At 47.5% G+C, this 539,910-nt stretch overlaps 4 protein-coding genes across 7 annotated transcripts; 1 reads left to right on the forward strand and 3 right to left on the reverse strand.

Moving 5' to 3' along the window:
• Positions 1 to 9,611: 9,611 nt before the first annotated feature.
• KIF26B (kinesin family member 26B) lies at positions 9,612 to 379,665 on the reverse strand. Its single transcript, XM_054576682.1, has 15 exons — positions 379,603 to 379,665; positions 378,486 to 378,887; positions 236,308 to 236,844; positions 201,389 to 201,555; positions 113,545 to 113,725; positions 70,962 to 71,168; positions 66,497 to 66,590; positions 65,081 to 65,343; positions 62,269 to 62,452; positions 54,164 to 54,323; positions 22,855 to 23,017; positions 18,495 to 21,924; positions 13,502 to 13,704; positions 12,893 to 13,043; positions 9,612 to 9,796 (listed from the first exon to the last, which is right to left on the reverse strand). Exons 1-15 carry the CDS (start codon positions 379,663 to 379,665, stop codon positions 9,648 to 9,650), a joined length of 6,354 nt encoding a protein of 2,117 aa, XP_054432657.1. The 3' UTR covers positions 9,612 to 9,647.
• On the reverse strand, positions 236,759 to 453,372 carry EFCAB2 (EF-hand calcium binding domain 2). 3 transcript variants are annotated; one of them, XR_008529404.1, is made up of 8 exons: positions 453,149 to 453,372; positions 425,842 to 425,926; positions 413,439 to 413,511; positions 407,468 to 407,547; positions 406,866 to 406,908; positions 406,704 to 406,770; positions 400,182 to 400,266; positions 236,759 to 236,844 (listed from the first exon to the last, which is right to left on the reverse strand). XR_008529404.1 is itself a non-coding variant. In XM_054576689.1 (7 exons), exons 1-7 carry the CDS (start codon positions 453,177 to 453,179, stop codon positions 400,345 to 400,347), a joined length of 387 nt encoding a protein of 128 aa, XP_054432664.1. In that variant the 5' UTR covers positions 453,180 to 453,372; the 3' UTR covers positions 400,241 to 400,344. The 3 variants fall into 3 exon arrangements, 2 of the variants coding, with proteins under 2 accessions (XP_054432664.1, XP_054432663.1); XM_054576689.1 differs by lacking the exon at positions 236,759 to 236,844 and having other exon boundaries at positions 400,241 to 400,352; XM_054576688.1 differs by lacking the exons at positions 236,759 to 236,844; positions 400,182 to 400,266 and adding an exon at positions 402,450 to 403,192.
• A 45,161-nt stretch (positions 453,373 to 498,533) lies between these two features.
• HNRNPU (heterogeneous nuclear ribonucleoprotein U) lies at positions 498,534 to 507,423 on the forward strand. Of its 2 annotated transcripts, none has more exons than XM_054576683.1 (14): positions 498,534 to 499,450; positions 500,303 to 500,414; positions 500,507 to 500,580; positions 502,573 to 502,712; positions 503,279 to 503,378; positions 503,781 to 503,893; positions 504,211 to 504,474; positions 504,761 to 504,880; positions 505,211 to 505,339; positions 505,467 to 505,635; positions 505,886 to 506,140; positions 506,339 to 506,523; positions 506,772 to 506,843; positions 507,319 to 507,423. In XM_054576683.1, the coding sequence occupies exons 1-14, from the start codon at positions 498,766 to 498,768 to the stop codon at positions 507,370 to 507,372; spliced, it is 2,472 nt and encodes an 823-aa protein (XP_054432658.1). In that variant the 5' UTR covers positions 498,534 to 498,765; the 3' UTR covers positions 507,373 to 507,423. The 2 variants fall into 2 exon arrangements, with proteins under 2 accessions (XP_054432658.1, XP_054432659.1); XM_054576684.1 differs by having other exon boundaries at positions 498,534 to 499,393.
• Positions 507,424 to 516,816: 9,393 nt separating this feature from the next.
• LOC129073026 (cytochrome c oxidase assembly protein COX20, mitochondrial) lies at positions 516,817 to 523,655 on the reverse strand. The gene is made up of 4 exons (XM_054576690.1): positions 523,584 to 523,655; positions 517,985 to 518,099; positions 517,814 to 517,877; positions 516,817 to 517,083 (listed from the first exon to the last, which is right to left on the reverse strand). The coding sequence occupies exons 1-4, from the start codon at positions 523,623 to 523,625 to the stop codon at positions 516,951 to 516,953; spliced, it is 354 nt and encodes a 117-aa protein (XP_054432665.1). The 5' UTR covers positions 523,626 to 523,655; the 3' UTR covers positions 516,817 to 516,950.
• Positions 523,656 to 539,910: the final 16,255 nt, after the last annotated feature.

Raw genomic sequence — 539,910 nt, forward strand, 5'->3', positions numbered from 1 at the left:
TTTAAGGTCCAATAGCAGGGAATAAATAGCGCCTCGATGACGGCCCATGTACCCAGCAGAACTCTCCGCAGCCGCCGTCGGGGGCGGGCGGTGGAGGGCGGGCGGGCTGGGGAGACAATGTGCAGGGCAGGTCGCCGGTGGGGAAGAAGGCAGATTCCAGAAGGCTTTGTCCAGGATGACCCGCAATCTGTAAAAGAATGTGCGTTTGTGTCTGTCAGTAAAATAATGGGTGGCTCTCTCGAGTGAGAGTAAAGGTCATTTCTGTTGTCTATTTCCAGCTTTTCCAAAGTCCAGTTAGAAAAAAAGGCTGTTTTCTTGCCGGGTCTTCAGGGACCCTGGGTGTTCGTGGTCTCTGGGGCCTGATGGAAGGCCTTGCTTTGGAAGTTTTTCTGAGCACGTGGCAGGTGATATAATGTTCGTGTCTGGACTGGGGGCAAGGGGGCAGTGCAAAGCGCAGGCAGTTGAACACTTTTAAAGTGAAAAGCTAACAACACTTTACCTGGTGCACAGGTAGACCCCGAACCCTTCCAGGAGCTTCCTCCGCTGGCCCCCGGGCCTCCTCCCCCCACCGGAGAGGCCGGGCGCCTGGGGGGGACCCTCACCTCTCACCCCCTAAGCCTCTTAGCTGCCCGGATTCTTCTTGAATTCTCTGCAAATGCAGGGAGGAAGCTTCCGAGCAGGGGCCAAAGGCCTCCAGCCAGGTGGCATCGGGCACGGCGGTGGGATGGCGGGGGGGGCGGGCGGTGGCGTGACTCGGGCCCCCCCTCTCCCCCAGAGGATGGTCCTGCCGGGGGGCTCCTTGGGGTGGGGACTGGCTTGCAGGGTGACCGATCACTTGTTCTCTCTCCCTCCTCCCCTCACCCTCCCAGCCTCGAGGACTCCTCTGGAGGTGAGTCCTGGCCCCGTGAGAGGTAAAGGGGCACGAGTTGGGGGTGGGAGGGAGAAGCCTTCACCCACCTTCACAGATGGAGGGAGAGAGTGTTTGGCAGTCAGGGGCGGGGCCTCTGTCTGCCAGGTGAGCTGCGTTCTTGAAGCTGGAGCCTGTCTGATTCAGCGGCAGCGGCCGGGACAGAGCAAATGCTCACTGAGGCTCTTTCGATGGTTGCTTTACAGATGTTGCCTACGAGTCCAAGGGGCTGAACAAAATGTTTTCATCTCTGGCACAGAAAACTGCTGTGGAGGCCTGAAGGCCGAGGCCGGCCAGTGGCTGGGAGGTCACGGCCGTGATGTAAGGGGACTTGACCCGGCGTGACCTGGTGCCCGCTCCACTGCGAGGTAAGGCCTCGATCCCCACTGGGCGTTTGCAAATGCAGACCTTGGGTCCTTTGGTTAGGGGATTCTGCAGCACCCTGCCCAGGTTTCTCTGTTCCCTCCTCTTTCCCAAATGTATCTATTCATTCGTTCGTTCATTCAGCTGATACTGTTCGAGCATCCGCCATGTTCCAGGCTCTGTTCTTGGTGCTAGTGATACAGAGGCACAAGAGACACCCACGGGAGCTAGGATAGGAGCTCACCAGACAGTGACAGACTGGCGCATGTACACGCCAAGCTCTCTGTGCATTTTTAAGCGTTTTCTAGAAATAGAGCCTTCAGTCGGCAGAGTGAGGGCAAACGTCAGGCCTGTGGTCTCTACAGGGGGCTCAGGCACATTCCTTCCTGCAGAACAGGGGTCAGTCTGCCATAGCTGGAAAATGGCGTCACCTGGCTTTGTTCGTGTCCTTCCAGTCCCTGGGGGCACCTCAAAGAGTGTGCAAAGTGGGCAGTGTCAGCGTCCTGCTGGATGCAAGAAGGCAGGATTGAAAGGATGAAAAGAATAAAAATAATATGAATAGCAATTTTGAGAGTTTCATGGTTTAAGAGACAAACCCAACTCAGGTCATATGCTTCGACAGCTTTTCCCTCAGGGAAGAGCGCGGGGGTTAGAACCAATTCTAGAGGCTGCCCGTGTGTTCCCCCTCCCTCTGGGGGAGCTGCCAGGGTTAGACGGTACCTCCACTTGCTTTTCTCTGAAGGAATCATTTCTAGAAAACCCTTATGGCTTCTGGCTTCTCGAGACTCTATGATCTCTGGCCCTCGTTGATGTCGCTTAGCTGGTTGGAGCGTCGTCCCGTAACCAAGGTGTTGCGGGCTTGATCCTTGGTCAAGCCGCGGGTGTGTGTGACCCCCGGTCTGGGCGCATATGGGAGGCAACCAGTTGGTGCTCCCCTCTCATGTCACACTGGTGTCTCTCTCTCCCTTCCTCTCTCGCTAATAAAACAATGAAAAGAAGGTCCTTGGATGAGGACCAGTAAAGAACCCATGGCTTCTGCTGGAGCGGCTCTACGGGAGCCCAGGAGGGTCTGGCCTAGGATTTAGGGAGAAGGAAAGTGGGGCGCGGGGAGGCCTGGCCAGGCCAGCCGAGCAGAGTCGGGGGCAAGGGTCGGGAGCGGGCCGGCCAGGAACGGCGTCTGTCTGCTTTGAGGGGCCCCCTGGCCGCTCCCTCGCGACTGCGGAGCGCTCGGCTGATTGGATGGATGTGGCGCCCGCGTCCTGGAAAGTTGTCTCTGGCAGATGCGAAGAGATTGTCCTTGAGGGCGAGGGCACCCGAGGAGGCCCTTTTCCAGTCTGCGATGGGCTTTTGCTTTCTTACCTGAGAGCACCCAGTTACAGTTGCGACGAGCACCGGGGTGACAGGGGCTGTGTGTCCAGGCCCCCGAGATCTGCCTCTGTTCTGTGAGGGCCCCAAGGACAGGGCTGAGGGGGCGTCGCTAGGCCAGCAGAACTGCCACGTCACCACCAAGCTGCTTGACACTTTTCATGGGTGACCACTGGTCTAGCACCTGACTCGGGGCAGGGCCGTGCCGGGCGCTCTGACTCCGCCCTGCTGCCACCCGCCCCCCAGTGAGCTTCTGTCCCTGGTGGAGGCCAGGCCCACAGCGGGGCCAGGCAGTCCTCTTCTAGAAAGTCCCTCGGGCCCTGGGAGGAAGACCTTGACTGAGCCCCTGCTGGGGAGAGGGGCTCCTGTCCCCGGGACTTGCATCGTGCCCCCACCCCGACCCCACACCGAAGGGTAATTGGGTAAAGAGGAACTCATGACTCTTAGTAGAATAAAAGTGAACATTTAATGCCACCATAGTTTGATTCTTTTTAAACACCGGATTCTTTTTTGACAACATTGTACACACCTCATATGCCAGCAAACAACATCTTCACACCGGAAATGGCACACAGCTTAATGGAGTCATGTCACCAGTTTGGGCAACTATCACGTTTGTTTCCAGACTGTCCCCCCACAAGCCTGCCCCCACACGTCCGGACCGAGCCGACAGCAAGCTTTTACAGAGCGGTGCGAAGGCCCAGACACAGAAGCCAGCCTCTGCACACAGGCCGTTCAGACCTGCCCGCGTCGAGGGCAGCTGAGTTTCGGACTTCAACAAATGAACTTGACCGAAAAATTTTAACAGCAAACACTTGAAAGCTAAGAACTTAATCTTTCATCCAGGTAAACAGTGACTCTCAAACAATGACACTGAGCACTACCATTGAATTTTAGAGAGGACTTCATGAACTTGTTTGTGCATTTTCTGTTCCCGACACAATAAATGCACTTGGGCAGGCCTGGCCTCCAATTCCCAAACGGGCCCATTGCTACAGATGAGCATAGTTCTATATACATACATACATACATCACTAGAGCTGAAGGAACCACAAAGACCATCGAGCACAATGTCCTCACCTTCCAGATGAGGAAGTTCCGGGAAGCCGGGTAATCACCCAAAGCCATAGGACTATGGTCTACACTGGAGTTAGAACTCAGGTTTCCTGGCCTGCGCTCCTCACCATGCCACATACCTTCTGTACACATGCATCCCTGTCCGCCCCATGCACACACACGTCAGTACGCAGGTGTGATGTGTGTTCGCCTGTACACACACCTGGTGCCACGGCACCTCGTGGGAAGAGTCCAAGTTGCTGGACTCGGGTCCCAGTTCTGCTAGGAAACGTCTCTGTGAACTTGGGCCCATCTGTCGACGTCAGTTTCTTCATCTATAAACGATTACCCCCAGCTCCTGTCAGAGCTCTCATTTCCTCAAAGCACGCACCTGCCACGCCATTTTCTCTCCACGCTCTCCTGGGGGCAGCTCTTGTGGCCCCCAGCCTTCCACTGGGGGGCCCGAGGCTCCGCAGAGTGGAGCGAGGCGGCCAAGGTTGCAGAGCAGGTGAGGAGCGCAAGGCCTGTCGCCCCCGTCCCCACCCCCAGCTCCGGGCTCTTTCTCCCGCGTTTTGCGCCGCCTGTCCGAGGAGGCTCTGACCCCAGCCCCTCCCTGCCGCCAGACACCCAGCGCGGGGACAAGATGCCTTAAGTGTTACGGGTTGTAAGACTCACGAAAGTGCTTTGGTTTCTCCAGAAAAAAACAAAAAACAAAAACAGGTACTATAGGTATCCCAGGAAGACGCTCTAGCTTTTGCAAACCCCCTTCAGGGACACCAGGGCTGTGAGTGGGGGACTTGTAGGAAAATGTAGGAACCTAATACTGTCTTCATTTCTCTCAGACTTTAACATTGAACCGGCAGGCAGGCGGGGGCGGGGCGGGGGGGTCCTCCTCCTCTCCCCGGGCTCCTGGAGGCTCCTTTCCAAGCCCATAATCATCAAATTCAAAAGGGAGGGGCCTTGGCCCCTTCAGCTACTTCCTGTGGAAACAGCTTAGACTTTGAACTCAGCCCTGGACTTGGAGGACTGGACCCTAAGCCCTGTCCCCCTGAGGCATTTACCTGCCTTCCCCGGCCCGTGTCTCGCGCGAGTGAGGGGAAGAGCAGCCACGGACAGGCCACCAAACGCACACGTGGGGGCAGTTCCAGCCGTGGAGTAGCCAGATAAATTGTGAAACACAGCCATGCCGTGACGCCGCAGCCCCGGGTCACAAAGCAATGAGAGCGCCTCCGTGGGGAGGGTGACAATGTGGGACGTTGGTTTGAGGATGGAGGGCGCACAGAATGAGTCTGTCCGGCTCTGAAGGTAATTTCCGCGTCTGCACGAGAGAGGAGTGTGAGCGGCAGTGTCTGAGCACCCCCGAGCACGCGGACGCGGCACGGCTCTGTGTGGGGAAGGCTGCTTACGCGCGCCGAAGGCGCCGCACGCCCCGGCACCGCCGGCGCACTGTCCAGCCACCGTCCTGGGTCCGGGAGGGCCATCCAAGGCAGAAAGTGTGTGTTTCGGGGCAGATAAACTAGCTCCTAAGAATTCTCAGCTTTTTGAGAAGACGAGTTTGAGTTATAAGAGCCTCTCCTGGATTGGAATTATGCTTTTATCTGGAAATGATAAGCAGTTTATAAGAGGGGGAAAAAAGTGTGTCTTGTCAGGAAGATGGCTAAGGGACACCATGTGTGAGTTTTTATGGATGGTGACGGCTTTGCTGGAGGACAGATGGCATGACCCAAAGAAACTCTATGTTTCTCCGCCTGTGCCCTGACCTGCCTGGCTTCATTTGGCTCAGAGAAGTTGGGCTTCTCTCAGGGAGCACGAGGCTCATGTGGGACAGTGTGAAGAGTGTCCCTCTGTCATGGGCAGGCTCCAGGGACAGTGCGGATAGTTTATGCAGCGTCGACTAGTCGTGAACAGGACTTCTCACTGGTGTGGGTTTAAGATTGAAAATACTTTGCCTTTAAAAGTTAAGGAAACCCTTCCATTGATGCTCTAAGCGTGGGCCAGTCTCCCAGCAGGGAAGGGCAGCGAGTAAACGCGTGGCTGCTTCTGGTTTTGAGAAGAACTCAGCTTTCCTCACTTCTCTTACAGTCTGAGGTCCTTTTGAGAACAAGGAACTTCACAACATTCACTGCATCATTACTTCGGAAGCGACGGGTCAGTGGTGGCCAATGACACACCTGCCTGTGTGTTAAACCAGGTTAATTAAGGAGCCCAGGCCGGACAGCGGCTTTCACACACTAACACCTGGGAGAATTCACGGTCCGCATGAGCCTCGAAGCCCAGATAAGGGCTTCTTGCCCAGCACGAGGGGAAATCAGAGAACCAGCGCAAGGCGTGCACGTCTGGGGCGGATGCGCAGACCCCGAGTCCTGGATGGTGTCGGCGGCTGTGGGGGGAGGAGGGAGCGGGGGGGGCGGTGCCACCTCCCAGGAACGCATTCTTGCAGCTTGAGGCTGATGTAGGACAACCTGGGCCAGATCCCTGCCTGCCGTGGTCCCCGCGCTGGGCTGCCTGGCGCTGAATCCCAGCCTGGGTCCCTTGTTTGGTCCCCGCCTGCGTCAACAAAGGGCTGACCTCTGCATTTACATCTCAAGTTCCCTGCGTTCAGTGTAGCACTTAGAGAGAAAGCAGCAGACAGGGTTCTGATTTCAAATCTGGAGGAGATGAAAGTTAGCAGCAGCTTCCCCAGGACCTGAAGGGGAATTCAAGGACAAGAAGATCGAAGGACGCAGTGCTTAGGTGGGGACGAAAGCCCGGGATAGAGCAGATTATGCCCATGGCAGCGGGAGACACCGGGGTGAAATGCAATACGGATTCACTCCCGGGAAACAGCGTCACTGTCTCCCGGTTTTGAACCCGAGTCTTGTTCTGCTGCTAACATTTTCGCTTCGCACGAAGCTACTTGGAGAGGGGGCAGGTTTCGGAAAGGGATTAAGGCTTCGGCGTCTAAACTTCAGTTCAGATCAACGTTTTTCTGGTCCTCTCATTCGCAGATAACGAAATGAGAGCGGGTTCTTTGACACCCCCTTTGCCTCCTTGGATGCTGTCACTAAAACCAAAACGTGTGAGACCTGGGCCTATTTCACAGCGGTCACTGAAGGGGACTGGATTCTTCAGGCACCCAGACCGCTTCGGACTAGCTGGGAGCCCACTTTTCCCTCTGCGCCCGAGGGCCGTCTTCTGTGCAGTCAGCTCAGGTAAACAGGCGCAAACATCGCGGCACAAAATGATGACCCCCTCACAGGGTGAATCCGTTCTTAGAACATTGAGGTGCATGTAGTTTACTTGGGTTTTGAAAAGAAGACGGAAACACCAGAGGGGACAACCTCCGGAGAGGGGTTTCCCTGCATCACGTCCTGACAGAGGCTCTTCCGTGGGGTGGCGTTTGGGGGTGGCGTGGGGTGGGCCGGCTTAAGAAGGAGCTCCTGGTTTTAGTCACCCCTTTCGCTGCCTCTTTAAGGTGCTCCTGATGGGCAGGGTCCAGTTTGGGGAGGAGGCAAGCGAGGCCACTCCCTGGGGAAGAGCCTGTGACGGGATTTTAAGTCTCTGGAGCTGTTCCTGCTGAGTGTCGACCCAGGAAGGCCCCAAGGCCCCATGGCCGGCCTGCTGAGGACGTCTGCCCAGCGTGGTGACCTCAGGGCCGGGGAGGCGCGCCAGGGACAAAAGCCAAGGACGCTGATGGCTAATCAAAAGAGTTTGTTTCCATCCAAGACTAGGCTACTCACCTTTGACAACCCCCCAAGCAAGGGCTTGTCATGAAGCAATACATAGGGTTCGGCCCAAGTAAGGCCCGCTCGCGTGTGGTTGATAGGGTAACATAATATGGCTGTTGTAATTTATAATTTTGATTTGAACACTTCACCTCAAATGTCCTATGAGGTGCTTGAGTGTGACACTGTTATGTTACAGAATTACATGCTTAGGATTTTGTAGTAAAAGATTTCGCAATAAAATCAGGGGCGTTATTTGTGCCGGACCCTATATCTCAAACCAGCCACCAAAGGGGGTGCCAAATGGAAAACTCAAACTCAGGAGAGTGGGGTCCCTTGGGGTCCAGAAGCTTCCACAACGTTGCTCTTAACAAGCCTGTTCAGAAAATGCTGAGAGACCAGAGGTGTGTCTGAGCCTGGGTCAGGCGCCGGGGAAGAGGGTAATGGCTAAGGGGCCGGGAGACCCTGCTCCTGCAGGAGGCAGATGTGCCTGTGAAACCAGGGGGACATGGGCCATCCCAGAGTAACCTCTGCGTCCTGTTCTGACCGGGAAGAGATCAGGTACCATGAAACTCACAAGACCGCGGCTCCTTCGGACCGAGTGCGGCCGAGCCGCGCTGGGCCCCCCGGATCCAAGGTGAGCTGAGAAAGAAGCGCAAAGGTGGTTCGTCCTTGGGGAGCCCGGGGACTGTGGAGCGTGGAAACAGGCTGCATCTGTAACAGCCGGCGCAGCTCCCTCCGTGGGCGGGTGTCGGGCCCGGAGAGGGCCCCGGCCTGGGGGGCAGCCCTGCCGCGCCACAGCTGCGTCAGATCAGCGCCGCTCTGTGCCTCGGGCGCCCATCTCCCGGACAAGCAGGGTGATAGCCTAAGGGCAGGGTGGCGGGGATGGGCACCTTCACTGGGGGCTGAGGTGTGAAGTTTCTGGGAGCCGAGACCTGTCACCCACCTGCAAGAAGTGCTGGGCTCTGCAGGTGTGTAGCCGGAAGCCTCTCCGCCCAGGTGCCAAGGCTGAGGACAAGCCCGTTGCTTCCTTGGGATGGAGGCTTTGGGAGCCAGGAGGGCAGGGCTCATTTATATCTCAGGGGTGCTCTGGACAGTGGAAAATGTGGCTCTCAAGCAACGCTGCTGGCGTCGCGGAGCGCCCCTGAGCCCAACCGGCCTCTGACCCGGACAGCCCTGCTCTAGTAAGCTCACAAAACCACAGCCCCGAGGCTGCGGCTCTCAGTCCAGCGTCTTCAGAATGAGAATGAATATGAAAATGTATGCAGGGCCGCAACATCCCTGGATCAATGGATTAAAGGGACCGGAATGTGCATGAGGTCTTGGAGGGAACCTGTAGATGGAACAGACCTCCCACCCAAAGGACACGCTGGGCCTAGCTCACAAAGGCTCCTTCCTCTTCCCTTAGAGACGCAGCCTTTTCCGCTCAGATCCTCTCACGCTCACATGCACCTGCCCCAGGAGTGACCCTTCTGATGCTGCCCACCAATGGTGCCACCTGTGAGAGGTGACATCGCGCGCCACCGGCTGCTCCAACCGTCTTTGGAAAAACACTGGCTTGTGCCCATGACATCTCCACGCTCTGCTTGAGTGGCCTTACCAGAAGAACCGTAAGAGACAGGTAACATTTATTCGTATGCGATACTCGTTAGGAAAGAGCACTACAAACACAACTTACTTAGAAACAGCAAGTCAGAAATAGGATAAAACACCAAGAGAAAATGGGCTGTAAATACATTTCAAAAATGCGTTCGCTTTTCGTTGTTGTTTTTTTGCATCTTGACTAGCACCATCTGTACACAAGAAAGTATGAACATAAATGTTTGGATAATAATAAAGATTTGCAAGGCACTTAATCAGTCATTCTGGGTAATATCCGTCGGTGTTTTGTTTTAGCTTTCAACAGCAACCCCACGTCCACCCTCGCCCTTTCTCACAAAACCAGGGAAAGAGAGAGGTCTCCTTTGCCAGCAGTTCTTATGTACAAACAAGTTCTAGAAAGTTCCTCAAAGTGCTTTTTCAGTCTCACGGGGCTTCCACATCCCTTGGGCTTCCCATCATTTTCTCCTCCCATGTGTGTTCGGTGTTTGCACCTTTCCTACAGAAAACAAAACTGCTCAACGTCGCCGCAGACTTGCCACCAACCTTCATCCTCATTCTGTGGTCTCAGCGCCGCCAGCCCCGGGGGCCGGGCGCGCGTGCCTGGCCGTGGGGTCCCGGGAGCCAGGGGCCTGCGGGGTGGCCGGCGCTCCTCACCGGCGCCTGGAGGTGATGTCAAAGCAGGTGATCATCATCAGGTGGGCCTTGCAGAAGTTGACGCGGCTTTCCAGGCGCTCTGTCACGCACTCGAGCGCTTCCAGGTACTCCAGGGAATCCAGCTCCCAGACCTGCTCCAGGTCAACTGCAAAGACAGAGATGCCGATGGGACGGGTGACCGGTACCTGCCCTTCGGCTGGAAGGTCTGGACCAGCCCTGTGTGCCCTCCTGCCCGGCACCTGCCCCTCTGTTGAGCTGAGAATGGAACTCTGCTTACCATGTGCACATATACCCGGGGCCCTTCCTTTCCGTTGGAGTTTTCGATCCCCAGCATCTGAGACCACACCAAGGGACAAGGTGACAGTCGAGCTCTACCCACCTCCCCTGACCTCTGCCACGGGACTCAAGACTCTACCAGCACAGTTAACGAACTATGAAATAAGTACATCTTCCAGCGGAGGTGGGAGGGTCTCGTCCTTCCTGGGTCGCACCTGCGCGCCATCACACCTCCGCTTGCTCAGGTGACGCGTGCTCGCCTCCGCGGGCCCCGCCCTGACTACGCAGCTGCCTCTCCGGGCAGGTGGGGAAGCTGACCCTGTCTCTTGGCACTTTTTAGTTTAGTTTCCATGCTCACTGGTCACTAGGAAACTATAGTGGTGGTGATATTAATAACTAATAATAACTTTAATTATTATAGTTAATAGTTGAGCACTGTATTGATAATTAAGATGCGTTGCCCTCGGCAGACAGGCTGAGATTCAGGACCCAGCTGCCGGCCCGAACGCTCAGAGCTGCTTCCTTCAGCTGTTCACACGCAGGTATCGGGGACACCCCCTGGCTCCGGGGCCCCTCCTTCGCCCAGCGGTCACTGGGCAGAGGGCAGGGCTGCCCGGGGCTGGGGCCGGGGCCCGGCACCGTGGGGACGGTGTGGAAGTCTGACGCAGGAGACTTGCCCTTGACCCCCAGCGGGCACCCCCACCCTGCTTCCACAGCTTCCTTAGGAGGAAAGCGAGAGCCACGGCTGCTGCTCTGCCCAGCCCACCTCCGTGCGGTGACCGCGGTCAGGGCACTGAAACGTGCTGCAGAGACGTCAAGGATGGTCCTCAAGGCTGGCCTCGCACAGGTGAGCAAAGAGATCGCCCGCCTGTCAGGGGAGGGAGCGGGGGACCTGCCGAGGGTTACGCAGCTGGCGCGGACCAGCACTGGGCACGAGGCCACGGTCCCGGACGCCAGCCTAATGCTCAAGTGCCGGGCCGGACCCCCTCGAAAGTGGCGTCAGAATTAAAAAATAAAAATTAAATGGGTGCCAAAACATTGGTTTCTACACCGAACCCTGCCTATGACCCCCACCAGGGAACAGTGGGCACGCAGCCTCATGGTGGTTTTTTTGGTCATCCTTGTTTTCAGCTCGTTAACGACCCAGGCTGTCGCTCCGCTCGCCCGAGGCCTCCTGCTCACTCCCTCCCTCAGCATCGCCGGCTCCCGGCTCGGCAGCAGCGAAGGCGAGGAGGAAGCCATGTCCCCGGAGCAGCTACACTCCGTCCTGACGGGTAAGTTCACACTCATCCTGGGCGAAGACGTCACTTTGTGACGTGGAGACGCTCCAAGCCTGCCTTAGGCATGAACAGCTCTCAAAACCAGTTTTAACGGAGACAATAAAAACGAAGGGGCGCTGCCCCGGTGGTCGCCCCTGGGAGCCACAGGAGCCCGAGGGTTCACGATGGAAGGGAAGGGCGCGAGCTCCCTGTGGGCGAGCTCCCAGGGACGGCCAGGCACTGGCTCGTGTCCCTGTCTGTGCCTTGTCGGCCCCGCCCCGGGGTAGGGGGGACACCGTGGACAGCCGTCCCTGTCTTTGTCCAGATTTCCCACAGGACCTAACTCCGTGCGTCGTGCACGCAGGCACCTGAGGCAGATCTCCTGCTGAGAATATCCATTTAGTTGAACTCTGAGATGGTAATAGTAATAAGAGTAAGAGTAATGAGTCCTGAGCTCTCATCCCGGGCCAAGCAGTGTCATAAGTGCTTGACCGACAGTGGCTGACAGGCCCCTCACCGCCCTGTGACGTGGGCCCCATTCACGTCTCCCGTCTTGCAGTCCAGGAAACCACGGCTCAGAGAGCTTCCGCGCCGGACCCACGGGCCCACAGCGCGGCTGTGGCAAAGCTGCACCCAGGGCGGGGCTGCGGGACGGTGGCTCACCACGGCAGACCGCCTCACAGACTGGTCACCGTGCTGTCTTCGCGTGGTTTCACCAGACCCTCCCCAGAACTGGGGAGGGGGTGTTAATACTTCGTTCTTATAGAAAAAAAACCCCCACTGGGAGAATGGCAGGGCCCAGCGGGGAGGCCGAAAAGTCTGTCCCTTCCTCCTCCACCCACTGTCACTTCACCCAGCCTTTCCTGAGCCTCAGGCTCCACGCGCTGCCTGCAGTGCCCGCCCGCCCGCCCCAGCCTTGGCGAGAGGGCAGCATGACCCGCAGGGAGGCGCGGGGCGGGGGCAGCTGAGGGGCTGGAGAGCGGGCGGGAGGCAAAGGGACTTCAGTGCCAGTGGCGCTGTATCCCACAGTGTCTTCCCGCCCTGGGTCCCCTATCAGCGTAATAGCCTGGGACCGGAATGGAGCTTTATTCTGTGGTAAATGGAATGGTTAGGAACGAATACATAAGAGACAATTGAATCTGTCTTTCAAAGACAGATTTGTTATTAGATGGTTACTGTCATCCTAGGCTTTCTATTAAATGGAAATAACACTGTGAATGTTATTCTTTTTTTCCCCCAGAAATGTTTTTCTTGCTTTCTGGATTCTCCAGGAGGCTTTTCTAGGATTGCGCCTTCTACCTTATTAAGAGCTCTATAAATTCTTGTCTATTTCAGGCCTAGATATGAGGTGTGATGCTGCGGCCCGGGAGCAGATTTGTAATTCAGCCTTCATGTCTGGGTGATCTTCCACCACATGCGGGGTGGGGGGGGTAGAAATCTCATTTGCAGGTGCTTTGGACTGAGACACACAAGCGATAACCTTGCCAGAGCACGGCTCACCCCCCGCTTGCCACCCCCGCCGACCCCATTCACCCCCCAGAGAGTGGGACCGTGCACTCGGCGTGACCGTCTCCACTCGCCGGGCATCAGAGGCCCTGGACCCAGACACAGAGACGGCCTGCGCCCGCCCCGCCCTGCCTGCGTGCCGGGCTGCGTAGCTGGCGACCCCGGCAGTCACAGCGACAGCAACGAACCACGGGCCTTACACTCGCTGAGCCATTTGTCGGGATCCAGCATCAGGTACTGCTTGGTGGTCTCCAGCTCCTTCATCAGCCACTCGTACTTGGCGCGGACCTCGGCGATCCTCTGCTGCCGGTGCTCCAGGATTTTCAGTTTCGCGTTGAAGCACGTGACCTCCTGGCAGGGGGACGGGGTGGGGAGGAGGGGTGGAGAGGAGGAGGAGGAGGAGAAGAGAGCCTTCAGCTCAGATCCAGCGCATGCATCCGCTTCTAGAAAGCGCTGCTTAAGCGCAGAGTCCTTGGCAAAGGCGCTGATCACTGGGGAACCTGGGAGGGACTGGTTCGACCAGAGCCGGCTCTCAGCCTTGACGTAGCCAGTCCTGTGCTTGGTGGGGCTGTGTGAGCTGTCGCAGGCATTTCTGGAATACAGTAGGAGCCAGAAAAGCCCCAACCGCCACCAGCTTCCCTAGCCTTGGAGCCTTGAAGATGTTTAGGCGGGGAAACATGGAATTCTCCGATCTCTGGGCAAAAGGCCTGTGACCTCCCCCCACCCCAGAAGCCCGCTGGCTCCTCGGAGCCCAGTCCCCACCCAGGGACGTGCTGGGGGGCTGCTGCCGTGCGGGGTGGGGGGCTCACCTTGCTGCTGGCCCCTCGCCGCCGCTGCAGGCGCTCCACGTCGTCGATTTCATAGACTTTAATCTCAAAGGGTTCACCGAGGCCCCTCTGGGTGCTCCGCAGGGGGCCGTCCACCCAGCGGACCCCCGCGCTGTTGGCAGGCTTCCTCACGGGGGAGGGGGTGTCGAGGGACAGCGCCGGGATGAGCCTCCGTCTCTGAGAACCTAGACGGGGTGGAGCCCAAAGTTCATCTCTTTGAGTCTCCATCTTTTAAATACATTTTCTTAACGCAGGTGGCGGGACCACAACCCCAGCCCCGGCCTCTGCCGCAGAGCGGAACCCGAACCCTCCAGCCGCCCCCGCGCACCCCCGCCCTCCCTCCCGGAGGACGGCGCGGGGGCTCCCCCTCCAGACGCTCGGCCAGGCCCCACCCCACCTTCGAACGGCCTCCAGCCCCCACCTGTGAGTCCAGGTCTGTGTGGCCACACGCTCACATGCATTCATACACACGCACGCGTGTACACACACCGAAACACACAGACCAGAGTTGTGAGCCTTGCTGGACACGCCCTCAGCGTGGATGTGTGTTACGAGATCAAAGAGTTGTTTGTTTTAGCGGGGAAAGGTCCTAGCCTGTGGTAGTGTAGCAGCAGGAGCCCCAGGAAACACGTCGTTTGCTTACAACAGGAACGACGCTGAGGCACTGTGCGAAAGAGGTGAAGGAATTAGGAAGTACAGATTGGCGGTTAGAGAACAGTCACGGGGACGGAGAGCACAGCGCAGGGAACGTAGTCAGTGATACCGCAGTAACTACGTAGGGTGCCAGGTGGGTGCTTGAAATATCGCAGGCTCACTTCATAAACTTTACGATTGTCTAACCACTGCGTTGTACACCTGAAACTAATACAAAATAGCATGGACTGTAAACTGCGTCAGTGAACGGGTATCTCGGGTTTTCTGAGTTTCGGATTTGGTGACTGGTACATCAGTTCCATGAATGAACTGACTGATACCATCCCGTTCTGGTGCCAACTGCTGAGGTCCCCCCTCCCCTCCTGTCCCCTGCAGAGGTGGCCGCGAGCCGTGCTGAGGACCGGGGCAGGGACGGCGCTCAGACAACCGGAAACGGAGCTGGATGCTGCAAGTGGTTCCAGAGGGCGAGGCGGCGCCCCTGCGCTGCCTGAGCGGCCACAGGGAGCGATGGCAGCGCGCACCACGCCGTCCCCGGGAGGGGACTGCCCACGGGGCCTTGGTCTGGGCCCCACGCAGGTGTGACTTCTGGGGCTCACTGCGCGCTGCCACCTCCACCCTGACGCAGAGGCCCCCAGCTCTCTGCAGACCCAGTCTCTGCCAGCGACCGCTGGCTTCCCGTGGCCGCTCAGCCGGGCAGGAGTGGCATGGCCGCCGCCGCCGCCGCCTCCATCTCTCCCTGCTCGTCGGCCCAGCACTCTGTCCAGTCGGACAGGGGTCAAGGGTGTGAAAAAGACACTGGTGCCGATCGCTGCCAGCCAGCATGGCTCTGCTGTATGGAGCGGCCGCCTGCCCTGAGAAAGTCCACGCTGGCACTTCAGTGAAGCTTCCAGCCCCCCACCGCCACCCCAGCCCTGGCTGCCAGCGGTGTCGCTGGCCAGTCACGGCCGTCCCTCTGTCCTCTCCAGCACTGGCGGCCCCGGTGAGAAGCCTGACGTCGGGCCTGCCATTTCTAACATTGCCGGGCCCAGACAGGAGCGCCACCCCGAGTCTGAAGATGCGGCCTCTTCTTCAGGTGTCAGGAAACGCCTGAGCGCTGAACCCTCACAGCCCTCCTCGTGGGGGATGCGCTCGCCCCGCCCAGCCCGCCCCTGAGAGCCCGCCAGCCAGCAGCCGCTTCCCCTCCCCACCCACTGCACCAGGAGGACAGGGATCAGAAAGCACACAGCACCAGCACCGAAAGGAGCTGCAGGCATCAGAGACGGGAGGGAGGGAGGGAGACTCAATCCGAGCCCTTTTCCTGACCAAGAAGAGCCAGCCCCACGGCCTCCCAGATGAAGGGCGATGCTGGCTGAACTGGCTGCTGCAGAGTTTTAATTGGAAGGCGAACTATTTCCAAGCCGGAGATGCAACAGGGCAGGCACCCCGGGGCCACAGGTCTCCTCCAGGCAGAACCACAGGACTGTTGCCTGGCGACGTTGCACACTGTGGCGTGACGAACCGCTCGTGTGTGCGGTGGTGGAGGTGGCAGCAAGCCTGCTGCGCTACCTGTTGTAAAGCACAGCGCGTGCGGGTTACGTGCCGTACACCGTTCCTGGTGACAGGCGGCTCTGTTCCTGGGTCATGTATTTACTATGCTTTTTATCATTACTTTATACTTTTTTTTACTTACATTACAAAAAAGTTCGCAGCAGCCTCATGCCTCTCGTGTCTACCACGTCTTTTGATTGCGCCATTTCCTGTCGTGCTTGATTTAACCTCACGTGGTTCTGTGCGTGCTGTGTGGCTGTGCGGGCGCGCAGCCCGGGAACGCCCAGCTGACTCCCTGCCCGGGGCATGCAGAGGGCTCTGCCACCTCGGCGTGTGCGCGCGCGTGCTGTGCTGTTCGCACAGCGACGAACTCGCCTGACGTTTCTCAGAATGCATCCCTGTCGTTAAGCAGCACAGGACTAAACAGTGATCCTTACAGCTGCTCTGTGCGCAAGGCACAGCCTGACATGGGTTTCCATTTTATTTCTGTCACTGCGTCCAATGAGAACATCCCCCTGTTGCTCTGGTCTCGCTCTGTGGCCCACAGGCCACGGCCCTGCTGCCCAGGCCTGCGCGCCGCCTGTCCCTGCTGGGCCGGCAGCGCCCCCATGCCCGGGGCCCAGCTCCCCGCTTCCCCGCTGCGCAGCCGCCCTTCCCCAGACCCCCCGCCCCCTCCTCTTGCATCTCCACGACCACTCGCACCTCAGGGCTCAGTCCTGGTCCGCGCTGCCTGCCCCTCCTCCCTGACTGCCTCACAGACTCCCCCCGCGGCCTGTCTTCTCAGCCACCTGCCCCTGCCCCGCCACACCTGGAACTTCTACGTCATGGCCCTGAAAAAGCAACGCAGCCCGATCGCTATTTAACAGCTGAACGTAAATCCCACTGACTATGGATCGTCCTGTGGAAAGGGAGGAAGATGATCTGAATCATCACGTGCAATGGGGGCATCAGAGAGACCGGTTCTGTGCCAACGCCTCACTTTACTTTTTACGTGAGTCAGTTGAAGCCCAGAGAGGAAAGTTACGCCCTCAAGGTCACACAGTGCAAGACTCACGCCTCCTGCCCCTTAGCTCCGCCTGCTCCTCGCTGGGGCCAGCAGAGCAAGCCCGGTGCCCCACGCCCCGCGCCCCGCGCCACCAGAACCGCCCGGAACCGTGCCGTCGTTTTTCCTGTCACATGCGCGGCAAAGCCCTCCGAGGGCTCCTTCCTGGAGCGACAGCTCTAGTTCACTTTTACTAAGGAACCAAAGCATGAAAATTCTCCAAATTCAAAGCCGCCCCTGATGAAGGGCCTGTCCCTCCTCGCGCTCCAGACGTGCCCAGCAACTGCAAGTCCCGCCGCCTGGCCAGGAATTTCAGGAGTTTTATGGCTTCTCTTAAAGAAGCTGCTTTTGATTTATGCTGATCATGTCTGACAGCCAGCATTTCTCTTAATAATAATGATAAATAAGCGAGACAAGGTCACCTAACCTGAAAGGAGCATATCTCCACGGCCACATCCACTTCGGAGCCTGGATCTACGGCAGTGGCTCAGGAGGCCCTCAGCCCTCAGCCTTAAATCCTGTCTCTGGCGCCCAGCCTGGCGATTTATTTTACACCATTTTCCTTTAACAGCCTATAAAGGGCCTATGAAAGGAGGGGAGGGGTCTTTGCAAGGACATGAGCAGAGACCGCTTTCCACTCTCCGGGCAGTTACTTTACAGTTTTTCTTCCTCTTGACTCCTATGTAACAGCCAAACCAAAAAATGCAAGTCTTGAAAAACGAGAAGAAATTGAAAGAACGAAATGGATTGGTAGATTCGAGCCGCAAAAGAGGACGTGCAAGCCCGCTGCAACACTCAACACACCTGGCCACACAGGAAGCGTCACACAGGAACCCAGACGTCGACGACCAGGCTGGTGTTGGCGCCCTGTGTGGGCGGGCGAGGTGGAGATCATATTGGGTTGGCCAAAAAGCCCGGTTAGTTTTTTTCCCATAAAATAAAAGGCACGTATTTTATTTTCACCAATAACTTTACTGATTTGGATATTTTGAGTATGTCGGCTCTCTCCCGCTATTGGCGTCTAATGGGCAGAGGCCAGGGGTGCTGCTCAACATCTTCCAATGCATAAGACAGCCCACAGCAGAGGATTATAGGGTCAAAACGTCAATAGTACGAAGAAACTTCGCAAACCACTTTGGACACATTCAGTCGGATACACTGCACAAATCTTTTTTTGCATTTCAGTTGTTTTTACCTTTCTTGAAATAATAAAGAATAACACTCTGAAAATATTACTTCTTTCATCTTCAATATTGAAAATGGCTACACAAAAGCTCACCAATTTTGTTAACTTTTTTTTTAAAATGCAGGCTGGTATGGCAGCTGTTGTGATACAATCTAACAAAATTGTTTCGAGTGAAGTTAAACTAAGCACTCCCAGAACCATGGTACAGAAACGACGAAGGAACTTCCTGGCCAACCCAAGGCTTCAAGCCCCGCTGGGTCCTGCCGCCACTGGGCCGTGAGGGCAGCTCCTCTGACCACGGACGGAGAAGCCCGGGCTGGGGGCGAGGCGGCCATGGAGGGGCCGAGGTTTTATCCCCTCGGCCGCAGAGTGTGGGCTGGGCCCTGCCGTTTGCCCTATCCTGCCTTTCACCTTGAGCCCCATTTGCTGCCCAAACAGTAGGTCTGTTTTAAGAGTGAAACCCTCTGTGCCATGTCCCCAGCAGAGGCCTGCCGGTGGCAGGCTGGGGGAAAGGACAGACTGGGTGTCCGTCCCGCGGCCTGGCCGCTCCTGCGCCCAGCGCCTACCTGAACTGGAGCGCTTCTTCGGGGTCTTGAGGCTGCGGCACCTGCCGCCCACCGAGCTGCTGTTCTCGCTCAGGGAGTCCTGGGCAGAGGAGGCGCTGCCCGTGGCCTCACTGTCGCGCATCATGCTCTCGTAGCCGCTGCTGCCTCCGCTGTGGTAGAACAGCGCCGTCCTGCCCATGGCCGGGGGCAGCTCCCCGCTCAGCACGCTGCTGTTGTCGCTGCCGTGGCCGCTGCTGCAGCGGTGTGGCTTCCGCGGCGGCGTGACCTTGCTGTAGGGTGACGGCAGCAGGGGCGCGGCCGCCGGCTTGTCGTCGGGGCCCCCGGCGCGCTCCTCCTCAGGCCCGGCCCGCGGCTGCAAGGCCCGGGGCCCCGCGGTGCCCTGGAGCAGCTCGGAGATGCGCCCGTTCACGGCGCGCAATGGCAGCTTGGCGGCCAGGCCCGAGCCCCGGCTCCGGCTCAGCGACTGCGTGGACCAGGACATGTGCTTCCCGCTCGGCACCGGGTTGGCGCTCTGGCCCACCGACTGGGGCAGGGACTTGGTGGAGAAGCTGAGCGTCTTGGTGGTGGAGGTGGACAGGCTGCGCGCTTTGGGACTGGCCAGGAGCAGCTTGCTCACAGCCGAGATCTTGGACTGGCTGGCCTTGGGCGAGGCCCCGGCTGACAGCGGGGGGCCCGGGTTGGTGGGCGAGGCCCCGGAGCTGCGGCCCAGGCTCCTCCCAGCGCGGGGCATGGTGCTGTCCTTGCCCGCGTGCAGCCGGGAGCTCATGGAGGACAGGCTCTCCGCCCGCTCCAGCGACAGGCATTCGTAGTGGCTGACAGTGGCCCTGCCCAGGGAGCTGGTCCTGCTGGCCAGCTGCTCCAGCTTGGCACTGAAGAGCTTGCTGCTGCTGCTGCTGCTGGTGTCCTTCGCCTTGCCGCTGGGCTCCTCCGGGAAGCCGGCCAGGAAGGGCGCGGGCTGGTTCAGGGGGCTGCTGGTGCTGCTGCCGCCGGCACTGTGCTGGGGGCTGGCCCGGTTCTTCTGGTCCAAGCTCGACTTCCGGACTGGCGGCAGAGGCGGGGTGCCTTTGGGCCGAGCCAGGACGCAGTGCTTGGGTGATGCCACCTTCCTCTCCAGGGTGGCCTTGGAGGACTGGCTGCCCGGAGCGGGGCCACCGCCGCCAGTCTCGGGGATGCAGTGGTAGAAAAGGCCGTCCGGCTCCTCCTGCCGGCCGGCTTTCTGGAAGGCCCTGGGAAGGCTGCTGGACTTCAGGCTTTTGCTGGGAGGCAGGGGGCTCTGGGCAGCCCCGCCGGGCAGCACCGTCTCACAGCCGTCCACCACCCTCCGGCAGCTGTCGGTCCCTGGGGAGGCAGACACCTCGCCGCTGCTGCTGCTCAGCCTGTCGCCGGCGTTGGCCTTGCTGTCCAGCTCCCGCTCTGCTGCGGCCTCGGGCTTTGCGGGGCCCACGGCCGTCTCAGACCTTGTTCCTTCGCCGCCAGGATACGCGTCCTCTTTCTTTGCCTCCTCCTCTCGCTTCAGCCACGGGTCCTCAAATGTCATCTCTCTCTTGGCTCTGGTTTCCTTTCTCTCCTGGGAGGGGGCTGCTTTGGGGTCGGTGGCGGCGGACACCTCGGGCTCCTGGGCGTGCCGGGGGCTCATGGCGATGCAGGGATAAACCGTGATGTTGGTCTTCATGGGGATGTACCCTTCGCAGCTGCTCAGGTTGGCCGTGTTGGAGATGGTGACCATGGCCTTGCCCAGGGTGGATATCTTGCAGCCTTTGATGGGCGTGGCTTTGTTGAAGGCGTCCTCCCCCATTTCCGACAAGATGAGCACATTGTCGGGGCCGGCCTGCGGCTTCTCGCGGCACCCCGCGGCGGTGCTCGGGATGCCGCTGATGAACTCCGGCGCCGGAGGCTCCGCCATGGCCTCCCCGTGCCCGAAGCAGGTCTGGGCTAGGAAGCTGTGGCACGACTGCTCGCCGTCACTGCCGGTGCTCATCTCGCTCAGCCAGGAGCTGATGGAGGACCGCCGGCTGCCCGCCTCCCGGCCCTTCTCGTCCAGGCTCAGCTTCGGGAGGGGCAGGAACTGCGTGATGCTGACCTCGGAGACCGGCGCCACGCCGGAGCAGCACTCCAGGTCCTCGCTGATGCTGCCGATGATGCTGACGGGCCGCGAGCCCGAGGCCAGGGCCTGCACCGAGCAGTCGCTGTTGAAGCTGATGATGCTGGTGGGGCGACCGCTGTCCAGGACCCCGCTGATGGTCAGCTCCTCCACCAGCGTGAACACCAGCTCGTCCTCGCCGTTCAGCTCCAGCGGCTGCTGCACCGTCACGGTCGTGGTGCTCACCAGCTCCTTCTTGGAATCCGCGGGCGTCGCTGCCTGACACGCGTCCTCCTCCGCAGGGGTACTGGGGAACCCTTCGCTCCCAACAGACATGGATTTCTTCAAAACCTGGGGGCTCATTCCAACCGGGGGCGTGCGCACCTCAGGCTGCAGCAGGGACTCGCTGGACACCATGCCGGGGTCCTTGGTCAAGGGCGGCAGTGGGGCGGGAGAAGGCAGGACGCCCTTCTGGGTGTAGACCTTGCACCTCTGGGAAGGAGAGCTGGCCGGCCTGTACTCGGGGGTCTTGGACAGGCTGGCGACGCCCAGCCGGGGGGAGCCCATGGGCCTGGGCTTGCCGTCCCCAAACGCGCACGAGCTCAGGCTCTCCCGGCTGCTCTGCAGGCTGGGGCTCTGCACGAGCTGGGCCGCGCCGTGCTGGCCGCTGCCGCCGCCGCTGCCGCTGCTGCCCGGGATGCTCCTGGGCGAGGCGGGGGTGGGGCTGCTGCTGAGGGCGGCCGCAGGGACCGGGGAGGGGTTCCTGGGCGCCCTGGAGGCCGGGGCGTCCGTGCCTTCTCTGTCAGTCAGCTGGCCGTCTGACCCGTTGTCTTCCTTCTCAGACTCGCAGAGCAGGGCGGCCCCCGCCGCCTGGCCCAGCGGGGGACACTTGCTCGCCTGCTCTGCCCCGAACTGAGCAGGCAGCTCTTCGAAAGGAAACTGACTGGGCTCTTCGCTGCCATCGATGCAGTCCAGCCTCTCCTGCAGCTCGGCGAACGTGTTGCACTTCAAGCAGTCCCTTTCCGGTTTGCCGGCCGCAGCCTCTCCGGCCTCTGCGGGCCGGCTGTCGCCCCGGCTCTTCTGCAGGGCTGGCACGATGGGGACAAAGTCGGGGGGGCCCTCGTTGTCGGTGAGCTCCTTGTCCGAGAGCGCCGTGCCGTTGGGCCCGATGTAGATGACCGTGTCGCAGGACTGCTCGCTGCTGGAGGAGTAGTCGGGGTCGCTGGACAGGTGGGGGATGGCGAAGTCGGCGTCCACCGCAGCCCTGGCGTGGAAGGGTCTCAGCTGGGTGGGCCTGCGCATCCTGCCTTCTTCACAGGAGCTCTCTCCCCCGGAGGAGCTCGACGTGTACTGGGGGCGAGAGGAATGCGGTTGGCGTGGGCCGCCGCCAGGCACGCCCCCCGGGAGCCCGCCCTGCTGGCCGGACACAGGCTCTCCAGGCCCCCAGTTGGCCTCCCTGCGTGTGGGCGGTCGTCTGGGCTGCACTGGGCAGTGCGTCCTGCTCCCCATGTCATGGCCACACAGGCAGAGGGGACCCCCAAGTGGCACATGGGGGAACAGAGGCTGCTCCCGAGAGGAGGTGACCAGCCCAGGCCCTGTCTGAGCTCCTAAGTCATGGGGGCAGCGGGTACCACGGGACGTTGGGTGGAAAACATGTTTGATTTTTTTTAAAGCTACAAAAAGGGCGGGGGGGAGCTCCACCCATGGCCTGCTGGCCCTAGGTCAGCGCGACCACCCTCTCAAGCCCTTTCTCACGCAGCCCTGTCCTGGCATGGGCTCCGCCTCAGAAAATGAGCCCAGTGGCTTCTAGCAGACTTTCAGTACCTGCCAGAAACCAGTGAGTTAATGGGGCGGAGCCCAGCAACCTGAAAACACCTCCGGGAAACACAGGGGAAGTGGGGCCACATGAGCAAGGAATTAACGATCCCCTTGGGGGCCAACCAGTAGAAGGACACGGGGCATGTCGGACCAAGGCAGGTAAGGGATTGTACTCCCTGTCCTTCCCAAACGTCCCGTCTCGAACTAGCAGTGCATTTGAACCACGTAAAGTGGACCAGAGCTCTCAGCTGGGGGTCCTGGCTGGGTGACCTGGGAAGGCACCACCTGTGGGGACCGGAGGTGACGTCCCTCTGCAGGAGCACGCAGCTTTTCCTGCCGCCCGGGGGACACCGAACACCTGTGCCCCTGCCGCTGGGGACTGGACATATGGATCGGGCTTTTTCGGACTCGGCTCCCCCAAAGCTCCTCCCTCAGCCCCCCAGCCCTTGGCAGGCTCCTTACCTTGGTTTTCTTCTTCTTCATCCGCAAGACCCTCGAGGCGATCTGGACGGTGGACAGGGTTTCCGCGTAGCTCCCGGCCGCGGCCGAGATGTGCGCGATCATGGTGGTGCGGCAGTTCACGTTCCCCAGGGACTCGCGCAGAAGCATGGTGAGCTTGCTCTCCCTGCCAGACAGAGCAGCGAGGCCGCGTCAGCGCGCCGGGCTCGCTTCTGACTTGCGGCCCCTGCGCGGCTTTCCCCTTCCCTTTGGAAGAGCAAACCAGTGAACATCATCGGCCAGCACGGGGCGATTTGCGGCTGGCGGCCAAGCTAGGGATCTGAACTCCGAGGACAGAATTCATCATGCAAAAGACCCCCTTGGCACATCCGTCCTGGCCGTGACGTGTGTGCCTGCGAGTCTGCCTGTGCGTGTGACATTGCGCATGACGAGGCCTGGGAACCGAAATGAGAGGAGGGTGGCATGTGCCCGATGACTCAGCGCGCCGCGGGCACACACGGCCCTTCTCTGTGCATTTCGGCCCACGGGCCACCCCTGCTACAGCAAGCAGTTCTCTGGCCGGGAATGTGCACTGAAGAGCCGTATGTTTATAATACATGCCAAGTTCCTTTTGCCAAGGAGTTGCAACCACCTTATTGCTATTGTCTCTTAACCCTCCTACTTGCACAGAGTAGCAATAAAAGTATTCCTATTCCTGATACGTGGTGAAACACAGGTGTAGGTCTTAGCCCTTAATCAGGGACAGAACGCAGAACATTCTAGAAAAACCCCCCTCTAAGGACTTCACAGGTGCTGTGGGGAAGAGCCCAGGCCCAGGAGTTTACAGGCTGTTTCCAGGCTCTTTAAAAACCGGCCTGGAGGAGTGGCACCTGCGTCTCCACTCCTGAGCTTGTCCCCGCGTCCCTCCTGCCTTGCTTTTAGGAGGCTCCCCTGCCTCGCCCTCCGCCCACAGCCTCCCCGCTGCTGGCCAGGGCCATCTCCCCTCTGCAGCCTCTCTGCTCCCCTCGCCCCACGCTCACATCCCTGTGCTGTGTTCGTGTCAGGTGACAGGAGGCCGTCCTTCCCTCTGTGTCCCCGTCGGCCACCCCCGCACAGACCCCTGGAGAGGGGCTGTCCCGCTCCGCAGAGTCCGCGAGGGCCGCGGGCCGCTGTCCGCAGAGATCAGACCTCGGGAACGGACGTTTCACATGCAACCTGCGTCGGCCTTCGGGGAGGAAAGGCCGACGTGAGAGCGGCAGCTGTTCCCTCCCTCCTGGGACCAGTGCAGGTGTCAGGCTGGGGCTGCTGGGCTCACTCTGGCCCAGTTCCAGGGCGGTTTAAAAATCTCGCAGGGCCTCCCTTCTGCAAAGTAATCAGTGATGACGGTGGTGGAGAGTGTTGGGGCGGAATGTTTACTTCCCCGGACTCGCGTGTTGAATGCCTACCCCCACTCTGATGGTGCTCGGAGGTGGGGCCTTTGGGAGGTGACGAGGCTACGGGGGGGGGGGGGCATGACCTGGATTACTGCCCTTGTGAACGAGGCCCCAGAGAGCCCCCTCGCCCCTTCCACCGTGTGAGGCGATGGCGACAAGGTGGCCGCCATCCATGACCCACGAGGTGGGTCCTCACCAGACACCGAATCTGCCAGTGCCTTCCTTGCTCTGAGACTTCCCAGGCTCCAGCACTGTGAGAAATAAATTTTGGTTGTTTAGGCCACCCAGCCTGTGGTATTTTGTTATACCAGCCCAAACTAGGACAGAAAGGCAAGGCCGGGGCGGGAGGGGCGGGAGGGGTGTGTGGCGGAGGAGTGCGGCCTGGCTGTAAACATGTAACCGCTTTCCAGATGAATCCAGAGGGGGGGGCACAGGCACAGCCAGAGCCGGCGCCCAGGTGAGGAGGTCAAGTCCCGGAAGACATTTTCAGCAAAGACACTGAACCTGTGCGAGCCTTGGGCTCTGTCTCCCCCACGAGACGTGGAAGAGAGATCCCACTGGGGGGAGGCTGTGACCCCACGCAGGCAGTTCTCACTGCTCGTGGCGGCCAGGCTCTCTGGAGTCCTTGCGATCACGGAGCTCATGGCCGCAGAGCCATGGTTCCCGGGACACACGCGGCTGAGGCTCCTGGGGGCCTCGGGCCACAACGGTCTGTCAGTTCATCGATACACCACCTTGTTTCATACATGTTTCTCTTTCAAGATACCTTATTTAAAATATATTTCTTACAAAGATGAATTACAGACACTCATTTCTTCATAATAAAACACTAGCTGAGCAGGGTTATACCCTTTCCTGGCTGGGCACCGGGGCCGTAACTCTCTGCGGCTTTCGGCCTCCCCACAGCGCAGCCCACTGCCCTCTGTTACTGAGCCGGTCGTCACCCTGTGGATCCCCAGATACAGGCACCCGAGTTCCCACCGCTTCCTCGGGCACCGCAGAGGTGACCAGGGCGCCTTCCGGGCCAGCCTGATGGACAGACCAGGGGCTTGCCTCTTCCTCTTCCTGCGAGCTCCACGCTGTTGATTCACTGGCATTAGACTCACGCCAGCAGCTGAATGGAGCCCAGAGAAGGCACGGGTTTCCTCTGAGAGGCACGCTCTAGCCAGCAGTGCGCCACTACAGAGTCTAGTTTCACTAAACAGTGAAATCACCAACGAACATTCACAGATGCAAAAAAATGGGGCACTACATAGGCTGTGAGAAGGACACTTGTTTACGGGAAGAAAGGGGGAGTCAGGGCTCCGCTGGGAGCACGTCTACTGAGCCAGTCAAAGGGTTCACCACCGTGCACGTCTGCAAGGGACGATGAAACGACGCGGCCATCGATGTGGGGTCACAAACAAATTTCAGCAAGTAGGCAAGTGTGTGATACAAAATCTGCAAATGACGAGGCTTGACGTTAATGCTAAGTCTTGTTAAGTGCACTTCGCTGAAAGCACACCCCACTTACGTGTCCCTGTGACCCCGTGTGAGTTCTCAGGAAAAGACACCAGAGACAGCAAAGAGCGGATGCAATATTGGCATAGCAAACCGTTTGCCCTGTGTGCGCCCCCATGATTCCGCATTCGTGAGCAATCACAGGACGTTTTTCACGTCCACATGGTGGGAAGAAGTCAGGGCATGTGTGTTGCTTGGCAACCAGCATTTCAGCTCTCCTTGCGGAGAGCCAGGGAAACTGCCAGCGAGACTCGTTCACCTGAGCCCGGTAGACTCTGAAGCACACCCTTATGGGAGTGAGAAATGGTGGCCATAAAGCTCTGGTTTTCCCACCTCCTCCTAATTGATCCTTTAAAACAAAGGCAGTGACGTTGGGGACCGAGGTGAAAGGTGGGCAGGGTACTAACGGCTGCAAAGAGCAGGTTTAACTCAGGGTCTCTGGTGGGAAAATAACAAGGTTAGAAGGGCCTCCAGGATGACGGTCGGCGCAAACTCAGCCTGCACCTTGGCGTCGAGACGGAGGCCAGAGGAAGAGGAGAACCCGCGCGCAGAGCCGCCGACCCCCAGGCCCCAGGGCCAGGCTGGGGGAGGGCTTTAGGGCCTCGGGGGACATGGGGCGGGCTGGGGCTGTGCAGGGCCGGCTGGGCAGGAGCAGAAGGGGACAGAGCTGAGCCGCGGGGGTCTGCAGCCATGTTTCGTCCTCACATAGCCCGCCTCCCTCCCACCCCAACCACACACACCCCTTTAAAAAGTGATTTGTGACCCTGGTCGGCTAGCGAAGTTGGTTACAGTCCTGTCCTGATACCCCAAGGTTGTGGGTTCAATCCCCAGTCAGGGCATGTGTGAGAATCAACCAGTGAATGCATAAAATAAGAGGAACAGCAAATCAACGTTTCTCTCTCACTCTCCCTTCCTCTCTCTCAAATCACTCAATGAGGAAAATGATTTTTGGAAAAATAGCTTGCTTTTCAAACTACGTCAACCTTCTATTAGACATAGCAAGAGAACACATGAATACACTTTAATTAATACTTTTAAAGGAACATGAAAGAACAATTAGTAGCCTAGGACAGGAGCTGACAAACTAGGGCCTGCAGGCCAAACTGAGCCCACTGCCTGTTTTTGTAAATAAAGTTTTATTGGAGCGCAGCCTCGCCCTCACGTTGCCTCTGGCTGCGTTCACGCCGCCACAGCAGAGCTAAGCAGTTGTGACAGGGCTCGCAGGGCCCGTAAAGCCACAACTGTGTACTCTCTGCTGCTTTGCCAAAAAGTTTGTTGGCTCGTGCCCCGCAGGAAGGGTGCACCATGGAACCACCCCGGACGCAGGGCCGGAGAGTCCCCCCAGGGCGCGGAGGTAAGTCTTAGCTGCTTTATTATTCAATAATCTCTTTCTGCCCTGAGCGTTGTTGCCTGTGCTGTCTCTCTTCCCTGTAATCCTCACCTGAGGATATGTTTATTGGTTTTTGGAGAGAGAGACAGAGAGAGAAACATCAATCGGTTGCCTCCCGTAGGCACCGCGACTGGGGAGCTCCAACGCACTGAGCCACCCAGCCAGGGCTGTGTCGTCCCTCTTTTAGTTCGAATGGTTCACTGAGGGAGAGGTGAAGTCAGCGCCAAGGAAAAAGGCAGAGGGACTGAGAAGTGCCGAGCGTTAGAGCTCACTGGGCGCCAGGCCGCAGCTGGGGCCTATCTCTCCAATGGGGCTGCGAGGCCGCTCACACTCAACTCAGGAACGCATGGTGTCTGCAGCAGCTCCTCCAGGAAGCACCTAGTGGGTGCCGGCCCCGCGTAGGGCGCTGTGCAGGTGCGAGATGTGCAGGGAGCGGGACTGGACGGCACACACGGAGCCCGCCGTCCAGAGAGGGAAGCGGACACGCAAACACGCTGGGATGTCATTGGTTAAAGCTAATGACAGAAGAGCACATCTCAAGAAGCACATGATAAGGAAGGACCCCTTAAGTCTAGAGCATGTCCCCACCACCCCTGTAACTCAAGACTACCCAGCCCTCGATAGTTAGAGCCCAGTTCTGTCTCTTTGGCTGGGATCCCCCACATATCAGGAGGTAAGGATGGAGAAAGACCCTTCATTTGCTTGCAGTCCCCCGAACACCCCACACAACCCGAAGTTCCTTTCTGAAAGGGCGGCATGCAATAGGTAGCTCATTATTCACTGACTCCCAGGAGAGGAGGCCCTCCCCGCTGGGGTGATAGTACAGGCTGCCCGTGAAATAAGATGTGCAAAGTCTTGCTACAATGCAGCCCGGGGATCGTCGCCAGCAAAAGGCCATTCCCTTCACGAGCAGCATTAAACATACCTTCTCCCGGAAGGAGGTGAAGACCTTGGGAGCAGCTGGCAACGACGCCCGTTTGAAGAGGAAAAGAGCCGTGAGCTGGGAATCACCAAGTCAGGCCACCTAACTCCAGGACCATGGACAGCCCTTCTTTCATGTCCTTGTCCGGGAGGACCAGGACTGTGTGTCTCTATGAAGGCCACCCCTCAGGACAGACCAGTCTCCTCCAGCGCACACACAGAACAGACACCGAAGAAAGCAAGATGAGGCTGGGCCCCTCCACCTATGGCAGAGTCTTTTTAATCCTCACCTGAGGACATGTTTATTGATTTTTAGAGAGAAAAGGACAAAGAAACTTCAATGTGAGAGAGAAACATCGACCGGTTCCCTCCAGTACGCGTCCCGACGGGGGACCAAACCCACAACCTAGGCGCGAGCCCTGACCGGGGATCAAGCCTGCAACGTTTTGGTGTACGGACGACACTGCGACCAGCCAAGCCACCCGGCTAGAGGATGTCAATTCTAGTAGCACATTGACAGAAAGGAGTTTAGTTAATCCAGAAAACTAATCAAGCCCCAGAAGAATTTGCAGGAGACAGATTCCTACGGGCCACAATGGAAACCGCAGCAGACACAGAACCATAATGAGGCACATGCCTGTGCCCACCCCCTGTACGCGCAGGCATGCTCTTTCTTAGAAAAGAAAGATTATGCACGTGCATGTGCGTGTATGTGTGTAAGTAATGCACCATTAGTGTTCAAGAATGCAAATCACATACACAGGATGGTGATAAGTGTCAGATATTCAGATCAAGATAACAGCTACCATTGAAATGTCAAGAAAACGTCTGAATTCCTCATGTTCTTAAGGCTATGACCCTGGAACTACATTACATTCCAATAAGAATCCCAGCTTCCAGCCACTTCACCTGTGAACTGTGTATGGCCTCAACCAGTGAGCTTGAGAAGCTGAGCAAGAGTTGCCAGGTAGTGAGCTGGCTCCAGGAGTTCTGGTCAACCAGGCTTACTTACTTCAGCATTACCTGATTCATCCTCCTTCATGAGAAACACAAGCTATAAACAGCAAATAGTGTCAATGGAGTATTTTAAGAGACGTGTATGATGTAACTTCAATTTATAGCTAACAGAAGATTTCAAGTTAAAAGCATAACTAATCAGGTTCAATCTCATTTACCAAGACACACTGGTTATAAGACATGGGCTCACTTACATAAATTAAATGTGTTCCATGAAAACTTTTCTGCACTATTCACTTGCTTAACAACTCATTCCTTTTCATTCAGAGCAAGGAAAAGCTTCACCCCAGTCTAACTTGTTGATCACTCAGAATTAGTAGAACCTGAGTTACTCTTGAGATTCTAAAATCTAAGTTCTGCTCAGCAGAATGAAATTCATTCCAAGGCTATAGCACCAGGTACGACCTACGACTTTTTAAGGGAAATTCACATAATAAGAATCACAACAGAGAAAGCCCACTGATTCCGGGATACAGTCCTGAGTCAAGGTTGACAGTGTTTTTAGAAACAGAATTAGAGGTGAGGGAGTCTTCGGGCTCACTGCACTTCCTGAGAAAAGGGGTGTCGCTGCAACAGGTGATCTGCCTTCCGTCAGAATATTTCTACGGACTGAGTCTTTTCCATCTCCCGGGGAAGCCCATGTAGCATTTTTGAATATTATTAGAGAGCTCTTTCTTACACTGAGCTTAAATCTTCCTTATGCTTCTAACCCATGGGTACTCACTCTGTTTTCTAGGGAAAAGACCAAACCTTCTGCATGCACTGGCCTTTCACACTTCAGAAGACACTTATTATGTCTTCCTTAAAGGCCCTTTTACTTGGGAATGTCCCATGTTCCTTCCATGGCTCTTCAAATATTTGCTTGGCCATCCAAGCTCACACTAAGCCTCCATCTTCCTGCTACACAACTATAACATTCCCTCTCTGCTCAGACTAGTCTCAGCTCTTGGGTAGTGAAGAATATGGCCTTGCCCAAAGAGCATCTAGCCCCTGACCTCAGCCTTTGGGAGGTACCGTATAATTCACCAACGAGGAGTATCTTTGTTCAGGGTAGAGACTGGGCACACGTAACAGTCTTAGGGTTGGGGCTGGTCATGCCAGAAAGATCAGCCATGTGATTTAGGTCAGAGGCTTTGGGTCATGAGTATCCATCAACCTGGAGACCGATTTCCATGTGGGACATCAGTAAGTCAATACATAATGAAGCTCTAGTAAAAACTCTGCCCAAAGAAGCACAGGTGAGCTTCCCACAGTGATATTTGGTGCATATCGTCACAAATCAACGCCGGGAGGGTAACATGTTCTGACTCCGCAGGGGTGGACCATGAAGCTTTGCATTTGAAATCCTCCTGAACTCTGCCCTATGCTTCTCTTCCATTGGCTTTAGTTTCTGTCCTTGATCATAGGGGTGAGCACATGCAGTGAGTCCATGATCCCTACTAGTGAATTAACAAACCTGAGGTTGGCTTTAGGACCCCTCCCGACTTGCAGTTGGTATCAGAAGTGAGAGTGGGTGTGTGTGCGCCCCTCCCCCTACCTTGGTAATTGAACCCTAACTCCTTGTAGTTGCTGTCAGAAATCTTGGGGAGACTTGGCAATCTGGGCACTGGGCCCACAAATCTTACAGTTTGGCTGATTCAAAGTAGCTCTTTCCACAAGATCCTAAGAACCTTCAGGGCAAGAACTGAGCTTTTTGATTTTTTATTTTGACCTTTCTTTATAGTAACTTTGAAAGTGTTTAGAACTTATTAGTTCTAAGAAAGAAGGGAAAAGACCTTATATTTATTTTTACTTAGTTTAGCATAATCACAAGCTAGAATGTCATCACTTTAATGAAAACAAAACAAAAAACCCAATAATTTAGGAGGCAAATTAGTAGATCTTTCAAGTGAATAGAAAGTGACAGGTCTATATATAGGTTTCTCCTGAATTAACAGTGCCAAAAATTGTGCACGCTAATGAAGTTAGAGATGCTATAAAGGGGTGCTTAGTGATTTAATAAACAAACCCTCTGCTCTCACTGAACACACAGACTGGTCTGAAATAGATGTGTGCTCATTATTTAATCCACCTGCGGGAGCAGGTTAGGAGTACTCCTAACGTTTATAACGTTATAAATAATGTTATAACTACTACTCTGTCACTTTCCACATTATCTGAAATTTCACTTACTTTTCAAATTTTATTTGGCCCTACCTATTATCATTAATCATCAGTGCTTCACAATGGACACCTCTCTACCTGTCACTTTTTACAGACTTTGCAGTGGCTGACGGCAGTCTTGCTGGGGGAGGGATAGGGAAACATCTCGATTATGTTGCATTATCACCATCGCGCATCTTTTGAGTAAAGACGAGCTCATTGTACTGCTTAGAAACTTAGTTGTTCTTCAACTTCAAATCATCCTCAGGTTTAAACCCAATGTTTTAATCCCAATTTCAGAGGTCTCTGTAGTAACCCAAAAGGCAGTTAGGCACCAGTTGGGGATCCAGGTGGAGTCAAGAGTCATGTTGTCATGGCAACCAGAGTCTCTCCCCTGATTTCTACTCACCCCTGTCCTTTTCCATGAATTTTTAAAGAACATTCCAGGTGAAAGAAAATGAAGATTATAAATGGAATTCGTGACAGAGTGAAACCCCATTCTTGCCCAGTGGCTTCTCTCAGACCCCCCCGCTCCCTCTCTACTACGCCGTCTCCGACCTGCCTGTGCCATCTTGGTAATAAACTTGCATCTTTGGAACATTCCTGTGCTTTTCCAAGAGTTAATGTTTGTTTCAAGTCACAGAAAAACATACTTCTGAAGCCTACGTTTGATGTGGCGTTTTGATGGCACCTCTTTCTGTAGCTCAGTCTGTGGTCACCCTTCAGGGTCAGCATTAGAACCATGTAGCATCTGGGCTTTGAAAGTCTGCAAGCCTACATCGAGTTCTTTCAAAAGAAATGTGTTTACAAACACACACACACACACACACACACACACACGCAGGAAAACACCTGAAAGGGTCTCATTTACTTTTTCACCTACTCTCTAAGCAAAATCCTAGATGACAGAGCATCATGGGTACCGGGTGAATTACTGGGCTTTTATTTCCCAGCTCTGGACACCCAGCTGAGTTGCCTGGCACCACATTCCTAGGAAAGGCTAAAAAGAGGTTAAATAGCATTAGACAAAGGGTCTAGGCTTGATGATTACACTGGAATACAATCATGACTACTTCCAGTCTCCAGAGTTCAATTTAGCCAATTCCATGCTTTCTCTCTATTGAAATAAACTAAACAGAAAAAATGCAAATATGAGCCCCAAGCAGTCCGTTCATTTGCATTCACTTGACTGTGTTCTGATCCTGTGCACACAAAGGCAGGGAGGTCTAATCGCTGTCTGTTCAATCCGACAGCATATCCGTGGGCGCCCCTTGTGTTTCAGGATAACCCTCCAAGAGACAAGACACAGACGGCTGCGTGGGCGAGGCTGGAGGCACAGAACATCACCTGCCGGGAAGGACTCAGCCCAGTCCTGGGGAGGGTGGGTTAAATGAAGAAGTGTGTCCCGTCCTGTGATCTTGTGCTCATCTCTCCCCCTGTGCAATGGCTTTTCTTTGAAGTCTGCAGCATGGAGTTTAAAACAGGATTCTGATTGTCAAGGTGAGAACGATCCGTTCCTGCTGTCCCCTTCCCCCTGTGCCTTCTGCTTCTAACCAGTGGCCCTCCCGAGCCTCGGCTGGGGATCCTGGGAGTGGTTCTAGGAGGGCCTGCGGAGCGCCGTGGACACCAAGTCCATTACTCCCTGAGACGGGCATCCTTGGGTGCCCGCCAGGTGGGGGGCCAACCAGCACGACTATGGCCCCGATCCATTTGTTCCTTTATTGACTGACAGCCTGGGAGGCCTCCTCCTTATATAAAGGGTGACAGTAAACATAATTTAGTGGCCTTGGACCTGGAGCTGGCAACCCGGGGAGGAGGAAGCCACCAGAACACCCTAAGGTCGCTCCCTGCCCCGTGGACTCTGATAACTCCTCCCCACTCGCAGCTCCTTGAACAAGGGCGGCCTCAGCGCCACTCCCATGTCTGTGTTCATCCCAGGTTTTCAGCGTGGGATGCCCTTCGCTTTCATGTCTGTTTGTGGAAGCTCTTCCATGTCCAGCTCAACCCACTAACCCACTGACTATTCAGGAAAAATAGGAAAAACCTAACAGCGCTAGCACCTCCCCGGGGCTCACATCCTTGGAAATCACTGGCCTTTCTGAGTTTTCTTATATTGTAGCAAAATGTATATAACATAGATTTACTATTTTAATCACTTTTAAGTCTATGGTTCCACCTTCTGTTTTCCAGTCATCTGTGGGGAGACACTCGCATTGTCTCCCTCTGTTCACTATGATGGAAACAGCCGCTGTGAATGTGTATGTACAAGTGTCTGTTCCAGCGGCCGCGTTCAATTCTTTTGAGTATATGAGATCTGTCCAGAAGGTATCCAGCCATGTAATACGAAAAATATATTCATTGAAGAAGATACAGGAAACATTGTACATAGGACAATGACGCCTCAGTCCCCTTCAAAGGAGGCACCTTGGGACCTCACGCAGTTCTCCCAATTGCCATCAGCTGCCCGTTGTATTTCCCTGAATCTCATCAATGATCTGATATCTCTTCCCTTTCAAAGGTGATTTTAGTTTGTGGAAAAGCCAGAAGTCACAGGGCACCAAATCTGGGCTGTAGGGGGGTTGAGTCACCTGGGTGGTTTAATGTTTCACCAAAAGCCTCTGCATGAGACGTGATACATGAGCAGGTGCCATGTCAAGATGGAGATGCCAATCACCAGTTGCCTTCCTGGCCTTCTGAATCCTCTGAATAGTTTCGATGGAGGAATGTTCAAGCTTAACTCAAAATCTGATGCAGATTCATGACTCTACTCACTCAGTCATTTTGAAGGCAACGGCCACAGAGTCCACATGCTCACTCGGTGGAGTCTGCCGCCCCCACTGACCAATACAGTGAAGTCATCATTGTTCACGCATGCACATTCCAGGCCACTCTCTTCGGTTGCCAGGTTATATCAATGTTGCTCAAACATTGTTAGTAGTTATGTTATACTAACAATGGCTGGATTTTTTCCAGACCTACCAGCAGTGGAACAGCTGGATAACATAACAATTCTACAGTTAACTTTTTGAGGAACTACCACACAACTTGACATAGCAGCCGTAGAATTTCACATTCTCACCAGCAGTGAGTACAAAAGGGTCCTGATTTCTCCACCTCCTTGCCAACATTTATTTGCTGTTTTTTTATAACAGCCTTCCTAACGAATGCGTGATGGTGTTTCATCGTGCTTTTATTTGTACTTCTCTAATGACTAAAGATGGGGCACAGCTTTTCTTGTGCTTAGTGGCCATTTTGTATATTTTCTTCGGAGAAATGTCTATTCAAGTCCTTTGTCCCTTTTGTAATTGAATTGAATTTTGTGGTTATTGTTGTTGAATTGTAGGAATTCTTTATATATTCTAGATATTAATCTTATATTAAATACAGGATTTGCAAACGTTACGTCACATTCTGTGGGTTGTTTTTCCACTCTCTTGATGGTGTTCATCAAAGAACAAATGTGCCCTTCCATTTTTGGTTACACGTTGTCCGTTTTAGGTTTTAACCAACATCGTTAGTGTCTGTGGTTCAAAGGCTCTCCAATGTTTGCTTTTCCTGTGACAAGGCTGTCAATAAGAGTGACCAAAGATTGCCCATGCTATTTGTGCTGAACAATACTAGAGCAATATGGTTCTTGTTACTGGCAGAGCACTCACCAGGCCCCAGCTGGGGGAAACTTAAAAGGCTGCTGTTAGGCGCATGTGCCGCAGGCTGCCCAGGGGTAAACTCCCTTTGAAATCGAGTACAACCGACTTTAAGGAGGGTGAGGAGGGGAAGGAGGGTGACTCCGGGAGAGCACCTCTGGGCATCACATGTGGTTTACAGAACCTTGATTTCACAGTCTTCAAAAAACGTGCCAATTGCATTGGCTTTTGGCACAAAGACCAGTGTTTACTAATTAGAAGGAATTAAAAAGAAATTAAGTTTAAGAATGGTTTCCATTACTGGTGTAAGTCTGAGGGAAGAAGTTCCTCAGACTTACGCCTGACATAGAGGCCACAATTCATTCCTTTAATAACTTGAGAGTCCGTGAAATTGAAACGAAATTTGACATGAAAGAATCACTTCATTTTTTTTTTTAAGAACTAAGAAAAAACTTAAGTTTTCCAGGGATGTTTATTTTGTTGGATCAAAAGGACTGTGGCACAATTGTTGCATCTTTTAAGTTGTTAAGTTCAATTTCAAAGTTCTCTTACATGGGATAAACGTGGTTTGAGTTCCGAGTCTCATCGCTGTTAACCCTGCAAGATTCTTCACTGGGCAATTTCTCAAACTCCTGCCAGCGGAAAGAGCTTATAAATTAGGAATTGATTACCTCCTCCTTCTGCCACTTCTTTTGTTCTCCTCTCTCTGCTTTTTTAAACTTCAAAACATCTCAGTGCTTTCCCGAAGGGCTATGAAGGGCTCTTTATGGGTTTCATCAGCTATTTTCAACCCGTGTGCCACGATAATTTTTAAAACACGCCATACCTGACTAGTTAGTCGGGGGCACTGACCTCTTTTCCCTGTAGACTGTCAGATGAAAAAAACGACAACGGCCAACACAACAACAGCCGTCCAGTGTGAATGAGTCAAAATTATACCTATTTTTGGGGTCAGGTCAGCAACAAATGTATTTTTTGGATGTGCTGCAGAATTTTAGTAATCAGTTTATACATGCCATGAGATAAAAAAAGGTTGAAAATCACTGGGTCAGAAAGATGGTCCAAATACCACTAACGACGCCTACTTCTCTGAGAACTGAATAACGTGAGCAGAGATCAGTTCTTTTCTTTCTATACATCAGGCACCTAACAGTGTCCAGCCTTTCCGTAAACCTTTAAGTAAGTGTCTACTGGGTACCACTCCTTTAAAAGAGGTCTTCCCAGGTTCCTCAGCCCGTAACGTCTCAAACACGACCTTCTTCCTCCTCATAGGGGCCCTTGTTAGAATACAGCCACAGCGGGGGCCACTGCCTTGGGCCGGAAGGCGTGCCCGCTCCCAGGCTCAGCCTCGCCTACACGGTGGCAGGCAGGCTCTCCCGGCCCCCTCAGCGGTCTCGAGGGCAAGCCACGGCCTACTCGGGTGTGCACGGCTTGCAGTTTTCAAGGCTAGATCGTAGGAGAGACATTTACACCAAGGCTACTTACTATTAGGTCCCTCTGCAGGAAGGGGTACAACCAACGTCCACCAACGTGCCCTCAGTTTGAGTCAACACTCTGGCCAAGTCAAGTGTCTGTAACCCGTGTCTCCAAGACAACCCGGGGCTTTCCTTTGATCGACACCACATGGATCCCAAGGTCGTAAGTGCAAAACCGTCTGCTTCCAGCAGGGTGTTTGGGTCAGCAGGGCTGACAAAGCCAGTTGGTAGAGTCAAGTTCTATGCCTTTGGCACGTAGAAAAGATGGTCCCAAGGGCAGCAAGTTGAGTCTACACAGAGGAAGCAGCTCCCTCCGCAGTGGGAGTTGGGGGGACGGGTCTTGTGATAAAGCCTGAACATGCCCCTTCTCCTTCCTTTGCACTAACAGGTTCTCGACTTGGGGGCGGATCCCCCAACAAGCAGGTGTTAAGACCTGGGACGTTGGCAGGCCCCCTGCAGGGCCTGGAATCCCAAACAGAAATGGGGAACGACCCTGTTCTGCAGGGCCTTTAACTGGGCGACCCCTAGGGTCTTGTTTGGCCCCAGAAGCCTGTTTGCGCCTATTGCAGTGCATCCGGCCGGATTCATTTTGTCCTGAAGTTTTCACTTTTTTAAATGATGTATTATTATTAAGACTTAAGAAAAGTAAAATGGGGAGACACAGGCAGCCCTTCACTTTCTATTTCCATGGTCTCATCCAGTAACATGTGCAACACATGCGATGCACAGAGTTCACGCCGGAGACAGAATGTTCCCACGAAATGGAGACGCTCGCACTGAAATGCACTTGGAACTGGTCACTGCGCACACACAGCTCGTAATGGCTGAAACGCAGTTCTAGTTCTACCCTGAGGAATGCAAGCTGTAGTCAAAACCTGCAGAATTTACCTACATAGAGTTGTAACTGAACTACAAAAATGTTGTGATGAAATTTATGTTAAATGAAAACGATTTCTTGGGGGCGCGAGCAGTTCTCTCTGCTGCTTGTCATCAGCTGGAGCTGAGAAACGTTTGAGACTTTCAAGAACCAGTTTAAATGATACAAAATTAAGAAACCGACATTAGACAGTTTTTAACCTTTTTTTTTCCCACAGTAAAGAAAACCATCAACAAAACAAAAAGATAGTTTTAACTTGAAAACATATTTTATGAACCTAAGTGTCCTTCAAAAAAGTATTGAAGTTTTGGAAACAAAACTAAATTTTGATTGCCCTTTGTTCAAACTAAGTTGTAAACCCACAATAAAATGCTCAACAAATGAAACACAAAAGCCTCAGCCCCTGCAGTTTGTAATAAGTTGCAATTATTAAGCAAGGAGGTCATGAGCATTAGACAGCAAAAAGCAAACAGTATAAAAAATTAAGTTTTGAAATTCTACAATGATGCTCTTGAAATTGACTTGGGGGAAGATCTTTCGAAATATTAACACATAACATTCTTACTGAATTGGGAAATTTATTCCACTGAAATGAACTTTAGTTGTTTGTGGTGCACATAAATTCTTAATTCTTTTCAACCAGACTAAGCATTCTATCAAGAGAGATAGATAATTTTATATGTTAACACACATGTACATACATATACATAAACATATAGACAGGCAGTTAGATAAATAAAGGAGAAGATTGCTGTGGCTCTAAGTACTAGAAGAAAATTGTCTTAAGGAAAAAAACATTGATATGATACTAGGTACAGATATGGTGAAACAATTAAAATACACAAAGATGTCTCAAGAATAATTATTCTACTTATTTTGTTTTAATGCTCTGATCAACAATAAAAAGAAATTTTTAATTGTTTTCACTTGTGTGCACATGGATTTTTTGTAAGAAATTGTTTTATTTTTGAAGGTAGTCTTTGAATAGAACTATTTTATAGGCCTACTGGTATTAATAGATTTGTCAGAAAATAAATCATATTAATTAAATACCCCTTTTCACTCCCAAAAATATTCAGTAAATGACATGGTTCCCTTAGTTATAATTTAGAGTAGGGAGAGATGTGTCACAGAAAAATACAGAAAAGCAACAAAAAGCAATATAGTAGTCTAGCTACCTAAAAGTCCTTAAAGTATCAAGGACAATTGAACATTGTGGATGAGATATTCTCACACATCTTATTAAATGCATTGCTGAGCTTGTAAAAGAGTAAGGCATTTTCTGAACAAACAACAAATGAATTTGGAACTCAAGAGAAGTAAGCAGAACACTGAAGCTGGCTTTTACCCTGAAGACAATTGCCAAACCAGGTGATATTCAGCTGAACCTAATTTTTATACAGCCTTAAAGGGTGTGGAAAACAGTAGACAAAGCCCAAAGCCTGACCAACATGAGAATTTTAATGGAAAAAACCCCCTCTACAACAATTGCCCCCTCATGTCTACAAGATATGACTGTCTGGGAATTCGGCCCTGAGCAAAACAGAAAGAAATCATCGCAAGAATTTAGAACCACAGGCAGGATTAATGCAGTTTTGTAGCTTTAATTCTCAATATCTGGGTGGTCCAAAATATTTCAAGCTGAGAATGTAATGCTGAGTATTGTCAACTGGTAGTGATCCCAGGCAGCAAGCAGAAGTAAATACAGAGGCTAAAACAAACGCTGTTTACCCCAGGTCTCAAAGAATTCCCACAAATAAAATTCCAAGGAAAATGAATATCCCCAAGGAAAAATAAACACACAAGGAAGCAAGGCACCAGAGGAGAGACCCAGCAGAAATAACAGGTAGCAGAATGAGATGTCCGAACACAGATTATAAACAAACAACAAAAAGTTGATTAATGTGATTAAGTAAATTAAGAATTCTATCAGATTTCTTTTTTTTTTTTTTGAAGAATTTGAAGATAAGAAAAAAAAAGATCAGAAATGACCATGCTGGAAACACAGAAACTAGATTTACTTTCCAGACGGAAATAACTAGAAAACCAAACAGAAATGAGTTTTGGATACTGGGCAACAGCAGCAGAGAAAAGTGATGTTTGAGAGAAAGGAAGCGAACCAAGTGAGCCCTGTCAGCGCCCAGCTCGCCGCCTGAGAGGGTTCTCAGGCCGCAGAACAGAGCGTGTGAGGCCAGACAGAGCCAGGCAGCCCCCTTGGCTAAGACGGGCGAAGTTCACAGGGCAGAAAGCAGGAAGGAAGGAAGGAAGGAAGGAAGGAAGGAAGGAGAGAGCGGGAGGGAGGGAGGTGAGGACGGAGGGAGAGGGATGGGGGGGATAAGGAGAGAGAGAAAGAGAGCGAGAAGACGCATCCATGGGACTGGGGATAACTTGCAAAAGTGAAAAGAGCTGATAAGACACGTGAGATTGGGCAGAGTCCTCAGAAAGGGGCTAATAATAATACTAATAATGTTAGACACCCTCCCCCCAATGGTAGGATCAAATTAGCCCCAGATGTTCTGTACCTGCCCTAGCAAAGCTTAAAAATCAAGCCTCAAAAGGAAGCAAATAACTGTGGAAATTAGTAAATACTTCTACATTACTGATGGATCAAAAAAGTAATTATAATGAAAAACAGGAAATCTTTTTAAACTAATGATAGTGAAAATAATCATCATTATCAAAACCTTAGCAGCGGATAATATACAGGGGTGGGCAAAGTAGATTTACAGCTGTACTACAAATAAATAACACAATAATCAATAATGATACAAGAATAAACTCTGTGTTTCACGTACTCGGAACTCCAAACCTGCTTTTGCCGACCCATGTATTAAGTGCTTATGTTACAGAACAAGAAAGAGGGAAAACTATTAAGCTAAGCCATCTTAAGTTGGGAGATAAAGCATAGCAAAGTAAACCAAAGAAAGTAGAAGGCAGGATAAAGAGCAGAAATTAATACAATGGAAAACAAACATACTGTAGAGAAAATTAACGAAGTCCACAGTATGAAGACAGTCTGGTACTGGCACAAGGATAGAGAGGCCAGAGACAGACCTGTATGTATTTGGACACATGTTTTTATGACCGAAGGAGCACTGGGGATGCCTGGGGAATCCAATAAATGGTGGAGGGGAAAATATTTATAGAATAGTAGCATCAGGGTTTATGTAAAGAATTTCTATGACTTAATTAACAAAAAGGTAAGCAATGTTATAGAAAATAGGCAAAAGATATGAACAAGAGAGAATAACTAGCAAACAGTTATTACTCAACCTTCCTGGTAATCAGGGAGATGCAAATTAAAGCTAGAATGCTATATTGTACCATTAAATAGCCACCCGATGGCCAAACGTTTTAAAAATCAGATGATAGCTCCATTCTAACTTGACCTAAGAGAGCGCGTTACCTTACTACACAGCAGGATGTGAAAAGATAACCCACAGGAAAGGTCAGTTTTGACACAGGTATAGCGTTAAATGAGATCGACGGTACTGGGGGCTCTGAACAGTTGCACAGCCAGGAGGAGGGGTGAGCGGAGGCCGCGCTGGGCATCCCTTGGCACAAAAACACAGGGAGCCCACGGAGCGGCTGAGGGGTCACTCGGAAGACGCACCAGCATTGAGTGGAAAGGTGGTCAGGCTTGGCTTGCATATAATTTTGTCCCTTACCAGCTCCTCTAGCAGTGGTTAGTTAAGTCAAGGGCGACCACGGAGATTTCTGTCACCTGCTTCTGCACGCTTCGCGCTGCTGTGACTATGGAAATTTGAGTAAACCACCTCTGGCTGATTTCTAGTGCTGGTACTGCCGCCCAGTAATAGGAGAGTATTGTACCACATATTGCTAGCCCAGGAAGAGATCAAAATACAAAATTTAAAGTAAGGTTTCTAATGAATGCACATTGCTTTCACATCACTGTTAAGTTGAAAAACTGCAAGTCAAACCATGGTAAACCGGGGACCATCTGTACTCAAAAAATCGTTGCTTTGCTACTCTTTCCAGTTCCAAGACCTCGTGAAATAGGCTCCGAAGCGGGTCCTTGAATGGACGACTTAATGCCAAAGGGAGACTCTGACTCCATCCAAAAAGCTTTTACAGGAATAATCACCTGGTTCTTTTCGTTTACAAATTAAAGGCTCAGATGAATGACTTTGGTGAGGAAAAGACTTTTTTTGGCTCTTTGAAAGGTCAGACCGTATGGTTTTTAAAGGTGGCTATTCTCCTTTTCCAAAGGAAATTGTCCACGACCCAGATGGTTTTCATTATTCCCAGCACGAAATCCTGCCGGGAGATTTCCTTTTTCAGAATTTAGCCGTCCAGGGAGGCCGCGGGGGCGGGGCGGGGGGCTCCGGGCTGTGGGTTTGCGCGGTTCCGTACAGTGGATGGAGGCTAAGTTAACCGGAAGTGAGAAGAGCCCGCAAGCTCTTCCCTGAGCTTTAGACGAGAGAGACAACCGTCTTGCTCACTGCAAAAAGCTAACCGTGAGGGCTGAAGCAGCCCTGCCTGGGCCTCTTGGAACCATGGGGCGCGGTCTCCCGGCTGCAGCTCAAAATTTATAGCGCTGTCAAAAGATCGGCTGCCCTTCCCAAACCTGGGGACGTCAATCACAACGACAGCCTTTCCTCAGGGGCCTAGTGCACCTTGGAACTCGCTCACACTAGCTCCTTTCTCACCCACGCAATAAGCGACCATCACAGAGAGGTGGTTTGAGTAACTACACGTTTTGAATGAACTTGAAGACATATTTGTTTCTGTCCAATTCTAGATATTTCACGAGTGGTAACAGTAAATAAGAATCTATACTGTACTTTGTTTTTATGGTTATTTCTTATTGCCTTAGAAAACATATTCGCAGATGATTGACTGTTTTATGCCTTGCACTCTAATTTGCGTCATTTATACATTACAGATGCTTGATAAATTGTCAAAATAGCCTGGCAGACCGAATGCAGTTTTGCTCCATGTTGGGTTCAGGAAGCAGGGCTCTCGCTTCAGTGCCTGGCCACACCCTGAACAGCTCACACGAAACGGGTATGTGGCAAAAGTGCTGCAATAAAAGCTACAGGACTGACTGTTAAGAAAGAAGTAAGGACCGCCCCCCCTCCGCCGACCCACCCCAACAGATTTATGGCTTGAAACCAGCAGAGACCAGCTTGGTCCAACATGGCAACCAATTTCACCTTCTGATAACCCCAAGCCTCATTAAGCGCTCATTGTAATACATTAGCATGCTAAACGGCTGGAAATGGAAAAGCCCATGTAAGGACACACGACTGCTGCTGGAGCTCTTCCGAGAAACCTCCACCCATTTCCCAGAAAGACTCTGAATATTCCTCCCCCTACTGAAGGTCCTGCCCTCCCCATTAAACGAACCTCAATAAAGGAAGCCAATGCTGCGAAAGGTGGGCTGGGCTCCCTGTGGAGAAGCCTTCTCTCCTTCTCTCAGCTTCATTAATAAAGTCGCCTTCACTTTAAACTCTCTGCTGGCTCTCGTTTGAATTCTTTCCTCTACGAAGCTGGGACCCCACAGTGGGTCATGTGCTCTCAGGTGCCCGGACCCCCAGAATGCCTGCATCATCTCTACCACAAAAGGATACGCTTTGTACTAGTTGAGGATGGGGCTCTGATGGTTACGGAGAAAGTCTTGTGGCCCAGAGGTGGCCTCCAGGCATGAGACAGGCCACCAAAATGTTAAAGGCCGATGCCTGATTCCAATTTGCTCCTGAGAGAGTAGGGTTTGGAGCAGGTTGACTTGATTCAAATTAGTGCCAAAACAGTAAGGAACCTGAAGAAAAAGGCTCTACCATTATCCTGATGAGCTCTTGTTATAGGAGAGAAGGTATGTAAACAAATAATTAAAATGTAACATCAGTGCCTACAATAAAAAACCAACAGCATGGCATAGGAGGTTAGAACAGGAAAATAACTTTCCTTGAGCAAAAAATTAGGAGGGAAGAAAGGATATCAAAGAAGGCTTCAAAGAGGAGATAATATTTGAAATAAGTCACGAAGAAGCAGCAGGAAGGACTTTTAATATTAGAAAATTGATTACTGTGATTTGCCATATTACAGGATTAAAGGAGGAAGACCACGTGACCATCTCGTTAGATGCAGAAATGAGTTGGACAAAATTCAACAATCGGCTGTTTTAAATCTCTTAAAAATCAATCAACAGAAGAACAAATAGCCTGTGATATCTTCCTACAATGGAAAATCACACATCAATGAAAATTAATAAACTATAGCTACTCACATCAATATGGATGTCAAAAAATGAAATACTGATCTAAAAAAGCAAGTTACAGAAGGGCCTGGGAGAGAGTAGGGTTCTATTTATGTAAAGGCCTAAAACACACAAGGCTAGACAATATACTAAAGTACTGTGCCCCTAAAGTGGCACAAATTTAGGTGGTAAACCCATAAGGCAAGGGGACTGTAAACACCAAACCAGCACGGGGTCACCTCTGGGACAGGCGGAGGGGCGCTGTAGCCCCCGGAGACCACAAGGGCCATCAAAGGCCTTGAAATGTCCCTGTTCCTTTCCTGGGGGGTGGGCACACCGGTGTGCGATTTGTGACTGATGGACCAGGCAGATGTGTTTCTACATCTGCGTGTATGACACATTCCACAATTAAAACATGTAAGAGAAACGGGTAGAAACCCACCACACGGAGGAACTCCAGCACAGGACTGGAAGGGAGCGTGTTCTTGGTACCCATTCACGGGAGGACTGACTGAATGAACAAGGTCATGGTGAGCAGCATAGGTCGCATCTTGTTCAAAGCAGGAGGGTGTGAGAGGGTGAGGGGCGTCAGGAGACTGGACAGAGTTGGCTGCGCCCTGCGTCCTGAAGGGCTTCATGGGCCATAAGAGGGCTTGAACTCTACCCTATAGCCAACAAGAAGCCACGGAAGGAGTCAAAGAAAGGGGTGGCAGCAGATGTGCATTTTAAAAGGGCACTCGGGTGGCTCTGGGGAGGGTGTGAAACTAAAGTCTTCTCTGCGTCACCCAAAAGGAACCTCAAAAAAAAAAGTAGTGGCTATGGCACTTTCCCTTAGGGAAGGGAACAGTGGACTGAACTGGGATCTGAAAACCACAGAAAAATACCCTCCATACGCACGACAGCTGCGGTGAGGCCTCCGCGGGGGTTCCGTGCTCGGGGAGGGCAAAGTCCACGAGAGACGTGAGCCTGGATGGGAACTTCGCAGGGAAGAACTGTCCTGGCACCGTAAGGACGAGAACATCTAATGCTCGGAAAAACTGACATGTCAGGGCACGAAACCAGGACAGGGACGCTTCTAACTAGAGCCCCCAACTCCTCCTTCTGCTCCAACCTAAAAATTGCCCAAAGTTTTGAGTGATTTCACTGGTAGGATAAGAGTGATAAGGACAAACAAAAACAAGTAGCAATTGTTGGGGCGGTGGCCCCGAAGGAGTGACTATCATAAAATCTCTTCAAGTCCACTGCTCTCCACACTGGTAACACATTTCCTATAACCGCCCCTATATTTCTTCACTTCTTTATTATATCAAAATAAAATTCAGCTCTGCTTTAAAGAATTACTAGGTGCATTAGACAATTTGGTACAACTTAACTGCTGCATGAATACAACAATTTGAAAATTGTTCAATTACACATGAAATGAATCATCACCTTATTTGCATGGGCAAAAGAAATCTATTACTGCTCAATTGAGCCTGAACCAGTTGTGGAACAGGTGAGAATTTATGGCTGGATACTCTGATTGACGCTCTATTAATGTTCAAGACAGTTTTTAAATGAATTAAGCCCCTGCTCATTTGTATGCTCCATCCCTTCAAATGCATAATTGTGCCTAAATTAAGCTATTCGTGAGCAATCCCGGAACCCTGTGAGCGCCCAAGGCCATCCTGGGCTCTCCATGCACTGACCCAGAACTCACCCAAAGCCCTCCCACTTGGCTGTTTTCTTCTGGTTGTAACATGACGTGTGATATGATGATTAGTTATCATTAAAGATGACAATTAGCCATGGGCTCACAGTCTTGCATTTTGCTCGGTCGTTTATCATTTGCGTCAGGCAATATATCTACATGATTCTGGCAAAGAGCAGAACCGCAGTGAGTGGCTCAGGTCGTTCAAGGATGGACTATGGGCAACTTTGGAAAACACGGATGAGTGAGGATGGAAAGAGAGTGGGCGCAGATGAGGAGGGGGCTTCAGGATCCCCATCTCTGCCCCACGGGCCTTTACTACAGTCTTTCCGGCTCCATTGACCTTCCCGCAGCCCTTCTTTCCTTGAGGGGGAGAAGCGCTGGCGTTGGCCTATTCTCAGGCATCAGACTCGCGTCTCCTCTAGACTGTACCCCTCCAAGGGTGGAGATAATCTGTTATTCTCTGCTATATCCCCAGTGTCTGAGCATATTGTAGGCACCCAATCAATATTTTCGAATGAATGCATGTATGCATAACAAAATCGATGACAGAACTCATAGACGCCCTGCTGTGCATTTCTCCAATTATTCCCTGTGTATGTTTGGTACCCTCTGTCAGACACGTAACAAAATCAGTCGCTTAAACTCCTCAGCCAGGTCCGCTGGCTGATCAGAGAACCGCACTGAGCCCCATGAATATCGGGGTTGAAATTTGTGCATCGCTGGGGACCTGGAGCATAAGGTGAAATTTATAGCATCAAGGTTAGCCTTGAAAATCTCTGGAAGAAACCCCTTCTCTCAACCAAATCTAACACAGGCAAGTTTTATTTCAAGTTGGAACACATCACTGTCTCTGGCTGAGCACCAGGAGTAGTTGGTTTGTATTTGAAGGCCAAATTGTATGAACCATTCATATTTTTAAATATTTGAATCGAGCACTAGTCAACGGGGCACACATACAGCTGAGGGTGCAAGGCGTCTGACCCCCCGCGTCGGCTCGCGCTCGGGCCCGTGGACAGCGCCACTGAGGGAGGTCCTGCTGGGGTCACTCGCCTCCCCAGGGACCTGCTGCTCTTCTGCTTGGACACAGAACATGGGGATGGACTCTCTTACACTGAACGTCTGTGCGTTAGGCCCACACATTCTTGCTGCAAACCGCCTGAGGCTTCCCTTTTCACCAAAGGTAACTATATAATCCCCTTGGCCTACAGAGATGCACGCCTTGAAAACCAAGGAACAGATCAAAATATACGATAGTGCCAGACCAATCTGGGTTATAACAACTTGAAATACAGTAAAACAGTTGTATTTTTGTCTCTGAGGCACGTTGCTTTGAAGGGGCGACCACACACATTGTCCCCACGGCCCTTCCCATGTTCTGACTTAGCTGGGGGTACAGGGGTCGCAGGGGGACTGCAGGTGGACCCCCGCCTCCCTGGCCTCAGCTCAGCTTAGCTCCTACGTCCTGTCTTGCAAGTGTCTCTGTTAGAAGCCACAGATTCTTGACCGCACACACTTCTCTGGGAGCCCAGCCTGGGGAGGCTTGACAAATTCCAGCTGATAGACGGGCTATCTCCTCTGCAACCTGAGGGTTCCCAGGCTTCCACTGTTAGCCAGCTGCTGGAGGAAGCTCCCCATCCTACCCTCTCACAGCCCCGCCGTCTTTCCCGCCTCCCGCCAAGCCCTTCCTTAGCCTTCCTATACTCGGCGCGAGTTCCAGACCCACACAGGGTGACGACCGCCCCCTCTTCTGACAGAGCTCTGTTCGCTCAGGAACGTCCCTGTGCACCTCCTAGGAACCGCGGCTCGGGGCGGGGGGTGGGGAGGGCGATAAGCCCATCTTATCAGGGGCTGCGCCCAGAGAGCGTGGGAAACGGTCCCCCTTCTCATGCTGGAGGCCAGCCAGCAAGGCGGTGGCGGGGGGGGGGGCGGCGCAGCCCAGGGGCCCCGCAGCCCAGGACGGCCCGTAGCACCCTGCCCTTTCTCCCACTAATGGGGCTCGTGAAATGACTGTGGACTTTCAGGCTCTATCATGAGAAAGATCATAGTAATGAGGAGAGGAAAAAAAGACCCGGGAAATGGGCTGAGCTTCGCTGAGAGCGTCCGCAGGTGATGCCCGGAATGCGAGCCTCAGCCTGTGGGGCTCCCCCGGTGGAGCAGGGGGAGCCAAGCCCCGCCCTCCCCGCTGCTGCCACGGCCCTGCGCACAGGATCCAAGCGAGGGAGGTCTCCCTTTAACACTCTTCTTTGCTGTTCCTGCTGCAGCCCTGCTAAGTGGCTTAGGTCCTGCAAGCGAGATTGCTTTTCCTTCTTTCTCTTCTCTGTTTCCCTTTCCTTCCTGCCACAGCATCCAGCATCTGGTCATCCCAGAAAAGGTGAGACACGGAGACAGACCCTGAATGGCCCCATGTGGCCACAGCGGGACCTGCGCCTTCACGTGCAGCCAACCAGGCACACGCAAGTTGCACAGATACGCTGGAGCCGTTGTCTTACCTCACTTGCTATGTCAACAAGCGCTGTGTGCGCACGGGCAAGTTCCTTACCCCTCTCGCCTCGGTTTCCCCGCCTGTGCCATTTGTGAAGTCAAATGCCCACAAGGAACCGAGAGCAGCCCCGGCTTCCAACAATAGAGCAGGGACGCGGGCTGTCACTGCGCGCCCACTATGACGGAGCCCCCGCTGGGAGCTCGCTCACGCCCCATGCGGACCCCCGGGAATCGAGCTGAAAACCCAGAGAGCAAGTGTTGGGGACGACTCTTCTCCTTCTCCCTCTGACCCCGCAGGCCTGCACGTCAGGAGTCTCTCTCCCCACGGAAAGAACGAGAAAAAAGTTCCTGCTCCTCCTCCTGCCCCGGCAGGGCTGGTAATGGGGCCCTGGGCACGGAGAGCCCACTGCTATCTGTCTGCCTGTCTGTCTGTCTGTCTCCCTGCAGACCGCACACATCCCTCCGCTTGGGGCACGCAGCTCTCTGGGTAAGTAACAGCCCTGCTGACCCACACTGCCCACTCCTGCGTCCTGGGGTCCACGCGTGTGGAGGTGCAGGAGGGCACCCCCCTCACCCTAAGCAGATGGGGGGGTCCTAAGTCCCAATCAGACTCTCACGTTTATTGGCCACCCGGTTCGGAATCTGGAGAGAGGACAGTTTGATCAGTCATCTCAGAAACTGAGCATAAAGGAAGAAAACCTCCCGATTTCTGCCCCGTCCTCAAACTGACGGCCCGTCATCCCAGAAGGACGAGCCACTGGAGACAAAGCAAAAATACACGCCGCGGCTTTGCTGCCAAGAGGTGGTGATGGAGCTGGGAGCCCAGGAATCCGCTCCACCTCGTGAGGCCCTGGGAGGGGCAGAGAGAGGTTCCCAAGAACAGGAAAGATGATGCGCGGAGTTTACGGTTCCCGCCAGCGGCAGAGGGACCAGTGCTTGTGACCCCAGCGCGTCCCCAGGCGGCCTCCCTTCCCCCAGGGGACTCGCACGGTGCGGTGGCACACCCAGCAGACTGCATTTACTAGTCGTTCAGTCAGGGCCCCAGCTCTTCAGAAAACAGTACCCCTCTCTGGACATTTCTGTAATTCAATATGGAGACACCACCGCACAGCGAAGCACCGGGAGGCAGGAGGGAGGAATAAGAGCAAGGAAGGGGGCTCCACGGGGGTGTCTACGGCCCGGGGGTGTTCCGGACTCACTCTCTCTGCATCCTTACGGTCATTACAATGTATAAAGAGGAGTATTTTTGAAGCAGCAATACTAAGAATGATCATTGCTGCGGTTGCTTGGCAACCCGAGACTTTGGTTATTTTATTTCTAAACAGGGAAGGCTATAAACTGGAATCTGGAGTTTGTGCAAATAGTCCTAAATTGATGTTCTCCCCGTAAATCCGGAGGAGATAATACAGCATTAATGCGCATTTAAAGGTTGCTAAATACACCTGTGTGTGTGTGTGTGTGTATGCATGTGCGTGTCTCACACCAGACACACACGCGCACACTCTTACAACAGAGTTTCTCTCTGTTACATGCTGTCTTAAGTAAATCCGGAGCATTGATATTCATTTGCGTTTTCCCTGAAAAATATCTGTTTAACTCCATGGTAAGCAAAAGTAGTACACAGTCCAGTCCGGAGGAACAAACCTTTCAGCTCCCGTGTGAGCCGGGGGGCTGATGTTGTAGCTTGTCTCGACCATTAACCCCTCTCTAGTTTCCCAGACTTTGAGTATGTTTCCAGTCCTGAGAAAGCAGAGACCACCACAGTGTCTAAACGGCTACTAGGAGAAAACATGTCTTAGAGCAAGGACAAGGGATGTCTGCATCCTTTAGAGATGCAAGTTCTGCACTGGCCTTCCGCACTTTAGACCTGTTGCCATGGGTACCACCTGCAGGTTCAAGCACTGTACATGCTCAGAGTTGAGAAGGGGTGTTAACATTCTTAAAAAAACACCTCTGTTTAAAAAATGTCACTCCTCTAGCCCTGGTCGGGTGGCTCAGTTGGTTGGAGCACTGTCCTCTACACCAAAACAACACGGGTTCAATCCTTAGCCAGAGCACACACCTGGGTTTCAGGTTCAATCCCCGGATGGGGCACGTACAGGAGGCAACCAATTGATGTCTCTGTCTCTGTCTCTCTCTCCCCCCTCCCCCTCTTCCTCTCTCTCTAAAAATAAAATATATTCTCGGGTGAGGATTAAAAAAAAAGTCACCCCTCCACGCGTCGTGGACTAGAGTTTGCGTGTCTAGTGCTGCCTGCCGGTCGGGGTGAACTGCTGAGCCCTGGCGCTGCGCTGTTCTCCAAGATGACCTTGGCTCCTGACTCCCCACCAGGGCCCAAGGAGGAAGAGCGCTCCCTTCCCGGACCCCGAGGACCCGAGTCCCCATCAGGTTTGTGGAACAGCGGCTTCTGGAAGGGGCCCCTGCAGCCCGAGGCCCTTGGCGACAGACTGCCTCGCTCCTCCTGCTTCTCCCGGGAGACTTGCCACAGAGACGGGGGCCACCGTGAAGCTGGTGACTGATCCCAGCAAACGAGGATCAGGTCTTGGTTTCAACCCCAGACCCCACCATAAAAGAGAGGCTCCGAGCCTCATTCCCGCACAGCACTGTGACACAGTGGGCTTGGGCAGACCGACAGACACAACACAAGAGGGTCACAGAGGGGTTGTCTGTGATCTCTCGTTAAATGGAAGTCAAGGCATTTTAGAACACCCGTTGTTTAGAAACACAGTACAATCATTTGACCTATTAAGGTAATTATTTCTCCGAAGGGAGTAACCATCATAAATACGGCAAGTGTCCCAGGGCTTGAGGTCTCGCTGTGGGGAGTGGGTGCTTCCCCCGGGCTTATCCCCTTACAAGAAAACGTCTCGAAAGGACCGAATTCTCTTTTGAGGGAGCTGGGTGCCGGTGAAAATGTCCAAGTTTCTGAGACTGCGGTCCCACAAGCGGCTGGGACAGGAAAGCCCTTCAGCCACAGCAAGGTCCACACTGACGATCCTGCGGTGGCCTCTGGGGACCAACTCCGGGGGGTGTGCCCGCAAGACTGGCTTTGGGGATGGGAATTCATCTTAATGCCTCTGCTTATTTTTCCTTATCTATCAGGTGGGGGGACTCCTATTCCCTTGCTGCCGAGGAAGTGGTGAGGAACAGCCAACGGCTGTCAAGAGCGAAGGAGGAAATTCTGCAGATGTGCTGCTGAACTGCTCAGGACTGCAGCCGATGTCTCTGGGCGAGAGGCTCCCCGCAAACCGGGAGTCACCTCTGCAGCCTGTCAGTGCAGGACTGAGCGGAAGGCTGGAGCCCTTGGTGGCCTCCCTGCCTCCCCGCATGCTTTTCCGAAAGGCCTCGCCGTCTGGGATTGATTCAGGGAGCCTGGATTGGCCAGCAAGCCTGTGCAATGCAGTGACCGAGGCTGGGGACCCTAAGCGCCGGCGTCTGTCATCTACAAAGGCAATATCATTTGCAAAGTCAAAACCACTCGGGGCACACCTAGGCGGCTGTGGGAGCGCCCGGGATGGCTAATGAACCCAAGCTTGCTTTCCGCCTTGCCCACATGACAAATGGCCTGGTCCAACGATGAAGAGGAAGGAAGACAAGCTGTATTCCCCCTGTGCACATTCCGGTTAATTTCCCACAAGCAAACATCAGCAATGCAGGTTCCACACACAGAGCTGTGCAGGGTGACAAATGGGGAACCACAAATGTGGTTTTACGTGCATGTTGTGGAGGTGGGGACGGGTAACAGATGTGGGGTTTGGTTTCCAGTTCTTCTGCGAGTGAGCAGGAGCGACAGAAAACCTGAAGGGCAGGAAACTCCTCCTTTTTGAGGAACTTCTTGCAAAGACAAGGTTTGCCGCCCCTGAAAGGTGTTTAGTATGCTAACAAAACGCTGCATAATGTGGCTTCAGAGCCCGACTGAATTGATAAAAGAAATCTGGGCCACCCTGCTGTGCCGAAGGCCCCCCGCTGTGCCGAGCGGAGGCAGCTAATATATTACGGAGCTTGATGAGGTCGGGAGCAGGTTGGCAGGCTGGGCTCAGAACTGTAAGGTCTCTGAGGCTGCGAGAATGATGCGGTTTGATCGTGCCACCAGCCGGCTGGGTGATTTGAGTAAATCTTTGTCTTGTCTTCCTGCACCTCGAAAGGGATTGTTTCGAGCTGATGGATCGCTTTGCAGGCACCAAGTATTGAATACGTGCTGCAGCTGAGGATCTGAGCTGCTATTACAGCTTAGGTCTTTCAAAGCTCATACACAATGAGGGAGGTTCAGGCCTGGAGGTGGCCAGACTCGCCGCACAAGGGCACTGGCCAGAGAGTGTTTTAGGGAGGACAGAGCTGGCTGGATGGCCAGGCCGCCGTGTTTCCCGGCACTGAGCAACGGGAGGCCCTGCGGGGTCTCCAAGAGGGCCCCGATGGCTGTGCCTTGCTCAGGCACCGCATTCATGCCAAGTCTGTGCCTACTTCAGACATGGAAACACTTTAATCGTCCCTCCCTCAGAGCCCGAATGCAAGGAAGGGAACTAACTCCCGGAACTGAGGCAGACAGACGTCCGCGGAGAACGGCCCGCCCTCCCAAGGGCCAGGAGGCCGCTGGTCGTTCTGGCTAGCTGATGTTAAACGCGTTTAATTTAGCAAAAGACCTTGAACTAGTAATAAAAACAAGTCTTAATGTTTCTCTACATGCTTTTAATAAACTCCAACTTTCACAAAAAGGCAGTTACTTTATCTAAAGCAAAAGTAATCTCCTAGGCTTACACATGAAATGCATCAGTTCAACAACTATTTTTTGAAATCACAAAAGCATGCCACTGTACAGAAACAATATGAGAGGGAAATAAGTAAAATACTTAATCTGTGACCTCATAGAGCAGTATTTTGAATTTTATCCAAATCATTATCTTTTAAGTTACCACACAGTAAGAAACATGTTTCTGTTCTTAAGGAAGGGAAACCAACTAGGGTCAATAATTCTTTACTTTTTTTGTAAAGTCTCCAGCCCTAAAAGTACCAATCTAGACCTTTCTTTTTCCTCCCAGTCCCTTCCTTCCTTCTTTCCTCCCTTCCTTCCGTCCTTCCTCTCGTCCCTCCTTCTCTCCTTATAATTACAAATTGAGCTTATTCAACTGCAGAAATAATATTGAATGAACCTCTATAAACCTTCAACTTGATTTTTTTTTTTCCTCATAGAAAAGGTCTGGGAAAACCTTTCCTGGGTTTATCCAACTGGGATTCCAAATTGCAAGCATTGAGACAGCCAGGATTATAATCGCGGCCTTTGCTCCTCACGTTAGTGCTGCCTGGACCCTCCTGGGCGGGGAATAAAGCCACTTAGGGCGGAGGAAAAGGAGAGCTCAAGGACTCGTCCCAAACCTCAGCCCCAGCAGAATAAACAGCCTGACTTATCTGTCTGGTCCCTACAACAGCAACTCCTATTTTTAGGATTTTACAGATTGCAAAAATGATTCCATGTATATTTGCTGAATCCTCACGGCGACTCTGTAAGGCAGCTGTTATTTCCATTTAAATAGATGAGGCTACGCGCAACCAGATTATTCTTGTTACAGTGTCTTACATTTTACAAAACAAACTTTCCCACACATTATGTCATTCCAAGCCTTACATCCCTGTGATGCTGATAGGACATATAGCTACAGCCCTCAGTGTATGATGAGTAAAGGTTCAGAAAGAGGGAAAAAATCTTGAAAGTGGAAAAAACACTTGCCCGGGATGGTGGATGGTAATCCCCTAAGCTTTATATGCTCTCCTAAGTAGGATTTTAATTTTTTAAAAAACTCTCACTCAAGGACATATTCATTGATTTTTAGAGAGAAGGAGAGAGAGAGAAACATTGACGTGAAAGACAAACATCAATTGGTTGCCTCCAGGACATCCCCGACCAGAGACCAAACCTGCAAACGAGGCATGTGCCCTGACAGGGAACTGAACCAGTGACCTTTCGTTATACAGAACGACACTTCAGCCAACGGAGCCGCACTGGCCAGGGCTCCTAAGTACTATTTTTAGATAAAGTACAGAATTCCCATATAGCTCACGCAATATTGGGGGTCATACTTATACTACAAATTATTTATTATCTGAAATTTAAATTGACCTTGGTATCCTGTCGTTTTATTGGCTGACCTGGCAGCCCTAGGCCTAGGGGATGGGTGAGCCAATCTTCTGTCCCGTCCCCTTGCCCTCATCACTAAGAAGCAGGTACGTCTGTGCAGCAGGTACGATCCTCCACCAGCAGCGACTGTGGCTGGAGACCCGCCCCCCCCCACCCCCGAGGTGATCTCCTGTCTCCTCTGACTTGAGCAGCCTCAAGTGAGGCCCGGGGTAGGTTCAAGTATTTCCATAGCTTTTTGGAACGTGGAAGATGATGCCTCACGCAACACTTCGCGAAAGCTGGTTTCTGGAGCTGAACGAACCATGCGGTCCAGACTGTTCCCAGACGTTGCAGGTCCTGGCGTCACACGCCCAGCCCTGGCACCTTCCCCACCCCACCCCGTTCTCGGCGTGGAAGAGTGAGTCACTTACTTGTAGGGCACGTGTTTGCTGCCGTTGACGAGGGCCAGGATGACGTTGCCCAGGGCCGACAGCGAGAGGCACAGCCCGGAGCCTCCGTCCCGGTTTTTGCTGAGGGCCTTCACGCAGCTGCCAAGGTCGATGAGGTGGAGGCGGCTGCGGCCTCCGGACACTGCCAGGGGAGGAGACAAGAGGAGAGAGGAAGGGTTAGGTTCTGGCAAACCCGCATGGTTCCTCGCGCAGCTCCTGGGAAATCTGAGGGGGAGAAAGAAAAGGGACAGTAAAAGGTTGACGTTCATGATCTAGCAGGAAACCCCAATGCCATCAGGCTGGAGTTACAAATATCTCGGTTCTCCTAAATTCTGTCTAGCACACGTCACTGCCCCTCTCATATCTACTGATTCATCCTGTAAATAAATGAATAATTCCTGCAGGGTGAATTGATGAGATTCCAGAGGCGATACATGCCTAATAAAAGGAGAACAAGATGTGTACCTACATGTCCTTTGGGGAACAGAATTCTGAAACTGATCAAGTTAAAACCTGAAGGACTAATGCGTGATCATCATAGAGACCCTGACCTAAAGCTCAGGGGTCAGGTGAGTAACCCCCAGGAAAGCAGGATGACGTAACAGCCAGGTGCAGAGACAGAAAAGCCCTAAGTATTTGCTGAGCATTGGTCATGCGCCAGGTACTGCCCAAACATCTGTCTCACTTCCCATGCTCAAACCATAAGCTAAGTACTCTCGTCCTTGCTTTATAGATGAGAAAATAGAAATTTAGAAAAGTTAGGGAACTTGCCCATGAGCCCCTCAGCTTCAGGCCTAGATGGAGTGACAGGGACCAGACATACCTCCTTATGTGAACCCACCAAACCAGAAACAACACAAATGCCCATCAGCCCACGGATGGATAGGCAAACGGTGGAACATCCTCCTAGACAATGGGCTATTACTCAGAAATATAAATAAATGAACTATTGATACAGGCTGCAAAATGGCCGAATCTTGAAATAATTATGCTAAGTGCAAGAAACCATACAAAAGAGCACAGACTATGGGATTCGATCCCATTTGTACAAGACGGTGGGAAAGGCGCGCTGGCAAACAGGGACGGAAGCCGTTCGGGACTGGCCCAGGGGTGGGGAGGGAAAACGGAGGACCCCAGGGAGCTTCTGGGGCAACGGGCCTGCTCCTGATCTTGCTTGGGGTGACGGTTTCTGGGTGCACACGTACAACAGAACTCATCCGGCTACACACATGAAACAGGCAAAGAGTATTCCATCTCACGGGTAGCTCATTCAATCTGTTCACAAGTAAAAAAGGCCCCCTGCCCATGCACACACTGCCCGTGGCGGAGCCAGGATTCAAACATTCAAGGCCTGCGCGCTTCATCCCACACCACGGGGCCTCAGTCGGCCCCTGCAAGAGCAGGAGCATCGAGGTAGTCTTTTTGTCCCAGGGCCTCTCTCCCGGGGTGGCGTGGCCCCCAGCGCTGCACCCCAGCTCCTAGGCCGCCTCCCTGTCCTCCTGCGGCTCCTCCAGCAGCGGCACGCGCCTGCCCCTAGGCCTCTGGGTCCCGACCTTCCCAGGTGGCGCACCTTCCCCTGTTCTGCATGGCAGGAACCCAGCAAAGCCGGGCACTGAAGCTTCCTTAAGCTGCTGTGGACACCGGGTCATGTGGGACAAGGTGGGAAGGGGGCTGGTGCATGTGCAGGGCCACGTGGCAGGGTCTGGGAATTCTCAACTCGGCAGGCACGGCCATGGGACAGGCTGATTGGGGAGCACAAGGGTTCATGCTGTAGGACGGGAGCGTCCGGGAACCGCTGTCCTAACCCTGCCCTTGTCTCTACCCCACCCCCCCACCCCGCCCTCAATGTCCACCTCTAATACTGAGGGGATGAGAAGGCGGTGAATGTTCACAGCCCTCCCATTCAGGCTCTCCAGTGACTCTGGTACCTCTGTGGCAAAGAACTGTTCACATTCAGGACATGATATTTTGTTTACCTTCCACCATCCATGGTAAAAGAAGTCCTCAAAAGGGAAGCTATAATATGCTACTTCTCTTTTATCCCATTTTTCTATCGTGTAAGCTCAGGTCATGGTAGCCTGCTAGAGAAATAGTTATTTTTAAAGCAAAATGTCATCTGTTTTGCAACCTAATTATACAGACAGGAGAAGCTCAGATATTCCACGTGCACGGCAGATTAAAGGGCAAAGACGCGCCCATTTGGACTTCCCGGCCATTTGATGTAATGGAATAAAATGCATAATGTAATGCGCACGTAGTAAAATAGAATACAGAGAACAAAGGCACAGTTTAGACTGTGCTGAAGAATAATATTATAAAATACCTATAATTACACCTGCATGACTCAAAATGAGAGTCACATTTAGACAATGGAAACGCGACTCCGCTCTGTACCCACTGGAGTTTCAGCTGTCACTGGATCCTGACTTGCGCATGTGGCGTTGAACCAGGAAGGGTACAAGGCGAGTGAGCGAGGCCACTTGCTATTATCGAGCGTCTTTGTTGCTGGAGGTGGATGGAGAGGAAGTAGCTCTGTGATCGATGAACGAGTAAGGCGCTAATTAGCAGCAGTTAAGAAGCAGGCTCCTTATCGACTTTTCCGCTTTCTGAGGTCACAGCTGCAGGGCTGCAGGAACATAACTCCACCTGCCTTGAGTCGTCCCGTATTTATCTTCCAATATGTATATTCGAAGTCTAGACTTTGCCCACACTGAATTACTCACATTGCTCTACTCTCCCCACAGGAAGCAACATACTAATTCTACCGCACTCCTGCGCTACCGTCCCCGGTGTTCGCTGAGTACCCGGTGGGGCCAGGAAATGCTAAATTCTCCTAACATCCCTCAATTCCTACGATAATCCTGTAATGTGAGAATCAGTTCCATTTTAGAGAGAGGAAGAGGAGGTTCACAGATGTGAAATAAATTGCCTAAGGTCTCGTAGAAGGGGAATAACGCTGAGTGTACCATGAAAGCCCAGAGCGATCTATAAAGCAGGAGGCTCTTGGAACTCATCTTCCCACAATTTAGTGGTTCCCCAACTTCGCCGCACTTTGGAGTCACCTTGGAATCTTCAAAATTAACGTGGACGCCCAGCTCCCATGCCCACGCTGTCTGATTGGACTGATGTGCAGTGTGACAGGGGCATTGGAGTCACTGAAACGCTCTCCAGGTGACTCTCATGTGCTTTGTCACCTGCCCACGTTAGCCAGCGCTTTACGTGGTGAGCGCAGCGCGCTGGTGGCCAGTGCTGACGTCCTCTAGTGAGTCCATGCACTTTTGCTCCCCGCAAATGAGTGAGAGCGAGCAGCTGGATTTCTTCCTAAATCTAATCGCGCCTCTCTTACTTAGTATTGTAGATCAAAATATACTCGAACATTATGGAAACCACTAACATATGCTAGTGGAAAGATGGTTCACGTTTCTAAACTAAATCCCATGCTTTGCAAAGATGTGCTAAAAACGAGTTATTTTTCTTTTAAAAATGATATTAAAAGAGGTGTGAATGAGAAATTATAGAGTGGAAAGAATTTTAAGAATCCAGAAAAAGCCTACACCCAATGGGCTACAAAAAGGTCTTTTAAGTTCCTGAATCGGTTAGAAGAAATTTAAAGCAAAAACCAGAGAGATGGGAGGAAGCAGACCCGCGGGGAAGGAGGAGGGGGACCGAGGCTCAGGGACAGGATCCTGAGCCCCTGAGGTGACACTGCAGGTGAATGTTTCTCCTTCGGAAGCAGCAGGAAGTTGGTTATCTGCTGAGCGTGGTCAGCGGGGACGTGAGGCTTGAGAAGGTTTGGAACCGCCCCTCTGAGGAAGGGGATGGGCAGGCCAAGCGCCATGACTGCGGGGGTTCTGGGCTACGTTGTTTGAAATATTGTCTCCTGGCCAAAGAATTTAAAAATTACGTGACACAAATCTGAAACTATAGCACGGTCATTCCATTACTGGCCAAGGGGGAGATGAGGGCCCCGTAGCAGAGCTCCCACGTGCGGGGCCCTGCCCGCACAGCGCTTTGCTGCGGCGGACAGAGGAGGCCCGCCGGGCCTCCCTTAGGAGCCACGTTCTCTGCTGGACCTCGTCCCTCATCCACCACCCAAATCATGGCTTTCTAGAGCCCTGGACAGAGCATGAGCTGATTCAAGCCTTCCCAAGACACATACAGAGCAGATGGTTGTCAAAAGAAGACTGGGATTAAGGAAATCGTCCGATCAGACTTGTGCACAGGCACTAGTCCGCGGTCACAGTCAGCCCAGCCCACACGTGGCCTCGAGGCTTCCCCCAGAGGCAATGAAGTAAATGAATGAATCGGAGATACAGTGTCGTTCTTGGCCCTGGACAACAGTCTCTTGCAAGCTTTGGTAACTCATCCAAGCGATGCTTTTAAAAACCACCTTTATCAACAGGGCTTGAAACTTCTGCGTCAGGAGCGTATTACCCTGAAGCTACACTAGTCCCATCTTGCTTTAGACCCCTAGAGCTCCTGATCATAAGGACTTTGAGGTCCCTTCGCTGAGGCTGGAATTCCCAAGGGGCTCCTCACCCTTGAAAGATGCCTCTGAGCAAAGAAGGGAGCCTCCATGTCGGGTGAAGAATCTGTCCCACGAATGCCCCCAAAACTTTGTAAACCACGGAAATATTTTAAGCTTAACCTAGTGCTATCTGCAAAACCATGACATATCAGCACAGGATTTTCTTTTCTGTCTTGACTGGCCATGTTTAATAGTTTTGTCTGTGTGGCCCTGTGTGTACGTGTGTGTGTATAAAACACGTTACGTGTGTGTAAGTTTCAGGTGCGTGTGTATACATGGGGTGTTTACTTCTTGCCCCAGAGACTCTTTGCCTCCATCACCTGTGCATCTAATGGCCGGTTAACAGAACACACTGCTCCCCGCCTCCCTGCAGGGTGGCTAATGAATAAATTTCCCCTTAATTGAGTTCTGGCTGCCAAGTCCATAGAGGTTATTCCTTACATATAAGTAAACAAAATTTCCATTTTAAACAACAGTCCAATCTCCTCATTACATTTAAATGGATATGAATGCACAGAAGCCAAGCCAGCCATGGGCTGGGAGGCCACGTGCCCACTGGCCTGACTCTCTTCCCCACAAGGGGCCAGGTGCGGGGGCAGGCAGGTGACCTCCAGAGCCAGTGGTGCTGCCCCCGACACCTGCCTGGCCTCCCGCCCTCCTTCGCTCTCATCTGTAGCTACATTAGAAAGCACCCAAAGAAGTTTTGGAAAAGCCATTAATAGTACTTGCCTTTTTCTTTAACCTGAATTTATTATTTAAAAGCTATTCGCTTCCACAATTTATAAATAGGAAGAAGATGAGTTTGAAGTTAAATATTTAATAAGCGCCCAGGACTGGGTATAAGTGCAGACTTCGGGTAGAATAGCCCATGCTTTTGCGGAAGCCGAATTTTAAGTTCTCACGGTTGAAATAATTTCATTAACTGCTTCTTTGTTTTCAAGAGCCCTCCCTATTTTCGGATTCCAAATGGAGAGCAGAACTCTGAAGTGAAAAGTGAAAAATCAAAAACAGAGTTGTTTTCAGCTTGGTCTGCAATCTCCCGGGGGGAGGCGGTCACCCTACCTCCCCAGTTTTCCACTCAACACCATTTGGAAGCCATTTGGCTCAAGAGTCAGATCTTCTGTGAGTCACCCTCTGCCAAAAGTACAGGAATTCAGTGCAGGCTCTGATTATTTTTATTATTATTATTATTGACAGCTTAAAAGAATAAAATAAACATTTTTCAGACTCCCGCATTCACGCGGCTAAAACTCAGCCTGGGGGAAGAAAAACAAAACCTTTTGGGGACGGGATTTAAAGCTGGCTCCCAGATGGTTAGGAGAAGTGTGGGTAGAATCCTGTTCCTCGTTTCAAAGGTCTGGATCCTCTCATCCCCATCCTAACCCCTCGCTTCCTTCTTTAAGAAAGTTTTTCTAAGTGGAAATGCCATCCACATTGTGAGCTTTTCCTTGAGGATCCATCTCCCCTGAAAGATTCCCATTCCAAATATTTTGCTCACCCCCAGTTGGCCCTTTCTTGCCATTGTGGGCTGCCCCAAGAGACTGGTCTGCTGGTCTGTGGCCCTGGGCGCCCAGGGCACGCAAGTGAGGGCCAGGGCAGGTGGCCAAGGCTGCCGGTCAGAGCCGCGAAGCCTCGGCCCGGGCAGTGGGACTCCAGCCCAGGTGAGATTTCCGTCCTGAGGGGAGGGGTACGGGGCACATCTTTAGGCCAAGTTGAAACTAAATGAGTAAGCAGCATGCGAATAAGCGAACGAGTACACACAACCACACAGATCACTCCCAGATGTGTTGTGCTAAATGAAAGATCCAGACACAAGGTCACGCATGGACCCTGTGATTCCATTTACATGATATTCTGGATTAAGGCAACACTATAAGGACAAAGTCAGGTCAGTGGCTGTCAGGGGCTGAAGAAGGGGCTGGCTTCACGAGACTAGAGGGAACTTGACGTGGTGTGGCTTCGTTCTGTATCTTGATAGCGGTGGTAGTTGCACAACTATAAAGATTTCCTAATTTATCTAATTATTTTTTTCATAAAAAGTGTAAGTATTACTGAGTGTAAATTATGCCTCATTAAAGCTGAATTGAAATACCTATGGAGTAAAGGAACGAGGGCAGAAGCCTGGGTCAACAGAGGCGTTGAGATGGGGGAGGGGAAGAACATCCACTTGGGGGCAACAGACACCCCCAAGAACTATCGCCAGGACACTGGCGTCCAGGACTTTGGGCAACAAGGGACATGAGAGAAGTTGGGGAGCCCATCCCCAGCCTCCAGCTGGGTGTCTCAATTCCAGGCTCCATCGCCGATCAGGTGGGTCGACTGCCTCTGTGTTAGGTCAAGTCGTGTCACAATTTCCAGCCACAAAAGTTAGTGTCCTCACTCAAGGGTTTTTTGTTTGTTTGTTTGGTTTTTGTTTGTTTTTTGTTTTTGGTATTGAGCTTTCTTGAGACAATTGTTCAGAAAGCACTGGGGGCCGGCTGCCTGTGTTCTAAAAGCCCTTATAGAAGTGGACGCTGAGAGACGGTGGGAGCTGCCGCCCGGCCGGCCCCGCCTGAGGGGTCTGAGAAAGCCCAGTGAGGTCAACGGGCCACCTTGCCCACGGTCCCCAATCCCACCTGAGGAACTCGGCTGAGGGCTGGCACCCAGGTGCTGAGGGGCCATAGGCACTGCTCGCCAGTCAAAGCCTGGAGCCCGCGCCCAGGTCGGTGAGGTCTGATGCAGCCCAAGGAGTCTGCGTAGCCACAGAGCGGGCTCCCAGCAGTGCGGCCGCCACAGGGACCGGGTCTGGCTATTTACCGGGAAGTATCACTGATGGGCGGCTCCTGAGGGAGGGAGGCAGCCAGAGTCTGGTCACTCACTCAACTGTTTGACCTGCAGGCTCCTTAAAAAGTACAAGCTGGGTTTTTTGGGGTCCACGCAGTAGACTCAAGCTAATGATTAATAACATTGCCAGGATGCTCTGGTGGAAAAAAGCTGTTTTTTAAAGATAAGCACTTTTAAGGTGCGTGAACCGAAAGATACCATTAAGCAGCTGTTTTGTTGCTTCTTTTTTTTTTAATCCTCACTCAAAGATATGCTTATTGATTTTTTAGAGAGGGGGAAGGGAAGGAGAAAGAGAGGGGAGAAACCTCAATGTGAGAGGGAAACATCAATTGGTTGCCTCTTGTATATATCCACCTGGACCAGGGATTGAACCTGGAACCTAGATATATGCCCTGACTGGGAATCAAACCCATGACCTTTCGGTTTATAAGATAACGCTCTAACCGACTCAACCACACTGGCCGGGGCGATTTTGCTTTTTCAAAACCCTGTTCTCTCACATCCCCATGGCAATTACATTCACAAATTATCTTTACCAAAGCAAACCCTCTTCCCTGAGACAATTCAAAAGTAAACTTCAGCCCAGACTCAACAACAACCTTGAGTCACAGGTCAGTGGGACTCGAGACGCGTGAGATGGTGCCACGTGAACAAAAGCTCACGGTGGCCCCGCCAAGGGGCCTCTCGCCAGGGCGAGGGCTGGGGAGGAGGCGCAAGGGGAGGGACGGGGACTTACTTCCCCCTTTCCCGCTCTTCTCCATCCGGTACTGGTAGATGTGCAGGGTGAAGAGCATGTGGGAGTTGCGGTGGTCGTCCTCGTCGCAGTCCTGCTGGTTGCCCCGGCGTGAGGCGATGGCGGCGTCCAGGAAGAAGGCGGCCTTCTCTGCGGTGGGCGCCCGCAGCTCGCTCTGGTTCTGCAGCTGGAAGACACAAGCCCGAGCTGACGCTGCGGCGCGAGGAGGGCCCGCCGGCCCCCCGCGCCTGGCTGTCTGTCCAGCATGGCGATGCTCCCCGCCTCACTAAGGCCCGAGGTCCTTCCAGGACAGGGTCCTACAGGCATGCGCAACGCGCAGCTTAAGTCATTCATTTCGGAAGACTCACATTGTGCACACGGATTGGATGACACACATTTTTACTCATTTACAGCTTAGGTAGAATCTGTCAATAGCAGGTGTGGAAAGCAAATGGATGTGTCTGAATGGGAGCAGAGGACAGCTCACCAACATGCGGGCAGCCCGTTGACCTAAGAACTGCACCCCGATTTCCGAGATCAGATGGCTGGACACAGGCGTGACTTTCATCAATGGCATGGGTGTCCCAAAGCAGTGACAGGACTTGGTTAGCTTTAGCCCAACGCTCATTTTTCCCCAGCTGTTTAATTAAAGCCAATTATAGACCACAGTGACTGGCATACTGATAAGCAAGAAGTGTCAAAGATGTATGAAAACACCCAAGACACTTGAATGTCTCATCTATATCATTTAAAAAATATCTTAGTAAATCCACGTGTTTGGCAAACTCCTTAATTGACTGGGGAGAGCACTGTGGGCAACACAAAGACCCCTTGGCCATCACCGTAAACCTTAATCAGAACAGGTTTTACTGGCCCTCCCTTTTGGGGCGGGGGCGGGGAGAAAAGAGAATTCATTTTGTCTGATTTATTCAAAGAGATGATTTGCGGTGTATGTTTTAGGGTCGGTACAAATTGTGAAAATTTTCTACTCTGAAATTTTTTTTTTGCCTTCAGTTATGCTGACCTTTCACCTACATGGAACTTGGTTAATGGAGAAGCGAATGGACGTTATCGCACACTTGAGTGTCTTGGTGACTCTTGGAGCAGGAGCTGTGGGTGGGGGGCACTGTTTTCCACCACACATGCTGTGACGAGACCATCTGAGCATGTTTCCTGCTTCAGAACAGTGGTTCTCAAAGGGTGGTCCCTGGACCACCGGCAGCATCACCACCTGGGATCTTGTTAGAGATGCCTGTTCTGCAGCTCTACCCAAGGACTAGTGAACCAGAAAATCTAGGGGTGGAGCCCAGTGATCTGTGCTTTAACAAGTCCTCCTGGTGACTCTGATAAAGACTAAAGTTTGAGAACCACAGATTAAGGTTTTCATGACCAGCTAGTGTGCATTCATATTAGGTTCCACATCCAAATGGTATCTGAAGCATTTGTTAAAACTGAGCAGCCAGTTGTAGTCTGACATAGTACCTGCCCTTTGGGAGTTGCCAAGAACTAACAAGGCAATCACAATATCACTGCCACGGGTGTCCTAGTGACCTCAGGAGAAACATCTAAGAGGGCTTCCTGGAAGAAGTGACATCTCACTGAGACCTAAAGGATAAGGAGTTAGCCAGGTGAAGAACCAGAGGGGAGGAGGAAAATTCCATGCACAAGGAACAGCATGTGCAAAGGCAGAGAGGTAAGAGGGGGTGCGGTTGGTGCCTTAGAGCTTTGCTACTGAGAGTGTCGTCAGTCCCTGGGACATTTGTTCGAAATAAATGCAAGATCAAGGCCCCCAGCCCAGACCTGCTGAGCCAGAATCTGCATCTTAACAAGTTCCCCAGGGAGTCATACGCACACTGAAGTCTGAGGGGCCCTACTTTCTTAGCAGAGTGAAGTGTAATTTAAAAGGAGTGTGGCAAGGAGGGGAGTGGTCAGAGATGACGCTGGAAAGGCAGAAAGGTACACACAGGGCCTTGTAAGTCATGGGACGGAGGGTTCACAACGGAAATAGAAGGAGCCGAGCTGGCGGGGAACACGGTCAGGTGCGAGAAGGCAGGGGACTGTCACTTGTGGAAACAATCCTGCTTAGGAGTGAGGCAGGTACAAACCGAACCTTCCATCTAAAAAAGGGGGCATCGAATGAAACTGAAAAAGACAGCGTGCTGCCAGCAATGGGAAGAATTGATTGCTGTGGACGTGAAGCAGGCTGCTCAGAGTCATGCCGACATCAATAGTCCAACGCCAAGAGCGAAACGCAGGAAACAGGTGTGACACCCTGGAAAGGCGACTCGGAGCTTCTCTTGGCTTCCACCATTCTAGCAATTACATCATGGTACTAATTAGAAAGTGGTTATTAGTTTTTCCTACAGCACTCCTAAGCCGGCTGCAAACCCGTGCCAGAAAAACAGTTTATAGAGCCATACACAGCCCCAGTAATGGCTGTAGCTATTTGTGCAGAGCAGTAAATATTTCGGTTTGCTGTTAAACAAAAAAAGGAGTGTACTTTTCCCCCTCCCTGAAAGGGGCGTAAAGAAAGTAGATTCAATTTCCTCAAAATGCTACAACAATTGGGATTCCTGCTCATTGTCAATTAGGTTCAAGGTACAAATATTTAGGTTGGGCGAGCAGATGGCCCCACAGCTGGCGGCCATAAAGTTCCAGTCCCCTTTAACGTAAACGCCCGCGAGGCTCCTGGTGGATATGTCAGTTCACCCGTCAGCGGCTGAGTGCCCCAGCCACAGAGGCGGGGGGCGGGGAGCGGGGGGGGCGCGGGGTGGGGGAGCCTCCTCGGCGCCAGCCAAGCCCCGGGAGCAGTCACCTGCGTGCCACAGATGGGGTCCTCGCAGAGGTACACGCCCGGGGACTGGCCGTCCTGCAGGCTGCCCGTGGCCACCTCGGACAGCAGGTCCCGCAGGTTCTCTTCTTTGCCCCACACCTCCACGGCCGAGATCCGGACGGAGAAGCGGGCCCCGGTCTTTTCTTTCCGCTCGTTGATCAGCTTGAAGAGCCAGGAGATGGCGCAGGGGATGATGCCGAGGTTCTGCATGGAGTCGTCTTTTCCGATCATGGTGTAGGATTTTCCTGGGGGCGGGGGCGGGGAGGACAAGGGAAGAAAGAACGGCAGTTTGAGCGTCCAGGGGTCGTTTTGCAGTCTCAGGAGCAGGTGCCAAGGATGCGGGAGGAAGGCACGGAGGTGTGGGGGAAGGGGAGAGAAGAAATGAAAAGGTGGGCGGAACAGCCAGCCCTTGACGGTAACACAAAGAGCTTTCCGAGTCCTTCTGGTTAAATGGCTACAACAAAGTTCCCCACCCCACCCCAAATACCACAAACTACCCCTTTCTGCATAGTTTTACACAGAGTGGGGAGGCGGAGGCCGTTCATCGCTATCGCCACCCCGCAGATTAAATCCACCTACTTACACTTTATACCCTTTCTCAAGTGAAATGCTGTGTATGTTTTTATAGCATGAGCAAGGTCCATGCAAACCTGGATCACTGCTCTGATCAGAGATGAGGAAGAGAAGGAAGGGGTGGGAAGGCCAAGTGGCCGTGGGGCGGAAAGGGCTTTCTGCCCGGGCCTGGGCCTGGCCTGCACCATCTCTGTTGACCTGTCAACCAAGGGACAGTGTTTGGAGCGCCCCCAAATTACAAAGCTGTCGCGCACGTACAGGAGGCCTGGCGAGCAGATGGCCACGGGCCAGGGTGAAGGCTCCGGGGCGCTGAGCTGCCCCCTCCCAGGCGCCCCGCACAGCAGTGTCCTGACAGCTGGGGGCTGGGAGCAGGGGTGGCCGGCAGGCTCTCCCCTGACGGGCCCCGCCAGGGTCTGGACTTTGCTTAGAGCCGCTCCTCTACCTTTAGGTCGGCTCCATCGCCAACCCAAATCCTCCTGTTTGGGGGGTGGGGGGCTCTCTGCTTCCCAACAGCCCCCGCTCAGGAAATGGACATTTTCCTGCCAGGCTTTCTGGGCATGACCCTGACCTGGGGTCAAATGGGAAGAGCCCTGCTGGACACCTCTGTTCATCTTTGAACTTGAAGCCTTTCCCAGGTGACTGGGTATCCACTTCGAATGGAAATCTCCATTTCAAAAGCAGAAATGATCATTCATGGTCATTTAATTCAGCACCTAAGGGAGATGACCTTTCCTTTCGCCTAAGGACTCTGGGACCACAGAGAAGAATGAGCGGGGTGATCGGGGACCCAACGTGCAAGGACGGAAAAGCCCGGCTCTCACTGACCCAGCTTGGCGTGGCCGAAGCAGAACACGCAGCCGTCGGCCCCATTGACCACGGACTGGATCACTTCCGCCACGGTCCCAGCACACACTTCTGCCTGCAGACACAGGAGAGACATGTGGTGAGCAGACCATCAGTCACGGAAATGCGAGCCCGCCTTCCTGGGGCGCGGGTTCCTGGCATTCCCAGACGGGTGCTCAGTCCCCCCGGTACCTCCCGCCCCGAGCTGGCCTGAGCGTTTCACGTGTTAACTGCAAACCTCCCTTCTGCTAGTTTCTGGGACATTTCGGCTGCTGTCTGTGGACCAGGCAGGACCTGGCCGGCATGGGAACAGAGGGTGTTTTCATGGACCCATGCCCCTCCCCCCTCTGCTGCCGCTCTGGCCTTTGGATGAGGCATTTAGAATTTCCATGTGCTCTCTGCTACCTAGGTCCTTCCTTTACACACACATCTCTTCCTCATAATACGGGCCGGTGCTGTTAGAGGGAAGAAGGTGACCTGCCATTTCAGCAAAGTGACCTTGAGAAACACTGTACTTCTAATATAAGCAGGTGTGTGGCGTCTGTCCGCTTTCTCCCCGGTCTCCTTCCTTTCTCAATCTGCATCCTCCTCTTTCCAAAACCAGCCTTTCCTTCCTTTCTCCACAGATATTCCATTCCACACAGACAAACCCTTTACAAATAAAACACGTGCGTTCACTCCTGAGGTAGGAGTCAGGCTCCTGGGGACTTTCTGTGCTTCCCCACTAACAGCCAGTCACACAGTGCTCTGTCAGCAATAAGGACACAGTCAGTTTTGTGGAGCAAGTTGGGGCTCTGGGGACTCTCTCTGGTCAGCCCCCGAGGCTCACACACAGCAGAAGGACAGGATTGTTTGCTATGCGCTGCGGCCTTCGATTCCGCCTGCGCCGCCACCAGGTCTCTCGGAGACATCCAGAGGCTGTGTGGACAGGGCCCCGCAGCCGGCTGGGCAGGAGGCCTCCCGGTAGCGGCCTGCACACCGCAGCCCCGGCAACACAATGAACCTCAGCGCTCAGAAATCAACTCTCTCCCCAGCCGACATGGAAGAACCACTCCCCACCACCGTGGGCACCTCCTCCGCGAAGGGGACAGCAGGACAGGGGCAGGCACCGCAGGATCTCTCATACGCCCAGGCCCCAGGCCCCGTGAGCCTGGCACGGACGCCCCAAAACTGAGGCTGTAGAATCTTAAGGGGATTTGCCAGGGGCTGAATGAACTCTGCCTTCTTTGGACAGAAAGGGAGACAGGGGTGAGGGGCTGGGAGTCGACCCCGATCCACCCGTGTACTGCATCAGAGTCAAGGTCAGCAGGGAGTGTGGGGTGCGTATGGGCCAAAGCGCCATCCCCGAGCCACCCATGCCCTGGCCTGACAGAGGAGACAGGGCAGGCGGCCTCCCCTGGCCCGGCACCCACCGAGAAGTGTGGGGAGTGAGCCGTGCGCCAGAAGGCGACAACGGCCCCGGGAGGCTGTGGGCTGCTTCCCCGGGGCCCAGAGGCGCAGGCGGCCTTCCTGGGCGCAGACCCCACGGCCAAGGCCAAGTCCGCGGGAAGCCTCTGCTCCCCCGCAGGTCGGATTCTCCGCGCCCCCCACCCACAGACTGAAACCCAGTGGGACGGCATCAGGAGGTGGGCGCCGTGGGCGGGGACTGGGTCAAGGGGAGGGAGCCCTCGGGAACGGGAGAGCGCCCTGGCCCCTTCCGCCACGTGAGGACACAGCGAGAAGACGCAGCTTATGAACCCGGAGGGGGCTCTCCCCAGGCACTAAACTTGCCAGCACCTTGATCTCAGACTTCCGGCCTCTGGAACCATGAGAAAGAAATTTCTGCTGTTTATAAGCCACCCAGTCTGCGCTGTTTTGTTACAGCAGCTCAAGTGGACGGAGGTGCCTCCCCAAAGCCAGGCCCAGCAGCGGCCTGCCCCGTATACTGAAGGGTATATGGATGGTGCTGAGGGCAGAGAAAGCAACATCCCTCACTGTCCGGGGCCACGAACGCGGCCAGCAGCAAGGCCCTCAGAGCACAGGCCGCCCTGCACGCTGCCTGGCTTCCCTGCTTCGGAGGCTAGAAGGTGCTCACCCTGTGAGGTGGGCTGAGGCTGGGCACGGCCAGCGGCCTGATATTTGTATCAGAAATGCTGGTTCAACAGTAAAAAAAGAATTCGCCCTTGTTGAGCACTGCCTGTGTTCTCAGCACCTCGAGTGTATCAATTCAGGGACTCACGACGGCCCGAAGAGATACATCGAGTTCCGTCTTCATTCTGCAGATGAGGGCACTGAGGGCCTGGAGCCATTCAGTGACCTGTCCGAGGACACACTGCGAGGAAAAGGTGGGTAAAATGACAGGTGGCCAAAGGTACGGCACCTTCTGGAGCAGGACACAGAGAGGTCAAGGGGGAGACTCTAGAACAGAGGTCTGCTCAGGAAAGGGACTAGGAACAAGAGACTTCCGCTTTGAGACTCAGTGTCCTTGTCTGTCATGTGAAAGTAACAATGCCTCCCTCTCCCACTCCATAGAATTCTAGAAAGAATAAATGGGTCAATGCACAGGGAAGTTCTTGAAAACGGTACATGTTCTTGAAATGTAGCTTATTATACATAGTATTGGACACTTTAGCAAAGGTAAGGCATTCTAAAGTGAGTGCCTCTGTAATATTGAGCAGGCAAGCTCTGTAACCAAGTACGAAATGTAAATAAAGACTAGCAATTAAAAACGGCTCCTTTTTCTGGAATAAATTTAAAATGCATTAATAGTCCGTGCTGAATTTAGGGTTTGCTTTGGAATGCTTGCAACTTAGGGAGATGTGCTTTTGAAAAGTTTTAACTGCATTATTTAAATTATTTGTAGGCCATTTATTAGACCCAATGTCGAGTTTAGATTAGTGAGCCCATGGGGTTGTACAAAACACAGAAAATGTAATGAAGAGGGAAACCATTGAATGTATTCATGAAGTGCTTTGTCTTTGCATGGTAAACTCTTTGGGGGAAACCACGTGCTCAGCTTGTTAATGAATGGAGCCTATAACGTGCACGATCTGCCGATGGTGCAGTGCAGGCGTCTGTGTGAACATCATGTCTTTCTACACTGAGGTGCACTGTGGAAGAAATTAACAGGAGCTACAAATGGCAGCTATTATGTTCCCAGGTTCTGCTAGAGGCTATTAGTCACCCTACTACACACTGTTTTGTATAAATCTTGGAAAATGCTGGAAATTTATCAGGAAGGTGAAGGTGTCTGATGCCAAAATGCTGGCAGAGGAGGCTGCTGTGTGCCTATTGTCTGGGTTATAGATGTCTACAAGAAGATTCAGTTGCACCAATTCGTTGCACATGAATTGCCCTGGATGGTGCAACTGAATCTTCTCTCAGACATCTTTTCTTACTGGGATTGGCTCCAGGAGCTTTGGTCTAAGTACCTTGGCACCCTAAGCTCCCGAGGCTATATCCATAGCAGGTTAACAAAAATGGCCACAGTTATCCACCCTACCTGTGTGCATGAACCTTGCAATGTGACTTCACAGCCTCTTTAAGCAAGAGCTGGAGTCTCTTCCCAACCCTCAACCCTGGGCCAACAGAACACAGCAGAAGAGATGGTGTTTCCATTCTGACCCTAGGCCTCAAGAGGCCTACATGCTTGGATCACGCCATTGTTGTGAGAGTAAGTCCAAGACGGCCTCCCAGTTGATGAGAGACAACGTGGAGAGAGACCAGGTGACCTGGCCAAGGCCATTCTAAGGCACCCTAAGGCCGGCCAACCCCCAAACGTGTGATAGCATCAGCCAAGGTCCATAGAGCTGACCGCAGACTTCGACATGAGCTGAGCTGGGAGCAGAAGAATGCTCAGCTGACCCCAGGCTCATGAGCAGTAATAAACACTTGTTGTTTTAAGCCACTGAATTTTAGGTGCTTTGTAATGCAGCAGACGCTGACCGATACAACAGCCATCCCCAGCCTCTCTTCTCGCCCGCCCCCCATGGGCCCAGGCCACAGGACTGCATGGCAGCCTCCGCTTCCCTGCCCAGTGCTCCAGCTCCTCGCTAGAACTTCAGACTTGCCCTCTCTAGGCTCTAGGACCCTGACTCATTCTAATTCAGCTCCCAGAAATAGACCCACATCCAGAAGTGTGGCGGGGGATGGGGTGGGTCCTCAAGACCAGTTGTCTGCACCTCAGCACAGTTGTCCCTGAAACTTCCTGCCATCTTCTTGCTTCTGATGCCACCCACTGCCTGGCTTGCTCTCACGTCTCCCCAGGGATATAGTTTGTTGATACCTGGCACAATGGTAGACAGAATTATTTTTAAAAAAGGCCACTGTTCAGTGGGGCTCAAATTGGCTTCTAGACGTTGTGTAGATGGAGGAACAGGCCCTGCAGAGAGCTCACAGGTCCCAGTGAATGAGTACAAGCCCTTTGAGACGAGTTAACACTGCCTGGCCCCGAGGGTCTCATGCCCACCTGAGAAGCATCTTGTGGGAAAACCGCATCGAAGGCAAACATCTTAGGGGGAACCTGGTTGCCTCTCTTCTGGAAGGCATTTTGACCTCCACACGCGAGGGGGTCATACAAGGTGATCTGCTTCTTCCGTGGGTCCACCTTCAGGAAAGAGCTGGACTCTGAGGTGTCACGGGCCAATGTGGAGCAAATGCGAAGCATGACTTTCACCTGTTAGGAAACATGAAGCAGGACAGACGGGGATTAAGTTGGATGCTGATGACGGGACACCTTAGTGTAGTCTGGACACGTAAGTATTCGTGGCAGCATGGAACCTTCATGTGATAAATTATAATGACATGCCCAGTGAATTAGCAACACAAGCCTCAGTGGATTATGGAGAAACTGATTTATTTATAATTACCAGGTAGAATATTTTGATGTGTCTGTTACTTTATTATCGAAATGGCACATCTTTGTCTTCCTGTTAATATAAATGGGAAATTAATGGTACCCTGGTGGCCCAATTACATAGATGAAAAGTAACCTGGACTGCCACGCGTTGGGGGCTGGTACAGTCCCCTGGAAGCTCACAGATCAATAAACCACAAACATAAAACTTAGCTCCGTAATTTACTCCTTGCCTCTGCTCATCAGGACTCTTGGAGGAAAAAAATCCACGTTTATTAGTATCATCATTAAAGACCCACGCAGTGGCCTGTTTTTAATGGCCAGCATTGGAAATGTGTTCCAAGGGGCAGAAGCGATCGAAGATTTGTTTGAACCATGTTCCTGGGGATCCCACTAAGTGAGTGTCTGGGAGTTGACTTTTCAGGCAATGAAAGCACATCTCAGGGGCAAACAGGAGGCAGTGCCCTATGACCCATGTCCTGAGTAATTGAACGTGGACATTTCAGGTCCCTGTGACCAACCCAGTTCTACCCTTGAGACCCAACGTGGAACTTGCAAAAGTCAAGCTGAAGCCACACACACACAGTTCTGGAGACTCCAGTCCTATGAAAAGGGACAGTGTTTACTCCCCTACCAGCTCTTTGTTACTACATTGCTGGTTCGGTCCAACCGTGTTGAGTACCTACTATGTGCCAGGCACCAGGCTAGGCACTGGGGATGCAAAGGCATGTGATTAGTAAAGTAGCAAGGCAGACAGACACACATAATTTTTGTAATATGATGTAGCAAATTCTGAAGCTCTGTACAGGGTTATTTTTAAATTCCTCTCTCTGCCTTGCCCTCTTCATCTATTCAACGGTCAGGTCTGATAAAATCTCAGTGATGCAACTTTGGGGAGCAGGGTGTAAGTTTTTAAATAAAGTATTTCAGACACACAGACGTGCTCAGAGAAGAACCTGTTGAACACATGGGGCGTGACGGGGTGAGGGCACCCTCGTGCCCACTGCAGCCCTGTCTGCCGAGGCGTGGGAACTAGCAGGCAGTGCACGAAACTGAAAGGTAAAGAACTCCCAGGGCCCTGGGCTCCTTGGACGTCCTGCGTTGTGCCCTGCTGTTCTCATCCCTGAAGGACAGGACTCACGTGTGGGTCCGCAGGCCGGGGCCACGGCGGACGGAGCACAATGAGGCCCCCCTTCCAGGGTGCAAGTCTTGGGTCTCCCACTCGGAGGTCATATAACAGTACCCGCTGTTTCCCGAGGGTCTGTTGTGAGCTAGGGCTGTGCCGTTATCCACACTGACTCATCCTCCCTGCCCAAGCCAGGGGGTAGGCACACTTGTCCAGACTTCATAGATGAGAAACATGTCATAGAGCTTGTCCCAAATCACTGAACCTGGGGGTGGCAGGGCTGCGCTCTTCCCCTACCGTTGTCGGACTCCGAAGCCCACCCTTCCCCATTATGCCAACTGCCGCCTCCCATACACAGGTGAGCATCTCAGAGCCTCGGTGTTCTCGCCTGTATAATGGGAATAACAATGTCTATGTCATGCGACTGTTGTAAGAATGGAAGAGTCGGCGTGTGGAGTACTGAGCGCAGGCGGGGCTCCATCCCAGAGCGCGTGTCTCCCTTCCTCCTCCTCCTCCCCTTCCTTCTCCCGCTATGCATTCCCTTCGAATCATAATATTCTGGCACTTTCCAACCAAAGCGTTAAAATGGTAGGGTTTGGGAACTCCTCGTCCTGGACTCTGGGCGCCATGAGTCACAACAGGATGGGCTCGCGGCAGACGGAGCGAGGTCCTGAGGCTGGGCCTCACGGTGGAACATCGTCAAGTCCCCCCCTCGGCCTGCGTGGGACAGCCAGCACCCCCACCCCCATCTGTCTACATCCCGTTCTGGCCATTTTCTTGCTCACTGTGAATGTCTCCAACCTTATTCCACTTCCATTCATTTCTATCGATTTGTCCCATTTACACAGCAGGCGAGCTAAGAGCCCCATCTTCAAATTGCAACTTTTGGTAGGTGTCGGGGGCCTTCGGGAAGCACATCCCCGCCACCCCCCAGCCCAGCCTCTGCACAGTACAAGTCGAGGCTGATGCAATGCCAGGCAGAACTGATGGAGTCACATGGCCCACCGCGTTTCCATTTCACAATTTCACATGCAATTTCTGGGCAACTAGAGGTGCTGAATGTAAAATATGAGCTAAGCCACGCATGGGCCTACGAGGAAAAGCAGGGGAGAAGGGGCTGAATTAGTGAATCATTTGTCAGCGAGGAATTCTCCTGCCTCTTAATGAACTTCCAAGCCCGCACTTCAGTGTCTGCAGGCAGGCTGGAGACTCCGGCGCCGGCCGGCCAAGGACACACACGCTCCTTTAAAAACCGGCTGAACTTTGTTGCCGGGGGGGGGGGGGGGCGATGCTGCACGCCATTCTTTTCTTTGCAAGTCATTTAAATAGATGGACGTTTCTTCCCCTGAAAGGAAGGAAGCTGGGTTTTTCTGCTTCACCTCCTTCATGTCATTATTCCTTTCCTCCAGCACTCCCCTTCCTGCCTAATCCTCGGTAATTTGAGCGCTTAGGAGAGACCTCTCGGGTTCAAGAAAAGCCCCCAGACTCCTTGCCAGAAGGTCTTGCTTTTGTTGCCCACCCTGCTGGGTTCCGGGCAATGCCCACTTCCACCCCCCGGCCCTGCTGCCCTGGGGACCGTCCTGCAGTTGCTCACAGGCACAGCCTCTCCCCGGCCCTCGGGGTAAAGGAGGCAGCCATTGCGTTGCTCCCAAGGGCAGAGTGGGATCTTGAGAGCTAAAGGCACAGTGAGGCGGGGAGGGCCTGGCACCTCGATTCGACAGAGAGCAGACTGGCACTGCCTCCCGCAGAGGCCTCGCTGGATGGGGCCTCACTTTGCCTCGTTTACCTAATTAGTCAGTGGGTGGCTCTGGGCAGCCGCTGCCTCGGTGTCCTGCTCACTCTTCCTCTGAGCACCTCCTCCTCGGTGGCCGGGTGGGGCCGAGGGGGAAAGATTTGTGAGATGCTCACCGAGAGGGGGAGGCAGAGCATACGCCATCCAGGCAAAGGCAACGCCCCACGGCCCCGCGGCCTCGGGGTGAGGGAGGGGGCCAGTGAGCACCACGCCCTGCAGGCGCTCCCCGCTGCCACGGCTCTTGATCACACACACAGATGCTCCTGCCTGTCCCTGGTCACAGAGCGCCAACACGCGGTGCAGACTTGGGGGGCTCTTTGCTGCTGGTTTCTCTCGCCAGACGCTGTCCAGCGGGAGGTGGACGACAAGGCTCAGGGGCGCGTGGGGTAAATCGGACCATCCAAAGCCTCGCCCGCCAGCGGGAGAGCGAGCACGGACGGCGGTGAGGTGGTGGCAGAAGGAGGACACCTCGCAATCCCTGCCGTGCGCGAGCTTTGTTTAAACTCCTCTGTGGACCCCACGAGGAAGGACCTTCACAGACGCATGCGAAACAATGACGGTTCCGTGGCTGGGGTCTCGACCACAGTAAATGCTCAGAGACAGCGTGTCTGCAAAGAAGGCTGCCTAGTAAATTAACCACTAACATCTTTCAATGCCTTTGCATTTCTGCGTTTTGACTCTCTGCAGTGATGTTGAAGTTCCCAGATCTTTTTAACAATAAGCTTAGTAGACACTGGTCAGGGTGACGTCAGATCGCCTAACCAGAAAGACCAATGCGCATCTTTCTTTGCCGCAGTCCTGGGAGTACCAGAATTACGTTTAAACCTTCACATTTATTCTTAAATTTCTAAAACATGGCTGGAAATTGTTCTGCAAGGCCAGTCGGGAGCACGTAAGAGGGCTTATCCAAACCCACCAACAGGAAGAAGGGCCGGAAAAGTAGAGAGAGAGAAGACTATTGGAGCACTTCTAAGACAAAGGCGTCACCTGCAGAGACAGAACAGCCAAAAGGCAGAACTCGTTAGCAACTGACACCTCTCGTCCAGGGACCCGTGTCCCTTCTACCGAGGCCGGGGGCAGCGATGGCGATGCCGGGGGTCCTCATGGTTCAGTGGGAGCTATGGAAATTCTGACCGCCCCGTCACTCCCAGGGGCTTAGAAGGGAGGGCCAAGGCGTGGGCGAAAGACCGAGCCGACGTCCCGGGCCCTGCGCGGTGACAGCCGAGGGTGAACGTCGAAGCAGTGCCCTGCTGCCCGCGGGGCAGACCAGGGAGGCTTTCCTGGCGGAGGGGTAAGCAAAGGGTCTGTTGTTTCTAATGAATCTACCTCCTTTCTTACAGGCTCTGGGTACAGGGGGCACCGCAGTGGACGAGGAGCCAGGAGACTGGGTTCTAATCCACACGTAACCACCATTGAGTGGCTGTGCGACCTAAGGTGTGGGCCTTGGTTTCCTTATCCCTGAAGAGGGACAGTTGTGCCACCTCACTTGAAGGACAGTGGTGAAGAAACAAGTAGATATAAAGCTGCATTTACAAATGTAAAACATTGTACGGGAGAGAGAGAGAGAGAGAGAGAGAGAGAGAAGGAGGGAGGGAGGGAGGGAGGGAGGGAAGAGGGAAATTCATATTCCTTTCTATACCAAATTAATGACATCAGAAGCCTTCTTCCTAAGCTTAATTTTAAAAATCAAAGCAAAAAATTCTTTAATAAACACACACATCCACGGCAACCAGACAGACAGAGAACAAGTTATTCCTCCCGTCCCCTTCCCCACCAAATTAAATTACAGACTATATGGTTTGCTTACATATTTGTAAAGGTGAGTAATCCATGTAAAATTCGATCGGAGCCTCTAAAAGCTAAGTGTGGCGTTTCTCTTACTTTGTTCCTTTCTTCCCTGTCTTGATCAGATGTGGTGAGTGGGCTCCGATTGTCTGCTTATGGTCCATGAGTCACTTCAGGGGAATTCTCCAGCCATTCAAAATACAATGAGTGGAGACACGGCGACGTTGAACAGCGTGTCCTCCTCCACGCACGCTCTTCTCCACAGGCGCGCTTCTCTGACCAACCCTCCCTGTCCTCCTGTGCTGGGGACGTTCTGACAGAGCTCTTGTAAAAGATTCTGATGACGTGCCAATTTCTAAAACACCCTGCAAGGGATGCAGGGTGCAAATTCTGGGCCATGATTTACATAGTACTTTTCTCTTTATAATATAATGTAAGGTTCCGTGGCGAACGACCACAGGCTCACTGAGCCCCATAAATAAGACCTCCCCTTCTGCCTTTAATTTACCCAGTGTGCCTGCTTAACATGATAAAGGCAAAGATGTTCCATGAAGAAACAAATTAAAACTGGGTTTCATAAAAGGAGAAAGTTTAAACACTTTCCTAATAAAGTTTCTAGAAATGATCTGAAATTGCTTTTCCTGAAGGAAGATCTTGTTGGTTTCATGGGACAAAAAGGTTCCAGAAGGTTTTTAGGAGGCCACAGAATCATCTGCCAAATAGTAATAACCTTGGAGGTCTCAAATAACTCCAGTACCGGGAAGTATGGGGAGGGGGGCGCCCAAGCAGGTCGAGCTCCCAAATCCACAGAGGGAGCTTTTAAACCTATCGTGCAATGTCAGTGTTCCATGAAAACACAGTCACTATTAAAAATCTCAGATCCGCACCTGACGGGACCCCAGAGATTCTAGGCACAGTTTAGTTGTTAGTTACAGAACAAAACAAAATCAGATTGAATGTCTTTGCATAAAATGCAGTAATAGCCCTACATGACCCATTCAAAGATGGTGGGGCCGGGTCCACCTGGAGGAAGTCCAGAGCAGTCGGATCCAGGGCCGGGTTTGCGGGGTGGGGTGGGGTGCGTGTGCAGAGCACTCTGGGCCTGTTCTGGGGCGGTGCGTCTGCTCTGGACAAAACGACTAAGTCAGTCAGTCAGCCAGCCCTCCCCCCCTCCGCCATGCCTTCTCTGAAAGTTTCACAGATTCTGCGCTTACTAAGGGCTGTCTTATTTCCATTCGGCTTCCCACAAGAGCTGTGCTAGGAAAATACTGTTACAATGATTATCGCCTCCACCCCTAACGTGAAGGCCCAGGAGATTGAGGTTTGGGGTGCGTCAGTGACTTGTCCCAAGCCTTGCAAAGGTGAAGGGGCGGTGGCCTGTGACCTGCTCTCCCCGCAGTGAGTGGCCTGGGTCGGAGCCCGAGGAGCGCTGTCCCCACGGCCCAACCGGACAAGGCCAGAACCTGTCTCCCTGGGGCCGGGCCACAGCTGAACCATCCTTGAGGAGCCGGGTGGGGGCTGCCCCTCCGCTGGGGAGGCTGGCTTCTCAGAGGTGCCGCTGGGTGAGCGCATGTGGTGGCAGGCAGCAAATAATGAGCAGCGGGGGCCGTCAGAGAGGGGAGATGTACATTATTAAACGCCAGGCTGGGCACGCTGACAAGTGGTGGCTCAACGGAGCTAAGGGCGAGAGGACGTGTGCGAGACCACTAAATGGAGCCCAGTAATGAGACGCACTCCATCAAGAAGCGCTCCAGGGACCGGAGGGGAAGGGAAATTCCCCAAAGCCCTCCATCACCGGGCATCTGTCAGCGGGAGCTGGCAGGGGACTCAGCTCGGCAGGGAGTACAAAGCCCGGAGAACAGCCCTTCCCGAGGGGCACTGCTCGGGGCCCTCACACCAATTAGCAGGCGGCGGAGAGCGCGCCAGGCGGTGAGGACGGAGACAGGCGCATTTCAGGGCCTGGGCTGTCAGCAGAGAGCAGAACTCTGACAGCGGCCTATTAGAATGGGCCTCCTGTCCTAGGGCATTGCAATAAGGGAGCTTATTTTACATGGAGGAGCCGAGTTAAGCAGACATACTAGGACTCGGGCACCCTCGGGTCAGAAGTGAAGCCGGACCTGGGATTCTGAGGCATCCCTGGGTGACCCCCTTCAGTGTTTAGGACACCGGCTACCAGTGTGTCCTCCCCGGGACCCTGGGGAGCAGGGCCTGGAGCTGCGGAGCACACGCTCTGGAGACAGGCTGCCTGGGTTTGAGTTCTTGCCCCCGCCCCGTCGATGTGTGTCTGTGGGCAGTGATTTCACTCACGCACGCCGCATCTACAAACTGGTTACAGTAACGGTGCTGCCTAGCAAAGCAGGTGTCTATGAGTCCCTGGCCACAGCGCCTGTTCACAGGAGTGCTCAATGAACACCACCTACGATCGCTGTATAATAGCAGCTCTGTGACTATAAATGCATTATTTAAAAAAAGTCTTAATCCTCACCAAGGGATATATTTATTGATATTAGAGAGCGAGGAAAGGAGAGAGAGAACAAGAGAGAAAATGAGAGAGAGAGAGCTATCAATGTAAAAGAGAAACATCGATCAACTGCCTCCTGTCTGTCCCCTGACCGGGAATCAAACCTGCAACCTTTTGGCGGGACGAAGCTCCAACCAACTGAACACCACCCTCCGCAGCCAGGGCTGACTGTATTATTTTAACATAGTTTCCTCTCCAGTTAAATGGGAATAGCAACCATAATCTGGAAGGATTTACATGATTATTGAGCAAATAATCTAAGTACCTGGCACACAGTAGGTCCTTGATAAATATTAGTTACAAGAATCTAGCAGATGATCCCAACTCTCCCTGTACCCACCTTGACCTAGGAGGTCAGGAGACTTAGGCACTAGGTGGTTAATCATTCATGCCCACATGAGACACGCAGAGAGAAAAGCGGCATCTCACCAAACCACACAGAGCTCCGGCAGGTCCCACGCTTGCCCAAGGCCGCCCGGCTTTTAAAGATTCCAGGTTAAACTTAGGTCTTCCAACTTCCACCCACACATTCCCTTGCTTCATTTTTGGTAAGCCTTGGGTACGTGACAATTGGAGATTTTCCTGAATACTGATAGAAAAACTACTGTGGTTAGTGCGGGGTTCCTGTGGTTATTTTCTCTTTCGCAATCCCCATGGGGAAGGTAGGACCGTGTGGAAGGAATTTTGGAGGAGGCAGCAGCAGGCACTCCTTAAACGAGGGTTCTTCCAGAGGTGCTCTGCCTGGATGTTGGTGCCTCCTGTTAGTAACGGGCCCGTGGAACACGAAAGCCCACGCGTGCGTTGTGACTGAAGCGCTAATAGATCTGTGATTAAACAGCAAACACTCAGGAAGTGCCATCTCTGCCGATGCGTCTGTCACCCAGGAGATGCTGTTGGCTTGGAAGACAGCGAGACTAAGGGAAAAGCTGTTTTTCTTTTCTGCAGCCCACTCTATTATCAATATGAAAACTGCAGCCTGCTAATAGCCTGACGCTTGATTTCGTGTCTTCTCGCCTGGCTGCCGGCTTCTCCTCGGTCCCAGGAATTTCCATATCCCACTGCTTCTGGCCTTTGACCTACATACATAACACCCAGCCTCTGACAATATGTCAAGTGCCCCAGTCAGGTGACTGTCTAGAAAGACCACCTACCAGACCCACCATGGGATTTTGTAAGGCACCGTAATAACGTCGAAACCGAAACGGGCGGTCATCGCTTTACGTGTATGTTCTTTGTGAAACCGTCCGTGCTGGCTCGGAAGTTCTATTAAACATGTGCTCCCGCCGCGGGAGGATGACTGTGTTCCTGCGTGTGGCTGAGGCCTGCACACGTGTCAGCCTTAGCCTGGGTTCGCAGTGCTTCCTGGGGGCAGATGTCAGGGAACCCAGGACAGAATCCCTGGGCTCAGCACTGGGGCCTTTCCAGCCAAGGGGGCCGCGTGCTGGGTGCTGGGGGAGAAGGCGCCCCTCCCCGGGCCCCCTGGGGAGGCCGGGTGGGTGCAGGCATGGGGAGTCCCCGCCGAGAGAAGCCAGGGGCGCGTCCACTCCGAGCCCGGGCTGCTTCTCCAGCCCGAACGCCGCAGCCTTCATCGCAGGAAAGAGGCGGTGGCCGAGGGGCTTGTCCTCCTGAGGGGTCTGGGCCAAGAGGCTGAAGTACCTGGAGCAGTCTCAGCTAAAATTTCACTTGAAGGGTTTTTAAAATGTGAAGTTTTAAAGTTTAATTTTGCTGAAATTTAAGTTTCATCGAAGCCGGCCACGTGCCCGATGGATCGCCGTGCTGAACTCCGCATTGGCCTGAGCGCCTCACACTGAACGCGGGGAACGAGAGAGGGAACGGGAGGAGGAGGGAGACCCGCGCCGGTATCTCCTCCCACAGCCCCGGACCCGTGGTCCGTCTTAGAGATTTTCACGCTCATGCAGCGAGATTAAGAAAGCTCAGCGACAGCAGCACCAGCTAACGTCCCCCCAATTCTTCCCGTCAGTTCTGCCGAAAGGCCTCTGTCCTCCGGACTAGGGTGCTCACACGAGGCGCCCAGCCCAGGCTGGGGCTGTGACGGGGAGAGAGAGACAAGGAAGAGGGTGCAGGGAAGGAGGAACAGGAGGGACTGCGGGTGACACCAAGGGGGAAATGGTGGCATTTCCACTTCAGATTCCTGTGCTTTCAAGGTTCAGTTCAAGGTTTCGGTTTAGAAGCAAAGCGGCGTGAGTCTCCACGTAGCTCCGATGAACCCCACCGTGCTGCGCCATCCCGTTGGAGGACTGGGTGGGATCCGATAGATGTCCACGTGGGAGGGGGTGAGGGGGTGAAGGGCGTGTGAGAAAAGCAGGGGGCGAGAGGGCCCGCTGGGGGAGAAGCGGCAGGCGAGGACGGCCCCGCCCCGCGCCACCTCTGGCCGGGGGCAGACCACGGCGGCCGCTCGCTTCCACAACGGCCCCTCTCCCTTGGCCGAGACGCCCTTGCAGGCATCAGGGCCCCAGTGCAAGGCAGAAGGGTAAGTTCTAATACAGAGGGTTACTTAGAGGACATGCTTTCTCTTTACTTCTTTCTTGGGATGCCTGTGGAGAACCAGAGGGAGGTCAGAGAAGGAAGAACCAAATAAATGGAATATTTTCCTAATTGCAGTCTTCTGCAGTGTGCCTATGGTAAGGATTGGGGGGAAAACCTAACAAAGTAAGATATGTACCTGCATGCCAACAATAACGGTCCTCTGGCCCTGAAAGCTGGGCGGGGGTTGGGGGGAGGTCTGTTAGGGTGGAATTACTTCCGCCACTGAGGAAGGGCCTCGGCAGCCTTTGATGAAAGGCACCCGATCAATCAGGTGGGCTTCTGCATTTGAGAATTGAAAAGCCTTCCCATCACGCGCAGGGGCGGATGGTGTGCAGCTGCAGCTTACTGAGCTACGAAAGCGAACCTTGCTCGGGTCCCACAAATACCCTGCACAGGCCCTTCTGCTTTGTGCGGAATCAGCTTTCCTCAAGGATGCACATGCAGAAGGAGCCCTTGTCGTGGCTCCACGGATACACTCGGCTCTGTCACTGCGAGGTGTGCCTATCACGGAGCCTGGCTCCTAGGCTCCAGCTCACACGGGACTGTTTTATTTTGCCTCCTAGCTGAACCCACCACAAACTGCGCTGTTTCGACTTCCAAGAAGCCTGAGCTCTGTCCCTTGTCAGAGCCTGGTGCTCAGTTCATCTTATTTGGACTCGGAAATCTCAGGCTAGAAGACACTTGCCCAAGGGGCACAGACTGGACAGAGCGATGGCCGGTGACTCTCCCAGACTCCTAAACCTCCTCCCCAAAACTGTTCTAGTGGCTAAACACTTGGGCTGGAAGTCAGGAAGCCTCCATCCATCCATCCCTTCATTCATTCGGCATCTATGGAGTAGGTCTTAATCCAGGCCAGGTACCACCCAAGGCTGTGGGCTTACAAAGAGCTTAAAACCCAGCTGGTGTGTTCAAGGGGCTTATAGTAGTAGATCAGCTAAGAAAAGAAGTGTAACAGAGTGGTACAGAAAAATTCTGTACTGGGCTATAAGGGCCCATGTTGTGTGGGGGGGGCGTGTCCACTAAGAGAGCAGGGGCCAGCAAAGGTTTCATGAAGGTTTGCAATGAGATTTGAAGAAGAGTCGATGTCCGCTAGACCCCGGGGGGAGGGGTGGGCGGGCACGGGCACAGCCAGCAGAGTGTGTGGGCAAAGCCACGGAACCTGCAAGGAGCCAAGAGGCTTTGGGTCAAATTTCTTAGCTTCTCCGTGCCTCAGCTTCCTCACCTGTAAAGTGGAGCCCGTAATAGTGCCCGCACCTCAGGGAAGCTGTTCTGAGGATTTTGTGAGGTGCTGCGCGTGAAGCTCTTGGCAAAGAGCCTGGCGCACGAGTGCGGTTTTATGGTTTTGCTCTGGTGTCGTGTCGAGTGGGCAGGGTGGAGGAGGGGTAAGCCATTCACCTGGAAAAACAGGTGGATGTCAGATGGTAGAGAGCCTCCTTTTCCAGACTAAAACGATGGCACTGAACTCGGACAATGGGGAGCCACTGCGGGACACAGAGGCAGGTAGCGGGGAGGTTCCCTTTGCTGCGCCCAAGAACTCAGCTCCGGTCGCGATCTCTCCATCTGTAAACCGGTGCCAACACCACCTCAACATCCTTCCAGTGGGGCTGTTACAAACTCAGGGGAAAAAATGCCCACGCAACTTGCACTTCTAGAGCACAACATTTAAAAATGCCCCAACCACTTGTTCTGTGTGTCTGCTGAGGGAGTTGTGTAGATCACGCAGCAGCAGAAAGTCAGGAGTCACCTGTGTGTGTGTGTGTGTGTGTGTGCACTCAGTGTGCCTGCCACGTGACAGGACAAGGAGAATAATGAATCAGTCAGCGAACAAATACACATCAAAAGGCCAACGAGCAAGACACTCTCCTTGCCTAGCAGAGCAGGCATGCCTAAATATTTGCATTTGAGACGAGAACCAAAGACAGATGTGCTTCAGACCTCGCCAGAAGAGAATACGTGTGGGAGAGCACACAGATCCACAGGGTGTCGCCCGCTCTGCGCTAAGCGCGGAACGGACCGTGTCAGCGGTAGTTAGGGGCTGCCTGGTAGAGAAACATCGCTTTCCTACCTAGATGAGGGGAAACAGAAATGTCTCCCACTGGACATTTCTCTGTCCTGAATCTGATCCCTATTCCCAGTTGGTGACTTGGTTTCTTTCTTCCCTTTTTTTAAGTCTTCACCTGAGAGGATATGATTACTGACCTGAGAGAGAGAGAGAGAGAGAAACATCGATGTAAGAGAGATGTGCCCCGACCAGGGATCGAACCCGCAACCTCGGTATACGCCCTGACTGGGGATGAAACCTGCAATCTTTTGGTGCACAGAACGAATCTCCAGCCAACGGAGCCACACCAGCCAAGGCGTGACTGGGTTTCTATCACCCAAGGTGAACACCACAGAATCTTCCCTTAGTAAACTTTCCATCAGGCAGTTGGCCAGCGGATATGGTCTCCGGAGGCACATTTTTATTTAGGTAACTACAGGCTCCCAGGAACTGATTTCACAGAAGCACACAAGAAAAGCTCCTACTACTCAAGAACAGCAAACTACTCAAACTTAAATTATGTGTTGAACCCCAGACTGCAGGAGCCCCCCTCCCTGAGATTCTGACTCAGCAGGTCTGGGTGGGGCCTGGGAATTCACGTTTCTAGCAAGTTCCAGCTGACACTGATGGTCCGGGCCTCACACTTCTCAGGAAATACGCTGGCTTCCTCCTCATGGAGTCTTTCCCTCAAACTCCATTGTGAGTCAAAAACACAATCCACATGACTGTTATATCCTGGGAAAATGACAGTCTGATTAATATTAAAGATTCGGGGAGCTAAAGAAAGAATGTTTTTGTCCTGTCAAAATAGAAGTGGCTTCTGACTCTATTCCATAGTTCTACTTGAGGGAAAACTCTTGGGTTCTCACGTGAAATAAGATGTGTTTAAGGATCCTTTCTTCTAGGAGTAACCCAAATTCTGCAGCCATGCTTGCCTGGTTTGCAGCCTTTGCTTCAACTGCTTTTATTGCCATCATGGAAGCATCAACTTCTCACAATAAAATTCAAACCAGCTCTTCCTACAGATCCTTTTCTTCTTTCTCCAAACAGTTACTTGGAATCTGATTAAAATTGTAGTCATCAGGAAATCAGTATTAGAGAAAACCAACAGTTGTTTCGAGGCCATTTTTCGCCCCCAGAGAACACTATCCTGGCTCTGCAACATGTGCGTGTTGTGTGCACGAGTGTGTGTGTGAGTGGATTTGAGGATAATGTTTAACACTTTGACTTAACATTTTCTAGAATCAATAAGCACGTATGGTTGGGTAGAGTGGTCGATATTTATTTCAGATGGAAAAAAAGTTATTCTAATCAGAAGACTTAGGATCACTTCACCAGGGAAGGATCCTCTGCTTCTCGGGCACAGGCCATCCAGAACGAAGTTCGAATCTGATGGAAGTAGTTCGGACTCGACCAGTCAGCAAAGACACGCACTGCTCCCTGAGTGGGCAGAAGGCTATGCTTTGCGGGGTCTGTGAAAGCCGGCACCTTCTGGCCGTTTGTTTCCAGCTTTGACACACCGAGAGTGAGGATGATGACGTAACCCAGATCCACCTTGAAGGCCACTTAGGAACCAGGAGACCTTGTTATGATGCCATCCACCTATAATGCAGTCCAGATGGCGAAGGGCCCTCGGGCGGCATTGGGCGGGGAGGCTCTCATGACCTCCAGTCCGAATGGACTGATTTAATAAACTCTCAGGCATGATAAGAAACATTCATCTATAAAACTAGGGTAAATGAGGCTGTAACAAATTTTCCCCAGAAGCTCGAGTTTAGGGAGGGGGTGTCTGGGTGGGGACAGGAGGGTGGTAGCTGAGAGAGGGACTCTTAGCCGGTGCTGGTGCACAGATGTGGCAGTTACGCTCCAGGCAAAAAAACAAAACCAGAACTCATATTCAAATTGGTAAAACTGTGAGTGCTTTGAAGGACAGGCTGTATCTTATTCATTTTTATTATCCCCTGTGGCCTGATAGTGCCTTCTACCCAGGTGGAACTCAGCTCTCAAATCTGAGCATTACGAAGGAGAGAGGGAAGTATTCTGAAATGGGATCTCTCCTGGATGATCCCGTTCTAGTACTAAGGGGAATAAAAGGAGATACGAAGGAAGAAGAAGTAGACTCTATAAATAATAACGACAAAGTAAGTAGATCAGGGGTTGGAAATGTTTTGATAGCAGCCTGCCCAGATTCCTACATTTTTAGGGGGGTGGGCAGGAGGTGGCCGGTGTGCTGGCAGGTTAGGGGGCGCATCTGGATTTACAGAAGATATGGAAGTAAGGGCGTTCTGGTTGCTGGCTTCTCTAAGGGATGAGTGTGCGTAGGTTTTGTGGGGAGAGGTTGAGGGGGGAGGTTAGAGAATGCTGTCGGCCCTTGTGCTCAATGTCACTTCTTGTATGTGGTCCCTGTTCAACAAGCATCTTCTGAGGTCTTACCTCTGCTCTGTGCCAATCCTCCCAGCTCCCCTCAAGGTGGGCTCTTTACTACGATGTAAGAAATAGGTTCAAAGGAGCAAAATGGCTTCCCTAAGTTCCCATAGGACTCCGGCCTGGCTCGGGGTGAAGGCCATGCTAGCACTGCCTACCTAGGGGGACGAGGCAAGAGGACACGGAGGAATCCTTAGGTCAAGCCCAGCCTATTGCCTGTAAATTGGGCACAAAACAGACCTCCCACTGCAAACGTTTACGGTTGCTTTGGCAAGTTTTATAGAACTCCCTCAAGTCACTGTTTCCTTGGGCTGCTGTGCTTCAGCCTGCAGAAATTTACTTCATCACTTTACAAAAGCACAGGCTATGATGCAGTATATTAAGGGACTATTAAAACTTAAATTAATGGCCTGATAAGTTGTAAAACAACTCAAAATTGTGTAAATTTGTATTTGGGGATTTTCAAAAATCCTAACTTATTGACTCGATGGACCGTAACAAGTCTTTTGAAACTGTTCTGCTCTAACATTCAAATCTTCACCGTGACATTTATTGATGGGTTGCCGAATACAGTGAACCCCTGGGCAAATCCCCGGGGTGTGTGAGCCCTCCGTTCAGAGGGCCTGCTAATCGCTCAGCAGACACACCCTGCAGGACTCGGGGTGATATTATGGCCACAGGAAGTTTAACACCCTTTTTTCTTTGTGTGCGTCCCGTTGACCTGCCTTCCAATGGCCATCGCGGTGTTTGCTCCCGTCTCAGTACTTGCCCGGATGTAACGGTTACACCTCTCTCACGCGCCGCTGAGTCAGCTCCGACTCCCGGCGACACTGTGGGTGAGTGACGTCCACAGAGGCCTGTCCTCAACCGCCCTGCTCTGCTCCTGGAGACTCAGGCCGACGGCTTTTTTCGTGGAGTCAGTCTGTCTCCTCTGGTCTTCCTCTTTTCCTGCTGCCTTCCATGCTGTCCCAGGAGTATTGTCTTTTCCAAAACAAAACAAAACAAACCCTGCCTCCTCATGTTGTGCCTGAAGTAGGACGTCTTCTAGTAACACGGTTAAGTCACTCCCGTCGCTCGGCTGGAGAGTGACAGCCGCTTGGTGCTTCCTGTGATGGTTACAGGTGTGGCTCCTGAGACCGGAGGGCAACACTTGGATGTGGGGCGCAGCGCCTGCCCCTTTTGCCTCCCCCATTTAATGACTTTCCACCCAAAAGCAAGGTATAGATGAGTCAGCGGTCACGGACTCTTCCGGGGACTGAGGACCCCAGGACGGAAACCCGCCTCAGCCATCTTGCCCACAGAAGTAGGTCAAGGCAAAAGAATGGATGGTTCTAAGCAATCCGACCTCACTCTGCAAAACACACACACACACACACACACACACACACACACACGTCTGTCTGTCTGTCTATCTTTATCATTATGATGCTCAAAAATGCATTTGCAGTGAAACCCAATGCTATTCTGATCTAGGGCAAAGTCTCCCCACTAGCTCTTGGTTTCAACATGGGAAAAAACTGGGGGCAGAGCGCCTGGGGAATCCCCTTCCGGGATGCATCAGCTCATGCCGGTCTCCTGGGTATCAACATCGTATCTAAAGGAGTAATTTTCTAAATGTTACTCCAGAGAGCCAAAAGGGTGGACCTCCAAAGGAAGTGCCGTTTGATAGCTCCCCACGGGGGGAGTCTGCCTGTTGGCACGCTGGCTGAGGAGTGGGCCGGGGCCATCGCTGGGTCACCGTGTCCCACCTGGTTACAGCTTGGTCAGACAGGGCTGCTGGCAAGGATACTCTCTGTGCACCGAGGAAAACGGACGCAATGAGCTCATAGCAAAACGCTCGTCGTGTCTCCGTGCCACTCTAATGGCAGAACAGGCCTCACGCTGTTAGCAGCGACGGAGATGATCCGAAATAGCCCCTGGTTTCTCCATGCATTATAGTTCGGCAGACGGAATGAGGGCAGCACACAGGCTGGGAAATGGCAGGTGAGGCAGGGGGTTGAGGCAGGGGGTGGGAGCTATAAGCCATACCCATCAAGGACAAAGAGGGATGGCAGGAGAGAAAGCAGGGGTGCCTTTTAGTCTCAGCGTGCGAGAGGGCAATCGTGAAAGAATTGGTCTGGTCCATGCTGGGCCAATTTCCCCCCGTGCCCTCCATATGCACCATCTGCCCTTGTCCATCCTGCCCGGGGCCAGGAGGCGGGCCTGCTGGCCCTCTGGACGGACGAAGGGAGGTCAGGGGGCTGCACACTCTTCCGTCCCTTGGGCTCAGAAGCTGCCCCTCAGACGGAGGGGTCTGGGCCCTCTGGGTCACCAGCCGGGGGCTGCTGTTCTAGTTTCCTATACCCCATCCATCCTTTGGTAAGCAGTCCTTTCATTAAACTCTTCTGCAAATCCCTAATTTGTGGATCACCCCCTTTTGCCTGTCAGGGCCCTGACCGACACACCTGGACGCACGGGGAGCATCTTTCACTCTCGTGTTCCCCTCAGTTTGCAGACGACGGCTGCTGGGGGCGGGGTGAGACTCTGGTTTTGATGTTCCACTGGCAAAGGGAAGAATGTAAGCGGAGGAGCGGGAAGAGGTCTCTTCATATTAAATACTGGGCGCCCATGTCGGGGGTTTAGCCTGTGACCCCATGACGGTCTTTGGCAAAAGTCAGAGTTCCCTTCCAGCTGTTAAAGCAGCTGCATCAGGAGTGTCCAGGTCCAGACGGCTGGCAGGCCCTTGGCCCCACTGCACGGCTGGCCACCGTGGCTCAGCGGCCGAGAGCCCCTGCTCAGCCACACCACCGGGTCCCCGAGCAAACAAGACACCGTGGTTCTCTCTCGGATGGAAACCGAGGGAAAACTGGAAAAAACACAAATTTTTCTGGGTTCAAAGTTTCCAAAATGCTCTTCCTTTATGTGGTGAAAAATGGAGCAATGTGGTCCACATGGGAATGGCAGCGAAGCAGCTCACAGAGCAATGGATTTGTTTTTCCCTTTCGAGGATGACCAGGTGGCTGGGAGGAAATAACTCGGAGACACAGAGAATACTGTTCACTCAAAAAAAAAAAAAAAGAAAAGAAAAAAAAAGAAAATGAAATAGCACAGGAAGAGTTGAGAAAGGACTTTTCTCTATAGCAATGATTTATTAGAATGAAACCACAAATTCTAGTAGCATAGCCAGAACCTATTATTCTTCAGATCATTAACTCTGTTCTCGGAGCCTATTTAACTCCCTGAAAGTAATTTCATGAAAAAGTTCTGTTTCTATTTCGGCATTCCTAGCGTCATCTCAATAACAGACGCACAGAGCCGAGGGAAATTTTTGCTTTGCACGGAGACACAGCCGCCTCGTGAAATCCTGTTTTCAGGGGAAGGGCAGCGTGGATCAGCTCCATGGAGCCTTTGAACCAGAGACAGCTCAGTGAGCAAATGGAGGAACAGCCTCCATTCCAACCTTTCTTCGAGGGGAACCTGGACTCCTCGCAGGCCCCAGAATCAGCCCAGCACGAGAACTTCTGACCTCTCTCACCTGTGGCATCTCCGGTCCCACAATTACACCTGCCCTTCTCCATCGGGAAGTGGCAAAACCCTGGAGCACTCGCTCAGCGTATGCTGGAGCCGTGGTCGGCATGTGTAGTGCTCCAGGGGTCCTCCAAGCCTGTGGCCACGAGAGCAAAGTGACCCAGATTTAAAAGAAAAGGGAGCCCTGTGCAAACCGGATGTGTGTCGCAGCTTAGGAAGAAGTGCCAACGAAGCCCTGTGAATCGGGGCCTCCACGAGGATGGAGGGCAGAGCCGGTGGGGGGCCACCTGGCTGACAATGAGCCACGCTCACGCCCTGAGGCTCGCGGAGCCCCTGCCGTGGGGCTGGCTGGTCCCTGGTTCCAGTGCGTGGATGACCAGCACGCGTGGAGGAATTCCCCTCTGCCTCTTGTCTCCATACCCTTAAATCTGTGCATTCTGGCCATGCTGTCCAGCAGGAGTTCACTCACAGGAGCGGAGCCAGGGAATCCCTCGGTTCTATGAGCAAGTGAGAGGCAGGTAGCGCAAACGCATCTGTCCAGGAACCCACAAAGCTCCTCCCTGCTCCTGCTTCCGTAGCCTCCCGTGCCCTCTCATCTCCCTCGAGAGCCGTGGAAGAGCCCTCAGAAACCACCACGGGCAGTCTGAGAGCGGAACTCTGCTGCCCGAACTAGACAGGACGAATCCGGAGTCAGGCCGCCGGGGTCCCGCTCCCGACTCTGTCACAGCCTCGCTGCAGGCCGCCTACCTCTAGACCAGAGGTTCTCAGCTGGGGACATTTGGCAAACTCTGGAGATGCCGTTTGTCACAGTTTGGGGGATGCTATCGGCATCTAAAGGGCAGAAGCCAGGGTGCTAAGCACCATACTGCGTCCGGGACATCCCCCCACCACACCATCAGTGGGCCCAAATGCCAGTAGAGACGCTGCTGAGAAACTCTGCTCTAGGTTTCTGTTTTCTAATATGTAAATTAAGAGGTTAGGATTAGATCATTTTAAAAAACCATTTATCGGAGACAAAATTCTGAGATGCAGATGAAGTATTCAGGTGAGTATATAATTTCCTACCAAATTTAGATGCGAAGCACATCCTAAACGATGCTGAACAGCACAAATCAGCCCTGAAAAGTATACAAGTATAACTAAGATCGCTCCTGTCAGTAATAATGAGGACATGTGTCCTTGCAGCCAAAGCAGCCCCTTGTGCTATAAAGATGTGAGAAACTGCACTGTGTCAACAACCTAGCCAACAAGGCGCTTATTTAGACAGCAGGAAAAATTCCAAGTTCCAAATCCCAGGCTTCCACTTAGGAGAGTCTGCTGGGAAGGGATACATACAAACTCCTCTTTGTCTAAATCATGTTCCAAACAGAAAAAGGCCAGAGGTGGTTCATGTGGAAATGGGTTTGTAGAGGAGCTGCAATAAAGTACCTCCCTTCCCAAGCCCTAAAGCAATGCTCGCAATATAATCAATGTAACAAGACAGGAAAGGCCTAGGGAGGCCCCGGGGAACCCACCCCATGGCCCGACACTCAAAGTGCAGGTTGAGAGGTGGCCAGAAGGCTTTCTGACTGCACGCGTGACAATCAGCTCACGCCACCAGCTCAGGGCAACTTCTCCCATCGGGCTGTGGCACAGGCAGAGGTCAATATCCTAGGTCTCTTTGGAGGGCCGCAGAGCTGGCACTTGTCCCTTAAAAAGTCACTAAATCCTCACAAAGACAACTGACAGAAAACATGATCACTGGGAGTATGGAGGAACTAAGGACAAAGAGAGAGAGAGAGAGAGAGAGAGAGAACCCCCAGCAACACTGACGCTCCCCGTGCAGATGGGCGCCGGCTGGCCCAGAAAAATGGCGCCCTGGTAACTCCAGGCCTGTTCTCCAGGCAGGCGCAGAGCCGCTGGCAACACCCAGTGAGCCTCTGCAGTGACGGCCTGTGCTTGTGAGTCTCGGAGGCTTAACTTTCACAATTCATTCTTTAATGTTTATATTTGCGGGGGAAAAGGGGCACATGACAGCCAGCTGGACTCTTCAAGGATCAGGGCCTGAGGGGACTGGCTGTAGAAGGTGACTGTCCCGGACGTGCGCTGGCAGTAGCCAGTGCTTGGATTGGAGGCCTGGGACTCTTGACATCTGTCAAAGTTATGCAAGTGTGGGGGCAGGCGGGAGGGAGTGCAATCCTAAAGAGGCACAGGCATGAAAGCCCCCTTCCTCCCTGCCTACCCCACAAGCATAAGGAAGTAACACAGTAAGTAGTATGAGAGGGTTCATGTCATAGGCTCTCTGCTGACAACGGACTCATTCAACAAGAATCATTCAGGGAAAATGTCACACAAACACAAAATTGATTGGAAAGGTAGCCTCTGTCAATGGCTGGTTTCCTCTTAGGGACATTTATTAAATTATTGTATTGACAGCGCTAATATTTTATTATAGATTTTTAAATCTTCATTTCCCCAACAGCCTCACCACCATGATGAAGTCTCTGTGACTTGAACAAAGTCACTCTGTGGGGGGACAGTCAGAGAATGCAGGTGCTACTGTAGTCACCAGCTGCTGGAACCTGACTCATCAGGGCATCGGAAAGACTCTTCCCCAAAGCTCACTGTCCTGTTTGCACCACTTTTTGAAAAGGAGGGAGACAATGAGCAAGAATGAGGGGAAGGCAGGTCTAGGACAACAGAAAAGGCCCCTGCTTCCCTCAGACCCATGACGCTGGTGTAAATAGTACCTCACCTGGTCTTTGCAACCCCCGAAACCGACGCGAGAGAAGTCAAAGGCCCTGCCACCAAACAGGAGGGCCAGAGGTGGGCCGCCAGGCAGCCTGACCCCCAGTGAGCAGGAAGATCCCTGCCCTGACACAGGATGGCTAGAGAGCGCCTGTCTGGGCCTTGCGGTACACCCTGCTCTTCCTGGGCTGCAGGCTCCCTGTCTTGAGGGTTTGGGCCGGTGGGCTGGTCCTCCGTGTGGTGAGTGACAGCTGCAGTGCCAGTATGTCAAAGTTCATGCCTGAAAACACCTGGGGGCAGGGGCAAAGAACTGTGTCCAGCCGGAGCCACACCCTCAAACCAGCCACACCTCATCAGCAGCACCTCTGTTCCCATGAAAGGCCAGCAGGTAATGGATGAACCCCCAGACCCTCAACACCCTCAGTGACTGAACCACAGAAACATCACCTGCCTCTGTCTATCTCCAAAAGTGATTACTGCCATGGGAGCCATCACCAAGTGTGAAAGGGAAATATGGAACATTCTGGAACAAATAACAGCAGGTAAATGAGGCCCGCCCACCCACGGGCAAAGCCGTCCTGCGGGAGCCGAGTGAGAGTCAGCCCTGTCTGTTGGAGCAGGCACGCAGGCTCCTGGCCTTGTAGCCTTTCAAATCGAGGTCACGAGATCTGGATCTTGAGTGCATTTGCCACACTCATCATACTTAGCGGCAGATACAGGCTATTCCCTGAGGATGCTGACCTAACAGAACCTCTGTTGCTGAAGCCCGCGGCAGGCTCATCTTGTCTCAATCAAGGCAGCCACATGAGAGCGAGCCGGCCGTGCGGACCTGTCATTTGGACGATTAGCCCTTCGGTGGCAGGCACCTCTCTGAAAGGCTGCCTTTTCCCAGCAACTGATTTCTCACCAGGAAATAATTTCCTTACGTCTATCAAGGGCAGAGAGGGATAAATGTCCTTATAGGGCATCCTTCTGAGGCTCACAAAGGAATCTGTGAAAACACTCTAAAGATATACAGGGACCCACGGCCAAAGACAGATCCCCAGTCGCTGAGAGTCAGAAGGGGCCGCAGCACAGAATCCACTGTACAGGCAGAGAGCATGTCAGGCCTCCTCTCCTGAGCTTCTGCTTCTTTTCTAAAATCCAGGGAAAGGCTTAATTAATTCTGTTAAAGTATTTAGAGAGCCTAACAAAAGAAAAGCAAAAGCTACTAGACAAGCACCCCCCACCCCCCCACCAAGGAAAGCCAGTCCGTATGGGATTCGGGAACAGTCCACACTGCATGATCTCTGACCACTTTGTCACCTGTGAAGGAGCCATGAGTGGGGTAGGGAAGGGGCCAAAGAAGCTCTGTCTCTCTGGAAGTCCGACCTATCTGCTCGTGGATCTAGGGATCAAAGGGGGCTTCGTAACTGGGGAGCACTCTCGTAGCCAACAGTGTCTGGGAGCCATGTGGTGTCATGATACAAACACAGGTGGGCCTTGGGGACGGGAGCCCATTCAGTCCCAACACCCCTGCCTCCCACCCCTGGGCACACCATTCATAGCAAGTGACACGCGCCAGTAGGGCGAGGGAGTAAGGCCAGGGCTTTCCACAGACAGGGGTCTTACTTGGGACCTTAGTGAATAACTGAATACGTTAACAAAGACGGTCCTTTGTCATCGATGGACTTGCAACCTAAATGGAGAAGGCGGTACTGACAAAATAGGATAGAGTGCAACATTGTTATTTCATACAATGAAAACGTGGATTATAAAGTAGGCAGTATTATCATTCTAATGACCTATTTTAAATTATTAGGATGGATTGAAAAATATTAGGCATAACTAAGAGAGGCTAACAATTACTTATAATGAGGTCTGTCCACATCTGCAAAGTAATGAGAACATGATATATTATGAATAATTGGCCCTAACGTCCAGTTTGCAACTAGACCAGTGAATCCTCATTCTGAGAAAGCTAAACAATGTCGGTTTGAGCTTTCACTGACCTTGGTGGCCATCGGCACTGAAGGAGAAGTACAGACGCACGCAACCATACTCCCACTGCACACAGAGACCACGCTCCAAAAGAGCTGAGGTGCAGAGGAGCGCAAGTGTGTTAAGAAACCTCGGACAAGCCTTTCCTGTCACAAGCACCCCAATGCCACCCCCTCCACTCTGTGTCCACAACCCACTGGAGTTGCCAAATGCGGGGAGCAAACAAGGCTTTGGGGTCGCAAGGTCCGGAAACTCAGGGAAGGTGTCGAGGAAGAGGCAAGACTGGCATCTGGAAGGTTGTATAGGAAAACCGGTACGGATGCGGAGAGATGAAACACGTCACATTCCAAGGGGAAAAATAACAGAATTCGGTGATGGATTGGATGTGGGGTGAGGAGAAGAAACACAGGGATTAGGCTACCGCTTCAGACCTGGTGGCAGAGTCACCTGACACCCTTGAATTCCAGTTTTCTCATCTATAAAGTGGCACTTGAAAGCATCTGCCCCTATCAAACTCATAGGTTTGCCTCAAGGGGAAGATTATATGAAAAGAAAAAAAGTGCTCAGAAAAAGACAAAAGGAACTCTTGATTATTCATAAAGTCCCCAGCTGGATTCTTTTGTTCTTTAGCATTAAGGGGACAGTTTTCCTTGAGGCCCAGCAGGATACTCTGGAAGAGAGTCAATCACAGTGGCGCGAATTATACAAGAGAACGAGAGAGCGCTCAGGTGGCCACATGCCCCAACCTCTAGCACCCAAACCAAAGTCCGAACAACTTCCAGGGTGAGGCTCTGCACTTTCACTGACTACAAGGAATATCCCTCTTCAAACCCAACCGAACTCCCTTGATGTAAATTAACCCAACTTCTCATCTTAGTCCAGGGAACACGGAGGAGAAGAATCATCATCCTCACCTTACATCTGCTTCCTCTGGGCGGAGCAGGCAAATCATGGAACTCGGTCTCCAGCTTTAAAAGCATATGCACTGTGTTCCTCTTGTATCCACGCTGGCTCAGCTCGATGTGAAAGCACAGCTTGGACCGAAGAGTGTTAAAGTCCTCGGAGTTCATGGAACTCTTGGGATTGTTTATTAGTTCCCATGACCTTGACCCTTGCGCTGTGACACTGAGCGATGAGTCAGAACATGCAAGAGAACTTGCAAATTAAACCAATCCTCCGTGACCTCGGTTGCTTTTAAGAACTCCCTTGGGGAGCCCTGTGACCCCAAAGGCCAGAGTGTGGTGTCGCTGGTCCAGACCAGCCATTACCCAAATACTCCCCTCGTTCCTTCTGATGCCTCTGCACACAGCAAGGGAAAAGCTTCAAACTCTGGGATGTTTCACGTGCCTTTCACGCCTCTCACACGAGGCTTTGAGCACCTCTTTCCCCTTTTAATTTTAACCCAAGACGGAAGCTGGATGAAAACCTTGGAACAGGGAATAATGACAAAGAACAGAGACAATGATACGTTTCTCTGCAACCCTGTCCTACCTGCACTGTTAGTATTTAAAGGAAGAGAAGCTTTGTCCTGAGATCCAGCTACAAACACCCTCAGATTTGCAGAGGTTGCTAAGGGGAACTGTTCAGAAAATAAGATGGTTTGTCGAGGTTTTTCCGGGGGACCCACTGAAATCAGTATGGTTTGAAGCATGCGAGAAAGCCCTCCCAGCCAAACCCCTGTGTCAGGACAGCTTGGATTCCTGCCACTGGTCCTCCCTGCACGCCACTGAAGGCCACAGGAAACTGTCAGCTTTGGCTGGGGATGGGATGGGTTGCTTCAAGCCACTGTCTTCCTCCCGTGGACCTCGTCAGCAGCGCCCGGAGTGGTAGAAGGGAAGAGGCTCGGAGTGGGAGCAGTGGCTGGAGAAGGCACGTCGGCCACGTCAGCACCCAAAAAACCGCACGGAGTGACTCCTGTGGACAGTCCTTGTGAGGAAAGCCCTTCCACGGGGGAATAAATCTCGGCAGCAGGAAGAGAGCTGCCACGCTGCTGGCCCGGCAGCATCTGGAATATCTCCGGGGAAATGCTAATTGCTGGCCTTTACGGGTCTGGTCTGCAGAGACAATAAACGGTGCCTGTGCCCTGAGACAGGAGCCACCTGATTAATCACCAGTTGCTACTTCTGACCCTTTGCCCTGGCTGGGGGCGGGGCGGGGGGGCGGGCCGGGCTGTCCACTCAGGAGCGCGGAGGACACATGGCAATGTGCACGCTGCCGACCTAAGTTTGACAAGCTCCCTGTGCTCTTGGCCACAGACGGGAGCCTTAGAAAATCGGTGCTGCAGCTGGAAGCTTTGGTTTTGGAGGGAGGGGAGGGAGCGAAGTAAACACTTTTGTCCTTAATTTCCTTTTCCCCCCTTTTTAAAAATATCAGCATAAGCAATGGTATCTGGTATTTATTCAGTCATTCACTCATTCACTCTTTCATTCGTATTCTACCTTTTCCCCAGAAAGGTTTTGCACAGTGAGCACAATGATCATGTAACTTGCCATGAACTTGCAGGACCCTGAACGAATGGAAAATGAACGGCGGGACCTGTTTTGGGGTAGGACGTGGTGCCCGGATGTGACAGAAAGCAGATAAAAGCTGAGCCAAACAGTACCATGGCCAAACTTAACTGTTTCACACCGGGCCTGGAGCAGCCAAGGTTCTGAAGGGGCTCACTGAGCTCTCGTGGGAGACGTAACGGTCCCCTCTGTGAACTAACTGTGAGCGACCTCCAAGGGGGGCCCCGCTGGCAAATGAAGTCCTCTTGGTTCCATGCAGGTACATTCCAGAGGTTGAACAGCGTCCGGCAGGACTGACGTCCTGCCCTTCATTGCTCACTGAACAGGAACACACGTACAAGGAGCGCTGAGAAATGACTGGCACGGCCCCGTCAGAACCCTGGGATTCACAGGACGCGAGGGGCCCTCTCGTAGCCCCAGCCCTCCCGGCAGGGACCCCTAAGTCAGTACAACCTTCCACCACAGTGAACTCCAAAACAACTGTGCGAATCCAAGTTTTGTGCTTCATAGCGTCCTCCTGGAGAGGAGACCAGTCTCTGGAATGGCTGGCATAGGCTCTGACGGCAGGGGACGTGTGTGTCCTGCCGTATGGGTTTCAGGGAGGAAAAAAGCCTTTGCTGGTACCCAAGGGGAAGATGCCCAGCGGAGGCCCTTTTCCTGCAGGCGATCCTCAGCCCAGAGCTTTCGCAAAGGTGCTACAGGCCCCTCCGCACAGCAGGTGGCACTTAAAAGGGGAGGGGAAGCCACTCCAGCATCACCATGGGAGCAGGAACGGCGGTGACCGTGGCGCGGCTTCTGCCCCGGGAGGTGTCAGCAGTACAAGAGACAGGCCGGAAAGCAGAAGGCCCGGGGGCCGAGACCGGGAGAGCGAGCAGGCACGCACTGCCTGGCAGAACGGGCCCGCAGCGTGCGGATGGCGGGCGGCTCCTGCTCACCCAGGAACAGAGGCAGAGACTCAGAGACGCAACAGGGTCTGGCCCGTTTGGGGGACACTCAGGCTCCCATGTGGCTGCAAGGCAGGGGAGGTGGCGTTTAGGGGTGGAGGTGAGTTTGGGTGATGCAGAGCCCAGCATGACCTGCTTAGCTATTCAACGCAATCCAGCTGCTCAGAGTGATGAAAATAGCATCTGGATTTTAGGGACATGATTCTGGCTGCTGGGAGGACGCTCTGGAGAGGGAGCAGGGACAGAGGGAGGCACTGGCAGGAAGGTGAGACAGGAACCCGTGATCACGTCCCCGTGAAGGACACTGTGAGACTCAGGGGGTCTTCAGAGAGACACGCCACGTGGCATTTCGTGGAAGGCATTTGAATTGTGCCGACTTCCACTTTTAATGGACTCCTTCCAACGTCAGTCACTGCTGGCCTCCCAGTCACCCCTGAACACGCGGGTTCGAAGCGCCCGATCCTGCCTGGGTCGCCGGGAGGCGGCAGGATGTGAAGATGACAAGGCGCTGAGGTTTTCAGATGCTCCTCAGGACATCGCCATCTGATGGGGACGTGGGTAAACAACGACAGCACCGTGGGAGAAGTGCCTTCCAGGGGCCATCAGGGGCACAGCATGGGGATGGGGGGGAAACTCCACAGGCCTCTGAAAGTCTTCCCCAAGGAAGGGGCTGGCTAGGCAGGGAGCAGGGCGTGGCTGACAGCGCGGGGGTCCCAGCCAGGCAGGCAGCAGGCTCAGTAACCCTGTTTACAGGTGGGAAATTAACGGCTTGTGAAAGGCACCGTTGGGCTCGGCGTTCGCAGGAACGGGGAGCAGAGCCTCAGGTCGCACGGCCTGCCGAGCTCTCATGGTGAGCCTGTGCCAAATGGCAGAGTCAACTATGAGACTTCTGGGTAAATTTCTCCCTGAAGATCCCCTTCGAAGCAAGGTGTGGGTCTTCCTATTTTACGGGTACAACCTAAGAAGTGCCACTTTTTGCCACCCGGTTATGTGTGTTGAAGAGTCTGTCCTATTAAATGAAAAAGGCAACGCAGCCACAAACCAAGTTAGCGCTCCTGACCTTTCCCCCACTCGCCACACCTGGCCCTCTCCAGTCTCTGGGCTTTGCTCCTGGATGTATGTGGTCACTAGCACAGCTGGGAAGTGGCCTCAGAGCCAAGTCCAGCAGGGGAGACAGACAGAGCCTGGGGACCGAGGGGCAAGTCCGGCCTGGCTCCTGCTGAGGTTGTGCCGCCAACCATCCGGGTGCGGAATGTGGTCGCAGCCGCTCTGGGGAGACAGCTCCGGGGTGGCACCACACGCGCAGCAGGACCAGGAGGCTGCGGGAAGCCGGACGCACCCTCACGTCCCCACTGAATCCCTCCATGTCGAGGGGACTTGGGTTTCCGTCTCCCTGTGAGATGCTGGGAGTCTGCAGTGAGGACCAGGCGGGCTGACGGAGCTCCTCCTATAAAGCACCTTAGAGGTGGGAGTGTCGGCGAGGCTGCACGGATGGGCCACAGGTCCCAGTCCGACAGTCGGGGGCGGCAGGGGCCGCGCGCAGAGCTCGAGTTGACCTGTTAACCGCAGGCCGGTGACTCTCTGGGTCTCAGTCTCCTCATCGGTAACATAGGTGACTTACATGAGTTAATGCATGTACGTGGACTATGTATGTAAATGAGTTAATGTATGTGTTATGGGTTGAATGTCTGTGTCCTTCCCAAAATTCATATATTGAAACCTACTCCCCAGTGTGATGGTATGTGGAGGTGCAGCCTTTGGGAGGTCATCAGGTTGTGAGGGTGGGCTCCCATGAATGGCCCACCGTCTCTTGTACAGAAGACACCCCACAGAGCTCCCTCAGCCTTCCTGCCACCTGAGGACACAGGACAAAAACGAGCAGGCTGTGCAGCAGGAAGTGGGACCCCATCAGACACCAGATCTGCTGGCACCTTGACCTTGGACTTCCAGCCTCCAGAACTGCTTGTTGTTTAAGCCCCCAGTCTATGGTGTTCTGTTGTAGCTGCCTGAATGGACTACGACAGTATGCAAATGCATTGCATATATAAAGAAGTTAATGTATGTAAAGCACTTAGAAGAGCATTCGACACAACGATCTGTACTAACTACTCTTCTTAGCGACTTTTATTATTACATCGGAAGTAGGAATGCTCTTCCCCTGTTAGCTGGGATTCAAAGACAGTGCTAAATCTGAATTTCAGGGCATGGGTCAAGTGGTTCTCTCCACAGAATGATGCTCCGTGGCCCTTAATTATAAAGCCCGTTCACGAACCAGGCGTGCGTGTACGGACGATGCCGCCTTCCTCGTTCCAGGTTTGCTCCTCTCCCAGGAGGAGAAGCTGCCCCCACCCAACGGCTGCCCCCAGCCTGTGCAGCTGCCCGGCTGTTCCCCGAACGTCCAGCTCTGGTCTCCCACCGCCTGCTGGCGTCCGCTGGGCGTGCACCGTTGCCGTCTCGCTGTTCATAAGCCAGGCTCAGGCTGGGAAGAGCTTGCGCTGCTGGGTTCAGCTCTGCCTCCTGTCTGCCCCTCATGATAAGCAGCCACCCAGCGGCCGAGAAGGTTCCAGCTTCCCAGGACACAGGGCGACCAGCCTGGGGGCAGCGCCCGCCCCCTCTCCAAGGTGCTTTGGTTTCTCCTAAAGGGGCTGGGGCTACCCTGTGTTTGTCATCTGCACAAGCTGCTATCAACCAGGCCTCCCGTGGGACTAGACAGATGTGACCTGCATCGTACCTGAGCACCCTTACGAACTGTGATGTTGAAGGTGAGACCCCAGAGCCCAGAATCTATTGTCTCCAGAGAACCGGGGAGCCTAGGGGTGGGGTGGTGGGAGGGAGCCAGCAGCTGGAGGGAAGGATGTCTTCAGGGCAGACAGCCCGCCTGACAGCCCGGGCGACAACCTGAGATTCCCGTGTCAGATTCCCCAGGGCAGGGAGAGACCGGCAGGCTGACAGGCCTGCATTTCCCAGAAACTTGGCGGTCGAGCCTTGACAAAGCCACTGGCATGTTTTAAACCTCTGCACCCTGTGAACGTGGCACGAAACCCACATTCCCTCTTCGTGGTTCTTCTAATACAATTAAGAGCAAACTATATATCCCTGGCTACGTAGCTCGGTGGGTTAGAGCATTATCTTGATGTGCCAAGGCTGCAGGTTCAATCCCCAGTCAGGGCACATAGAAGAATCAACCAATGAATGCACCAATGAGTGGACGACAAATACAACAAATCGATGTCTTTCTCTCTCAAATCAATCAATAAATTTTTTTTAAATGATAATAAAATGAATTAGCAGCCAGTGATCTCTGAATTTTAAAACAAATATCATGACATTTAAAAGGAAGGAATATCATAAGCTACACTTCTCTTTCACAGGGAAGAAATAAAACAGCAAGTTGTTAGGTGCAGCCCTGCATGCCCAGCCCAACCAGCCTCTCTCCCCTCTTAGAAGGAAAGCTCTGGAAAGGTAGGGTCTGCGCCTTGGGGAGCCTGGGTCTCCTTCCAGGACAGGAAATGGCAAACAGCAGATCTCAGGGAAGTGCAGTGAATGAGCGTCTGTGTACTGGGTAAATGGGCAACAACAGGGTGAGAAAGACACGGTTCCTCTCTCCTCGGTCCGTGGCCTGTGCGGGGCCTGTGCACAAGGCGCGGAGGTGGCGCAGGGGTGCGGGTGCCGGGTGTGATGGGAGCTGCGCCTGGGCGGACGGGCAGCACTTCCCAGGCCGACAAACGATGAAGAGGCGAGTGTCCGTGGCCGGGACGCGGGCAGGCAGACGGACAGCGAGGCGGGAAAGGGCCTGGGACATCAGGAACGCATGACACAGCATGAGGGCCTCCTGTCTAGGGCCAAAATGTTGACAATATTGATTGGAAAAAAAATAGATGAACCCAAGAAAAATTTTAAAAAAACCAACAAACCCTTGTTACTTACTGACCATTGGGTAGTAAAACCAGAATTCCTTAAATTTTAATTTAAATGCTATGAGCCGGAAATCCACAAAGACTCTGAGAAAAACACGTAATAGCTTCTAGTGTGTGTAAGTATAATGATGAGTTGTTTTTCTCATATAATCTGACAAGGGTTCTGCCTCAGCTCCCGTCAAGGATTCGAGAGTATCCTTGGCAACACCAAATCGCTTAGACAGAAAACGCACGCGAGAACCCTCTCCCGTGGCCCCACTTCCCGGCCTGGGGGGGTGAGTCAGGCACTGAGACTGAGGTCTCCCCAGTGACGCTGCCATGCGTTTTGCCTTACAAATCAACGTGCCTTTCCCGCACATTACATTGTTGTTCAAGTAAAGGGTGACTGAAATTATTCAAGTAGGATGACCTGAGAGGGCAGGCTCCCTGTCCTCTCGCTTTTCCGACCTCCGGTCCTGAGAGAACAGACATTGATCCAGCACCTGCCACCTGCAGGGAGGGATGGGGGCGGGGCCAGGCCAGATGCAGCCCCCGCCCTCAGAGAGCTCTGGGAGGAGGGGAGAAGGCCCAACTCAACTCAGCAAAACACAGGCAGCGCAGTGTCTCAGTGTCGGGGCCTGGCACGGGGCACAGCGGGGACAGCAGGGGGCCTTAGGGAAATGTCCTGGGGGCATAACACCCAAGTCAAGGCTGAAAAAGATAAATTAAGAGTGAAGGAGGGAGACTGGGGGCAGAGGGACAAGACCGAAGGCCTGCAAGTGGGAGGAAGCAGGACTGAAAACCGTTCACTGGAGCCCAAGGGGGCCAGTCGGGGAGGGCAGAGCAGGGGCGCAGGGAGCGGCCTCGGGCAGCCCTGGGCGGGGCGACGCGGAGTTTCCGCCGAGGGCACCGGCCAGTAGGAGGAGCTGGAAGCGGGGCCCTGTGGCTAGCTGGACGGAGGAGCGAGGACTCCGGGGTGCAGTGGAGGCGGGGTGGCCCCTGGCACAGTGCGGGCTCAGCGCCCTGAAGGGCCTGGGGGCCACTCCGGTCCTTCCCGGCCGCAGCTCCCAGGGCCGCAGGCAGCCACCGGTCCCATGCTGCTCTGGCCCTGGGCGCAGGACCCTGGCTGCCTACGAATCAGCAGCCATGTTAGTGGCCAGGATGAAGTTCTTATCCCTGAAACCCAAGGCTGTCAGCGACTGGTGTCCTATTAATAGCTGCCGACACGTCCCTCAGTGTGACGACCCGCCCCCTTGGCCTTGGAGAGCCGTAGACGAAATGCCTGTCTTTGGTTGGATGTGCATTCCCTGAGATTGGCCTCAATTTGGACCCTTAGGCAAAAATACCTGTATTTCACTTGCATTGCGTCTCCTCATGGGTTTAAGTCCTACTTTGTCTCCTAAACATGGACTCCCATCCCTCCCAGCCCATCTCTTGAAGACCCACTTACTGTTTCCGCACCCACAGACCACGGGCACCCCCAGCCCCAGCCTTTCCTGGTGCGGAACATCCCGCCATGGCCTGAGCCCTGCAGGACTGGGGGGAGGTGGCTCCCTGGGTTGGGGGGAGGGGCGGGAGCACAAATCCCAGACAGAGAGCACCCTGGGGCGCCCACTCAGTAGCTCCTCAGTCCGGGGCTCCCTGACTTTTCCTGGTCAGGTTCCAGGAATACCGGACCCCTCTAGTCATTTCCAATTCCTGACCGTTTGAGTTTCTGTTGCTTGAAACTGAAAAGACTTCTAATTAATACAAAATCCCCTCTCCTTTAGCCCCCATCTCCCATCCCCCTTCCAGCCTGTACACCCTTCAAGTGCACATATTTTTCAGATTTCTTCAGAGTCTCACCTATCCCTGAGGCTAACCTTGTATCTCAACAGAAGCACCCCGAAGGGAAACCAGGCCACCCTGGGATTGCGAAGGGCCGGAAGTTCCGCGCTCAGCTGGACAAGCGGAAAGGAGACTACACAGAGGATGAGCGAGTAACCCAGGCGGCAGACGGCGTTCTCCATGACCTTGCGTGAGCCCCTCGCTCCCCCCGCCTGCCTGTGTGAAGCGGGAGAACAACTTCCGTATCACACGCATGCAGGGGAACTCTATCCATCAGCAAAGGACATGTGAGTTCTCTTACGAAAGAGTCTGTATAAAGGCAAGTGTTTTGCACGCCGCCAGGATTCGTTCATACGAACTAATTGCAGGGAACTTGCAGGTAGCACATCGAAGTGTTAAACATTAACCGAAAGTACATCCTCCTTGCCTGCTACACTGTCGGCTGTCATCACGAAGCCACAGGAACACTGTAGGGATGTTACAGTGTGATACTCAGTAAAAAGGAGAAAACTCCCCAGGATGCCAATTATCCTGCGCAGATTTCAGCCGTATCTGCCATAAGAATCCAAAGTGATGATCATAATAATAGGTGTTTTTAGTTTGAGTTGCCTACTTAAAGAGTGACTGAATAGCATATCTGGGATTCTTAAGGGCAAAGACCATCTTTAACTCACCTGTGTATCCCAGAGTCACCAGCACACAGCGGGTACCTGCCTTAGGAATTATGAACAGATGGCCAGACATCTGGGGGGATGGATGATGGATAAAGGAATGAGGCCCGGAGTCAGCAAAGACAGGGGAATGATCCTAAAAGGACTCGGCTACACTCTGCAGTTTAATGCCTTTCAATTCAGGGAGTTCTCTCTGCCTGGCGTATAGCTAAACATTTGGGGGACATGAAAGCAGTAGAAGCCAAGGTCCCCACTCTCAAGACTCAGGGGAAAATATAAACTATACCCATAACACACAACAGCAACACTGCATGAAGTAGTAAATGGTTAATGAGAAGAATCTGCTCTCCAGGGTACTAGCCCCAGAGAAGCTTGCGAGCACTAAAACCTCCTACAATGGTTCTATTTCTGGTTCTTTCATCTGGAAAGTCAAATACTCTCATTTGATGCTGGAATTTAGAGGTCAGGGTTGTGGACTGCGTATCTGCCTCTCTCCTAAATTTATATGGTGAAATGCTAACCCCCAGGGTGATGCCATTAACAGGTGGGGCCTTTGGGAGGTAATTAGGTCAGGAGGGTGGAGCCCTCACGAAGGGATTAGTGCCCTGAGAAGAGCCGGCTTTCTCTCTGTGTCTCTCGCCCTTGTCTCTCCTTTCCACCATGAGGTACAGCAGGAAGGTGACCATCTGTCTTCCAACCAGGAGGAGACCTCTCTCCGGACACCCGGTCTGCCCTCACCTTGATCTTAAATGCCTCAGGCTCTAGAACTGTGAGAAATAAGTTCCTGTCATTTCAGCCACCCAATCTATGGTATTTTCGTTACAGCAGGTGGAGTAGACGGAGACAGTATGACAGAACAGAACTAAGAGGGACTTATAAATCAGTATGAGACACCAGAAAGGGTCTTATGTCATGGCTTTAAGTCGCTTAAATAGTTTGTTTTTAAAATCCTCTAGCTGTGCAGAAACTACTTAACGATCTAAAGAAAATTATATTTTGCATTTAAGAATATATCAGAATGGTTCCCCCCTCCATAATGATACATTTTAGTTCCATGAAGCATAGAAAGGAATTCAAATGTTTTATGATACAAGCCATTCAATAGACAGGAAGAGCACTTTTCTATTCTGAGGCACAAAGGAAAACTTTCTAATTAACTCAGAAGTTTGGACTCAGAGTTCTTTAGAAAATATTCCTACCAATCCCATTTTAACAGGATAATTACAGCAAATCGTGATTAACTTCCCTTTCAGCCATTAACAAGAAAAACACATAGGAAGATAAGATGCTAGAAATGTTAGCTTAAAAATATACCTACTGTTCCCCTTCTCTTGATATCAGTAATTGTCTAATTGTGGTGAGCCTAACTAAAATGTATTTTATTTTATGGACAAAGAATGATCAAAAGCTCTATTCTGGCATTATAATCCATCTTACTGCCCTTTGGCTAATTGAGAAAGTGGCATTTATTCCAGGGAGGATTCCCTCATTTTATCTCATGTTTTCATTCCATAAGTCAGGATGCTAATTAGGGATCACAGGTGCCCTGGGAGGCCCCAGACCTACCCTCCAATTATAGTAAAGGTTTCCAGCCTTTAAAAAGCCCCCATAGAAAAATCACCTTCCTGCTCCTCTTCCTGCATGCATGTGCGGGCGGGCGTGCGCGCGTCCACATGCACGCACACACATGCACACATACCTACACCATGGCAACTTAATACCTCAAAAACAGAGCCAGTAGGATGGAGGCTGAAAGCCACAGGATGGGCGGGGGGAGGGGCGGACGGGATGATTAAGAATCTCTCATTCAAACCCCGCCCTAAAGTCTTCCTGAATGATCACCTTGCACATCCAAAAGTTAAAACTCTCCCACGTAAATAGGTGAACAAGTTGTTTCATCTTGTTGGGCCTCAGTTTCCTCATATTCAAAACGAGATGCTTGGACAAGATGACCTTCGGGCAGATTCCTCGCTGACAAATGTCAGCTGCGCTTGCTGCTCGGCCCACATGCCAACCAAGGCAGCGCCTGCTCCCTGCTTCCACTCTCCTCAGGGAACCTCGTGCTGCGGGAGACGTGGGGCCAAGCGCCGGTAGGGTCTTGTCATTTAGATGTCCTTCCGTGTTCCTGCCTCATGATCACAGCTTCGTCATGCAGGACAGATCCCACACAGGGCTGAATGCCTAATCAGGACTCCACAAGTGCTAAATGGAATTACATAAACATATTCAACATTTTTTGAGCGACCTTTACGGAAGCTGGCACTGACGGGGTACAAAGATGAAAACCTAACTCCTGCTTTCAGTAAAGTTTACACCCAGTGAGAATCTGAAAAGGCTATCTCACTGAAAAAGTGAGGAACTGCATGCTGGCTTGCCCACAGCTATTTCCTGGGTGATGGCTGTGGGTATCAGTGCCTGGAAACCAGGAGGTTTCCGAAAGACCCCAGATCCTGCCATGTAGAGCAGTTCAGAGAACTGGGAAAGGCTCAATTGCCAGAAAGAAAATGGAATAAAACTCTCTTCCTCTTCCTGTTCTCCCCAAACTGCAGTAATGGACCTGAGGTACTATAAGGCAGGTAACTGTCTGGGATATAAGACCAAACCCTTCCTCCCTGCGTATCCAGGAGCCTTTTCATTCAGTTTGCTGACCGTAGGTGTCTTGGGCAAAGGAAATCGGAAACCGAGTATTTTACATACAGCAAAGTGGAATCCTATGAGAAGCGTGATCTAATTAATCGGAAGCAGGCTGCTTGCCCGCCGAGTTCTCCATCTAACAATGATGGTCCCCGAAAAGGTCGCCCATACAACTTGATCAGCAGTCCAACAGGCAGTCAGACGAACACGGAAAAGCAAAACGGAACGGCCCTTTCTTTAGACACGTGTTACCGTGACTCTTCTGTCCTGTGGCCTCTAAATGGTGAACACCCTCCCACTATGTCCCTGTCGTTTGCAAGAATGAAGGCTGCTACATCCACGGGTGGCACGGCAGAGGGTGTAGGGAAAAGTCCCCATGACTTAGGTCACGCAGGCCGGCCCTCGGGGCAGCAGCCCGTTTGCATTTCCGGTCCCTGAGTCTCTGGGACGGCGCAGCTGCGTACTGCGCATGTACGGCCCAGAGGCGGCGCCGCGACTGTGCGGACCCCTCGGCCTCCGTGAGAAAAAAAGACCCAGCGAAGATTAATGAGTCAGAACATTTCCCCCAAGTCTCCTTCTCCTGAGATACGGGTTGGAGGAGGGGTCAAAATAGAAAGAGGAGGAGGGAAAAAAACCCCGAACAACCGAACTTGAGCCACATAACCTTAGCAGACTCATCCAAAACCAACCGAGCGCGGAAAAGAACTGTAATTAGGAAGTGGAAGGTCACAAGAGTTTATTTCCCAGAAGAGTCGACAATTTAATTTAGGAAGCCATCAGGCTAGCTACCCTGATGAATGCGTATATATGCATCATTTACACAGTCTTCCCCCCAACACACACAGCCAAAACAGCAAACTCACAATCCACTCTTCCCATCTGCTCATTTAAGAATGGAGTGGTCACCGGTGAGAGAGAAGTGGAATCCAGAATTTTCCGTCACAATGGAACTCATTATTTCAGAGCTACTTGAAATGAATGTAAAGGCTGGCACAAAGCTACCTACCCCGCTCTCTCTAATAAAGCTTCAGGGGCAGGAATGGTAAAAATCGTAATGAGGAATTCGACAAGCTGCATACTGTTCCAATAACCTGGGCCTTGGTGGACTGGGAGCGTGAACGCTCCCCCTCAATACAACCTGGCATCTCTCCTTGAACGCGGGATGCCTGTACCAGCCATTTCTACTTGTTGAATAAATGAATAGGAGCTACGTTAATACTTTTTAAAAATCTTATTTTAATTGAATTTTTCTCTCTTTTTGGTGACAGAATGCCAGCTGAAGAAGAACATTGGCTTCCTCTTCCACACAGTGATTAGTAATGGCTCAGTAACTGAATGACTTTCTACCATAAAAAACTGTTAGTAAATTTGTAAAGGAAAAGAGTCTCTACCAAAGAGCACACGTGGTACTTTTAGGGTTTTTTTTTCTATACTATTAGTTTACACACCAAACAAGAGGAAGTTAAGCAATAAATATAGACAATACAGGGCCTGGCAACATGAGCCAAGTAGTGTGTTAAGTGTTTGAGAGAGAATGAGTGAGTGAGAGAGAGAGAAAGAGAGAGTTTGTGTGTACGTGAGAGAGAGAGGGGGGGGAGAGAGATTTCTTAGAGGAAATATGTTTATATGTGTTAATAGAGGCAAAAATATGATGCTACTGGATTTGAAGAACAGTGCTGAATAGGAGACGGAGGACTTCAGATCAAGAACTGAGAAGCACAGAGACAAATAGCTTCAGCCTTTACTGCATAAGAAGATAACCTGGCCAGGCAAGCAAGTCTACTACTTCCAAATCGCAAGTCGGAAGATTCCACCAAACCCCCTGCCTTGGGGCCAGACTGGCCCCAGGGGAGAAATCTCAACGAAGCAGTTCGGAAACGCACAGACGGACGGCAGGGCTGGTGATGGGGATCCACCACAACGGACAGCACACCCCCGTCTTCTGCCCGGACCCGATTAAGTAGGGGTGCCCAGCAGGATGAAAGGTCATTTGTAGCCCAGGAGGCCGAACACCAGGCAAATATTTCACGGGGACCCAGAGTTCATGGAGATCAGGCTGTAACACGCTCCGCCCCCTTTGTGGGGACATGGCCCAGAGCAGCCAATCAGCTCCGCACTGCCCCCTGCAGCCACGCCTACTGGAACACAGCACTTCTACAGATGTTCACCGAATGATTCAAGTACGGCAAGCCCTCCTCAACCTGTCCACAGCTAAATTCCCATCATTTCACTTCATGTTTGCTCCATCCAATTTTTTAATGAGCTTTCCAAATCCCATAGAGTCTGCTCTCTTGCGGCTGACATCCACCTAAAAGAGTTTTCTTATATCCCCAAAACATGTCGTAGGGATAAAACGCTGGGTGCTTACCATTCCATCCTTCGGAGGGATTCCTAGAGATTATGAAGCAGTTATTATGAGGAGCTTATTTATTTCCCTTCAGATATTTTTCTGGGAAGAGGAGAAGTTCCCAATACACAGGGGGGTTGTCATTATCCGTGTGATTTCAACATCACCATTCGTACTGTGAAAAGTGTGTATGAGTTTGTTTCGTTTGCTCATTTATATTGTTTTTTAGATCCCACATATAAGTGAAATCACATGGTATTTGTCTTTCTCTGTCTGACTTGTTTCACTGAGCAGGCTATTCCTCTAGGCCCATCCTAGTTGTCACAAATGGTAAGAGGTCATTCTTTTTTATGGCTGAATAACAGTCACTTTGTAAGGTATATAAATGCCTGACCAGTATGCTGTACACCTGGAAATAATAAATAATATAATACTGCATGTCAACTGCTCTCAAAAAATAAATAAAAGCACTTACGCACCCACGGCATGGCTACGCTCGTATACTCAGTCAGTTAAACAGATAATGTGAATCGCTCCAGCAGCTTATAATCCAAGACAAAGAACTCTGACATTGAGCAGTGACACACTAAAAAATGAACCTTAAACTTGGATATTAATGAATTGTGCAAACAAATTTCACTAAGAGCGGTTGTTGACTTAGGAGAAGAAACCATTTTCACACAGATTAGAAATATCATTTACATATAAGCCAAATCAGTGAAATATAAACAGGGACTAAGCTGCTTTGATCCACTAATCACCTTTATCTATTCATTAAGAATGTGTTTACAAGGCCACTTAGTAGTATAGTTTTATTATATAACTTCAAAGTTAGGCTGAATTATTTTAAGTCTGTAATTCCAACTTTCCCTTAAATCCAATTGTCCTTACTATTGGTACAGGTTGGTGAGGTGTCTAAGACTAACTGGAATAACGCACTAAATTACAAGTGCCAATAAGAGTGGGCTTCTGCCTCATCTGTCCACGACTGCAAGCTTAGTGACCAGTATGGGTGCCTGACACATAGTAGGTCCTCAATAAATATTCGCTGTGTGCTGAGATCTGCTCTAGGTGCTGAGGATCCCATGTTGTGTGCACGCTGTGTTTCAGCTCCAAGTGCAGCGAAGTTACCTCCAATTCTCCCACCACCAGAAAGTGCTCAGTGTCCAGCAGCGACTCTATATGGATGGTGGGTGGAATTGCCCCTGGAAACAGCAGGGGATGGGGCCCAGGGGAGGGGTGGAAGGGGCTGCCCTGATCTCGCTCGTCTGCCCCTGCTGGTTTCTGCCCTTTCTCTTCCAACCATGACTCTGAAGAGAGCAGCATGTCCTTGTCCACTGTGAAGGCAACTGGCTCCCAATGTTATTTTGCAACCTTCACGGCCCCATGATGTGCTTCTCTCCACCCCAAATACTTAAAGGTCATGTGTATCTAGCAGCAGCCCAGTAAAACGGGGGGAATAAAATGGCTTAAAGGTCTGGACTTCTTGGTTTGATTCAGGAGGCGCTGGAAAAATCTCTTACCTGGGCCTCAGTTTTCCTGGTGACTAAATGAGAGGGCAGCCCTAAATAAACCCATAAAAGCCCTTCTGTACCTGCGAAAACCTGTCAGGTTTCCTGAGGAGGTTCTTGGGTGGTTGGGGCATGAGGTGGGGGCGGGGCTGGCCTTGCTCCCCTCCCCAACCTCAGCAGGCCCCAGCTCCGGTTTAAATAATTAGGTTGCTTTTGGCAATTCAATCAAGCTTATCAACATCAAACATACCGATTTATACACACAGAGCACCAATTATTTATGTTCTATATTAAACTCCATTGTATTTCTCTGAGATATTACTATGTAAATTAGGCGACAGAGCTAAATTGATGGTAATTTTTCCATTCGGGTAAAGAGAACGGTAAATCTCACTTCCCAGTTACAGTGAGATTTGGGGAGGGGGAGCACGAGTCTGGGAAAGGGGCGCCCCATGGCAGAGCCGGGCCTTGTAGCGTTACAGGAGGCGGGCACTCACTCCACATGCAGGAAGCAGGGCGCCAGAGCGCTTTCTGGCCTCCTGTTTCAGTCACGCACACAGTAACCAGCACACGATGCCCACAGCCTTCGGAGGGCACTGACGCTCCCACTGCCACTCCTTCCTGCAGTGCTGCCACCCCGTGCTCAGCACCCCCGCTCAGACAGAAGCCACCCTGCCCGTCACCTCTGTAACCCCCCCACCAGATGACCCCATCCATGACACACTTCCATGGACAAACTCAGGGCTTCCTGCCTTTCCTGCCTGGTTAACGTCACCCCTTTCTCTCCCACTCAAAACAATACCGGATCACAAATGAGTGAGAGGGGCACTATCTTCCTCTAAAAACAAAACAAAACAAAACAAAACTGTACGACTTGCAAGCTGTTGCTTCCTAAGGGCTGTAATATTCATTGTAGCTGTACCTGGACGCATACCTGCTTATCTTATTTATAATTATATTCATATCTGGTCACTATGTATGAGACACCATGAAATCCAGATTCAGTCGGTGTCTTCCAAACTCTTTTGGTGCAACTGCTGGGTTCTCCTCCTGGCTGGTCACCCTCATTCTGCTGGGTCAGTCCCTGGCTGGGAACCCTGATCCCCATGTCTCAGAGTTAGGAGGGGGGAGTGGTAGTTAGGGACGGGGGAAGGTGGGGACAAAAGGCCCTAGGCTTGGGGCCCAGGCCCACCCGGAGACGTATCCACATTGACCTTTTAGGAACCACAGATAAGGCCACTGTTAGAGATGCAGGAAGACAATGTCTTATGCGGTTCGTTGTGAGGGGTCCTGACCAGGGCCGTATTGGGGTGCATGGGCATCCCAGTTAGCTAATAATCTGGTGCTGCTCCAAAGTGATGGGGTTTAAACACTTATTCCCATTTTTTTGGAGGAGAATGTGGGTGTTGCTCAGAGCACGCGAGGGGGAGACTGCCAGGGTAGCTCGATCTCACCCCGTCCAGGGCAGTCCAGCTCCAATACTAAAGTTCCAGACTCCTCTTAGCAAAACAAAAGCCTCCATGCACTTAAACAGGGTGCAGGCGGTAAATTTTATGTCATGCGTATCTTACCATAATTTAAGGTTTTAACAAATTTTAACTATACCCACCCTCTTTAGAAGGCAGTGTGCCCACCGCCCATCCTACTGCCGTGTGTCCCTGCGGGGCACGGCTGCCCGCCTGCCAGTTCCCGCCCACGAGGGTCCTCTCGCGAGGGGAGCCCGGTCCGCACCGTCTCCTCCACCTCCTGCCCTGGCTGCCGAGGCGGCTGCAGCTCTGCCCCATGGAGCCCGGGCTGCCCCCGACTGGCCGCCATGCGTCCTGCTCTCGCTCCAGCCCTAGGAAGCCACCAGCCGAAGCCACCCGCCCACCTGATGGCACAGAAGCTCAGGATTGCGTGCTTTCCATTAGCGCAATCTATTCAACTTAATCTTCATTTTTTTCCCCTCTTGCCTCGATGAAAATTACCAAAGGTCTGCACTTGTTATCAGAGCTCAAAGACACTTATGCCATGATACATGGATTGGTAGATTTACAATGTGTTTATCAATCAGCACCTACTAAGTTACATAAACGATTCCAGTTCACGTTGACAAGCAAAACATAAACTAGATTCCAAGTGCTATATTAAAAAACAACAAAAAGTTTGCATTTTAGGGTAATTAAAACATGAAAAACACACATAGGATTATCACTCTGTAACTGTTCTATTTTGCTCTTTTCATTTTAAGAATGTAATTTTATTAGAGGATGACAGTTAGCTGGTCAAATGTATGCTTAAGACGTTTACCCATCCTTAAGCAGGGAGGTCGCAGAGGCTCCTACACCAGTCGGCTATTCTAAACCCTTTGATGTATGTTAAATACGAACGCTTCCCGAATACTGGAAAGGGTGGCATAACAAGTTAATCCCCCCCATGGGCTGGAGAAGCTGGGGGCGGGAGTGCACGGGAGGAGACAGGAGACACTGCGAAGGGAGTACAGCGCAAAGGGATGGAGGCAGAGGGCGCCAGGGTGAACCCCAGAAGGCCCACCGGGTAGGCCGAGGCTGCCTAAGACCATGAACCTGGGAACAGCCACGGTTGGGGGGCCAGCGGGAAGCGCACTGGTGACTGAAATAAATGCGGGTTCAGCCTGCCCCGGTCCGCGGCAATGCCCTTCAGCAAGACCTGCCGCTTTCCAAAAACGAAGCCCACGCAGCTCACGTTAGGTTGGCACTGACATGGGCTGGAAATAAAAGAAGTAAAATAGCCCGCCTTTCTTTAGCTAAACGTTTGTATCCGACTCGGCTTATTTACCAGTTGGAGTCTAAACCATGGTTGCTTCACCCAGATGTGTATAAGGAGAGAGGGTTAAAGGCAGCACGGAGAACCCGAGCCATCCCAAACTAGCTGAGCGGCCTCTTGAGAGAGTGTTCCTGCGCCTCTTTCTAAGTATTTGCCACAATTCAAACAGCGCAACTGAAAACGCTCCCCAGAAATCCCATCAGCGGTTGGGTCCCAAAGCAGAAGCTGTGCTTTGTCTGATGAGGAGAAAAAGATGAACGTGTTGCTGTGAGTTTGCAAAGCGTCCTCGTGTCTTACTCCTGTCCTGTGCCTTCTCTCGGTCCCCTGACTCTGCCTGCCACCTTTTGAGTCCTTTCTTGAAAGGGTTACAGTTCTGTCCACCCAGGCAAAACTTTTCTGTGGCAAAATCCAATCAGCTCTCCAATAATTGGAATGTCTTAATTTCCTATTTCATACATGTCACCCAAGAAAATTTTACAGGCCTTCCAGGTGAATTTCATTTTGTTTCCTTTTCTCCCTGTCGCCCCCTTTAAAAAAGAAAATAAACCAGAGCCCTGATTTCCTTCCTTCCCCCAACCCAGAACCCCCCACCCGAGCCAGTGGCGGAGACGGTGGATGCGCCTACCTTGCCCAGGCCTGGGGCGTCCTTCACTTTGTTGACGGCCCTCAGCAGACACGGTGGGGCCGGGGGAGGGGAGATCTGCAGAATGCCACTGAAGCTGGTGGCAAAGAGAGGCGGCTCGGCGACAGAAGTAGAAGGCCGATGTTTCTTCTTTTTAGAAGACAGATTTAACTTCTGGGCAGCTCTGGAGGGGAAAAATGCAGAAAACGAACAGTAAGGGGAAAGTACAGTACCATCAAATATGCCACGTTACTTTATTTTCGCTCCCTTAAAGAACCTCCTGGTTCTTGTTGAAGCTTACCAGTCCTCTCTCCACCCTCCGGGTGCTCGGCAGCGCCCTGGACTACAACGGAGTTCACTTAATGAGCTACCCAATCATTTATACGGCAGAAAACAAGCCATAAAAGTGCCTGGTTCTGCAATCGAGATTTACAAAGGGTTGTCTGTTACCCACAAACACTCAGCGTCAGCATGAATAAAGCTGGACATCTTTAGAAATAAACAGTACCTATTAGGTTAATCACTCCATGGTTTCTCTAGTATAAACTCAAGTGGGAGAGGCCTTATGAGTTATGTAGAAATTCTAACACCTTGTAAAAGCCAAACCGGTCTGATGAAGAGCCACACGGTGACCAATCAAGGCACGCTATGTACGTGCTTGTGGAAGAAAAACACGTACCCCATGTGGTGGGGAAAAATAAATCAAACTTCTTGTAGAAACATAACACCAAATCAGAATAAACTCCTGCCAGGGTGCGGAGGGCTGAGAATGTGGGCTGTTTGCTTACAAAACAGGCTTATTGTGCTGGGTGGTCTTTCGCTACAAAATGCAATTCATGGGCGAGCTGTAGTAGTGACAGGGAGCAGGTAATGTCCCCGCACCCCCGCCACATCCCTCAGAACAGTGGTGGTTTATCTCGCATCTTCCCCCATTCAAATGCTCCGTAATACTTAAAACTTAATCATCTCATCATTGTGAAGAAAGGCAACATGGTCAGGCGAAGCCATCGCACAGACTATTATATACTCATTTCTGGATTAATTCTTGGTGTTTTCACACTCCTGTGCGAAGCATTCCAATTCCCTTATCAAATGTCATTCAACATTTGAGCTACTGCTTAAAACAAATGGACTACCAGGACTTGATTCTGCAGATCAAAACCTTATAATCCATCCAGGATTCTCACCAATTACCTAACAGGTCACAAGAGAGGCAGGTCAAAAAGACAAAAACCAGCCTTCTCGGCCCCTCCCCCCCGTCACGCCTGGCATTGGAATGATCTGGGAAAGTTAGTTTTAATTTTGTAATTATCACGCTCTTGATAAATTCCCTGAGCCATAAAATTGCCACTGCACAAATATAGCAAAGAATTACTATTTCGAAGCTTGATTTTTCTGAGCCATAAAACTGAAAATGGGTCTCACAAGAGTGAAATATAGAGGAATGGGATACATGAGAAATAACAGGTTTGACGGCATGCTAAGCACAACAGCCCGATCCCACGTGCCAAATGTGGGGAACTCTCTAGTTACTCGGTTGAAGGATGACGAGAAACGAAGATTTCCACAATGCTTCTCGTGCCAATCGGCAAAAAGAAAAAGCTTGGAATAATTTTTTTTTCATGATCTCATTGCCACTCTCCCTTCTGCAATTAAAGGCAAAGCAGATTGCTCAGTGATGAGTCTGGTGCTTCTCCTGACAGTTGTCATTACTCCAAGATTTGCTCCCTGAACGCACAGTGGCTCATCCAGACACGCGTGTCAGCCTCACCGCTCCTGACACCCATTGCTGTGCTGTGTGACCCCTCCCGGCTTCCCAGCCGCGCTGCTGGGTCTGGGAGAGTTAGAGAAAAGGGGGAAGATGCTGATCTGGCAACCGAAAGAGGCTGTCTTTCCATCTACAGTAGGATGCTTCCGTCCAGTGGCCAAAGGACCCGGCGGTCGCTGCAGTCCCCACCCCTTTACAGTTGGGGTTCCCAGTCCAAATGGGGGGACAGAGAAGAGAAGAAAATGCCATTGAAAGGCAGCTCAGAAGAGGCAGTGGCCTGCTGGCTTTTCCCTCTTTCTTATCTGTACCACCCACGCCCACATACGCCCCCAGACGCCCTGCCGGAGAGGAAAGCGACGGTCCTTAAAACTAAGGCACGTGGAGGACCTACCCAAGGACCTCACTCCAGGCTTCGTCCTCTCTCTCTCTCTCTCGTCCCTCCACGACAATATCAGCTTTCACTCTCTACTAGATCATCTCCAATGACACACAAACATACTGTTATGTTTCCCATCTTAACAACGAAAACCCTTCTCTTCATCCGTCTTCCCCAGTCAGCTACTGTTCCGTTTCCCTGCTCATCTCTGCAGCGAAATGCAAGGGAAAGAGTGTATACTTGCTTTTGCCTAGTTCTCTCCTCCCATTCCCTATAAGCTCATTCCAATGAGGCGACTGTCTCACTACTCCTCTGATCTTGTCAAGGCCACCAAAGACCCTCCTCGTTGCTAATTGTGAGGTTTCTCATCCCAGCTTCCTTGACCCATCGGAGCACTGACTACATCCTCCCTCCTTGACACGCTTTCTTCTTTATTAAGGTGTTCAAGACATGCCTGGCCGGTCCTTTCCGGTTTCTTTTCTTCTCCCCAGCCTCTCAGTGGCAGGGTGCCTCGGGGCTTCGTCCTTGTCCCCTTCACTTCTAGTGATCACAGATCACTTGATCTCTTCCCTGTGACTCCTGACTTTTTATTTCCAGCGTGGACCTCTCTCTCTGGAACTCCTGATTCATTTGTTCAGCAATTCCACTTAGATAACGAATAGGTATCTTAAAGTTTGACTTCAAAAATCAAATTTCTGATCATTTCCTGAAAAAACTGTATGCCCTCACCTCCCCTATTTCAGAAAAATGGCGATTCCATTCTTGCAATGGCCTAGAAATCTATGAGTCCTTTTTTCTCACAGCACACGTCCAGTTCACAGGAAATCTTGTCTCTGATTCAAAATAACTCCGTGATCCAACCACCTTCCCCCTCCTTGACTGCCCCCACCTTGGTCTAAGACTCTCCTGTCTTCATTACTGAAATAGTCTCCCTTGTTCTGTTACCTCCCGCCCCCAACCAGTCTATTCTGTACACAGTAACGAGAGTCATTCTTTTAAAACATAACTGTTCGAGCCCTGACTGGTGGGGCTCAGTGGGTTGGGCATCATTCCTCAAAGTGAAAGGTTTCTGGTTCAATTCCCGGTCAGGACACACGCCTGGGTTGTGAGCTGTACCCCTAATCAGAGTGTGTACAAGAGGCAACCGATCAATGTGTCTCTCCCTCTCCTTCTCCTTGCCATCCCCTCGCTCTAAAAATAAACAAGTATTTTAAAAAGTAATAATAATAAAACATAACTGCTCAAGACCCTCCATTTTGCTTCTCATCTCCTAGGGAAAGGCAAAGTTCTGACAGAGGCCTCTGCAGCCTCACCTGTATCCTCCCTGAAATCTCTCTTCCTCCTCTCCTCTCCTTTGATCGCTCTCATCCAGCCACGCTAGCGTCAAATACTCCTGGATAGACTCGTGCCTCAGGGCCTTTGCACAGGCTCCTGCCGCAGCCTGGATGCTCTGCCCCAGACAGAGATAGGCAGGCACATGGCTCCCTCTCTTGCCTCCCTAGACCATTGCTCAGCTGCTGACTCATCAGTGAGCCTGCCCCGTCCGCCACGGCCGACTGCCTCTCCCAACATGCACTCCACCCCACGCACTCTTCTTAGGACACAACATTGACGCTTCTCCATGGAGAGGTATGGGCCGTTGTCCTTCTCCTGGAACCCAAGTGGAACTTTGAAATTGCCTTCACCAACAGAATATGCTGGGAACGATGCTCCATGGCTTCCACGGTGAGGTCATGTAAGGTAGCATGGCTCTCACCGCGGGGGCCTGGTGTCCATGCTGTGAGAAGCCCAGGCCACAGGGAAAAGGCCACGTGGAGGAGAAACGAGGACTCCAGCTGACCACCAGGGTCAACTCCCAGACACGTGCGTGAGTGAACTCTTAGGTCATTGTGGATGCCACCGTTCAAATCTTCTGGTGAAGGCCCAAGGCACTGCGGAGCCGGGACAAGCCATCCCCACTCTGCCTAGTCTGAAAATCTGAACTCTGCAAACCATGAGAAAGAATAAATAAGCATCATTGCTTTAAGGCATTGGGTTTGGGGGGTAACTGCTTACACAACCACAGCACACGCTGCGCCACCCCCTCCCGATCTCCCAATTTCACTTACCCTGCTTGCCCTACCCAGCCCTCCGCACTACCAAGGCACTTACTAACTTCTCGTATAACAGATGATTTGCTTAGCTGTCCCTGTCTGCTTCCTGTCTAGAAGGGAAGTTCCAGCAGGGTGGAGGTCATGCATGTTTGCTACATGAATGACTAAAGACCGAAAGAACTAGGGCTATTTAGCCTGGAGAACATAAACCTGGAGAAAGAGGAAGGAAGAATCTTTTATAGAAACCTGTCTTTAAAGAAATGAATACACGGTATATATTTTTCTAGTAATAATGTCTGATAATTTCAAAGGCCATCTTTTTGCATTTCAGAAAACCTTGTGAGGAAGAGAATAGTACAATTTACCAAGAAATGAGGCTTAAAGAGTTAAACCCAGAGTTCTTTTAATATCTGACCTGAATGTGAACATCTAGCTTTCTCAGATACTAGGTAGATAACAGGCAAGTTACTTAAATTCTGATAATGTTATATAGAAAGGGCCTAGTACACCCCCTGGTGTAGTTGGCATTCAATAATACAATCATCATTATCATTATCACAAATATTACGAGCAAGTCTTAATTTCTGCACAGTAAGATACAGCAAAAATAGAACCTTTATAGACTTTGTATGGAAATTAAATAAGCGCACACAAAGTGGTTAGTACACATGAAGCACTTAATAGATGGCACTTCAAAGGTATATAACAACAAGTAGCGGAGCCCAGAATAAATCTAGGTCTATGTGCCTCATGTTGCACCATAAAGTCTCTGCATAGGTAGCAAAATAGGTAGGTGATATGTAAGGGTATGTGAGCATAAGGGACATCTTTGTAAAACTGGATAAACCGTTAGTGATGGGTCTGCTCCATGAAACAGTGAGCCTTTTATCACTAGAAATTTCCAAGTAGTGGCTAAAAAACCATTTACAGGAAATATCAAGAATAACTAAGCATGCATTTAGAAAATCAGATAATTCCAAAATCTCCTCCAATGCAGAGATTCTGCAACGATCCAGGAATCTCTATTCCATGTAGGAAAACATCTGTTAGCCTCAATGCAGATAAACAGTCGTGGAGGGGGTTATTTTGCAAATACATTTAGAATTATTTTCTGGTGCAACCACCACGGTGTACACTGAAACTAATATGTTGTATGTCGACTGTGATTGACACATTAAAAATTTCATTTTAATAATCATGTTCTCAAAACACGTATATAAAAATAAGTATAGCAGAAGTCCACAATTTAGAACTTAATAGAAGTCATATTTTATAGCCATATAATCTATAGGGACATTTTATTTTAATTCCGACATCACCGTCATCGGCTGTTGGATCTCTGTTTCGTATGTTCCAATTTCGTGGAAGTCAGCAGCTCCTGCTCTTTCCATATGGCCCTTCAATGACAGGCCAACAGAAGGGTAAGGGGCAGAAATCATTCACGAACAGTTGTGTTATTCAGCGGCATAATGGAGCAGCCGCCGTGAAAGAACCGGAAAGGTAAAGACATTCTGGCCAGAGGTGGCTTTTGTGTAATTAATGTCTTACAAGTTCTTTTTTCATAGGGGGAAACACAAATGAGCGGGTTGTTTTACGCGATTCCAAACAACAAAAAATTAATCTAAAAAGCTATTATAAGCCATGTTTACTTGTCTCATTCTTACCACGAATAGTATCACATATTTCCTAAAGCTATTCATCGCAACATACATCTTTAAACATCCATGAATTCATTTCCTCCTCTGTGCCTTATTTCAAGAAAAAAGATAGTGTCTCCAGCAGAACGAAATTAATATTTACCAAACCTGCGAGGAAAGTGGCGCCACGCTAAACATATCAGGCTGCGCGCGAGGGTAAGGACCATGGTGTGCGTTTGGCAAGAACTGAAACCCACCGGGGTCAGTTCTTCCCTCTGGGTTCCACCTTCTCTTCCAAGCCTGACTCTTCTCATCCTTCTTAACACGTCAACGCGATGCTGTGTGAATTCAGGAAATCAGTTCAGAATCAAGATGACCTTCACATGGGATGGTGACTTTTTCCTCCTTGTCCAGATCTACCCAGATCTTTTTTAAAAATGAGGTATATGATTTTTCTGGTGAATTTCACTGGTTTAGGTGGGTGGAAAAGTCTTAGGTCTCAGTTGTATAGATTGGAGGGGAACTTATGGAGATTCTCTGAATTTTTTATTTTATTTTACTTTTTTGCATTTGCGGGATAGAGTATTGGACCCTGAATTTTCAGAACTGTGAAAAGTTTATATGGAAAGCCCTTCAGTAAAAGTGCATCTCATGAGAATTAAATTGGGATCTACCAACCTTACTGCTAACATACTGACCTACCAATCTTCTAAGAATTATTAGTTTCATGAAGAATAGAACTTTCTTTAGGGAACAGGCAGGACTATCAGGCAATTTTTTAAAGCTATTTTTTAAAGGATTCTCTTTCCTTTTTACAATTCTAATGCACCATGTGCTGCTAACCACATCTTGAGAGCATTTCATCTTGTCTGATGGGGCTGCCTGCGTGTGGGATGCTCAGGTGGGTAAGTAAAAGGTTTATAACAATTAAGAGGGCACGCAAGAGCGACTCAACTGGGCCCAGGCAACTGATGGCTGAGATGGCGGCTGACACGCGGCTGAGGGGGAGGGCAGGCTGCGGCCCTCAGACCCGCCACATCTGCTGCACAGAGAGGGTGCTGACCCGGGGCAGGGGGTGGGGGCGACCGGTAGAATCTCCACAGTCAGCACGTAAAAGACGATCCAAGCTGCGATTTCACGTGACAATGGCAGGGGCTGCTGTGGGCTCGCCAGCCTCTGTGCCAGTAGGAAACATTTCAATGCTCTGAGGATTAAGACTACCTGATAATGAGCAACGACATGACGGATCACAGCCGCTCCTAGGAAATCTATGGGGTCAGTGACACGGGGCGGAGGAAAATACAACAGATTATAAATAAGGAGGCCGTGTGACAAGAACCCGTGGTCTGAGGCGCAGCTTCTGGAAACAGTTAAGATATCCATCTACATGTTAAAAAAAAAAAAAAAAAGAAAGAAAGAAAAGAAAGGAAAAAAAGCAGACAGGCTCCATCTTGAAATAGCACCTATTTAAAAGTACTCTGGCACCACCAGGAAAACGTTAGTCATTTTGGAAACGCCCCAAAAAGGCGCCCTCCTACACCTTTCCCTTTCCTAATTGGCTGTCACCAAGGTCATTTCCATGTCCCCAGGGACTGAAAGCATATGGGTCTTGGGCTGGGGTTGTTGTTTTTCTTTTTATGATTTTTATGTAAATGATCCATTTCATTAGCACAGGAAAATAATTCATGACATGACTTCAAATAAAATGTTTACTGCTCAGAGGCAAAACATGGCTGACCACCCGCCTCAAACAATACCGTGTGAAAACACCACAGCCAGACAGTGCTATCATTTGAAAAATGGACTGAGTTTTGCAACTCAATGCACAACGTTAACCCATAGCAGTTAGTGCTATAAATTTCCTTTTATTTTTTACCCATTCTTCAAGGGTGCGCACAAGTTGCCCGCACCGACCACTTCAGGGACCACGGTCCTTTGCCCTGAAGGCTCGCAGCCGTTGGTCTTAAGAGTCTATGTCTTGCATTTTAACACTTAATGAGAGGCTGCTTTGCTGTGTGGTCTTTCGCTCCTGTGGGTTATTAGTGTTGCCTCCATCGCTGCACTGTTAATTCACTGAAAGCAAATGCCATGTGTCCACTTTCTTCTGCAGCTTCCAGACCTGCCCCTTGGCTGTGTGCCTGGTTAATAGCATAGTATAGGCTCACTCAGTGCTTCTTAATTGATTCAGACTTTGGAGCTACACCAAGCCCCAAGATTAAGTAGCCCGGAGTTGTAAGTAATGCTTAGACCTTGGGATGCTTTACTCTTCCTAAAGCATTCGCCACGCATGGCCCCATCCATCCTCCCACAGTCCTGCGAGACAAGCAGAGAAGGTGTTTGTACTGCAAATTACGATTTCTGACATGAAGGCTCAGTGGTCACCTGATTTTATCCATGGTCACAGGACTAGTGATTCTCATACCTGAGATTAGGATTCAAGGTTTCTGTCCCCTAGACCCAGGGACTTACCAGTATATCATGCTGTTGTGCAATTTATTACTAAATGAAAGCAATTATTTTATTTGGGCAAAATAAAACCAAATGATAATCATTTGCCTGATGATAAAGACCAAAAAAATAAATAAAAAAGCAGTTACATAGTTTTGTATGTAAGTCAAATCAAATCATATATAAGCATTTACCAATTACTAATCTAGTTGCTTAGCAACATACCTTCGTATCACAGGGGAAAAAATGTCTCAGCTGAGTGAGTTAGGTCATGCCCAGAATTAGGATGCGAACGGTAAATTATATGAAAATGGCTTCTCTGTTCCTATAATCCCAACCGAGAGTGAGTCCTCACATGACAGCAACACTCCAACCACCACCACACAACCACGTTGTGTCCCATTTCATGCCTCCTCGCATAAAGGATGCAGGGAGCTGCTTAGAATGCACCTCTGTGCTCCGAAAGCTCAATCAATCAACCGATATTTATTGAATGCGCAAAAGAACTAGGTAACCCGTGGGCTCTGCACATCACTCAAGTCACCTTTGAGTCACCCAGAAACTGCTCTGTGTTCAAGAGCCTACCCCTAACTGCACAGGCGAGAAAGACCCGCACTACCCAACATTGCCGATAACTTTATTTTGGTTCAACAGCAGCAGCGGTGGCGAGAGGCTGGGAGAAGCCTGCGGACGCACAGCATGTAAACCCAGCACTGGCTGCAGAGCTTCCTCGCCAGGCTGGAGCTGAAAGCTTTTCCTGGACCCCGTTGACTGGGGAGCACACTGCCCACTCAGGCCTGAAGGCACAAAAGCGGAGGATGGGTAAGAAGGGGCAGGGGCATATAGTCAATAATACTGTGACACGTTTGCACAGCGACCAGTGATTACTAGAATTAGCAAGGTGATCGCCTTGTAAGGTGTAAAAATGCCAAACCACTATATTGTGCACCTGAAACTCATATAATCAATACAATGTTGTATACCAACTATGCTTACATTATAAAACATTTTAAAGCAGTGTTTGAAAACCATACTATTGGTAGATGTTGCTAATTTAATTGTGTCTGGATTTTTTCATGGTCAGAGTGAGACCATCATAAGTAAATGAAAATATGACTCAAGGGGAAAATCATAGGAGAAAAAGAAGCCCATTAACTAATTTTTTTTTTTTTACAAAAGCTATTCAAAGGAAACACCCTTCCTTTGCTGAAAGCCTGGTGCCTGTGCAAGTGCTTGCTGAGCCCAGCTCCTCATGTGAAAATAGAAATGCTTCCAAATGCCCAAATAAAGCAGGTATTTAATAGAAGAATTAGCTGTTGGCATGGGAGGCTAAACAGAAAAACAAAGTATGAAGCTGTTATTTCCTGGAAGTGAAAATTTGGATTTCAGAAACACCCAATAACAACAGAAACATGTTGATGGCAGAATCTATGTCTTGCCCAGGCTCTGTCCTCTAAGCTCAGAGAGACATGTCCTCGCCTCAGCTTCCGATCGCTGTGCATGCTGTTGTCTCCTCGACACTCTGTTTCTTTGAGCTCAGGAACGCTGCTCCAAGGTCACTGGGATTTGGAACATTTTAGGCAGGCCTCTTCCATTCGCCTTCCAGGGGGCTCAGCCCCCTCAACTCATTAGCCAGCAGCTGCTCAGAGCTCTTCTGTCCCCAACTCTGCTCACCTCAGGCCATTGGCAGCAAGGATATCAGACAATATATCTTCGAGGATTCCTTTGATATTCTTGGTACAGGGACTCCGATGGAGCTCCTTCACTAACGGCCGAGTTGCCATCTGCAGGGAGCAGGGCCCAGGGCCCAAGAGAAGGTTGGGAAGCTCTGCTCTGATGAACTTCACCTTGTCCAGAACTGGACAAGCTGGTGCCACACCCTATCGGCAGTGTGAGGACAGGTGGGATTTTTTATTACACTTCTCAATTTCTGTATGTTCGGCAAACCCAGAAAGTCAGACCCCAATAGTGCCGAGACAGTACGCTCCAGGTCACACCCGAGAGGAAAGCCCTTCTAGAAACAGGGAACTTCCCTTTCTGAGACTTGGTGATCTCGGCAATGACCTCAGCTTGCCTGAGCCTTGGCAATCATTCTTATTTTAGGAGCGAGCACCCCACTCTTCCAAGGACGCTGGAAGGCAGCCTACACCCAAACCTGTTCTCAAGTCATATGTCATAGAAAAGTCTAAAGGAACACACCACCAATGTGTAAACTGCTTGTGACTCCATAGTTACTGGCTTCTCGACTACAACCCCATCATCGCTATTTGCTTTCATCCTCACCAGAGGACATGCTTACTGATTTTGGAGAGAAAGGAAGGGCGGGAGAAGAGAGGTAGAGAAACATCGATGTGTGAGAGAAATATAGGTTGGTTGCCTTTCGTACGTACCCCAACCAGGGACCGAACCCACAACCCAGGCGTGCGCGCTGACCAGGAATTTAACCTGTGACCTTTCGGTTTGTGGGACGACACCCAACCAACCGAGCCACACGGCCAGGGTGCACATCATTATTTTACAAGGCTGCACTTCCTCACTCCCGCTGACCTGGAGGGATGGGCTCCAACCTGCCCAGAAACATGAATAAGAACTGAATTATCAGGGAGGAAAAAAGCGTCACACACACACAAGTCTGGAGGTGCATCTCTAGGGCTTTCTGCAAGTGTGTTGACTACAGATGCCCTAGGCGATGCCAGGTGAGGACAAAGCACAGGGCGGCCACTCTGCCCCACACCCGTGGGACACTGCCTTGCCTGCTGTCTGACCTGGTGCCAGCGGTCACGCACCTGGCTTTGACGACCTAGCCACAGCTGCGCCCCAGCTCCCCCTGCTCTTGTTCCTGTTATGCAGTCGAGGCCAAGCCCTGGGTCCGGTGCTTCCCAGGCTCCTAACCTGGCTTCCTGATCTCCTGCAACTCGGCTTCTGCTCACAAGCCTTCTGTTCCAGCCTGGCCTGATCTCGCTGGCTTTCTTCCTTGTTTGCACTAAGGTCCCCACGCACTTTTTCCTGTGCTAACTGACCAGACGCTCCCTGTCGCTGGCCAAATCTGCCCAGCCCACGCCTGCTTGGTCCCAGGGAAACGAGGCAGCTTAACCTCCTCGGGAGCCGTGCCTTTGCCACCTGGGCTCAGTACACAGGTTAAAAGAACTGTGAACACCCAGCGACCAGACCTAAGTGAAGGTGACCATAAGTTTAACAATCCATCTCAAACTAGATATATATGATTTCAGTTAATTGCCATTACTGGTATCTTTTATAAACATGAATAAGTGAGAACTGTCTCTTCTTATTTAACAGAATTGATAAAGCCATGTAACTAACTACAATCCAGCTATTTCAGTTGCATGAAAATATAGACAGGAAAAAAAAACAATCCTACACTAATTAAAGCCCATTTCTTGCAGCCCGCCAGCGCCTGATTTTTCTGCTAAGAAACAACTGTCCATAATATATGTATATATAAACCTCTATAGTTCAAGGGCAATCCAACTAAAATTAAGGTTCCTTCAAGGAATAAGCATATTCCAGATAATTTGATTTCAAGAATCTAATGAATCTAATGTTCTTTTCATTACATCATGCTGCCTTTTAGATGCTAACTCCAGTAGTTCCTAGTTAAATCATTTATATGTATGCTAATGTAATGTTAAAAGGAAGAAACTGCACGATCTACCATAAACAGAGAGTCCATTTAAAAGCCAAGGGTGACCGCTAATTCACTAGGAATTTTCCTTAATATTTATCTTCCTCAGCTGTTTGGCAGAAAGTTATCTTGAAAAGCATAAGGAACTGAAAAGCAATTGTGTCATTCACTTTTAATGCCTTTCTTTCTCAAGAATTGGTGTTTTATTCTCACTTTTCTGTATTTTGATCATGCAAAATTAAAAACGGACATCAAGTTACACACTTCAGATACAAGTTGTTGCCTGAAGCAGCAAATTGCCATCGAGACGTGATAACTAGAAATGGATGGTAGCTGCAAAGGAAATACAGCCTTTAATCCCTAACTCTTTACTCAGTACCTGCAGCTCTTTCAGAGCAGAGCTAATTAACTGTCAATGCTGGGCGATGCACTCTCTGGTCTGGGGGCTCCTTGGTTAATTAAATTTGAATATAACAGTTGGTCTTGTTTGCGAAAGTAAGTAATTTCTCCTTTGCCCTTTCATATCAATATGGCTTTATGTTTAACAAATTATTTACCACAGCTGAAATCTGAAGAAATAATTAAGTTATTTCAAAGAACAGCGATTCGCATGGGGCCTCTCATCACAAGAATCTGCACCGGCTGCCGGCACTCTGTGGCGAGGCTGCACTGCGCCAGGTACAGAGAGTCGTTTAGAGTGCCGGAACCTCAGCAGCCTCGCTAGAGGGACAGAGGCAGAGACGCCCCTCTTTTCCCCTCTACTCCACTGCCAGGTCACTTGGGATGATGTCTATGCAGACCGCTGAAAACCACAGCAAATGTAGGCCGCAATAAAGTGCACGTGTCACGGCCACGTTCAACAGCTCCGAAGCAGAGAAAAGGAGGCAGCGATTGTTTTCAGAGAAGTGATCGCCACAAAGGAGATGGTGTAGATGGATGAGCGATTACTCCAGCAGAAGAACTTGTGAAAGGAAATAGAATCTATAGTAATCACGGCCCATTGAGACTATATGGCCGATGCCTTTTGTGACTTTGCATCAAAGCTCCAACAAAGACCTATAACTTATTTTGTGTTGTGCAGACTTGCTTGGTTGATTACTTACTCTATGAGATAGCATGGGACAAGAACAGGAGGTCGGTCTGTGGAGCGGTCCACCACGGACAGGACATGGACTCGAGCATGAAGAACAGGCTCCTTCCACCCTCCTATTCCCCCATCTCAACGGTTCTTGCTAATGATGTGTCTGAAGTTGCTGGGGGCTGTGCACAAGCGTGTCTGTGCGTGTCTGTGCGTGTCTGTGCGTGTCTGTGCGTGTCTGAGGAGGGAGGAGGAAGGAAGAATAAACAAATTGAAAATAAGAAGATAGTGGATTCCTCTCAAAATTCGTCTCTCTCAACTAATGTCTTTATTACATTCTTCGTAGTTACTTTTTTGTCTTGTCATAAGTATGTTTGAAACAATTAAACACATAAAGAAAGAAAATTATTTTGAAAGAAACTGTAGACACTAGAAACGTTTATCAAAATAAAATGAAGATTTAGTTCAAATTTCCTGGTTAAATCTGGCAAGAAACTTGAGCCACATTAAACTGAACATTTAACTAATGTTTATCTTAGAGGGTTTATTATTTTTAGGTAGGTGAAATCTACAATAAGTAAAATTATATTTTTTATGTTGTGGTTATTAGAATCCTAAGTTAAATGATTCCCATATTTGCAGAATTTGGAGCATGATTACATTATTTTATGTAGCCATGTACGGTTAGAATACCATCTCAACTTTACCAACACACATTGGTAGTTAAACCAATTCTCTGACTATGAACCCCTAGCTAAGAATAACATTCCCAGGTCTGACATTATTGTAAGGAAAATAATACAGCGTCTGGCAGAAGTAACGCCTGCTTGAATGTGGTTGGTAGGGCAACAATATGAGTGTGATAATTTATAGTTCTAATTTGAACATTTCACCTAATATGTTATATGGTGGGCTTGAGTGTGATAATGTTATGTTACAAAATGACATGCTTATGATTTTGCAATAAAAAAGGGGTGTTATTTGTGCTGGACCCTATATTTATATGTACAGATAGAGCTCCTAGGAACAGATCGTATGAAAAGAAGAAAATACCTGTTCTCTAGATGAGGGTGCCACCAGCTGTGTCTGGACAGGATGCAATTCATGTCATACACTCAATCAGACACAATCAATCACCTTCTCCTCATGGGGATTCTCACATTTACACAACAGATATGCGTCTGTAAATGGCTTGTAATTTGAGTTTTTATAAATTGAGTCTTATTTCACATTGATTTCTATGAAAATTTCAGAGACACTTTATCTTATGAATGATATTCCACGGAGAGTGGCTATACCCTATCTTCAAACTTCTGTGCTTTCCTTCTATTCTGTCAAACAAATTACCAGTAACGGCCGATGCAAAGGCTCGTTCAATGATGCTTTTGCAGATTTACGGAAGTGGCTCCCGATGCATCCCTGATCACCAAGAAATCAGTCAGAAATACACAAGACTTTTCACTTTTTGTAAAAAGCCTTTGACTCCATAGAAAGGAAACCCTTATTTTAAAAGCACACAATCTTGGTTTAGGTCTTCATTTATAGTATTAGATATAAAAAAATATTTGGTTTAGGTTTTCAGAGTGGAGAGCCTTCAGTGTGAAGGCAGAAGATGGCAACGAGGTTACGAGAATGGATGGGAGGCCCCAGGGATACGGAGTCGAGTCATAACAGAAAGTGACCCATGACAGAACCGTGAGAAACCGCGACATTTCCTGACTGAGGAGAGAAAGAGAAGAAAGCAAAGGAGGCTGAAAAGGAGCAGCTGGAGCGTGAGGGGCAAGAAGGAGTGAGTGGGAGACAATGTTAAATGCCCCTAAGACACCAGAGAAAAACAGAAGGAAGAGTGTCCGCTGGCTTAGAATGAATAAGCTCATCTATGACCTTGAATAGAATCGGAGGAGCGGTGGAGTCCATTTCGATGGTCTGAGAAGTAAATGGGGGCTAGAGAAGTAAAGATAAGGAGGTCTCTGCTATACTTTCAAAAAATTAAACTTAAAAGAAAAAAAATGTGAAATACTGTATTTGCAGGCCTTTACCTAAATGCTTGGTACTGAAGTGTTATGATAAGGCATGGCTTTGTTTTTACCGAAGATTACATAAAAGCATAAAAAACATTGCTCTAGCTTATAAAATTAAAGACAACATATCCATCATATTATCCATGCATTTATTCATTCCGCTTATTGTACGGACACCGACTGAGCACCTACTATTTATAGGTTACTGTGCCATTACCCAGTGTTCCTTACATAAGGATCCATTTAGAAAATTCTCCGAGAAAGACACAGAGTCTCCAGACAAATCCTATGTGTCACTGTATTGGATTAGAATAACATAACCTAATATAAAAAAACACAGGCAGGCTCTGGAATGAGAGACTTGGTTCAATTCCTGGCTTTGCCATTTCCTTGGATGTGTATGAGGATAATGATACCACTGCAAGCGTCTGCTGTGAAGACAAAGGGCGTGGTGTGTGCAAAAGCGGCCGTCGGAACGGCCTGCACGCAGCAGGAGCTCAGCAAAGGTCTCTTCCCTTCCTCTTTCTTCCACTCCTTTCTGACCCATTGGCCTTAGTTTCCATAGACTTCACAGCCTAATTAAAGTCCAATCACAATAGCCTACGTGGTCCAGGAATTGGCATCTCTCTTTCTCCTTTTGCCTGGTTTTTAATACCTATTGTAAGATCTAATTTATTTTATAAATATTTAATTCCCTAGGTCACCTAAAATCACTCCGGGGATACTGATAAGGTATAAATCCTTAAAAAATGTTATATGTAACTCTTCTGCTATTTATTGGTCTGTTAGGTGATTTTTTTTCTCATAATTTTATGAAGGTCACTAAGAGGAGCTCATATCCAATCATGGTTGTACCTCCATGTAATAATAATGTATTAGTCCATTATTGTCATTCTTCCAAAGCTAGTTCAGTTAGGTGGGTCAGAACTAGTTAGGTGTTGCTTCATCCCAGATTATTAGATGACGAATACTGTAACTCGATCTAGACTAGACAATTCCTCAAGGGCACTTGCAGGCCTATGATTTCAGCAGGCCTCAAGGATTCTACAAAACACGCGGGTGGAGAAAAGAGTTACGTAAAGTAAGGCTTATGATTCAATCTACGCTTCTTCGAACATTTACTTAGTGTTACAGCACTTTTGTGTTTCAGAGCTCCTGCCAGAGGCAGAAGAGAAAAACAGCCGGGAGTATAGTCCGTGCACCAAATGGTCTGGGCTCAAATCTTTCTGCCACACGCAGCTCCATGACCTCAGTTGGGCTCCATAACCTTTCCGGGCCACAGCTTCCTCAGCTGGGAAATGGGATGTAAGCATGGCTACCTCATGCAGCTGTTAAGTTTAAATGAAAAATTATATATATAAAATTTTAGAACAGTTCTTGGCTCACAGTAAACACCCTGTAACTTCTTGTAACAATTATTTGTTATAATTAAGTATCCATATGAAAGCTATGTCCTAAATGTTTCTTTTTAGAGATTCTTTCCCATGAGTTTCTACAAACAGGAATCCTAAAAAGCAAAATGAGAGAGACACTCCAATGTGTTTCCGGTCCTGGGCATCATGAATAGGAGCTTTGCTTGTGCTGCTGGCCGGGAGGGCCTTATTTACAGCTAAGAAAGTTTGAGGGGAACAAAGGGCATTCTCAGTCTGGAGAGATAAATTGGGGTCTTCTTCAGCTTTAAATCAGATGTCAGAACGATCTCCATCGGGGCCGTCGCTTTGGTCCGAAAAGCACCAGCCGAAGCCAGATTCTACGCCAACCACGTGTCCGCCGTTTTGTGTGCTGGACGCAACCACTTAGCTGGTGGCTGTTCCTCGGGCAGTGTGTCCTCCTGCCAGACCCACACGGCGGAACCACTGATTATCCCCTCGCCAAGGCACTTCATGCAGTGTCTTGGGGCAAAATTCATCCGCAAAACCAAAATGCTGTGTCAGGCAAACTAGCCAAGTTTAATTTAAATTGGCCCACAATTTAAACTGGGTGGAGACAGTATCGCTTTCCTTAACGCACCAGAAATGAGTTTTCCGCGCTGCACAAAGGCCGACAGAAGCCAACTGCTGTGTCCCTCACACCAGCCAGGCACCTGCCAGTGTGGTCCTGGTCAGGAGGAGTGAGCCAGGAGTGTGCCTTGCCGTTCTGTGTCCTACCGTCAGCTGCGATGACATGTGTCTTCCTCACAGCACTGAGAGCTGCCGAAAGCCAGGAGCCTTGCCTACGTCCCCTACGACTGTGAGCCTGACACGACTTGTCCATAGTGAGTCCTGCATCAACACGGATGGTTCGGTGGGCGCTCGGCTCCAAGTCCCTGACACGGAAGAAGAAACTCTGGCTCCACGTCTTCCTGACAGGCCCAGCCTTGGGGTCCCTGCAGGCTTCCCATCAATAGAAGAGTTTGGAAACGACGGTCTAGCTCAGCCATTTTCAGCCAGTGTGCCACAAGAATTTTTGAAACATTGCCATTTCCCCCCGAAACCCTCTTCTACCTCCTCCTCTACCCCATCTTCCCTCTGGTGATCACCATACTGCTCTCTGTGTCTATGAGTTTTTGGTTTTGGGTTTTTTCCCCCTATTTAATCGCTTTACCTTTTTCACCGAGCTCCCTCAGCCCCCCGCCCCCATGACAGCTGTTGGTGTGTTCTCTGTCTCTATGAGTCTGTTTCTGTTTTGTTTGTTAGTTTGTGTTCATTAGAGTCCACATACGAGTGAAATCAGATGGTATTAGCCTTTCTCTGACTGGCTCATTTCAGTTCGCATAGGCCTATCCATTCTGTCACGCAGGGTAAGATCTCCTTTTTTCTAGAGAGACTTGACTTGGAGTGGTGAACACAATACAATATACAGATCATATATTATAGAATTGTACACCTGAAACCTATATAATTTTATTAACCAATGCCACCCCAATAAATTCTATAAAAAGGAGTTATTGTATAATAAAAACACCTTTCACAGAATTTTTAAAACATGATATACCTATTTAGTCAGGCACACTAATATCTTTTCCCTTAGTTGTCAAATAAAACAATGACAATAGCCAACACAACAACTGACATCTAGTGTGAATACATCAAAATTATACCTATCTTATGGCAGAGCGGCAAAAAACATATCTATTTTGGTGTGCGGCAGAATTTTAGTCATTCATTCATGTGTGCCATGCAATGAAAAAGGTTGAAAATTGCCGGTGTAGTTGTGACTTTTACGATTCCTCCAGCCCAGAGTTTCTGCAAGGCTATGCTTCAGGACAGACTGGATATATTTAAGTTTCTAAATATCTTCCAAAACAAGCCTGTCAAGTGATATTAGCAAGTTCTTCGCCACCTTTGGAGAAGGTGGTTATTTTTCCTTCCATCGGAGGGCTTGCCTCGGGTTCCATGTATCGCCTTTTAAAGGGTGGGGCACCGCCCCCCTCCTGAGGGCTCCCCAGACCCACACGCTTGCCTGCCTCCCCCCCCCCACTACCATGCTCCTCAAGGGGGGGCGGGGGCTCGGAGCGGATGCGCAGCAGCGCCCGCCCCCACGGAAGCCTTGCCGATGAGAACAAGGTTTGTGTTTTTATTGCCAAGAGTGATGCCTGGTACACAGCAGGCACCCAGTCAACCCTTGCAGAATGAGTGAACGAGCAAACAGATTTTTCTGTTTGTTGTCAAGGTTCGTTGGCCTGTTAAATGATGAGGATCCCTAAAATATTTTGTGGTAGGGGGTTCTGCAGGCTCTGTTTATAAAACAAATAGAATTCTTGTTTTCGTTATAATTATTTTTCCGCATCATTATTGGTCTGTGTCCACGTTTGTTTTACCAGGCCTTCCGGGGAGCGATGTTTGGAAGTTGCTGCTGCAGCAAACAGGCTCCCTGGGTTCTCCGCGAGGTAAAGGCTGTGGACTCCTGCTTTATAAGGTTAATTTCAAAAGCCAATTTGATTAGATGATTCTTTTTTCCATTTCTGACCTTTAGGAAAGAAACCATTTGCTGCCAGACTAGTGGGGGGAGGGCTCTTTCTCCTTCCTCCAGAGGGGGCTGCAAGTCCACGTTTCCTGGGCTCTTCCCTGCCGTGGTTGTAATGAGAGACATGCCTTCAGACACTACTCACATGGATTGTTAACGAAATGAATCTTCAAATTTTTTTAAACAATATATTTTTCAAAGTTATAGTTTCAAGGTAGTTAAATCAATAACGTTCTTGTACTTGAACAATATGCTCTTATTAGTATGGTAATTCAACAACTCAATTTTATCCTCCTCTGCTTTTCCCCAGAATAAAAACATGGGTTAAGCCAAAACACTTAATTTTACCTAATTTTTTTTCTCTCGTTAGAGGCTCAAAATTTCTTGAATAAAACAAATGTGGCTGCAAAAGTCCAAGATTAACATAGAAATTCTCTATATCAGGGCACAGGCTATCCACTTCCCTTGGAAATAACTTTCCATTGTTGAACTTTAATAAATTTCATTGTATTTCAAAAATAGCTTTCCATTTATATTTTTAGTCCATGTCTTACCTCCTTACAAAACTGTAAGCTCCTGGAGGGTACAGCCAGTATCCCATTGAAATAGTTATCCTGCATATTACAACATCTTCGTGGACATTTCTTGAATGAGAAAAAAAATGGATGCATAAATGGATCCAAAAATGAGTGTGTGCAAGTGCAGCTCTTCCCGCCAGCTCTGCTCCTGGACTTGTGCGCAGTTTCCATACCCAGAATGCCATGCTTCAAAGATTTGAAAGTCAACAAAATACATGATTTCTAACAACTCACCCAGCTCTAAAATGCTACCGCCTTGTAAGCACTGTGACACTTTGACTTAATATTCAAAGCATCCCAAACATTATTTCCCTCTTCTCTGGTGTTTTAGAAAGCTCATGAGTACCTTTTCCCCCTGTCACGAATTTTCGCTGCGCACCCTAATGGAGTAACCGGTTAAGGGAATGCTGGCAAGTACATGTTCGCTACACCTGTAAAAAAGACTGATCACCTGAGAGACGCTACAAAATCTTGTCCTTTCACTATAGACGGTTTCGGATTCACTCTGAATTTTCAAGTGAAATTAAGTTCTTTGGACTCGAAATGCTGTTCTTTGTCTTCAGGCAATGATTTTAGAAATGAGTATATAGATGAAATGAGGTAACAAGGAGTCCAAGATGCCCACCCACTCAGTCACGGAATCACGGTTCTAAACTCAGGTGTGGGTCCATCCCTATAGCCTTTCCCTTGAACTTGACCCGTTTCTAATCAGCCGTGAAAATGGGACAGAATGTTGAATCTTAATCTGATACAACTGATTATTTATCATCATCATATCATCCAATTTTATGGGTCCTGATCACTCCTCTCCTTAACTCACTTTGAATCCCCAAACCCTTACAAAGTGCCGGAAACATATCAGGTGTTCAATAAATGTTTGCGTACCAAATACCAGCTCCCTGCCCTCATTTTGACCTGCAGGCATTTATTTCAAAATTAGAAATATAATAAACTGTTGATTTTGTTTTTAATGAAGCTCCTGATAGAATTTTAAACATAACACAACAGAACCTGAGATTTGTAGATTTAGTCACTGCGGCCAAAAGCTAAATTCTGGCAACTATTTTTCCTGTCTCCAATTATATATTCACATTCAACACTTTTCCTATTCCAAGTGCCACACTGCAAAAATTGTGCCTACACTTAGGAGTCAATACCAAGAGAGAAAGCCCGCGCCCCCACCCCCCACCCCCCGCCATGGTTGGGGGAGGGCGAAGGCGGCCCCTGAGGAGAACGAGAATGGCCAACAATCTTTAAAGGGCAATCAGCCCCGCTCCCCCTCCCCCCTCCTCCCCGACAGCTTTTAGTCCCCAGTGTCCAGGGACAATCTGGCGACTGGAACTTCGCCTTCAGCTGACGAGAATGTGCAAATGACAGTTTTGGCTGTCAAGGAGCTTATTACCCTAAGCGAGGAGCTCACACATTTATGAGCTGACAAGTCAGATTTGCGGCTCTGCAGTATTCCTCAATTTCCCTCCAGAGCCGCCAACAGGCAGAGGAAGGCCTCCTGGGCTCATTACTTCACCCGCATCTCCACCCCCACCCCACGAGCCAGCAGGTGGCTCATTTGTGGAGACATCCGAGGGTCAGAGGAAAGTGAAAAACGAGTCTGCACAACTCTGGGGCTGGACCTGAGAGCGTGAATAATAGACCCACGGTGCATTCACTCCGACGGCCAAGCAGCTGCGGTGGGCCTTCCACGTGTGCCTGTAGTATTAATACACACTCCCCAAGGAGCGCTCTAGTCGCAAAGCGCGCTCATGAGCCTGACCACACGTCACCCTCTGGGCCGTCTTGCGACTCTGCATCAGGATCGGCCACTGGGAATGACTCTTTCGGTTCCACATGCTTTTTAAAAAAATTTTTGTCTTGCAAAGGACATTTTCTGAAGGAAAAAGACCTCATGCCAAGGAGGAACCTGGTTCATCCAAAACCAGAACTCCAGTCTTGCCGCGGAGGCCCCCTCATCCCATGAGGGGGCTCGTGAAGTGCAGCGACGGCCCAGGTCTGCGGCCGGAACCCGTGCCCCGGCCTGCTGGACTCAGAAGTCCTCTCTCTGTCCTCGGTGGGGCTGCCTCCGCCGTGAGGCCAAGAAGGGCGGCGGTGCACTGTTTCTGGGCCTGGGGCCTCTTCTCTTTCTCCCCCCTTACCTTGGCTTTTTTAAGCTTTTTAAATCCTTACCCAAGGGTACATTTATTGATTTTTAGAAAGAGTGGAAGGAGGGGCGGAGAGAGAGAAACATTGGTTCGCTTCCCTTATGTGCCTCAATGGGGGATCCAACCCCCAGCCTGGGTATGTGCCCTGACCAGGAATTGAACCTCCAATCCTTTGGTGTAAGGATGATGCTCTGACAAATGGAGTCACCTGGCCAAGGCTTCCCACCACCCATTGCCCCTCCCCCGCATTTATACACCCAGTTCCCCTCCCCATCCTCTCAGGCAGGGGGAGACAGGCACCGCCCACCCACACCCCAGGGGCACAGGGAAGTTAGGATCTTCCCAGGGGTACTGGCTCCAAAGCTTATCTCTCCCTTTGGAATGAAAAGCTTTGTTGCTCCCAGGGCTTCAAACATCAGAGCCTCTGGTCCACACAAAGCCTGCCCTGCTTCTGTGACAAAGAAGGGACTGCAAGGACAGCACAGGACAAGAATATGGTTTTGTTTCACTAAAATTTATAAATCTTAGCATCTAAGAAACCAACTGAAATATTGGTACTGAAAGCACACAGGGCCTCATACAAACTTAAAACGAAAGGCCGCGACACATTACTCTCTACTCGTCAAAGTCTTCCATACACGTTCTTTTGTATTGTCTTCTCTCATGACCTGTGAGGGAGGCAGGACAGAGAGTCTTCATTCTTTCATTCATTCAAGCGTCTATTCCACACGTTTGCTGAGCCAGGTCCTGGTCTTTATACCAAACGTAGAGCTTCAAGACAGAGGGGTCACTGATAAGGTGACTCCAGTCTAGTGAGAGAGGCCGACAGGCACACACTGAAGTTTACAGGAGGGAGCCTCGAAGAAAGGAGGCAGGTGCCGTAAAAATTGCAGACGAGGGGCTCTGACCCCGGAGCAGGGGAGCAGGGAGAGTTTCATTGAAGAACAAGAAAAAGGAATTGGCCAAGAGCAGGCAGAGAGGAAAACATGCCCGGGGGAGGGACCAGCATGAATCTCGGGAGGAGTAAGCCACTCAGGGAAATGGGAGTATTTCTATTTCTGGAGCACGGAGGAGGGACGGTCATTTTCTTAAGGTCACACATGGGGTTACTAACAGACCTGGGACTGCGACTCCTGGGTCTTGAGGCCTACTCTTCTCATTCTATCACACACACGTGTTCCCTAGGACCCCCACCATGTAGGATCTGGGTGCTCTGAGAGTGTTGGACAGACAGGCTCACTGCTGATAGGAGACCATGAAAACAGCATCGATAGCAAGGACATGACCAGCCAGTGTGCTAAGCACCATGGACGATCATTTAATTCTCGCCAAGTCCCATGAGGCAGGCTTTGCGTGCATTTTACGGATGCAAAGAACAGGAGCTTAGAGAAGCTATGTAATTTACTGGTCAGCAGCCCAAATGTGCATAAGACGCATTGGTTCTGATGAACTGAGATGCCATCTAAGAGCAGTTCTTCCCTGGACTCCGAGAGGACGGCAAGTCTTCCCTCCTACCAGGAAGGCTAGTAGAGGCGTTTTTCAAGGTCTGCTTTGTTTTCCAAATTCACTGAAGACCTGTTTCTCCCCTGGAGCCTGGAGTCTTGAGGGAGGGAAGGTGTGGTTAAGAATGGGTGCATTGCCCTGGCCTGTGTGGCTCAGATGCTGGTTTGATTCCCAATCAGGACACATGCCTGGGTTGCGGGTTCGATCCCCAGTTGGGGCACTTACGGGAGGCAACCAATTGATATTTCTGTCTCTCCTTAAAAAGCAATTAAAAAAGAATATCCTTGGGGGAGGGTTGAAAACAAAGAAGAATGGTGCGTTGTGCCCGCGTGACCCTGGCTCTGCCACAGAACACACCAGAAACCAGAGCAATCCCTGCGGTACAGGTGGCCCAGGAAGAAGTGAAGTTCACAGCCAGGGCAATCGCCGCAGATGTAACACGGAGACCTATTTATTCAGACAAAGGGCAACAAGAAGGAAAGAGAGGATGCCCTGAATGCAAGCACCTTCCTCAGAGGGAAAGAGCTGAAGACCGCAGCCGGTTGGGGAACGTTCTTCGGCCCCCAGCTTCTGGATCACAACTAAGGAAGATGGCTACTCAGAGAGACAGCACACTATCCAAGGAGGGGTTGGTGAGCATCGGGAGGACGCTGGCAGTTTATCTGGAGCAAAGCTTTTCAGCAGGACATCAGGCCAAAAGCAAAGCTCCTTTCCATCTGTAAGGTATTGATCGTTTAAGACTATCTAAGCCATCTGGTGTTATCAACTCAGAGCTTCTGGGCGCTTACCAGAACTTTGTTGGAAACGCCTCAGAGACAACACCTCCTTCCCTTTCACTCCCTTCTTTCTCTCACCTTGAATCCAGCGGGGTTTTTTTTTGTTGTTGTTGTGTTTTTTTTTTTTAATTGCTCAGCAGTTTTACTGATGCCAATCAGCCGCCTCTCTCAAAGACTGTTTGCAGGTATCAGCACATCTCGCCCCTCTGCTCATTCACCACGAAAACGCGCTTTCCAAACCCTCCATGAAAACCCTGCCCTTGGCAGCTAATCTTTGCCTTAACAGACATGCAGGAGATTCCTGGGAGACCTGAGCTGTTCGCCAGGGGACACTTCAGAGGCACAGACAGGCACGGGCTGGGCCAGAGGAGGAAGGGCAGCAGGGGGTGGGAACGAGGAGGGGGTGGCTCGCTCTGTTAAGGGGAGCAGGAACTCGGAAGATTGCTTCTCTTTAGCTTTCTTCTATTTCTGGAGAAAGCTCTGTCCTTTGCTAGAAATCCCCACGCAGCAGGCACGACCCTCTCTCCCCACGGAGGCAGGGAGCCTGCAATCAGTGCCTGCTCTAACGGGGAACCCAACCCAAGGGTGGCTGCTGGGGTTTGAGCAAGAGAGTGATTCCCTTTCCGCTGTGCCTTGGTTTTTTAATACTTTTCCTTGTCCTGGGCCTGTGTTGCTGAACATCTTTCACTCCCCTGCCCCTTCCCCTTCCAGACGCCAGCCTCACAGAATCCACATAAACAAGAAATCAAAACACAACGGCACATGATGGAAGGCATTCCCCTGTGATACAACCGCTACGTGTGCAGAGCGCCCACGTGACGCCGCCAACATGTGTTTTCTGTCTCAGATGTCCCTTGATAACAAAGGACATATTTTAAAAGGCGTGGCCCTAGGTATATTTGGCCAGCAGGAATCTGGGAGGAGTTAGAGGATTTAGTTCTGTTTTAGGCTGGTCCCCTCAGGTGCTCAGTGCTGCAGCCCTTGATGATGTGAAGTGCCAATCAATAAAGTTAGGAACACTTCAGGTCAGGTTTGTCAGATATGATCTCATTCGACTGCTCAGAGAACTGATTTAATATTCAGGAATCAACTGAGCTCATTTGATTCCAAATTTGGCAGCCCTGTGTGCTGGATTACAGCACTCCCTCTGTCCAGAGCTGGGCAGGGCTGCAAAAGAGAATCTTCAGAAGGGTCTTTCATGATGTTCCAAGACTCAGAGGGAAGGCTGGGGGCTGGGAGACCCGCAGGGGGGATGGGCAGGTGGGAGGGGCAATAGACCTGCCTGGGGCATGGATGTAGGGGGCGGGGGGGGGCGGGGGGGGAGGCCAAGATCACCCAAAGCAGCTCATTACAGTGCCCTTGTTAGAAAGCGCACTCCCAAAGCTAAGCAAGTTTAAAGAAGCCAGACATATTTGTATTAACACCATTGTACACACTCTAAAAGAAAAAAGTTGCAACTGTCATAAAAAAAAATCAGCCATCTTTTGATGTCCTTACCTACAGGATTTATGACCTTAAAAGTATCCTTTAAAATATTGTTTTTGAATCAAAAAAGCCTGTTACTCTTTCTATACAAAATTAACCTCATTTCAAACTTCAAAGGAGAAGCAAAGCGTATTCTTTAATCTCAATTTCTAGTCTTTTACATGGCCATTCCTTTCTCTTGTGAAATAAACTGAATTTGGTCTTCAAGTTACTTGTTTTTTCTTTCCCCAAACACTGGGGAATTTAAGTGCTCAAATCAAGCCCAAGTACAGAATAATGGAAAACCCTGGGACTGGGAGAGATGAGCTATAAATTTGCCAGTGTCCAACCACCCAAAGGTGACCAGACATTCGATTCTACAGTGGGGAGGTGGCCTGTCTCAAGAAAAGCTGAAATGGAAGAAAAATATAATTGACATTTTACATTACAACGACAACAGCAACAGAAGATCTCATTTATGTAACCAGAACCTCTTCTGAAAACCACAGGCTAACTTTATCTTTATGATCCTGGTCAGGGAATACATTTGAATTCCATCTTTGATTCTAAAATGAGCCACGTCAATTTTTTTTTTTTAAGCAAATAGGAGTAAGTCTGATTGTAACAATGATTGTCGGTTCAAAACTGGGTCCATTTATTTCCCTGTTTTAGGCACATCCTCGGGGAGAGGGGGATGTTGGCAGAGTCTAAGTCAGGAGTTTGGGTATCTCATCTGATAGAGCTGCACACATATTTTGCAAGTCACCTGAGCAAGATGAAAGCTCATAAAATCGGAACACTCCTAACTTCTTTGGAGCACTTTATGCATTTCATTTTCACTTTTCTCAAAAAGAAATTCACTGAAAAAGTTAAAGTATTAAAAAAAAGCTACTCCGACCGACCATCTAACTACAGAAATATAGATAACTGTTACTTACGCTGCTTTCCAATCCATCATTGATACATCCTGGCTAAAGAGTCAAGTGCAGAATCCATTTCTTCCCATCTGTTAATAAATAGCTTCTCTCAAATGTCTCTTGCAGATCTGGGGCCATCTCAGGAGGAAGTAAGAAAGTGCAAAAGTGAAGGAGAAAAGGCTGGGAAATTCGAAAATCCATGGGGGTCTGGGAATTCTCAGAGCTAAGACATTCCTGTGATTCCCGCCTCTGGCTACACCAGGATCCTGGCCTCGCTGAGCTCCCAGCCACCTTCCCTGACCAGCTCAGCCCCGGCTCCAACATTGCATTTCCCTCCAAGAACACCGCATCGATGGAAGGGAACTCACGGGGTCCTGCCCATCGGCAGATGCAGGCACGCTTCTCAGAGGGAGCCAGCCGCCAGTTCTCTCTCTCTCGTCTGCTATCTCAGAGAGAGGGAGGGGGAGAGCAGAGGCGGCAGGGAGGGAGGGGGAGAGCGGCAGAGAGGAGAGGCCAGACCAGCGGAGACGGAAACACTTGCTAAAACTCCCATTGACCGCAGTAGCTTCGGAATTTTCTGAGCACAGAAGCTGCAACACAGACTATCCAAATCAAATGTTTAAAATCTTTAATTATATATACACCCAAGTACACTTTTAGCACAGACAAAAGCGAGGGTACCAAGATCCTGGCTATGTGTGTGTCTCTGTAAGTAAACACTTGTGGGCTCACGGGCGGGCATGTGTCCCCAAGAGAATAGCCCACGAGAATGTGCACAGGTATCACGGTGAAACGTCTGGGCTCACAGTTCAGGTGTCTTGAAACTACTTAAAAGCTCTCGGCCATGGCAGTGCACACCAGACAAGCAGCACCCTTTGCCTCTGACACCAACCCTGATCGTGCCTCCCCCCATGTTTGGGGTTCCTGTTCCTTTGTCCCTGCTTCTGGAAAGAAGCCCCCTCCTGAAAAGAAAAGGGTAGAGAGGTGAGGCAGGGGCTTCCATTGTGACTGCCAGACCTGCATGCCATGCTCCATTGTTCGTGGCACTGCAGCCCAGGACGCTCCACAGACAGACGCTCCAAGGGAGGGAGTGACGTGGAGCAGGGACACGAGACGCAGGTGGAGGGAGAGCTAACAGGCGCGCTGGGAGGGGCAGCCAGGGTGGCGGACAGTACCGTTCCTGAATGTTCTCTACAGCCTTCCCCTGTCTGCACGTGCTTCTCCAAGTATGGTCCCCATCTCCCGCATGAGAATACCTAGCGACAGGAGTTAAAAAATGAGGGTCCTCAGACCCTACTCCAGACGCGCAGTGTCCCGGGCCCCACAGGTGATTCTCACGCAGACTGAAGTTTGCGAAGACGCATGTCTTTCGTGAGTGGCGAGCGAGCGGACGGGCGGGTGAGTGAAAAAGGGAATGAAACGAGACGAGATCCTAATGAAACACCCGTGACAACCCAACCCGTACGGAGGGCGGAGGGACCGAATAAAGCTAAAATAGTGGTCAGAGTGGTGAGAGATGAACCAGGCGGGAGAGAATCGTGGACGTTAAATGAGAATTAGGAGAGGGAACGACCTGCCGCTTTCCAAACACGCCACGCTTTCTCACAGCTCCGAGACCGCACGCTGCTGCCTCCGCCTAGAACACTCTTCTTCGCCAGGCAAACCGTCCCTTAACCCTCAGCCCAAAGTCATCCACCTGGAAGCCAGTCTCACTCTTCCAGGTGGAAGTAATTGTTCCAGTTACAGTTTGTCCATATGTCTTATGACAAGCTCCTGTACACACTGCAATCATGAGTAGTCAGTCCCTTTCTTCCCTGTTAGATGAGGACGAGCTGTTTTACTCAACTAGGTGATTCTCAATCATGGCTATACATCCGCAAATTCTGGACACAAAGTAGGCGTGCAATAACTCTGCACTAATTAAATGGCTAAATATATCATAAGAGTAGTTCTTAACCTGTGTGGTTGGTACATAGGTGCTTGCTCTGTTGTTGGTTTTGAGCATCTTTCAATATTCCATATACATTTTGCATGCATAATATACCTAACAAAAAAATTGAAACAAGTCATAAGATCTGAGATGTGGTCTAGAAAGTTAGGAAGAAGAAAAAAATCTCCAAGAACTAACCTAAAAAGGATGTTAATAGGACGAAAAGCAAAGAAGACACCAGAGTGAGGTGAGGTGAACTCAGTGGGATGTATAATATTGTGGAGGTGGTTTTCGATAAACTGATGTGTTGGGGGCTCAGAAAGAGGTGACATCCGCAATCAGTGGTGGCAAAGAGATGTCTTGAACAGAGGCGGAGAAGAGACCACCAAAATGAGCAGAAAACCAAATCTCTCCTTTATTGGGCTCCAAAGGTGTGGAGCCATTATAAATCAACAGTTAGGAATCACTAATAACTGAATGGATGGCGGGGTGGGGGGGTGGACGGGTGTGGGGGGCGGGTAGACAGTAAACAGACGGTTAGTTGGAGTGCTAGAGGAAGAGGGCCCAAAACAACCTGGGGTTTACCTCTAAGGGCCATGTTAGTCAGCGCTACGGAGCTGGGGATCCCTCAGTGGAAGCTTGGAGTGGCCTCGCAGATGGCTGGAAGAGCTGCCGCCAGCACCCTCCTCTGCATTATCCCCTGTGTTCACCAGAACCCCGAGTGGCCACGGAGACAGATGCGCCTTCTAGATCCTTCTTCACGGGACGTCTTGTTGTCCCAGCCGTGGACAGTCAGCGTCCAGCTGTCAGCCGGTCTAGGGTTTGCCTTGACTGCAGAAAGCCACTGCACCCAAGAGCACGGCCTTCCCAGGGTGGTCCACGTCCAACGACCAATGGATGTGGGGGTCCAAAGGCTTAGCCATTAAATAAAATACAAGTCACTCTGCTGGGCCACTTAGGTTCCAGGTCCACTGTGGGTTTGGCCGAGGCTTTGTTGGGCCTGTTGGGCAGTTTGACACTGTCCTCTAGGCACTCCTGTGTCCCCGGTCCCCGATTTCCACAGGTGTTAACAATAGACACACTGCGTGCCCAACTCCACCTCAGTGCTGGTCTCCAGAGAACACAGCCTGGGACGAAGTGGTGCTCTCCTTGTGCTGGGCCCTCGAACCCCACCCCATCAGCCATTGGAGCGTAACTACCCACAATCTCCGCACACCTGCCTCCAGTGACGTCAGAGCTTCAAAACAACAAAAATCGGGTCTTCCTCCCTCACCAAAATGTTGGGCGGCTGGTTTTACCTCCAGGGTCTGAGCTCTCTCACCTACAGGAAATCAACTGCGGGCTCTGGGGCCTCGGGGGGCGGGGGGCGGGGGGCGATACAAGGCAGCGAGAGTCCCCCCTTAACCAGAGTAGCTCTGCTTTTATCTGTTTTATATGTTGAGGATTTCATTTCAAATTGAGGCTTTACCATTAAACATATTTTTGAAAAACACTGGCTCATGTGGTCCCACAGATACCTGGCATCTCTCTGCAGTATTCTCCGACGCTCCATCCTCAGAGCCCACGCACACCAGGCAGGGTGACGGCAGGGTGCCTTAGGCTATCCGCTGACTTGGAAAAGCAAATCAGCTCACATACAAAGACAAGGCCATAACTTAGATTAAGTGACAGACGTCTTCAAGGCTGAATTCTGGTTTACTGCACAAATGGGACACTGCATAAACGATGAGGGAATTAAGAATCGTTTCCTGGAAGATTTGGACAACTTATTAGCTGATGAGGTTATCAGAGGAGTTTAAGGTGGTTCATAGGGGAGAGAGTTTCCAATTAAATGAACTAAATTCCTTGACTGTGGCTCACAGTTGTGTTTTCCTTCCTCGACCCAAACACAGTAGCTAGGGTCTGCGGCTAAGGCTGCCTTGGGAGAGAGGAGAGATTAGGCCCCACTGACTCCACAGGAAGCCTAGAAGCGACTAGTTTCCTTATTCCTTCTTACAAGAAAGTGCTATTCCAAATAATAACTTTAAAAAAAAGAAAAAAAAGGAAACCCAAGCAACTAAAGCTCTAGTGATACATTTTACATACAAACGTATGTATTCCTATGCAAGGAAGAACATTTAGTGGTTACCAAAGGGTAATAATATTTTTTAAAACTCTAAAAGAATCACACCTAAATTACCTGTGGGAAATATCAAACAGTGGAAAATCCTTAATCATGTAAAGACAGCAAGAGAAACATGAGCTATGCATGTTCTGCAAACACAACGCAGAGACAGTTAAGAAGTCATTTGCGTTCCTTGACGGGCTGTGCCACCAAAGCTACATATTGTACAAGTGTTTGTGAGTGGTTATTTTCAAGATCCAGGCTATTCAGGAAGGAAATGTGACCGCAGGACAGGAGGGCCGTCACCTAGAGTCGTACCCAGTGCCTTGTGCAAGATCCTTCATCTTCAAAACGTCAGCTGCCCACAAACATGGATCCCACGTCTGCTCATGAGAAAACCGTCCCCCGTCACTGCTGGGAGCAGTGAGGCATTGTGGGAGCCTAGTATAGCTTTTTTTCTTTAATACTATGTTTTATTGCCTAATTTTCCAAGGTTAAATAGTGATGCAGGTGGTCTTCCGGTAGAAAGTTAAGGATTTGTACATCTGATATTTAACTTTTACAATTTCTTTCATAGGTTACCATAGTCTTTTGCAGTCCCTGTTTTCCCAGCCTCATTTCGGGATGGGGCTCGCCCTGACCACAGCTCCAATCTTAACTGAGGAAAAAGAGAAAGAGCAGAGAGCGAGAAAGGAGTTAAGTGTACAGGAAGGAAAGTAGAAAGGGGTTAAGAAGTTCTAGAATGAAGGTCTGGCCCAGAGGAGGGGAGTGGGCATGGGTGGGAGTCAGCTAGTCAGCGACCTGGACAAAACTGGGCTCAGGGCCTCCTGTCTTCCCACAGCCCTGACTTTCTGGCCCTGCCACCACCCCCCTGCCCCACGACTGCTCAAACAGTGCGCAGAGAAGACGGGACAGCTCTAGAAGCTTGGGAACTGGTATTGTGTTCAGTAGCCTCTAGGGGCAGAACCCACGACCAGGGCAGGGCCAGGCTCCGTTCCACGGGAAGCAAGCCCGGCGCGGGCGACGTCTCTGACTCAGAACCTTTGGAAAATGCCTCTGACACCTGCGATGGGCCCAGCATTGCCAGCAAGTGCCACAGTAGAGCTGGGTTGGCCTTGGGAAACAATCAGAGCCTTACAGGAGAAGAGACTGGTCGTCAAACCTTCCCAAGGCAAGATGGCCGCCCCGCGGCAAAGCCAAGGGTAAAACTCCTAAGTTCTCGCTCCGCACCTGCTGATCTAGCCACGGGCTGAAACATCCCCAGCACCATGGAGCTTCCTTTCGTGGGTGTTAATCACTCTTCAGACACGTGGTGCTGCCGGGCCCTTGGTCTTCAGTCTGGTGGACTTGAGAGAGGGCTCTCATCCCCCTCAAAAGAACTGAGGAATTCTCACCACAGGACGCATTTGAGAACACGGGTCTTTTGTTGAAAATACTCAGGACATCAAACATTTCTTTTTAAATGAAAGGTTAAATACTTCTAATATTTAGTTAGATCTGCATGGGAAAAAGGAAGCACTTTTAAGAATGTAACGCCAAATTTGGGGAAAGCCAGCGTTTAACTTACTCCACATGTGGTATATGCACGGGGTGGCCGGCACTGCCCAAAAGGAGCATGAAAATATTGGCATTATCTATAAATTGGGAGTTTAATTCATATCATATACAGCCAAATAGACATGAAATCTATGTGTTAGTGAGGCATACTCATGACGAAAATTGATACATGAAATTCTAGATGTAATCTTTAAAAGACAAATTAGGAAAACGTATGTGTGGTTTTAAAAATAGTTACTCCAAGGTTCTTTTCCAATTAATACAGGTTTTAGTTTTCAGGTGCAGACCATTCCCAGCAAGAAAGGGTTGGGTACCTGCTGCTGTCCTGTGTTCTTCATCCCCCTTTTCTTATCCAGAGGCATTGTCTTCACACCCAGATAATGTGTCATCATAACTATTTCCTTCCTTCTATCCTCCACCAAACACACCTGTATACAGAGGCTGGGATAAAACCAAATTAGTTTTGACCTTCACTGAGCTCGCAGTCTGACATAAACTAGCCATATAGTTTTCCAGAATGATTGTTGCTGCTTCTCCTCAAACATAATATCCCCTCACTCCACCTTGTTCCTGACAAGATGAAAGAAAGTATGTTTTATCTAGTTTTTCATTAAACTCTAAATCTCTAGTTGAAACAACTCATGCTATAAAGAGCTCGCGCATCAAGGTGTTATAAAACCATAGACAAATGACGTTCTTATCAGAAAAGGGGGCCCTAGTGACCTGTCCTGGGTCTGGAGTTGGTCTTATCTGAAGTGCGCGCAGCCTGAGCTAGTTTCCGTGTTGACTTGCACGGTCAACAGCCAGGTTCTCGGAGAGCCCTATGGATGTCCAGCGGGTGTGAGTGCGCAGCAATTGGTAGTGGCCACATGATGAAGCCACGACCTGGTTCTGAAGACAGCACATAGCACAGCCAAATTTAGCAAGAGGCTTGACCGTCTGCTGTCTGCATGTTGATGAAGGTACAGAACTATGGTGGACGGCTGTGTGCCTCTAAATATGTGCCTCTAAATGTGTGCTCTGAAAAATGCAATTGTTTATACTTCATGTCGCAAAGTCTAACCTGATGTGAGTTCTTACTACTGGCCCAGGACATCAATTATCCTCCATTTAAAGAGTGTGCTGGCCGTGGCCGGGAGACTCAGTCGGTTGAAGCATTGTCCCGTGCACCAAAAGGTTGTGGGTCAGGGCACATGCCTAGGTTGAGGGTTGGATCCCTGGCCGGGGCATATACGGAAGGCAACGATCGATGTTTCTCTCTCACATTGATGTTTCTCCCTCCCTCTCCCCACTTCCTTCCCCTTCCTTCCTCTCTCTCTTAAATCAATAAACTTATCCTCCAGTAAGGATTTTTAATAAATAAAATAAAAAGCGATCTATAGTTAAAAACTGAACATCCCTGATACCTTTGTATGCCAAAGCAGGATTATCATCTCTTTTCAGATGCAAGAGAAAGAATAAATTTACTCTACTTGCTTTTATAAAGTCATATAACAGCAGGTAACAAAGAACCCTCGTATGACAGTAACGTAAGTTGAAATCTCTCAGCACAGCTAAAGACAAGCCACCATGACAAGAAACACCAAAACAGTACTTACACACGCCAGGCCCAGTTCTAAGGGCTTTGCATATATCAATGTATAGAGCCCTCATTACAACTCCGTGAAATGCATCATTGTCTTTATTCTACAGATACAGACAACTGGAACACAAAGAAGTTAAAAGCTTTTTTCTAGTGACACAGCTACTGAGCAGCAAACCCAAGATTCAGAGCCACGGAGCCTGGTTTTAGAGTTCTCTTCATCACACATCACACCAGACAACCTGCTATCAGTTACTGAAGTTCTCGAAGGTGTCGTTTTAGCTGTGCAATGGGAACAGTGGTCTTGACCGCAAGGACTGCCGGGGCGTCTAAGATAAAGCATCCAAACGCGCTCCATCTCCAATGACCAGCAGTGCCCAGTCCCTGCCTGCCTCTCCGTTCTCTGACGTCACTAAGTCCTAAGTTCCGTGGAAAGATTCCTCTTCAGTTGTCAGGGGAGGGAGGCAGCACTGTAGCTCCAGAAAGAAAGGAGCAGAGCTGTCGAAGGACATGAACATCACCTGCATCTTCCCCCTGACTCTTTTGTAAGACAGAAATTGATTAATTCATCACATTCTTATTCGGCATCTTGCCACCCTGAGGCCCCTTCTCAGCTTGGTGGATTCGCTTCTCTAATTCCGTGTGACTCTCCGGTTGGCCAGGAGCCAGCCTCTGCCCCGGTGAAGGTGGAGGACTACATACGCGCCCTTGTCTTGGATGTTCTTCTCCGAGTTTGGAAGGAGCTCTAAGTCAGTTTTTGACAAGTTATTGGCAACAGTAGAAGCAGCTCCTGCCAACTTGCTTCAGGCACTGAGCGTGTTAACAGGTATTATACCAGGTGTATTACTACGTTACTTACAACAAACCCAGTTCTCGATATATTGTTTGGGTTATATAGTGTAACAGGTTTTGCTTCACCAAGTAATGCCTTTTTTTCTAACTCAGAAAACTTAGGATGCATGTTGAAGGATTCAGTCCTCAGGTGGGAACTATGTTTATGGCAAATGCGTCTCACTTAGGAATCAGGGTGTGGGGTAAGTGAGCAAGACCGTTTCATCAGCTCAAACCCGCACTTTCTGAAGCTGAAGGCTGAGACCAATGTCACTCCAAGGACTCAGCTATCACACTCACAGGTGTGGTGTGTGTGCCCTGGCGCCATCAGCCCTCTGAGGCAAGTCGCCCATGTGTCCCCAGGAATTCAGGTTTAGAAGGAAAGCCTCTGAATGCGCCGCTCTGAGGCAGAGAGAATCGCTGTCCAAGACACAAGAGTCTGAAAAACCCCCAGTGTCCTTAGTGAGAGTCGCCATTCTCATTGGCGACAGGAAGCTCTCCAGCCAGAAACAAAGTGTGCGCTGGAAAGTCAGGGCACAGGGAGGAAAGAAACGCTCCCACCCAGCCAAGGCTCCGCAGAAGCCTGGACAGGGAAGGACTGGCCCCGTAGGAAAATGACCCCTTCACACACAACGCAGTGTTCACTCAGCATCCACTGCTACCTCACTGGGCACTAGACCTACCAGCCTGAACACCACAAGCAAAACCCCAACAAAACGGGGCTCCTTGGCATCCTCCCACCCCTTCTGGCCCAGGCCTACAACTGGTTCCTCTGAAAGCCCTGGGTGCAAATAAGCTATTTCCAAGAATCTTGTGACTTCTGGAGCAACGCTGCAGTCTTTGCCTCCCTGGACCCTTCCTTCCTTCACTTGTAAGTGGAGATTCAGAAAATCTGTGAGTAGAAACTTCTTGGGCCACTGAAATCACACTACCTTTTAATCTATGGGTCAGTTGTGCGCCTCCAGTGACTCAGTCAGGTTTGCCTATCCTGAAAAAATATAATCGGGTAGCAATCTCTACCTATCTTCCCATGGACCATGGCTGGAAAAAGTCGGTGTGAACCAGGGACTCGATCTGACTTCTAAATTCACCATGTACCCTTGGCTCCATCACTTCATCTACCTGGGCCGACTGACTTGACTTCTTCCTTCTCTGAGGATGTTGGGTTAATCTAGATCATACCTGTCAAGGGTTGGGACCCTCTCCAGGAAAGGCAACCATGTACATGCCTGTGCGCACGTGTGCACCCACAGCCATTGTGTGGTTCTCACTCGCATTTTTAATATGGGTCACCACTGAGGACACCGACAGAATTGTCCCAAGCTGGGAGCTTCCACACACCTTTCTCTTTGAGCAAAGGTAACATGAGCCATGGCTAGCATCAACAAAAAGATATCCGACATAGATAAAAACTGGTAGGGAAAACGCAGTTCTCTTGACAGTAACAATTCTAGTTTGTCCACCTGCTGTCTTAACACGATTTGGAAGAAGAAAAGTTGTCTTGGGCCACACATTAAATACATTGTGACCCATAACCATAAAAAAGCCATAAGGTTTTAAGTAAAGGTACAGCGATGTGTTGGGTCACATTCATAGCCATCCTGGGCTGTACGCAGCCCGCGGGCCGTGGGCTGGACACCCCTGTTTAGACTATGAAGTGTGGCAGTCCGTGTTCTCATCCTTCCTAAATCCCTCTGCTCCCAGGAAGGCTCCCACGTGGGACAGGGAGACACAGGGACATGGAAGATGGTCATTTGACCGGTAATAAGTGATGTCTGAATGTTAAGAAATCATCTGGAAATTACACATACAGTTGCACTATTTTTTTTTTCCAATGGATGAGTACAATGTGATAGAATAAGTGGGAGTTTTGTGGATGGATGAATATAGAATAAGTGTGTTCCAAAAGAGCTTCATCTAAGCATTGCTTTTTTTATTTAATAATTGGAAATCTCACCTAAAGCCGTGGCTTTACTATAGTTATCTCCATCCTTGTTCCACTGTCAGCACTTTTGAAATACAGTCCTTTGGCATAGATAGTGGGTTACACACATGGGTTATATGTGTGGGTTAGTAATGATTTACCCTGTGGGGATAGTTAGTTAACACCTAAAATGTCTTCATCAGGAATACACACTTCAGGGGCAATTAGTTGGCCAGTACTTGATATGATGGATTTTTGTTATCATTTAATTTCAAAATATTGCCAATTTTCAAGGAAGTTTCTTCATTTCCAAAGGTTTGGAGATTTTCTTTTTTCTTTATCATTTATTTTTAGCTTAACTTAGTCCAAATAAATAATCTGAAGGAATTCAGGCCTTTGACTTGCATGATGAGCCAGCAAACCAGTCAGTTTTGGGAACTCGGAGAAGAATGGCACCGTGTCATTGCTGAGTACAGTGGTCTATGCCCATCAATCAGGCAACATCAATTAATGGCATCACTCAGATTTTCTATGTCCTTATTGATTTAATTGCCTGACTATTCTATCAGGTCTAGAGAGAGGAGTTTAAATGATGAGGGATTGGTTTATCTACCCCTTTAATTCTGTCATGTTTTCGCTTTTCACATGTGGGGCTATGTGGTTAGCTATACCCAAATTTAGAGTTGTCATCACTGCGGCCTGCCTTTGGTGTGTCCCGTATGCAGGATGCGGGGGGAGTGTGTGCCTAAAGGACAGAGATGTGGCTCTTCATCAAGTTGACAAAACAGGTTACATAACTTCTGCCAGCTTGCTGCCACATGTTTGCAACGACGGCGAAATCTGGGTTAGGATTTATCTTCTTTATATAACACCACCTGGAAACGTTTTGTGCAAGGGAGCCTACAGCCTGCCTCCCTCGATGCGAGGCTGACAGTATCTACAAAAAGCAACTACAGATCACCAAGCTCGCTTAGGTCCGTTTGAAAGTATTCTTTTCTTTTTTTAATTAAATTGTATTTAACATTCTTTCCCCCGATGACCGTTGGCCTACAATATTTTATTAGTTTCAGGTGCACAACATGGCGATTAGACGTTTATTTAACTCACGAAGTGATCACACCGCTCAGTCTAGCACCCATCTGACATACGCACCCCTGTGTTCGCTGCAGCATTATTTACAAGAGCCAAAATGTGGACGCAAACCGAATGTCCGTGAAAAGATGAATGAAAGTATCCTTCGCGTCACAAGTCAATGCCAAATGGTAGTGGCCATGGTGGCCCTATTTACTCCGGCTGTGCACCTTTGTTTCTCTTTCAAAATATAATAGGAACTACTATTATCTCGGCTTTGTCTTGGCCCGACTTAGCCATGTTCTCTTATTATTCTAGTTACACACAGAGAGGGATCGAAGTTGCTGAAAGGTCTTCTTAAAGTTGACAGACAGCTGAACCCTGTACTCTAGGGACTGGAATCCTTCCCTCTTCCCATCACAAGAAAGCTCGCAAAGCTTGTAGATACCCCTTAAGCAAAGAGAATATTAGAGAACCTGAACCTTGTTTTAGTGAAAACATATCAAGAACCTAGAAAAGCCACCAAGCGGCATTTCTGACCACTGTGAAGGGTTTAACCTGCTTCCTGGACAAGACTCGGCAGGGCTCAGCCCTTGTCTGCTGCAGGGGGCTCTGTGGGAACGGCCCCCCAGATGCAGACAGTGAAAGAGCATCGCTGTTGGCCCTCCTGTGAAAGCGGATATCAGAAAGATCCTGGGCACGGGCATCATGTAATCCTCGAACTTAAACTTGGCAAGAACTTAAGAGATTTTCTGGTCCATTATCTCTCTTTTATTGTCAGGGAAACTGAGGTCAAAAGAAGCTTGGTAACTTCGCCAAGTTTACACAGGAGGTAAGACCTGACCCAGAATTCGGTTTGTCAGATTTTAAACCCATTGTCCTGTTTTGGGCTCCCTGTTTTCTGTCCTCCCTAAGGAGCTCTTGGAGGCCAGTGGCCCCTGCTCAGGCAGAGTGACACTCCTCCAGGCTGACTTTTATGACCTAACCCAAGTTAGGTCACCGTGACGCTGAATCAGCACAGGACTTTTGGTTACCTGTGTCCATCCAGGTGTCTTGCTCATGAGCAGAATGCCTGAGACAAGGACAATAGATGTTTTTATATGAGAGTAACAGGAAACAATAGCAGTCAGTAATGTGGACTCCTTGTAATTCTGAAATATCAATATATAGTTATTTTCTTTCCAGAAGAGAAATAGGAAAATACTGATATCAGCCAGACAAAGCCACTTTTTTAGCTTTGACCCAAAGTTTTTAGGTCCTTCCATCTCTGGTTGAAATCCAATTCATTCTTTGGATAATTTTGGCAGAGAAGAATTATGCTGTCTCAAAAGAAAGAATAAACAAAACTAAATCTCTCCAGTGATTTCTCATGGGACAAATGCCAGTCTAAGCAACAAAATGAAAGGGGAAGGATTCTTCATTACTGAAGGGGTGGATACGTGTTCGAATTTTCTGTAAAAAATGAAAAATACAAGGATCCAATTTACTTGCCAATATTATGGCTATTTCCAAACACTGTTTCCTTGTTTTGCTTTTGTTTCTCCAGCTACAGTTGGAGTTAACAGTTTCATTTCACAAATAGGGAACCCACAGAGTACTCGGGATTCTTTGGAGAAATGTACATATACAACACCAGAGGTTAAAAGAAGATCACCCTCAGACATTCCCAAATATTTTTCATCCTACACGCCGTGTTCTAAGCATTCAATATTGAGGAAGAAAAGAAATCTGGAAGTAGATAAAGAGGAAAAAGGACATCACTTTTGATAAGACACTAATAACTTGCCTGCTTTTTATTACGTAGCCCACTGGCGGGCTAGACATACAAATAAGGCCTGTGTCCTAAAGTGCGGTCCAGAGAAGTCCGGGTGGCAGGTGGTCCACACCGAAGTCCCTCATGGATAGTACGGGAATAACTCATGTGGGACGCATAACTCTCCTCTTTCCTTTGTGCCTGATCTATCCATTGCAGCTATCACAGGTCAATCCCAGCAACATTTGCTGCCACGTCCACCATGAAGGAGTTAGTTTTGATTATCACAAGCAAGTAAGCTGAAACTGACGGCCAGCCGCAAGTAGTCAAACAATTCCACGTCAGCGGTACAGCTGTTACAAGGATGAGCTTTGGCCACAGAAAGAACTAGGTTTACCCACAGCTCAATCCTCATTAGTGGACTGTCTTGGACACATTATGTAACCTCCCCAACCCTCTGTCTCTTCCTTTGATAAAACTAGGGTGTCAACAGAATCTACATCAAAATGTTTTTGTAAAAATTAAATAATTACTATAAAGTTCTTAGCAAAGCACCAGGTACATTGTAAGCATTCAGTGACTATTAGCTATTATTAGCACTAATAGAATAATGTGAATTTCATTAGCAATGTCTTGCAGGGGTGTCCCACCTTTTGGCATGTCTGGGCCACAATGGAAGAAGAGTTGTCTTGGGCCACACATTAAATACACAAATGAAAGACACAAATGAGATTAATGAAAACTGATGAGAAAACAAAAAGCTTTAAGTAAATTTACAATTTTGTGTTGGGCCTCATTCATAGCCATCATGGGCTGCGGATGGGACAAGGCCCTGGAAGAGACTGAGGCCAGGGGTATATGAAACTAAGCCACATTGTATTACACCATGACACCTTCCGAGCAGCCAATTTGCTGCTTCCTTCCAATAACCTTGAACGTCACCCACACACAATCCATAGAGGAATCAGGATCGGAACACACCTCAATTTTCTTGCTTCAAAAGACTGAGCAAACACTAAAATTAAGTCTTTCAAGAGGGACACAGTACTGTGTTTAACATGCGCTGAATCTGTCTGTCTGCCTGGGGAAACAACAGGCTGAGGTGACACTTGCAGGCTCCCCTGAAGTCACTTCAACCGGTGGGGCTGGACACTGTGTGGATTTCTACCCCAGGACGTGACCACGGATTGTATAATTTTAAGAGAAAATGAGCCATCAGAGTTACTCCCATGAGGTACAATTATCTTCCCTATATTTGCATCCCAAGTGCAACCCATGTTTATTTGTAGTTGAATGCAATTTAACAAATGAGGCTGCTCTCTCATCTGCTCTTGAGGATTGAATAGGATGCATTAGTCTTCCTTAGGCTGTTTCCATGAGTTTGTCCAAGAAAATGCCTGCAATTCAGAAGGACTGCTTTATGATGGACATATTATGGTGATCAATAAATGGCCTTGCCCTGCATCCCCAGCGAAGGGGTCTAGCTGCCAGAAAGGGGGGACCAACTAGCTGGTCCATGACTTGCAGTGACTTGTTAGAGGTCACAATCTGCTTTCCTGTCCCTACAAATCGGCAGGGAAGGGGGGGGTGGGGCTGGCTCAGGAAGTCCCCCCAGACTTGGAGGGCAGAGATCATTTGCAAATAAAAGAGTGGGAGGCTTGCCTAAGAGTCACTAAAGGAGCTTTAATCTTATCAGTGCATTTTGCATCTTCCAACTGCAAAGCCTGCCTAAGGCAGACAGAATCCAGTCTTGGTGTCTTTTTCAGTGAGGACTCACTCACAAAATTAACCTCAGAGATCTGCCCTTCGATTTTAGCGTCTGAAATGCAAATGGAGCACCACTCCGCTGCCTCAGGATAATTATAACAATCTTCTTAAAGCTAAAATGCTTCTCTCTGTGACTGTAAGTCTCCTCGACAGCCCAACCAGTCCCAAGCCTTCAGTTCACCAGACCAGATGGAGGAGGAAGGGGCCGCCGTGGAGCGACCTGGGCCACAGTCCAGGTCTGACGCCAGGAACGGACTGCCCAGGAGGTGCCAGGCTCTCCCGGGCTAATGGGCGGCAGCCAGTCCCAGGGGGCTGTTCTTCCAGGGATTGGGCCACGTTGTCCTGCTCAGGCCTGGACGTTACAGAAGTCGCCACCACGTTCCTCTGCCCTCATATTCTCTGGTACAGCCCTACCCTGTGAGGACCGGTGTTTATCTGTTTAGTGTCTTCAGGGAGTGTGTCCCTGTGTCCTTTACTGGGATCTGTCAGCAAAACTCGCTAAATATCAGGTGGATGCGAAGCCTTTCTCTTTCCTATGGTTAGAGGATTTTTTTTTTTAAAACTAAGTGAGCCTAAAAGTTGCCAACAAAGCAATGAAGCATGTGCTCATGGATCCTTTTCATGCCTTGAGGAGACAAAGCAAACACCCAATCAAAAACTGGATTAGAACCCTGGCTGGTGTGGCTCAGTGAATTGAGCACAGGCCTGTGAACCAAAGGGTCACAGGTTCAACTCCCAGTCAGGGCACATGCCTGGGTTGCGGGCCAGGTCTCCAATGGGTAGCGCTCAGGAGGCAACCACACATTGATGTTTCTCTCCCTCTCTTTCTCCCTCCCTTCCCCTCTCTCTAAAAATAAATAAATAAAATCTTAAAAAAAAAGAAATCTCTAAAACATTTAAAAAAAAATCCAAACTGGATTAGAGAAAAGGGTTCAGGTCTCAGGACCACCAATGATCTTTTCTTTAACTCCTTGCTTTTTCTTCTGTCAAGGAGAGAGGTATGTAACCAGGCCACTCATAAAAGTGTGAGGGAGGGGACAGACTTCGGCTGTAAGAAGAATGAAGTCTTCACGTGGTGACTGGAGTTGATAACACACTATTGTATGACTGAAATTTGCTAAGAGAGCAGAACTTAAATGTTGTCACACACGCACTCAAGGATAAATATGTGAGCACATGCGTGTGATAATTAACGAAGACGGTAGTCCTTCCACAGTGTAAATGCATTGCAAATCACCACCACGATGTATGCTTTACATATCTTACAACTTGTCGATTCTATCTCAGTAAATCTGGGGAAAAAGTAAAACAAACAAGGGTATGAGGGAAGGCCACCACCAGCCCCTAGGGTACTGTCCTGTGCTAGATTTACTACTCCATTGTCCCCATCTTGACACTTTTAATAACTTTTGAGCAAGAGCCCCCCCCCCCCCTTTTCTTGAATTGCCTGCTTAGTCTTATACTTCGTTAAAACATCTTTCTTGGAAATGATTTCTCAAATTGGCAGATGCTTTTATTCCTCCTTTTGCTCCAAATACGACCCTCATTTAAAAACAAAACGAAAAACAAAAAAACAAGGACTCTTTTTCTGGAGTTTCTCAGTGACTGTTAAAAAATGCTCAATGAAGCACTGTTAACCCAAATGGATGGAGAGGATAAAACAAGAATGTGTTACAAAAAGGAGCCTTAAAAAATATGCACTTAAATTAGAATCAACACTTTTTTGCTCTGCCTACATTAACCCTTGAGAAAACATACAGCCTTCTATTTTTAATCAGGGTATATGGATTTCTTTATAGCTCCTTCAGAAAAGGTCAAGCCTAGCTAAATGCCAGTATATTTAGGAATAACAGCTGGGAGGAGGTTGCTAAAAAAAAACCAGAAAAACAAAAATGCTCATATTGAATTTAACTGGAACATAGAATGACTATTGATCAAGATGCAAAGTGATACAGAACTCTCACTCTTTCCCTCATTTATTTATTCATCATACGAAGGGGGAAATGTAAGTGCTGCTTATGTGAAAGGGTCACCATGTGCCATCTTAATGTCTGGCCCTAAAGGATCTGTGGTCACAGAAAATGGACACACGAGGCCACCAATTTATATATAAAGAGCTGCAGAGTGTTTTCCTAAGGCTACCTGCACATGCAGCGTTTTTAAAAATACATCTTTAATTTTGGTAAAATAGATATGTAACACAAAAAAATTGCCATTGGTGCACATTAAGCCACATTAAGGTGCACATTTTAGTGGCATTAAGTCCATTCACACGGTTGGGCAACCGCCATCACTATCCACTTCCAAAGCTTTGTCTTCTTCCCAAACGGAAACTCGGTGCCCATTACACATAACACCCCCTGGTCCTTCCCCAGCCCCTGATAAACCACGGCCGCGCCTTCTGTCTCTGTGAACTGGCTCACTCTAGGGCATGCATCAGAATTTCATTCCTTCTCATGAACAGTTAACGGATGCCCCGCATTTTGTTTATCCATGCATCTGTTGATGAATACTTGGTTGTTTTTATTTCTCAGTTTCCTTTGAGAAAACAGACTTAAAATACAGAGGTGTCTGCTTAGCTTTTGTCACCCCACCTAATCCAGCGTCACCAGGCCCTTGCACACAAATATACTGAGTTAAAAGTTGAAAAAAAAAAAATCCTAGAACAATGTCCAAATCTCCAGTCTTTGAATAATGCTCTAAGATGTTTCATGGACTACAATTTTTTTCCCATCAGTTGAATTTGCGAGCAACTATTCCAGAAGGAATGCATCCCAGAAACTACAAGGAATAGCAGAGAGACTGGTCACTTATCATGCATTAGAGAATTACACAGCCCTGGTTTAGAGGGGTAAGAGGTACATCTGAGAGATGGCCAAGGTGACTGGTGACAGGTAGGGCTCTTCGCTCACTGTGGGCTCTATGTGAAAAGCCAGTCAGGTGACTGCAGTGAGCGTGTGGAATTTATTTGCATTTTGTAAGAGATCACAGATGCAAAATGTAGAATGTCTCATTAGCACTTTCTTTGGTGATATATTCTTTAGTGATGAGGTGAGATTCAGAATACCATCCAGCATGAGTCAAAAAACAACCCACAATGATTGGCAGTAAGGGAAGAAAAATGGAGAGGTCAGAGGTAAAGGGAAAGAGAAAAAGGAGGAAGAAAACCTTTGCAGTGGAAGTAGAACTAATACCAGGAGAAATAAAAAGCGCCATGGAGTAAGGAAACTCTTGACCCAACACCATTATTAGAGTAAAGAGCTTCAGTTCAAGAAAAGGTATTAGAATGAAGAAAAGACATAAGGAAAAAAAGCAGTATGAAAACTAACTTACAGATTTTTTTTATCAGCATGTTACTAACATACTACTGAGTTAAAAAGAAAAACATTTGCTATACTAGGAAAAGAAATATTCTTTCAGACTGAATCCCAAGTAGTTGCTCTGAGTAATTAGGATGTGGGACTTCCACACAAAACCTGATAAAATTAGCAAAGTGGATGCTGCAGCACTAGATTTACCTTCTCCTTTTTCACCTTCTGGTTGCCCTACTGACACAAGCTCTGTGTGCGCCCGTCCCTGTGCCCATCTGCAAGGGTACCTGTGGCAACATGCACGGGAGGAGACTGGCTCCATGCATCCTCCCAAAATTAATTCGCAAGACTTCTTCTTAAGGATTTAAACTTAATTCTGGCACCTCCCCTGCTTCCCTGAAACCAGGTGCAAGGAGCTGAGGTCAAAGGAGCGTGGGAGAGACTGGCACGCAGGAGCCCTCGAGCCAAGTCTGGGAGGAGGCGGAGCCATACGCGCCTGGGCTCCAGGGTCAGGCATACCTGGGGTTTCAGCCCAGCCAGCTGCTGACCTTGAACAACCCCCTGGCCTCTCCAAGCTTCATTTTTCTCATCTATGCATGAGGACACTACGGGAATCTGTGAGAACGAAAAAAATTATGTGCATAGCAGTAAGTAAATGTGCTCTACATGTTAACTGCTGTTATTTTTTTTTTAATCCTCAGTTGAGGATATGTTTGTTGGTTTTAGAAAGAGGGGAAGGGGAAGAGAGAAGAGAAAAAACATTGATGTGAGAGAAAAACATCCATCAGTTGCCTCCCGAGAGGGGATTGACCTGACAACCTTAGGTACGTGCCCTGACCAGGAATCGAACCGGCAGCCTTTCAGTGCCAGGGCTACTGTTTTATTTGTATTATGATTGGATCTGAGACAGCTTCGCTTCACCAGACTCTTGGATTCTACAGGAAACGTCAGACGCTGGGCACTCATGAAACTGCCAGAGGTCTGGAGGAGACAGAAAAGGAGATGACCCACAGCTGTGACTGGTACCTCCTTCCCTGCCTCCCGGGTGGCACAGTGCCTATGCCCGACAGCTAGCCTACGCTGAGCGCGCCTCCTCACACCCAAAGGGGAAGCCTCCTCCAGGGACGTGGACTCTCTTTAGTGATGAACTCAGCGCTGCTGCTCACGATGCACCACAGTGCACTCCGTTCTCCCAAGCTTCAGCCTCTGGGGTGCTGCTGTGTGCTCAGTAGTCCCTTAGAACTGGATGCTCACGGCGCACCCCTTTCTACAGCCACACATGCCTCTGGGTGAACCATTCAGTGCTGGGCACGCTGGCAGAAATCACAGCCATCCCAAGGAGGATGCTCCAGAGTAATGAAAAGTATTCATTAAGGCTCTGTAGCCCATCCCCAATCCTGCCCAAAGGTGTACTCTCTCCTCATTCCAAAGGGAGACTCCAGGCCAATTGCATATATTGCGCTCAGAAAGCGGGCGCCCTCAGGCAGTTTCCTCCCCAGCCCTGAGAAAGCCTGATAATGATGTTCTCCTTCAGCCCTCGCGATTTTTGTACAAAACAACGTGGGTCTCTGAACACGCGTCTTCCTCGTGAGACGCCCAGTTCTGACGCTGGGTGTAAAGGCTCACTCACTGGAAGCTCCTTCCCCATCGATGCCTCCTTGACAACCTCCAGCTTGGTTCGCACTTACTCCTGGAGTCAGACACGCCGCCTCGCCTCCTCCTTCTCTTCCTCTTCGCTACGGGCCGCATTAGTGAGGACAGTGGGAGTGTCCTCGGTTCTGAGAGGAGTGCAGGGCAGTTAGATGCTGCCGGGCCACTGGGGAAGGAGAAGACTGACACACCGTCACATCAGGCCAGAGTCTGCTCAGTGAGGCAGACCTGCGACCCCAGGGGAATCCAGAAGAAATAAGCAAAGCTCGGTGCTCAGTAACGGTAACACTCGTCTTTATCGCTTAGGATCATAACCAGCACTTCGCCACATCTGTCCTCAGGTGTTGCAAAAGGAAATCTCTTCCTGGTCTTTATGTTGAGTTGACAGGAGGTCGGACACTCCAGGGAAAGAAATATTAGCTTCATGTGAAAAGACTGAAGATCTGGGAACAGGAATAAGTGTGACCTCTCTCGACAGCACATGGGCCAGGGTGCTAAGTGAGGCTGGAGTCCGTAATGAATTTCCCCGTTGAATGACAAGCTCTCAACCTCCACGCTTGGTTCCCGGAGGAGCAGTTCAACCACAACAGGCTGAAATTTATATTGTCCCTCTTACCTTACATTGGAGCATAAGAATGCTGCAGGAGTTCCTCCATCCCCTGACAGCTTGACTGAAACCTGGGAACAGAACCCAAACCGGTTCCCGTGCCAGCGGAGCTGGTGGCGGCGGGCGTCCTCTAAGCCCAGCGAGGGCCGCAGAGCTCGCTACCACTTACGGAGAAACCCCCATGGGAAGAAAGGTGAGAGAGAAGCCATTTGGTCTACCATCGGTTCTCAGAGTCACCGCTGGTAGATGACGTTTTAAATAAGAAAAAGTACGTGTGATGCTCAGCCCACACAATGCCTGGCACGTTACCTGTGCTTCTCCTATGGCAGTTGTTGCCAAATCTTAAATATAACGTAACTGTGGAAAAGCGCTGTGGAGAGAACAAGTGGAGAAGGTTTGAATCAGCGAACTGCTCTTGGATAAACCGTTGCGCATGGGTCTTGTAGACTCTCTTTTGGTAAAATGAGGCGATGAGACCAGATGATCTCTGTGGCCTCTTTTACTGAGGATATTCAATGACTCGAAGGGTCTGTATCCTAACTTTAAAGCATTCTTTTTTCAGCCCTCCAAAAGGGTAGGGTTAAACTACACTAGCACTTCGAACACGTAAGATAAATAAGATCTCTACAGAATGAACAACTCAGGTACAGAAGTGCAGGGAATATTTCTTAAAAAAAGAAAAAAAAAGATAAAACAGTCCACACTCAGGCTGTGCATGCACTCACTCACCAGCCCTAACTCCTGCAATGGATCATCACAGCCTAATTGTTCCTTCCAACTGTGATGTGCGGGTTAAACAATACCAAGCTGGACCACAACCCTCTGAAGAACGAGGGACTGTTTGTGTCCTAGAAATGTAGAAACTCTCCCATGCCCTCCAGAAATCCATCCCATCTTTTGTTGTTGTTGTTCCTTTTGTGTTTCTTTTTCTTTTTTAGCCAAATTTATTTTTTTGAGAATTGTGACCAAAAAAAAAAAAAAAAAAAAAAAAAGCTTACATTAGATGGAGCTGCTCAACTTTTTCATTTTTCACAAATATTTATTTTTTATTGAATTTCCTGGGATCACGTTGGTTAGTAAATCTATATAGGATTCAGGTGTTCAATTCTACAATACATCATCTATATGTGGTGTCATATGTTCACCAACCCAAGTCAAGTCTCCTTCCATCACCATTGATCCCCCCTTTACCTTCTCTCCCTCTCTCTCCTACCCACTCCCACCGCCATCTTTCCATCTTTTTTAAAGACATGCCAGCTGAGAATCATGGAAGTCAGAAGCTGGCAGAGCCCTGAGAGGTCCTTGCCCACGGAAATCCCTCTGGCTTTGCCCCTGGCTGGTGATCACCCAGCTGATGCATGTTGTGCCAACAGGGCGGTCAGTGCGCTGCGTCCTAACCTGCCCTGCCCATAGTTTTGCAGGTTTAATTATTTGAAAGATCTACTGAAATGGAGATGTATCTATTTGCAATCCTTACCCACAAATGCTCCTTCCACTTAGAGCAACATGCAAGTCAGCGCCCTTTTGAATACCTGCATATAATGGCTGCCCTTCCTCCTTTCCGCCTTCTCCAGGCTCGACCCCCTCAGGTCTACACGATCCCCCCAGGGCACGACTTCTGGACCAGTCAGCACCCCTTCCCTCCTCAGGACGCACTCGATGCAGTGACACACGGGTCAGTGAGCTAACAATGTCAAGGGCTGCTTTTTACCATCCTCTCCCTCAAATGAGTCAAGTTAGGTAATTATGGTCACCGCCCGCTTTTTGCAAATGTCTCAACCAACCAACCATCCCTTTGTCTTTACATACCAATCACAACTTGCAGTGTATGTAGTAGAAAAAAGTAACCTGAACACGGAAAGCAGAATTAGAAGCAGAGGCTTCACTCAATAGCAATGCCTACACCCCAGGTATTAACAAATGACCTGTGTGTGTGTGTGTATATATATATCCTGAGTGCCTGTAGCTCAGCCACGTCAAACACGCATTTCTAGAGAAGTTTATCTGTGATATGTGTTTTCAGTTACAGCATGAGCTCATTGTTAGAACTCCATAAACAGAAAATAGCACCACTCTTTATCCACATTTATGTTATTTTGTCCTTAAGATAAATGAGAACCTTGGTGATCTTGCTCAGTTTCATGGTTCTAAATACGGTTTATATGCCAATGACCCCCAAATTTATTTCTCCAGCCCAGACTATTTCCTGAACTCCAGACTCATCCATCTAAATGCCGGCCTGACAGCGCCTCGTGGGCGTCTGTCTAGTGGGCCGTTCACCTCAGTACGTCCAGAACCGACTCCCGCTCTTCCTCCTCATGCCTGCTCCGTCTCACTCATGGCAGCTTCATCCTTCCAACTGAACAAGCCAAGATCTTTGGGTTTATCTTTATATTCTCACTTTCTCTCCTACCAAGCAGAAATTCTATTGGCTACCTTTAACGTATACCCAGGAGCGAAAGAGGAACAGAATCTGACTTGAAATTCTTGAGCCAGTTATGAAATCAAATGTATATTATATAAGAGAGAGAGACGGAGACAGAGACTGAGACCATATCAAATTGTGCCTGGGAATCCAGAAGGAAATGAACACCTGAAAGTTACATAGAGATGATTTCAAATTATGCACCCATTGTCAAGGAACTTCAAACACAGCAGCAAGGCCACCCTGTCCTTCAGGACATGGGAGCAAAGACTGTGGAACCCAAGTGCCACTATGCTTCAGACCACGGTCGTTCTTCTGAGTGTTGGCGGCTTTGCCACCCTTGCCGATTCTCCCTCCATAACGAGAATCCATGGCTCCGTTCAGGTCCCCCGATCCAAAGTCTCAGTAACTCCAGTCTCGGCCATTGCACCGCCTCGCTCGCCTCCTTTCTGTCTAATCCGTTAGCAATGCCAGGCCCTCAGTGCCTGCAATCCTTCAGGGGGCTCCCCCGGCCATACCGTCTAAGCCTGGGGGTCACAGCGCCCTCCAATTGCAACCCCCCACCTCCCAACACAGTCCCCTGGACTGAGCAACCCAAACTCTGGATAATCCAAGTGCGCAGGCTGGAGCGCCTCTAGCTCACCTGAATCCTGTTGGTCCTTGAAAGACTTAAGTCAAACCTCCTTCCTACCCTGAAGACTCTCTCCCACTCCAATCTATTGTGACCTCCAGGTCCTTTGACCTCCGTAGAATGCCCTTCTGGCTACTCACTCGGCATATACCCACAGACTACCTTTGCATCTATTTAATTGTGCTCCTTTTATACTTTCCGATGAGATCCTGACTCCCTAAAAACAGGGACTGGATCATATTCCCCCTCACAGACTGTACGCAGTACAAAGGTTTTAATTGTTTAAGTCGATTGAGTTTGGGATGCACTGCACTAGGGATCCAGGTTGTCCATTTCATTAAACATGCATGGCCACAATGCCAATTCAACAAGGACAAATGGAAGGGTACGTTTTCACAAGTCTGTGCGGCGGTGTTCGAAAGATTTGGCTAATACAAAAGTCACTTGAAAATGCTACCAGGTACTACTCTGAGCTGTGCCTAGCCCCACCTGGAATGCAGGTAACCACAAGAAACATGGTTTGATCAGAAGTGAAAGACAACCCTGATTAAGCCATGAGAGCTTTCACAAAAGGTAGGGAAGGTTCAAATACATCCTCAATATTAATAATATGCACTGAATGCCCGAGGATTCTGCCAATTAATTCAGCTACCGCACCCGCCTTGAATGGATACCACCCAAGAAAATTCCACCACAAAATCTGCACATTAAAGTCAAATTAATGGCTTGATTGTAACTGAGATGAGAAGCCAGGCAAGGCAATTTGAAGTCAAAGCAGGTCACCCCTTCCTGACACTGTCCCCTGAGGAACGTTGTGTCTCCGTGGCCGCAGCCTAAGAGCACAGCAGAAAGGCGAAGGCGGTATTTCTACATGAGAATCTGAGGGGGAGGGGAGGTTGTTTTTTTTTTTTAATTTATTGATTTTAGAGTGAGAGGAAGGGGGAGAAAGAGAGAGAAACATCAATTTGTTGTTTTACTTATTTACACATTCACTGGTTATTTCTTGTATGTGCCCTGACCGGGGATCGAACCCACAACCTTAGCGTATTGGCACAATGCTCCACCCAGCTGAGCTAGAGAATCTGGTGGTGGTGCTGGTGCTGAAATGGGGGCCGTGTGGGTGGGAGGAGGAAGCAGGTCGCCCAAGTGGCAGCCTCGTCTTTATAACCCAGAAGCGGCACAACCTCACAGTGTAGACACCCTTCTCCTTCTACCCGAGTTGAGGTTACAAAACAAATCAACACACACACACACATATTTAGTGTATGTATATATAATATATAATTTAAAACATATATACATATTTTAAAATAACTACTTTAGCAAGCAGTATCCCTTACAGAATCAATAAGTATTTCCCCTGCAAGAACCCTTAATTTAACAGTCCAGATGCAAACTGTTAAAAGAGCACAGCCAGCAAAAAAGAAACAAAACCAAACCACAGTACATAACTGAGCTTTTATCAGCACAGCTCTACAGCCAGACTTTATAACTTTTTAATAAAGAAAAATGTCAGTCACTCAGTAACAAGGGCGTCTCTCTCTCTCTCTCTCTCTCTCTCTCTCTCCCCCTCCCCTCCCCCTCCCTCTCTCTCTCTCTCTCTCTCTGAGATATTTCAAACAGTAACTTTCTAAGCCCAAATTCTCTTTTGGCAAACAGCTCCCTTCTTTTCAGCAAAAGCCTCCTTATTTTCCTATTCTTTTCTCTAACTTCTTCAGGTTTTCATTAAAATGGCACATGACTCATGGGACATTTTGCAATAAGCTTCCACTCTTGGGAGAATGAAATACTACTGCTTTGCTTGATAAAACAGAAGCCTGAAACAAGGTGATTACCTCTCTTGTGATGAGAGTGCAGGAAAGTGGGCCCTCAGAAACGATGAAGGACCTGGGAAGGGCACAGAGGGGACATAGATATGCGTCCTCCCTCTTCTTCTCCAGGCCAGGGACCTCCGCTGCGGGGCTCGCCATCGGTGACCAAGGGGAGGTGGTCTGTGCTCACTGCCCAGTGCTCTGTGTTCTCTCTGAGAGTCAGGAGGGAAGGGGTCTTCGTGGGGAACAAAAACGCCCTGGCGCTGGCAGGATAGGTGGGGATGAGAGCCCAAAATTAAGGTGGCTGGGGAGCTTCTAATAATTCCAGATCATTAGAAAGGAATTTGAAGAATTCTAGGGTGGTGCTATCCACCCCCCACCCCACCCTTCTTCCTGGGAAAGTTCAAAGGTACAGGTGACTCTAGGTCAAAGAGCAAATGCTTCAGCAGTGTTCAGCCTGGTTCCCACCTGCATGTCCCACTCATGTGAGCGCTCCTGCCAATCAATTTTAGGCCAAGCTGATTAAAACGGTCAGCGTGGTCAGGGGCCCATCAGGAGCTCAGATTGGTGGTTTCCATCGGGGAGGCAGCGGAGGGAGAGAGCTGCAAACAGAGGCCTCCTTGGTTTGCAAACACTCAACTTCCAAACGCTCATGTGTTTCCAGCAAGAGAGGAAAACCCTTTCTCAAGGAAGCAGATTTTCATCTCAAACCCTCACCGCAACCAAAACCAGTTTGTTAAAGAAGGAAAGCCTAGCAGGGCTCACTGCCTACTCAAGCGCTCCACGAAGCACTGGCCCAGCGAGTCGGCTGAACTCGCAGAAGAAATAGCTCGAGTCGTCTTGAACACCAGTTTTTTCCTTTATTCTTTAAAAAAAAATTTTTTTTAAATATGTTTATTGATTTTACAGAGAGAGAAAGATATGGAGGGGGAGAGAGAGAAACTTTGACACGAGAGAGAAGCATGGATTGGTAGCCTCCCATGCACGCCCTGACCAGCGATTGAACCCACAACCTAGGGTATCTTCGCTGGCCCAACATCGAACCCCCAGCCTAGGTTTACGGGACAACGCTCCAACCAACCGGGTCTTCCTCCTAAGGGCTTTTCTTCTTTCTTTATACCACCCCTTAGATGTGGTAGATATTTAATATTTAACAGAATTAATTTTATTATGGAAAGCTCAAAATGTTAAGAGTGAGTCTGGGTGAATTCTCAGATAATTACAACTATCCAAGGTCCAAAGCTTTGCAATTTCTGGCCTTACATCTTTTGAGCAAAAACAGCCATTTTCAGCATTTTAAGCAGAATGGTACATTCTGGGCAATGTCACTTTATTCTCTAGATAAATGTAAAATTAAAGCTAAAGGTTAGGTAGACCTTCTTAAAGCAACCGCTAATAATTTAAGAAGCCAAAGTGAAAGCATTTCTGAAAAGAGGCCATCAATTTATTTAAGTCAATAGCCTCAAAATGGTCTGTCCACACATTTGCCTTTCGTTCAGTGCACCAAACGGAGGAAAATGTTACTTGCTGTACATCTGCAGGGGCGCCCAACCTGCGGCCCACGGGCTGCGTGGGGCCCAGGATGGCTATGAATGCGGCCAACACGACATCATAAACTTACTTAGAACCTTTTTTCCCTCGTCAGTCTTCATTAGTGTTTGTGTATTTAATAGGTGGCCCGAGACAACTCCTCTTCTTCCAGTGTGGCCCGGACACACCAAAAGTTTGGACGCCCCTGGAACTCTTTCTTTTCACGAGAAAATCTTACCCTTTGTGACAGCAGGATGGCCCTGGAGAGCATCACGCTAAGTGAAATAAGCCAGTCGGGGAAAGACAAGCACCATGCGATTTCGCTCCTCTGTGGAATCTAATGAACAAGATAAACTAACCAACAAAATAGAAGCAGACTCATAGAGACAGAGAACAGGCTGACAGCTGTCAGAGGGGAGGGGGTTGGGGGGCGGGGTGGAAAAAGGGAAGGGAGTAGCAAAAAAGAAAAACAACTCATAGACACAAACAGTGTGGTGATCACCAAGGGGGAAAGGCGGGTGGGGGGAGGTGGACGAGGGTGAAAGGGGGACCAGTGGTGATCAGCGGTGTTGGGGTGATGAACACACAACAAAATATACAGAGGATGTATTACAGAACTGTAGGCCTGAAAGTTATATATAATTTTATTAACCAGTGCCACCCCAATAAATTCAATAAAAATTAAATAAAACCTTTCTTTTCCTCCCTATGGCTGACATTATTTACAATGTAAATCCCAGCCACAAACTTTCCTTGAAATAGCCATCATTGCAAACAGTGCCTTAAAATAACTTAGGGTCTTTCTCCTTCCGGGCTTATTCATTCTTTTACGTGGAAACAAGGGGAGAGCTGTCTGCTGGCTGTGCCTCTGACCTGCGCCCCAGGGTGCGGGCCGCTTGTTCACTCGGCTGTTAACGGGCTTCAAGGAGGGGCCGCGGCAAGGCTTTTTACGCTGGAAATAAGCTTCCCGACAACCTCCATCAGAAACTCTCCCCTGAGGTTCAGGTTTGGGCTCGAAGGAAGGCGTAACTCCCAGAAAACACACATTTTGTATATTTGGGCATTTTAGGAGTGAGTAGGCCTGCATTACTTACTTATTTACTCCTCACTGGAGGACATGCCAATTAATTTTAGAGAGGGGAAGGGAGGGAGAGAACATCAAGGTGAGAGAAACACCCATCGTTGGCCTCCCGCACACCCCAAGCTGCGACCTTTCTCCTAAGCGCCCGGATTCGGGACCAACCTGGGACCTTTTGGTTTATGGGATGGCGTTCCAAACTCCTGAGCCACACCAACCAGGGCAGCCAGTGTGGAGATCGTCTACCTGACCCTTTAGGCCACCCCCCCCAAACCCCTCTGCACCCTGGTCGGGCCCAGGAGGTGGACGGATGCAGCTTGCAAGGATACATTCCCTTCTGGTTTCAGGACAGCATCAGCTGAGGGAGGGCTCCGGAGGAGATGGGACAAGACAGGGCACGTAGGCCCCGCCCGGCTCCTGCCCTGTGGGGCCGCCGAAGGCTGGCTGTGTCCCCGGCACAGGGTCCCAGCTCTTGCTAACAGCACTCCGTCCCTGGAGTGCAGCAATGACTTCCTCTGCGCGCCCCTCAGTCCTGTGGGGGCCAGGAGCACCCCTCACGCCTCTCTACACCTGCCGCAGCTTTGAAAACAGCCCCTTTGCGATGATGACACAGGCGGCACCATCTGTTTTCCGCCAGGACCCCCGAGAGGTGGGTGACCCTGAAGGGTTATGAATGTTTACACATTAAGGGAATCTGTATAAATTTGAGGAACCTGAATATAGAGAAAACTAGACAGTGAGTAGAAAACTCAAAAGACATGTGCTCTGTGGTTCCTTCCCATCCTTTGGTCCCTCCAATCTCTCTTCCCCCAGTGAACCTGGAGCATGAGGCACAGGGGCTCCTGCGTGTGCATGGATGTTGCTCCCCCTCATCCAGTCACAGACTTAGGCTAAGGGGTAACAGCTGCTCACTGGCAGTTCCCTCACGCCTCACCCATGAAACTGGGACATAAGCAGTCGCCACCTCTCAGGGTGCTGGCGGGGAGAGATATGGTCACGCAGGTCACTGGCAGCCCAGGAGCCTGCACCGGCTGGCGCTGTGCGTGGCCCCTGTCCGCCAGCCAGCCCCGCCTGCGCTCTGCACCGTGGCCGCTGCCCTCGGCCCACCTGGCCCCTGGATCAGCGGCTGCCTTGGATCTGATTCGCTAGAGTAGATGTTGGTGTCCTCTCCAGGACGCACTTCGGGCGCTTGTCTTCTGGGTACGGGCGCCACAACCTCAGGCCAGTAAGAAACACCCAGTGCTGTGCACACACATGCATGCATATACATGCATGCACAGCCATGCCTGCTCTTGCACACACGCCATTCGCCCACACACGCCCACACATGTGTACACACACACTTAGCAGATCTGGGAACCTCGACCGGCTTTCCCCTGAAGCATAGAGCCCACTCCCCACTGCTTGTAAAGCAACCCAGACCCGTCCTTAACGGGGCAGCAGCAGCATATTCGACATCAAATATCAGAGTATTTTTTTGAACACACATCCTCGTCCTTAGGGTGTACCTCCCACGACCGCCTTGTGCGCCTCTCGCCTTGGAGACGCAGGAACTGGCAGGAGTGCGAGGAAAGGCCGGAGAGGGCGGGGACGCCAGGACCCACGAGGGCGGAGTCTGTGCACGTTCTCCAGGGGAGGGGAAGGCCACGGCTCTGAAGGCTCTGGGGCAACAGCAATAAAACATCGCTGCCTGAGGAATGAATCATTTCCAAAATCATTACTGGGCCACCTTTGACAACAAACCTCACAGCACAACGTCTCCAAGCAGAGAGCGTGTAAAATGGATCCGTCTCTGCGAGGCTGGCACCGAGTGGACGCCTACGTTCCCCCGACTCCGGCTCCCTGTAGCAGCCACCCTGCACTCACGGTGTCTTGTTCCCACCTCCTCTCCCCCTCTGGTCACAATGCAGACAGGCCGCCGGTCCCTGGAAGCGCACCGCAGGGGACTGGGGATGTGCCGGACTCCCAGGCCTCAGGACAGGCCGATCTAGAGTAATTTCTGTAGCCGCTGGCTGTGCCGTCCCAGGAAGTCCGAAAGGAACTGGCTGTGACCTTCCTGATGTCCAGGTGCCTGCGGTCCATCCCTTCGCTTCTGTCACCCTCCTGCACGATCCAGCCCCCAGGTGCCCTCACTGGCCAGGAAGAAATACCACCCACCACCATACTGATGTACATCCAGGGAGACACAAGATCCCAGCGACAGCTTCAGGCTTTCAGGACCTGCCGCACCGCTACGTCAGTCCCGGCTCCCCGCCTCTTGGCTGTGGGATCCAGCAAGATGCGAGGCCTCTCTCAGTTGCCTCTTTATAAAATGAGGATCATAATCCCTACCTCATGGAACTGAGGCCTGGACACAGCAATGCGTGTAATGCACCAAGTATGAGGAATAAAGAGCAAGCTGGTGTCACTTGTCTTGACCTAGGTTTGCATAAAAAGGCAACGGGTCCCTCCGTGAAGGGTACCACTGGGAAGGCATAGGTGGAGGCCGGGGGAATGTCCTCACAGTCATGTGACCCATCTCATGTCATTTGCGTTCATCCATTCTGTTCCATTTATACGTACAAGTGTTTTTGTGTCAAGCCTTGACTCCCCAACTTGGTCATAAACATTGGGCAGGAGTTGCCTCTCTGGGTCTCCCAGAGCCTGCTTGCCTTGGCAGACATGGCTCATCCATTCATCCCATTGATTCCTGCACAGGAGGCATTGATTCCTGCGAGCGCAGCCTCTGCCGTGGGGCCACCCGGAGTTCAAATCTGAGCCCTGAGGGGCTGCTGGCAGCTACCTTTCCTTTCTGTGCCTCAGCTTCCACATGTGGATACTGTGAGCACAAAACAAGATGGGGACCGCGAGGCGCTCACTGGAAGGGAGACTGGCACTTGCACGCCACCCGATAAATGTCGTATGTTACCATTAGCCCTGTGGGGACATGGTGGATGCTCACGAAGACACCACTGAAGAAATCCACGGCCATGACCAGCGCCTCCTCCTCCTCTTTTCAAAGCTGAGTTTATTTCAGGCGTTGATTTGCTGGCTGAAATAGTCAGTATGTAAAACATGCCGAATGGATAGGTTTTAAGAAGTTACCACACAAGTTGACTTTCAAATGTTTTGGAGATGGACTTTGAAAAAATATTATGTCGAAAAAAGCACCAGCGTGTCCACATTAACAACATTCTTCCGGGATGTCTTGAGGCCATTCCATCTGATCAGATTTTGATATTACTCCACTCTCAGTGGTATTCCTGAAGGATAAGGTAGATTCCTGGAATTGTGCAAAATTCTTCCACCATTCCCTCTCAAAATCCCCTGTCTTCAAGACACCTAAAATTAAATTCCTGAAGTGGGGGTGAAATCATTTGAATATCTGCATTCCACCTCCATTAATACACTGTCCTAGTCCGGAGACGGTGCCCGTGGAGCATGCCATCCTCACGGCCAACACTCCTGAGACCACAGATGCAGTTGGAAGCCGTGCACAGGGCTCTCAGCGTCCCTGAGAGCCACAGGGCCATGTCCCTGAGGAGGTTCACACCAGTCCTAGGAAAGGCTTAGCAGCAAGAGCGTATTGGAAGGAAAGATGAACATTAATTTCTTTCCTCCTCAGTGGGTTTCCCTCAACAAATTGCCACTGACCGTTGCCGTCCAAGCACCTGGCTGATCATTGTACGGTCACTGAACACATCATTGGCTGAACTGACTGGTCAGAAGATTGGGAACACCGAGCTGACTTTATGAGGAAGTAGAACCAGAGAGTCGGTCAGATTTTAGCAATCCAGGCTTCTCCCAAACGTTGTATGAGAATTAATTCAAGGTTCACAGGTGTCTTCCCCTCCTGCTAACACCATTCTTTCCTGAATGTCTGCCAAGCTGTGCCAGGGAAGACAGCTACCGGAGGCTTCATGTCCTCGGTGACCGGACAGGCTCTTGGTTTCCACTCGGATTCTCTCATGAGAATGAAAGGGCGGCCCCCTAGAACTTTGGTGTTGGGTCTTCTCCAACTGTCCCAGGCAGGGAGAGCTGTGTTCCTTAGGTTCCTTAGGTTCCTTAGGTCCTTGCTCTTACGTGTCTGGGAGGGCCCTTACTGGGATGTTTGATTTTGGTAACTTCTGTTTGCAAGATATGTTTATACAGCTGCCTCCCCCACTTCTCAGAGGGGCTTACTTCTGTCTTCCTCCTCTTTGTATGTCCTGTTTTGTTGTTTTTTTTTAAAATTTATCCTCACCTGAGGACATGTTCATTAATTTTAGAGACAGCGGAAGGGAGGGAGATAGAGGGAGTGAAACATCAATGTGTGAGAGAGGAACATCGATCGGTTGGTTGCCTCTCGTACGTGCCCCAAACCTGACACCTGGGCAGGTGCCCTAAGCGGGAATCGAACTTTTGGTTTATGGGGCAACGCCCAACCAAGTCACACAAGCCAGGGCTGTATCTCCTGCTTTGAGTGCAGAACTTCAAGAAAATCAGCTGAATGGATTTTGAGCTGTGATGGCCAAAGTGGCTCTAGAGAGCGAGCCATCCCCTGGGAGCTGTGGGTCTGCTCTCGCACGGACGCCACGGCTCCGTGTCCCCTGCCAGGGGGAGAGGAGGTGGGCTGGCACCTGTCCACACTGTCTGCATTTCTTCCCCGAAACACACACCTCTTTCCCACAACCTGGCTGCACCAGATGACTTTTCAAGCACTCCCCCACACTGGAATTCCTCAGAGTCTTCTCTAAGGGTAGGGGCTGGGGGTGGGGGGCATGGGGAATGCATGGGAAACGTCCTGCAACAAGGTAACTGCTAAATATTTCAGGCTGTATGGTCTCTGTCCAGCACTGTAGTTGCCACACACAATCCATAAACAAATGGGGGTGGCTATGTCACAATGAAACTTTATTTACAAACACAGGTGGCTTTGGGCTGGATTTGGCTTTCGGCCACGTTTTGCTAACTCCTGACCTAAGAGAAAAATGATCCAGAGAGGACATGACAAACTAATTCTGCTCTAAGAAAACTCTGTCAAGTCCCAGCCAAGCATGGCTCTGTTGGCTGGAGAGTCGTCCCATAAAGAGAAAGGCTGCGGTCCCATCACCAGTCAGGGCACAGGTCGAGGCTGCGGATTTGGTACCCGGTCGGAGCGTGTACGGGAGGCAACTGATTGGTGTTTTCCTCTCACACGGATGTTTCTCTCCCTCTTTTCCTCCCTCCCTTCCCCTCTCTCTAAGATCAATGACCATGTCCTTGGGTGAGGATAAAGGGAAGGGAAAAAAAAAGAAAAACTCTGTCGATAACTCTGGAGATAATTAATCTAGGACCTTTCTTGACTCCCTCATTCTACCATAGATCAGAGGCAGAAAAAAAATTAGAGGGAGAGGGAGAGACCAATGAATCTTGACTCATAGATTTTACATTAGGCTGCAACCCATATCGCAAATCCACACTTGAGAGGTCTTCATGCTTTTATACGCCACAACAGAGAATAGGGACGTAGATCCGCAGTACCGGCTTTTTACCCCACTCTTGCACCTCCGTATCTTTTTCTGGTCTTGCTGCTTTTTTCAAAACTTAGTTCTTTTTCCAGGTCCAGTGACTCCAAAGTATTGCCTATTCATTCTTTTATTGACTCAGTCAATCCTGAGGTCCTTTCCAAGGTCACATTCACCTATGCATCCCACCCCATCGTCCTAGTGACTAGCAGCACGTCGTGGAGGAAGATGCGCTACACATGCAGCGGGACAGAGGTCCTTGTAATCAGGAGGAAGATATAAGGTATGAGGCTTTGTTGACTCTTTCTCCTAGGACATTCCAAAGTAGATAAAGCTGAGCGCAGGGAAGATAACATAAACCTGAAACTCTGGCCACTGATCTGAAGACAGGTTAGAAAGACTCAAAAAAAAAAAAAAAACCACCACCAAAAAACCCCACCTGGGTGGGGATGGAAAAGGGGTTAGAAACCTGACCTGAAAAAAATAAATAAGAGCCAAAGAGGGGAGATAAGTGGCCGGCTGGTCTTATCCCAAAACAACTGATTAGCCCACTTGGTTTTGTATTTTTCCAGTGTGAGGGCTAGAAATAATTGGCTGTTTGCAAACAAAATGCAGGAGGAGGAAATGCTCAGCCTAGAACTATGATTAGTTTGTCGATGCTGTGTATCTATGATGCACACACACCCACCAAAGTGGTTTCCTCTCCCACCTCTGCCTTCTCTTGATGACGGTGGGCTTGAGTAGTAAAAGGCAAGTAGGCGTGAGACTCCAGCCAGCCATCCCGGAAGCCGAATCATTCCTTTGGGGACCGTTCCAAACACTGAGGAACTCACTAACCCTAGGAACGCACAGTGTAGGGGAGTTAATTCTACGCCCCTTTGCTGGCTAAGGATACTACCATCTCTCCTCACTGCGCTCGCGTCATATTTGATGAATGTTCAAACATGATTGTACCAGTAGCATTTTCTCTGAAAATTGCAGCAATTACTCATTAGTAAATGAGGGCCCTTGGGCAAAGAATCAGGTCAGAAGACTGAGTACCGTGTTACCAGCAGATGCAACAAATTAATTCTGGAAGTTTGGCACCTAGAATGGGGATTAAAGCGCTGCAATTAAAATTTACATGTACAAAATTATACCCATTACTACTCCTAAAAAATTTATGTGACCTTTCTGTAGCAAGCTGTCTATCCCAGACTAAAAGAAATGAAAAGTTGGTAAAGATGTAGCTATACACCTTCATGGTCACCCGGGTGCAGAGACAGACTGAAAAGAGGCACTATGGCTGGTACGCTGCTGCATCGGCGCCTGGGACTTGGACTGGGCTCCGTCGCTGACGGGTGGACCCTGGGCAAATTAGGCAGCCACCTGGCTCTTCCCCCTAATCTGCAGAACAGTAGTCCTCTAGCCGGGCTGCTTCCTTCTTCAGAGGTTTCCTAATGGCTACGTAGCTGGTGTCCTTGTGACATTATAAATGTGGCTTGTGGCTTGGGTGGTACCTTTCTATGCCTTGGCGCACGGCCTAGTGTGAAGAGACAGGCTCGGGAACTACTCAGTTTGGCTTTGCTTAGGCCCTTGTCCCTCACTGTATTATGACCTCAGGCATGATATGCAAGTTCATTGTGTCTCAGTTTCCTCAGTTATGCATGAAGAGGTAAGGCCCCGGCCTCAGGTGGTTGGAGCAGCCTCTCAGAAATGGAAACGTCATGGGTTTGATTACAGGTCAAGGTACGTCCCTAGGTTGTGGGTTTAGCCCCTGGTGGGGAGGCATATAAGGCAACTAATTGATGTTTTCTTCTCTCCCTCTCCCCCTTTCCCTTCTCTAAGATCAGTGAGCATGTCCTAGGGTGAAGATTAAAAAAATGAAGACAGCCTTATTTAAAAAAATAAATAAATAACAATAAAATGAATAGGTGAGGATTAAATGCACTGGATCATGTAAAAACCCTGAGAACACTTCCTGGCCCGTAGTAAGCACTCACAAAATACTAAAGGGCATTAATTTACCTCAACGTCCAGGGCGGGAACTCGGGTATTTATATAATAACTTGAAACTGTGAAACATAATTTGGCACTTTCTAGAAAAGGAGGAGATGCACACACCTCTGACTCAGCGATGCCACTGCTACCCTAGAGAAGCTCACATGCGTGACCAAGGGGACACAAAGCAACACTGTTCGCTGCGGTGACATTTGAAAGAGCAAATCATTTGAAAGTGGGAGAGGGATACATAGGGGTGCTATTTGCATGATGAAATGCGACTAGAACGGTGTAATCCCCGGAACATAGTATTAAATGAGAAAGGAAATACTGCAATAAGAAACTTAGAGTATGGTACCATTTATAAAAGTAAAATAGTACTTACTCCACATTGCTTACAGATTCATACCTATGTCACAAAAGTAGGGAAACATGCACTCAAGTACTAAGTACCCTTTTCAGAATAAGAGCTACCTCTGGCGAGGGAGGCGTGAGCTGGAAGAAAGGAAAGGAGGGGCTTTTAACTATCTTGTGAATGTTATGTTGCTTTAAAATATGATCAGGAAAAAAAATGACAAAATGTAATAAAAGTTTTATGTTACTCTATTTACATTTCGTAGGCATGAAGTATTCCTTCGTTTGAAAGAAATCCTGAGTTGTACTTTTGATTTGTAACGTTTGCCCTTTGTGATGTCCTGTCACATATATGAATATAGTTTACTCTTCTGTCTTCCTTTTCTGCGATGATTCATTATAAAAAGCTTTCCTTATGATTACTCCAAATGGCCTAAAAATTCTCAGTTTAGCTCTACTAACCAGCACTGTGCGTCAAGGACATCTTTAAATAATGGATCATTCTCTCATTAGGAAGCATTTATGTGGCCCCCTGAGTATGCATAGCTCCATTCCAGGCAGAAGGCTGGGGAGTGATAACAGGGTTACATTGAAAAGGAGACTGGCTATTGTAGCTTCATTAAAATTTAAAATATTTTGGTAACTTAGTTCATATTTTACAATAATAGAATTTTAGAGTTCTTAAAAACCACCAAGAAAAATCCAAATACCCTAATGGGAAGGATGATTGAAAGATACAAAAATTTTTTAGCAGAAGTGCTTCTTATGGCAAAATTACAAAAGGGAACGGGAAAAACATTCACACAAGTGAGCAATAAAATGGTCAAATTGTAAAATGAGATATTTTAAACTATCAATTTGGCAAAGACAATATTTGTTATTGGCATACGTTCAGGAAATTAGGCACTCACATACTACTGGTATGTAATTAGGCATTATTATTAAGCACCTTAAAAATATCAAAATGCTTTGGCCTAATGATTGTCCTGCTGGGGTTATATATGAAAATCACCCAAGAGGTACACAAAGATGTATGTGCAAAAGATATTCACTACAGCATCATTTATCAAAGCAAAGCACCTAAATATATAATAGAGTATTCATTAAATAACACTATCTACACAATGTAATAATCTGCAGTCTTTATATATATATGTATATTTTTTTCAATTTATGTTAAATGATATGGGCAAATGTTCAAAAGAAAATGTTGGGGGAGAAAGCAGGATACAACACTATTGCATATGCATAGGAATGCTAGTCTATAAAATGACTACATACGCATTGAAAAAAGGTTGGAAGAAAATACACAAAAAAGCCACCAGTGGTTACCTCAGACTTCTGAGCTCATAAGTGTCTCCTTTCTTTATACCCTTATATTTTGGGGGGTATTTTTCAATGAGCCTATGTTATAATTAGGATGAAACATAACTTATCAGGTAGCTGCAGAAATGGAGATCGAGGAAGGACCCTTTGATTTTACAGATGGGGGTTAGGTTAAGGTGGTACGGCTGCCGGGTGGCTGTACCCTCCAGCCTGGGCGGCCACATCCTGGGGGACACCCAGAGGAGAGCAGTGACACCTGGGCTGGCCCCATGGTCCTTGCAGAACAAGACCACAGGGCTCTGGGGACCATAGCTCCAGGCAACGTTCATACTCTCTCACTTCTCGATATTCCATCTGCACCCAATCAGGCTCATATCAATGACGGGGAGAGGAAGGCAACTAAACTGTTTGTTTGTCTGTCTGTTTGTTTGTTTTGCTTGTTTCACCAGCTTAAGTATCTGTTTATCACTTTAGCTGCAACTGTAAGTAGAAAGTAACGTAGTATAGTTTTTAAAAAGTGATAGGTGTTCAGGGGTTCGGAAATATTAAATTCAATTAAAATTGAGCAAGGGGCGGCGGCGAGAGATTGGGTGCCAATACAAACAGGGCACGGAGCCAGCCTCGAGCAGACATGGGACCCAGAGGCCGGTGACAAGGGGGCTGGTGAACAAACATCGGAGTTTTACACGCTTTCCATAAACCACACGTGCAACAATACCTCGCACTTATTTCTCCTTGAACTCCAACGTTTGTCCCACGTAGATCCATTCTAAACTAAAGCCGAGACTCTAGTTTTACCGAGCGGGTAGGAGATATCTAGGCCTGTATCCACGCTGGAAAACAAAGCTCAGCTTGAGAGTTATTCTCATTTAAAGAGGGTTCCCACAATTCTTACAATAGAGAGGAGAGGGAAAAAAAGAAAGAAAAAAAAGACCGTGGTGGGTGGGGCACCTTCTCTGGGCGACGGTGGCTCTCCTGGCGCGGAACTGGGGCAGTTTCTAGGGCAGATCAGATCCCTCCCCCCAGGCCTCAGAGGTTTTCTCAGTGTCGGCCAAGCAGGAGCTTGAGGACAAAGTGCATTGTATGAGGGCTCCCGATGGAAGGTTTCAAAGGAAAGTACTCGGTTTTGTTCCGCCAGGGCTTTCCTGCTCGGTTATTGATGCCTCTGAGCACGTCGGAAGGAGACAAAGGGAAGAAAACCTGCTGGACCGAAATGTAATTTTCTTTCTCTTTCCATTCCCGTAAGCGTTGTGCAGAGAGAAGCATGAATGCGTTTGGAAGGGGTGGGGTAAGGCCAACATGGAGCCCGATTTTATTTCCACTTTCAGAATGGCCTTCCTAGGTGCTCAGAGAGGCAGACACAGCACTACCGAGGGGAATACAAGAAGGCCATCTCCGTGGCTGCGGACAGCTCCCGTGAGGCCGGCCTATTACGCCGGGCTTTAAGGTGAGGGTAAGACGTACAAAAGGGAAGGAACAAATCTGCGAAGTGCAGCAAAGCAACTCCCTTCTTCACCCATAAACTTCTAGACAGTCGGCCATGAAAAGGAAGGAGCCGTCATCCTTTGCGACAGCAGGGATGGACCTGGAGAGTATTATGCTAAGTGAAGTAAGCGAGTCAGAGAGAGACAAACACCACACGATTTCACTCATGTGGGGGATCTAATGAACAAAATAAACTAACGAACAAAGTAAAAACAGACTCACAGAGAGAGAGAACAGACTGACAACTGTCAGAGGGGAGGTGGGGAGGGGGGCTGAGTGAAAAAGGTGAAGGGACTAAGCAAAAAAAGAAAAAGAACTCATAGACACAGGCAACAGCTTGCAGGCTACCAAAGGGAAAGGGGGAGGGGGAGGCAGGAGAGGATAAAGGGAGGATGAACAGTGATGGAAGGAGACTTGGCGTGAGATAGCGAACACACAATACAATACGCAGGTGATGCATTATAGGATTGTACACCTGAAACCTATTTAATTTTATTAACCGATGTCGCCCCAATTTTAAAAACTGCTAGAAGCTGAAAAAGGGACCCAGAATCTTGCTGCTAAAATCAAAAATTCCAAATTACTTGAGTAGGTGGAATCATCCTACTTCAACTGACCGGCCTTGCTTGGGCCCACCTCCTTCACCAGGGCGTGAGTTTCAGTTCCCCAGCGCGGACCCACATGCAGCTCAGAGCGCAGCAGGGGCTGCGGCCCCTGAAATGCTTGTGCATCATAAGGATATTCACTGCCATTTTCATTTACACGATTTCAGAGTAATACCATTTTCACCTTAAAGTGTACTGAGGCTACTTACCGTATCGATACTTAGAAGGCAAGCCATCAACATTTTTACTTCAATGAGCATAATTATTTTGACCTCTTCCAAAGTCCTTGGGCCTCAGTTTCCTTGTTTGTAAGATGAGGACTTGTTAGCCTCTGAAGCCCTCCCCAGAGTTTGTGATATCAGACAAGGTAGGCCCAGATCAAAACACATTGAACAAGACAAATGGACATTCTAAGAGTTAAAGGCATGACTCATAGCAATAGTACAGTATTTATGAATATTTTTGCATCAATCACATAGCAACCACTTTTAAATAACAAAACTACAGGAGCGGCAAGGAAAAATAGACAGCAAGATGCTCATAACAGGAGCCTCTCTCTCAGAGCCAGGACTAAGGTGAGGTGAGTGAGGCATTTTCCTTAGCTGCGCAGCATACGGGAGTGCTGAAAACTCAGGAACCAAAATAAAGAGTATTTTAACAATAAGTAATAGTTTAAAAAGTAATGATTAATTCAAAGAATCGAAATTCTAATCCTATCAACTAATGTGGGCGCCACGCAGGCTCCTCCACTCCATTAGTCTGTGATTGGGAAGGAACTACTCTGCTGTTTCCAAGCCAGACAGAGAAAGCAACTTGCTGATGGAACCACCAAGTCAGCAGAGGAAGGATAGAGAGAGAGAAAGAGAGAGAGGCCACCAGAAATACCGGCTGCAGGGAGTAGGGGACAGCTGCCTCAAAGAGGCTCAATGGAATTAGGGCAAGAACAACTCCACGTCCTGCTAGACGGACGCCAACTACATCTTCTGTTACGATGTTGGTGCTGCCCAAGGCAAAATACACATACAAACCATTCTGACATGTTTTTCTCTCCTCATCAATAGGTAGCCTACCCGTCACCTATGGACATACCTCACGTGTACACGAATGAAAAATGCTCACACAAGAAAAGAGAGATTCCACGTACGGTAAACCCACTTGCAATGACTCCACTGGTGAAAACCACAGGCAATAACCATCTAAGGTATCGAGCAGATTGTAAAAAAGCAGCTTAGGTAGGTGAACGTCCTCAGAACAAATTGTTATTTGAATTTTATGGTTTCGTCTTCTGTTGGATAAACTTCCTTCCTGCTGTAAAGTATAAGGATATTTCACCTCTTTAGTCAACTGGGGGCTTTAGAGTAATCTTGATTACAGAATTTCGTAATCTGGTCTAAAATGGGAAAGTCATTATAACTTCCGTCTCCCGTGCAGAGCCTGAGGCTAGCCAGGTGGTTGGTAAATGCACTTCCCAGCCTGGAAAACCGTGCCTGATCGACAGTGTGAAGTGGAAACGCATGTCTGCTACGGAGAGGGCGATCGAAATGGAGCCCGCACGGCGCACTGACCCAGGGGAACTAGGCCTGAGAAGGAAACGCGGCCCCTCATGGTCCAGCTGCAATGGAAGCGATTGCTGGACACTTCATAAACAAGTGCCGTTCAAAGACAAGCTATCTAAGGCCTCCTCCGAAAAAAGTTCTTCAGAAAATGCATTTCCTTTGCGGCGCGTCCAGTTTGTTTCTTGACTCGGGCTTGCAAATCGTTCTCACTGATTTTTAGAACCATCTTGGTTCTTTTCACCTCAATCACTTCCATATGACCATGGTCCGTGGGGACCCAGAGCTCAATGAAAGCAAGAACCTTGATGTGCATGGCAGCTGCGGGCTCTGGCCGCTTTCTGTTATTGTGACGGACTGTCTGTTGCTGTATTCACTCTGGTTCGAAATCCACATGATGTTATTCTGAACTCATGGGCCAAGAACAGCAACAGAGGCTCAATCCTCGAGTACAGATGTGCTAAATTGAACACCAGGGATCTCTACGCCCCGAATACTATGGCTGTGGATATTTTGTATTGTTTTTAAGGATTTAATAGCTCCTGAGTGCTTCTGGTTTTAAAAATACAAGGCTAGCCAAAGCTTAGCAGACCTCACTATCTGGAATCCAGAGATGTTAAATTAATTTCTCAATGAATGGACAGCATGCAGTTATTAAAATTCAATGCGTGCAAGAGAGGATTCAACACTTTATAGGTGGTGAGCAATTCTTAATCTGAACAACAGCTCTCAAACATCAGGCTCTGTGTAGCCCTGGATGTGTCCATTCATGCTCCACAGAGAACGCCAAGGTCTCATCCAGGCCTTTGGGCATCAGCCACACCTCCCGAACATCTACATTAATTTCTTGTTAAGAGCTATGATTTCTGACCCTAGTCCTAAGCGTATTCATATTCACTGAGTGGATACATACTCAGAACAAAAGACAAGTTGGACAGAGCTGAATGAAAACATCGAGGCTAGAACACTACACACGAACTCCTTGGCATTACCAGTGTCAGGTGACCTTGGGCAGAGAAACCGAAGCATCGCGTGTGCTGTTACGTGAAAGGGCAAGAACACAGCAACAGCATCAAGGGCACCGGCGATGAAGCCCCAGCTCCAGGGAGCCGGCCTGATCCAGCCACACGCTCTGGAGTGAGGGCCTAACTAACACAACCAAGGGTAGCAACTGCAGGGCAGATGACCCTTCAATCAATCGGATCACATCCGAAGAATTTAAAGTGATCATGGCATGCATATTTTATGGCAGAGAGGGACCATTGGCTGTAGTCAGAAACCATACCTCCAAATATGAAAATGAAAAAAAAAAAATGAAATTCACTTCCTAACTAATGAAACCACCTTTTCTGCTCCAGAACTCAATCAGCATCTATGGGAACTCCCTAGTGACAGTAGCAGTGACGTGTCTTTGTAACAGGGAGGAGCCGGGTCCTGGCTGACGTGGCTCAGTTGGCTGGAGCTTTGTCCTGTACACCGAAAGGTCGTGGATTTGATTCCCGGTCAGGGCACATACCCAGGTTGCAGGTTCAATCCCCAGTTGGGGCATATATGAGAAGTCAACAATCGATGTTTCTCTCTCCCTCTCTCTTTCCCTTTCTCTCCCTCCCCTCCCCCAATCTTCTCTCTCTAAAAGCAATGAAAAAAATGTCCTTGGGTGAGGATTAAAAAAAAAAATCTCTGATTACCACACCTTGGATTTTACTCTACACGCCCTCAAATAGCCCTAGGAGAACATTCGTTCTAGTCTCTACTCAGTCATGACACAAAACCACCATGTACTTGGCGTCCAGAGTCCTCAGTGCTGAGCACTGTGGCAGATCCCGAGTGAGCTAATGACAGCCGGGCTTCTGCTATAAATTACGTAGGAATTTGGTGTTTGTGTTCAGCTGGAACCCATGTGAGGGAACCCCCAAACCCCAAAACAAAGAGTTGACTTTCCTGTAAGTGGAAGAAATCTGTTTTCACTTAACATGTTGTTGCTATGGGTTTCCCATACTGTATAACTATTATTGTTCCCAGGCAGCTATTGGTTTTGAAGAAAGACGCCCATGGATTTGGAATCTGTGGCACCTCAAGTCACAGCACGGTTTCAGGTGCCCTGTCATGGGCAACCCTCCACTTCTCATTCTCCTTTTTCATTTTCCCACCTTGTAAGAGAACATGGAAGTTCACTTAGGAGCAACCCCCCTTCACTCTCAGGAGATGTTAGTCTGCCTTGTCCCATTATACCATCCAATGTGAAATAACCCAATGTTCTGCTTCATGCTAATTTGCTTTGAAAGTGACTGACCAATCCAAGCAAGACAGCTAAACCCAGCGATGAAAACCACCGCCCCCAGAATTCAGGAAAGTCACACCCTTTCTTGTCGCAGTCGAGCTACTGGTGTTACTTGAAAACATCTGGGGTACCTAGTTAACCTCGCTGCCGCTTTCCTGTCTCATCAGCCTCCCCTCCCGCCAGCCAGGCAGGAGGAAGGGCAGGCGCAGGCGATCACGCCGGTGCGGAGCCCAGGTCCTCTCAGGGCCCTTCTGCATTTGTGGGCTCCCCTTCAGTGCGCTTTTGCTTCTAACACTGATGCTCTGTCTCAAGGGCCTGCTGGAGCCCACCTTGCTGGCCTGCAAGAAGAGCTGGCTGAAGTTCCTGGGATTCACTGCTCTCCTGAAACCCTAATCGGCTGTCAGGGAGCACAACAGCCCCAGCCCAGGACAACTCTGAGGCGCAGCTCACACCCCCGAGTCCTCAGAAAGATCGGGCTGATGCTGAAGGCCGCCTCTTCAGCTCCCCCAGTTCCCCGGGCATCACATCCTTCATAAATCGCTTGCGCAGGCATCCTTTCGGGATCTGCTTCTGGGCGACGCAGCCTAAAGCAGCAGGTCACGTGATACTCCCATTGAGTATTCTAGAAAGTACCATTCCTTCTTAACACACAGGCACACGGGCACCCAGGGTGGACACGTGCACACAGAGGTAGTGCACACGCACTTAGAGCACAGACAGGAAGCGGCTCTCGCCGCTTCTTCCATCTTCGCAGCAACGTGACACAGAGCAAAAGCCACCAGTCTTGGGCATCTCGGCCTGTCACTTGCAGCAGTGTGACCCCGACTAGTTATGCTCCTCAAATAATCCCGCCTCTGTGTCCCATAGTATTCTTTGTAAAATGGCGGCGATACCACCTCACAGTTGTGGTGCGTAAATGAGATAAATGAGCCCAGTGCTCGGTACACAGCCGGGCACAGTACCTGCCTGCTGAACTTGAATCTGCGCTTTGATGATGCCCTGGAGGTGACAAGTGACACCAAACCTATCACAGGAACCAGATGCCTCTGCAGGCAGGCACTTCCCTGGCAGCCGTCTGCCTGGGCCCATGGAAGCTTTGCTCTTCCAGGCACAGGAACCAGATGCTGTCATAACGGCATGAAAAAAATGGCCCCTCACTAAGAAAAAGGCCCTTGACGGACGTTACGGAGCCTTTATGAGCCATGAAGTGCAACAGCTGGATAGTTCCAGGGAGTGTTTCCACCCAGCGATTGTTAAGCAGCAGGCGATATTTTATTATCTTTTCCCCTCTGTTTAATGTGGTGTTCACCTTCTGCCGGGATTGTTAGCCTTGATTATCAATCTCCACATAAAAATATAGGAACGTCCCATGCGCGTTTCTCTCCTGCGGTCTCTCCGTGTTGCTCGTTACTGTCAGAATCACATACTCGTTAGCCGATCAGACCGGAACCGCCACTCCCAGGGGCCAGCAGATGAAGTCGGGGGCAGGGCGGGGAAGCAGGAGAAAGCTGTAAGCAATGATGCCCCTGGGGCATCGGAAAAATTACATGATTGCAGCAAACAGGAAGCCGGCAACAGAGAAAGGCTCTTTTACTCCGTTGTGGCAGAGGTATACTCATCTGGGAGGAAAGTCAACTTCTTTGTTCCCTAAATGTACCCTTCCATCCCGTTTACAAGGGAAACCTGGCAGCCGTGACCTTGGGAAGCCATCAGGCTGCCTGCGTCTTCGCTTTCAGAGGGGAGTCGCTTTGTTTCCCACGCTCAGCACCCTCTTGGCGATTAACAATGGACAGCAATGCCTGTGTGCCCTGCGCCCCACTTCATGCCGGCCGGAGAGATCAGCTAGATTGCACCCCAGGTTCCAGCTAGCAGATGGCTGCAGTGCACAGTCCCGAGGCGGCCCTTTGCAGCCCCTCACAGACCCAAGGGGAGAACGCCAGGCCACCCACTGCCCGCTGTCTGAACGAGTGCACTGATTTGGAGTTTTATTCCTTCCTGTCTTGCCTCCTCACGGGCAGGACACCATCCCAGGTGCGGAGCTAACTGCCCAGCACCTGCTCCGCTGGCCCTCCTACCCCAAGTCCGGATTCCGGAGGTCCCTCGGCATGGGCCTGCTCACAGCCTGCCTCCCACAGGAGAGGGCCCGGGATGGGGGTCCCACCCGGACCTGCCAAATGGGCTTTGAGATGCACGAATGCTTTCAGACCACGTCGAACATTTATATCAGCGGATCTGTTACTGATAAAAATACTTAGGACAATGTGTAGCTATTTTTTGAAATGCTGCAGAAACGACGACTTCAGAAACAGTCGCGAACAGCCATTATACGGGCTCAGCTGGGAACTCCACCTCTTCCTGTTTGAGAGAGGCAGAAGTTGGGGATCTGTTCCCAGACCACCCCCAACTCTATCTAATAGCTTCCCATCAGCCTGCCGTCTGTGAGTGGGTCAGTCTGCAGACCGATGGTCCCATTCGGTCCTGGATCTCAGGATATAGGGGAAAGCTTGCTTTATTTTTCCCTACTGTTGCTTCTTCTCGATCTTAAGAGAGGGCCCCATGATTTAATGAATCACCTATACACATGTCAAGGCAGCTATTTAGATTCCTTTCAATACCTTGTCTTCCAGGCTGAGTTCTTCCAACTGCCTGTTCCCAAATGACAGCTCCTCAGCCCCTAGATGGTTTTTGCTTCCCTCCTGTAGCTGGGGTGTCCAACCCATGGCCCGCAGGCTGTAGGCGGCCCAGGAGGGTTGTGAAGGTGCCCCAACCCAAAATCATACATTTAGGGAAAACATTAGGAGATTTCTTTGTGACTACACATCGCAATGTATTTAGTATGTGGCCCAAGGCAACACCGTCTCTCCCAGGGTGGCCCACAGACGCCAAAAGGTTGGCCACCCTTGTAAGGCGTCCTTATCGGAACTCCAGAAGAACTTCTAGGGTCACACAGATTTTTATTTTGTTCAAGGGTAAGATGATACTGTTCACTTTATTTCCAATATTCTTTGCGGTAATGTCCAGCGTGTTTTGTTATTGTTGGTGTCCCTGGTCTTAATCTCAGGCTGACCCTTTACAGGCAATAAAGTCCTTAGGTCGTCTACCATCTCACAGAATTGTTTATTTTACCAGAACTCTTCCCTCCTGCTCCCATTAAAGCTCTTCTAATAGTTTCTTCTCCTGCTCATTCTACCCTGACGGTATCTTATTAACTGGAAGAACTTAGTTTTGTGCACAAATTTGGAAATTTCCCATGGTACCTTTTTATCTAGATCCCTTGAAAAAATGTTAACTAACATCAGTTCAATATGCTTTTCTATGCGTTCCTGTTATTAACACTTTTTCCCTTCAGAGAAGATGATCATTTATCCCAACTTCTTATTTCCTGACAATTCTTTCTCCATCTCAAAACATTTTCTCTAACCCCAATAACGGTCATTCGTTTAGCTTTAGTGGGGTACAACTGACACTGAATAAATGGTGCCTATTCAAAGTAGACGATTTTGTGACTTCTGTCCTATGTATACCCATGTGTTATGCACACATGACAAGACCATGGACATACCCATTACACCTCATGCCCATTCGCTCGCTCCCCCTCCCTCCGACCTCCAATTCTAGTCAGCCGCTGCTGTGCTTTCTGTCATTATAGATTAGTCTGTATTGCCTATAATTCGATATAAATGAAATCATACCATATGCCATCTTCTGTCTTTGTGGGGGAGTCTGGATTCTTTCACCCATTATAATTATTTGAGGTGTATCCATGTTGTTGCACATACCAACAATTTAAATACTCTCAGGCATATTCCACAGTAGGCATCTACCGCATTTTGCTTATCCACGTATCAGCTGGTGGACACTTGGGTTGTTTCCAGTTTGAGGTTATTATGAAAAATATTGCTATGAACATTCGTGTACTGGTGCATGTGGAAACAACATCTTAATTACTCTCTGGTAAATCCTAAGTGTGAGGAGCTGGGTGGTATGGGAATGAAAACTGATTTCTACTGCTTCTCGTATAACTTACTTTTTAAAACTTTCTGAAAATTCTAAATAAAGTATATCCTCTCCCTCTCCTTGATTTATGCATTTCTTCCAAAGAAAAATGTAAACATAGTTCTCAAAGAACAAACTTAAAAACTGAAAGTCTATGGGGCCTTGAAGATGTGCCAGTACTTTGCCCACCAGGGCTGCCCCACCTCAGCCTCTGTCAGGTGGCCTACAGAAGCTGCGGGGCCCAGGTGACAAGCAATCGGTGAAAAAACAATCTGCCTGCTCCGGGAAGCTCTGTGGTGTGCAGGTGCCAAAACACTGAAGAAGCCAATCCCGTTCATCCCACCAGCCCTCCTGGGATACATTATTTGAGTATCTAGAGGAAGCTATGGCTCAGGACAGAATGAAAATAAAGAAGAGTTTTCCTGTGTTTTGTTGCTGATGCTGTTAGACTTATTTTGAAATTTATGTAAAAATAACAAATCCAAAACCAGAGAGAGAGAGAGAGAGAGAAGGAAGTAACATGAGAGAATGGTTAGAGGGAAAAATTAAGGGAGGCCAAATTCTCAGAGTCTGCATTCCAAGTCAATTACATGCTTTATCCCTAAGAAAAAAAAAGAAAAAAGAAAATCAGCAAGAGTCAAAAGACATGGGTGAATCATTGCCTGGATTTTAAAGCTATGATGGGAGATCTTGTTTGGGCTATAACCCTTCCCCCCCAATCCTACCCAACCATGGCCCTTTTGGGAAGGGGGCAATCACAGAATAAACAGATTGCAATTCTGAAGTTCCAGGTGTATAGGATATGGACTTGCTATTTTTAATTTATAATTTATGAGCTCCTGTGACGATAGTAACATAAGTTTGATTTTTTTTCCCCTGAATGTGTAAAGAAATACCAGTGACGTTAAATTTACTGCAGTTTGAACAACACTTTGCTTCCTTCCCCACAACTAAGCAGGATCTAGGCTCCATAAATCAGTTTGCCTCGTGCTTCCAGCTCTAGAGGAAATGAAGACCATGCAAAGCAGGAAACCCACCACCATCTTGGAGGCTGTGGTTGGCCATCGGGACCACGGAGAGGCTTAAAGATGAGTGATATCTAATTGTATTTTCTTGCTCTTCAGCATGAAAATGGAAATAAAATGCTCACATCTTAAGTAATAAATGATAAGGAACTCTCCAATCTATCCAAAAGGCATGAGCATGTAGCTGAACATGTCAACAGCTGAGGACACTGAGGAAGAAAGGATGAAGACTGAAGGTCAACAGAGGGGAGGGACAGAGGGACATCACCTGAGGACCAGCAGGTGCACCCTGCACAGGATAGGGAGTATTTTCAAGTTAAACCTGGTGCTGATTCTAGGTGTGATGGTCAGCTTGATGAGGCTACAGTGCCTAGTTTCTTGGTCAAACACCAGTCTACGTGTTGCTCTAAAGGTATTTTTTTAGATGTGACGAACACTTAAATCAACAGACTCTGAGTTAAGTACACTGCCCTGCATTATGTTCAAGAAAAGCGCTCAACTCAGGCACACAGTGGGGCCAAGTCCTTATTTCCCAAGGAGGGGGGACTGGAAGGAAGCCCCCGCCCTCAGAGCCTGGTGGCATGGTCGGAGGGTGGGGGGGTCACCCGCTCTCTCCCAGGGCCGGAGGCTCTCAGGGTATTTCGGAGACACGGCTCCTGGAGTGGAACTTAGCTACGCTGGAACACAGAGGGACTCCCCCCGCTGACAGAAACTCTACAGCAGACGCCATAATGCTTCCGAGATGCGCGCGCCGAGTATTTCCCGGGTGCCAGCCCTGTGTTAAGAGTTGAGGGTGCAAGGATGGAACAAGACAGACAAGTGCCCCTTTCCATGGATCTTACGTTCTGGAGGGGGAGCCAGACAACAAGCCAGTAAGGAAATGAATGAACAAGGTCATTTCTGATAACAGTAGCCGTGCTGTGAAGTTGTCTTTAACTTCCCAACAACCTGAAGATTCAAGGAGAGTGATACTGGGAGTTCTCTGTCCTGAACTTCCACGTTGTTTATAACTGTCCAGTAAGGGACTGGCTATTCCTTTGGACTAGGAGCTCTCTGATGGCAGTGCCTGCCTTTTTGCTATCCTGAGTTTCTAATATAATGCCTGGCATACAGTATGGGCTTACCAAGTGCTGGCTGGCTGGCTGGCTGGCTGAATTGATGGAGTGGTGGATGGAAGGATGAGTAGATGGGTGGAAGGATGGGTGGGTGGGTGGAGGGAGGGATGGATAGATGGATTGATAGATGGATGAATGGGTGGATGAGGATATATTACCAATATCTTATTCTGGATTTCCTTAGAAGCACCCCTGGACAAAGATGAGAGTGCCACCAGGTGCAATTGGGAGGTGATTCCAGGAAGCAGTGGGAGGGGAGTGGGAAAGTGGGACAGAGAGGGAAGGAGGCCACCAGACGATGTGGCATCAAGCTGATGTGGGCCACTAAGCCTCAATCCTGCTTACAAAATCTGGGACACATGGTGGACCTATCTCGGTGTTGTCCCAGCCAAGGAGCAATGGAGCTGGGGATATTTATCCCCCAAAAGCTTCATTTGGGAGCTGCTCCCAAGAGGACCGCCTCCTTGGCACTCTCGCCTGTCCCCGCCCTGGAGTCCAGTGGCCAGAGAAGGCCCTTGAGCAGAGTCCCAGTGAGGACGGACCTAGGGAGCTAGCGGTTTCGTTCGGGGAAAGATGAATGGAGAGTCATGGGGTCATGGCGGCCAGCAGGGCCTGCGGCAGCCACCGCGTCCACCTGGAGGGTTCCTCAGGGGCCCTTGAAAGAGCGGTGTGTGAGGGGCTGTGGGGGCAGCAGGGAGAAAGGGGGTTCTTGCGACAGCCTGGCCTCCAGCCAGGGCAGAGTTTATGACGCGCTGCAATCTTTGGCTCTCCTCCACCGCCTCTCTTGAATTTAACCTGACACTTGGAGCTCCCCCAGGGTGGAAACAAGGTCTTGTTTTGATATTTAAACACTTGTAAGTGGTAAGAGCACGTATAGGGACTTAAGACTGTTTACTATATTTTTAAGCCCTAGAACGTGCCTCTAAAATTCTGGAGAGTCCGGCTCAGAGATACTCGGCTCGCCCCACAAATGCCACCTTGCCACTTTCGGTTGAGCAGCAAAGAGACGGAGATGATAATAAATGAAAATTTATTTGAGGGAAAAAAAGGAACCACATTTATTTTTGGAAGAACCTAAAAAAACTGGAAATAAATGATGAGTGATGGCTTCTATCTGCTCATTTTTTATTGGACGTGGCTTGCCTGGTGCTGATTACATCCTTTTCCCTACAGGTGCCCGAGAGAATTTTTCTTTCTTTGTTACTGCTAAGACTCTTTATTTCCTTTGCTAGGGTTGAAAAGGACACACTGTGGACTTTTAAGGCTTTGGGTTTGGAGGATGCCAAGAAAATGACAGAGGCCATTATTTCTAGGCTCGTAAAATCCTATTCCCCGAATTTCAGTGCATTTCCCGAACAAGCGCACCAGGTGCTAAGAAAAGCATCTGATTGCAGTGTCATGCCCACGCCGTTTTTGCATAAGCCAGATAAAAAGATGATGATCAGAAACAGTGTACTGCTAAATATGTATTAAAATCAACGATGAAAAATATTCCTTTTTTGTTTTCTTATCCATCAGAATTATTTTTGTCACTAATCCTAGTATTTGCCATAATGATAACTCTGAGGCTACCCAATAAATTCAGCTATTTTCAAGCCCAAACCCATAGTTTCTCTTAAGTTTTCATTTCTTTAAGCATTTTTACCCCTTGGAGAAGGCGGCTGACCTAAATTTTCAAGCATGGTTGACTCATTCTTTCAACTTCCATTCACTGAGTTTATCCTGTTCACCAGGCGCAACATTAAGTGCTGGGGGGATCAGACACAATTCCTGTCCTCAGGAAATCTACATGTCAGGAACCAGACAGAAGTAAAAGGAAAATTCATTCTTTCCATTTTAGAGGCAAGAAAATAAAGATCCCACCTCCGGGGACATCCCTCAGCGTAAAAAGCAGACACTTCAACTAGGTCTCTTTATACTTCGGTTCTACCTGTTTCTAATGAGACCATGATCACTGTATTCCTGAGATTCCTCCTTCCTGTGCTCTTGCTCTTACTCCGTCACCAACAATACCACGGACAGATTGCGTTTTCATCAACGACGGGACCCATCAGCATACTGAACCTCTACCCAACACCACATAATATAATACATCTTTAGTTTCCATAACGTCTTCCACATGATTTTATTCCCAAATGCTTTACATACTTCACTAAGACAGCTATAGAATTAAACTAATAAATCAAAGCAGGGGACAGAAAGCAGAGAGGTTTCTTCAAGGGAGGAAAAGACAGGTTTTCAACGAGACAGGAAGAAAGATGGAGAGCCCCACTGCGTCTGTGCTCGTCTTATAACTCATGACTCTTCTTGGTTTTAACTCTTTCTTGGGTTTATGGTCCCAGGCAACACCTCTTGTCCCATCTCTTCCAAAAACTATTCTTGGAAAGCCAACTAGGTACTTATACTTTCATAAGACTCTCAATTTCCCAGTGATGCCCTTGCCCGTGCTTTCTTATGATGCGATCTCCCCAAAACGTCCTAAAGCTAAAAGAATAATTTAATTCCTGAGCAGGAAGTTTGAACTGAGCGGGAAAAGACATGAACTTCTCAAGGAACTGCAGTGGAGAACAATCTGGAGATGTAGCTGTCCGTCTCCCTTTTAGCCTGAGATTCAGTCATTCACTCATTCAACAAATACTCATAAGACAACAGGAGTGATGTGGGAGGAGAGCTGCGGAAGACAGCGAAGTTGTGCCATTAAATAGGGAGGGCAGAGAAGACCTTGCCAGTAAGTGGCATTTGAGCAAAGATCCGAAGGGAGGGCTAAGCCATGCAGTTGTCTGGGGAAAGAGCAGAGGGACCAGAAAGAGCAAAGGCAAGGAGGAAGGGTCGGTCTTGGTGCATTTTGAGGAAAAACAAGGAGGTCAGGATGCCTAGAGCAGAGTAAGCAAGAGGGGGAGTGGTAGAGGTAGAGGAAGGGCAGATTGTAGAAGTCTTGTAAGTGACTGAAAAACCTTTAGCTTTTACTCTGAGTAACAGAGGAAGCAATATTTTCATAACTAGCAAAATTAGATGAATAAAGACTAGTCGGTCAAAATATTCTCCTTGCATCTTCTGTGGCTGCTGTGTACCCACAGTCTCCCTTCGTCTCATGTGCCATCCCCGTGCTGAGGCTTCATGATTACCCACCCATCACGACCCACCCTGAGTTTGATTCATTCAACACACATTTCCTAAGAGCTCTTTTAGGCACTAAGACTTCAGCCAGCAGCAGAGAGACAACTGGCTGTGCCCTTGTGGTGTTTACAACTCCGGTTCAAGGGCTCAGGCAGCCTGGCTCGAGCGCCTACTCCTCACCTGCTAGCTGCCTGACCTCGGTCCAGCTGCTGCACCCATCTGGGCTTCTGTTTCCACATCTAAGCCATGGGATAGTAAGAGGACCAACTCCTGGGGGCTTCTGAAGTTTAAATTCCTGTAAAGAACTCACAGTAGCGTGGGGTCCACAGGAAACCCTCAACAGACGGAGGCTCTTCTTACTGGTAAATGAGTAAGTACTAAAGAAAGGAAATGAGTTACGGAGGCATTCTAGGAAAGCGGCGGTAGAAGCGTAGCCTAGGAAGCAAACTTTAAGAATATGGAGGCGATGAAATGGTTCCCTGTCCCCATCCACACTCTCCTTCCGCACACAGGCCACTCCCGCGCGCTGCCTGAAGCAACTCCGTGCCACCCCATCCTCGCACTTCAGTGCCCAATTCAAATCATGACGCCATTAACACACACAGAGAATATTTCCCCCTTTTTACTTCTATCTTACTTACTGTCTTGGGTAATTTCCACTATTAGTGTCATGGCAGAATTGCGGCTCCCTGCACTTGAGCTATATGGTCGAAGAATTCTTCATTGTTCCTCCCATTCTTCCCTTTGCTGTCTTTCTGATCATTTGAGAGTTTTTCTAGGGCACAAAGCTACAAAGGGAAACCCTTCGGAAGACTGGGAAGTGTGCAGGCAGCCCTCTGAAGCCCCACCTGGCAAGAGCCGAGTTCCTCTCTGTGTGGGTCACAGACATTTTCCGTCGCCAGGGATGCCTGCTTCTCTTCTCTTCCTGGCTGAGGCCTGAAGGGCTAACTGTGGTCCTTGACCCCTCATGTGGGCAGTTTGGTCCTCGGAGGCATGATGCATGACCTGGACCAGTGTTCCAGAAGTTCTACATTGTCACTAGGCCAGATTACAAAGTGCCAAGTAAACACACTGTAAAGATGGGCTTGAGAAAAGTCATCTGCTCCGAAGAGCACATTGAGAAGTCATTAGATTGCCCATTGAGGGTAAAGCCTCATCCTTTGCAGAACAGGTGCAGAACACCACCTCTAGGATTTAGATGGGCTTTACACAGTCCTACCACATTTTCATTTAATCCTCAGCACAATCCTGTGAAGCAGATCTGGTGATCTCCCTTAACCATAAGAAAGCGAGGCTGAGAAAGGGTTAGAGAGTCAGAATGTCAGTGGCAGGCTGTGGACTCAACCACAGGCCGCCCCTCTCTCTCTCTGCGTTGTCCAATACTCTTCTTCCCCCGCCCCACATGAGGTGAAAAGACATTCAAAATGTACACTAAGAGCCGGAATGCCCAACCCTGAGACTAGCTGACAAGAACTGCCAGACCCTGCCGGCTCACTGACGGCGCTTTGCCTTCAACATCCACAGCAAGGCACGGATTGGGTTTTCAGCCGAGGCAAAGCTGTGCAAATGATTCCCAGATGCGGTGAGCTGACTGCCAACACCCCGACCAGCCATCAGGCAGACAAAGGGCTTGTTTTATGGGAAAATGCCCTATTCTACACTCCCCTGTAGTGGGAGATGGGAAGGCGGCGGCAGACACGGACCATTTTCTTTAGTAGAGATCGCCAGCCGGAAGGGTGTGGGTCAGGCAAGAACGCCATGCTGTTATGGACTGCGCAGCCCCAAAGGAACAGCCCTGGGGCCGCTGGGGTCGGGCTCTCTATTTAGGATTATTTAGGATTTGTTTTTAGTTAATTGATTTTAGAGAGCAAGAGAAAGATCACTTTGTTGTTCCACTTATTGACGCATTCACTGGTTTATTCTTTTTTTTTAAATTTTTATTTTTTCTTATTTATTTTAGACCGAGGGGAAAGAAGGAAGAATGAGAGGGAGAGGAACGTCAATGTGTGGTTGCTCCTCATGTGACCGCTACTGGGGACCTGGCCTGCAACCCAGGCGTGTGCTCTGACTGGGAATGGAACCAGCAACCCTTTGGTTCCCAGGTCAGCGCTCAATCCACTGAGCCACACCAGCCAGGGCCATTGGTTGATTCTCACATGTCCCCTGACTGGGGATGGAACCTGCAACCTTGGTATATCGGGACGATGCTCTAACCAACTGAGCTAGCTGGCCGGGGCCTAGGAATTTTTTTTTTAACATAACGGATAACAGTGTTGACACTGAATTATGGCACTTTTTCTTCAGCACTGTTGACACATCTCATAAGCAACCAAGGATTTATTTCTTCGTGCCGCAAACACCTGAAAATGTTTCTGGGGGCCCTTGAAATCTGATGGCACTAAATATACATGTGGCCTGTTCTTAATGTTTTCCTTTCATACTGCAACTGATGTGCATTCAAGCGAAACTGTACTCCTGTAACTATGGTTCCTGAAAGTGCATCTCATCAATGTACAGGAGAAAGAGGCCCTTCTTTTTCTGAAAAGTCCATGGAGTCCCTTCTGAGAAAAGTAAAGCTATGACCTGCCAGAAATAAATAAACCAGAGCCCCAGAGGTGGGGGGTTGGCTCCCAGGGTCGCTGCCCGGCTCTGCTTAGCCACCAGGGAAGGGGGCGGGAGAAGGTAGGGTAACACAAGCCCACACTGTACCTTCACAGAGCTGAGACAAAGGTGCCCGTCTGGGTGGATGGAGCCCAGCAGGAGGCACCTGAGCTCGGCCAGCAGAGCGGTGGCCAGATTTAAGTCCCACCTGCCCCTTCAACGGCTGCTCTTGTCCCCTGAGCAAACAGCATGATTATATATGTCGGTCCTGACCATGGGTCCCCTAGGAGCTCAGTGAAAACCCCACTTCCGCAGGAAGCCGTAGAAGAGGATGACAGGGAATGGGAGTGGGGGCGGGGGGCTGATGAAGGAAAGGGGAGAGCGATAGGCACCAGGTAAGAACGGGGTGCTGGCAAGAGGGAAGAGGCAGGGTAGGTACGATTTGTTTTGATGAAAACAAAACAAGAAGCAGGATAAACATAATAATAATATAGAGAAGTTCCATAAGATGAGCTTCTAAAAGCTCTTAGATTTGTGTTGTGTTTTGTCTTGTAGAGGTATCATGTCATCGTAATGGACACGGTCCTAGAAACTAACTCCTAACCTGTAAAACGAGGCGGAAACGCTGCGCTGCCTCTCCACAGTGAACTGGCGGGTACGAGTCAGAGCTCATGCACCCGGCCCCACAGTTCCCCTACAAGATCACTGGAGACCAAGTGTGGTGCGTTTAGCATCGTTTTTCTCCGCTCATAATTGTTGATGTATTTATAATGGGGAGACGCGAGCTTCCCTACAGGGGACTGTGCCTGATGGAAGAACAAGAGGACTGTGAGCAGTTTCACACTCCTCCTCATCCTTCTTTGACTTAATAGACTCCCAGCACATAACCAAGTCCTCCTGTGATGTGTTCCCTTGCCCAGGGACTAAAATTCTTCGCAGCACAGGTTACATGTGAAAAGTGTTTGCTGCAATCAGTGTAACAAGGCACTATTTGCGCTGGCTGCCAGCAAGAACGTGGAAGCAGCTTTTAGGCAGGCCCTTCCCTGAATCAGTAACAGTGGTGCACACAGCAGCACCTGGGTACACGGCACAGAGAGGAGCTCCCGCGAGAAGTGGTGAGTGGCATGACCTGGGCCTGAGGGAGGGCCGCGAAGCCAGGAGTCAGCCCTCTCAGCCCAGCTTGGCCCTGGCCCCAGGACCCTGAGCTGGTCTTGGTCTCAATGTCACCACAACCTCTGATTTCAAGGGGGTGCCAATCAACGCAGTCGTAAGTACTCAGTGATGGGCTCAAGGGGATTGGACAAGGCTGTCGGGTAACACAAGGAACAAGGCAAAACCAAAGAGGGAGGAAGCCACACGTAGATGTTGAGATAGACAGAGAGATAATAGCATTCCGCCCCGCCCCCCAAAAATGAGCCTGGGAAAAAGGAGTTGAAGGAGTTGGTGGGAGGGAATGAGGGACAGCTTGGCAAGGGAGAAAGAGAAAACAGAGTACATGGGTCCCACAGAATGAATTTTAGGGCAGCTGGATACTGAGATGAACACCGAATTTATCCAGAAAGTTCCAAAGCCAAGGACAGAGGTATTTTTAATAAAGTTGTAAAAACCTGTGTAAAGGAGAGAATCTTTTGGAAGAAAGTACAAAATAACCCTGTTACTGAAAAAGAGGGAGGAAGAGAGAGAGGCGGATTCTCTAATGCGAGGAACCCAATTGTGAGCAGAAGGACAGAGAATCGAGGATTCGAAGGCACTGAGTAACGCAAAGTCACCCAAACCTAGGAAAACAGATTTTAAAGGCACTGATTTACACTAAGAATATCGAGAACTTTAAAGAAAATCATTGATAATCAAAAGCCATTAAATAATTGTACTTGAAAATGTGATTTGAATTAAATAAAAAGTAATGGTCTTCCAAAGGTTATGACCTAAACCTAACAGCTGTAAGCAAAACTAAATAAATAAAAATATTCCACTAAGAAGCAATGTCTGAAAGCAAGACTGAAAGTACTTGGGCTTGATAGCGCCACAGCAATGGCGGCACCAGCTCTGCCACACTTGAACTTGTCTTTGAAAAGCTCACATGATAGCTGGCAGTTCTCACTATTTTTCAAACTCGGTAGATTAAAATCTTCTAGAGGTTTATTTTCTCCATGAATTAAAACAACAACACGATTTTAAGTGGTTATTCCGGTTACTTAGGAAAGAAGATCGATGTGAACACAGGAGGTCACCTGAGAGATTTGTTTTATTTACCAGGGTTCAAGGCAATTCTATGCACGATCCAGAATTTGTTCACTGCTTTTCAAATAAAAATGACGTCCCCACTGTCTTTACTGGCAATGCTGAGGATTCGCCCAAGTTTTGTGCTCTTCATATCTCTAGGGCTGAGAACATAAGTAAGTCTTTCTCCAAAGTTCTCAGTCAACAGATGAGAGAACTGCATCACTCCCTACTTCATTCATCACTTTATGTTAACAAAGGAGTCATGCAAAAGGGAGTCCCTCATCTGAGAAGCTCAAAGCCAACACAATCGTTAACCAACCTGATGATCAACTGTGCCAATATCTTTGTTGGATTACTCTTACTATTTTTAGTGTCCTTTTTGCTGGCCACTGTTACTACATCCCATCCCAACCCCACCATCCGAAAGTGTTTTTCCAAAAACTGGAAACTAAAATTCTGAAGCAAAGGCAGTCTACCGATATGCTGGTATTTAAAGAAATGCAGAAATTTTGGCAAGAGAAGCCTCGGAGACAAGTGCTTTGGGTTTCTCCATTTTCTAAAGCAGTGCTTCCCAAACGGTCCATGACGAAGAATCTCTTTTTCTTTTATTTCTAATTATATTCAAAATATAAGCCCTACTTTTTAATTCTTGGATTCAATAGACGTAAAATTACTCTGTCGACTTGCTCCAAAGTCTCTAAATGCCTCCTCTCAATTTCTATACTTGTCACAGACCAGTAACAGCTGGCCCGGCCACTGTCCACAGGCCACACTTGGAGCAGCCCTGGCCAGAAGTCTCCTGCTTTTTTTATCTTCACCCAAGGACATTTTTTCACTGCTTTTAGAGCAAGAGGAGGGGAAAGAGAGAAACATCGATGTGAGAGGGAAACATGGACTCGTTGACGCGTATGTGCCTGGACCGGGGACCCTACACATCCAGACCTGGCTGCACATGCCCGCACCTGGATAGGGGATCGAACCCACAACCTAGGTAAGTGCGCTGACTAGGAATCGATCCTGCAGCCCTTCAGTTCCAGGGCAACGCTCCAACCACCTGAGCCACACCAGCCAGAGCTCTCATCTCTTTTTCAGCGCTGTACTTCTTACTTTATAGATGCTGAATCTCTGAAATGCACCAAGGGCCACCCCGCCCTCTCCCCATAGCTCTGAGAAGGAAACATTTAAAATGTAAGGCTCCTGTCACAGAGAAAAGTGGACAGCTGCAACCCGTGACACACGGGGCGTTTGCCGCTGCTGCTCTACCTTTGCAAGCACATTGCAGGGGCCACTTATTCAATCGCCCCTTTATAGCCAAAGCAACAGGGGCCCGCCAGGGAGAGGGAGTAGGAGCCGACCCCCCATGCTGCCTCCTCCTGGCTGTGTCGCTTTGGGTCAGTAGCTTAACCTCAGGACACCTCTTTCTTTATCCATACAACAAGGGAAACGATAGCATCTACCTTACAGGGTTAAAGGGAGATTTTGCCTTGAAGAGCTTAGTACAGTGAATGATGCAGGCCAAGTGTTCAGTGAATGTCAGTCACATTGGCCCCAAATTTGGCAAACGGTGTCACTCCCATACAAAGTGAAAGGATGCCCAGCGCAGCATCCTACGAGCTGGCCACCCTGTGTCCTCACTTGGAGCTGCGGAGTATTGCGTTTCCACCGCAAGGTCAAGGGGAAAGAGCCAAAAAGGCCTGCGATTTGGGCCGTAGGAGCTGACTCTGCCCCCAAATCCCTGTGCAGAAAGACACTCCCATGTGTCAACGGCAGACCATGACCACTCAATGTTTCCAAGTTTGGCACCTGCAGTGGATCCAGAGTTCACCCCTCAAAAGCTGCTGCACACGGCTGGGCTGCAGCCAGAATAGAAAAGCCCTCGACACTCGACTCAGTTCACTGACAGCAGAGGTCGGGCTGGTTTTCACTTATCACGTGGACATCTGGGGATCCAAAGAAGTGACCCCTGGTCTGCCCCTTGACACTGTGGATCTTGAGCAAGATCCTCAGTCTACTGCTTTAGGTTCCCATTAGTGACAGGGAGGTCATTCGAATGCTCCTTCCCTCTTTGGGTATATATTACATGTATATTATATATTTATTACATGTATATTATGTTATATACAAGGTGGGGCAACAGTAGGCTTACTGTTGTTCATATGTAAAACAATACAATAATAAATAATAAAACAAGAATAAACTCTTTGTTTCATGTGCCCGCACCTACAAACCTACTTTTGCCCCACCCTGTATAGGTATGCATATATATGAAGGATTACTCTTTTTCACATGGTACCTCCCCTGCCCCCTATATACATACTGTGAACCCTCTAAATACAAATCATTAAGGTCCAAGTGCTATCAGCATTCAACACAAGAAAGCAATGCTCATGCAGCCCGCGGATCCTTTCCAGCTCTTTGAGAGCTCAGACCACAAGCCGTTTTACTTCTGAGACCACGAGTTCCGGTTTTTGTTCCTCACTAACATCACTGCAGGGCCTCCCCCAAACGGTGCCACTGGCCTGTCCATTTTGGGTTCAATGCAAAGGCTGTTCCATTTACCTCTTGGCTGTGCAAGCAACTCACAGAGAAGCCCGGCTTTGCCAGTCATTCGCCATCCCGTCTCCGTCCCCTGGTGTTTGCTTGCCTGCCTGTAAATTGTCCTTGGGGTAACGTGCAAGCTGGCCCCAAGCACGCGTCTGCCCAGCACTCGGACATTCTGGCCGACCTCACATCCACATCCACTCCCTGGCCCTAAAGGTGCTGCTTGTTTTCTTGCAGCAGAAGTTACTTGTTCTCCCTAAACTCTATCCAGCAGGAGTCTCACCCTCTTGTTTCTTCCCATTTCAAATCCTTCTTTTGCAGTTTTTTGTGAGTGAGTCAATACGTTAAAAAAAAAAAAAATCTGTGGATGAACTCTGAACTGAAGGCTTTTCACATCTAAGCGCTGAATAATCTCTACAGCAACGAGGCCAAGTGGTCATCCAACTTAAGCTTGCTCTCCTCCCGTGATGGGGACCTCGCTCTCCCCTGAGGCAGCATGCACTGTGAGCAAGTTCTCCCTCGTTCTGACCTGGAAGGCATCTCCCTTCCATTGCCAGGTTTTATTCAGCCTTTGCCCACACAGTCAGGGGACCTACAGAACCAACCAAACCCCTCTTTCTGGCTATCTGTGACAGCCCCACAGGTAGCTGAGGACTCTCTTCTCCAGACTAAACCTGCCCCGACGTGGCTTCCAAGTGTCTCACCAGTCCGGTCCCCGCCTCTCTGGACAGGCTGATAGCCTGCCTGGGAGCTGGGACCCTCTGTGCTGTGGCACTTTCTCATACTCGGCTCCATCTCTTCATTCCCTCCCTGAATGGCATGGGACCTGCTAGTGGGCTTGCTCAACGGTCCCAGATGATACAGGAATTCATGTCCACACAGAGCTAATGTGATGGCCCCCATGGGTGGGTGGCTGGCACCTAACATATTTTCTGTCACTTTCCATACATTCAGGTTGGCCCAATTGTTCACAGGACAATCAACATGGCACCAAGGCACAGCCAGAACCTCAGAGCCAGCCTCCCAACGAGCCCCCCGGGCTGCTGTGGCTGTGTCCTAATCCAGGACGCTAGCCCTCCGAGCCCACTCTCTTTCCTTTCCTGATCCAAGCCCTTTGCTCACATTTGTGCTTTCAATGTTACCGTTCATGCAGGTGAGAAGAAAAGCCATATGACATGCCCTCCTACTGACATACTAGCGAAGGCCATATTGAACGAACATTTGTAAGGTACTTTATAATTTACTTTATAATTTACACTCATCTTATCAGAAACTTCAGAGCAATCCCGAGGAGTGGATGTTATCCTTGCTTTATCGATGAGGAAACCGAGGCAGACCTGGAACTAGAACCCCAGAGGTCTTCTGATTTCATATGTATTTCCACATCAGGAGCTTACAGTTCGGAGGCAGAAGCAGTTCTCTAAGGTCAAGTTCCAAGTATCATGTAAAGAATGATCGGGGGCGGGCAGAGGAATCTGGTTTCTATTTCTGGCTTTGCTGTAAATTAACTCATAGGTCCACTCTCCTGGTCCTCAGTTTCCTCATTCATAAAATCAGGGGACCGAATCAGACAGCCCTGACATGTCCTCCTGCTCAGCTGTCCCCGTCTGCTGCCCTGTCTCCGCCATGTTGCCAAAGTTAGGCAGGAAACATTGCTGAAATACCTTTCTTTTTTTTGTTCCCCGTGTTTTTAAAGTTTCTAAGATTAGCTGGATAGGATTTGATAACTATCCAGCTAGGATGTCAAGAAGGAAGAAAACTGTCATCTATATAATGGTTAATGGTTAAGCAGTTTGCTCTGCAATGAGAAGATAAATCTGGAAACACCAGCCACAGGGCTGCACCCACTAAGGTCCTCGTCCCCTGAGAGATCATCTTTGCGGCCACACATTCTTAGAACAGTGAGTCTCAACCACCCAGGGGACATTTGCAATGTCTGGAGACGTTTTTGGTTGTTGCAACTGGAGAAGGCGCTACGGGAATCCAGCGGGTAGACCAGGCCGGGGATGCTGCTGAACATCCTGTGATGCACAGGGCAGCAGGGCGTTATCTGGGCCAAGATGTCAGCAGCGCGGAGGCTGAGGACCGTTGTGTTAATGAACGTGGCCAAAGGGGGGCCCCACACCCTTCCTAGTGTTTCAGCTACACTGGCCCATGAGGCAGGCTAACGGGACAGGCTGATCGGAAAGAACCAAGGTCTGGATGCCTCTCTTACCTTGCGAAGAAGGAAGCAGCCACCGAGGTGCCCGTGGAGGTCTCAGCGGCCACGCAGGAGCCCTGGGAGGCTGGGGCGCTGGAGGCTGAGGGCTTGTCTGCATTGTAGCGATTCAGCACCGCTTCCGACAGGCCCTCCCGGCCAGTCTCTGTCATCAGCTGAGAGATCTGAGGAGGGAAACGGACAGGGGGATCATTACCTGCGGCTCTCAGCACGGCCTGCCCACCCCTGACAGCATCTCTCCAGAGCGGGCAGAGGGGAGGGGGGCTGGGAGGGAACGCGCCCCCCGTGTTACACAGCACAGGTGGAGCTTGGGGCTTCTGTGAGGCTATGTCTCAGCATTTTAGCGAGGACACCTCCTCACCTGCATTAAAAACAATGGAATAAAATCACCCCCCGACACTGTAAGTGTCAATTATGCCTGCGCCCCCCTCCCTTTGGAGGGAAAGCGCGCACCATCATCCGTACAGTCGGCGGCCTAGCAACGTCGTCGGCCGGCGCTAGCTAGTGTCTGACCAGGAACAGCCCCAGACGCTCTCGAACGAGTGGGACAGAGGCATCATTTCATTAGGGGAGACACGAACCTGCTAATGACGAACATAAGGACTTAAAATATTATTTGTTGTTGTTTGCTGTAGGCAGTCAGCTCATAAAAATGACACAGCCACCATGTATTACCAATGGGCTTTATGGGGAGGGTTTAGATCATTTCGATAGACTTAATTTTCCTACTGGCTCATTAAGATAAATGGCGCCCATTTTATTTGCAATAAAATTGCCTTTATAACGGAAGTTCTAGCCGAGGAGGCAGGGTCCATTTTGCCTAAATCCACATAATATGCTACAAAGAACCATACTTCTGGGCAAAATGAGAAGCTTGAGTAGAAGCTTGGGAAAGTACTGAGCCCATGACAAATGCAGTAATTATGCAGGCAAGCCCAATGTGCTACTTCAAAAACCTGTTCCTTTAAAACTTGAGTTTACTTGCAAAAAAGCAAAAATTGTTTTTTTTAAAAAAATGAAACTTTAGTTTAAAAAAAAAAAGAGTCTACAGCCACCTCAGAGTTCTTAAATGCAGAGTGGAAAATGTTTCTAATTGCCTAGAAAGTTCAGTACAGCGAAGACCAGGAACAGGTTCCATCCCCTTGGTGCCTGAGCAGGCCAGCGGAGGGGTCCCACTTGCGAACCTTCGAACGTACAAACGGTCGCACTTTTTGTTATCAGCAGAAGAGCCATCACCCTGTGCCCCGGTGACTCGAATCTTTGCTCCTGCTTGGAAAGCCTAGGCATTACCCAGCTGAAATTCTGCCAACACGTACTGTCTTAGTCTCACTCATTCAACGCGTTGTAAGGAAACCTGACCCACATAAGAAAGCCCAGGGTGGAGGTGACAGAGGCAGCGAGCGGGTGGCCTGGAGCACATCCCCGGCGCTCAGCGGGGGCGCTGCCCAGTGCTGCCCAGTGTGGGGGGACCGGGGCCTCTTCCTGCGCTGCCCGCCGCTGTGGGCTCGCCACCACCAGCTGCCACTCTCCGGGAGGGACGAAGCCGGCTGGAGGTGGCCGCTGAGACGACCGAGGGGCTGAGGACATCATGCCGTTGTCACCATAACATGGCACTTACACAGCCCCCGTGGAACACAATGGCATCCTGGATGACATCCACAAACAAAACCCCCCAATTCACAGCGCCGGGTTTTTTTGTTTTTTGTTTTTTTTCATCAGGTAGCTACAGCCTCAGACACAGCCCCTGAGTTCAACGCACAGAGACATCTGAAGGCTGGGGTTTGCTGGAACCCTTCTCACCCAGGGTCTGTCGTGCTTGTTACCAAGGACTTGCTCCTCGGCCCTGCCAACCGCGCCTGGGACAACACCACAGGTTGTCGCTGAATTGTTCCACTATAAAAAAACAAAAGGAATGCCCACTGGATGAAATTTGGCTGCAGAAGAGCTGTTCCCATCCAAAGTCTTTCTGTGGCTCTTTGGAGCTGCGACAGCTTATCACTAGATCCGTTATACATTCAGCAGGGAAGACCAAAGGCTCACATCTACAATAATTACATCGTCACTGCCGTCCTTTTATCTGTCTACCCCGTGGCTGCCGACACACCTCTTCTTCCTTGGCCAAACCTCACCTGCAACAAGCAATTTCAAGTCAGGCAGGTTGGCTATTAGCCCCGTTTCACGGAGGAGAAAACAGAGGGTCAGGAGAGTTAGGCGATTTGTTCAAGGCCGGTCAGCCACTAAGGCGGCACGTCCACATGGGACGGCCGCCCTTTGAGTCCTTTTGTTATTCTTTCTTTCTTATTACATGATCGCAGCTCAGTTACTGAAGTTTACTGAATAACCTGAGCTCTGGATTGACCTGGGGGATTACAGAAAACAAACTTTCCTTGTGACGGACCTCAAGGGATTTGAGAGAAAGCTGGAGAGAAAAACTTGCAGTCAGTCATGACACGTGTTCTCTCTCCCTCCCCAACGTAAAGGTGAGTGGGCATGTGGACATGCTATCTGTGACCTGGCAATGGGGAGCTTCCAAAACGTGATTCTAGACAAATCTTTAGAGCCTCTCTGACCAAACCTTTGGGTCAGGTCGGCTCTCAGGGGACTAGGAGGAAGGAAGGTGTCAGCGTTGGCCAGCTCAGTGCCGGCCCGGGGGGCGCCGCAGGAAGCCGGCCCTGAGCGTGGAGGCCGAAGGAGAGGAGGGTGCTGAACCTGGGCTGCCTCCAACGTGCCACAAGGAAAGAGACCCTGGGCCCAACCAGCCGCAGCCCCCGTCACACGGCACGCGTGGGTGAGACTGCCACACCCCGTGGGCCTCACCGTGGACCCCAGCAGCCCTCAGCCTCCCGGCAGGGCTGGTTTTCTGGCATGACGTGTGATGTGGGGTAGGCGTGACAGCCCTGAAGGAATCTGAGGACGGTCCCTTCCACGGTCGCCTGCACCCCGGCTTCTGCCCCTGTCCCCCACCGTGGGCGGCATACGGCCTCCTGAGCAGCAGCCACTCTTCTCCTGCGTTCAGGGCTGTGGCCTCTCCGACGGGTGGGGGGCCCAGCCCCACACACACTCCAGAGTCAAACCTCAGGGGGCCGCCTTCGCTGCCAGTTACAACACAGGCTCTGCTCTGCATGTAAAACCTGCCCAAAAGCTCGGGTCACTCCCATGGGTTGAAGAGGGGACTCCTGAGGACCCCTGCCCCTTCTCCAGCCACTCGGCAGCCCCACCTCTGGTTCCCGGGCCGAACGGGGGCACATGAGAGAGGGCTGATGGATGGGCTGTCGCCGGTCTGCACAGAGCCCTCACAGCAGTCCTGAAGGTTGTCACCTGTGGAAACTCGATTCTAAGATCATTTAACCATTTTCCCCCTGAGGAAGCTGACGGGCAGAAAGATGGGATCACTTACCCAGGGACAGCAGCCGAGGCTGGACCCCCGGATTTGTTACCTCTGAGGCGATCTTCATTCCACAGTCCACCCCTCAGTTCAACTCCCTCCTTAACTCCCCGCTTCGGGACCCCTTCCAGTCTCAAGGCTACTCTCAGGCTGCCCCCCCCCCCCCCCCCCGCCATCCACTCTAAGAGAAAATGCCCAGACAGCAGGAGTTCCCGGATGCTTCAGCCCCCGCGTGTGATTCAGAGCTGCGAGCCTTACTGTTGGGAGGACTGTGCTGTGCCCCTGCTATTTGGACTGTTCTGATCTAATTTCTTCTCTCATGGTCCTGTAAGAGATACGGCTTGTCCCTGAGAAAATTCAGATTCAAAAACCTCCGTCCAGCCCATGTGGAAAACCTCAAGTTCTTTCTGGTGGAAGGGGTCTGTTATCTTAACATCTGTGTGTCGCTGTGCTAGTCTAGAAGCAGCAGTGGAAAACTTGCTGTGTGTCGTAATCACAAGCTTGGTGGGGTGAGGGGAGGGGGGAGGATTAGGTTTTCAGGACAGGATTTGGTTTGGTTTAGATCTGACAAAAGCCCGCTTTTAGCTGCCCACCTCGGTTGCATGGGACCAGTTCACTGGAGTACCAGTATCTGTCACTTTAAAAACACCATGTCACATCCCATGGGGGGTGGTCAACTCAGTACAGGGTGGCAGTGAAAGGAACCAGGCCACAGGGAGAGGGTGCGCATCTGTGCTTGCACACACGTGTGCTTGTATGTGTGGTGTCCTCAGCGTGCACGAGAGCCCCAGCTGCGTTCGGTGCATGGCAAGCTGCTTTCCACAGAGCTCACGGACAAAGCGGCCCTCTCTCTATTGTAATCCCAGGCACGAGTCATGTCTTTCAACCACCTACACATTTTACCCTGATGCTTCAGTATGAGAAGATATAGATTTGTCCCCAAAGAAAAAAGAAATCTTGAGTCTGATGATGATCTTGACCACAGCATCGAGACAAAAGAGGTTTGGCTCTTTTAAATCACAGTCGCTTCCCCATCTTGCATTGCAATCTGTAAGCCATTGACCTTTAACTTCCCTGCTGATGGGAAAGACTGAGGGCTCCCAGAGGGTCTCGGCACGGGGGTCCACGCTGAATGGCATCATGGACCCAGACAGCCGCCCCCACCCCCGGCCTGCAGGCGGCCGGGAGCACCAGAGCATCCACGTCCTGGGCGGAGGCAGCTCCTGACAGCAAATGCACCCGCTCAGTTGGGAACTATGGTTAATGGTGCGATGACCTCCAAGTCCCAGAAAATAACGTTTAGGAGCATTTTCTCTTAGGCAATTACTTCCTCGCTGTTTGGGGACATCTCTTGGATTGTTACTTATTGCTCACATGTTATTGAATGTTTTTATGGTTTTACAAACAGTGGGTGCTCAATAAATATTTCTGAGCACAAACCAACTGAGGCTTTTCTCAAGCACAAGAGTGCTCGGGGCTGCCATGGGACGCTCCTACGCTGTCTCTACGCTGTTGTGCACTTAGGGAAATAGGACGCTGGAATACACTTTTAAGAAGCTGAAGTAAAATATACATTAGGAAAGCACATCTGAAAAAAAAAAAAAAAGATCAAAAAATGTATTCCCGAACCAAACAGAACCCCACAGCGCTGGCGTGATCAGCCTCGTGGACAATGGTGGCGCACGGAAGTGCACCCTCTCCAGGGACCCCCATGCAGCCGTCCAGGTCCACGTGAACGCAGGCAGTTTGTGCTCCTATCGGAGGGAGAGAAAAATTTATGTCCCTGCCTATGCGAGTCTGAGCTTTGGCTGTAGGACTTGTGTCCCACTTGGAGCACATCTGTGCTGGTGACAGGGGCCCAGAACGGGCTGCCCCGGCAGACCTGCACTTGGTAACGAAGGATTCCTGCCTTAACAACCGTAGGCGCACGTCTCTGGCTGCGGGACCACCGCCTCTGTGGCCAACATGCTTCATTTTATGAGTCATGTTTATTTTATCTTTGCAGACGGAGAAGCAAAAGAAATGCCCCACTCAAGAAAGAAGCCCTGGGAAGTCTCAAAACCAGAACAATCTCCTTTTCTGCAGAGTCTTGCACACATCAGTGTTGTGGGGACCCAGCTGCCCCCAGCCCCCATGAAGCTGTCCCACTGCACTCTTGTACCTTCTGCCCCCACGGATCTGGCAGACTTGAACCCATTTCGACTTAAATCTCACAGGCCTGTGTCTTCTCTACCCAGAAACCAGAGCTACTCAGGCTGAAGCAATGTGTTTCTAAGGCGGCCTGTGTTCTGTTCCTGAGCAGGATTTGCAAAGGTGGGAAAGGTAGCAAGGGCAGGAGAAGTTTTAGGTTTTTGTTTAGAAGACGTGGCAGCAACTTAGCTATTGCTGGGCTCTTCTGGCTTGAATAAAATCTACTGAAAACTGAGGCAATGAAATAGATTTCCCCCTATCTCATCAAGAGCATTTATTTCATAAACAAAACAGAAGGACAACTACTGTATAATCCCACATATAGGAGGTTCCTGGAGGAGTCAAAATCATAGAGACAGAGAGTAGACTGGTGGGCGCCAGGGGCTGGGGTAGGGGAATAAGGAATTAGGGAACACGGGACAAGGTTTCAGTTTGGGAAGCTGAGAAAGTTCTGGAGAGGGATGGGGCTGGTGGTGGCACAACATGTATGAATGCACTTAATGCCACTGAACTACATGTTGAAAAATAGTTAAAATGGTACATTTCATGTGTTTTACAATCAAAAAGAAAACACTTGGATTGAAGACCACCCAGAAACCGCTGGTGCAGGGACAGCCCCGGAGCCTGGCCACTGCCAGGACTGAGAAGCAAGCACTTGGACAGAGAGGCAAGCGTTCAGGACAGCGCGCTTCTTATGCTACCATGCAGCCCGAGGCCCGTGACAGCCACCCCAGGTCACACTCGGCTATTCGGTGGCACCTGAAAGTCCTGAGCTCCGGTGCCCACCACACAGTAGGTGCTCTAAGTATTTCCTGAATGTTCTAGAATCACTTGAACAAGCAGCCCCAGGGCTGTCTGCTGTCACAGGGCGGTGGTGCTGATATGTGGCCTGCATGTGGCCCTCTTCTAAGGGACAGGCTACCCTCTGCCCAAGAACATCAGGTGGTAAATTTTAGTTTATGTATATTTACCACAATTAAAAAAAGAAAAAAAAAAAAAGAACACAACCCAAAACCCCACAGTCCCATAGGGTCAATTCCCTTTCGCCTGTCCCAGGAGTCCACAGGTCGGCTTTGCCCTTGGAGAGGCGGCGTCATGAGGACTGTCCGTGTGGAGGTCGGTCAGAGCAGGGCCCAGGAGCCGGGGGCGCCGTCCGCCAGGGACTCCGATGGGGTCCTCCGCAGGGCTCTCAGCGACAAGCCCCCAAGGGCCTGTACACCCTGGCCTGCAGGAGGCGGGCTCAGCCTAGGCCATCAGCCAGGGAGCGGCACGAGGGGAAGGAGACAGAAAGAACAGCAAAGCCCGCAGAGAGCGGGAGCTGACAAAAGCCGCCCCCGAACTCAGGTCTCTGCTTCAACACCAGGCCACGTCTTCACACCCCGACCGCCAGGTACAATTCTTTCCATGCTGTGGAGTTCCAGAACTCAGTTGGTTCTACTTCTCTCTTATGCTCACTGCTTTTAGACATTTAATTTTCATTTTTTCTAATCCTCACTGGAGAACTTTTTTTTTTTTTTAATTGCTTTTATTGAGAGAGGAAGGAAAAGAGGAAGGGAGAGAGAGAAATATCACTGTAAGAGAGAAACATTGGTTGGTTGCCTCCCATACACACCTGGACCAGGATCACACACACCCAGATCAAGGACTGAACCCACAACCTAGGTGTGTGCCCTGACTGGAATCGATCCCACAACCCTTCGGTTACTGGATAATGCACCAACCAACTGAGCCACACTGGTCAGGGCTCCTTTTAGGCATTTAAATACACAGATAATCCTTCTAAAGCTCTTGGCACGCCATCCCCAAGCACAGAGAGTCACCACCTAACTAGAATTAGACCAGTCCTCGCAGGGGTACAAATCACCTCTGACACTCTGCCAGTGGCCTTCAGGAGTCAGACAGGTAGACCCCTGCCCATGCTGTCTGCCCACTGCCCCCCTCCCCCGGCCAGCACCAAGAGGCCAAGATGGGATTCCTATGTCCCAGGGCTGGATGTTTGATTACCCTTATTATCTTAGCTTGCTGTGGCTATAAATTTTATTAGTGGCCATAAAATTATCCATCCACAGCATTTGACTCAGTGACCTCGCGCAATAGAGAATTCCACACCCTGGCGCTGCAGAAGGCCCCGGAGCCCTGCCTCTCCCTCGCCCTGGATTTCCAGCCCCGCCTTCACCCAGGCTTCTGCCCAGAGTGATGAGCCTCAGCAAACAGGAGAGGCTGCTCACGTTTCCCCTTATCAGGGCTCAGATCTGGCCCCTCAGCACCTGATGGCTGTTTTCTTTCATTCTTTGTGTGGCCAGAAGGTAAAGGGGCAGGGCCACCCGCATGCTCTAGGGAAGACAGAGCTGAAGGATGAAGCAAGGAGCCGGTGGCACTTCTGTCTTGGTCTCAAGGCTTAGATTTTAGTTCCAACAGGGCAGCTCAAGGCGAAATGCAAATAGTTGCTTACAGAATATCTTTTAACAAATGCTCCAGTCTTCCTATCAAGCCTGTAGTCTTTCTACAAATGCATTTTACTTCACGTTGCAGATGGTTGAATCACAGTAATATTAATACTTGATGCTCAGTTATGTTTTCTGTGGGGTGGTTCTGGTGACATATTCAATGACATATCATAAGAGGAGTCCAGTTGACATGACTTTGAGGAACAACACCAGGTATCCTCCCAGATCATCCTCATGCTCGTTGACATTTTTGAACACTCGCCATGAGCCAAGTTCTACTGTAAGAGCATGATCTGTGTCCTGCCATATTTAATCCCGATAATACCCCTATGAAGCAGGCACAATTATCATCAAAGAAAGCTGAAACCCTGCCACATGGAAAACCCTGCAACAGGTCATGCCACTGGGCGTGGTCTCTGCCCTGGGGTTTATCCTGCCCCGTTCACATCACGCAAAGCCAGGACAGCTCTGCAACTCTGCCTCCCCACCCATTCAGAATGTGGGGTAACAACAAAAGATCTGAGAAAGACCAGAGAATGGCATCATTTGAATAATTTCTCAATATGCACTAATAGCTTGCTCTCTCCGGTGCTTTGTGATTTTTATGCCCACATGAAACTAAAGTCAAATGGTCTGAATCTTGGTGCAATTGACTTCATGATCAACTTGCCACTGAGAAAACTCAGACTGAGAAGGCGAGAGGAAATCACAACCCTCACTCACCCAACCTTGACATCGGAGTCGGTGTCCCTGAGCTACCCACAAGCCCGGGCAGGACAACTCTGTTACTACTGTACTGCATTTCCAGGGCTGCCCTTCTCCTGGGGGAAGGTTACTGTTGCTTCCCAGCCCCAAACCCTCAACCGAGAGCCAGTGCCCAAGGAGGCACGCCCTGGGCACTCTTCCCCACATCGATGGTCAAGGCCACCTCTCCCCGTGTCCCCAAGCTGTCCTTATGCTGTAAGAGCATTTGTTTGTAACTGATGTCGCTGGTCTCTCTCCCTAACCATGGCAAGCCCTATGACGATAAGGTCCAGCTCTTGCTCATCTTAGTATCGCCAGCATAGCACAGCGTCTGGATGTGGAATGTAGCTAATAAATACATCAATTAATACACTAATTACCAAGCACAATGCAAATAAAAATGAACTTAATTTCATTGATTTGGGATTGCTGGACTTTCTTTGCTTTGAAGGAATAAGGTTATTTTTCACCTGATTTAAAAAGTAATGAATAGGGTACATAAAGCTTTATTCAATACAAATAACGTATTTCAGTGTATACCGTGTAATTCAATAGCATGGTGAGATAAATGGCTGGAATCGGGGAAGAAAAGGCAAACACGGAACAAAAAGGGCAAGAGGCGAAGGAAAAAGAGAGAAATGGGAGAAAGGGGAAGATAAAGAAAGAAAAACAAAAAGAAATTTACCAAAAAGAAAAAAAAAAAGACTTTTTAAAAGGGGCCAGAAGACCTGTGACTGTGCCTCTCAGCCAACTTGAACATGGCAGCCACAGCCGGGGAGCTGGAGTTCTCTGGAATATCGGGCAAAGCATCCCTGCAGAAGGGTCCCCAGGAGAGGAGAAACCAGGCCCAGAGGCAGAGGCCCCGCTGCCTGCTCTGATATCCCCGGTACCAGACCAGAGTGGCAGCGAAACTCAGAACCCCAGGGCCTCGAAGGTAAGATGTGCGAACGGAGAAATGTAAAGATCCGTGGCACGAAATGGGGCGGCGACCCTCTCTTTCCCATTAAAAAAACAAAGCAATACTAACCTTTGAAGGAAAGGGCTTGGAATTTTTGAGCACCTGAGCACCTACTTTAGGTCCCTGCTGCAGAATGGCACCGGTCATGAGCTATGCTGCCATGAGGAACTCAATGAGATTAAGAGACTGCACATTAGATTACCTGGAGCTCATCGAGCATTTAATCCTCAGGCAGACCTGGCCTTTCCCCCATGGCTCGCCCTGCTGTGTTTTGTCTGTGGAGACCAGCATCGTGTCTCTTTAAGAGGCAAGCCCTTTCCCGGAGCGCATGTCACTGTTCTTCACCTAAGTCTTGGCTAAGGCTGGGAAATCTTGCCAGAAAACCAACAGTGCATTCATTATGCTGGAATTTAAGATATGCATTTCTTGTAGGCATATTACTTCCTCATATATTTCTTGAGCTCTTATGAGAAAAAGTCAAGGGGGACCTGTAGACAAGACTTGGCTACCTCAGTCTGCAGAATGACCCGTTTGCTAGATGCAAAAGCAATCTTGCACTCTGGGCAAAACTGGGGAGACAAAGGCATGCACTCACACACATACACACACATGCACACTCATGTACACACAACGATGCATGCACACACATGCCTGCACACATGCAAACAGGCAGGCACGCACCCCTCGGGATGCTGGAGATGACGGCCCACAGAAGGCAGAGGGGCGCGTCGGTTGCTGCTGGAGCCCGGACACCGGGAGCTGTAGGAATGCAGGACTGCGGGGCTCCACCCAGCCGGGGAAGGCGCGTTGCCCTGCGTGGAGCCCTCTGAGGAGGCTCCAGCTTGCAGGATTTCTCCTGGCCTGCTCTGGCCAGCTCCACGTCACAGCCCCAAAGGAGGGACACTCAGATCGGAAACAGGCCGGGCCAAATGGAATTGCCAGGTGACCCCAGGCCTGGCAAAGGGGGACTCAGGCTTCAGGCTCTCCGTCAACATCGCATTGGGTGCTAAGAACCAAATCTGGGCCTAGCATGGTTGATGCCAACACGAGGGGCTCTCTTAGCCCCAATTTCTCCCACTGGGGGAACCCACGAGACTGCGTCTGGGATGAAATACCGTCGGGCAGCTGACTGTCCTCTGTGGTTCCTAAAGTCACAATCGAATATGACCCTGATTTAACATTTGTATGGCCTTTATACAAACACACCAAAGATAAAACAGCAACTCTCTCCAACATTGTCCCCAACCACCAATGGTGAGTGAGGAACCGATTTTGTTTAAGAGCCAGCTGGTTGCTCCAAAGCGACGCACAGCTGCGCGTGGCTCTGGCTTTGAACTGACCTCACGTCTCTCACATCTTCTGTTTACGAAGCATAGGAATGCCAAATCCTACACCATCCAAAGAGCCATTTCCAAAAAAATAATATTTTAATGGAGCTGGAAAAGTCCTTAGGTATATTCTAGGCCAACTTTCAATGTGTCAATGTGAGGAGACATGGCTCAGACTGGTGTGTGGTACAGCCAGTTAATCGCAGAACTTATTTATGCATATTTAAAAACTAACAATAGGACAATGATGAAATTCCAAAATGATTGCAGATCCCTGAAATATATACATAGAGAGAAAGTCTGTCGTTTAGGCATCAGCCTGGGGCTCGGTTCTAGCCAAATGACCAGCTGTGGGACCTTCACAAAGTCCATGAATCTCTGCAACTGCGCCTCCAAAATCAGAGCTCTGCCCTAAAGAACAGTGAATAAAAACACTCACAGCATCCTCCTCCTCCTCAAATAACAATGGCTTCAGGCTCAAAAGCAGGGCTTTAAAGCCTCTCGTTGAAAACCTGCACAGGGGTGGGCAAACATTTGTGGGCTGACCTCAAATAATCTTGTGAAGGGGTTGGAATTGTTCCCTGTCTATTCCCCTCTGAGTTTAGGATCACTCGCTCTATAAAGCTGGTAATTTAAACTTTCACATTGTCCTTACATGTCCAGCATTCAGAGAACAGTTCAGCAGAGCTGCTTACTGGGCAACTCTGGGTCATTATCCTAGTCAGGACTGTTCCTAACCCTGCCACCTGACCCATGACAGGCTTTCCATTGGATGGTCTTCTAAACGGGTTCACCCTGTTGATTCAGATTATTAATAAAATACACTTATTTACATATGTGTGTTTTCATTATGTATTTTACTAGCTACTTTGAGAATGCTTGAGGCATTTAATAATGTTTGGATATTCCTTAAACCTTTAACAACCCTGAATTCTCAAATTTAAGGATATTTTAAAATCTTGGGCCTCATGAGTTATAAAACTGAATTCCAAAATTAACCTTGCTGTTGTCAGATTTCTTCAAATCTGTATAATTTTCTCAGCTCCTCCTTGCTTTTAACATGATTAGCAAAGAGACAAAGATTTTCTGAATGAATTGACACAAGGGAATTGTATAATCTCAGTATGCCTTCACTAAATAAATATTCTACTTTTTTTCTTTTGTGACTGTAACATTCCATCCCATGTCCTAATTTCTTCACTTGGTGACTCTGCTCAAATTTCTCCTCTGTTCATTTAAGAAGTTGGTTTTTTCTTCTATTGTACATGCTACGGCTTTTCCCAAAGCTCAGCTATACTTTCCACTTGTTAGAACCTTATAATGTGGGTCAGGCCCAGCAAAGTCAATACCAACTAACTTATTGTGAGCAATCTAACTAGATTTCCCTGGCTAACAAACCAGAGCCAGCAAGATTGGCAGACCCTGACACCTCAGGGACCCCAGCCAGCACGCTTTATTCTCAAACAGAGTTGGACCCAGGATTTCCTCTCTTCCATATCTGCCCTTTTGTTACAAACCTTGAGTCCCTGGGGTCTGCTCTTGAAAACAGAACCGATCTTTTGGGATTCTTGTCTTTCATACACACTTGAAAAGCTATTCATCCAATGTGGAGCTAAAAGACTCTAAAGTGTATTAACAAATCAGTCTCACTGCAATTCCTCCTAAATGGGATTATTCTCTTAACCTCTTGAAAGAAAGCAAGAACATCAGCACCTCAGCTAAGTCTGTTTATCACCTTCCTCGACTCCCCAAAACCACGCATCTACCCTTAACCTTGAAGCCTGCGGGCTTCCACATGGATCAGAGGTCATACAAACAGGGCCAGGTTCTCAGATCCAGAGCATGGGGTCTACCAGGCCATCCTGGAAAGACTAGTGGCCAAAATCTACAATTGTCAAGGCCAATGGAGAAGATGAAGAACGTGCAGTAACCCCTTGTTAGCGTGGACAGCAACATAGCCATTTTGGAAGGTCAGCACCACGAAGGCAGAAACAACCCCTGCCTTCAGAGCACGTCTCCTGCTCTGAGGGACTCTCGCGCGGGAAGGCTGAAAACTCTGCTGTGTGACTTTCCGCGGGGCTTACCCCCACCACGTCCGTAAACCGTTGACGGGGCAGAACAACACATGCTCATTTCATAGTCAGCTGAAGACTCAGGAGATTGTGTTTTTTGCTCCCAGAGCCTAAGATGAGGCCAAAGTAAGTGCATGCACACACACACCAGAATTGTTCTTCCAACAAACAGCAGCATGGTGATTACCAGAGGGAAGGAGGGTTGGAGAAGAGAGTAATGGAGGGACCAATGGTGACAGAAGACTAGATTTGGGGTAGTGAAGACACAATACAATATACAGACAATGTATATAGAATTGTACACCTGAAACCTATATAATTGTACAAACCAATGTCATCCCAATAAATTCAATAAAATTATTTTTAAAAAAGAGAAATTCTGCTCAAGCAGTGTCTCTGAGAAAGAATGGCTATGCCTGCCTTGGAGGAAAGAAGGTTAAGAAACAACTTATCAAACGTACAAAGACACAGTTGAAAATCAATAAACATGTCCACTGAGGAAACCACATAGAATAAAGAACCTCACATTAGATCGGTCCTAAAAGGAACGCATCCCCAAAGGGGGGCTGCTGGAAGTTAAGGACACTCCCTCTTTCTGTAAAGACCTTTAAGGTCAACCTAAGCAGCCAGCTGGCGAGAATGGCTCTAGCGCAGACCACCTGAGTGGGGCAGAGGCACCAGGTGCCTGGACAAAAACTCTTCTAACGCTTGAGATTCCAATGTGTAAATACTTCCAATGCCTAGAATCCAGACACTGCAGCTGGATATGCACTAAGTTGTAATTTCACTAATGTTCGAGACAGACCTCAGCCCAGAGTGAACGTACCCCCAGCTCGCCCACTCTCTCTGCTGATAGACTTCTAAGAGAGCCTTCTTGCCGACCTGGGATAACCACACCTTTCCTTTTCCAGCCTCATTCAATTTTAAACGTTTTGTGCTCTTGCCCTCCTAAGGAGATCTACCACTGTCGAACCCTGTCTCCTGAATTTCGGTTCAGGAACCATACTTGCTCTAGATTACGGACTTCCTATCGATGTTTTAACTGGCCATCGGGAAAGAAAAGGCTATATTTATAAAAGATGCTTTATCTTCACATTCTAGAAAAAAACTCCCCTCCAATCCAGGTCACCCTGGGGATCACTTGCCACATTCAAGGGTCAAACATAAAAAGGCGGCAGTGGGAACGGGAGGCGTGGACTCGCCCTCTCTCCCGCGAGCCTGCCAAGCAGCAGACAGGAGGGACCCAGAGGAAGGCACCCCGTTTAAAGGAACTTTGTTCTGTGTGTGCTTTGTTCAAATCCCAGAGTGGGAGATGACCCACAATGAGCCGCTTGAACCTTTTTTCTCTGTAAGTCTCCAGCTGAAATACAGTATGTGGGAGTTCTTTGAATAGCAGTTACGCAGGCCTTTTCAGAAACCAAATTTGAATACTCCACAGTTGCCGACTCGGTATATAACGGCTCCACAACAGACCTGAGAGCTACTGGCAGCAACCCCTCCCCCGCCACGCACAGCAGCCTCACCCTGTCACCCTCTGACCAGGCCTTCCGGGGCCTTCAACAGGCAGCCCTGCTCCCACCTCCTAGCCCCTGGGGCCCGGAGCCCCAGGCCTGGGAGACCCCGCCCTCCTCCCTGTCGCCTGCTATTATTTGCTTATCTACTTGAAGTGGGAATAATAAGAACCAACTCAGCTAAACTAAATTGGCCCTTTGTTCGTCATTATCATAAAATTTTTATGTAGGAACTAATAAAAACATGCTTTACGTGCACAGTTACGTGGGTTTACACAGGCAATAATATCCAGCAAGTTATATCCATAAATTCAGTTATAGACACTGAGGAATAAATATTTTATCTTTCCCAGTGTTTTTGGTTATTGGATGGAAGGTGTGAACACACATGCGCGCGGCTGGTCTGTGGCTGCCTCGGCCCCCAAGTCTCCCCAGATGCCTCCCTGTGAGACCAGAAAGGTCCTCTCAGAAATTTCTGGATAATTTTCACAATTCTTTAGCCTCTTAAGAACTCAATATTCATCATACCCTAGTCTCAGTAAATGGAAAGCTTTTTACAAAGCTTTTAAAATTAAACCACCTTTGAAATGAGTTCAGTATTTTCTTAGAATTCTTTTAAGCACACAAAAAGATCCAATTCTCTTCCCAGTTGGGACCTTGGAGCAGATTTACAATAGATTTAATTAAAGAAGCTTTAATGAAATCCAACCCCAACCAAAAAAAAAAAACAAAGAGGATCACTGGATAGTCATCTTTCCCTTCAGGAATGCACTCTCGAATGCACTAAACAAACTGGGTTTTTCGGCTTTGTATTTTCTTTCCTTCTGGATCTGCACTGTCCAACAGAAATACAGCGGGAGCCACAAATGCAGCCCACACATGTCACTTAGAATTTTAAGTAGCCACATTAGAAATGTAAAGGGAAACAGGTAAAATTAAATCATATGTTTAGCCCAATGTATCCAGAATATCATTGCAATATGCAATCAGTCTTTAAAAAGACCTTACTAATGAGATACTTTGCATTCTTTTTTTTACATGTTAAGTGTTCAAAATCTTTCGTGTATCTTACAGCACAATCCAGGTCAGACTGTGGCCGACGGCTGCCAGACGGAGTGGCGCATCCTCAACCAACCAAGGAAAAGCTAACTCGATCGGAGTGCCATTATTTATGTGACTGCTTAGATATATAAACTAGGTATTACTTACTAGATACCATGAACCAGGTACTACAAACGCAGAATCTACATACTATAAATACTGTAAACGCAAAAATATTAAAATTATATCATTTTAAAGACCATTTCTTTCTATGATTCATAGTAAAAAAAAAAGTAAAGGAAAACTAAACTAGGTGAAAAGGAGGAACACTTGCGGAAGGCAAAAAGAAGTCTGCGTGAAGAGTTACCGGAGGTAAGTTAGAAAGTGACCCGTCTGACCTCTCTCCCAGCCAATCAGGGCCTCTGCAGCCTCCTACACATGGGCCACCGTGAAGTCTCTTCTACACACAACCATCCTCTTGAAAAATGAGAAGCCAGATTTTTTTCCATTTCCTTTTTTTTTTTCCCAAAGAAGCTGTGTAGCCAGATTTCTATAGCTTTAAAAAAAATCGGTATCTTCTCTATCCACCATCCCTCTGATTCTTAGGGTAGATACTAAAGAAGACACTCACATAGGGCATTTGGAAAGTGAGGAAATAAGTAAAAAAGCCAGTATTATATTCTGATTTCTTTAAAGTATGTTTTGGCAAATAATTCCATTTGCCCAGGGTTAAATGTTGCCATCTGAAAAATCATCCCCATGATTCTAAGTCTGTGTAATGTGTTGCATACTTTTTGCTCGATGTGTTATTATGTGTAGCAGTGCATACCGACGTGTGTTAAACAAGTTGTTCTGAAGGGCAGAGACCAAAATTGCTGAGCACACCCTTTCCTGAGCGAACCAAAACACTGCAAGCATAGAAACGCTTAATTATCACGTGTCTCTGCTATTGACTCACCCAGTACGTAAAAGTGCTGACACAGGGCTCTGAGTAAATGTAAAGATATTTTTTATCTGTTTCCAAATTCATACGAGTGTGCTGTGTCAAAGTTTTAAAAAGAATCTCAAAATGATTTTTTTTCTCAAGGATGAAGCGCGGCCTCTTGGCTGTAAGTTGGACAGACAACAAGGGAATGGAGAACAATCTCAAAGTTTACAATCCGTTTTTGTGTGTTTTGTATAATGTTCAAGGAAAGTCAGCCCTGTCTAACGTGCACACTTGAAGTTCCTTACGCCCACCCCTCCACTGCTCACGTGAAAACATTTCCTGTAGCGCGGAAGCACATTTGGATCCCAAGAATGTAGCCTTGGTTTTCAAGTGAACAGAAGGGCGGTGGTCAGTTAAATATACCCTAAGATTAGAAGTCTTTTTATCTAAAGATTTAGAATAAGCCACTAAAAGGACCAATTAACTGTAATCATGTTACTGTTGAAAGATCTTCAGAAAAAGACATAGCAACAAATTGCTACCAATCCTAGACAGAGCTCTGCACTAGAAAAGAAACAATGCTATAAAGGACATTATTGGGTCAACTGAGGAAAAAAATGGAATATTCAGTAGATAGTGTAAAGTCATTTCTCAATGCTAGTTTTATTGACGTTGATAGTGCACTCTGACCACACTAAAGAATATCCCATTTCCTAGGAAATAAATACACATGAAGTATTTAGGCGTAAAGGCTCATGCATCTTACTCTCAAGTGGTTCCGAAAGTCTCTGGACCTGACTGCAGAAGATGTGAAGGAATGGCCTGTCTCCCATCTGGTGCCGGGCTCACCTCCCCTCGACCCGCCCCCGGCTCTCGCTGCGGGCGCCCGTCCCTCTTCCTGACTCCTCCACACGTAAAAGAGGGGGCTGTGGTCTGCGGTCACCAGGTCTCGGCACTGGTCCAGGTTTCTGTCTCCTGCACTCATTCTCACGGCTGATTAAAGCGGTCCTTACAATGGCTCGAGCAGTTGATAAGGCTCCCCGTAAGGAAATGACCACAGGCTCCTTGGAACCCTGGCTGCCACCACTGCCACCAGCAGCAGCCAGGACCATCGAGGGGTCAAGGTACTGGTGGGGACATCCTGGGTCACAGAGTCAAGAGGCAGGTGTGTGAAGGCATTTTTACAGCCTTCTCCTCCCCCATCTCGGAACGCAACCTAATCCTCCAGTTTAATATGAAAACCTCCAAGTGAAAGAGAACCGTGGAAGCAGAGCAGAGCTGAACCTTAGAAGTCAACAAATCCTCCCTCTCCCCTGGTGCAGGGGTACCTTCCAGGGTGCCTGGGCATGCAGCCCCTTCGGGGGTCCTCAGAGATGGGAAGCTCCCTACCTTGCGAGACAACACTGTACATTAGACCACCTTGGAAAACTGATTGTTAGAAACTTCTCTGTTGCAGTCAGCCAAAAACTGTGTGCATCAGAAGGAAGAATTGAGAGCAGGAAACTTGTTTTCCTCATTGGCCCCTGTCCACAGTGCCATGACAGGAAGCACACAACAAAGAGCTTTGGAATGAATGAGCGAATCCATTAACGGAAAATCTACACACTGGCTCTTCTATCCTCAGGAGCAGCAAAAATCACGTCCACTGTCTCATCCAAAATCCAGCATCTCAAACACTTAATGACACTTTCATGCTCCCCAGACTCCTCTTGTCCAGCCTAAAATCCTGCAATTTCCATAACCAAGCCCCGCACTCCACAATTTATAAAAGGATTTATCCTTTTTTTAAAAAGGCAAATACAAGGAAATTAATAAAATGGATATGATCATGTGGAAAACAGTGTCGAGAGGAGAGCTTAGGATTGATTTTAAAACTTGATTCTAATGTTCCTGCCACAAAGGTAAACAGGGAGACACTATGAGTTTTGCAGCTCTGTATTCAGAGGATTAAGCAGACCAGTTCCTCAGAAAAGACAAGGTCGTTCCCTGTACCAAGGACAGATGTCTCGTGTAGGATGGGCATTGTACACTGGGGAAATTGAGCCATGTAATGGATACTCAAAATTCTCTACGCAAAAGTCACAGCGAAGGCTGAAGCGAAATGAAAACTGTTGGTCCTCATAGTAATTTCCAATGAAAGCTTTAAAGGTAAAAGATCAAGACACGTGTAGAGTGGGCGATGAACAGGGTTACGTTGACTTGGTCCAAATATGTAAATATCTTCTTCAGGATTTTAACCTGACTCCAGGAAGTAACTTGAATAGCTGGACAATTTGTTAGCTGTACTTTAAATCACTGACCCTCAACCAAACGTCTCCTCCCCTGGGATCCTGCGCCCCGGAGAGAAGAAGATTGGAGATTACACTCTCCTGGGAGAGTCTGAAGCGTACTGATCCTCTGTCCTTGATTAAGTGGCTTCATAAATTTCAGAGACCAGATAAACAAAAGGTAAAGTCAGTATTGTGTTATAAAAATAAGAACCCCAGCCAAAGATGTCACCACCTTGCTGAAATATAGAAAGAGGCTACAGAGGTGCCTACCCAGGAAACCCAGCTTTCGGTCGGATATGGTTTAGGAGGGCACACTGTCGCAGTCGTTAATTTTTACAGCAATCCTGCCAGGTAGAAATTGTTTCTCCTGTTCCACAGATTCAGAAACTGAAGCTGAGGCTCAGAGAAATTCGCCAGAGGCCACGGAGCCAGACGTGGTCAGGAAGGATCCAAAGGTCAAAGCCGTCTGCCTCTACATTTGGTGCTTTGCCCCTGGTATCACCTGGCCGGCCTCCCTGGGCTACAGTGTGGTGGGTGAATAAAGGGTAATAATGTAAATCTCACGACATAATTATGAAGCTTTACAATCTGAACATGCTGAGGACCCCAAAGACCTTTTCTTTTATTGTACAATATTTTTTGTTTTTCAGTTTGCTTAGTCTTCTCTCTATTTATCACTAAATCAGCCCCAAACTCTCCTCTGTGTTCTGTAACTCTGCCTTCAAAATTCAAACATATTAGCTGTAATGATCATTTCATCTTAATTATTCTTCCCCTCATCCGCCTGACCTGCACCTGCGTGGACTGATTGCTTTCTCTTAAATCTATTGATATTCACCATTTTAGCAGTAAAACTAAAACTTTATATAAATATACATATTTATTAATATATTATAGTATACATTTAATAATCTTTTATTTTAAAACAATAAGCCCATTATATTTGACACAAATAACATTTTTTGTGAACTATATTTTCCCAAATAAAAAAATTAATCAAAGGGTTGACTTTGTTTTATGTTTTCACAACTCTTTTTAATGCCTGGCTTATATATCTTTTCAGTTACGTGGCTTATTATGTCTGGATACGTTGTTTCAGTTGACTAGGTGGAGAAAATTCAGCCTCATACAGATAGATGGCTCATAAATGTAAGACTCTTTTAATAATCTTTTCAGGTACTTGTGGAGATTCTTCTTTGATACTGTACTAAAAATAGACAAGTGGCAGTTTCTTAAAGTTTCATTGAAATGAGCAACCTGAAACTACATTAATAAACATCCAGAAGTCCACTGCACTAAAATCCATTAGGGCACCTTGAATGGATATTAGGCTGCATGATTCTGTAACGTAATATGCAGGTCATTTGGAAAATACTGGTTTACTGAGTTATACATATTTTCTAGATGTTGATATATTTCATTATACAATATCAAAAAAAATCACATTTGTTAATGTCACCACTAACGTTATCAGAAAAGCCTCTAACTGTTTGGAAGCTTTCAGGTTCACGATGGCAGAATCAAGTTTTCCAAAATTTGAGCCTCCAAATAAAAGCTCAAATTTTATCGTTGGTAAACCAACTCTGTCAATGTAGCCTTCATTGTTATGCATTTGGAGGGCTTTTCCTAAAAAGGTCATCTGCACTTAAGAATGTCCTTGAATAAGCAATAAAAATTATTCGTTTTATTAAATCTAGAAACGTGTGCAGAAACGTGAGGTACTAAGTGGCGTGTGGCGGCCGTCTCAAGGGAAAACACCGAGCAAATGTTCGCATGCAAGTTACTGGCCTTTTTCTTCCCCTTGAAAAAATAAAGCACGGTTATTCAGATCTGAGTATTTGCAGATATTTTCCCAAAAGTGAATACAAGGGCTTGCCCCTTAGAGGAAAATATTGACAGAGTTGGTTTCCCAGTGATAAAATTTGACCTTTCAGCCAAAGGCTCAAATTTTGGAAAACTGGATTCTGTCCTCATGAGCTTGAGAGCTTCATAACATTTCGAGGCTCTTCAGATAAAACTGAGGGCGATGTACCATTAATCTTGCAGCCTCATAGCCAGCTCTTTGTCAGCCAATTCTTGTAATAAAGGGAGATAAATCGGAACTTTTTCCCGTTGTGCCAGGAGAGCCATGTGTCCGTGCACATGTGAATGTGTGCGCGCAAAGACGTGCTTTTGAGAGTGGGCACAGTGTGGCCCTTGAGTTATGGAGTCCTAGATGCACCAGAAACTGACTTTCTCCTCCCTTCCGAGAAGGAACGACATCCCTCGGACTGAGCTCTCCTGCTGACGCAAGTCTAACTTCATGGCTGGCGCTACAGCCCAAGGGCCACCATCTGTCCTCTCCAATGCTCGCTGCCTCGGAGTCACCTTAGAGGAGAGAGGCATACATGGGACATGAGTACATGTCAACCCCCAAAGAGGCTGTTCTGTGGGCAGGCCCAAAGCTCAGAGCCAACCCACTATGGGACAGCGTCCCTCCGAGGATATTCACAGACTTCCAGCAGCTTTCCAAGCAGAAACACAATCCCAGACAAAATGAACGTAAAGGTCAGACTTGTGACAGTGACAAAAGGGATAGGACGGGAGGACTGCACCCCACTCCCCCACGGAGAACGGGCAGGCAGCATCTCTCCACGATGACTTAGTCTCACTCCTCGCTCCGGAAGGTGGAAGCAGATGGGGAGGAAGGGGTCCTACTCAGTCACGCTCCTGTCTCTGGCGAGAACACATTGGACCGGGTTAATTAACATAGTTGTTATCCTGGCAGTTTTCAAACACGGTAATAAACGCTAACAGCATCGTATGTGCAAGACGAGAAAAAAAGGAGCAAAGCTGGGCAAATCCGGAGGGGGACACTTATGTGACCAGGCCCTTAAAGTAGCTGTTTTAAAATCAATAATTACAAGTACATAATTCTAGTAGTCATTTTAGCCTTTTTTTTTCAAGGCAAAATATTTTCAGTCTACTTTATATACTTTTCTACTCTTTCAAAAAGAATCAATCCATAATGGGGGGGGAGGGGAAAACTGTAATTGAACAATAAAAATTTTTTTAAATAAAAGAAAGGATATTTAATACATAGCTTTATGGAAAAAAAGTATCACTCCAGAAAGAAAGTTAGTATGTAAATCTTAAAAAGTGCTTTTCTTATACTACAACAAAACTACTAAAATGTTCATCATTGGCTTTTCTCCTTGAAAATTAATTCTCACCAGATACTAAGTGTGAACTTCATGTGCCAGAACATTCCAGTCACAAGAGTCTCGATGTCGCAGCTGAAAGCACCTCCAGTCTCGTGAGAGGGGCACCAAAGGATCGCCAGGGAGAGAGCATGACTTTTTCCCTCAAGGTTTCAGAATGGCCTATTCTGGCCTCGGAAAAACAAGTACATATTAAACCCAAGTTGGTAAGTGCATTCCAGGACCCGGACCGTTTCCTGGGAGAATGACGAGAGGCTGAGCGAAGCAGATGAAGGAGAAGAGTAGAACTTGAACTCAGCTGCTGACTGAGTTCACATACAAGAATCAACCAATGAATGAGTGCATCAATACAACATTCTCTCCCTCTCTCTTCCTTCTTCTCTAAAAAAAAAAAAAATCAATAATTTTTTTTAAAAAAAGAGCTAGGCTCCTCTCCTTCATCCATTAATCCAATATTTACTCTTTATTTCTGGATTACTGTTTATATAAAAGTTCATCTAACCCATAGCTATGTAAATAACCAACATTAAACTGCCTTTTTCCTGCAACCTGGATGGACTCTGTATCTGGCTTCCGCCCTATTTCCCCCAGCAGGCCATCTGGGCTTGTCCAGCACTGGCCCCAGTGTGACCCGCATCAGGGCCGCGCTCAGGGACAGCCCTGAGAGGGACTAAGCTGCTCCTTTTTACCGGCCAGCACCCGGCACCTGGCATGCAGCGGGCGTCGCAACGCACTGAATGAATGACCCTTCTGACTTGAAATATGTTCTTCAGCGGAATTCTTTCTCTCCTCCCAGGATCGGAGTCTGAGTGGTGACATTTGTCCTAGGCTAAGCTGATGCAGTTATTCATCACCTATCTTATCAATGGATGACTTTAAAAAGGCGGTTGTCTCCAGGCGGAAGCAGTGCTAATGCAGGTCTCAAAGCCAGGTCAGTGGATCTCTATGACCCTTGCAGTGTTTACAGACACCAAGAGCAGGGCAGGGGGTGGGGGGCAAGATTCTTCTGCTGGTGGGTGGTCAAAGGTCGGCTCCCTAGAGCTGCAACCCAGCCCGGAGCCCACAGCCAGGCAGTGCGGGGCGTAGCTCCCGCCCACCATTGGGGCACGGAGTCCTTCTGTGTCACTCCTTAAACACACCACTGGCTGCCCTGCACCCCCACGCCCCCCACACTGGTGCCGGGGAAGGAGAGACAAGTAAAACGGCCCATCACCCTGCACTGGCTTCCGGCACCCAGACACGCTGGTAATAGGCGAAGTCTCACCTCACGTATCTAAAGCACTGTGCTCTGTGTCACCAGAAACTAGGACAATGCGGGGCTCAAAAAAATGTTTGCTGAATGGATGCATAAATGAGTGACTTTACACAGTGCGGTTATAACACGGTGACGCTGCTTCGCGTGCCTAGGTATTGCCAAGACGGCAGGACAGGGCGCAGGAAACATTGAACCAGAGCCAGAAAAGCCGGGTTCCAGAAGAATTCGCTGCAGACGCTCCTTTAGCCGTCTGGCCTCATCTGTCCCCGCCTCCTATACTCAGGGCAGCCTTGTCTCCAACCCTCCTGACTCCCATCGCACCCGTCTCCTGCGTGTTCAATCCTGAACTTTCCTCGCCTCTGCCCGCGGCGTCCCCCTTCACACCTTCCCTGAACTGCATAACCGCTCACCACCCACAGAGCACCCAACCCACGGGCCAGGGCATCTGCAGCTGCCCCCTTTGCCCCACCGCCCGCCCACCCTCAGGCCGTTGGGCTGTATTCGAACACTGAAGAGGGGTTCTGTCATCCCCGCCCCCCCCCCCCCGGCCATGCCCCACCGTCGCCTTCTCCGGGCCTCTTCACTCCCAGCGCAGGGCAGCGTGTTCCCACTACCCAACACCCGGCTGCCTCAGAGCCACGCGTGGCGGCGAGTTTCCACTGGCGTGTCGCAAGAATGTTTAGAACGTGCAATACCTGAGTAGTTAGTTAGGGGCACTGGTCTCTTTTCCCTTAGATTGTCAGATTTTAAAAAATGACAACAGCCAACACAATAGCCGTCCAGAAGGAATGGCCTGTCTCAAATCATAAATACGTACATAGGTCATATAATAGAGAGTTGCATCTTATGGGTCATATTGTATAAGGTTGCATTTGATTGGTTAATTCTTGGTACTGGAAATCTTTATATACAAGTATAGGCACCTTATTTTTTAAAAACTCACTTTGGAGCATAAAGAGTAGGTAATTACTATTATGACTTTCTTGTAAATCAATCAAAATTATACCTACTTTTTGTCAGACTGGCAAAAAATACATTTTTGGGTGTGCTGCAGAATTTTAGTAATTAGTTTGTGTTTGCCAGGAGATGAAGGTGGTTGCAAATCGCTGACACGTGGTTTCTCATCACCGCATTACCAGGCGCTTGGACGTGGCTCAGGGATCAAGGCCACGCTCCGCCTGTATTCACTCCTCCACTTTCGTCTCCTGCTTCTTCCCCAGCTCCTGACACCAGCTCCAGGACACCTTCGTGCCTTCGTGTAGCTGCTCTTCCCGTCTTATGCGTCTTTCCCCAGGGCGCCTTCCTAGTTATAACAAGGGCGCTGGGATGGAACAGTACTCTAGCAAGAGCTTAATAAACATTGTATGTTTATCGTAAGTGTGATCAGTAGATGTTTATATAGATATTATGCTAGTAACATACATACCTTATAAAACATTTAATGGTTACTGTAATTAATACATTTACATCAATTAACCCCAAATGCTGCATTGGTTCCTTTTCCACTTTTCCTATTATATAGTTCGAAGTTAGCTATTTAGGAGAGGTTGAAAGGCTTGTAATGTTTAAATAAGTGACTTACTTTTTAATTACTTTGTTTTCGTTCTCATTGCCATTTCTGCCAAAGCTTTTGTATAAATTGCTAACAAATAATAACATCAACTGATTTCCATTCAAAGCCTTTCATTTCCTTTGTCCACCCATTCTCAGAGATGCAGATAAACTGTGGTAAATTCAGACTATGGGGGTAGAAATGAGGGGGAAAGTATGAATAATTTATAAGCTAAGTAATTAAGCCTTAGAAATCTCACGAGGCTATTGTGTAACTTAAGAAGAAGAAGAAGGAGAGAGAAGATACGTGTGGAAGAATGAAGACTGGGGGCCATGGACTAAATATGAACAATCATAAGGACAGAAACTGCGACATGGTCAGATAAAGCCAGAACATCCTATTGTTTACTATTAACATCAAACCAACTTGTATCGTTATAAACGTAGAAATGCTAGCTACCCAACTGCTTAATTCTAGCAAACAACTAAGGAAATGCTCAATAAAACACTGGCTGATCAAATTTTTCAGCTCCCAAAATGTGGAATTCCTCTGCGCAGGTAGGTTTATTGACATGAACCTGCACCTCAGATTCCTCATCTTTACAACGAGAACGATGATCTGCTTGCTGCCTGGGATAGGTAAGAAGCTTAACTGAGTTACTGCACAGCACTAAGCACAATGCCTGCCATCTACTGAGCACCCAGCAGGTATTCGCTGTAATGACCATTGTTACTGCTATGAGACCAAATGTATGACACTCACGTGGGGCTCCCAGAGTGGAGAGGCAGTGAATTCGGTAACTTTGGAAACAGACAAAACCAGATGAGGATGAGCACAGTGAAAAACTCAAAGGTGTCCATCCGCTCACAGGCTGACAAAGCTGAGTGCCCTCGGGGACCTTGGCCACTTCTCTTTGCGGACGGACGGGCCACAGTGTCAGCGGTAGACGTGGAGACGGAATGAAGAGCTGTAGTTCTCAGCGCTGTGTCATCTCCCCAGCCTTCCCCAAGTAGAGGCAATTGCCATGGTGACACATTCCCTGTCAAGTCTGCACAAGCCAGGCGCATGTTCAGGAAGAAGTTGGTGCGTCACCACCTGGTAAGGCTTCTAAAGAGCAGAAAGCACTTTCCGCTCCTCACTTGTTCCAGAAAACCTCAGCTCCCACCCCGCATCTTTTCCACCCATTTGTGGATGTGAATTTTCACGCCTCCACTCCCCTGTCCCTCTCTGACCTGCTAATGGACTCGGCAGAATTTAAGACCACATGGTGTAGTGAGCACACAGTAGTGTACACAGATGTCGCATTACACTGTTGTACGCCTGAAATTTATGCTACTAACCAATGCTACCCCAGTCGGTTTCATTTTAAAAAGACCATATTATTGATGAGGAAATGGCCCTGTTTCAGGAAGCTAAAGTGTGTCTCACTAGATGGCAGCTTGCTAACACAGGTTTTTAGAGGGGTTTTTTTTTTTGGTGGGGGAGGTTGGCCCATGTTTGTCTCAAGCTTTGTCCCCACAGCGCCCCCCACCCCACCGCCCAATGAGAAGATGTCACACAGGGCATTTATTTCTGCACAACCACGCAGAGTGACACAACGTGAAACCTGACTTGGAAACGCTCCTGCACAGAATCACCCAGAGCAATGTTGGCAGAGGGCACTGCGGGCGGCCGTCCCCAGGCCGGCCGCACGCCTGACCGGTCGGAGGCGCTGGGGAGTGGGGGCAAGGGCCCGGGGGCTGTGCTGGAAGCCCAGATCTGGCGTGTCCTCGCTGTGTGACCTTGGGCAGGTCCCCTGATGTTGCTGGGCCTCGGTCCGACATCTGTAATCCAGAGCACGTGCACGTGCTCCCTTTGAGAATGGTTCAGTCTTCCCACCGATGCTGCCTCACAGCCGACACCGGCGGGACCGCGGGAAGCCAGCCTGGCCGAGGTGCTGGACCCGGCCAAGTTGGCTCCCATGGGCTATGCGATCCCCAAACTCCTGGTCGTAGTCTTGAATGTAGATATGACAGCTGCTGCTTGCTTTTCACAGGGTCCCTTCTTTCTCCCCCGTGTCTCAGTTATTCCCAGGCGCTCAGACCAGCTGCTGGAAGGGTGTGTTAACGCTTTGAGGCCACTGGCATTGGGGCACTAGTAACGCCTTAAATTGCCTCCAGAGTCCTAAAAATGGTGACTAATATGCTTCCTAAACACCTCAATTACTCCCTGGAAATGACTTAGGCATATGAAATATATGATTCATTACCTAATTCTCACGCATACCCCTATAAGATGGAAGCATGCTAATTCGTCATGCTAAAGACTGTTACCACAGTAAAATCTCATATGGAAATTAATTAGGTGTATGCCTGGGGTGGGGTAGGTAAGAAGGAGGCTTTAATTTTCTAATTACTGAAGATTGCCAATTATATCGTATTTTTAAAAGTATCTGGATTTTATAAATACAGATATAAGCAAATAATAAAGCTAATGTATTATAATTATGTGTTATCATAGGCAGGTAAAATATAGAACTATTTTACCATAGGCAAGTAAAACATGGAACTATTTATTTTACCATAAGTAAATAAAGCAATGAAAGACCTAAGAACTCTTCCAAAGTGCCCCTTCAAGAAGAATCATGATATAGGCCACATTACCTGATATTTCAATTAACTCCTAATAATGAGGTTTTACTCTTTCAGATTTTTTTTTGTATTTTGTTTATTTCTCTTTTTATCAAATTTATTGGGTGTAAAACTGGCTCACAAAATTATGTAGGTTTCAGGTGCACAATTCCACCACACATCATCTACACTCTCTACCATTCTGTAGAATTTTAAATGGTTCTAGTCTGCATTTTGCCTCCCATCCTCCCTTAAAAAAAGATCCTCAAATAAGAAGAAAAATTGGTCCGTGAGCCTTTCAATATTTCATCAACTTACTCATTTTATTTAGACTCTAACCACGTCCTGTAAGGCCAAGCACACCTACGGGAAGCTGGTCTCTGGTTACCTGAAGAGGTGGCTGGTGTTTTCCAAGTTGCTGGGTAACTTTCATTCCATGTGCTTGATACTCATTTTATGGTTTTACTCTTGCTTTCTCATCTACCACTGGTTTTTATCCTGGGAAAGAGGGCCCTGACTCCTCTCTGTCTTGAGCCCTGTGAACCTGAGTTGACTCACAGTGACTTAACTGGGGGGGTCACAAAGTATCAGACACGGTGCTAAGTATTCAATGTACACTGTCCTGTGCAACGCCCTCAACAGCTCTGAAACTCTCCAGGGGAGAAAACACAGACACGTAGCTCTTAAGACGACTGCTAGGGGTCACACAATGAGCAGGAAGCTGGGTGTTTCTCTGGTACATGAGCAGCAAATCTAGCGTGACCCCCACATCTAGCCCCTCATTGTTCCAGATGTGATAAAATCATCGATAAATATCAGCCCTGCACTTTTTAAAAAAATTTGCTTTGTCTTAAAAAAAAAACCAAACAGTAGCTGTCGTGACCCCTTAGCCAGCTCACAGTGGACAGAGGGGATCCCTTAGCTCTTTCCCCCAACTCTATAAAGAAACCAAAACGGGGGAGGACGGCTCAAATAAGAGAGGGTGTGGGGAGCTACCGGAGACGAAAGATGACTGAAAGTCTACAGCTCGAGAACCTCATCTCTGACCGGCTCCCCAAAGCTCTGGTTCTTGGCCCACGGGAAGGGGCCAAGGCCTGCATCCCACCCCCAGGTACTCTGACTGGACTGGTCTGAGATGTGCCTGAGGCACTGGTATTTTTTTATACACTCCCAGGGGATTCTAGTGGGCACCCAAGGTTGAGAAGCCCCGCTGCCAAGCAAGGAAATGTTCCCATTATCCTGCTCCAAAACCTCCAGTGGCTGCCTTCTGCCTACCAACTCTAAAAACAATCCAACTAGCCCTGGCCAGGTGGCTCAGTTGGTGGGAGCACGGTCCCGTACAGCAAAAGGTTGTAGGATCCACTCCCAGTCACGGCACATACCTAAGTTGCAGGTTCAGTCCCCTGTTGGGGCACATACAGGAAGCAACAGATCAATGTTCCTCTTTCACATCAATGTCTCTCTAAAATCAATCAACATATCCTCAAGCAAGGATTTAAACAAAAAATGATCCAACTAACACTGTGCTCTAGTTTTCCATGTGCTTTCCAAGGCTCTGGAGCTTCATGACAGTAAGAGCACCCACCGGGGCAGTTCTGTGAAAGCCCATTGTGTCAGGTCAGGAGACCCCGGAGGGAAGATGGGCTTCCTTCTGCACACGGGCAAATCTCCCCATGCCCCCTACCCCCCGACTGGAGCGTCTGCTGCGGTTCCAACAGTATGAGAGACTTACATAACGCTAATTACTAGCTACCCATGCAGAGTGGCTGTGGTGTGCTTGTTATTATGATGCTGTAACAATAGGGGAATCTGAGACGACTGAACACCAGCCGTGCAGGATGAGTAACCTCTCATTCTGCGGAGGCACCCAGATGAAATAACCTGACTTGCTAATGTGCTGCCTGATCCAGCGGGTAATGCAGTTTGTTGGGCGAAAGGAGCAGCCCATGTGCTTGGCTGTACTGCAGGTTTCTGCAGCGACTTCTTGGTCTGTAAGCCTCACCTAGCTTCTCCTACCAGGCTCTTCAGCTACCAAATGCTTACCACGTGTATGAGTTTCCCGTTGCTGCTGAAACAGGTTACCACAAATTTAGCAGCTTAACATCATGCAAATTTATTTTCTACTCTCTGAAGTTCCAGAGGTCAGAAATCTAACATGGGTCTGCAAGAGCTGGTTGTGGAGGCTCCAGGAGACGCCCTGATTCCTTGACTTCTCCAGTGTCTCGAGGCTGCCATCAGTCCTCGGCTGCTGGCCCCTTCCTCCATCTTCAAAGCCAGCAAGCAGCATAGCATCTCGGTTCTTTCCTGATCTCGGCTCTTTCCTGATCTCGGCTTTTGTCCTTACACTGCCTTTCTCTCTCTCTGATCTTCCTGCATGTCCGCTATAAGGACCTTTATGGTTATTTTGGACTCACCCAGCTAATCCAGGATGATCTCCTCATTTCAAAATCCTTAACTTAATCACATCTGCCAAACATCCCTTTTACTATCCACAGATTCTGGGAATCAGGACACGAGGGTCTTTGGGGGGCCCTTATTCAGCCTACCACACCAAGTAAATGACTAGAGAAACAATATTTTTGAAATTTCCCGATGAAGTTTGAGTGTTCCCTTCCAACCGTGGTCCTGCCTATAGGATGCAATGTCCCCGTTGGAATTTCAGGCTGAGCACCACCTCCTTGAGAAATCCTCAGTCCGGGACTGCATATACAAACTGATTCCTTTTCTTGTGTTCATGGTTTGTCATTGAGCATAAAGATAAATAATACTCCCGTGACCATCCCTAAACAGGAGAAAACAAAAACCCATGATGCTGAAAGAAAAAAGCCTTTCTGATGTCATCACTTGTCCAATTGTGACATCTTCTGCTATTGCTCTGGCCACGCAGCAGCAGCAGCAAATTGGCACCAAGGGCTGGCCCAGGAGGGGCACTTTGCATATTTCAGGGGGCAGATGGCTGAGCAAAGAGCATGAATGGGAATTCTCCCCTCCGGACCCACTGCAAACGCCGGACCCTGCTCCTTCTTGAGAAGCAGCTCAGGGAGGGCAGTGTCCAGATATATATTGTGCCTTGGACATCAGCTCCACTAGAACAAACTCAAGGAACACACATCGAATGACCCATCATGCATTTATTACTTACGGATTAATCTAACATCTTGAATTTTCTCGACAAGTTCAATTTATCAAAACCCTATGAAACAAAGTACTTCTACCCTTTCAAATGCCACTGGGCTGAGTGCGACATCAAAATGCTACCTGGATTCTATTCACCGCATCCAAGGATTTATCGAGTACCATGAAGATACTTTGCGTTAAAGATTAGCTTGGAGCCAACAAACCGTTGGTCCCCACCAAAAATCCTGGGGTCTGGCTAGGTTACTTGGCCTGGATTTTTTCCCTAACTCTAGGGCCAGTCATGAAAAACCCTTCCATATTTTCCTGAGACTGAAGCGTTCTCTAAGAGCAGCCACTTCTGCACAAGGTAGCTGCGGTGAGGGACAGGAGAGTAAAATGGACCCTCATTCCCAATGAATCTGTAATCGAGCAGAAGAGATCAGACTAAGATTCGGCAAAGTCTGAAGAAACTTCGTGTCTCTCACCCTCAGGGCTCTCTGGAAAATGGGGGCATTGAAATAGACAATCAATATTGGTACCCCTTATCGTTTATAAAATAGTTTCATTTTTCCCTTAACTGTCTTCCATGATAATCTTATAAGGTAAGGATTTCATAGGTAAGAAAACAGACTAAGATGTTAAGCTACAAAGCTGAGATGCAACAGTTGGTGGAGCCATGGGCTGGAGGGGGCGGGGCAGGCCCCAAATCTCCCGCCAACCCACAGAACTGGATGCCGTGATTCTGAACTGGAATCCTAACGTTCTATGAGCCTGAGGGTTATATGTATAGAATTTCTCCTACAGTTTATTTATTATAATGGATGGAAATCGGGCAAAAGCAGCTGCCATTCAAAAAGTGGTCATTAATTGATGGTTGACCACAAGGAACTAATCCGGGCATGTCTTCTCAGTCAAAATTCAGGCAGACAAATGGAAATTCTAGAACATTTTCTGCTTTCTCGTATGTACATAGATTGTGTCAAATGCCTGCAAACTAATAAAGGAAAGTCTTTCTTTGGAAGCTAATGGAAGATTGCTACACAGTGACGTGTGTAATAGGGGCTGACGGATCTGAAGGACCGTCCATCTATCACCCATGCACCCTGCTCACTGGGAGAAAGCCTGTCCCCATCTTTGTTATCCTCCTCAAATGGCAGAAGAGCAGCGTCCTTTTCTCTCTGGCTTCTAACGGCTCCAGGCTGCGAGTGTGGAGCCGGAACCCTTAGTGATGACAAAGTCTAGATGCCCCCCGGCCTGGGGCTCAGCCTGGCACTAACCCAGAGGGCCATCTGCCCCCGTGGAAGGAAGTGGGGGTCTGGGCGGGCAGGAAAAGCGAGGTCGGCTTTCAGAGCAGTCAACCATCGCGGCCCGGCCGGTGAGACTGGGAACTACAGAAAATTTACTGCAGGGCGACGTCTGTAACAGGAGACACCCAGTCTGGCCAGTCCCAGAGCCCCCGCTGCAGGGCACCAGGATGACCGCCCTGACGCGGGAACATTGATTCACAGCCAGGCACCAAATCTCTTTATCGCAGAGAGATTGCCTCTGATCCCGTTAACTATCACTGGAGGGAAATGCACGCATCAGGCTGTCCTGGCGTTGGAAAGAGGCAATCAAACAGATGCAGGACAATCTCAAGTGGGTGGCTTGCATGAATCATTTTTTGTATCTGGCTTCAGGCCACAGCAACCCACCCTTGCCCTGTGGGCAGAACTGGGAGCCCCTCTGTGTGTCCCCAACTCAGTCTGGGCATCACTCCACCTTTGCACGCACCTCCCGGGCTTACAATGGGAGGTTCACCTGCCTCATTCCCTGAGGGCCACAGGACAGCAACCGGGGCTTCCAGTCCGAAGCGGGAGCCCCACCCGACAGCTAGCATAGTGCCTGGCGCTGGGTTAGAGCTTAATATACATTGTTATTGTACAGGGAGTCCTTTCTCATCTGAGCTGAAAGAAGGAGAGGAGAAGCAGAAAGAATTATCACACAAATAGAAATGCACCCTAACCCCTGACCTTCCTTCCAGCAGCGTCTGTAGCTTCCCCTGCCCCACCACACACACACACACACACACACACACACACACACACACACACACACCCCACACACACTCTTTTACAACAGTTTGAATATTTTATATGAAAGCACCGCTCCCAAGTTCTTTTGTCTTTGCTCACCTGTGCTGTGTAGCAGCTGAGTCCTCCAACACCTGCACGTTACAGGTGCCCGGCAGCCCTGGACAGTGACATGGGAGTCGACTGTGTAACAGGAATACGTGACAAGCACAACCCGAGATGTGTTGAAAATATGACCTGGCTGGAAGGGTGTGCACCGGAGCATTTTATGTATAGTAGCAAAACCTCACCTCCATGAATTGATGCCTGGTTCTATAAACTAGGACATATTTTTATAGCGGATAGTACTAATGTAATGTAATATTATGCTACCATTAGACAGCCTATTTTAGAAAAATATATAATGGCATGGGGAAAATGCACCCGGTACTCTAAAGCGAAAAGCAGACCACAGAATCGAATGTCATCACAACTTTACAAATTGTGGGTGTACAATGGACTTTGAAGAAATAGACCCAAATGTTACATAGTCTGTTTCTGGGTGATGGCGATTTTTAAAGTCTTACATAAACTTTTTCGTATATTTTTTATTTTACGACAGACATGTGTTACTTTTTGTGCTTTTCCAAATAGCAGGTTTTACAATTGCAAACAGAAGAAGTATGTGATCCACCAATGGAAAGGAGCGATTCTGTTCCTGGCCTGGGCGGTCATGTTGAAGCACGAGACTAGGAAGCCCCACCCAGGGGCCACTGGCTCCTCATTATGTTTGCATCCACCACCCAGAAAATTCTGCCCAGTAGCCAAGTGGCAGCTAGGCCCCTGCAAGTCAAAATAAGAGTCCTTTTATTTGGTGTGTCATGTCCGCAAAGGAGCCAGCCCTGGAAGAGACGTGGACAGGAGACAGCCGAGAAGGTGGAAGCAGCTACGGTAGGGAAACCCCTTCTCCTGGGCAGGAGAGAGCTGGTCTTGGTTCTAAGAAAGATCTAACGTCTGCCCTGCCTTCCTCACAGGTCTCCCGTGGGGTTAAATAAAATGATGTGTGCACTTTCTTTTGTAAGCTACAAAGCACCCAGTAAATCATCTTCTGGCAATCCAAGAACGCTCACTTCTTAAGGTAATGATCCATGCTCCCAACTTTTTTGCAGGATATCAAGAGAAACCATCTATAGTCCTTCTCACACTCTAGAAAATTTACCAGGAAGTTTATCAGCCTCATTTCACTCATTTCATGTTTCCCTGTACTTTTGCCCTATGTAACAAAAACTATACAATGTGTTCACTCAACTTGTTTCTTTTTTCTCTTGGGCACATGCAGAGATTGACTTTCCCAGCCTCCCCTGAGGGAAGGTGGGGCTAGGAGACGGGATTCTTGCCACTGGAATGTAGCTGGAAGTTAAATACCCCCCTTCCAGGCCGGGCCCCCCCACCCTGCAACCCCCCTGTGAGATCCTCCACTCTCTCTCTCCCCTCATTTCCTGGCTGGTTGTGCAAGATCTGGCGGAAGGCTCTGAGGCCCCTGCAAAGTGGTGACAAGGTAGATAAAGGAACCAGGGTCGCTACATTACAGGGGAAGGCCGTGCACCCACACCGATATAACAGAGGTATGAGTGAAACGTAAGCGGAGATCATTTGTTATGCCAGTTACCTTCCCTGACTAATACACTCCATGACCACGGCTACCTCTCCACTGCACGGCGGCGGTCAACACGTTCAGCTGATGCAGGGCACACAGAGAACACATTCTATAAACCCAACCCTCATTCAACAGAAAACTCAGCCAAGAAAAGTGAAGAGAAGTTTGTCAGATTCCTTGGCAGATTTAAGACCTGCTCTCTTATCTCTGTAGAAAAACTTAGGAGTATGTGCTAATTTAAACAACGCCTAAAAAGAAAATGGCAAAAGTGGAAAACACAGTTGGCAACGTAATCATGACAGTACTCAAGAGGGGTTGCAAACAGAAAAGGGTCGTGGTCCATTAAGGTGGGAGGGTTAGGAAGGGAGTCCACGCCTCTTTCAGACAGTGAGAGCAACGAAAGGAAGCCACACACCATCAGGGATCACTGGTCCCTCATGTGTTTTATCTTTATATAGCAAGGGCCACCGGGGCCACATGGAGACATGGCTCTGAGGTGGGGAGCTCCCAAAAAAGTGAGCGGAGAAAGGAAGTATTACCTACCCACGTCTCCACTTTGACTCTAACCAGCCCTGCTCATCCTTGCTCAGAGGCCACTTACCTGGTAGGGGTACAGGGTGACCCCGTTGGTTCTTGACAGGGACCAGGTGCCATCCAGGTATTGGTGAGCCTGGATGGCCACTGAGTTGAGGATGTTCCCATTGCTGGGACTGGTGGCCATCTGGAGGCTGACTTTGGCCTGATGGGTTGGGGACACACTCTTCTTCTCTGCCCCATTGCTGACTCCAAGGCTGTTGGGTTTGCTGTTATGCTTGTTGGTGACAAAGGCTGTGTAGTTGGAGGAGGCATAGGAGGCAGGCACAAAGGCCCAATCCCTGGACTGCGGGAGCCCACCCACATGCCGGGGCCCCACCAGGGCGGGCGTGCTGGGCAGGGGCGGGGGAGAGCCAGGCGAGCCGTCGTAGTGCTCGCTGCCAGCTGCCTGTTCCAAGGTCAGCACCATCTGGATGGCCTCCTGCTTCAGCTGGTTCAGGTGTGTGGCACAAATGTCACAGCGGTTGTCCCTGTCATTCCATGCCTTCCGGATGGTGTTGGGGACCTGGAGCTTGTCATGAATTACAGCCGAGAAAGCAGGATCCTGGAAAACACACAAGCAGAAAAAAAAAGAGAGAGCCTATAACTCAAGCCTCGCAAGTGCAATTCAGATGGCCGATCTATATAAGTTAAGCCCCAGATTTACTCAAAGAGTTTGACTGACATCCAACAGGAGCGAGCACCATACTGGCAGAAGAGCCTGTAGATGACAACCATATTTGACATATGCTAGATTTTTATCGTGGAGACTTAAAGAATTGAAAAAAAGAAAAAGAGACTTCTAAGCATCCTCCTTGCCAGGCCAGTCAAGTAAGAACATTCCAGATTCTTCTCCTTGTGTCTATTAAAGGATTAGAACCATCCCTGGATCCTCCCAAGGTGCATTGCATAGACACTGATACTTGTCCAGGCATGACAGGTGAATGCGGTCACTCTGGACAAATGCAATATAGCCCCTGGCCCCTGTGAACCACGGAAAGTTGGTAATCAATGGAGCCCTTGGCCCGAACAGAGATTCTAGTCTAAGAAAATCCTGACCTCGTTAGCACTGTGTGCTAAGTGCCATTGACAGGAAACGAAACTCACAGGCTCTAGACCAGAGATCCAGCCAGGTCCAGCAGCCCAGGGAACCCTGCAGGTCCACTCTTTGGACCTGGCTCTGTGGCAAGCTGGCCGTGCCTGATCCCGTGTATCTGGTATCCCGATCGATTAGAATAAAAACATCTCCCTAACAGTCCAAGTTACTTTTCCCCATAAACTTCATTCAAAAGCACTGTTAAAAACTTTTAGCCCATATCTAAAAGAAATCAGAAAATTAATGAGGGTTTGTTTCATTTACTTTGCTTTAATCTCCCCAAAAATGCAGGGTTGCACTGAGAAATAAGCACTAGGTGTGCTAACTTGGTATCAGAATATTTGGGTTCTAGTTTCAGTTCTGCAGCGAATAAGCTGTGTGACCTTGGACAACTTACTTAGCCTCACAGAGCCTGTCGACTGTCACACAAGGCCATGGCCTATCTTTGTTGATAGGTCCTTCCATCTCCATGACTCTATTTATAGGGAAATTGGGACTGAAGGTAGAGTGTCTGTCTGTATGGACAGAGTGACTATGCCATATATGGGGCCTGGTTGAACTTTGGAGATTCAACTGTTGTTGCAGATAATTGATAAGGCTTCTCTCAAGGCTCATCTTCCTCAAGGACATCAGAAGAAAATGTGCCTTGCTGACATCTGCTGTCAGCTTTTATGGGGCGGAAGCCGCATCAGGGCTGCATGGGGCTGGATGAGTCGAGGGGGAGGGAGCTGGAGCGGGTCACCAGGGCGGCAGGAAGGCCAGCGGAGGGAGCGGCCTTCTTAATTACGATCCATCTTGATTACGGTCTCCAGCATTTTGTTTTCCTTGTTTAACTACCCTGAACAGCTCCTCAGTATGCACTGATTAATTGATTAATAAATCAAGAGGCCTCTTTACACAGCAAGGAGGGGCTCAGAAGGCAGAACCTCAAGACAGTCACAGACAACAAGGGGAACAATAGGAGGTCAAGGTTGACCGAGCCTGGCTGATGAAGTGATGGGGACCATATGAGACCCGCCTCGTGGCGTCCCTCTCAATGACTCTGCATTGTCCACCATCCCGAAGCACAAGTCGGAGCACGTAGGACCCAAAGGGCCCCTTCCTGTCCATTCCAGAGCAGACTCTCACCTCAGTTTTCAGGGCAGGAAACAGAGCTCCAAGTGGGTTGAAAGCTCAGACAATACTCAGACCTTGACCTCGAGTCCACAATATTTCACTTCAAGGCCCAAAGAATGATATTCATCAATGGGCTCCTATTTTTTACATAAACATGTGAGGTTTTCATCTGGCAAATGGTCATTTATTCAAGAGGAATTTATCTGGTCCCTCATATGGGCCAAGATACAGTTTCTTGCTTTTTTGTTTTCCATATAACATTACATAATGAGAATCTTCACTTATCAATACATAGCATTTGAAAATGTGATTTTTTTTTTTTTAATGACCACATGGTATTTTATCCTTTAGTTTTGTAATTCATTTATTTCCACACTCCACTACATATTGTATTTTGCCATGTATAATATGTACCCATGTTTTTGGCTCAAACTTTCAGGAAAAAACATCTTTCGTTTTAATTTTTAACTCAATTGTTTATTTATTTATATTTAGAAACAAAACCAATTATCGGATTCCAGGGTATAGTACTCCAAGATTTTGCATACGAATATCATTGTTGCTTTCTTGAGTTATACTTTTAACGCATAAGCATAAATAAAAGAATTAAAACAGTTGTATAGATACGGAATTAGCACTGCCCATGTATAATACGCATCCTTATTTTTCCCTTAAAAATTTGGACAAAAAGATGTGCACTAGGCATGGCAAAATACAGTAACTGAAATCAGAGACCACCATTCAAAGCCAATCCACAACCCACGGCTTATGCTATATCACGGCATCCAAGTATTTGGTTTCGAGAAGCCCCAGGTTAAATGCTTATTTAGAATATTCCTGTGAACCCAATCGTCTGGCGGAAGCATCACAGTAAGGAGGCAGATACACGACCAGTGCCATCCACAGGCCACAGTGTGTGTTAGATCCTTGCAGAATCTTGGCCTCCCTCTGACATCTGGCTGCCACGTCCGCTCCATGGAATGGCAGGAGCCGGGCTCTGAGGTCGCCTTTCCTCCTTTTCTCTCGGTTTTCACTGGTCTCCCTTGAAGCATCCAGGGCCTTCCTTACTCAGTGTATTGCCATTTACTGCTTAACTTCTGACATCTGACAAGTGACACATGTTGGCCTCCAACAGGCCAGGCCCTGCACCCTGCGTGAGAACGAATTCTGTCCTCGGTGAGTTCACAGCTGAGGGGGCCTTCTTGGGGCCTGGACTACCAAATGCCACGTCCCTGTGCTGCCACCTCCAGCCAGAGCCAATCAGCACACAGACACACGGAGCCTGGCACTCCCCTCCTGGTTCCTGAGACAGGGCCAAAACCAGCCCGCCGCCGGCATGATCGGCACGGCCACAGGCAGCCAGGAGGCAGCTCCGAACCTGCTGTTGCCCCGTTCGGAGCAAAGCTGAGACTGCTTCTTTAATGAGTATGCAATTGCCTACTGATGTCAGAGAGGCATTTCTAAACTAAGCAACCCTGATCTGAAACCTTCCGTGAGCTCTTATCATCAAAAGGCCTCAGTTAAGTCAAGAGATAGATCTTAGGGGAACTAAAGCCCCTTTCAAGTGCTTGTCCACACGTTATAAATATTTCAGTGCAACTCAAAGCTTCAAAGAGGAATGGCCCACAGACAAAGCTTTCTGCAAGTGCTGGGATAAAGAGAATACTGCTTCCAGACAGAGCAGTAATAACAGGAAGAACAGAGGAAAGGAGGAAAGTGGACGACGCACATGTGCTAAGTTTCCCGACTTAGACGCCACAAGGACAGCAGTGGCCCCAGTGGACAGATGGGAGGAGCAATGCTGATTCACCTGGCACCAAAAGGCACCTGGGCCCAGAGGAGGGATGACTTAAATGTCCAGCCTGGTGTGCTACCCAGCTCAAGGGCTTCAAAGATGCTGGTATTGTCTACTCCTGATTCATTCCATGGCTCCAGGAAATACTCAAATAGGAGCTGTGGGAAGCCGGGCACAGATGGAGCCTCTGCCTTTCAAGTCCCAACCCTTATTTCTGCACATACTGAGCAACCCGGGCAACATGTTCGTCCCAAACGTTTAAGGTTAAGGGTTCTGTGCGTGAAACACTCTCATTGTTCAAAAATAATACAAAATTATTTTTACCCCCCATCTCCCATGAAGAGGAATTCGAGGAAACACTTCGCTAGTTAGGAAACTGGTAAAGTTCTTCAGAAGGAAGGAAGGTTTAAGCACCTAAACATGCCCGATGAGTCACTGCATTTCAGGGAAATGGGTGTCCTGTCATGTCTCATAAGGGCCTCTTGTAGCCTAACGACTGTCTCAGGCTAACTCACGGGTCCACTGGAAGACTGATCTGAAAGAGGATGGTGCGATCTCTCTTCCCGCTTGGCCTCCTTGGCCAGCGACGTCCCGGTGGCTGGGACTTCTCATCTCCATCCAGGCCTGAGCTTCCTCCTCAGCGCTGAGCCCCAGAACCAAGGGTCCCCTGGAAACCACCCCTGGGTCAATACTCTTCTAACTGACAATGCGAAATTAATTTTATTTGCCACTAGTCAGTATTGCAGTGCATAGTATCATTATTCACTCCGGCACCCACGCTGGAAATCTAACAGCCTCCCTGTCTGTGCCGTTTCCCATCACCCGAATCACCCATGTGGCACACGGCACCTCCTACAAGCCCTTGAACTAGCCCGGCTCTTCATGCTCGTTGCCATGACGACGATTTTAGCATTTCTCCCATCACCGGTATCTCCCTGATCTCAGCCTTGACTTGGCCACCCCGCCCCAAAAAATGATTTTACTAAAATGCACGTCTGATTGCCACTGTCCTGTAGCCCTATCTATTCCTCCTGTCGAGGAGCTATCTTATCGTCTGTGGTGGTTATTTGTGGAACTCTTTCTGTTAGACTCAGCTCCTTGAGGGGAAATAGTCTTTCTTCCTTCTTCGATTCCCCCACGTCTAGCACAGTGCCTACGACACAGTGAGGGTTCTACAAATATTTGTGAAACAAGTGGATACATGAAAATAATTCCAGCAAGGCTACAAGAGTCAAAAAACAAAGCTGGTCCAGGTCCATCGTTCACTTATTTAGTCTAAATGAGCCCATCACCTCTTACACATTGTCATGAAACACACTCAAGTCTAAGGTTTTCCAACTATGATCGTCCCATCTGGCCAATGTTGGTCCGCCATAATCTGGATGTCCTGCTTTTACCTGGCTCTTCCTTACACTAGCAGAATAGACTCTCTAGTCTCTTGCCTCAGCACACAATCTATTACTTTCTGTCCTAAGATCCTAAGAAAGTAATGTTTGTATGCAAAGAGAGATTTTGTTGCTGTTTGTTTTTACCAACAAGTCAGCTCATCAGCAAGAAAACGAGAGAAACCCACTCAAAGGAAGGCTCTAGACTGCAACTGCCCACTTGGTCCAGCCAGGTTAGGGCCCAGCAAGTGGACAGCAAGCTTATGTTCCAAGAGCAAAAACCAGCTTTCAATGCATGAGGTGGGTGGCAAATGCGGGCACAACGTCTTTGGAACTCAAGCAAGGAAACAAAAACCAGTGCCCAAGCAAACGAAGCTTTCCGTTCCATTTCACCCTCTGAGGGACAGGTCGCTCAGCAATAAATGCCAATGCCACTTTTGAAGACAGGATGATTTTCCATGTCATTTTAGCCAAAAGAGTACTTGGAGAGCGTCCCTCCAAAGCCTCTGGGTCTGTGAGGCAGGGAACAGCTGGAGACCGTGTCCAGCATGTGTTGTGCAAATTCCTATTGATGTGTGTTTCGGGTTTATTATTCTACAGGCCTCCAGGGATGCGCTCAACAAGATTTAAGCTGTTCTTCAAAGGAAGTTTCTTTCCACTTTGTTCTTAAACTATCTTCCTCCATAAACGCTGTCCCACGAGGCCAGAACGGCCCATAGTACTCTGAGTGAGAATGCATTGTTCTGTTCTCCCCAGAGCAGCTTCTTGGAAGATCGATGGAAGGCACCTTCCCATGTCTTATTTCCGCTCTTCCCTGCCTCCCACCACATTCCTCATGGGGTCCTTTCTTTCTCAAGAATCTCCACGTTCTGCACAGCAGTTCTGTCTCCAAAGGCAATGACTCTCTTCTCTGAACAGAAACAGCAAAGTCAAAGTTTGCAAAACAATAGATGGCAAATCTCAGGTGACTCTGAACCAAGACTTCAAATACTCATAGTTAAATATTCAAATATGTGGACTCAAATATCTCTCAAAGAAGTGGTATTTTTTTCTGCCTTTGTCATTTCAGAAGAGTGAGCCAGATAATTTGGCCAAATCTCAACTAGCCATTAGCAGAAAGGAGAATTTAAACATCTGAAATCAAAGAATGACCTCCAACTGCCAACTGGTAGGTGTAACTTCTTCCTCAGGAAGATTTGGCTCCTCAATGGTCATCAGCTCCCCTGATCTTTCCATCTCCTTTCTACACGTTTGACAGGATGTGGAAGGTCAAAGGGACACAAAGGATCATGATAAACCGGAGTCTTTCTCCCATGAGACCCCACCCACCCAGCTGTCGTGCTGAATCTTCTCAGAGGAGCTGCCTGATGACTGAACATTAGCATCCTTGACTCCTGTCGTTCAAGGGTTCCCAGACCCACAAAGAGCCCATGACTACCTTGGAGGGAGGCCAAGGGGTAAGTTGTCCCACTGCCCTTTCTGGGGAAGAGTGACCACCTCCCGAGTTTCCGCCATTCTCACTGACACTCTGCAAACTGAAGAAAGTTCCTGAGCAGCTCGCTCTGTTTAGCAAAGAGAGGACACACATGGCCCATTCTCCACAGCCAGGTGGTTGTACCAGGGAGGAGGAGGGGTGTGTTATAATTAGTTTGCTTCAGTTGAGGCCTGTGACAGCCAAAACAACCACCACAGCAGCGACAGCAACTCCACCAGGCCCTGACGTCACAGGTGGCCATGAGACCTCCTTCATTAACACAAAACTCCAATGGAAACATCCTTCTGGCCCACCAGGCCGATCTGAACCCGAGGTTGGCAGCATCATTACTAGTCTGCTTCGTGAACCAACAGCACTTCACTCAATAATGACAATCACACACGAACATGGGCCCGAGCGTGTGAAGAGAATGAGTGTAAAGGCACTCTGGGTAATGACTTCAGAGAGACCAAAAACCGCCAAAGGAAGAGATGTTAAGTGTCAGACCAAAATTGTTCTACAGAAGAAGCCAAATTAACCTGGGGTGTAGTGACTGTGCCCAGCATATGCAATTCTGCTCCGTATACAGCAGAGAAACGGGTCCTATTAAAGGTGGCATGTGAGGCTTCAGTTTGAGTGACCGTGTCCCCGGGGGAGGCTGTGGGGAGCGCCAAAGGCGGGCTGGACGCCATGAGCAGCGCTGCTTGCTGCCACGTGTGAAAGTCTCAGAGATAAGACTTATCTGCTTCAAAAGGAAGGGGAGATTTTTAATTAGGGCTAACCATGATGAAGAGCAGTTTATGAATTACTCAAAAGAACAGGCAAGGTATTTATCATGACCACAGAAAAATGTTTTATGTCTATGTCTCGTCTTTTCCAACTAGATAACATGCACGGTGTCTTCTAGAGTCTTCGGAAGACTTTTGGTTAAGAATATGGGAGGATCGAGTCCCTGCTCGGTCACTTAGGAGCCATGTGAAAAGGGGCCATTTTTTAAAAACCTATCCAAGCTTCAGTCTCCTTAAGTGTAAAGACAGAAATGAATGATAGCCCCTGTGTTATTGAGTTAGGTAAGGATTAAATACGTTAATAGGTGCCACATGTTTACATAGTCCTGGTCCTTGGTAAATGCGACATAAGTGGTCGCAATTATTATCAGTTATACTTCTCGGTATCTAACACAGTACCTTGCATATATAGACTTAGTACGACAGATGACGATGGTAATGATGGTTACAGAGCTACTGTTATCCAGGAGGACTTAGCAAACACTTTTGGAACTGAGGGTGACTTAGACCTGATCTTTGGTTAACCTGCATTAGGATAAGACAAGTTCTTCTTTAAGGAAATGAAAAGAAGAACGGCTCCCTGAATTCCTGAGGTTGGACTAGATGGCTCCGAGCCTTCTTCTCTATGCTAAGAGTAGTTCATTTCCATGGAACTGAGACTACAATGCTTCTCCGCTGAGGAGTAGTCCTAATTTCTCCAATCTGGAGGAGACAATGCTCCAGAGGGCCTTGGGAGGCTGTTCAGTTAGACTCATAGAGCTGTCATCTGGCCAGTGACCCCTGGGAGCCTCCAGCCTCTACCCAGGAGCTAGAGAAAGATGACCTCACTTCAGCATAGCTACCTTCAAACCTGAAAAGCTTGCTCTCCAATCCATCACTTGGCCCTGGGGAATTAGGATCCATTCACAAATAGATTAAAGAGTTTAGGATGGGAGAGTAAATGTGCAACACCTACTTCCAATGTTTCCCTTAACTTTAAAGTTCATGTTCAGCATGACACAAAAATATGGTGCTGGACTTCACACATATAAAATGCTAATAGATACTAGTATGACACACTAAAATTTTCCTTTAAATTATTGAAGTCTACCTAGAGTAGATGTATTTTTTATGTGTAGGCTCTAATGTACCATCAGATGGCAAAGGGATTTATTTTCAATCTGTAAGTAGCTGTATTAGTATAAGGCTATTAGGGAGCCTGTTAATTATCCAATTATGAAAGTGCCTAGTGTTTCTTTTTCCTTTCATTGAGTCTGTATGCATGAAACACTGCAGAAATGTACTTGGCTATGTTTTCCTGGACTTACTGTAAAAAAAAATAATAATAAAGTGCCTAATATTTGACATGGTTGCTACCGTTTTTAAAAGATGAAATTTTAGCAGATAAGCTCTGTTTTGACATGTCCTACAAACAACAAATACTTCTGCTGGTTCCCCTGGGACCTGGCCCTTGTGACACCTTTTTTCAGACCCATGTACTTTGCTTCGAGCTGTCTGGTCAGATACCTCCCTCGGGGGTCCTCACGCGACCCTCCAGGACAGTCAGGGCGGGCTTCCCCCTGCCCCCCAGAAGCCGCCCCATCCCCTGCCTCGGGGCCCTTGCTTAGGTTTCTGCCATGATAATCCCCACCCCGCCTCACAAACCAGAAGACAACCTGTGGGGGTGGAAGGTACATTCACGATCGTGATGGCAGTTTCACAGGTACATATATAAGACCATAATTATCAACCACAGACTGTGGATTTATATAGTCTACTGAGTATCAATAATATAACCATTAAGCAAAAAAATAATAACAATGAACTTGTTCATCCCTCATAAAGCCCAACTTGTCCGCGAAGCCTGACTCTCAGAAGGGATGTCCTCCCCCCACCCCCAGGGTTCCCACGCACATCTCCAGGCTGAGGGACTCGCGCCCCTCAGCACACGCTTCCTTGTTGGCTGGTGCTACGCATGCTGTATCTCCACAATCGGGGTGAATTCCTGGGGGCCAGAAACCGTGCCGTAATTTCAATAGTAGTAACAACTTCTGCTCAAGACAGCAGCCGGGGGATGCTTGGAAGGCTTAAATCTGATCCTGGCATCTCTCCCGGCCCCCGGGCCGACTCCGTCCGAGCCGAATCCAAGAGCTCGCAGTCTCACCTCGGCGCCGGCCGCCGGCCCGGCCACAGAGCTTTCTTCCTGGTCCTCGGTTACACCTGGCATGTTCAGCCCCACCTCAGTGACTTTGCACATGCTCTCCCTTCTGCTCAGTGTTCAAATTCCACCTTGTAAATACGGCCTTCCCTGACCCCCTGATTACAACTGCGGGCTCCCTCCAGCACGCCCACCCTGCTCTGCTCTATTCCTCTTGACAGCATGGCCACCTTCTAACATGCTACACAGAGGGTCTGTTTGTGGTCTGCCCTGCCCCCTGCAAAAGGTGAACTGAACGAGAGCAGGGACTCTGTCTTGTTCATGGCTGACCCCCTAATGCCTAGAACAATGCCTGAAATACGCCAGGCACTCAGGAAGTATCTGCTGAATGAATGAATGAACGAACGAACGGACCAACGAATGGAGTGAAGCCATTTTCAATGTAAACGGTTCCCACATCTACTAGCATCTTTCTTAAGGGTTTTTAAAAATTGCTTTTTGCTTTGTACTAAAGTTAGTCTCTTTTCTTTCTTTCCTTTGTTAGATTTTAGTGTCCCTGAGGACTGGGAGAGCTCTTTGTTCTGACACCCCCCCTAGGGTCTGGCTTCTCAAAGTGTCGCCTCCAGACGACCCCCTGCAGCAGAATCACTTGGGAAGCTCACAAGAAGGCAGATCCCTGCCCCCTTTCAGGTCCTCTCTGTCGGAATCCCTGGGCAGTGGGCCTCTGGAACCCGCATTTCACAAGCATGCCAGGCGACTGCGTAGAACACCGTCACAAGGGAAGCAATGGGAAAGAGGGGAAGTGGGGAAGGGAGAGGGAAGAGCTAGGAAGGGACAGCTGCCTCTCCTCGTCAGGGACCAATCCTTGCTGTGGCCTCCCAAGAGGAGCTGAGGTCTCCACCTGACGAAGGGCACCCCCTGACCACCGCAGCGCTGGGGACTGCTGCTTTTTCTAGACAATGATGCATTGCTGTTGGGACACAGGCCGGGGCGGCAGGTATAAGGCTAATGTCTTTTCGCCAAATTCTCTCCCTACTCCAGTGGTTCTCAACCCCTGGTGGTTTTGACCCCTAGGGGACATTTGGAAAGGAGGCATTTTTGGTTGTCACACTGGGAGGGGGCTGCTGACATCTAGTGGATAGAGACCAAGGATGCTGCTAAAACTCCCGTGAGAAGAATGATCCAGCCGCACGGGTCACGGGTGCCGGGGCTGAACCCGGGCCTGCGCCCTCTCTAGGGCCTCCTTCGCCCCAGCCTGATGGGACTCTCTGGGTAGGGCCAGGGGGCGTGTCCTAAGTGCAGACGCTAATTCGGGCTCTCGTCCCTCTCGGTTGTGATTACGGGCAGAGACACTAAACTCGGAAGGCCACCGTCTCTCATTATTCTGCCTCCCCAGTTGTGACCGACAATCGGGGCTGTCTGAGCTGCCACTTGGGGGTGCGGACACCCACCCTGCGACTCACACCCCACGCCCTGGTGGAGCTATGGTCCTGCACTGGCTCCCAGCCCCCACCTCCGTGCCATCTGGAGCCACACGCCACTGTCCTTCCTGGGGAGACAGGCTCTGCTGATGCGGCCACCAGCTGTTGACAAGAGTGTGGCTACAAAGGCTGATGCGGGACCCAAGGTCCTGTCCATGCGAAACCGCTAATCGGGCCGTGGCCTCGGGGGCTGCCCATCAAGCCTGTCATCTGTGGCTTGGCCGCGTGGCCTGGGTGAGAGGGCACAGCTGAGGTGGCCGTTACCGTGAAATCGCTTCCAGCCTCTGGCAAGAGTCCACGTCATGGTAACTTTGCAGTTTCCTTCTTGGCGGAGGAAAAGCAACGCCATGAGGAGAAAAACTCAGCTCTAGGATGTCATGTGCTGCAATTACAGGGGAGACCAGAGAGCTCTTTGTTCCTGCAAAAACCACATGCAGGGAGTACAGACTGTGCCAAGCTCTGGGCCCGTTAGGCTTGGTGAGGGAAGTCACAATGGCTTTGGCCATCAGTGTCTCCGGCTGGCGTACAGCCTTAGGGGACAAAGGCCTGAGTGATACATTTTTTAAAAAGATTTTGTTTACTTATTTTTAGAGAGAGAGGAAGGGAGGGAGAAGGAGAGGGAAAGAAACAGAGATATGAAAGAGAAACATCCGTTGGTTGCCTCTCACACACCCCCAACCAGGGACCGAATCTACAACCCAGGCACATGCCCTGACCGGGAATTGAACTGGTAGCTTTTTGCTTTGCGGGACGACACCCGAACGAACAACCAAGCCATACCGGTCAGGGCCTGAACGGTACATTTTTGATTCCGCTCATAATAGATCAGACGAGGTAACACACCTCTGAGCAGAGGAAGTCCCAGCAACATCTGCCAGACACATTTGGACGCCCAGACTTAACCACTGATCGTTGGACATTTGTTTGTTTATTTGGAGTGGGACAGGTCGATCGTGGAATAGTCTGCAGTATTTTCTGCCCTCTGTCTTCCATAATGGTCTTTAGTGAAAAAGGTCTGAACTGAAGAGTCACCGACAGGGACAAAGTTTCGCCGAGTCAAGTCTGCATGCAGCGCAGGATGGCCGGGCTGGGCGCGCAGAGGGACAGGAAGCCCTTGCCCGTGGCCCCGACCACACCTCTGGGCAGCTCCGGGTCACATTTACACCCTCGCAAGGCTGGAGAACCAGGCAGCCCCCCTCAATCCAGGAATTCCGGTTCCTACCGCGCTCGTCCCAACGGGGGCTACTGCAGGGCAGGCGAGGATTTCCAGACGCGGCCACGCCCATGTCCCAGGATGTGGTGCTTTCCCTACGGCATGCCTCCCTCCAAACCGCCCTCCCCCCCACCAACAGAAGCTGAACCTCTTTAAGGGCTAAAATCTTCACTGGCTTCTTAGAGGACCCTCATGGTAGCAAAAGCTGAAGAACATCTTAAAGATGTGAGCAAAAGCTACAGCTGTCTGTTTTGAATGATCCCTTCTAGATGCTTCTACAGAGGCTCAACCACAAATGCAAGTTAGAAAGAGAGAGAGGGTAAGCAGATCAGGACTCTCCTTTCTGCGGCTCCCAGCCATCCTAGGACATGGGAGCCTAGAATTGACAGAACAGTTGTACTTACTGCTAAACAGTTAAATTATTAATTTGTTCTCATATTTTTTACAGATTTTATTAATTTTTATTCATTTAGAGAGGGGAAGGGAGGGAGAAAAGAGAGGGAGAGATATACCAATGTGCAGTTGCCTCTCATGCACCCCTCAATGGGGACGTGGCCTGCAACCCGGGCACATGCCCTGACTGGGAATTGAACCGGCGACCCTTTGGTTTGCAGGCCGTAGCTCAGTCCATGGAGCCACACCAGCCAGGGTTGTTCTCATATTTTTAAAGAGGGCTTTTTGGCTGTCTTTAACAGACGCTTCAAGAGACAGATTTGAATCAGTCAATTCATGTACATTGACCACTTATGTAAATTAATTTTTTTTTAATTCCTCACCTGAAGATATATTTTTATTGATTTTGAGAAAGAGAAAGGGGGCTGGAGAGAGAAAAACATCAATCCGTTGCTCCTGTATGTGCCCTGAGCAGGGATCAAATCCACAACCTAGGTATGGGCCCTGACCAGGGACTGAGCCCGCAGTGTTTTAGAGAGCAGGACAATGCTTCAACCAACTGATTAAGAAACTTACAACAACACCAACTATACCGCCTAAATCTCTCACATGTTGATCTTGTGAAGAACATAAACAGCATCAGTGGGAAGGAACATGAAGCAAAGACTTTATAAATGCATTCAGAGGGACGAGGGTGGGGGCCCGCTTCCCATTTCCCCACTCTTGGCACACACACCGCCCTCTCTTGGAGGAAGCCAGGTCACTGTAGTAAAGGGGTTCAGGGGAACAGCATAGATAAGACAGGCTCAGGAGTTGAGATTGCCAAGGGTGGGAAGAAAATCCATCTCCCTGCTCCCGCCTGCCCCTCCCAGTTCTCAGGATCAGTTCTGAAAAAGTTAGCTGTAAACAAATCAGTCAGAGGTGCATGTGGTCCAGCAAGGGATCAGCGGCAACACTGTGCCCCACGTAGTTCCTAGGTAACTGGAAATGTGCATAGAACGCATTTTAAAGTAGATTTTAACTTTGATTTTGGCTACAGAATCTAATACAGTTTGATACGTTTTAAAGAAACATGATGTGAACTTGATTCAGACCTTTCACCTTGATGGGGAGTCAGAAGAAATGAAAGATTTGGGGTATATCCTCCACACATACGTGGCCATATTTTGTAGCTTTTTAAAAAAAAAATTTAAATTGATTTTTAGAGAGAAAGAGAAACATTGCTTTGTTGTCCCACTTACTGATGCACTCATTGGTTGATTCTCGTATGTACTTTGACTAGGGGCTTAACTCACAACTATAGCCTATCAGGGCAAGGCTCCAACCTACTAAGCTACTCAGCCAGGGCTACAGCTCTTTAACATGTAGTACTTTCAAATAAAATGCAAACAGATTTTTGCCCAGTTTATCTACTCATTCAATATATTCACTCAATCATCTCTTCATTTACTGATTTCATTCATTGATCAAACAACAAAGAGCCTAATTGTGTCAGGTTTTTTGATGGGCATTGGAAAACAAACACGATCCGAACTTTATGGAACGCTACAAAATATACTGTAATCAAAGATTCAAAACAGAAAAAGTACTTCCTCTTCACCTGGGGAGCTGATAAAAGAGTTAACAGAACAAACAGAGCTCTGGCCTTGAATTATAGATACCTGAGTTTTAGTCCATGCATTGCCATTTTCTAGTCTCAGAGCCTTGGCCAAATCACCCAATCTTCTCGGGCCTTAGTTTCCTCATCAGGAAGATAGGCTAATACTTATTCCTTGGTATTGATGTAAGGATTAAGTAGAATCACAGACATTAAAGCACTTCGCAAAGAGCTCTACCAATGTACCATGTTACTATTACAAACTACGAGTCTCTCCTATGTTAACTGCCTTAAGAACAGTCGGGATAAGCCACGTCCTAGCCAATGCACTTACCAATTCTCAGCCATGGAGCTCAAGGCCCAAGTATCAACAGGGTAACAGAATAACTGGACCAAAGAGATCCCATCCAGGTTCCAGAAAAAGGCCAAGGTCAAAGTGCCAAGCCCAGCACAATGTCCAGAAATTTGTTCAGACCCTCCACACAGAAAGACAAATGTTCTCAGCGAACCTTACCACAATGGATAGGTCAGAAAAGATAAAACCAGAAGTGGCTCAGTTTCTTCCCTGTGTGTAGTAAGATTAACGTCATGTATGTTCTGCCCCAGGCTCATTGGAACACTTGTGAGGAGCCTCCTCTCCTCATAGCCATGGTGGAATTTTCCAGAAGGACAAACCCACAGAATTCCAGGCCTTCTGAACTTCTGTTTTAAGCTCACTTATAAACCAGGCAAAAGGAGTCATTAAATGCTATGAAGAGTCTGTGGACCCATGAAGACCTTCCACACATGTCCCCTTGGAATTTGGAGTCACCTCAAAGCACTGGCCCAGAACAAAAGCTGTCCCTGCTCAGGCAGGTCTGGCAGGCCTCTCTGCCCAATCTATGACCATCCTCAGCAACCAGAGCTGGGGTCCTAGAGCAGGGCCCGAGCACTCCACGGCCAGCTGGATGGAAACCCCGCCTCCAGCGCGTGCGTGGCTAGAACAAGGCTCAGGGTGCAGCCTCCCCTGGGCTGGGATGGTCACGGATCACATACCTGAGTCTATCCTACGTCAAAAGCAATGGGACAGGCATCCTGTTCAGGAGACAGCAGCCCAGGGATTAGGACACTTTAAACTGGGATGAGATTTTAATCAACTATGTTCTGCAGATGTAGCAGGAAATGTCTGTGGCCCAAGACACAAGGCAGGCACCAGTGACGGTCAGAGGGTTTCACAGTGCCTGTGCCACTACACTAAGGACCTGTTTCTCAGTGAGCCCCTGGCTATCCAGAGGGAGCTGAGCTAACACTGGTAGAAAACTCTCAAGAAATCTCCTTCAGAAAAAAAGGAGATTCGGATGTGGCAAGATCTGTCTCTTTATCTAGCCATTGACCGGAGATGAACGACTTCCTCCTACCCCTGGGATGCCCCAGGCACACTGTGCACACCCCTGGACTGGCTGGGGCCAGCACATGGCACAGACTCAGACGGGTCCCCCAGCCTGGCCAGGACCAGGCCAGCTGTCTCCACAGCCACAGGTTAAATCAGGTTAACCCCTTGGGTGAACCGTGAAGGGCAATTCTTTGTGCAAAATTTTGTTCTCCAAAGACTGCATAATTGTGTTCTTTAAGCTTCAAAAATAGATACGTTCAATATTAACTCCACTGTATTAGGGAGCTGGAAATACAGTGCGGCTGTGGCCAGTGGTTTGATTAATACCAGATCTTCCCAGATTATTACTTACAAGGAGAGTTTTAGTTGTTTTTACTGCAAATAGTATAACCTGATTTATTGTTAGCTAAGTCTGGCCACTTTTCTTAGAACCTAATTCATTAAGCCAATATTATTGCGCATTATTAAAAACCTTTAAACTCTAGACAACTAATATCAGGGTGGGTTATTGCAGGGGGGATTTCTAGTAAATAATTCATCATTAATGAGTACTGTGTGTTTCAAAGTTTTCGGGAAGTAGTAAAATGGGATTATTGAAGTTTCCCTTTTAAAATACTGGGGCCCTTTAGCAAAACCAATGCTCTGCTAATGTTTTTTAAACTATTCCTGGCTATTACTATTGACTGAAAACTTGCTGTAAAACCTTCTGGAATCTGTTATTACAATTTCAGATGCATTTATAAATGTCTTAAAATTTAAGGGAAGAGAAAAGAAGACTCCCTTATAAAGTTTTGATTTTATTCACTTTGTAAATATGAATCAATTTACTTTAAAAGCATTAAAGGCATGGAGTTTTAAAAGGCATCTGTCTATGCATTCGCTGTAGTGACTTCCTGCGTTCACTCATTACACGTTTAATGAGCGCCGACGATATACCCCACGTTGGCAACAGGGCGGAGAACAGAACAAAGTCCCTGCAGCCTGGAGCTCTCTTCTGGGGGGAAAAAAGAGCAAGAGAACAAATACAGGCTGTGCTCTGCAGGGACACAGGGAGGAAAGGGAAGCAGGGCAGGTAGGAAGGGGCTTCTGGAGTTGGAGCGAGGGGCCGCTCTAGTTCACAGCATGGCCAGAAACGGCCTCTCCATGAGAGGACACCTGAACAGAGACTTGAAGGAAGCAAGGGCAAGAGCTCAGGCAGGTGTCTGGGAGAGCACGTCAGGCTGATGAGGCGGATAAAGGTGTTCATATTATTAAGTGTTAAAGGAAGGAGATGATTCTAATGGATGATCTAAGAGTCTAAACTATTTAAGGATGGAAGCGAAGATGTGAGGTAGGTGAGAAAGAGGGAAATGGTAGGATGGATGGATTTGGGGCCTCAGGGGGCTGGATGGCATTTGGAGTCCAGGCTTTAGAAGGAATGAGCTAGGAAGAGGTAGGTTGTGGCCAGAGACGGGGGTGATTGAAATGAGACTCTGGAGCTGGGACCGGACGGCCAGCCATGATCAGTAATGAGGTCTGCGGTTGAGCTGTGGAAATGGCGGCTGAGGCAGAGAAGAGAGCCAGTCATTCGGGGAAGGGAAACCAGCATTTTGGAAGGGTCATCCAAAAGAACACTGCAATGAAATCACCACGCTCTAGCAGACAGGAAGGAGGTGCAGTGGAGTACTCCAGGACATGAATCCTCACGGGATGGGGCGGCCTGAACCAGGGATGGGCAGATGACCCCAACCGTGGTCTGAAGGCATGCAAGGAGGCAGCTGGGGGTTGGAGGGAGGACGGGAGGGTGATGGTCTGGAAGCAGCCACGAGGAGCTGGCACCAAATGTAATGGTTCAGGGAGCTGGGAGATAAAGTTGATGTGACTTGAGAAGCAGAAGACAGCAGAAAAAGAAGAAGGTAAAGGGGCCTTTCAGAAAGGAGGCTGAGCATGTAGGGAATTCTACTGATAACAGACTTCGAGCTGCATCGACAAAGTTGTGAGGCGGGGAGGTGTGTAGAGGAAGATGGAGATTTACCGGGTCCTTGGCTTCCTGTGAGGAGAGGCCTAAACAGGGATGAAGCTCTTGTTGGACCTACTTCCGATGTCTCCCACTCAGCTGTGGGGTGAGGCTATGAGGTTGTACAAGGGAGCAATGGGGTTCCTGCCAAAGTGAGATTGGGGCCTTCGCCTTCCCTCCAGCTGATGGCAGGGCGGAGGCCGGGCAAGGGCTTAGGGAGCTCTGAAACCCCCTCTTTACTGTGAAAATTAAAAAGCCTAGATAATATGCGTGAGCCTGTTTTTACTTGAGTCTCTAAGAGCCACAGATGATATTGAAATATAAGTACATGGTCAAAGGCCGACCAATCAGTGGAGGCCAAGAGAGCAAAAACTCACCATAGCGGCTAGAAATGGCTCAAAATATATATATTTACCGTCATCTCCATGTATAGAGATACAATGGAATGACTCTTCTCCTGCAGAAAGAGCTCAACAGTGAGCGTGGAGGCATGGGGCGGGTTTGGGGACAGAGGAAGTTGGAGAGAGTCGATGTAGGCCGAGGAGAAGAGCGGAAGGAGCAGGATCACCTGCTTCTCACAGGTGTCAACACAGAAAGATCTGAAAAAGAAGATTCTGAGCTAAAAACTGAGCTGTGGATGGACACACCTCGCATGATCCCACTTACATAAAAACAGGGCCGTAGCGGTATGCGGTCGGCCTTGACCCTGAAGTTTCTCACACACTGGGGAGGATTATCCGTGCATCGGAGTAAAAGGGACACGTCCTGGGGGAGGGCCAGCGTGCCCCCAGAAAGACGGGAAATATAGGAGGCTTGTTGGAACCCGGGAGTGTGGCAATTTACTCTGGAATTGCTGAAGTGGAAAGGACTCCAGGCTCACACCAGTCGCCAGAGAGATGGCTCATTCCAGCACAGGAGAGCTTGTTATCAACTCTCCTGTCCATGAGAAGTCAGGATGGAAAGCTTTTAAAGGTGGCCAGGACTCCCTTTTTCAAACAAAATCCTATATAGAAGTGGAAGGAAAAATGGAAGAGAGGGAGGAGGGAGAAAGGAAGGAGAGACACAGAGAGAGGGAAAGGGAAGGGAAGGGGAGGGAAGGGGAGAGGGACGGGGAGGGAAAAGGAAAAAGGAGAAAGGAAAGGGAAGGAGGAAGGGAAGACACATGCACAGCAGCTCTGGCTAAAGCAGGGTAGGGCCGCCCCAGGCAAGCCTAGCGATTCTACCAAGGAAACCCTTGGCCTTCCCTGGAACCCTGCTACAGAGGACTGACAATAAGAACATTCTGGATTCTTTTGAACACTCACCTGCAGCAGCTGTGACAGCAAAGATTTTCTTATTTATTTTCTGGCTTTTGCCACATAAATCAAAACCACGCCTCTGCTGATTCCTCTCTTTTACAGGTGGAAGGCTGCAATCTCATGAATTATAAGTCAACATCTCATGCCCAAATACATCTATTTCACTTGAGATTTTGTGGCCTGTCAAAAACGTCAAGCAATGACAAGAATAATAAACCGGATCCTTGCGGCTGGCATGAATGAGGGCCTTATCATTCAGAGAAGAGACTCGGTGTTGAAATGTCAGTTACAAGGATGACTTCTCCCCCACTTTTAAACAGTGACTAAAAAATCAACAATTGAGCAAGAACTTTGTGAAAATTTTGTATTCACAAATTTGATTTGCACACAGACCTGTATACAGGATAATAATTACCTTAGCCAAGCAGAGGCAAAATGGATTTCTCATTAATACATATATCACGGTAGGAAAAAAATAGAGTTTATGGAACGTCCTAAATATTTTCAAGTTTTTTATATATTGAAGTCATTAATCAGCTCCAATCTTAAATCTCAAATGTATAAAATATATTAACTATCTTCTTCCGAATACACCACACCCAAGCAACTGATACACTAAAGATATCAAAGGAATTTCATTTTCAGATTCAGCCATCGGCAAACTAACAGTGTAGACAGATACCTGGGTCATATACTATTTATGACTGTTTCCAAAATAAACTTGAATCTGAGCCCCTCATCTCTGACTCCTCTTGTCCAACCCTGCTTTAAGCCGGCGCCTCCTCTCTCCCTCCCCGTGTCTCTCCCTGGCTCCCTGAACAAACGCCGCCTTCAGCCAGGTCACTGCCTCCCAGGGCTCTGGAGAGCTGAGTTCTAATTCTCGTGAAGTGCCCTGAATTTCTCAGAAATTGTGGAATGGTCCCTTTAGCCCCCGAGGGCTCCTGTTTGGGAAAAACAGGAAGAAGGAGGAAAAAAAATAATAAAACAACCAGTGTCAACTTCAAAAGAAAGTTTAAAATGACTGGAGGCTATATCCACACCATCAATCCACATCATCAATATTCTCAATTACATGACAACTTATTTCTGAGAAAGAAATATAAAACCACGAAGATGACTCTGCCTGCATTTTTCTGGGTCCCTGGTTATAGAAAACCGACCAAACGACTCCAACACCCCTAAGTCCTTTGAATTTCTTCATCTGCAATGGCTGTTGGTCTTGAAATAAAACCCCACTGAAGGCAAGAGGTTAGACGTGTGAAAAGTCTTAAGGCCGCAGCCAGGGCTGGATTCTACGCCATCGCCACAGCCCAGAGGCAGCGAAATGCCACGGCCACAGGGGGACCGGGTTTGGGGTGTTTTCTAGTCAGTCACCTGGGTGGTCTCTCCCAGGCACAAATCCTTAGTCCCTCCTCAAGAGGAAACAAAAGATGACTTTCCAGCTTGTTTTGTCCTCTGAGAATTTGAAAATCCAGAATGGAAGTGAGAAGAAAATCCACATCCAGGGTTAAATGTGTTAACCCCGAGGGAAGGGAGGCAGGACCACCGTGTGGAGTCAGGGGAGGCCCAGGAGCCGCGGGGGCCACAAGGCTGTGCCACCCTCTCCAGGGTCCCCCCAGACAGCCACCAGTGAGGTGGCTGGGAAGCGAGACACATGTCACTTGGATGCTTTTTAAAAGCTGGAAGAACTTCTCAACATGGAGAACGTCATTTGCCGCCTGGAAGCCAGTGGATGGCGAGTCTGCCTCCCTGCGCTTTCACTCTAGGTCCCGAGCTTCGCTGTCTTGAAGCCCTCAGCTTTTCCAGGGAAAGCTTCCAGGGACAATCTCGTGAAATGACCTGGAGAACCCTTCCCTTTATAAATCAGGGTCTCCACCATGATAGACACAGCCCTAAACCTGGCCCCCTAGGTCCCATATAATTTCAATATGCCCTCAACTGAGACCTCAGCCAGAGCAGGGTGTCGTTGCTGGTATGTTCTCCGCGCTTCACTGTAATGAAGGGAGAGGCAGTCCAGGGAGACGGAGCCTGGTCAGATCGCTGGCGCCTGAGGGCGGGATGAAGCCCGGGACGGTGGGCCCTGGTGTTCCCTGACACTGCCCATCTGGAATGAAACATTTGTCATTTCAGATAAACTCAGGAGTCCGAGGACTGCCAGAATCCACACTCAGCATAAACGTGTGCACTTCAGGTCGAGTCTACCAGCCACTTTTGCATGGATTACATAGAGTTCCTCACAAATGAAACAAACTGCTTGTGTATTTTTTTAAAAAGAGATGATTGTATGATATTATAAATATATTAAAAACTGAATTTATGCTTTACAAGGGTCGATTTTGTGGCATATAAATTATATCTCAATAGAAAAGGCACTTGGTTCTCCACCCCAAATCCAAACCATATTTTAGTGCTTATTTCAATGCTACATACACATATTTTCTCCACAGGAGTCTACAGTCTCAGAAGACTGCCTTCTACAATGAACTCTGGCTCTTGGTCCTTGAAAATTAACAGATTTAAATGAAGTATATTAGCTAGGCTGAGCAAGGAATATGTCAAAGTCAGAGCTAGTCGAAGCAAAATTCAACCTAGAATATATTCTACATTTTATATACACATACTAATTCTTGCCAGTGCACTTGACTTCTATTACCATTTATTTAACTATCCCACACGACACTGCATAGTCTGAAATACATAAGCATCGAATCCTTTGCAGTGACATAAGCTTTGGGCGCGACCGACGTGCCTGTATTCGAGGAGCTACTGGGGCGAGGGGACAGGGGTACAGTGAGGCCTCCTAAGGGTGCTACAGTTCTCCAAAATGTCTGTGCCCTTTGACTCAGAGGTCACAGCCTACCACCAGCTGAGTGGAGCAGGAAGGCTGGTGGCTAATTTGATCTAACTCTTTCATAGAGCTATGTTCGACGAGTAAAAAGGATGTGCTACTTAACATATAACTGTGCCTGCTGTCACACAGAAATGTGCATGTGCCCACGCTCAAGTGTAGGGGTCACTTGGTAATGCGTGCAGATGAACCAGACGTACACAGAGGTAGAAACTGACATCCAGGAAGAACTCGACGTTTCGATCAGGGATCAGCCAGCTGTTTCTATAAAGAACCAGACAATAAATACAGGGTGGGGCAAAGGCAGGCTTACAGTTGTTCGCATGGAAAATAATACAGTAACTAATAAATAGTAATTCAAGAATAAACAGTTTCACGTACTCAAGACTATAAACTTGCTTGTGTTCACCCCTGTATTTCTGGCTTTGCAGGCCATATGTGTCTGTCGCAACTACTCAACTCTGCTACTGTAGTGCTAAAGTTGCCATGATTGGCCACAGCTGTTTCCAACAAAACTTTATTAATAAAAACAAGCAGCAAGCTGGATTTGGCTTATAGGCCATAATTTTCTGCCTCCTGGTATAGATAAAGGAAGTATATACTCTTCAAGCAACAGTTATGTAAACTATTCCAAAGGACACTTTCTGAAAAATTGGAGGCGATCTTGTCTTCTTATAAAGTTACAAAACATAATGTAGTTTTCTGATGATTCAGTGTCCGCTGAGAACATTAATTAATGCCATACCATGCTATATGATGTAATGTCCGCGGGGACAGCAGGGTGCGAAAGGCTGGTTCCAGAAGGCTGTCCTTGGAATCCCCGGCTCTGCTCTTTGTCTTCTCTCCTCCTGTGAGGCTGTAAGCTGTCACTCCGTTCGTTTTGTCTCTCTGATTGTCTTTATCTTTCATTTGCCATTTCTGATCTGCTCCAGGCCAGAAGAGTATCTAAAGTAGGCCTGGCTGTGAAGGGCGATAAGTCTCTCGTGTGAGTCAAGAAACCTGAGCTGGCGCTTTGTCACCTCCATGTGGCTACTCCATGGCCGTCTGAACGGCGTTCCAATTCTTCACAATTTTACACGCTCAGGGTTGTTAGATGAATAACTTGTGGGGAGACGTTCCTCTTGTCTGCGTATGTGCACACACTCACACACACTCACATCCACAGCCATTCGTTTATTCATTCAACAAATATTTATGGTGCTCCTATGTGCCCGTCACTGTTCTAAGTGCTTGGAACACATTAGTGGACAAAAGAGCAGGAAAACGAAACAAGTACCCACGCAAACAAAAGCAGCTGTGAAGGAGCTTACATTAGAGCAGGGGAGAGAGATCGTGAAACAAATCTACAAATCACCTCGGCCCAAAGTGGAAACAGGTCTGAGTTGTGGCTTTTAACGCACACACTCTCTCTCTCTTCCTCAGTACCTCTAAGGTTAAGTGACGGATGGTCTTTAGTTGCAAAACTCCTAAATGTCACCCCCCCACACAGAGACAGTTAAAGTCACTCCTCCTTGGTAAACCAGGATGCCCGCCCACTCCCATTTTCTCTTTGCATCTCCCCCTGCGTTCTTCCTCCCCGCAGGGGGCCCCCTGGGCAGCCAAAGTCCGTCACAAACCAGCTGAAAGGCAGGAGGCTGAGCAGACGACCTGGGATTCCAAGTGGTCAGCCTGTTCCTGAATCATTTAAAACTGCTTATGTGACTGTTAATGAGGCAATAAATTCCTGTGATCTGGGAAGTGAACCAAAAATCCTCGCCTGGGTTTCAGTTTCATTTAAAATTGACTACTTAGCCAAGTGCCAGTCTCCAGTTTCATGAAGCTGGCTTTGTGGTCCCTGAGCACTATGGGGACAGAAAGGACGAGAACTCGCAGGGCATCTGCAGCATTCAGGTGAGGGGGACCCAGCACACACGGCTGGTCCTGGAGAGAGATGAGCGGGAAACACTGGAGATGACTAAGCCCCAGGGACCCCCAGGAGCCCTCCCGAGTGCTGCAGCTCTCAAAGCTGCCACTGCCGGGCCCGCGGCGAAGCAAATCATTGCAACAGAAAGAACATCTCTCCTCCAGTCCATCAGCAAGATTCCACACATGCATAGAGAGTCAAAAAACCATATCCCTTCCCAGAGCAGATCAAGGGTCACCACGACCATCACCAAGCGTTCAGACAGACAGGGACAAAGTGCATACAGACAACGGTGACTCACTGTCTCGCCACGTGCCCTCACTGCTACGCTCTGATCTCTTTGGTCCTCTGTGCGGTCCTTCTTCTTGTGGCCTAGGCTGTCTCCTTCCGGGAAACAGTGAATGGTGCTTCTCTGAAGGGCATCCTTTAGGAGGAGGCAAGAGCTAAAGAGCGGGGCAGGGACCCCTGCGGAGGCCTTTTCTTTTTCAGGAGAAGTGAGCAGGGAGTTCCAGCTCTGACTCACTTCCCAAGCTGCCTCACTCACTCGTCGGCCCCTTCCAGATCCTTCTGCCTCATCCAGTCCAAAGACACTGATTCTTCAGGTTAAGGAGGCCAAGCTCTTGCACATACATGTAGCTCCCTGGACTACAGGTAAACCAGACACAGGAGCATGGGACACTAGGCCTTAAAGGGACAGGGCAAGCCAGGGCTGGGATTGGGCTGAGAAGGGCACCAAGGCGGTCAACCAATCCGTGCCCCGGCCTGGGTACCAAGGCCAATCATATTTAGCGCCGAAGGGCCAGCTGGGCAGCAGGCTCCAGAAATCAGACGATGGTCATAAGTGCCCATGGGTGAGAAGGGCAGGGGCAGGGCAGAGAAACCCCATTTCCCCGGGCCCAGCTGCTTGTATCTGCCTCCTACTCTCATCAGGATAAAGGAAAGCACAAGCAGGCCTACAGGGTCATGCCAGGGACTCCAGGTTAGACCCAGATCTTACCCAGCTCAGGGGCACAATCTTTGGAATCAAACAGATCTGGGTTCGAATCCCAGCTCTGACACCGAACACGCGTGTGGCCCCAGTCCAGTGACTTCCCCTCGGTGTGCTTTGGTTTGCTCATCTACAAAAACAGAACAGTAGGTGATCGTGGAAAGTGCTTCGCATAGGTAGACACAGAGTGAATGCTCAGAAATGTCCCCATCGCTAGAGAACAGACTAACAGCCACACACTGCGCACGGTACTGCAACCCCCTTCCTTATTCTTGGGGCTTGTCTCTATTCGCTGCCCGCCCAGCTCCCTGTTCCTCTCCAGAGGATGATTCCTCCCCTTCGCTGCCCGCCCAGGGTGTACCGGGCCCAGCCCGGTCAGCGATCATTAATCTGGGAGGGCCTGGGGTTGCTCTTCTGAAGGCTCCCGCAGGGCTGCTTGCTTTCCTGTCCTTCCTGTGCCCCCAGTGACTTGTCACCTAAGTGTTGTAGGAGGAGGGGCTGAGCTGGTAGGAATTTCGCTCTTTGCAGAAGACATCTGCTTTGAGGGCAGTAAAGGCCCAGGTGGCACTGTTTTGAAGGCAAAGAAATGAAGGGTAATTATCCTGCCATTAATCAACCAGACTGCAAGGACTGAATAGTGTTAGTTAAGACCAGGAAAGAACATTTAATGACATTCCTGGGTATTAGGCATGAGCAAAACACCAATTAAGTTAGTAGACAGCTATGAGATGGCGGGAAATATGTCAATGTAGATTTTAGAGACACCCGGTAGAATTCAAGGTGAATTTAAAGGGTGCTACTACCACTTCCGCTGCAAATTAAAAACAAGAGAGGCCGTCGCGGATTCCCACACACATTGTTTCCTGTCCCTCAGTGGACAGGTAACAGGAGACTAACAAACTCTCCCACTTCCTTCTGAGTCCCTAATAAATCTCTCACACGCCTTCCAGGAGATACTTCAGTCAAAGATCTAGAAAGATTAAAAGGCAAGAATCTAAGAAGAGAAAATCGAGAGTTCTGATTTTTTTTTAATTGTGGTAAAACAGACGTAACATTGAACACCTTAGAGCACATCGAAGTGTACAGTTCAGTGGCATGAAGTGCGTGCACTACGTTGTGCAACCCCCGCCACCATTCATGTCCAAAACTTTGTCTCCCCAAACGGACACTAACGCCCCAACACCCGCCCCCAGCCCCTGGTAACCACCGCTGTACTTTCTGTCTCTCTGAACTGGACTGTTCTAGGTGTCTCTTGTAAGTGGCATCATATAAATTTGCCCTTTAGTTACTGCCTTATTTCACATAGCATCAAATCTTCAAGGCTCATCCATAGGGTGGCATGTGTCAGAATTTCCTTCTTTTTGAAGCTGAATAATACTGCATTGTGTGGACACACCGCATTTTGTTTACGCATCCATCCGTCAGTGGACGCGTGGGTTGTGTCTGCCTTTTGACTATTGTGATAATGCTGCTCTGAACACGGGGGTGCAATGTCTGTTGGGGGTTCCCATCTTATATGTCCTTCTTTTCTCTCGCGTGCTGACCCTGCTTTCTCCCTCTCCATCGGCCCTCTGATTACTGCTGCCCAATAATGTCCTTTAGTACCACCAGGTTGGCCTCATGTTGGCACCCCTGGCCTATATTTTGCCCGCATCCTGTGGATTTTGTCTGGAGAGGCCCACGTGGAAAATACGGTTCCTCCCGATGTTCCTGAGCAGCGTACTCCTACTTCTGAACTTGCCTCTCGGCCCTGCCGCTGACCAGCGGAACCAGCCCCCTGCGGAGGCGAGGTGGCAGATGAAATAAAAGCCAGACACCCTCCCAAGGAACAGCAAATGATGTGCCGATGACAGGGCGGGAAGCCAGCGACTCAGCCAGGATGCCTCGCTGTCTTGTGCAAAGCCTAGACGAGGGTAACAGACGGATGGGAGGGCCCTCAACCCTTTGTGAAGCCTAAGGGGGCTGTGGCTTCCAGAAGACACCAATGTAATGCTAACAGTCGGGGGTGGGTGTGCAGGGGGTGGGGGTGGGGGAAGCAGGGGAAAGGTGGAGGGGCTGCAACAAACCAGGAAGGAAAGTTAGACCCGGCAAAAACTCCTCCCATGAAGAAACTCCCAGGGAAAAAGGAAAATGAAAACGACGTGCCCCCTTCGGATATGCAGAGGCTGAGGAAGAACCTATTTCAAACTGCGAATCCAGATCTGGGGAGTGAATAGTCATGACGACGAGTGAGGGTCCCCTGTTCTGCCCTGAAATGTTATACCCCCCTCTCACCTTACCCTATGTCACATCGAATCATCTGCCTGAGTGAGTTCACAGCAGTTCACAGAGAGGTTTACGTACACCCCCTTCCAACCACCGACCCACGGGTATCCTCAGCCGGCGGCTCCACAGCCGCATAACCCACTTCACACGCATACACTGACTGCATTTCCCCATGAGCCCTTCCGTGTAAGCACATCTCAGCTATGAACGCCCCGCGTTTCCTGCCTATAAGTATAGGAAAAGTAGAGAGTATATCACATGTTACGCATCATTTCATTACCGTACATTACATAATAGAATACGGTAAACAGTACATCATGGATCTCTCTCCATCATCTATCATCTAGATCCAATTATTGACTGAAAAATCTCACAGTTAGCCAGGACTCCATAGAAAACGAAGTCCTTCTTCTGCAGCCACCAATCAGGGGACAGGCCCCAAGCCCAGCTCCCGGAAATCCAGTCTCACACACACGTGTAATGTACCTGCCACAGACAGCACCTCATTTGGGGAAAAGCTCCCATGCTTTGCTTTGTATGCTGTGCCATGCTTTGGCAAGTTTGGTTACCCTGACTTTCCTTTATCAGATTTCAAATCTGCATCTTCAGTGAAAGCCTGGATGAGAGAGGGCTCCCTAAGACCACCTTGAGTTCTTTGTTCTTTTATTTTTAAATAGGGTCAAGGGTCATAGTTTTTCTCAAGCTGGACCCTGCGCCCCTCAGAGCTGGACCGTAAGGTTCATCTAAACTCCTTCTCTTAGGACACCAACAACCTGGCCAGGGCCCCTCAGAAACCTCTGGCGTCTGTGCGCATCGTTCCAGGGCCTGGACGACGCTTCCAGGACGCGATTCCGGGCTCTCTGTCATTCACAGCAGAAGCAGGGCCATGTTTCTGTCGCCCCTACACACCCGGGCCCTCCCCGCCACTATACAGGACCACAAACGCCCACAGCCCCGCGTCCCTCCCCCACCCTCTCCGAGGCTCGTCCCGCCCGGATGTCAGCAGTTCGGGACCGTGGTCTCAGGTCCCCTCTCGCGCATGTGGCCAGCCTGCTCCTCTAGAGTCTCTAATCCCCACCCCACCCCCCGTTCCTGACTCAGGCTTTCCGTCTTTGTCGGGGTTCTCCCACCTCGTTTATCAGCATCTCTCTTCTATCCCTTACTATGGAACCATTCAGAGAATGAGTGAATAAATCGGGCCTCCGCTGACACCCTGCCCCCACCCCGGGTGCCAGGGGTCCCTGAGGCTCACCGCACACAGGCCGTGGCGTGGCCTGACTCCCGGTCGAGCCTGCTGGCCTGTCCCGGGCTGTCTGCCTCGGGCTCTTCTTTGAGGGGAGTTTCACAGAGAGCTCCGCTCTAGCTCATCACCCGCCCTACCCGGGGGGTCTCGGCCCACACCTCTCTGCTAGGACCCCCACTCCCGACTCCCCCCTCAGGCCAGTCCAGGTGGGGTCTGTGTGCTAAGAGGGGTAGCTCCCCATAGGGAACCTTGGGACCAGAGTAGGCTGTGTCTTTTCAGAAAACTCAGCTTCTAATATTAGATATTGGGGAAGGGGGTTAATTTTTTAATATGTTTATTGATTTTAGAGACAGAGGGAGGGAGAGAGAGAAACATCGATCGGTTGTCTCCCATATGCACCCTGACCGGGAATCGAACCCCCCAACTTTCCAGTGCACAGGATGACTCTCCAACCAATGGAGCCACACCGGCCAGGGCTTTCTGTGGGGAGGGGGCTGTACTGAGTGTATACCTATCACCCCATTGTTATGTAACAAATATTTCACCAGTGTCTACTGTGATGTCATCTAATGAACCTCTAGGTCAGACATGAGCGAGGTGGGAATGGGAAGAGGTGACCACAGGGCAGCGAAGTGAAAGGTGAGTGCATGGATTTGGGGCATCGTCATGGCCTCCAGCCGCTCAGTCGCTGGAATGAAGGGGAGGGGGCTGAACACTGTCGTGCCGTATGGATGGGCTGGACTTCAGACTCTCCCCAGGAACGGCTCCGGCCAACCCCACAGCTCGCTCCCATCACCTCACCTGTCCATGGTTCAAATCCCACGGAAGCCAGTGTGAGTGAGTGTGGAGCTTTACAACCAAGAACAACAGAGCGTTTCAAAAATCGCTATGCCCTTCAAAACCGTAGCACGGGCGATGGTGGCTTCCCTCTGCGACTGCGTGGTGGCAGGTGGCGGGCCTACAGCCCCGATGGGTGGCAGATGACCAGCGCTTCTCTGAGGCCCAGCCGGAGCAGAGAGAGCATGGAGCCCAAGCCTGGGACTAAGTCAGTCAAAGCGATTCCGCTCCACCGACGAACCAGCCTCTGGAAACACTCTCGCGGGACCAGTGGCCATCTCCACCCTGCCCCCGCCTCCAAAAAAGGGAACATCACAGAAATGACTGAAGCTTTTCAAACATACTGCCGCTCTGACAGCCCGGGAATTTTGGCTGGTTTTCCCCGTGACATCCAGATGTCTGCATTTTAATCCACAATTTAATGGCTTTTGCACAAAACTGCAAGAATGACAGAAAATTAGACATTACCCTCTAATAGGCAATAAGATGATAACAATACACAATGCATCTCAGAAGGTGCCTGGACACACAGACCGCCACAGAGATGCGGCCCTCGCTGGGAGGGTGGATGCGCATCCGTGTGGGTCCCAGTCACGGCTCCCCCGCCTGTCTTCCGGTTCCCAGGAGAGACGGGTCGTTTGAAAGCCTGGTGCCCATCCTTGTAATGACAAAGGCCGTACCAGTGTGGGGACCAGGTAGACAGTGGTCACAGTGCCACAAGTGCCTAGTCCTTTCACCCTCACGGGGCCTGGACTTTTTATAAACCAACGAAGGGCATCCTCATATCCCCTGGATTTGGCAGAAGGTACCTCGTGTCGGGGGCGGTCACGGTGCAGCTGGCCACTCTCTGAGCTGCATGAACCTTATCGCAGACACAGTATGAGTTAAGGACAGACACTTGAAACTTATACACAGGCATTCGATTTAGCTGGATGCTCAACATGTCCCGGTAACTGACAAATAAAATGAATGTAAGATACCCCAAAAAGAAAGCCTTAGAGTCAAATTACAACTACTAACCCTTTTCATTATCTTGGCCTACTTTAGAGACATATTGGGTTGGCCAAAAACTTCATTTGGTGTTTTCAGTAAGGCACCTCTAGTAGTGCTTAGTTGTCTTTAACTTCATTTGAAAACAAATTTGTTAGACTGAACTGTGACAGCTGTCATATCAACGTGCATTTTTTTAAAAACTTATTAAAATTGGTGAATTTTTGTGTAGTCATTTTAATATTGAAGATGGAAGAAAATATGCAATATTTTTGGCATACTATGCTTTATTATTTCAAGAAAGGCAAAAACACAACCGAAGCACACAAAAACATATTTGTGCAGTGTATAGAGAAGGTGCTATGGCTGATCAAATGTGTCAAAAGTGGTTTGTAAAGTTTCGTGCTAGAGATTCCTCACTAGACGATGCTACACAGTCAGGCAGACCAGTTGAAGTTGATAGCACTCAAATCGAGACATTAACTGAGAACAATCAACATTAATATCATGAAGGAAAGAGCTGACATGCTCAAAATACCCAAATCAATAAAGTTATTGATGACACATGAAAAATGTGTCTATTATTTTATGGGGAAAAAAATGAAATTTGGCCAACCCAATATTTATGAATGAAAATAAGAGGTTAAAAGAAACAAACCCAGGACTCTTGGGGACGCTTAGTCCCAGGCAATCCCTCATTTTTGCAAATGTTAGGCCTGAGACCCCAAAAAAGAAAGAAATGACTCCCCACTATGGCATGCTGTCAGAGCAGCGAGGTAATCCAGTGATAGCAAGATGCCGCCTGCCCTGGTGTGGGTCCCTCCCGGGCCCCCCTCAGCCCGGTCAGCCGGGCGGCGGCGACGGCTCGCTGGGGCCTCCCTGCCTTTCCTCGCCTGTCACCCGCTGACGGCTGTGACAGGACCCGATAGTCCTGCTCGCCACCACTCTTCGCTCCGACCTGCCTATGGGTTTATTGTCGTGTCTCAGATAAAGACATTCCTCCAAACTCAGGTTAGACCACCATTAAAAGCCACTTCCTTTCTAGAAGCCAGAAGTTCTTGGGGTCTGATAAGCTCTATTTTACCACTGAAAGTATTACCTTCATAAAAATACAAATACTCATCTTTTTTCCCATTGGCCTAGTGCCTTAAGGCACTGGAAAGTATACTTAACAGGAAAAAAAATGGCTAAAAACACGTTGATGTTTTGCAGCCATCTTAGAAGAAAGGATGCCAGCGGCTGGACTCTTTCCTAGTAAATGCTGTGAGACCGTGAACCTCAGGTTCCCGAGTCACTGAGCCCTCCGATCTCAGGGGATGGGGACTCGTGGGTTCCAGGTCAAGAGCTTCTACTGTATTTTTCTGCACAGGGGGACCTCTAGCAATATCTCACATTTAAGAGTTGGCAGGAGGCAGGGTGACAAGAACGCAAGAAAGAAAAAGCAACTAAAACAATCTAAGGGATCATCAATGTGAATAATTAAGTCCCTTTGCATTTATTCTGCATGCTCCGATCACCTAAAATGATACCACTGTATAAGGAAAGTCTTTTTGACCCAAACCCTGAACACGGTTCCATTTGACACGGCATGGATGGGGGGAAATAAAGAAAGAAACCTGTTTGGTCCTGATCAGAGACGAATCTTAAGCTTAAGCGTGTTTCTATTTTTATTTTTTTCCCATTTTGCTGAGAGACAATTGGCATTAACATTGTGTAAGTTTAAGGTACACAATGTAAAGATTTAATACACACAGTGCAAAAGGTTTACCACTATAAGGTTAGATAACACTGCATTTTTTTTTTAAAGGTTTAATTTATTTATTTCTGGAGAGAAGGAAAGGGAGGGAGAAAGAGAGGGAGAGAAACATCCATGTGTGATTGCCTCTCCTGCTCCCCCTACTGGGGATCTGGCCTGCAGACCAGGCATGTGCCCTGACTGGGAATCGAACCAGCAACCCTTGGGTTCATAAGCCAGCACTCAGTCGACTGAGCCACGCCAGCCAGGGCATACATTCTTGTTCAGAAAGAAGGTCCCGATTGCCTAAGGCTTAAGGTCTCACAAAGCTTGATTCTGTTCCTGGTGCCAATATTGCTGTGACCATAGTATTTTTTTTAATTTCTAAAGTGCCTGAGAGAAGAGAAATGAAGAAACACTGTGAGCAAGGAGGAGGAATGGAGACTGAGAGATGAACGTGAAGGCAGGGAGAAATGTCGCCACTACTCTTGGGACTGGTTCTTGATCCACAAAGGGACAAATGGGGCTGGAATTGGTCCAATAGATGATTGGCAAGTCACCTTCCAGTTCTATTCTATTTCCCAATTATTGATAAACACAGGGATTTTTCAAAACACGAATATAATTTCTAGGGACAAAGAAATGCCTGCTAAATTATGTAAACCAAAAGATCGCCCAGAATTAGCTTCTCCGGCAAACGGGAGCCAGGCTGCCCTCCCGCCCTCACCAGCTGCCTCTCCTCGGGCCAAGTCCACAGCCACGGCCTGGGTGCACGCGCGGTCTCGCCTTGGCCTCCTCGTGCAGGCCAACACTTCTGAGCGTCATGAAGCGGTGGGCTTTGAAAAGGAAAACAGCCCAGAACCTGCGCCTGGCGGCCCTGGAATAAACCCAACGGCCGTTGGGCCTCTGGGCTGAGGGCAGGGTGGCTGCCTCGAGGGGAGAGAAAAGGCCACTTCGCTGCATTTGTGAGCGCTGGACACACACGGATATAGGCACAGACATATGTGGATATACACACATACATAATAAACATTAAGGTATATATACAAACTAATACATATGCCATAGAACATAATATTAATGGTAAGATGCTTTTAATCTGGGCGCTTCCATAACCTCAAGTTGCACGGTGACAGCACCAAACTCTCAGGATGGGTTACCCCATTTGTCCTGAGTCATGGCCACTGTGCGTGTTCCCATTTTGCAGACAGGGCAAGAGACGCCAAAGGAAAGCAAGTGTCTTGCCCAGGGTCACCCAAATATGATATCAGTAAATGACTTTGGAACAAATTGGAGAAGTTTGGACCCACAAGCTGGAGCTGTTTTCACTTGACTGCGCTGCCTCGGAACCGACAAGGTTGCGAGCGCCCCCGCCTCACACCAGCCCCGGGCCACGAGCATTCACTGTCAGCGGCCATCCGATCCCTGGCAATCTCTTAAAGAAGATCCTCCGTCCGCGTTTTAATGCAAGGAGCTTTGAAAAATGTTGATGATCCGCCATCTTTCTGTTGCTCTGGACATCTCAAATAACTGTAAACAATGACCACCCAGGCAACAGGAAACCCACAACAATGAAGTTCCCCATGCAGATGCCTAGGTAACTAGGAGAGGCCTTTATTCCTCGGTTCACTACAAAACGACTTCAGAATGCAGCCTCTTTCATCAACCACTGCTAGCGTTCATTCCTTCAAGCAAGAAAACAATAACATATGCATGACCTGCCTCCAGGAGGACGTGTGTTTGACTTGCTTTGTTCTTGGGTTTAGGGTGAGAGGAAGATGAGATCTAAGTTTATTGACACGGTTCCCCTTTTAATCCAGCGGGACCACATGGGCCGCCACGACGTCCAGGAGCTAAAGGTGAGTTTCATGGTGGCTCACTAGCCTATACGAGGATCAAACACAAGGCCTCAGCCACACAGGTTGGATGGCTGAGCTCACCGGCATGGCCTTTCCTACTGGGCACTGGTCAACCATGGCCAAATTCAGGAGCGTCTTAAATGGGGGAAAGGAAGCTGGCTTTCGTCTTCTGTTCTCTTAATGTCTTTATTTGGGCAAGACTTGTTCTCCTTCAGTGCCTCCATTTTCTCAATCACAGTAGGTACAGTTCTCTTATAACATAGGTATTAAGGAAGAGTATCATGGTAAGGCTGTTACACTAGGAGGTTTTTGCTGATTTTTCCCAGAGGAGCAAAACTCTTGATCTATGCCACCAGTTAGGTTTGTTACATTGAGAAAGGACATCTCAATGGTAAGAACAGGGTAGGAGACAGTGGATGGGGGGCGGGGGGAACGGGAAGAAGCTCCTTTATGCACAAATCTTGATGAAAAATTTAATTAAGAAACGTAGGAAATTTTTGTTATTGTTGATAAAAACAAAAAAGGGAAAATACTGGACTTTAAAACGTAGAAGGATCCTGTATGATTTGAACGATGTGACATTTGGGAAAAGACAAAACTATGGAGACAGTAAGAAGTTCAGTGGTTGCTGAGCATTAGAAAGGACAGAGGGATAAACAAGTGGGGCACAGAGGATTTTTAGGGCATTAAAACTATTATTTTGTATGGGACTATAATATATGTCATTATGCATTTGTCAAAACTCACAGAAGGTATAAATTCCAAGAGTGAACCCTAATGTAAACTATGGGCTTTAGTTAATAATAACGTATCACTATTGGTTCATCAATTATAACAAATATACCACATGCGAGACACTGTCAATGGGGGATGTTGGGGGCGCAGTGAGGAGGTATATGGGAACTCTACTTTGCTCACTTTTTCCTGTAAATCCAAAACTGCTTTTTAAAAATATATATATCAATTTTTTAAGATGGTAGAGGGATTTTGAACAAGCAGCTCTGTTTCCAGCTCTGCACCTCTGGCCCGAGTGGCAAGGCCCGTGAGTGCTCTGAGGCCCAGCCTCTCATCTGGAACAAATCAAAGTAACAGTAGGTGACTTAACTCACAGGCTGACCATCATAAGGATCCCATCAAATAATATATGTAAAAGCACTTTGTGAAGAGTGACATCCTGAATAAATTCAGGGTATGGTTATTTCTAAAAATGCAATGTCATTGTGTTATTACGAAAAGTTCTTGTAGATTGATAGGATCAAATAGAGTTTCCAAATTAAGTGTTAATAGTAGACAAAATGATAACGCTGAGGCTGTCTCATTTCATGCTCCTAAATCATCTCCACTGAAGGACCCACGCCTAAGCTGCAACAGAAAAATAGCAGATTTAATCCAACCCTCAAAATCTCCCACTCACATAATTTTCAAAGCCACAGGGCTGCATTTTCACGTTCAATCTTTTCTTCCTCAACCAAACCTCAGAAATGGGCCAACAAATCCATGGAGTCGTGAGTCACAGTATTAAAGTAATTCACAAAAATTCTGGGGAATGACCTGCGAACCTAATCAGGGGTCATCGCCAGTCATTTGCGGGTACATTTCTGTAGGAAGGACAGGCGTCACGTGAGAGGCACACACCCGAGACAAAGCCCAGAGATCACTGACTATTCCATAATCCATCTATAGGAAGACATTTGGTAGCTGTTTACTTTTGACTTTAAAAAAAAAAAAGAAGCGTAGTAATTATTTTGCCAAGCACGAAAGATGTAATAATGAAGTGAGCTCAACAATAATTTTGAAAAATCACTTTACGCCAAGTCGCTTTCACGGCTCTTCGTCAGGCCTGGCACACGGCCAGCGGCAGAGACTTCACAAGGAAGGCTGGGCAAGAAGTAGCCCGGCAGAACAGTGCATTGTCGCCCCCTCCTCAGCAGGCTGTTAGTTATATGAAATGATGACAGCTGTGAAAAGTCTCAAAGTCAGAAAGTCTGGCAGACGAACACACAAGGACAGAGGTCCTTCAAGTCTGAGTAAGTAAGTGAATCGGATCTGGACGTGCTTGCTATGAGAGAGCTTGTGTCTTGCTCTCCGTTGCTTACACAGTAGGAGTTAGAACTTAAAGGAAAAAAAGATACCAGCACTATACTGAAGTTATCTCCGTGGGTCTAATTCAAACTAAAACCCAAGGCTTCAAGAATTTGTCGGTCTGGCCCATCCCTGCCAAGGTCGCTGACAATCTCCAGAGCCAACCATATCTTTAGCTCTTCCTGGTCGCCTGCCCTCACAACTTGCACCTCTCTCACTGGCTTGTCTGTAGACCTTTTTTTAAAAAAAAAATTTTTTTATTTATTGATGTGAGAGAGAGACATCAATTTGTTATTCCACTTTATTTATGCATTCATTGGTTGCTTCTTATATGTGCCATGACCAGGAATCAAACCTACAACCTTGGCGTACAAGGACGACACCCTAACCAACTGAGCTACCCAGCCAGTGCCCTATTTTTAGACCTTTACAAGCCTCTTATCTCTTGCAGAGAAGAGTGTGGTTCTGCCAGATCTTCTGATGTGCACAGAAAAGACATCATCCTTCCCTTGCGTCTCCTGACACCTAAGACTGCATTTTCCTAGAAAAGACTTACCGCTGCTCATGTCCCCAAGCTCTTCTGCTAGTGCATAATTCTTCATGAATCTTAGATTTTCCCTCCTTACCAAATATCCCTGTATGCTTCCTATTTACAAAAGTATCCTTTCTAGGAAGACAATACAAACTGTTTCTCCCCTGTCAGTCTTAGTTTAGCTGATCTCAGATGGTAAAAGTTGCCCGTATTATTGAGAAGCCCCGTTCTCTTTACCTGGTTTGGTTGCCTCTTGTCTCACCAGCCCAAGAGAAATCTCAGGACGACAGGCGCACCAGCAGGCAGGGGGATAAAGTGAGGCACAGCTTATGGAATTTTTACATGCACCTTTCACCCTGGAACTCCAACGCGTTTGCCAAGGTCTCCCAAACCACGCTCGTTGCATTCTGACTTAGCCCAATGGCCCTAGGGAGTCACAGCAAAGTCCCTACTATGAAAGGTCAGCATCCGAAAATGACAATCCTGAGCTCCAGGACTATCCCGGCCTGGGCCACAACCCCCAGCCCAGGAGTCAAGCAGGTATTAGTGATCAAGTGGCTCTATCAGGTTGTACCGTCCCCAGAATAAACAGATGGGGGGAGGTGGCCAAGTCCCAGAGGGACCCTCAGATTGGTGTGGGCAGAATTCTCCCTTTCCTCTCCGGAGCTTCCTCCTCCTTCATCTTGCTGAGACAAAGTGGAATTCACACCTGTATTTGCCAGTCATTCCTCGTATTGTCTTTTCCCCCCAACCAAGTGACAAGTGTTGATATTGATTAATTGATTTATTTTGCCTTATAGTGCCCTGCCTTTGTGTGTACTTAATAAATATTTGCAGGATTGACCCAGAGTCGAGCCTCACACGCTTAAGGGTCTCCCCAACCTCAGAGTTTAGTCCTTATGACAGAGGCTGTAGGAACCAAGGAGAGAAACAATAGATTTGCCTCCTCTCTGCTTTTAAATGCGTCGAGATCTGACGCTGCTCTAACCTGGAAAGCCGGTGGAGTGTAACCTGTAATATTTGAGGCATTAACTTGCTTAAGAGTTTTGGGTTCCATAGCTGCCCCGTATTTCAGGGCCGTCGAAGATACAAAGATCCCTGGCCGGGTGGTTCGGTTGTCATCCTACACATCGAAAGGGTGCGGGTTCGATCCCCGGTTGGGGAGAGAGCAGAGGGCAACCAAGAGATGTTTCTCTCTCTCTCTCTCTCTTTCTCTTTAAAATCAATAAACATATTGATTTATGTTTATTAATCTTCACTGAGTGAAGAGTTTTAAAGAAGAAAGATAAAGCTCAGTGGCCATTCTATGTCAGCAGTTTTCTTGTTTAAGGCCTTAACTCTTCCTCTGAAAACCTTTCCATCGCCAGCCAGAAAGGTGACAGGTGACACCCCAAGGCCAGTGAGCTGTGCTCTCCGGCCCAGGCACCTGCCTGGGAGCAGCCCCTGGGTCTGGGGAGCCAGCGGAAGGGGTCCAGGACCGGGCAGGGAGAAGCCGGCCCCAGGAGGAAACCACCTCCGCCCGCCGCCCAGCCGCAGAGCCCGGGGGCTGTCCGCTTTGCACCCTCGCTGAGCCGCAGGCTGCGCTGCGCAGATTTTCCTCGGCCTCCCCCATTCCTCCATCTTCCTCCAAATCAAAGTGAAGGCCCGAGCAGTTTCTCCGAGTTTCTTCATTCCCCAAGGTAGTATTTAGGTGATTAGGCTGTTTTTTTCTCAGCAGTGCCCCAAACAAACTGCCTCCTTTCTGTTTTCAGGCCTCAAGCTTAGAATAAACAGATCAATCAACCCTGAGGGCTAGTAACAACCTCTAAAAACCGGCAGACAATGAGCCCTCTGGGCTTTGCCAGACACGGAGAAAGGAAGGGCTAGTGGGCCCCCTTGATACTGCATTGAGTTATAGCTAGAATTTTAGAATTTCTAGAGCTGGAAGGGGCCTTAGTTCACCTCCTTCCTTCTACAGGTACGAAAATGAAGGCCCCACCTTTAAGGTCTTCTCATGATATAGAATGGAAGACAGTATGTCCATTTTCAAGCAGGTTCCTAGATTTATTTTCCTCTTGTTGAAGAGCAAAACACAAAACAACATGGCAGCAAAATTCTGGTCAGGGAGCACGGAAAATCCAAATCACCCTGAGACGCTGAAATCGTACATCACCGCCGCGCAGCAGAGCCAATATGCAGCCCTGACTAGGGCATCCATCACCAGGCCTCCGGGGGCCCCTCCACCGCCGGCACTGTGTTCTTAAAGGGACCGTGCCGGGAACAAGTGCGACGCGGACCACCTTGTTTCCTTGAAGGGGATAACGGGGTCCTTCAGCTAAGACCAACGCCCTGTGGAAACCACACTCTCGTTCATCCTTCAGCATGATATCAAATGCAGCCATTATATCCAATGGGTGTGGAGAGACTGTGTGTCAAAACCAATACAAATACTGCTGGGTGATTCTATGTGTCTAGATATATTTCAAGGGGCTGAAGAGACAAATGAATCATCACTTAATAAACGCAGGGGTAGGAAATAGTTTATAACTGTTCCCTCCCCCGCCCCAAGCAAATTCTATCAGAGGTTAAAAAAAAAAAGAAGTGGATAATAGGTCAACTAAGAATTGGAATCACTGAACTGGGTTTTCCTCTTGGGAAAAAAAAGTGGGAGAATTTTTCTATTGAGCCATCGTGAATTTCCCTGGGGGAAGGATTTTCCTCACTAAGCAGCAGCCAGGGAACCCAAACGTTCTTGGGCTGAGCAACCTTCCTGGAAATACAATCACACACGAGCCTGGTGACACGAAACAGGCTGGGATCCAGGTAGGGGACACTACACTATATCATCTGTCGTCGTGTTTGGGGTGCTTACTTTTTTGTGGAAAAACAGACATAGAATTTACCGTTTCAACCCCGCTAAAGCGCACCGTTCAGTGGATTGAGCATCAGCACAGTCACGTTGTTGGGCGACGGTCGCCACAGCCCATGTTCCGAACTGCCCATCTTCCCAAAATGAACCTCCGTACCCATCAAACGATAACGCTGATGGGATTATAGTCCACTAATACTGGTACCTCGTGGTATTTTGTGTTCGGATTCGTTAGGTGTTATCACACACATTTTGACCTTTCTAAAGAAATAGGAAGTGACTTAACTAAAACGTAGGATATTGCTATTCACTCTGAAGGGAGGGAGTAGGATGGAAGGTGACTGGTGAGTCGAGGTCACCGTACAGACCAACATGCACTGGCACCGAAAGCAAGAGAAATGGTGGTCGAAGCTCAAAATAACCACCATCTGATTTGCCTCGCAGCCGGCGGAGAAGCGTGAGACCCCAAGAGACGGGTCACCGCCCCCTGCTGAGTCAGGTCTCGCTCCTCCATGCCTATGTCCACTCATTCGTTCATCTAACAAATATACATTTGATCGCTTCCGTGTGCTGGGTAAACTTCCCTGGATCACAACAGGGTCCTGCACCACAACGATCTAACGGCTGGTAGAGGACGGGCAGGGGCTGATGGAGCCCGGGGGCAGGGCTTAACCCAGGCGGCAGAGGCCTGTCCTGAGAACTGACACCTGAGCTGAGACCTGAATAAGGAGTGGGTGCCGGCCACAGGAAGGGGAGGAAACAGCTGTGTGCCGGTAAGGAGGTAAAGAGACCTCGCTCGCCTGGGAGAAGTGACAGGCAGTCCTTCGCCCCGGATTGGAGCATGAGGACTGGGGAAGGGGTCAGGGACCAACCCAGGACGGGCCTCAGTCACGTTAAGGAGTTTTAACTGTTTCCTTAGGACAATGGGGAATCGCTAAAGGTTCAATCAGGAAAATGGTACTTGTAATACAGGCATCGCAATCCATAAACCGTGGTGCATAGACAGACATGTAGGGGAGTCTGCACAGTTTCTATCTGTTAAACACCTGTCGGATTTGTAGTATGAGATTTTCTTGGGCTCTGTGACATGGGTATTTGTCCAACAGCAGCCTGCTCTACAGTACAGACCTCTTGGCCTGAGGATGGTGCGACAGTCATTGTTAACGGTCACCAGTACCGCCAGCTCCCCTCCCCTTCCAGGACACAAAGTAGACAAGGTCCTCTAGCTTCCCATGCAGTTGGCAGTTTGTCTGTTCTGGGTTGAAGCACTTAAAAGCCAATGTGCCACCCTTCGGTGCCCCTTCCTTGCCTCAGTGCACCTGGAGCCTCGCGCTGACATGGCGGGGGCGGGGGGTGGTGTGTCCTGTGATCAAAGCAGCTTGGAGACACAGAAGGCACCTGCACAGAGAGTCACCTGGATCCAAGTTAAGCCACTGGGGTTTGGGTGTGACCACGACCTAACCTAGCTTTTCCGTCTTAATCCGTCTCACCCTGAATCCAGTCCCTTGTAAATACCGTATCACCAGCACCGCTATGAGGCGGACTTGCAGTGTGAAAAGCACACTGAGCTTGTTGCCAAAAGAACTGGGTTCTCGTCCTGGCTCTGCAACCCATCGGCCGTAGGAACCAGGGCAAATCTTACAACCTCTCCGAGACCCTTTCTTCTCTAACAGGGAGCACAGTATTGGCCGCCTCCACCAACCTTAAGAGTGGGTGTAAAGTCTCAAATCAAAAAGAAAAAAAAATGGATGTGAAAAATGTGATCCACTTTTCATTTCATCACTTCCTAACAACTGCTAACAATAGTGTCCTGTGCAGGGCTGGGGGGGGGAGGGAAGAGACGAAATAGGATTTTTTTAATCTCCCTTCTTTTCAAAAACAAAAGGCAGGGGGAGGAGGAGGACCTCTATATTTATGTAGATTAAAAATCTCATTTTGTGGCTCGGGTAATTCAGGTTTTTTGAAAGCTCGTGTGAAAGTTGATTATCACATGTAGGCTCAGATAATTTCCCCAGAGAGCTAAACAAATTAAAATATATTTTTTAACTCCAACAACCTGACACGGGCCATCAGTTGGCATCCCGGGTACAAGTTCCATCACGTAGCTTTAATCGGAAGCTGGGAGTCTAAGCAACCTTTACCTGGTGGGAAGAGAGGCGGCAGAAGTGACAGGCCAGAAGCTGGTTCCTTAGGCTCCTCCAAGCCCAGAGGCACTGTCCCCAGAGAGCCTGCCCCACTCTGGAGACCGACGCAGCTGCGCAGTGCCCCTGGCACCCGCCCCGGGCCACCACCCCAGGCAGTCCTCAGCTGACACATCTGTAGCCTCACCCCAATCCAGCTCGGATGACTCTTACTTAGAGGGTAATTTCCAGAGAGAGCAGGCAAGACTAACTCCCCCAAAGGGCAGACAGGGAAAACTGTTGCCACAGGAAGAACTGATAACGTGAGTGACCAGCCCAGGCTTCAGCCCCGGCCTTTCGGAGCACAAACCTCCACGCTGACGCCTGCAAGAACACCCTCCAGACCAGCGTGCGCCACCCTGTCCCATGCGCACTCTTTCTGAGCTGAGGTCAGGGTCAAGGGAAATGGATAATCGAAAAGGAAGAATCGGGAGGTGAGAATGATTCCCAACTAAGGAGAAGCCAGTCCAGCTCCCCTCTCACAAGCCAGCTACTCCAGAACCTCTAACCACGCTCTTACCCCATTGCCTCTCTCCTCCTTCAGCTTCGACAGGAAATGGTGAGGGAGCAAGGCGCAGTGAGGAAGGTGCAGAAGTCAGTGTCAAACGACTGAAGTGCCAGCCCCACTCTGATTTTTGCGGCCTACGCGACACCAGGAAGTGCTTTCTGAATTGCAAGTGGCTGTGGGAAAAGTAGTGGCTCTTGTGACCGCTTTTCATTTGCTCTGCAGTCCACCCTTCCACACAGCTGCCCAGCACGGCTTCCCGCCCTTCCCAGTCGCACCCACAGGCGTCTCCCTGCCCGCGGGCTCCGTGACCACCATCCTGCGGTGCCGCTGCCACCTGCACTCGCCGTGGAAGCCCAGGAGCCTATCCCTTCCTTCCCAGAGACAGAGAGAAGCCTCAGAGGGCAGAGAGGCAATATCTGCATGTGCCACAGAACGGAGCCCTCTCCGATTTTTACCAAGAAGAGTAAATGGAGGTGGGCTTTATGCCAATTAGGGCCGTGAAAACACTAGGTCCATTTCCTAGTGGTGGGAGCTTGCACAGGGTCCCTAACCCCCAAGTGTTTCAGTTCCCTTAGAATGTTGGCGTGAGGCACCCGTGAGCTAAGACATGTAGAGTGCACAGAAGGGTGCCATAAACATTACTGCTCATGTCGTTGTTATAAGAACACTTACGGTTAGTAGGTAAGAGAGTACGAAACCCTCCCACTGTTCAATGAAATCAGTTAGGAAGCCTGTGAGTTCAGAGAAATTTTACAGCTAGGACCCAAGGCCCACGCATTCTCTCCTTGCACACAGAATGTCAGCATTAGTCCTCGTTCTATATATAAGCGATATATACACCCATACACGCACGTACATTAAGATTTTATGCTCTTATAAAATATATTTATTATAAGGAATTAGCTCCTGCGCTTCTGGAAGCCGACAAGTCCCGAGGTCTGCAGGGTGAGTCGGCAGGCCGAGACCCAGCAGGGCCGACAGAGTGGTCCCAGTCGGAAGGCCCATGCGGGCTCAAGCCCCAGGGAGAACCCATGTTTCATTTCTAACCTGAAGGCAGAAAAAAAGTCCCAGATCAAAGGCAACCGAACAGGGGTGAGGAGGTTCCTTTTTACTCACAGGAGCATCAGCCTTTTGGTTCTACTCGGCCCTTCACCTGATTGGATGAGGCCCACTCACACTGCAGAGGGCAATCTGCTTCCCTCAGTCCACTGACCCAAATGCTAATCTCCGGAAACACCCCCCTCCACACACACCCAGAAAATGTCTGATCAAGTATCTGGCCACCTGGGGCCCATCAAGTTGACACGTAAACGCGCTATCACAATGCCGCTGACAGCATCCTTAGCACCAATAGCCGTCGGTTACCAGGCACACTAGCCGCTCCGTGCCGCCGCTGTGCCCGCTGCACACGGCCGGCACCCCTCTGGAGCTTTACACGCTTTGCTAGAATGTCCTGCTCAGTCCCCTTCCCACCCCATCAAAGGTGAGGACACATTCTCAGGAAAGTGGCTCTCAGGCACCGTGCTCAAAATAACCCGTCCTCCCTGGAAAACTGCTTTGTTTTATCCTGAGGGCCCTGAGTCGTGTCGCTGATCCCTTTACGCCCGTTCAGCGTCTGGAAGGCCATGACCGAACCTGCAGGCCACTCCTCCAGAGAACGCCGCACCTACAGCCTATATTTCATGGGCTGACCTTCCCTTAGACTTGAAGTTATCGTGTCAATCCTCATCTCCCCTTCATTTCCTCACTCTCTCATTCTTGTTTTTGTTCTACCGCATCTAGTTTAAAAGACATTTCCGGTTTATTTTTGAATGAGGCAGGTATGTATGTAAATAAGACATTATGTATATACATACACACCCCCCCCACACACAGGTTATTCCATTTTCCTCTCTCCAGTACCCAGCACCTTGTCATTGCCCCCAAAACTACCACTGAATTGGATTAATCTGCATTTCGACAGCCTGTTAACATGCACTATACCTGCCGTGTCCAAAAGGTCCCCAGTGTCCACAGACAGCAGTGTGGTGGACGCCGGAGGGGGCGGGGAGAGGTGGGAGAGGGGAAAAGGGGGAAAATGGTGATGGACGAAGACGTGACTCGGGGTGGTGAACACACAGTACCATATACAGATGGTGTGTTGTGCAATTGTGCACCCGAAACCTGTATAATTTTGTTAACCAGTGCCACCCCAATACGTTCACTAAAAAGGGGAGAAAATATCCTAGGTGCCACCAAACTTTCGTATTTTAAAGACAAGACCACATAGCCTCCTGCCTCCTCTTCCCAGAATTCCAGGAGTGTGGTGATAAGTGTCCTCTGGAACCATCCTTCCCTTCCCAACACTGGACCTCGGCCAAGACCCAGAGGCGATGTCCTCCCCTAACCCGGAGGCGGGCTGCAATGGACTCCAGGGGACGCTCCCCCTGAGCAGGCTCGAAGCTGGACCCCGAATGACGGCACCAAGGCAGAGCCAAGGTTTTAAAGTAGCAAATGGCCCTGAGAGTTAGCAACTGACCTCAAATTTGGACCGAAAGATTAACCCGTTAAAGGTTCGTGGAAGAAGATGATAGCTGCTTCTGAAGAAGAGAAAGGCAAATGGGACTGGGGAGGGGAGGGAAAGGGTCAACTGTCTTCGAAATCTTTTTCTTTTCATTTAAAAAAAAGAAAAACATCCAGAGCAGAAACGGCAAAAAGGTAGCATTTGCTAACCATGGGTGGTGAGTCCGATTGCTGTATTGTGCCCTGTGCGTTTGCGCATATTTGAAATCTTTTTGTTTGATAAATATATTTATGTAAAGAATTCTGTTCTTAAACAAAGGTCCCTGGAGAAAAGGAGCTTCTGACTGAACTTGAATGGATATCAGGCGCTTATCACCCAGGACCAGGAGTCTCTGGGGCCCACTCATGAGCACAGCAGCTGAGGAGCAGAGCAGAACGCTAATTTATTTACCAGACCACGACTCCTTCTCGCCGAAATGCAGGCAAGTGTTTTCACAGAGCTTCTGGCGTCCTATTCCCTCTTTGTCATGGTCCCCCACACGGGACAGTTTTGTTTACAACTATGAAACGCTGCCAATCTCTGCAGTGACAACTGCACCCAGAAAAAGTGCATTACCTCATCTGACAAACTAATGCGCATGATAAGGGATCGTCACAGTGCCGCCCAAAGTTAACTGACAGTCATCTGAGCAGCCACCAGCGTGACAGATAATAATAATACCCTACACACGGTTAGAGTTTTAAGAGTTTCCAGAAATGTCTTTATGCGTTTGCTCTTGCATTGTTCTTAGAAAGAGCTTATCAAAGAGCAGGTAAAGATCGTGTCATATAAGGATCACTTCTAATAAGTTCACAATCCATTCATTTTATTGAGTGACACAGATTTATCATGTACCAGCCAGATAAGACCAGGGCCAGCTGCTCTGGGGGGGCTCACAGGAGTAAGCACGCTCCCTGGCCTGAAGTTGCTCTCAATCAGATGTAGATAGTAAAACAAATACAGGAATACGTCCAAGCCAAGGCACTATGGTAAGGGCTGCGAGAGAGGGAGGGAGGGAATGTCCACCTGGATGGGGAAGGCTTACGGCACGTGAATAGTGTGTAAGGTTTGCGAATGTATAGCTGAAGGAAGAAAAGTGGTCCATATAAGTAAAAAGCCTTGGCAGACAAACTGTGGAACGTCGGCTCTGTCTGGAAGGCAATTGGGCAAATTTGAGAGCAGAAGCAGGTTTCTCCTACATTTTTAAGACAGCTTTATTGAGATAAAACTCACATTCTATACAATTCACCCATTTAAAGTGTCCACGTCAGCATATGTAGAAGGTTGTGCAACCATCACCAATATTAGACACTTTCTGCCCCTACAAGAAACTCCAGGCTCATTAACGTCACTCCCCACCTCGGCCCCTGGTAGCCACTAACCCGCTTACTCTCTCCAAGAATTTTCCTGTTCGGGCCATTTCATAGCAATGGTTTCATACAATATACATGGTTTTCCTTGTCTAGCTCCTTTTGTTTACCATAATGTTTTCAAGGCTCACCCATGTTGCGGTATGTATTACTACATCATTCCTTTTTATTACCAAATAATATTCCATGGTGCGGCTATAACATTCCCTCATCCCTTCATCAGCTGACAGGCACTTGGGTTGTTTCCACTTTTGGGTTATTATGACTACTGCTGCCATAGACGTCCGTGTACAAGTTTTTGTGTGGACATGTTTTTTCGTTTCTCTTGGTGTGGGTCATACAGTAACTCTACACTGAACTTCTTGAGGATCTCTCGAGCTGTTTCCTCCCTGGCTGCCCCATTTCACATTCCCACCAGCAGTGCATGAGAATTCAGTTTCTCCATATCCTGGCCAGCACTTCATATTGCCTGTCTTTTGTATTTCCAGCCATCCAAGTGGATATGGATGGTGTTTCATTGCAGTTTTAATTTGTATTTCCCAGATGGCTAATGATGTGGAGCAACTTTTCATTATTTATTGTCCATTTATATACTTTCCTTGGAGAAATGACTATTCAAATCCTTCTTCTTTTTTTCAGTTGTGTTGCCTTTTTATCATTGACTTGTAAGAAATCTTTACATACTGTGGATACAAGTCTCTTAGAAGATAAATGATTTGCAAAATTTCCTCCCATTATGTGGGTTGGTTTTTCACTTTCTTGATCATATTACTTGAAGTAATTTTTTAAAATATTCATGTAGTCCAGTTGATCTATTTTTTTCCTCTCTAACTTGTACATTTGGTTTTACTATATATTTTGTCAGTATATTTTTTATTTTTCTCTTAACAAGACAACAATTGTGTAATACAGTGTGTTACACAGAGAACAGAAACAGGATTCAGTCCTTTATCTGGCGTGGCCGTGACTTTTTTAGTCGATGGTTTAGAAAGTTTCCACAGTCCAGCTTTTGTCCCTGTGCCTTTCTCCACCACCCTGCTCCAACTCCCGGGACCCGCGACCAGACAATACATTCACATCACAACGCCACCTCTGCGCCTGGGCGAGCCATTTCTGCACGGGGACCCCCAGCAATAATTTCAGTAAACACAGAAGTGACTGAGAACCGCATAAAAATAACCCACAAAATGGAAACTAAATGTGTCTCCAGCGCAACTTCTGCTCAACAGAATGTCAAAAATGTCCACAGCTTCTCCAACCCCACCTGACAGGAGAAGGCTGAGGGAAGGCAAAGCCGGGCATAAAGAGGGGTGGTCTTAACCAACTGCAGCTCCACAGCGCCCCTCTGAAAACCGAGGCACGCACCTGGCCCTTTGAGCATGCGCACAGGTCCTGCAGGCCTTGGAAGGGGCCTGTGCACGGGGCGGCCCTAAGGCTCAACCTCCACCAGCTCCACAGGAAATCCACGCTGGTCACATTTTAGGGGAGAAGTGGGCTCAGGACTGAAACACAAGAAGAGTCTGTATTTAAGGAGCACAAAGAAAAAATAAAACCAATAGAGAGGAAAGAGGCAGGTAGCATAAAAACTGGAGTGCACAGTGTTCCCGAGTAACAGCAGCAGTTAATATTTATGGAGACTCTGTGAGCAGTTTCTAAGAGCTTTGCAAACACCACTTGATATAAGGCTCATCCCCATGTTTTGAGAGAACGCAGAAGGAAGGGGAAAAAAATCCAGAATGGAAATACAGAGTCAATCACATCAGACACTGTAAAAGAAATTAATAAAAAAAACAGCTCACAGAGCAGCTTCCGGACAGCATAAGGAATTTATGACCAATTGTAAAGATTAAGAAGAGAGTTTGTCGCGAGGCAGCAGATGTGGCAAGTACACATTTTCTTTCCGAAAGCTGGACACTGCCATCGGCAGACGAATGAACGAAGAAGTGGTGCATATATATACAATGGAGTATTACTCGGCCATAAAAGGAAAGGAAGGAAAGCTTGCCGTTTGTGACAACGTGGATGGACCTAAAAGGTATTACGCTAAGTGAAATCTAAAACAAACAAACAAACAAAATAGACAGAGACCCGTAGATACAGAGGATGGACTGATGGTTGCCAGGTGGGAGCAGGTCTGGAAAATGGGTCAAAAAGGGGACAGAATTAAGATGTCCAACTTGCCAGTTATACAAATGGTCACCGAGATGTCAAGTACAGCACAGGGAACACAGGCGATAATGTCGTAGCTACGCAGGGGGCCAGGTGGGTGCTAGACTTGCTGCAGGATCACTTTGTAAGTTATATAAATGCTAATCACTGCGTTGTACTCCTGAAACTAGGATGACAGAGTATGTCAACTGTAATTTACAGATGGAAAGTTATTTTTTAAAACAGGCTAGACAGTGGATGAGCAGTTAGGACAGCAAGAGAGGATTGTAGGATCAGGTGACACTTGATTTTTTTTTTTTCCCCAACCTGGGCTTGTCTGTAAACGGATGAAGACTCAGATGAAGCAGATTCCCAGAGAAAGCAGAAGAAGGGCTGCCCAGACCGAAGAGGAGAAAACGGAAGAGGAGAGGGAATACTTCTTCCTCAGCTTCAGGGAAGGCCAGTATTTCTGAGGCTGCAAGAGCTGAGTCTAAAACAATGCCAACCCCATTTTGTACCATCAATCACATACAGCTTTCTGAATAAAAACATCCTCATGACGTCCCGCTGTTTTTGCCATCAACCGCCGAGCCTTTCGGGGGTCTTAGTTAGTGGCACCAGGACTGATCAGAGAATATGTCACAACTGAGCTCTCTGGTACCACGAAAGAATGAGACTTGAAATCCCATCAGATTTATCTGTTATTCGTGTTTTTCTTCTCTCCAAAAGAGAGTGCAGAATTTGCCCTCAGAGTATGTGGCTGGTTGACTCTCCCAGAATAAGAAACCTTTTTGAAATCTGTCTTTAGTGTAAGGGGATCCCTGACACTAAAAGATGAGCTTCCCTAGGGACTCCCGTTTGGAGGAGGGGAGAAGGCGAAGCTGGGTACCCTTCCCACAAAGTCGTTAACTTGAGAATCGTCCCATTTGCTCTGCGGGGAAGCCAGCACCTGCAGGAGCGTCTTCGCAGCCCCACACCCCCTCCGCTCCTTGCGTGTTGTCACACAGCCCAACAGGACGGCATGCCGTGGTACGAGAGCCAGCGGGAGCTCTGGGACCTCAGGCCGCCACGCAGGGCCAGGCCGGTCCGGCATGGCCAGAGCGTCTTCGTGTCTATTTTATCAGCACTCGCCCGAAAAGAGAAGTTGCTCCTAGCTTTGGTTTTGGGGGAGCCCACATTTCCTTCACTATACTTTCGGTTACTACAAGAAACCACCGCCACTAAGGTATTGTAAGGGGCGCAAGTAATTACCCAGATGCAAACGATCCACACACCCAAATGAATTCTGCTAAAACCATATAAGGAAGTCAAGTAAGCTGATGTTTTGAGTGCAATGGCAGAACTGGAAAGGACATTCAAGAGCATTCGGTCTGACAATTTCTTTCTACAAATAAGGAAATTCGGGTCCAGTGAGGTAAAGAAACTTGCTCAAGGTCACTGAAGAGATTAGAATCATGACTGAGAACAGGACTCAAATCTTTTGGTTTCTTCTGTCGTTGTTTTTTTAATCACCATATAGATGGCCATTCCCCATCTCTACCACCATGTACTTCCTCACGTTCTGGGAGACATAACCACGAACCCCTGATACACCGGGAAAATCCTCTCATGTCTCTTGATGCTTCCATGGCACATAAAAGGGGTGACCAGTAGAGTAATAAGCAAGCTATTACCTTCTTTCTTTGCTGAATTTACAGAACCACCTTCCTTCAATCCTGTCTCCAAATAATACAATGTCCAATTTATAGCTGAATGAAACTGGATGCTTTCTTGCGACTCCATTCATTTGGACATGTTTGTGTATTATCAACCATCAAGTCTTAGAAATGATTCCAAAACAAGTCCTTCAATACCTTTACCACATCACCGGCTTTCTCTCTGACATTACAGTAAATTTCTATTAGGTTTTCCTGACTACTACTGATAACATGCTGGCAGATATAACCCCGTTGCCATGGTTACACATCAACAAGCAGGGCCTTGATTGTGAAGTCACAAATGGATTGATGTGATGTACTAAGCATACGCCCAAGAAATAGGATGGAGAATGATGGCTTGGAGATGTACTGCCATATGTCACAATCACAGATGAAACAAAATTCCTCATCTTTGGTGAACTTAATAAAATGGTAGTTTATTGAGATTGCTATTCCATTTGATTAAAACATCCTAGAACACTTCAGAGACCGTGGGAAAGAAAGGGAGCAACGAAAACAAACGTGAGTACTGAGGATCTGAAAAGTGAATCAACAACTGGGTTGACTCTATTTAGCATTTAAGGTGCTAAGGATTTCGCTTTCACACATCTCAACAACTGTTGAATAATCTGGAAGCTGCAGTCTTAATGTTTATTGGTACATAATCCGGCACTGGAAGGCAGGCGGCGTGATTAGGGATTGCTCTGAGCGCTGATTCAGCTTGTGGTTCACCAACAGCCTGTTAAGCTTTGAACCAGGTTCATTTAAGCAGTAAACATGCGAAATGATAACAGCAATGTAACATCCCCTCTCTTCTGGAGGGCTCTCAGATGCAGGCTTCAGAAAACAAAGCCCAAATGGCACACGAAGAAGTGCCCTCACGCTAAGATACAGGGCAAGTGACAGGAAGACCTGGGACTCCAGCCCACGTCCTGGAACCCTACTGAGTCCAACCCCCCGAAGATAACCAGGGAGGACAGCCAGAGTCTGGCCCGGCAGCCACATGATTGCACTGCCTGGCTTTCCATTTATATAAACAGGCAGTTGAAGAGGATCCAAAACTATGTCCAAAGGAGAAAGCCCTGCTTTTGTCAGGCAAAGCTGCTCTGACCCCAAAGGAATGTACAATAGGAAATGAAGGCTGGACAGAAAATCAGTTCCAACAGGAAACAGGATGATCCCGCTCAAGCCCAGCTCCAAGACCCATCACTGTAATCACCCCAAGCACCCGCCTCCGGCACACGCAGGGAGGGCAGAGGGGCGGCCCGGGGGAGCCACAGCCCAGGGCCACCTATGCGCCATCCCTGTGCACTGTCGTTTCAATGAGACTTTCATCCCTTCGTGTCTCTACCAGTGAAAGAAGGATGGTTGTGCTTTAAAAGGTACTTGATCGAAGGATACGAAAATTTTTCTTTTAAAGTGGGAGGGGGAGTAGTGAATGGGCTACGTCTGAAATCCTAATGAAATGAATTTTCATTGAGCCAGTCAATATATTGTAACTCCCCACAGGACAAAAATGGCTATCTTCAGAGGTTCCACTGCACGGTTACTGAGTTCCGGTGATGTCAGCCTTGGGCCACCAGAGAGAGAAAGGTAAGCTCCACTCCCTCCCTGAGCCACTTCTGAATACCTCAGCTGGACACCATAGATTCACCAAAACTACTGGAAGTCTCCAGAAGGCTGCACAGAGGTGGGTTTTGCTGCGTCTGACATCCTCCTCGCCCCTGCCCGGGGTGGCAGGAACCCAGTTCCAGAGGCCAAAGCCGCCGGGCCTCCTGAGCCCCGCCCTCCATCTCAGGGTCTCCCCCGAATACTGCTCACCTCTGACTCGCTCTGCCGGTTAAAATGGGTCAAATGCACACACTTGTCTCAAGATTTACTGAAGAACAAAAAGAGTCTGAAAGGCACTTTTGCAAAGTTCAAATGATCATTATTACTTATATAACAAAGGACTACAATGCTCAAAATGTAAATAATGTTGAAATCATTTACAGTTACTAGATCTTCTCTTCCCGCAGGTATCGTGGGATGGTGGAAGGAATGCCAGGCGTGGACCCAGAAGCAAAACCTCCAGCTCCGGCTCCGACCGGTGCTGGCTGGGCAACCCTGGGCACGTGCCGCTTACGTGCTCGGTGCCTCAGTTTCCTCACAGAGCGCAGATACCTGCTCGGTGCCCCCTCAGGGCTGTTGTATGGCTTGAGAGAGATGATGTGAAACGTGCTTTGAAAGTTCTCAAACGCTTTTGCAAATACTGCTTTTTACTATTTGTATTATTTTACTATGTTTTTTTACATTATAGGAAAATAAATGTGCCTTTCCTATGAAAATACCGTCCGAGGATGAACGGTCAGCCAAGTCAAGTCAACACGGGATCGGAACACGTCCTCTCGTACCCCATCAAGCGGGCGATCTGAACTTGAAAAAAATCAACCCAGAGCTCAATATAAAGGCAAAGTGAGAGCCATTCACGTGATCAGACCTCCTGGAAAAGGGATTTTATTTTCTATGTTAGGCTCTGGGCAGGCAAATAGGTTGAAGGTAGTAGAGGCCAGTGCGGATGCAATAATAATAATAAAGAAAAGAAAAAACAATATGACTCTTCAGACCCAGCTAAAAAGCAGGCTGGAGGCAGGGAGCTGGGTTAGGAACACAAACAGGTTTAGTGCTCAATCCAAAATCACAGTTGTGGAAACCACATAAACCGCCATCTGGCCTCCTGGATCTTGCGGAACAGTACGAGGAGGCTGCCGTCCAGTACACATGTTCTCTCTGCTCTGAGAGCAGCTCTTCGCGTTGCCCAGTCAACTGTGAAAGCGCTACCCCGGGCTGGAGCCAGCTCCTCCGCCAGCGCCAGGCCGCCCTGGACACCAGTGGGACACGCGTGCTTTCGGGAGGCCAGTGGGGACACGTGGGGCCTCCTCTCTTTTCCCAAGATCGTTGCTATGACCATGTCTACCTTCCTCTTGCTTTAAACATATGTACGAGTATAGCTGACACTATTCTGGCAATTTTTGTGTGTATGGTAGAATATACATAAGATGAAATTTACCGATGTAACCGTTTTCTGAGTACAAGTCAATGGCACTGAAGTATATTCATATTGCTTTGTAACCATCCGTATCCAGAACATTCTCACCATTGCAAACGGAAACTCGGTACCCACTGAACAATCACTCCCCATTCCCCGCCTCCTGGGGGCCTCTGTCCTGCTTTCCATGACTCTGACTTTGCCGAGCATACAAGTGGAATGACACGGCATGTGTCCCTTTGCATCTGGCTTGTCGCACTTAGCATGTCTTCAAGATTCATGCTACATGCTGTAGCCTGTCTCAGAATTTCATTCCTTTATGTTTTTTAAATCACTGCATAATAGCCTATTGTATGTATTTATTTATCCATTCACCCATCAAAGCTCGCTGGAAACTAGTTTTGGTCTAGTAGAGCTCACTTGCAGTGAATGCAGGTGTTATTTGCCTATCAGTTGTAACATGAGGCATCAGTCTTCTAGATTCGGAAACACCCAGAAATCTGTCACCCCCGTGAACCACCTCACAGCCACCAGGCTGTGCGCTCGGGAGGGGCAGGAACCACGTGCTTATCTGACACGGTCCCCATTCTCATCACCCTGCACAGGACAGGACAGGCCCTTCATAAACGCTTCAGAAAGGAGCAAGTCCACTTTGAGAACACCTTTTTCTGAAGACTGAGCCTACTCCTTAAAGTCACTTTCTAAAAAAGAAAAAGAAAAAAAATTACTGTTCAGAAAGATATTTCCTTCTAAGGGAGCCTTCCCTTTTTTATTTATTTATTTTTTTTTTTTTTAGTCTAATTTTTTGAAGACAATTTATTTGAAAAGCCAAGCTAAGAGCCAGTGTGCAGTCGTGGACAAACTACGACATGGAGTCAGAATTTAAGGATCCAAATCGCACTCTGCCCTGCACCTGGCCATGTAAACTTGGTTAAGTCTTCGGACCTCTCTGAACTTCGGTTTCATCGCCTGTCAAATGGAAATAATAATAATTGCTCTCACGGAGTTATTCTGAGAATCAAAACTCCCAAAACTGAAAATTAATATCGTGTGGTCCACACAAGTTAGTTAGAGTAGCTCAGTTCTACTTGCTTCAGCATATAGATGCTCTAAGCAGGGGCGTCCCACCCGCAGCCTACAGGCTGCATGTGGCCCGGGATGTCTATGAACGTGGCCCAACACAAAATCATAAATTTACTTAAAACATTAGGAGATTTTTTGTTTGTCTGTTTTCATTAGTGTTTGTGTATGTAATGTGTAGCCCAAGAAAACTCCTCTCCCAGTGTGGCCCAGAACACCCCTGTGTGCTAAGAAACCAGAACATAAGTGAAATCACGAAAGAGCACTTACAAGTTATATGCGGGATAAGGACAGAATTACAGAGTCGTGACAGGAGGTCATACAAAGCACATGGGAGGGCCCTTTAGGAACGCGATGGGCATGAATTAACAGGGGCAAGAGGGGGCGGAACTCTGGGCCAGTGACACAAAGCTGAGAAAGCTGAGGACGTGAAAACCAGCAGCTAGGCAGGAAGTCGGGCAGACTTTGCTAAGCAAGTGTTTTGTCCCTGACCTGACATCATGGGTGTACCGTCAACATATGGGGCCAGCAGAGGGTTCCCAGGATACAGGCTGCAAGGAAGGGCCTTCAGTCAGGAAATTTAACTTAAAACTGCCTCGTGACCAGCAATTCCACTCTGGGTTTATTGAAGAAATAACCCAAAACACTAATTTGAAAGAACATATGCATGCTTATGTTCATTGCCCTGTTATTTACAGTAGCCAAGACATGGAAGCAGCCCAAGTGCCCATCAACAGATGAGTGGATAAAACAGCAGTGGTCCATATATACAATGGAATATGACTCAGCCATAAAAAGAATGAAATCTTAACATTTCCGACAATATGCATGGACCTACAGGGTATTATGCTAAGTAAAAAAAAGTCAGAGAAAGACAAATACCATGATTTCACTTACATGGGGAATCTAATGAACAAAATAAAAGAACAAATAAAACAGAAACAGACTCACAGACACAGAGAACAGACTGATGGCTGACAGAGGGGAGCAGGGTGAGGGGCTGGGTGGCAGAGGTGGAGGGATTAAGAAGTACACATCGACAGTCTCAAAGTAGCCATGGGGGCCTAAGCTGCAGCCCAGGGGACACGGCCGATAGCACTGGAGTCACTACACAAGGTGCCAGCGCGGGTACCGGAAATATCAGGGGGAAACCACTTTGTAAATTGTATAATTTTCTAACTGCTGCGCTGTACAGCTGAAACGAATACTTAATAAACTTGACTACAAGCTGTAACTGAAAACTAAGTCGCTTGCAGAAGCCCCCGGGACTAACCCCGGTGCGCCTGCGCAGACCCAGCCCGCTTCCGGGCCCCGCCTTCGCCCGGACTCTCACCGCCCCGTTTGGGCCGCCGCCGCCGCTCCGCCGCCCTGCTCGCCGGGTGCGATCCTGAAATCTTGGAACGTCAGAGCTCTGACTAAGGGCTGTCACCTAGATTCCCCAAGAGGAGAAACTTCAGTCAGCAGCATGGGTTCTGGTCACTTGTCCCTAAGTGGGAGATGTCGTGTACAACACCTACCCTCCTTGTTCTCCAACCTCAAGGTACATTTCCCAGCCTGTAACGAAAAATTACGTCGAAATTTCCTTCCCCAAAGCCAGAGGGCCTAGCAGGAAATGGAGCCCAACTCAAGGAATGAACTCACGTGCCTTAGGCTGACAAACAGCCAACCTCGGGTTTGTCGTAGGCACGCCACCAACCTACCTCCGATCAACAGCAGGCTAGAAGCAACCGGCACAAGGAGCAGTGATGAGAGGCAGAGAGGTCACTCCAAGCTCAAGGCTGAACCAGAGCTGCCCTAGGCAAACCTCAATTCCCAAAAGAGGTCCCCGCTCCTTCGGGCCTCCTTACACCTCAAAGCCACCAAGTCAAAGCAAAGCTATCCCTGGGGCGAAGTCCAAAAGAAGTCCCTCAAGCAAATCCAGTTTACTCAAAACTAGACGGGAGAATCTTTCTAAATATTCTTAATGGGCATCTGTCTTTCAATTAGTTCAAGTCCCTGAAAAGTAATGTTTCCGAAAAGGACTTACGGAAACCCTAAGTAGAATCACCGCCCTAATGTCCGGAGAGCCTGTGGCAAGTTCCCCTGTTACCCGCCTTCAAAGGCCTGCTCCGCACCCAACAGTGTAGACAGCTTTTCAGGTATTTTTCAACATGAACTGAAAATACCACTTAATGTGACTTCGAAGGAGGCCTCGAGGGGTGGAAATTATGATTTCATTTTATTATTTCAGGCGATACTGCCATGGCTGCATGGGTAGAGTTCCCTGTAGTTTCCCTAAGTCTCACCATAGCCATTTGTCACCGATCAGCTTACATTCATTTCTCTGGGTCTGCGTCTGTATCACACAAGTGACCAGTTGATTCAAGCGGCTGACGGCTCAGTTTTGTTAAACATTCATTAAGGAGTCGACTGAATTGACCATCTGTTGAAATGAAGGGTCTAATTCATTCAGCGAAAATGTTCAACCAATGGTGTGTATAAACATTATGAATACATGGAGCTGTATCTAGTGTTTGAAAAAGAGAAAATTTCTCTGCATTCCAAATAAAGGTTTTTAATATGTCTATCCTTTATTATTGTATTCATGTCTTCACTGATGAGACATACTCCCTTGGGCTCTAACTCTCTGCACTCTTTCTCCACGAGTGGGAAGGGATGAGGATGTATTTAAGAAAACATCAGAGCAGACAACAAGCCTGGACTCTTGCAAACACCTCCTTTTAGAACTGGTCTTAACTCTCTTCCTCAGCTGCACCTCCAGCCAGTCCCCCCTCCCTATCCCCAGCATAACAGACCTGGAAGAAAAATCCAATGACTTCGATGAAAAAGCAAATGCCCGCTATATGCCTGATACAGTTTTACGCTGCTCAAGGGCAGCCTTGTTAACTTTGACTCCTTAAGAAGACAAGCCAGCTCCCTATTTATAAAATAATTCATAAAAAGGAAAATTGTAACATGTCAAGAGGAGAGCTACCCTTCTTCAAAGATCTAAGAGGGAGGCTCCATGGATTAGTGGTTGAAGAAATTCTCCTGTATAGCTGGACTTGGATCCTTGAGAACAGAGAGGGAAGGGAAGGGAGGGGAGGGGAGGGGAGGGGACTGTCACAGACCCTCCCCCTTTAGACCTAGAGTGTAACGGGAGCCCAGGCGCTCCGGGCAAGGTGGCCCACACAACTGTACTGCCTTACATTTCTGTGGTTCCTTTCTCTGAGAAAGCTCCCTGCATTTTATGAACCTTGCCATAAACTTCCTGTCCACAGCCCCTCGGGATACAAAACAGGGCCACCATTGTGGTCCATATTCCTTAAAGGAAGAACTCGAAACACACTAACTGCCTTATTTCTCAAGGGGGTGCTGCCCGTGGGGAATGGGAGTTTTAACCTGCACATTCAAAGTGACGCTTCTTCCAAGAAGACAGATTAGAATGACTCATTCAATTTTGTGTGTGTTCCTATACAGAAAAAGAAAAAGAATGAAGTCTCTCTTCTTTACGGCCAGGCTTTTACCCCAAGAATCTCTTCACTGCTAAGAGCCATCCATCAGCTGAAGGCTAAATTATACCTGGAAAGATCCTGAAGTGGCTGAGACTTGGGGGAATCAGTAAACAAGACCTGGGCAGGCTGCTCATCTGCATCAGGAGCGGAGTCCAACCCTGCACCCCTCCCAGTCGGCCACCCTCCGCCCAGTCCCACAGCACAGACCCGGCTCAGGGCATCCTCGGTCCCCGCCATCACCTCTGCTTCCAGCTCCCCAGAGCGAGGCACCACCACCGACAGGGATCGATCAGGACACTGCCATGCAGAAACGAGAACAAAATAAAAGGGACAACGCAAGCAGAAGACAGGGAGGAAACAAGGTTTTTCCTAGCCCTGGGGACAGGATTATGAAAGATTAAAAACACACACACCCAAGACTTGAGCCGAAAGCCTCTCTAAATTACATTCCTCGGATCTTATTATATTATCGGTGTGCCACAGTTATTAAACATTAAAGGTAATGACTCCATTCTGCAGGTAACCCAATACTGAACATGATTGATAAGCAGGAGCTGAGTTTGAAAGAAAGCTCGGAACATCTAAATTCAGGAACCAGGGCGAAGCGGGCGGGCCACCTGGCAAATGAACCACGGGCCGGATGAGGCCGTAAATGTTTCATTAGGAAGAAGCTGGGCAGTGACCAGGACGCTGCAGGGACCCGCTGGGAGCGGAGCGGGGCTGGAAAGGGAAAGCGCTGCAGATGCACCTTGATTCGTTCCCTTGACAAGTTATTCCCAGAACACCAGGAAGCCTGGGACATGGGGCTTGAAGATGCTCCCACGAGGCAAAGCCCAGAGGAGGACTTCTGCTCCACCCTGAAAACCAGGTGCCCTGAGGTAGTAAAAGGTTATGACAAGTTGCAAAGTGTTTAAAATGATGCCTGGTGAGACGGTAAAACAGTGGCTGGAAGGAGAGCAGGCACCGGGCAGCACCGCACCAAGAGCAGCCACTTCCAGGCTCCTGGAGGATCTCCGCAGGGGGCGGAGCCACCGGGCCCCTGCCCCGCCGGGCGGCCACTGTGGAACGAGCAGGGCGTCTCTGCGCTTGGCCAGCGACTGCTCCCACGCTCCCGCCCTCAGTCTCCAAGTACCACTGTGTGCACCCAAGGCTGAGACGTCGCTGTCAAACCCCGGGTCCAGGAGGACTCCAAAGTGCACGTTACAGATCTAGTTGAACAAATACTCTATGGACAAGGTTATCAGTAACTTCAGCGTGAATTCAATTTAGTCGGATTGCTGTCCTCCTAACATCTTGCTGGGGGGCGGTGTTTTGATGGCGGAGAAGGGAATGGATTTCATATCCAGTATTGCACACCTCTAATCTCTTCTCTAGGCAGCCCAGGAAGGTGTTTAAGTGAATCGGGTCCTAGCTCTTCCCTGTTTAAAAACCTTCAGTGGTTTTTCATTCCTCGTAGACCGGAGCCTTCCGGGCCTGCCTGGCCCTGGGAGACCTGGCCATGCACGCCCTCCGTCCCTCGCCCCCTGGGCCCCAGGCATTCGGCCCTCCCAGCTCCTCAAGCAGCACGTTCCCTTCCTCCCCGGTCCCCGTCCCCATGCCCTCGCTCCCGGAGAGTGCCGCTCACCACCTGCTCTGACTCATAAATGCTCCAGGGCGGCCATGTCCACTGAGTCTCGGGCCACATGTCACATCCTCAGTGGAGCAGGTGTTATCTCCACCCTACGTGTCTTCGTCACTAATCCCACTTGTAATTGCACCTCAAATATTTTTACCTCAAGACAAGAACTATGTCTTACCTACTATACAGCCTGGCTTATACCCAGTGCTCAGTAATACAGCAGGTGCCCAAGAAACACTCCTCAAGTGACTAGGACTTGGGCACAGGCAGGGCAGCAGCAAAGCCCGAGTATCTGGGGAACAGTGAAGCAGAGCCACCAGGAATGGAGGACAATAAAAGGAACGCGGAATAGAACCCAAGAGAAACTTCACCTTCTTTGAAAGATTTTCCCCGATTTTGGCTGAAAATAATACATCTCAGATTTCATGCAATTCAACTTTTTTTTTTTTTTTTTTTTTTTGGTATTTACTCTCTGCCAAGTGTGATAAGTTGTCTCAATTATTCTCTTCTCTGTATCCCTGCCCCTCTGTAGTGTGACTTTGCATCTCCTCCCATAAACAGGGGACCCCCCTCGCTTCCCTCCCTTTAAATCCGGCCTGGCCTCGCGACCTCTTTAGCCATGGAGCGCAGAGTGCAGCAGGGCTGCGCTCTGGCCCCGGGAGCCCCGCACACTCCACTCGCTCTCGGGGAACCCTGCCCAGCTGCCTCTTGAACAAGCCTGGCTAAACTCTCCGCAGATAAAAGGTCACAGGCCACAGCTGGCCTGGAAGCCGCCTGCAGGCCCAGCAGGGAGCCCAGCCGGCGGCAGAAGAACTGCCCCGTTGAGCCCGGCCCACACTGCCAGCCTAAGTTTTGAGGCAGAAATGCCTTGGTATGCAGAAATGAATGAAGGTTAGAAAAGCCCACCACCTCAGTGAGATAGACATTGTTTCCATTCATTCATTCATTCACTCATTCATTTTTTCACTACAGGTTGTATTGAGCACCTACTGAATGTCAGGCTCTGCATTCGATGCTGAAGATATGAAAGTGACAAGACACAGTCCCATGTCCCAAGCAAAAGAGCATAGAGATAATAAAGAGACAATTCCAAAACATAATGTAGTACGTCCTAAGACAAGGCAAGGAAGCCTAACAGAGTTGGAAATGGGACTGAGGGTGAAGTGGGGACAGTTTGGGGAGGCTTCCCCGAAAAAATGATGTCTAAGCAGAGACCTAAAGGATAAGTAAATTTAGCCAGGAAAAACAGAAAAGGTTTTTCTGGCACAGCAGGTTTGGCGGGGGGGGGGGCGGGGGGGGTGCTCTGCTACTTGTATTTCCAATCTGGATCATTTGTCGAAAGGAGAACGCGTCTGCTACATCATCTCTTCATGCTGCTCCTCCCTTTGCTGGTCTTCTGAATGAACTGAGAAAACTCAGAGAATAAACTCCCAGCTCTCCTGCAGAGTAACTGCCAATTTGGAACCTATCATTCCATAAAAATAATTTTAATTGAACATCCTCCCAACCTCCAAAAAAAAGAAAAAAAAGATTTCAGATAGATGGAAAAGAAAAACCCAAGCTCTAACTATGTAGTTATTCAAGGTGGGAGAAAAGACTTCAAGACTACAAAATCTCATCTGAGCCACAAAGCCACAATTTAAGTTAGCAATTTCCACCCTTGATGTTGCATGCCGCTGCTGATGACACCAATTAATTAAAGTGGGTGCATCTGGTTCCTTCTAATTTTCTGCTATCAGGCATAAAGCAGCCGCTAATAAATGTTTATTAGGTGATTTTTTTCAAGTCTATGCACTTGCTGAGTAGAAAATCACAATAATAATAATTGAACAGGGTAATAGCAGGGTTCCACCACGTCTGGATTTTTTCGATGACTCTTATATTCAAGGGACAGAAGAGGCTTTCAAATCCCTCCCTTTAACCAGATCTGTGATTAAACCAAAATTCAAGTTCATTGCATTTCATGAAGAAGGTTGCCTGGCTTGATCAACCAATTGCGGTAAGGACTCAAAAATCACTGGTGATTGAGATGGAAACATTTTAATCTAACAGCTTTCTTTTATATGTAAGTCATGTAGAAAAAGGTAGCACAAATCCCAGAGGTCATCAAATACAATGGCACTCATTACGTTAGCTGTTTATGTCATATACACGGCAGGTACCAAAAAAAAAACCAGTTACACTATTTAGACTCTCTCTCCTCTTGTCAACGAATACTCCCTTCCTGAAATAACAACAGAAAACAAAGTATCAATTATGAAGGAGATTACAGGTATTTGGATGAGAAATCAAGGCCTTTGGGTTATTCTTGTTAATTATTGGAAGGTTATAAGTGTGACTTCACAGATCTAGTTCTATGTGTTATACAGTTCTTCCTCCTCAAAATACAAGGAAACTAGGCATAAATTGGCATCAACTTGTGACTTAGTCTATTCAGAATCCTGTCATCCATTCAGAGGCCATCTGTCTCAGAGATGCCCCAGCCCAAGGTCCACCACCATAGGGCCGGACTTCATCTCGGATGGATCCAATCCTCATTCTTTAGGGTGCACATTCCCACACGCTTCCTCCATGTGAGGGCTATGTTCTCCAGGGAAGTTTGCTCACCACTCTGGTGTCAGCTGCCATTACTGGCTGAGATTCTATTCTGGAGACATTTAGAACAGATTATTAAATGGGAAGCGATATTATCCTGAAGCCACTGATGCTGCCCATTTTCCTGTCTTCTGTTGGTTGCTAAGGAGATTAGTGAGAAATGGGGTCCCTGTCCTACAGGGTTAATAATTTCACACGGCTCACTCTCCAGAGAAGTCGTAATGCGCGCTGTGTGGGAAATCACATTTAGTGGCTGTGAAAATGATTGTGATGCTGAGAATGGAACATTATGGCTTCAGGTGAGAGATAAGTAGCAAGAGCAGATGGACTAGAATATACAAAAGTCCTTCCCAGGAATAACGGTCAGCACTAAAACAGAGGCGGGGGCGGGGGAAGGGTGCCGCGAAAGAAAATAATTTGGGATGTGGAAATTGACTTTGTTGCAGGAATTTCTAGCTGTTTCCTTCTCTTCTCGTTCCTTTTATTTGTAAAACTTCTAATAGTATGACTGGGATGCTCCAAAGATAATTATTAAACCCCAGAAGCTGGTGGGAAAAGTAAAGATGGGCAGATGGGGAAGAGCAGCTACTTTTCAACAAAACTCCTTCATTTCATTTAAGTGGGGAATTCCTCCTTCTTCTGTGGGCATGTTCAGGTGAGGAGACACATTCAGAGAGCCTCAGACTAGAGGCTCTTAATAATTGCGTGATCTCTCTGTAATGCTCTAGAACTGTAGGTCCACCAAAAACCAAGGCAGAACAACCTCTGAATCAGCCTTGAACATAGAGCCAAATTCCAATAATTTGGGAGACGCATGGAGTGGTATGGACCCAGCCCCCAAATGGGCACCACACTGAGCTGAGACCAGCCCGGCTCAGTGGACACTAGCTCAGTCCCAGACAAAGGAGAAAGAGGAAATCATGGTCATTGTTGCAAGGCACTGAGTGTTGCGTTGGCTTGTTAGGAGGCGCTGTTGTCACAAGAGATAACTGATATCTGTTTTGCTATTTTATTCCTGTTGGGTTGGCCAAAAAGTCTATTCAGGGTTTTCCATAAAATAAAAGACACACTTTTCATTTTCACTAATAACTTCATTGACTTGGATATTTCAATCAATGTCGGCCATCTCCCGCTATTGGCTTCTAGTGGGCAGAGGCCAGGGGTGCTGCTCAACATCTTCCAATGCATAAGGCAGCCCCACAGCAAAGAATTATTTGGCCAAAATGTCAATAGTACCAAGAAACTTCGCAAACCACTTTTGACACGTTTGATCAGTCACAGCACCTTCTCTGTACACTGCACAAATCCTTTTGAGCATCTCAGTTGCATTTTTACCTTTCTTGAAATAAGAAAGCATAATACATGGAAAATATTGCCTATTTTCTTCCATCTTCAATATTAAAATGACTGCACAAAAATTCACCAATTTTGATAGTTTTTTTAAATGCACGCTGATAGGACAGCTGTCACAATACAATCTAACAAAATTGTTTCGAATGAAGTTAAAGACAGCTAAGCGCCACCAGAGCCATCATATGGAATAAAGCAAATGAACTTTTTGGCCAACCCAATATAAACCAAGCTTTCGATCTAATACAGGGTCCAGGAGAAGTAATGCCTGCTTGAGTATGGTTGGTAGGGTGGTAATATGGGTATAATAAATTCTCATTTTAATTTGAACATTTCACCTAAAATGCCATATGGTGTGCTTGACTGTGATATTGTTATGTTACAGAATTACATGCTTACGATTTTGTAATAAAAAGGGACATTATTTGTGCCAGACCCTATATTTTTACAAGTGTGCAAATCTACATAAGAGATTCCATGTAACACAGGATTCTCCAAAGTTCGACACCCTCAGTGGGTGATCTAGAAAAAAAACCTGCCCCACAGAAGTAAACTAGGAACAGACACCCCTGTCTCAGACTTGGTTCCAGGCGGAGGGGTGACATGAAGAAAGTCTCATCTCAATTTAGGGGTTTAAGCCAAATTGACACCACCAGCATCCAAAAAGCCCCCCCAAAACTCAGTTGTAGAGACCCTCATCCCTTATCATCACATCCCGGCTACCTGGAAAAATAAAACCCAAACACTTTCTGGAAGACGGTCCCTTAAAGCCACAACTCAAAGATGCCCCAGAGATAAAATCATCAGGAACATAAATCCCAGTTAAAAATTATCCAATTACTAAACCAACAGAAATCTTTTTTGAAGTGTCTGCAAAATGAGCAAGTTGCAGAAAAACGCATCCTGTACATGTAAAGTTTAAAATGAGGCAAAACTAAATAATATTTAAATACACAATATGTGTTAAAAAACTATACTTATATCAAGGTGTTGACTGGCACTCAGTTCAGAATAGAGGTCATTTCTGAGGGGGTAGAGAAGGGAAGGAGCATCATGTTTGGGTCTTCAAAGTACTATATAATATTCTCTTTTTACAGCGTGGTGGAGGGTACATGGGTGTTCTTTTTACTACTGCCCACAGGCCAAGCCAGGCACTCACACAGCAGCAGCTAACGCCCCAGACAGCAAGCTTCTCCAGGGCCTCAGGTGGCTTCCGCTTTGCTAAGGAGGTGAAAAGAAAAGGCAGGTGGCCTAAGGACTTGCCAGCAATGGCGCAGGCAGCAACACTCTAACAAGACAGCATCTGGGATGTTGGGAATTGATTACTTGGGGGAGAAATGAGAACAGCCAGGGGTTTGTTTTTTTTTAATTGATTATATATTTCTTTTCATTTTTTATTTATTGACGGATTTCAGGGAGAGAAGAAGGGAGGGAGAAACATCGCTTTGTCGTTCCACTTATTGATGCCTTCACTGGTTGATTCTTTAGGTACCCTGATTGGGGATCGAACCACAACCTTGGCGTATCTGGATGACGGTCTAACCATCTGAGCCACCCCGCCGGGGCAAGAACAGGTCCACGCTGCCCTGTTTCATACACATGGAGTAAAAGATCGGGGACAAGTCTCTAACCACCTTAGTCTCCACGTGTAACCTGGAAATCTGCACACTCTCCTACCACGTGCCTGAGCAACAAAGAAAGGGGGAAAAGAAGACCCCACCTTTGGCTTCGGCTAATGAGGATTCAGACGCATACGGCTCAGGGCACCTGGGGCGCCTCACTGCCCAGCACAGTCCCATTAATGGATTTAGTGGTGGCATTTCACCTCTCTTCCCAGTTTCCTTCAAGGGCCACGGCTCCATGAGCTTGACAGAGGCCTCCCTGGAGCTGGCCAGCGGAAGTGGTGAGGGAAAGCCGGGTTCTCAACAGAAGGAATCAGAGGAGAGCTACTTCATCGACCGAAATACTCCCCAGAGAGTCAATGAGTCTCCATTTCACAGGAGAAAACGGAAAGGCGAGCTCACTTTCTAAGAGCTGAGCAGCGAGCAGGCGGCAGAGTTGCGGGTGGATCTCACGGCCTGGCACACTGGCCCCAAGAAAATGCAAGAAAGACACCAAAAACTGTGTAAAAGGCTAAGGTGGACAGGAGGCTCGGATAGGAAGGGAATTCCCATCACCGATTTTTATGTTCATCGTTCCCGCTAACAAATTAAGATTTATTAAGCATGCTCTTTTCCACCTTGGACTTCTGGAGAGAAAAAGAAATTACTGATTCAGGGATGTAATTGCTCACGCCAAACAGAGGAAGCAGGGACCTGCCTTTATGTCAAGGCTATTGATTTGGGCTTGAAATTCTGAATGCAAAGTAATGAATAAGGGGGTGGTGAAAATGATCGGCGACACAAAATCAGAAATGCACTTAATGATGTCCGTGACTTGAAAAGGGGACGTTTGGGCGGCCGGATCAGTGAAAAGAAATGAATACTCTACAGAAGCAGATGATAATGTATGAAATGAGTCCTGCTGACTGATGTGCGAGGAAGAGGAAGCTGATGACACGCAGTGAACAATACAGGTAAATTGTTCTCCTCAAATTTATGCATGGCGTAGAGTCTGAAGTGTGATTTCTATGGCAATACTTGGGGAAAATTATAGCACTCTAATGTGGGTACAGATTTTCCTTTTGTTACTAGCCTACCTCCCTTTTCCCCTAACCCTTTTAAAATAATTTTCCTGCCTGCCCACTTTCCCCCAGCCCTAGTATTTAATAATTTCACCCCACCCCCTTCCTACACCCTTTCCCTCCACACTTTGCCATGGGCCATCGGTAAACATGAAATGCCAGAGAAGGACAGGCGTGTGTGCAGAAGGTCGTGAGAGGGGATGAGAATCTATGACAGACAGTCAAGGGCAGGGGCAATGGGGATTTCATCTGAAGCGCTGGTTCTTCAAACTCCCATCTTCCCAGAGGTTCGGCTCCAAGCGCCCCCCCCCCATTTCCAAATGGCAGCAGCACAGAGCCCCTGTCACTGCAGAAGTGCCGCGCCCCTGAAGGGTACTGCCCAGAAGGGGACTGACAATGTCGGGGAAGTGACTGGCGCTAGAAGAGAAGAGGAAGAGTGCGCAACTTGTCAGAATTTCATGAGCTTTCTTTCTCTTGTATTTCTTTTTAAGTGGCAAAGTGTCTTCCCCAGGGGTGGGGAGAAAACCCTCCTATTAAATCCCCTAAAAATAACTCATTGAGGACAGTTGTTTTGGCCTGGGCAGGTGCGGGATCTACGGCCCATGGGCTCAGCCTTTGCCCGGCACATGCTCCACATGCAGCCCCCAGGGTCCCTCCCGGGAGCCCAAGGACCTAAGGAATGCAGGTGCCACTGGACAGAAGCCCCCAAAACAGCCACGTAGGCAACAGTCATACGTAGAGGCCAGTTCACTTTAAGCGAAGAGGTAGTCTGGGCTGCAAGAAAGTCCAAGATCTTCTCCCAGATCTTGCAGGAAAAGTCCTCAGCTCACTTTCCACGTTGCATTAGTTTTCTAGGGCTGCCATAACAGGTCACCACGAACTTGCTGGCCTGACACCATAGAAATTCATTCCCACAGTTCTGGGAACCAGAAGCCCAAGATCAAGGTTGGCCATGGGATCAAGGTCGGTTCCCTCCGAGGGGGAGCCTGTCCGTGCCTCGCGCCTCGCTTCTGCTGGTTGCCGCGGTCCTTGGTATCCCGTAGCTTGTAGACACACCGCTCCAATCTCTGCCTCCACCCTCACACGGCCTCTCCCCCATGTGTCTGCGTCATCTCCTGTTCTGTCTCTTCTAAAGCGCTCTCCTCAATGGCTGGATGCCGGGCCGTCCTAACCCAGGATGCCCCTTACCTGATTATGCTGTAGAAGCACTTACTCCAAATAAGGTCATAGTCCGAGGCTCTGGGTGGACACGTCATTTTTGGTGGGCCACGGTTCTGCTCACTGCCCATGGACCACAGCAGTGGCTTGCCTGCATCAGGTGTACGAAGCAGGAATTGGTGAGGGTAACCAACTGTCCTAATTTGCTCAGAACTATCCCAGTTTTCACACTAGAAAGTCCTGTGTCCCGGGAAACCCCTGTTGCAGGCAAACCGGATGCTTTGATTAACCTGGTGTTGGCTCAAAAAGATGTGGGTTTACAGTATGATGTTTACAAAGGAGAAATCAAAACATCAAGTCAGGAGAGGCTGGAGGACCGGAGGAGATACCTGGACAGAATGCCCAAACCAGTTCAAATGTCAGATCTAACCCCCTTGGGCTCTGACTTCTGAGTGATGACTTAGACCTTTGGACTTAAACAGCTGTCCCAACAGGGCACCTGGACACAGGGCTTCTTGCATGACCAGAGGTCGGAGGGCAGGAAGGACATTCAAGGGGTCATGCTCATGAGCCTAGTGTTCCTGCCTCTATCGTCACTCTTCAAGGATCTTCATAGTGATAAGAATGAGCTTTGAAATCTTTATGGAGCAATAAAAAGCTTCGCTGTAAGGAAGACCTCAAAATACACCAACAACTCAGCGTGAGGGTCGGTCTCCTGAATGCTGTCTTTGAAGCTCTGTAAAAATGTCTCTCATGACTCATAAATATCTGTCACTCCAAACCATTGAAGCGGTCGCAATATTTATCTGCTCCTGAAACCTGAGAGATTTAAGAATTCCCTAGAATTTGCCAAGCCCTTGGAATTGGAAACTCCCATGGAATTAGTGCCTCACCCACTTCCGCCCATTTTTAATGCACAGCTCTTACACGTGGCCCGTAGTATCCGCTCTTAGCTGGTTCTCCTATGTGGCTGAGCCCAGGAATCACGTATGCCCCTGTTTGCAGGTAACTCCAGCTGGGCTTTTCTGCACACACCGGTACAAGAAATGAGATTTCAGAGAAGAGCCAATTTATCTCGGAGGCTGCTGCACGGAGAGAGGGTCACTGGGGTTTCCCTTGATCCATCCATCAGCCCACTGCTCTCCGCTGTTCTTTTCAGTGCTGGGTTTGTAACCTTCAAGAAGCATTAAAGGCACCAGGCAACAAAGAAACAGCACATCGCCCCAGTGCAATGACCTTCTGTGTTCTGAGAGTGTGCACTGCTGGCTGAAGGTCAACAGCATGGCTGACTCAAGCGGCAAAGACGGTCACAGAGAAGCGAAAGCAGCAGTATGGTGCCTAGGTGGCAGGGAGCAGGAGATTGTGTAGAATTAAGTGCATGCCATATGAGGTAGGCATTTTGTGGAGACCTTGCAAATCTACATCAAACCCACCCAGTGGGGGCAGTAGCAGGAGGGGAAGGGGATGTCCCCGAGGAACTTGTCCTTCAGTCAGATATTAATAAAAACAGTGGCATTTAGTGAGGATTACTCCATGCCATGAATTTTCAGTCATTACACACAACAGTCTGGTTACTCTCGTCGCACAGAGAGAGGAACTCAAAGTCACATGCTCCAGTTCTTAACAACTACGAGATGGTAAAATGGCGGTTCTAGTCCCGGTCTGTCTGACTCCAAAGCGCATTCTCCTCCTACCCAAGTCTACGCCAGGGACTGGAAGGGGAGGACTGTGAACACATTACTTGAATAATAGTGGTAAAAACAAGTTCCTTTCCAAAAAAGTTATGGCAAAGTAGAGTCCTACCAGTGGTGTGTGAGAATTCCCACTGGCCCACACCCCTCGCCCACAGTCGATCATGTAAGACTCATGTTTTTGCCAATCTGGCTGCTATAAAAGGGTATCTTATTATGGCTTTAACTTGGAGCTCCTAAATTCTGATGGTTAGGCACCTTTTCATATATTTTGTAGCTATTCCTGTTTTTTTTTTCTCTGAAGTTCTTGTTCAAGTTCTTTTCCCATTTTCAACTGGAATTATGCCTTTTAAAAAGTTTATTTGTAGTATTTCTTTACATATTCTGAGGACTAATGTTTTTCCAGTTATATACATTGCAAATAACTTCTCTGAGTTTGTGGGATTTGGATTTTGTTTTGGTTTTTTGTTTTTTACTTTCCCTATGATTTTTTAAAATTAACTGACGTTCTTAGGTAAATAGTTAAATTTATCCGTCTTTAAGTTCATGATTTATGCTTTTTGCTTCTTCAAAAAGCCATTCCCTATCTCTAAGGGCATAAAAATGCCTCCTCACATCTTTCCTAAACTGTTTAGAATTTATGGTTCACATTTCAGTCTTTAAGCCACTTGGAATGAATTTTTTGTATGTGTTGGAGCTGGGGACCCGAGTTCATTGCCACCGCCCTGTATGATTCTCAGTTGCCTGGCACTGTTCATTGACTAAGCTGCCTTCGCCCCTTGTCCGCAACGCTCTCTGCCATACACCGAGTCTCCCTGTGCACAGGCCTGTCTCCAGCTCTCTGTTCTGTCCCACTGGTCTGTTTCTTCCTGTGCTTATGCCACACTGTCTTCACTATTGTTAGTTTCTAATCAACTTCTCTTTTCTCTCAACTCTTTCACATAAACTTGAGAATCAGGGTATCACATCTTCCCCCAAATCGCTGTTACAGTTCTGACTGGAATTATGCTGAATCTTTAGGACATTTTGCAGAGAACTGACACTTTACAGTACCATCTCATCCTGCCATGAGCACCCTATGAGTTCTCCATTAATTTAGAATTCTTGATGTCTTTTGAAAAAAAAAATGTATAGCTTTCTCCATAGAGGTTTTGTGCATCATTTTCAAACTATTGAAGTAAATAAAAACAACTTAATTTGGTATACTGCCTTTGTATCCAGAAACCTTGATAAATTTATTAAATACTTTGTAAAGTAAGGGGGAGGTTGACATATAAAAATCAGATTGATGAATATGATAGGGCTTTTACTTTTTTGTTTGTTGGTTTTTAAGAACAATAACTTGGCCCTGACCAGTGTGGCTTAGTTGGTAGGGCGTCATTCTGCAAAGTGAAAGGTCACTGGTTTGATTCCCAGTCAGGGCACATACCTGGGTTGTGGGTTCAATCCCCCGTTTGGGGTGCATATGAGAAGCAACTGGTCAATGTTTTCCTCTCACATTGATATTTCTCACCCTTTCTCTCTCCCTGCCCCTCTATCTAAAAAAATAAAATCTTAAAAAAAAAAAAAAGAATACTTTGAAACCAGGTGGCATGAAACCAAGACCCATGATTTCCATTTTCTTTGCATAAAATGTTAACAGGGCACAGAGAAGGGATCACAATGCACTTCAGTTCTGTACTAGCCCTTCAAACAAGGTGCAGTAACGTGGGACAAGCACCATGCATGCTTAACCGCTAATACATTTGCCAGATTACTGATAAATGTAATAATCAGAATAAGTGAGTGTCCACCATATGCAATGCAGTATACTTTGTGTACACTGTCACATCTGAGTATACTGGTGACAATGGAAGAAAGGAAAAGAAAAAAAACTGGAAAGCCTGAGAATCTTTTTAAAACTGAGGTCAAGAGCTCAGAGTTCTTTGGAGATGGACATTATAATATAAATGCCAGGCGCTGCTGTCTTATAACACAAGGATATAATGAAATACATCTTGAAGAGAGAAACAATGCACTATTGTGTTGAGCAAAGTTTGGGCCAACATCCCCGTTGTTGCATGTGTTTGTGTTTAGAGAAATAAATCTGCCTTAACAATTCTTTAATCAGTGGCATAATAACTTGAAGCCACCATCTGCGAGTTTAATCACCTAAATACTGGAGGGGGAAGAAAAAACTGACACCGATCCTGAGGGAAAAGCCTCGGAAGAAAGCAAAGCCAGCACGCACAGCCTGTGGCTGCACGGTGACAAAAGAACGAGTCGGCTCCTTCGGGTCGGCCAGGACAGTTACGTAGCATTACGACAGCTGTTAACTAATTGTTTACCTCTTTTTCCAAATGAAATTTTGGGATCACCTACACTGGTTCAAGGACCGATGCTTGAATCTAGGGAGAGGCTCCTCCACGACAGTTACTACGTATTTTTAGGCAATGGGTCGCACCAGTCCTGTGTCTCCCAAGGGGTCCAGGAAGCCTAATAGTCTGTCAGCTCCTGAGCCAATTCAGCAGCGCTCCAGGCGGCAGGATGCAGATGAAATCGACATCAGAGCTGCCTCTCCGCCTTCTGTCTCCTGTGCCTGCCCTCCGTGCCAGCACACGCTAAGTATTCAACCCGTGTTTGTGAGATGGGTCTGCTTAGGTCTTTGGAAAGCCCTTGATTTACACTCTGAGAACCGCGCACTAGGGGATGTCAGTTCATCAAGCATGCGAGTCTTACTCCTATAGGGTGGGGGAGGAGTACGAACATGCCAACCACCCAAACCTAGAGCTGGATACGGTGTATGTGGCAGAAACATAACCTCGGACACAGACCTCTCCATTTTCCCCCCAGACTGGAGCAAGCAACTGGAGATGGGACCCCGTGCGTAATCCAGGGGAAGGAACAGGTCAGAAGCAGGCACATGTTACTGAGGGTCCAGGCAGCCTGCTCCCACTGTTAATAAAAGGACTGCCTGCCCATCAGCGATCCTCCTGCCTACGGGGGCTGCAAAAGCCGGGACCTACAAGTCTGCAGCAGGCTGTTGAAGTTCCCTTGTCATGACATCCCGTCTGCAGCCACCACGGGACAGTGACTAAAAGCAAAGGATGAGGGGGAGGAGGAGGAGGAGGAAGAAGAGGAAGAGGAGGAGGAGGAGGAGGAGAAGGAGAAGAACAAAGAATACTTACAGAGTATTTACTCTGTGCCCAATACGGTTCTGCTTTAACATAATACATACGACGCATGGATGGGATGAGGGTCTCTTCCTGCCTGAACTCCAAACCCTGGTTGAAATGTTACACTGGTGTGGCTGTTACATGTGTCTATGAGATGAACATCTGGCTTCCACCTTCCTAAAAATCCCATTTCACTTCCAGAGTGAGACCCCCGAGAGTTCCCGTTAGGAAATTACCCCATCACCAGGGACCGTACCTGGAAAAGAAATTAAAAAGTGAAGCCCAGGCAGATGTTTAAAGACTCTCCCTATGTCTCCCTGTGTCTCCTAAGAGTCAACAAGGAAGCAAACAAGTCGCTCTCACCAGGGAAATAGAGTTGTACACAAAGCGAAATTACAGCAAGTCATCAAACATAGCAGCCCCTGGTCTTTTCTTCCATCGGTGACTTTGATGGCTGGCTGGCTGTCTCCTACGCCCTCTACAGTCTTGATTTCTGTGCATATAGGTGTATGTGTTACATAGGGGGAAGATAAGGTTCCCCGTAGATGCATATAAATTCATGACCAATCTGCCTGTCAGCATGACAAGTAGTGCTAATACTGTGCCCCACCTGGACTATTTCATGCCCCAGTTCAGACAGGATATTTGAAAAATGTTGGCCACACTCATCAGTGACCAAAGCAGGATGTGGCAAGCCGCCATGAACAAAGATGATGTGGATGTGAAATCCAGAGATGGTGGGTGGCTGCCAGATTTCAGACTTTGCATGTAAAAAAATTAAAAAAATAAAAAATCAGGAAATCCAAGGGTTAACAGCTAGGACAGCATCATCTGCCAGACAATCAGTTATCAGTAAGTATGCAAGGAGAGTGCTCCCCAGCCCTGGGCTAGGTGCCAGGGGGAACGTAAGAGAGGAGAATAGGAGACAAGTTGGCTGTTGAGCTAATAATCTAAAAACAAAAATGTTGCGTCTTAAGTCCATGCACTAAATGACGCACACCCACAGTGAGGGGCTTGGGTCTCTGTCTGTCTCGGCTGAGCACCTACCCACCCAGACCCAGCAACAGAGAGACACCAGATGATTAAGATGTGACCTGACAACGACTTGGCAGAGGTAGCAGATGTGTGAGAACTTCCCTCCTCCTCGCCACTCAAAGGGAGGAAATTCCACCAGGTAGTGTGACAGTTACAACCAGTACACAGGCCTCAGAGGTTGTTAATCAGAGAGACCTCACTGAAGGTCTCACACTGAAAACACCGTGTGTGTAGAGCATCAAAGCCTTCTTATGGGCAGTTCCTCCCAGGTCCCTAGGAAAGGTCCAACATTTTCATATCCTTTCTTAGAGGGACCTGAATCCCAGAGAAGCTAAGGGACCTGCGTTGGGCCCCACAGGAAGCTGGCAGCGCCGGGTGGACCTCCAAGCAGCTGCCGTGGCCCTTAGCCACACTCCGCACCCATCCCTGGGGGCCTGAATGACATTATGTCCTTCAGCGACGGAAGGCACCAAGAACGCTGCCTACTTGCTTGCAGCCAGCTCTCATGGTGTCCTGATTCCGTCGGCAGAGCTTCCACCGAGCTCCAGGGGGCAGGCAAAGAGCCCACGGGGAGAGGCCAAGTTTGCAGGTCACCTCCATCAACGTTCTTATAGTTCGTTTCCACACCGGGCTCATCGGGCCCTGCCCGAGCCACACCCCACCAAAAAGCAGCAGGGGCATGACCCTTCACCCGTCAAAAGGCAAAGCAACAGCATCCCATCCCCCCGCCCCGACACAGGTTATACTCCAGCTACGCTCCACCTCGAGAGAACATGAGAGAAAACTCATCCTTTTTAAACTGGTCATTTTTTAGTTGTTATCAACATCGCAAAGTGTTTCTTAACATTGCAAGAGGCTTGTCACCAGCTTCCCAGGAGGTGACGCTGGCCGTCGGTGGCCAGGGTCAATGGAAGCCCAGGGGCTGCCTGCGCACTCCTCATCCCGAGGCGCTCTCGTCCACGGCCTCCTACTTTAGAATACGAACAGCTAATCTGACGAGGGTGTTATGGTCATCGAAGCTGACCCTACTCCCCGGCCCACTAGTAACACTTGTGCATTCTAGTCCAGTCCCTGTCCAACAGGAAGAGACGCAGTGGCAGCCCAATGGGGCCAGGAAGAGGAGACATGTGAGGGCAAATGTCTTTTCTACTCCTCAAGCCCCATCAAGTGGATAGACACTGAATAGGACTACACACCAACCGGCTGGCCCCGCAAACCAGAACTGAGCTGAGAAAGGCTTTAAGAAACCATCCAATCCAATGCCTCTTCCTTCAGCGATGAGCAGAGCGAGGCGCGGGAGAGTTGTGTACTTCTTTCCCAAACTCACCTGATTAGTGGCGGCGCTTGTGGTCCGTATTATCCCCCGATCCATGACCGCTTCCATCACCCAAGCAGGCCCCACCCCCGGGGGGGCCTCCAAGATTTGGCAGCTGGAGGGCTCTTGCAGTAATATGACTGACACATAGCCATGGCACAAAATGAGGGCCACCTGTGGTTTCAACGCAGCCTTGCTTTTTTGCCTTTGTATGCCGGGGGGCCCCATCAATAAGCCAACGCCCAGGCGGGTCCCCACACGGGAAAGCGGGAACAAAGACAGGTTGAGTAACCTCACAGACACAGGGTGAGTCAGCAGCCTTCCCCGGCCGACCTCTGCCTGGCAGATCCCCCACCTGCGGGCCCCGCCCGCTCTGATTTCAGCCTGCCCCAAACACCTTGCTCCTGTAGCTGCCCTGCTGTTGTTATCCTTGGCAAACAGCAGTGTACTGTTACCCACGGCCCCGGGTCAGACGCTGGGAGAAGACACTTGGAACGAGACACCGCAGCTCTGCACAGAGCAGGTGGAATTTGGAAAGGGGCCAGTTGCTAATCACAGTGAGACAAACTTTCATTTCAGTCTCTGTGTTCCACAGTCCTCGTTTGTTTACCTGCTCACGTCTGCAGGCTGGCGAGGAATGGGGCTTTGATCCTGCTCCAACACCAACCCCACTGCCCGTCCACGGCGTTGAGCGAAGGGAGCGAGGGGAGCTGCGCAGGGCAGGAGCCCCACTCAGCCCCCCAGGGGAACCCGAGACTCCTCTCTTTGCACTCTGGCACCTGCAGGTCACGGTTCGCGCGGCCTGGGTGGCCCGGTGTGGTGGTTTCTTTGTCTGTGCAGGTCCTGCCTCAGTGGCATGGAAGCCAGACCCCTAGAAGATGGGGCCTCATCTTACACCCTAGTGCACGGTCACTCCCCAGCACTTGTGGGGGATGAGGAAACAGCAATGAAAACAAGGGATGAAAATTCAGCAGAGTCTAGAAGAGCGGCGCCATCAACGTCCCTGGGACCCCAGGCCTGACTCACCTCCAGGGACTGTGAACAGAACCCTCCGACCAACGACCTTGATGACAAAGAGCTAGTCCTGTCCTGTGCCATCAGGGACACAGCCACATTAATGTTTCCAGCCCTTCAACCGTCTGTAGAGCAAGACCCATCAGACAATGGTCCCCTACAGAGCAACTCAGTAAGGATAAGAATTTGGGGACAAAATAAAGAAAGCTCGTCTGTCTCTTCCTACTGGTTGAGAGTTGAGCTGAAACCGTGTACTCACTGGACGTGGGGGATACAAGCTGTGAACCCACAGGGGACCTACACAGAGTTAAGACCCCCCCCCAAAGGACTCAGAAGCGGGAGAAGACGAGCGGCACTGGCCGGGAGCCACCGCGACTCCTCGCTTCAGCGCCACAGCCCTCGGGCTCAGCCCCCGCCCACGCTTCCTCCTCTGCAAGACGAGACTGCTGGGCTATGGGAGGGCGAAGGTCTCTTCCAAATCTAGCACTGACACCTGCCTCGAAGGGTCATGAGAGGTGTATGTCGGTTTCGTGCCTGCAGCGAGCAGCGTCATCCAGTGCTCGTGGGCCCACGCACACGAAGTCCAATTAGGATTTGATGCCAAATCCCCGAATGCTGGTGATATTCCTGGCTTGCTGCAGCAGTGAGCGGGGGCCCGGACTTGTCATAAATCCATCAGCTACTAGAAGAGAAGGGAGCTTCGATTTTGTGGGTGAGAAAACAGAGACTCTGAGATGCCCAGCAGTTTGCTGAAAGCCACACACGTGCGAAGGGGCACATCCGAGTCCAGGGGGCTTACACTGCGGGGGGCAGTGTAAGTGCCAGGGAACCAAGAAAAAATAGAAAGGAAACCGACTTCGAGTGACTTCAAGTGGCCCATTTAATCTTTTTATGCTTCCCCATTTCTACTTCTCACGGACACATTTCACTCACTCATTAACTTTGAGGACCATGAAGAACTGGGTTTTGTGAAACCCCAGAAGCACAGTGTCTTGACAATTTAGAAACTGCCCTTCTTGGGGCGGGTGGGGGGAGAGAAGAAAACAGTAGAGGTGCCATCTTGTTTTTAAAAAAATAAACAATTTGTCATGCCCCCAGATATTTTTTTAAATGGTTTGCTCCATGAGATGACTACATATATAATCTGCAGCTGCCATAAAGAATTAAAAATTTTAAACTAATCAGACCAGGAATGCCTCCAAAGAAAACAAATTGCTTTGTTTCATCAGCAAGCCTGGCAGCACTGTCCTGTGCTCCTTGCTCAGCGGGGAGCCTCCCGGTCCACCCACCACTCCGGTCCTCCCCTTCCCCGCACCCCCCGCCCCCGCCCTGTGTAAGCAGGGGGCTGTAAAAGGCTGGGTGGGTGCACCAAGCAGGAAACATACACAGGACATGGGCGTGTAAAGTACTTTTGAGAGTGTGAGGACCCGCAAGGGCTCTTTAAAAGGCAAGCGCACAAGCCTGACCATGTTTCTGATTTCAGTCTAAATGGGTTTCACACAGCTCCCATCAGGACACCCTGAGAGAGTTTGCAGAGGCTTCTCCTCCAAAGGGCACCAGCTGCTGAGGCCAGGCCGACTGGTAACTCATTTGGGCGGGGGGTAGGGATGAAGGGGAAGTTCTTAAACCTTTAAAACTGGGAAGAGTGTTTTGTTTCTGTTAAGAAATGTAATTGCTATCTCACAAGCCAATCGCCCGAAGGGTCCAGCAGTTGCAAACCTGAGCTGGATGTGAACCACACGCAGCTCCCAGGGTGTAGCAGCTCTTAGAGTGCGTTTGCAGCAAAGGGCGCTGGCCCAGGTGGGGCGCGAAAACGGCTCCAAGAAAAACCATACCCTACGTATGAACTGAGGTCAACAAAAGGGAAAAAGCATTTCCTCCCCGGGGTTCCTCTCCCCCCAGAACTAAGAACCTGCCATCTTTACATGCACTTGTAGAAATCCCACAAACGTCTCTCAACAGAAATTGCTCAGGCCTAGAAACCTGAGCTCATCAGTTTAGGCAGGATGCGTTTCAAAAACGAGTCGTCATTCAGAAAGAATGTGTTATTTTTCCCTCAGCAAAAAGGAAAGCGCCCCCCCTCCCTTTGTTAATTTTCAGAGAATTAATTGCCTTTACCCTCACCCGGGTAAGCATGAGGAAATTCCAACATTTTGTTCTGGAAAGTTACACGACCGGGTGAGTTCTGGTGCCACGTCCGGCAGGGATTAGTGCGTGTCTGCCTTGTGCCCAGCACTGCTTGTGTGGCTACCCTGCGTTCGGTGCACACGTAACCTCTGAGTGTCTAAAAATATACACACACCAAGAACACTATTAAAGTGAATGCTTTAAAAAAAGTCACCTTCTCCATGAATATTTAATGATCTAGGAAATACCTGTAATGGTAAAGGAAAAAAGCAGGACTTAAATCACATTCAGAGTGTAAGCCAAAATTTTTTATGTCACTGTATGATTTAAGAATGGAAAAACTGAACAATCCTATAATTATTTTAAAAATTAAACTAGTGGTTAAAAATTGACAAAACAACACTCCCCATTTCAAAATAGTTTTACAGGCAAGTTCTACCAAATGGTATTAATCCAGTCTTATGAAAACTCAGGGAGTAGATAAAGCTGCTGGAACTTTGAAACCAAAGCAGGTACGCCCAGTACAAGAACAGAAAATGACTCACTCGTGAAGAGATGTGAAACTTCTAAATTCCAGTGTATTTAGTAATAACAACAACCAGAGCATCCTTGATGCAAATAACAATGTAACATTAGAAAATACCGTAATGTAGTTCCTCGGTTGACATATTAAGAACAAAAATTATAATCACCTCAATGGATGTTTTTTAAAATGCACGTCATAAAATTCAATTCCCAGTCACAAAAATTTTTAAATATTAGCAAACTGGGACAAAAATTTCCTACTTTAATAAAAGAAAACCCACCTCTTTCACACAGCAAATACCGTATTTAATGGTCAGATGATAGACACATTCCCATAAAGAATTTAGAACTGATAAGGACACCCACTCTCTCTCTCTTATCCAACATGGTGCTAGAGAGCCGACCTGGACAGGCATGGCAAGAAAAAGCAGTAAGTAGGATTGCAAAGAACGAGGTGATCATAATTGCAGGTGGTATCATAACCTACACAAATTCAAGAAACTCCACAAAGTATTACACTTAAAAGAGTCCAGCCAGCTGGTTGCACATCTCATTCACATCTAAAAATCTGTTAGAGAAAAAGATAAGGAGCTTCCTGTATGAATGGGCTGGGTAAGGATATTTTTTGACATGACATTAAGATTTTAAAGCACTGAATTAAAAATAGACACGATTACTGTACGACAAAAGGCAATTGAAACCCAGATTAAGAGAAGATATTTGCAATGAATGTAACTCTGTAAAAAGGGCTGCCATAGCAGACCTGGGACCGCCATAGCAGACCCGGGACCGCCCGCCTCTGAAAGGCCTGCTTGCGAGGCTGGCCTTGGCCGGCACCTGGGAACTTGGATTCGCGAGGGCTCCCACCATTCCCCAAGCTGAGCAGAGTGGCTCCTGGGCCTAACCTGGTCAAACAACACTATGACTTATGTCTGACATGTGCGTTCCCTCTGGGAGTCCGGAGTTCTGGTCCTTGCTGGGCAGGGGGTGCCTCTGTGACCAGCCCCAGTAAAAACCTTGGGCGCAGAGTCTCTAATGAGCCTCTCCGGTGCTCAACAGTTCACACGTCACAATTTGGCACTCGGGGACTTCTGGAAGCCCGCACCTGATGGTCTCTGGCCTTCACCCCACGCACCTTTTCCCTTTGCTAATTCTGCTTTGCGTCCTTTTGCTGTAAGGAATCTTTGCCGTGACTATGACAACTTGCTGAGCCCTGTGTTGCAGAATTGCGCACTGGAAACCTGGGGAATCACTGAACCTACGAACCTGACACAAGAACCAACAAGGACCTCCATTCAAACCGCCTAAAATTCAATTACAATAATTGAGATGAAAGTGGCAAGCAATACAATGAGAAAAATGGACAAAGGAAGCAATTTTTAGAAAAGTCCCATAGTTAATAAAGCTATGAAAAAGTGCTCACTCTCAATAGTAACCAGTGAAATGCAAATGAAGTGAAGAAATGCCCTTTCATTGTCATTTGGCTGAAAAAATTTCAGAGTCTGAAAATACAGAGAGACTGTGCATTTGTGGAGAAACCGCTTTATAGAAACGTCTGGAAACATCTAATAAAGTTGAAGTCGCACGTGGCCCGTGAGCCAGGGTACGACGTGAGCAAGAGACGTGTGAAGTACTCAAGTCTTGGACAAGAATATTTTGTTGTGTTTTTTCCTTTTGATGGAATGTATCAGGGTGGCACTGGTTAACAAAATTACGCAGGTTGCCAGCGCACAATTCCCTAACACATCATCTGTGCCCTGGACTATGTGTTCATCGTCCCAAGTCAAGTCTCCATCCATCACACTGTGGTCCTTGTCCGTGAGGGGTTTTCCTCAGTCCCTCCCCGCCCCCACCCCACCTGTGAGCCTGCTCTCTGTTGGACAAGGATATGCACTGCATCGCCTGTAATACTGAAAGGTTGGAAGCAAAATCTCAATGTCCATCAAAAGAGGAATGGCGAAATACATCACGCGATAGTCATTCTTTAGAAAGTTAAGTAGTTAGAGAAACTAAATCAGCAGATAAATCTTGAAACTATCTTCAACTGCACTAAGCAAGTTTTCAAAGGGTATAGAGAGTATGCTACCACTGTGAATAAGTATAAAATACCCAAAACAAACAGCATTATACTTTGCTATTATTTAATACTCCTACATCTGAAGCTATGCAGGTATTCATGAAAGCACAGATAAAACTAATTTCCCTCATCTCCAAAGAAGAATGGGCAGGGAAGATGGGGGGTGGGGGGCAGTGGGAGCCTTCAACAATGTTTTATTACATTAAAATGTGTATCGAAGCAAATATGGCAATGTGCTAAATATGTGAAGGCTACATGGATTGTGTTATATTACTTCCTATAGATTTAAATATTTGAAATATTTTGTAATTTTAAAAAATCGGTAGACATTTGGAGGATAATGTTCGACATAGCTCTTCTATGAAGTAGGAAGACAGGATGTCTTCCGTTTCTCAATGTGTAATTTATAGACACACTAGTCAAAGTTGCCTTCAGACCAAATGTTACTATTATTCCAACCTGTCCTGTACAAAGTCTGAAACCAGTGAGCCTTCCCAGAGCAGCTCTGTGGATAGTGTCTAAGCTAAATTGTCATTGTTCTCAGACAAGCATCCTGCTTGGCCATCAGAACTTGTCTTGCGCCATCCATGTTACAGACATACTTGTGCGGTTCCCTTCATCCCCCGGCCCTTCTACCTAAAGCAAAATCTCCACCTTTGTTCTCATTGCAAACCTCTCTCTCCGCAGTAACCCACAGGAGGTTCTCTGGAGTTACAAAATCTCCACAAAGCCTTCTTCAGTAAAAAAGGGGAGGGGGGAGAACAGTGCATATTAAATCTATTCACACCCCAATAACTGGTTTCCACTTCAGGTACAGGCTGATTACACCCGATTTCATTGACACGTTGTATTGTGTTTTATTTCTACAGGACAAGCTATGTCAGAAATACTAACAAATAAGTCAAACAGAAAAGAGAAAGTAATTACAAAGTAAGCTCAGTTTGAACTACTGTGAGGGCAAATCAGCTTAAAGAGGGATTTTACGAGAGGGTTCTACCATGAAAGCGAGAAATTGTTACCTAAACCTTGGTCCCTGCCGTGAAGGGCACGTGGGCATTTGGAGCTTATTACACTTCCGGTCTTGAACGGCGAGCACAGAGAAGCAAGTGTGTATATTTGCGAATCGTTAAAGATGAGTGAACCAGTTAGGTCTTGTTCTCAGGTTCAGGAAGGAGCCTACTCCACACTTTGGCCAAGCAGACATATCTTCAAAAGTAACAAGCTGTTCCAAAGCGGGCATGGAAGCCTCAGGGGAGTCTAGAGGAATCTGAGAAACCTCAAAGAGAATTCCTTTTTTTTTTTTAATTTTCACCTGAGGATGATATGTTTATTGATTTTAGAGAGAGAGACAAAAAGAGAGAAACTTCGTTGTGAGAAACATCAATCGGTTGCCTGCTGTGTGCACACTGAACTTGGATCGAACCTGTAACCTTCGGTGTAAGGGACGATGCTCCAGCCGACTGGGGCACCCAGCCAAGTCCTCAAAGAGAGTCCTGCCCTCTTGCAGGCAGGCAGGCAGGCAGGCGAATGGAAAGAGCACCCACATCTGCGGCAGTGAGTGATACCCACTGGCTCTCGGTCCCCTGAAGGCAGCGCCCCCGCTGAGGGCCCCCGCCTGCCCCCCACCAAGCCACCTCCTCTAGTCACGCTGCTGCGTTCCCAAGTAGGTCAGAGCGTCTCCGTCCACGTGCTCAGTTATTTGGGGTATGACAGTATCCTACCAGCATTTTAATCCCAGGGAGACACCCAATGTGTCTGCACTGTAAGCCTCGGAGTCACCCGAGATGGGAAGAGAATGATGAAGCCATTTGAACGGGCACAGCGGCGCCTGCACGTCGGTGGGGTGACAGACAGAGCAGTTTCCCCTTGTCTTCCCAGCGCTCCGCGAGACCGAGCCCTGGAACCAGGCTGCCGTGGGCTCCTGCGAGCTGTGCACACCTGCCGTGATGTCTCTGCGCAGAGACGTTCAGGAAGGTACACAGAGCAGAAAGAAGAGTAGAGCTTTCTGCGGGGCATGGTCATAAAATACCTGGTCCTTGCAGGGAATCCGCCCTCCGCCCCGCTTTCTCCTCCAAAAAGGTGAGTTTTCCCTGTTCTGGGACCAGGAGCCTGCCCTACATCTTAAGGGGTGGCTGATGTTCCTTCACTGTGGTTTTCTTACAGATTTTCATATTAAACCCAAAACCCAGTGCCCAGCCTCCAGCGCCGGCCAGCCGCCTCTCCGCCGCGGGGGCCCACGCGCCACGGAACCGGCCTGCCTGCCCGCCCAGCCCCTGCCCCGCGTCGGCCGCCCTGCGCTCCCACCTACGGGCTTCCTCGCCCACAATGCCCGCCTCTCTTCTCACCCCGCCGACCCATCCTGCCTTAAAAATTCACTTCCCAGGTATTCCCCCCAGTCAATCACATTTTTAAACATTTACCACAATCCTCTGCAGTCCCAGCGGCAGGCACGGTAAGGAGCACGGAGAAAAACCGTCCACACTCGGGAGCAGCCTGACTGCGTCCCTAGACTTCGGCCTCCGCACCCGTGTTCTGCATCAGTGTCAACATGCTGACGCACGGCCTCTTCAAAGGCCGGGGGCGGGGGGGGCACGCGTGTGTGTGTATGTGTGTATGTGTGTGTGTGTTCTGCTCTGACAAGCAAGATTTTCATGCACCATCTATTATTATAATGTCTCTGAAGAACCCAGCACATAGCTCTGCTCGCTGTGGAATTCCTTTGTCCTCTAACCATAGCAAAGGGCCCAAATTTTTGTTTCATGATGTTTTGATAGTCACGATATTTAACAGGTTCTGTGACATGGACATCTATCAATTGAAATGGCTTCCTCAATGACTCTGTGTATGGGAGGGGTCGGGGGGATGTCTGTCTGTCTGTCTGTCTTCCTATGAGAATATAAAAACCAGCCAGCATGGAGGGGGGGTGGCTGGAGACCCCCTGCTGTATCTGGTGTTAACCCTTTAGTTGCGGGGTCCCAGAAATCCCAGAGAAGTAGCCAGGTGCTCAGGGGACTCAGAGTATTCCCATGCCAGGGAGAGCTGCTTACAGAGGGTCAGCAGTGTTCTGCTGCCCAGTCTGGGTGTCCTGTAGCTCCAAGGACAGGAAAAGGTGGAGATCCGGTGAGTCTGGGCAGGTACCCTGGGCCGGGCGGAGCCCCCCAGCCCCATCAGGGCACAGAGGAGGCAGGCTGCTCTCCTCCTGGTTCTCCGAGTCACCGGGCTCCCTCCCAGACAGCCCGACCCACCTCCGCCCCCCGTGCCGCCTGCCCACGGCATCCATCCTCCCAGTGGCAGTGCCCAGGAGCTGCTTGGCTTCCTCTCTGGAAGGAGCTCCTGCCTCCTCCTGGCTCCTCTAAACATGGCAGGTGATACGAGAGCCCCACCCAAGGCACCCTCGCTGTTCTTCCTGCGCGCTGCCACTCACCTCCAGCCCTGGCAGAGCCTTTAATAGAAATGGTAACAGAGAACGAGCTCCCTTTCATCTTTTGGAAATTTCCCTAGTGAAAGGACACACACATATGTATGTACCTCTGTACATGTACATCACATATACACTGTATTCTCAACACACCCACAGTGGAGGATTTCAAAATTCCAGGACATAGGAGATAGAAAACCAAGTCTACACTGGGGGTTTCTGCATTAAGGCACGTACTAACACGGTGCGATGCTGCCGCCCACTCTGCAAGGGACAGCGGTGACCCCCTGCGAACGCGGGCTCAGGAAGTCCCCAGGCATCGGAGAAATTCCTAGGCATTGAGGAGGACGGTGTGACGTTCACGGGAGGTGACTCGTTATGTGACAAAGGAAAAATACGCTGTCAGGAAAGACGGCTTTTAGGTGAGAAAACACAAAAGCATTCAGATCATTGTACTAACCACAGTCTTAATCAATGGATCCAAAATGAGTGCTAGTCACTGACTAGGGCATTTCCTCTCAGTTCCTGACAGAAGTCAATGCAAAGGGAGAAGCCCTTTCCAGGGACTCACTGAAACATAGTCTATCAGCTCGTTTGCTCCCCTTATTGGACTCGTGCCTTTTGCTACGTGCAAATCATTCTCTTCTGTGGGATCTGAGCTAAATATCTGCAGAGATGAAAGGACAGGGATGCGTTCTCAGTTGGAACAACCTGACCAGACCAAGTGGGAGTCATTTCCTCCCACCTCCGCCTTTCGCTGAGGGCTGTGAACTTCCAGGTGACAATGGTAATTCTAAGATGAGGGAAGTGAAAAATCAATGGGTTGGGAGCGAAAGAGAAATAAGGCAGAAAGGAAAGGCCTTTTAGTATAGGATGGAAAACAAACTTTGTGATAAGAAGCCATATCTCCATATTAAAGGTTACCCAAAGTCTGGTCTGCAAACAATTTCCTTGGGTCCAGAGATGAGTGTAGAAATTAAGAGTAAGGCATTTAGAATCTTTTGCAGCAATTAAAATGAAACCCGTATGTTGTTTCCAATAATAAAAACTGGGGGGCTCATATTTTATATGTCTTTAGGTTTTTCTTTCATTTCTCTAGTTCAGTTTTATAGTCTTTTATAAATGTATCAACATGCTGGAACATTTTTTAATTGGCACACAGACAGTTCGAAAAGAATTGCTCTCCATGATACTTGAATATTTAAAATGACAAATGTTTTATGACTTTCAAATAATGATTTTCTTGTTTGCACAGAAATTCGCAGATTGCCCTGGAATAATTCAAAGCAAAGCGCTCTGTTCAAGAGAGATCTGCCAGCCAAGAACTGGGGGGAGGGGAGACGTTTTGGTTTCCAAAAAGCTGAAAGGAGGAAACCGGAGGCATGAAGGCTTTTCCACCAGGATGTTGAGGGGTCCCCAAGTCCCACTTCAGAAAGAAGTACACGTCACCAGGACAAGGTTTCCCAAAGCCAGGGAAACAGGTCACCGCAGCCGAGCGGTGACTGGCACCTTTACCACCCACGGCTTCCTGGGTGCTCAGAAGCCTTTCCTCGCAATGAAAGCTCCATCCAGATGGCCTCCAGGAGCCCAGCAGCACCTTGAAACTGGTGGCGGGAGAACAGACTTGCTAACAGAGAAACAGGAACAAGCCATCTGTCCAGGAAGAAGGGAGGTTAAATAACCACATCTGCTACCAGCTTAGGCCGAGAACGGACTTCAGAGATGCGTGGTATGAGATAGACCTATGGGTCACATCTGTCTCTGTCCAAGTCCTGGTGTCAGCAAAGGACACAGCCCAGGCCAGGGCTTGGGAAGAACGAAGGAGAGAGACAGAGGGAGGAAGACAGATGAGCAACCAGCCGTTGTGTTCCTGGAGATATGACCACCTGCATCCCAAAGGAGCCCTGCTGCCTTGCGAGCACAGAAGCACCTGTGATCACCAGCATGACTGGAGGCGCCAGTCCCATCCCTGCCTTAGGTAACATGGGGCAAGTCAGGGCACTGCTCCGTACTCCGTTTTCCTATCTGCAGAACAGGAGTGCTGAGCCATGTGACCTCACACGGTAGTCAAGCAACACACAGGCTCCGCCACGTGCTCTGAGGGACACAGACTGGCCACCGCCACGCAGACCCAGGGACCCCTCCCCCAACTCTAGCAGGCTAGGGTTCTGTATCGTGTGCTTTCACTTCTACTCTCCAGTGTTTTTAGGGTTAGATTTTTTTAAACAAAAATAAGAAAGTACAAGGAAAAACCAGGTACCATGTGTTATACAAAGCCAAACTCTTTTTAAGAAAACTCATTACACCAAACCTCTAACTGATGAAACAAATTGAATTCAGAACTGATTAACATACAGATTTATAAAGGAATTCATCTCGAGGTTTCAAATCGTTTCAAATGACAAATTGTTCACATAATAACGATTATAATATTTATTGAGCATCGGTTAGTCATGTTCCAGACATTGTGCTAATCTGTTTCACAAGAAACATCCTTTAATTTCAACAAGTCTATGATGTTGATAACATCCCATTCCACTTTCATAGCTGGAAAAAGCTAAGGCTGAAAGAGCTCAAGACAAATTTGCCCAAAGACCCACAGTAAGTGCTAGACCCAAGCTATGAAGTCAGCGCTCACATGCGTAACCCCCTTACCTGTACATAGGTAAGTATAGTAAGTGCATAGTAAGTATAGTAAGGTGCATATAAGTATATGCACCTTACTTGTGCATAGGTGGTAGTGATGAGGTCTGGAAAAGGCCATAAGCATTTTCTTACTTAACTACTCAAACCCCTACACAAATGACAAACCCTGTATTTCACGTACATGGCCTGAGAACTGCACACAGGTTCCCAGTTAGCACAGTGACTGCTAGAGGCTCTTTCTATTGAACTCCAATTGTCTTTGGTTCAAATATCACAACACAAAGCCATTCAATGTTCCCAACGCATCAACTCTGCAGAGAGAGGTTCAATGGGGCCCCTGGCCCCCCAAGCAAAGGAAGGGGGACCAAAAAGACAGTGGTGATTTCTGCAGGCAGGAGTGTGAGGGAAGCAAACTTCTCTCTTCACGGAGACTCTAAGTTCAGAGGACGGGCGAAGGGGCCCATCGGGCTGGTGGACGGCACTGCGTTTTGAGCAACAAGCTCTCAATCTCTTAGAAACACTCAGCAGTGGGCTGGTGTTGGAAGGCCCGGGAAAGGAGCCGCCCTGCCGAGTCACGCACATGAGCCGCTCTCAGCCCGACCGGGGGATTCGCAGCTGCAAAAACCAGAGGGCCTTCTGTGTGCCGCAAGCCCACCTAGAAGACTTTAACCTGCAAACGGAAGCGCCACAGTGCCGGCACTCCCCAGCCCAGGCCTGCCCAGGAAGCACTGCAGTCTCAACACCTCCCAGCCTGGTCCTCGAGCTCCCGGAAACAAGTGGCTGCAGCCAGGCAGCCCTGGAGGTTGAGTGGCCCCAAGTCATGCTCAGGAAGGCACAGCTCCAAGTTCATCCAGTGCTGTGACCCTTGGCCCGTGAGTGACGTGTGTGTGCGCGCGCGCGTGTGTGTGTGTGAATGTGAGCACAAGTGTGGATACCACCCAGCCCCGTGAGGGTGCTTTTAGGTGCCACATTACTGGGTGTTAACTTAAACAAGAGTTCCAAAGTTTCTCCACTGACGAACAGGGCAGGATCCCGAACGCCTATTTTTCAGTCCCCAATTTTCCATTAAACTAGTACTACTGATGCCATTCACAAGCCAGCACGTAATTATTGAGCCAGGCACCGAGCCAGACACCACCCCGGCGTTACCTCGGTAAATCCTCACAGCCATCCTGCGAGACAAATACTAATGATATTTGGGTTTTATAATAATCTCCCTGTTTTACAAATAGGAAAACTACAGCCAAGAGAGAAACTGATACGGGGAGTACATGTCTGTGGGTGGTTAAGAGGAGATTGAAAAAAAAAATGTGGTTAAGGAGAAAGAAAAGTGTCAGATGTCAAGGATGGATCTTTGCTCTCACTGAACACACTCCACGGTGATCCTCAGACTTAATGTGCATGTGAACCCCCTGGGAATCGCCACAGAACACAAACGTTGTTTCACTCGGTCCTGGGACTCTGCCCTTTGCACTGTTCCGCCTCCAGGTGATGTCATGACGTTAGTCAGTCTGCAGACCGCACTTTGAAGATCACAGTGTCACGGACAGAGAGCAAGGAAATTCACTGTCTTTGAGAAATTAGGCATCCTGTTTTGCCATGCCTAAAACTAGAGGTTTGTATGAGTCTGTGATTTTCCTGCAAAGCAGAATGTTTCATGATCCCTGCAATGCTGGATGTACCTTAAAAGCAACACATTTATAAGGCAAATTGTAGAGAATCACTCACTTCCTCCTGGGCTCTTGGAACCTGCTGGAGGACGGGAGTGTGTTCTGATCGTTTCATTATGTCCAGGGCCTGGAGTGGGGCTTGACGTTTACTAAGGGACTGATAAATGCCGGCCGAGACGGGGTTCTGTAATCACATCCATGTGCACATGTGAGATGAGGACGCAAAGTAAGCAAACCACAGACCTATGATTAGGGAAGGGACAGCCAACATATCTCAACTGAAAACAGATGCAGATGGAACCGTGATGGCTGTCTGGTGTGTTGTGCGGAGCAGAATTCTGAGGCTTCACTGAGGCTCAGTGAAAAAGAATCATCCCCAAGATCAACCATTGACATCCAACACGACTTGGGAGGAAAGGTGTCCAATCACACATGCCCTGAATTTGCCACTGTTTCTAGGTCAGGGTCTTCTCAAGTCTAGATGACAAAAGGAGGTAAGAGTAAGCATAGATTTCCTCCATAATATAAACAATTAAATGATAATTAAGGAGTATTATCTCCTAAGTACCATAAAATATTTTTGATGTTTGTAAGAACTACAAACTAAGATGTACTTAGGTGCCTTATCTCAATATTTACCTACTTGAAACTTCTACTTCTCTTTCTCGAAAAGCCTTCCACATGACCCCACCTGTAGTGAGTGCCTCAAGTCCTGCAAAATTCCCATGAATTACATCCACTTCCTCTCTTTTCCCACTTGACAAAATATTTGGCATCCAGAACCTCCAAAGCCATGTCCTCATCTCTCTTTGGAGATTCTGAACTTGATGAAAACATTGCAACCTTGTTCATTATTTTATTATTCAAACTTGCTTATCAAGGATCTCATGAACACGTCCAACTCATCTCAGAAGCCGGAAGTCCTCTTTCAAAGTACAACTTGAAACTTGCAATGTGTTTTGTTCAAAACACCAATTATTTTGCCAACTGTCTCCAGTTAATTCTTAGTTGCATGATGACAGTCATCTAGGGACCTTCTTCAGGAAGGTGTTGTTAGTACAGTACTCTGAGTTCTTGCATGACTAAAACTTTTTCTTTCTATAACTTTAATAATTGAAGGACATATTAGCTGAATATAAAATCTGTAGCTCACACTTTCCTTAAGTCTTGAAAATATTATTCCATTGTTAACATGTTTTGCATGTAGCAGTTGACAAGTCTGATACCAACGTAAATTTCTTCCTTTTTTAAGTGACTTGGTATTTCTGCCTGTGAGTTGTCCTTCTTTATCATCTTTAACCTCTAAATTTATTAGGTTATGTCTAGAATTTAAGCATTCTGGGTCAATTTTCACAGATACATTTAGAAACTTTAAAATGTAGATTCTCATCTTTTTTCTGGAAAGGATTCTTGAATTGTAATTTTAAAAGCTAGTTTTATTCCACTGATCTGCTTTTTTCTTCTTCAATTATTTGTATGTTGGATCTTCTTTGCCTATTTCTCTCTCTCTCTCTCTCTCTCTCTCTCTCCTTTTCATCTCTTTATCTCATTTTTGTTGTCTTGGATGGTTTTGCTTGTCTTCTCAATATCCTTTATTATATTTTCTGTGAACTTGAAATGAACACCTTGTAATTTTCTTTTCATTTCTGAAATGACGTCTTTTTCTTCAGTTTCTTTCTTGCATGTCATAATCTCTCATTTTACACCTTCCTTCTTGTTTGCTTGTTTCTATTCTGAGAGCTTCAAATTTCTATTTGAGGCTTTCTTTCATTTCTTCACATGCTTGTTCAATGCTATTCAGTTATTTTTGGATGTGATGTTGTAGTTTTCATTTGCTTTGTGGTTGTTTTAAGGGGGAGTATTCTTTTCCTCCACTAAAAAGTTTGTATTCTCATTTTCTTCTTTCTTTTTATGATAAATTTTTAAGGGTGTTACTTGCCATTTTCACATCATTCTTAACTGGGATGTCCGCAGGTCAGTAAGATGTTTCTAAAATCCTTTGGGTACAGTAAAGTGTAGCATCTTAACAAGTAGCACCCCTTTTTCTCAGTGGGTTCTGTCCAGTTGGTTCTGCTCGTTTTGGATGTTTATTTCCCCACCTTTATGTAACTGAAGTTTAAAGTGTTCTTGGTCTCTTCGTTACCCTTTAGGTGTGATTTTATTTGCTCTCCTTGTTGACCTTTATTCAGACCAAATGGAGAATAAATCCCTTCTTCTCTGACCTGTCCATGGCTCAGCTGAAACAGAATGCAGGCCTCTCAGCCACCTGATCTTGAAAATAATGTCACCTGGTGCCGGGGGTGGGGGGTGGGCGGTAATGGAAATATCAGGGACCACTTTATAAAATATACGATTGTCTAGCCACTACGCTGTACACCTGAAACTAATACAAAATTATGCCACCTGGTCCTAAAAGGGCAGTTTTCTTAGTATATGTTAAAAAAAAAATAACAACACAGAACTGGTCCAGTCTAGGGGTTGATTGAGTTCACAGCCTGCCATTCTCTACAGTTCATTCAGAACGAACTGCCTGTATTTCAAGAATCTGAATAATGCCACCTGACAGACAAACCAGTGACACAGAACTGAAGTCTGTGAGGTGCTTAAAGAAGAGCATAAGTAAATACACTGGTTTTACTGAGGACACCTTCATGGGCTGAGGGCAGGTCCTCCAGAGAGCAAAATAGAAGATTCAACCCATGAATAAGAATGACGTCACCATGACAATGACAGGCAGCACATGACTCAGCAACACCCTTGTTCTGTCTGAGACTTAGAAAGAAGCACAATGAATACATGAGCACAGAGGGCTGAGATTCCCAGGCACCTGTGACCAAGAGAGAAAACTCGCCCCCGATGGTCCAGGAGACCTTGTCCTTGGTCTCCACTCCGCCGAGCTCCTCAAAGAGAAGGTGCAGTCGGCCCTCTGGAACCCAAGATCAGCTCTCTGCCCACCCCGAGTTCCTGCCTCCATTTCCAGTTTCATCCCTGACAGAGGATTTATTGAACAAAGTCTGGATTCCAGACCTTGCTCTACATTCTGCCCACACTCCCCACAGGTAACAAGGGCCCGAGCTCGGCGCTCAGCACTCCTGCTGGGCGTGCGCCGTCTGCTAGGACTGTTGCAAGGATTAAGTGAGATAATGGATATCAATCACTAAGCCCAACTTCCTGCACACAGTAAGCACTCAGAGACTGTGGGACCACTGAGCACCCTTGTTCTATTTTTTTAACACAACATGTTCAGTGAAACACGGAACAAACTTGCCAAGTGCCTGTTCCCTTAATCCTGAACCTCTCGTGCATTTTAAGGAAAGCTGGACCATATGGTTCCGATTTCACTCACAAATAAATCAGCATAATGTTTGTTCAGTAAAAACTGTCTTACGCTCTCATTTTTATGGGTCTTTTTATCACAAGTCCTAAAATAATAATAATAAAAGCTAGTTGTGTTTTGCTAAGGGTAAATAAACTCAGGCTTAGATCCGCCTGTCCTTTATGGATCTGGGGTAGAGGGTGTCTCTGATCATAGCTAAGTGAGTCCTCTCTCTGGCCTCACGCCACCTGCACAGGGCTTGGAAGCGAGGGGAAGAATCCACAGCTGGGACAGCCAGGGCTTACATGGGGGCGGGAGGTCCAACAGAAAGTAGCTGACGTCCTGGCTGGGTGGCTCAGTTGGTTACAGCGTTGTCCCAATTGGCCAAGGTCATGGGTTTGATCTCCATTCAGGGCACATACAAGAATCAACCAATGAATGGATAAATAAGTTGAAAAACAAATTGATGTCTCTTTCTCTCCCTCTCTCTCTAAAAAATCAATCAATAAATTTTTTTTTAAAGCGTAGTTGTAGATTCCTGATTAAGAATTAATAAGTGGCAGGATCCATGGGCTCCTTGCTCTTCTCGACACAGCCAGGGAAGCGACTGCAGCATGTTTCCTCCATTAACCGCTCCCCGCCCAAAGAGGTCACAGACTGCAGCAATCGAGGGCCTCAGAAGACAGGTGCACAGAGATGCGACAGTAAAATGCAGCCCGTGGCCGCGTCGCTGCCACAGGCACTGATATTCTGGCAAGTGGTCTTGTACTGAAAAGGGCCCCGCTACCCAGTACCCCTTTTTTATAAAACAGAGCTTTCCCCGAGCTTTGCAACGCCTTACACATAGCAATGCCACCTGCCCCATCCCCTCTCCCCGCCTCCCTTCCGAGTTCGCTGTCATCTCGACTCCTGCGCTCATCTCTCCCTTACTCTCCTTTTTATAGAGTATCATTTCAACGCTAAGCATTCTGAAATCGTGTTTGTGTGATGTACTGTTTGAACCTTATAGAAAGGCTGTTATACTTTCATAACAGGGTGGGGGTGTAAAATAAACTACTTTGGAAAACCATCTGGAAGTTTCTTACACAATAAATATATACACCTACGCTACGACAGGTCTAATTCGACACCTGGGTATTTACCGCAGAGAAATAAAAACATGTTCACAAAAAGATTTGCACAAGAATGGACCGTATTTTGCCATGTATAATGCACACTTTTTTGCCCAAATTTTTGAGGGAAAAATAAGGATGTGCACTATACATGGGCATAATGATTACATACCATCGGTATAACAACAGGTATAATAATCCTGTGTATAATGCGCATAAAACTGTGGGTGCACACTATACACGGCAAAATACAGGTATGTGCCAGATTTATTTGCGAGGGCCAAAATCTAGAAAGAGCCAGGTGTCTATCAATGGGAGACTAAAGCTGTGGTGTATTCACGTTATGGAATACAACTCTCAATAAAAAGGACTAAACTACTGATACACTAACGTGGTGCATCTTAAATGACTTACGAAAGTCAGTGGCGCTCAAAGTTTCTGGTCTCAGGGCCACTTTATGCTCTAAAGTATTGAGGACCTTCAAAAGCTTATATTTGTGCAGGTTATATTTTATAGTAATAGAAATTTAAATGAGAAAATTCTAAAATATGTATTAATTCATATAAATTAAATAAAATAGTTATTACTTTAACATATTTCTGAGAAAAAGTTTCCCAAGGAAAAAAAAGAACAAGAATGGCTTTTTAAAAAAAATTTGCGATCTCTTTTATGTTTGGCTTAATAGAATATAGGTCAAATCTCCTATCTGCTTCTGCATTCAATCTGTTGTGATAAGTTTTTGTGATTAAGGTATAAAAAGAAAATTCAGCCTCATAGAAATATGTAGTTGGACAACAGAGGAGTATTTTAATAGCCTTTTCAGGTCATTATGGCTACTTACCTTTGAGACAAACCTAAACCTCACATGTGGTCGTTACTGAAAGGTTAGTGGTAAAGTGGAACGTGAAATCATATCAGGAAGCTTCACTCTGCTACATGACAATCCATTGGTTTGCTTGCACTTGGAATGGAACCTTTCCCTACGTGTGACGTAACATCACGCCCACCCTGTTGTCCACGCCCATGGGTCATTTATACCTGTTTGTTGATTAGACCCTTCCCCTTATTCCCCCCTTATCCCTCTCCCCCTCCGTGACATTCCACCCAAAAAGCTGCTCATTCAGTCCGTGACTCCAACAACTGCACCCACGCTTTCACAGCCTCGTGGCCCCATGGCACGTAGCGGCGGCGCTCTACACGCGCTTCCCATTTCCTCACACACTGTTACAAGGACTCACACTCAGGGGCCAAGATTCAATAAGATTAATGATTTTTACAGACTCATTGGGGTATTCTTAAGCAATGCTGGCTCATCTTCTCTCCAGGTGCAGAGCGAAGAATATGGTAACTACACACAGTTTGGTGCTGCTGTCTCGCTTCATGCTCAGGCACCTGCGGTTCTATGTACCACGGCCTTTGCATGATCAGCATAAATGCCAACATGGTACAGGGTGGGGAAAGGCTCGGTATTATTGTGGAATTAATTGTGACATCTTGAAAGGGTTTGGGATATATTCCCGGAGGCCCACAAAACACACTTCGAGGACTGCCATGGGATATACCAGAAAGCAGCCTCACACAGAAGCATATATAATGTTATGACTGCATTTATATGCTATTCCGAAGCAGACAAAAATAGTCTATGGTGGAAAAGTACCAGAATATGGCCGCCTTGATGGGGGCCTCGGAGGGGCGTGACTGGGGAGGGACCACGAGAGAACCTTCTGAGGCAGTGATAATGTTCGGCAGGGTGTCTCCATCTTCCTTCAAAATGCATCAGAAACGAGACAGAGCCACACAGGCTCCTCGGCCTCGGCACCACTAAAATGTGGGGCTGGCAATTTGTTGTGGTGGGGACGTCTCGGGCAGCGCAGGGTGTTCTACCCGCTGGATGCCCGCAGCACGTTGGCTAGACAACCAAAAGTGCCTCCAGATATTGCCCCGAGTTCACTAAGGGGCAAACTCGCCCCCAGTTGAGAACCACTGGGTTTAAGGGAAGGGTGGTTGGATGTATGATAAAGCAAACATAGTAAAATGTTAATGATGCAAACTTGGTGAGTGTACAGGTGTACACTGTACAAATCAATTTCACTTAATGTTTGAAATTTTTCATACGAAAATTTGCATCAAAATGCTATCAGTTTGTTGTATACCTGAAACTAACATAATGTTAGATGTCAATCCTTATACCTCAATGTAAAAATAATTTAACAGTATGATTGTGTTGTGGGTAATTTTTTTTTGCACTTTATAATATAGTGTTAAGATTTATACATATTACTGGCATGTCACTGTAGTTATTAATTTGGTCTCTTGTTTCAAAAAATTCCTCTGTGTGAAAAATTCTATAGTTCTCCCTTCTCCTGGGTTATTTCAAGGTTCTGCCATTATGACATGCAGAATATGCTTGTATGTGTAATTTGTAACTCAGTCTTGTTCCTTTGCCACCCTATTTAGATAAGGCTTCATTCTGAGATCAGATAAAAATTCACCTATATTTTCTCCTAGTCCGTTCAGTTATTTTCTACAATAAATCATTGAATCCCTCTGGAATGTATGTTGGTATCTAGCCTTGTTCATTCCATCACCATTTGTTAAGAGGTTCTTTCTTCCCTCACTAAAGTCATAGGTCGTATTTCTTAATAATTACAACATATCTCTTCCTGCACAGATGAAAGAACCGAGAACATTCTCTAGAACTACGCTCTTCACAGCTGGAAAGAATGACCAGCCACGCTCTGCCTTGCGCCAAGCCCTTTGTGTGCACACGTCAGACATGCCAACATACTCTCAAGGCCCATGAGCTCAGAGGACAGTGAGACCTAGAATGCAGGGTTCCTGATCTTCAATGGATAAAAAAGGCATTTTAAGATGTAACTTCAAAACCCGGAACTGACTCTCACAACTATTGAACTATGGATTTTGCAAAGTGAAAATTTGAATAGAAATGCAAAGAAAGAAGCAGGAATAGCAAGAGTAGAAGAAGAATGAGAAAAAAAATCTTGGTTCCCTTCAGACTTCGAAGGAAGCCGGGCCACCTCTGACGCCTGGGGCCGCAGGCTCCTCACGAAGGCTGCTGAGTGCTTTCAGGAACGTGGAAACTGTCTCCAAGGAGGCTGTCGTTGGTCTTGCTCACTTCTGCCTTCGCTTTCATTGCTTGACCCCACAGCCCTTGCTGGCAACATTTGCTCCCTGTTTGCTGTGTTTGCAGTTGCTATTTTGAAAATGTTTGGGTACAGGCTGCACAATTTTCAAGACTGGAGAGAAAAATTTAATTTCCTATTAACAAGAGTATTTCTACAAATGCTGCTTAACTGATACCATGTGCCTCCCCAGATACCAGCTGATGGGAGGTCATTAAAGGTGGCACCAAATGGGGCTGTCCTGGGCTGACGTTTGTGTTTTATGGCCACTGCTTGTCCCTGGGGCTTGTTCCTTCCCATCCCCTTCTTTCCCAGCCTAAACGCGAGTGTCCTGAAGACAAAATTGAGGACAGCGGAGCTAGGTGAAATTCGTTCCCCAGGAAGGACAAAGCGGCTCAGGCTGCGGTCCTCCCTCCCCAAGCTGGTCCACACCCACCCCCGTCCCCAAAACCCACACCCGACACTCTTGGAATTCCATTGTGTTTAGAAATTCTGCGGCTTTCTGAAACAATGCTGGTGTTGCTGGTAGTTAAAGCAAACCAGCTGCAAAATAGCAACCTTTTTTTTTGCAAGAGACAGTATTTTATGCCTCAAAGAACATATCTCAACCTCGCCCTCCGCCCAAACCGCATGCAAGCACACACACCCTTTGTTGGAACCTCACGCAGTCACATGTCTCGTTCCTTCGGACGCTGACCAGGGAGGGACGCGTCTTCTCGGCCCGCTGCTCGGCCGGAAATCCCTGTCCCCCCCGCTGCCATCGCAGATGACTGACTGCTCTGAAGTTTCACACCCTGGTCCTCACCACCCACCACTCTCCACTCCAACACATGGAGTTGGCCATCGAGCTGGGAGACAAGGCTCCCCAAAGCTAGAGGACAAACGAAAGGAGCCATGGATATGAAGACAGAGGGTCCTTTGGTTCCTTAACCTCTCTGAGCCTCAGTTCCCGCATCTGTGAAAAGCAGATGCAGAAACTATCACTCGTACCTTGAAACCCCACCGGGTCACTGTGACAATCACATGTGAGCATTAAGGAAAGATGTCGGTGTGACTCAATACTGCTGGTTATCACTATGATCCTTCTAACACTGTCGAGAAGACGAGCAATTCTCAAGGAGGGAAGCAGCACCCTGTTCCTCTCACTTTCTATTCCCAAAACCCCCAAATACTCGGCTGGTGCATTTCAGTGCAAACTGGACACGCTCCTAGGAGAGACACCAGAGCTCTCTGGGAAGGCCCTCCTGAAGGCCAGAGGTCCTGCTGGGCCCTCACCCCGCTGCGAAGCCTCCAACAAAGGCTGCTGATGGAGCACACCAGGGCCGGGGCTGTTCCGAGCTGGTACGAGGAGTAAGAGGAGGTGGGCTCCGCCCCAAATCCCAACAGCCTTCTGAGAGTTGGCTGGGCAGACCCAGGGCCCGCTGGAAGCCACCACTCTCTCCCCATCACAGCTGGCCAGGAAGATGCCAGGACAAGCAGCCATGGGGTGGAGCCCAAGAAGACACAGCCCAGCGCCCTGGGTTCTGCCTCAGCAGGTGTTCAGCACCTCCTGCAGGGACAGAGCGCCCCTGTCTAGGGTGGACGGACATGGAGGAGAAACCCGAGGCTGGAATGAGATGCTCCTGACTCTCAAGAAAGGGCGCCATCCCAGAAAACAGCATGGGCGCACAGTGTCCCCTGCCCGAGGCACACACGGCTGGGGAAGACCTGTGCCAGCCGCGATGGCCAAGTTGGAAACACAAGCAGGAACCAGGAAAAGGGATTCTGGTCCGGCCCGGAGGAGCTTGTCGAGAGGTACCCAGGGCAGCAGCGATGAACCAAGAGCCTTTTAGTGGTGCATTCTGCCCCAGGCTCCCCTTTTCCCAAAGGCTCATCCAGTTTGTTAACTCATGGATTTGGAAACACGGAGCCCTTCCCCCACAGCAAGGCAGGATGCCCATTGGTTTATTAAAAGTCTGAGCTACCGTGCCCTTGTGAAATACACAGCGAAAGGGTCCTTCCCGAAGCTGCCCCGCCTGCTGCGTCCCAGGCAGCACTGTGAGCTCCGGTCACCCGGGCTGGGGACCGGCCGGAGGGCAGCCCAGGTCTTGTCCTTCCACAGGGAACATTCAGATGTCCCGACAGACAGGGATGAAACCATCAGGCCCCGCACCCAATGCCCTCCGGCTCTTTCCCACTCGCCCTCTGTTCTCCTTCTGCCCCTCAGATGGGCAGAAAGGTAAGGAGGGAGCAGACAGGGCCATGAAGTTCCCTTCTATTGTCACTGGGGGTGGGGGGCAGCGGCTGGTCCAACGCCTGCTCACCTCATGCAAACCAGACCGAGAGGGTGGCCCCCCATCAGCAGAGGCGGCCGCAATGCATCCCACTGCGAAGCCGCAGGGGCGATCTGTCCCCGCTCCACCTGATTTCCCTACTCAGGTGACATGAACACAGAGAGCGAGACCTGGACCCGCTGGGACCTGCCCCCAGCCTCAGCGTTCCGGAGGCCCCGGCCATGGCCGCGGCCACTGCCCAGGACATGCCTGTCGGGTCAGCTCTCCTCAGAAGCACCTTAGAGAAGGGACAAAGCAAGACGGCCGAAGATCGTGTCACCCGAGCGGGATCTGGTTAATTTTGAGCAGCTCATTTATTCTCCCTGTGCCTCTGGTCCTCGTTTGGAAAAGCGGGTGACAGTCAGAGCGAATGGGCCGGGAGGTGACAGCCAGAGAAGAGAAGAATTACTGGCAGGTATTACTGTCATTGCTACTGAGCGCATGTCCCTGGGCAAGTCACAAAGCCGCCCTAAGCTTGTTTCCTCCTCTGATACACAGGGTTAATGCCTGTGACCAGGCAGCCACTGGGGACTCGTGGGGGGACAAGAGGTGTCCTGAGAGTGCCTGTCAGGACTCCTACATGTGTTGCAACGTTAAAGTAATTACAGCTAAAAAAGAGGCTAAGAATCAGTCATTGTATGAGTTTTAAAAGAGGAAATTTCAGAACTAAAGCCATCTGTCCTCAACACAAGGTTTCCTCTGTTTCGCTGTCAAATTAGGTGTAGGTTTTCTTGCTAGGTTTTTTTTTTTTTTAACCATTTACACCTTTTCTCCTGTCAAGTTTCATCAAGTTAGAGCAAATGGGGCCTCAGTCAGAGGGGAATTAGACATCACATCCCTGTCCCCAGATGAGTGGACAGCGATGGGGGACCTCCCTGCCAAGCCAAACACCTTCCCCGTGGGCAGCAGTGACTCTGGGCTGGGTCAGGACACACCCACGTCCCAGCGCTCCCAGATCCACGAGGGACACAGCCACGCAAGGGCTCAGACACAAACAAAGGCAAAAGTAAAACATTTTCATGTTAAACAGTTTAAAAAAACACTATAGCTCCAGTTCAGGGAGGAATAGAGTCTTCCCTGAAGATCACTGAACACAGCTAAATCTTTCAACTCCCTTAGTCCTCCCCCACAAACAAAAACAAAAACAAAAACAAAAACAAAAACAAAAACCTGCCAAAGAACAAAGGTCAAAGAATACACCCACACGTTACAAGGGCAGCTGATGCTGACTTCCAAAAGGAGCGGCCCCGGCTGACGAAACGAGTTCTCCTTCATTTAAAACCCAGCGATGATTCCAGAGAACATAAAGCACATTTTCCGAAAGGCTGCAATAAATCAAATCTTCGTGCCTGCATGCAATCTAGATTTAGCCACTTAGTTCATCTTAATAAACAAGTTACTCATTCAAAGGAAAAGAAATGAAATGTTTTGCCTTGAGGGACAGTTTTATTTTTAATAGTTTGGTGCCGTGGTGACAGAAGAAATATTCTGCTGTGTGAATTGTCTATTGTTCTTCCGGTGCTCTTGGGGGCGGGCTGGGAGTGGGTGGGGTGGGGTGGAGGGGTCTGCCTCCTCAGAGCGTCCCCTGCCAGTGAGCAAAGGCCTTCCTCTGCTTCTCTCTTTGTTACGGCCAGATCTGCTCTTGCAAGGAGCTTCGCTGAAAGAATCGGTGGTTTATCTTCATAAGGTATCAACGCAGTGTTGGATGATTTAGAGCCCTATTTATTATTTTTAAGCAAGTCATGCCAATAAAAAGGGAACTCAAGGAGAAGATATCTCTCTTAAAGCAACCACAGCTCATACGACTACAATAGTGAAATATGAATCTTGAGAGAAAGATTAGGCCATGCCCAAGGGACCCCATTCTAAATGATAACGTAGAGGGCACATTTTCAAATTATGTACAAGTCTCTAAAGAAACACAAAAATACAGAGATGGTACACAGAGATGCACTGTCTGCGAGCCCAGTGTCCCAGGTCCCAGATACGTCCTCAAAGGACTGTAAGGCTCCCCGGGTCGGGAATCGGTTCCGTTCCCTTCTCTGTCCCCAAGTGAGCACAATGCCTGTCACAGAGCAGACACTGGATGTCTGCATATGGAATAAAAGGATAGACGGATGGACAGACAGACAGATGGACAGACGGATGGACGAACGGACTAACAAGTGAAACGAATCCTCAGAAGACGAAGGGTCTGTGTTGGCATTTAGAAATGGAAAGGAACAAAGCTCTGTCTCCACGTGCCCTGAGGAGAGGCCTGTCCTTTGTGAGGAACCACCATCGCCTCCCTAGTCTCCGAGAGGCGCGTTCAACAGTCAGGGGGCTCTGTTCTTCTCAGGAGCTGAGCCAACATCGCAAGAATTCTTCCAAAGATCCTCACAACACTCCCGTGAAGTGAGGTTCCTTGGACCGTGTCACACTGGGACCACTGGCTGGCCATCCCTGCCAGCCAGCACCGAGCATAAACCCAACCCGGCCCTGGCTGGTGTGGCTCAGCTGGTTGGGCGTCATCCTACAGAGCGAAAGGTCGCCAGTTCAATTCCCTGTCAGGGCACAGGCCTGAGTTTGGGTTCGGTCCCTGGTCAGGGCACACATGAGGCAACCGATCGATGTTTCTCTCCCTCTCTTTCTACACCCCTCCCCCTCTTTCTAAAAATAAAAAGATAAAATATTTTTTTTAAAAACCTGGGGACATCTTTCATCACTGCCTGAGATGAGTATAAATGGCGGGTAAAGAGTTTTAGTTTGGGAAAAGGAAGAGAAACTTAAGAGTTAAGGAAAAACACTTCAGCAGGAAAGAGCAGCTCTGGTGTGGCCCATCTTCAATGCCGGCTCCCTCGCACGGCCTTTCCTTCATCAGCCCGTCGGACATGGCGCCTCCCTCTTCAGAACTCCCCACCGTGCAGCATCTCTCTTGTAGCGCCTATCACATTGTGTCTGACACGATAGTTATTCATGCATTTGCTGTCTCCTCCCAGGCTCCCATTAGACCATAAGTGTCCTAGGAACAGGACTGTATCTTACGCATCTTTGTATTCTTTTAGAGCTCCTGGCCTAAGTGCGGGAACATGATTGGCACTTAGAAAATATCTCTTGATTTATTGTACATTAACTTGAAATTGAGCGTGAAAAAAGGACAGATGCAAGTGACAAACTCTAGGGGAGCCTGGACATTGTAGGCAAATAGGACTCAAGCTCCAAGTCAATAATTGCAGAAAAGAATAAAAGGAAGCTGGAACGATGAAAACAAAACATCAGGGTCACACACACTCAGAGAAGAAGAAAAAGGTAAAATAAAAACCAAACCAGACGGTGGAGGCCATTAACATGTTAATTTTCTCTACTGATTTCCATGTCAGACTATTACAGGACACCCATACGCACCAACAGCGTCGCGTCCTATCCCGCACGGCCTCAGAAGACGGGGAAGAGAAATCTGCCATCTGACAACAGGCAGCAGGGCGGCATTTGACAATCCAGTGAAATGGAGTCATTTGGGTAACATAAGACCAACACAATACATCATACGTGGGAAAAGGCTTTTCTCTTAAAATTTCTTTTTTGTTGCTAGTCAGCTCTGCTCAGCTGTAACTTATTCTGGGAGTTCTACCGGGCGGAGGCACATGATGCTTTGCTTAGAACCAGATGACAGGGGAGCACTGGTGTGAATGCAAAACGGTTCTGTGACCACTGGTGTTTCTACTCTTTACGCTCCTTCCCTTAACTGAGAAGGTGAAAAAGTAGGCCTTGGACGGGCATTTTCCTTCCCTAACACAGGACATTTGCTGTATTGCAACCCCTGGAAACCGAGACCATGAGACGGTCGCAAGGCTCCATTGTAGGGTCCGGTTTTGGGAAGCTGCCGGGAATGTAGCAGATGTACCTATCTCCAGTGGCAAAAAGGCCCAGACCTTTGGAGACTACGAATCAACTGCAGAGAGAACAGCTTGCTGGGTGCGGGCATTGCTGTGGCACCTGGGGCCCCGGTGTATGAGGACACGGGGCAGCGTTAAACCCAGGGGTGCCTGCGACCCTCAACACTGAGTATCTGTCTCAGCGGGGCCTCCTACCTACCAGGTTTCTACCGAATTATAAAGTCAGAAGTTCATACCCCACCTATCTGTCCTTCCTTCCGGTGAAATAGAGTCCCCAACAAAATCTCAGCTTCTGGTCCCTTGGCAGGAAAAAAAAAAAAAATGTCATGGGACCAGGTGCAAAGGACTGTGGGAGTCTCATTGCAGGGAAAGGAGCAAACGAGAAAAACGTCCACTCCTGGTGTCATGGCCCCCCAGGGTTACCTCAAGGTGGCCCCAGCTCCACCCCCAGTCAGAAAATGCCACAGCCAAGTGGCTCTGAAAGTCGAGGCACTGTGCCCCAAATTCTCTAAATCAAGGGTGAGAAATGGGAGAGTCGACAGGTCCACGCCGCATAAACGCTTTCTAATGGTGATAAGAGGTGACGAGGACGGTGCAGATGATTGATGGCCCCGAATCCAGTGAGTGACAACCCTGCCCCTAACAGAGAAGGCAGCCCTGCTCTGTCTTCCCGCCCTGGCCCCTTCCTTCCCCCCCAGCGCCCCCACCCCCGCTTCTCCTTCCTGCAGTAGGGCTGCCTGAGCCCGGCTCTCCCATCCTTGAGCCTCACCAGAGAGCCTGGGGGCGGAGAGCTTGCTGACCCCTCTTCTCGGGAGCAGAGAAGACACAGGCTGCTCGGAAAGAGCCTGAGAAATGGGAAACCCCTCAGCAGGGGCTGCAGCGTGCGGCGTTTACTTAACCTGCGGGCGGTAAGGGAGAGAAGAGGCTGCCCCCACAGGGCCTCCTCGCAAGGCACACCCACCGTAGTCACACAGCCCCTCTCCAGGCGCCCCCCACCCCGGCCCGGCCTGAGAGCCCTTCTTCGGGGTTAATTGTGGCGACCGAGCCCTGTTCCGGCCTCCTTAGTTTCCTTTCCCTCCAGAGGTTGTTTCTTAAAAAGCTGAAATTGACCAAAATTGTTTTGAACCAAAAGGAAGTCAAAATTGAACTAGGTTAATTGAAAAAAATAATGCTCTGGCTACCTGAAGGTCTCCCCCACGCCCCACCCTGCTACATTAGAAAATCACACTGCGTTTAAAGGGTATCAGTCAATGTGCCTAAAACGGCCTTCGTGTCGTTCATTACCTTGAGCTTTAAACTAACTGGGGTAATGTCTCAGTCAGTGATAGCTCCAGGGAGAACACCCATACATGGTATCTGGGATTCCTTTGTAATTACAGTCATGACAAATGCCAGTTGTGGAATGATTTTATTCAATGCATGGGTATTAAGTGCTCATTATGCGGCCGGTACCCCACTACAGTGCAACCCGCGAGGAAGAGCCACAAAGTTAACGTAAGGCGGCTGGGTCCTGCCACGGCGACACCCGTCTAATGACTTCACGCAAGGTTACAGCAGGCGTGCAGGCAGCGGCTCCAAAACCAGGAGCAACCTCTGAACTCGCGCCAGCAGGAGAGCTGCATCCAGCCGCCTGGGCTGCTGCCCACGGGAAAGGTGGGCCCCGTTCACCCAGGAGGATGGGGGGCAAGGTGCCCCCAGAAGGACGAGGGTGGAGAAAACCTGCCTGCGTTTTCCCCTCTACGCTCTCTGCAGGCCTCACAAGCTATAGGTCAAGAGGGGGAAGAACCGGAGAGGGCAACGGGACCGTTGAGAACAGAGCATGAAAAGGAACCTCAAGGGCTTGTACCCATCACGAGAGAAGAGCAGGGATGCAGAGGCGGCAGGGTGTCCTGGTGTCCCCCGACGTCACGGGTTTCAAGTCCCAGCGCCGCCGCTGCGTTCTATTTTACTGTGAGCAAGTCACTTCTCTCTCTAGGCCTCCGATTCCCAGCCTTTAAAATGCAGGTGAACAATACACTTCTTTCCCAATGGGATGTTAAGAAAGTGCTTCCAATGTAACATCCCACGTGCTGAACCGGATGCCACTCCTGCCTCCCACGTCCCCCCAGAGACAAGCTGCATTGGCTGGGAGGGGCAGGGGGGCGCGGGGTCCATGGGGCACAGCCAAGGTGTGCGGCCTTCCTCCAGCCTCCAGTCTGCGGTGGTGTGGGGCGTGTCGCCTCTCACCGGTCCCCAGGCCGCAGGCCCACGTCCCCCCACCACGAGGGACATCTGGAGAGGCCCACTTCAAGGGGTGTGCTCAGTGGAACAGAAGTGTGTGACAGCGCAAGTCAGGCTACATTTCCTGAGAAACAGAAAACAACTTGCACCCAAGACAAAACTAAAAGGTTCCTGCCAGAAAGTTCTTTCATTGTTTGTGGGTATAAAGAAAGAAAAGAGGATGTTTTATGAAAAAATTACCCAGAACTCTTGCAGAGAGGCAAAGGGGCAGGACGAACTATTATGTGATGAACCAGCCGTCTCCTCAATCTGGCCTGGGAAACAGAACACGCCCCTCACGCTGGAAGGCTTCGGGCAGAAGGCAGGTCCCTGAGCGGGGACACGGGGGAGGAGCCCCGGCTCAGACCTACCACGGGAGTCGAAGGACCCGCCGATGTCCACGCCCTCCTCCCGCAATGGCTGCGCCTTTCGGCTGCCTGGGGTGTTCAAAGCCGGCCTCCAAAGCCAGATCATTTTTGGTCCCATCAAAGGCAGAAAGCTAGACAGTTGCGGTGGGGATGGAGAAGACAAGGCACCAGTCCTGTGCACAGCGGATCGTCTGCCTGTCCCCAGTAGGCAGAGAATTCCTCCTGCGTCACTCAGAGGGGGAGCCTCGGGCCACACAGGGGCTCGGACAGAGGTCCAGGGACCCTGCAGCGGCTGCGCCCAGCCCGCGCCCAGCCAGGCCAGCCCCTGCGGGGCTGGGAGCTGGGTCCTTTCCTTCACAAGGGAATGCTCAGTTTAGCAACACCTGCTGGCCTTTCCCTTCGCGAGCCACCGCACGGAGAAAACACAAAGGCCAGACACACTCTCGCTGGGTGTGAGCTTAAGAACTGCCATATTTCCACAGGACATAGTTTTGGTCTCGAAATACAAGCCAGGCCGTGGTGGCCTGAGGACAGCCGATCACCAGTGGGGAAAGACGGGGGCGGGCTGTGGGGACGCAACTGTGTCTTCTGGAAGGAAGGTTCTCTGAGAAAGAAGCAGCTACAGACCCGGCCGCTCCAGCACAGCCCGGGTCCTGCAGCAAACAGAAGCATCGGAGAAGCCATTTGGGAATGGCCCTCCGTCCCCCGCTCCCCCGCCCCCGGCAACCCGCCAAGCTCCCCACACAGGGCTTGAGCGACCAATGATTTGATGTGCGCACCCAGGGGGGCTCCAGGCTCCCGGCTCTGCGAATCCAGCTTGTCCTCCCTGGGTGACATCTCCTTGGGAGGTGCTTTTATCACCCTGTCAGGGGTGGCCTGACCATCAGTCATCAGACTCTGGGCCCGCAGAACTGAAGCGAGCCCTGGCCAGGTGGCTCAGTTGTTTGGAGTGTCATCCTACACACCAAAAGGTTGCGGGTTTGATCCCTGGTCAGGGCACATACATAGGTTGCAGGTTCGATCCCCAGCCCAGGACTCATGGGGAGGCAACCAATCGCTGTTTCTCTCTCACACCAATGTTCTCTCCCTCTCTCCACCTCCTTCCTCTCTAAAATCAATAAATATATAATATACCCTTGGGTAAGGATTAAAAAAAAAGAACTGAACTGAGATCATGCTGAACTCTCCTAAGGAAGAAAGTAAATGGCCCAAGCAACAGACTATGGGGCCTTCATTAGGACATGGCTCGGAAGGTCCCTTTCTGCCTTGTCTAAGGATCCCCTTCCTTCCTTCCTGGGCACCCTGACAGCAGCCTGAGGCCTAGATGGGGCCGCTGCACCTCCCCTTCCGTCTTCCACAAGGCTCTGCCTCGTCCTGTGAATGACCATAAGACCAGACATTCAAAAATCTTAGAAAAGAAAGAAAGAAAGAAAGAGAGAGAGCAAGAGAGAAAGAAAGAAAGAAAAGAAAAAAATTCATGGCCAGTGAATCAGGTCCTATCCTTCCCTTGAACATGCTGTTCAAGACCCCCATGACCTGCTTGCAACCTGCACCATGTTTTTGTACACATTATACACATGGTTATTATACTCGTGGTGTATGATCACTATATCCATGTATAACGGGAATTCTTATTTTTCCCTCAAAAACTTGGGCAAAAAAGTGCGCATTACACATGGCAAAAATACAGTAGACATTTTTAATCCTCACCCGAGGAAGTTTACCTGATTTGAGAGAAAGAGGAAGTGAGAATGAGCAAGAGAGAGAGAAACATCGACCCATTGCCTCCCTTACACGCCCCGACCGGGGATGGAACCCTCAACCTAGATATATGCCCTAACCAGGAATTGAACCCGCAGCCTTTTGGTATATGAGACAATGCTCCAACAAACTGAGCCACCCAGCCAAGGTACCATGCGTCCTATTTTGAGAGGTAACACTGAGGAGCGATAGCCCATGACCACACAAGCAAATCCTCACCCCACCCCCTGAAACCTTGCTGTGTACCCTAAATGCTGGCTCAACCTGGAGGTGTGGGACCCCAGGTGGGAGGGAGCAAAGGAAAGGAAAAGACATCACATTTTACAGGGACGTTCCCTCCCCTCCCCCAGCCTCCTCCCCAATTTCCCTGACCTGAGGACTCTGTGCGGGGTCACGGCTCCTCGGGAAAGAAAACAAGCTCCAGCAGAAGCAGCCAACTGTCCCCCGGACAAGGCTCCATCGGTGCAGCTCTCCAACAAGTCTGTTTATTTTATATCCTTAGAGGAAGACCCACCCCTGCAAATGACCAGCTTGTGTCAATTACAGAATACAGGCCTGGTGCTGTCAATGGGGGAAGATAAATGGGAATTCCAGCACGTGAACGCCAGTGAATTCGCTCTGAAGTGGGGCGACGGGCTGAAAGATGCTGTTCAGAGCACCTCATTAATAAAACTCAAAATTGTTTTCTGCAATTTTGTGCAATCATTGGTTATTTTACCCCTAGCCAAGACGAGTCCTGCTGCCAAGCTATCGTTTTGGTTTCAGTTGCCAAAAAAAGTCCCTGGCACAGAGGTGAGGAGACACGAGGGAGCTCCAACGTGAGGGGCCCTGCCTTAGCTAACAGAGTTATCTGTTCTGAAAAGGAACCTGCTGAAAGGAAATCTGTGAGAGTCCCCCAAGGCAGCACTCTGGCTAAAGCGCCTTCTTATTGATTGATTCATTTGAGAGAGAGAGAGAGAGAGAGAGAGAGGGAGAAACATCAATTTGTTGTTCCACTTATGTATGCATTTATCGATTGAGTCTTTCATGTGCCCTGATCGGGGATCGAACTTGCAACCTTGGCATATCAGGATGATGGTCTAACCAACTTAGCTACCCAGCCAGGGCCAGTAAATCTCCTTTTTGCTTCACGTTTCTCAGCAGACCTAATAGTGTCTGCTGGTGTGGAAATGACTCATGCATGATGGAAATGCACGACAATGTTCAAAATGGATGAGTATGTGTGTGTTTGGAAGACCTGTGAGAAGGTGGGGAGTAGAAAGTAGAAACTTACTGAGAGGAGAGAAAAGCTTCCAGACCCTTGAGAACACAGTGTCCCATAAATTCTATCATGTTTCCTACGGTGAGTCCCACTGTAACCCCATGTTTCTGTCCTTCATGCCCTCATTCGCTCAGCAGTGCACGGCTCGGCTCGGCTAGGCGCCAGCTCCGCGCTAGGCCTCAGGGCCACAGCGGCTTCCTCTGGGGAGCGGGCTGGACCTGAGGAGCACAACACACACCACTGAAATGTCACCACGCTGGTTCAGACCCAGTTGCTCCAGCCAGTCAAAGTCACCTGGACTCTGAATTCTGTGGTCTCTGTACTGATTGCTATATTCTTGGCTTCTTTCTCTATTTTCCACATTCTCTATAGTGGAGATATATAGATAGATAGATATATGGATAGATATAGATTATATAGATATAGGTATATGTAACTTTTATAAACATAAAGATATTTTAATTTTCCACTTAAGATAAAAAAATGAAAACTTTTTACATTTTTCATTCGTCCTCATCCCAGGATGTGTTTATTAATTTTAGAGAGAGGAAGAGAGAGAGAAACATCAGTGTGAGAGAGAAACATCGATCGGTTGTCTCCCACATGTGCCCTGACCGGGGATCGAACCCACAACCTAGGTGTGCGCCCTGACCAGGAATTGAACATGTAATGTTTTGGTATATGGACAATGCTCCAACGAATTGAGCCACCTGGCCATGGCTCAGACATTCAATTTTTAAAGAGCAAAGCTAGAGGGAGCGGAAGTGGCCTGCATGCAGGGTCCTCCCTGGCGGTGGCGAGACCCGAGGCTCCCCAAATTCTCAGAGCTGCAGCCCACAGCAGCATCACTCCCCAGGGCGAGAGCTCCTGTGCCCAGACACAACCCCGCGGGCTTCTCTCGGGCACCTTCCAGAGACACACGCCTCACTCCTCAAAGCAGCCCTTGAGGTTGCCGGCACACCCATGGCCGTCTGCACCGCCACGTGCGGCTGTGCCTTATGCTACTCCGCAGCCTGAAGTTGGCCTTTCAGAGTCAAGAACACATCACTGCAGAGAGAAAACATATCATTTGCTTCAACAATTGTCTTCTAGTCCCACTCCCCTTCACTGCTCACGAGGAAACTCAGTTTAAGACACACCACATAAATTGCATTGTCCCTTGTGCAAAGACAGCATGTAGGAGGTGCCCAGGACGGATGCAAACAGTAGAAGAAACAGGCACCACTCTGGGTGCAGGTATGACGGAAGGTTCCAGGCTTCACAGTCCATTTCTGTATCCAATGACCCCGTTTCTCCCCACCTGAGCCAAAGATTTTCCCAGAGTGACGCCTCCGCCATTACCGGGAGCAGGAGAAGAAGAGGGGGCTCGGGCACTTCAGGACACTAAGTGCGAGCGCCTGCAAGGGAGCCCGCTGGAGGCGCCGGGGAGGAAGAACTCCGGACGGCTCGCCGGTTCTTCAAGCACCGCAAAGCCGGCAATCAGCAAAGGGTCCTCGCGAGACTGCCCCATTCTGTTAGCCCAGGACCAGCTGCGGTGGCCGGGCCACCTGGGAAGGCCGGGTGGCTAGTGCACCAGCAACGTCATGCGGCCCCAGGGTTTTCCCACGTGCCGGGAACAGTTGTGAAGTCATTATGGAAATTTCGGCTGCAACCGCATTATTATTCTTAAGGTAACTGGTGTTGCTCGTTGAGCATATTATTATTCACTTCAAGCACTATTTCTCCTAGACTCCTTTCTTTCACATTTTTTAAATCCTCACCAGAAGATGTTTATTGATTTTAGAAAGGGAGTGGCGGGGGGAGAGATCAATGTGCAAGAGAAACACCAACTGGTTGCCCCCTGTACATGCTCCAAACAGGCACCAAACCCGCAACCTTTTGGTCTATGGGATGCTGCTCCCCCAGCCAGGGTTCCCCCAGAGTCTTAGGAGAAGCTTCAATAACTCAGATTATTTCTGTGTCTTAGTTGTTTTATCCTATACGACAGGAATTAGTATACTTGCCATATACCTTAATGGTAATAACCACAATGAATTACAGAAATAATTCTGGTATACTCTGCTTAGGATAAACTGCACTTGCAAAAATAATAAGCTACAGTAATGATCTTTTTAATAGAATGTGGTACCCTGGCGTGCGCAGAAATCAGTGGATTAGGGACTGTACATGCTGGAAGGTACTCAAGAGGCCTGAATTTACAAAGGACGCCAAACAAACCCCCCGGCTCCTTTTACAGCCCCAGTCAGGGCTGTTAATGAACAATTAGGAAATACCTCCGCAAATAAGGTCCTCTACAAGAAAAAGATAACAACTTCAAATTTTAAGGGGAAATTTGCTTGGAGGTTGAAACAGAGCCAGGAGAGGAATTTAAGAGCTGCTTGCAGCACAAAAGATGCATTTCACTACGATTTCAAATTAGGACAGTTCCTCAGGTGATGTTCCAAATCGTATTTTTACTAGGGTTCTGGCTAGAATATTTCAGATGTGAACGGTTATCACCCATGGAGCTCCACTGTGGCTTTAGTTTGTCCCTTCTTCCTAAGCCTGAGGCACCTTCCAGGCCCCTCCTGGGACCCCGCTCCAAGAGCCCACCCAGGATTTCCCCGTTCTGCTGGCACCGAGCCTGGCGCACCATTGATACATGAGGATGTGGGACATAAACCAGAACACGCCTGAGTCAAGGCGCCTGCTCACTGCTGACCCCCGGGAGCCGTCCGTGCATCGGCTCGAACAGCTGGGGGTCAATCCTCCCGCGGGGAGCTGGCCGCTGGCCCTCACGCCATCCAAGAAGCTCCTCCTGATGTCAGTTCCCACGCAAGCTTAACCCAGAGCACCTTGGCCAACAGACTCACGTGCACGCGCGGACCCTTCTCTGCTTCTTTTGGGCTCTGGCCGCTGGATTACGAATGTGGCCACAAAGCATCCAGAATGTTCAGAGTCACAGGAATGAATGACGAGGGCAGAGGTGCCATGACGTGGGAGGCTGAGCATCGAGGCGCGGAGAGGCAGGCCAGACCCCGGGAGACGGGGCAGGAGGAAGGGTGTCGCAGAGACCGAGAGGCGCTAAAAAAAGCCCACGTCCTGATTCAGTGGGACACAGGCCAGGAAACGTTTAAAAGCTTGAAGAGTGGACAGAGGGTAGCTGTCTGCTAATTGGGGGTCCCAATAATGTATTCCACACATCCCTGTAAATATCTACCCCATGGCCTGCTGTGGTGGCTTGGATTCCTTGCATTTTCCCAGATAAAATTCAGAGTTACACACCTTGAAACACCATCGGATGGTCAATACAGGTTCGCTGAGCGAAAATCTATGAGAAAAGTAGGGGACGGGGAATAATGGATATGGGTGAAACTTGCGCATGAGAAACCATCCTTGGGGCAACCGCGCCCGAAGCGCCCATCCTTCTACTCGTCCTTCCTGCGGGCACCAAAACCGGCTTCCTCGGAACTCAACCCACTTTCAAACGGAGCGACTGCGGTGCGGAAAAGTCCAGTCATTTTCCCAAGCTCAGGCAGCTCGATCGGGACTTGGCCTTAGATCGGTCAGATTTCAAAGCCCACGCTCCTTCCACTAAACCCTCTCCGCCTGTGGCGTCCAGCGTAAATGGAGCGCCCGTCAATCATCTCCTTGGAGCAAATTCGGGAGAGGCAGGGACGCCCAGGCAGTGAGTTCAGCCATGAGGACAGCGGGTAGTGTTACGAGGGACCAGTGATACAAAGTGAGCTTTCTCTGCCTACGAGAGTCCCCGCATCTCAGTAACAACAATGAGTGGCAGGCCGCATGCAAGGGCTCGCAGGGGGATGGGGTACAAAGGACCACGACGTTCAAAATGGGGTAATTGAGTCCATATGGCCTGCCAAGCAATCCTAAAGAAAGCTGCTTTGTCAGCCTAATGCCCTGAGGCCAATAGACCCATAGGCCTCCGCCTTTCAATATTCAGGTGGACTTATAACATAGCAACAGCCTAAACAAGAGCAACCTTAAAAACCCCAACAGGAAATACAAGGCTTCTCCCTGAAGCGCAAAGTCTAGCTGCCTCCTCAGACACAATCACACCCTTGTGGTGAAAAACAGCCGGGGGTAAAAAGTGTAGTCCTGTTTTTTAAAAGCCCTACAGAAGCCGGGCAAAATTAGGAATGGGTCCCCTTACCCCACTCACCCCTAACAAGGAGGCATGTTTCCATTTTACAACATGCTTTAAATAGTAGATAATGACTTCTGGTAATGGTTAGCTTTGATTTCTTCGGGTCGTGAATCTAAGGAAGTGGAAAGCTGGTTTTATGTTCAAGCAAAGATCTAAGACCTAGAATTACAAGTCATTTATTGTAGTTTGCCTCTAGGTGGTTGTCTTAAAAGTTATAAAGGTGCAATTATCCAGGTGGCTAATAGCCTTGCAGGATTCAGAATTCCAGTGGTCATGGGAGAACCCTGGGCAGGCTGAAGGTTAGGGGGCAGATGGGCCTGGCTGGGTGGCTCAGTTGGTTAGTGTCATCCCGATGCGCCAAGGTTGTGGGTTCGATCTCTCGTCAGGGCACACACAAGAAGCAACCAACGAATCATAAATAAGTCCAACAACAAATTGATGTTTCTCTCTTTCTCCCCCCCCCCCGACTTCCTCTCTCTCTAAAATCAATAAGTTAAAAAAAATTAACAGATTTTTAAAAAAAGAAAGCAGACAGAACCAACCCCAAAACACCGAGAACTCAGAACCCAGTAGCAACCCCTCGCTGGCACGGAAAAGACCTGTGCACCGTCTCTTCTAACAAATCCTGGGGCAGGTAACTGTGCTTTCCCCAATTGCCAGGATTGCTTTATTTCCAGCAGAATATCCTCTATATTCTAACGATGTTCTTTCAACCTGAAACCGACCTGGCCCGCATGTATGTTCAACTTTCCATCACTTGAAACTCAGGAGGAGTGGCCGTGGTGACACTGAGACTGAAGAGTCACCCCGGGTGGGGATCAGAGCCAGCAGCCCAGGGCGCAAGCCCAGCTGATCCTTAGCCACGTGGCCTTGCGCAGGCCCCTTACCTGCCGTAACGTCCAGCTGCCTCGTGGGTAAAATGAACTGAAAATGCCTCCTTCTCAGGATTGTTGTAGGGATGCTACTGGGCACGGGGTATGGGATTACTAAACCATTTATTTATTTTTTTAAGTCAGTCAGTTACCTTTTCCACAAAATAAAAATGAAGAGGCATCAACCAAGGCAGCGCAATGAACGTCACCCCCTTCCCCGGCCCCGCACCAGTGCCGCAGGCTCACCAACGCAGCAGCGATTTCAGAAACGCAGGGGAAATCCTATCGCCCCCAAATCAGCCCTGTGCACGTTTAAAATTCAGCAATTAGAGAGTTATTATTTGAATTAAAGTGTTGATTTCTACAGAAAGGCAAGTTTCCCTGGAAGAAATAACAATAATAATTCGAGCCTCCATCAGTTAGACAGCCGTAATTTGTCATCCTTTTCTGAAAACAAAAAGAAAAATATACATGTATATTAAGGCAACCAGGGACTGAAGGAGGAAGGTGGGGGCGGGGGGCCCTAAGGGGAAAGGAATACAGATTTGGAGGCTGGAGAAAGTGACGGGGCCACATGTGCATTTCCATATACAAAGATACTGGCCATCCTCTTGGGGTAGAGATTGTGGTGAACGGCATCTGCTGAGCAACACTTGTGTTAATTATATTCCAAAATATTTAGGATTTCAGCCACAATATTGCTTCCTCAAAGTCCCTAGAGCCGCAGAAGATTTAAATATTTTGTCTAGGAGATTATCAGGGCTCTACACAAGATCAACCAGACTCAAGAGACCAGGAGGGAAACAAAAAACCGGTTCATGACATTCTGCTCCTCACTGGCGGGCGTGTGCTGCTGCTGCGGTGTCACTGAGCATCTGCGACGAGGAGATTTAGGAGACAGATGAGACCTGGGACTCTCACTGCCGCGATCTTGGAAATTAGAAAGAAACAGGACAGTCGAGAAACGGCCCAGTCGGTCAACAAGACGGTCGGTCTCTGTGGGGTTGGGACCCTGTCTCACACTTGCTTGGATCCCAGAGCGCGCTGAGCGCACCCACCGAGTTGCTGTGGGTTTGGGGCTGATAGACAGTAAACTTCATGAGGGTAGAAACCAGGCTTGGTTGGTTGACTATCAAAATAACCTGCACAAATGCTTGACTTCTAGCTGCCCTTCAGTAAATAAATTGTGGATCATGGATAAATGAATGAACAAGTAAATGGATGTATGGAAGGGAATAAGAAAGCATGGATAAGGAGACACATGAATCAGATTATTTAAATATGGAAACAAAGAAGCCACCTGAATTCTCCCCTAATTTACCCAGTTACCCACTACCATTCAACACACAGCTCCGAGCCCTACCACCTCAAGGGAGGGAGGGAGGGAGAAGGGAGGGAGGAGGGCGGGAAGTATATATGTGCGTGCATGGGGGGGGGGGGGGGGGGGTATGTTATAATCACTAACACTTTGACCTCTTTTGGTATGAGGACCGATCACTCTTTCCGGCAACAGTCTAGCGACATTTAGATTTGCATCAGATAAGAACTGAAAGTGGTAAATGTTTGAGGGGAAAGGGCTTTCTGGGAGCAAGGACACTTGTGTCTTGCTTTGGCTCTGCCACCAGTCTTATGACCTGGGGAAAGCAGTAGTCCTCTGGGCCGTCATTGCCTCATCACTGACATGAGTGAGGTGAACTAGACGCCCTTGGGCCCCGCAAGATCAGGCCCTGCCTGTGGCTCCGCCTCCGCTCACAGCCTCTCTCCACCACTCAGGCCTCCCTGGCACCCGCCGCTCCCCGTGTGCTTCCTGGACTCCCACTCTGAAGGAGAACCCCCGTTACTCTCTCGCAGCACCCTCCATCTTTCCTTCATAGAACTTATCTCAGGGCCCTGACTGGTGTGGCTCATTTGGTTGGACCGTCATCATGTAAACCGAAAGGTCACAGGTTCAGTTCCCGGTCAGAGCACATGCCTAGGTTGCGGGTTCAAACCCCCAACAGGGCACATGCAGGAGGCAACTGATCAATGTTTCTTTCCTTTTCTCTCTCTTCCCTTCCCCTCTCTCTAAAAACAGTAAGAATGTTCTCGGGTGAGGATAAAAAATAAGTTGCTGGTATCGACTTTCGACAAATGAGCTGAGACCTGCCCCATCCAATTGGAACTGCAGAGCAATATCCTCATTTGCATACATCTTTAAAAAGATCTTATCTCCGTTTATAACTTCATACTTTATTATTCTTTAATGTCTGTCCCCACCCAACTGTAAATAACTAACATTTATTGAGCACTTACCAACTACTAGTCTCTGCTTTAATCATTTTATGTGTTATTTGAATCCCAACAATAACCTTTGAGGTAGATATTTTAATCATACCAATTTTACAGATAAGGAAATTGAGGCCCTGAGCCCCGAGCAACTTGTCTGAGGGCACATAGCTGAGGAAGTGCTTGATCTGGGATTCGAACTCAGGCCCTCTAGCTGCACTGACCGCTGTCCGGATCGAGCCTCCCAAATGGCAGGCCCGGGTCTGCTGCGCTCCACGCCGTCTCCCGGGCGCCTGGCACCGTGCCCGAGCGCGGCCGCACCGAGGCGGCCCTCGGTGAGCATCTGCTGGGAGACGGAGGAAAAGGGGGGGCGGGATCGCCTTCCTCAGCTTTTCCCCTCCCACGGCTGGAGTGAGGGCATCTGCCTAAGAGCGGGCTGGAAGCCACTGGAAAACGCTCACGTGTGATGCCCAAACGCTTGCGAAATTCGGGAATGTGCAGGAGTGCTAACAATTGTGAGGATGTCAGAAAAACTGCACAGTGATCATCCTGGATCACGAAACTGTAGCTGATTATTGTCTATACGGTGAACGTCATTTCCTTTACTTCTGAGGCATTCAGATGTCAAAATCTCTGTAAATCACTCTGAATTATAAAAATATACTTCCTCAGGGAAACTTTAACTTACAGTATCTAATTCTGCGCTGTTTTTACTGTTTACAACGAGTGCTAATTACTTACATAAATTTTGAAAATCAAGTTCTGAAAACAAATCCTTCAAAACATATACCTCTTCTCCCTTGCCTGTCCTTGCTTCTCGAACCTTCCCAATGGGTAGGTACGCAGCCACTGCCACTGGCCGCAAGCAATTTCTGAAGTGTGAGTGTGTGTTTTAAAGAACAGGGTTACTATAATTATATTGAGCTAAAATAAAAGATCAGTCCTCACCGCCCTCTTCAAAGCCTTCTGCTCTGGAGAAGTAATAACCCGGGGAGGCAGCAGGCCCCGCCCCTCCTCTGATCTTCCTGGCTGATGGATGCTATTCAAGGCTAAGTGTTGAGGGATAATAAATAGGTTTAAACTATGCCACACACCAGTTCATTAAAAATAATAAATGTTCTCCTAGAAGGCCCACAGTTTATAAGAGGATTACAGGCACAAAGGTGAGGTGGCTCGGCAGAGAGTCCTCCTCCTCTCTCGGGCTTGCAACATCCTCGGTGTTTAAGCCTGTTATTCACTCAACAAAAATTTAGTACGGGCCTACTACGGGCAAGGGATGAGTCCGGCGCTGCCGAGGGTGCAGATGCGGGCAGATCTAAGCCCTGCCCTTTGCGAGTCTCGGAGCACTCGCCGGGGTCTCTGAACGCAGGACAGAAGAAACCAGAAGGAGGGTTTCCTCCCTCCAAAATTGTTTTTCTGCTATTTTGCTCCTCTCGAAGAGGTTACCATGCAGAAGGGGAAAATAAGACAAAATAAAAAGAACCTTAGCACACAGTAGGCTCTGGTGGAAGAGGCGACAGAGGCGAGAGCAGTCCGGGAGGGGGCGCCCCTAGCCACGCAGAGAGACGAGCGGCCCCTCCCCGGGAGGGGTGGCACTGGGGAACCGCCCCGCGGAATCTGCGCGGCTTTGATGGGTAGAACGAGCCTAGAAGAGTATTCAAATGGCGGAGGAAGCGCTACGGCTGTCTAGCTGGGCTCGAGTTGTGGTTCGCAAAGGAACCTGTGAGAAATGCAAGTTCTCAGGCCCGTCCCAGACCAGTGGTGAGGCCCAGCAATCGATGTTTTAACAAGTCTTGCCAAGAGATCCGGCAAAAAGTCAAAGTTTAAGACAACTGGCCTAGAGCCCAGTACACGCGCAGGGGATCAACCTTGGAAAGGTTGGCGGGAGACCTTTACACTAAGTTCATCATTCAGTGGAGAGCAATAAGGCTTATGAGCCAACCAGGGATATCATAGGAGCTATATTTGAAAATTGACTTGGAAAACACAATATAGTTCTACGTAGAGCATCGGGCATGGAGAGAAAACTGACTTAGGGAGACCAGGTAGGAGGCTGGGGTACCAGGCAAAGAGACAGGTACTGAGATCTGCTCACTGCCAAGTGGGACTTGACAGGATCAGGCCACAGAGCTGGGGAAAAGGCCAAAAGGCCATCAGACGTTAAATCTCATCGGCGAGGAGAAAAGGCTTCATTTTAAATGGGGTCCTGCCAGAGGGGCAGCATTGTATCGCTATGTCATACCTGTACCCCTAATAATAAGGTTCCCAAACCGGGCAAAAGAACACCAGAAGGAAATAGCTCCAGGAGCCTCCTTCCACAGAAAGAAACCCTAAAAGGGCCTAGAAGGTAAGTCCAGGTCCCAGGCAAGGGCTCCAGGCCCTCCAAGTCCCATCACGGAGGTGACAAGCCAAGGACTTCCCAGGGCACCCTGCACAGCGGCCTCCTTCCCTCAGCATTGGAGGTCTGCCTGAGAAGATCAAAGGCAGAGATGTCAGAAGTGGAAGTGCAGACACTCAGTCCTACCCAGACCACAGGTTCATGTTTACGTGACCCACGTCTTCTAAGGAATTCAGGCAACGTGCGGCTGAACAGCCTGTGAGCCACCTCGCACCCCTCGCACTGCAGGTGGGCACGGGCCGCTCCCCCCATTCACACGGTGCGGGAACGGAGGCAGGACCAAAGCACAGTGTCACGCCCGCGCAGAAAGAAGACGACCCGCCACACCGAGTGCCAAATCAGCAGCAGGAAACCACAGGCATGACGGAGAGACCCGGCTGGCCGGAGCGAAAGAAACATGCAACGTTTGATTATCTGCCTGGATTACAGGTAAGGAAAGGAAGCCTGTGGTGGGTAGACATCAAATGCACCCACCCAGGAACGCGATCCAGCTTTTGAAAGGCAGCCTGTAAAGAAACACCCCCAGGTCCCACTGGTTCCTACGTGAAACCCTAGCAGAGCCCATAAAAAGCAACAATTATTGAGGCCTTCCAAGAGCTTGCCTTGAATAACAAGTCCCTTTTTAATTTTTCCCCATATGCTAAATGCCTTGGAGCCTCATATGTTATGATTGGACTATAGAATGAGCATGACTAGGTGACTACTAAAATCTAGAGCTTTCTCTCAACACACACATGCCACAGAGGGAGGAAATTACTAATATTTCTACGGTATTACAGGCAGATTTTGGCTCTTTGAGAAAATACCAATACTCGATTACAAGCATCTTTATTTTTCTGGCTCTATGGGGACTCAGGCCAATGTTTTTCATCTGAGTCAGTGAAGCTACATTAACACTCTCAGGCTAAAATGTCAGTTTCAAAAGTGAAAAATGAAATATTCTGTTGTGTCCATACACCGAATTCACAGCGTCACTGTTTTACCAAAATCTGGCCAACTCTAACCTCATGCAATATGCTCTGAGAGGGTCTCCCTTTCCGTAACTGTCCCCGCGGCAAGCAATCCGTGCAAATAAAGCCCCAAATCAATCCCTAAACACAGGGTGAGTTTAGAAAACACATTTTCCACAAGGATGAGGAATTAGGACTCTTCCAAAGTTAAAATGGGGCAGAAATTGAAGCTGGGAGAGACCAAAACTTAGTACAGAAGGAACTACCGTATTTCTCTTCCTATAAAGATTAAATTACCCAGCATCTCACATGCAATGCTTTGACAATTACATTAGTGTTATTTGGGCATTCTGCTCAAAAGTCCATGGGAAACTCATAAATGCTCATTTAAAAGCAAGAAGAAATTTTCAAGTGCAGATGTAATTCTCTCATTTCACAAACTCAGTCCCTTGAACGAGGAGCAGACTCACCGTGTCTCTGCTCCAAAGCTCTCTGCCACTGGTGTGGCAGGTGCCTCAGATGAGATGCCAGCCTTGGCCCATCTGTGCCCCGGGCGATTGCTTCCTAAAGCACATGTAGATTGTTCATGGGCGTGGCACAGTGGTGGAGAGACTGTGGAGTCAGATTACTGGGTTTGAACAAGGGCCTCTCCCTTACTCGACTTCCCCGCGCCTCAGTTTCCTCATCTGCACAACTATGAAAGGACAACCTATGAAAGGATGTTTAGATCCACTAAACACACAACTGGTACCTCGGCAGATTGTCCAGACTCTCCCGTCATTACACTGTTCTTGAGGTCTTATTAAGTATCTCTACCGCCTTAGCACACAGCAGGCTCTCAAAAACGTGGGTGGAATTGCATTTGAATGGGATGATTAGCATAATCCCAGAGAAGCAATACAGAAAAAAATTGGCTCTGAAAATTAACTGTGGATTTGAGTGTCTCCGATTCCAATCTAGGGTCGTATGGTTTCCCATTGTACTGGCACAGAGATACCCGGAGAAAGGCTGGCGTGAGCGCTCCAGACAGACTCGGCAAACCAGAGACATGCGCGCTAACACATCTCTACCTGCCGCTGCAGCAGCACTCCACTTACACCAAGCCTGTCAGGGTTAGGAGGAGGAACCAAACAGCCGCATTTGCTAAAAACCGACCCAGCACTCACGGCACGGGCTCTGCTCCCCGGGAGACAACAGGCGCAGGGACAGGTCCACGTGCAGTGGAAGAGCCCCTGAGAGGTCCATTTCCATGGCACCAAGGAGAAGCTGCTCCCACAAGGTCAGCCTTGGATAAATCAATTCATGATGAGAACTGCCGGTCCATGTTTAATCTGTTGCATAAACTCCCAGTTTTAAAATATTGGCTCTTCCCTTGTTTTTACGTAGGAGATATGAATACACTTGATTTTCAATGCTTCCCCCCAAGGTTTTAAAAGCAAATGGTGGATGAAAGGATATTAAACGTGAACCAGCTTCCCTGGAGAGCATATGTACTTGTGTGTGTGCAAATGGTGAGTCACATGCATGCGTACAAATGCCAAGATCCGCCCCAAAGGCCAACCCACGACCCCTCTGCGTTCTCACTCGCTTTGCTGTCGAGCCGAGCTGTGTTCTGGCAACGTGCCCGAAGGGTTCTGGGAGCCGGCCTGGAGCGCACGTGAAAAGTGTTGAAGTTCATCTTGACAGGCTACCACTCAATCTGCTTTTGCAATTGTGCCTCAAGAGGGAACATCCTATGAGGTCATCGCATCCAGCAACTCCCACCTTGGTTTACTAGTCTTGGTTTCTGGGGTAAAAATAAGCCCAGCATCTCACCTTCTCCCACTTCCCCACAGTTACGTGTGATCCTTGGGGGCCTTGGAAGGAAACCCAGAGGGGAGCTTAAGGGAGCTCCTGTGCCTTCTGCAGGAGGGCGGGGGCTGGGGATAAAACCCCCACTGAAAGCAGAAGTGGAGAAACAGCTTTATCCAACAGCTACATGACAGCACCCCAGCAAAAACCTGATCACTGCCGGCCCTTCTGACAGCTCGCTTGGCGGACTGCCCTGCTGCCACAACGGCTTCGTTGTGCCACGCCACCAGGCCTCCCTCCGATGGCTCGTTTGTTTGTCACCTCGGATGCCGGTTGGGAGGCCGAGCTTTCTGCTGCTCAGTGCCAAGGCCTGGAGTCCATCTCCCCCTCCGAGCTGCCTGTGTGACAGGCCCCCCACCCCGTCGATGATATGTTTGAGATTTTGGCAGGATCCCCAACCCCTGCCTGTCCATGTGCCAACTCTCACGTCAATCTCTGGAATCTTGACTCTACCCAGCATGTAATGGCCACTCGGTATGTTTTGTTAAAAAATAAAGAGCAGAAAAGAAAATCCACAGAGGAATTCTAAATCCATCTTGTTGAAACCTGAATGAGTCTGGGAAAATTTTTTACTGCAGGAAGAGTGAATGATCATCGCTCAAACTGGATCTTAGACCTAAGTCAGAGCTAAAACAATAAAACTCTTGGAAGAATATATAAGAATAAATCTTCATGACCTTGGGTTAAGCAACAATTTCTTCGATGTGCCACAAAAAGCAAAGCAATTAAAGGAAAATTAACACTTTGGATTTCACCAAAAATAAAACTTTTGTGCTTCAAACAACATCATTAAGGAAGTGAAAAGATAACTCACAGATCAGGAAAAAAATAACTGGCCCATCACACATCTGATAAGGGACTTATATCTGGAGTACATAAAGGACTCTTACAAGTTCAGTAACCGCAGCAGCAAAGCCCAATTAAAAAATGGACAAAAGATTTGATTTGCCATTTCTCCAAAGAAAACATATAAATGGTCAATAGGCCAATGGAAAGATGCTCAACCTCATTAGCAAAATGCAAATCAAATCCACAAGGTTATACCACTTCACATCCACCAGAATCGAAAAGAAACAATAGCGACTATCGGCGAGGATGTGTAGAAAGGAATCCTCATCTACTGCTGCTGGAAAAGTAAAGGGTGCAGACACTAGAAATAAGAAAAAATGTGGGAAGTTTCTCAAGATGTGACACATTGAGTTACCATATAAGCTGGCAATTCCACCGCTGGGTATCTACCCGTGAGAAATGCAAAGTCAGGTCCACACATGGATCGACACGCAACGTTCCTAACCACGTTTGTCATAACGGCGAAAAACTGGAACCAACCCGCATAGCCATCCACTGTGGATGGCTACATGCCATGTGCATAACCACACAGCAGAATACTCCCTGGAAATAAAAAGGAATGAAGTTCGGGTCCATGCTACACCATGGTGAGCCTTGAAAACACTGTTCCAAGTGAAAGAAGCCATCACAAAAGACCACACAACATATGATTCCACGTATATGAAACGTCCAGAACAGGCACATCAATAATAAACACAGGAAGCAGATTAGTGCTTTGCTATGGCTTGGGGGAGGGGGGCTGGGTTTAACTCCTAACTGGCACGTCTCTTTTGGGGGTAACGGAAGTGCTCTAAAATTAGATGATAATAATGGCTGCAAAGTGCTGGAAATATATTAAAACCCACTGAATTGTACATTTAAGACAGGTCAATTTTATGGCATGTCAACTGCGTCTCAATAAAGCTGTTTGGTTTCTTTTTTTTTTTTTTACAAGAACAAAAAAAGAATGATCTCCTATTCTTGTTTGCCCAACAGTTTGGCCTACTCAGGGTGTCCAACCTTTTGGTGTCTCTGGGCCACACTAGAAGGAGAATTGTCTTGGACCACACATTAAATACATTTCGACATGTAATCACAAAAAAAAAATCTCATAATGTTTTAAGTAAATGTACAATTTTGTGTTGGGCCGCATTCACAGCCATCCTGGGTTGCACCTGGCCCGTGGGCCACAGGTTGGACACCCCTGAAACTGTGTCCACACAAAGACTGACACCCAAATGTTCAAACACAGCAGCAGCCAGCCGCAGGGCCAGCCCCACCACCACCGCCTCCTCCATCTCGGCGGTCCCATCTCCCTCTCTCTCTCTCAAAGTTGAGACTAGAAGGGTCTGCCATGGCAAATAGAAAATCAGTCTCCTCTTTTCTCTCAAACGATCATCCCCCAAGGAAATCAATCCAGGGGAGAAAAAAAAAAAAAAAAAGAAGAAAGCACAATGAGAAAGCACTTTAAAACCTGTTGCTGGTGTCGCCACGCTTTTACCCAACCCACATCCACACACACCCCACCGTTTCTTTCCAGAACGGAGCCGGGGAAGCCATAGTTATTTTTACCTGGGTTATAATGTGATAAAAGAAATATTCCTTTTCTTGGGGCTGGTTTTTTTTTTTTTCCTTCACTACTTCATTTTTCTCTCCTGAATCCTCCTGAGCTCGTGTGATACAATCTTGAAAATTTACACCATAATGAGATCAGAGGGGGTGGGAGAGCCTGTGTAGTAAATTGGCATCCGTGCTAATCGATAACCTGCCTTCGCATGAAAGGAGCCAGCCACTCCGCCCCGCGCGCCAAGGCCAAGGCTGCCACCGCCTCGGTGAGGGTGAGCGCTAATGGCTGCTCTCACAAAGCCGGGGGCAATCCTAGCCAGGCGATCCATTAGCGGGAACTACTATGAAAGAAGCAAGAAAGAAGGGAGAGAAATCAGGGTAAAGAGGTTAAACAGCACAAAAGTGATTTAAAGGGGAAAGAAAGGGTTGGAATCAGTGTGCGAAAGAGATAAAGAGAAGAAACTTCACGGTGGAAAGATCCTGAGAGCTCTGGCAAAGTCCTCACTCACACAATAAGGTGGCAGCTCTTGGGCCCCTGGCGTCTGGCACGGCGGCCGGGGTGGGGGCACGAGGCCCTCCCCTCACCCCCCCACCCCCCCACCCCCGGTCTCGCCCACAGCAAAGAAACCCAGGAAGCTGCTCAGGGACTCCGGGAGGACCCCGAAGGCCGCTCTGGTCACGAACAAGTGTGTGACTGTGTCTGGGATTTGCTCCTTCCTCTTCTGCCCTCTCTTACCATTTCCACAGTGACCCCGGCCCATGACCTGCCCCCCTACTTCAGGCAGAAGCCTCTCACGGTGCTCGGGGCTGTGGGGGCAGATTTCAACCTTTTTTAAAGCGACGACAAATTCCCTCTCTTGGCCACACAGCATCTCAAGTTCAACGTATAAACCAATGAGAGAGACACGAGCGCCACCCACACTTGGGAATGGGGAGACCCTGGCATCCCCAAACTGTGTCCTAGGGCAACCAAAGCTCCAGGGAAACCAAAAGTCTCAAAGGCAAGACATTCCTGCAAAAGTACTAGAAGAGTCTCTTGCCTGTGTCCGGCCGGCCGAGCCTCCCCAGCGCCGCTGCACCTGCCCCTCAGGAACTGTCCTTGAGCGAGGATCTGCTCCCCTGGACGCAGCCGCCCGGAACCAGGCCCGCAGCTCCGCACCCCGTGCGCTCCCTCTCCACGCTGCCCCCCGCCCCCCAGGCACGCTGGCCCCAGGTGCTTCCGGCCTTTGCTCGCCGAGCTGCAGCCCCTCCGAAGGCCCTCCCCGCGCCCCCCCGCCCGCCCGTTGTCAAGGCAAACACCTGCTTGTCCATCAAGGCTCACGTGGAGGGGCTGCCCCCGCGCCCCCCTCCCCGCTTGCCCCGTGGCCTTTGCAATCAGGTGCGGACTTTGTTTGCTGAGGCGCTTGTCTCCACCAGGAGTTGGTAAACCTCTGGACACCAAAGCCTCGGTCTCCTCTGGTTTTGAGCCCGTGGCATGTGACACAGAGCGCCGCACGTTCCGAGCTTAACAGAGGTCTGGGGAATGAACAGGTGGATAAAGTGATTTAATGAGGTCATCTGGGTCTTTCTCCATGGAGCTTCCTTTGGAGTGTTTCAAACACTATTTCAGAACAACGTAGAGCAAGGGAGGGAGACCAGGGAGTTGTTTTTTAGTGGGGGAAGTTTGGGAAGACGAGAAAGTTCTGGAGATGGGTGGCGTGATTGCTGCCCATGCATGAACACACTTCCTGTCCTGGAACTGCCTAAAATAGTGAAGAAGTTCCCTTTTACGTCAGGTACATTTTACCACAATTCCAGAAGGAAAAAGTAGACTAAAGCTACCGAGGAACTGATGAAAAAGGGACAGTCCAGGAGCCTGGTCACTTAAAGGACTGAGAAACAAGCACTTGGACAGAAAGCAACGCCTTCAGGACAGCGCGTCGCATTTTAAAATGCAGACCAAGGCCCCTGGCAACAACACGTTAATCGCAGGGGGTGGAGGAGGCAGAGGAGGGCACGGGGACAAGGGGCGATGGACGAAGACTTGCCCGAGGTGCTGAACGTACAACGCAGTGGACAAGTGATGCCTTGTGGAATGGTGCACCTGAAGCCTGTATGATTTTGTTAACCAGTGTCACGCCAACAAAGAAAAAGGAAAAATAAAATAAAGTGCAGCCCCAAACCCATGGCCACACGCCCCCGGGGTCACACGCGCGGTTATTCGGTCGCACCTGGGAGTTCTGAGCGCCTAATGCGGGGCCCCGCACGTGGCAGGTGCTCTGAGTATTTCCCGAATGTTCCAGAGTCGCTTGAATAAGCAGCTCCAGGCATAGGACTGGTTCTGAGGTCCTGGCCTGTCTGCTGTCAAAGGGCGGCGGTGCTGAGATGTGGCCTCCGTGTGGCCCTGTCCTAAGGGACAGAATATCCTGTGTGTGGGACGCTGGGAAGCGCCTGGCCCCTTCATGTCAGCGGCAGCCACAGAAGCCCTCCCTGCCCCACACCGGCCAGCCCTCCGCCTTCAGGTTTCTCCTCCCCGCGTGGAAGCTGGTCCCAATCCATCCCTGCGCCAGCCCTTAATGTACCTCCTCTGCCTTCTCTGCAAACAAAAAGCCACAATCCCACCCCCGCTCCGAGTCTTTCATTTTCTCAGCTGAAACCCAGGACCTGAGGCCATTAAACCTGCAATAGGAAAAGCCAGGGTTCCGGGGGGTTCAGGAGAACATTTTTCTCTTAGCCGCACTTGAAGGGTCGTTTTACTAATCAGAAACAGACCCAAACTGCCACCACCATCATCCATCACCAGGAGGCCGGGGGAGACACACATACCCAGACAAGTAAAATCAAAACCACGAGGCCACGAATCCCAGCCCCTCGCCGCACAGACAGCGAGGGAAACGAAGGCTCCGCGGGGACGGCATTCCACCGAGGGGGCCAGGAAGTCCCCGGCTCTCCGGCACATGCCTTCCTGGCTGCTCCGATGGCCATTCATCAGTGTCACGGTCCGCACTGTCATGCTAAGGCGCACCCACAAGAGCCCAGTGTCTCCGAAAGTTTGACACTGCACAATCCATCCCCCGCAAAGAACTCTGAGGGTCACTGGACCCTACTCTTTTATTCAGACATTGCAGTCTCTTAGAGGGAATTAGGGATCAACGAAGACAGGGTTGTCTTTGTTTAAGAAATAGGGGAGTGGGTCACACCTTTGTGTGTCTGGGCACAAGTCATGGCCAACGGTCTGCAGAGGGCTCTGCAGGCCACCGACTCCGAATGGAACCAGGAGTTCAGTGCATCATGCCAGGTCCTATTCATTAGTTAAAAAAAGGTCATGGGAAGAATGGGCTGAAATTCAGAGGACCATCAGCTGCTGTCCCATCCTTCCTCTCCAGCTGAAGGCACAGGTCATACAAGGATATCCACCGGTTGTCCCTGAGCCCTTACACTGAGCGTGAATGAGCTGAAAGAGATCAAATGTCTATCTGGCATCTTGAGGGGAGAAGCATCTCGGGGGAAGTAGCTATCTTGGCACATTACACCCCTGCCAGGACCTTCAGCGCCTTGTAGACCTTCTAGGCATTCAACCACCAGTCTGCCGGTCTGCCGGTCAAGGGCGTGCAGCTTCATTAAGTGCGTGAATAGGGCGGATGCAGACGCTGCCAGGTCTGGGGGGCTTTGGTGCCTGGGGACAGGCCCAGCTACAGCAAACACAGGGAAATGGGGTGGAGGCGCCCCAGGGGGCATCTGGGCTGCAGAAAAAGAAGGAAATAAAATCCCATGACCGACCCAAAGACACATTTTCCTGAATTTCTCTGGTTTCCTTGGATGGAATACAACTTTCTATTTGCTAGTGAATTCTGGTATAACCTTCATATAGCTGAAAATATGTCTTTCCAAACAAAAAAAATTTTTTTTGAAAAATAATGCCAGCGTCTCACAGAGTAAACACTGAGGTAAAATTTCTCAGAATAAAATTTCATGGCTAAATAAAGCAACGTTCCCAGGCTCGTGGCACTTCCCTTTTAACTGTAGACAGGAAGAGGAAACAATTAGGAACGGAACAAATAAAAAGAGGTTTTGAGGAAACATTAATACAATAAAAGAGAACTACAATCTTAGAACTCAGATTTTAGCTTTGTTGTTTTTAAATCATGGCTGGACTCTGCCTCTCTATGTCTTGCCACAAACTTTTATCTTCTCATTCTTTGTACTCATTCTGTTTTTGGTTGGTTGGTTTGTTTTTCAAATCTTTACACAATGGGGGATAAATGGTAGTGGAAAAAATACAGGAAAACAATGAGCTATTCAAAAAAAAACTAAAAAAAAATAAAATCTTCATGTGACAGAAGCTTGAAGGCTCTCAGCCAGGGAAACTCGCCCTCAGCCAGCATTTGCCCCCTCCTCTCCCAAGGACCCTGCTCCGAGTCTCCACGTTCACGTCACCGCCTGAGCTGAGTCCCCCAACGTAACCGAGTGCCCAGCCCAGGCGGCCTACCGGCCACCCAGGGTGAATGGAGCTGCACACCGGGCCTTGAGACCTGGAACGGAAGTGAGTTTCAACGTTCTAAGACTCTTGTTGCAAACCTGCACTCGTTTTTGGTGGAGCTAAATGATACGACCAAGATTTCATCCTTCCTCAAAACCATAGCAGGGAAAGAAAAAAAAAACTGGATCTGAACCTGGCACTTTGTAACTCGTGTGTGTGTGTGTGTGTGTGTGTGTACATGTGTGTGTGCACATGTATACACACATGTACAGACACACACATATATATACACTCACTACGCATGTTCACATAATTTGCACATAGATTTTAGTCATGTGTGACCTTCATTCCAGGAATATAGGATGCCATCATTGGTATTTTTGTATTAACATGAACGTAGGTTACAAAAATATCTGCAGAAACTGAAGCTCCATCCTTACACTTTTCCTTACCTGTTTCTAGCTGCTGCCCAGCGCACGTGTCACCCTATCCTTCCTCCTTTCTCCGCTGAAACGCCCTGGCGTCTGCGGCCGGGCTGGCTCCAGGCTGTGACAGAGTGTGTCGCCTTTCCCCGCGGGGTCACCGCACTGAGTCTGGGCCCCACCAGCCACATCTGAAAGCAGTCACTGCGCCATCTATGGTCTCGCTTAAGACAAAAGCCACTGTTCTAGCTTCATACCCTTGTGGGAAGTCTCAACCAGGAAAGGCAGCAAGGAATGAGCAACGGGCCCCCCTAAAGAACCCCAGTTGGCAGAGTCCATGAGGATGGCTTGAAGGAGGATCTGCCAGGACAGCTTGGGAGTTTCCTGGTCTGATAGTGCCTCGTCTGGGGATGGAGCCCTCGGGTGTGTTACTCTCTAGTGAATCCCCTTTGCCCAGCGTCAGACACCCATAAAAAGCCAGGCGTTTCAACCACCCCTGAAATCGTACAAGCAAAGAGCAGCCCTCCCTGCTCCATGAGAGGGCAGGCGGAGTGTGGACTCTGCCCTCAGCTCACTGGTGACCTTGATCGAGGGTCCAGGGCCTAGAAAGGCGATCAGCACAGAGAGGACGCTGTATAAGTAGTTATGGAATAGTAAGGGGGTGGGGGGGACCTCTTGGTCTCTCTATCCTTCTTTCTTTTGCCTCTTAAATGACGATAAGACAGACCACCCTGTATCCCGCCATGACATTCCTTAAAGGGATGCTGAGAGAAAGACGGGGAAAGTGGCAAAGGCCCAGTACAGTATCCTGCTGGGAGCAGTGATATAAATATAAGGTTGTGTCACCTTAGCTGGTCTTTAAAAGAGTCCACTCAGCCTAGCTCCATACAAAAGCAGGACATACAAAATGCGGTGCCAAATTTATAAAGTTACTCCGCCATTGAAAATACTGCTGTCACGTTGCCAGGCGCTAATGTCATTTTTTTTTTTTTTTTTTTAGTTTACTGCAAAATATGTGATGTAATTATCATAACGTATTAGTAACTGTTAGGCAAGGAACCACTTAATGTGCCGCCCTCAGAAAGATTTATTTGTCAGCTTAATGTGTTTACTCAGTGATGATGTCTGCCCATGGTAAACCTTCTGAACTAGTACAGACATAAATGAAACAATTGCTTTGCTCCGGTTCCTGCACGTGGGCCCCGCCCTTGACGCACGCCGACCCACGGCGAGTGTGGAGGGAGGAGCCGGCAGGCTCCTGGCTGGCCAAGGCCAAGGCCAGGCTCTCAGGGGGTAAGTGGAAGTGAGAAGAAGGAGAAAAGGATGGTGGTCCAGGTACCCCCCCCGGCTCTTTTCTCATCGGCAGCATGGGAACAGAAAGCCACCCAAGTCACAGGGCAGTTGTGAGGATGAAATGTGATATCGCATATAATGAGCTTCGGTGCGTCTGGTGGTTAGATCGACAAGCATCACAATTACCCTCATGGGCTATCACTGGATGGAATCTTCCCTCGTCGGACAGTCCACGGGGATCGGTCTTGCCTTACAACACTATTTTGTGACCCAGTTTGTATCGCTATCTATGTGCGTTGTGCGTGTGTTAAAATATGCATAATACGAAGTTGACGGTCTCAACCATTTCTCGGTGCTCGGTTCAGAGGCACGAAGGGCAGGCCCACCGCTGCGTGACCATGACCGCCACCCAGGTCCAGCACCGCTGTCATGCCCCGCATCCCTTTCCTCACGAAGCGACAGCTCTCCATGTCCCCTCCCCCCAGCCCCGGCCACCACCCCCCACAACCTCTGTCTCTGTGAACTTGACAACTCCAGGTACCCCTATAAGTGGAATATTACAGTACTTGTCCTTTTGTGTCTGGCTTCTTCCGCTGAGCACAGTGTCCTCCAGGTCCATCCACGCTGTGGCATGGGTCAGGCTGAATGGCGTGTGCACTCCGCTGTCTGCATCCGCCACACTTTGTTTACCCATCCACCCACGGATGGACACTCGTCCACCTTGGGCCACGGTGACTAATGCTGTCGTGAACGTGAGTGTTGCATTGCTATCTGGATAAACTACAAGGCATTAGCACTTGTTCCAATGAGCGTCCAAGTCTTACATTGTCCTTTAACGTCTTGCGAAGGCCGCGCGGGGGGCTCCCCTTCTTGGACAGCTGGTGTGTGGCAACGCCGCATTTCTCAGGGGCCGCGCAGGCCCTCAAGGCTGTTTCTATTCTCTGGTCACGAGAGTCCCTGGAAAAGCCTCGGCTCGCCAGTTGCTATCACCTTATGAGACTCAACTCGGCTGTCGCCACTTCTAAGAAACCATCTCATTCCACTCCCTATCCAGCCACGTCCTACGTTCCTTCAAGAGGTACCATGACAAAGTGGCAGTGGCCAGAAGCAGTGGAGGCTGCTCCCCCGCGCGCCCCTGACTGCACTCAGCACGCTGTTTCCATGCCCACCCGCCCCCGCCATCGGGCTGTGCGGGACACCAGGGCAGGGCTGTGTGTTAACACCTTTCTATCCCCGGCACCAAGTCCAGGGACCACAGCCCTAGATGGTAAAAGGCCCAGAAATGTTGGGCGGGCAGAGGAACAGGATAATAAACTAGAGAAACAGATAATGAGAGAATGTTGTGTTGAATGAGTCTTGGAGTGAGAAGGGCACCATCTAGATACATAACTTTTTACTTTATGGCACTTTGGATACTCACATTTAATGAACACCTACTATGCACCACACAAAATATGCCTACTAAGGAATTATCATTCACACCATTAGACAAGTGAGGAAACCGACGCAGAAAGTGCTAAGTCCTCCTCCAGGCGCACAGAGCTGGTAAACAGCAGAGCAAAGACGCCAACGTGGACGGTCTGGCTCCAGAAGCCAGGCTTTCAATCACCAAAGCAGCGTGATGCCACCTGACCTCGAAGCTTCCTTCTGTGCCAGCAATGTATGCTTATGAAACGCTAATGACTAAAAAGGATGTCCTGATGTCTGCAGGAGCAAAGGTGATCAACGACGTGAAAAATTAACGGCACTCATTTAAACTGACATAATAAATTGAATTTTGCCCTAGGTAGGAATGATAAAGACGGTCTGGAAAGCCGCCAATCCTACCGTGGAGACACTAAAGGATGCTCTCCGCCAGAGCCGTGAACTCTGCGTCATTTCCTTTCAGAGGTAGCAAGGCTGCAGGGATGTCCATGGGCCAACCATCCTGCTTCCTGGCTACTTGGCCAGGAATGACACGAAACCAGCCCGCTGCACTTCTCTCATTTCAAACTCGGGGCGGCTCCAAGCCTTACAGGGAGAGAGGTCTCTTTAATACTCCAGACCCTCCTCCACCCTACATGGGGTCTTGTGTCCCCATCTCACCGAGTCACAGAGGAAGAGCTGTGTGCACCGTGCAGTGTCACTTCTGGGACGACAGGGGACATTCAACCGGAGGGGCAGCTTCTACGTAAGTGGCCTCACACTTGCCCACTCAGCTGAGATCCAACCACTGATGATGCACCTCCTGCCTGGAAGACCCGGGACCCCAGTCTAAGCTCCCAGGGGGCACCCCACCGCCTGTGATCCTGCGGGACTAGAGGCGAATAAACCACTTTAGGCTGAGCAAAAACAAGGACATCAACTAACAAGGAATTCCAGGACCTCCAAACCAGCTGACCCACAAATACTGAGACCAACGTCCTCCCAGATGAAGGACCACGCTCACGCTTGGGTCCCTGTGGATTTCACTCCTCCAGGGAGCAGGAGACGTGTCGGTGGGACCACTCTGTGTCGCTCCCCAGGACCAGCCTGAGCATCACCTCCTGCGGCTCCATGTGCCACCCGCATCCCCTCCCTTCCCCCGCAGTGACGTTCCCATTACACAGCAGTGGGAAGGAGGAGTTTATTCTTTCAAAGGGCCAGAAATCCTTAGAGAATCCATGTATTTAACTAATAATTACTATCTACTGGGTGTACAGACACCAAACAAAACATGAAATCAATCAGCTACGATGACCACTGGCCAGGGTTCAGAGCCAGAGAGACCCCCAAGAGCTAAGTATCTGCATAAATAAATCCTATCAGAATCCGAAGGAGAATGGGGAGCCCGGGGTAGTCCGGGGGACCCTGGCCAGCTCCCCAGCCGCCCCATCGTCCCATTAGCGCCTTCCTGGCCATCGCAAAGAGGCATTATGGAGAATCACAAATAACCACGAGCACTGCATAAAAAAAGGAAATTAGCACCGATGACCACCACAAAAAGGCCACAGCCAGCCACTTCCTTCCCGAGAGGCTGCCTCACACAGGAAGCGGAGAGGCGGGTTAGGCACACTGAAACCGTGGCCCTTTGTGTTGCGTTTACCACCCTGGCTGCAAAAAATGCTCGTAAAGCCACCATTAGCAGAGCTGCAGCTGTCGACCCTTCCCCCACTTGCGGCCTCGGAGACAGTCAGCATCCTTCTGGCTGAGTGCCCCCTAATTGCGCAGCCCACTTTATTAGCTGCCTTGACCTCCAATAAAAGCTTCGGCCTCGCAATGCCCGCAACTGAGACAGGATGTCTCCCGTGTTACCTACCGGTCTGCTTCCTCCAGGGCTCCTGCAAAGTACGCACATGCAGCCTGTTAGAAAGACTTCTCCTTGGCAATTCCACAAATAGTTACATGAGCAAATTTAGGAACAAGAGCAAGAGGAGCAATAAGGGACAGCATCTGGGAACATAATCGACAAGAACATGTGGAGGGTTTGCTGTGCTGAAGGCAGTATGTTGAATGGGGGAGGGGGGGCCTGCCTGCAGGACGCTCTGTCCCCTCTGTCCACACTCCCTGCAAGCAAGTGCAGAGTCCCGGGTGCGAGAACAAGGCGCAGTCAGCGGCCTTCCTGCCGCTCTCTGCCTCTTCCCAACCGTCCTGATCCTCTGGGAAGCTCAAGGCAAACGGAGCTCTGCTCTTCCATCTGTGCTCTCTGAGTTACGTTTAGACTAAAATACAAATGTAAAGCATTATAGTTGAAATAAGAGGGACACGTTCCACAGGAAGGAGACAATTTAAACAGGCCACCTGGGCTAATGGTAAAGAAAAATAAAATCAGTAATACCTTAATCCCCCTTGTTGACTCATTTATAAACCACAGTATCAAAAACTACAGGGTTACTACACCCAAGTCGCAGGCATGGGATATGTAAATATTGGCCTAAATAATTAAGGCCCTATCTACACATTTGAAGGAGTAGAAAAAAGAAGGAGGAATAAAAGGGAGCTAAAAAGGGTTTTGAAAAAATTTAGATGGAGAATGATTTTTAGGAATGAGAAATAAAATTCTTGGGGTTCTGGGCTTTCTGACAAACTCCCGGCAAATTATCCAAATTATCTCTAAATCCTAAGCAGTATGGCACACTTTTTTAAATGTAAAACTAACTTGAAGTGGTCTTATACATAAGGCAATACATTTTCTCAAAATTCCTTGTCAGATTGCTCTTCTAAAATCAATTGTCCTTTTGTTTGTCCAAGTTTATTTCTGCTTACAAACACTGATGACAGTAAAGTAAACAGCTCTATTAAGAAACAGGAAGAATCTGGTCAGTCTATTTATGATCCAAACTCCAAAGGCAGACCTTTCAGCCATGAGGATGCTCCCAGTACCTTCAGTTGAGGGGCAAACAAGGAGACACGCCTCGGCTGGCTGAGTCCCACCACAGTGGAAGCTAAGAGAACAGCTTGAGGCTCTTGGTTCCACCAGAAATGCATTCAGAACTCTGTGAAACAGATCCCTCTGCAATGTGGGGGCAGGGACCCGGCTCCACGAAGTCCTGGGGCTTCTCTCCAGTGTCACAGAGACTCGTGGGCTTGGGAAGAGTTTAAAGACCATTAACTCTCGCCCTCTTGGTTTACAATAGAAAAATACAGCCCAAGTCAGAGAGGTGACTTGCCCAAGATCACAATGCTAATTAGTAGTAGAGGCAGGACTGTACCTCTGTCACCTCATCTAAGGACAGTCCTTTCTAACCTGAACATCTGGGATTGCTGGCGACCTCCAGTGCCTACCAACCACCCACCCCTTTATTTTCCATTGCTTTCTCCTCTCTCATCCTTCCTCCTTCTCCTCCCCTCTACCTCATTCCTCTCCTTTCTACCCTTCCCCATCTATCTCTCAGCCCCCATCCCCTGGCTGGGCAGAAAACAAGTCATGTTCCAATTTACAGCTGTGGGACCACAGGGCAGGCGCTCAAGGGTACTGCTTCAGCTGCCATGTTCAAGATCAAGACGTCCCTCTGCAAAAAGACACACAACTGAGCCAGGCAGCTGATTACTTTTCTTAAACAGTGGTGGTTGCCAGTTGTTTGTCTGAATTCAACTATCCATTTTCTGTACAACCATTTGGTTCGGTAGTTCAACAACTTTGGTTGTTAGTGGTGGTGGTTTCTAATCAGTTATAAGTCAGTCTCCGACGGCGGCATAAAACCACCAGTTAGATGGAGCGGGGCCTTGGCAAGTAGTGATTACAACTCTAAAGAAAGCAGCCACCATAAATAAGATGACGGTGTTTCATGGGAAAGCACAGCCGCTCATCACTGCTAATTAAAAGACAGAATTACACAGAAAAATCTCAAGCCCTTTGAGTTCCTATGTTATCTTAGAAAAAATCCTGAATTAGCAACTACAAATCTCCGACATCACTCAGATTAGATAAAGAATGACTGAAAGTTTACATTTCTCACTCTTGTGGCGGCAAAGTGGACTCTGATTGTTTGCAGTTCGCGCTTAAAAATAAAGCCATTTTGTGTGTAAGAACTATCAAAGATTTCAAAACATGCTGTATGGAAAGCTAAAATTTCTTCCAAGAACTTCTTGTGGCTGGTGACGATATTGAGCTTAAACTCCATTAAGTTGCAAAGATGGATAAAAAAGACCTTTCACAGTAACCTGGTCTATAACACTTAAGATATACATAGACAGTTATGTTTATCAGAAGAATTCAGTCTCCCCCAGAGCCTACCGATATGCTCACCCATGTGGCAGCATAAGAATATAGATTCTTTCTAAATCCAAGTGTATGAGAACCCTCTCTGACCAGGTCCGCGCCAGCTCCGGGAGCCGAGGTTTGTGCAGAAATACCTCTTGGTGGGGGAGGGTGTCTTTATATCCAGACTTCTCCGCAGGGTCTGGCCGGAATCGATGCCATAGGATCAGCAGAGTGTAACTGCAGAGAAAACTGCCTGAGAAGGATAAAACTGGATTGGAAGGCAGAGAAGCCCAAATTCCTGGTGCGGCTCACATCCGCACAATGCATGCGCGGTCACTGGGCGGAACCTGCTCTCTGTCCTCCATCCACCAGGGCAGACGCCAGCACCCATGCTCCCTGCAGGGCCTCTGAGAGGCGCGGGGCTGGGGGGCGTGAGGGGGCGGGGCAGGTTTCCATCTGCGGCAGCATCTCAGTCCACATTCATGGCCTCTCTACTCACAGGAGTAGCTGCTTTTCCCAGCTGAGCCCTCCCCAATTTTCTGTGGAGCCACCCTACAAATGCATAAATAAGTCCGAGATGCTCTATTCCCTGGCAGGTGAGGAAGCGGCAAAGGAGATGAGCAGGGGGGTTCCATTTTCTCTGTCTGCTGCTTTTTCATTTGGTGTCTGAGCAGTGGCAAAAGGAGGAGGGGAGAGAAGGGAGAGGAGGGGTGGGGAGGGGATGGCAGCAGAGGGGAGGGGAGGGGAGGTTTCCTAAAACACAACTCCAATGGAATAAAAACAAAAAGCGATGGCTGACTATGATCTCACGATTTCACTTGATCCTCACGACAACCCCCGTGTGGTGCTATCACGGCCCCCATTGTACGGATGGGAATAGGCAGGTTCAGAAAGGCCAGGAGGCTCGGCCTGAATAAACGGATCCCCCTTAACCTCTCGGTGTCCTCCATGACTTGAATGCTGCCTCAGCTGTCCTCACCTCTCCCCCAACCTGGGCACCTGCCACTACCTGCCTTTCTCCAAGACGCCAGAATCTTCTCACAAAGATCCCCACTGACCCCCTTCCCTGCTGCTGATTCAATGGAAACCTCTGTCCTCACCTCCAGGACACTCCAAGGTATCTGACCTTTTTTTGTCCCCACCCTCTGAAGCCCTGCCCTCCCTCAGTCTCCTCTGCCCCCGCCCCCGCTTTCCTGGGCTCTCCTCCCTGGTCTGCCTTCCTGACTCCTCCAGCTACCTGTCCCTTCAGTGTCAGTGGGTCCCCCAACTCCACGCTCAGCATCTACTATCTCACTCCACACATGCTCTGTGGAGAGCCCATCCATCTGCGGACCCCACCACCTTCTTCACGCCGATGTCTCCCGGATCCACGTCTCCAGCTCTGATTCCACCCTAGAGCCCCAGCTGGAACATTCTACTTCAAGGTCTACAGGGCCCGAACCCATTGTATTATCCACAGCCAACCTAAAAACCAGATGCACAATGACAAAAGCCCCTCGCTGCCTGTGTTCTCCATCTCGTTGAATGGCAGCACCGTCCACACACTCGCCCTGGCCAGAAACCTGGGCGAGCGCCTCCTCTTTCTCCTCTCCTTCCCCTACCCAACCCCTCCCCCCAGCTCAGCTGCCGCCCTTCATGGGTTTTCCAGGTACAGGCTCAGTCAGGCCCAAGCCGCCTGCTCATTCCCACTGCTGCGGCCTTAGTTCAGGCCTGCATCATCGACTGCTCAGGCCACGGGCCTCTTGCCTGGATCCACGACTCATTCCTCCAGGCCCCCTTCCCTCTCACTCGCAGAGCAGCCTCTCTTAGTGAGCATCTGATCACTCCATTCCCTTCCTGAAAGCCCTTGAATGGCTCCCCATGGCCCACAGGACAATAGCCAGAGTCTCCAGCCTGCAAGGCCCTTCAGCCTGTCTCTCCCTGCCCCCTTCCCAGGCTGTCGCTCACCCATGCACACCCCCTGTGAAGGCGCTGGCAAGACACTGCGGCAGGTACCCGGGAGCACTGAGCATGCGTGACCTCTCTGAGCCTTATGCCTGCCATTCCCCCCGCCCCCCACTCCCACCCCCGGCATGTCGGGGTGTCACCCTGCTCACAGGATGAACCCTGCTCAGGCTCCCAGGGTCAGCTGGAGCCCCCCGCCTGTCTGTGCGCCCCCTGGCAGCCTGCAGAGCCTGTGGTCCAGAATGCAGTGCACTGCACACCAACTCTTTGGTTCCCTGTCTCTAATACTAGATAGAGTTCAGGGGAAGAATTTTAGTCTTTTTTATATCTTGATTATAATGTGGCATAGCATTGTAGCTCGGAATAAAAAATGTTTACTGGCAAATGAATATGAAAGCAAAAACAATACATAAAATATTAGCAAACTGAATCCAGCAGCATATATTAAAAGTATATTGTGGGGGGGGGTTTGTTACGGGAATGCAAGGATGGTTCGTTGTTAGGAAATCAATGATAATAATTCACACTATGAACAGATCTAAGGAGAAAAATCATATGATCATCTCCCTAAAAACCGAAAAGACCTTTGCCAAAATATAACACCCATTCCTGAATAAAAATACTAAATAAAATAGACATTGATGCTTACTTTCCTTAAGTTTTATAAACATATATAGAACTCAGTCCAAAAGCCAGTCTGTCACTCGTGAGAAAAACCATACTCTCCCAGTGGATCAGAGATCTAAGTATTAAAAAGGAAGCTATATAAATGCCCAGAGAAAACACAGGTGAATTCCTATGGAACCTGGATGGGGCATCTACATGTCAGGCTAATCCTGTGGGGCAGCCGTGATAAAAGAGCATGACTTTGCATCGGGGGAATAAAATAAGGCTCTGTCCCTAAATTAAAAAATAATAATAATGAAAGAGTTTAAAACCCTAGGAGTGGAAGACAGACATCTTTCTAAGCGTGACTTGAAATCCAATTTATTTGGATGGAGATGGAGTCTAGGGCATCCCAGAGGCGATGAGCAGAATGCTAGATACTGATTCCCTATTTTGATCACTATTTCCAAAGCACTTGAGGAATGCTGGTGTCTTCTCCGTCTCTTTGCACCTCTGCGAAGGCCCTCCGAGATATTTCTGATTGTGCGTGTACGTACTGAAGGAACAATCCATGGCAGCTGGTTCCAGGTGGTAAGGCCATACGTCTGGGAGTCTTATAAAAGGAAAGATGCTGTGATCAGCCTGTGGCTCAGGACTGTGGTTACAAGGAAATCAGTGCTGCGTCCCTGAAAAGAGACTGTGGCCCCTCACAGACACCAGCTGTTTGTAGGCTTCACCAGTAGGGGACAGAGTGGAAGTCCGGTCGCCCTGCTGACCTTGCACTGGATCGTCCCACTGAAGGTCAGCACAGGGCCCTGGGCAGGGAGTTTCAAAAAGGGCTGACAATACAGTCTCAACTGAGTGACTATTAAATAGGAGGAAGTTCCTTTTTCCCCTCCACTTCCTTCCAGCCAAGAAAATGACTCAGCTCAGACTCCTGACAAACTCACATACTTTTCCCACCCCCAACCCCCACCCTGAAAGTGAAGTTACCGTCTGTGGGCCCAGGAAAAATAATCCTGACATTGCCCCTTGTGCAGGGCTCTCCCACGAGGGCCGTTACACTAATAGTGACCCTCGATGGCTTTGGGGGCGAGAGCGTCTTTGGATTTCTCCGTCCCTTGCACCTCGCTTCCTTCTGTGACTGGAACCACCTGGACCACCTGGACCACCTGGAGTCTCAGGGTAGAGAAAAAACTCAGGTTCATCTTCATTTTGCTATGAGATTTTGTGTCTGTACATATGCACGTGCATATATATGCATTAGTATAGTGCCTAGCACCTACTACTGGTAATTGTTAGTCACTTACCATCATTATGACATCACCAATACTGCTAGCTAATGAACGGTAAAGACTATGACAGAATGCCAAAGAGCAACAATAATGTTGCCTAAATTTTATTAGCTTAATCCTTCCAAATGCTGACAAACTACTGGCCTCAGCCGTTTAAAAATCACATTTCTAATGCAATAATCCTATCTGCAGTGAGTGTGGAAGAAATTACTATGGGCCAGGGATTTTTACAAAGTGAATTAAGTCACTATTAAAGAAACTGGCCTTGTTGGCTCACAACTAGCAGTTGGGTAGAATGCAGTGCTGTGATTCCATAGCTTGCTAGACCCTAAAGAAGAGATTACTGCTCACATGTCACTATGAGGCATGCTTTTATAATCCCTAAAATGTTCCAGAAATTTTTTTGCATGATAAATGCTACAATACTTTTTCAGTACTGATATTATCTATTAGCTATTCCTTTATTTCAAATAATTCTGAAATGGAAAAGACTCCAATGAAGCTTTCTGAAAACAGCCCTGTGTGCTTAGATTTCACATAGAATTTTCTCGTAATTAATAAGTATTTAAAATGCAGTATACTTTATCTATTTATAGAGCATCTCACAATAGCTACTAGGGGCTCTTTTAAATAGAGTTATTTTTCCATACCCCTGTTTTGGAGCTGGGAAAATACAAATATATATATAAAAATTCTGCACGTCTAGACTTACTTGGGCCCTGACTATTTAGAGTCTATGTTTGGTGTTTTTAAACTGCGTCGACGCATTCTTGCTTTCATCTCTGTGACTCCTGGCCGCCTTCTCAGTGCGTCTGGCTAATCTTCCTGATATTTCTGGGGCATAAATGGACCCAGAATATGCGACTGAGAACAAATCAGATAGGAATGTCTTTCTGGACCTTTTTTTTTTTTTTACATAAAAGAAGATTTTCTTTTATTGATATGGAAATGAACAGATGTCTGATAACCTTTTGCCAAGCTGGAACATTTCTGCTTACTCTAGGGGATTCCTGTGGGCTGATGTTTCTCAGGGCTTACACTGACGATTCAAAAGTTCTGTCGCCGGTATCAGAACGATCTAGGGTAGCCCCAAAACGGGAGATTCATTCCTTGGCCCCTGTTTCTGGCTTGGTGCCTCGGCTGTGTATAAAACAGGAAAGACACTCCTTGCCAATGGATATAAATGGTTTTATATTTACTCATTGAAACGCTGCACTGGGTAAAAGGGCTGTTGCACTTAAAATCTCAACACTTTACAAATCCACATTCTTTTGTTTTTTTCACTTACCAGCCCTCAAAAAGAAATGGTATAAACCCAGTTAAGTACTTTTTACTGACTGAGGTAATAAAAATCAAGGGTTTTACAGTCGGTCACCAGGCACCAGCTTTCCTCGCCCAGGTGAGTCGCTGTTGGAAAGGCTGAGCCCAGGGCTCCGTGAAGGGCTATGTGAGCTCACAGGTGTCACATCTACATTCCAACATCTGTTCTATTCTTAAGTCGGCCTCTAGTCTCTATCTCCTTCCAGAAAGCTCAAACCCAAGGCACAACACCAAATCCGCTATCCTCCTCCCTGCCTCTGAGCTCCACCCAAATCTGTGTCCCCCCCCCCCCCCCCTGCAGTTAACACTGTCCCCATCCATGAAGTGGCCACGTGCCTCCTGAGAGCACTCGGAACAGGGCGGTCACTCTGCAGGCCACCAGAGTGACTGTCTGATTCCTGCATGGGCTCACCTGTGTTTCACCTCTGCTCCTTAACTGCCTGTCCTTCAAGGGACTTCAACAGGACTTGCCGCTGACCAACAGGCATTGCGTGAGAACTCGTAGGGCAGTATATTTGGGAAATGAACTGATGGAATTAAAAACTGAAAGCGGGTATTGTTTTGTATGAAAAACCCTAAATTCTGTAATACATGAACCGACCGGGATCTTGTCTAATGAATAATCGTCAACACTTGCATCCATCTCTGAAGAACGAGAGCACTTTTCAAACCTTATCCAAAATAATTTTTATGCCATTCTAATAGATTGAAACATTTTCTTCCTGAGTGTAACCGCAGGAAAGTTAAAAATACAGAGGTAAATTGATTGACTCAATGTTACAAACTAAGTCAGTGGCAGAGAAAGACCTAAACCCAAACTGTCCTAAAGAAAGAAGGTCCCTGCTTGTGCTAGTCTGTCCTTGACTTTTAAGGGCCTGCCTAGGAGACTTTTAATACCACTTGGTAGAATTTAATACTCTATTTAAGAAAACAGTCCCCAAATATAGTTAAGCATCGTGAGTGAATTACAAAGATGATTTTTGCTAATTGCCCCTCAAATAAACATGTCTTTATCTTTCAGACTCTTACTTTCTAGGGCGAACTACATGCTGAAGTCACAATGACATCTCTTGTTCTTATTAAACTTAACTCCTTCTGTGCCTGAGAGCTACAGGGGCCCACAGTTTGCTCATAAATCCAGCTCTCAGAAGGAGGAGGGCCTTGTCGATGCGCTCCATGGGCCTCCATCCGCGGTGACCAAGAGAACATAGCGTTTGTTTGATTAAAATGTCGCAAACTTTGAAGAGGTAATGAAAATTGTGCCTAACCTGAGGGTGCCCACACTTTAAAAATGGAAAAAATAACTAAAAGTATTATTCCCAGAGACACGCGGAATATTTTTAGTTAAAATGGAGGCCCCATGCCTTGTTACTGCTAATAAAATAATCCAGATCGCCATTGGTTCTCATTAAGTCCTGTGCACTCCCTGCACCAAAGGTCAGTTCCATTGTGTCAGGTCACGTAGAAAACCCCAGGCACCTGGGGCACAGAGTGGTATTCCTGCATGCACTTAGCGTGATCTCACGCGACTGCCCATGTTGGTATGTGTCCAACACTCCTTCTGGACTCCGACAACATGATCGGCTTCTCAGCGTCTCTTTTATTTCATCACGTAACTAAAACTGGCAAATATACTGAGTTGCCTCCTATAACCCTGTGAATGAATTTCCCAGGCTGTTCAATAAAACCCAAAATCTACCTTGTCACAACTCCACAAAACATGCGGGATGGATTTACGTGTCAATGTTTGTTTCTTCTTCCCGTGGATTTCCTTCCCTTCCTCCACTTTTGTGAGAACGGTGTATTTTGATTTACCTTTGCACACAAGAGCACTCAAACAAGAAGCTCTTGTAAGAACATCTCCTCAAGAATGTTCTAGAATGACCTGGTAGGCTACAACTTGTTAGGATTTCCAAATATCAGATGCTGTCTCTTCAAGAACCAAGGTTCTCCCAAATGCTTCACATGGTCTAGTCTGCTCACACAATTTCACAGCACCCCACAGTCTTCCTGGTGGAAGAATAAATTACGAATGTATGTGTTGTTGTTAATATCTGTATCCTCCATTAGAATATAAGCTCCATGTAGACAAGGACTGTGGGTATGTGTTATTTCATTGCTGCGCTTAACTCAGGGCCTGGAATGCCATAGGCAATCAAATATTAATAAGTGATCAAAAGAGCAAATAAATCTGTGAGTGAAAAAACAGCGTAACATTGAAGGAGTGAAAGAAGCTTTTAGGAGCCCTGAGATTTATTCTCGGGGTGTCCTGCTGGGTCTATCATCAAACTACCAAATGTCATGCTGACAACAATGCGCCAGTTAATTATTCCTGAGATCCGTTCGGGATTCACAAAACCAATTCTCTCGGTGGTAATTTTCCACTTTCAGAATTTTACAGTGTCTGCGGGTATTTGTTTAACTCTTGCCTATGAAAACATCCATGTGCGTGTATCTGAATAAACAGATGAGGAGAACAGATGCAGTTATTCCTAAAGTCCACTACTCGCAATCACAGTATTTCAAGCCGCAAGAAATTTAAATTAGAAAACGCCATTGAACAAACCCTATCAGAAATCTCACGGCAATCCACTGTGTTCTTGCTATTTCTAACAACTGATAAAAACTCTTTGAAGTGCAAGAGTAAATATTATCATTTGATAGCACTTGGACCCAACAGCGCAAATACGGTCGCATTGTGCTGCACCCCGGGGCGCCGGGCGCACACCCGGCCGGGAGGGTTGCCGTGGAGAACCCGGTGCGCGCGGGGCCGGAGCCGTCCAGGAGGCAGCCCGGCTCCGAGGGCTGTTCCCCCCCTTCATCTTCCTCAGACAGACAGAACGTTAGGGGGAAACGCTGGCTTTCCAATAGGTGTCTCTGTGTTTGTGATCCTGGGAAGAAGGAAGGACCACAAACAGGCCACGAGAAACGCTAACTCCATTTGCTTTCACGTCCACCACCGGTATTTCTGCACAGGACCGCGGGTGGCGTGGGGAGAAAAATCCAAGGAGTCAGCGGGCCAGCAAGGACTCCTGGGGCGGGGCGGAAAGGCAAGGCTCCCAGAAGCCAGGGTCAGCGCGTCTCCGGCCCGCCACCAGCAAAGGTCTGCGGATGCGCGGGGCGAGGGTCTCCGCACTGCGCAGGTCCAACAGGACAACCGGGCAGGTGCGGAGATCGCGGGGAGGGACTCTACGGAGTGGAGGACAGAAGGACAAGTAACCTGGGGCATCTCCCGCGGGCTCTGAGGCCTGAAACCGTGGAAAGCCGCCCAAGCTCTGCGCCCCAAGGTCTCCTGGAAGACGCGCGGCGTCGCCCCGGACCCCAGGCCCGAAGCTGCCCACCCGCGGCAGCGTCCCCGGGGGTGCGGAGCAGCCCCCGCGCCGCCAGGGCTCCTCCGGCTTTAGCGAGGGGCGCAGCGGCTGCGCGACGGGCAGCTGCCTTGGGCTGCGGGGCTGCGGAAGGCCTGGGCCGCGCCCGCCTGCGCCAGCCGGCCCCGGGCCGCCCGCCCGCCCCTCGCGGCGCTCACCTTGCCGGGGAAGGGCCCCGGGAGCAGCAGCTTCAGCGCCTGCCTCTTCAGCTCCACCAGGCGGGCGTTGCAGTTCTCGCACCAGACGCCGCGGTCCGAGCCGGGGGAGGAGCCGCCACCGCTGCCCGAGCCGGGGGAGCCAGTGCCGAAGCCCGGCGAGCCGCCCAGGGAGCCTGGCGAGCTGGTGCCAATGCCTGGGGAGGCGGGGCCCGGGGAGCCGGTGAAGGAGCTCGGGGACGAGGTGCCCGAGCCGGGGGACGGGGTTCCCGACGAGCCGAGCGCGGAGCCTGCGCCCTCGGGGGTGGGCCGGCTGCCGGCACGCGACTCCTCGTACGCTTTCCGGTACCAGCTCTCGGGGGAGAAGGGTGCCGCGGGCTTGGTGGGCGAGCAGACTTCATTCACCTGCGGGGAAAGACGCGCCGGTGTCAGGGGCGCCCTCCCGGGGATCTCTGCACCCCCAAGGGCCCGGCCGAGCGCCAGCGGCGCGCTTTCGGGACCTCTCCGAGCCCTGTGTCCAAACGTGTCTCGTTAGCTGTCCTTAAGTGAGTCCCCACAGCCCCGGTGGCGGAGAAGGAGATGGCTCGCGCAAGGGGCTCCAATCGTATCTGAAGGGGAACCCATAGATTCAGAGCCCCGTGCTTTTGAACCCGACACCCACCCAGCAAGAGGCCCGGTTCAAGATTCTGGAAGCCGCTATCTCGGGGCGGGGGTGGCGCTGAAGGGGGGGTTGTGACTTCTGGATTTTTATTCATTCATTCAGGGTCCAGCCCTCGGATCCTGAAGGCACAGGGAAAAGATCCCAAAGGAACGGCAGAAAATTCATGGGAAACCCTCCCATTTGGTATAACTCTCCCTTTAAGTGCAGGAATGCTGCAAAAGTTAGGGGTGCGGGGAAGGGGAGGCACGAAAGCACTGGAAAAATTCCCAGGGCCAGGCGAGTGTGCGGGAGTCCCCGCCGGCAGACCCGCCTCCGCGCACGCACAGCCGCCGGCGGCGCCTCTGCAGCCGGAGGAGAGCTCGGAGCCGCCCTGCAGCACCGCGTGGCTCCCGGGAAGGGGGTACCCCGGCCGGCGTGGGTCTGAGGACGCGTCTCCTCATTGCACCCGTCACGACTTACCCCGTATTTCTTGCCCCTGGTGGAAACCGCAAGCCTCTCTTTATTCCCAGCTACCGAATTCATGGTGGCTTTTCCAGAAGAGAGAGTGTCTAAATGTTCCACCAGCACTACATCCACAAGGTCCTCCAACCCAGAAGGCCCCCCAGTTATAGGGGGCTGTCCTTTGGCCCTCAAATCAAGGTTTCTTATTGGGGGGAGGGAGGATAAAAGGAAATGGGCCCCAGAAGTAATAGCACCAATTTGCAGAAAGGGTTGGAGTGGGTGGTTTATCCTTTCTTCAAATACTGCTTTTCCTCATCCTCTTCTGCCTCCTCCAGTCGCACGTTCTCTGTTCACGGTCACATCCAGATAATTGGCATTTCTCTCGGCCAAGTCAGTCCGCGATCCTCCGCCAGGGAAGAGAGGCTCACAATCAGGGCACGTGGCCGCCTCCGAGAAGGTGGACGAGCCCTCGCCTTGCCCCCGCCGGCGCGCCAGCTGTGGGAACTTGTCTCCTTCACGCAGCTTGGTAACTGAGTTCAAAGAAATTCTCCCAAAATATAAAGATCCAGACTCGGGGAGGAGCCTCGGCGTGTCGCGGAGCCAATATCCGCCGGCCGGTTCTGCCTGACAGTTGCGCGAGGGCAAGGAAGGGGGCGGCTCGGCGGGGCCGGGCGCCGTCCGCGGTCAGGGCGCGCGTGTGCGCCCGGGCGCAGCGCAGAGCTTGGGGACCCGCGGCCCCGCCGCCCGGGAGCCCGCCGCCTGGCTGCCGCCGCCGCCGCGCCGCCCGGGCTCCATTTTAGGTTGCGGCGCTGCTGCCTGACATTGAGAGGCCGAGAGCCGGCTAGGGGTGGGGAATCGTAAATCTCCCTCCTTGCGGGGAAGTTCCCCGTGAGTGGCCCGCGTCCAGGGCTCTAATGAAACACCGCTGCGCGCGCGACTGGAGCCGAGGGGCCGCGCCGAGCCAGCGGGGCTGGACAGAAATGAGCCCGCGCCTCCCCCGCCCCCAAGTTCTTTCTCTTCCAGGCGAGGCTTGCAGTTCTGCCTTTGAAACGCCGGGTAAGAGGGATTGAGTCACAAACAAGTCCGCAAACACGCCAGGTCCTCCCTCCGCCCTTTGTTCTCCCAGAGCTGCCCTGCAAACCTTTTCTGGAATGGCCCTACCGACCCCCGGCCGGCCACGGGGCCCCCCTCCCATCCGCAGCGGGCGGACTGGGGTCCCCACCCGCCCAGCCCCTATCTGCGAGGTGCCCAGCCGCCCAGCGCTGGGGCCGGTGAGCCCGGGATCCAGAGGGTAGCCGCGGGGCAGGGGAAACTGAGGGTTTCGCTGCGCCGCACACGCGCAGCGCGACGGTGCGGGCCTGGGAAGGAGGGTGTGTGCGAACTGGCCTTGGCCTCGCCGGGCCGGTCCCCTCGACACCCCTCCTCCCTTGTCTCCCCGGGCGTGGGGCCCGCGGGGTCCTGGGAGCGCCAGTCATCGCCCCCCTCGGACCCCCCACCCACCCCGGCGCAGCGCCCAGGAGCGCAGGAAGCCGGCATATGCTGGCTCCACACGTGACTGCTCCAGGGTGTCATTTTTCATTTCCCAGGAGTACATTTCTTCTGGTAAGCCAGCAGGTCTGTTTTGTTGTGACCTTTAATTAACACCCCGCGAGACGCCTCTGGAAGGACCGGCCCAGGGTGGGGATCACGTGAGGTGTAATGGCATCTCGGCGACCGGGAGAGACCCGGCCTGCCGGGTAGGCGAGGGCGCAAAAGGGTTTGGGGCTTTTCAGTCCCTAGCTTCCTCCTGTGATATGCAGGGGGCGAGAAGGCCACATTCTGGGCTGCTGGAACCCCGGGGCGACGCCCCCCCGCCCCCCACACACACACCCTGCCTGCCGCGGGGGAAATTCCTTCCGCGCCTCTCTGCGCCGCCATCCACCCACCCTCCTGCCCGCCACCGCCCTGGCGTGGGAATATTTCACAGTCACCGCAGCGAAGTTAGGAGGTCAAAATGAAGATGTCGGGAACAGTGTGGAAGTTTCCATTGCGTTCCTACTTCCAATTTAAGAGCGTTCACGTCCAGAGCAGACCTCGGGCGGGGGCGCGCAGGTACGCTCCCAGCAGGCCCATGCCCGACTCCAGCCGCAGCGGTACCCGGGCAGGTGCCGCGGGAAACAGCATCGCCATTAGCTACGCGCTGCTTAGCAGCCGAAAAGCGGCGTGTGGCCTGATGACAGGGACATGCGGCAGGTTGGGAAGGTGGGGTGTCAAGAGGAGAGCTACAGGGGAGCTGCGAGATACACCTTGGAGACAGAGACCAGAGCTGGTCCGATTTGCATCCGCACGTAGCTGAGTCCCTAAACCGTGTTTGTGATCTCGGAGCGCCCTCTGTTGGTCACAACCGGAGGTCCCGCAAGGGAGTTTGATTTGAGGCTTTTTAAAAATGGACGTAAAATTTACATACAGAGAAGTGTACAAATTTTAAGCGTACGATTATATGACTTTTGATAAAAGTATACTCCCAGTTAACTTACACCCTAAGGTGTAAATTTCCATTACTCCAGATAGTTCTCCTCTGTCTCTTCCTAGGCGAACCCCATCCCTCACACACAAGCCCTGCTCTGATTTCTATCATCATAGATTACTTTTGCCTGATCTTGAACTTTTTATTCCTAAAAATTTATGCAGTATGTATTTCTAGTGGGTTTTTTTTTTTTTTTTTTGCTTAACGTAAGATTCTTGAGCCTCACGTTGTAGCTAGTATTCCTCTGATTTCTATTTGTACTGTTTTCCATTCCTGTCTCTCCTGCCTTCTTAATTAAATACTTTTTATTATTCTGCCTTCATCCTTTCAGCCCTAATGATTATAATATAAATCTTTAATTTATCATGGGCTACGTAGAGTTAACATTGTGCCACTTTGCCCCAAATATAAGAAACTTGCAACAGTGTAATTCCATTTTATTTCCCTTCTTTGTGCTACTATTTTGATGTTTTATATAGACATACATTACAAAACTCACAATACAATCTCATCAATTTTACTTTAAACAATCTGTTGTCTTTTAGTGAAATGAGAAAATTTTAAATACATAGTTTTTATATTTACTGAGTTTTGCCATTGCTGGGACTCCTTTTTTTTCCCCCTCCTAAAGAGCCAGCTTCCCTACTGGGTCATTTCCCTTCAGACTAAACAACTTCCTATAGCAGCATTTCTTGCACTGAGGGTCTCCTGGCAATATATTCTCTTAGCTTCTGCTGATCTGAAAATGTCTTTGTCCCACTTTTTGTGTTTGAAGGCTAATTTAAATGGACGTAGAATTCTTCATTGACAGTTATTTTTCTTTCAGCTCTTTAAAGATGCCATTCATTGCCTTTTGGCCTTCCTTGACAGTCAGGAGTAATTCTTATGGGAGTTTTCCTCTATGTATTATGTCTTTTCTTTTTCCCCTCTGGATTCTTTGAAGATTTTTTTTTTTCTTTACCATTGGTTTTTAGTGGTTTGATTCAGGTATTCCTGGATGTAGTTCTCTCTGTATTTGTTCAGCTTAGGGTTTGCTGAATTTCTAGGACCTAAAAGTTGATCTGTAAGTTTTTCACCAGATTGGGGGAATTTATGATTCTCCTGTAAGCTGCTGAGGCCCGTTCATTATTTCAACCTTTACCCCTCGTCTTCAGGTGAGGTAATGGCCGCTGGCCCTTTGTCAAGCTTCCACCCCTGCTTCTGTTAGCTCCGGACTCTGCTGGGCCTATCCAGCGAGTTCTTCCTTTTAGATATTGTACTTTTCCAACAAAAGCAGACATACATAATATAGTTTCCAATTACCTGCTTCTTTGTCCTTTAAGTCCTTGGACATGGTTGTAATCACTGTTCGAAATTTCTTGCCTGCTAATTCCAACGTCTGGCTCATTTGAGGGTCACTTTCTATTAACTGATTTTTCTCTTGACTCTGAATCACATCCTCCTGTTCCTTTCAGATGCGGTAACTTTTAACTGTATGCTGCATAGTGTGGGCATTACAACACAGAGACACTAGATTCCATTCCCTCCCCGTGGGCAGTATTGGTTTTGTTCTAGCAGGCAGGTAGGTTCGTGGTGGACCACCTTGAACTTGTGGGAGCGCGGCTTTATGCTTTGTTAGAGCGGTCCTGTTCAGGTTCTGCCTTTAGATCTCAGAAAAACCCCTTAGTCTGGGACTCGTTCTTCGCCCCTAAAGTGCGGCGCGGCTGGGGTTTCAGCGGACGCGGGCCCCTCTCGCTGGGGACTTGTGCTCCGAGCTCTGCTCCCCTGCAGAGACAGCAGCTGAAATCTGCTCATCTCTTTCGGTTTCTAGATGCTTCTTTCCTGTGGACTCTCACATATATGCAAAATTCTAAACTATCACCCAAGGAATTGAGGGAAATTTGATGTGGACTTCGGGCTTGCTTTGGCCCTCGAAGCATCTCCCTCCTCCCTTTCCAGCTACAGCCCTGGCGGCAGCAAGTGATAAGGCCTCTGGCCTGTGAGAGGGGTCTCGCTGGGTGATCATCGCCACTCCAGGGGACCGGAAGCACCGCCCCCGGCCCCCACCTCCGAACTTCCTTTCAAGGATGGAGTCCTGGGGTCCAGGGCGGCCTTGCCTGCCTCGGGCCACTCCCCGGTGCCCTTAGGAGGGCTTTATGCTGTTCTGGTTCCCGGCTGTAATTGTTTTCTTTGGCAATTTCAGCTGCATATAAAGTACTCCCTAATTTTAGTTATAATGGGGGCTTTTACAAGTCCACCTTAGGTTTTTAGAATTCTTATAGTTTAAAGGGTTTTTATTCTGTGGGTTAACAGCCTAAAGGGTTAGTCTTTAAATAAACTAGCTATAACTTTGTTTTCCATTATACCAAAGAATTCTAATGATGCAACCAAACCCTGACACATAGATAATAGATGATAGATATGTGATAGATACATAGATTTCTCATGTCTTCATATTTGAAAATACTGACAGCATTAGTTCAAGATTTAGCTTTAAAAACCCACTCATTTTATGAATGAAAAAATTACATACTGGCTTCTAAAACTCAAGAGCTTATATAAACACCAATTTATTTATTCCATTAATACCCCTGGGTGAAAAACAGTATTTCCCTGTTATATCTCTAAGCACAACATGCAAAAAATTAAGGTCCATTACCTGGCTGAAAATGAAATCCTTATTCCATAATCTTGTTGCTTAATTATTAAATGCACATGACTTCTACTGGGAATGCTTCATGGCACATTTATATTTTCATAAAATGCAATTGGGTTTGCTCATTATTTATACCTCAGGAGTGAGTAGCTCATTACTTTTATAGCTAAAACATATTATGTCACTGTGTTTTTGAAGTCTAAAAGTATAAATCAGAAATAAAAAAACCAAAATCAGGCTGGCAACTTCTGACTGCTAAGCAGAGGACAGACTAGGACAGATTCCATTCCTCTTTAATATTTGTCTTCCGAAGTAATTTCCAGATTGGTTGCCAACAGAGCCAGTGGGTGCATGTGCCAGAGACGGCTGTGTTTCTCCTTAAAAAATAATTAAAGCAGCTTACAGTGTCCATGTGGTATCCTGATGAATATGCAAACAATATTTGCATACGATCTACCGGTGTTCTGGGGACCATAGGACCACGCACCGGCTGCCAGGGTCCTCAGCAAGCTGGTAACTTGCATTTGTGGACTTGGTCACTATTGCAGCCTAGGAGGCGGTTGCTGAGCTGGGAAAGACTTTCCCCACTTAGCCTCTCACTTCAGTCCTTAAGCATTTTATCCTCATAAATTCCTTTCATGCTAGATTCCAAAGTTGAGCGTTGATTTCAGTTTAAAGTTGATAGTTCAGAAGACAAAGGTATGGAAAGAGAAAGGGCGTGAACCAAATTTATGTGACCAGAGTGATGCCTTTTTGTGGAGAAGGGGAGCAGGGGGAAATGTGCTATTTTTATTTTGCTTTCAGGTTGGGAAAAAATACCAGGTACTGAAGGCAGAGAGGAGGGTCAGACAGTGAGCGCTCAGCCCAGTGACACGGGGCCCGACGTGACTGCCATGGACTGTGCTGTCACCTCTGACAAGAAGCAGCCTGCTTTGAGAAGTGACCGTGGCATCTTCTGTGAAGAAAGAGAAACCACCGACATGTGCATCGTAGGGGATGGGTTTAATAGCTTACAGAGAGTGCAACACCATGCAGCCATGAAAAATGTGTTCATAAAAAATAATTTCATGAAAGTAATGGAAAGACATTGATGATATATTTGTATTAAGCATAGAAGAATTTAAGTATGAAACCAAGAGAAAATTATCTATGCATCAGGAAGAAAGGCCTAGAATTGAACATCAAAATATTAAGAGTATAACAGCTCTCTGGGAGTTTCCCACTCTGTTTTCTTAGACAAATGTAACATTATTATCTTCATTATTATAAGAAAAAGGTTACTAAAATAAAAAAAGAAATTAAAGCAAGTTCCAGTTTTTAGGAAAAGGATCACAAGGAGCCAAGATGTGGGTGCCCCACAAACATCCATGGTCAGCGTGCCCAGATGCACACACATACAGACACGTGTACATGCAAACACACATATATACATACATATATGCATAATTGCATGCCTAATCAAAGCTAGGATACAAAAAACAAAGCTGGAGGGGGAGATGGGTAGAGAATGTTGAAGATCAAAAATAAGTATTTTACAATAAAACAGAATGTTAAAGCACTTGAACAGAAAAAGGAAAAAAACTAGTTGTACTTCATTTATCTTTACAACTTCCTACATTTGGAGTTAGGAACGTAAGAGAAGGCCCCTCGAGCTCTTTAGAGGTGGGGTGCCTCGCTCAGGGACACAGGTCTAGCCAGGGGCCTGCCAGGGAGAAACAGACTTCCCTCTGGTTCCCAGCCACAAGCCACATGTGTGGCGCCTCGGTCCTGGAGCTGAAGCTCACGTTGGCAACAGGAGGGGCAGGAGAAGAGTGAAAGTCTAAGACACAGAATCAAACAAACCTCTACAGACCTCGCTGATGATCCTCTGATGAACTAGATTAGAACTAGAGCAGAATGTCATTGTGTGGAGGGGGCCAGGAAATGTTTTTATTTAAAATGTCTAAAACAACACTGCGGCAGGTCAAGTAAACAGGCCAGCAGGACAATGGAACAGACTCATAGTTAGAAGGAAGTCAGAGCAAAGTAAGAGATTCTGCTCGGAGCAGTCAGCCAGAGACCTTTGCGGGAGGTGACTTTGGGCCTTGCAGGATAGATTGGAGATTAGGAAAATCAAGCAAAGACATCAGAAAAGGGACAGGCACCCAGAAAAGAAAAGGACAGGAGGTCACAGCTGAGTCATTCTTCAGCACTGAGAGTGGCTGGGAGAGTATAGAGGGATGGAACCATGTCATGTAGTAGTCTGAATGCCAAGTTTAGGAGTTTGAATGTCAGGCACTGGAGAATACTGAGGGGTTTATGTAAGTGAAGCACAAGGCCACACGAGGGTGTTAATCTGGCAGCACTTTGTAAACAAAGGTTCAAGGACTAACACACAGAAGCAGGCACACCAGTGAGGCGGTCTCACAACTCCATAATTAGCCAGCCTAACCCAAGGGCAGGAGTCGCGGCAAAACAGTCCGTCAGAGAAGCTCCAGGAATGGCCAATAAGCACATGAAGCAATGCCCAACAGCGTTAGTCATTATGGAAGTGAAAACTTAAAACCACAATGAGATACCACTTTGTACCCACTGGAACGGCTGCAGTGAAAAGGACAGACAGTAACTTGGTGAGAATATGGAGTAATGGGGAACCCCCAAATATTGCTGGTGGGAATGTAAGATGGTGCAGTCACTTAAGAAAACGGTGTGGCAATTTCTCAAAACATTAAATATAAAGTTTTTGTACTACCCATCAATTCCACTCCTCAGTATCTATCTACTCAAGAGAAATAAAAGCATACATCTACACACAAGTTCATAACAGCATTGTTGATAATTGCCAAAAACTGGAAACAGCTGGTGAGTGGATAGACCAAATGTGATGTATCTTGTGCAATGGAGTATTGTTTAGCAATAAAAAGGAAGAAAACGACGACTCATGCTACAGTGTGGATGAACAGTGAGGCGGTCTCACACCTCAATAATTAGCCAGCCTAACCCAAGGACACTGGGCTCAGTGAAAGAAACCCGACATGAGAGACCCCATGTATTGTATTTATAGAAATACAACAGATTTCATTTATATAAAATGTTCAGAGTGGACAAAACTGGAGACACAGGAAGCAGATTAGTGGTTGCCTGAGGGTAGAGGTAGGAGCAGGAATTAACCGTGGGCGTGAGGGCTCTTACTGGGGAGATGAAAACGCTCTGAAACTGTCTTACGGCGGGCGCTGCACCACTCAGGACCTTTACCGAATTTGGAGTCAGGAATACAAGAGAGGGACCCCCAAGCCCTTTAGAGGTGGGGAGGGGCACAAAACAAACAAATGAACAAAAAACCTGTGCGTTTGAGCAGGGCGACTTTTTTATAGGCAAAATCTCTCTCAATAAGGCTGGTTTTAACAAGTGATGGGAGAGGTGAAAGCGAGGCTAAGGATGAGGAATCAGCTTCCGAGCGACCAGCACTCACTCAGCTGGGCTTGGAGGCTCAGCGCAGGCGAGGGGGACACTGGAGGGGTCACAGGAAGAGCAAAAGGGCAGGTGGGAGGAGGAAGACGTGTTTGACAGTGAAGAGATACGGCCACAACGGTCTCTTCCCACCGAAGCAAAATCCCCACAGACAGCGTTAACCACAGGGTCCACTTTCACGACAACCAGTGTGAGCCTCAGCTCCGGGGAGGACATCAAGAAACACTGGCTGATGGCTGCTGGCAACAGGAAACAAGTGAGAATACGCTCTTAGGGTCTCTGCCAGAAACCGCCAAAGTGAGGTGGCTACGGGGAGGGAGGGAACTGTCTAACCTAAGTGACAGGGGCCTCATCAGGTGAAGAGTGACAGGGAACAGGCCCTGGGAGTGAGAGCCACAGCCAGCCAGAGGGGGTGATGGGCAGACAGGCACAGGGAAGAGCTTCAAAGGCCGCGGTGGGGGGCAGGGAGCCACGTGAGGACCCCCGCTGGCAGGCTGAGCAACGTGCAGGAAGTGTGGAATCCCAGGAGACCCGCAGTGAGGGCTCAGTATCAAGACCCGAGTCTCTCCCCAGGCCTTTGTTGCCGCGTCCTTGATGGACGCCTCCCGGCTGCGGCTGCGTGGACCGCGGGGACCTGCGCAAGGGGTCTCTGGTCCCCGCTGAACTGCTGGAGCCTGCACGCTCACCGCAGCAACCACCCCTTTATTGCCTCCCCTTGATCTCACCCGCCACACAAGGTCCATCATCGCAGACCCCCAATCACCCAAGCATGTCCTCTCAGCGCTGCACCTTCGCTGGCAAACCCAGAGTTCTGATCCACGCCTCTGTGGCCAGCTCAGCTCACAGCTGGAAATGCAGTGGTTCGGGATGGATGGATGGATGGATGAACGGATAGATGGATGGATGGGTGAGTGGGTGGGTGGATGAACGATGGATGGGTGGGTGGATGGATGGGAGACATGACCTTAAAAAAAGAGGGGTCAGATGAGATAACTGGACACAAGGTGCTCCCGGGTTGGGGAAGAGTGGTATTCCCATGTTTCTTATAAAAAGGCTGCAACTGAGCCACAGCTGGGTAGCTCGGTTGGAGTGTCGTCCCAGCTTGCCAAGGTTGCAGGTTTGATTCCCGGTTAGGGCACATACAAGAAACCAGTGAGTGCATCAGTAATTGGAACAACAAATATTTCTCTCTCTCTCTCTCTCTCTCTCTGCCCCCTCCCCCTTCATCTCTCCCTAAAAATCAATAAATTAGAAGAAAAATTAAGGCTGCAGTTGAGATCAAGCTGTGATTCTCCTTGTTACTTTTCTAATATGAAAAAAATCAGTGGATTTATATTTAAAGCCTCATTTAAAGACAACAATACAAGTAAGTCGTGGAATTCAGGAATTATGGTTTCCACAGCAACATTCACGTGGCCACCCAACTACTAGTAAATAAATCAATGAAATTAGGCATTTATAATGCCCTTGACATTCAGCCATGTGCTAAGCAGGCATTCTACTGGTTTATAATTCCTTGCAGCCACCTGTGAGGGAGGCAGCCTCCTCACTCCCACATTAAGGAAACCAAGTCCCAGGCTGTGCCCAGAGAAGCCGGCCAGATGACCAGCCAGCTAATCGGCCTCTCCACGTGACCACAGGCAGCAGGGCAAGGTGTTGCTCGCAGCAGGGCTCAGGGTACCCGAGGGAGACCAACCATTGTTCAATGCCTGCCGCACACCAGGTCCTGCTAGTGAGCTTTCCAAAGCCCTGCCAATGAGGACTGAGTCACAGGCACCCAAAGGAGCCACCGTCAAAACCGGGAGCCTCAGTGTTTCCCATGGGAGAGAAGGGCTGAAGAGGGGACACGAAGAAAGACTATGTGGCCTCAGCCCAGCTGGCCTCTCTAGGACCAGCTTCACCACCTGCCCTGAACCACAAGCGCAGACTAAGAGAAAGAAAGAATTCCTCCCGTGAGAAGGGCGCTCAGAAGAATGAGGAGCAGAAGCCCCCGGGGCTCAGAGCCCAGGCACGCACCTGCGTACAAGGCCACCTCCCAAGAGCTTCGCTGGGTGGCAGGTGAGGAGGTCCACCAGAGGTGGCAGGGGTTTTCGTAAAGCTTTTACTGCAGCCAGTGTGAGTAAATCTCATCTCGCAGATGAACGCAGGCTCACAGATCGATGGCACAACCTGAGGCCCTAAGCCACAAGTCGAGTCACGTGGCCCATGGTCCCAAAGAAGGGAGGCCCGAGACCAGGGCTGGCTCTGGCCTTGATGTCATCTTGAAGAACATCCTTTAAGGAGTAAACAGCAACACACGAAATGCAGAGCCGAGCTAAAGTGCAATACGCTGCCAACACTCTCGAAGTGAAATCATATGTGAAAATGCAGAGACTCAAAAGTGTGAGAGAATAAAAAACTCAAAGGCAGACCCAAACCCTCCCGCTTCCTACCTCAGGGAGTTGGACTGTGAACACCAGATTCTGACGCTTACACAGCAGTTTTCCCTATGGGTCAAGGGAGAGATAAGAGGCTCCAAATTAACAGAAACTTCCACCACTGTAGAGCAGGCCCACTTCCTGCAGGAAGCCTTCCTCAGTTTGCCCAGGGTGTCCATGGCTTCCCAGTAGTCCCTCTGAGGACTACCCAATACCCCTAATTACTGCACATCACCCAGGTACAATGATCCAGCTCTGTCTGAGTGATCCATGTACAATTTCTTTTCATTTGCCCTCTTTTCCCTATGAATCGATTGCTCCTAAAGGCTCGTAAAGCCACTGTGCAGTGCTAAGGTACAAAACGATGGCTGCTTGTCCAACTTAAGATCTGAGACTTCTGCCCTGACCTGCTGTGGCTCAGTTTGTTGGTCGTCCCAAAAAGTGAAAGGCCGCCAGTTCAATTCCTGGTCCAGGCACATTCCCTTGTTGCAGTTCAGTCCCGTTAGGGGGCGCCCCCGTCCCTACCACCTCGGCCCAGCTCTGTGAACCACCACGCCCTCTGCCCCGCTGAGAGCTCCCCACACAGGTACAATGGCCTCTTTATATAATGCCTGCTGGGCATCAGAGCCCTCCACCAGCTATTATCATTCTGTTACAGCATGTAGCACCTTCCAGCCAGAGGTTTCTCGTCAGTTCCTAAAAGCTCTGGAAGATGATCAGCAGGGTTCTCCCAGGTCTCCAGAGGAAGCTGCAAGGCGAACTTCCAGGGTATTCAAGGGCATTCAGGAAGCCTCGCCGCCTCACTGGCTTCTGCACCCGCACAGCACAGCCCCCCGGCCCGTGGGCTGTTCTCTGCCCTCTTTTCCTCCCTTCAGTATTACCTCCTGGCTTCCTGGAAGGGACGAGACTGCAGTTTGAGTCTCTAAAATGCATTATAGGCACCATAGTTCCTTCCGACTCCCTTCTCATCTGTTTCTCACAGCAGAACTTGGATATTTTTGACTTTAAGATCTGTCAGTTGCCAATATAATATAAATATGGAGCAGAGCAGACCCATCCCATGGTTTCAAAATGATTCAAATTTGGGCAACCCTCACGCATCATGACTGTGGCCTGGCGGTCACTGTTTCCCATTCGAGGCACATTTAAAACTAAGTGGATCTGCTTTAGCTTCGCTGTTATCATTTTCCAGTAGGAGGAAGCCAGATTCGCGAACAACAAGCTGAATGTAAATTTCTTGACACCGGATATCTCTGAAGCATCTCAATATTGGTGAAAAGAAGGAAGAAAAACAGCACTCTTCTATGCCAGGCTTAGAGGCTTTTACATTGCAATTTCTGGATGTCAGAAAAAATCATTGCTGGCTTTGTAAGCATTAGCCACAAGAAGGGAGATAAAAACAAACTAATTTGTACCGCACAGCCCACAATCGAGAGTAAAAGAGCCAGGATTTTAGTATACCGTTCATCCGAGTGTTTAGTTGATAAAATATTTCTACAAGACCAGCTTTTACGCTACTTGGACAACATTAATCTTTGTATCTATAGTTTAAGACAAAGAAAGGTTTTAGCCAGATACTCAAGGTGGCTAAAAGCTTTAGAAAAATACAAAGATTTTATATTTGTGGTACCAAGTGGAAACGAGAAGCGCAGGCCCCTCCCTCTTGCCCCCTGAGGGCATCTCACGTTGGCACACAGCTGCTGGATGAGGCGTCCCAACCAGCTGGCCCTGGGGGCTCCGTGCACATGTGGCCTCTCCCTGAGACCACCTCCCTCCCAGGGGTGGGGTAAGAATTGGCAGAAGAGTTGTAAAGGCTGGGCACCGCCATTCATTTTCCTTTTATTAAAGGAGGACAGGAGTGGGGGACAGCGTTCGGTCTCCGCGCCTGGCCAGTGAACAGCCTGACCCCACTTGGCACGATGAGGTCTGTTAGCTGAATGCGCACGCGTGTCTCTTTCCACACCTTGACTCTTGGCTCCACCTTCACTTTGGCAACATGCAAGCACATAAAACCAAGACTGCGCCCTCTGCTGGCCACCCCTCTTCCTCCGTCGCCACCACCCCTCCGTGGCAGCCTGCAGGTTTCACGGCTTCCACATCCACTGGCGGAACGAGGAACTCCCTGGTCACCTTCCACTCAGCGTGGTTTTCCACCATTGGAGACGGTGCCCAGGGTCCACCTTTGGGACTTGGCTTTGCACCCGGCGCGGTGGGGCCTGCCCACCGAATCTCGCCAGCGCTCCACGGCTCTCAGGACCCCGAGCCCTTGCTGTTAGCCATGTATTTGGATGATGTCCTTCAGGGACTTAGAAATGCAGCTTTTCTTTAGAGTTAAGTTACTACTGTTTGAAAATAGTTCTATTTTCTGCACCATATGAATTCCTAACTCCTAGATTAAGGTAATTTTGAAGTTGTCTGGTTAATCCTAATTATTGTAGACATTAGCTAAATTTCTACCTGGTTCACAGCTCCAAATTCGGTGGAACCAAAGAGTGTTGTAGAATGACCAATTTCACATGGACGAAACACAGAAATAAGTCGCATACCTGAGTTGTGTGAGTGGTTTTCTTATTTTAAAATATACATTATTTTAAATACATCATTTATATTAAATACCAAAATAAAGTAAAATACATGTGTGTGTTTATTGTTTATTTAATGTGTTTAGGGAAGAATTATATTCAGAATTATTATAAATTCTTGCTGTATTTATTATCATGTAAGTAACTAGTTATTCTAAGTCATCTTTTCCCCTTATAACCCTATGATATTCGAAATCTGTTTTTATCAATTTGCAGCAGCTTCATTAAATCAAGCCCAAACACTTCACTTCCACCCCATGAAGAAAAAGATAGACTCGCTGGGACAGAAAGAGCAGCGTAACTGCTCATGCAAACCTGTGAATCACAGCAAGGTGAGGTGGCTTGCGCTTCTGAGGGGGGCACAGGGCTTTTAAACCCCACCTGTGCCACATGACGTTATAAAAACAAAGTGCATGTTCTAAAAAAAAGAAAACAAGAAGCATGTTTTTTAATTAAAGAAAAGAACCAAGCAAACTGCTATACAAACTGCATTTCAAAAAAATCAAGTAGCCCATGGAAGCAAACTACCCTTAATAAAGGAATTCCAGCACAGAAATACAGAAGACATGGTAGAATTTTTTTTTAAATCATCATTTTGCAACTCCTGATAAGAACAATGTTTATAGACAAGTATAGGGAAGGGCTGCTGGGGGACTTCCTATTGGCTGTATCAGGCTAATGGCAACCAAATCCGAGCAATAACAACAGACCATCTCCAGGGAAGCTGACTTGCAAAAATGCAAAAACAAAGCTGACCTTGAATTTGATCAAGCCTCTAGATTGAAAATTGGGCTACAGGAAATAAGGGATAGAGGCGCATGTCAAATAACACCACAGAAATCCAATCAGACAAATCCAAAATGTGGAAAATTCTGGAGAAACAATAACCAAGCTCTTCAACACATGGCAACAAGAAAAGGTTAAAAGACACATGAACCAAATGTAATGTGTGGACCTTGTGTGGATTCCGATAGGAATAAACCAATAGTAAAAAGGCATTTATGAAACATGATGGAAATTTGAACAACGATCACAGATGATATTAAAGAATCATTAAGTATTTTTAGTTGCAATAATGATTTCATGGTTATATAGAAAAAACGGGGGAAGGGTCCTTATCTGTTAAAGATAATATCAAAGTCCTTGCAGAAGAAATGATGGGATGTCTGGAATTTGATTTGAAATAATCCAGTAAGGGTGAGGGTGGAGGTAAAAGGGGCAATAAATAAAGCAAATCGGCCATATGCTGATGGCTCCCTTTGGTCGCCAGCACACCGGCCCGCCGAGATCTGGCCCCTTTAATTTCTAACGCTCCTCCCCGGGGCTCCCTCACCCGCCTCAGGTCACTGCCCCGGGGCCGCCTCCGCGGCCAGGACGTCCCGCGGCGCTCGTCCCGCGGCGCTCCAGCCGGCACAGGCTCCGTCGCACTCCTGCCCCGCGTCTCGCTCTGTTTTTCTTCTCAGTGCATATCCCTTCGTGACATGTATGTATCTGCTGATTTATTGCCTGTCTCCCCGGCTGGGACTGAGGTTGCCCAAGGGCAGGGGCTTTGGTTTACCTGCTGGAGCAATTGCACAACCCTGTCTATGAAATCCCTGAGGTCACTAGTTTTAAGAAAACAGCCTCCTTATTCCCAGAAATGCCACGAGTATCTGTACCTGCCTGCATTACATAATTTTAAAAAATTTACTACATAGAGAAAATATTTATATTCATCACTTAGCTATTTATTGAGCACTCTGTAATGACAGGTTCCTCTTATGACCCGTGCGGGTAGCTTTACTGCTCAGAGTAGCCCTGCAAGGTGGATATGATTCCTGCCACTGAATGGCCCAGCAACGGAAGTACAGACACAGCAAACGACTTTCTCCAGGTCATATGCCCTGGACCTGGCATGGCTGGGGTCCAAAAGCAGGTGCATTCTTTCCCCAAAGCCACGGTATAAAGAAAGCTATCCTAGCATGGACCTCAAACCACCCCATTCTGGAATATTCCCTCCCACTCAGTACCAGCAACATTAGGAGCACAAAGCCCACTGTGTCCTCCTGTCACTTCTATGAAGTCCTGCGAGCCCCACAGGCAGAGCTGCCCACTGTCTGCTCCGATCCCCAAGCCCTTGTTAACTGTGCTGTGTGATGGTGGCTCATGTCACTCATCACCTCCTCCGAGTGACAACCGCTCAGAAGGACAGTCCGCCTCTTGAATTCACACTCCGCCTGCGCCATTGCGCTTGGTGGGCTCCGTTTCCTGGCGGCAGAGGGGGCCTTGCTCCCGTGTGGCAGGAAACACTCGCGGCGGCTCAGGTGCGGCACCCCCTGGAGCCTGCCCAACAGAGTCCCCAGGACGGCTGCCCCGGGCCTTCACGGGGCTCAAGTCGCCAGTGGGGTACAAATTTTTAAAACTCAATGAGATACTATTTTTTGTCTATCAAACCGGTGAAATTAAAAATTAAAAAAAATACTGATGAGGGTTTGGGATATGGGAATAATCTTTCTCTGGGAAGAAACATTATTCACAACAGGCTTAAAAATAGGCCCCTAGCTCTTCAAAGGTGGCCTGATATTTCCACTTCTAAGAATGTATTCTAACCAAATAATTATATTAAGACTTAATTACCTGGATGTTTATAACAATTTATGAAAATAGAGAAAAACTGAAAATTATATAAAGGACCAGGAATAAAGAACTAGGTAAACAAATGAAGGTCATCCCAACAAATTAGATACCTTTCAGTGATTAAAATTTACACACCAGGTGAATACACATTAACGTGGAAATATTGTCCAGGATGTATTAAAGTGCAGATTACATACTAGCCTGTATATGTGAACCTGTAATAAGCGTGGGTCTATTTATTTCTCCTCCCCAGCAGCACCCTGACTTCTTGCTGGAGCGTATTCTCATCCCAGTTGGGCGTAGCTCGTGGTTGGATGAGTCCTAGCCTCATTCCTGCCTTCCACGAGGATGCCTAGGCACAGGGTCCTCCTCAGCAACCCGCAGTGTCTCTCTCAAGGTCAGGACTCTGGCCTGAGCTGGTGCAAAGCCACCCCCTGCGGCAGCCAGCAGTCCTGGGCAGGCTGTGCCCGCGCTAAGATGGCTGCCGTCTTGCTCCCTGCTTCTCCGCCCGAGAAGCTTGCCTGGCTCCTGTCTGTCCGGAGCCTGGGCCCCGGCTCCCGTGGGCTCTGTGAGTACCCCTTCCTAGGCCAGGTTACCTTCCAGTGCACCTCCTTTTGCTTCTGTTAAGCAGGCTTGTTTCTGTCCTTACAGTCAAGAACCCCAAACAGTCTATTCCACAGTGATATTTTAAAGTTACAGAGAGATACATGTTCATGGATTTTCTCTTCATTTTTGCTTGCTGGAATACAAATTGGTATTTTCCAATTTGTCTAATAGCTATGCATTGCTTTAAAAGTACTGTAATTACTTTTTATAGTATTTTACACTTTACATTGTTTTCCCAAAAGACCCTTTCTTCTGCAGATTCTCTAAAGCTGTCATCTTGAATGTGAGATAGTTCATTAAGGCACAGGAAGAAAATTAAATTTTCTATTTCAATTTATGTGTTTTTGGCCAAAGTTAGCATCGGATCCTGCCAATGTCAACATGGATGGACACTGCCACAGCCACTGGCCCCGTGTGCCCGACAGCCGCGTGTCAGGAGGGCAGGAGGTGTCCCAAGGGCCGCCTGCGGGCGCCCCCGCTCCCCCGCCCCCTTCCACCTCCCGTAGCGTCATCACGACATTTGCGGTGCCCAGTTAAGTGGAGGGATTTCACAGACGTCATCTAGCTTTAAGGGAACTAGCCCCCATAACCAGATAAGAGGCTTAAAAAGTTTCCTACACAGTAACCTCAAAGGTAGTACTAATACTCTAAGCAGGCGTGAGATTCAAAACAACAGCAGCGCCAAGAATTCTACTCTCTGAGCTCGTTGTCAGCCACAGTACAAGGTAAAAACAATGGCAGTCTCATTTGATTTGAAAAGACGTAACTAAAAAATGGTGTAAATTATCAAGAATACTCTTTGGAAAATAGATTTACCTTTCCTGGCACTGACAATGAACTTTGTCTAAGTGAATACCCACGCCTTGAGCTGGCAACCAGGCTTGGAGTGGAGGCAATACAGCTAGCGAGCTATTTAGAAACTGAGCATTCAGAACACAAACACAAACTCTGACACTTTTTAAAGCTGTATTAAAAGTCAGGCAATACTCAATCCATACTTTAATCAGTTTCATAAAGTTAGTGATAAATGGTTAGAGGCCTCATTCAAGACATCTTACTGCGGAGCTGGAGACTTACGGAGAAAGTACCAAGAGACATCTGGCACGATGCAGAGCCACTCACGTACAACTGCGTCCTGAATTTCAGAAGGTGCTAGTCTGTCTTACCTCCTATCTAACTGGTTAAGAGTTGCCTGAAAATTTCAACTTTGGGAATTTCAAAAATAAAACATCATTTCCTCAAATGAGTAAGAGAGTTTTTTCCAGCAGTTGAGGTGACTGATTCATGCTGCTCTTAAAGCACTGTGAACTGATAGTGATTTTAAAAAGAAGAAGAAGAAGAATGCAGCAATCTCACTTCTGAGTGTATAACCAAAAGTAGAGTCTCAAAGGTCTATCTCTATACCCCTGTTCATAGTAGCACTATTCACAAAAGCCAAGAGGTAAAAGCAAATCAAATGTCCACAAAAGGATGGATGAGTAAACAAAGTGTGGCCTAAACAGCAATGGGATGTCATCAGCCTTGAAAAGGAAGGAGATCCCGACACATGCTACAGGATGGATGGCCCTCAATGACACTGTGCTGAGTGAAATAAGCGAGTCACTGCACGGGTCCCCTCATATGAGGTACCTAGAGCGGTCAAACACATAGGAGCAGAAGGTAGAAAGTGGCTGCCAGGAGCAGGGGGCAAGGGGGCAGGAGGACTTGTTCAGTGGGTGCAGCACTTCAGAGCTGCAAGATGAACAAGTTCCGGAGACCTGCTTCACAACAATGTGAGTATACTGAACACTAGTGAACTCTACATTTAAAAATAGTTAACATGATAAATTTTATGCTGTGTGTTTTAGCACCATTTCTTATAAAAGACAAGCACCTCCTCATTTCACATTCTAGAAACAGACTTTACAGCTTATAATTAATAGCACCATGGTAGCGAATCCGGTTATCGCCCCACCAGTCCCTCAGGCGGCCCCCCACCCTCATTCCCACACCAGCTGCATCACCGCGCACCTGCCCCGCCGCCCTCTGACAGCCCACCCGGGCCCGGGGCCTTGCCTGCCCCTGCCTCTCCTCCCCCTCCCTCTCCCTGCCCCCACCTTCCTCCGCAACTCCCCCTTCTTACCTAGCTGGCTTCCTATAAATAATCAGTTATGTTAAAGAATATTCACTTTTATTATCTCATTTAGTTTTCACACCAGCCCTGTGAGGTAGGTGTTCTTTCCGCCTTACAAATTAAGACGCAGAGACTCGGCACTGTTTAATTCTGCGCCAGCCACCTGCTCAGTGAGTGGCAGGGCCCAGCTCCAAATCCCACACTTTCACCGTATAAGACCGACCCAGACAGTGGCTCTTACGTGGTAGTGGCGTCAGACTCCCCTAGAATGTCTGTTAGAAATGCGGGTTCTGGGGATTGTTTGAAGGCCCGGAACCAGGAATTTCAGCAACACCCCGCCCCGGCGCTTCTGAGGCAGGTGCCTGGCACACACGCTGAGGAAGCGCGCAGGCCTGGGGGCCGGGGGCCGGGGGCCACGCCCGGCATGCGGTGGGACCAAGTGACCCGAGGCTCTCTGCTGCTGTAAGCTGCCCGGCAGGGGCCATGCAGGACACTGGCCTCTACAAGGGACTGGCTGTACAAACACAGGACTCTCATCTGGCAGCAGTCACGGAGGGGAAAGGAAGGAAAGCAGGAAGGAAGGAGAGAAAGGCCTGACCGCATTCCACTCCCCAGAAGACAGCCCTGCCAGAGCGACCCCACCAGCCTGCCCTCTCGGACGTTCTTTGTCCCTGAGCCTTTGGCACTTGGACATCTGGCACGAGCAAAGGGGACTAAATCTGCACTGCTCCTGGAAGGAGCACCAGAGGGAAGCGCCTGACCCAGGGCGAGTCACAGGCAAAGCGGGGTGGGGGCGAGGACCTCCTGGCTTCCCCAGCCCGGCTGCGGCTTGAGGACAGAGCTGTCTTTCCGCAAGGCGGGTGCTGCAGAAGCCCAGGCCCCAAGGATGGGGGAACTCTCTGCACGAGAGACCGAGCGACCCTCTTGCCAGGAAGGTGCCACTGGGATTTAAATTGGAACTTGAAGGCTAAGCAGGTGAAGGAGAGGGGCAAGATATGAACTGAAATGGACTGAGCATAAAGACAATCTCTTTGTAAATATGCTGCATTTCTTCTGCAACTAGGAGACAAAATGAGATTTCTGTGGGATGCCTGTGTTGTGCTTTTTGATGGCCTTTTAAAAAAACCAACAAATTTGTGCTAAAGATAAAATGTGAATCATACTCCACCAGGCTAACTCTTGGGACTACCAAAGAGAGAGAACTGCCTTGAGACAGGGCATGATGTTTGAGAGAACTTTTGAAAGAATTCCAGAAGGTGAGACTTGAGGGTACCCAACCCCGAGGCATCCTTCTCTCAGAACCCCTCCTAGGGAGAGCACGACGTCGCCACTTGACCACGCAGACTGCGGCGATTCTCCGGCCGAAGCAGGGTGGTGGTGGGCAACGGGCTTACAGACAATAGCTCAGAGCCGTCTTGTGCTCCCAGCAAGTCCGGGCCTGGGCCTATGCATTAGGTGCCAGCACACGCTCTAACACTACGTGTTGGTGCCGGCTGCGGCCGCCGCCGAGTGACATGCCCCCAGGTGTACTTCCACCTCCGAGGCTCTGTCATGTCCCTGCCACCCTCCTTGCCGCCTGCGGTAAACAGCGTGTCTGTTAACGCTGAAGGTCACCACACCCCCTTCCTCAGCCTTCCCTGCGCCAGGCTGGAGGCACACGGCTCGTACTCACCTCTGGGCAGTGTCCCCCGGCGCCAGCGGAGTGAGGGGCATGTCAGCCCCCCGCTTGGCATTCACCTTGGCATAACCTCAGGGAGCTGGCGAAGGAAGAGATGCTTTCCGTTACTGCACTCCCGCGGCTGTTTTTCATAAAACCTTCCGTAAGTGATGATTCTTCACCATCCTTTTTAATGAAACCACCACATATTAATCATCTTTTAAACTGAGACACTCCTAAAAGGGAGACCCATTAATTATGCTGGGACCACAAAAAACAAACGTAGGCTGGGACCGCCCTGGTATTCCGGGACCCGTGTCACCCCGCCCAGGAAGTGGGTGAGGTAAACAAAGACGACACACGAAGCAGAGTCCCCGCTGACCTCAAGTGACGCAAAACATGAACAAAAACCAACTTCGACTGTGGCAAGCCACTGAGGTTAGGGGCTGGTTCGTTACCACCCATAGCCTAGCACACACCGACAGGTGCACCCCCTTACAGCCGTGGGACTCACTTGTTAGCTGCTTTGTGAAACAGGGAGCAGCACAGCCCCATGCCCGTGGGAGGCGGTCGGGGCTAAACGAGCCAACCTACGCAGGGCACTCAGAACGTGCCTGGCACAGAGTGGACAGCCCTCCGGTGTCAGCTACCGTCACTGTCTATAGTAATGACATTGGAGAATAAGAGAGCACTCTAGGAACGCAGTGAACTCCAGTGTCAGGCAGGACCCCGCCCCTCCATGTGATGTTCCCCAGGGCTCGGCTGACCCCCTTCTCTTTCTAAGGCATGCGGCACTACCGAGATGCTGAGCGCTCCCAAACCCGCGCCGCCGGCCACATCGTCCTCCCACTGACCCAGCCAGTTCCTGGATGTTTCCCCAGAGTGGCTCACAGCTCTTCAATCCCAAGATGTCCACAGCCTCGCTCATCATGTTCCCTACCAACCCCGACTGGCTTCTTGGGTACCTTCCCTGAGTGAGTGGCACAATAGCTCACCCACCGTCCACGCCAGAGACCTGGGACACGTCCTTGACTTTTCCCATCCACCTCCTCTTGCCAACTAAGAGCCTGCCTCCAGGTCTCCCTACTTTTAGTGTTGACTCTTCATTCTGTTTTGTGTGGGGGGTGGAGGGGTAAGCTATTGACAAACGATCTTTCTTTCTCCATGATCATCAGAAGTCCAACTCTAACACTAAAACCTTAACTGTACACTAGCCTAACATCCTGCATGACCCAGTTCCAATTTCACCTCTCTCGCACATCTCTCAAATCTCCTACACACCAAACATACTGAACTACCTTCAATTCCAGGTCACTCCATGTTTCACGACGCCTCTGGGACATTGTGCTTGCTGGTCCCCTGCTGAAGTGCCCTGTCCTGCAGCCCACGGGCCTTCCAGTCCGGTGTTACCTGTTCTGGGAAGCCCGCTCCACACACAGATAGCAGAGAATTGCCAGTCCTCCGTCTCCCAGCGAGCGGACTCCCTTCCAGGCTGAGGTAGCTGCCCTCCAGGGCATGTCTACAGCGCCCTGCACGTGCCCATCCGCAATGTGGCTGCTGGCTCACTTGCTAAACTGTGACCTCGCTAACTTGTGACTTCTGTTAGTTAGGGACTGATTCACCCTGCAACTCCACTTCTGACTCATGATCCAGTAATACCCAGTTTTATGAATGAATGGACAGTAACGAAGAACCTCGGGTAGCAGCCTCCTCTCTTGGGGGGCAAGACTATGTGCCTCAGAGGCAGGATCACAGGCAACGTTACATGTTCATAGGTACATGCACACATGCAGTAGTGAAGCATCTTTAAACTGAGATCCCTGCGTGTGTGAAAGCATATGCAGGTTATAGGAGACTGTTACTTTTCTTTCACCTTAGTTGCCCTTTGCCTGCAATCCCTGCATCTTTTTCCGTTGTGACTCCGTGCGCTCCGATAGCCTTAGCCCCCTCCTTCACAGCGGTGGCCCCCGCACAACAGGGGGTCGCTCGGCCCTCGGACCCAGCGCTCAGGGCCACCCCCTGCTGACAGGGGTTCCGAATGGGGGCCAGACTTCCAACGGCCAGAAGGGAACTGCCCCCTCCTTGCATTGCCAGTGTTGAGTCCGTCTTCTTTTCTCTAGGTTCAATGATCTCAGCTCCTTCAGCAAGCAGAATTAAACTTTTACACTAAGTTATTATCATCTCAAATGAGATTTGTAATTGGCACTCATTAGGAATTGATTATTAATATTCATTTTAATAACTTTCACATTCAGATTGCTGAAGTGTTTAACACTGTTTTCTTTATTTCTTAAATAAGTTTTTAAAATGTTTATTTATTGATTTTAGAGAGAGTAAGGGAGAGCAAGAACATCAATCTGTAGTTCCACCAGTTTATGCATTCATTGGTTGCTTCTTGTATGTGTCCTGACCAGGTATGGAACCCTCAACCTTGGCATATTGGGATGACGCTCTAAGCAACTGAGCTACCCGCCCAGGGCTAATGTTGTTTTAAAAAGAAGCTTTCATCACACTGCTATTCCTTTTCAATCTGTGGTCATTCTGCTACCTCCCAAGATCTCTATATGCCAAACCTAGGCTTATTCTAGTCATTTTTCATTTTGTCAGCTTAATTAATTTGAAGGTAACCTAGGTTTTATTATAGAAATTTAACAAAAATCTATGGACATGTTAAAATGTTTTAAGAATAGTTTTAAAATAATTAGTAATTTGTCATTCCACAAGGCAAAACATATCAAATAAACTTGTTTTAAATTCTTATGATCATCTTTTAAAAAACAAAGTATCTTGAAATAGTTGTCATGAGGCATTAATTAGCATATGTAGGAATGGTAGATAAAATGAGAAATTAACAAGGACAAGCAATTTTCAGAATGATCCTTTCAATTAGAAATTAAGTCTTTGGGGTGTTTAATTTTCATCTATCACCATCATTGTTATGTAGTCCTTGTAATGAATGGAATTCGATTCTGGATCAATGGCAGCAGACAACATCTCCTCCATCTCCTCCTGAGAAAAAGGCTCACCTGGGAGGGCGAGAAGGGACACTCATCACTCACAGTCTTCTGACTGCTTTCTCTCTTTCCACTCACCAGCTTGGCTGCCATGGGACCCCCACAGGCCCCCCCGTGTCACCAGTTACCCTCCCTGACCCCCAGGGCCAGCACACCGACAGCCCAGGGGTTCAGTGGGCACGCTGTTGCGCCCCTGGCAGATCTGGGACTCATTTTACCTCGCAGATACCATAGCTCAAGCAACCTCTAGAATTGATCATTGCAGCCAAAACAGCAGAGGACACAAAGGCATCAAGAATAAGGTTACTTATTTAAATTAAAACTACTGAAATTGCCAAAGGATTAACCAGAAGTCTTAGTTGTATAGGGTGTCTAATCATTATATTTAGTAGAGATATGAAGAGAGGATTAAACTTGCTGTGCAAAATTGCTGAAGAACAGATAGCAGAGACTTGAAATTCTAACGATTATATCTCCAAATATTCCCTAACAAGGTCTGGCCAACATAGTGACGGCAGCTGAACCCAGTGACAGATGCCATTCATCAACCATTCAAAACAGTGCTCTCTCTTTGTTACAGTTTGGCCCGGGATTGCTGTCAAATGAAACCTAAAGTTGGATAGAAAATCTGTGGGCTTATTTGGATTCAGATAACAGCTGCAGGCCATTTGGATATTGGTTTTACCAAGATGAGAAAAAGTAAACTCAGGAAGACTGTTGGAAAGGGCGTCGACTATTTAAGATAGAACTTTGTCCTGATATTAAACAAAAATACAGAAATATCCAAATCGCTACCTTACCTGTAAAGAGTCTTATCCAAGCAGCTAAGTTACCAAGGCCTGAGGATTACCTACCTCCAGAGTCTAAGTCACCTGCCTCTACAAATAATGCTTTCTAGTTGGAATTCAGTTAATAATCCAGGAATTATTCAAGTGGGGATTTTGATGACAATGATGACAGCATTATTAAACAAAGGAAATGTGCTGAGTTCTTTTGAAACCATGCTTACATCCTTAGGGAGGAAAAAAGAATACCCAAAATGCCTAAAAAGACCATCAATGAACATGGATGGGCACACGTAAGTCATTAAAAGAACACTAAGAAGCATTCTGTTGAGAACAACCCAAGTGCTTCATGCATAGTATCTAAGTCTCCCAACCACCTCCCGAGAGCTATGGACTGCCACCCCCCCTCACAGGCGGGACACCAGCCACAAGGAAACGCGCAGCCTGCCCAGCCAGTGGGGGCAGGACTGGGGTCTGAAGGCCAGCGGTCCAGCTCAAGGTCCATGAATCGATGACCGCACTCCACCCGCTCACGCTAGGTTACAGGAGACAGTCACACTGCTCCCTCGCGTAAGGATGGGAGGAGAACAGCTGGATGATTAAGGGCACAAACGTGGGAGCCAGGCTGCCTGGGTCCAGGTGCTACGCTGTCTCATTAGCTTTAAGATCTTGGGCAAGTCGCCTCACCTCTCTGTGCCTCAGTTTTCCTGTCTGAAAAACGGCGATGATAAAAATACTATCCATCTCGTAGGGTTGCTATGAGGATTAGAAGTGTTGTTATTTGAATAGTACTTAGAACATTGCCTGGCACATAAGCAGCGCCATGAGTTTCTTTAATGTTTTTGAGATCTTCCCAGCTGCTAAATACTGTCTGACACAATACACATGCCTGGACACATGTGGACTTCTATCTTGTAGGAACTTGATTCCGTGTGACTTACTAGGTTCATCATAGGACCTCCTGGGCATTTAGAAAGCATGTTCTCAAGCTGACTGATGTTCCGTGGACAGCGGGAAAATCTTTATTGCCCCCGTATCCACTGCAGTCTGTTCCTGGCTTCCCTGTTTCAGCCAGGAGCATTCCATAAGCCCATCATGCAGGTCACCGCCTCGTTATTTTTGGCTCCACTCCCATCTCCGGCCCCTGCAGTTACCATGACCCATGACCCCGCTGTAGACAGCCTAGTGAATCAATCTCTCCTTTCCATCCCCATCGGCTCTCCCAGATCAGGCCCTTATTGGGGCACCTTCAAATGCCGAAATTGCCTCCTATCGGGTCTCCCAAGTAGAACCTCTTTCTCGCTCATCTAACAAATCTACCAGCACCAGGTTGACTCTGCAATCCCTCCTGCACTGTGTGACTCATCTGCTCAAAACCCTGCCATGTTTCTCCACTGCCCGCAAGATGAAGTTAAACTCCTGAGCCCAGGGCTCAAAATCTACTCCCAGTATGTCTACCTAAACTCATTGCCCACTGTTGTCCAACAAATCCCTCTGCGCCCTGTCTCTCAGAGGCCCCCCCAAATATGCTCATTCCTGCCTCCCAGGTTTTGTTCACACTATGCCTTCCTCTCATCAGCCCCTTCTCCCACTCTTTATTCATTTACCCATTCATTCATTTATTCATTCATTCAACCAATCTATTGAGACTTATTACCTGTGGGGAGACTTATTACATATCAACAAGTTTATGTTGCCTAATATAACCTAGGATTCACTTCCCTTAAATTAGTCCTTAGGATTGAGAGGTCCATGCTTGGCAAGTCCTAACATTTCCATCCAAGCTAATCCCTAAGGCAATTTTAGCGATTTCCTGAGTCAGGGTGGCAGCTGTGACTGCCAGGTCCTTCTCACTCTTTCCCTCCACTCGCACCTCGTGTTGGCTCTTTGGCGCGGATCGAAGTCTCACCAGCCGTGCACATAGACGCAGCCATAGCCTTCCTTACTCAAAAGTACCTGCACTTTTTACTCGGTATCATGTGGTTGGAAACGCCGAATCATTCAGGACTCAATCTGTGCACCAGTGACCTGAACAAAGGCGACGAACTCTAATAACTTTGTGTGGGAGAAGGGGGAGATGACGGCCACGAGAAGGGACAGGAGAACGCCCATTAGGCCACTGACAGAGGAAACAAATCACACATCAGCCTAAGCAGAGAGAATTCCTAAAGGAAATATGTTGGCGTATCTGGTGTACAGGTGTTATGTGTGTATCTGTATATGCGTGAGCGTACAGTTTAAGGTCAAAGCAAATATCTATGGTTCCATGAGCATAAAAAACTGAAAATTTTTGTGTGAATTCATACTCAGTTGAGACTGTATTACCTGTAACTTAACCAGCTGAAAAGCTCTTTAAAAAGGAATTTTTATATATTCTAATTCAAATCTTTAATCTAACAACCAGCATTGATTTATAGTGATTGATAGTTCATGTTTTCTAGGTGGCATACCTTTTATTCTGGAAACACTCTAAGTGAATGGAATGCCTTCAACCTATCAAAGTATCATTTTGCCTTACAAAATCCTATACAGGAAAAAATTGATTTCCCCTTAGCCTATGCTTTTTCCTCTTACTACAAAACAGAAAACATCCCAAAACCAAAATAATAGAAATAGTAAATAACTCATTTTAACCAGAATGATTGATTTTAAACTATCCTCTAGAATTTTTGCATAATTGTTAAATTATTAATCGCTTAAATAAGTCACTGTTATAAGATATGTTATAAATAACTCACCTTCTTCAGTCATATACTTGATCAGTTCTTCCTTAGAAAGAAACCCGCGTTTAGCTGGATCTAATACCTAGGGAAAAGATAAATATTATATTTTTCATTTGGTGAGTAAATTTTACAAGATGAATTTTTCATACAAACATACAAAATCTGGAGCTTACATACCTCAAAAGCTCGAAGAAGGGTATCTTCTGGAATTGGTCTGTATCTAATTATGCAAAAAAAAAAGTGTAAATACACTTTTTTCAATTTCTAGATATGAAAGTTGAAAGCCTTCCACACCCACTAGAAATACTTAGTTTTAGTTCAAAATCACTGGCATGTTTGATATTATCTATTACTTTTTTCCCTCAATATAGAAATCTATTAATCTGGGAACAAAATTTCTTCAATGAATCAACAATAGTAGGCTAATGCCATGCTTTCTCTAGAAAAATAATTAGGGTTAATTCTTATTTATCATTGATAATTCAAAATAAAAGATAATAAGGATGTTGTTGACTTATGCTTCTTGTAGCTTATTTGCCCTTTAATTACACTGTTTATTAGAGTAATACTGAAGTGGCTGATATTTCTAAGCACATACCAACTGGCAGTTCAGAGTATAATGAAAAGTTAGAAGAAAGCTATTCTGGAAAAAACACTGGTCGATTATAATATATGAAGTGAAAAAAACAAGTAATTTGCAATTAATATAGTTATAATCATCAAATTATATTAAAATATAAATATATTATATTTATGTACATATAATTGCACTTTCTTACCTTCTTTCCAGCAGTATGCTGGTCATCACTGGAAGAAACTTTTCATATCTAATATATCCAGTGGGTTCTTCTTCCTCTACCTAAACAAGCAATTTAAAAAATAGCCAGTTATTGCCCTGGTTGGTGTGGCTCAGTGGATTGAGTGCCAGCCTGTGAACCAAAGGGTCTCTGGTTCGACTCCCGGTCAGGGCACATGCCTGGGTTGCAGGCCAGGTCCCCAGTTAGGGGCATGTGAGAGGCAACTGGTCGATGTATCTCTCACACAGCAATGTTTCTCTCCCTCTCTCTCTTCCCCTCTTCCTATCTCTCTAAAAATAAAAAAATAAAATCTAAAAAAATAGCCATTTATTCATTCAACAAATATATTGAGCAGCTACTTTTTCCAAGCACTGTGCCAAGAGTGCGGGATTTGATAATGAGTATCCTTGGGCATGGCCTCGCTCACAGAATTTATATTCTGGTAGTGCAGACATATATTAACCAAAAAAACAACAAAGCTGGGCATCTAATTATAAGTTTATGTGAGCGCAGTGACATAAATGAGCATGGGTCTATCAGATCATAGAATAAAGGAAACCTTTCGGGCCAAAAAATCAGGGAAGGCATTCATGAGGAAACCACACTAGAGCTGATGAGGAAAGGATGAGAAGAAGGTCACTGAACAAAGACAGCAGGGAAGAGACTCCCGGGCGGAGGAAATAACATGCACGAGACCCTGTATGACGCACTGGAAGCCTGGAGACTGAAGCACAGGGGCAAGGACAATGTTTCTAGAGGAGGCTGCAGAGACAGGGACAGGCCTTGCAGGGCCTTTTTGTCTATGAAAGTGACTTCGGTTGTTAGCTAAGACCAATGAGAAATCACTGGAGATCTCACAGATGTATGCCTGAAAGACCACACTGGTTGCAGGTGAGGTGGCTTCTGAGGAATAATCTAAGGGCTTGGCTTGCCGTGGTAGCCACGGAGAGAGAAGTGGATGTTTCAAAACGTACTTAGGAAGTAAAATCAATAGGACCTGGCATTGCATGTGTTATGGGCAAGGATGAGGGAAAAAGAGAGGGGTCAAGGACAACACCTAGGATTCCAACTTGCACAGACAGGATGGAGGGATGTTTGTCCCTGAGAGAAAAAACACTGGGCAAGCGACCAGGTCAGAGGACCAATCATGACCTCAAGGACCACAGTACATATCAAGTCATTGTAAAATATCTATTAAATACCTAGAGGGTCAACAGAACTCGGTTCTACCACCACTGATTAAGAGAATTTTGGTAGCAGCACTATAGGAGAACGGGAAAGACTCCTGCCCACAGGTTCAGCTGGGATGGTGTGGCTGTCTTAACTTTTGTGTCAGGCTATTTATGAGGAGTTGTAAATTTTCCACTCCCTTTCAAAAATCCTATTAAAAGGCTCATAGATCCCAACTCAACAGAAGAGCTTTTAATATATTTATTCTTTGAGCAGAAAAAAGAAATCTATAGGTAGCTGCTACGTAGAACACACTGTCTTCCGAATGACAGCTATTTTTTAAAAATGTTTATACTAGAGCATCACCTAGCATGAGTGCAGCCCTCAGAAACCACCCTCAGCAGCTTCTGTGCTCCCTCTAACACAGAATGATGCGCTTCAGGGTTTCTGAGCCAGCGGTTCAGGAACAATGGTCTTCGGCTGTCTCCAGGTCCAAGGTGAGCGTTTTGCAAATGAATGGTGACGTGGCTCTGGTGTGCTTGATGGGTAGCGCCCTATAATTCCCAAACAAGGAGCCTCTTAAAAATAAAATATCAGTCTTAGGAGACTACCTTTGGCGCGGTAATTTTTAAAGAGAAATGTTGAGTTTCTGTTCTGAAGAAATTTGCTCCAGAGCAATGGTTTGCTTCCCTTTCCCCTTACCCGGAACAAACTACAGTAGAGCAAACAGTCTCAACCTTGAAAGATTAAAACCCCACTCTATTTTATGAGCATCCTCATCCATCTAGAAGCCGTTTTTAGTTTTTCCAAAGGGAGTTCAGCTCTATAGCATGCTCTCCACCATGTGAGAATTCATGGACACATGTTATATGCCTAATAAAGGGTCCCCACTTCCACTCCCAGCTTCTCTACAACCCCCAGGAGCCCCCGGTACCCTGAACACTAGGGCAGAGCTGTGCGGGTCATTCTGGTCTGATGGATCTGTGTAAAGCCAAAAGTGCACAAAAAATAGTAAGTTAAAGCAGATCTCCAACCAATCAGGAAAACAGAAGAGGCATAAATTTTCTTTGACTTCTTTTTAAAGAGGGATAATGACTTTAAAGACTATGTGTTCCATGTAGTAGAGCCTGTGGTTCAAGAGTGAAAATAGTGAATTCACCTTCAACTTGGGCAAATTGTGAAAACCTGTCTATGATCCAACACTGCCCTCTAGAGGCCACATCTTACCCATTCTTTTGTACGAAAAGATACATAAGCAATGGCATAAGAACAATAGTTATACAGTGATTCTAAATACAGCAAAATAGACTGTTTTATGTACACCAGACACTATTTTATATTATAAAAGGTTTTGAACTATTTAAATAAGACTTTTATTTTAGAAGTTTTAGGTTTACAGAAAAAGTTGCTGAGATAGTACAGATTTCCCATGTACCTCCACCTAGTTTCCCCGGTTGCTAACCCTTGCATTGCTAGAGTATGTAAACTACAGATGGTTCACTGTCCCAACTCATGAATTAATATTAATACACAAGTATTCACTAAACTCCAGGCCTTATTTCGATTCCAGTTAGCTTCTCTAAAAGGCATTTTAAAATATGGTATATCCCTCTATCATAAAAGAGAAACAAGGAGTAGAATACCACCTCTCAGAATCTGGTGTAGAATCATTCTGGTGCAGAATGAGTTAGTTAACTTTATGAGGTTATCAGTAAGATAAGACAAATATGCTACTTTCTAGAAATGTTTATCACCCAATAATGGCTCAATAATTATTTGTGCGTTAGCGCGGAGCCGCCTCTGGGGCTGGCTCCCCACCTGCCTCTTTGGAACGACGGGAGAAGGGGAGTAGCCGCCAGCCACCCAGTGCACCCCTTCTCTTCAAAGGGCAGAAACAAACAAGACAAATACATCTTGTCATTGCAAACACGAGGGAGGCAAAGTTACATCACAACCCAGTTTGCTTCACCTAAGAAAAGGGCTAACGTGCTGGAAAGGGGGTCGCGACGGGGGAGTAACCGCGGCAGCGCTTATGAGTCCAGTGTAATAAAGACCCTTTGCAGGAGGACCCCCCAGCGCCGACTTCGCGTGCATCGGCAGTGAGCTCATCTTGCAAGGGCAAGTGCGTGTTCCCCAGGAAGGCCAAGGCCCTGGGACGCCCGCCCAGCTCCCCCTCCACAGAATGATGGGGGGCAGGCGTCCTGAAGAGAACACGCTGCTGTCGCTGCCAGCGAAGGGCCCCGCCTCCGCGGCCACCACAGAGCTGCAGGCGCTCTGGTCTCTCTGCGACCTCTTCCTCAGCGCGGGGGAGTCTCAACAAACATGTAAACACTGTGGGGTATTCAAACATGCCGACATTTCTCTAGGTCGCAAAGCATGAGGCAAAGGCTGCTTCTTACTCTGCTTTGGTGAAAGTCCATGTCCTTGATCTGTTTTGCACCTGAGGACATTCAGGCACGGGGGGGTGACCACCCGCCAGCCTCCGTCCGCAGCGGTCTGCTCCCATTCCCAGAGTGAGATCCTGGGGCCCTCTCTTCTCTCATTGAAGCATATTTATTTTAATGCTGAACCCACTGAATAGGTACAATAAAACACCCAGTGAAAGTTCATTTCTCCCCAGTGACAGACGAGTCAGTCAATAAATTGAACTACTTCATGCTCCACAAGAGCAAGATATTATCAGTACTTAAGGTGGTTTATAAAGTATCTACATTTCAACTAGTTCCAGGTCACCAAATAAGATACGCAAATGAATGTTTAACTACTTGTAGTAAATATAGGAACACCATAAGATATTTCAAGTTAGACTCTAAATACCACATATATAAATTTTAACATAAATCATGTTTCAAAAGCAAAACAGAAATACAGTTTAGGAAGTATTTCTTTATTTTGGATGGAATAAAATAATAAAAAAATCATTGTCATTTGTCAAAAATATTATCTTTATAAATAAAACAATGGAAATCTGCCTATTTTAGAAAAATTACTTACTCCAAACATTCCAGAGGTTGTTGTGCAAAAATTAGAATATGTTATTCCTCAGGGTTTGAAGTCCCTTTCTTATTACTGGGAGTATCCGGGGGCTACATCAGGCCATCGATGAGGTCCCTTCCAACTGTGAGCCTCTACCATTCGGAGCGATGGGGGGTCAGGGGCTGCCACGCCATTCATTTCCCCACTTTACCCTCTGGGGTGGGCGGCCTCCCGTGTCAGCCTCTCTCCGCCCGGACATGAGTGTCCCTGAGACTCCCAGGGGCGTCCTCTCCTATTTGACAGAGGCCGCAAGTGTTGCAGTCACAGTCGCTACTGAGGTGCTCGTCCACCCAGGTGTACCAAAAGCAACTGTTTAAAATTCTTGTGTAGTAATTTGGGAGGAAAAGCTCCATCCTGAGTGGAGATTTGGTTTAAGCAAATATGCCATGGTTAACACAGTACAGATCTGAATATAGTGATGACCAAAAAGTGACCTTTCCCTGATGAGAAAATTCCCTAAAAGAATTTTGGTCAAGTTGAATATATCAGGTCCACAGATATATTCAAAATCGCATCTATAACATGTTAATTTTTAAATGTCATTGTTCATTTTTACATTTTATAAAGCAATTTTATTCAAACCAATGCCTCTTCCTCTACTCTTAGTAAAATTAGCTTTATTGGATCTCCAAATGTAAAAACAATATAAAGGTTTCCTGCTTTATTGAATATTTTTAAATGCTAATGGAAACTTGGTACAGCTTTTTAGTTACCAAAGTACGAGTATGTGGGTAGCAGAATCATCTTTCCAATCTTCCATTCCTTAACTTCATATAGTACTACAGGACTCAAAACACATCTTCTTATACATTATTTCACTTATCTTTGAAGCAAACTTTGAAGTAGTGTTATTACAACGGAGGAACCAATAGTCACAGAGTTGAAGCACCTCACCCAGTCACAACTGCTTCTCTTCGGTGTCACGCTGAACGGCAAGGCCTGTGCTGAGTGCGAGGAGTAAGGAAATTAAATCCCACTGCCTCGTCTTTTTGCCTTATTCTCTTTGTCGTCGTTGGCTTCCACCTGAACCCACACACCTAGATGAGCATTTCTGAAAAAATCCTTCTCCTGAGGGTAGCGTTTTTCCCCTCAGGCCTCTGCTTTGTTGAGCTGAAAGCTGCGCTTGAACTGAGGTCAGACGCTTCTCTGGAAAAACAAACAGGCGGGAACTGTGTGGCCTCGGGCTGCTCACTGCTGCTGCTGCGTGGGACAAGTCTCTCCGGAAGCTCACCCACACTATTGCAAACAACCATTTTTTAAAAAGTCTTAGACTGCCTGGTCAATGCCAAGTTAGCTCTTATTATTTTATTATGTTTACTACTTCTTCTGAAAGTTAGTTTTTATTTCCAAATAAATATAAACTCTTTACTGCCTCTACTTCTGTTTCTGTCCCTTTGAAATGATATGGCTTACAACGCTCCTGTCATCTGTCGGTACTCTTTCTGCATAGGGTAGGCCACTGTGTTGACTGGCCTTTTCTCAACTAATTTCAGAGAGTACGGTACCTAAAGCAGGGTCTTACTTGAACCATTGCACTACCTGGTCATAGCCATTTCCTCAAATTTGACATCAGCTCTTTCAGATGCCACTGGTTGGGTAGTTCACAGAGCTGCCCTAATATTTTTACTGAGCACATTTAGTGGTTTAGGGAATTTGGACTTTCAGGCAAGGGATTTTTTTTTTTCCCCACTTAGGAGCAGCCAGAGTCGCACAGTCTGGTGAACAAAACTTCCTCAGCCCCACTTACCTCTGCAATCAGCTCGTGAAGCTCTCCCTCACTAGGACAACATCCTAATGACCGGATGATAGTTCCAATCTCTCTGGGGAAAAAGTGGTCAAGAGTTTTAGAATGTAAATTCTGAACATGAAAGAGCTATGTTTCTCTAGGTCAGCAATTTTCAACTGGTATGCCGTGAGAATTTTTAAAACACTTCCCTCTTTTCCCTTTGACCGTCCAATAAAAAAATGACAACTGACAACACAACAGCCGTCTGGGGTGAATGAATCAAAATTATACCTATTTCTTTTGTGAGGTCAGCAAAAAAATATAATTTGGGGGGTGTGCTGCAGACATTTAGTAATTAGTGTACGTGTGCCAGGGGATGAAAAACGTTGACGATCGCTGCCCTGGGTTATGTCAGAGCATATAGAGCATAGCAAACACAGTCCTCGGTAAATATTGCCTTAAGAGGATAAGAGATACTTTCTGGGGAAAGCAAAGGGCAGACAAGTAAACCAAGGAGAGAAGAAAGAAGTGTTTGTTGACTGTTAAATGCAGCCTTCCTTAGGCCAAAAATCCAAAAGTTCTAGAAAAGGAAAAGAAAGGAGGACAGAATAAGAAAAAGAAATGCCAGTCACTTACTAGCTAAGTATTTGAAGGATTAGTTAACTCTCCTGAGCCTCAGTTTCCACATCTGTCACATGGGAACGATAATGTCTGCCCCAGAGGTGAAGGTGGACACTAGTGACAGGGTACTTAAAAGCACGGCCTGCAGTGTCAGGAAAAATTTCTGATAGGTGCCTTACCACTTCCAGCCATTCGGTTTCTCAGCTTCCTTCTGCTATCCCAATACTTCTTCTAAATTACTCACCTTGTAACTAACCACCAGACCCATTTCTCACTCACCCACTCCATGCCCAACCCCTCCCCCAAATCCTGCCGTCACGGGCTCTCCCCCTCCCATACCTCCGTCTCCCTCTTTGCCTCCCATAACCCCTTTGACTGCCTCCTACCCTGTACCTGCCCTCCCTGCCCCTGTTGCAAAATGATCCCTACTCTTAGAAATATTACAAAAGGCTGAGGGAATAAGAAATGTCTTAGAGCTGTACACAAAGAGGAAGAAAGCCCCCTAAAGAGGGCTGGTGGTAAGGAAATCCGGGCCACCAGCATAGAACACACAGCTGCGCGTCCTCCCCAGCGGCTGGCAGCGTCGCGGCGCTCTCTGTGCGCCAGGCGCCGTTCCGACCCGGTGCATGGAGAGCCCACTCAGTCCTCACAGTAACCCGGGGCGGCGGGGGCTTCTGTGATCTCCACTTGACAGGCAAGGAAACAGCCACGTAACTTGCCCAGAGTCCCCTCCAGCCAGTATATTCAAGCGACAACCTCCTCAGGACTAGGGAATTCTCTGGGGCTGTGCAGAAGTCTGACAAGGGCAGGTAAGTGGAAAACAGGGCTGAGAACAGAGCTTTCTGGCTTGGGAATGCACATCTCCTCTCAGGCTTCTAGAAAGAACAGCTCTCACACCTCACTCAGATCCCTTATGATCATGATCTGTAAGGATGACAGGCTGCCAGGTTAATGTTAACAGAATACAGTGACACCAAATTTTTATTATGTCTTTGACGCTCTGTTTTAAAGTGCTTTAAATATTCAGATCCATTTAGTTTGTCACATCAGCTCTGTATGGCAGGTACTATTATTTTCCAGATGAGGAGAAGTTAGGTAATTTCTCTCTTCGAGAGCCGAATAAACGGTGGAAATGGATTCAAACACAGGCAGGCTGGAGTCCATATTTTTAACCACTGCACACTGCTGACTCATATAAATCTCAACTGAGTATTTAATTAGATTTAAAGGAGCATTTCTTGACTATGACAGGTGCCTCTAAAAAAAGCTGTGGAAATTCCACCCTTGAAGATCAATCCAGGGGTCACAAACTGATGATCCAAGGGACAAACGTGGCCCTCAGATAAGGTTTTGTTCGGCACAGTGTTGGCCTGTTTATTGTTCAGGGGGGGTGTGCACACATGTCACGAGGACTGTCCTGTACCTTCTAATTCACACATTTATGTTAAGGCCTGGTCCCTGTAGCAACATGTTTATCACTCTTGGAAAATGTGAGTTTTGTTCTGTCAAAGAATTTACCTGCAAGTGGCAGAGGAATAAGCGAATGACCCTTAAAAGTTCTCCCAAAGTGCTCTGATTCTGAAATTATTTTTAAAACACATACACATAAAAACCTGTGGCTTATGTAAGAGAATGTCTTGTTCTCAGAGGATCTGCCCTGGAGTATTTCAGGGAAAAGGTCACAACGTCTACAACTTACTCTCATAGAGTCCAGCAAAATGAAAATAATGGAGAGAGGCAGAGAGTGAGCCCATGCACACAAAAGCACATGTTGCAAAATGCTAAGAATTGGCAAATGTAGCCCTGGCTGGTGTGGCTCAGTGGATTGAGCGCCCGCCTGAGAACCAAAGTGGCGGCGGTTCGATTCCCAATCAGGGCACAGGCCGGGGCTGCGGGCCAGGCCCCCAGCCGGGGGCGTGCGAGAGGCAACCACACATGGATGTTTCTCTCCCTCTCTTTCTCCCTCTGTTCCCCTCTCTAAAAATAAATAAATAAATAAATCTTAAAAAAAAAAAGAATTGGTGAATCTAGATGAAAGTGCATAACAGTTCAGTGCACCATTTCAATTTGTAAGTTTGAAAATTTTTTAATAAAAATATTTCACTACAAAACAACAAGATAAGCACATTTCAGTCTCAGCAATTAAATAGGAAATAATAAGAAATTATTAGGTAATAAGAAATAATAACAGAAATCCTGGCTCATATAAACTACTTATAAAACAATTGGCTGTTGTGTGTTATACTATTTTTATCCTTTTGGCTTGAAATGTCGATTATCAAGGATGTCTTAACCTTTAGTTTCACAGTAAAATACATGAGTTACAACCTCTTCACTCAGCACTTTAGAACAGAAAATTAAAAGCTTGGCAGCACTGATTAGATCTAGACCATCCTGCATTCCGAGCCGAGAGGGCCTGGCTATGGGTCCACCGTCCCTGGCAGCTACGAAAGGTATGAGGGAGGAGGAGCGAGCAGCGGGCGCTGTGAGCCGTCCTGCAGCCGCAGCAGGAGGCCGGCCGTGCGAGCGCCGGGCACCGAGCACCGGGCTCAGCAGGAGGCCGGCCGTGCGAGCGCCGGGCACCGAGCACCGGGCTCGGGCTCTCGGCAGACGGGCGGCCCCCAGCACAACGGGCAGCGACCTGCGGCCCAAGAAGGCCCGGCGGAGGGCGCCTGAGAAGCAGATGAAGAAGGGCGGAGGGAGAGGAAGGTGGCGATGTTTACATATTGACAGCCCCCTCTTCTCAAATGCGTTCTTTCCTTAAAAGCTTATGGAATGAGGTGAATTTATTTCACGGGGCCTCCCCAGTTCTCAAACGGAGTCCCTGAGAGGAAAGTAAAGGGAAGTTATAGGAGAAAACAAAGGTGACTCAGAGCTCCTCCCGTTCCCAGGCCCCGAAATGCAAGGCCGCAGGCACGGAAGATGACGATCCCCTGCGCTCACACTGCAACCCCGGCGCCAAGAGCGCGGGGAGCAGCGCAGGGGCCAGGTGGGCGGCCCGCGCGCCAGATGGTCTGCGGCCGGGCGGGGGCCGGCCGTTCCGCAGGCCACCGCGCAGCGAGCCGCCCGGCCTCGGAGCCAAAGGCTCCGAAAGGCGAGCTAAGGCAACACGAACAGAGCAAGAAAACACAGAGGCCAGAAAGAGGTCAGGCCATCAATTTTTAGTAAGAACTACAAACTAACTCCAAAAGCCTTTAGGGTTAAATACTAAGGATTTGTTTCTGTACTTGTACTACACAGAGCGTACTAAACATGGAGACGAAGTCATTTCAGAACAAATAAGTCACAATAAGGTTGCCCAATAGCGAGTGATATCACCGCTTGATTTATGTACAGCCTTTAGGCCATTTAAAATTGACGAGGAGCAGGCTGGTTCTTGGCAGGCCCTCATTCCGTGGGTGTGGTACCGCGTTTCTGACACGAGGTGGCGCCAGTGCCATTGAACTGGGCTGCGAGCCTTCGGTTTAAGGGCAGTGTAAGGTCACAAAACATCAAAAAGTCAAGACCTGATTCAAGGCACTTGATGAAATTCTAAGGGAGAAAAGAACAAGCAAAAGATTTTACCTTTTCTAGGGAATAACTGATATTGGGCAAAAAATAAGAGAATGCTAAGAACAATTCAAAAATTTCTAAGAAGGAACAAAGAAGGATGTGAAATAATTTTCATTTACTCAATAAATATTTATTGAACACTACTTTTTGCCAGCAACCACTTACAACACAGCAGACAACAAAGCCAAAACCTTGCCTTTGGGGAAGGCATTTTTCACAGATTAACCTTATTTTGACAAAGCCATGAAATGAAGTTGAAATAATGGCTAAATGTCCTTATTGGCAGGACTGCTGGGTTGTTGTTTTCTTTAAAGGCCTCTTTTTCCAAAAATCCCTCTAATCAAGTGAAGGCCATTTTTCCCTCACTGCTAAAATATGCTTTCAGAAAACCTTCTGGTTCTAATTTGTTCCATTATCATCTCGTACACTGTCCTAGGTACCAGAGTTTGCAGCCCCCAAATAAAGACGCAGGATCTCCTTGGCTCAGGCACTGGGGTCAATGCACAATCAAGTGGGAGAAAGCAGATACGAAGTGCGCGTGGGGGCCACCTTTAGGACATGACACGTACAGTGAACAAAGCACCACCACCCCCATCACCGTTCTCTTAATTATATTCGTTTGCTAGGGAGGCAGTAACAAAACACCACAGACTGGCCAGCTTAAATGACAGAAATGCATTCTCTCGCAGCTCTCGAGGCTGGAAGTCCAGAACCACAGTGTCGCAGGGCTGGTTTCTCCTGAGGCCTCTCTCCTTGGCTCGCAGAGGGCCGCTTTCTCATAGCGTCCTCACTTGCTCTTTCCTCAATGCACATGTATCCCTGGTGTCTGCCAAATTTCCTCTTTTTATAAGGACAGCAGTAAGGTTGGACTACAGCCTATCCTAACAGCCTCATTTTGACTTAATCACCTCTTTAAAGACCGTATCTCCGAATAAGGTTATATTCTGAGGCACTGGGCAGGAGGGACAGGACTTGGGGGGGTCAAAACTCAGCCCCCAACAGTAACTACTCCTACCCCGCGCCGCCCTCTTCGGACCACTGTTCTCTCTTGCCAGGACCGCAACAGCCTCCATACAGTCGATCTGCTTCTGCTCTTGCCAGCCACCTCGTCCACGTCCTCACAGCGGCCAGAACAATCGCTTCAAAATGAAAACCACAGCACGGGATTCCCTTGCTTAAAACCCCGCAGGAGCTCCCACTGCGCAGACAACCCGCCCTCCCTCGCCTGGCCTCCGCAGCGCCCCGCGTTGGGCCCCCGCCAGCCTTTGGACTTGCGCTCCCACCGCCCTGCCCCCTGCTTTTCTCGGACACACTGAGCCCCTTCTCCTTAGGGCCTCTGTATTTGCGGTCCCCTGGTCTTCACGTGGCTGACTCCTTGTAATCTTAACGATCTTAACGAGAGATACCTTCCCTGACCAGCAGGTCTCGACTGTCTCAGGCCTCCTCGCCACCCCTTGTTCTCTAGTCCATTGTTCTGTTTTATTTTCTTTATAGCACATTTTATTACATCATCCTGGCTTGTTACTTTATAGCCCTTATTACTATCTGAAAGTGTATTTATTTATCTGTTTACTGGTATGTTGTCTGTCTCTTTCCTCTATAATACCAACTGCTCGAGGATGGAGGCCTTTCTCTGCTCTGTGCCAACACCCAGAAGGAGCTTACACATAACAAGGACTCAAATGCCTGTTAAATAATAAATCAATTTGTAGAACACTTTATAGCCTGAAAAATGCCTTGTGATTAAAAAATACTTTCATACACATTCACTCATTTAACTCTTACATCAATCCATATTAGAATCCCCCATCTTAAAAATGAGGGAACTAGAACTTGGAGAAATTACTTGACTCACCCTCTAGGGACGTAACCAGAGTGGGGCACAATTGGAGGGTGTGCCCAGCCTCGGGCTCCTGAGATTCTGCCACTCAGTAGACTTTGCCATAACATCTTCTTAGCACAAATCATGGCGCTCAGTGTGATTTCAGATGAAAAGTGGCTGCAGAGGAAAGGCTCAGAGCAGGCCAGAACCACGGTGCCTCCTGCATATTTCTCATAGGTGTTTTGGTGATAACAAGGATTAAATAAATGTTTACTAAGTTAATTGACTATAGCATTTTTCATTGTTGTGAAAGGTTTACATAATTCCAAACTCAGCACTGCCAAATGGCTGCTCACCCAAACAAAAAGCTCGCTGCCCTGGAGTTTCTTTCTTAAAAACAAGGCGGAGACACTGCTTAGCAAATACTATGGTAATCATTCTTACAGGTAAATCAACCAATGGATGCTAAAATTAGCGGGCAAAGGGTCTGAGGAGAAAGAGGATATCTGCATAGTCTTGAAGTATCTCCCCCAAGATATTTACTAGTTACAAAGGGAAAAATACCAACTGTATGTAGTGGGGAACTTAACCAAGTGAGCAAGATCGCATCATCCGGAGTGAAATATAGCAGTATCAAGTACCCGCCATGATGCCCTGAGAAGAATACACAATCACTTCTGTGATATTCTTGCCAAAAATGCACTCCCTCAGTCTATGCATAAGAACACATCTGACAAACCCAACATGAGGGACATTCTACAAGGATGGTTCAATAGTATCAAGGTCATTGAAGAACTGTCACAGGTTGGAGGACTAAAGAGACAAGAAAACAAAATGCAGCAATAGGATTCTGAGTTGGATCCTGGAAGACAGAAGGGAGATTAGCGGACAAGCTGGTAAAAGTCCAGTATGATCCTTAGATACCAGCACTATGGGGTGTGACCATGAGGGAAAGCTCGGCAAAGGATGCACAGCGACCCTCTGCATTATTTCTTGCATGTCTGTAACTCTAAAATTAATTACAAAATAAAATGTTTTTAACAACGGTGAAAAGGTTAAATTTTACAGTAATGGCTTAAAGAAATTTACCCACATATTTTTTAACACTTATAAGATTTTATGTTTTCTAGGTCAAGCTCCAGATTTGGGTATGGATGAGACCTCCAAGGAAAGGACGTAAAGTGAAAAGAGGGATGGAGGCAAAGCTCTGGTGGGTATTAAAAAGCCAAATAAAGGGATAATTATCCCCAAAAAGAGCTAAGAAGGAAAAGCTGAAGATGTCTGATGACAACAAAAGTAAGGTGATGTCCTGGGAAACAGGGAAAGAGATGACTAGTGACCTGAGGAAAAACAGTTCAAATGGGGCTGGGGTTGGGAAAGGGAATGCAAATTATAAGCTGCATGTTATTTTTTTAATAGTTTATTTTTTATTGTATTTTTCTATTACCCTTTGTCCCCTTTATACCCTCTTCCACCTCCACCCACCTCCCACAATCACCACACTGCTGCCCGAGTCCGTGAGTCCTTTTTCTTTTTTGCTCAGTCCCTCCACCCCTGCCCTTCCCCCCTTAGCTGTCAGCCTGCTCTCCCTCTATGAGTCTGTCTCTATTTTACTTGTGACCTCACGATTTGTTTATTAGATTCCACATATGAGTGAAATCATATGGTATCAACATAGTGAAGGTTATCAATAAAAGCAAACTCTTTTTTTATTAAGATGCTGGCTATGAAGAGAAAGACGAAGATAGGGCATTAGCTGTGGGGTGGGGGTTATTAGGCAGGAGTGTTTCGTAGTTTTGTTTCCGGAATGGAACATTTTCGAGTCACAACGCAGGCCTTTCCATGAGATTATTCGTGCGCTCCCCCAGCTGGGGCTGCTCGGCGTCCCCTGGTCACCGCCTCAGTGAGGGGACGGGATGACGCAGGACACAGAGGTCAGGGTGAGTGTCGAAGGCCGCTTAGGCCTGAAAGGGTCGCTGCTCGTGAGGATGCGCTAAGGCGGCCTCCCCGTCCTCGCCAGCCCGCTGTGTCCGCCTGGCTGCAGGCGGCGGGCCCAGGAGCGCCCCCAGGCCCTGGGGTCGGGCAGCTCCGTGCTGCTGTCTGCCTGCGGCCCTCGGGGAGCGGGGCTTGCGGGGCGGCTCTGTGAGGCCCCTGCACAGGCCGCAGTTACCCAGGTGTTTTCCCAAGCGCTGACTAAGATGCCCCGGAGCAGAGGACAGGAATTCCTTTTGCTCCATCTCCTTGTTTGTAGCCACTACTTGTTGGAGTTGGTGCACTGGAGTTTGTTCTTCAAGTCCCTGCTTAAGTCTTCGCTTGTTTTTCCATGTGTGTGGTTGGTTGGTTGTTTTAGGAGCACCTTGAAAGAGGAACCACACTGCTTTAGTCCACACGCCAACTTAGCTACCATTCTATAGGTCGGGTTTTCCCTCTAGAAACCAAATCTAGTCTTCTCACTTCTCTGTATTTGCAGATTTGTATTGCCTACATAAGAAAATCTAGGCTCCTTAGGGCAGGAAACAAGATCAATCTCTGACTGGCCCTTAACCCACCTTTACACATTCATTTCCTAGTAACTCCACACAACTAACCACATACTGCCTGCTGATATAATTGACACTGTCTGTAAGCCAGAGGCCGTGCTGTACCAGGAGTGTCCAACCTTTGGGCGTCTCTGGGCCACACTGGAAGAATAAGAGTTGTCTTGGGCCACACATTAAATACACAAACACTAATGAAAACAACAACAACAAAAATCTCATAACATTTTAAGGAATGTATAATTTTGTGTTGGGCCGCATTCATAGCCACCCAGGGCCGCACGCAGCCCACGGGCCGCAGGTTGGACGCCCTGCTACACGTTACAGAACCTAAATAGTACATCCATTTTGTTTTTGTATCTTAGGAGAGATAAGAAATATAAGCTTTTGGTTAAACACAGAAATACTCTTAGAGTTAGGCGAGCAAAGGAGAGAGGACCTAAAACGAGCGTTCCGTGGAAGGCTGGAAATTCTTTTTCAAACGCATGAGTAGTTCTCAGAAAAAAGTAGACGCCTGAGTGGCATCTCTCAGTAACTCAAAAAGCGAAAGAGAAGAAGGCCCCGGGCTAGCTGCCAGGGGCCCACCGCACCTTCCACTTGACCACAGCGAGCCTGAGCCACAGCCGCACAGCTGGCTCCCGGCCCCGTCTCCAGAGGGGCCTCGGACACTCAGGCCTCGGACACTTCACTGCTGAGTCCTTCAGAGACAGAAACAGTGGGTCCTCTGCTCCTGGGGACCCTGCTGGTGAAACCAGATCCTTCCCTTTCATGGCCATTTGCATAGCGCCCACCCCAGTCCTGTCTTTCCTACCTCCCCAGGGCAAGAACAGATTTAGACAGCTTGCCTCACTATCTCTGCAGGTGAAATGGATAAAGTTGCTGTCACCTCTGTGCCCAGAACATAGGGAACATGGAATTCCGTTGCTACAACTGATTGTGTGGTGATGGACTTACGCGCTCTGTGTGCACGGTGGAACCTCTAGCTACTGCCCCCTACACTGCCCTTTCTCACTGCCCTCCGCCCAAGTAAACCTGGAGCGATTTCGAACAGCTCCTGGTCTTCGTTAGTGACTACACATGCATCTGACATCCAGCGCTTCAGATCTGCAGAGGAAGTTGCAAAGGGAGACGCTCGCCATGTCCTGCTTGCCAGGAGGAGCAAGGCAATGATGGCTCTTCTTCTATCCCCAGCAGCCCCCGTGAGCAGGCCCCCCATCAACCAACTTCAGCCTAGCACACAGCTCAGCAAGGTGTTCGGGGCCCCCAACCCTTCCGTGGCTTCCTGTGGAGAAAATTCAGTGACGCCACTCTGTGAGGGGAATGGGCAGCGCTGTGACAAACTCCAGCACCCAGTGACTTAATACCATAGTCACGCAGGTGGCGTATAGTGAATAATTACTTCTTATATCACATTTCCAACCACAGCCTTATAACACACTAGCATTAACTGAGAAAACTTAAGAGTGTTTGGTCCCACGCCACCTTAGAGAGCCCCGCCAACAAAATAAACGAGAGGGAACTAGATTTACAAATATGCATGTGGCCATCCGGGCACATGGCAATGTTTTTTGGGTTTATATCCCGTCTTTATATCCCTTTCAAAACTAATGAAGGCACTTCCATGAACTGTTCTGTACTATGCATTTGCATGAGTCTTCCACACTTGACTGACACTTTTCAAGTGAATCCAACATTTTACTCCCTGCATCAAGGAGAGCAGGTTGAAGTTGCAGGAGTGGGAACTGGGAAGCCACAGAGGACACACACCCAGAGGCCCCAGGAGCTATATGCCCAGAGGCCCCGAGAAGTACGCTCCCTGAGACTGCCGATCCCAGCCTCTGGCTCCAAAGCGCTGTGGCCGTTCGGCAAATTTTGTACCTGATCAAGACAATACAAGTACAACAGACAGATACTTACAGTGCGGAGTCAATCAAAGTCGGCCTCCACAGACATAGAATACAGAAAGGCTCTTCTTTGTCACAACAGCCAGTTAAGGATCCTCAACAAAGTAGCCTGAATCAAGTGCTATTCTTGTGTCACAACACCCTTCTTATCAACCAGCTCCCATCTATACATCCTGGGACACAGTTTGCTGGGATTCCCGGCCCCACGCCCTTTGTGATTCAGGGTAACTTACATTTATTCTATTAAAATTACTCTAATGACTTTTGTGTGTTTCTAAAAATTAAATCCATACTCAAGAAATGTGTAATTTGACTATTTTTTTAAATTTCTGAATGTCAGAAAGTAAAAACAGTCAAAAAACAGATGGCGTACATTTTTTTCACAGACTAAGGCTAAGATCTTTAACATATAAAAAGATAAATAATTCAATGGGGAAAATGGGGAAAGAGCATAAGCTGCCTAGTCAAACAAAAGGAAATACAAATCACTTTTAGATATATGAAACAATATACATAATTACAAAAATGAAAATTAACATAAGTTTCTATTTCTCACATATCAGATTGGCAAAATTCCTGAAGTTTGACTTTTAAAGTTTGTTTAAGAGGGAGTGGGGAAAGAGGCACGCTCAAATAATGAAGTGAGAGACTATATTTTCAAGATAGCAACACCTACCAAAAAATCTTCATGTACTTTGACATAGTTCCAAGAATTTATTCTAGAGAAAAATTCTCACTTTTGCAAAATAGCATGCAAACTAAGATATTCTCTGCAATATGGGCTATTATAGGAAAAGCCTGGAAACAACCTAAATATCCATTGATGGGAGGTTAATTCAATATATTAAGGTTATTAATATGTTTTACATGTTTGTAAATCTCTTTCATGTCTGGCTTAACAGAAGACAGCTGGATTCTCCTGTCTGATTCTGCATTCAATATGTTGCAATATCACATATCATGTAGGTTTTTAAAAACTCCAATATGCACTTGTGGAAAAAATGAGAATGAAAATAGAAAATACTGTCTTGACTTATCATAAAAATAGTTTAGACTTCACAGACCCCTGGAAGCATCCTTGGAACACAAGAGGTCTCCAAGCCACTCTGTGAGAACTACTTATCCTCACCATCCTGTGAGGCGAACATGGAAGCTTGGGCACAGAGGGAACAAACAGGCTCCTCACAGCCACAAGGCCAGGACTGGAACCCAGGCAGTTCGATTCCAGACCCCAAGGCTGCCCGCGGGGACAGGTGGAAAGCAGCAGGGCTTGCTCCGCAATGCTTTGCGCAGCGATGACAAGCCCACCAGCTGCCAGGCAGCCCCGGTACCAGACCTCCCCTCTACCTACTGTGCTAAAATGCCCATGACACCTTCCACACGTGCAAAGCAGAGGGAAGGGAAGGGGGAAAAAATGGTGACATGGTGACCTTTTGTCTTTTTTTTGTTTTGTTTTTTGTCTCAAACTATTCTTCGTTTCCTGTCCTCCATTCTAGATTTACCAGTATTCATGTCTTTCTCTCATTATTTCACATTCCTTTGTTTTCGTTCTTTTCATTGTTTTACTTGGGAAGTGTAAGATTGCTTAAGCATTATTAATCTTTCTGTGTAATATCCCACTCACGGCTTGATAACACATAACAATTTATTTTCAAAGAAAAATCTGTTCATTCACTCAACAAAAATTTACTAAACACAAATTTTGGGTCTAACACTACAACTACAGTAGAGTTTATCTGACTCACAGAACTGGCAGCCTGCAGGTTGGAAGAGGCAATGTCGATATGTTCTTTTCACCAGACTATAAAGAGTAAGACACAGTATCGATATGAAGCAATAGTTAGCCAAAATACCTTTTACAGGGCACAACAAAATAGTTTAAATAGCATGATAAATCTGAGGAATGTAAAAAGAAGACAAAAGAGCCCTCTCCTATTTATGAGTTATATCAGTAATTTAGAATATGAACAAAGAAAATATTTCCAAACCTCACATCCACCGTATTATTCATCTCATGATCAAACACTTCAAAAGCGTCTTTGATTTTTTTGTGAAGTTCTGCTATTACCAGTTCTGCAAAAGATAAATAAAAATTATTTTACTTTAATTTTGAATTCAACACAAAAATTTCAATAAACTAGAAATTCTCAATAAGGAAGAACATGCGAACTCTTTCCTAATCATCTTAATGTAGCATTTAGTATGTTTAACTTCCTCTGGCGGTATCGAAGAGTAGAACAGACTTTTTTAAACCTTGTCACTGAGACATAACACACATACGAGTTAGCACCGAAGGTGCGCTGCCTTAAACACACAGCTGCGTGAGTTTCCACACGACACTCGGCCATGGAGCTACCACCCAGGGCAAGAGGCAGAATGTTCCTCGCACGGCCTATCCTTGCCTCAAGCAGCCTGGGCCGAGTCCCAGCCTAAGGGGCGCGGAGAGTCCAGTGCCGAAGATATTGGTCATGGCGCACTAGTGTGCCCACCTGCCCTGCTTTTTTCTACACGTGAGGAGGGCTGAAGTTGGGGGCTGGGAAGCAAACAAAAGCAACATGTGACAGACACTCCCTCAAAGAGCTTTCAAACTGATTTTGAGATGAAGACTTACTTATAGGAAACAATTAAAAATTATGTATTTAATAAATATTTATTGAAGTCCTACTATGTGCCAGATGCTACTCTAGGTCCTAAGGTTATAGCAAGGAGCAAAATAGATGAAAATCCCTGCCTCCATGGGATTTTTCACTGGGGTACATACATGAGCTTATACATGTTTGGTAGAACATACAGAGTAAGTGGGATGGTTGGTGCTGGAAGGAACCGGGCAGAGAAGGGCAGGAAGAGCGCCAGGGTGTCGGTGGGGAGAAGGGCGGCCTGGTGGTGGGCGGGAAGGCCTGCTTCTCGGTGAGGCAACACCCGCGCAGGCCTGCAGGAGGGGAAAGAGCCAGCCTTTTCAATGTCTGCAGAAAGAGTTTGTAAGCAGAAGAGAAAAGCAGAATGGTAAGAAACAAGGTCAGAAAGTGTGAGCTTGGGGACGGAGGCCAGGTTCTGTAAGAGTTCTGCAGGCCGCGTTAGGGTTTTGTCTTTCACTTCCAGTGGGATGAGAAACCACTGCGCGGCTCGAAGCAGTAATGCGACGTGGCCTGGGCTGTACCCGCCTTGGCTGCTGTCTTGAGATGTGCTGGGAAGGAATGATGATGGAGTCAATGAGGCCAGTTAAGAGGCGACTGCAGCGTCCCAGCTGAGAGACTGGTGTGGCTTGAGTCAGGACGGTAACAGTGGAGGTGGTGACCAACGACGGAATTCCTGATATATATTCTAAAGGGCAGAGCCAACAAGACTTGCTGATAGGTTTGATATGAGGTGTAGAGCGGAAGAAAAGGGTTGAGGTTGACTCAAAGGTATTTGAATTTTTAAAAATCAATCAAGTCCGAAGACTTGTTTTTCAAATAGTAAGTATAATAGGACACACAAAAGAGAAAGATTAAGTATGAATTTAGATAATTCTTTTAATTACAACTATAATACGATCAAATTATAGAAAACGGGAGAAATGTCAATTAACTTATATTCCCTTTACCCTAACATAAGCATTTTCATTTTGCTGTATTTTCCTCTAATCTTTCTTCATATACAATCTTTTATATGTAGCCCGTAATAACCACATTCATTCATTCAACAAAAACTCACTGAATGAACACTGTGTCAGGTTCTGTGTCAGATGCTCTGCCTACATTTACAACCAAAGAGGCATCTCGTTTTTAGGAGAAGGGAAAAAAACCACCGAAGTTCAAAAAGGTTTGTACATTGGCCCAGGACCACAGAATTACTGAGTGGTAGAGCTGGACCGAACCCAGGCTTTTCTCACTTGAGGGATCCCGCTCTCTCTCAGCCACTGCCCCACCTAAGTAATTTAAAAACTAGGACTCCTAATTACGTCACTCAAGTATTATATTTTTTCAGGTTGCAACATAATCTACATAACCTCTCTTTTTAATAGTACCAAAAGAACGTGTCACAATTATTGATATTATTTTTTTATTATAAATGACATGACAGTGAACAACCTTTGCTAATTTAACAAGTAAAAATAAATGTCATTTAAATCTACACTTCTCTGATTACAAATGAGTCTGAATACTGACCCATACGTTTGCTCACCACCTCTATTTTCTACGTTATGTGTCGTCTGTTCACTTCTTCCATGGCTCACTTCTACCTCTGTGACTTTCTATATAAACTTTTGCTTGTATTTGAGCCTTAGTTAAGTACTGAGGTTGCTGAACTGAGGCCCAGTCGTCAGTAGTAACATTCTGGTGCCGCTTTGCCACTAACAGCACGAACTGTAGTCCATTCTGTCTCCTTAATTATTAACACATGACAGATTAAGATTTTATACAAATTTTGAGAAACTTCCATGAAGTGTTTGGCTGATGACATATTTAGGTTAGTAGAGAAATCAAAATCAATTAAAAACCACAGAATTTAGAGCTGAAAGAGAATTTAGATGTCATTTAGCCCTTCCAACTAGTGAAAAAAATTCCCTCTGAAACATGACTATGTGGTCACGGATGAGGGTTTGGTTTATTGTTCTCTACTGTAAAGACTAATCACTTTTGTTTTTAAAAAGCACTGTATTGACTAGGGACACCACAAATGAAAAATGTGTTTACTGAGGTCTTAAAAATGTTTTTTAAAGATCCATACTCAGTTCCCCTTCATCAGACAAAAAGTTTTATTTATACTTAACTCTTGAATAGTCATGTTAATAGAAATGTAAATAAAGCCATAATTCATAATTGTCCTCTGGATATAATCAATTTATTGCTACAGAACTTGTTTGAACTGTAACCTTAACATATATGAGAAACAGTCTGGTTGATAATCCAAGTAATTCTATCTAATCCATAGTAACATCCAATTCAAAATCAGAAATAGTATCTAAAAAATTAAATAAAGCTAAAATTAGTATATAGGTTTTCAGTAAGGTATATGCAATTTTGGCAAGCTTGGAGAAAAATATTAGCAATAATACATTTTTTTTCACAGAAATATCATGTTCAGCAGGTGTTCTAGAAAATGTTACTTTTTATAGAGTGCCCATTAGCAACAAATGAAATGACCACATGTGGAAACAAGCACTTTCCAAGAGGGTCAGATGGTGAAATAATACCAGAAATACTAGTTAACAAGCACATTTTTATAACAAAACCACTGCAATACATGCCTTATTTCAGACTATCTTACATGTTTTAAAATATGCTGTGTAATATGTATAAGACTGATAAAACAAGAATCTTAGCAGTATTTTACGATATCCTTTATATTAACTTGATCCATTTTTTTCTCTCCCTTAAAAAATGGTTCAAAATAATAAAAAGTAAAATTGTAATACAATGCAGTTTTGGGACAAAATAAAAACTAAAAAGCATAAGGAAAAGTGCAAGTTTTTGCTCCCTCTCTGCCTTCTGATGGGAAGCAGCTATGAGAGAGGAAAGGCGGGAGCCGTCTGGAGGTCATTAAGGGTCTGTGTTTGTAAGACACAGGAAAGGAATTTGGATTTTATCCCAAGGGCAACAGATAACAAGTCAAGATCTATAAAGTAGGGAGTGTCTATCTGGTTAGACTTATAAGCCGGAAGCTCACCCTCCTGCTCCGGGAGTAACGCAGCTGCAGGCGAAGGGCCGCAGGAGACCCCCAGCGCTCCGAGAAGGGCAGAAGGGCGAGCGCACCCCACCGCGCGGCGCTCCCCACGGCGCTGTCCCTGCCCCGCCGCTCGCCGCCTCCACGCCGTTACACAGCACACTCAGCGGAGTCAGAGGCCTCGTCTCCTCTCATCGCTGCTGAATCCCCAGGCCTTTAGCACAGAGCAAACATGGGTGGGTACTGAGTGCTCAGTAAAGTTCGAGAGGGTATCATGCTACGTGGAACAAGCCAGTCAGAGAAAGACAAATACCATATGATTTTACTGATATGTGGAAACTACTGAACAAAATAAACAAAGTAGAAACAGACTCAAAGGTACAGAGAACAGCCCCACAGCTGTCGGGGGCGGGGGTCTGGGGGACTGTGTGAAATAGGTGAAGGGATTAAGCAAAAAAAACCACAAAACTCATAGACACAGACAACAGCACGGAGATTACCAGAGGGAGTTGGGCAGGTAGAAGAGGGTAAATGGCAGATAAATGTGAAGAAAGCAGACTTGATTTTGGGTGGTGAACGTACAATACAATATATAAATAATGTATTATAGAATTGTAACCTAGATAATTTTATTAACCAATGTAATCCCAATAAATTCAATTTTAAAAATTTAAATAAATAAATAAATAAATAAACCAAACAGATGTTGAACAATAAGCATTGCACACTGTGGCTCAAGCAAGTTCCTAGCCTCGTTCTCCCAAGTCCTGTGATAACAGACACACGCCACCTCGTTTAGCCGCATTTGAGACCTTAAATACAGCAGTTACATAATTCTTAACGGGAAAGAATGAAGACAGTGATAGGGACGATATAGTTCAGATAATCTGAGACAGTGCTACCAAAATAAGTTTGTTACTAACTGAAGGCCTACAGTAAGAAGGGTAGGAGAAAAGCCACATTTGTTTCCTTCATTACTTTATTCATTAGCTCACTCAGTTAACAAATATTTGTTGAGTACCAACTGTACACTAGGCCCTGTGCTCTTCAAAACACTTGTGAACAAGGTAGTGCATATGCTCTGGACTCACTGCTCGGATCCCAGCTCTGCCAGGTGGCACGTGACCTCGTGCAAGTTATTTATCCTCCCTGAGCCACAGTCCCCGATCTATAAAATGGAGCTGATGGTGGCTACCTAATCCTTAGGGCCATACCGGGCACTGAATATCATATGGAACATGCTTGGCACATAGTAAGCACTCAAAAACATAAGTTACTTGTATTATGTCAAATTGGGAATTTGTTTGGAGATTGACTTTACATTGTATCCTAAAATGTGAAAGAAAGATGGGCATATTAGCTCCATGATGGGTGTGGGGAACAGGTTTGAACAAAGACAATTTATGCATGTAGTATATGCCAGGTTAAGTGTTTTATATACATAATTCTATCGAATATTTAAAATCTCAAGTTCTGGACTCAGGCAAAATTGGCTTGATCCTGAAGCTCTTACTAGTTTCAGCAAATTGGCAAACCTCCCTAGGGCTCAGTTTCCTCTTCTGCAAAGCTGGGGCGATGACGGTGACGGTGATAATGACGATGATGGTGACAGCTGCTTTCCAAGGCTGCTGAGAGGGCTAAGGGAGCGCTGTGTGCAGAGACCATGGCACACAGGAGTGCTCATTAGACGTGAGTTCCTCTTATTATTTCTCACAAAAATTATCTGGATCAGGCATTAATATCCTATCCTTACCTAACAGATAGGTTATTGAAGCCTAAAAAGTTAAATAAATGACTTGAGAACAAATAACTAGTAAAAGGCATATTGAAGATTCAAGCCCAAGTCTGCATGGCTTCAAAGACTCTATTCTTCTAAACTACATGACTCTGCTTCTCACTGTTTTTTAAAAAGTTTCTTAGATTATAAATAAATAAATATACATAACTGACTTGATTTTCAAAATTGATATATCTATAATTCTTCATTAAAAAGCTTTAAATCTCTGAAGTGTTTATGTTTATAAGTTTCATATTACTTGTATACATAGTAGTTGTAAAAAAAAAGATGCAAAGAATTGCCTCATTTTACATTAAATATATGACACATAATAAAATAGGATTCAGGGATCCTAAATTTTTGTTTCCTAATGAAGATAATTGCTCCAACTATGGCCAGCTTTATAAACTGTTTTTAATATGTTCCTACCACAGGGTCTTAAAAATTATAGGTCGCGCAATAACACCAGAGTAAGGGTTCTAACCAGACATTAAGGTTTGCGAGCAAGCCTTATTTTATTACATTTCTGCTTACCCACTTTCAGGGAACATTTCATAACAACAACAACAACAAAGCAAACAAACAAAAAACAGTAAAAATTGACCCAAAACTTTAATGAACAGAATTAGGTTGATTTTCATTCTTTATAAAGACAACTTAGTGGGGAATAAAGCAAAAAGAAAAAAGAAAAATAGAATAGAAAAACCAAAATGAGGGACATAGAGCTTGAATAGAAAACATATAAAAATGGGGGGGTATAAAATATACAAGAGAGAGCACTTTTTTAAATTCTAGTAACACAATCATTTGAGAAGTTTTCATATGATTATGATCCAAACCAAAAAGTCAAATTGAATCTTTGTGTAATTTTAAATTGTAATGTGTCATAATAAATTAAAATCCTCATGATACATTTATCATTCCTTTAGCAGAAGAATTTGCTTTTAAGATATAAACAAGAACAAATATACAGTTTATGAGAGAGCCATTTCCTGAATTTCACTCCATTTACGAACTCCAGTAGTCTTAACACTTGAGCTACCAAACCTATTTGTCTAGCTTTCAGCCCTTTTCTCCTCGAAGTGACAATCGTATATTTCTACTACATAGCTCACCTCCCGCAAACTCAGACTCTCCCAAAGCAAAATGTCCCATGAGATCCTTCTTTCATCCATCTTCAGATGGAGGGCCTTCTGCTTTAGAATTGCCTGTGGGCCATCTCCTCATGCCACCTGTTCTTTTTATTTTTTTAATCCTCACCCAAGGACACGGTCACTGATTTGAGAGAGAGCGAAAGGGACAGGGAGAGGGGGAGAGAAACATTGATGGAGCAACATCAATCGTTTGCCTCCCATACATGCCCCAACTGAGGATCGAACCCATAACCTGGGTATGTGCCCTGACCGAGGATAGAACCCACAGCCTTTTGGTGTATGGGACAACTCTCCAATCAACTGAGCCACCTGGCCAGAGCTATGCCACCAGTTCTAAAACAGGCTCATACTTGAAGACTTTGCTGACTGATTTCTCCACCACTGACTGATTTTCTTTATTCCCTTAGACACCATTCTTAGATCCCAGATACTAATAGGTCAAATCAAAATCTGAGAAACGACCATGCTTGCAAATAACATTGAGTAAACAATTCTTGAATGAAAGATGGCCCTGAGGAAGACATGGGGTGACGAGGTGGAAGCTGGGCTGTCAAGGGTGAAGCAGTAATGAACAAAATGAGAAGCAGTATTTCTTGAACTGATTGAAACCTGGTACTGTGTACACAGTAGTCCTCCTTATCCATGGTTTTGCTTTCCAGTTTCAGTTACCCTCAGTGAACTGCATCCAAAAATATAAAATGGAAAATTCCAGAGATAAACAATTCACAAGTTTTAAACTGGCCACTGCTCTGAATATCATGATGAAATCTGTCACCACCCCGCGCCACCCCACCCCGGACATAATTCATCCCTTTGTCCAGCATCTGCAGCTCCTGGCCCATTAGTCACTGAGAGCTGTCTTGGTTATCAGATCAACTGCCAAGGTGCCGTATTCAAGTCTCCCTTATCTTACTTACTAATGGCCTCAAAGGGCAAGAGTTGTGATGCCGGCAATTCAGACGTGCCAAAGAGAGGCCATAAAGCATTTGCTTTAAGTGAAAAGGTCAAAGTTCTCCTTTCACCTTTTATGAGAACTTTATTAAGTTCTCAGCTTAATAAAGAAAGAAAAAAAATCATATGCTATGTTGCTAAGCTCTATAGTAAGAACAAAACTTCTACCCATTAAATTATGAAAAGGATAAAGAAGTCTGTGCTAGTTTTGAGGTTGCACCTCAAACTGCCAAAGTTATGGCCACAACGTTAAGTGCTTGGTTAAAACAGAAAAGGCATTAAAAACTTGATCATAGGTATGTATGTGTAAGAAAAAACATAATATATAGAAGATACACAGGTATGTGGTAATACCCACGGTTTGAGACGTGCAATGGAGGTCAGGGAACCGATCTCCCACAGGTAAGGGGGACTACTCTAGCTGCCTCCTTTAAGGATTTAGCAAGGAAAAAGAGGAAGCACACAAATGAAAGGTTGGTAGGACTAAGAGAAAAATTTTTAGAAATTTGAGAATGTTTAAAGGCAAAAAGGAAGAAATCAATCAAGACAGAAATCTGCAAATACAAATTGTCTTATTGTCTGCAATCTTGTACCTTCAACTTCGTCCTTCACATTGTTCCCAAAGCAGTATGCATCAAAATACGTATCTGATTACACCAGTTTCCAGCTTGAAACCCTTAAGAGCTCCCCATCACATCAGGATGACGTGATGGGGCCCTGGCAACGGAACACACAGGCAGAGGTCCTTGACCTAGGCAGGTAGGCCTGCCTCCTCGGTGGTGCAGTGATTCTCCAAGGTGAAAGAAGCAGGGCCTGGCCGGCTGTGTGAGACCCGCCCCAGGGCTTGTTAAAAATAGAAATGCACGAGCTCTGATTCAGTATCCTGGGTAGGGCCAGGAATCTGTATTTTTACAACATACCTCAGGGGATGTGATGAGTGGCCAAGTTTGGGAATCACTATATTACTATAACAGGGTATTTTTAAAGAATGTCGGGCTTTGTAGCCAGGAAAAACCCAAAACAAATCCCTGCTCTAACCTATATAGGCTAAGTGGGCTTGGGCAAGTTATTTTAGTTTTCCTAAGGGTCCAAGATACTTAATGAGAATAATACCTTACCCACAGAACATTGTGTTAAATGAGATGGTGAATATGAAATACTTCCCATAGGTATGTAAACATATGCTAACTATGTATGTAAACATTCCATGTTAACTGTTAATAACTCTATTTTAACTCCCCTCATTCCCTACCTTTGTTCATGCTCCTCTTTCAGGCTGGTACTTCCCCCTCGTTTTTTCCCTGCTGACTTCTAACCCTCTAAGGGGCCGCTCCTGCGATCCTGTCCGCCAGGCCTCCGCCCTCAAACCCCCCCCCCCCCCCGTCCCCCTTCTCTCATCCTCCAGGCTGAGCCAAGCACTCGTTCTCCGGGGTCACAGAGCGTCCTGTGTTTCCTTCTCGTCATCGACGCTATGATATTTACTGAACACCGACGATGTCCTAGACACTGAAGACACAGTGGAGAACAAAACTGATGCTGACATTCTAATGGAAAATGAGATATTTTAAAAGTTACATAAGCAATGTTGATTGTGATCAAGTCATTGCACTGCAATCAATTATTTATGTCTGCTTTTCCCCACTAAAACTAAGTCCTTCAAAGCTCTATCAAGTTCGTTTTTATATCTCTGGCATTGAACAATGTCTGGCATGAAAGGGATATTAATAAATAATCTTAACTAAAGAGATGAAAGGCTTAATTAATGAAGGAAAGTCCTGGAAAACCCAAAAGTGGATGAGCTCATGAATACAGATGAGAAAATTAGCCTTGAACGAGAGAAGGAATGGCTCTTCTACTAAAATAACTAAAGGAGGGCAGGAGAGGAGCGTGTTGATGAAGGTATGTTTAAAGGCAGAGGCAACAAGTTAAGGGAGTCCAGGACTAATGTTTACCATTTTTAAGGGTACAAATCAAGATCACCTACCGAGAATAAGGAGGTTGAAACTGGATCAGACAGCTTCAGGCAGCCTCCCCCGACCTCCACCGTCCCCAAGCCAGCGGGGGCTACAGCAGACACTGCAGGCCTCTGCCTCCTCCTCCTCCTCCTCCTCCAACTCACCTTCTACCTCCTTCTCCTTCTGCTTTTCCTCTTCTTCTTTTCCTTCCTCTCTTTTTCCTTCTTTGCTTTTTGGGAGTTGTTTGTTTGTTTTTGGCAACCAGGATCCAAACACTCCTCCTATTTTGAGGGAATCCCTGTTGTGTATATTAGCAGAATGCACTGTCATCTCACTAAATAAGACAGAGCATAGATCTTCCTTCTCCCAGTCTTCTGGTAGTAAAGGAACAGGAATGTGACCCAGGCTCAGCCAATTAAAGATTCTTGTGCTGGATTTTGAATTTTAAGAAGTTAATGCAAAAAGTAGGGACACTTTTTAAATTACATGTGGGGATGGGAAAAGCAATACAGCAAGGATTCAGGAGCAGTAGTCTAAGGGCAGCGGCGCCAGCAGTGAAAAATCAACCAACTGGCCTTGCAGCATGACCTTAGCTGTAGCGCAGGCTGTTGAAACTCTGGTTCTTGCTGGCTGTCCAGGCTCATTCTCCAGGTTCCCTGTTGATTTTGGGAGCTCCCTGCAATCTTTTAATAAATTCCTTTCCACTTACGTTATCCAGAATCTGTTTTATTTAACTGTTAAATTGGGAGGGGGGAAGGGATAGAAGGCTAGAAGGATCAAAGAAACTAGGAGTCTTGATAAGATCAACAGCAAGTATTGCTTATGTAAGGAAGCTGAGCACCGCTGAAAACCGGGAGAGGATGGTCAGTCGGTAGCGTAAAAGAGTAAAGGCTTCAAAGTGTCTCACAGGCTCTAGCCATGAGAGTAAGATGCTGAAAAAGAATGGAAATGAAGGTCACTGAAGGTGAAAAGAATAAGGGATTATAAAACCAGTGTGTTGGTTTTATAATTAAGGGGCCTACCTAGTCACTGATATCACCGAGAATGACAATGGAATTTGGAATGGACAAAAAACTGATAGAGAAATGTCAAAGGCTTTGATCAGCAGAGAGTAAGCAAAAGGGAGACAGTGATAAAGAGGAAAGGTAGAATAAGAGGAACAAATGTCAAAGGAATAATTTTTGTACAAGAATGAAAGAGCAATAATTTGGAATTGGAAGTGGGCTGATTCAACTTACTACCTGAAGGCAAAAGGACACGGGAGAAGAAACAGCCCTTACGCAAAACAGCACCAAAAGAAGTGATATGCCAGAGAGAAAGCTGAGATTAAGTTAAGAAAAAGAGATGAGAGGGATGTCCTATAAAAAGAGTTTTTGTCAAGTTTATTTACAGTAGAGTAAGTCTCAGGAACCAAAGGACTCCATACCAAGTAGTGAGAAGAAAGTAGGAGGAAGAGAAAGGACAGGTAAAGAAGGTCTATAAAGAAGGGAATACAGGAAAATATAAGGACCAGAGATGTCTGTATATGAAATAGAAGTTGAACCGCTGAACATAAGTATATGGAAGAAAATTCATATTTAAATACAAAGGCAATAACCCTAGAGAATATTTTCCCACTCTTTTACCTAAGGCCTGGACTCCTAAGTCTTTTTTTCCCCAAACTTAAATTCGAATCTGGGTTCTCTTGTGAATTCTTAAGCTTCAGTTGAGGGCAGCAGCTCCTTTCAGGACTGTAAATATCAAATGAACATGTGGCAGTCTAATACAGCACTTAGAACCTGCAGGCACTAATAAATGCTCACTAGACTATTAAATTCTTCAAGGCGGGAACACGGCAAACAATCTCCAGATGGCTCCCAATGACGCCTGCCTCTTGCTTTTCACACATATTTTAGTCCCCTTTCACATCATACCAGGGTTGATGGTGTGACCAATACAATATGACAAAAGTAATTTTGGTATCTGAAAATCAGATGGTCCCATGACAAATGCCTAAAAAATGTGGGAGAGGGTTAAAGTCAAGAAGCACTGGCCTCTGAGTATGCAGGCTATAGGTCAGAGCTTAAAGGAAAGTGAAGAAAATCACATTGCAAACTGTGAAGGGGGATCCTTTTTATGAACAGGGAAAAAAAAAAATTCTATTAGCACGGACAATAGAAAATATTCCTGATGAGTTAAGTAGCCTAGATAAAGAAATGTCTAGGAAAACTAGTAAAGATGCACCATGGTTCCTTCTGGCTGCATATAATAAAGGAGGAGAAAGATAGCCTAAAGGAAAGAGTATTCAAAAAAAAAAAAAAAAAAGCCAGGAATTGCTAGTTATGAAGTTCCCTGCCTCTCCAGATGTCAACGAATGCTAAGATAAGAAATGGCTTCTAGGCAAAACTCATACTTGGGACACCGGCAGGAAAGCACAGTCTAAGCATGAGACAAAGTATGTAGCTATAAAATCCTTTGTTAAGACCTTAGAAAGATCAAATATGGTGCCTCAGGGCACCACTCAAACTAGGAAAAGAACCTCTTAGGAGTTTAAGGGTATGACTCAGAGATCCTTTCAATTAAACAATAGGGCTCCAAAAGGAGCCCAATGTCTCTCACCTGTCTCAGCAGAAGCCCAAAGTAGAGAATGGCTTGTCTTAAACAAATGTGTGTATGTGGCTTTTGTCTAATAGACAGTAAGATTCATAGGAGACCCATGACGATTTCAAGAGAAGTATATTTGCACCTCCAGCATGGACTGAAAGTGGATAGAGTGCAAAATGAAGGGGGAAAAAAAATATAGCTGGACTTCAAAAAATTCTATTGGTAGTAAACAATACATGTTTAGCTGAAAACATGTACTATCTTTTATAAAAAGGAGCGTGACATGGAGAGCAGAACCAAGAGCCAGAGGATAGAGCTAAAAGCCCTAGAATCATTTCAGGAAAGTATGATCAAGTCCTAATCATGAACCTTCCAACATCTGCCCAACTGGATTTATGGACCAGTGACTCCCATGCGCCTCCTATTTCCCCTCTTTTAATAGAAGTGTGTATGGAGGTTACTCTTTACCTTTTCCACCACTGTACACTGGGTGCCAAGTAACTTGTCTCTTTGGTGCATGTGTCTCTAGACTGGGGGTAACTGTACTCAATCAAGGAGCTGTACTTAAGTAACTACAGGCAAGGAAATTCATCCAAATCTAGTCTGAATTTAGATTATGACATTCTGGATTTTTAGCTGATGCTATAATCAAATGAGACTTTGGTGGCCTTAGGAAAGGGTTAGGATAGTCCACATGTGGGAGGGGTGAGCAGCATTGAGGGCAGAGGGAAAACTGGGAGCCAGCTCTAAGGCAGTGCCCATGACTCCCACCTCCTGGTATCCACACCATTGTAGAGCCACCTCCAAGATCGGACTAGTGTTAGTTTACGTCATTAGTAGACTATGGCAGATATAATAGTATGTCACTTCTGAGATTAGATTGTACAAGATATTGTGGCTTCTTTTTTTTTTCTTTTTTAAAAAAACTTTATTGGTGGCTTCTGTCTTGATCTCTGTCTCTGTTTTTTGGATGACTTGCTCTGGGGGATGCCAGATGTCATGATATATGGACACTCAAATGACCCATGGAGAATCCATGTATCAAGAAACTGAGGCCTCCAACCCCTGGCCAAGTAGCTCAGCTGGTTAGAGCATCGTCCCAAAACACCAAGGTTGCAGGTTTGATCCCGGCCAGGGCATACAAAACAATCAACCAATTAATGCATAAATAAGTGAAACAACAAATCAATGTTTTTCTCTTTGTTCCTCTCTCTCTCAAAAAAAAAAAAAAAAGGAAAAAAGAAACGAAGGCCTCTAGCCAATAACCAGTAAGGAACTGAGGCCTCGTACTTACAGCCATGGGGGTGAGCCCAGATTTGTAAAAGATTCTGAGCCACAATCACCCAGTAAAGCTACATCTGGAAATTGTATGAAATAGTAAGTGTTTGCTGTTTAAAACAGCTAGGTTTGGGTGTAAATGGCTTCAAAACAATAGTTATCTGACACAGGGAATGTCAAATTCATTCCTTTATTACTGCAATGTCAGTTTACCACCTTCTGCTAAATCATATTAATTTTCCTTTCTCTGCCTTCTCTCATCTGGATTTGTCACTTTCTCAATTTTATAAAGAATGCAAGATTTGAACAATTATTTTGGAAGTATTATTAAAAAAAATCTTCCCTCACTAAACATATTTTTAGTTGTGTCTCACTGCTGCTGTTGTCTACATTTTAAGGGAAATGTGGTCCAACTGAGCTTTAAAATGATCTGGGTAGGGTTCTGTCTTGTCATAGTTTGCTATTTTACTGTAAACAGCCTTTATAAATTTTAAGGAAAGGTTTTCTTTGATGAAAAAATTTTCAAGCCTAAAAACAGAATGCAATCATAGACATGTCTATATAAAGATGTCTCTCATATTGCCGTTTTCAACTCCCCATCAGCTATTCCTATCTCTGTGTTTTTATGGTTTAAAAAACACACAGTCACAAAGTGTGAAAAACTTCTCTAAAATCCAACTGATTTCTTCTTGAATTAACCAGTCCAGAATGTCCATTTTAACACCTTTCTTTACTTTCTGCATCATAAAAAACAGGGGGGAAAAAACCTCCTTTTTAAAAAGCTTGAGCTTCCTTACGAATTCTTGTTTATGAATTTTAAATAAATGTCAAGCCCTGGCAGGTGTTGCTCAGGGGATTGGGTGCTGGCCTGCAAACCGACAGGTTGCCAGTTCGATCCCGTCAGGACACATTGCGGGTATGTAAGAGTTTCTCTCTTCTTTGTCCCTCCCTCCCTTCCCTTCTCTCTAAAAATAAATAAATAAAAATCTTCAAAAATAATAAATGTCAAGGTATTTATGTGGTTTTGTTAGAAACTTGTAGTGTTAATATAAACATTTAAAATGCCAGGTAATAGCATAATCCTAACCACACAGACCCTGCTCAAATAGCCCCTGCCTCCTACGAACCTATTTCTTCATCTGTAAAGTGAGAATAGCTCGTGAAGTTGTTATGAAAATTAAATGTAATAATGTATATAAAGGGATTACCATAAAGTTGGTGCATAGTAAACAAGCTCTCAGTAAATGCAGTCAGAATGATAATGAGACTAATACCAAAAAAAAAATAAATTGTCTATTGAAAATTATTTTTATTAACAAGAAGAAAACTAACAACCCAAATTTTTAAATGGGCATTCTGCGCCCCCCAACAGATGTTCCCTGACTTAGGATGGTTCAACATATGATTGTTCAGCTCTATGATAATCAAAAGTGACTTCACCCAGATCTTGGTTCTAATACCAAAATGTCCTTCAATGGGTAATTGGATAAAGAAGATGGGGTACATATATAAAAAGGGATACTATGCAGACTTAAGAAAAGATGAAATATACAATAATGTAGATAGATCTTGAGAATATCATGCTAAGTGAAATAAGACAGAAAAAGTCAAGAACCATATGATTTCACTCATATGTGGAATATAAAACTGAAAGCAACAAATAAAAACAAGACAAACGAAAACTTACAGACACACACAACAGTATGGTAGTTACCAGAGGGAAAGGAGAGTGGGGCTTAGTAAGGGGTGAAGGGGGTCAACTATATGGGAGATTTGACTTTGGGTGGTAAACACGTAATGCAATATACAGATGATGTAGCATAGAATTGTACACTTGAAACCTATATAATTTGATTAACCAATGTCACCCCTAGAAATTTAATTTTTTAAAAAATAAAAAAATTAATATATCAATAAAATAATAAATGCCTTTTTAATTGGTGAAATCACAGAGGTAAGTTACATCATTATATAGTAATTCCTTTTTCTCTTTAAGTCCATATTAAGTCACTATCAAAGCCAACAATTTAACATATTAGTTTTTCAGCAATGGAAATGCTAAAGATAAAAACTAGCTACTACACCAAGTTAAAATCAAACTATAGAAAAAAAGTTATATTTAATTTCAAAAGAAGAAATCAATAATAAATACAGTGGGAGCTCTCAGAACCAAAATAAAAGTCAAATCCCCTAAGGTTAGAGAGAAGTTTTTATACTTCTCTATAAACACAGCTGAGTATTTTTCCTAAAGCTAAGTTGTCTGTATACATGTTTAAACATTTAACTTGGTGCTCAAAACCCTTCCTACAGAAATTAAGATAAAATAATAAGTCCCAAAAGGCATCCTTACCATACGAACTGTTTAAAACATGCAGCAAAGGAGGTAAAGAAATGCCCTTAAGGCTAATTAACTGTAAGTACAAATACTGTTTGGCTTTGTTCGACCCAAGTAATGCCAATACCTGTTCCAGATATGGTGTTAAAACACAGCAAGAACCCAATTCCAGGCTTTTTGTCGGGGAGGAAGAAGGAGTAGTTCTTAGTAAATGCTTATTTTATAAACAACTTGATCCAAAGACAATGTACCACCAAAACAACTGGCTCAAAAATGAAATATTGTATTCACTTATCATCTACCTGTATGTTAATCTGTGCTTCCATTTATCAGATGTTCATTGATAATCTACTACAAACATTTCTAATTTACAGTAGAAAGCAGCTGCAGCAAAGCGTTAACAGTAGATGTGCTGAAGCTCGGCAAGATAAGAGGACAGCACTATTGAAGCACAGGGTGGCATCTACCCGCCTCTAAAGGTGGGACTTTGGTAAAGCCCAGAAAAGCCAGAAGTCGAAATGAACAGGAGTTAATTCATCCCTAATCTTCTTCTCCAAATCCCAAACCCAGTCACAAAGAAATTTAGAATCTCTAAACTCTAAAACCTTCTCAGTCATTTCCTCCGCCGCCGCCTAGCCCCAAACACCACCATCATCTGCTCTTACCCTGCACCAATCTACCACAGTGCGAGCAAGTGACATCTTACGAACATGAACTGAATTGTATTACCTCCCTGAATAAAAAGCTTCGATGGCTTCCTCTTGCGCTTCCATAGACGTCAGCTCCCCCTGACCTGGTCCTCAGATAGGCCTGGGCCCTGCCCGCTTGACAAACCTCATTTCACACCACCCTTTGCCGCCTTCACTCTCCATCACAGCTACACTGGCCCTCATTCGATGCCTCCGATAAGCCCTGCTCCTTTCCTGAACTTAGCAAGCTGTGGAATCTGCACTTCCTTTTGCTGAAAACTAGTAGGTTTTCAACAGAGAGAATGCCACATGTCAAGTCCCCGAAATAAGAAAAGAATTAAGTCAGGTGCCCCCCTTCTGGAACTCTGAACTTTTTTGAAGCACTCATCCCAAAGGCAGCTAAATAGCGATGGAGTTATGGTTCTCTCCTCTGCAGTAATATAACCTGTCAGTGAGCAAGGCCCAAGTCTGGTTTTTCCCAAATATCTAGCACAACACCTGGCACAGTCGGTTATGACTGATAACATGTATAGAGCTCTCACTACATGTGAAACTCTGGCACAGCTTTACCAGAATATGAAGTAGGTTCTACTATACTCATCTGACACGTGAAGAAGTTAGAACAGTTAGGTACCTAGCCTAAAGTCGCTCAGCTCTTTGGCAGAGCTGGAATGTGAATCTGTAAGGACTTCCTATAGATTTCATGATTTTAACCACTCAACAATACAATTTACTAAATGAAGCCTGTGATGAGGAACCAAATGCACTTTCATTATGGAAACAGCAAATTGTGCATTATGATGAAGTGTACAATGCATGGAGGATGGTACCAGACATCTGATCAGGAAAGAAAACTGGAGGAACAAAACATCCCGTCGGCTCTGCGCACAAGGACAGACTAAGGCACTGCTCCAGATCAGAGGACACTGAAGAGACACGACAAACTAAACGCAGTAGGCAAATCTGGACCAAACCTGTCCTAGAGGAGGAAATGCTATAAAAGATGCTATTGACAACTAGGACAACTGACAGAAGTAGAATATGGATGGTAGAACTAGATAAAAAAGATTGTATCCATATGATAGGTATCATAGATTTTACATGAGACTATGTTTGTTTCTAGGAAATATGCACCAAAGTATCAAGGGATAAAGTGGCATGATTGTAAGTAACATACGCTCAAACATTTCGAGTAAAAAATACATATGTAAAATGTTATATTACATGTTATATGACATATGAGAGAATAAAAGTGTGGCAAAATGTTTAAATTAGTAAATTTGGGTAAAGGGAATGTGGGAATTCTCTATACTATTCTTGCAAACCACAAAGTGTGAGCTATTTCACAAAATTATGTCACAAAATTATGTTTTAAATCACTAATGTTGAATAAGCTATAGTCCAAGAATGAAATACCTCGATTTAAGATTCCTGAAGTGACAGAATTCAAGATGATGGCAACGCACAGTTTGGCCACGGAAGTGGGTGACTTAGGAGTAATGGAGATAAGTCTTTGAAATTGAGGTAACATTTGACACAGTTTCCCTCTCATTACATTATATTGTAGTTTCATAAGAAATTTCATTTTATTTACTGATTTCATCTGAAGTTTTTAGTCTCTGAATTTCCTTTCACTTTTCTTTTGAAGATTTTAGTACTTATACTAATTATAATGTCATTACCAATGCAAATCTTATAATCAGTTAAAGAGGTACATAGCTCCTCTTCCTTATGACTAATGAAGATCTTAAAGAGAATTTCAGATCCCTATTTCTTTGACATCTTACTAGACATACTACCACTTTTCAGGTTTATTATCTTGGGTCCTGCTCAGAATATTTAATGTATGTGATAATATTGAATTTCATACAAATTTTAACATTTCAGCAACTATATTGGATTAAAATCATAATAATAATTATGGCACATCACCCTCTACCAGCAACGGGGCCAGGTATCCCTAAACCCTAAGTCTCTCTGATTTAAAGTCTTCAGAAAGGAAACCCCCAGCCTTCTGCATGGATGGGAGACCCAGCCACTGGCTTTCTGACTTTCATCCAAGCCTCCTATATTTAGCCTCATTCTACAGATACACCTTCAGAGATGGCTGCTGCCTGCAATCCTGGGCCTTACCAGGGTTTTACAGATCCACTTGGTTTGTTTCTTTTTGGCTCCCTCCTCTATAGACTTATGTTTATCTCCTTGGGTTCTGCTGGGCTAGTTGCCACTCACCCATCCATTTAATAATTTAGCATCTCCTCTCCTAATGTCTTTTTACAAACTGCTATTATCTCCTCTCCTACTTAATTTATCCTTGTTGGTCTATGTCTCATTTTATTCCTTTACTGTGATTTTAGTCAGGTTTTGGGAAAGGTAAAAATAAACATGTGTGCTCAATCACCATGCGGAGGTGGAAGTGCCGTCCTAACTTTTAAGCAGCGAGGCTGGGTTAAACATGTGACCTCCAGTCTGCGCATCTACAGATGCAATGGCGTGGCTCTGAGCTCTTCTCAATATTTTTAAAAGGTTAGCAGAAAAATACATTTACCCACAATAACCACGCAGGGTGACATTAAATTTCTTTACTTGATGTGTTACTCCTGGTTCATTCAACAAATATTTACAGTCACTAACTACATTCTCCACACCGAGATTCAGTAGTAAATGAAGCAAAGTCTTTGACTTAATGGAGTCTGCACTATAATAGAATAGACAAACAATAAGCAGGTATGTATTTTACACTGATCAAAAACTGATTGGCAATTATGTGTCTTTGATTAATGAAAACCTTTGGAAATGAATTAATTAGTACAGAAAGGATCACAAGATACTCATAGAACTAAGAAATTAGACTATCCTCTGCTAGTAATTAGTAAGGACCAACAGAGGTGAGAATGAATGAAATCACTTTTCCAAAGTGGGTAGAGAGGGTAGTGACCGAAGCTGGGTCATAGGACTGCTGTATAACACGGCTTTCAACCAGTACGCCACGGCACGAGAAGCACACTGATGCGCCACAAGAATTTTTAAAACATGCAACACCTAACTATTTAGTCAGGGGCATCGCCCTCTTTTCCCTTAGACTGTCAAATTAAAAAAATGACAACAGTCAACACAATAGCCATCCATTGTGAATGAGTCAAAATTATATCTAATTTTTGTCAGATCAGCACAAATTATGTTTTTTGGTGTGCCACAGAGTTTTAGTAATTAGTTTGTGTGTGCCATGAGATGAAAAACAGTGAAAATCACTGCTATATAAGAACATTTATTGCAGCCTACATACAACAAATTTGGAAACAATATAAATATCCAAGTCAGGAAAAGCTTAAATATATTCTATAAATATAATGAATGCAGCTATTAGAAATGACATTTTTGATAAATACTTATGATATGAAAAATTATAATAGTAAGTGAAGTAGCTGGATATAAAACTATATATAATACCACCTCAAGTCTATAAAACAAACACAATACAAATCTGCCTGGGAAAAAACCTGAAAGGAAATACATTAAATTGGCAAATGGTAACTTGTTAGAAATGCAAATTATCATGTGAAAGCTCTTGATAATGAGGTCATGGGTGAATTTTATTTTCTTCCTTAAATAAATTTCCACTTCACTTCCCTATGTGAGGCATGGAGGGTAACAACATTTGACTTCGGCGTCACACTTGAATGTGGGCCCTTGCTTCCCCACTGAGCCGTGCAACCTTGGACACATTGCTTTTCCTGTCTTTCAACACGTGAAGTACTTCACTTTACTTTCTTCTGATTTACATGGTTTCTGGCAAGTCTAGGTACGGTTCCCTCCCCTCTCTCGCTTCTTTAAAGATGTTCTTGTTGTCTTTGGTTTTCTGCAGTTTGAATGTAATATGCCTAAGCATCAATTTTTTGGTATTTACTCTATTTGGTGTTCTTTTATCTCCCTGGATCTTCCGTAGTGTCATTAATTTTGGAAAATTCTTGGTCATTATTACTTCAATTATTTCTTCTGCTTCATTCTTTTGTTCCTTTCTTTCTTGTATCCTGATTAGGTATACTTTACACATTTTTTAATTGTTTCCCAGTTTTTGGAGGCTTTGTTTTGTTTTGTTTTCATTCTTTTTCCTCTTTGCATTTCAGTTTGGGAAGTTTCAATTTTCTGCATCTTCAATGAGGAAAGTGGTTCTTTCCTCAGTCATGTTGAGTCTACCGATGGGCTCATCGAAGACATTCTTCATTACAGTGTATTTGATTTCTAACATTTCCTTTTGATTTTTTTCTTAGTTTCCATCTCTCCGTTTACATTATCTATCTGTTCTTGTGTGTTGTCTACTTTTTCCATTGAAGGCCTTAACATATTAATTCTATCTCTGTTCACTTCTCTGATAATTCCAGAATATGTATCATATCTCTGAGTCTAGTCTCAGTGCTTGCTTATTTTCAGATTGTTTTTTGCTTTTTGGCATGCCTTGTAATTTTTTGTTGAGAACTGAATGTGATGCATCAGGTAATAGCAACTGAAATAGAAGGTCATTAGTGTCAATTTGGCTAGCAGTAGGGCTGTGTTTAATGTCTGCTACAGCTATAGGTACCAGATTCCTCTAAGAACTCCTTAAGTCGAATCTGCACTGGTATAAGGGGAATAGATGGTAATGCAAAAAAATACAATACAATAAAAAGAAGAAGAATCCGCACCTCACACATCTTTCAGCTGTAATCCACTGTTACTATACTGCAGCCCCATGATGCAGTGGTAAGGTGTGGGTGAAGAGAAGCATTCTATAATCTCCTGTTTAACTTTTAGTCTTTTAGTGGACTTTCTTTTTTTAGAGAGAAACTTCAATTTGTTGTTCCACTTATTTATACATTTATTGGTTGAATCTTGTATGTGCCCTGACTGGGGAATTGAACCTGCAACTTTGGTGTATCAGAACAACGCTCTACCCAACTGAGCAACCCAGCCAGGGTTGGACCTGTGTTTTTGTGCTGTGACCTCCCCAAGTATTTTTTTAGCTTCTCTCCACCCCTTTATATGAGACAAGAATGCCTGAGGAAAGAAGAGTTGGGTAACTGTGGTATGTAGAATAAAGCTCTGGTCTTCTTTCCTCCAGGCTAAATGTAGATAAGCAGGGTAAGGCTGTGGTAAAGGCTCTTTGTTATGAAGACTACACTGAGATTTCAGAAAGGTTACTTTGCCCCTTCTGCTGTCAGAGCTAAAAGGTGGGTCTTTCTTGGCTCCTTACCAGAAAACCTGGTGGGTTTACTGGTAAGTGAAGCCCAAGAAAGTATGAGGGTCCTCCCAAGACTACAGACTCCCCGGAAGTTTCTTGCATTTAGGGTAGTCCACAAAGCCTCCAGCGATTTGCAAAAAGGACCAAGTGTTTCTTCCATTTTACAGTGACAGAAGAGACTGCTTGCAAGCTCTTACACACTGGGGCTTGAAGTAGAAGCCTGCTTTAACCATCTAAGCCCCCTGTTTCTTCCTTTTTTTGTGGAAAGAGGATCAATCGAGCTGCCTCTCACATGGAATTAAATGAGGTAATTTAAAGCAAACATTTAGCCCAGTGCCTACTTCAGAGTAAGTGCTCATTAGGCTGGGAACTCTTTGAAGTTCTGAGAAATTAAATGAGATGCCCAAGTAAAATTGGGGAAAAAAGCAGTGTCCAAATTCAAGCCCCGGTCTTTTAGCCTCCAAATTTATTGCTGCATTTAAAAAATAAATTATTTTATTATACTCAATATCTATAAAATCCATATTAGAGGTTTACAAAGCATTGTCAAACACAGGATGTGGCAAATGTTTTCACAAATGGATAAGAATAATTTATAATACATAAATAAGCATACAGGTTTTAAAATATAAAAATAGTTGCTGACTAAGTGGGTTTTAAAACTTTAGTGGAAATGTCATTCAAATAATGAGACAAAAATAAATGCTCCTGAAAATCAAACCAACCTGGTATCATCTTCTGTGCCCCTTGTAATCCTGACCCATTTACACATACAATTTTTTTATATTGTTTTCAACGGCTGCAATCCAACAAGTCAACAAGTAACATCTTACTTTTGCTTCCCCCATTTGCTGGACAAGAAGACTTTGTCCATATTTTCAAATGTACAATTAACTTTAATCATTTTTGTGCTTGCTTTTTTCTTTCTTTTTAGAACATACTTTTAAGGATAAAAGTACCTAACAGTATATTAAAGAATGACAGCATGTAGATACTTTTTTAATAGAAATTTCCAAATTGCCTTCCAAAAACAATGTACCAATTTTTTTTTTTCATTTTGGATGTGCTCAGCACTTTTATTTGATTTTTTAAAATTGTGGTAAAATAGACATAACAAAAAATTAACCATCTCAAACATTTTTAAGTACACTGTTCAGCTGTGTTAAGTACATTCACATTGCGGTACAACGAATCCAGAATTCTTTTCATCTTGCAAAACCAAAATTCTATACTTATTAAATAACAACTTCCTTTTTCCCCTGCCCCTGGCAACTGTCATTCTACTTTCTGTTCCTATTAATCTGACTACTCCAGATACCTCATGTAAATGAAATTATATAGTACTTATATTTTTGTGACTGGCTAAATTCACTTAGCATAATTTCTTCAAGGTTCATCCTTGTGGTAGCATATGTCAGAATTTCTTTTGAAAGCTGAATAATATTTCATTGTATGTAAAAATGTATTTTTTTATCCATTCACCCATTGATGGACACCTGAGTTGTTGCCACCTTTTGATTATTATGAATAATGCTGCTATGAACTTTGGGTGTACAAATGTCTGTTCAGAGTTCCTGCTTTCAATTATTTTGGGTATAAACCCAGATGTGAAATCGCTAGATCATATGGTAATTCAATATCTAAGTTTTTAAGGAACTGCCATACTATTTTCCCCAGCAGCGGCACCATTTTGGATGCCCATCAACAATATACAAGAGCTCCGATTTTTCCACAGTTACCAACACTTTTTATAGTAGCCAATCTAATAGGTGTGAAGTGGTATCGCATTGTCCTTTTGATTTTTTAAGTTATGAATTTTTGACAACTTTTTATAGATTAGTCAAAGATAAAAAATTAAGTCTAGTTTTTCTGCAAGTTTTATTAATTCTGAATTAGAGGTATATTACATTTCAATAAGCCAGTTTTCTTAACCAGTTAGTCTCTACCTAAATGTTTATCAGTCTAAAATGGGGACGAGTTTGTTAAATGGCCCCAAATATATGTACAAATGCATCATATGTGATCAAGAATTGGTAAGATTTAGATTTAGATTTAGATTTAAGTTTTTCTTAATGCTGAGATTCCATGCCACACATTTACCAATAGCTATTCCTAAATGTAGCAAGCACTTTCCTTCCTATTTATTCAGCATTCCTGTAGTGTCAGGCATTGTGGTAGGTACTGGAGATGTAAAGATAAATAAGAAGACACTGTCCCCATTACAACATTATGAAATGCATATAATTATTCCCACTTTACATTTGAGAGACCTGAGGCTCCTTAGTTTTTACATCTTGGCTAAGAGCAGACAGAGGCTGAAGAAGCTGAAATTCAAATTCAGGTCTTACTCCAAAGCTCACCTTGTCTACTCTTCCACACAATATTCTGTATTATCAATAGTTTCCTTTTTCAAAAAGTAATATTCACTGTAATTTCTGTTTTTTTCACTTTAGATTTCCAAATGTTAGCTGTTGAGGGGAATGGCACAATTACAGAGAAATAATGATATAATAATAATAAACTTGTAAAAACCTTTTCATTTTGGAGTTAATAACTGTATAGGAAGCACTGTACCAAGCACTGTTAACAAAGCATGCAAAATAACAAATGTTTTAATATGAATAAAAACAATACATCCTAGAGAGAGTTTTGAGTATTTGAGGCTTACTAAAAAAATTGACATACCTTCCAAAGCTCACTGGACTGCCTAAAGTTAACATTTTATTTCTAAACAGCTTGTTTCCTAGGCATGATTCTAACTACACACAGAAGATCCTTCCAGTCCTATACAAAATTCTAGGAGACAGACACAATAAAGTAAGATTCAAAGACCCAAAGATCAAAAACTGCATTGATTCTCCATTTAAACAAACATTTTTTAATCTATAAAAAAATTAAATCATACTATGTTAAAGCACAAAATGCTACAAATAAGCATAACAATGTCAATGTATATAATCTTATAGAAAAAAATTTATAAATAAAACATATTAGCCTCTGACCAATGCAGGAGGGGGCAAAAGTAAGTTTACCGTTATTAAGATGGAAAAAGACATGCAGGTTAGGATTATTACAATATCTTTATTAATTCAAAATAATGTCACAACTGGAAACTTACTTTTGCCCGCCCCTGCAGTCTCAATACATGTATCAAGATTAATCCCTAAATGTTGAAGAAGAGCTGGATATGATGGCTTTTCACAAACTTAATCCTTCTTTATAACTTAAAAAAAAAACCCTCAAGATTAAAGATGAACTATTCAAAATATGTTTCTACGAAGAGGACTTTTGTACAATAGTTGTTTTCTAAAAACAGGCTAGTGAATACTTGGGCTCTCAAAAAAAATGTTTGTTGAGTGAGATGAAATAGAAGCATATAGCTTACCTGTAACAAAGAGAGGAACACAACCCTAAAAATAGTTTTACATACCTTAGGTATAGAATAGATTTTTGGGAAACAGCAAGTAATGCTTTGGTTAAAACATAAACATCTTTAATTCAAATGATCTAAACTCAGCAAATATTGAGTTCCTACCATGTGCTTCTGGGTACTCTGCAAACACTTAGGATAACAGGTCAGAAAATGGTCTCCACCCTCTGGAGCTTACAGGGTAATGTATACATCCTGCAAAATTATCCTTTCTTTTGTGTGAGTCCATGCTCATCAGGCAACTTTTGAAATATAAATTCACCCTCCTCAAAACCTATATAACTTTGTATTACATTGCAGAACTCAGCTTTCTGGTGAATGTATCAACATACCCTATTTATGTTAACAAATCATTATTCAGGTTTGCACATCCCTGTTCAGATTAGTTAGCTTGAGCAAATCCCCAAAAGCTGAGAAATCGTCATTAATTGGCTAGATGTCGTTTCTAACCCCTCAGAGCTGAGAATCAAATAATAGGAGTGCAATGCCCATACAAAGATGATACCACCAAATGAGTCCCTAATTTATCCTGAGACAACATACCTTTATTTCACCATGCTCTTCAAACTGCATTATAGTTAACTCATAAAATTCTCAAGGATAAATGAGACGTACCACATAACGTCTTCTCAAACTTTAAAGTGCATATGAAATCACTTGCAGATCTGTTAAAATGCAGACTCTGACTCGGCAGGTGCGAGGGGTAACGACGGGCAGTCCTCCTCTCTGATGAGCTCCCAGTGATGCCCAGGCTGCTGCCACAGGCCAGGAGGGGGTGTGACACACCTGCCACAGCATCTGGCCACAGGCTGCTCAGCCCAGGGAACAGGTCCCTCCCGTCTGTGATGCCTTATTTCCTTTAGTGACCTCACCATTCTTGGGAGAGAAAATGATGGGTTTTTCCCCCTTTGTATTCTCCAAAGTTCCATACGACAGGCATTATATCTGTACTGAGTGAATGACATCCAGCTTTTTTAAAATCATATTTCATTTTCCAATTAGTTGACATACATTATTATACCGGTTTCAGGTGCACACCCCAGTAATTAGACATTCCATAACTTACTAAGTGATCATCCTGATAAATCTTGCACCCATCTGACATCCAGCTTTTTAAGTCACTACTTCCTATATAAACAATTATTTCCTCCGCTTATGTTGATGTGGTAAGCAGTAAAGAAAGGAAACAAATGTGTAATATTATTTTCCTTTCTAAAATGTTTATCTCTACCGTTTGTGGCTCTTTTGATATGGTTTTTGCGATGACTCTGCCAATTACCAAACATAAAGTCTATTATTTTGAGTAACTGTGAACCAAGGATGGGTTTTCAATAGCACTACTGAATGAAAACAACGTAAAGGTCTTGCAAATAAACGTGGATCACCGCTTCGCCCTCCATACACGACAAACACCAACCCTCTGTTCTAGTGACCACGAGCCGGGCAGCCCAGTCCCTCCACCGCCCACGGCGCCCGCGACCATGACCGCGACCGCGACGGCCCTGGGTCGGCTGAGTCTGCCGCAGAGGCCCGTCCGGCGCACTGGGGCTCGTGCGCATCCCCGCCCCCGTTTGCTTTCGTCTTTATTAAGACTGTGTTTTGTTTTTGTGTTACAAGACACAACACCAGTCGGGTGGCGCAGTCAGAGGGTGGAGGGGTGGAGGGGACGCCTGTGACCTCGGGGCCGTCCTCCTACGTCCCCATCCAGGAGGCAAAATGGTGGCCGCGGAAGCCACCGCCTGGGTCGGGCGGGGTTGCGGCGCGGCCGGAGAGGACCCGTCAGCTACTGGCGGCAGACAGGTCCTCACCCACGCAGGCCAGGGTCCCACAGCCCGGGCCGCGGCCCGCGCGGTGTCTACGGCCCCGAGAGCCGGGCGAGGGTCCGGAGGCGGGGTCCCCGCGGGCGTGAACAAGTACGCCATCATAGCCCTCCCTGCTCGGTGCCTGGGCTGCAACCCGGGCTGCAACCCGCGCTGCAACCCGCGCTGCAGCCGAGGCTCGGTCCCCGGAGGGAGGGAGGCTGAGAAAAGGCGGGAGGGAGGAGAACAGCTTGGGCGGGCGGGGACAGAGGGGGCGGGGGACGGGGCGGGGCCGAGGCGTCTGCCTTGACAGCTGCGGGAAACGGGGAGGGCGGTGTCCCCTGCGGGGCGGCCTAGGCGGCCCCATCCGCAGTCACCCGGCTCCCAGCGGTGGGAGCTCCACATCTGCGGATGACCCAACCCCACGCGGCGCCTCTCACTGCGGCCGGGTCGCGGCGGGCGGCGAGGGCAGCCTCTTACCTGGGCCTTCCTTTTCTTTATCGTCCGCCATCTTGTGCGGAGCCCGTCGCCCTGGAGACGTCCGTCCCTAACATAGGTCGCCGCGTCCTTGCCCCCCTTATCCCCCGCGCGGGGACAATCGGGCCCTCCGGGGCCCACGACTCGGAATCCCGAGGGGAGAGGACCCTAGGGCGGGGAGGAGGGGGGGTCGCGGGGAGCCTCCGAGCGTGCACCCTTCCCCCATTCCCGCCGCGACCCTCTCGCTCACGCGAGACCAGAAGCCCCGTCCCGCCGCCTGACACCCCGCGTGTCTCCCCCGGCTGCAGTTCTTTTCGTCCAGAACTGGGCCTGAGCCGTCATTTATTTAATAAAATTATTTCTAAAATTCCCCGGGCTTCCTTTTCCTGATTTGTGATCCATTTGGGGACATCAGACACACCGCTCTCCCCCTCCTCTTCCATTTGGACGACGTGCTGTTGCTCGATTTTTTTTTTTTTTTTTTTTTTTTTTTTTATTGCAGATTTTAAAAGCCAGCTTAAGAGCTGGGTGCAGTGCTCGGCTTCCGAGGGGGTGACCGAATTCACCCGCCACACTGCCACCCCGCCTTCGCGTCCGCGGCCGGCTGGGCGGAGAGGCCGACCTGCTCCAACTCCCGCCCTCCCCAATTGCTCCGATCCCGGGCTCGCCGCCCGCTCCCAGGGACGGTGACAGCGCAGGCCAGTAGAACTGGAACTAAACGGAAACGGGCGGGTGCAGGAGGAAACGAGAGCCATTAGACTGTTATTACTAGGGGAGCGGAATAGCTGGAGAAAAACATGTGAGGAAAAAAAAAAAAGCACAAGCATTGCGTTATTAGGGCTGCAATTTCTGATACAAAATAGAAGGCTCTCGTAGCAACAAGAAGGTGCCCGCGTTGTGATTATTGTTACACTATGGAAAAGTTTTAAATCACGTTTTCCTGAAGCTTTGCAGCTGGAGCATAATGTTAAATTTTGGTTTCATTTTAAGGATAAGTTCACTATACAAGAGTATTTCCTTTTTTCAAGTGATTTTTAAATAATATGCCTAATGATGAGGATCAAATATATATTTTTAAAACTAGTCTTAGTGTATACGTTTACTAATTTAAATGACTGGGTGTTAGGTAAACACCATTTAGAAACTGTCAACTGTAAATTTTAAGAGGTCTTCCAAATGCAAGGTATTAGTATTCAATGATTTTAAGTTTTTATGCTCTTTTTATTCATTCTGATTCTATAACCTCAGTAAAACCTAAAGCAAACTATTGTTCTTTATTAAAAATAAGCATTTTTATATAGGAGATAGTCTTGTGGTGCTGTGCTCAGCATTCTTTTTTGAAACTGAATAGAAAGGATGGGATCATCACAAAATGGCTCATATTGGAAGATAGGTACTTACATAAAGTGAATACAATTGTTTTCAGTAAATTCATAACACCCCCAAGTATGAGAGTGTAATCATTAGCATTTATTTATATTTAAATTTCATACTCATTCTGGACTAGTTATTTGTTTTTAAAGAGTCTGTTCTGCCATACCGATCATGAAGGGCTTTGAAATCAATATAGCGAACCTCAACCTTGGTCTCAGGTTAACTGCCTACTCGCATAAGCTGTTCGCAGGGCCCTTTTGCTGGGACGCCTTTCCCTCCTCTCCCCCTGCCCCGGCATTCGCCATCAGGCCCACAGACACATTTTGCTCCTTTCTGGTTGTCAATGACCTCCCTGAAGGTCAGGAAGTATTTGAAGCTTTCCCTGTCCACCTCTTCCTCTGTGGCCTTGTCCTCCTAGCATAGAACCTTTCACTTAGATTTGCAATGACTTTGGTTTGTTAAAAAACAAAATTCAACTGAGTGAATTTGAAGATCTAATTGGCTTTATTAAGCAACCTATGAATCAAGCAGCATCCCACCTAGCAACGGGAGAGAAACTCTGATAAGTTGAACAAAACGGAAGATTTTGTAGACTGAAAGGTGGGGCTAACAAATTAAAACAGTGGATTATTTCAGGCGATGATGCTGTCCCTTATGGGAAAGCCGGGGGCCTTGCACAGAGTAACTGACTAGTGTTGCTCAGGAAATTCCACAGAATGATTGATTGGTTTACAATGTCATTCCTGAAAAAGGCTGAAGCTGCAGTTAGGTTAGTTTATTAAATTTTGGTTTGGTGACATGACTTAGCAAAAGTGACTCCATTTTCGCCTGTTGCTTATTTTTTTTAATGGTTTATTTTCCTTCTACCAAACTCTAAGCTCTTAAGGACAAAAAGTGCTTTATTTATCCATATATCTCCAGTGCCTAGAACAAGTTTTCAATTTTTGTGTCTGAAATAATATGTATTTAAAAAATTAAGGCAGGAGTTAGTCTTCTCAATGTCTTATTGAGAAGCAAAGCTTTTTATTATTTAGATTATTCCAAACCACATTAATCTTTACTTCTCTGAACTCCTACAGCGTATTTAAGACAATACTGTTCCTCTAAGTTTGAATGGCCAAAAAAAATTTAATGTGTGTTAATTGACACCTCCCCCCAATTAGGTATGAAGATAAAAGCTTCATACACCTTTTATATACCCACAGTATCTCACCTAATTTAGGGGCACAAATGAGGAGCTTAATACATACTTTTCAATTGGTTAATTAGCTAATTAGACATAAAAGTATAGCCCTGACTGGCTTGGCTCAGTGGTTGGGCCTCATCCAGCAAAGTGAAAGGTCACCGGTTCAATTCCCAGTCAGGGCACACGCCTGGGTTGCGGGTTTAGTCCCTGACCAGGGGCATTAAAGAGGCAACCAATCAACGTTTCTCTCTACATCAGTATTCCTCTTCCTCCCTTCCTGTCGCTTTAAAAATAAATAAATACAATCTCTTTAAAAATATACAGATGATGTATTATAGAAGTGTACACCTGAAACCTCTAATTTATTAATCAATGCCACCCCAAAAAATTCAATTTAAAAAGTTTTATTAAAAGATATAAATAAAGTAGAAAGAGTAAGTGGTGTGAATAATGCAAAATGGTAGTCAGGAGAACCTTCACAATGTGTTTACTGTCCTAGTATAGAATTCATGGAAACCTCCTGGGAATAGGAATCAGTGAAAAAAACAAAAACTGGATTTTCCTAGGTCATTGCCATGTACCAACCTCACGATCATAGGCAAGTCATGTAATCTCTCTGAAACTTAACTCAGAAAAACAGACATACTGATGTCCAAACTCCCTATCTTAGAGTTTTCATGAGACTCAATAGATGTAACTGAAAGTTTGGGAAAGTTTGAAGGACTCGTGAGGAAATCTACCCTCTTTAAGTGAAATAAACCCCCACTTCTTTCTGGAGATTCACTAGGGAAAAACTAGGGAATTTGCTTTTCTGGTGGTTCAGCTACTTGGCAAGAGGTGATCTGACTCCCGCTCTTAACACCTTTCACTCCTAGAATCTGCTGCTTGGGTGACAACAATGTAGTTTACACGACAGAGCTTACCATCTTCAGTTTCTGGCCCCTTCCTGGTTTCCACCTTGCCATTTTTTAAACCTTACCAAGCAAGAGTGGCCTTAAGCATGTCTAGATTTCTTGAGGTCTAGACCCAGCAAAATGAGAGGGAAAGAATTACTTCTCTGGTCTAATTCCAGTTTCCTAACTGAGGATACATCCCTTTCCTGGGTAATTAGTGTCAAGTGTTTTCTCTCCAAGGAAGACAGTACCCCTAACCATAATTCGAGCAGCCTTACCCTGTGATCTCAAAGGGAAAACCTTATCAGAATACAACAGAATAACAGCATGGTTTCCTTACAGTTATAATAATAAAAAATAACTCTTCTACAGACTTTGTATACATTATCTCTTTCAATCTTTACGAGGCTGATACTGGTATCCTGGTTTTAGTGCTATATTGCCTGTTTATAAATATATGATATCATTGTTCTAGTCTATATAGTAACCTGAATATATTGAAAAGAATGCAAAGGATAAAAATTCTGGGGAAAATTACTCATCTTCCTCCCTACCTTTTTTTTTCTTTTTAACTTCTTCAAAACAACTCTCAGGGACTCTTAAGGACTTCAAGGGAGCCAGATAATAGCATGCATGTTGTCCTTGCCTGACCAGAGAAATAGTTAAAACTAACGGCCTGGCTTTTGCAAGGCAGGAGAGGAGGCAAAATACACACATCCGCTCACCTTCTTCTCCCGCCTGCCTGCTTTCCTGCACATTGAGGTTTCCATCCTCCCATAAGGAGAGAGAATTGTGTTACATTCTTGGCCAAGAGCACTTGCAGTGCCAGAGCTCCTTTGGGCTTTACCAGGGAGACCCAGAACAGGAAGCTGGGACTGCTGCTCTGTGGGCAGCTTACAAATAAATCTTACATGAAACCTTAGCTCTTTAAAGCATTTGGAAAAATCACACTCTTGGCCCTATCTTTCTCAAAAGCACGTGTTTCTTTCTGCTTTCCTTTAAAAAACACATCGCCACAGCAATTCACTGTTTAATTCATTACTTAAACATTTCCTGTCCTAAAGAGCACTTTTCAGGGACACTCATTGCTAAGCAAATCTGGTGAGTCTCTGTTCCTTAGTCATTGAAAATAAGACCTGGAAGTGAAAGGGCGGCAGCTGACCCAGAGCTTGAATAAATGTTTGGTTTCTCATATAACCTCTTCCTCCTTAAGTGGGAAAATAGAGGAAACGTGTAGAATGGTGCTAGTGATTGGCCTTGGAAAGATTTTTAAATTCCAGCTCAAAAAAGAAATCTTTGAAATGAACTCCCATTTATGTTAATGTTTACATTTGGAGATAACACTATATAGAAGAATCAAGCAAATAGTCTTGGAAGGTAAAAGGACCCGGGTTTGAACCTTAGTCCAATGCTCACTGCCTTGGTGACTTTGGACATGTTACTTCTTCTCTGTAACCTCAGTGTCCCCATCTGAGGTTATGTCGAAGTTACATAGAGATAAGGAGAAGATTGGCCAATTGGGACATCAAGGCAACCTTGACTTCTCCCTTGACTTCTGGCCTGAGTTAATTTCTTTGGATATGACTGTGTGACTCTCTAATGGCTCTAAGACCAATAGTGACACTATCTGGAGCATTTACTATGTTCTAGAAACTGTGCCAAGCATTTTACATGGACTCTCACTTAATCATCACAACATCCCTATTAGAAGAATACTGATATGATCCCCATATTAAAGATGAAGAAACCAAGAGTTAGTGTCCCCAAATTGCTCCTGTGAGAGGAAAAATGTCTTCTCTCCTGAGCCCAAAGCCTCTCCTTAGGTTCTGCCTCTGAATCTTATCCTGGATTTTTCATTCCTTCCCATACAAGCTCCAAGGTCTCAACCTGCTCCGAAGGGGGCATGGTCCATCCAATGGGATGAGGAGGGGGCCTGTGAAGGGGCTGGGGCATCCTAGTCTGTCTAGCTCCACTTTCCTTGCTACCCTTGAATACAACCACGTGAGCATTTTTAACTGAATGTATTGGGGTGACATTGGTTAATATAATTATAGAGCATTTTCACTGCTGACCTAAAGAGATAGGATAATAAAATTAAAAAATGGAGATGTTATAAAAAATCTTGTAATCATAGAAAGTGTTTACAGATGTGGTTCCTGGTTCTTGACTACATCTGAGATGGTAAGAGGGTGTGCTGCTACCTGTGGCTCTTCCTTCCCGCGGCCATTCCTGCGAGAACATAGCGGTAGTCCATGCGGCTCTTACAGGACAAAAGAAAAAGAGCCTAGCGGATCAATAGATAGTTACAGGTATACTATAGGTGGATTTTTAAATTGCCGTCTATAATCACCAAACAGATACGAAAAAGTGAATGTGTGCTCTTGTTTCAGTATTAGAGATGACTCCAATACCACTTGCAGCCTTAGAATTGAGCAGGAAATGACTTCGTGCTGTGCCCCACGTGACGCTGCAGGCCTGGCCCGGGAGCAGGGCCGCCTACACTTCGTGAAATGCTGGTGAATAACAATCCTTGGAGACTCAACATTGCGGTGAATTGGAAGCTAGTTCCTTGATAAAGTTTCACATCATCCAGGAATTCCCTAGAACATGGATCTGTAACCGCTTCCCCAGCAGAACATGTCACTAAATAAAACAATGCTAACATACAAAGATAAACAATGTTCACAGGTTTTGCTGGGTTTTGGCTGTTGTTTTGTTTTGTTTTTTCAGGTCAGCTATATCTTCAAGAAGGGAAGGTGTGAGATTGGGAGTTAATCCTGGCGACAGGAGAGAAAGGTGAGAAAGGAAGTTATTTTTAGGAAGGCTTGGATGGAAAGGGACAGTCACTTATGCATAGGGAATGGGGGAGGAGCAAGCTAAGGGAAAGCTTGTTATCTGGTGAAGGGCTTAACCAGGTCCCTAGTCCCTCTCATTTCTTCCTCACAATCCTTCCTCATCAAGAAAAAGGAAGAGCCCTGGCCAAGTAGCACAGTTGGTTAAGAGTCTTGCCCCAACAGGCCAATGCTGAGGGTCACGTGCAAGTATCAACCAATGAATGCAAAAATAAGTGGAACAAATATTTCTAAAGTCAATAAATTTAAAAAAAATAAAATAAAAGGAAGGCAGCTGCAAACTCCTGGGGGGTAGGAATCTTGTTCATTTTAGCCTCCCTCTCGCTTCTTGGAGAAAAAACATTCACTCGGCATTCAGAAAATATTTATGAAATATGTATAAAGTGTGTGTGAAGGACAGCCTGTTAGGCACAATGGGAAGGCCACAAACGTAATGGCTGCTCTATTTTGCTGAGATGCTTTGAGAGCTGGTAGTTTTAAGCTACAGTTTTGGTTTGGGGGTTGTTTTGTCCTAAAATTTACTAAATTATCGACCCACAAAATTGAAAAAACCACCTGCCAAAGCTACTTTCTCTTTCAAACGATGTATAGTGCATACTATACCCTGGCCATAGCCACCGTGTGCCCAACAACGGTGTATGTCTGCAATATGTGGTCAGTATCAGTTATCCAGAACGCCATAGGAGCATGTCACTAGATTATACTCACGGTGTCTTCCTTCATGAGGCAACTGGCAGGTTATGTTTATTGATAAGGAGCAAGGGATTGCAGATATAAGCATTTTAAGTACATCTATTCACTAGGTTATTTCAGTGCCCCAAAATTTATTCCTCAGATGTGTCTGTTTTTACACTTGTATTTTTATGGGAAGATTTGCTTGATGTGGTGAGCCATTAGTTCAAGTTACAATACACAACCATCTGTCATGATCTTCTCCATGTTCACAGAATAAGATTATGTGATTAAAGGACACAGATTTCATGGCTTCCTCTCTGAGTAGTCACACCCACGGCTGGAGCTCCCTAGCAAATGAGAGAAAGCAAATTGTGAACTCCAGACAACATTTGTGAAGTAGGGGGCCAAAGGAGAAGCTAAGCTCTGTCCCTTCTCCTGAAAGTCACCGTGGTTCTGGGGACCAAGTCCTTGGTGGCGCAGTGATTGGAGTTCTTGTCTGGCATTCCAGCTCCTGGCATTTCAGATGACAGAAGGACAGCGCGTTAACCCAGCTTTCTAAGTTGGGCACTGTAGATGCAGCGGGCACAGGGGGAGTCGTTACGAGTGTAGCTTCTGTTCCCCATCCTTTCTAGTCAACTACAGTCTGGCCATGTTTGCATCTGTGCCCCAAACATTTTAAACTTGATCCTCTCTCCTCCACCTAAAGATCTAAAGAAAATGCATGTTGTTGTAGCTTATCTAATATGTGTTGGAAAATGCCGGAGCCTCGAAATTGATGCTACTGCAGACAAAAAAAATAGGACTATGTCATCCTAGCTTACTTACTCGCGTGTCTATAGGCATGTATCTATGTATTTTCTGCTGTAGGGAAGGAAGAGACCAAATCCGAAATGGAGGCGAATGATTTTATACAAATGCTAATTTAGTTGATGCATGCTCTCCTTTTTTTCTTTTTTGTTGTTGCAACCCTTGCCACTGCTTTCCATGACTTGGTGTCTTAGATTGAATTTCTGCTCTTGCTATGTTTAGAATCTATTTTTGATTTGGCCAACTGACTTACTAGGGAACCATGTGAGTGTTGCTATTTTTAAATATATAATAGTTGTCCCCATTTAAAGCCCTATAGAAGGTCTTCGTATGCCTATCCCACTCCACTGCTTATGTTCCAGGATGGAAGATAATGATTTTAAAATAAATAAACAAAAAAACAAACAAACAAATAAACTGCCTACTTTATATCAGGCAACAGGCTGTGGGCTTTCATATATTTTCTCATTTCATACTCAAAAAAAGAATCCTGTATTGCTACACACCTCTTGCTTTACCAAGAACATTGTAACTCCATATATAATTATAAAGCCGTGTACCAGGTAGCATGAGTGTGGATATTAATGCCAGTCAGTCCTGAGTTCAAATCCTATCTCTGCCACTTGTTAGCACTGTGAACTTGAGCAAGCTACCTAATCTCTCTGATCTTCAGCCTTTTCATTTACACAGTGAGAACAATAACACTTCCTGGCAAGGTGCTGTGAAGAAATATTGGCTTAGTGTAGTATATTAGGCACTTGTACAACGTGTGGCACAAAGCAGCAATACAGAACAAGGCACTCACTGTGATTTTTTATTGTTCTGAAAAGAAAAGATCAAAGGGCGTGGAAGATGTGTGTTAGTTATAGGGTCACTGTGCTGCTCCTGGAACTTTTTGACCTGGACAGTTTCCATTTGAGTGGCTGGAAGGGACGGCAAAACCGATGCGTCATTTGAACAACTGCCAGACCTTTGGGTTGGAGCCTTTTGCCCCTGGCAATCCTCAGACATCTGCTGGAGCCTCACGAGTGAGTTCTGGTAATAACAGAATATGAGCTTTGGGCAGCTGTGTCTTTGCCTGCTTGGTCTCCGACAAAGGTTCTGTAGAAGAAGCAATACATACATGTGCCTAAAGGGGAAATCTTTGGCTCTTATGTGTACATGCAGCTGGGTCTGGGGTAAAACCAACAGGTGAGGATGTCCGAATCCCTGTAAAGTTCTCTGAGAGACCGCCTAGACGCTTTCCGGATCAAGGGCCTGTGGAGCTCCTCCGGGTGGTCTGAGGCTGTACCTTGTGACTTTGACTTTTCCCTGAATGTTAACAGAGATGAGAGGGTTGGTCTCCCTGCTCCCTGCTCACAGGGCTCTTTAAGCGTATTCTTCACCACCATCTGGACTATCCTGCAAGGAGGCAGTGATACACAGGGGTAGGCAAAAGTGGGTTTCCAGTTGTTTGTATGGAAATATTTGTAATACGAGAATAAACTCTGTGTTTTGCATACTCACAGCTGGGAACCTACTTTTATCCCACCCTGTATGGCAGCTCCTTCAGTTGGGGGCAGGAGTTAGGAGCCCTGGGCTGCTGAGGTCAGTGAGGAAGGAGGCCTTACATGTACTGAGTGCTTATTATTGTACTAGGAACTTCAAAGGGGAGGTAGCAACCATTTTACCAGGTAAATCAGGAGGAAGTTTCTTTCCCACCACACCTGCTATGCTTGCTTAGCATTAAATTTCATATGTAGTTTTAAAAAAAACCAAACAACTGTTCTATACTACAAGAACCAAATCATATTCTTCTAGTTAGCTGAACAAACTGAAAAAATAAAAATTATGAGTCACCTTACACCGGACACAGAAGACTGGATTATCCGCGGGATATTCTGGATGTTCCAATGATAACCCAAGCCTCCTGCTATACAATACACTTAAAAGAAATATCTGCAGGATGCTATTCTGATCATTTGGTTCTCGTACTTTGTAAGCTCTTAGGGACTTCCTGAAGCAGCTCTTCCGTCTTCAGGCAGTTACTCACTCTTCAAGCACAAAGATTTTGCCTTTCATTTTCCTGGCATCTCCCAAATCACCTAATACAGAGATCTATCATAGTGCCTGCTTCGTTCAGTTGCTGGGGCTGTGAAAATTTCAATGGTGTCATCTAATCCCTCAAGACTTAAAGGTTTTCTTTTCTTTTTTAAAAGATTTTATTTGTTTATTTTGGGGAGAAAGAGAGGGAAACAAAACATCAATGTGAGAGAGAAACACTGATCGGTTGCCTCTCGTATGCACCCCAACTAGGGACCGAACCTGCAACCCAGGCGAGTGCCCCAACCAGGCATGGAACGGGCAACCTTTCACTTTATGGGATGATGCCCAATCACCTGAGCCATACCAGTCAGAGCCTTAAACTTTTTCTAAAGTATTTTTGCATAAAATTTTACAGACTGAAGGGCTCTCATTTTGTGTCATAAATCTAGATCTTCTAAGTAGTCCTTGGGGACATTTAATATTTTTAATATATCTCGTGCACAATCTTGTTTGAATAACTGTTACTTTATTTGTGTTGAACAGGCAGTCAAGATTTATGTAAACTGTTGATTGGTCATATGATACAATTTTGTCAGCAAAAATTTAAATATATAACCACGAAAAGTTCTATATATAAAAGTTATACAGCCCTGACCAGGAGGGAGAGCCTGCTCTGAGACCTTTCTTTTAAGGGTTTTTAAAAACTGGGAGTTAAAGGGCAGTCTTAGGGGAGGGTTTCAATAGAATATTCATCAGCTTTATGCTGCTGTGTCCAAATGAGATCTATTCCCTTAACTTCATCTGTCTTTGGGTGGGTTGGCACAAATGGCACTGATTGGATTTCTGTGATCTATCTCCCTGAGTAGGGCGGTTTAAGCTATTCACCCTTTCACCCTTTCTCTCGCTGGGGAGAAGTATAAGCCATTTACTTTTAAGAGTCTTTGGTTACAGAAGATAGGATTTTGCAGTTTACTAGAGGGCTGTAAACTGCTTCGCCTTTTGACTCTGTCTCAGTTTCCCTCTTCTGCTTGTCCTGGCTTACTGGCATGTGTCACACTGGACATAGGAACAGGCTTTCCTAAGTTCTTTAGATGGTTATCTGTAGGATATATACTGACAGCCCACTGAAAAGTTAAAAAGTCCTCAGGCTAAAGTAAAATAAAATCATTTTCTCATGTTCCAGCCTACTCTGATCTGAATCAGTTTTGCCAGCTTGACTGTACTGACTCCACTTAAAGTCAGCTTAGCTGAACTGACTCCATTTTGTTCTCTTCACTCATCCCTTAGGTTAAATACTGATTTAACAAAAGTTATGATGTGACTGTATTATGAAGCTGGAAGAAAGGCAATGGAGCAAGAGTTGGGAACCATCATCCATAAAAGAAAACAAGTAGCACCCTGGTCAGGTACCTCAGTTGGTTAGAGCATCGTGCCAATACGCCACGGTTGTGGGTTCGATCCCCAGTCAGGGCGCATACAAGAATCAACCAATAAATGCATAAATAAATAGGAACAACAAATTGATGTTTCTCTCTCTCTAAAATCAATAAATTTTAAAAAGTTTAAAAGAAAAGAAAAGAAAAGAAGTAGATTTAAATAACCAGAAGAAACAGTAAAAGGAGCTGAATGTGATTCGTGATTGCCTCTGGGCAGTGGGAATAGAGCTTTCCCGTTGCCTCAGGTGTCAAGTAAAATTCTTCAGCCAAACCATAAAGTCTCTCCACAATCTGTCTCCACTCTCCCTAGCTTATCTTTTCTCTAATTTTTTTTCACCTTGTACTCTTTGTTCCAGTCAAGCACTATTCATTTTGTGTTCCTCATCCCCTTCAAAAACATCATTTGCAAAGCCTGAGATGTTCCCTCTCCTATCTGATCTAATATCTTACTGGTGGGTATAACAACGGAGCACTGGAGTGAAAATTATCTGATGGAAAACATTAAGCAGCACCAAAATGTGATAGATGAGATCAGTCATCGGTAGATTGAGCGTTTGATAAGCTGAGAAAGAACGTATTAACAGGAGGAGGGTGGTTTATATGCATCTACAAAAGCTAAGTTACTGGATCATTCAATCTAAATTTATTAAGTGCCCACCATGTACCAAATATCCTGGGAGTAGAGAGCAGCAAGTGATATAGTTAAATACCAAGAATTCAGAGGGACAGAGGTATTACAGTTAGTCTAGAGGGCCAGGTGTTCTAGAAAAGAAGGGCTCATGCACAACCAGAAAGGTCTCCTCTACTAACCACTCTGTAGAGAGAGATGCTACAGGCTTAATGATGTTAAGAAAATGGTTTATCTACAATCCATTTGGTGTCAAGTTCTGGGCTAGGTGCCTTATATTCATCATTCCCGAACCATACAAAAGCCGAGTGAGATTATTATTATTATTATTATTATTATTTCTATTTTCCAAATGAAGAAACCAAGATTCACCAAAGCCAAGGTCTCCCAGCCAGTGTGAGAGGGTGGTCCCGCTCTAGTGCCCATCCTTTTTCCACTTTAGGCCACAGCCTTCACCAGCCAACTACATCACACTCAGCAAGCAACCTTCTGATTAATTTGACATCACATGGAGGAAGAAAATGCTCTAGTTTATCAATAAAACCTTCCTTAACTAGGCAGTTAGTGATAATAATAAAAGTACTAGCTGCTAACATACTGAGCATTTGTCCTGTGCCAGATACTGTGCTAAGCACCCTACGTGCAGGAAGTAGAAACTGCTGTCTCTATTTTAGAGATAAGAAAACTAAGGCATTAAAGAGGTGAATTGGACCTGGACAGGTAGCTCCCTTGGTTAAAGCGTCGTCCAGAACGTCAAGGTCATGGGTTCGATCTCTGGTCAGGGCACATACTGGAGGCAACCGATGAATGCATAAATAAGTGGAACAACAAATCGATCTCTTCTACAAAAAAAATAAATACATACATACATAAATAAAGATGTGAATAATTTGCCCTGGGGGGCACAGCTAATAAGAGGGAGGGCTTGCCCTGGGGCCACAGGGGGCGCCCCAAAGAACACCAGGGTCACCACACGCTGGCCTGGTGTGTGAGGTGTGGGGACAGGTCAAGGCCAGGCGGGGAAGCGGGGCTGCCGCGCAGGCCACACGGATTCTCCAGGCCACACCCTCTGTGCCCCGAGTGGCAGTACGCGCCAGGGCCTGTCGTCCTCGGAGATACGCTGCACTCAGTGGCGACCACTGTCGGGAGGTCCCGAGGTCCTTTAATGTCTCGTGCGGAGCACAGTGAGGTTTCTGAAAGAGGCAGGTCGGCGCCGAGAGGTGCGGCGGTGAGCTCCTCCAGCTCCCACAACGTGGAAAAGCCTTGTTTGAAACCAGGCACCAGGAGTGCATGAGGTTTGCCCGTACACGAGTCCCACGCAAAGTACTTACACCGGCAGAAACTGATGGACTGCGGGACTGGAGGGCTATAAGTCTGTCCCCGAGTTTGCTAAGAAATCCTAAAATATTTATTGTAACAAGTTAGAGAAGAGCAAGGTGGGTGCATGTGTGTCCTGTGCAGATCTGCTGCTCTGGAGGTGCCCTGACGTGTCGGGGTCCAGCTTCAAACGAGCCTGTGTGCTGAGACTCGTGTCTCAGGGGGAGAACACAGTGGGATTTTGAAGCTGTCTGTATTCTCTTATAATCTGCTGTCAGAAGGTTCATCGATAAAGTACTGTTAACCGCAAAAAACGTGAGGGAGAGGACTTGTGCTCTTAATCATTCTAAGTATTGCCATCTAACTTACACCGAGCTGTGGTGAACATAATTTATTCATGTAAATGATACTTAGTGAGCACTCACTCCACAGTTTGGGGCTTGCTGGGAGAAAATCAGTGAAGTAGAAGACCTATTCTCTGTCCTTCAAATATTTATAATTTAAGTGAAGAAGCAAGATAGACACAGTAAAACTGTTAGGTAACAGTCGAGGTTTTAATATAATTAAGAACTGAATTGATTAGTGCCACCTATAAGGCATTGAGATTTCACATCAAGGGAGATTCCCTAAGAGCCAAAGTAGGGATGTGCATGGTATCCAGGGGACAGGGACCAACTGGTCCCAGCCGTGGAGGCCTAGAACCTTGTCTCAGAAATCCTGCAGTTCAGGGGAGCCTTTTTGGGGCTGCTGCTTCAGCCCTGTTTCCGATTCACCTTCAGACAGGATGTGCCAACAGGCAGCACGAGCTTCTGGGTTTTAGCCCCGCCATCTTCTAAATAGCTCCCCAGAGATTCATGGTATCATAGAAAACTCTAAGCTACTAAGAAGGCAAAAAAAAAAAAAAAAAAGGCACCCTATTCATCACCATACCCTGCCCCTCTGGCAAAGGCTGCCTCTTGCACATGCTCAATAAATGTTTATTAAACCAGGAAAGAAGCACGCTGCACAGATACCTGTGAGTCGGGCCGGGTGGCTAATACTGTGATCTTGCGCTGTCACTTGCTAGCTGTGAGAATTTGCACAGTTACTTTACCTGTCTAGGTCTCAATTTTCTCACCTGTGAAAAAGATCTCTTGAGAGTATCATCCTCAGAGGATTATTGTTGTGAACACTAAGCAAATTAATCAACATAAAGCACTTAGAACAGGGAGCTACGTATGTTGCTCTTGTTAATACACGGACTTGGGAACCAGACCACGGTTTGATGTCTATGTCTGCTGTCTATTTCTTCCATTTGTAAAACGGATGTTATAATAACAGTGCCAACCTCATCAAGTTATTGTGAGGACTGGATGAGTTGAATGCATGCGAAGCACCTCGCACAGGCTGGTGGCATACTTCAGCAACACGAGATGCCATTCTCCCCGCTGAGTCACCAGCCTTTCCTCCCATTCTGCTGCCATAACTGGCAGGTGGCTCGCTGGTTTCTGAATTAGGCAAGACTTCATTTATGGAGATGGTGGAGCTCTACCATAATCACTTCCTCTTCAGCGTCCTTCAAATACATTTTAAACATCTTATTATGCAATTTTCAAACCTCTATGAAACCGGGGAGAGTAATACGGGGAATCCTCAGGTATCCATCACTCACCTCAACAGTTACCAACCCAGCCGATCTGCTCCATCTGTGTCACATCTCCTTTCTCTTCACTCCACCTAGATTATTTTGAAACAAATTTCAGGTACCATACAATTTTATCTGTAAACACTTCGGTAATGTACCTCTAAAATACAGAATCCTTTTTTAACATAACCACAACCGTCTTACCACATCTAAAATTTTTAATGATGACCCCTTAACATTATCAAAAAGCCAGCTAGTATTACATTTCCTTGATTTTCTCATACATTATTTCTTACAGGGTTTTGTTTTTTTTTTAATCACGATCCAAACAAGGTTCCAAAATTGCATCTATCTGATGTCTTTGCAGGCTTTTCCAGTCTATAGGTTTCACGCACTCACCCTTTTCTCCTTTGCAGTTTATAGCCAAAGAAAGTGAATAGTTTGTCCTGTAGAGTTTCTCATGTTTTAAATTTTGCTGATGGCTTCTTCATGATGTCATTTAATATGTTCTTCTGACCCCGGGACATCCTGTTATACCAGCAGCAAGGAAGCTGTCAAAGACTTCTGGGGTCACTAGCAGAAAGGGAGATATTTTGAGCACTAAATAAATAAATAAATAAGCTGCAGCATATTGAGGTACATCAAGCATGAGAATATCCATGGGTTTGTTGTAATGCTCCAAAAATAGACTTGTTGGCCACCTTTGAAGGATGGGAAGGAAACAACTCTCTATTCCAAACATGAGAAAATAAAAATAAAGAATCAAGCATTTAGTCTGCCTTTTCTGTATGAGCTGCTTCTCAGGGTAATCAAATAATGGATGAGAAGGGATCCTGCTAGTAAATAAAAACGATACAACTAAAATATTGCCATTTTGCAATCCTTAATGAAGAAAATACCCAATAAAGGGCTACCAAGGACAGCTAAAACCACCAATGAAGAGCTGGGGTGGGTGGGGGGTGGAGCTTCACAATGGATACAGAAGGTCGATGGTATCTGTCAACAGATGCTGTCGTCACACAAAGATGAGCCACTAGGTATTAGGTCCCCTTGATGTGACACAGTAGGAAATTTGCAGCCCATGAAATTTTAATGCCAAAAAGCTGAGTCTGATAAAAGCTCTTTGATAACAACCAGCTTAAAGGTATGTCAGATTCTTAGTATTTATTCTTTTTTCCTAAAATGAGCAAATACTAAATGAAAGGCCAACCAAAATCTCTAGGCACATGTCAAATTGGGCAACTCCTAAAGGAAGGTGGGTTAAGTAAGACAGTTCCTGTAGAGCCCTGGCTGGTGTGGCTCAGTGGATTGAGCTCCGGCCTGCAAACAAAAGGGTCACCAGTTTGATTCCCAGTCAGGGCGCATGCCTGCGTTGCAGGCCAGGTCCCCAGTAATGGGCATGTGAGAGGCACCCACACATTGATGTTTCTCTTCCTCCTTTCCCCTCTGTCTAAAGATAAAATAAATAAAGTCTTTAAAAACTAAACAGTTCCAGTAGATAAATGCACTCCACCACCACCCCCATTATAAAACCATTACATTCCTGGGGGTAAAATGGTTCTGCATATGACAACGGAAAATGGCAGAGCAGACAGGGCTTTTGACTTTTGGATGTGCGTGGGGTATCCTTTCTTTTTCCCCCTAATATATAAGATGAACTTGAGTTCACACATGCCATGCCTTTAAACTATGTCGTTACTGTGCTCAAGAAAATGACGTTCCAAGATGAGCTGGCTTCTGAACGCCGACTCATCAGTCCAGATCCACTGTCGTGTGAAAGGGACACACAGCTGTGGCTGACAAGCCCACAGCGCTGGGGCGCGTCCTGCACCCAAAACGTGTGCGCTACGCGGGCGTGGGTGTGCGCCACGAGCTGAAGGAGCCGCCTGCGCAAGGGGTGGTTGTCAGGTGGGGCTGTGCCTGTCCCCTGGGTCCTGCTGTGTGGTTTCCAGGGAGGGCAGGGCCTACGGCTCAGGCGGCTTGCTTCACCGTTTCCTAGGCCTGTTCATGTGAGTGCCATAGGCTATCCCTTACTTATTCTCCAGTGTCGCATTCTGTGTTCCCAAATAAAGGCATGCTGATTCGGATATCATTTTAGCAGATAACTTAATTATATACATTTTGAAAACCACAACTCTCAAACGTCACCAGCTGGCAGGCAGTGCCTCACATATTGCACACTTAATTGGGGTTGTTTAGCACTCCACTTTCTACTTAAGAACACTGATATTTATTTATTTTTTTATTTCAGAGATCACATGAAAAGAACATGAGTTACAAGGAATTAAATTACAATACAAAGATGATCCCTAGGTTCTTACATTAGAGAGACGATAATATTTTTTAACGTATATGACGATTTCAAAGCCCACCAGATTCTTGGATTTACTTTCTTTTCCAAATGGACAAAAAGAAATAATTACCAAATAATGCTTTTTAAAAAATGTTTAAATTTGATCCCAAAGAGTAGAAATTACATCCTTCTATATGTCTTCTATAAAAGACACTATTGCAGATGCCCCGCCCCCATCTCCTTGGCCTCTGCTCCCCTCTCCCCAGCCCTCGCCCCCCTCCGTCTGGCCGTCACCACACTGTTGTCCCCGACCACGAGTTACGCATATATGCTCTTTGGCTGACCCCTTCACCTCCTTTCATCCAGCCACTCCCTGCCCCCTCCCCACTGACAGCCGCCAGCCTGTTCCTCGATCTATGCCTCTGTTTCTATTTTGTTGGTCAGTGTATTTTGTTCATTAGATTCCACATATAAGGGAGATCACATGATACTTGTCTTTGTCTGACTTATTTCATTTAACATAATAATCTCCAGGTCCATCCATGCTGTGGCAAAAGGTAGATTTCCTTCTTTATTTATGGCATTTATATTGATTCTCTTTGCCATTTTCATGGAAATGTGGTGAATGTAATTTCCTTTAATGGTAGCATTTAGCCTGGGTTCTGCAAACTCAAATTTTTTTTTTTTTTTTTTTTTTTGAGGTGGAGGTGGATACACATTGGAGCTGAGTCTGAGCTTTTCTGACCTGCATATGTTGAATCCAAAGGAGAGTTTCCTTGTGCAGGATGAAAAGTACAGGGTTAGTCTCCTAGTTTACCACCAGCTCAGGGCAGAATAATTATTTGAGGCCTGACATTTAATACACCAGTGATCACAGATATTGCCACTGAAAGCTTTTCCAACAAAGCAGGAAACAAAGAACCTTACAGCAATGGCTAACTTTAATTCACAAAAGTGAGGGAGCCGGGAGGTGACGATAAACACTGCCCTCAGGGACACTATCGAGTGTCTCTCTACCTCATGGGAAAGAACAGCAAAGCAAAGAGAACCATATATAAAATAAGTATGGGCTTACATAGTGCAGGGCACATCCAAATGCAAGGCGAGAGTCTGACTGTGAAGAACTGTTTTAAGGTATCTTATTTTACCCGGCCTCGGGGGACCCAGCTGCATGGGAATAGTGTCTATGCAATCTCTAGGCTAAGAATAAACTGGGATGAAGGGAAAGGTAAGACAAAATTCCTTCTGTATGTTTTATCTGCATATTTTTTTTCCTCCCACTAAGAGCCTCCCTTACCACAAAAGCTCTCTTTTAGAAAGTAGTAGAATAGGATTTGGAGGACAGGAAGGGGAAATATAATTATTAGGTAGAGCCCCAGGCACTTCTATGCTTTTGTCTTTACTGCTATGTTAGTGGTGCTTATACCAAAATACTATTAATTAATTCATCCCGCTCATTATCTTGGCTTTGAATTTGTTTTGACAACCACGAGGAGGTATTTCTAGAGCTCTGCTTCAGACCAATACCATATTGTTAAAATTTCAAATGTACATTTTACAAGCAACTGTTGCTAAGGAATTTTGTTCGAAAGGTAAAAATGATGGTTCCTTAAGGATCCTCCTTGTCATGACATCAATATACAGGGTTATGGTTTCCTCTTACTCCAGCGCATCAGGAAGTTTGTGAGCTTCTTAAGGTCACAGCCATCCCCTCTTCTTTCTTCCCAATGCCCTGACGCACTGCTAGGGCTGCAGGATCTACTCAGAAGGTATGTGTTAAGTAGATAAAAAGGTTGGTGATTCAGCGTAATTCACTTTTGTTATGAGTAGTGGACAATGGCGACAGATTATGAAACAAAACAAAACAAAAAAAGCATTTGAACGATCAGCTCTGCTGACTACGGGAGGAGAGGAAAGTCCTACCTGGAAAAATAAAACATCTTGAAAAATATGTATGAAGAAAACTAAAGCCTAAAGTAAAGAAATGAGATGCTGGGCTTGATTTATGGGACACCCTTGTCTACAGGGAACTGGTTATCTTAATGGAACACAAGAAGTTAATTTATCATGCCGTGTTTTTTAAATATATAATTATTAGCTTAAAAGATTTTTTTAACCTTAAAATAATTTGCTTTTCATTACAGATAAGTAAATACTTATTGTGTTGAATTAATTAATTTTAGAATAAATTAATCTTAATGTATACCAGTACAGAGCATTACTCCGTACATGATAGTTAACCAGAAAAATGTTCTTGTTTATGACAACGTGCACTAATCTAAGTCTGTGTTGAATTCTTTGACATGCAAAGAAGTCATCCCCTTTCAGAGCTGGAATGAATCTTGGAAATCTCATGCTCTAGCACCTTCAATTTATGAAAAAAGGAATTGAGACCCGGGGTGGGGGGAACGGGGTGCGAGGACATTGGCCAAAACAAACAGAAGGTGATCGGAGAGCTCCAGCCAGAAACACCAGCTCCTGCCCTAGTCCTGAGCCCCCTTCTCTGGGGCAGAGCCTATATTGGTTTTCACTTATTTATCTCACTGTGGTTTTTTCTCCTTTTCTGAAACTTTTAAAATACAAGTTGTGAGCGTCTAATTGCTATGTGGTACACCTGAAACCAATATAATATTGTATGTCAACTGTAACTGAAAAATTAAAACATTAAAAATAAAAATGGAAAACACAAGTTTTAGAGAATTCTGATTAATAATTATTATAAGGAATTATAAATGTCCTCAGATTCGCAGAAGCATTTTAAGCATTGCATGCAAAACCATGGTCCCTGACAGAGAAGAGACTTCATGTTCTTAGATCAATATATACAGTAAGAAAAACAAAAAAGGGACTTTGTCAAACCTGCTCACATCGAGCCTTCTTGTTTTAACCATGTGCCCCAGCATAAAACAACCAAACTCCACAGCAATACTAAGATGTTGCTGAGGGCTATAGTCTGTCATTTCTAAGCTTTTATTCTTAAAAATGTTGCTCCAAACCCTAAAATATGTAACAGATAAAAGTCAAGCTTATCTGGTCGAAGCTGAAGAAGAGGATTCCAGCAGTTCACCCTCCTCTACGTTCCTGCACTGAGTTACGGAATTTCTAGAAGTGGTAAGAATGAAACCCAGACAATGGCTGGAGTGGGCCCTGGCTGAGCCGCTTCACAGGGCGAGAGCCACTTCCCTACAGCCTGACGGACTCAGCTACGCCTCTCTCTGATGGTACGTTCAAACGCTCTTATCCCCTCTCTTTTTTAAAGCTCTGTATGTTTTGCTTGTTCCCTTTTTTCCCCTCTGTGACCAGATTTTAAGGTGCATAAGAATCACTTGGGGCTTTCATTGAAAACGCAGTGCCCCAGAAGCCAGCCCCATAGCGTCTCCCTCGGCCGGCCTGGGGTGCTGTTCATCCACCTGCATTTATCATCGATACTTCAAGTGAATTGCGGACCCCTCTCTGAGAAACACTCTTCTGCAGCATCTAATAAAATGTGACACTTCCATACAATATTTATTTTTTTGGATTTAATTTAATTTTCACCGTATCGATTGAAAAGGGGCTTCACATTTCAGTCCGAATGATGATGCAAATTATGACTACTAATCCGTAAGTCCAATAATGTATTTTAAATTGGGATGAATCTAAAGACCAGAATGAGAGTGAGTGGCCTTAGGAAAAGTGCTTTGAGTAAGAGGAACTCTGATAAGCAAGGAATGGGAAAACCAGTAGTAAAGAAAAAAAATAAAAGGAATCTGCTTTCATGTGATACAATTTTTCTATTTGAAGTCAACATAGTTAATGGTAAACACTACAGGCATTCTCTTAAATATCAGAAGCAAACATGAAAAGTATGTACCCTGTAGCCATTATTGCTCAATGTTTGGCAGTTTTGGCCAACCTAAGAGTTGACTTAAAAAATGAGTTTTATTATTGGAAAAGAAGGGGTTTTGATCCTTTTTTTCCTCCCTTTTTGCAGTTGCTATGTCTATGTAGTTGGAAACCCCGAAAGAATCAACTGAAATACTATTGGAAAGAACAAAAGAATTCAGTGAAGTGACTGGTTATAAAATCAATATTAAAAATAGCTTTCCTATATAAGCCAGTTACAAACATGATGGGAAAATGTCCAATTTAAAATAGCAACTGAAGAATGTAAAATGTCTAGGTATAAACAAAATTAGAAATATGAGGAGCTTTTAGAAGAAAAGCAAAAAATCTCTTTTGCAGCACACAAAAGATTTGAATAAATGGAGAGGCATGTCCTGTTCCCATTAGGAAAGATCTAAGGTTAAAACTCTGTCAATTCTCCCCCAATTAACCCATACATTTAACTCAGTTTCCACAAAAAGTCCAAAAGAACTTCATTAGAAATTGGCAAAGTGATTCCAACATTAATCTAGAAAAGAAAATACAGGACAATATGAAATATATGACAATGCCCATATGCAATGATAAGTCAACACGGGTATTCACGAATATCTTTTATAAGGAACTTTGACATTTACTCCTTCTCTGTCTCTAACTTTATAACATAGAGTAAAATTTCCCATTTAATTTTCATTTTATCATTGGTGAACTGAAGCCCAGAGAGGCCAGCTTCTAGTAGACCGAGTCCCCTGAGCCCTTCCTGTGACTGCCTTGCTCGCTCGTAAGAGCAGCGCTCTCTCCAAGCAGACTTGATTTCTGTTGCTCTTCCTCTTCCTTCTCTCTTTTTATTTCACCGCATTTTTGAATCAGTACCTGAATCTCCCATAGAAATAGTAAAACCCTACCTACACATCACTTCCTGTACCTGTCATGATTATGCAGACATTGATTTCTGTTTCTTTTTTTTAAATTTCTGTTTATTGATTTTAGAGAAAGAGAGGGAAGGAGCGGGGGCGGGAGAGGGGGAGAGAGAGAGATCTCAATTTGTTTTTCTACTCATTGATGCATTCATTGGCTGATTCTTGTATGTGCCCTGACCTATCGACCCTGCAGCCTTGGTGTATCCGGACAATGTTCTAACCAACTGAGATCCTCAGCCAGGGTTCATCTCTGTTTCTCTGATAGTAGTTACAAATATCCCAGTCACTGTTATTTCTATGTGGCTCAACTTGCAACCTATTTTTCTTGTCCCCTGTATATCTATGGCTGTTTCTACCTTCTTTCATTCTTGTCCTTGATCTAGAGGAAAATACAATTTTCCCATCAAAGTCATTTTCACAAGGATTCTGAACTTTACCTATTTTTTGTCACTTTAATTTGCTCATGTTTCAGTTTTCATCCTGAAAAATCTAATTCTACTTCCTTGAAATATCCAAAATTCTAGGAGTGTTCAAAGAATTTGGCAATTGCCAAGAAAAATGGTATGTCTTCATCCAATAGTTTTTAAAATAACATTGTGTTACCGAAAGCAATAAATATTCTTGGTAGGTATGGACTGTCAGTTTGTATGTATTTTAACAATGACAATACTAATAATAATAGCTCACATTTGGTAGTCACTCACCATGTAACAGCCGTTGCTCTCTAAGCACTTTACATACATGTAAACTCACGTAATCTCATTAACCCTTTTTACTCCCTTTCATTGATCATCCCCATATTACAGATGCAGAAATCGAGAAACCGAGAGGTAAAAACAATTTGCTTAGGGTTTGCTAAAAAACCCTAAGCAAACCTCAATTTGCTAAAAAAGCAAAGAAATAAACAAGAACAACCATGGCAAAACAATTGCCAAATGGCTGACCTGGCACGTATTTTTCTCCTTCGGGAGCAGTTAATCGTAACTTCAGTGCACGTTGAAGGCAGGAAATTGCAGATTACATCATTTCTTCAGGCCTGTTATTCACTCAAAGTACTGTGCTAATTTTGCATTTAAAAAACCCATAATTGGAAATTAAGCCCCTATTCAATTTAAAAAATATATCTATGTATTATTATGTGGGACAGAGGTTAACCACCCAGAAGTATGCAAATTACCCCCAAGTTATCCTTCAAGTATTAAAAGAACTTGACACAAATACAAAAAGCTTGTAAAGTTTCTTCTTCTTCTTTTTTTTTTTTCCTCCCCTAGAGAATGATCTTTGCAAATAACTCACAGTGGAGGCCTCTGTCCAACCTCACGCAAGTTGTTGCTTTTGGGAGTCTTTCTCCCTGGCTCTCAGATTGCATTTCCACGCGATGGTGCTGCTGTGACTCGTCACCTTGGCCATCAACCTACCCATTTTTCCATTTATTAAATGATATGCGCCTCATATATGGTCGTTGCTCGGTAACGCTTCCCTGCCTAGACAGTTTGAGAGACGAATGGAAGAATGAATCAATAACCTCATTCTTCACTGTGGTCCTGACTTGAGCAAAGGGTCTCACCCTCCTTTTCACAGTTGACTAGACCAGAGCTATCCCACACCTACATTTCTAATAGATTTACTGAAACTTTGCATTTTATGAAATTCATTTTACAGCCTAAGATGACTAGGCCAAGTATTGGCTTTCAGTTCTTAAAGAGAGCAAATAATCTTCCTCTGTGAACATTTAAAGGAATACTTGGGCAGAACCAAACTGTTTTCACATCACTGGAAAACATGTAAACAACCCGAAAAGGAAGGTGCAACTATCCTCCTTTAACAGCTTCAGGGAGAAAACTGCCTCTTTTTTTCCCTTTGATCTCACAATCCAACTTGTTAGGGTGCCGTCCCAGCCGAAGGCGGATGCGGTCTCTTCTGTGAGACGGAAAGCGCATGTTCGCAGCCATCCTGTAGGTTTCCGCAGTGACCCTTTGGTCTTTTTTTGTTTTGTTTTTCTTTTTCTCTTTGGTCTTTTTAAAAAAAAATTTTTTGTAAAGATTTTATTTATTTATTTTTAGAGAGAGGGGGAGGGAGGAAGAAAAAGGGGAGAGAAACATTGATCGGTTGCCTCTCAGAAGCCCCTAAATGGAGACAAGGGTCCGCAGCCTGTGCCCTGACTGGGAATCGAATTGGTGACCCTTTGGTTCGCAGGCTGGTGCTCAATCCATGGAGCCGCACCAGCCAAGGCTAAAAAAACTTTTTGAAATTGAGGTATAATTGACATATAACATTCTGTTAGCTTCGAGTATACAACATAGTGATTTGATACATGTACATATTGCAAAATGATGCCAATAAACCTGGTTAACATCCAGGTTAACGTTCTGGTTAATATCCACAAAAATATTTATTTGTAAAAAATAATTATTACAAATTATTTTTCCTTGTAGTGAGGGCTTGTAGTGTAATTACTCCCTTAGCAACATTCAAATATGCAGCACAGTGTTGTTGACTCCAGTCACCACGCCGTACGTGACATCCTCAGGAATTACTTACCTTGTAACTGGAAGTTCGTACCTTTTGACCACCTTTACCCATTTCGCCCACCCCCAACCCCCACCTCTGTCAACCGCTGAGAGATCAGTTCTCTCTCTCTGTGAGCTTGAGATTTTTGTTCGCTTGTTTTAGAATCCATGTAAAGTCAGATCATAAGGTATTTGTCTTTCTCTGTCTTATGTTCTGATGTATTTCATTAGCATAATGCCCTCCAGGTCCACCCGTGTTGTAGCAAATGGCAAGATTGTGTTATTGTTATGGATGAATAATATTTCAGTGTGTATGAGTGTGTGTGACGGATCTCCTCATCCATTCATCCATCGATGGACACTTGTTTCCCTATCTTGGCTACTGTAAATAACGCTGCAATGAACATGGGGGTGCAGGTAGTTTTTGAAGTTAGTGTTTTTGTTTTCTTCAGATAAGACCCAGAAGTGGAGTTGCTGGGCCATGTGGTGGTTCCATTTTTAATATTTTGAGGAAACTTCATAGTAACTATTTGGTCCTTATACTAAATACTTTAGGTGACCAAATGCTTATCAGAGGTACATAATCGACATAAAATACTTTTGAAATTTTCTGAACTGTAGTTCCTAATCAGGGTGATTTTGCCCAGGAAGGAACATTAGGCAATGCCTGAGACATTTTTGATTTTCACAACTTGGGGAACGGTGGTCCCACTGGTATCTAGTGGGTAGAGGCCAGGATGCTGCTAAATATCCCACGATACACAGGACAGCCCCTCCCCACAAAGAATTATCTGTCTAAAACGTTCATTGTGCTGCGGTTGAGAAACCCGGTTATTAGGTAAAGAATAAATCAGTAATCTGCCAGCCATGGAAGGGGTACTATTTCTCCACCTCCTTTTTTAAAATGTCCATTTACATAGAAATACAATAAGATTTAACAACAACAAAAAATATTATGAGGATTCCAACTATGTAAAGTTCTGAAAGATGTGAAATGATGGGGAAATAGATCAGTGGTTGCCAGGGGGTGGCGGGGACGGAAGATGAACAGGCAGAGCACAGAGGATTCTTAAGGCAGTGAAACTGCTCTGTATGATGCTACCACTGTAGACACATGTCATTGTACATTAGTCCAAATCCACAGAACGTACAACACCAAGGGTGAGCCCTAATGTCAACGATGGACTCTGGGTGATGCTGATGTGTCACTATAGGGGCATCAACTGTACCGAATGTGATTCTCTGCTGGGAGATGTTGACCAGGGAGGCACGGGAGGTACTCGGGTATATGAGAAGTCCCTGTACTTTCTGCTCAACTTTGTTGTGAACCCAGAACGGGTCTAAAAATAGTTTATTGAGGCGAATTGGAAAAACAAAACAAAATTTAAGAACCTTGGTGAATTTCCCACTCTGACCTGCTGTTTGAGAAAAAGAGATTTAAACATTCACAATTAATGTTTATAACTAAACCTCCTTTCGCTGTAAAACTCTGAAGGGTGTGTCATTACTGAAGACAGGAGTCGAAACCCGGGTGGGACAGTGGTCAGTGGTCAGTGGGACACTAGTCCCGCAGGATGTTAAGAGGGGGTTGAAGGAAAGTGTTCGGAAAACGCTGAGTTAAATAAAGCAGAGCAGTTTTTGGCCTTTGGTGTCTTTCTTTTCATGAAGAATCCCTCAGAGCCTTCCAGATGCTAATGTCATCATGAACCCCTAAAGGGGTTTACTGTACTCTCTGTTCCTCCAACTTCTGTGACCACAGGATCCTTTTCTGAAGGACAGTCTGAAGGGACTATTTTGGACATTCATGGAGAAGACACAGGAGAGTGATTCCAGCTGGTTAATAGCATGGTCTTCATGGGTCAGGTTTTGACTCTGTCCCCTTGTTTTCTTAAGTGTGCGCTCCTCCTTGCTTGCTTGGTTTGGTTGCTTCTCTCAGTTGCTCCAATTCCGCCATCTCCAAACTTCACCCCACTCCCCTAGCACTCAGAGAGCAGAGCTCACTGCAGGCTGCCCCCAACAGAGGGATGGCATATTCCTCAGTAGCTTCATCGCTGTGTGGCTAAGACAGCCTCCCTTGAAGGCCTCCTGGCCCCACGCTTCACAGCTGGCTAGTCTGAGCTGAGTCACTCGCACGCTTATCCGCTTCCTGCAAGCGGGCCATGGCCACCGTGCGTGCCCTGAGCAGGCCTCCCGCCTCTGAGAAGGAGGTGTTGGACTTCACTCTCTTCCCATCGTAGGAGAAACTCAAGTCCTTTTAATGGGGTTGGGGACATTTCTCAAGTCAGCTCCACCAGGCCCCTCCCGACATTCCGCTCTTGACTACAGCACAGGGGAGTTCCTGTGTTTTTGCAAGTGGGAGGGCCCGTGCTATTCTGGGTCTTTCTCTCCCGGCTGCCAGCAGAGCAGGTGTTTTTCATGGAACACGGATGCTGCCAGGAGCCACGCCGCCTCCTGCTGTGTGCTCAACACCCGGGTTGTCCGGTGCTGCCAGAACTGGGGTTTTATTTCTGTCTTTCTTTTCCCATTGCAGGAAAAGATGAAGCAATCTGTCAGACTGGGCCACAGGTTTCAATCTGTCTTTACATGGGAAGAAGATGATCAGATCTTGGTTTTCTTAATATTTAAAGTGGAATATCCAGTCGGCGCACACCCCCTTGGAACTATTTCCCCCAAAGACCGAATAACATTTGGATGTAGAAAACCATTTCTGCATTCACTTCATCGAACATTTAGGAGGCACTGTGTGCCAGGCACTGGGCCGGGCCCTGGTGATAAAAATATGGGTGAGGCACAAGCCACACCTGGAGGCTGAAACAGACAAGGAAACAAACAATTGCAGCAGAAGGGCCCACGAGGGACGGGAGGACGCAGCCCTCCACCCGAGGACCTTGGGTGGGCGCCTAAGAGCAGATGCCTGGAGCTGATTCTAAAGACTTTCGCCAGAACCCCAAGAATGATGCGTTTCCTTCAGGTAACAAATTAGTACTTATTTTCAGCACATTGTATATAGCACATATAATTGGGAGCAGTGTATTAATTTTCATCTTGAGGTTTTAAGGATTCTTGCTGGATGGATGGCTGCCGTTGCTGAAATGCTCATTTCGTCAAAAGGAGCGAGTGGGGAGTCACGACAGAAGAAATCTATCAAGGCGTCTTTAGGAACCAAATGATGCTAAATCACATTCGTATGACATTTTAGCATTGGCAAAGCATTTTTGCATAGATTATCCTATCTGGCACTGACAAAAATCTTACAAAGTTGGTAGGGAAATTGTCGAAACATGACACAGTCAAGTGGAATGGACACATACAAGAGTCCATTTCTAATGCCTCCTGAAGCTCTATTAAATGACCAAAAAAAAAAAAAAATGAAACGAGCGAAAACCTATAGGGTCAAAGCGAACAGTGAAGGAAAGGCAGCAATATGTTGTCCGAATAGGGAAATGGGATGAAGCAGGGAGACGCATGCTGAAAGGGGGCCCAGCACTCAGTCAGAGGAGGGTAGTGCTGTGCTCTGCAGGCCCAGAAAGGCTCAGGGCCGGGGGACTTCAGCATCTGCTGGCGGAGCTGGGAGCAGAACTGATCCGAAGTCTGCCTAAGATTTCCCGTTATGTCCCCTTCACTCCTCCACGTGGCCAGGTGGAAGCTCCTGCCCCGTCCTGGCCCCGGGAGCCCAGAGGTCCAGGCTCAGGCACAGCAGACACAGTGGGCACAGCGAAAGGCAGGGGTGAGGCAATGGGCTGAGAGCAAGAGGGAGTCGGGTGAAGGAGCGCCCAGGCCCTATCCCCACCCGTTCCCGCAGCGCCGTCTCCCACGTGTGTATAGCCGCACCCCGCCCAACGTGGATGGATGATTCTTCCTCGGAGAGAATGTTCATCTGAGATGCTGACTTCTGGCTGGGAATGGGTGGCCCTGTCATGCTACAGCCAAGCTCATTACCAAACTCCAGGCCTGTTTTCTTTCAGCTTTTTAGTGTGTCACTGTTTAATGCGAGTGGTCATGCGAGAATTACTGGGCATGTGAGTGAAGACTCCCAGATGAAAGAGAGGAACTAAAACCAACCAACCAACCAACCAACCAACAAACAGGAAAGAGTCGGAGAAAACAAAGGCAAGGCAGGAGATGGGAAACCACCTTCCGAAAGTAGTGGGTATCCTCAGAGAGATGAAATAAAATGATAACACATTTTTTTAAATGAGGAAATTTCCCTTAATTTAGAGAGATGCATCAATAAGGAAATATTTTTATAATTAAAGGATTCGTCCAGGTTGTCCAATAGCCAACTAATAGAAATTTAAGAATTAGAATATAGAAAGGAGAAAATTATCAAAGAGGTAATAGAAGTCCCAGGACGGGAGGGGCGGGCCTCTGAAGTCCAAGGGCCCATCCAGAAAAATAAATGAAAAAGGTCTACACTAAGTCATCTCTTCATAATATTTCAGCACACCAAAGATAAAGAGAAAACACTAAAGATTTCTATAAAAGAACAAGCCCTGGCTAGTGTGACTCAGTGGATTAAGCGCTGGCCTGCAAACCAAAAGGTCACTGGTTCGATTCCCAGTCAGGTTACATGCCTGGCTTGCCGGCCAGGTCCCTGGCTGAGGGTACGGGAGAGGCAACCAATCGATGTTTCTCTCACACATTGATGTTTCTCTCCCTCTCTGTCTCCTTCCCTTGTGCTCTCTCTAAAAATAAATAAATAAAATCTAAAAAAAAAAAAGGGACCAACAAAAAGCTAAGTGTCACAATAAAAATTCTAGAATCAGCATGGCAATGGAATTCTCAAGAACAGTGCTGGAGACTGAGCAACAATGAAGTAATGTCTTTAAAATATTGAGAAAGACTGTTGTTCAACCTAGAATTCTCTACCTCACCCAACTATTAATCAAGTGAGAGTGTAGAATACAGGCACTTTCAGCCATGCAAGATCTCAACACTTTAATTTCCGGTTCATCCTTCCTCAGGAGACCACTAGAAAATGGGCTCCATGGAAACGAGGGAGTAGCCTGAGAGAGCCTAGGGTACCGGAGTCAGGAACAAGGAGTCCATCGCAGGAGACAGGCGTAAGGAAGCCGCAGGACCGGAGCTGCACCGGGAGGGTGCCACCCTATGCAGGAACAGGACCAGAGGCTCCAGAAGGAAGAAGTTCAGGGGGAAAAGGACAGCAATGAGTAGCCTACGTGATGTTTGACCGCGTCGAACACCCTGTTCAGGGCCTTTGCAATTCGATTGGAGAGTGTGGAAACAGAAAGTGGTAACAGTATGGGAAACTGAGCAAACGAGAAATTAGGTAGTATAAGAAAGGGGATGTGATGATCACGCATAAATGGTTCAACAGTAAATAAGACTTATGTATCAATAGTAGTAATAATAAGGCAAAAGCTAAAGGTTGGCTTAACCAACATTTTGATATAATTATGTTTGGGTGATTGAGGAAGGAGCAGTGGGAAGGTAGGGTAACATAAGAATTCACTTCATCTTCCAAAATAGGAAGTCGATTGTAATACATCCAAGATGGGGAGCAGTACAAGCATAATAATTCTTAGAGAAGAAACAGCTAAAGGAATGGGAAGACTTTGCTTTCAGAAGAATGAGACTGAGAGATGAGCGGGGTTGGGAAGTGCCCGCGGATCTATTTTTGCACAACACCAGATCGCCCCCAGACTCAGTGGCTTTGAACAGTAACAATCACTTTACCTATTGTCTTCCATGGTTTCTGTGGATCAGGATTTCAGGAAGGGCTCTCCTGCTCCTGGGCAGCTTTGAGTGATGGTCCCTCAAGATGTTGCTGTCAGATATAGGAAATGGAGCTGGATCCGGGGCTGGCGCAGCCGGGGCCTGGGCAGGCCGGCCTGCCTGCCTGCCTGTCTCTCTCCTCCCCCTCCCACCGCCCCGTGCAGTCCCAGGGCCTCTCTGGAAGAGCTGTCCAGATGGACTAATCCGACCTTTTCACGGCCTGGTGATACCCAGGTAGAGGGACTGCTAACACTGCAGCGGTGTCCCAGAATGTCCCAAAAGAGTAAGAAGTCAAACAGCATCTTCGACAGCGAATTGTCAGTGTTGATGTGAACAGACCATGGACTGTCCAGATAGTCAGTGGAACAGGGTTTCTCTGTGTCACGGTGGGCGTGGTGAGGGGCTTCTGGAAGAGATTAGCCTTTGATTCAGCAGAGGGAGCGCGGTGGATCGCCCTTCTCACTGTGGGCGGGCATCGTCCAGTTCACTGGGGGCCTGAGTAGGACGAAAAGGCAGAAGAAGGAGGAATTTGCTCTCTGTCTGACCTCTTGAACTGCGACATCTATCTTCTCCTGCCCTCGGTGCTTCTGGTCCTCGGGCCTTTAAACTGCGCTTACACAATCCAGAGGGCAGATGCGGAGCTTCTCAGCCTCTGTAACTGGATGAGCCAATACCTTATAATAAATCTCTCTCTCTCTCCATGCACGAGGACAGAGATATCACTCTTTTTATACTACTCTACCAGTCAAAGCAGCCACAAGGCTGCTCAGGTTAGAGGGCAGGAAACGTAGATACTGCCACTGCCACCCCACGGGAGAATGTCAGGTCCCATCAGAAAGAGCGCTGTGGGAGGGGAGAGATCCCTGGGGCCATCCTTGGAAAATACAATCTGTTATAGGTGGGGAATTGTTGTGGGTGGGGGTGGGGTGGGGAGTGTATGAGATAAGCCTTATAGCATTGTTTGACTATTCAAACAATGTGCGTGTGTAATTTTTATAAAAATACAAATTAAGTGTGGAGGATACTCTTCCTATCCTTTAGCAAATGAGGGAAATGTCCTCAAAGAGGTGAAGAGGATGGTTGAGGTAGGGCTGGGACGGGAACCAGAGCTCTGTACTGCTAACCAGATGACAAAGGAGTGTCACTCTCATTTATATTGCAGGCCATAGCCTGCCTCAGTTACAACAGCTGACAAATGGGCTGGCTCTCCAACCTCCGCGTGAATATCAGTGTAAATATTAGAATATTATTACCTCTTAGCCTGACTATTAGCATGAACTGTGAATGTAAATTATCAGATTTCAATGAAGCAAAATCAAAGCAGACACTACGCTGTCTAACGCTGCCTGAGAAATGAATTCGATTTTTCAATTGGTAGAACCTGGAATCAGAGCTACACTTAGTGTCCTTCAGGGAGACTATGTCTTGTTGCACTTGGACTTTTCAATGCCCACCTAACACACACACACACACAACTGCCAGACTAAAACACAGTGAAGACAAAATTCTTTTAAATAAGGCTCTGCCTGGATTAGTAATGCTACCCTTGCTCATTTTCTAAACATCTACCTGCACAAACCACCAAATTTTCCAGGACAGGATGTTGAACTTGAGCCTGTGATTGCTCAAGGCATGAGTTACCAGTCCCCAAGTCTCTCCCCATTCACGACATTGCATTACTGGGCCACTGACTCATTCCTTCTGAGGAGTTACTGCTACTCCCAGGTCACAGCCCAAGATTGAGACATCACTCCCAGGGGGCCAAGTATATGTTGTTCAAGCTTGAACCTGGTCTATGAAACAAGAAGGCCAGATGCAGAATATATGTATATGGGAAAGCATATGGATTATTCCAGAGATCCTCAAAGTTATAAGCAGAAGAAGTAGGTGATGTATTGAAATATGCAGGACTGGGAAGAGAAAGCTGTCAAAGGTCAAGTGAAGTTTTCCAGCTTAGATCCTGTATTTGCTTCCTATGGCTGTGATAGCAAATAGTCACACATCTTGTATCTTAATACAACTTACATTTCTCGAGGTCAGAAGCCTGGCATGGGTCTAAATTCAAGGTGTTACAGGGTTGCTCTTCTTTCCGGAGGCTCCAGGAAGAATCTCTTTCCTTTCTTTTTCCAGCTTCCAAGGGTTACCAGTATCACTTGGTTCACGGCCTTCCTCCATGTCCAAAGCCAGCAATGGCAGACTGAGCCCTTCTCACTTGGCATCTCTGACCCTTCCGTTGTCACAGCACCTTCCCTGACCACCGTGAAGGAAGGTTCTCCACTTTTTAAAGACCCATGTGATTTGACTGGGCCCCCCTGGATAATGTCATATAATCTACCCATCGCAAAGTCTGTAACTTTAATCACATCTGTGAAATTTATTTTGCCACCTAAGGGAACATATTCACAGGTTCCAGGAATTAGGGTATAGACATGTTGGGGAGACATTATTCTACCTGTCTAAGAGCAGAGTTTTTCAAACTGACCCATTAGTAGATTGTGAAATCAATTTAGTAGAACACCGCTGGTGTTTTTCTTTAAAAGGGACTAGAACCCAGGCCGGTGTGGCTCAGTTGGCTGGGCGTCATCCCATAAACTGAAAGGTTGCGGGTTTGATTTCCAGTCAGGGCACATATTTAGCCTGCTGGTTCTGTCCCAGTCAGGGAATGTGTAAGAGGCAACAGATCGATGTTTCTCTCCCTCTCTCCCTCCATCTCCCTCTCTCTAAAATCAATAAGCGTGCCCTCGGGTGAGGATAAAATAAAAAAATATATAGAAGGGAATAGAAATTAATAGACTACAATGAATTTAGTAAGTAGCAGTGTTTTATGAAACATCAATTTAGTTTTAACATATTAGTGATATGAATATGGATTTTATGAATTGTGACATAAAATGTATTTCTTACTGAAGGTCATGGGCAAAGTGTTTGAAAGTCATTGACTTAGACAAGGGGATGATAAGCATGTTCAGCAAAATAGAACATAATGTTAACAGTGAACATTTACCGAATGTTTGCCATGAACAGTGCCTACTCTAAATGCTTAACGTTCATTAACTCATGTAATCTTTCCAAGTACTGAGTACAGTGAATACTGCCATTACCTCCGTGTCGTGAACGAGGAAATGATGAGAAATTAAGTGTCTTCCCTAAAGTCACACAGTTGGATTGACAGAAGGCAGGGCACCTCCTAGCTCCCAAGACTGTGTGTTGAACACCACTCTGCAAGCCCTAAGGAGGAGAGCGGTCTCGCTCTTCCGTTATTACCCTAAGAACCATCGCTCATGCAGAGTATCCTACTTAAAATAGGAAACGCCAACTACTGCCGAGCAGAAAACAAACTCCAATGTAACTCCTGATATGGGGGTGTGCTGGGAGAAGAAGGGGGACAGCCTCTCAGCCCAAAGTCTGCGGTGAGCTCCCCTCTGCAGCTGAGAGCCTGAGTTTCAGCCTAGGACTCAGAGAGCAAGTGCGATGCACACCGTGAAGACTAATACATATGAAATTAATATTATTTCCTTAGCATTAAAAGATTTACCAATAGATAAGTGTTCTTAGAAGAGAGACATGCGCTATGCCACATGTCATAAATGCACATATGCAAGCTATATTTTCTCTCAGTGATCACTATCCTACTTACTATCATGGCAGTCAAATAACAATTAAGCGATGAACCACCATTCTCTTTGCTGCAGAAACAGGAGAACACAAAACCCGTCCTTTCCTTTGGAGAAAGGGTTAAGAAATAAAAGATATTAAAATGCTCTTTATTCGTCTTGATCAGCTTTGTCTCAAGGCCATTAGCTTAACAAAAACACTTGAGAAATCTCACTTCCCCATTCCCCATTCATAAAATGGAGGTAACAATAACTTCCCCAGAGTTGGGAGAGTTTGACGAGGTGATGGACAGGAAAACTGTTCTGTAAACTGTAAGGTGCTAAGATGTGAATTAGCTATGTTTGTGATTTTATTTACTTAACAGACTTTGATGTGATATGTAACACAAGCCTGCATTGTTTTAAGTGCTTTGCAAGTATTACTGTATCTAATGCCCATGAAGACTCTATGTGTATCTCTTATTATACTCATAAGTGAGAAAACAGAGGCATAGAAAGGTTAGGAAACATACCCCAGTTCATAGAGCTATTAAGTAAAGGAAAAAGGATTCTATCTCCAGCAGCCTGGTTCGTCTGTGCTCTTCAGCTGCCCTCTGTGTTGCATCTGTTAGGAACATGAGAACACGAACTCTACCTGCATGTCCACGGAAGTCAAATGATATCTCTAGCTTCAAATCCAACTATGGCTACCTCTCTACTTTTTTCCATTTTCTTACCACTGAAAGCCAGGGTCTGGGGTAGACTTTGCTCCTGGTGGTAACACTAGTTAACACTAAACCTTGGAAAAATGGAATATTCTTTTTTTAAATTTTTTTAAAAGATTTTATTTATTTACTTAGAGAGAGGAGAAGGGAGGGAGAAAGAGAGGGAAACATTATTGTGTGAGAGAAACATCAGCTGGTTGCCTCTTGCAGGCCACCAACTGGGGAACCTGGCCCTCAACCCAGGCGTGTGCCCTGACTGGGAATCAAACCTGTGACCTTTCAATTCATAGGCTGATGCCCAAATCGACTGAGTCACACCAGCCAGGGCCTAATTAGTCTCATACTTTTGATGTTCCCTTCTCTTTATAATGCTTCCTAATATTTTAGGGTACGGTATCTTTTTTGTTTTTTTAATCTATTTCCTTTCATTATAAAAAGACTGAAGTTTATTCTGTGGAAAATAAAAGAAGAAATCAGAAAGCATGAACACCATTTGAACTAAACAGTGGACACATGGTGTGTGATTCCTTTTTGAAGTGAAATGTGTAATACCTACTCTCAAGAAGGTTTTGTGACAGGTAGCGAGTTCTCAGGACTCCAGGGCGTGGATTCTCATGCATCTTCTGCTAGGCTGGCCTGTCCCCAGGATTCCACCTCAGACTCACGTGTATCTCTTTTCTAGGACTTAGACGTTGTCAAGGTATAAAACAGCAAAATTTGGTTAGACGTGTGAGAATAAGAGCTAGAAATGAACAGTTGAAAATAGCTGGTAAAACACAGAAAGATTGAGGAAGTTGTGTTGATTCTGGCAACAGAAAGTTAGGAAAAAACGGCTGTTGACATGAAGGAAAGGGAAAAGGGGAAAAAGGTGAGAGTGAAGGAGACTCTCTGATAATATAAGACAGGGTGTGTGGAGTATTATGTAATGGAGAAGCCCTAAACAAACACTGTGTTATTTGTCAATGTCTTATTTCGGTTTAGCAAACATAAACTGAGCACATAAGTGCTAGGTGCTTGGGATATAAAGATAAATAAAGCCTATCTATCTGGTTAAAAAACATTTTACACACAAAGGGAGACTGGGATTGAACGTTGAGTGTATTTTATATTTTATGAGTCCAAGAGTGCACCTTTAAATCTTACCCAGACGAGGCACTCTACGAATATCTAACGAATTGAAATATTGGAATTAGATAGGACCTGGTACAAGATACTTAACTGTTTATGCATTCATTCAACAAAAATTTTTGTTGTGGTAAAATGTACATAACATAAAACTTACCATTTAACCATTTTATGTATGCCGGTCAGTGGCGTTGCGGACAATCACATTGTAGGGTGACCATCCCCCGCATCCATCTCCGGGAGTTTTTCATCATCCCAAACAGAAACTCTGTGCCCATTAAACAAAAACTCCCATCCCCCCCTTCAACAGATTTTTATATATTCCCTCATTCAACCACTATTTGATGAGCGCCTATGACTCAGCTTCATCCTGCGCATTGTGGGAGGGCTGGGTCACAGGGATGAAGGAACAGGCCAGACAGATGCGCCCCGCCCTCCTGAGGACACGGTCTGGGGAAGGAGGCGGGCAGACCAGTAACGACAGGTGAAGAGCTAGCGTTTGCTGGAAGCGGCCCGGCAGCAGGCCCTTGGCACCGACAATGCTCCCGGGACGCAGGAAGACTCGTCTGCAGGGCATAACTGGGTCAGGGCATCCGGGTTACCTTGAGACCTGACGCTTGAGGTGCGGGGGTGGGGGCGGAGTATCTCCAGCGCGGCGATGGACACTGAGGCAGGCCCTGGGAACAGGTGGGTTCCCAGGGGCCCTTGAAGCACAGAGAAACCTGAGATGAGGCTGGAGAGGCGGCAGGAGCCACCTCCTGCAGGGCCCAGGGCGGGTCTCTATCCCCATGGCAGTCGGGGGCCACGGAAGAGCTTTTAGCAGGGCCTTTAAAAGATCAATCACTCCAGCGAAAGTGTTAATGACAGATCCACTTCTCTACAGTATTTTACTATCATTCTCATGGCAAGGACAGCTTCCGACCACCTGTGATAGAAACATCACTAGAATTTACATTGTGAGATTTTTCTGTGTTTCTGTTTGAAGTTCCTGTTCTAGGAATTCATCTTTAAGTAAATGTTATGACCTGATTCACGATCTGATGAAGAAAACACTGGAAATGCGTTTCATCTGGCGGCCCATCAGACCTCTCCTGGGACGGGAAGAAATCGTGTCACCTTTCAGAAAGATATAAAGTGTGACCCTAAAGCCTAATTGGCCTCCCCTTTACAGTTTGTTGATTCACCTCTTCCCTGAGGGTACGGAGGCAAAGCCCCCCAGTTCCTTCCGGATAAACGTAAATTAAGAATCTGTTTACAAAATGCTTAATTAGCTTGCCTAGACAATATTATCAATCATGATTCGAGAGCGAATTTGTTTCCAACTCATCTGCTGCGGGACAGCGGGGCTGCTTGGGTACTTACGTGATAAAGGTCAAGTTCAGAAGTTGTTTCTGGGGGGGAAGACATGGATAGGTGGGCACCTCCAAGGTGACACTCCATTCTGCTCCCTTGGGCCTTGCTGTTGTCAGCTGACAGTGCCTTAATGCCATCCCACGGATCACCGAGAAATCCTGGTAACATTGGACGGCAGAGCAAATTCATCGCCATTACCAAAAAGAATCTCGTTTCACCGGATGGGCATTCATTCAATGGCTTTCTCTTCACATTTTAAAGCACTACACTCTTTTTTAATGCTTGGCCAGCTGTGCTTTTTAAAATTTTTTTCATAATAATAACAATGCTTCTGCCGAAGTATTGCGAATACGGCGCCAGGTTATCTTTTTCCTTCAGCAGTAACGGTGGTTGCGAACCTTGTACACAGATAAACATTCAAGAGTCAAAAATCTCTCTAGGCCATTTGTTTAAAATGACTTTACTACTCCAGGAAAAAGATGAACAGTGTATGGTCTGGACCCCTAATCAAAAGAGGTGGGGCTTGCTAACCCAGCCAATGCTGCTAGTTTATTCCTTGAGCTAGCAAACTTAAATTGTAAACTGTCTTTCAATAGTCTTTTCCCCCAACATCTATGTGTGGTAAGTAATAATTATGTGAATACCATACATTTGTAGAGCATTTTATGGTTTATTATTTTCACATACGCGATGCTCATCCCTCAGGGTTATTTAGATAGGACATGACAATTTCACAAGTTAAGAGGCTGAAGTTGAGAGAGGGAAACAACTCTGCCTAAGTTACCTGGTGGCTGGTAAGGAATAGAACCATTGGTCAAGCTCTGTCGATCTACACAGGCTCACGTGTTCCGCGCATCACCGGTCCTGAGTGCTTTGTTACCTCTCGGGCTAGGCCAAGAACATAACATCAGCTCTGTTTAGAAAATTAACCCAAACAGTTAACATTTGCCAAAACTGCATGGTCATGTCAGAGTCCAAATGAATATCTCCGGGGCTTAGGGAAACCCTAAGAATCTCCAGTAATTTTCTTCACAGCCCCGTTACCCTTCTCAAGACTGAACAGACCCCCTTGCCCTGGGTCAGAGTGGCCTTGACCATTTCTCCCCTGTTTCACTCCGGATGGCCTAACAGTCTTCCTGTCTGTATCCAGGTCAAGAGCCTCCAGCCCAGGACTTAAAAACCAGTGGCCAAAGACATGGTTATTTTGGCCTATGTAGTGTTGGCCACTCCTACAATGTAGGATAATTCACACAAAAATGAAGATTTCCCACTTTCCTTAAAAGACGGGAAAGCCTCAGAGATGTAAAGTATCACATAGGAAATACAGTCAATAATATCATAATAACTAGATGTCAGATCGGTAATTAGGCTTACTGGTGATCACTTTACAAGGTATGCAAATATCTAGTCATTATGTTGTACACCTGAAATTAATATAATATTGTATGTCAACTGTAATTGAAAAATAAATGTCAAAAAGAGAAAAAAAAATTAATGGGGAAACTCAACAATCCTGGGTCCCATTCCCACAAGGCCAGAGGCTGTTGCCTCTTTAAATAGAGGCCTTTGCTCCAGGTCTCTGGAATCTCTATGGTTCCCCAGGTGTCCCTGACCTGAGATCACGTAACCCTTGCCATGCAGCATTATGACTGAACTTTTTCTTACATCTAGACCTTCATTCATTTATAGTCCCTGCCTAAAACCTGGAGGCGTGTGAATTGTCAACACTTCCGCTTACACGATCTTTCTAAAATTCAGACCTGATCATGCCGTCTCTCAGCTTAAAATTCCTTAGTGGCCCTGCTCCTCACTTTTCTATCAGTGGATGAAGCTCCAACTTCTCAGCTCAGCTGGGTTCTTTTTAATCTGTCCCTTTGCTTCCTATAACCACTCCCTACCCTGATCCCTACCCCTGCTCCTGGCCCCAAAACCTGCACTCCAGCCATACTGAGTTGTAGCCGTAGGAGTGATTCTCACCAGTTCACATTTGCAGAGGCTGTTTCAACTGCCTGGGATGGGCTTCCCTCTCCCTCAGTGCGGCCCACTTTGGAAGACTCAGCTCAATGCCTTTTCCCCAAGAAGCCCATTCCCGAACTGAATACGCGTCTCTACCATAGCACATGTTACTCTGATAGTATAGTTGCTGGTTTGCCTGTCTCTTTCTTCTGTACTATATTCTATAAAATCTTGCTGGAACAGAGCATGTCAGTTTTGACTCTGAAACTAATGATTCAAACTTATTGGTGCAGGAGAAGGAGCTTGGCACGGGAGTCAGGCAACTGTGATTTGATATCTTAGCTTTAGTAGGTAGGAAACCTGGCCAAATTCCTTTAACCCCTCTGATTTTCAGTTTCTGTGTTTATAAACTGAGAATAATGACTCCTACCTTCTGACATTGCTATGAAGATTAGAGATATTTGTTACAAAATGCCTAGCACAGTGGCTGGTCCTTAGCAGGCACTGAATCATTGGCAGTTAATAGCACAAATAAATGAATGAGGACAAAACGCAGCAGTCTTAAAAGGTGGCCTATGGAAACTGTGCTTGGACAGAGCAAGAGAAAGCAGGAAACAGAAGGAAAGGCTGTGCAGACACAGTACACACAGTGCCTAGCCAATTAGGACAGTGCAGGAGGTACTCTGCTGAACTCTTCTCCCCTAACCCCCAGCTTTTTAAAAACTTGAAACATAATGACATATGATATATGAACTTCCGGTGTACAACATAATGATTTGAGGTTTGTATGTATTGTGAAATGATCATCACAATAATTCTTTTGTGATTGAGAACGTTTAAGATCCATACTGTTAATACCTTTCAAATATTCAATACAGTATTATTTACTGTAGTCACCATGCTGTACCTCACATCCCTAAGATTTATATTCCTGACAGCTTCTAATGACGGGCTTGTCAGCCAGCAGGAATCTGCAAATGATTGGAGGTTCTGTACGTTGAATTACGAATATGATACAAGATCATCTTAGCTAATTACTGTTTACTTGCAATTGCCATACACTGGCGTCTTAAGTGTGTATGTGAGGCTTTGTTTTGTTGTGTTTTTGCATGTGTGAGTGTCTGTGGGTGGGCAAGTGTGTGTACAAACCTACACCACGGGCCCCCTGCTGATGATGGCTCAGCAGATGGTCAAAGTGGCTGGCTGCCCGGGTAACTATGCTGGTGTCCCAGTACTTATACCCAGTCCCACCAGCTATACTTGTGTCCCAGGAGTGTCCTGGTTATAACTCACTTTTTCTCCAAACTGCAAGCTCCTGCATGTCTGGGCCTGTGTCATTCATATCTGTTTTCCCTGCATATATCATAGGACTTGGTACATAACAACTGTTTAATAAATATTTGTTAAGTAGAGAAATAGATGAATTGGGAATTGGTTATGTGTGTATGTATCTATAAAACTATGATCTAGATACACGTAAACACACTCTTCCTCTAATTCCTGGGACCAGCTTTCCATTCCATCTAAATGGCTACATATGGCTTAGTGGCTACTGTGTTGGTCAGCACTGGTTATAATCTATGACCTGTGTCATCGCTATGTGCTTTTCTACGTCATAGTCAACGGGTAGACCCTGGGTGACACTTTTCAAGGGTGCTTATATCTAGAACTGGAAGACCTTCTAAATAGTTCAATACCGCCTTCTAAATAAACTCAAAAATATTTATCAAGCATCTGGTACTTAGCAGTATTGCTAGGAGAAATAGAGACTACCACGTCCCTCCCTTTGTGTTCTAACTATTCAGCAAGGAAATGGATTCAGAGACATGGAACATTAGAGAAATAGACTGTACAGCCTTGGGCAAGGCTACTTTTAAGAAGAGTATGAAATGACTTGTTATTTATTTATGTATTTATTTTGTAGGTGTTAGGGCAAGAGGACTCTGGAAATTAAAATTTATTATCACAGTCTCCACTTGGTTTTTGGAGAACTCTCTCTTAAAATGAAGAATTATTCAGTGTGCATCAGGGTTGTGGTTCATTTCACATGTTTTTAGAGGATCTTTTGCATTACTGAGCATCTTGTTCCCCACACACTGCGGGTGTCTTGGAGAATGTCAATAAGACGCTGCACAGGTGCAGCAAGTGTCAAGTTCATCTTGCTCCCTCCTCTCAGGGAACTTAGACTGGCTCCAAAGGTGCACGCAGAAGGAGAGCGCTTAGGAAGCCGTAATCACTTTCATCTCATTCTTTGTGCAGGATGGTCTAAGTGTTTCTTCATGCTCATCTATCAGAGCCTGTGATACCAGCCAGGCACTGGTAACTTGTGATAGTGTAGACTTTATAAACTACTCATCACTCAACCTGCCTTTGTGTAAGGTAAGTGTTGGCAAATACCGTCAGTCTTCACCTGGTAAATATTTTAGTTATCAGGAAAGCCCTTATATCTTACTCTTAATCACTGTTCTAGTTTCCCTGCAACTTTCTAAAGGATGCATCTTATTCTACAGAAGTTACACAATTTATATGAAGACAGAGAATCATAACATCAATGACAAGATGATCTAAATAGAAACCATTGACTTTGAAACTTTTAGCCTATTGCGGTACCTAATTTTCATGTAAGTTGGGAGCGTTTTTTTTTTGTACCATTTAAAATTCAAAAACTATAGCACGCTGGTTCAAATTTCATGTCTACTAATTAATTGTAAAATGCTTTGAGACTCTAAGGTGGAGTTTTAAATATAACAAGTAAAACCTAAATGTGAAGAATGATTCCTTAAAAGTTGAACCGTGCTTCCCCCTACCCCCTCATTCACAGCTTGTAGTCAGCAGAGAAGTTCACAGAAGGTTCTCAGTCAAGGGGCTTTACACATCTGGTCCTCTCTGCTGCATTTGCAGATGAGGACACTGGCATCCAGAGAGGGCATGCAATTCTCCAAGGGTCACACAGCTGGCTCTACGGGACAGCGCTGGGTCTAGAAGTAGAAGTCTGCGCTCTCCTGCGTAGCCTTCATATTCACTTTTTCCCAGACTGGTATCTTACTGTAAACGACTCATTGATAACTTACAAAATCGACAATGGTAATTTCCTAAATAAGATATTAATAACAGAATCATAGATTTCCTTATGTTCATTAACTTGCTTAGTGTATCTAATGAAGACTAATATTTATTGAGCTCTTACTGTGCACCCAGCACTGTACTCTGGGTTTGTATTCATTACCTGCCTAAATTTTCCCAACAAACTCATGAGTCAGGTTTTCTGTATATCATTTTATATATGAGTAAACTCAGGCATAGAGAGGTAAAAGTAGCTTGTGCAAGATCACACAGCTACTATGTGGTCTAGCTGGGACTGCATCGCAGGTCTGATTTTTAAGCTTGCACTTTTAACTGGAACTTGATACATTCTCCCTTCCAGTTGGGCTTTCCTGGTTGTCTATTTGAAAATGTACTTTTAATACATAATAATTTGAAGGGAGTTGTACTTCTCACATCTTTGTAAGAAGATTCAAAACTGTGTCTCCGCTTAACTCTTCCTTCTTTCATTAATTTCTATTGGGCTTGTTTGTATTATACAAACAAAATACAGAATTAAATGGAATAGTATCTTGAGTCCTTTGAATTTAGCATTCCTATCAGTTCCTGTCACTTCATTGCTGTCAAGCTTTAAATGTCCCGCCTCTCCTGGAGGGAAAGCTAAAGCCCTTACAAAACTCCTGCAAGGTTGCTGGAAATCTGTATCTCCCCTCCTTTTGCTCAACTCTGATCTCACTTCCTGTCTTTCCCCTCAAGCATCTGTATTTACTATTCTGTCCACTTATAGACATTTGCTCAAATGTTACCTTTTTTCTTTGTTCCCTCACCACCCATTTGCAGCTGAAAATTCATCCCCCCACTTCAGCACACTCTACCCCTCTCCTGTTTCCTATTTCCCTGCAGTACTTGTTACCACCTCTTTTATTTGTTGACTAACTCTCCCTAAGAAAGTGAAGGCTTGATTGCATATTTCACTGCTGTAGTCCTAGTAGACCAGTGTCTGTCTTAAAGAAGGGGCTCAAAAAATATTTGCTGAATTATGGGATGTACTATAACCCTTAGATCATGCCTTTGCTTCAACCCCAAAGCATAAACCATATATTCTGAGCACCCCCACTTGGCAATGGCCTCTCACAGGTCTGTTACTCACAGGTAAATTAGTCAGTCCGTTTTTCCTAGTGAAAATTAATTTGTCCTTTCTTCCACTCTGAATTCTTGGTACTCTCTAGGATTTCAAAAGGGGGAATTTCGAGTTCCTTAAAGGTCCCTCAGCGATTTAGAAGGGATGACCTATACTCTTACTGTTCTCTTTAAAACAGGACGATCATGATAGGATGGGAAGCGTAAGAAGCAACAAAATGAGTAAAATTGTCATTAAGAGTACTTTCAAGTGGAGAAATATTAAAATGGCAGGTTTCACCCATTTGTAAAAACAACAAACAGTGAGGTGATGGCTCTTTGAGTGTTTGCAAACACTGCTTTTCTTTGAAACCTTGTCTAAGAGGGCCCAGCGAGATGAAGGAGGCTGGGGTTGGGGGAGGGTCTCAGCTCCCTGGGCTGTGAAATGAGTGGACTGAAGACCCCCAGGCTTCACTAAGCTCACAAAGTCTGCAGAGCTCTTGCAGGTACAGCCATGGAACTTTTTATATTCCGTGTTTATTATTACAACTGACTTAACCTTCTAAGAATGATTTTAAATAGTTTTTTAGATATATAAGCTTTATTTTTTCATAGTTCTGTTTTATCCGGTTAAATGGTAATTTTTATATCATTAAATGTTTAAAAATGTAGATAGTATTTAAGAACATATACATTTAAAGGACTATCATAATAACTCTACTTAACTCTCATTCATTAAGGGACTAATTATCCATTTTGTGAACAGGTAAGCCCCCAGTAGCTCTCTTCCCATTTTTGAACAAGAGCAAAGAGTTTGAAAAATTCCCATTCTAGTTTGTGACTTGTTTATAAGCTCCAGGCCATTATAACCAAAGGCTAAAATGAGTTTTTGACACTATGTGAAATTTCCTATTTTGGGTGCTATACCATCCACCTCCATTAACTTGAACTGAGAATTACCAGTACTGTACACAGCCCATTAATTTCAATTAAAATCATTTCACCTTTATAATGCCTATATGGTAAACTATATAGGTCTTAAAAGCTATCAAAAAGAAATTTAGAAATGTATTAGTCAGTTAAATCATATTAGCCTATGGGAGTAAGTTTACATGTGTATATTTCCAAATTTCAAATTAATATTGGGGCGCCATTATTGTGCCAGTTAAGCACCAATGTATCCAGTCTAACTGACCTTTTTAGTCAGAGAGAGTGGAACACAGGCAGATTCTCTGGGTTTTAAGATGTTCACCTCTATCACAAATCTAAATTCTGGCACCCCTCTCTAAAACCTCAAGAATATAACACACCTTAATAAAGAGAAAAATTAAACTTTTGAGCCATGAAAACAAACAAATCCAGGTTTCTTTTCTACAATGAGTCTATTTTTGTTTTTACAAAATCACAACCCTTTATTTTTCGTAAGCTTTTATTAGAGTTTCAGCATTATTTGGTCATGAATAATCCTATAGGAGTCGGAATAGAATCAAAGGGTATGATTTAGCTGGATCTCATCCTGTTAGCTACTGGGGCTTCATGGATGGCCAGCCAGGTCCTAACTGGACAGAGTGCGCCTTAAATGAGGTCCATCTTTTTGGTAGGCAGAGAATCCAGAAAGGCAATTTTGACGCTTAATTTCTTTGGCTGTTAATACCACGAGAACAGCGGGTGTGACAAGGCCCGAGAAGCAGGCTTTGCAGTGTGGTTAGGGGATCGCGCTCCTAAGGCAAGCCTATACGTCCCAAGTCCCGCAGCAGGGGTTGTGGAAGAGACAAAAGAAAGGCTCTGTCTGCCCTCGCCCTTCCCCAATTTAAAACCCAATTCGCAAGCAGCACTTAGGAAAATTAAACCAAATATTAAACATAAGAAAATGCCGATTGTTCTAATTGCCCATTTTGTGTTGTACAAATCAAAACCGAAATGGAATTTTAAAACGGAATTTTAAACAAATAGCTGGATGGAGCAAATCTAAGATGGAAGTCGGAGGATTCGAGTTGAAATTGACAAGTTGAGGGCTGAAAGCATTTGGATAAAAACAGCCTCGGGGCACGAAAAGGAAAGAGCAAAACGAGTATTGCCACCAAAGAACTAGAGAGGCCAATACATGTTGCAGTGGGTCGGTTTGAGCGAAAGGCGGTTTGCTTTTCCTCCATTTGCTCAGTCCCAATTGGAAGCGCACTCCCCGCCCGGAGTTGCGCGTGGGGGCGGGGAGCTAAGTACGGTAATGGGCGGGGGCAGAGCGCGGGCGCGCTCCGGCTTCCCTACTGCGCATAGCTCGCGTCACGCAAGGGGCGGGGCGGCTATATTACGTGCGCGGCGCCGCCCCTGCGAGAGGACGTTGCGTGCTCGCTCGCGCCAGGCGAGTGTCCGCGTCTCCCTCACGAACTCCGTGAAAGGAATTGGCGCCGTTCGACACCAGGCGGGTCCGCTCTGCAGCAGGAACCCTCCTCCACCCGCAGCCGCAGCCGCCGCCCGGGCCGAAAAGCAGTCGCAGCAGCCGCCGCCAGTGGCCGAGTGAGCGGAGCCGAGTTTGAGCCAGCGCCTAGCGGTGAATCGAGGCCCTCACCATGAGTTCCTCGCCTGTTAATGTAAAAAAGCTGAAGGTGTCGGAGCTGAAAGAGGAGCTCAAGAAGCGGCGCCTTTCCGACAAGGGCCTTAAGGCCGACCTCATGGAGCGGCTCCAGGCCGCGCTGGACAACGAGGAGGCCGGCCGTCCCGCCATGGAGCCCGGGAACGGCAGCCTAGACCTGGGCGGGGATTCCGCCGGGCGCTCGGGAGCAGGCCTCGAGCAGGAGGCCGCGACTGGCGGCGACGAAGAGGAGGAGGAGGAAGAGGAGGAGGAAGGGATCGCCGCCCTGGATGGCGACCAGATGGAGCTAGGGGAGGAGAACGGGGCCGCGGGGGCGGCCGACTCGGGCCCGATGGAAGAGGAGGAGGCCGCCTCGGAGGACGAGAACGGCGACGACCAGGGTTTCCAGGAGGGGGAGGATGAGCTCGGAGAGGAGGAGGAAGGCGCGGGCGACGAGAACGGGCACGGGGAGCAGCAGGCTCAACCGCCGGCGGCGCCGCAGCAACAGCCCCAACAGCAGCGCGGGGCCGCGAAGGAGGCCGCGGGGAAGAGCAGCGGCCCCACTTCGCTGCTCGCGGTGACGGTGGCGCCACCCGGGGCCAGCCAGGGCCAGCAGCAGTCGGGAGGTAAGAAGAAGGTGGAAGGTGGCGGAGGCGGCGGTCGCCCCGGGGCTCCGGCGGCGGGTGAGTGCTGCGTTGTACCGTTGCGCGCGGCGGGAGGCCTGCGCGGGTGGAGCCGTGCCCTAGGCCTGCCGGAGCCCCGGGGGGAGGGAGTCCCGCGCGGGGGCCGCGGCGAGGGGGGTGTTGGAGGAGGGGCGCGGGGAATCCCGGATTGGCCGGCAGGCCTCGGGATCGGTGTGTGTGACGGTGGTGGCAGCGCCTCCATTATGTGGCTCGAGAGCCAGGGGGAGCAGCAGCTGCCGCTGGAGGGGAGGAGTCGGGGGCGGGGGGGGGTGCCCCGGCGGCCCGCGGTGGCGCCGCCGCGCTGCGTGCGCGCGGTGCGGGCACATGTCTCGGGGGGAGGGGAGAGGCCCGAGGGCCCGGGCGGGCGCGCTTGGCGGCTCAGCCGCGGTATTGTGCGAGGAGCTTAGGGGCTCGGTGTGACGTCACTTCCGGCGGGAGGGGCCGGCGGGGGGGAGAACGGGGCGGAAAATAAGTACAATGCGGCCTTCGGGAGCGCGGGCCCGGGTGGGGGAGGGGAGGGCTGGGCGCGCGGGCTGTCGTGCTCCCTCCCCCCTTCCTGAACTCTTTGGGCTACACGTGGGCTCGGCCTGTGCGGCTCTATTTTTCATCAGGTTTCTCGAATCTTCGAATAGAGTGGCAATATTTATAATGTCTTTACACTGCGTCACTAACTCCAGTCTAATTTCAAGCTGATTGTTCTTTGAATTAGTATATGACTCGTCGTTGAACGCTTACGAAAAGGAACAGGGAAATGTTGCGCCCCCCTTTTTTTTTTTAAGCTTCAAAACAAAAGGACTATTTCTGTTGTGTTGTGTGGCTTGGCCTCTGAAATAGGGGTGTTGTGTGTTGTAGGAGACGGCAAAACAGAGCAGAAAGGCGGAGATAAAAAGAGAGGTGTTAAACGACCTCGGGAAGACCATGGCCGTGGATATTTTGAGTACATTGAAGAGAACAAGTATAGCAGGTAGATGGTGCTTACCCAGTTTTACTCGCCGCCCGCCCATTCTTTATTCTTTGGTGGGAAAAGCTGTATCAGGAGACAATACTGTCTTTCAGAGCCAAGTCTCCTCAGCCACCTGTTGAAGAAGAAGATGAACACTTCGATGACACAGTGGTTTGTCTTGACACTTGTAAGTGAAGCTGCTTCTTCCCCTTCATCCCCCGGTTTCAAATGTGGTGGTTTTGGTTCCAGAATGTTAGGAAACTTATGTAGTATTTTGAACTTAATGCAGAAAAGTTAGCGAGGATGCGAAAGCAGTTTTTCAAAGGCAGGAAGATGATGGCTTATATTCAGATTCCGGTAGCTTAATATTTAGCATCAGTTGTATTGATAATTTTACAGGCTCTAGCAGTTCGGTAATATTTTTATGTGACTTGAAAGTTCTTTGTAGGAATGTAAAATTAATGCCTGTTTTTGACTAGATAGCTAATGGAAACTTGTAAGGCTACCTATGACTTGTCCTATAGGCTTCGATAAAGTAATTTCATCTTTTTGTGGAATTATGTTAAGTGAGCTATTTGGGTTAAATATTTTAATGATTTTTCCCATTAGCACACAAGTATATTCCCTATTCAAAAAGACTGTAATATAACTTTCTCAATAACTGCTCTTTTGTTCTCAATTCCAGTTCAGTAGCTGCTGCTTTAACATAAGTTGATTTCTTCCAAAGACCTGGGGCAGCAGCAGTGGGCTATCACTGGGCCACTAGCTTTCTTCACCAGCGAATGGTATCAATGGCAGCGCTGTAAATACTGCTACTTTACCCAGTTGGGTTGCAATTGAATATGAGGAAGTATTGCAAACCTCTAAATGGGCCATGGCTGTCAGAGTTGTAATTCTTATTTACGAAAAGATTGGATGATGTAGTATTTGATCAGAGTGCACAGTTCTTTCAGTAACAGAACAAAGTATAGAAATAATTGCTTGAAAAATAAGAGGTCAGGTGTCAACCTGCCCTTGTAGAGCCTGGGGAGCTGAAATTTAGATTCTCATGATTTGGAGTACAAATTGTTATTCAGATATGTAAAAGTGTTAATGCAAACTCTTTGTTATGGAGCACCCTTTACAGGTAGTTGAGATAGTGGAGACTTTTTTGAAAAGGTAAAAAGTACGTGGAAAATTAAGGCAGTTGATTGAAAAGTTTTGTTAAATTCAGTTTCTTAAGTATAAACCATAGGTATTGACAAGGTACTGGAGCAGTGATTCAAGAAGGTAACACTACTGTCATGGGCAGGCTTTTATTAGCTGGTCACCTAGGAATTTTAATTTGTTAAGTGCAATACTGGGTTTCAATCATTGAATTGAAAGTTCTATTCAGTGATGGTCAGGAATTTTAAGAGCAAAGCTAATGTAAGGGGAATTCCAAACTGTAGGTTTAATTTTTTTCTCATCAAAAAAACCTTAAGAGAAGAGCTCTCTAACTTTAGTTCTCCCTCAAAAATGCATGCTAATGAGCCACGGACCCAAAGGTAGCTAGGTAAAGACATTCTGGATTTGGATAATTCCTGAAGTGGGTAATCCCTGTTGTTAACAGCCAAGCGTGGGGAAAAAGGAGACCTAAAGTGTTATAACAGTAACAGCATTAGACAACCAGGTTTGTGTTTTGTAGATTGAGGCTGCCTTATTCACAAGTTTTAGAAAAGAATTTAGGATCTAGAGCCCCTGGTGGTTTAAAGTTAGAAAGTACAGGATTGGCAGCTCCTGCTCATTTTAAAAAATACTTGGTCATGGCCCCCCTTCAGTTCTGTTTGTGGCACTGGTAAATTCTACCTGGTTCTGGCATGCTTCACTTTGATTTCCTGCTGTCCTCTACTGCTTGCCTCTAAATCAAGGTAAAGAGCAGAGCAGGTATGTATTAATGTCACATTGTCTTGATTACCTTATATACTTAAAGTACATGTTAAACGTTGGTGTTTCTTAGTTTTATAGGTAGTTTATGCTTCATAATTTGGCAAGAGTGACTTGGTGGGAGTGGGGCTTAAAACTGAAAATTTAAAACAGCATGTAAAATGTTCTGTGCAGTGTTTAGAAATACATGCAGAAATACCAAGTTTTGCCTGCACAGCAGATATATTTATAGTTGATGTCAATAGAAATAATATGGTACTTGATATAATTACAGATAATTGTGATCTACATTTTAAAATATCAAGAGATCGCCTCAGTGCTTCTTCCCTTACTATGGAGAGTTTTGCTTTTCTTTGGGCTGGAGGAAGGGCTTCTTACGGTGTGTCAAAAGGCAAAGTCTGTTTTGAAATGAAGGTAAATACAATTTTATGGGGCCTTTTTTTTAAACAAGAACCTGTGTGAATTTCCGCTTGCCTGACACTTAAGTGTCAGTGTAACTTTATTTTTGGAAGTCTCTGGATTAGAGAAGGGGCTTAGAAAGCTTTTCTAATAGTTGAATATGTTGTATCAGAATTTGTGGTATACAGCCTGTGTTGTTTTTTTGTTTTTTTAAATAAAGGGTGGTCCTTTTTTAAAATCAATGCACTTGAAAAGACCAACCAAGGGCTGACTTAAAAACAGGCTCTTTCTTTTGTTCCAGAGAAAAAAATGTTAAGTATGACATTTAAACCAGTCATCTGGTTTTGGGTTGAGTATTGACAATATGCAATTTTTAAACATTAACTGTTCTTTTAAATGTGAAACAACCAAGTACTTAAACCTTTTTTTAATTTATACGTCCTCATGCTTAAGTTCTTGAGTGGGTGTCTATTTGTATTAGTAGTCAGAGAAGAGTTAGCCCATGGCACAAGTGAAATAAGCCAGGGTTTAAGGATTTAATTTTTGGTTTACAGTTTAACCATTTATGATTTGACTTTCAGGTTACAGAGAAGATCCCAGTAAGGCATTTATATACAAAAGATATTGACATACATGAAGTTCGGATTGGCTGGTCTCTAACCACAAGTGGAATGTTACTTGGTAAAGTTCCTATTTGAGTACTATGAGCTTGTGAGTGTTTGGGTCTGATTTCAGGAGTTAGAGTAGAAGGCACTCCAAACATTTTGCTTGTTATTGTCCAATTCTGTTAATATTTTAAATGAGATGAATAACATTAGCGTGTAGTAGGCAAAGGCAAAATTTTAGTTTTTGTTCTTTTATGACCATTGGTTAAGATAGAATGTTATCCATATTAGGCAGTTTGTCAACTAGTTACATAACCCACCTAGCTCTCATTAATTGTATGTCTAGTTATAAAGTCAGTGTAAGTAAAAAAGTATTAAGTACATATTTCTCTTAAACCTTACATCTTGACTATTTAAAATATGTGGGTCATTGGACTCTTCTGAAAAATCAGCTTCATGGTAGCTAATTATTTTTTAGGTGAAGAAGAATTTTCTTATGGGTATTCTCTGAAAGGAATAAAAACATGCAACTGTGAGACTGAAGATTATGGAGAGAAGTTTGATGAAAATGATGTGATTACATGTTTTGCTGTAAGTTACAGCTGTTTAGGTATAAATGGCAGTATACATGTTAGAAATTCTTTTTAAAGCTCTAGCAATATCAGCATTCACTACTAACTCATTTTGACAATTTTAACAGCTGACCTGAAAATCTGGTCTTAATCTTTTAAGGCTATGTTGTTTCCGTTTCTGGATATAGGTGTTTCATTGTTTATAACCATCAGAAGCTCTTAATAGTTAACCTAAATACGTTTTCCAAGGATAAGCTTCATTCCTGATGTGAAATGTGAAGTTTTTTAGAAGCCTTACTGGAAGCAAATTAAACTGTTTTCCCTCCCAATTAACAGAACTTCGAAAGTGATGAAGTAGAACTCTCCTATGCAAAGAATGGACAGGAGCTTGGTGTTGCCTTCAAAATCAGTAAGGAAGTTCTTGCTGGACGGCCACTCTTCCCACATGTTCTCTGCCACAACTGCGCTGTTGAATTCAATTTTGGTCAGAAGGAAAAGCCATATTTTCCAATACCTGAGGACTATACTTTCATCCAGAATGTTCCCTTGGAGGACCGAGTTAGAGGTCCAAAGGGGCCTGAAGAGAAGAAAGACTGTGAAGTGAGTGATTCCCCCTGCCCCAAACATTTGAGCATTGCTTTTGCTGAGATACAAATGACATTTAGAAGAGCTAGATGACTGGTCTGTTGCATTTACTTTGGGCCATTCCTGTTGCTCTCAGTAGTTTTTTCTCTTGGAAGCTATCTCCTTTCTTTATGTGGAGTGCCAAGATTTTCACAAACACAAATTACCTTGATATAGTGTTGTGAAAATTCAGGTGTTTAGATTGTTTTTGTTAAAATATTTTTTAAGTTACTAGGTGAAATAACACTGCTTTCCATTGTAGGTGGTTATGATGATTGGCTTGCCAGGAGCTGGAAAAACTACCTGGGTTACTAAACATGCAGCAGAAAATCCTGGTAAATACAACATTCTTGGAACAAATACCATAATGGACAAAATGATGGTAAGTAGAATGTTTAGGGGATATAATCTTAGCATTTTAAAAAAACCAGAAGGTATTCTCAGTAATTCCTTTACCCTGTTGTTCTTACCCATTTTGATAGTATTTTAGAGGTAGGAGAATTTCTTGAATTCTTTTCATCTGGCAGCCTCAAAGATTGAATAGCATAGGGTCTTAGTACATGATATTGACTCCTTGTTTTGTAGTAATAGGGAAAAGGCAATGTTTAAATTTTAAAATGATGCTTGTTTTCTGTGTAGAGAGATTTAAGTAGCTACTAAGCTTAGCTGGAGATTCACAAGTTCAAAGGAAATTTTTGACTTTTAAAAATAGGTGGCAGGTTTTAAGAAGCAAATGGCGGATACTGGAAAACTGAACACACTGTTGCAGAGAGCTCCACAGTGTCTTGGAAAGTTCATTGAGATTGCTGCCCGTAAGAAGCGAAATTTCATTCTGGATCAGGTAAGCTGTAACTTTGAAGTTGGAAAAAGTACCTGAAAATTGGGTTTGGTGTAGAATTAATAAATAAGCTTAACTTTTTTCCTTCCTTTCCTTTTTTTCTTTCTTTCTTTCTTTCTTTTTTTTTTAGACAAATGTGTCTGCTGCTGCCCAGAGGAGAAAAATGTGCCTATTTGTAGGCTTCCAACGAAAGGCTGTTGTAGTTTGCCCAAAGGATGAAGACTATAAGCAAAGAACACAGAAGAAAGCAGAAGTTGAGGGGAAAGACCTACCAGAACATGCAGTTCTCAAAATGAAAGGCATGGGATTCCATTTTATTGATATTCTTTATGTGACTTAATATCTGTAAACTTAAATTAACATTTCCTACTAGTAATACTGTTTCAGCAGTTACATTAACTCTTTGTAGATGAGTATGTTTGGCTTATTTCTACTTTCAGGAAAATGTAGGAAAACTAGGAATAGATACTGTATTGTGAGTTTGTTGAAAAACTTAAAGGCAGGTTTAAGGCGTGTGAATGTGCGTTAATGTGACTTTATTCCTTGTAGGAAACTTTACACTGCCAGAGGTAGCTGAGTGCTTTGATGAGATAACCTACGTGGAGCTTCAGAGGGAGGAAGCCCAAAAACTTTTGAAGCAATATAAGGAAGAGAGCAAGAAGGCTCTTCACCCAGAAAAGAAACAGAACACTGGCTCAAAGAAGAGCAATAAGAATAAGAGTGGCAAGAACCAGTTTAACAGAGGTGGTGGCCATAGAGGACGTGGTGGATTCAATATGCGTGGTGGAAATTTCAGAGGAGGAGGCAAGTTAATTTTGAGTATTGTGTTTATTTGGTTCAAGATCGAAGCAAGTGAAAATCTAATTTGAGACTGCATGTTACTTAGTTGAATTTAACGTTAGAAATTCGATCCTCATTGATAGTAGCTCTTCTAGTTCTAAGTTAAGTTATACATGTAAAGGAGGTTAACACCCTATAAGCTAAACTGTTTCTTGTTTTTAGCTCCTGGGAATCGTGGTGGATATAACAGGGGCAACATGCCACAGAGAGGTGGTGGCGGAGGCGGAAGTGGTGGAATTGGCTATCCGTATCCTCGTGGCCCTGTTTTTAGCAGCCGAGGTGGTTACTCAAACAGAGGGGGGAACTACAACAGAGGTGGAATGCCCAACAGAGGGAACTACAACCAGGTAATGATCTATGGTCCCTGCTGGTGCTGATCCTGAGTACCTGTGTAAAGCAGTCTGAAAAAAAGCTTTGTGTTGCATAGCCTCAGTAAGAATTGTGGGAAAACAGTGTGGATGCAGTGACATGGGAAAAATCAGTGATGGTAGTAAAATGAGTCCACTTAAGTTTGATTTCTAGGTACACTAATTAGCAGCTATCCATTTCTGTGTTGTGCTGAGTTCTTAAAATATATATATTTTTTACATTTTAGAACTTCAGAGGACGAGGAAACAATCGTGGCTATAAAAATCAATCTCAGGGCTACAACCAGTGGCAGCAGGGTGTAAGTAATTTCTTATGTGGTTATGTACATTAAGTTGTATATTGAGTTCATAAGAATCATTCTTCAAAAAGATCTTACCCAGGGATTGAAGTGGATTGAAGTTTGTAAGTGTTTCGGGGCAAAGTGTGAACTGTGTTGCAGTCGTAGTCATAATCTTTTGAAGGCAAAATAGGTTGGAGTTTGCTGTAACTTAATATTTTAATGAAGTAATATTATTTAATACATATGGTTCTTTTTACTACTAGCTTTAATTGTATAAACTAACCAAGTCCTGATGTGTTTCCTTTTGTAATGTGTTTATTAATAATAATGGGATATTAATACTAACTGAATGTGGTTTGATAGAAATCAGAGGTATGGCAGGTATAAATTTGTTTCCAGCAGTTACTCTGAATTAAATTCATTGTCATTTCCTAAAAGCAGTTTGAGTGGCTTATTGATGTTTTTTCTTTAAAAAAAAAATTTTCTCTTACAGCAATTCTGGGGTCAGAAGCCATGGAGTCAGCATTATCACCAAGGATATTATTGAATACCCAAATAAAACGAACTGATACATATTTCTCCAAAACCTTCACAAGAAGTCGACTGTTTTCTTTAGTAGGCTAACTTTTTAAACATTCCACAAGAGGAAGTGCCTGCGGGTTCCTTTTTTAGAAGCTTTGTGGGTTGATTTTTTTTTTCTTTTCTTTTTTGTACATTTTTAATTGCAGTTTTAAAGTGAATCGTAAGAGAACCTCAGCATTGTGCACGATAAGAGAATGTGTCAGTATTTCAGGGTTCTACATTTTATCTGTAAAATGTGACTTTTTTTTTTATCACAAAAAAGTAAAATGTTGCTTTGTACCTGGTGTCTTTTATTAAGAATTTACTCCCCCCATTTCTCACAGAGATAACAGTCGGGAGTCATTGTCACAATATAACAGAAATGTTAGCAGCCAGATTCATGTAAGGACTGAGTGGTCCTCATGAATTGCATAAGACTCTGTACTGCTCATATTACACTCCATCCTCTCTGTAGTTTGCTGAGTAGTGGAGGGGGTATGCTAAATAGTAGTTTCTGACAATACCTGGGAAGGCTTTTTCTTTTTAAATAACAATGGAATTGGCATAATTGAATGAAGATAAAACTTGGAACCAAGATAGAGAAGATGGAGTGTATGTAGAAGGGCTGTTAAAAATGTAAAACTTGGTTGTATTATTTGTGGAGGCTCAAACTTGTGAAGGTTAAATACCATAATTTTTCCATTTGTTCTGCATTTTGATTCTGAAAAGAAAGCTGGCTTTGCCCATTTCTTATTAAAAAAACTTGTTGTAAATCCAGTTGTCTAATGGGATCTATATGAAGTTAGCTATGTCTGTATGCCCTTCTCCCACAAAATACTGTATTAACTAGTGTGCTTGTAGTAGTTAACTCCACCATCTTTGTAAGCTAATGCAATTGTGAGTCACCCATTTATATCTTAATTTTTAATCATGTCAGTTCTTGAATGGGTATCTCCTTAGCCTGCTGATTTCTTTTTCTTTCTAAAGAAAGTGGGTGGAGAAATTAATTTAGACGTTTGTTTGCAATAAAAAGAATTCATTTTACTCTCGTTTTGGGATTCTCGCCATCAAGGTTCAAAATCCCTTTTTAAAACTCCCAAGAGGAGAAAATTTAAGTGTGTGCTTTCTGGACAGCTTCTTATTTACTCTGTACTCGGAACATTTAGGTTTTAAAAACTTAAATGTATACTGACAATTGATATTAATTATGAAGTAAAGTTGAATTCTTCCCTTCCCCTCCCCCGCAGATGACTTAACATTTAAGGAGGGGAAAAGGTAATGGCTGGGAGAAGTTAACACTCACTTTATCATCTTTACAAAATGCTAATGGCTGTCCTCAACTGATATTTTATATACATATATAATACATGAAACTCTGGGAACAGATGCTTTTAGAAGCCATCATGCAAGCCAGTCATTGATTTCACTACTACACAACACTGCTAACTTAACTGTAGCTTTGTGATTACATTAGATCCCCTAACTGTAATTTTATTGGGTTTGCACAGAACACTTAATCTTCTAAAAGGACCCTCACTGATGTGAAGTGAGGAATCAGGAGTCAAACTGTAGAACTAAAATTTCAGTCTAGTGTTGTTGGTGTTTTAGGCTGCCTCTGGTAAGTTTAGGTTTGTCTATATTTGATTGCTTAGATTTTTGTTTTAGCCACTTGAAATCAGGTTTTTAACTTTACTAGGATTTTTTTTTCCCTACAAGCTGAGCTGGGAGTTGAGTTTTAGATGTTGGTGTAGGTAGCTTCATTGGAGAAATTTGTGGAACAAGACTAAACTTAGAATCACCATAAAAAATACTTAATACGAGGTAGTATCTCAAGGGCTTTTGTCTTTTTAGCAATTAGTTTACTGCTGGCAGTCATTAGTAAGAGCTACTTTCGCAACACACATTATTACTAGGATTGCAGACTTGACTTAAACCCAGAGAGGAGAATTCATTGTTGCTAATCAACATTTAGGTACCCTAAATTTTTAGACGCCTTTTAAAAATCTTGCATATGCCTTCTAGTCTAAAATTGCTTATTCCATATTCCAATAACTGCAGTGGCAGAGTAATGGCCAAATGACAGACACTATTTGATAGACTCTCATGCCGGTGTAGCCCAGAAAATTTGGGCAAGAGAGATGGGATAGATTTTTAAAAACACTGTCTAGGAAAATGTTAAAAGTTTTAAGGAGTCTGAAGATCAGAATTAATAATTATGTATGTGATTGTATGAAAAGAAGTCTTTGAGAAAGTAAGAAATCCAGAACAGGGAGTGCAAAAAATAGCAAGCCAAAGGGAGAAAGGCCAGGTGTGGCAGAATAAGATCTGTGAATGAGAAAGTTGGTTTATTCACTCGTCTCCTCACCCACCTCTCCTGGCAAGCAAAACAGAACGAAACAAAGTATAGTGCTGAACGCACGTCCCAAAATACCTAGAGAAAGAACTCACCTGTGGTTACTGTTAGTGTAAGGGATGCTTTTCACTGGAAAGTCCCGCAGATAATTGAGTTGGATCAGGTTGGTCAGCTACAGTAGAAAACAGCTAACATAAAGAGGCTGGTAGGGGAAAAAATGCTGCAAGATAAAAATGACAAGGTAACGTGAACTGACATGACTTAGAAAGTTCTCGTTGCTGGTAGGTTACATCTTGTTGACACAGATCTAGCCTTTGATGGAGGGGCTTGGCTCTGACCTAGAAGGCTCTGAACCAGCTTGTGGCCAAACACCCAAACAGCAAGGTGAAAACACAAGTCAGATCGATTGGACATCGAAATGACCAAAAAAAAGCCACACTAAATCCACAAAACAATCATCTTGTTTGCTTAGGGTAGACCCTGTCTGGAAATAAGACAGGAAACTGGATGTCCTAAGTACTAATGTTACTTGCAAGTGCTCCAGGAAAGGCAACTACATTTCTCACCTACCTGGGAAGTTTACTTTGTGTTTAGTATTTGCCTCAGTTTGGGCAATTGACTTTTTTTTTTTATGAACAGTAAATTAGCTTTTAATCCTGGGATAATTTTTATAATATGCATGAATGAAAATGATGAAATACTTTAATAGTTTTTAGTGGTATAGACATTTGTTACAAAGATCTGGCTGTCAGTTTATGAGTATATTTGACATTTGTAAAAAGCCAAAACCAGATTAAGTTTATACTAAGAAGGCATAAACTTGCATCTTCTATAGTCCAAGAGTTTCTGGTGTTAGACATAATTGCACATCTTAAAAAGTTTCCCTAATCCCTTTTTTACATGAAACTATACAGTTTTAAAAAAGGAACTTGTAGCAGAGAATAATTTATCCCCTACTCAGTCCTCCAGAACAGTCATCGAAATGCTCTCCTGCAAAGATGAACGTGATATTCTTTCTTAAGCCATTTTTTTCCTCTAAAATTCTTGAAATGGTTTGAGTCTAACTTTATCCTTATTTTGAGGGCTCTGAGGAAAACTGCTTAAGCTTTAATATTTTTAGTAAAAACATGAGTAACTTAGGGCCTGGCAACCCATTAAGTTTTAAGGGACTATTAGTGTTTTGAGTAAGAATCTTGTCAACCATCTTGGGTCTCTAAACAGCAATTTGCATTTGTAAGTCCTGTAAACCACAAAATCTTCAGATCCTTAATTGCCTAAACTGTAGTTCAGCTATTAGTACACTTCTGATACGAACACGAGCCCTTTCCTTGGATAATTTTTAAGAGTCGAGTTGAATTTTCTTTTTGGCCCTGTCGCCTACACTTGCACGCTAAAACATGCAGGGGGTAGAATTACCCAGTTTAGCATTTGAGGTTTTATTTAGGTTGCTCTAATCCCCAGAGTTTGTTTTTTTACTACCTAGTAAGTACAGTTCTACAGGTAACTAAAGATAATTCTCCCAGGGATAGTAGATTGGAAATAGGTGAGAAAATCATGTTAACCTAGAATTAACTCAAAGAATGTAATGTGTGACTAGGTTGGAAATGTGCTGTCCATCTGAAAAGCTGAATAAGTATAATTTTTTGGTCTCATGTAGATAGTAATTGTAGTTGTGATTGTAGATCCAATATTAGGGGGACAAATGGCTCAGGTAACTAATAGGCCAGAACACCTGTGATTATTGTTTGGTTAGGCGAGTTATTGAGACAAGGAACTTAACCGTGTGTTTAATTTGAAATTATCTCATTACTTAAGAATATTATAATTTTTTTCTCCCTTTTCATGCCAGGAGTCAACATTAACTTGCAACTTGACAAGGAACAGGTTTTTGCTTTTAAAACTGGATCTGTGGGTATGAGAAACTATACTGTAGTCAAAAGTCTGGACAGACAGGAATGCGCAGAATGGCTCAGTCCCTTGTCGCACCCTTAGTCACAGCGCTGCACGAGCAGCTCAGCGGCAGTTGCCCCTGGCAGGTCCAGCTCGGTATCTGCGTGCTAGAGGATATGCAGGGGTTGCAGGCTGGCGAGCAAGCGGAGCATCTACCTGATGGACACAACTATTTGTGGCTTGATCTTTCCTACAGTTCCTTTGATAGTCTGGTCTTACAGGAAGTAAAAGTAGTTTCGTCCAGTAAAATCTTTGCTTGCCAAGCACACGAGAAGCGTTGCCACAAATTACAACGAGCCAAAGAAAGTTTTCAGTAAAAAGCAAAAGCCACCAAGAACGTTGAGATGGCCAGTACAGACATCTAACTCAAGTGAGAAAAGCTTTAGGGTTAGGGCATACAGATGGAAGAGAGAGAACTCCTTCAGCACGGTTGGGGCTTATTTAAATGGCAACTAACAGGTTTTTTTAAGCTAGCTGTTAAGGTATTTTAGATAAGGGAAACGGGAGTCGTGGTCAAGTACAATATAAAAGGTTCCAACTTCAATATTTTTTTAAAGTAATAAAGCAAAAAAAAAAAAATGTGCTGATTGAAATTTCATCTCCTTTTCCTTAGTCTGTCCATGTGAAGGCTGTGTGGAAGAGTAAAAGGGCCCAACTAAATGTGTTCCAGTGATTCCAATAGGTATTCCAAATTAATTGCTGCTTGTACATTTAACACTTGTTACATTGGGCTTCCAGGAATTTAATTAAGATTCCCTTTATTTTAAAAAGATGGGGGAAAGGAAGAAATTTGGTAACCGGATGGGTAGGTTCTAACACAGGAAAGAAAGTTTCTGATTTCTCCTTGGCTTAACCTGAAGTGAAATATTTGGTGGTATTTTAGTAATTGGCGGTCCTCTTGGATGGGTTTAAGGCACTAGGTGCAAATAGAGCACAGTCCTCTTACAATTGGAACCCTACCCCAATTTTCAAATTCATTCTGTTTTAACTTCATAATTACAAGATTTGTTAACGCCCTTTCTACTGGTAGAGTTTGAATGCCATATTCTAAAGCAAAAAAATTATAACATCTATGCTCCTAAGAACTTTCTGCATCTATATTAAATGCATAAACATTTTTATGAGTTTATAAAAATGGGGAAAAATGATCCTTTTGGATGAAGGGATAGTTTAGGAAGTAAATATAAATTATAAAATACAAGGAGGCTCAACATGAGCCTTGACAGTCAGGATGTAACATTTCATTGCCCTGAAGTTTAAAACGATACGGAGCTTAGGGGAAATTTATTTTTCCTACCACATACTCCATAATATATTCTGGTTGAAAATGAGAGGATTTGGGTGCTGTACCGACTTGAAAAGTAGCTCAGGGTTTGCTCAAGGAAGTAAGAGTTGTATTCTGTCACCTAAAAACAATCTAATGGCTTCAGGAGAGAAGATAACACAGTTTCAGAGGAACAGGTAATAATCACAACCAGTTCATCTGAGTTAAACAAAACTACAAAGTTAAAATTACAAAAACATTTGTTTACAAAATGAGCTTTGGATTTAGACAGTAAAGCACTTTTCACATGACTTCCTCAGGGGAAGAGACGTTTACGCATCCTTTAGGAGACGCACCCTTTAGGAGACCAGTCGATGCACACTGTTCACTTTGACCCCCTAAGGCAGAACTTGAAGTTATTCCTAGGGGAAAAAGTGGAACAGGTATCTATCTTCTGTTAATTGATCTAAACTTATAAAGTGAACAGTACTTGCTCATTGTCACTAATAGCTCTCTGAAGATAGAAGTTCTTGGGGAGAACCTTGTCCCTATTGTAGAAAATGAAGAGGAAGGCAAATGCAGTGGTTGAACGGCTGCTATTTACAACACATTAATCTGGAGTGCTCATGCCACAAACTTTAAAATGTAATATATTGAAAAACGCCTTCATAAGTTTTTCCATCCCTAACACTTCCCTTTTAAAATTTAAAGATGGAACTTAATGCATGAAATAAGTGTGTAAGATAACAGTATTCGGGTGGTAGAGGATATTGGTATAGTACACTGACCTTATTGGATGGCCACTGGACCATATTTTAAGATGTTTCCAAAAATTATCCTAGAGGACCAGAAAAAAATCAATTACAGCAATCGTTTTAATTTTTCTACTTTCCTCATTAAGGTTTTCTGCTTACCCAAAGCATAGTGTATATATTAACAATGACTTTTAAAGGGGTGTCTTGACCCCTATCTGCAACAGATTTTTATCTAGGAATAGAAGGATTCAAACCTTATTTGATCCCTAGCTCTGTGCTGAAAAGTGCATAAACAGGAATCCTGAATTTATTATGTAGACCTCGCATTATATAATCGAAGCAAAGGGAAACCAGCGATGGAGTAGAGGTACGTAGACTAAAGAGATGCTTGCAAATCAAATAATGGTACTAGGGATAGTCAAAATTTCTTGCTTCCCACCTTGGTCAATATAATATAAATCATAACTCCAGAGAAAAGCTTGTAGTTAATTTTAATTCCCTTAGGTCCTTTAATTGAGATGAAAAAGCTAGTAGTCAAGGAAAAGCAATGGGGCGGGGTGAGGGAAGGGGGAAACGCATAAAGCACTAGAAAGTTGACAAAGTAGGTATGATAGATAAGCCACAAGAAGTTTTAAAAACTACTAATGACCACAATTCTATTTTAATCAGCTACTTAGCTGGTACCTACTGCTATGTCACCTAGCATGAAATTTCGGGATTACTGGAACACTGAAGGAAGCCGTGCTGCCGGAGGCTTCAGGTGGGCATGGAAGGTAGGTCTCTTTCAGATTAAAATTGGAAGGGTGTGCTTGGATGGGAAGAGAACCCAGTTTCTGTCCATTTGCTAGTGAACATTTAGTAATTCACTTTAACAAGCGTGTTGACTGGTGCCAGACCCTTGGTTAGAATGTAAAGATAAAAATTGACAGGTTTCTTGACAGCAAGAAACTTAGGCTCTAGTTGTAGTACAAGGTAATGACCCATAAATCATAGTGCCACCTACTACAACAGATGAAACACCAGAGTATGAGAACCTAAATGGGAAGGTGGTTCTAACCCGCAGAGATTAATGATCAGAAAGAGGAATGCTACGGAGAAGTAGAAAAATGGTATTTGGAGTGACATGAAGAAGTTTGAGCAGAGGCATGAATTCAGGTCATGGTGGCCTGAGATGTACTGAAGATAGAATTGATTTGGACTTGAAGTTGGATGGCAGAGTGGGAATGGACTGGAAGGGCTAGACATAGAAGTGTCAAAACCTACTTGGAGGCCTTAACCAGAGGTGCCCGTAGCAACGTGATGAAGGGCCTGGGGTACGCCAGACACAGCCTCATCATTCAGTAGTGCATTTTGTAATGTCTTACAAAGTGTTAATGACCATGTAAACTTAGGAGTGACATTTAAAAAGTAATCCAACTATGTTAAACTTCCCTGTTTTGATCCAGGTCTCCGATTTACGAAATCATTCCACTGTGAAGGTGAGACTAACCTTTTCAGCGAAGGCCTTGGGAGTTTACCAGCCGAGAGCGAGCCTTCTCTCAGCCCGGGTAAGACGTTAAGCGTAGTGTGCTAGAGCTAAAAGGGGCTTTAGCTGCTTACTCCAGTTTCCTCATTTTATATGTTACATATGTTTGTAAACTGAAGCTAAGAACATAAGCAGCCAGTGCAGTCTGCTAAATATCATGTTGGATTAGTACTCAAATTTTCCTCCCCCTCATGCAGTCTGCCTCGAGTCTCACTCACATGATGGGATTTGTTTAACGTAATATTTGGTCATGATAACTGGAGTACCGGAGACTGCACCTAGCATGGATTTGTCAGTAAGAGTGGGCAGAAGTTCTTGCCAACTGCATTTTCCTTTCTAATAACCTTCCCATATCAATGCCTAAGTCCTTTTGGTGGCTGCCAGATGATTCGGACCCGTAAGAACGTTCGGACAGGTGCTTGGCAGTGTCTTCTCAGTCTGGTAGTTAGGGCACAGCCTATGCGTCCCAACCCTCGTGGCGGCCACAGGAAGGCGGGCACGGGAGCGGAAATGTGCTCAGGCTGAGCTGGAGCAAGCCCCATTTCCCCTTTGGGAGGGACTGCAGAACAGAGTGAAGCTTCAGGACCTCTCTTCCTTGTTCTTATTTCTGTAGCTGACCGTGCTAGCCAATAGGACCAGTCAGTAGTCATGCCATAATCCTGTCCACTGGTGTCATATTTATTTCTGAACCAGGAAGACCTCTGGCTTGTATTTTATTTAACAGATTTTTTTTTTAAAGTAATGTCGATATTTATTAAAACAAAATAAAAAATTTCATTGCTTTGGAAAAGAAGAATTTTTTTCCTGAATGAATAAATGCTGAGGACTTAGTTGGATGTTGGGTGTTGTTTAAAAAAAATAGCATGGCATTAAAAATGTCTTCGTGTATATCATGTTAATAATACTATATGTAATCCTGCAGTTCTTTTTTTCCTTTGCACCAATGGAACAAGTTTTGAAAATATTTTTGCATATCATTTAAATTCTACTTGAAAAATTAAAACCGTGCATTCTTATGAAAAATATTTAGAGCAGCTAGAAACACCCTTTACCTGTTGTAAGAAAGGGAAGAATAGTGTCAAGCAATGGATACGTTTTCAAAGTAATTTGCAAAGTGATACGCCCATTAGTTTAAGCCTTCATGTCAGCATTGTCTTGGAACCGCCAGGAAGGCCGTGGCCGGTGGCTCGGTTGGTTGGAGTGTCTCCCGCGCACCAGGAGGCTGTGGGTCTAACCCAGGTCAGGTGGCCTGCGGGAGGCGGCCAGAGAACGCTTCTCACACCGTGTGTCCCTCTCCCCCTGCCCCTCTGCAATCAGTGAGCATATCCTCAGGTGAGACTTAAAAAAAAAAAAACAACAAAAAAACCCCGAAAGGAGCCCCTCCTCACTTTCTAGAAGGTACAGCAGTATGATTGTTTTTTGTTTCTAAGGCAGGTTTTAAAATCCACCTGGAAGCAATTCTGATTCCTAAAATGCCATCATTTATACTTAATCAGTATGACAAGTCTACTGTATGCTATACTGGTGTAGATTAACAAGGCCAGAGAAAGATCATAAAATATTCATATAAGTGTAAAAAAGACTACAACTTAAACACATACTTTATTTACTCAGTTGAAAGCCTCCGTGTGGTACATACGACGTACATAGTTGATTGCAGCTTTGTCCACACCAACATCACTGAGTTGTGTTTGGGTTTCTGTGCTCGAGACCCCGTTCAGTTGCTGCCGTTGCTTTGTTTTCTTTCAGGATCAAGGTGGGTACTTTCATATAAAATCTTATTTTTAATTCCTTCTCTGGCAATTCTTTCCTGGATTCTTTGCTTTGCATAATTATACCTACAATGGAACCTGGGAAGAATATGAACAAATCATTAATATAAAATTTCTATAGAAACATTTGAAATCCTATACTAACAAAATTTAGGAATGCTTACAGATGAGTACCCCGAGACTGAAAAAATACCCGTTCTAAACTTGGAGTGCTATTTCTGGGTGGTTTGGTGTCAAAAGATAGCTAGGAACACGTTCTATTATTTTACTATTATTAAAGTATGTTTTATATAAAAGAAAGGTTTCTATCACCTTAGCTTAATTTTACTTGTAGAACTGCATATAAGTGGAACCAGTACTTTGGGTCTGGCTTTTTTGCTCCGGAAGATAGAGTTGATAGTCATCCATGCTGTACTGGTTGTGAACACATTCTTAAAGTACCCGGTGTTGTGCTGTAAGCAGGGGAGGCTGGGCTTTGGGGTCAGTGAAAGGGTGCAGGCCTTCCTGAATGAGGTGTAAACCATGGCTGGGCTTTGACGGCGTGTGTCCCGTCATGCAGTCGTCTGTCCATTCGACAGATGGTAGAAAACAGGAGTGCAAGCACATTGCAGAGATTTACGGCATTCCAGCAATATAATTTTAAGAAATTTCTACTAAAAAGTCCTTTAAAAAAAAAATCTAAACCCTTTAAACAACTGAGAGTGAGAATCTCCCAATGGAAAATTGCTCCAAAAAGAGCGTGTGCTTTGGAATTGGCTATAAACCTGTTGTCTAATTGTGGCTCTTTTTGAATACTCAGTGCACATACCAGTATCCTAAAGTCACCACGATAAATCCTCCTACTCCAACATCACATGATCTTCTAATTCTGCCTGTCAAAAAGCACAACCACTGTAATTATTATACATGACATATTATCTAGGAAACAAGTGCTCACCACACGTAAGGGTTATTGATACACAGAGAAAAACATACTCACTAGTTAACAGGAAATGTCCAAGGCCAGCCGCAACTGATCCTAACGAACCGTATAATACTGAGTCCCGTGCACAGGGAATGTTCTCAACATCTAAAATTCCTAGGAGCTTGAAGGACTAGGGTAAAACAAAAAGAACCTAGGATGAATAAATACTGTACATCAGTGTTTCTGCAAAGATTAGAGTATGTGCTGTGTGATGATCATGAATCTGTTTACTTGACTGGTAATGTCCTCATCCTGCCTTTATATTCAGTCTGAACAATCTGAATCTTAAAGTGGGAAACCTTGAGAATTTAATAGACCAGGAAGTCCCAGGCAATAGGATAATATACCTGAATTAAATTTTGGTTTTAGACAATAATTTGATTATCAACTGGTTTGGAAACAGGAGCATATTTTATGCGCTCTTTAAACATCTGTGAAATGGGGAGGGAAACAAATGGGATAAGTACGTTACTCAAACCATGTTTGCTTATAGTGTTAGTATAGTGCTGTTTTAAATTCCTTTATTGGTGTTAATGAGGTGAACATCAATTGTTTATAGGAATAAATATGTTGTGTAAGGATAAAATGTGGGCAATATAATTTCTGGTCTGCTTCCTTGCCTGATATCAAATTGCACTTGATTGTATTTATCTTGGAAGGCAGGACAGACATTAAAAAGTCATACCTGTTTCACTGTAGCATTTCTATTGAATACAGAAATCGGAAACGTATACATTTTCTAAAATTTGACTAAATGCAGGTCTTCAGTAACCTGGCTTCTAAAAGGAAGCTCCTGGTCCATTTAGATGGTAGTATGATGTGAGGGGGAGGACTTTAGCCTAGAGGGGAAGGAGGGTCCTGGGGGAGGTAATATGAGGGGAAAACAGACGGGAAGAGATGGGGCAGGACTGCCAGGTTCAAGGTTGGAACAAGAACATTCTTGATTGTGTTTTTCTCCTGTTTGCTTCTTTGGCTCAAGCTTCTGCCAGAAAAGACAATGTGACCTGGTTCATAATAAAGCAAAAATTACATATTCTCTTGGGTCATTCTATTCCGTTTTTCTTTGGTCTCTCCCTGCTGCCCACCCTTCTCACACACACTTAAACCGGTCCTTCCTTCGTTAACACGCAGGCGTTCAACGCTGCAGACTTCATTTTTGAAAGCGGTTGGGGGATTTGAATTCTGTTTTTAAAGACAAACACCTTACAGAAATTACATACCCTGTTTTAAACGGCACCTTTTAAAACCGACATGTGGGTAGAGGCCAAGGATTCTGTTGCTAAACATGCTATAGCCCATCAGCCTCATCTCCGACCTGACCTGCTGGGATGGCAGCAGCTCGGAGGCTGAGAAACCAGCACGGGTCTGAAACGGTGTCAACATGGAGCTGGCAGGGGGTGGTGAGGGGGTGGTGAGTGCTGTGCCCTTTTTACATCCCTGGTGCTTAGTTCTCACGACCTCTGGGGCATCGTCTCTGAAACAGGCTCAGGCTGTTAAGTGTGCACACAATGGAAGTCAGCCTAAACCTGCCCCAAGAGCCTGTTTCTGTGACATCATTTAACTGTGTGTGAGAGGTTTTATTTTTAGAGAGGGGATGGGAGAAAGGGGGAGAAGCATCGATGCCCCGAGAGGAACGTGGATTGGTTGCCTCTCACAAACCCCAAATGGGGACTTGGCTTGCAAGCCAGGCCTGTGCCCTAGCTGGGAACCAACCAGCAACCATTTGATTCGTAGGCCGGCGCTCAGTCCACTGAGCCACACCAGCCACAGCATGGGGTTATTATTTTTTTTTAATAGATGAAAAAACCAAAGCTCATAGAGGAGTCATTTTCCAAAGAGTAATTTAAAGACTAAAAATACATAACTGTATCTGCAACTTGTATCAAAACTGTGGGTAAGAATGAACAAAATTTAAGACCACAATTTCCTTTTACTAGGAGAGCATTCCCACCTGAAGAAGAGCTTAGACCAGCAATTTACAACTGGCATGGTGCAAGAATTTTTAATACATGCAGTACCTGACAATTTAGGGACACTGACCTGTTTTCCCTTAGGTTATCAAGTTAAAAAATGACAACAGCCAACACAATACCTGTCGTGTCAATGAGTCAAAATTCTACCTAGGTTTTTTGTTGTTAGATTGGCAATAAGTTTTTTTGGGTTTTTTTGTTTTGTTTTATTTTTTTTTGGTATGCCGCAGAACTTTGGTAATTGATGTGTGCCGTGAGATGAAAAAGGTAAAAAATCACTGGTGTAGACTTTGACAACTGTTAACTTCCAGGAGTAAGTATGAACCTCAATGGAGAACCAGTCTTCAGCATATGAACTGTAAGGTTCTCGGAAACAAATTAACATTTCCCTAATGAGTCTTCTGGTTTGACTTGTCATTAATGAGTTAAGCCCTTTAAGGAAATTTTAGGGGTTTGTTTATTTATTTATTTATTTATTTATTTAGTAGACATACTCTTAAGCTTAGATTTAGGAAAGCAGCTTTTCCAGCTCGCCTTGATGGAACTAGGGAAAGCGCAAGGTTTCTAAGCCAGAATGTCAGTTTAATAATTTATAGGAAATAGATCAGATCAAATTAAACCACCTCATTTCCCGCTGCCAAATAGTTGTCTCAGTGCCCATATTTGTCCTCTCGTTAACAAAGGATGAACTGGCTCTCTTCCTATTTAAAAGTAATCCTAACAGTTCTTCTCAAGGGTGTTTGTACAGTTAGCTCTTACTTTGTTTGCATCATTTTTCCCTCTACTACTCAGCCTAGATATACACAAAACCCGTCTCTGCACACCCGGTCCTCCCATGCCTAAGTGAACTGTGCCCTAATTTCTGCCCCCCTTCCTGCACTGTGAAGCTGAAGTTAACGAGTGCTTCTCCACGGAAGATTGAGCTTCTGTCTCACTCCAGTGTCGCATCCAGCCACTGTGCGCCACTGAAACGGCACTGAAACATCCATTTCCCCAAACCCATAGTACTCCCCAGTAGCATGGGGCAGAAATAAGTCATGTTTCTGAAAGTTTCTTGGTTTCAAATATGACAATGTCTCCTAGTCTTCTATCTCACTGGCTCTTCTCGGCAGCTTTCTTGCTGTCCCCCTTCTCTGATGACATCTAAATAAAATGCCGCCCTACCCCCCAGTCTAGTCTCTTTGTAGGTGACTGAAGGGTTTCAATTAAATGCCACTTACACGATGACTCCCACATTTGTAAGTCAAAAACTGATCTTTCCCAAGCTTTCGTTTCACCTGTCTATTGACACCTATGTCTCACAAGCTCTTCGAACTTGGTAATACCAAGTCAGTTATTCAGACCTCACTACTCAACTGTCAGACCAAAATCCTAGAGTCACCCTTGATTCCTCTCCATGAAACCCTTGTCCAGTGTATCAACCAGCAAGTCTGGAAGGAACCAAATACACCCTGAACCAACTACTCACCGTCACTGCTGCTACTACCATCCCGTCGAGATTCTGATTCCACCAAGATGACTATACCGATGTTTAAACCCTCCACGGCCTTCGGATGTGCTCAGAACAACACGTACTCCTTACTGCTGCGGAGGCCCTCTTGAGCCAGCACCTTCCCTCTTTGCGTACCTCTCTCTGGGCCTCCAGCACGCTGGCCATTCCTCTAAGGTGCCTAGGTGGTTACTGGCACGCACACACTCCCGGATCTTTGCCTGGCTGGTTCAGTAAATCAGATTGTTTTTGCTTGATTCCCCCAGCAGAGTGAATTACATAAAGACAGGGATTTTGCCTGTTTTGATCAAAACTACCTTTAGCACCTGGTTTAATGACTAATACTCAGTAGGTATAGTCTGTGCATATTTTTTTTTTGAATGGGTGAATTCATAAATTTAGAATTTACTGAGCACTTTCCTGATAAGCATGTACCAAATTTCGTATTTTAAACTTCTCCAAAGAGCAGAGAATGAGCAAAGTTTTTAAGGGCTAGTTCAGGCAGGTGTGCTAGCTTGATACCTTTCCCATTTTTATCTTACCTTTGCTGATTCTGAAGATCAATCCCTGAATTGTATGTAAATGATCACTGGAAAAAATTCTTTTTAACTACAGGCTGCCTTTTCTGACATTACCCTGGGCCACTAACTCAGACGTAGCTTATATTAATTTTACTATGTTCTTTTATGAGCATTGATAGGTACTAGTGTTTGTTTATTTATGGTGCTTTTTACAGTATTTTGCTTTGCTAATGATGGACCAGTTAAATAAGGTGACTATTTTTTTTTTCATTGAATTCTTTTATCAAATCTCAGTGGATTAAACCACCGCTATGACCAGTACATGACAGCAGTTATCTATCAGTGAACTGTCAGTTACAGTAGATTAACGCCCCCTACAAGATCCCAGTGTTCTCACAAAACCATCTAGAACTTCGTGTTTGGAATACAGGAGTTTAAAACAAGGGTCCATTTTTTTACACTAAGCATATTCCAAATAGTACACAAGATATTAAAAACAAAAAGCACTTCAAGCTGTATAAATTGGCAAAATTTGTTGCTAACTATGGAAAGATTTTATCCGACATTCGTTCATATTAACCATTTGATGATCTGCTACCTTGGCCAAATATAGGTGGAAAAGTACCCAGAGAAGCAAGAACTTGGAAGTGAGCAAAATTTCCAAGCTTGTCAGAGAGTATTCTTAAAACTATAGGAGCTATTTGGCACACAGTGGGTCTTCAATATTTGTTCACGATCCGTCCCTTATCTATTGGGTTCCCCGCTCTTGAGCCCAAGAAGACAGATGATTAACTGATGGTATAATAAACGGTGTAATGACGCAGCTATGGGGCGACGGGAACAGAAGCACCTGGGCCTGCTTTGGGGATTCAGGGGAGACCAGAGAGCCTAGATTAGCTTTCAAACACCTGGAGGAAAGTGCGAGAAGCCAGACTGGCCAGTCAGGGGCTAGGTGGAGGGCTTTGCATTGTTACAGGACAAGGTGACAGCAATGCGTTCCTAAGACTGGACTTGAAGCAGGGCGGTGAAATTGTCCGGATGACAGGTTAGCGCACCCTGACAGTCGTGGACGCTGGACTTAGCAGGGCAGAGAGAAGACACGAGTCCAGCTGCGGAAGCTCTCGGTTCCCTACAAGACCGCAACACGCCACCGCGTCGGGAGAGAGCAAGGCTAACGGGAAAAACCTCAAGCTTTCCCTCGGCTCCTCCGGCTCCGCATCTGAAGTCATGGGAATAGAACCAAATTCCCATGCCTCAGCATTCCTGGATCCCGCCACGTTAAGTGTCAAGTATAAAGCATCAGAGACAAGGCAGCTGTCCCCGGGAGCTTACAAATCTCCCTTTCCTAGTAAATTACAGTGCAAGGCTCCGGTCAGCAAAGGACCAGAATCGTTAGCTGTTTTACAGTGACCCGCAGTACGTCATTAGCAGTAGCGGTCCGTCCTCCTGCTAGTTCTGGACACTATTGTCCTGACAATGAAGACAAAAATACCGGCGGGTGGGGGCGCACATTAATAGAGCCCACCCCGCGACGGTACGGAAGCCATGGACACGTGCTCGGGCCTCAGGTCACCCTGCTCGAGAGGCCGCGTCCGTAAAAGGCGCCCGCCCGCGCCCCACCGCCCCCGGGTTACCTTCCCTTTCTCGGGCTCGCCCGGCTCCGGCGCCGCGGCCATGGGGACGAGTCGGAATCTCTAGTCCCGCCCCGCCCCGCCCCCGACGGGGGCCGCCGCCGGCGGAAGCCCCGCCAGCCACGCACCACCCCCCTGCGCGCCGGCCGCCATTTTAGGGAACGTTTCTCCCTCTCCGCAGTGGCTACTGCGGCCCGGGTCGTCTCCTTTGTTCCCTGAATGGGCCACGCCTTCTCCATCAGCGGCTTCCCCCGCCCTGATAGCCGGGACTGTGGGAGGGGGTGGGTTCGGGAAGCGACCCCGCGCCCGGGCTGCCAGCGGGGCGGCACAGCGCCCCGGCACTAAGAGACTGCGCCTCTTCCCTCCCCAGCCCCCACCTTCCGTCCCAACCGCCATTTCTAACCGTCGCCCGCGCACTCGTGCTCGCGTGCACGGCCGCCGAGCGCGCGCCGCGGGGCGGGGGCGGGGCCGCGGGGACGGAGGGAGAGAGCGCGCCGCCGCCGCTTTGTCCTGCGCGCGGGCCCCCAGCCCGGAAGTCGGCCTAATGTGGCTCGGGGCCCGCGTCCCCTACGTGTCCTTTGTCCTTCCGGCCCTGGGCCGAGCCCCGGGTGCCACGGGCCACTCCACCCAGCAGCAGCCGCAGCCGAATGTGCCCTCGCCTCCTCCCCCTTTTATTTGCTTCCAATACTTAGGGGCTTTAAAATAGCACCACTCGGTTCGCCTAAAGGAGACTGGGGACAAAATGGAGGGAGCAGCTCGTTACTGAACGTGCGTCAGGACGTTTGCCCTCCCCTGCAGGGCGCTGAAAGAGTTTGGGGTTTACATAGAAGGCCTGCACCGTGCATATTTAATGTGAGGCGGTGGTCCATGGTGTACCCTTCCCTAGGGCTGCGAATTCACGTGAAACCTGAAATACTGCGGGTTGGCGAGATCAGTCGAGGATGAGCGCGTGCTGATCTGGTGTGAGAGAGGGTCACGCCAATTTCTCAGCACGCTGCCTACATTGCAATTCCGTTTTCAGTGTTTTTGGTTTTGTTTTTTTCCCCCCTATCCACCCTAAGGTAAATGTCCTTGTGATTACCTTATGCCTCCTTTGTATTTCACGCTTAGTCTTTGAATATCTCAAAGTTGTACTCCTGGGAAAATGTTGAGGCTTTAGAGCGTGTCATTGTGCAAAGTCATGCTGCTTCTGAATAAGCCGCTCCTGGCACACACACAGTGCTGGATGAGATTGGCAATGATGATTTTATATTAGCTCTCGTTAACTGAACGTTCTCTTATTCTGTGTAATGACCTTGCTTCCATAATCATTTAATACCTTTCTACAATCCCAATAAAATTTACAATTTACAACTTCTGTGTAACAGTTATTTTTTTTTTAAATGATTAACTTTCGGGGAAATTGGACAGCTGCAGACAAATTACATACTGCTCTAATATTATTGGGAAATAAGAAAAAAGCCACCCCACCCGTGGTATCCTGCCAATTTGAAATTCTCAGCTGAAATTCTTGAACTAACTATGCTTTGAACTCTTGGTTGGAAGGTAATGTTTGAGGTAGTAATATTCCATAAAGGAGTGAGGAATTATTTTGAAGTGTTTCCTAATTATGTTGTAAATGAAGGAGAGCTGGAAAACTACCAGGTAAGACACCATAAAGCCATCCTATTTTATTTTTTATTGTGACTTTGAAAATTGCTAGGGTAAGCTTAGCTGAGATCCGTTTCATTAGTCTTTGAAAGTATTCTCATTTTTTTAAATATTTTATTTTCACAAAAATTGCAAAATACCCACATGTTTGGTTTTTTCATTTTCACAGTTTACAGTGAAAAGTAAAAACCTTTTTCACTCTCACCCTTTTTCTCCCCTCTTTAAGATAAATACAACCAATAATGGGCTATGTCTCTTCCTAAACTGCTTTCTTAATTAAAACACTAAAATATAGGGTAAAAGTGAAAGTCTCTATGGCACATCTTCCCCCATAGGTATGTATACATGTATCCATATATCATATCAAAATGGCTGCACTGTGTGATGGCTGCATAAATTATTGAATCATGCATTCAATAATGTACTTTTTACTATTTAACGCTACATCTTGGAAATATTTTCATGTAAGTACCTATAGATTTGCTCATTCATTTTAATGGCTGCTCAGCATTCCTTTAATCATTTTCTTTCTGACTGACACAAAAAGTGTCCATTTTTTCATTAATCCAAAAGATGTCCCTGAACATCTTGTACATTTTCTGAGGCAGACCTGGACTCAACCATTTCTCCAAAGAGCTGTCTCCCCTTCCTTCCTTCTTCTCTTCCTCCTTCCCTCCCTTCCTCTCTCTTTCTTTTTCTCTCTCTTCTGTTCTTTGTCGGAATAATACTTGGAAATCAAGAGCTGGCCACTAGGCGAGCTCACTGTTACTGGGACGCCGCTGCTCCTAGGCTCTTCCACTGCGCAGAGGCAGGAAGATACTTTTGTTAAACCATGAATTGATACTGCTCTTCAAACGAGAACGTTTACAACTGGGCCCCAGTGGTGCCCACTGCTCTTTGGCACCACTGCTTCTTGGCTTTTTCAGTGGACAGTTACTGCCTGCTACACAATAGGACGTATTAATAGGTGTCAGGAGTTTTACTTTTCTGGATTTTACACTCGGGCCTCTTTCCCGCTGAAAATCTAGTTCCTAAGATCTTTCTATAATCATTTCCCCTACCCACCTACCAACCTTTTTGTCCCTAGAACACACCTCACCAGGGCGTGCAGTCAGCGTTGTGTGTGAGTCTTTCTGTGTGGCTACACCACCAACTGGATGGGCACTGAGATGCGTTCATTTCAATTGGTCGAATATTTTGAAAATATAAAACTTCTCTGCCCTTCGTTAATTTTTGTAATAAAAATGTTTCCAGGCAGCATGTTTGAATAAATACCTTGAGTAAATGCATCCGGGAGAGAAAAGCTTCCTCCCTTCAAACCTGCTCTCCTCCTTCCCCTGAAGTGTGGCCGGGGCGTGTGTGAACCGGCCGGTGTGTGGCCAGGGCCTCTGCTGCCAAATGAGTGACGTATTTTTATTACAATTTTGCAGATGGAGAAATTGATTCTCAAAAAGGTCAAGTAACTGCCCAAGCCATACTATAAGGAAGTGAAAAGCTCAGAATTGAATGACAAATGTCTTGTTTAAAACCCTGTATTCTTTTCTATTCCGCCATGATGCCTGCCAGTAATAACTTTATACCATGTATAATATTTAAGTCTAGAACTCTGTTCCACCCCAGTTCAGGAGAGACTTGGTATGTTTATTTTTTACTGTTTCATACTGCATCGGGCACATTCCTAACAGCTGTCCTAGCAACAGCCCAAACTGGAAATGCCCTAAGAACTGCTGCTAATGTGACAACTTGGGTGAATCCCAGAAATAGAAGCTTGAGAGGAAAAAACCAGATGTGAAGATATATATGCTGTATGTTACTACTTACATAAAGTTCAAGAGCATATGAAATGAATCTATGGTTTAGAATTTGGGTGCTGGGATCAGTGAATGGGAGGCAGCTGCAGTGTTGGGTGCAGGTTGTTCTGTTTCTCTCTGTGGGTTTTGGTTATGGGGGAGGGGGGTTTGCTTTGTAAAACAACATTAGGTTAATATTATTATCCTTCCTTATTTAATGGAAAAGGAAACCGAGGCTTAGAGAGGTTAAAAACTTTGCCCAAGGTCACATAAATGTGGCTGAACTGAGATTGTAACTCTGTTCTCTCCAAGGCCAGAGCCCATTCAACCACTGCCTCTGCATTGGAAGAGGCGCGTGGAGGAATTCTGGGTGCAGGAGGCCCAGCGGCAGCGCGGGGCTGGCGGGGAGCAGCCCAGAACAGAGTGTGTTCCTGAGGCACCTGGGGGTGTCCTAGAATGAGGGAGGCTGGCGGGGTTGGGGCTCCGGAGTGAGGCGGGGATCCTTACAAAGCCTCAGGGATAAGGGAGAAGCCGTGGCGTTACTGTCAGCCAGCATCCCAGCCCTCTGCCACCAAGACACCGTCATCACAGCGGCAGGATGTCTGACCCCAAGGGGTCGCTACTGAACACGTGAAGTCTCAAAAAGTAACCAGAAGGAACCATTCTTACTATGTATACATTATACATTTATATATATACATACACACGCCCACCCATGGACACTATCACACTGTTCGGATGGCCAAAGAGCCATGGCAAAATGACATACTAACAATCAGGTTCAAAAGTTAAGATACACTCTTTTACTATCTGTTGCAGCTTATACAAAAATTCTAAACCTCAGAGGTATTTTTTTTCCTCAGCCTGTGAACTCATACGCTTTAAAAGAAAAAATCCTCCCCCAAGGCTATGTTTGTTGATATTCGACAGCAAGGAAGGTGGGGGGTGGACGCGGGGCGGGGGGGCAAAACATCAGTTTGAGGAAACATCGATTGGTTGCCTCCCTCCGTGCCCCAACTGGTGGTTAAACTCGCAACTTTCTGGTGCACAGGACATCACTCCAACCAACGGAGCCAACCCAGCCAGGGCTCAGCCTGTGAACCATTCATAAGCTCTTCATTTCCTTGGCAACGCAAAGCATCTGAGGCCCATGATTTATTCAGAGAAGGAGGTTGTATCCCCTGTTCCCCCACTTCAAAAAAAAGAGAAGCAGCCATTATAGGAGAGCCACTCTCAAACCCAAGGCGCGGGCCTGTCAAGCTTAGCCCGAGCGCAAATGGATACAGTTCTGGGAACAGCAGCCCTTTCCAGCTGCGCGTGAGGGAAGGGGGTGCTTGGTTAGCAGTGGCGCCCTCCAGAAGCCGCCGCTTGTTCCCCACTGGCCCCCAAGGCTTGCCCTTGCGCTGGGTCCTCACTGAGGGAAGGATGGGAACGGCCCTCACGTGTTTCCGCCACCACCGCCACTGGGCTATCGTCTCTTATCAGGAAACGTTTGGAAAAGTTTTCACCTTTTAGTCTCCACATGTTAGGCTTTAATGTTTTGTTATGATGGTTTATGAGATTTTATCATAGTAACTTATTAAATAAATTAAGACATTTTAAAGGAGAAGGAAGCTACAGAATTGTCAGTATGTGCCCAGTATTTACATGTGGCATCTAACTTCCCAAATAAAAACTGCCAGCACTGCCCTGGCTGGTGTGGCTCAGCAGACTGAGTGCTGGCCTGCTGACCAAAAGGTCGCTGGTTCGATTCCTGGTCAGGGCACGGTCCTGGGCTGTGGGCCACGTCCCCAGTTGGGTGTGCGTGAAAGGCAACCCATTGAGGTTTCCATCACACGTCAGTGTTTCTCTCCCTTCCCTCCCACTCTATAAATAAATAAATAAATAAATAAATAAATAAATAAAATCTTTAAAAAACATCGCCAGCGCTGGCACTTATGTAGATTGTGATGGCAGGATAATGAATAATCGCTTGGTTTATCCTAATACGCAGGTGGCACTACATAAACATTTAAACTCCCGCTTTTATCAATATAAGCACAGATTCTGTGGCAACAAAGAGCGCACCCTAGTGGCCAATCCAGTGATTATCATTACATTACCAGCTCTAAAGGTTAAGCGTCAAAACAGTTAAAAAAACTCAGTGTATTTGCGTTGCTGTGAAAAAGTAACACAAATTTTGGCCATGCAATTTATTTATATTATTTAAAAACTTTTTGTTAGTTAAACAAAAAAGTTAGTATGATATTTAAACAAAAAAAATATTAGTATATTATTTAAAAAACACACAGATGCAGAAAATCACACCAAAACAAATGTGTAACAGTGGATTATAAGGCATATATTAATATTTGATATTAAGTTATTAAATTGAAATTTAATTAAACTACCACACAGGCCAAGAAACAGAATTTTCTTGCCACTGAGAATATCCTTCATTTCAATCCTCCCCTCCAAGTAACCATTAAGGTAACCTCTTGCTTGTGTTTCTTTATAATTTTTTTTTTCACCCTAGCAAATACCCTGGGATGCCACAGTTGTTCATTTAAAATTTTTGATATGATTTTAAATCTCTAAATCTTCAAGCTTCCCTTTGATCCCTTTCTCAGCCTTCCAATTTAATCTCTTGAAAAACCTGAGTCCTCTGACTTGTGAAATTTCCTGCCGTCTGAATGTGGCTGAGAACGTACTCCTGGTGCAGTTCAGCACGTTCTGGGTTTCCTTCCACTGGGCAGCTGGATGGAGCTGGGGCGGGTGCGACAGGCTCAGGACCTTTGGCAAAAGGAGGCACAAACGTGGGGCTGACTCCCTTCTGTTACGTAAGCAACCACCGAGGCTTAATCCCTAAATCCATTAATTCTTTAGGAGCTGCAAAATGATAATATTCTAATTCTATCTAATCCTTTTTCATTTATTAGTTGTAATACTTTCATAAAGAGACGCCCCCCCTTTATCATTTGGTTTCTTAGTGGTACAACTGCTGTAAGAAAGGCAAGAAAAATGCTTGATTCTTTTACTTTATGTACCAATTTGCAAAGTTGCTTCCTTACATCCCCCAAAAGTGATGATGTAAGTTTTAAAAAAATATATAATTATGAATGTATGGATTTAAGGGTTCCAACCCCTTGGACTTACTGAGGCAGGAATCGGCCCATCTTTGGCAAGGGGATTCCTCTTGCACTTGGTTCCTGCACCCTTTTTGCAGGACCTGGTGGTCTTCCATAGCTTCACGCCATCTGATATGACAAGGTGATACGACAGTGGTCAGTGTGTCCCTTTACCGCCCCAAACAAGGAATCACCCAATTCGTCAAGAAGCCTTCAAAATAATAATTCGTAGTAAAGATGCTTATTACTACTGTGGTGGTCATTGTTCTGCTGCTGGGCCTTCTCAGTTAATATAATGTAATGTGATTCATATCATAATTTAATATAATATAATATAATATAATAATAAAATAATATAGAAATACTCCATGAGTTCATACTGATACTTCAAATCCAAACTTAGGACTAGAAGGTTTTTATTTAACCTCTTCTACCTTACACTTGAAAGGTGTAACTACTCTTACTATTATACTATTTCTTATAATAAGAAAAGGTATAACTACTTTTCCAAATAGAAAATATTAATCACAAAAACAAAATAGATAGTATTCTGTACTCACTCATTTGCTTTATCCTATATTACACCCAACAGTCTCAAAGAAACTATACTAATACTACCACTGCCAATATGATTACTAAAAACAGTTATTTTTATTTCTTTATTTTTAAATGTTATTTATTGATTTTAGAAGGGGAGAGAGAGAAACATCAACTTGTCATTCTCTTTATTTATGTATTCATTGGTTGATTCTTGTATGTGCCCTGACCTGGGATCAAACCTGCAACCTGGGCATCTTGGGACAATATTCTTAATTAACTGAGTTACCCAGCCGGGGCTAGAAACAGTTTTAAAAAATCCCTTTCTTTGTATGCTCCCTCTCCCTATTCCTGCCCCATTGAAAAAACACAGCTCTACTACACTGTATCTACCTTGTCAGAGCATATGGCCATTACAAATAATGTTCACTTTAACTCTCATTTGGACTTAATTCCACAAGCAACTCTGCATTTAGTGATCACCGCCAGTCTACCTCAACGTCTCTCCAGTAAAAGCTCTATTCCCTTCAGGTTCACTTTCCCTATAAAAAAGAAGAGGATGCCTACTTGGTAAATTTCAACCTGCAAACTCTGTGAACTTACTTGCACGTACGTGTTGGAGAATTTCTCGTTTCTATCCCACCGTCCAATCCGTGCAGTTGACGGCGGTGGCGATTAGGGCAGTAGGAGGGAACGAGAAGGCCAGACTCACGCCTCCCATTACCCTAGACCAGGATTTCTCAGCCTCAGCACTGTCAGCATTTTGGGATGGTAGTTCTTTGTTGTGGCTTTGTAGGGTGTGCCTTGTAGGATGGTTAGCAGCATCCGTGGCCCCTTCCCATTACATGCCAGTAACACCACCCCACCCCCACCCCCGCGCGTTGTTAAACCTAAACCGTCTCCAGACCTTGCCAGATGTGCCCTGGAGGGCACAGTGCCCCCTGGCTGAGATCCCCTGCCCCGGGATGGCTGTTCTGACCCTCGTGCATTGGACACGTTGTAATTTTAAGCAATTAGCCTCTGAGTGAAGTGGTCTAATGCCGTCTCAACTGTAAGCAATATTAACATCCCTTGAAAGGAAAATCTGCAGCTGAAAGATAGCTGTGTAATAATTACCTCTATTACAATAATAGCTAACATTTGTACAGCATGATATTTATGCAATTTACAAACAACCTTCACTTAGGGGCACTCTTTAGTGAACTCAGCAGGGATTATTAAATCTTCCTATTCTACAGATGAGAAAGCAAGGCCTTCAGTGGCTTAATATCTTATACCAGGAGAGAAGAGGAGGAAGCAGCGGAATAAAGGACATGTTCCCAATCAAGTGCTCGTCTTCTTTGACCGTGTTGTGGATCATGTGTCTTTTATGCACAAGAAGAAATACACGCATGCACGCATGTTCACGCATTCACCTCTTCTTGTCTCTAACTCTAGGGAATGGTTCTTAAAGTTTCCATTTTATTTAATTTTCTTCAGAAATGAACCAGGAATCCGCCATTATAGGAGGCTCACGATGTTACTGCGTATTATACCACCAGATGTCGCCATAGTACACCTACACTTGTTTTCCTTTCCTGGCAAATTCCTAATTTACTAAATTCTCCAAAGATTGATATTTCAGCTAATTGTAAATATGTGTATCATGCAACTCAAAAATCTGAGCCCCCAAAAAGCATAATGAGGATTTAAAAAGTGAACAGGAACCGTGGTAGGAAGGGACTTTTCTACTTTGCAGTTGACTCTACATGTAATAGGCAGATGCTTGACCTTCATTCCTATAATTCTTTTTGCAAAAAGAGTTGCTGCAGACTGAATATCTGTGTCGTTTCCCACCCCGCCATGCACAGACCTGTACATGTGCAAATTCATTTGTTGAAGCCCTAACCCTCAATGACAGCATTTGCACTGAGGGTCTTGGGAGATAAACACCATTAGATGAGTTCCTGAGGGTGGGACCCTCACGATGGGATTAATGCCCTTATAAAAGGAGGAAGAGACACGAGATGCCTCTGTCACGTGAGAGGACATTGCAAGAAGTCAGTCATCTGTAAGAGAGCTCTGGCAGGAAACTAACTGGCTGGCATTTTGACCCTGGACTTTTCCAGAATGTGAGAAATGTCTATTGTGTAAGCCATCTAGTCTATGGCATTTTATTATATCAGCCAAAGCAGACTAGCGAAGGTGTCTTAGCTGATGGGGCAGACATGCAATTGTTCCCAAAATTGCAACATTGCAACAGAGAGGTTCCACATGCTCCCAGCCCAGGCGTGCCTGTTGCAGCAGAAATGGGGTGGGATGAACTAGTTATGTGGAGGTCAGTGCTGAGCGTGTCTATTATATATGAATACAAATGTGAACATTTAACTATCTTAAAGCACTGCCCTTGATTCAGATATAAATAAAAAATATTTAAAGAAATAGAAAACCTAAGTTGAGTACATCATCTCCATCTTTATCAAATACTAGCTCACTTTAAATTTTGTTCCCTGAGTCTGAAGCCATTTAGTGCCTCCTAAACTGCAGGGTGCCTCATGAATCAGCTGGTGTGTTTGAACGTGCAGCTTTAATAGGTTATTTCATAGGTGTGGGACGCTGGAGATGCTGTAGGTCCAACCTCCACCCTTTGAAGAGGAAGAGTCTAGCTAGGTCCTAGTTGTTGCTAACAGTCACCTGACACTCACAGATGTGGCCTCACCAGATTTGCTTTTTGTTTAGCTGTTTTATTGAGATTTAAGTGCAGACCGTGCAATTTACTCATTTAGAGTGTACAACTCAATGTCATTAGTGCATTAACACACTTGTACAATCACCACCATCATTGACTTCAGAATATTTTCACCACCCCCAAGAACATTCTTTATAAAGTAGCAGTCACGCTCCTCCTCCACCCCCAAAACCTGCCACATGAGCATTTGCCCAGGACCCAGCCCCATTTCTCTGAACGTTGAGCACGTGTGAACAGCTTCCAAACTTCACAGCAGGGGAATGTGGGTGTGCTCCCCCTGTTAACCCCAGGAGAGATGGATGCTCATACAACTGAGGTTCATAAACGCACGTGTGCCACATACGCGTGCCACACACGCACACAGACTCGTAGTTCGTGTCCGACAGGGCAGGGACCCTCCAGAGCTGGGATGGGCGGAGCAGGGAAGATGGTTTCCCACTTTGCTTCTGCTCAGAACTTCAGCTCAGAACGTGTGTAGGCAGCAGGGCCAGGCCGGGAGGACAGACTCCCCAGGGAACGGACTGACAGCCCGTGACCCTGCCTTTCTGGGCCACTCGAGAGCAGGCCGGCAGCTCAGAGCTGTGTTGCCAACGTGAGGAAAACAGGGAGCAGAGCGAAGGGCCGCTCTCCCTTTGCTACTGGGGACCCTGCCCCGCAGCACAGCAGTGAGGAACGAAGAAGGTGTCCCCTCTTACCTGCAGGTCCGCTGCTGTGCAGTTTCAGTTACTCTCGTTCAACTGTGGCCTGGAAATACGACCTGGAAAATTCCAGAAGTAAACAATTGATACCTTTAAAATAGTGCGCCATTGGAGTAGTGACGAAATCTCGCGAGTCCTGCTCTGCACCGCCCACAGGTGACCCCTGCCGTTCTGGGGCGCAGCTGTAGGGGCACCCCGCCCTGCAGTCGCTTAGTAGCCGTCCAGGTATCACTGTGCTTTGTGTTCAAGTCGCCCTTATTTTCTTTATATTGACCCCCAAGCGCAAGCCAAGCGATGCGGGGAATTCAGATGCGCCAGGGAAGCTCTCACGTGCTGCGTTCAGTGCAAAGGCGAGGACAGCGCAGTAAGATACTTTGAGAGACAGAGAGAGCCCGCGGTCACCTAACTTTTATTACAGCACATTGTTATCACTGTTCTGTTGTGTTGTTAGTTATTATTGTTAATCTCTTGCTGTGCCCAATTTATAAATTGAACTTTATCCTAGGTATTCTATATCAGAAGAACGGTACCCATGGAATTCGGTACTTTCTGTAGTTTCAGGAATCCACTGGGGGTCCGGGAATGTGACCCCCGCGGGTGCGGCTGTGTTCAGCTCTCCCGCCAAATAGAGGTCACACCGCCATCTCTGAGGCACCGACACGGCGCCCCGAGGTCACGGTTGAACATCCATCGCGTGCGCCTGGCCGCGTTCTTTTTTATCAGGGTCAGGGGCGCCCGGTCTGGAGGAGTGAACAGCGAGTCAGCTGATGTATTTGTTTACCTGTTCAGTCTTTGCAGCTCTGTCGGGCACGTTGCAATCTATAGTTTGGCAGAGTGGCAAGCTTTTCGTCCAGTGTGCATACTTAATAATAGTGTGACTCGCCCTGGGGGAGGACTTGGTTTCCTTCATCCTTTCGCTTGCTCCCCAGGCGCAGAGAGGAGGCAGCCGCTGACCCGGATCCATCCGCGCGGCGGCGGCGGCGGCGGACTTCCCCGCGGCGTCCCTGTGGCTCTTCAGTAGGATCGTCCACACGTAGGGTGGCGGGGCTCTGGTGGCCGGTAAAGCCCAGGGGTCTCACCGTGCGGAATTGCACGGACTGAGTCGGGCCCTTCCTTGAAGCCAGCGCTGCCCAGCTTCCTGCAACGACGGAGATAGTCCGCATCTGCCCGCCTGCGCACAGTGGCCCCTGGTCACAGGCCACGGGGGCTGCTGAGCACCTGAAACGTCGCTAGTCCTACCGAGGAGCCGAGTTTCTCATTTGAATTAATTTACATTGAAAGAGCCACATGTGGCTATTGCCTGTAATGTCAGTGCAGTTCCGTGAAGGAAACATAGACACACAGACACCAAAGGTGTCCCCTGTCACAGCCACCTCTGCTTCTGCATCACAGTTGCAATGAAAAATAAATAAATAAATAAAGGTGTCATCTTGGAAAGTTTGAGAAATCTGAAGTGAGCCTTTTTTGCTAATGAGAAGAAAGAGGGTCAGTGACCATCGAAATGTTTAACCCCCAGGCGAAAGTCTATTGCAGAGAAAAACGTTGGGAGTGTTTAAACGAGAAATTGGAGGGCTTTTTTTCCCCCGCCTAAAAAAAGGGTTTTATTAAACAAAATTTTAATACCAAAATAGAAGGGCTCTGGGGACTGTGGAAATCACATACATTCAGAGGAATTAGAGTGTAAGCGGCGTGGGTCTGGGTTAACTTCACGGTCTCTTTCCTGCCAGTGGAGCCCCTGCGCGTGCGTGTCAGGAAGACCCTCTGCTCCAGCGACGGGTAGGCGTGAGCGTGCGCGCGCCGTGGCTCTCCGCCCTGGTGGCGCTGTGGAGTCACCCAGGCAGGCAGCCTTCCGTGGCGCGCAGGTGCCGCCAGTGCCCCGCCTCCAGAAATCCTGATTTAACTCTGACTGCCCCGGGGAGGGGAGCCAGAGCCAACTTTCTGGGTGATTCTATTCATTAATCATTAACTAGCTAATCACCACGAGGGGATTGATTCTAGACGCATCAGATCTGAGAGCCTATAAATCACCCTGATCTGCAGGTGCTGTTAATTCGAGGGAAATGCAGACTCTCAGACTTGTAGTCCGAATAACATTCTGGAGTCTTGAGTTTCATTTTACCTCCTTGCATGTGGGAAGGGAGGGGCACATTCTCTTCTTGCCGAAAGCAAGAAAACCCACGTGTGTTTTCAACACAGAACAGTCCATTTCAATGGAATTATGACCAGCAAGGGGCAAATTATGAAGCGAGACAACCAGTACTGTGGATATTTTAAAGGTTAAAGGTTGTTGTCAAAACAGGCTCGGAAGCCCCAGGCCTCTTGGTTGCAGGAATATTTGCCAGGATGGTTGAGGACGCAGGAAAGCATCTGTTTTCCTCCAGCAAAGAGCCGGCTTTTCTCCTTCTCATCTTGATTAGACGTCTTTCACCAGCCGATAGAGAAGCCTGCAATTTTAAAAGCTAAACGCTTTGATTCCATCAATGAGCACTGAGAGAAGAAAAAAAAAAGTGCAAACCGAGAAGATGAAAACTTAAAATACAGATGAAACAAGAGGGCGGAGAGGCACGTGAACAATAGCAGCATGGCGCTGGCGATGTTTTAGGGTGGCAACGTGGACCTGTTAGCTCCTGGTCAGCTGCCCCGCTTTGCTGGCAGGTCACACCGTTTCTGAGGAAGCCCCGTGTTTGTGGCTCTTTCCCGATCCCAAACTTCTCAACCAGGAAGGTCCAGGGAGCCTGTGGCTAGGCGAACCGAATATACTCGTCTTTTAAGGATCTATATTGATGAGCTGTCACAGCCTCTTCAGATAAGCCTGTTCCCATAGTTACTTCCCCTTAAAACTGGACACATCTTCCATAGATTGAACTTGACCCTTTCCTGTTGTAGCTAAAGCATGTTTCTTCTGTGATGACTGCAATCTACCCGTCTGGGTCTTTTCGAGAATAGACAAGCTCCTTTTAAATCTTCCAGGCCAAGTACCTGCAACTCCTGTAACTTCTCTTACGAGTAGAAATAATTCCCATCCTCCAAGTAACCATTTTGTGTCAGGCTCTGTAGTAAGTACATTACACAAACTTTCATGTACTCTTCTAATAGGCCTAGGAAGAAGGTGCCTTTATTCCCGTTTTACTGATTAGAAAACCGAGGTTTGGCAAGGTCTCATGTTTTTTTCCAAGGTCAAACTACTAAGTGTCAGGCTGAAATCAGCCCAGGCCCCCTGCCTCCATAGATCACGCTCTTTGCCTCGTGGGTCCCCCATGGGTCCCCAGAAGAGAGGTCAGTCATTTCCCTGCAGTGCTCAAGGGCGTGGGCTCTGAAAACCATATCTCACACATGACTGCTAAGATAGTCTCAGGAACCGTCCCGTTTGCTTGGGCGAAGACCTTCCCACCTACAGAAATCTTGCATTTGTGGGCACCTGCCGGGCGGCTGCCTTGCACCCCCCTAGTCACTGGGATATGGCAGGGGCATACAGGCAAAACTCCGTGCCTCCAATGCCACTTTAAAGGGGAGGCAGATGATTCACAAGATAAGGCAGTAAAACGCACAGTATGTTCAGGGGTGGTAAGTGCTAAGGAGGAAAAAGAACACCTGGCTTGTGGCTGGAGCCGGTGTGGGGGGCAGTAAGGGCTGAGAGGTAAGGGGACATAGTCTATGTCCAGTCGAAGGTCCATGGCTTTTCTCTCCATGACATGGAAATGCACTGGGGGGTTTTGAGCGGAGGAGTGATGGGATTTAAGCAGCTCATGCTGGAAGTTGTACTGAGCATATAGATACAGGGGCGGGAGCGGAGCAGGGAGACCCGTTCAGAGGCCATTGTGTTCATCCAGGCGAGGGGATGATAGTGGGTGGAGAAGGGTGGCGGCCGTGGGGGAGAGGAAGGGGTTGCATGGCTTTTGGATGTGCTTTGAAGGGATAGCCGAGGAGATTTGCTAACACACCAGATGTGTGGAGGGAAAGAAAGGAAACAAGAATTGTAGCGATGCCTTTGGTCTGAGCAACTAGAAGAGTGAAGGAGCCAAAGAGGCTGGCGACTGGAGACCTGGGAGCTTCTGTGGGGCCTGTTACGACGCCTGTTAGACGTCCGAGTCCGTACCAAGTGGCAGTTGGATACGTAGGTATGCAGCTCACGGGAGTGGTTCTTGCTGAAGATAAAAGTTTGAGAATTGTCGTATACATAATATTTAAGACATTAGATGTAATGAGATTTCCATAGAACTGATTATAGGTGTGAGAAAATGTCCTAAGCCTGAGCCCTGGCATTTAAGGATCATGGTTGTGAAAAAGAACCAGCAAGCCCTGGCTGGTGTGGCTCAGTGGACTGAGGGTTGGCTTGTGAACCAAAAGGTTGCCGGTTCGATACCCAGTCAGGGCACACACCTGGGTTGTGGGCCAGGCCCCCAGTAGGGGGTGTCCGAGAAGCAACCACACATGATGTTTCTCTCCCTCTCTTTCTCCTTCCCTTCCCTTCTCTCTGGGGAAGAGATTCAAGAGGGAGAGAGCAGCCGCTGTGTTCCTGTCGCTGGCGGACAGAGCCAGAGGACGGCTGAGAGGAGACAGGCAGTGTCACCGGTGACCTTGAGGACTGACGGAGGGGCCGGGGTGAAGCCTGTTTGCAGCGGATTCAAGAGAGAAAAGGGGAGAAAGAGGGGGGTGGGAGGAGGACAGTGCATGCAATTCTTTTGAGGAGTTTTGCTATAAAGGAAGAAAGAGGAATAGGGTGGTAGCTGGAGGGGGAGGGGAGGCGTGAGGGCTGGTTTTTCTTTTTAAGATGGAAGAAAGAGAGGGGGTTTAAATGCTGATGGGACTCTCAGAAGAGGGAGAAGAGAGCCGGGCTGGAGTCCAGTCCTGGGGGGCGGGGCTCGGGGAGGGTGAGAGGGGGGGCCCCGTCCTGCTGGGCGGGGCTCGGCCAGGGCGGGGCAGCCTGCCCGCGCCCCCCCATCCTGCGCTGTGGGGGGGAAGGGCGAGCACGCAGGCGCAGGGGCAGGCTGCGGGGGGCGATGTGGGGATCGTGGCGGGAGTGTGTGGGGGTCCTTCTCTGAGGGCTTCGATTTTCCTGGTGAAGTAGAGGAGGTTGCGGGGAGAGGGAGGATGGGGAGGAGGTGTTGGAGGTTTGGAGAGAGAAGGTATGACATCATCATCCGGGTGCGTGGGAGAGAAGATAATAGACTAGATGGGTGGGATGGGTTTGCGGGGCGTCACTCAGGGCCCACTTGACAACTCTCATGAATTTAACGGGTGAGTAGAGTGCCATGGCGTGTTTCCCCCCAGCGCCTGGGCCAGGGTACAGGGCCAGAGCCGGGCCGGCGAGCTGTCGCCAGGGCTAGGGCTTCCCCAGGAGGCCGCCAGTCGAGAGGGGCGAGGGAGCGGAGGGCCAAGCGAGTGACAGTAGGGTTAGTTACGAAGCAGGTGGTGGAGGCAAGAGGAGAGGACGCGAGGAAGCCGGGGGACCGTGGTGCGGTGTCTGGATTGTGTGACTGTGGGTCTCAGGGGGGTCCTGGGGTTGTTGGGAGCGGGGTCCCGAGGGAGACGGCCGGAAAGATAGAGGAGGCGGTCTGCGTGGGATTCCTGGGGGGCTGCAGGGGCTGGTAATGGCAAGGCTAAGGTGTGGCTGGGGGTGGCGTGGCGCAGATGGCAGGGGAAGTGATCGAGGGCCGGGGGAGCAAGCCGGGGCCCCGCTGGCCAGCGCTCCTCCCGGCCACTCACTGAGGGCCTCTGGCAGGCACTTCATAAGGCGCCAACAGCTTTGCTTGGGGAAGGGCCCCCGAAGGTGACGCTTAGGGGAGGAAACCGAGGAGAGGAGAGGAGAGCAGGACCCAG

Source organism: Pteronotus mesoamericanus, unplaced genomic scaffold (assembly GCF_021234165.1).
Source record: "Pteronotus mesoamericanus isolate MK-2021 breed Mesoamerican mustached bat unplaced genomic scaffold, CSHL_Meso_final contig_347, whole genome shotgun sequence".
In the NCBI taxonomy this organism is placed as follows: Eukaryota; Metazoa; Chordata; class Mammalia; order Chiroptera; family Mormoopidae; genus Pteronotus; species Pteronotus mesoamericanus.

What these genes read in the sequence shown, in the direction of transcription:
- KIF26B (XM_054576682.1), bottom strand. Translation starts at nt 379,665, where the DNA reads ATGAATTCGGTAGCTGGGAATAAAGAGAGGCTTGCGGTTTCCACCAGG. An exon ending in TCACCCTGTACCCCTACCAG is followed by an intron (nt 201,556 to 236,307) that starts GTAAGTGGCCTC and finishes TTCCCTCCTCAG; the next exon opens with ATCTCTCAGCTGATGACAGA. An exon ending in TGAAGAAGAAGAAAACCAAG is followed by an intron (nt 21,925 to 22,854) that starts GTAAGGAGCCTG and finishes TCTCGCCCCCAG; the next exon opens with TACACGTCGAGCTCCTCCGG.
- EFCAB2 (XM_054576688.1), bottom strand. Translation starts at nt 453,179, where the DNA reads ATGGCGGACGATAAAGAAAAGGAAGGCCCAG. An exon ending in AGCATACTGCTGGAAAGAAG is followed by an intron (nt 406,909 to 407,467) that starts GTAAGAAAGTGC and finishes TTGCATAATTAG; the next exon opens with ATACAGACCAATTCCAGAAG. An exon ending in CAAGTATATGACTGAAGAAG is followed by an intron (nt 403,193 to 406,703) that starts GTGAGTTATTTA and finishes TCGCCCTCCCAG; the next exon opens with GTGAGCCTTTTTCTCAGGAG.
- HNRNPU (XM_054576683.1), top strand. Translation starts at nt 498,766, where the DNA reads ATGAGTTCCTCGCCTGTTAATGTAAAAAAGCTGAAGGTGTCGGAGCTG. An exon ending in CCCCGGGGCTCCGGCGGCGG is followed by an intron (nt 499,451 to 500,302) that starts GTGAGTGCTGCG and finishes TGTGTGTTGTAG; the next exon opens with GAGACGGCAAAACAGAGCAG. An exon ending in AGTGGTTTGTCTTGACACTT is followed by an intron (nt 500,581 to 502,572) that starts GTAAGTGAAGCT and finishes ATATAATTACAG; the next exon opens with ATAATTGTGATCTACATTTT.
- LOC129073026 (XM_054576690.1), bottom strand. Translation starts at nt 523,625, where the DNA reads ATGGCCGCGGCGCCGGAGCCGGGCGAGCCCGAGAAAGGGAAG. An exon ending in GCGAGCCCGAGAAAGGGAAG is followed by an intron (nt 518,100 to 523,583) that starts GTAACCCGGGGG and finishes GTTTTACCCTAG; the next exon opens with TCCTTCAAGCTCCTAGGAAT. An exon ending in GTGGTGACTTTAGGATACTG is followed by an intron (nt 517,084 to 517,813) that starts GTATGTGCACTG and finishes TATTCTTCCCAG; the next exon opens with GTTCCATTGTAGGTATAATT.